General features: G+C 47.3%; 4 protein-coding genes and 5 long non-coding RNA genes across 85 annotated transcripts in view; 3 read left to right on the top strand and 6 right to left on the bottom strand.

Moving 5' to 3' along the window:
* The window catches only part of LOC148007946 (uncharacterized), a 23376-nt gene extending 14340 nt beyond the window's left edge, over positions 1-9036 (bottom strand). For both annotated transcript variants that reach the window (XR_015648324.1, XR_015648323.1), the window contains exon 1: positions 8937-9036. This is a non-coding gene — a long non-coding RNA (uncharacterized LOC148007946). The remainder of the gene's footprint in view (positions 1-8936) is intronic.
* A 36252-nt stretch (positions 9037-45288) lies between these two features.
* On the bottom strand, positions 45289-71836 carry Fhip2a (FHF complex subunit HOOK interacting protein 2A). Of its 3 annotated transcripts, none has more exons than XR_015632613.1 (17): positions 71505-71829; positions 64417-64495; positions 61742-61911; positions 60092-60196; positions 59768-59890; positions 56729-57022; positions 56395-56591; positions 54644-54758; positions 54265-54341; positions 53995-54187; positions 53367-53536; positions 52915-53014; positions 51922-52012; positions 50395-50538; positions 49188-49328; positions 48303-48406; positions 45289-48219 (listed from the first exon to the last, which is right to left on the bottom strand). XR_015632613.1 is itself a non-coding variant. In NM_001400898.1 (17 exon segments), coding segments are annotated over 17 exon segments (2295 nt in total). In that variant the 5' UTR covers positions 71550-71836; the 3' UTR covers positions 45289-48113.
* Positions 71837-76141: 4305 nt separating this feature from the next.
* LOC134485258 (uncharacterized) lies at positions 76142-88596 on the top strand. Its single transcript, XR_015653817.1, has 5 exons — positions 76142-76265; positions 79127-79307; positions 81996-82048; positions 82829-83049; positions 84315-88596. It is a non-coding gene; the product is annotated as an uncharacterized LOC134485258 (long non-coding RNA).
* Positions 88597-117203: 28607 nt separating this feature from the next.
* Positions 117204-413881, top strand: Ablim1 (actin-binding LIM protein 1). Of its 52 annotated transcripts, NM_001395154.1 has the most exon segments (26): positions 222245-223513; positions 268566-268700; positions 288001-288184; positions 291352-291461; positions 311657-311783; positions 313270-313363; positions 363254-363341; positions 367177-367235; positions 369431-369514; positions 372600-372647; positions 377179-377256; positions 377899-378054; positions 382069-382104; positions 384258-384387; positions 386480-386599; positions 395497-395601; positions 397203-397250; positions 399578-399718; positions 401674-401765; positions 402808-402913; positions 403656-403720; positions 404855-404915; positions 405433-405440; positions 406222-406296; positions 407328-407408; positions 409267-413879. In NM_001395154.1, coding segments are annotated over 26 exon segments (2592 nt in total). In that variant the 5' UTR covers positions 222245-223266; the 3' UTR covers positions 409381-413879.
* Positions 196359-202889, bottom strand: LOC148007945 (uncharacterized). The gene is made up of 2 exons (XR_015653773.1): positions 202663-202889; positions 196359-197797 (listed from the first exon to the last, which is right to left on the bottom strand). It is a non-coding gene; the product is annotated as an uncharacterized LOC148007945 (long non-coding RNA).
* LOC120100065 (uncharacterized) lies at positions 313492-326472 on the bottom strand. 3 transcript variants are annotated; one of them, XR_015653793.1, is made up of 5 exons: positions 326202-326472; positions 319016-320324; positions 314042-314133; positions 313806-313929; positions 313492-313638 (listed from the first exon to the last, which is right to left on the bottom strand). It is a non-coding gene; the product is annotated as an uncharacterized LOC120100065 (long non-coding RNA). The 3 variants fall into 3 exon arrangements; XR_015653786.1 differs by lacking the exon at positions 319016-320324 and having other exon boundaries at positions 326202-326367; XR_015653799.1 differs by lacking the exons at positions 319016-320324; positions 326202-326472 and adding an exon at positions 316647-316749.
* A 22914-nt stretch (positions 413882-436795) lies between the features above and the next one.
* Positions 436796-534542, top strand: Afap1l2 (actin filament associated protein 1-like 2). 21 transcript variants are annotated; one of them, XM_087650226.1, is made up of 21 exons: positions 437148-437219; positions 442923-442971; positions 497841-497969; positions 503392-503466; positions 504654-504751; positions 510653-510743; positions 513973-514056; positions 516943-517148; positions 518756-518935; positions 521785-521874; positions 523269-523353; positions 524102-524206; positions 526344-526555; positions 528717-528862; positions 529616-529727; positions 530229-530495; positions 530580-530760; positions 531041-531196; positions 532308-532501; positions 532652-532780; positions 533479-534542. In XM_087650226.1, exons 4-21 carry the CDS (start codon positions 503415-503417, stop codon positions 533503-533505), a joined length of 2415 nt encoding a protein of 804 aa, XP_087506352.1. In that variant the 5' UTR covers positions 437148-437219; positions 442923-442971; positions 497841-497969; positions 503392-503414; the 3' UTR covers positions 533506-534542.
* LOC147997166 (uncharacterized) lies at positions 490698-498893 on the bottom strand. The gene is made up of 3 exons (XR_015653764.1): positions 498848-498893; positions 494346-494498; positions 490698-491364 (listed from the first exon to the last, which is right to left on the bottom strand). It is a non-coding gene; the product is annotated as an uncharacterized LOC147997166 (long non-coding RNA).
* Positions 534543-534851: 309 nt separating the features above from the next.
* On the bottom strand, positions 534852-575116 carry Vwa2 (von Willebrand factor A domain containing 2). Its single transcript, NM_001432174.1, is given in 14 exon segments — positions 534852-536330; positions 537132-537257; positions 537550-538101; positions 540249-540821; positions 541683-541790; positions 543644-543699; positions 544660-544792; positions 545407-545540; positions 548948-549139; positions 556603-556712; positions 561983-562116; positions 563974-564048; positions 568600-568661; positions 574906-575116. Coding segments are annotated over 14 exon segments (2379 nt in total). The 5' UTR covers positions 574923-575116; the 3' UTR covers positions 534852-536223.
* Between the last annotated feature and the right edge of the window lie 1600 nt (positions 575117-576716).

The raw sequence follows: 576716 nt of genomic DNA, 5'->3' as shown, positions 1-576716 counted from the left end.
TGAACTCACATACATAAAATAAATCTGTCTTAAAAAGTCGAGATATTAAATACAGTTTGAGTAGACCTTTGATCTTTGGAAATAGCTTACTGAGGGGTTGGAGACAGCTCGGCAGTTAGGAGCACTGTCAGCTCTTGTAGAGAAGCCAGGCTCAGCTACAGGCACCCACATGGCAGCTCAAACTGCCTGTGACTTCAGTTTTAAGGACCCCAACACCCTCTTCTGACCTCTGCAGACACCAGGTATGCATGTGGTGCACACACACACGCAGACAAACGCTCATACACATAAAATAAAGATAAATGCTTAAAGCAGCTAAAACGCCAACTTCTAATGTAAAACTAGCTGTCTTCTAAGAGGTTAGAATTTTCTGTCTCCTTCTTAATTTCTTTTAGAGAGATCTGCCACCAATACCTTTCAGGAAACAAAGCAATCACAACGGTGTTTGGCAGCATGTATTAGCAATTCCGAAGACTCTTGAACTAACCAAGAAGTACAGGGCTAGGTAGACAGGCATGTGAGAAACTCAGCTCCACCTTCTTCCTTCCCGCTGCTGTTTTCTCTTCCCTTCCCCCTCCCTCCCTCCCTCCCTTCCTTCCTCCTTCCTTCCTCCTCCCCACCTCCTTTTTCTCTGCCTTTCCTTCTCTCCCTCCCCTTCTTTCTTTTCCCTCCCTCCCTTCTTTCCATCCCTCTCTTCTTCCCTCCCTCCCTCCCTCCCTCCCTCCCTCCTTCTTTCCTGCCCGGGTTATTCCGTTTTTAAAAACATGCTGAGGTATTTGATTCTATGTATTTCTTTCCTTTTTCTAATTGGATACTTTATGTATTTACATTTCAAATGTTATTCCCTTTCCTGGTTTCCCCTCTGGAACCCCCCTCTCCCATTCCTCCTCCCCTTGCTTCTATAAGGGTGCTCCTCCTCCCACCCGTCCACTCCCACCTCCCCACCCTGGCATTCCCCTACACTGGGACATCGAGGCTTCACAGGACCAAGGGCCTCTCCTCCCTGGGATGCCTGACAAAGTCATCCTCTGCTACATATGTGGCTGGAGCCATGGGTCTGCCCATGTGTACTCTTTGGTTGGTGGTTTAGTCTCTGGGAGCCCTGGGGAGTCTGGTTGGTTGATATTGTTGTTCTTATGAGGTTGCAAACCACTTCAGTTCTTTCAGTCCTTTCTCTAACTCCTCCACTGGGGACCCCATTCTCAGTCCAATGGTTGGCTGCGAGCATTGGCCTCTGTATTTGTCAGGCCCTGGCAGAGCCTCTCAGGAGACAGCTATATCAGGCTCCTGTTGGCATGCACTTCTTGGCATCTGCAATAGTGACTGGGTTTGGTGACTGCATGTGGGATGGATCCTCAGGTGGGGCAGTCTCTGGATGGCTTTCCCTTCAGTCTCTGCTCCACACTTTGTCCCTTTATTTCCTTTAGACAGGAGCCCTTTTGGGTTAAGAATTTGGAAATGAGTGGGTTGTCCCATCCCCCATGTGGGGGCCTTGCTTAACCTCTGGATATGGTCTCTACAGATTCTCCCTTCCCTTTATCAGGCATTTCAGCTAATCTCATCCCCATTGGGTCCTGGGTAAAACCACTCTGGAAATCAGTCTGAAGTTTCCTCAGAAAATTGGACATAGTACTACCCAAGGACATAGCTATACCACCCCTGGGAATATACCCAAAAGATGCTACAACATATAGCAAGGCTTTATTTATAATAGCCAGAAGCTGGAAAGAACCCAGATGTCCTTCAACAGAGGAATGGATACAGAAAATGTGTTACGTTTACACAATGGAGTACTACTCAGCTATCAAAGACAATGACTTCATGAAATTCATAGGCAAATGGATGGAGCTAGAAAATATCATCCTGAGTGAGGTAACCCAGTTACAAAAGAAGACACATTGTATGCACTTACTGATAAGTAGACATTACCCCAAAAGCTTGGAGTACCCAAGATACAATTCACAGATCACATGAAGCTCAAGAAGAAGGAAGACCTTCTTCTTGAATGTGGATGCTTCTGTCCTTCTTAGAAGGGGGAACAAAGGTGGTAGAGGGTGGGAGGGACTTAGGAGGAAAAGAGGAGGGGGAGGAGGAAAAGGAGGGGCAGGATCAGGTATGGGAGGAGACAGGGATGATATACAGAGGGTCAGGAATTTGAACAGAGGTGTGTAGCAATGGGGTATAGGGAACTAGGGGTAGCCACCAGCAAGTCCCAGATGCCAGGAATGCAAGAGGCTCCCAGGACCCCACTGGGATTAGCTGAAATGCTGTGTTTTTCTGAGATAGGACCTCACCAGCTCAGGTGCATCTTGAATGAGTTACATCATCAATGGTCTTGAGCTGAAATCCTCCTGCCTCATGTTGGTATCACAGGCATAGCCTCCGTGCCTAGGTGTCCTATCTACTTTCTTTCGCATGCAGTTTCCATTTCTAAAGTCACTTGGACTCGAGGATGAAGGCTTGAGTCCCACCCATCACATCTCACCCTGCCTGAGTGAGTGACCCAGAGAGAGAGAGATCTCATCCGTTCTTATTTGCGCCTTAGACCAGCTGTAGCTCTCGAAGGAAGCTGCAAAACGAGGCTGATAGCCACAGAAGGCATAACGGAGAATTTTTAAAAGGAGGCGACAATGAGTGATGTTGTCGAGGCAACCGGCCATCTCTTCTTTCATCGCAGATTCTTACTTCATTCGAAACTTAAGGTTCATTTGGCAGCAAATAGCAGAACATGCCTCCCGCACAGAGGCTCAAGGACGTTATCAAGGATCCGGTATTTTTTATGGTTCGCATCAGTTTGTTCGTTCCACACAGCCTCCCCTATAGCCTAGGCTGACTGAATTCTTTACACAGGTGAGGGTGGTCTTGAACTCCTGGTTCCAAATCCTCTCCCTCCCGAGTGCTTGGGTTTAAGGTGTGCAGCACCTTGCCTGGCTTATACGATGCTAGTCGTTGAAATAAAAGGACGCACGCGGGCAAACATTCTACACTGAGCTCCAGTGCAGCCCTGGTTTGGATTTTAAGTGACTCGCAAAGGCTCGTTGTGCACTGAAAAACAGAACGTCCGTCCTCATCCATTACTTCAACGAGAGTCTTCTGCCCCGCCCCCTCCCCAGTGCGGAGTCTGAACGGTTTTATCTGACCCTAAAACTGGGCACTTTTCATCATCAACTGAACAGATACTCCACGAGGACACTCACACTGAGGGGAAGGAGGCTTGAGGGGTGTGAGTGAGTGTGTGTGTGTGTGTGTGTGTGTGTGTGAGAGAGAGAGAGAGATAACACTGCCCCTTCTGCATTGTCAACCCTGACTATTGCACTTGAGGTCCTCCTGAACTAGAAACCTCTCGTTGGCACTAAGAAGTCGAAGCTGGTTCACTAATTGAGTTAATTTAGATTCCGGTCCTGATAAGTCAAATCCCAAAGAAGGAATTCTGATCTGAATTAACTAGTTTAATTGTCTGCGAAGTCTAAATTGACCAAATAATTGCAAGTTAATCCTTGTGTTTTATGTTGTGGGAAGGTCCTTGGTCTGACTGGAAATGGGCCATTTGTACCCTCCTGGTACTTGTTGTAATGGGGGTAACACCTTTCAGCAGTGTGGGGCGGAAAGGCCAGGAGACACTGGCTAATGTGTGGAGAGGCACTGTTGGCTGCTAAGACTAGGTAGGCATTGTGGCTGGCATCCAGGGGGTGTTGGCTGCTAAACACCCAGAGATGCACAGAAGATACTGTTCCCAGCAGAGGTTTATCCCGATTGAAAGTCACCTGCTGCTGTTGGGAGACAGGAGTCTAGTCAGATAGAACTTAGGAGAGAAGAGCTGGCTGAATGTTTGTAGCACTAGCAATTGAAGCTTATCCCTGACTAGCCTACAAGTAAATGGGGCTCAAACTACTGTTATTTTATTTGGCTTTGACAATCACTGGTGCGGAGGGTGGGTTAATTCCTATTCTTTCAACTGCTGGTTCAGCTACCTCCCCAGCGGTGTACCCCAGATACTTGCTGTTCCTCCCAGCCACATGCTCACAGTCCATTGCCCCACAGGAAGGCTTCCTTTCTCTTTTCATTCTTCCTCGTTCTCCTCTCATCTCTCCTCCTCCAAACCCACCTACCTCAAATCCCTCCAGTAACTGGCTATTGCTAATTTCATCTGACCAAGTTTTAAATCAAGGAATAAGGTTTGCGCAACAAAAGTTCATAGAATATGAGAAGTCACTCCTAGGCCTAGACCTTCCGGTAAAGAATTTAGCATTATAATACATAGCAACAGACCAAACCTCAACAAACTTGTTTGCGACAGTACAATCATTTCTTTGAGACCCGAGACCCCCAAAGTTATATTTAAGCTTGTCTCATTGTATCATCAACGAGAACGGCCCTACATCATTTCATGTTCTTAAAACATGTCGTGGATGCATATTAAGACACCTTTACCTTTTCTGTTTCAGCCCGTATTTACTGTAAGGTTACCAAGTGGCTTTGTTTTTGAAGTCCGTTTATTTCCTGTGGAATTACAGCAGCCTTGGTTCTGCCTAAGTACTGTAGCTTCAGTTTCTCCTACTGCTTGCTGTCTAGTAAAACATTAACGAGATGCTCACACACACACCTACAGATTGCCTGATTACTTCATTCATTTTTAATGATCTTGCTACTTAGGCGAGCAGAAATTGGATAACATAATTCTTTCTGGGTAGAATGCCCCTGAATTTGGCTCTCAAGTATTAATCATGTAGGCTGAGAACATTAAGAAATCTCTTGCCCACATATTTAAATCTTCGACTACACATCATTTCTATCAATAGGTTTCCTTCTCGGAAATTTCCCTTTAATCAATTTTCGTGGCTGAAACATCCACTTTCCTTCAGAGTGCTGGCCCTTACAATTTAAGGCTTCAGCAATTGAACCTCATTGTAAAATTCCAACTTGAGTCTCCTGACAAGAAACATTATATTCACATCAGTTTCTGAAATGTCAAGGCAAGTTGCTGCATGAAATATTAATTTATAACTCCTAGAACCAAGGTAATATCTTAACTCAATATGTGTGCACACCTAAGCCATCTAAACATATTATTTTTAAACTCCCATCATATGGATTTTGAGCACAGATTTTCATAAATATTCCACTAGTTTTGCAGCTCTAGAGCAATCTAAGCCCAGTGGCAGCGATGATTATAGAATTATTCAGCTAGAATAGTCTTTGCACAGTTGGACACGCCTCGGCACAAAGGAAGGTTAAATCTCTCGTTATACTCAACAAAGAATTCAGCATCTGAGCCTTTTTCTCCCAGCAACTTCATCGGCCAGTGAAAGACAACAGAGAAAAATCAGCAGCAGAGTATTATCATGACTCCTACATAATTCTTAACTGTATCAAAACAAACCAGCCTTTATGGTGTAGCAAACCATGTAGCAGGTGTGCCAATTTTTCGGGGCTCTCAACCAATTTGGCTTGTATTCATGAGTTTAGCCCCTCAACTTTCTAAAATGAGGCAAAGGAGGGAGGCTACTGAATTGATTAACTCAACTAGAGTCAGAGTCGAAGCTGGATGACTGACACCTGTCAGGCCCTACTCAGCTAGCCATGACTGCTCTCAGCCCAAAGTAAGCAGTTTGACTGAAAACTACAGAGAGAAAGTTGCATTGAGTTCTTTGTGGTGCTACTTTGCAACTTGGCTTTTTGTAAACATATAACAAGTAGTGTTGTAAGGAGGCGCACTGGTTACAAACTTTCCCTAAATCTCTGGAGGTAGAAGCTCAGAACTGAAATGGAAATAACAGATTTGCTGTGAGCAAAGCTAGTAAAGAGCCAACTGTTGGTGCCCAATACTAAGCCAGATTCCCCGCTCCTCTTCCCTGAGCTGTCCTAGGCAGGGGCACACCTGAGGGCTAGCACTGCAGGGGGTAGGGCTTCTACCCACTGGCTAGGTCTGTGGCAACTTGACAAAGCTAGTCCTCAGAGAGGAAGGAGCCCCAACTGAGAAAATACCTCTATAAGATCTGGCCATAGAGCATTTTCTTAATTAGCAACTGATGAGGGAGAGCCCAGCCCTCTGTGCATGGTGCCACCCCTAGGCTGGTGGTCCTAGGTTCTATAAGAAAGCAGACTGAGTAAGCCTTGAAGAACAAGCAAGTAAGCAGCACTTGCAGCACCCCTCCATGGCCTCTGCATGAGCTCCTGCCTCCAGGTTCTTGCCCTAGTTGAGTTTCTGTTGTGGATTTCTTCAATAATGGACTACAATATAGAAGTGTAAACCAAATAAACCCTTTCCTCCCCAGCTTGCTTTTTGGTCATGGTGTTTTCATTGCAGCAATAGAAACCCTAAGACACTACCCGAGTGTATGCTAAGAACTGGCTAGCGAGAAAATAGAGAACAATACTCAAGTGATCCTCGAAAATTTCTACTCCAAGATAGAGCCAACAGACAGTAGACAGCTTAACTATGCTCCTATGTCCTTGGAAGTCCCTGATTGATGTCATCTGGGCCGTTTTATGTCAATTCGACACAAGCTAGAGTCATCAGAGAGGAGGAAACCTCAACTGAGAAAGTGCCTCCATGAGACCTGACTGTAGGGCATTCTCTCTTTTAGAAACGTGTTTTTCATGTCTTATTCATTTAATCCATACTAGTGTTCTGCCTGCTTGTATCCTGTGGGTAAAGGTGTCAGATCCCTGGAACTTGTGGGTGCTGGGAGTCAAACCCAGGTCCTCTGGAAGAACAGCCAGTGCTCTTAACCACTGAGTCATCTCTCCAGCCCCTCATTCTCTTCTCGAGTGTCTGTTGAGTGACATGGATAGAGCAGGGGAGCCACCCATGTCCCCTCTTCAGTGCTATTATTACGGGTGCACACCTTTGTGCACAGTTCTTCCTGTGAGTTCTGGGGCCTGAATTCAGGTCTTCCTGCTTACAAGCTGTCCTAGTTTTTATTTCCGTTGCTGTGATAAAACGACCCTGATCAAAAGTAAACTGGGGAGTGGGAAGATGGTTTATCTGGCTTATATGTTTTAATCAGAGTTCATCTTGACGGGAAGTCAGGGCAGGAACCTGGAGGCAGCAACTGAAGCCATAGAGGAGCACCTCTTCTTGGCTCACTCTCAGTGGCTTGCTCAGTCTGTTTTCTTACATAATGATAACGTTAGTGCCACCAGCCCAGAGCTGGCTCCACTACAGTGGGCTGGGCCCTCCCCACATCAATCGCTAATTAAGATAATGCCTCACAGACTTACCGAGAGGCATCTGCTGGGGGCATTTTCTTTCTTTCTTTTTTTTTTTTTTTTTTTTTTTTTTTTTTTTTTTTTTGGTTCTTTTTTTCGGAGCTGGGGACCGAACCCAGGGCCTTGCGCTTCCTAGGTAAGCGCTCTACCACTGAGCTAAATCCCCAGCCCCAACTGGGGGCATTTTCTTGACAGAGGTTCCCCTTTCCAGATGACTCTGGTTCACATCAGGTTGACCAAAAATACTAACCGGGACTTGAACCAAACACTTTACTGATGGGGCTTTCTCTTTAGCCTTTCTATGGAGTTAGGAGTTGCCGAATATATGGCAAAACCTATATTAACCTGAGTGCATTAGCATGTCTGTAACACCAGCACTGTGTGGGGAAGATGGGAGGGGAGACAGGAGAGTCCCTGGAAACCTGACAGGTTTCCAACTTCTTAATTCTTCAGTCCTCAGGCCCAGTGGGGCCTGCCATCAAACATCGCCCTTCATGTGTGCAGTTTCCTCATTTACTCATGTGCCTCCTCGATCACCCTCCCATCCCTGATACCAGTGAGGACCAGAGCCAGGGATGACCAAGAATCCCCAACAGTTTCCGAGTCAGTGTCATAGACAGACTTCTCTTGTGTTGCCTCAAATGAAGCAGCTCTTGTCTCCAGGAGGCAGAGGCACATAACTCACTTTCTCCACCTTGACAGTACACAGAGTGACCTCCCCACCCAGACTCCATGACCCACAGACTCACAGTCAAGGCTGTGAGAGGCTCTCTTTGTCTTGTTTAAAGTGCTTTCCTGGGCCAGTGGGATGGCTCAGCTGTAATGGTGCCTGCTGCCAAGGCTAAAGACCTGAGTTAAATCCCTGGCATACTGCCTACTGGGTATAGTGGCACACGCCTTTAGTCCCAGCATTTGGGAGGCAGAGGCGGGCAGATTTCTGAGTTTCAAGAGAGCCAGGGATACAAAGTAAGACCGTCTCTAAATAAATAAATAAATACACAAAATAAAACGAAAAGAACCTTCAATTTGATCAGTTTCCTGTGGGTGAATAAAGTGCACCTGCATGGCTGTGCCATAGATTCTCTTTTCTTCTGTATTAAAAGTCAGCCCTGAGGGATGTCATAGGTCACATCTGCCCCCCTCTCTCCTCCTGCCTGTCTTATTCTTCCCATGGGTTCCAAGGTTTGGGGTCCTGGAAAGAAGTATTTCACATAGATCTAATTTGGACTCTTGCTTCTATCCCGCACCAGGCATGAGGAGAAGCAACGCAAGCTTACACCTCATGCTCTCTTCCTCCCAGACTTTCTGCCAACCCAGAAGCCAGCACAGTGAACAGCGGCCACCTGTCCTACTCTTCCAAGTCCTCCCTTAAGGAGGCAAGTTCTTTTGGGGCAGGTAGCTGGGCTGGGCTGTGAATCATAAAGCCAACAGCACAGGCCACACAACTGCAGCCACAGCCTGCTTACTCTCCTGTCTAATTCTTGCTGCGTTCCAAGATTCTGTTATGTTCTGTAGTCTGTCAGCTAGCCTGGGGACTCCCTGTGTCATATGTGGATCTCATCATTGTAGAGGTGTACCCCCTCCACACCCCTTGGCATGTCTCATCATCCATGGCTGAGATGATGCAATGTCTCCCAATTCATCTGTGGTTTTGTTGTGCCCCAGTTTGACGGCCAAGTGTGGCATTGCTTTTCCCAGGGCAATGTTAACAAGCATCTGCTCACCTCAGACAGGGCACCAACCGCAGATCAAAGTGACGGCTTAACTTATTGGAGCACATGAAGCTTAGGTGCAGCTGCACCTCCAACAGCTCTCAACTACTCTACTCGAGGAAGGAAGGGGCCTCATGCCCCTGCCTCAAAAGCCCTCCCCACTTCCCCAAGGGGGTGTGACTAAATCTTGTGAGGGTTATGTGTGGTAACCACATCTGTTTGTCTAAGCAGTAGGACTGTCATTTCTCTCTCTCTCCCTCTCCTTCTCTCTCTCTCTCTCTCTCTCTCTCTCTCTCTCTCTCTCTCTCTCTCTCTCTCTTTGCTCTAGACATTGTTATCTAAGACAAACTATAGGATACAATAGTTTCCCCAGCACTCAATCCTCATGGCCACCCTCTCTCTTAGCTTCACTCTCTTGCTATCTATGTTATCAAAGACTTTAATATTAATCAAATTGTATTAATTAAAGGGAAAAATAGAAACATTAAACCTAGAGTATTGATTCCTTGTTTGCTTTTCTCATTCGACCATGGTAACTAGAAATATGGATGCGTTCTGTGCTCTGAGATTTTAATTTGATATTTAAAAGGTGTTCTGTGCTGTTCTTGTAGTGAAGCCTCATCCTCTAGTTGGTGGCCAGAGGTGAGTCATACGGGGAACAGAACTCTCATGACTGGGATTAGTTTCTTCATAAAAGAGGTCTGAGGGAGCCTGTTGGTCCTTTGCCCATGTGAGGGCCCAAGAACTCCACAGGCTCAAGAACTGCAAACCCAATTTTATTTTGTTTATATATTGCCTAGGCTAAGGTATTTTGTTGCATCATCCCAGATATACTGGGGGGTAGGGCTTCACATTCACTGACAGCAAACCTTCTCCTCTTTTATCCCTTCAGGATCTAACCCCAGATATATACTGCAGTGTGGAACTATTTGACCATGTCTTCTTAAGGCTATGTGTGAGCTTTCTAGAGAAGCCATAACAAATTGCCACAAGTCAGGGACTCATTGTGGAGGACAGAAGTTCAAGTCAAGGTGCCAGAAACTGTGTCCCTCTAGGGTCTTTAGGGGATGATTCTTCATTGCCTCTTGTAGTTTCTGGGAGCCCTAGCTGTTTCCTGCATTGCGACATCACTCCAATCTTGCCTCCATGTTCACGTAGCATCTCCTCTCAGCGTCTCTATGTTCAAATTTCTTACTTGTTATAGGAACACAGACACATTGGATTGTGACCCCACCTTTTATACAAATGTGACTTGATTTTAGCTTGACTGACTCATTCTTTGATGACTGTGTTTACATAAAGGAGAGAGACTACAACTTGAGGTGCTGTTAAAGGGGTATATAAGGCTTCAATACATCTTTTAGGAGGGATACAGTTCAACTGGTAGTAGAAAGAAGTTTTTACTTCTTGTAATTATTGACCACAGGACAGATATCATCAGAATATCTCTACCTATCACCCACTACAGATCACTGTGGACCAGTCCTATCGAGTTATCTGTTCTAAACCAGCTTCAGATGCCTCTTGGGTTCCCAGAGGTGATGGATCTGTGCAGTTCGCCTCATACCATCATATAGCCACAGTGCTTGCTTATACATTTTCAATATTAAAAAAAATGGTCACAAGATTTCCGGGAGGTATGTGTTCACATGAGCCATGCATATTCCCCACACAGACAAGCAACATGGGCAACCAAGTGTGTTGGACAGCTGATGGGAAGAAGGGAAGAAGCTAGAGCAATGGGGATAGGTGGCATCAAATAGCTTGGCCAGTCAGTGGCATCCCCTAAGAAGGTTCCTGAGAAGGCCTCCACCCTTGCTCAGCAATATATGAGCTGTTAGCTTACGTCTGACAAGAAATGCCCCAGTCCCATTCTGTAGATATGTGTTTGTATCTTCCATTGGGCACATCTATTCTTGCTTCCCAAGAAGCCATTTGGGCACTTTGAGTACTAACTAGTCTCCCCTCTGATCCATTAGGAATTCACTAACAGTTCAATCTGAGATCAACTTCATTCTTGAGGCTCAAAGGCTAGTGACACAGTCACTTTAAAAGGTTACAAGTGTCCCTCTTCCCAAAGGGAGGAAGCAGTACAGAGAAAAGAGGTAGAGATGCTAGATCAGAGGACACCATCTTACCACAATGCTCAGTAGTCCTGTGAGACCATGGGGAAAGACCTTACAGAGTGGAAGGCTCAGAGTGAAGGACCCCTAGAGTGACCAGCAGGAGCAGGGCTGAAGGCTGAAGGGGAAGGGATGGATTTTCCTCAGGTCCGGTTCTGACAGCACCCACCTCCCCTTCTCTTCACAAAGAACGGCAGCAAAACCCGACATGATGCCCATGATTTCTTCTGCACATGTATGTGTTGTGTATACATGTGAGCATACATGTTTTCACATATGCAGACACATGTGTGCATGCATGCATGCATGCATGCATGTGTGGAGATCAGAGGTGGATGCCAATTGCTGTCTACTTTATGTTCTGAGGTAGGACCTCTCACTTGAACCTAGAGCTTGCCTATTCAGTGAGTCCAGTTAGCCAGCTGTCTCTGGTGGTCCATGTCTTTACCTATTCAGTGTGGGTGCTGGGATCTGAACTCAGGTTCTCATGTCTGTGTGGCGAATGCTTCACCCACTAAGTTTTCTCCCCGGCCTTCCTTCCTGAAGCAAGGCTCAGTTTGAGGCAATTTTTAATGATAAGGGCTCAGTGTCTCACCAACCCTGTGAGCCTGCCAAAAGACCATCTTTGAATAGATCGTGACTACGGGTGAGCATTGGTCAGCATGTCATATGCATTTTCAAAAAAATCTTTTAATTTAAACTACTACTCCAGAACCTGCAATAATCACACACAACTACATACATTTATAGATTCAGAACTCAGACTTAAGGATCCTTAGACCCGAAAAGCCCTCAAAAGGAGAGCGGCTGCCTTAACGACTTACTCAGGCCAGACAGGGGTACCTACATTCCCGCACTCACTTTCTTTAAATTCAATGAGTGAAAAATAGATTGTGTCTTACACCAATTTTCTCGGCATCTTGTTTGAAGGTGAACTTGAGGTCACCTTAATGACTATCAAAACCACGTCTGATTGCCAAGCCTGGAGAACTTCTCCCCCATTCTTTGTTTGAAAGTGTGTCTTTGGGGGAACTTTAACCTCTTTCTGACTCCTAATTAGCTTTTCTTCAATGGCAGAAGTTCAGAGAGAGAGAGAGAGAAAAAAAAAAAAAAAAAAAAAAAAAAAAAAAAAAAAAAAAACAGCAGCAGAGGTTGCCTGGGGCACAGGTTACAAGAATAATGGGATCTTTTTCATCCTGTCCTCAGAGGTGTTTCCTCGGATTAATGTGGTTGTCTTTAAAGTATCACTTAGATCCAGGCCTCCCTAAGAAGATACACGGATGTGTACAACAGACACAATTCCCAAGGATGCTGGTCAATGTATGCTGGCCCAGGCCTCTCCACACACAAATCCCACATGATGAGTTATTCTCCCCGCCCTAGACTCTTCCTAGTCAGCCTGCTATAGACTCTCTGGTCTCTGCGGGTGGCATCTTCTGGAGTCAAGCATTCATCGATCAGGTGGGGCGGTCTGAAGTAGAAAAACAATCCTCTGTTCATTGGGCATTGAGAGGAGAGCGGCTGGCAGGAGACTCGTCTCTGAAGACCCTGTCCCAAAGGGACTTCTTGCAGGATTTTTCTCATTACTGAAATATCCGCTCAAGTGGGTTCTTTAAACAAAGGATCGGTCTGTTCTCACCGGTGAGCTTATTCTTTGATTCACTCAACAAGCATCCTCGCAGTGTCTGCTCTGGGCTGGGGAAACAGTAGTTGGTTCCGTGTGTGATTTTACCTTTTTTGGAGTTGATATTCTAGTCAGAAAGATGAATTAAAACAAGAGCAGAGACAGAATCTCTATTTTCTGGGAGTGACAAAGTTGTGAGTTTGTCTATCTGCTTGGCCAATGGGCTGTTTGGTTATTTGGCTGATTGATGGGTTGGTTGGTTGGTTTGGGGTAATTAAGGGCTTTAACATGTTACCTCAGTTGGCCTCACCTGGACTTGAGTGATCTTCTACACCAGCCCATTGAGCAACTGGGACTTCAAGTATCTTGACTTGGCTGTCAAAAAAATGTTATATTAGGCTACCCTGATAAAATAACACTGAACTAAAATAGAAACATGAACACAGCCATAAGAGTGAAGGAAGAATAAAAGAAGGGCCCTTCTCAAAGGAAGGCCACTGAAAGCAAGTACCTCAGAACCAGGAAAGAGGGGGTGGGGTGGGGGGGAAACAGAAATGGAATTTTTAGAACATAAAGGAGCCAGCATGTCTGCCTGAGGATGAGAGGAGACTAGAGAACTGGGTGGGGAGTTAGCTGGTGAGGACCTGCCTGGAAGGCTGTGGTCAAGAAGTTTCTACAGATTGAGAGGAGCTGCTGAGGTGCATTCACGAGTCAGGAGAGGGTGCTGTTCAGCGAGCTTGAGTATCTCCTGCAACCTTTTTCCTTATTTAATTGGGAAGTTTAGAGATATCTCCAGTGGGGTTCATCTTCATCTTGGCCTTCGCTTCTGGTTTCCTTTCTGTGGCTGTGATAAAACAGTTTGATCAAAAGCAACTTGTAAGAGAAAAAGATTTAGTTGGCTTATATTTCTAGGTCACAGCCCAATCCTTGAAGGCTGAGACAGAGGAAACTCAACCAGGGGTTCAAAGACTGAGAGTGGGACAGTGACCCAGCCCTGCCATATCAATTAACAAATAGGACTGTTCCTCCACGGATATGTCTACAGGCCTGTCTAAGCTAGACATCACCATCAAGGCTCTCCTTCTAGGTGACTCCGGGCTGTGTCAAGTTCACAAAGCTTGAGGCTCTGTAGCCGCTCACAATGGGCATGACTGTTCCCTTAGAGACTGTGAATCTGGACGTGCTTCTCAAGTGTCTGTTGACTAGCTCTGATTTTTGTCGTCAAGGCAACAACAGAACGGCTGGAGAATCAGTGGTCATGCTTCTGATGGTTCTGTCCTCTGATTAATACATTTAATATCAGAATTCAAATGACGCCTACACCTTTATAGTTCCCTGGGGACGTTTTGTGTCTATAGGGGTTTCTTCCTGATCTTTTATTGTTTGTGACAAACTATTTATCTACTCTTTTAGTGTTTAAAACACTTAAAAACTGATTTGAGTATATGTGTGCCTGTGTGTGCCTGTGTGTGTGTGTGTGTGTGTGTGTGTGTGTGTGTGTGTGTGTGTGTGTGTGATGTGTAAAGGTGCCTGCAGGGGCCACAGAGGATGTTGGGTCCCCTGGTATGAGAGTCAGAGGCAGCCGTGAGCTGACTATCATGGATGGATGCTGGGAATTGAATCTGAGCCTAGCACAAGAGCAGCAAATGCTCTCAACCACTGAGTCATCTCTCCAGCCTACGTTACTGTGTTCAATGAAATGTTTAAGATGCTTTCTCCTATTGTTTCAAATACAAATCGTTTTGTTTTTGTTCTTTTTTTTTCCATTTTTGAGTCATACTCTTAGTTTCTTAGGTGAAGTAGTTGCTCTTGGCATTTCTCTTGTAATGTTTTTTTATTTGTTTCTTCTTCTTCTTCTTCTTCTTCTTCTTCTTCTTCTTCTTCTTCTTCTTCTTCTTCTTCTTCTTCCTATTCTTCTTCTTCTTCCTCCTCCTCCTCCTCCTCTTCTTCTTCCTCTAACCTTTCTAAATTCTTCCTTGATGTTTTAGGCTTCTGACAGTTGAGTTTGAGCTGCCAGCACTCCAGGCCGTTCTGCTGTCTCTTTAGAGGGACGCTGTCAGTCGCTTTCTTTCTTCACTTTGAGTCTGCAGATTGGTACCAAGTCTACATTTATACTTCTAACTTTCTAGGTCAGAATCAGGAATTTTAGAACCGGATACCTAGTGTGGTTACTTAAGCTACCTTCTTACCTATTTGGCTCATCGTGCGTTTTTATTATCTGAAAATCAAAGAATACTCCTCGAATAGTTTTAGGAGAGATTTTGATGCCTGAGCAGCTTTCATCAATAAGGTAAATCGATTATCTGGCGAGTCGTCACTCGGCAAAATAACTTCAAGAGGTAACTTGGTATTTGGCAGGTTCTTTGTTAGATCATTCGCCAAGAACTGATTGAGTTCCATTACTGAAGAAGGAAGCCGGACTTAAGAAGGAAAATGCAGGGGCTGGGGATTTAGCTCAGTGGTAGAGTGCTTGCTTAAGAAGTGCAAGGCCCTGGGTTCGGTCCCCAGCTCCGAAAAAAAGGAAAAAAAAAAAAAAAAAAAAAAAAGAAGAAGGAAAATGTGTACTCTCTGTAGTGAGAACTTTGGTTTCTTTTTAAAAACACACAGAAATATTATGGGAATATGCGATGTGGGATATGGGACTGCTTCACAGCAGGTGACTATAATTTGCCTCATGCTTGGCCAGATGCAAGATAATATCTGTCATTGTGTAATGTCGAGAATTCTGGGGACTTTTCAGAGGAGATAGAAGCGTTATGGCCTCCTAGAGGGGTGGTTGTTTACTGTCGGCAGCTGGTTGGTTACCTGCTGTTGACCGAGGTTTGTTGAGTAGTCACGTGCAAAGAAGGAACAACAAGAAGAGAGTAGATATCCTGACAGAAAAGATCGAGCTTGCTCCAAGGAACTCGACGCCCCTAGTCAGCAGGAAAGTAGTCCCCTCTATCCTCTCTCTCTACCTAGTGTCAGGGTGTTGAAGGGGTGGAAGACGAGAGGCGAGGGGCGAAGAAGGGTGGAAGGAAGAAGAAACCACAGCGTAGCCAAAGACCAATCACAACTCACACCTACTGCTTTTGATAAAACACACGCCTGCTTACAAACTTAAGCAGGCACCTTTGAGAGATTCCAATTGTTAGCCTTTCTTCTAGACTCCGCCCCACAGTTACCTGGCAACAGCCGGGCGTTCCTGACTCAGTATAAAAGGGGCTGCTTGCCCCCTCCTCACTCTCTTGCTCTCTTACCTCTTCCCTCTCTGTCCCTTCTCTCCCCATTCCCCTCCCCATTCCTCTCCCCTCCTCCCCTCCCCCATCTACATGTTCATGGCCGGCCTCTATTCCTCTTACCGCCGCCTCCCCCAATCTCTACTACCCCCTCAACTCACCATGCCTTAAATAAACTCTATTCTATACCATACTCATCCTGTGGCTAGTACCTCAGGGGGAAGGGAAGGGATGCCTCAGCATGGGCCCGCAGAGGCACCCACTTCTACCTCACCATAGTGCACCTCTACCAAACATATCCCTTGCTTCCTCTTTTTTTTTTTTTTTTGTTTGTTTGTTTCTGAATCACAACACCAATAATTACAGCCGCAGGGGGAAAAAAAAACTCAACATCTACTCAGCCTGCCCGTGTCTGTCTCCAGTTTCAGCAGACGTATAAAATATCTGCTTTCTGCTCCCAGGAAGAGCCTCCTAAACGGCCGTGATAACCTTCCTCTAGGATGAAAACCCAATTACAAGCGCGTGACTTCTTTCTGCGCGACAGACACGGCGCACTCATTGGAGCTCTCCATTTAATCTCTTCCTGATTATTTTTTTTTCTCCACGGAAGTACCTGCTAGACAGCCGGACGGCTATCCGAAGTGTCGCTACAAATTGTGGGATGTATTTTATGACTTAAAAGCAATTTAAAAATCAATTCCCTTCACGCCTTACTCTAAGGGACATTTGCTGCGTGTTGTTTTAGGACAGGGGGAAGATTTTCCTTGGCGTAGTCCGCTCTCTCCAGCTGGGGCTCAGGACCATGGCAAAGGCCTTAGGTGCTACTCTGCTCCCCACTCCCATGCCTGGTGTGAGCAAAGTTAGAACTGAATTCTGAACTTCTTGTCTTAAATTCTTGCCCAGACATTTCTATCTTTACCCGTCCTTGCGTGTATTTTAAGTTTATGCACAAATATAAACTTAATGACTATATCATTAAAAAAAATAGAAAAAGAATCCACTCTTCAAAGACCATTTGAGGTTTTAGCTTTTCCTCACCCAGAGTGAAACAAATTACAATTTACTCAAATTAGACCTCTTTTATTAGGAAACACAATTTCCTTTGAATGAATGACCTCAGTTCTTTTCTGTGTTGCTATTACAACATCTTAAGGGCAATATGGATTTTGTGTGGGTTTGGTTCTTGAGACAGAATTTCTTATTTTCTAGTCATTATGTCATCCAGGCTGGCCTCAAATTCCAGGTGATCCCCCTGCCTCAGCCTCCCCTGAGGATTGTAGACATGACCCATACCTGACATGAGTAGCTTTTGATTTAATAAAAATGACTAAATAAAGAGTACTCTTGGCTCGTTGTGAAGTGTTAGGTAAGAATGAGGTTCTGGGGCCTCAGTTTCCCCAGCTGTAGAAACTGGACACTTGTCCACTGCTGTCAGGATTAAAACAAGAACACAACAGGTCAAAGGGCACAGAAAGAGCACAGTAACTCTTGAAGGTTATTCCAAGCTCAGGCGTGAGTGTTAATGTAACAAGCTCCATCGACTGATGGCCCTCCCGAAAGTCTAATCCCTTGCACATCTTAGTGTGTGAAAAGCGTCCTCTACTAAGAGAAGGGGAGGCCATGAGGCCAGCACCAGCGTGAATTCTGGATCCAGCAGGACATGTGGCGCAAATGGTTGCAGTCCAGGTGGTGGGCACCGGGAGAAATCCTTGAAGCAGAAACCCCCTGTGATGATTTGCATATGCTGGTCCCAGGGAGTGGCACTATTGAGAAGCTGTGGCCTTGTTGGAGGAAGTGTGTCACTGTGGGGTGGGCTTGGAAATCTTACTCCTAGCTCCCTGAAGATGTCCAGTCTGTTCCTGACTTCTTTCGAATGAACATGGAGAACTCTCAGCTCCTCCTGCACCATGCCTGCCTGGATGCTGCCATGCTCCTGCCTTGTTGATAATGGACTGAACCTCTGAACCTGTAAGCCAGCCCCAGTGAAATGTTGTCTTTTATAAGACTTGCCTTGGTCATGGTGTCTGTTCACAGCAGTAAACCCTAACTAAGAGGCCCCCAAACCTCAGTGGTTATTATTTTACCAAGCCGTTCTTTAAAGTCATTTTGGGAGATGGCTATGTGTTTTCTTCTACTTTATTAAATCTGGAAACCTCATGAAGACAAACCATCAACAGTGCATGGTCAGCAGGGGGAAGCTGGGGACAGCTTCTCGGTGTTTGATTATGAAAACAAAACTAAGACAAAAACTGTCCTCTCCAACCCACCGCCCACATGAGATTGACCATTATGCCTGCTCACAGTAGCCACTCAGCTGTTGGCATGAATTAGAAAGCAGAGAGCGGTAGGCTCAGGACGCTGGTCCACACTGGCAGCTCTAGAAGCGTGGCTGAAGTCAACACAATTAAGATACCGACACTGATTCATTCATTCTCTCTCTCTCTCTCTCTCTCTCTCTCTCTCTCTCTCTCTCTCTCTCTCTGTCAACAAAGGAACGAGGCTAAAGCTCTCCCTGCTCCACATTAAAGAGAGAGACAGCAGGACGTGTTGACAGGATCCTTTCCACTCCCAATGCTCAGTCCAGGCTGCTCTTGGTTTTGCACACGTCACAGGTCATTCGTTGTGGGACCCATGGCTCAGGGATGCGGAGGAAGGGTAGAGACAGCTTCAATCCCAGAAACCCCAAAGACAGGTCAACCACAGTTGGCCGTCTCCTCTCCTCTCAGCCTGGAGCCATGAAGCTGGCTGCTCCACTCTCAACCCTGGCAGGAATTTACTACTCTGATAGTTATCAGGCCTCTCTCCTTGTTTGACCTTATAAGGTAACCCACTCACCACCCCAGCCCCTGAGTTTGCAGATGAAGTGTCTTCCAACACCCCTGCCCTGGGCCAATGGGACATGACCACACTAACCTTGCTTCAGAGACCCTGCCCACCTTCCCAGGGGCATAAAGACCCCCCCAATAAACTGCATTAGCTCTCAGAAGCTGTTTCTGGGCTCTTTACCCACATACTCACCACTAACCAAGGCCCTGCATTGCACCCACCCGATCTGACTATGCAACAGGCTGACTATCCTGAGGGGGAGAAGTGGACAGACAGCTACAATTCATTTCCGTGGCACTGGAAATGACAAATGTGCACCACACACATGCACATGTGCACCCTTTCTTCACATGGATTCTGAGGATCAAGCTCAGGTCTTTGTGTTTGTAGAGCAAGCACTTTACTGACTGGGCTATAAATATTTCACTAGCTGAATTATCTTGCCAGGTTCAGAAAATATTTTTTAATCTTTAAATGTTAGTACATGTATTTACATATGCATGCAAGTATGTGTGTGCACATGTGTGTGCACATGTGTACAAATGCGCCATAGCATACATTTTATCCCGTGTTAGTGCCAGTTCCATGTTAGGGCCACATAGCACTGCAGGGTACCTTCATCTCAGCAGTGGCCAGTTCCAGCGCGTCACCGATCCACACTGGCCCCCTGGTACTCTCTGACCCAGGCAGTCTGCAAGCGGTTTCAGGATGGCACCTTGCCACGCTGCTCCCTTGAGTTAGTTCCAGCCCCCGAGGACCATATGGAACTAACCTTAATTTATCTCTGGTTAGTATCTCTCCCAACTGCCTCTCTGTTAGCTGAAAACTCTGCCCACACTCCAACAAGCCTGACATATTCAAAACTCCAGAAACTTGTAATTTAATAATGGCTTTATCTCAGATTTACTTAGCAAATTTTACACCCCACAGAATGTCCACACCATAAACTCAGAGCCAAATGTTAAGATATAAACCGCCCACCCAGTAAGATAAACTGACCTATAGAAACCCATCCCTTTAGAAACACACATAACTACCTAGGGCCATTCAAGACCACACAGATCTGGGTCGTCCTTCTCTGTCTCCATCTTGAGTCTCCTCTTTCCCTCCTCTCCTGCCTTACAAAAACTTTTCCTCACCTTACTTTTTTACTGTCCAATCATGGCCTTGACCTAACTTGTGCCAGCCCTCACCTGCATATAGACATCAACCCACATGTGTGTACAGCTCAGAGAACAGTTGCAGGAGTCAGTTCTCTCCTTTTACCATGTGGGGCTTGGGGACCCAACTCAGGTTGTCAGGCTTAGAGTGAGACATCCTGACAATACCAAAATAGAATTTTTAATGAATGTATGTCTCACCTAGTAGAATGTTTGTGTATGTGTGTGGGTTGACTCTTCAGTGTTCATAGACAAGTAGACACTCTTGTGTCTAAATCTGTCCCTTATCTAGGAAAGGACGCACAGGCTGTCTCACTACATTAAGGAGAGTGATGCAGATCTCTCTGAGCAGGACAGTGAGGATGTTAAACATGCACTGGCGATGCACGCAGTCCAGGACTGGCAGAATTTCAGGACCACGTATAGGCTGGCACCAACTCCAGACCTGTGATTATTTCAGAGGAACTGTTATTAATTAGTATTTAGGCACATAGATTTCAGACGGTCTTCATTTCTGATTGGTTGGCTTTCATGCAGACTATTGATGATTGGTTGGTTTGCACAAAGGTTGTTGATGATTGGTTGGCTTTCATGCGGACTGTTGACTGGTTGGCTTCATGCAGATTGTTGATGATTGGTTGGCTTGCATGCAGATTGTTAATGATTGGTTGGCTTGCATGCAGACTTTGGTTGGCTTTCATGCAGACTGTTAATGATTGGTTGGCTTGCATGCAGACTGTTGATTGGTTGGCTTGCATGCTGACTGTTGATTGGTTGGCTTCATGCAGACTGTTGATTGGTTGGCTTGCATGCTGACTGTTGATGGTTGGCTTTCATGCAGACTGTTGATGATTGATTGGTTTTCATTCAGACTGTTGATGTTTGGTTGGTTTTATGCAGACCATTGATTGGTTGATTGACTTGTTACCATGGTTACAGAACAAACAACCTTTTCCTAGAAATATGAAATCTTTACTTTCAATATAACAATTTATCTAACTATTCTCTCCTTTTCAAAAAGTCAGATTATTTGCAAATTTCCCAGTGTTACTTGTGCAGCATTACTGAGTTCTCCAACAAAACCTCACGTATGCTTTTATTCTCTGAGGGAAGAGTCTAGACGTGTGTGGGCGATTCAACAGATGGTTTAAAAGAATCAAACAAGCAATACAGGTTTGTTATAGAACATTTGGGGGAATATATACATATAAATAAATTGGAGAAAATGAAAACCATTTGTAATCCACCACCCTCCACAGTTCACAGTCTCTGCTCAACGTTTGTGCTTCTGTAAGCCGCACGGAGAAGAACAGAAGGCTACGTATGTGGCTGTTTCTTCACTAATTGCCATGCCTCTTTCCCTGATGTCACACAGTGTGATGGAATGGCTGGAGAGCCTCTGTACTCTGTGTGTAACAGAACGTTAGTGTTTATTTGACTTTCTACTGTCCTTGAACCTAGGTCTCCCATCGTTTTGTTCAGCCTGTCTATGTTTCTGCTTTCCTTCTTACCTTACACTGTTGTTGTTGTTGTTATCTCCAACACCTTTGTTTTTATAAATAATTACATAAATAATGCATAAGAGATCTGCTCCTAAATAGATGTACTATCTTAGCATAAGTTCACAGACACTGGATTTCCCATCAAGCCACAGGGCAAAGTTTTGAGGAATTTTGACGATTTTGCAAAGCAGTCTCCAGCAAGATTTTTTTTTTTGTAAATTATGCTATTTATGCTGCCTGTCTTCTGAATCCTCACTTAGACTTTGCTTCTTATTCCTCCTCCTCACTGCCAGATTTGTTGAAAGAAATAATGTAACAGCATTTTACTCAACTTGTATTTTACTGAGTAGAGGGTTGAAAATTATTTCCTGATTTTATTCATGGTTTTCTTCTATCAACTCTGTGTTCATGAACTATGGTTTTTCTCTGTAGATTGCCTTACGATTGGCCTTAAAATTACTATTCTGAAAACTTCAGGCTTTCCGAGCTTTTACGTTCTATGCACAAGGCCAGAAGGAACAGAATAATGCCTGTCCCTGAGTATGCGGCTCAGGTGATTACCACGGTCTATTTCGTGTCTTCTATACCTCTGTTCTCCTCTTGCAGTGTAATTTATTCTAAAGAAAATGCCAGGCACCGTACAATCTCGCCAATGGTGGGCATGGTGGAGCATCGGTTTCTCCTGTTGCTATTTACTCTTACCAGAACGTTCTTGCTGTCTCCACATGCCCAAACTGGACAATTCTTGTGGTGGTTTAGATGAGCTGCTCCCTGTAGTCCTAGACATTTCAATACTGTGTCCCTCATTGGCAGCGCTGTTGGGGGAGGCTTAGAAGGCCTTGTTGGAGAGGTTTGTCAGTGGAAGCCCGCTAGGGTTTACAGACTGGTGCCATTTCCAGTTCGCTCTCTCTGCTCTGCCTTTGCAGTTCAAGATGCTGGCGCGCAGCTCTTGCTTCATCCTCTGAACCTGCAGCTTGCAGCTCTCCCCCTGCCACAGTAAGACCCTCACTCCTTTGGAACCACCGGCCCAAAGCCACTGTCTTGTAAGTTGTCTTGGACACAGTGCTTTATCACAGCAACAGAAAGGAATAATTATATTCCTGCTCTCCCTTGGGCATCACTGTAGATATCCTATCTTCCGAAGAGCCACCCACGTAGTGTAGACGAGGAATTCTGTTGTTCAGGTCTATTGTAATCCCCCCTGCTTACTCCTGTGACGGCAGACACCCTGCAGGAAGAAACGCATGCGTGAAAAGCCCTCTGCAGACTTCTGCCTCCCAGGCTCCATTTGAGACAGAAGTATATCCTCGGCATCCTCCAGCACACACTCCACCATCGGCAGTTAAAGCTCTTGTATGTGTCGATAGCCGATGTCAAAGAGGAAATCCTCCTCACAATCCCAGGAAGACTGGCCAGGCCAGAGACAAAAACTCAGCTTCCAGAAGGACAAGATAAGGAAGGGAAGGAACAACTGTCCCTTTTACAATGACAGATGTACTTCTGTCCCTTACAAAGTGCAACCCCCAGGCAGAAGTTCTAAGGCTTTCACTGCAGGACCTGTCTGCTTGGCCTTCTTTTCAGGAAGTCTAATGCTTCTGTTTCCTCACCTTGGTGTTACCCTCTAGACTGTGATGGAGACTGGCAACCTGTCTAACCTGTCATCCAGGGCACCCCCCGTAAGCTGCCCCAAGTTTCCTCCTGTATCTGTTTAAAATATCCTCTCTCTCTCTCCTCCCTCACCTCTTTCCTCTCTCTCTCTCCTCTCTCACCTCTTTCCTCTCTCTCTCTCCTCTCTCACCTCTTTCCTCTCTCTCTCTCTCTCTCTCTCTCTCTCTCTCTCTCTCTCTCTCTCTCTCTCTGTCTCTCCCACATGTGTGAAAGTGAACTTGCCCTAGGAGCCCAGAAAAGGGTGTCAGATTCCCTGGAGCTGTTGATACAGGCACTTGCAAGCCCTAGAGCGCACATGGGTGCTAAGAACCAAACTCAGGTCCTCTGGAAAAGCAGCAAAGGCTCTTCACCTCTGTGGCACCTCTCTACTTCCATTCCATGTCCATACCCCACCCTGTGTCCATCTCTAAAGTTCTCTATCTATAAGAGCAGGAACTGACAAAGGGGACTGTGTCCTCCAACACTGCCACAGGCCTACCTCACACCTCCAGTAACTCTCAGTGGTCCTCAGGTATGGTCTTTCCCCTTGAGCCCTCCCACACCTTCTGTCTGTCAATGTCATTTGCGGTGCACAGCAGCACCTACACTGTCTGTCTTCTTCCTCTCAGCTGTTTCCTCTGATGTGTTTTATGAAAATATAAGGAGAGGAGGAATATGTTTTGGTCGAGGTGTGGTGAGGTATGGGGAAGGGGGTGCCTCTGTGGACCCATGCTGAGGCATCCCTTCCCCCTGAGGGAGCAGCCAGCCACAGGATGGTACATATAGAGTAGAGTTTATTTAGGGCATGGGGAGGGGAACTGAGAGATTAGTAGAGACAGAGAAAGGGAGAGAGAGAGAGAGAGAGAGAGAGAGAGAGAGAGAGAGAACAAGCACAGGCAGAGGAGTAGAGGCCGGCCATGAGCACGTGGTAGGGGGAGGGGGAAGGGAGGAGGGGACAGAGAGGGAGCAAGAAAGCAAGGAGAGGGGGCAAGCAGCCCCTTTTATAGTGAGCCAGACACCCCTGGCTGTTGCCAGGTAACTGTGGGGCGGAGCTTAGACAAAATGCTAACATCCTCATCCTCAGAGAACAGGGGAGTTTGTATGTCTGTCTGTCTGTCACGCAGGTAAGCAACCTGTACCCGCCAGGCGCTCCCATCCCTGCTCTGTGTGGGTGAAACCTGCTGGGGGCCGACTCACTCCTGCTTCGCTTGGCTGCATCGGCCTGAGGCTGCTGCTTCCACAGCTCTGGAAGAGTGTGTCTGCTGCTGCTCCGAAAAAGCCCAGGAGCCTCGCTGTGGTCTGCAGGCACGCTGCCAACCACAGGGCACGGCAGGCAGGGCTGATTTGGGTCAGTGAGTCCTAGCTTGTGACTCCATGCACACAGGCCCTTGAAACAGGAAGACACAGCATCAGCCTCTCAGGAAACCCAAGCCGTCACGAATGATCAAAACACACATAATTGTCACAAGAGCAGTTTAATGAGCAGGGCTTGATCAGCTCGGAAATGGATTGGTCACTTGGGTTTGTAAATAAACAAATTGAGCAGGTAATGTTTGGGTTTTTCTAAGGCGAGGTGTGTGTGTGTGTGTGTGTGTGTGTGTGTGTGTGTGTGTGTGTGTGTGGAGAGAGAGAGAGAGAGAGAGAGAGCGAGCGAGAGCGAGCAAGCATTGAGCTTTATGATGTCCTAGAATGGGCATTTGGGGAGAACGGCTGGGTAATCAACCTTGAAATGTGGAGATCTTCCTCCTTCTCCCTGCCAGGCTCTGCAGGCTGCAAGACACCATCAGAGTGAATAACTGGCTCCATAAACCCGGCCTCTGTGGCTAAACAGCTGGGGCAACGCATTCTGAAACTCCTTAGAGCCCAGCAGGCTTCCCTAAAATATTTACAGCAAGCAGCAATGTGGCAAGCCCCGGCTTGGAAATTTTGGGTGAAGGCTAAGAAAGAAACTACAACGGGGCCAGCTGGATGGCGTCTAGTAAATCTCTTAGTGACTGAGAATTTATCTGCAGAGCAACCAGGGGTAGTTAGTGAGGAGGTGAGACACCTGGCCACTGGCAGGGTGGTAAACAGCTGGGGTTGTGTTTCAAATGCTGCTCCAGTCTACAGCCCTCCCTGGGGCTGGAACTGGCTTTCAGAAAGCTCTCCAGGAAAACTTGCCCTAGCGTCTAGAAGTTTGTATAAATCAAAGGCGGTACAATGAGACTCAGCTGAAGGAAACATTTCTGATCTCTGGGATAGACCACTTTCAGGCCCACAGAGAGGAGCTGGGGAGCTGAGAGGGGCTTTCCGACTGTTTACATCCTCCTTGCTACATCAATGGCACAGTGATGGTTTGAAGTTCCCCAAACGCAGATAAATAAGCTTCAGCGTCCAGAGGTTGGGGCAGCCTCAGGAATTTGTGTTATTTTTGTGTTGAGAGGTTTCCTTTGATCTCCTTTAGAATAGGAGGTCCATATAATTACTGGCATGGCCTGGTGAGGAGGTGGAAGTCATATTGAGGCCACTTCCAGGTAGCTGGATTGACTGGGTCCTGGGTGAGCAAAGGGAACTTCTGCCATGGGTCTCAGAGCCTTCCATGGAAGCCCCTAAATGTGTCCCAGTGCCCTTTGGAAATACTCACAGCAACCGATGGAAATACAGCTGCTGATGTGCAAGACACACAGATCCCAGCTGTGTCTAGGACAGCCAGATGCGGGTTTACTGTGGGAATGTCCAATGTTTGAGGAAGCTTCAGAGTTTGGTGGAATCTAGACCTAGACCAATGAAAGCCTAGAAAAGGCCAACCCTTTGGCTTCTTACCAGCATTTTTCCAAATTTCATTCAACTGGAAAAGAGACACCTACTGTTTCCTGGTGTTGTGTAGCAGGTTTCTTCTTCTAAGATTGAAACATTTTATCCTTCAGGGAAGCTCCTTAACATAGAAAGTAAATAACTCAAAATAACCTCAGGAAGATCCAGAAAATAAACAGATTCAACAGGCCCCTCCCTCTCTAAGGGTAAACAGTCAAGACAGCCAAGAAACATTGTCAGACTAGCCAAGCAGCCTGAAAGAGACTTAAGCCATCAGGAAAGGCTGCTCTCCAACCTGATGATCTGCCTGCAGGCTGTGCAGTGTGCTCTAGGTTCCCAGCTTTCGTGAGCTGTCACTCATGCTGGGGTGGGCTTTCATGATGTAGCTGTTATCCAGTTATTTCTGCTCTGGTAAGAAACCCTCCCCATATTCTTGTGAGTAACCTCAATAAAATGCATTGGCTCATCAAGTGATATTTTGGGAGTATCTGTACTTTGGTCTGTGGGCTCCCTGTAGATGAGTGAGGAGATTGTGTGTGTGTGTGTGTGTGTGTGTGTGTGTGTGTGAGAGAGAGAGAGAGAGAGAGAGAGAGAGAGAGAGAGAGAGAGAGAGAGAGAGAGATCCCTAGGAAGAAACCATCATATAACATATGGGAAGAAAATCATGGAGCCCTTGACTTTTGGGGATTGTCTGCTGCCCAACAGGTCTTCTCCAAACTTGCAAACCCTGACTCTGCCGCTGCATTTTATATGGTTCCATGTATACGAAATGCTTAAGATAGATAAGCCTGAGGAGGCAGGAAGTAGTTCTACAGCTGCCAAAAGCCAGGGGGATGGATTGGTTACAGCTAAGGGGTGCTGGTATCTTTGTGTTTTATGGAGATGGTCTAAAATATGTAGATGGAAGCTCAGCTCTGTGAAGAAACTGAAAACCATTTATATGGCGTGTGAGCTACACCTCAAAACTGTTAACTTCTCAACCCTGCAGATCCTAAACTGCTTAACCTAAACAGTTAAGCATGCCTGCTGCTCCTCAGGAGGCAGGCGGTTGCTACCCATTGTCACTGGGGGACACTGGCTCCTCTGTTCAGATCTAATACCCCCCAAACCTGCTTTTCTTATCATTTGTGTCTGTTTAAGATAGACTCTCTTCTAGTTCAGGCTGGCCTCCAGCTCGTTATGCAGTTGAATAAGACTTTGAACAGGCATGAGCCACCACCGCATCTGGCAGAAGCCTGCACTTAATGTGAGAGCACACGGGCAAGCACTTTGAAAGGACTGTAAAATGTTCTATTCCCCTGTCTGGTGCATGCATGTGATCCCAACAAAGATTAAAAGCCAGTCTGGGCTACATAGGAAGGCCCCGTCTCAAAAGCAAAACCTAAGTAACCAGGCTTTCAAATGCTTGCTTCAGACATAATTTTCCCATCACTCTTTCTGGGTTTCGTGTTTTGTTCTTGAAATAGGAACTCCTGTAGCCTGAGGTTGCCCCAAACTAGCTATGTACTCAAAGATGACCTTGAACTCCTTACCCTTCTGTCTCTACCTCCCAATGCTGGGGTCACGGGCATGTGCCACAGCTGCTAAAATCCCTTCCCAAGGGGAGACATAACAACTACCCCTCCTTCTAATGTCCTTTTGACAAACTGAGGAACAGTTCCATCAGCTCACTCTGGGAACCAGTGAGGTTACTGGGGAGTCCTTATTTCTGCATGCTCTCTCATAGGTGAGGGGTTCCTTACAGAGGTGTGGGTCCTCCTTCCAGACCAGGCTGAAACTGAAGTCTTCACTTATCAAGGAGAAGGGCTTTCCTGTATATGGAGCCCTCCTCCACATCATTCTCCACCTATATACCCTAGCTGGTCTCAGACCCCCTGAGGCCATGTGCAACGAGGAAAAAATTATACACAACTGGTTGAGAGAGTGGCTAGATACTCAAGTAAGGATTTTGTAACTCCTCCATCCAACAGTGAACACACCTAGATGTTATAACCTTTGTCAAGCAGCTGGACTCTTGAGATGGTGGCAGTTTGGCTGGGAGGACAGTCAAATACACAATAGTTACTGTGCCTGACTACCTTGAAATACATCAGTATGTGTGTGTGGGGGGGTGTTTATGTGTGCATGTGTGGTGTGTGTATGTGTCTGTATGTGAGTGTGTGGTATGTGCGTGTGTGTAACGTGTGTCTGTGTCATTAAGTATATGTGCGTGCACCTGTGTATGTATTTGAGTGTGTCTATGAGCATGTGTTTACATGCACATGTGTCTCTATGTATACATGCGTGTGTCTGTGAATGTAGGTGACTGTGTGTAACTATGTGTGTGTCTGTGTGTGAGTGTGTGTGGTGTGTGTCTGTGTGCATGTGTGTGAACCTGTGTGTATATGTTTGAGTGTGTGTCTTCAAGCATGTGTTTGCATGTGCACGTGTGTCTGTGTTGTGTGTGTCTGTGACAGTGTGTGACTGTGTGTGTCTGTGACTGTGTGTCTATGTATACATGTGTGTGTGACTGTGTTTGACTCTGTGTCTGTGTGTGCATATATGTGTGTGTGACTGTGTGTGACTATGTGTGACTGTGTGTGTCTGTGTGTACATGTATGTGTGTGTGTGCATGTAGGGGTGTGTGTGTGTGTGTGTGTGTTGTGCATTTGATTCAGATTCCATACAGATCTTCCCATTTGTGGTTCAGTCAGACTGCAGCCTAGCTGCATTTGTGGGAATGATTTCCTGTCTCTAATGCTTCTTTGGGTTTTTATATAAGTTCCCAGGGGTGGAGAGTAAGCACTGACAATTGTTGTTATAGAATTCTGACTTTTGAAACATTTTAGTAATCCAATCAAGTAACTCACTAGCCAGCCATGGCAGGTGCCCAGCACTGTGTAATTCTGACTCACCCGCTTAACAGCTGTTACTCTGCCTCCTTCCGCCTTGGTTTTGTTGTCTGTCACCTTGGAATGCAGGTGCCTTGGTCATGGAATGCTTCTGGAGGGAATAAAAATCAGTGTGTAGAGTCTGGCCCCATAATAGCTGCTCAGTAAAAAGGTGGCAAATGGTACTGTGGTTAGATTTCTCCTATCTCATGTGCTGCGTGTCCTCATGGGGATCCAAACTCCTTTCAGTATAGAGTGTGGTGCCCTCACAGCTTGCAGTGCAGTTCTCAGATGCAAACACAAGAGGGACTGAAGGAGGGAGAGACAGGCTGGAGAGGACATCAGCAAGTCACACACCGGCTCTTCTCCTTTAACAAAATTATTGTGGGACAGGCTGCTGAGGAAGGTGGGGACACATGCCACAGCACGCATGTGGAGGTCAGAGGCCAGCTTGGGTTGTCTCTCCTTCCATATTTATGTGAGCTCCAAGGAATAAACTCAAGCAGCCAGACGTAATCATGCAGCAAGTGCCTGTATTGGCTCAGCCATCTCCCTGACCCCCAGCGTCATTTTTCTAGATCCAGCCATCCTTACACACACATCTACCCACCTGCTTTAGACATAGGCTTCCTGTAACTATAGTGAGTGCTGTCACTCCTGTTATCTGTTGTCCCTAGCCACTTAGATGTGAGCTTGGTGAAGAGGGAAAAAGTCAACCCAAGCCTTGACAATGAGGTGCGTGTGAGTGTATGTGCGTGTGTGTGTGCATGTGCATGTATGTGCATGTGTGTGCCTCTGTATGTGCCTGTGTGGGCATGTGCATGTGTGTGTGCCTGTGTATGTGCATGTTTATGTGTGTGCATGTGCATATGTGTGTGTGCCTATGCGTGTGTTTGTATGTGTGTGCACGTGTATGTGCCTGTATGTGTGTATGCATGTTTGTACATGTGCATGTATGTGCATTGTTTTGTTTTCCTGTGAATTTGTAGTTGGGTCCATGTGCTTCTATCCTGTCCATGAGATTCTACATCTCTTAGGAAAAATCTGTGTCCCCTAACCACAGTAGACTGTTGCTTTCCTTGAGCCTCAAAAAAACCTAAGCCAGACAATGGTGGCAAGGGACTTGTAGCCCAACACCAGAGAGGCAGAAGGTGGCAAGTTACAGACCAGCTTGAGCTACTGAGTGCAGGCCATGCCAGCCTGAGCTGCCTGGTGAGATCCTGTGTCACAAAACACAAATAAAATAGATTCAAGGTCTACGAAAAGCTCAGGTAGAGACCATCCTGCGTGTGGACACAGTGCACGCCACACAGCCACTAGTGTGATCCTGCAGAGTTTTCCAACTTCAAAAGCTCACGTTGTATTAAGTTGCAAAAGGAGAGAAAAAGTTACATAGAACTCACAGATTTACTTTAATTCATAAAATGTAGAAAAAAAACCAAGTCTCTGTAGCAATAAGAGAATTGTAGCTGTGTTTTCTTGATTTTTAATATTTTGTGATCATTCAGATAGTCTGTACCAGGGGACAATATACACAGTCCCCCTTCCTTCTAAACTTGTATCTCCTCTGGCCCCAGTCTTCTCCGAATCCTATTTTAACGTGATATATTAATTCATACAAACATATTACTAGCTTAACTGACAGCTAGTTAATGCCCTTATAAGGTATTATGACCTTAAAAGTGGATCTCCATGGGGGCAGTGACTTCGAGATAGTTTTCAGCCCTAGGCTCTTCTAGAACTAGGCAAAACAGTCTATTCTAAAACCAAACATCAGTAGTGACTTACCAAGTCACGGGCGCAACACAATAGAACAATCTAAACCTTGCTCCCATGATTCCCATGGGCATCTGATCCCCTTGCATAACTAGGCTCTTATGGTTCCTGTTAGAATGACCAAGGAGCTTTTATTTTATTTTATTTTATTTTCATCTTTATTAACTTGGGTATTTCTTAATTACATTTCGATTGTTATTCCCTTTCCCGGTTTCCGGGCCAACATCCCCCCTAACCCTTCCCCCTCCCCTTCTTTATGGATGTTCCCCTCCCCATCCTCCCCCCATTACCGCCCTCCCCCCAACAATCCCGTTCACTGGGGGTTCAGTCTTGGCAGGACCAAGGGCTTCCCCTTCCACTGGTGCTCTTACTAGGCTATTCATTGCTACCTATGAGGTCAGAGTCCAGGGTCAGTCCATGTATAGTCTTTAGGTAGTGGCTTAGTCCCTGGAAGCTCTGGTTGCTTGGCATTGTTGTACATATGGGGTCTCGAGCCCCTTTGAGCTCTTTCAGTCCTTTCTCTAATTCCTTCAACGGGGGTCCCGTTCTCAGTTCAGTGGTTTAATGATGGCATTCACCTCTGTATTTGTCATATTCTGTGTCTCTCAGGAGAGATCTACATCCGGTTCCTGTCTGCCTGCACTTCTTTGCTTCATCCATCTTGTCTAATTGGGTGGCTGTATATGTATGGGCCACATGTGGGACAGGCTCTGAATGAGTGTTCCTTCAATCTCTGTTTTAATCTTTGCCTCTCTATTCCCTGCCAAGGGTATTCTTGTTCCCCTTTTAAAGAAGGAGTGAAGCATTCGCATTTTGGTCATCCTTCTTGAGTTTCATGTGTTCTGTGCAGCTAGGGTAATTCAAGCATTTGGGCTAATATCCACTTATCAATGAGTGCATACCATGTGTGTTTTTCTGTGATTGGGTTACCTGACTCAGGATGATATTTTCCAGTTCCATCCATTTGCCTATGAATTTCATAAAGTCATTGTTTTTGATAGCTGAGTAATATTCCATTGTGTAGATGTACCACATTTTCTGTATCCATTCCTCTGTTGAAGGGCATCTGGGTTCTTTCCAGCTTCTGGCTATTATAAATAAGGCTGCTATGAACATAGTGGAGCATGTGTCTTTGTAATATGTTGGGGCATCTTTTGGGTATATGCCCAAGAGAGGTATAGCTGGGTCCTCAGGTAGTTCAATGTCCAATTTTCTGAGGAACCTCCAGACTGATTTCCAGAATGGTTGTACCAGTCTGCAATCCCACCAACAATGGAGGAGTGTTCCTCTTTCTCCACATCCTCACCAGCATCTGCTGTCACCTGAGTTTTTGATCTTAGCCATTCTCACTGGTGTGAGGTGAAATCTCAGGGTTGTTTTGATTTGCATTTCCCTTATGACTAAAGATGTTGAACATTTCTTTAGGTGTTTCTCAGCCATTCGGCATTCCTCAGCTGTGAATTCTTTGTTTAGCTCTGAACCCCATTTTTTTTCTTTTTCGGAGCTGGGGACCAAACCCAGGGCCTTGCACTTGCTAGGCAAGTGCTCTACCACTGAGCTAAATCCCCAACCCCTGAACCCCATTTTTTTTTTTCTTTTTTTTTCGGAGCTGGGGACCGAACCCAGGGCCTTGCGCTTCCTAGGCAAGTGCTCTACCACTGAGCTAAATCCCCAACCCCTGAACCCCATTTTTTAATAGGGTTATTTGTCTCCCTGAAGTCTAACTTCTTGAGTTCTTTGTATATTTTGGATATAAGCCCTCTGTCTGTTGTAAGATTGGTAAAGATCTTTTCCCAATCTGTTCGTTGCCATTTTGTCCTAACAACAGTGTCCTTTGCCTTACAGAAGCTTTGCAGGTTTATGAGATCCCATTTGTTGATTCTTGATCTTAGAGCATAAGCCATTGGTGTTTTGTTCAGGAAATTTTCTCCAGTGCCCATGTGTTCAAGATGCTTCCCCACTTTTTCTTCTATTAGTTTGAGTGTATCTGGTTTGATGTGGAGGTCCTTGATCCACTTGGACTTAAGCTTTGTACATGGTGATAAGCATGGATTGATCTGCATTCTTCTACATGCTGACCTCCAGTTGAACCAGCACCATTTGCTGAAAAGGCTATCTTTTTTCCATTGGATGGTTTTGGACCAAGGAGCTTTTAAAACACTCGGTTGGAGGGCAGGAAAGGCTGGAGGGGGTTCCCTCACCGTGCTTGTTAGAGCACTACTTAGTTCCCAGCACCCAAGGCTCGCAAACACCTGCAACCCAGTTCCCAGGCACCTGATGGTGAATCCTCACGTGATGAATGGAGAGATCCACCCCACCCCCACCCCTGCTCAAGTGCTTCTCTGACGGCCAGGTTTGCACAGTGGCATGTGAGCACCCCACTTATTAAAGCAGTTAGTATAAAAACACACAACCGCTCTTGATCCAGAAACTGCTTCAACAAGCCTCACTGCTGCAGGTTTAGAGCTTTTGAAGTGAACCGGGACTGAGAAGCGAGAATCTAGGAGAGCTGATTAGACGCAAAATTTCCCATCAGGATGTCCGAAGGCAACTCACAGCTGCCATCTGCCCAGGAACGGAAAGAAAGTGGAGATCACCCAGCACCTGACCCCCTTGGCAGTGGCCTTCCCGGATGGGAGAGAGACTCTTTGGCGCCATCGCCCCCTCGCGGCAGCACCTGGTAACTGTCTGGCAACAGAGGTTGACCTTGAGTCATGGTTGTTTTCAGGCACCAAGACTGTCCTGAGCCTCCAGGAAGCAGCATCTGCATCCTGCTGGGTCAACAGGGTCCCCTGATGTAGATGTCCGTTTACCCTGCCTGCCACGTCAGCAACGGACTTGGAACCATAACCCTGGGGCAAAGTTTACGGCAGTAAACAGGGTCGCTTATCACCCACTGGGACTGCTGAGCAAAGCTAGACTTTCTCCAGAAACTTTAAAGACAATGCAGGACAGAGCTTGGGGGTGTGGGAAGAAGGCTGATGCACGTGTACAGCAAGGTTGATCGATTCTTAGTTCTTGCCCTTCCATGAAAGTGGAAGTTGAAGGGTACTGGGGTACCGTGCCGGGAGGGACAGCTGAGAGGGTAACCAAGATGGACTGGGACAGAAGGCTATGCTGAGACCTGGCCTGCTGGAGCTAATGTGTGGGGCGAGAGGGTCTCTGTAAAGAACATCTGATAATCCGTCAGAAACATCTGGGAAGTTTGCCCAGCAAGCTGCTGGCAGAGTCCATTCCAGCCATTATGATTCAGGAGTCCTGGGAGGCTGGGAACATGTGGAGAAGCAGAATCTAGAGCCGCTACTGCGCACTAAGTCAGTACAACAACCCTCTGAGGTGGGTGGCACCATCTCCATTTTACAGCTCAGGAGAGGGCAGCAGGTAGGTGGGCTGACTGGCTAGGGTGGGAGACTGGTTGTAGGGACAAATTCGAGAAACAAGTCAAATCCTTCATTTTCAAGTGCCAATGTAAAAGCGGGGTCTGAGATAGGGGCCTGAGCCCACGTTGCTCCCCGGGAGCAGGGTTGGGTATGGAGAGGAAACAGAGGGTAAAGAGACAGGAAGACAGGCCTGACTGCCAGACAGCAGCCCAGACTGCGGATGCTACAAATGCACGCACGCACACAACGCATGCACACAACGCACGCACACAACGCACGCACGCACGCACGCAGAGCAGGGAGTGGCTTATATGGGCGTTCCAGAGCTGTTTCCTGGTCTACTTCAAGCTTTCTTCTTTTAGTGCGGTTCTCCTCTTCTGACCTTTCTACCTTGAAAGCTTCTCTTGCATTCTTGCATTCACTCTTTTTTTTTTTTGGTTCTTTTTTTTTTTTTTTTTTTTTTTTTTCGGAGCTGGGGACTGAACCCAGGGTCTTGCGCTTCCTAGGCAAGCGCTCTACTACTGAGCTAAATCCCCAGCCCCGCATTCACTCTTTATTAGAGGGGGTTTCTCATCCTTCACACAGCCAAGGCATACCCTTGTAGCCTGTCACCTGTTCTTTGGGGGGTGTTAGGGAGAAGCAATCCTTAAACCATTGCCACTCCTCCCCTCAAAAAATTCACACTGAAATCAGGGGCCGGGCCACGGCTCAGTCGGTAAAGTACTTGCCCTGAGTTTGATACCCAGCACTACATAAAATGAGTGTGGTGGTGGGGACCTGTAATCCCAGAGCTTCAGAAACACTTGTCCCCCACCCTCCCCCACCCTCCCAGCCCAGGAAATATTGTACATCCAGAACAAAGCTCATCCTGGGCTGTGTGGAGCTGCCTACAATTCCCTGTGGCAACCACACTTATCTGGCTCTCATGTTTAATGCAAGCGAGCTTCTGAGACAGCAAAGCTTTTCAGACACAGCTGAGGACACACACGTGCTGCCCTTTGCAGAGCAAATGTGAGTGCACAGAGCAGACGTGGGCTCGCCCTCCTTACAGTAATTATGTTCTCGTCTGTACAGATGTAGGCAAACCATTTCTGTCAGAAGGCAAGAAAAATCCATATACAGGGGCCCCTAGAAAGGCCTAGATCATCTCTACTGTTTTTGTCTCTTGGTGATTTCAAAATAAAGGGATGCCAACATAAGTTAGGAAAGTGCAGCTCACCAAATGTTTATTATCAGCAACTTAATATTTTAATACATAAAAGACAGTGAAATAATACTGCCCGAGCTTCCAGGTAATTACAGGGCTTTTAAACTGTCAACATTCATTGTGAACATCAGCATCAACACAGAAATAATGCTGCATTTAATAACTCTGTGTGTATGTATGTGTGTGGTGTGTGTGTGTACACATGTGTGTGTATATGTCTCTGTGTGTGGTGCGCATGTATGTGTAGATGTGTATGTGTGTTTGTGTGTGTGTGTAGTATAGCATGGTATGTGTATGTATGTGTGTATATATGTATGTGTGTGGTGTATGTGCATGTGTGTGTATGTGTGTGTCTGTGTCTGGGGTGTGACGTGTGTGTGTGCTTTGTATATATGTATGTGTGTGTAGATGTGTGTATGTGTGTCTGTGTAGTGTGGTATGGTGCGGTGTGTGTGCTCATGTGTGGGTGTGCAGGTGCATGTGGAAGTGTGTTCCTCTATTGTTGTCGAGCATATTTTTTCAGACATGGTCTATGTCCTGACTGTGGAGCCAACCTCCATATCCCAGGGATGTTCCTGCCTCCACCTCCCCATGTTGGCATTGCAGACGTGTGATATTATACTTGGCCTTTCTATGAATACTGAGGATCCATACTCAAGCCATGGTATGCTCGAGAGCACACATTAACAACTGTGCTATCTCTTCAGCCCAATGAATAATGTCTTTCAGACTCATCAGTATCAAACTTCTTTAGAAACAGAGCCAAACATCTGAAATGGAAGACTTCCTTGTAGCTACTGAGGGGATGCTGGCGAGATGGTACAGTTTCTCATATACAAACTGAGAATGAAAAGAGACACTGGCATCTACTGTTATTGCCCCTTGCTTATCCAACGGCACTAAATGTATTAGCAATTATGTGAGACAGGGTCTCCGGTCTGGCCTTGAACTCCTGATCTTCCTGCTTCTGCTTTCTAAGTGCTGGGATTACAGTTATGCACCACATTATATTGGTAACTATACATACCAGGCAATGTGTTTTAGCTACTATTCTCTACTTGATAGGATGCAGAATTCTACCAAAGGCCACGCTTCTGGGCATATTGATGAAAGAATGCATACGAGGGGATGTTTTATTTAGATTAGGTTGAAGTGGGAAAACCCATCCTATCTGTGAGTGGCGCCATTCTATGCACTGGGCCCTAGATTACATAAGGAGAAAGCCAGCTGAGCACAAGCATTCAGATAGTATCCTGGCTGTGGGTACAATCTGACTACACTGGATACAATATGTGGATACAATCTGACCACACTGGATACAATATGTGGATACAATCTGACCATACTGGATACAATCTGATCAGTCTTCTGCTCCAACCTCTCTGGACTGTTTGCCCTCACACTGTGAGCCCAAATAAGCCCTTTCTCCTTTAAGTCCCTTCCCACTCTGAATTTGTTCACAGCAGCCAGAGAAGTTTCTGAGGCACAATGTAGTAGGACAGCCTCAGCTAACTGTCAGTTTTCCGCTGCTACAGTTTACCCCATGGCAAAGAACCAGAGACATTCTATGGAAGCCCGTAGGTGACCTCATTTTTGTTTTTAGCAGTAAAGATCAATTTTGCACAAAAACAGAATCAGGAGACTCAGTCTGACTTTCATGATGTAAACTGTGTTCAGCACAGCCATAACACTGTTGTACAAGGGCATTATCTAGAAGGCATTTCCAAAGCCACATCTGAAAGCCACAGCTGAGACAGTTCAAATGAAGCTGAGATTCCTAAAGCCAGATCCTTTCTTTGCCAATGAGTGCTTTTAGCTGTTAGAACTATAACTGCAGACAAACCTCCATTATAGTGAGAAAAAGTATAGTCCAACAGATGGAAAATTAGTTTCTACTAAAAAAAAAAAAAGCAGCCCCTGATTAATTGGTGTAGGCAGCAGCCTGAGGCTTGTTGTGGGGATGGAGTCACGGACAGCTATTAAGTCAAATGCATGGACTTGGGAGTCTGGATTTAATGTGTCAGTCTTTTTTTTTTTTTTTTTTTTTTTTTTGGTTCTTTATTTCGGAGCTGGGGACAGAACCCAGGGCCTTGCACTTCCTAGGTAAGCGCTCTACCACTGAGCTAAATCCCCAGCCCCTAATGCGTCAGTCTTTACAGTTGGAAGCATCACTAGTTTTCTTGGCTGATTTAACAAAATATACGCTCACTGGTAGCCAATGTCCAATGAGCTGATATTAAAAGTATATTAATGCAGAAAAATAATCCCTAGATGCAGGAAGAGAAGATGTGGTACCTACCTACCTATGTACAGATACCCAACATAAATCCTGGGGGCCAGGAGGTAACCTCTCTACTCCCATTAGGAATGATTCGTCGAGGAGGGCTCCAGAGTCCTTGCAAAGCACCGGGGTTAGAAGGGAGGCTCTCCTGCAGAGTCAGCAGCCAACAGCGGAAGGAGTGGCCACTGAGCGGGGCTGGGATAGTAGAAACAACAGAAGAGAGATTCCAGCAGGGTATTTAACACTAGAATTTGTGACCTCAGTGTTGATGAGCTGAATGAAAAAGACTTTTTGATGACATCATCAGAAATAACCCAGGAAGCTGCTGCCAGTTCAGGGGACACTACAGGATTCAAGTTGGAGATGCGGGCGAGAGGGACTTGGAGAAGCATGCCACCATGCTGTTTCAGAGGCTTAAACTACCCTCTGTGAACCCATCACTGAGGTGACCCCAACGGACAAACTCAAAGGAAGGTTCTCTTGTCTTCCTTCCTCCCTGAGAAAACCAAGCAGAAAACACATTAGTCGCTGGGGTCCAGGACTCGCCCCACAAACCACACAGACATCGATCTCAGTTAAACAGCGACCACTCCTCAAGACTGATCGACCAGGGCAACAGCTCAAAGCTGTGTGGTAGGTATTTCTCAGGGCCAGCTTATAAAGGCGAGAGAAGCAAAAACCATAATGAGCTCATATGCAGGTGCTGGAAGTGCTGTCCAGTGGTCGCCCTGACTCCAGCCATTTTAGACAAAGCAGCTCATAACTGATCTTTGGTGGGCCCTACGTGAGGCTTATGGCTATGGATTTCCTAGGATTACAAACCTCCTAACATAGTGAACATACAGGGTATGTGGTCAGCACGACCCTGCTCCAAGTCAAGTTATATTTCTGTCAATGACTGGCAGCCACATTCAGCAATGATATGAACTAGTTGGTGGTCAGGGAACAAAGCAGCTACGGCTATGCTGGGGGCGGGGTCAGGCTTCAACATTAGTAAAGGAACAAGCCCAGGGCTACATAACAAGACTCTATCTCACCCTCTCAAAAGCAAAAACAAAAAAAAAAACACCGAGTCACTGTTAAGGGAGCAGCTTCCACGGTGACATAGGTGCATCTGGAGAATTTGCAGAAAATGACCTGTCATAGGGTCTGAGGAACTAGCAAGGCTTACGAGTCAATGGGAAAATCGAGCATTTGTCTATCCAGCATCCTTGTTTAACCAAGAGGTCCATGGTAGTTGAACACTGCTGACACAGATCTAGAAAAAGGACCAACACGAAATGGCTTCGAATCAGAAAGGGCGGCAAGAAGGAGCAGTGCAGGCAAGGACAAAGAACTGTTAACAATGCGAAGACCTTACAATGGTGTCGAGATTGAAATGCTCAGACTGGAATTATCTGTGTCAAATTAATCAGTCTTCGCTCATCTTTTCTTCCCATTGAAATAAAAATGATAATGAGTAACAAGGCCCCGTGAGATGAGTATCGGCTTCTCAGAAACTCTCGGAACTCAACGAGTATCAATTGTTATACGCTGCACATGGAAAGATGCCAGCTGTTAAGGGCTGTGGAAAATTTTCTATTTCAACGTCAGTATTCAAAGAAAAACACCCAGAAATTGCTAGGCGCATTTGCCTTTACAGCTTTTATTTTTAGGATGTGGTTCTGAACCCAGATTCCAGGGAGTCTCACGTGTGCCTGACGGCAGTGTGTTCAGGAAAAGGTTCAGTTGATCTGTGTCACGTATCATTCTGTGGGAAACAAAGCCTTTGTAGTATCAACCCACTCTTGTCCAGGAGTCCAAGGGACCATGAGCCCAAGAGCAAGTGTGAGCTTTCCTCGCTTTCAGATCTTTTGGAACCCAGCACTGAGGTGCTGAAGGAAAAGATGGTCCTGTTTACTAAGCATCACTAGAACAGACTGGAACCAAGCAGCCGGCAAAACTCTCAAAGTCACAGGTTCCCTGCCTGCCTACGATGCTGAGAAAAGCAATGGAATGGAGGTCTCAGCAGAAGAATGCTAAGTCGGTGGGTTTGTCTGCTTCTAGAGCACTCCAAGGTTCTCTAGAAAAGTCTAATGGAGACCCTCCACGGTGGTGTACTGGAGAATGGAAAGAGGGATACGCAGGAGAATCTCTTCCTTTCAGCTTGGAGGGATAGCTCCATCCACACGAGAGATTTGTGCGACTTCTCATTTTTCTGCATCTCAGTGACACTGATTTTATGGTTGCTCTCTCATCAGCTACAGGCTGGAGGCAGTGGCAGCCTGGAAGTCCCTGGGATGCCTCCTCCTCCCTCAGAAGAGCCTTCAGTTGCTCTTTGAGCCACACATGTAGCTCTCCAAGCCTGTAATTGTGGCGACGGCTCTGAACCTTGACAGAAATGGTCTCTTGGCTAGTTTGGAGGTTCCACCCTGAGAGTCATCACTGTCCTTCAGCACATCTCTAGAGAGAATAGATGAAGACTCGTGTGAACAAGGTGGGAGGAGCTGGGGGAGGGGAAAAATAGGATCAAGATATATTGAATAACAATTTAAAAACAGAACCACGCGGACACCACGTTTAATGACATACCATTATAAACTGACACCTATTATAAATCCAGACGTGTATCCTTCCGCCTAAGCCTCAGTTCCTGACACAAGAACAGAGGTCACAGCAGTATTGAGTACATGGGAGTCAGCCGGTGTGTTTGGCTTCCTGGCGACAATTTGCTCAGTCCATTGACAGAATCAATACCTTAATGCCATTTTTATTTTCTTCTTTTTAGAGAGAGTTCCCAGACATGCTGACTAATCTAACCACAAGGAAGAGTAAGGTCATTGCGTGACATTATCAGGTACACTACATGTTCATTTCCGTCCTTAACTGTCATACGTAGGAAGGCAGAAAGAACTCAAGAAGACTGAGATGAAAGGAAACTGACGTCGTGTTCTCCCTTGCTGACCGGTGGCCTGGTAGAATGTTACTCAGGGGAGGTTTATAGCTTGCACCCATCCACAGCACACACTGATGCCTGGCCTCTGGACTTTCCTCACCCACTCATTCCCATTAGCACCAATTGGTTCTTTTAATTGTATATGCGTCACCCCAACATTGAGAACAATGTTTTCAAGGGCATGCTTGGAAAGAGGGGCAGTTTGCAAACATTTGGTCTAAACCAAATCTTACTCTATGCAGCTGAGGGAAGTGCATTGGTACTGGCTTTTCAAGGACCTGTTTCACTTGGACTTTTGGTCCCCTGCTCCCTAAATCCCGAGGTGACAGGCATTCACCAGCATGCTGCCCCAGGTGCTCCGCCTCTTTTAGTCCAGTTAGGTCTTTCGGTTTTAATATTTTAGTTGGCCGTTTGCTTTCTCCGTGATATAGCCTGGAAGGTCATGATGAACAGGAAATTCTTACTCACTAGGAGAGAAAGAGCATGTTCCAAAGTGTAGTGGTAAATAGTTAAACCGCACTGAGCTCTCAGAGGGTGTGCACAGCTCTGGATTCTCAATGAAACACACACACACACACACACACACACACACACACACACACACACACACACACACACCAGCTTAATTTTTAATATGCCTTACTAGCTCAATGGTTGGGCCACTCCTGAACCTTTTTGTGGCTGGCACACGCTCTCCTCCAATATTCCTGAGTTAACACTTTCTAAATCTATATTTTAACTTTGCTTCCCTGCTTCCTTCTGGGCAGCCCTCCCATGGGACCCTTTGCACCTACATTTCAGGTCTCACCCTCCTGCTCCTTCGCTGCATGGTCCCTCCTACGTTCACTTCTCCCTTGCTTTTCTTGCCAGGGAATCCTAAAAGTCCCGCCTCTTTCTTCCTGCCCAGCCATTGGCCATTGGCAACTTCATTTTCCAATCAGAACCAACTGGGGGCAGGTTTCTTTTAGGCTACACGTGGGACACTGCAAACAGTTTTTAGGTGGTAACAGGATTAGCTCGAGAACAAAACTCGCTGCTACTCGTTCCACTCCTCTCCTGTAGAGTTCCCTGAGTCCCAAGGGGGAGGGTTTGATGGAGACCTCCCTTTTGGGCTGAGTGTTCTCTGCTTGTCTGGCTGTGGATCTCTGCTCTCACAAGGAGCTTCTCTGACGCTGAGCAAGGCACTTTATCACTACGTTCCTTTAATAGAACAGTAGTATTTGGTTTTACCCTAGGTCTCTGGAATATCTAATCCCCAACTGCTTGGCTCTCTAAAGCAGCATTAGGTATGGACTCCATCTCAAGAAGTGTGTCTTAAATCAGATATTGGTTGGTTACCGCCACAAACTTTGTGTTATTCCACCGAGGGATCTCTCAGGCAGCGCCGCTGCAGATCGAAAGGTTTGCGGCTGCGTTGGTGTTTGCCTTTCTCCTTTGACAGCGTGGAGAGAACCTTCCAGCACCGCGAAAACTAGTTCACAGGGCTGAAGGCTCTGGGTAGGTGTTCCGTGAGTCGTGTACGTGTTGTCTTCAACAATGGGGCCTTACCGTCTTTTTGTGAGGAGCCACCAATAGCCTTGGCAATGGCCTAGGTTGTTTGGGGTTCTCATGGGACCTCCTTGGCCAACGCAAATCAATGTAACCCATTCTGGGTACTGGAAGGCTCACTTGATAATGAGAAATGACTGGCTGTGGCTGCTGTCTCCTCATTACTTGGCAATTTCATTTAGACTGCCTTCATATATGTATATGCTTTAGGATTCCGTGTGAGCCTTCAAACAGTCCTTAGTTTTAGCTGGCCCTCCCTCTCCTTTAGCTTCCCTCCCCTCCCCATTGGTCCCCCTGTTCCGGTTCCCCCAGCCCCTCCCCAATTATAACTGTCTATCCTGTTTACCCCTTCTAGGGAGATCCCGCCCTCACTTGGTCCCTTTCTCCCCACCTAACCTCTGTGACTATGAGTGTAGCTTGCTTATCAATGACTTAACAGCTGACATCCACATACCAGATACACACCATATCCGTCTCTCTGGGTGTAGGGTGGCTTACTCAAGATGTTCTCTAGTTACATCCATTTACCTGAAAATTTTGTTTCATTAAAAAACTTATTAATTCTTGGTGAATTTCACATCATGCACCCCAATCCCACTCATCTCCCTGTCCCCTTGTATCTGCCGTCCTTGCCACTTCCCCCTCAGAATATAAGATTGAATAAAAAATAACACATCCCCTCCCACCCTTGTCGTGAAAGCTGCACTTTTGTCCACACTCCTTTATTTGCAAATGTTCATTGCGATGAGTTATTGGTCTGTTTTGAGGCCTCTGGCTTCTGCTCCATCATCAATATTGAATGCTCAGTGGGACTCCTCTCGGATATCCTGTTGTTACCCTGTGTCACGAAGATCCTGCAGCTTTGGCCCCTCCATATGCTCCAGCAGATTGTAGATAGATGATATGTAGATCATAGGGGTGGGCCAACTCAAAGCCAAGGATCTAGGCCTGGGAGGTAGCTGAATCAGTCAGCTTGTCAACTGTCCTGAACCAGCAACCACAGGGCAAGCTTTCCAGCACTGCCTGGGCTAGCTTACTCAGTGCTGAAACTGGTCAGGGGCAGCAGCGTCAGCTCTCCTGCTGGAGTGTCCTTGGGGTGCTCTCCTCTGTGCCTTCCCACCAGAGCCAGACATACCGTGCTGCCCAGGTGAGGTGTAGGGTCCACTCTCCCCGGAAGAGCAAGGCCAACCAACTCTTCTGTTCTGATGACCTCAGAGCCAGCTCTATCACCTACCACCCAGGATGATGGGAGTGGGGAACAGCTCTCTCTCCCCCAAAGCCACCTGCAGGCAGACAAGGGGCAGGTCCAGCTCTGCTGTGCCACACTCTTGGGGGAAGCTCACCCATACCCTGCCCACCCCCATCAGGGTCAGCTCTACTGCACTGCCCAGGCTGAGGTCATCTCTCCTGAGTATGGTAACCAGTGAAAGGCAGGGTCAGTTCAGCACAGTCACTCAGAAGTCAGTCCAGACCAGAGACATCTGCATGGCCTTTGGTAGTAACATGGGCCTGGGACATCAACACAGACCCCCAAACCCAGACATGGCCCCTGGCAGTAGCCTGGATTGGATGTCCTCATGGCTTTAGGTGACAGGGCAGGCCACTCAGATCAGCATGTCCCTGTTGCAGTAAAAAAATAATAAAAAGGCAGGAGTTGGTGACCGGTTCCGAGCTGCATATCACTCTGTTCTTTCTCTCCTGGTGCTCCCTCTGACCTGGGCGGTCCATGAGCCACTTTGCACGTGGGAGGGGTTGGGGGGAGGATACGGACAACACACCAGTCGAGACACAACACCCGCCTTTTCTTTTTTTACCACGTCTCCCCTTGGCTGCAGTGCCCTCAGATATCCACATGGTCTCTGGTGGTAGCCCAGACCACAGACTCGGGCTTGGCCTTTGTTTGGTAACTTGGTCAGAGACATTAACACAGACCCCAGCTGCAGCAGGACTAAGGACCCAGCCAAGGTTCTTGGCGGCAGTCCACCAGGCCAGGACCCCACCATGGCTTCCTCATATCTGCCTGTCCCTCACTGCTGTAGACTCTCCAGTTCCCTCTTTCTCCAGAGTAAGGGCCCCAAGGCTCTGCCTTCTCCTCCATCTCTCCACCCCGCACCCCATCACTCATCTCTCTCTGCATCGCACATTCCTGTCCCACATTCCTCTGGTGAGGTGGCACCATTGGCAGACATGTAGGTTGGTTCCAGTTTCTGGGTATTGTGAACAGAGCAGCAGCTGAACGTGGCCGTGCACCTCCGTGGTAGGGGGAAGTGTCCTTTAGGTATTTGCCCGAGGACGGCATAGTCGATCTTAAAGATCAGGTCAGTTCCCCTCTTTCCGAGGAACTGCAGAGCGGTTTGCATGGTGTAAAACGCTGCTTTCATTTGAGAGCCACCGAGACAAGTAAGGCCGGCCGTGGGCTCTCGTCACATAAGCAAACTTACTGGCTGGCCTTTCCAGTTGACTACCCCATTTCCTCCAAAAGTTATCTTGGTGACAGTGGCTGAAAAGACAGACTTCATTCCATTTTTATGTGTATTTTGTCCCCGACCCTCACCCCATTTCCAATTAAGGTATTTGGGCAAATACTCAAGTGAGGAAGTCTGTAGTCTATTTTAAATGTCAACTAAAAGGAAGTGTTTTTATGTCGGAAAACAGGTTCAGACTCAACATTTAAAGGACTCCCTCAGACTCCCGTGACATCTTCCTTTAGGAAGGCAATGCTCAACCTCTGGGTCCTGACCCCTTTGGGGCTCTAATGGCCCCTCACAGGGGTGTCAGGCATATCACAGGCATTCGAGATGTCCTTCGTATCAGATACTGACACGGCAATTCGTGAAGTAGCGATGAAACAGTTTGATGGTTGGGGGGGGGGGGTCACCGTATCATAAGAAACTGTTAAATGGTTGCAGTGTATGGGAGGCTGAAAACCGCTGACTAAGAACATGACTGTCCAGGAGAGAACTGAAAATTACACGTTAAAATGACCCAGGAGAACAATGGGTGCCCAGCTCTCTCACAAATGACGTTCTCCCTATGAAGGGGAACCGTAGGACTCAGTGGCTCTAGTGTCCCTTTGATTGCTAGGGTGAAGAGAATGCTGTCGCAGTGTTTGATACAATGACACCTGGGAACCTGCATGACACAGGCCTGTCAACACTCCTCCCTCTCCCCAAGGAGCCATGAGGATGGCTGCTGGGTCACTTCCTTCAGTGGTGTAGCCTCTGCTAAGGTGCCCGGTTCAGTAAAATTCACACCGTCACATACTCGTGCCAGCAAGTCTAACCTTAGTGGATCAAAACAGCACAAGACCCAAGAGGGCTGTGCTGGAACAAAGTGCTCAGCCAGTAGGAAGCGGGGAAGACCAGTTAGTGGGCAGGATGAGAAGTGGCCAAAAAACGCTGAGGAGTCACGGTCCCACACTTAGCAGTGGGTGACACGTTTGCAGTTACAATTCTACAAAATTATAAGACAGTATTTCGTTTAAGTCACATCAATTTATTTTCTTGATTTCCCTCTTTGTCCTGCATGCACTGTAAGCGCAGAGCTGAGGCTGATCTCCCCTGCCTGGAAGGGACAGTAGAGTCACCTCAAGAGTCTCCTCAATGGTGGCCCGGGAATCCAGACCTTCAAAACACTGCTAGTGACCTACGCGGTGCTCGTGGGAAACACGCCGAATATCCTGTTTAATGTAAACAAGGCAGGAGGCCGACAGAGCATCAGTGACAGACTTTACAGGGCCCAGAAGTGGGACTATCTAGGCGTTACGATGACATGCATATTTTACTTTATTGCTCAACCCAAAATGTAAAATTACCATAGTTTGTGGGTTTAGCATTTCACCGTAACTTCTTCTGTTACACGGTAAACGTCATAATTAAATGGTAACTATACAGTAATGTAATAACTTATGGAGACATTACCATGAAAAGAATGAAGTAATTCTATAATTTGTGCCCTGTAAAATTAAACGTAACAATATTTACACTAGCGACAGCGTGAGCAAGCTAAGGATTTTGGTCCTTTTATAGATATATAGATATATATATACATATACATACACATTTATATACACACATGTACACACAATAATATACAGTTAGGCCAAGAGCTATGAATCACTCGCAGCTTCGTATTGCACAGACATGTTATGAGGACATTACATACTTATCACGTGAGCGCTACAATAAAAGTGGTGAAGACAAATTTGATTTTGTCAAGTGAAAAATGGTTCATTACTGAAAATAAACCATAGACTATATTGTTAGAAAGTTGAAAAAAAATGTGCACACCTATTTCCTACTCACACAGACATGAGGCAGGCTAGAACTCAGCATGGCGACCACCAGCTAAGGGGTGCTGTTCACCCAGCACAGTCTGCGGGAATCCTCGGATCGCTGAGACTGTGAGAAAAGCCTTAGCTGCAGCTCGTGGTTTCCTTAAATGAAAGCAAACTCAGTTCTGTGATTTGTGCTGACTCTGGGTCTGAATTAAATATGAAAAAGAAATTAAACCTAGAAGAGGACAGGCCAACCCTGGCTGGCTATGGGCAAGGTCATTACGACCGCTTAGGAGAAGCGTGTCCTCCGGTGCAGCAGACAGAGGCAGAGCTATGCCCAGCCCGTCGCGTGGGGACCACAGGTCCAGGTGAAGCGCAGGGTGAGGTAGCTCTGGAGCTCACCTCACTGCTACCTGCTGAGCACTGAGAGCATTCGGAACACCCGGTGCCTCTCAATGCCTTATCAAAGCCACCATCACACAGCTGGTAGCAACATCTCAAGATGGAGGACCGTGGGATTCCTGCAGAAACTAGTCAGTGACTACAACAAAGGGGACCAAGGCTCAGCGCTCAGAGCCGTGGGAGGAAGGCCGCGAGGGGACCGCTCCTCCCGTTCTGGTTCTCTTACTGTCTGTCCTAACAGATTTCTTGAAGGGACAGAGAGTCGCACCATGGTAGAGATGGAGTGGTTTTGCTATTTTAACAAAGATGGACACTCTGGAACGGAATCTTGTGGCATTTTGTCCCTAAGCAGCTAAACTGAGCTATAAGATGAACCTGCAACACTAGTAAAGCAGCCGGAGCCGTGTGTCAGACAAGCTCCGAGCCCGCCGTGGCTGTGGCTGTCCCCCAGTGGCGACTGCCCCGTCCCACTCTCTCCCACACCGCGATGGACAGTGAAGAGGAAAGAGCTGCTGCTTAACACCTCAGTAAGGAGAGGACATGAGCTGGGCGACCGGTGTCAGCCACCTAAAGAGCAGACAGACAGGGGACAAGGTGTCCATGTGTCCTGCAGCTGTGCCCTGCACCTTGGCTAACCGAGACGGCCCTGCATCCGTACCACTCACACGTACACACTCTGTTTCCTTAAACCCTTTAAGGTGTAAACTGAACATGAAGACTTAAAAAGTTCTCTCTGGAATCACTTAAGACAAAAGACTGAACCAAGTGAGACCTGTGAACACGGAGGCCCTCGGCTCGCCCACTGCTGCTCCAGAGCCCGGGTCCGCTAACACTGCTGCGCACGGGAAGTCAATGGTAAAGCAATTTCGCAAAGCGGCTTTCAGAGAGCAAACGGAGGGGGTCTCAACCCGGCATGTGCTAATTGGCTTAAAACAATACTGCGAGCAAACAGGAGCAGTGAGCGTACATCAACGCTGCTGCGAAAATGACAGCTTCAAATAAACCGGGAGCCACACGGACCAACCACGGGCACGGCTGTGTGCACCAGAGTAAAAGAACATTTCTTTAAAAATATATATAATATATTAAGAATTTCTTTATCATATTAAATTGTTATTCTTATAAAAGCTGAAGAAGTTGATGATGCTCTGCGCGTTTTCTCCTCCAGATTCTTTTGATGGTTCTTCAACAGTGTTTTTCCTCATTTAGTTTTCCTAAATTATTTGTATGATAAGAACCTTAACCTTAAAAAGTTATAAAATTAGTGATTTTTTTTTTTTTTTTTTTTTTGCTGCTTATTAATACAAAAGCATCTGAGTCCCAGAGAATGTCAAAATGCTTTGCTGCCTAAAAGGACATTGAAGGAACAAGCATCAGCCAGGTCCTGACGTCCCAAGTTGGGCAGCTTTTCAGTCCTCGAGTCTGACTGTGTCCGGGGTTTGAGGGACGTGCAGTCATACAGAGAATCATCATGGCGAGTGAATGGAAGCAACATCAGGCGTCACTGGGCGCAGTCACACAGTGGATTCCTAACATTCAGTGCAGCCGCCCGCCATACTTCATTTACAAGGCTTTTTACCCTCTCCTGGCTGAGTGGAGAAGTATCCAGTGACCCAGTTCTTCACGGTGTGGAGGAAGCGTGGAACTTAACAAACGCAATGGCCGCCAGCTCCTTGCAGAACTCCTCTAACACAATCACACCCTCCAGCAGCGTGATGTGGTCAACGCTGCAGAAAGCAGACAGAAAATCAGAATAACAAAGCAACCCTGAGATGGGAGGAATTTTAAAGTCTGTAAAACTCTGACTCACATGGGGCCTTCGGGCTCCAAGCCAAGCAGTCGCTTTCTGACTAAGAGAAGCTTGGGGGTGAAGTCTTGAATACGCTGAATTCGAACCATCAGGTCTCCAACAACCTGCACAGAAGTGAGGAATTCCGCTCGAGTGACCTTCCTTCCCAGTCACCAGATCTATGACCAACCGACTTCTATTTAATCTTCGAAGTTAAATGTCAGGGATAGGGAGGTGGCTCTGTGGGCGCCAGGCCTGCTGTGTTCTGATCCCTGGCACCCACATGACGCTGGGAGCAGGGGTGTGTAGCTGCAACCCCGGCACTGGTGGTGGAGTCAGGACAAGCCCTGGAGGTGGGGGTGGGGGCTCACTGCCCGCCCACCTGGCTGAGATGGAGCTGTGGGTTCAGTAAAAGCCTTGCCTCAAATGCTGGAGTGACCAAAGAAGACACCAACCTCTGGCCTACACAGAAGCACACCTGCATACACATGCATGCACATATGCACGTATGCACACATGCGCACTATATAAGTAAGACAAAATTTTAGATTGACTTACTTTATTCATATACATGTTTTGCCTAATGCATGTGTGTGCGCTACATGTATGTAGGTACCCGTGGCCTGTTGGATCCCAGAACTGGAGTTAAGGATGGCTGTGAGCTACTGTGTAGGTGCTGGGGAATAAACCTGGATCCTTTGCAAAAGCAAGTGCTCCTAACCCTGGAAGCATCGCTCTGGCCCATGTTTTAATGACTTCAGTGAACTCCCGTAGCTCTATAATGGCTCAGAACGCGTGGCAATGACCTACAGGCAGTAGCCATGTCTTACTTTCCACTACACACAGTGAGATGAGGATGATCATATAGGTGATTGATCCCAGAGAACAGAACATCAGTGAACTCACCCTGACAATCACAGAGAAGAGAGACCTACAGCCAGAGGCCAGGTTCACGTAGGGATCCAGAAGGTACTCGTGTGTGTGTGGATGAGGGAACAGGGAGAGTCTGGACAATACGGAGGTCACCTGCAGATTCACATCATACGGCTGTGAGGAAGAAGAACAGAAGTGTTCATGCCCTGTGCTTCCGGGACTGGGATGCCTCCGCCCTGACCCGGGTGCCGAGACTTAAGACAGAGAACAGGCATGGGCACCCAGAGAGACAGCTTCCTACAGCCATCACAACCTTCAGCCATCGCAACCCACCAGAGTGTCAGGCACAGCTCTAACTATGAACCACAGAGGACACACTGAACCATATCCTAACTAACAAAAAGTATTTGAACTTCTCAACACAGTGGTGTAATTTTAGGCCTACTTTCATGTGGATGAAGCTCCTAAGACACCTCCAGTGCCAGGCTCACACGACTCTGTAGCTTAGCTGTTCACGGCTGCTTGCTGGCCCTAGAGGCCGGCACTAGGGAGGATGGTGTGGCTGAGCACTTCTCCTGGAGCCACTCGCCCAGCCTAGCTCTCTTTTCCCACGTAGCCAAAAGAAACCAGTGGGCTTAAAACTAACTGCCTAGAAGACACAGGCACGGCAGCCTGGGACAGCAAAGGGGATTCAGGACCAAGTTTAGATGCACAGTGGACTCTCTGTTTCCATGCTCTGACACAGTGAAAACCAGGAGAATGGCTGGGCACACGGCGGAGGACAGCAGACAGCAGAAGGACACTAGATGCGCCCACCTCCATATTCTGTTATAAGGGACCCAAAACATAGCTTCTGGCTCTAAGTTCAACTGTCAGACTTCTTTCTTGCCACGAACTGATAAATACAGAGGTTTTTTGAGAAGAGAAACTACTTTCATGTCACCCCTTTTCAAAATCTTGCCTTAAACAAGACAAAGGAAATCTAAAATCCCAATAAGGGAGAATTTTAAAGTATATTTTCCTACTTGTAATTATTGGTGCAGCGCGCGCGCGCGCGCGCGCGCGCGCGCACACACACACACACACACACACACACACACACACACACACACACACACACACACACACCCCTCCTTCATCATCTATGCACAGCCATCTATTAGAAAGACTAAGATCAGCCAGTGCTACACCGCGGAGTCAAACACAATAGTATGAAAATCAGGATCTTCCAATGCATTACCTGATCAAGAATTCTTCCCATTCTGTCAAATAAAACTTTCAAAAAATGTCCTTCAAAGAAGGCTGCTTCTAAGTCACACTTCTCCAGTGGTTTGGGGGCTCCAGGCCACTCCCATCGTAAGCAGACAGCACAGTAGTCTCGGAACTATGAGGAAAGCATTTGGATCATTAGAGCAGCCAAGAAACAAGCCAAGAAGAAGCAGAACTTCCTCAGATACTGTCGGCTGTGCCTGAGGCGTCAGAACCAGGCAGGAGGGATGGGAGTGTCACACGGAGCCCATCGAGGGATGGGGAAAGGGCTGTCTGACTTCAGGGCTTCCTCTGGTCCCGACTGACTCCTCCAGTCATCATGGCAGACTTGGAGAACATGTGGTTCAGAGCCAAAGTCTCATCTAACACTGCATGCAACGGGTGGATGGTGTCTGTTACTAAGCAAGCTTGCTGTCCTTAGAAAGGACAGACAGTGGGCATGCCACAATGAAAGGCGGAAGCACTGCTCTACAAAGGGGGGTGTCCACAGGCCAGTCTTGTGAACAGGACCAGTGGTAAGAACGGAAAAGGGGGTGCTAGCTCTCACAGAGGTAACATCTTAGATGAGACTTTGGCTCTGAACCACATGTTCTCCAAGTCTGCCATGATGACTGGAGGAGTCAGTCGGGACCAGAGGAAGCCCTGAAGTCAGACAGCCCTCATAATGTAACTAGGCAGTTTCTTATCAGCCAGGTCTAACAATGAAACAACTACAAGTTTTTTTCGGTTTTCATTTTTCTAGGAACTCATTATTGTGGGTTTTTTTGTTATTTCTGTACTTTAATAACTTGTTACATGCCTACGATCATATGGCAAATTACCAACTTAGATTTTTTTTTTATTTGAAATTGTCACATACTGGTAAATAGTGGATAAATTGCTTTGTTATTAAATATTTCGCTTCAAAACCTTTAATCAATTTTTTTTAGAGTTTTCCCTTTTGTTGTTAAATATTTATTTACATTCAAATGTTAGCCCTTTTCCCAGTTTTCCCTCTGGAAACCCCCTATCCCATCCCCCCACCCCCTGCCTCCGTGAGGGTGCTCCCCCACCAACCCGCCCACTCCCTCCTGCCTCCATGTCCTGCCATTCCCCTACACTGAGGCATCGAGCCTTCCCAGGACCAAGGGTCTCTCCTCCCACTGATGCCCAACAAGGTCATGTTCTGCTACATATGCAGCTGGTGCCACAGGTGGCTCCATGTGTATTTATTGTGTTTAATGAAGTGTTAGCATGTGAGAGAGTGAAAATAAAACTAGTCCTTGAGAGCCTGCTATGGAAGGCCACATCTGCAATCCTGGCACTCAGAAGAGCTCCAGGCTATAAGCAAATTCAAGGTAGCCTGGGAACCGGAGACCTCAGTGCTTGCTCGGAGAACTAACGCCTTCTCTGGAGTCAGGACAACACACACACATAACTGGACAGGTAGTGTATGTGGGAGTGACACGTGTATGCAATCACACACACACCCCCCCAGTCAGTCGGTCGAGTCACTTACCTGCCTGTGAGCGTCTCGGAGGTAGGTGTCATAGCCCGTGCCCTCAACGTGGTAGGAGGACTTTGCTTCATCTGGCACTAAACAGAGGAAACTGAAGGGAAGGGCTGTGATGAGCACAGGCGCCCCATGGCAGCACTGTACACACCACACCCGAGAAGAATGACACGCAAGCTTAACTGCTAACAAGCGCAATGGGAACTTAAAAACCAAAGTATATGGCGGCAAGTTCGATAAAAGGCAACTCTGCCCTCAGATTACAAAGTTAAGATTATTAAGTTACATACAGAAAATAACTAATTATGTATAATTATGTATGTAACACAAATAAATCTAAAGAGACTTAATTTTTGGATTGTGGCACAACGGACTGCTTCACTTATTAACCTTAGAAACTGTATTTAAGTAACTGAATGTGAGATGTTTTTAAGGGTATAATTTCACATTTAAGCCAAATGTCATTTTTAATGTCACTTGCCAGGACCAGGCAATAACAGAGCTGAAAGCAAACACAGAGAAAACTCTCAGGAAAAGACACTTTGAAACAATGGACGCAGAGAAAACTCTCAGGAAAAGACACTTTGAAACAATGGACGCAGAGAAAACTCTCAGGAAAAGACACTTTGAAACAATGGACGCAGAGAAAACTCTCAGGAAAAGACACTTTGAAACAATGGACACACAGAGTGAGAAGTCTGCCAAAGTAGCTCTAGCTGTGAACTATGTAGCTTTCAGTCCCTGAGACTGTTATTTTTTCTTCCTTCCTCCCTGTGCAGGCTGACCTGGGGAGCTTCTTATGGTGACTGGTCAGTGCTCCTAACAGAAATTACTTCTCTGTGAACACTGTCTCTTCTCCTGCTATCAACTGCTGTCCCAGCTGTCTGTCGCCTGCTCCCTGCAGCACCTGCACTCACAGGGCACTCCTGCGACAACCTAGGGGCAGCACAGCCTGGCTCAGAACCCGTGACGCACTCACGCCACCAGGCGGTGGCTCACCTGTTGACGACTTTGTGCACTTCCGTCTTGCCGTCGTTTTTGGGATGGTCTGGGCTGGCGCGGGGTGAACAGATCCACTCTTGGTTTGGCAGAGTGTTATCTGGTGAAATGTCAGTAAATAATGGATCTTCCTCCAGATCTCTACGTTTAATTTAATGATGTATAAAAAACAACATTTATTACGATATTTTCTAAACCAAAAGATTATCTGCTAGTTTCTGAGATTATATTACATAATATATAAAGAAATAAGGACTAATGCATTTAATATGCAAATTACTAGTTTACTCTAACAATCTCAAGGGTTCACTACCACTTTAGTTAAAGCTCAGAGAATATTTAGCATCTGCCATTTACGAGGAGGCGGCTAACCCCCGGAAGTCATCGTTCAATGCACCTGTGGAAAACCCAAGCCCTGGCTGGGGAGATGCCGCCCCGGAGCGGACACTTACACAGCTCCCGCTATCAGCCCGTTCTCCACCACGTCCTTGTCTTCTGGGCATAAAGGTTTGTATTCCGTATAGTTTCTTTCTTCAAGATTCCTTAGGACCAGGTTGTACAGGATGTGCTCATTGGGTTTTTGTAGCAAATGCTCAAACATCCTCAGGGTCATTATGCTGATCTGAAACCAAGTTGATGGAGGTTCAGGGGACACCTTCAAGTCGGGTGCCCTTCACAAGTCAGGTGTTAGAGCCACAAAAAAGAGACTCATTTGAAGGGTCACAAGCAGAGGCCATTGAGGTGGCTCTCTGGGTAATGGTACAGGACACCAAGCCTGATTACCTGAGTTCGATCCTAGAGACACACACATGGTGGACGGAGAAAATCTGACCTCTACACATTCACTGCGACACATGTGCTACCATCCCACGCCTCACCAACACCCTCCCCTCATCAGCACCCTCCCCTCATCAGCACCCTCCCCTCACCAACACCCTCCCCTCACCAGCACCCTCCACTCATCAGCACCCTCCCCTCACCAGCACCCCAAAAATTACAAAAGCCATTACAAAATAAATCATAAGAACATAAAAAAACATTTCAAAGTATCTAGGTTCAGCACAGTTGACCATGGCTTACCTCATCAGATATGTGATCACAATGTTCGATTAACCTATGTCTTAGAGGATGTCTGCTAATTTCTGACAGAGTCTCTGGTTCCCTCTGTTCTCCGAGGATGAAGACCACCATTTCCTGAAGCAGGACGTCCGAGGTCACTTGCCGAACAATCCGGTGCAGCAGGGCTGTTGACGTCAGAATCCCCATCTCAGAGCTGGGAGGAGCAGACAGGGAGTCAGTGGGCAGAAACGACATGCTGTGTCTAGTTCTGCAAGGTGAGGGGACACTCACGTCTGCATCAGCTGGGGTTCCATGACACCAACGAAGAACCTTTCATGGATGGCTTTGGCGAGAGCAACAGCCGCAGTCTAGAGCACACAGTGAACATCAGTAAATTGACTTGGCCCAAAGACAATGAACTCTCACTAGACGTCAGTGCCACATAGAGCTGGGAACCATCTGGGTCCTGTGCAGGGCAGCCATCTGCTTCTGTACCACCCCTCTCCCCTCAAAACTAAGAATGGGGGGAAGATCCCAATAAGGAAACATCTCTCCAAAGTCGAGAGAGTGTTTATAGGCACTTAAAGGCATAATTAAGATACTTTTGGAACAGTGATCCAAGTTTTACTTAAGAAACAAAAACTATCAATAAACGACAAAGAAGTTAAACCTTTTGGGCCTCCTTGATGAGCTGATCACAGTAATCAAACCAGGAAAGGAATGAAATTAAGGCCCGCTTTCCCGGGAACGCTGACGTGTCTTCTTTATGACTGTAGGAGTCCAACCTGCACGACACAGAGAACAGCCTGAGGCCAGGAAGCGTGCACACGGAAAGGAAGCACCCGGACAAGCTCAGGCGACACATGGAGCAGCACAGGACACCAATCAGGAGAAATTTACAGGAGACACAGGTAAGAGAGGCCCCTTCAGATAAAAGCCACACACCAGTTCACTCCTCAAGTGGGAGGACGCCAACACAGAGAACCACCCAGACGGCAGAGGTTTGACCAGGACTCCAGCTGGGAGACAGGGGAGGAGCAGGAAGGGAACGGAAGGTCTGCCAAGGCAGGCTCCCTCTGCCCTAACCCACAATGTGCTCATGACCTTAACAAGTGCGGCTGGCTGCCTGCAGGACATAAGCAAACTCACTGTGGCAGTCTTCAGAGAAAATGGCAAAGGTGGACAGATTAAAATATTAGGCCGTCATCCACTGGACTCAGTGAGTTTCAAACAAAAGGGGCGGCTGAGGTGGGTGGGGACGGAAGCAGGGTAGCTCTCAGAGGTGGGACAGGTGTGCATATGACCAGAATACAATAGGAAAGCCTCAAACATTTCATATAAATATTTAAAATTAAAAACAAAGAAAATACTAGGCTGCTGGTAGGTGGCAAGTTTGTGCATAGTTTTTAATGTTGCTTTTATTTTAAAATAATTTATAAATGTTATGTCAAATTCACATTTTCTTAAAGATTTTTATTTTTAGTGTGTGCAATGTATGTGTATAGAAATGTGCATGTGGGGGCTGGGGATTTAGCTCAGTGGTTTGAGCGCTTACCTAGGAAGCGCAAGGCCCTGGGTTCGGTCCCCAGCTCCGAAAAAAAAAGAACCAAAAAAAAAAAAAAAAAAAAGAAATGTGCATGTGTAGAAATGTGTGTGCAGTGTGTATAGAAATGTGCGTGTGAATGCGTGTGTAAAAATGTGTCCATCTGTAATGTATAGAAATGTGCATGTGTATATGTATGTATGAGTACACGTGTGAGTATGTGGGTGACTGAGTATGTAGAAATGTGCGTGTGCACGCGTGTGCATGTGCATGCGTGTGTGTAGGAATGCGTGTGAGTGCAGACTCCCATGGAAGCTAGAAGTGTGGGTCTTTGGATCCCTGAAGGTTGTGAGCTGTCCCATGTGGGTACGAGGAACCAAGCTCTGGCTGTCTATAAGAACAGTATGCACTCTGAACTGTGAGTTAGTTGCCTCTCTAGGCCAAAAGTGCAATTTTCTAACAAGAACAGAGTGTGTGAATTTGAGACACAGAATAGATGGATGCAAGCACGACACAGGAGAGCCCACAGCGCAGCCGCAGGACACCTCAGTCTGCCCTGGAGCAAGTCCCTCCTGTACGGGACGCTGACACGAAGGCAGGTGTGTCTGAGCTCGGGGCCAGCCTGACCTACAACTCGAGTCCCAGGCCAGCCAAGGCACTGACAAAATGAGCAGTTATAGATCTTAACATACACCTCACAACGGGAGAAATAAAAGGAGCGGGACTCTAACCTGGGCTCCCCTCCCCACAGCACTGCCACCACTACTACGTGAGAACAGGAGACTGTCCCATTCACTGCGCCAGGCAGTGCTGTCACTAGGAAGGGGACGCAGCATAGCAAGCCTCCCCTCCAGGAACGCAGAACAAACGGTGCTTACCCCCAGTTAACTGCCTCCACGGTTTCGATGTCTAAGGGGTCCACTGACTGAGGTAGGGCCTTGTACAGGGAGGTGAGTCTGCCGGTCAGGAGCTCGCACAAGCAGGTGCTCTGAGCAAGGCACTTGGCAGCCGCGGGCTCCGGCAGGCTCACCAAGAGCATCAAGCCCTCACACGCTTTCACAGCTATCCGGCCGTCCTGAGAAAGAACACACACATCACTTTGGAATTCAACATGAAAGGATTCAGTGTTTTTTCATTAAAGGAAGAATAAATGTGTCTCTGCTTTAAATACGTATTATTGCAATCGTGGGGGAAAGTCAGAAGCTGACTCACCGGACTTCTTGTCAGGTTTAACAAAGAATTCACTAAGTTGTAATCCTGGTTTGGCCGGATGGCAGAGGCCTCTGGCAGTGAGGTGACACTGAGGTCATCCAGACTTGCATTCAAGTCATCCATCTGATGAGGGGGCTCTTCCTCGGACTCCGCGTGCGCCACCCCAGTAGCACCTGACAGCTCCTGGGGCTGGTGGCACTGGCTGACGTCTCCTGACACGGGGTCCTGACCTTTTGGGTCATCCTCTGAGATGACACTCAGAGCTCCTCTGGACATCAGAGACTTTGACTTGTTCTGGAAAGAAGTGTGTGTCTGTGAGGGTCATGTTCAGGACAAAAAGCAGAGGTGAGCGGTGGCACAGCTACCACCTCAAGTGAACAAAACCCAGAAGTCAGATCGGAACGGCCTCCTGTCTCCCTGTCTCCCTGTCTTCCTTTCTGGTGGTGTGCTGGGATCCACGGCCTGGGCCTCACTCGGCTAGACAAGCTCTCTGTCCGACTCTGAGTGTCATCTCTGGTGCTAATAGATTTAGGTGGGGGTAGCCACGATGCTGGATGTTGAATGAGAGGCCCCACACGGGCTTGGCAAATACTGTACCACTGAGCTACACTGTCTATTTCTATTTTGAAATAGGCCCTTATTTAGTTACTCAGGTAACCTTGAACCTATCTTGTAGTCTAGGCAGGTCCTGATGGCAATCCTCCTGCCTCAGTCTTCTACGTCACAGCTATTAACAGACCTGTGCCATCAGGCCCAGCTTGGATTATTTATGATTAGTGTTCCCCATGCCTAATAGAAGGTGGTAAGTGCTTCATGAATATACAGACTTAAGCCACCTTTTAGATGTGACGTCACAGTCACTGGACGTTACCGACCCTCCATGCTAACACATGTATTTTACACTGACCAAGGATGACGTGATTAGTGATGACTGACTCCTGCAAAGTACCAGCAATGGTAGTCACTCAAGAATGTCACTACAGAACGTCACCTCAATGTTACTCCTGCTAGGGTCATGGGGAGGGCCTTAACTTTTCGGGTAAGTTTGAGGTTAAATCCATATATCTAAAGTACTAAGTAAGAAAACAGTAGAAAGAAGAAAACAAACAAACAAACAAACAAAATAATAACTTTGGGAAGAAAACCCCAGCTTACTCATAATGTGAGCCTAGACAACACTGAGAATTCTAGGCCAGCCAGGGCTACAGAGTGAAGTCCTGTCTCAAGAAAACAAACACACACACACACACACACACACACACACACACACACACACACACACACATACACACACTCACACACAAAACCAAAGCAGCCAGGCATGGAGGAGGAGGCAGAAAGATCTCCCCAGACTAAAGGCCAGCCTGGCCTACATAGTGAGCTCCTGTCTCAGAACAAGAGCAAGGTAAAGAAATCTCACACACAGCTCAACTAACTTTTTCTTATACATAAAGAATAAAAGAGAGGGGTTGGGGATTTAGCTCAGTGGTAGAGCGCTTGCCTAGCAAGCGCAAGGCCCTGGGTTCGGTCCTCAGCTCTGGGGTGATAAAAGAACAGTAATACAGCCAAAGTCACATCTTTAGAAATGCATTCTAGACTAACAGAAGCATTCGGATGCAAACTTAAAAACAAGACAAAGACTGTGAGTGTTAACAGAAACAGAAGCAGGCGGTTCTCGGCCACAGTACTAAGAAAGAAAATTAAATTCATGCGACTTTGCAGCTGAGCTGCCTGCTGATCTCCGTAGAATGTGCAGACAGAACCCCAAATTACTTACTCAGTAACAGGAGAGAACCGATATATTAGAATGTACAAGTCTTGGAAAAACTAAAAACCTAACAATGCCCAGAGAACGGTGGGCACACAAACACTACAGCAAAGCCGCTTTCCCTAAAGCATTCTGCTAAGATTTCACTGCTGAGGAAAAAGGAAGGGGCTGAGGCCTGGCTAAGCTGTCAGAAGGCTTCCTGCAAGCATAAAAGCTTCAGCTGAGATTCCCAGCGCCCAACATAGCCACAAAAGCTATAACCCTGAGGTGGGGGTGGGTGGGGGGGAGACAGGAAGCTCCCTGGGGCAAGATGGCAGACAGTCTATCCTAGCAAACCCAGGTTCAGTGAGAGAGAATCTAATCTCTCCTCTCCCTCTCTCTCTCTCTCTCTCTCTCTCTCTCTCTCTCTCACACACACACACACAAATACACACACACACACACACACACACACACACGATATGTAGACATATATATTTAAAAAAAAACCCAAAAAGAGATTAAAGGAAAAAAGTAAACAAAAGCAGAAAGTAGACACGGTTTATTTTCCTCTTTTAAGCTGTAAGTAAAATTCAAAACCATGTCTTGATTATGACTGTAAAAATAATACAAAATACTGCAGCCATCCAAAAGGGAAAAAAGCTGTCAGCACTTCACGCTTCCGTTCAGCTTGCCCGCCTCTGCATCTGCTGTCCTTTCCCTCCCCCTTCCCCAGTGGCCTCCTCCCTGAGCCTCCTTCCTCTGAGCCTCCTCCCTCTGAGCCTCCTCCCTCTGAGCCTCTTCCCTCTGAGCCTCTTCCCTCTGAACAGCCTCTCTCTGAGCCTCCTCCCTCTGAGCAGCCTCTCTCTGAGCCTCCTCCCTCTGAGCAGCCTCCCTCTGAGCAGCCTCCCTCTGAGCAGCCTCCCTCTGAGCCTCCTCCCTCTGAGCCTCTTCCCTCTGAACAGCCTCTCTCTGAGCCTCCTCCCTCTGAGCCTCTTCCCTGAGCCTCCTCCCTCTGAGCCTCCTCCCTCTGAGCCTCTTCCCTGAGCCTCCTCCCTCTGAGTCTCCTCCCTCTGAGTCTCGGCGTGCTGTTCAGCCCATCTTAGTCCTACCCTATCTTGCTCAACTGCACTCCTTGAAATTCTCCTTCCAGTGTGACTTCCAGTTGAAATAAACACTGATCCTAAATGAAAACTGTTTCTGGTTGGCAGAACCTGCAGACCTGAATTGCTCTCAAGAGGATTGGAGTTCACCTTTTATAACGAGCTACAGATCATAGGAGCACCACATACCTCCAGGAAAAAGTTGACCAGGTAGGGATCCTGTTTCAGCTTCGCACACACGATGCAGAGAAACTGGATCTCTTCATTCTCCGTTGGTGTAGCAAGGACCTCGCCACAGAGTCGAATTAATTTCTGTCAAAATTTTTTTTCAGATTTAAAGTATAGCACATTACAGAGAATTAGAAATATGGTGAGATAAGGAAAACTCATTTGCAGATTTTTATGCTATTGTTACATAATTTCCTCCATTATTTTTACTCTTAGAAAAGCAATGTAAAATCTTTGTATACTGAGTTCAATGTGCTTTTAATCTGATGTCAGGGGAGTACATACCTGCACGGGCCTGTGTACATTGATGTGAGGAAGCAGGGGCTGCCGGATCCTCCCCAGGAGCTTGGTGTAGAACACCAGGACCTGCTGCTTCATCCCTGGAGGACACTGGGCACAGGACAAACATGACATGTGCAAATGTTCACAGCAGGACAGACCTGTCTCTAAGTACAGCCCCTTCACAGACAAAGCTACTGGCCAGTTAATGACTCTGCCAGGACAAAGGTTTCCACTAATATTCACAACTGGCGCTCCAGAAACACAATCATACATCTGAGACCGTAACATGTCTGTGACTACAGTCTCAAGTGACTGCACACACCATGGGGAACACGTGTTGTTGAGGCCAGTATCTGCTTCAGGCACCACCAGGCTGGGACAGGAGCCTATGAGAGCTGACTCCCCACCAGACCGAGGGCAGATCTTACTACTTACAGCAACGAACAAGTTCTAACTAGCACACAGACATTAGTACAAAGGCGCCCTAAGGCTCCTTTAAGCTAATGCGAAGGTATCTGCACTATGAGAATTACAGAGACTCTCACTAGGATGTCCTCACAGCGTGCCAGCTGTTCTGCTCAAGAGCAGCGAGCTGACGTCACTCTGGATTAAAGGCACATGAGTCAGGCAAGCCATATGCGCTGTGATAAAGCAGATGCCTGCACACAGGTCAAACGGCCATAAGATGTGTACACAGGAACACTATCAGGAAACAGCCTAAAACATAATCTTCAGCACAATGGTATTTTTAGGGTAACAACTACCTTATATGAGTCAGATAAAATGTTAACGATATTTATAATCACTCGTACTAGAAATAAATTTACTAGCAGTACAACCACTACCATTCTGCTAAAACATCAAACTAACTGGATTGTAAAATTCCTCACCTTTGTGCAAAGGTGGGGACAAGGGACATAAGGGTCTGGCTCCGGTTCTCAGGGGACAGGTTCCCTCCTTAGAAAAGAGTGCACTTAACTTAAATGCACCTCAAAATAAACTGGGCATTAGAGACTTTGTTAAAAAGAAGTTGCCTTTAATATGATTTGCAACTATGTGTTATTAAAATGCCCATCATTTCTCTTTAGTGTTTTATTTTACAGAAATTCACTGAACCACTGAGTTTTCCAGCTGGAGGGGGTGCTACAATCATTTCCAGCTCCAGCCTGTGCACACTGTGGTGTCCGCAGCACAAAACCAGCTGACATTTCTCAGAACATGCCCTTGCTTTGGTGCCAGGATGCATGAATGTGAAGCCAATGTAGTGGGAAACACTATCTATAATAATATTAGGTTTGCAGAGTTTTTTTTCAAAATTCATTAGGCCTATAATCTGCATTATATCCACTGTGACTCCATGAATGTCAGGCTAAGCAACAATGTTCCCTTTTAGGGTGGAAGTTGTATCGCAACCCTCACAGAGCTCTTACCCCTTTAACTGTGAGCAACAGGAATTGTTTGCCTTGGACTCTATGGGGCTAAGCAGTAGTGTGGTCAGAGCAGGGGCCGGCTCTGCTCTCTCTCTGTGGACGTCGTAGCTGCACAGAACATATCTGCCCCTCCCCGACTGCGCCATGCGCCGTTCCCATCCCTGTATCTGAACTGAGCACCTAGAGCTTCGCCTGTGTTACACAGCATGGGTTAGGGACTTACGTCGGCTTTCCCTAAGGTGTACAATGTTTCCAAGATCTTGTGATGGAGCAGGTATTCCATGCACGGCCCTGTCTCTCCAGATTCCCGCTCGTTTTCTTCTTGGACCAGTATGTCTAGCATCTGTTCCAGGTGGGATGGGATGTTTGTATCAGTCACTGGGGCTTTGTCATCTGAACAACAGAAAAACTCATCAAATCAATACTCAAAAAGCTTTTTAAACTTCCCATGTGCAATACATTACCCTCCTCTCCCCTCATCCCGGCTCAGCAGGAAAGTCTGAATCATACACATAAGGTTTGCTCAGTGTGGCTATCTTTGTTAGAAACTGTGATCCACTTCCTAGAACATAGCTCCTCAGTGAACGCTCACCATTCTCAGTTAGAAATGGTCTCTGAAAGACAAGCTCTAGTTTGTCTCCTCTTGTCCGTTGTTCAAACCCTCCCTGCCCCTGTGCCTCTGCACACACTGCCGCCTATGATGCCTCCTGCTTCCTACTCGGGAGCTTGGACACCTAGAGCCCAGGTCAGACCCTGCTCGCCCTGACTCCCTTTCTCTCCATCCTCTCTCTATCCCGAGACTCTGCCTGACTCAGAGCACACTTGTCCCTCACATAACTAATACACACACTTCCGCTACCAAACAGAGAAAAAGTCCCTTAACTCAAGATGTGTGTGTCCTTAAAACCCCAGAGAAGGGGGAAAAAGAAATCACAAAAGCTAATCGTAATAGGTGAGTAGTCTTAAAAAATACCTTTGCAGGTGAGCTGCTAAACATGCAAGGTGCTCGGTGCATGCAGACTGTACACAGTACATGTGAAGGGCTGTCCCAGCCTTAGAGCCACACAGGATTCTTGTCTTTGAAACATGAGTTACCTCTGACCCTATCTGCTTGCCAGCGGCCCCTCTCAGTTTTTCACTTGGCCTGTCTTGAAGGATGTGTGTGTCTCATCTGCCTATTTACCGCTGCGATGGCACAACCCTCAAGAGAGCAGGTTGTTAAACCTTAGTGCCTGGGGCCCGTGAGGCCCACCTCAGTTCACATGAACCATGGCCGCACAGCAAGGCATGGCCACTGCTTGGGTTTGTGTGAGCTTCAGCACAGATGACACACGAAGAACACTACGTGGCCAAGAGGGCCAAGGATACACAGTTCGCTAATCCTTAAGACACTCTACCTGTATCCCCCATATTCACCCTTTCTGCTCACTGACTAAAACAGGACTGCCTACCCCTGGCTGCCTTGTTTCCGTGGGCAAACCATTCACCAGCCGCCTAAAGGCCACGCCCCCACTGGAGCACTAGCTTCTCTTTCCTCCTTAATGATGATGCCCAAGAACAACCTTACCTTAGGTGAACAGTCTGATTCTGCCCTTTTCTCCCCTGGATTCTGTCGACGCTACTCACAACCCTTCTTTCCCTCCCTCTTTCTGTTTCTTTTTTTAAATTCTGGTGCTGGAATCTAGCATCTAACTTACACCAGGCAAGTATTCTACCACTGAGCTCTACCCTCATCCCAAAACCTTACACTTTTTGAAATAATTAAAACATCCGGGGGATACTGGGGAGGTGGCTCTGTGCGTAAGGTGCCTGGCAGCCAAGCATGCAGACCTGAGGTCAGATCCCCGACACCATGATGACCCAGGTGCTGTGGCTGTGACCCCAGTTCTGTGGGAGGAGAAGACAGGCAGGTCTCGGGAACTCACAGGCTAGTCAATCTCGTGAACTGGTTAGCTCCAGTAAGAGACAGTGTCTCAAAAAGTACAGTGGACAGAGCCAACAAGATGGCTCAATTGGCAAAGGTGCTTATGTGCAAGCCTGATGACCTGAGTTCAATTCCCAGAGAGAACCAACTCCACAAAGTTGTACTCTGATCTCTCTATAACCAAAGCATGCTTATTCATACTCATCATGTGTACAGACGTCCGGACACAGACATATGGACACACACACAGAGACAGCCATACAGAAATACATGCACAGAAGGGAGGGAGGGAGGGAGAGAGAGAGAAAGATAGGGAGAGTGATTGATTGATTGATTGATTGACTTAAAAAGGTGGAGTGCTTTCAGAAAAGACCCAGTATGGTTTTGTGTCCCTCCCTCCCTCCCACCCACACACTAAAGAAGTTATAACCTCCTTTGCCAAATACTCCCCTCTTAGATCCTATACAATAATCCTCAGGAGAACAACCAACATACTGTCTATACATGTTTTCTATACATTTGCTCCTAAACGTAATCATGGATCATCTTTTCTCAAGAAACCAGTGAAAGACTGAGGGATGGAGCAGTAGACAGAAGTAGCCGAGTGAGGGCCTCCCCAGGGGAACAGCCAAAGGGCATCGTGGTCTTCCCTAGCCTGAAGTAGCCATCTGTCCAGCCTACACCCCCATACCCACTGCCACCACCCTATCACGCCTGCTTCCCCCTAACACTTATCTAACACACTATGTGCGCGTTCCCACTTACTGAGTGCCTCCCTCGTCAATGCATAAGCTCTATCAGTGTGTGAGACTGACCGCTCCTTTCCTGCCTGCCTAACGCCCAGCACAGGGGATGCTCAGAAACTACATTTTAAATGACCCTAAAAGACTAATCAAAGGTAAAACTGTTTAAAGTTAAAATAAAATAACTAAGAACTCATCTTGAAGCAGATCTTAGGCATGATTGCTCCTTACCTGAGGTTTCTATGTAGTAATGGGTAATTGCCTTCCAGTGATAAACAAAATCTTCTTGTAATGGAAGAGACGGTGCAAGCTACAGAAACACAAAAGGCCAGACTTAGAGGGTGCCATTAAAGGAGCCTACAAACCTTAGTATTACACTTGTCCGTGATGTAAGAGAAGCACCAAAATAAAGGGGAAGCTTGATTCTATGTTAAATAACAAATAAGCCAAAATGAGTTGAATCCAAGACAACAGAATGAATTATTAAAAGAAAAACCACCTTTATCAATGTTATTATTAAACCACAGCATTAACCTTTCCCCCTATTCTGTTATCATATGGCTTCAAAAGTGATAAAACCAGACCCCCATTCCATGACTGAGCTATCTGTAAAATAACATCACTGATAACCAGAGGCCTTTGTACCTGGGACTTTGGAAGGCGAAAGGGCAAGGAGTAGCTGGCAGTCGCTTACGTATCAGGATCAGAAATACACAGTCCTGCCAACGTCATAATCTGATTAAACTGCTCCCTACTTTCCATGGCATTCTGATGAAAATCTTTTCCTTTGTAAGCCTAGATCATGCAGTGTGTACTTTTAACAAAATAACTACATGAACAAGACACTTCTACAAAATGTGTCACACTGCAGGCTTTGAAATGCACTTCGTAAAAAGAAAAGAAAAAAGAAAAAAAGAAATGCACTTCGTAAGTTTTAAGTCCATAATTATAGCCCTCAGCCATCTTGCCCTAAGCTGGCTGGCACTGGGGAACTTGTGTTAAACAGGAGAAAAGTGGGCCAGGCTTCTCCTTCTCCTTCTTCTCTTTTCCTTGAAAGACTGAGAATGGGAGCCGGCCACCTTGAGCTGTCATCAACCTTTGTCAGAAAGTACTGTGCTGATCCATGGTAGTGTAGAGCTAGAGGTTTCGGTCCTGGGAACAATTATTTTACAGTCTCAGTGGGGAAACTGCCCTCTCGAGTTCCTCCTCCTGTAAGCGCCAAGAATGTCCAACCCTTGGACACTGTGACCAGATGTGGCCATCTACAAGCTCATGCTTGAGAATGCAGCAGATTGAGTGCGCACACGCACACACACACACGCACACTGCTTTAAGTAAGTCTTTGGTTTTGTGTTGAGCCTCGCTCACAGCTACCTGTGGCCCGCCAGATGACCTACTGCAGTCAGGCCTCTCTTAACTTCCACCTGTTCCATGCTGACCTTTGGCTTCCCAGCTAGTGACTTTGAGGTTGACAACTCTGTCAACACAATTTCTCAACTCTTGTGCAACTTATGGGTACAGTCACAGACATGTTACGTCTCTCAAGCCACAGGTGCAATATGTTTATGAAAAGAAAACGGAACTGAAGAGTTTTGATCTGTCGTTGGCTTCTTAAAGCCAACTCTTCCCATACTTGCCTATGTGCACAGAACATGAAAACAGAAATGAATATTTAGTGCAGTTGTGAAAGACTTAACAGGTGCTTAAGCTTTGGGAAGACTTAGCTTTATGGAATTAAATTTACTAACAAATGGGACAAACACGGGAGGAACTGATTCTTTCAAAGAAAGGATGTTGTATTTAATGTAGCAATGATTTCTCCTTTTAGGTTGTTACACAGTATCCTTCCTCCAGCTTTTCCCCCAGCGATACCACACAGCAGATCACCTCTGCAGGGGAGTGGGGTGGGGTGAGGTAGTCTGTGTGTGTGTGTGTGTGTGTGTGTGTGTGTGTGTGTGTGTGTGTGTGTTGGGGGGGGGGGGCTTCGAGTACCATATAATAGCATCAAATCCCAAGCAGGAAGAAGACATTCCTTTAGTGCAGGAGCGAGACAGATGAACTGTTCTGAATTGCTAGTAAGTCAGACGAATACAGCCCTGTTCGTACTTTGTGAGAGTCTGGTAAACTTGCCTTTTTGTTACTATTGTGCAAATTGCCTGTTTTGCCAGTGCATAAAAACATTCATCCTCTGATAGAGATACGTGAACCAGCAGCAGGAGACTATAATTTTTTAGTATTTGGAGATTAATTTTTCAAAACTCTCAAACCTATAGCCACCTCAAATCGCCAGGACACCTATTTGTGATTTCCTGTTCGCTGGTCTTGGACTTCCTGATCTCCTATCTGGAACCTTCTTCTCTCTAGGAAGTTTCCCCTTCTCCACTTTGAGGCACCTGCCACTCTGAGGCTTCCTCCTAGCCTTGACCCATTGCTCAGCTGTCTCTCCTTTAGGCTGTAACTGGACAAGGGCTGGGTGGAGCCACCTTTTTCACCAAGCAGACTCCCATTTTTTAACTCAGTGATGGAGCCGTCAGCATCAAATACTCATCCATGAAGAAATGGTGGCCACCAGTGTCCGACACTGGATTGGCAGGCCTGCAGGCCAGCACTGCACGGGTCACACACACTCACTGGCAGAACTGAAGATGAAGCCTAGGGCTTGGAGGTAAGCAAACACTGCAGCACCATCAGGCCACACCCCCAGCACTCCTTTAACTGTTTACATTGTAGCAGGGTCTCGCATACACTGCAGGCAGGCCTTGAACTTGAGATATTCTTGCCTCAGCTGCACCCCCCACCATACGCAGCCTAAGACTGTGTTAAACTCTCCCCAGAAGTTCCTGTTTTGCTCAAACTCCCATTAAAGTCTACCTGTTAGCCGACTTGCCTTAGGGAACAATGCTTTTTGCTAGAAACCTGGACTCTGTCCAGCGCATCCAATACACAAAAGAACCTCCATCAACAATTTGGACAAAAACATTCTAGCCATTAACTCTGCTTTAAATATCTACAAAATGCTTATTTTAAAAGATCCTTTAAAGTGCCTTTTCCTACCCCAAACTTATTTAAATCTCTGTTTTTGTTGTTTGTTTTTGTTTGAGACAGGGTCTCTTGTAGTCTCAGCTGGCTTCAAACTCACTGCATAGCAGGGGTCTTCAATTCCTGATCCTCTGGCTTCCGGTTGCCAAGGGTTGGGATTACAGGCGTGGGCAACCACATCTGGATGGCTTGCTTTGCTCTTCCTTCCTTCTTTTCATTTATTCACTGTACATCCTGCTCCCTGTCCAACTCTCAGTCACCCCCATCTTACTTTTCTTAAGACAAGGTTTTATGGTAGAAAAGTCAGGAAGGTCAGAGACACAGTGTGAGCCCCAAAACCTACTTCCTCAACTTCCTTAACACATCCCTGTCCTTTCTGCCTCTCTACTACCTAGTTCGAGTCTTACCTCTTGGAGCCTTCTGCAACTACCCATAAGAACTGCTCTCTTCCTCCTACACCCCCCTCACAGCCCCCACAGCCTGGCTAAACCAATCTCTGACTCGTTATCAACCACACCTCTCCTATACAGCTCATTTTAACCTCTGCAGCCATCCTGTGCACAAACTCGAGGTTCCATGTCAACTCGGAGGAATAGTGGCTGGACTGGACCCTGCTCTGACTCCAAGGCAGATCAACTCTGTGCATTCCTGACACTATGACCTCCTGGGTGTGCTTAGAAAGCTGGCACTGTGATCCAAGATGCAGACATACTGTGTTCCCTTAGCCAGCTTTCACTCTGGCTCTTAAAAGTCAAAAGGGCTTGAAAAACAAGTGCCAAGACAGAACAGTTTTCAAGACTTGGTAGTCAGGAGGCAAACTGCTAGAGAGAAGCAGAGGATCAAGGGCAGGCTGGGTTACAGCTGGGAGATGGCTCAGAGGTAGGAGGCTTTCCCTAACAGACAGGAGGCTCCGGTTCAGAGCCCAATAGGGTGGGATGCTGGTCCCTAGAACTGTCTATTAACTAGGCTTTGAAAACATTCTGAAGGATGACATCCACTAAGTTAGTGAAAACAGATAAAGCTCAGGGGCTTGTCCTTAATCCTCCCTTGGAATAAAGGGAAAGAGTCACGATGATGCCTCTGCAGGACCTGGCCCTCAGCAAACCCTCAATGGGAACTGCTAAGACAATGGGATCTAATCTTAGGACTAACTTTAAGACAGACTTCATTAGAGTTGAGACATGTGGCAACTGGCTAACAGAACACATCTATTCCTAAGATACTAACAGAGCTATGTGAGGGTAGAGTCATCCTTTCGAGAAGACTACAGGTCTTGGCTTTTCTTCAGGTGTGAAGTCTTTCCTAATCTCGCATCGTGTCTATCAGGTTAAAACGAGTTTATAGACGTGAAACTATGAAAACATCTCCTATTTTTCCCTGTTTGTAAGTAGTTAATGGCAAATGAGGAAGAGCCATTTATTTAATCGACGCACGCCAGGTTCGACAACACATTTCTGTAATCCCAGCTACTTGCAAAGCTGAGGCAGGAGGACCACAGTTTAAGGACAGCCTGGACGGTTTAGTGAGAGGCTACTTCAGAGTGAAAGTTTGAAGACTGGATTCAGGAAAGTTAAAGCTGGATTTGGTTTAGCAGTTAAGAGGACCTGTTACTCTTGGAGAGGACCGGGTTTGGTTCCAGGGGACTCGGCCTCCTTTTCTGACCTCCACGGGCACCAAGCGTAGGCTTGGTTCACAAACATACAGCGAGCAAAACACTCGTGCAAATAAAATAAATCTGAAAGGAATTTTTTTTTTTTTTTTTTTTTTTTTTTTGTAATTTAGAAGGGATAGGCACTAAGATGGCCCAGCAGTCAAAGGCAGTTGTGGTGTCTGACTGCCTGAATTTAATTCCCCAGGACTGATACCAGTGAGAGAGAGAGAAACTGACTCCAGAAAGATGTCAGACTTCTGTCTGATCTCTCTCTCTCTCTCTCTCTCTCTCTCTCTCTCTGACACACACACACACACACACACACACACAGACACACATACACACACGCATGCACAAGAGGTCATAATAAAAAGGCTCTGAAAAGGCCAGGGTAGAAGACTGTGGGACAGCCCTTACCAAGCCCTGGGTGAAATCCCCAGTACCAGAAACTAAACAGAAAACAAAGAGTGAGCCTATAACCCCAGCCCTTGGGGGTATGGGGGCAGGAAGCTCAGGAGTTGAAGGTCATCTTTGGCAGAATAGCAAGTTTGAGGCCTGTCAGAGACCTTGACTCAAGAACAAAACAAACACAAAACTCAAACCCCTCATCTAAGCTCATGTAGATGAATATACATCTGGTCAACCTTAAAAACCATGGCGGGCTGACCTGACCTGACTCTGGACACTCAGATGCTGATGACATAAGAGGTTAGGACAGCGTAGTTCTGAAGATGCATAGGGCAAAGAGGAAAGGTCCGGTCACCTGCAGCCCTGGGGCTCCCTCCCTCCAGAACCCTGAGAGCTCTGTTCATTGGTGTGCTGGGTCACAAGGTAGAAGGAGAGAGAATTAAGGAGTGGGAAGACTCGTTCATGGACAAAACCAAGCAAAACAGTCAACGAAACTGAGTCACAGAGGAACATTCTTCAGCTACCAGAAGATGGCTTATTTATCATTTTCTGGGGTAGTTCTTTCCCCCAAGAAATGCTGGACTAGCCTGAGCTACATGAGACCCCCTCCCAACAAAGCAAAGCAGAGCCAATCAGATGTCAGGAGCAATCCTTTCTCTTGGTAAAGTCTGTGGGTGGTGGCACAGCCTAGAAACCAGCATTGAGCAAATGAACTTGACATTTCCACACCGGGCGTTTGTTGCCGGGACTGGGTGAACCTAGTGAACGTCTCTCCTCACAGCAAGAAGAGGAAACTGGATACTACAGAGCCAGAGGCTTACTTGGGTAATTTGATAGATGCTAATGATACATGTAATTATAAAAAGATTACGAAGACAGAAAACACAGGCCTTGGGACCAAAACGAGTCTATAAACCAAAAATCCTGGCCAGGCTTGGAGACATGCTTAGAACTTAAAGGACTCCAGAAGCTAAGGTAGAAGTTGGAGGCCAGCCTGAGCTGAGCTCAAGTGAGTTCAAGGCCACCTTGGGGCACTGGGCGATTCTCTATCTCAAAAAAATGAAAGAGAATAAAATAAATTCAGTGGGAGTGCTTTTGCCTAGAACATGACAGGCCCCAGGGTTTAATACATATAGCTTATTTCTAGTTATCTTTTATTTATCATTATATCAACTATGTTCAACTTTCAAAAGTTTGCTGACTCTTTATAGTCTCAAGTATAATACAAAATACCAATGTAACTTGTTAAAAGTTTTCGTAGTTGTTTTGCAAACGCTGTTGCAGGTAGACTCCGCATTAAGCAAGGAAAGCAGAAGCAGTATTTTAAAGTCCAGTCCTCTCCCCCACCATGTGTCAACACTGCTCCTCAGGACATCCCATTTCTTTCTTGGTTTGGTCACAAGACAAAGCAAAACCCAAATTGCACGTAGTATGTAAAAAGCAACTGCGTTAAAGTTTTGTCTCCATATCTGAAATTCGCAACTCTAATTTCGTTAGCTGAACCTAAAAATCACCGTGGTGTTTTGGGATCTTTTTTTTTTTTTTCCTTTAGAAAGTCATGTGAATTTGAAAGAGCTACCATTCTCAATATGCAAAGAAAACGTCATTTTTTTTTTTAAAAAAAGAACACAGTAACTTTCTTCACACAAGGTGATAATCTGTCCAAAACAAGCAAGTAAAATAGAGCAAAGGCTGGTGTTTGGCACTGGCAAGGCATTCTCTTCCTAGGGTCTTCGGGTGCTGGTTTGTTTGGCGGTTTGAGTTCTGTCCCTCTGGGCGGTTTAGGACCAGCCTCAAAGTACAGCGGTTGCAGGCTGCGCCAAGAGCCTCCAGGAAGCGCATTATAGACAAGAAAGGGGAAACAGATGGTTGTGAGCTGGGCGATCGTGGACCCGCAAACTCCCGCAGATCGATCACCGAGGTCCGGCCGAGGTGGGCCGCCGGGCCCGAGCTGGCAGAGTCGGTACCGGCGTGGACCGGGCCCCGCGGTCCCCGTCGCTCCTCTCCCACCCGCATGAAAGCAAAAACAAGCCCTGCCCACGGGCACCGCCGTTCTTTTGTCTTGCGCGGCGCTGGCCACGTAGACCCGGTGGTTAACGGCCAGGAGGCCCCGGGAACCGCCCGGTCCCCGGCGGGAGGGCAGAGGCCCCGGCGGCGCCCAGGCCTCACCGCAGCCTCCCTCCTCGCGCCCCGCAGCCCCCCGCGCCCCGCGCGGCCTCACCGCCTCCACGGCGTGCTGCAGGATGGACGTGAGCTTGGAGAACATCCTGTCCCGGGACTGCAGCAGCTTCTCCCGGGATGACCTGGAGAGCTCCTCGATGCGCCGCCGCCGCCCCTGCTGCGGCTGCCCGGACCGCTCCAGAGTGAAGGCCGGTGCGGGCGGGCCCGGGCGGGGAGCGGAGGGCGGAGGCCGGGCGGGAGGCGCGGCGGCTCGACTCGGAGGGCGCGGGGCCGCGGCGGGAGGCTCCGAGGACGTTCGGCTGCAATCGGGGCCCCACGGAGCTCGGCGGCGGCGGCGCGGACACGGTGGCAGGAGCTCGGGCTCTTCCGGCTGCCGTGCCCACCGCAGCCTGCAGGGGGCGCCTGTGCGGCGGGGGGAAGCCCAGGCCTCCGCTGGCGGCGCTGAACGCGGGGCGGGGCGCGCAGGGGCCACGGCGGGAAGGGCGGAGCCGACGGAGAAGGTGGGGCCGGCGGGGCGGGCGGGACTGGCGCGGTGCACCGGGCGGTGCTCGCTCTCCTCTCGGTGACCGGCGCAGTGTGCACACTTGGCAGCGACGCGTAGACGTTGCGCTTGCGTGCTGTACGTAGGGCAAGTCTGGAAGCCGCTAGGGAAATATCAGCTTCCCGAACGCCAAAAACGAACAGCGGGTCCACGTGCTAGGAATTCGACCGCATCAAATTGCAGGTGGAAAGACTCCGCTAGACTAAAGTAGCTTATCCTTATCAAAACCGGAAGTGCCAAATGGACACGTGGGATGAGGGTTCGGTTAAATAACGCAGGATGGTGGCTTACAAGATTTCAGGGTGTTTCTGGGAAAGGAAGTAACATTCAAGATGCCTAATACTGATGAGTGTAGCCGCAAAGTAATGAGCCCTTAGCTGGAGGCTTCCCAAAGTACTATGCAGAGGTGTATTAAAACAAGCCTAGAGGAAACACTGACCGACTGGACCATTTTAAGTTGGTTGATACAACTTCTGAGTCTGGAGAACTTTGCTTCAAGCTGATATTAGCATTTCACCAAGAGGATCGGGGAATTCTGCATAAGAGTGAAGTAGATTTCTCATTAACATGGGTGAAAATATCTATTTATAGTAGAATTCGCTGAACAGGGGACAGAAAGGGGGCAGAAGAGGGCGCCACCGCTCCGAGCGGGGTAGAGAAGCCTGTTAGGATCCAGCTCTGCCATTCTGGGGCTTGAGGTTATCAAGGCAGTGAAGGAAGCCAGGAAAAGCTGGCTTTGCTTATTGTTATAATATTAGTAACAACACAAGAGGGTGGGAGACCAAGAGAGAAAGGAAGGAGAGACTTGCCCCTTTTCCATGCTTTGGTTGTTTGCTTCTGCTGCGCTCAAAGACAGGTAAACGTACCCTTGATTTCTGTAAACTAAAGTGCTGGCAACATCGTCTGTTATTTGTTGGACATTGAGATGTGTTCCTTACCACGTTCAAGCTCCTTCTTCCTGCTCCAACCTAGAGCACACAGTGTTTGTTGTTATTATTCATACTACTACTTATGAGGTTTGGTTAGTTTATTAACCATAATAATTCTCCTGGCCTAATTATATGGCATTTTGTATTTTCACAATGCCCTACAGCCACCACTGGCTGTAGTGAGTGGATATGTTTGAGCAAGCTAGAAGTTGTGTGTGGTGGATATTTAATTTTACATACTTATTATAAGCACCGTAAAATATGTATTCGACTCTGGGTTAATATCAATACTCGATGGTTTATCTGCCTGGTCCCTAATGTCTAAGACTCACGTGTTAGCTAGAACTGTAACTGAACCATAGTTATATTTCCTACTGTCATCCCAAATGCTTGGCGTGACACTAATGGGTAGCCTGCCTAATGTGTGAGTGCAGTTGGACTCACCTCAACCACTGCCTTGAGGAAACTCAGGAGGAGGCTTTCTTTACCCTTGAAAACACCGTGGATGCCTGAAGTCCCTCAGTTGGAACTTCGTGTATTTATTCTGTTACAGCAATAATGGGTTTAGTCCTTTTTTGAAAATGGGACTGGAGCATTGGTTTATGGCAAAGCACACTTGCTGCTCTTCCAGGGTACCAGGTTCAGTTCCCGGCACCCATTGCTGGTCACTGGTTGTGACCTCCTGCAACTCCAGTTCCAGAGGACCCAACACACTCGTCTGCCTTTTGTGGCCACGTGCACACATGTGAACTTGGAAGAAGCATACACCCGTCCAAACACAGGGAGCCTGGAGAACTGACGTCCAAGCGGGATGGAGCCAAGAAAATACGGGAACAGTTAGATGATGCTTATTTTCAGCGTCTGATGGCTTCTGGTACAGTTGGTGGATAGGAAATAAAAAAGTAGCACCATTCCCTTCACAAGTCCCGATGAACCGAGAGTAAACGAATCCCTCCTCTATAAACACCCAAGAACAAGCTAGTCAGAAGATACAGCAGCAGTGATAGGAGACCAGGAGAACAGCTGAAAGGGGTTACCTTGATGCACCGGTGAAGAAAGGTAGGAATGAAGGCAGTGCATTAATTCCGAGAATTTGTCAGGTGTTAGAGATGGAAGGAGTGACTGGACCCTCGTGGACTCCCATTTCATTAATCAGTCCCACTTGATGGCACTGCTCAGGGAAATTCTAGAACCTTTAGAAGCTGGAGGCTTGCTGGAGAAAACGCACTGGGAGCCTGGCTTTCAGGTCTATAGCTTGTCCCCACTTCTGGTTCCCCTTGGATCATTCAGTTTCCTGACTGCTAGGCTGTCCCCAGCTCCTGCTACCATATCTTCCCGCCATTGTGGACTGTAGTCTCCAGAACCATAAGCAAAGGAAACCCCCTTTCCCACCCTAAATTGCCTCCAGCTGTGGTTTTGTCATGACGACTGGAGGAAGCAGAAGAGCGGGTACCTGAGACACAGCCAGGACAAGGCAGGTGAAGTCTGTTCTGGACCTGGTGGGGGCCTCCCTTCTCTGCGAGGCCTCTCACTGCACTTCTGCAGTCCTGGCATAAGATGACTGGACTCAGGAGAGGGCAGAAAGGCCATATTAGGAGCGTGGGGGAAGAAAAGAATGGAGTGAGAACAGACAGTGAGAGAGACACACCCCTCACCCTCCTTGTCTCCTAGAGCCTGACTCTTCAAGATGGAGGGAGGAAAGGAAAGGTTTCTGCAGAGAATCTGAAAAGACCTGAAGATACTGAGAGGGATGCCAGTGCAATGCTTCCAAGCTCTTGCCACACACATGCTCAGGGTGCTCCCTCAGTCTCTCCTAAATGATCAGAAACCATGGGGTCGTCAGAAACGTGAGGAATGGGTGTAAGATCCATGGTAGAGACCAAAGAAGGGTCGGAGAGAGTGGAGATCTCTGGTTTCATCAGAAGAGATGAACTCGTTTATCGAACAGATTGAGATGGAGACCCGTGGAAGAGCAATGTCATTGCCATTCTCCAAGGACAAAAGAAGACACTTCGTCAATAGCAAGCGTGAGCTGCTATCTCTAAAATAGCATCAGAGAGCAAAGAACCCAACAGTAAGACGCAGAAGTTGAAAATCAATATAAGCAAGATGGAAACATTTTCCACCCTGTTGGCTAAAGACCAGTGAAAAGCCAGGTGTGGGAGGTTGTACATTTATAATCCCAGCTCTCAGGGTCAGGGGTTCCAAGCCAGCTTAGGGCTGCATCCAGCATTCCAGGCCAGTAGGTTACTCAAGGCCCCATCTGTCCTAGGTAGGCTTTCTGTTGCTCTGATAAAACACTGACTGCAAACAGCTTGGGGAGGGAACAGTTTATTGTAGCCTGTAACTCTCCAGTCCCACTCCACTGCTGAGGGAAGATTTCCAGTGGGAGTTGTGGGGAGCGGTGGAGTTGATGACTGGAATACGTATGTGTTTGAGCAGACTTTGTAGAGAACAGGGAAGTTTGATATTGAGATAGTAATAAATTAAAAACAAAAGGTAGTAGGAGTGGTCTCGGCGACTGCAGGAAGAAGGTTGTTAACACTGAGAACATACAGTATAGGAGCAGGCGCTCAGTCCTCGTAGAGCAAACACATGGCACTTCCAACTCGAACTGTGGACACTGGTTCAGTTACGGCGACCAACGGAACTGCGGAATCCGGAAGGTGAAGGGATGTATATGTGAGATGGTGTGCGTGTGGGGAGGTGTGTGTGCTGGTCATCATCTCAGTGGGGAAACAGCGATTGCTGAAGATGATATATTGCTCTTGCAGAGAACCCAGGTCCGGTTCTCAGCACCCACATGGCTGTTTACAATAAAGTCAGTAACTCCCAACCCAGGAGAGCTGATGCCTTCTGGACTCTGCTAGCACCTGCATCAGCACCACACGGTGGCTCACAGCTGCCTGTAACTCTCTTCCCAGAGGATCTTGGCCTCCTCCGGCACCAGACCCGGACATGGCACAAAGACACAGGTGTAGGTAAAACGTGTACACATAAAAGTAAACACATCGTTTAAAAGCATATTCTTCAAAGAAAGGAAATAAATACCGAAGGCATCCTCTCCCGGTGTTAAAAGACCCCCCCACCCCCACCCCGTGAAACCGGAAACTGGAAGTTTGGAGGAAGGACTGCAGCTCTCACAACAAACCTTGTAAAAGGCTCTGGAATGAACTGTATGCTGACACAATGCAAAGTTTGTTTAGTAAGGGCGGAAAGGAGAAGCTGGGAGCCATTCTTAAAGCGTTTTACAAAAGTTCAGAGGAGACCACAGCCCGTGGGGGTTAGCAGCCTGTCAGATAGGAGGGTCATGGCGGACTTGAAAACCAAGGTAAAGTCAACAAAATTTTCAGGTTACAGGAAACATGGATGAGGAGACGCCAAATACTGCTTGGATGAGGTCAGTCGGTTGTAGTCCCATCACTGGGTCCTGGAGATGAGATGAGCTCTAAGCCAATGAGAGACCCTGTCTATAAAGCCAAAGTGGGGAGCTCCTGAGGGTGACCCCCGGCCTCCATGTGTATACACATGCTCGCCCGCACCCCCCAGGGCAATACACATGCAGAGAAGATAAACTGGGAGGAATTCTGAGAAGTGCTGCAAACAGTTTTCTGTGACGTTCCAGTAGTGTCAGTTACCCGGAGGGCTGCCGCCGCCGCAGTCGCGCTGGAGACCTCCATTTCCCTCCTGTGCTCTCCTGTGATCTGGAGTAAACCACCACTGTCACGTCTTTATTTCAAGTTCTACTTTTAAGAAAACCCACTGGGAGTTGAGGGGAGGACGTGAGGGGTGCATAGGGAGGAAGCAGAGGTGGAAAAACCCTAATGAGGACGCTAGCTGCCACAAGTTGGGAGAAGGCTGAGGGAGACACCCTTTGCCACCTCCCTCCCCCGTCGCCTACAATAACAAAGCAGCTCCTGGAAATGAGCAGTTCCTGTACGGTCCAGCTGCACGGACCAGCAAAACCGCACATCAGGAAGCTTAAAGAGTCTCTTCTTTAAAAGAACCTGGAGTGACTGGAAAGGTAGCAGTCAGGGCGCTTGCTGCAGATCAGATCCTAGCGACCACACTGGGAGGTTCACAACACCCTTTCCCGGCTTCTCGCAGGCGCTGCACATACAGGGCACACCCTCACACAGACGTGCACACATATGCGTGAATAAAAATATATACATTTTTAGTTAATTTCTTGATAATTTTTTTAAAAATGTGTATGGGTGTTTTGCCTTCATGTAAGTGTGTGGATCGAGTGTGACTGGTGCCTAGCGGGGCAGAGGAGGGCAGAAGATAACCTGGAACTGGTTCTTCTGCAAGAGTAGCTAGCCCGCCCTCCAGTCCAATAAAATATAAATTTAAAGCAGTTTCCCAGGTTGAATTGGGGCCAATGTGATAGCTCTAAGATAACCGCATAATTTTAACAGTTCTAAGCCACTTCCTGGTCACATACAGGATCAAAACCACCGATTTCCAATACAGGCAGGGGCAGGAGGAAGGGAGAGAGGAGCGCTTCCGCCCTCCCCTTAGGAAGTACTTCCTCACACCCCACACATCCGCTTACATTGTCAATCAGGACTTTTGTAACCACAACTAAAGATTAGGAAAGAAAATTAGTAAAATTAGTAAAGGTTAGGAAAGAAAATAAGAAAATTAGTTGGCTTCTGGGTAACCAACAGAAAAATAATCTCGCAAGGTGTAACGATCAAATTTAGTACAAATTTCCCCTCAGTCCAATGTAATATAAAAAATAGCATGAGACAGTGGAGAAAACATAAAATTGGTCTGTGATGGATACAAGACAGAGGATTTCAAAACAATGCTCTAAATACTCTTATTGTTTTGTTTTGTTTTGTTTTTTCGAGATTGTTACTGCTATTTCATAAGCACACTAAGTGGTTGGTTTCACCAAGACGTCTTTGCTCATGCTTGGCTCTTATCTCTGCATTCTGCTTCCTCCTGCACAGCTACTCCACATCTCCATCCTTCACTCTTTCCACATTGCCCGCCCTAAGATCTTCCCCTCTCTCTCAGACCGATTTCCAGCTTCATGACCTACGTACACATACAAACAGAGAGACAGACAGACAGACAGACAGACAGAGAAAGAGAGGGATAGAGAGAGAAGGAGACAGGCAGAGAGAGACAAAGAGGGACAGAGAAAGAGACAAAGAGAAACAGAGAGACATAGGGAGAGGGACAGAGGGACAGAGAGAAAGAGAGGGATTGAGAGACAAACAGAGAGAAAGAGGAACTGAGAGACAGACAGACAGAGAAAGAGAGGGACAGAGACAGAGAGAGGGATAGAGAGAGAAGGAGACAGGCAGAGAGAGACAGAGAAAGAGACAAAGAGAAAGAGAGGGACATACAGAGAGAGACAGAGGGACAGAGAGAAAGAGAGGGACTGAGAGACAAACACAGAGAGAAAGAGGAACTGAGAGACAGACAGACAGACATGGACAGAGACAGAGAGACTGAGAGAGAGAGAGAGACAGAGACACACAAGGGAGTTAAAACCAGAATCTACAGATGAGCAAACCATGCAATTTCCTTTCTGAGGGCTTGTTTCAGGTAGCATAATGATTTCCAGTTGTATCCATTTTCCTCAAAATACCATTACGTCGCATTCCTTCAGGACTGCCTGGAGCTTCCTTGTGTGTACGCAGCACGCCATCTTTCCACTCATTTCTTACATACCGTGAACACTGTAGCAACGACCCTGGATGTGCATATCTGTGCAGCATTAGAGTCTTTGGGTGTAAACCCAGGAGTTTAGTTTTATTTTTAAGGTTCAGTCCTATGGTAGATCTATTGTAAAAAAAGCACTATATTTCTTAAAAGAATTAGATTTAAAATGGAAGAGACAGAATCAAATAAATAAAAGAAAACCAGAATTTTTAAAAAGCCAGGATAATAATTGTGTCATATAAACTATGACCAAACATGCAAAATATCACAGATAAAGACAGGATGAAGAGTAAAATAATCACATCTCAAGGAAGCACATTGTGCTTATAACATACCTAATGGGATAGACACAAAACACATCAGGCAGTCACGACAACGTCAACATATAAATTTAAATCTAGACTAAATATGAGAGAAAACATGGGGTATTTATGTTTCTTAATTTGTCTTAACATAATGATCTCCAGTTTCGTCCTTTTTTTTTTTCACTGCAACTGAATAAAACTCCAGCACATTATGAAGCACATTTTCTTCACTTACTAAGACGCTGGTGGACTCCGACTGATCCCATAGCTTGACTATTACAAAACTACAATAGAAGCCATTAATGTGCATGCATCTTTCTGCAATTGCCGATGCTATGACATATCATTGTGTGTACATCTGGGATCCGGGATAGCTGGATCATACGGTAATTCTGTTTTTTATTAGTGTTCGTTTTAACCAAATCGCTTACATCACACACACACACACACACACACACACACACACACACACACACGCACACGCACACGCGGAGGTTATATGTATCTGAGAAAGATCATTCTTAGAACGCGTTTTCGTGCTTCTCCCGAGTGTGGCATATAGGAGGGAGTTTACTTCAGCTGTTGTTATTCATATGCCTCTGTGAACAAACTTGGTTTTGCCCCTTGCGGCTCGTCTTTGTGATATACACTTTACCCATGTGACTCTTCTTAACCCTCAGAGTATAAATTGTCCGATGCTCTGAATAAAGCTGACTATTGTGTGAGACTTTGGTCCTAATTTTTAGGCCCCACTCTCCCAGGTTCATGTTGCCAACCAGAGTGGTAAACATCGAAGCGCTTGCATAGCTGTGAAGACCACGGGTTCTGTATATGGTACTGTAAACTAAGTAAATGAATAATCAGTAGATAAGGTATACGCAAACGAGTGAGTAAACAAGGTATACGCAAAGTATAAGGTGTCAGGGTAAACAAATCAGGGGAAGTGGATTCTGGCCGAGAGCTCAGGGGAGTCAGAAATCTGATGGTCAGTGGCAAACATTGCGCATGCCTGATGAAGATTGCGCATGCCTGATGAAGGCCCGCTTGAAGGCAGCAGGGAGCCATGAGGAATGGAAGACGCTAAGAAAGCAATGACAGAGACAACTAGAGGTCAGATTGCATAGAACACTAGTTCTGAGCCCTATCAGATCCCTCTTTATGTCATGTAAATAGCTTAATAGGAGTATAACGCGTGCATCCTGACATGTTAGAAAACGCCCTGTGTTGGGGGAGAAGATTTACTGTTTATTTGTGGTGTTACAATTGCTCTTCCCTCAAGAGTCACCCCATCAAACAAGACCCTATGCTTGTGAATTGCCCAATTTTAGATGCTCTATTGATACAGCCTGATTCAGCTCTTTAGCTCCCAGACCAGTGATGCTTTAATAGTCTATCTGTCTGTTCCATCCAAGTCCCACAAGCATCCTGATCGATAATTTGCCGTATGGAGACATTCTGGTTATTTGAAGTAACTCTCATTACAGCAGTCTCTCCAGGCTTGGCTCTGGTGGTTAGGCGCCGGTGCCTGGCCGCACCACTTCAGGATTACGCTACGCACTGTAATCGAGGTAATCTCCACAGCACGAGCAGCTCTGTCTTCCACCGCCAGAGAGACTTTCAAGGATGCTGGCACTGTCTGACTCAGAGTATCTCATATGCCTCGTCCACAGATGCCTTCTTCGGTTTCCTGAAAGATGTTGTGGGGGATGGGGATACGCGTTGCAAACGATAAATGAGCTCCACCTTCCTCCACGTCTGTGCCAAGAATGCTCAATCGTCAATTTTATGAAATCCTGAGCCCAAAATCCAATCCACCAAGGAAGGTGTCAGATCCACTGCGGCTATACTAGCACCCACATGTTAAATCTAGACTTGCTTTTACATGCATCTATATGAGTGCATTTGGGCTAGTCTAATTTTGACTTATTTCCTCCCTGGTGTAGCAGCCTTCACACTCATTGTCAAAACGTTCCTCGGGCTCTCATCTCTATATATATTATAAAAACATGGAAAGTCTTTCAAAATATAAGCCATATGCTCCTGGGTTAAACCTGGCTATTCATCTTCTTGGAGCATGTTGAGACCTGTCTCTAGTTATCAATCTGGAGTCATCCATGGAGGACAGAAGGGACCTTGAAAAGGACAGGCATCTTCCCCAAGGAGAGCTGATCCCCCCTTCCCCAATCCCTCACCTTCCCATTCCCATCAATCAGGAGGCCTCAGATCCTCCAGTGAGCCAAGTTTAGGAAAGTAGATTTGGAACTGATTGGATGCAATTATATGCATTTAACACACAAACAGAGTCTTGATTACAATAAGGGACATGATGAACTAGGCTTCTATGGTCACATGTAGAGTCTGCGTGGAAGTGACAGCTACTGATGTATACAGACAAGATCAGGTGTGTTCAGGGTGGGTTGTAGCGGTCCCCGATAAATCTACACGATTCGACCCCACCCCAATGTTCTGGGTTCCCATGACCGATCTACCTCCCTCCGATATTCCCAAGTTCCCAAATTATTGCTTACTAAAACCTATATTCCCTCTTGGCTGGACCCAGACGTGCAGCTCTCTTTGGCTGCGTTTCATCCCCCTCCCCCAACCGGCTCCTACATGGAGGCCATGCTCTCTGTCCTGCACCTCTCAGGCGTGGCATCTTACTCTCCTTCTCTCATCATGATGGATCTCCTCTTCCTCCCTTCTCCTTCCCTAGCCCCGAATCCTGAAAGTCCCGCCTGTCTGCCCCGCCCATCCAGAGGCCCATTGGCTGTCTTTATTTACCAATCAGAATCAACGGTGGACAGAGTCCTTCAGTCTGCCCTGACACTGCAAACAGGTTTGGGGGGAACATAATTAGCACAAGAATCTAAGCAGCTACAATGAATGGCTACTGTTCTGACAAGATTAGGTGTGTTTAGGGTGGATGACCACAGAATATAAATATATCCAGATGTGGTGTTGTCCTGGGGATACAAATGACAAGAGTGGTCATGCCGAGAATAAAGTAATTTGCTAAAGTGGTGAGCGACTTTTGATAATATTCAAGACAAAATAATGTATTATTTCTCTTACAGAGCAGTGGCGTGCAGTCCTGACACTCTATTGCATACTAAATACTCAAGCAGGGGTAAATACTTTTATCTAAATGAATATCCATCTAGAAATGGAAAACTTAGGTAGGAAAGAGGTGCTTAGCACTTTATGGTTGTGTACTGTAATTGCAAGAATAGCCCTCTGTAAGATCCCAAAAGAACTCCTGGGAGATGGTAATACCGTCTTCATGAAGACTAACCCACCAGAGTGTCCACATCTCAGCATGAGTGACGTTGGAAGCCAGGTGGCTTTGGTACTGCCTGCCTGCCTGCTGCCTGCTGCCTGCCTGTCTGTCTCTGTGTGTCTGTGTCTGTCTGTTTCTGTCTCTGTGTGTCTTCTGTGTCTGTCTGTCTGTCTGTCTGTGTCTGTCTGTCTGTGTCTGTCTGTCTCTGTCTCTGTGTGTCTGTCTGTCTCTGTCTCTGTCTGTCTCTGTCTCTGTCTGCCTCTGTCTATTTGTCTGTGTCTCTGTGTGTCTGTCTCTGTCTCTGTGTGTCTGTCTCTGTCTCTGTGTGTCTGTCTCTGTCTCTGTGTGTCTGTCTGTCTCTTTCTGTCTGTTTGTTTTTGATACATTCTCATAGGCTGGCATTGAACTCATGATTCTCCTGCCTTAGCTTACTTAATGCTGCAATGACAGCTATGTGTCATTGGGCCCTGGTTAACCCAGCAGCTTCTGCATGGGGAGTAGACTGTGGGGGGAGACAAGAATGGCAGGGGAAAGCCTAGATTAGAGGTCCCAGACTTCCAGCGAAATTGACTACTGTAGTTTACTTTAGAGAGAACTCAAGGAAGGGAAGATTTATTTTGCTTTTTTTAGTTTTTAGGGTTCATTCCAAGGTTGCTTGGGCAGAATATGATGGTTGTTCCTTGCCTTGGAGTGAGCAGAAAACAGAAACAACATTCAGGAAAGAAAGAGGGCAAGTCGAGCCTCCGAGGACAAGACCCACGGAGAGATAGATGCTTTCCTCCAACCAGGCCCCATCTCCTGCAATCTGATAATGAATCGAGGATTGATCTGCCTATTAGGCTTGTGTTAAGGTTTGGTCTATTGCTATGTAATGTAATGCTATGTAATGTATGCTATGTAATGTATGCTATGTAATGTATGCTATGTAATGTAATGTAATGCTAAATTCTGTACCTAAAGGTCTAGCTGCCTATAGGTGATTTCTTACATTTATCAGTTTTTGATATGTAAACCTTGTTATGTAATGTAAAACTATCAGTTTTACATTAAAATGACTACATAAAAATGTCATTACATAAAAATGACTACAGCCAATTGCTGGAGGAATTACAGGCAGATGGGGTTTTAGTTACCTGTTTGGGGGTTGCAGAAAGAGGAGAGAGGAGAGAAGGACATAGAAAGAGGATGAAGCAGCCATGAGGGGAGAGAGACCATGAGCATGTGGGCAGGAGAAACAGCAAGTATCTGGTGTACACCACTGGGGAAGTAGCCAGACCAGCAGTTAGACTAGTTATTACCCCCAAGTAACTGCCAAAGTCAAATAAAATAGCCATCGTCTGTGTCTCATCCGTTCATGAACTAGACGGGGGTGCATTTAAGTTGGTGCAACTACGGTTGGAGCCCTCAGGATTGACCTACCTCTGGAAGTATCCTCACAGACACCCCCAAAACTCTACTTATGCAATTTCTTGGTGTTTCTGAACCAAATAGGCTTAGATTAATCGTAGGGGACAATGGCTTGAGTGAAGGGGTGGTGAGAAGCAGCCAGGTTCTGGGTGTGATTCTCCACCAGCAGCACAGGTGGGGCTTGGTGAGAACTGGTCTTGAATGAGGAAGAGAACAAAGAGGACGCTAACGCCGAGCTGCAGTGATGCTTATCGGAGCGTTAAGTGCTTAAGTGGAATTTTAAGTGCACGAGCCCGGATGTGATTATCAATGAGGGTGACTGTGGGTAGGAAGGTGAAAGGCTGAAAGGATATGTGTGGCAGCATCTAAGAAAGAGAGTGATGTCATGTGCTCTAGAAAGAGAGTGATGTCATGTGCTCTAGAAAGAGAGTGATGTCATGTGCTCTAGAGAGTGATGTCATATGCTCTAGAAAGAGAGTGATGTCATGTGCTCTAGAAAGAGAGTGATGTCATGTGCTTTAGATCATCTGACCATAAAGCAATAGCTAGTTAATAGTAAGTGGTGTCCAGTTCTATTTCTCAGCAGTGCCCGGAAGCAAACAGAGAACCTTGTGCGAGCAAGTACTCCACCACAGAGCTATAGTAGCATACTGCGCGCTGATTTCATTTAATATTAGTAATTACTCTGTGTTTGCCTTGTTGATGGCAGATAAAGTCAACGCGGAGGAGAACAGATCCAACTAGGCATTCAGGCCAACAGAAGTACAGACCCAGACAGAGATGACGGCTACATAATCCTGAGCAAGGACTGACGCCACAGAACCATTCGCTTTGAAACGGCTACTTTGTCACATGAACTCCACCTCAACAAGAAGTAAAGGAACTAGTGTAAAATCAAGGCAGCCAGGACTGGAGAGATGGCCCAGTGGTTAGGCACACCGGCTGCTCTTGCAAAGGATTCTGGTTCGATTCCCAGCACCTACATAACTGCTCACAGCCTTCTGTAACTCCAGTTCTGGAGGATCTGGTGGGTTCTTTTGGACTCCGTGGTCCCAGGCACACGCGAGCACATACATACATGCATGAGGCAAAATACCTTACACATCAGGGAAAAAACAACCCTTCAAGGAAACAGCGAGGTTGTGATGTAGGAAGAGATTAGCAAGGCGCTCCAGCCAAGGGCCGTCTTTTGGATGTGCCTGCTGCAGCAGGACAATTGCGTGGGCTTCTGCAGATGACAGAGAGACATGGACGCAAAAGGGAAATCTATATATTCCAAAAGCAGATGAACGTGAAGGATAATGCTGTGAGGGCAAGATTTTCTTAAGCAAGACCTTAAACGTCAGATCACAAAGAAAAATATCAGGGGGTTGGCAGTACCAAAAATGAATACCGTCTGCTCAGTAGTAGACAGGACTGCGAGTTAAGAGATAAATAACAAGGCAGGGACTACAGTGCAGTGACAGAGGGACCACCTCATAGCTGTGAAGCCCCAGGTTCACCCTCCCGCACTCTCCAAACTACTAACTTCCTTTTGCTTTTATAACCATTTACCACAAGCTTGTAGATCAAAGCAATACAGACATTTTCTATTCTTGTGATTCTAGAAAGAGGTTCCGCTGAGCTAAAAGTCCATTTCCCCAACCAACTATGAACACTATCAATGGAATTATTAACATAATGTTCAAAAGATGTACAGTTTTACATGTTTTGGGTACTATCATATAAGGCAGTTCATTACTTTATAGAGAATAGAAAAGAGAAAACAACTCCATTTAACGTTACTGACTTAAAAAGGACATCCCCGAGTTACCTGTTTTACAAATCCAGTTAATATTAGAAACAGAAAGCAAGGGCTGTGCGTGCCGGCCCTCGCCTATCGTCCCAGGATGATGGAAGCAGGAGTCCCAAGTCAGCTTGCACTGTGAGTTTGAGACCATCCTGGGCTACATGAGATCATCTCTGACAAACGGAGAAACAGGAGAAAGAGAACGGTGTCTGAGAATGTGTAAGGAAATAGAATTTTTGAGCAGAGATGGAGGGACTGAAATCACATCATAGGAGGAAAGCCCTCCAAATTCATCCTAACAAGAGGAAGGAATGGGTCCAGGCATAGAAACAAGTGTTTGCTTAACCGGTTCTGTATCTCTGGAAAGGAAAGAGAAGATGAGGTGGAAGGGTACACAGTTCTGAGAAAGTGACATAGTCTTTAGCCTATGGAGGGGAGAGAGGTGGTGAAGATGTGGGGGACACATTTACTGTGAACTAGTAGGCTTTGGAATCTGGTGACCATGTGACTAATCTACACCACTTGAGACTTTCTTCAGTGGCCCTCAGTACAGACCTGCCTGTCTGTAACAGGAAGAACAAGGCAGTCACCTGAAATCAGTCCATTAGAATGAGGGTTCACTGTTCAGAGAGTGACCAGCCAAAGTGATGGCCTCTTAAAATCTAATCTGAGGGCAGAGGACTGGGGAGATGGTTCAGTCAGTTAAGGCTGGCAGTGCAAGGGTGAGGCCTGAACTGGACCTGCATCAAAAGCTAAGCATGATGACGTGCACCTGCAATCCCAGGGCTGCAGAGGGAGACAGGAGGAGATAACTGCATCACTAGAGTTCCCTGCAGCTACACTAACAGCAGAGGATTCCCAGGCACCGTGAGAGGCCTGTCTCAAAAACAGAGGCCTAGGATGACTTAAGATACTTATGGTTGACTATGTCTGATCTACACACACACACACACACACACACACACGCACACACAAACACACACACGTGCACACACGAACACATGCACACATACATTCATGTACACACTCATGCACATGCTCATGCACTCATACACACATACACACACACTCACACACAATACACACATACACATGCACACACATACACAGAAACTTATGCACACAGACAAACACATGCACACATATACTCATGCACACACTCATGCACACACTCATGCATTCATACATGCACACACTTAAATACTCTCACACACATACACACATACACATGCACACAATCATACACACACGACACACAGGGTCTCGTGCACACACAAGAGCACATGCACACACTCATGCATTCACAAACACACACAATACACACACACTTGTGCACATATGCTTGCACTCACACACACACCCATGCACACACACACACACACCCATGCACACACACACACACACACACACACACATGCATACATGCATGCAAACACACAAAATCTAATTTGAAGTGCAAATAAAGTGAAGACAGGAGGAACTTGATACAAGTCGATGGGACAGTATTCTGGAGATTCCAACAAGGCGACCTTATCTCTTGGGATGACTTGCTTGGAGAATCAGAACAGAACATTCTTATGATAGCATGAAAGACTGAGTTTCCTCTTATAACGTTAAACAATTTTGGCGGTGAGCAATTCAAGTGCCAAGTGGAGCAAATAGGCAGAGACAGGGAAGTCAGGAACAGAAAGCTTTGGGGCAGGAAGGGGCGCCCGCAAGGACTCTGAAGCAAGACAGCCATGGACTGAGGGCAGCCGTAGACCAGGTGGCTGTCAGGAAGCTGGTGGGAGGATGTGGCCAGGAAGAGTATGAATGGCAGTGTTTAGGGGTGGTGGTGGTTGGTATAGTCGAAGGGCTCAAAGACAAAAGTGGTAGGGAGTTTTACGTGAGAGCAGGGAGGCAAGCCGAATGGTAGCACTTGGTGGGGAGAGGAGGTCACGAGGCTCAGACTTCACTCTACAGAAGAGAAAACTGAGGAAGAAAGGACATTAGCTAACCGGAGATGTCCTCGATGCTCCCTGCCCACAGACGCTCACTCTTCCCACAGGGTATCAGCGTCTGCTTGAGGAGGGTAGAAGACAGATAAACCAATGCTATATTACATGTCAGACTGGGCTGGGATGGCTGTTTCGGGCTCTATCCAGCTGTTCTCTTGTTTGTTTTGGGGGAAGACGGCTGCCACAGCTTAAGCCAGCCTACGGTGAGGCCTTTAGGGTAAGGAACCAACGTTCTTGGGTTTGTGAATGACCTTAGCAGCAGTCTCCAGTCCATGGCAGTCTTCAGAGGACAGAATGCTACCTCACAGTTCCTTTGCCACTCTTGAGACTCCCTGAGGAGACCAACTGAGCCAGCCTACAGAAACCGGAAGATAACACGCACTGCTTGTCCTAAACCGTTACATTTGGAGCGACTTGTCAGGCAGCAATGGCTAAATAAGAGTTTTCATCATTTATGTCAAACCACAAAGCTGGTTAGCAGCCAATTTGAAATGAGAGCACAGGGCTCCTAACTCTCAGTGTTCCGTCAAACACACCTTGCCCCGGTGTATGTATTCCCTCCCGTTTAACATTTCTGCCAGGGCATTGCTTATACCAAGGTTAAACGTGAAGGAATGTTTATGCAAACAAAACGTTTCAAGGTAGATTCTGGGTGGTTGGGGTGGTGCTGTTTAGATTTAAAAATGACAGAAGAGTATTAAACCCCACATGCACTATGTAGGCCGGAAGTAAATATGGCTTAGTGGTGTGCTTGACAATTGGGAAACAGATACTGTCTCTCTGGCAGTTTGGGCTTCATTAATGGTACCTGAAGTTTTCTGCCTTCCTCAGCAGAAAGGACAGATCAGAGCCTGGGAGGAAGGACCTGTCCCCCCAACCCCCATGGAACACCCACCCCTCCCTCTACATAGGATGCCACCCCTCCCCCCATGACTTCCTCTTCATGTAGCTACAATCTTCCTGTCTTCCCTTCTCCCTCACTTGGATTTCATATCTGGGACTCAGAAAGTGTCAACAAGGGCTGGAGAGATGGCTCAGTCAGAGCACTGACTGCTCTTCCAGAGGTCATGAGTTCAATTCCCAGCAACCACATGTTGGCTCACAACCATCTGTAATGAGATCTGGTGCCCTCTTCTGGCCTGCAGTCACATATGCAGGCAGAATACTGTACATAAAATAAATAAATAAATTTTAAAAAGAAAAAAAGAAAGTGTCAAAAACACTCAGGAAATGGTTCTGCTTTTTCCGTAGGCAAAGAAAAGAAACCCTGTGCTATACTTCCTCCAGGAACACAGAGGGCGACCTGGCTGTGTAAATCTTTTCTGTGCCCCCTCTAGATAGTCACATGTAAGCATTTCTAAATGATTTGGAGTAATGCAAGGGTGTATAGTCACTCACTGGTGAAACCAGAAAAGTAGTTCTACTTAGCTCTTTACTCACTGGGCTGGAATGGGTTCACGTCCCCAGGTATTTATTACGCCTTTAAAATTCTTCAGTTAAATGTGACCTTCCTGGGCAGCGAATCAATGATTGGATCTAGTGTCTGCATTTCTGCCTGTCACCTCCAAATGCAGTATTCAGAGAAGGGCAGGTTGCCAAAAAGGCACTTTGTGACTCCGGTTTCTATGTCTCCGTATCTGCAATTTGTATGAGGACGATCGTTATGACGGAGAAAGGTCTCCAGCTTGGGTGACCCTTTGACTTCTAACTTGGATCTCAGGTTTTAAAATGAAAATACCACATTAGTTCCTCCTGCCTTAAAGATACAGCTCGAACCAAACTGCCTTTAAGATGCTTATCTTTGTATCCGCAGAGTTGGATACAGGGGACTCTCCATAGATGCTGGTACAGGAAGCAGTGATTGGACTCAGTGGGTGTGGTGGTTTGAATGAGAAATGTCCACCCTTCCCCCCCCCCCCCCCATCTCAGGCATTTGAATTCTTGGGGGTAGCTTTAGGTGGTGAAGCCTTCCTGGCTGGAGGAAGTGGAGGGGATGGGCTTTGGGATTAAAAGTGTCCAACACTTCCAGTCATTTTCTTTGCTTTGTGGTTGTGCTTGTGGCTGAAGATGCAAGCTCTCAGCTTGGAGACGCCATGTCTGCCTGCCTGCTGCATGCAGCCGAGACTCCTCACCTCATGCGATCTTCCCCCTGAAACCTAACAATCCAGGCGAACCCTTCCTCCTATCATTTGCCTTGATTGAGGTGTTTGTGTCACAGGACAGGAAAGTAACTCATGCAGTGGGCTGTTCCCCCCGCCCCACCCAGTGGTTAAGAAGTCGGAAAGGGGATATGGCGGAGGGTCCAGGAGGAGTTGGAGGAGACAGTGGTGGGCAAATACAAGCAAATTGCATTGTATGTGTGGATGAAGTTCTCAAAGAATGAAAATGTTACACAATAAAGAATGTGACTAGAAAAATAGCACCGGCACCCTGGGTTCCATTAGAACATGTGTGTTAAAAATACACTTTAGGATGCTTAAGGTTCTGAACCTCTCCAATATCTCGGGATTCAGATGTGTGTCCGTGGCTTCTCATTACAGCCCGTGACTTAATTTCTGTCATAGAGTCTAACTCCAGAAGAATCTTGAAGGCTTTCCTGTTTTAGTTATTTTTTCCTAACTGTGCTTTAAAAAAGAAAGAAAGAAAGAAAGAAAGAGAGAGAAAGAGAGAGAGAGAAAGAAAGAAAGAAAGAAAGAAAGAAAGAAAGAAAGGAAGGAAGAAAGAAAGAAAAAGAAAGGAAGGAAGGAAGGAAGGGAGAAAAAGAAAGGAAGGAAGGAAGGAAGGGAGAAAAATACTTACCAGCCTTCCCCGAAATCACTTATGGTCTTGAGAGTTAGAGACAGACAATCTTCACTCCTTTCACATTCAATAGCTGTTCCCTGGCTAGAATCTTTCTAATTAAGTGTGGGTTGAGCTTACTTGAGATAAAAATATCATTTCATAGTGAACGAGTTAGTGATAAGTATGGAACTGAACTTTTAAGTTACAAAACTGCAACATAATTTTCTATCTGGCAAACAAGAGGAAAATGGGAGCATGTGTCCCTTCCCCCACACCGGAAACAGTTTCTTTGTGTACCCTGTAGACCAGGCTGGCCTCAGATCCACCTGCCTCTGCCTCCTGAGTGCTGAGATTAAAGGCATCCACCACCACCGCTCCGTGTGCCCTCAATTTTAAGAATATATTTTCTTTTTTCTTTTTGGTCTGTGAGTGTTTGCCTGAATGTATGCCAGTGCACCTAGTTCCTGAGGAAGCTAGCAGAGGGCACCAGACCACTGTGAGCCGCCATGTGGACCCTAGAAACCACATTCTGGTCTTTTTCAGGATCATCAAGTGCTCTTACTCACTGAGCCACCTATCCATCCAGCCCATGTCGAATTGCCGATGGCATTGACCTCTCTAGTTGTCCCAGAAAAATTCAGATGCTACTAAGCTAACTTGGGTGCATGAAATCTTTTTAAAGATTAACCTTATCAATGGTTTCAGCAAGAATTTTTTCATTTACTCATTCAACATTTGTTGAGTAGCCCATGTGCTGGGAACATGGGGGGCAATTGTAATGGGAAAGACAAGCACACAGAAATAATGTATACCAGCATTCGGGAGGCAGAGGCAGGTGGAGCTCAGAGTTTAGTTCTTCACAGGCCTGGTCTACAGAGTGAGTTCTAGGACAACCTGGGCCACAGTTACATTGTAACAAAATTCCTCCAAGGGAAATAAAGCTAACCAGGAGGATGGAGAAAGCCAGACCTGAAAGAGGAGGTATTAGAAACTGGATGTGGAGCAGAAGCATCCCAGAGGAAGGGCACAGGCAAAGACAAGTAAGCCATGGTTGACTGGTGACGACATGGCCAGAGGCCTGTGTGGCATTGGTAGAGTCAGCAAGACGTGGGAGCTGTGGAGCAGTGTGGCCAGGTGGTGTGCACCTACAGATGCTGGGAAAGATTTTAGCACTTGTTTGAGCATGTCTGGCTACTGTGTAACGAGTCTAGCAGACAGTGGTTATGGAAACAAACAGAGCCATTAGGATTCTGTGTGTGTTTGGGTCCTTCAAGAAGCCGGAATGGCCTGAGTGCCTATGTGGAGGCGGTAGGTACCAGGACAGACTGAGAACCTTCTGGCTTCAATGCAGATCTGGCCCCTGGGAAGGACAAAGGGAGGACAAGAAAGGTCCTATGGAAAACTGTTAGATTCTGGTAAGTTCTGAGAAAAATCAGCAAGGCTTACAGAGTCCTTAAGTCAAAGTCACAGATCATAGAAGACCTCCTGCCTTGGAATTGACCTGTTGTACCCAAATAACAAGCTGGGGTAGCTATGGAGAAATTTGTCCTCAGGGAAATGATGGTGGTTTTAGACTATGCTGCTAAGGCCACAGGCTGGGCACACACACCCTGCCTGGGAGAGCTCATGGGTGTGACCACTTGGCCATGGTAGACCGTTGCTCTGATTTCCATACAGATATGGTGGTCTCATGGGTTAGGGAGGTAGGACAACTTTTGACCTTTGTTAATGTAGATATATTTTGAAGGCTAAGCTGTCTCCATTTGCCAATAGATATGAAATGTGATGGAAGGACTGGAGATACATAATGCCTCTGTGTTTTTCTATTGCATCGGAAATATGGGTTGTTATTTACTGAGGCAGTGAAGACAGTGGAGCTAGCAGAGGAGAGAAATATGGAGTTTACTTTAACCTTATTTGCTCTGAAATGTTGACCAGGCCTTCAGGAGGGTGCAGAAGCAAGCTGAACACCGGCTGGCTTTAAGGAAAATGACTAATCTGGGGATGCACGTTTGGAAGCCTTTCCCACACATGCACTGTTTAGAGATACAAGCTTAGCTTAGCTTTAAAAATTTCTCTCTCTCTCCCTCTCCCTCCCCACCTCTCTGTGTGTGTGTGTGTGTGTGTGTGTGTGTGTGTGTGTGTGTGTGCATGTTCATGTGTGAGTGTGGGTGCCCACAGAGTCCAGAGGAAGATGTCAGTCTCTGGAGTCTCAGGTGGTTGTGAGCTGTCAGTCAGGGATGTGAAGAACTAAACTCAGGTTCTCTGCAAGAACAGTATGTGCTTTCTCCTGAAGCGCCTTCTCTCCAGCCCCTAACTTGGTTCATCTGATGGATGTATATCAATAGAGAAGAGTTTCAGGTGATGTCTGACAGGGCAGAGACTCTGCCAAAAGATGGTGAGAGAGAAGCACCCGGTGGGACTGGGAGGTAGGGCACAAAGGAGCAGAAGTCAGACTGAAAATCGTTGCTGGAACAATGAATGCTCATGATCTTACCTACGGCTTTAACCTGATGCCCACTGGACGAGAGTTCTATTAAGGCTTTGGTAAGTGGACTGGCTTTAAATAATTGAGAAGAATATATAGCCTATCCACGTGATTGGCTTTATTTTCGCCAAATCCTAAACCTACTGTACCACTCATTCCTTTCCAAGGAATCGTTTCTTAGCTTCTGTTTTCTTCTCAGTCCTCCTTTGTGTAGGAATTGCAGAGTTGTCAAGGGCACCGTGTTAAGAACAGTCAGCAGTGGCTGAGACGATAGCCAATAAATGGTACACAGTCAGCCATGTCCTCATCTCAGGTTTGCTAAGGGGAGAAGCTATGATGGAAGGATTCAATGTGGATGCTTTCAGAGTCCACTGCTCTGACTGGGCCCTAACTCTTCCGTCTTTTATCTGCGTGTCTGGGAGACACACCCTAGTAGACACCCTGTCACTGAGCTACACTCCTACCCTAACCCCCACATTTATTTAAGACAGGGTCTATTGTAGCCCAATCTGGCCTCAAACTTGATATGTAGCTGAGGCTGGCCTTGAATTTGTGATCCTCCTGCTCCTGTCTCCCTAGTGGAGAGACTATAGGTGTATGCCACTGAGCTCGGCCTCAGTCCTCAGCCCCCACCCCAATTTTTTATTTTGAAGTAAACGTAATTTTGAAAATTTGCACACTTCCTTTTAAAACCATTTACTAGCAGAGACATAGTCTCCCCCACCCCTTCTCCCCTCTCCTTTGGATTTTTGAGACAGGGTTTCTCTGTAGCTGGGACAGGTTGGAAATTCACTGTGGAGGTTGTGGAGAAGGCCCTGTGAGTAAGAGCGTTTGATGTACAAACATGGAGACCCAAGTTCCCGATCCAGTGCCTACATAGTGATACCTGGGCATGGCCACAGGCACCAAGTTGAGCCTGTAACTCCAACACGGGGTTACAGAGTCAGGTAAATCCCTGGATCATTGGCCAGTCTAGTCAATATAGGAGAATGCCTAGGTCAGTGAAAAGCCCCTGTCTCGAGGAAATACAGTAGAGAGCAATAGAGGAGGGTGTCCAGTGTCTTCCCCTGCCCCCTGTGAATGCTCATGCACACAGTCACGTGCACTGCCACACGAGAATGCATTGCTGCACAGCCCCGGGCTGCTTTAGGCTCAGGTCTGCCTCTGCGCTGGTTCAGTAGAGCCTTGAAAATGCGAACATGGTTTGCCAGAGAGTTATTTAGCTAACTGGAGATTGTTTCACAAAACACGGGCACCCAAGCCTTTGTGAGTTCTCTCAAAGGCTTGAGGGTCAGAGAACATGCAAATACATATGCACACATACATGAATTCACATGCATACCCAAATAGCTATATACCCCATGTTACACTCATATGTACACAAACATAAAAGCTTATACAAGCATACACATGCCCTCCAAATACATGTGTTTGCCTACACACACACACACACACACACACACACACACACACACATATACATGGACACATATACACACATACATGAACATATATACACACAAGGACATGCTCACACGACCATATACTTACATACAAGCACACATGCAGACGTGAATACACACAAATATACATACCAAAGCATGCATACAAGCATATACTCATATACACACATGTATGCATATATGTATAGACACAATAATGAACATGTTTACATATACACATACACACAGTGGCAGATGCCATGCAGGAAGAGCTGCAGTGGGCGAGGGAGCTTCTGGAGACAGTCCACCACCTTGCTTGGCTGTGATGGGCTTATCCTGGAGAAGTAAGGACCCAGGGGCTTCATCCTAGGTTTGCTGCTTGCTACTGATGTGCTTCTCGTGCTTCTCATTGCTATATTCCTCATATATCTAATGTGGTGTGATTGGCCATGGGGAGAGCCTCACTGTCTAGAGCCTGGTGTGATTACTTCCTGGATGTAGCCCACTGTTGGGCAAGTTCCCTGCCGATCAACATGAAGATGACTTTCATGAGATAACGCTGCTTAGATAGGTTAATGATTCCATGAAATTCATGATTTGATTTAAGTAGTTTCAGGAAGTTAGTTTGACTTAGATAATTTTGGGAAGTGAGGGAGATTGATAGAAAATTTAAAGTTAGAATCAAGAATAGAGTGTTCCCCTTTCTCATAGAACAGCAAGAATTGCATAGGTTAGAAGTGAGGTAACCCAGACACAAAAGAGCACACATGATATGTACTCACTGATAAGTGGATATTAGTCCAAAAGCTCAGAAAACCCACAATACAACTCACAGACCACATGAAGCTTAAGAAGGAAGACCAAAGTGTGGATGCTTCAATCCTACTTAGAAGGGGAAACAAAATAATCACTGGAAGTAAAGGGAGGGAAGAATCTGGGAGGGAAAGAGGAGGAGGGGGCAAAAGTGGGGGAGGGCAGGAGCAGGTATGAGAAGAGACAGGAGAGAAGTCCAGAGGGTCAGAAAAATGGATAGAAATATGTAACAGTGGGGGGATGGGGAACTGGGGGGTAGCCAGTAGAAAGTCCCAAACACTAGGGAAGTTAGAGGATCCCAGGACCCAACATTTTAAACCCAGAATTATTCCTGTCTAAAGGAAATACAGGAACAAAAAATGGAGCAGAGACTGAAGGAAAGGTCATCTAGAGACTGCCCCACCTAGGGATCCATCCCATCCATAGACACCAAACCCAGACAATATTGCTGATGCCAAGAAGTGCTTGCTGACAGGAGACTTGGTATAGCTGTCCCCTGAGAGGCTCTGCCAACGTGTGACTAATACAGATGATGATACTTACAGCCAATCTTTGGACTGAACCCAGAGACCCCAAATGGAAGAGTTAGGGGAAGGATTGAAGAGCTCACAACCCTACAGGAAGAACAACAATATCAACTAACTGGACTCCCAAAAGCTCCCAGGGACTAAACCACCAACCAGATTACACATGGAGGGACCCATGGCTCCAGCAGCATATGTAGCAGAGGATGGCCTTGTCCAGCACCAGTGGGAGGAGAGGCCCTTGGTCCTGTGAAGGCTCTATGTCCCCGTGTAGGGGAATGCCACAGCTGTGAGTGGGAGTGGGTGAGTGGGTGGAGGGCACCCTCATACAAGCAAAAGGTATGAGGGATAGGATGGGAGTTTGCAGAGGGAAAACTGGGAAGGGGGACATTTGAAATGTAATTAAATAAAATATCCAATAAAGAAAAAGAGAAGAAAAGGAGTACAGTGAGCTTTCATGCATTACAAACATGTAATTGTAGTAGAAAGAAAATTAGGCTTGGGACAAGTTAATGATCCAAGAAAACATTCATTCCAGGTTGGGCTTGAGTTACTTGATCCTGTGATCTAGGGGTATGGCTAGAGGTTTTGATGGGCACCATGAAGAGGAGGGTCATGAACAAAGAGTAGGTAATTTCATTGTGAGTGTAAGAACAGAGAACAGATGATTAGCCCATTTAGATGACCAAGATTTAAAAAATCAAGACATGAGGCAGATGACTTGTTTCTTCATAAATACAAATTGTCGTCAGCTAAGCATAGGGGAAAACTTGCTACTACAGACTTGGCTTGCTTAAACTTTGTTAATCTATGACATGGAAATTATTGCTTTGGGGTTACAATGAAGTGGTGGAGAGAAAGATAGATGAGGAATATACATTTAGGTATAAGTTTCAAAGGAAAAACATGTAATCAATCCTGTTGTAATTCCCCTTTTGTGTGACTACTTTAATCTGTGTTTTGAAGAATATGTTTTTAGAGAATATGTAACTTGTGGCTATGAGGTCACTTTGTCTGAGGGGTTATACAAAGGGCTAAGGGAAAAAAATAACATTATTGGGACCTGCTGGTTGAAGTTCTTCTCCATTCACGAAACACATAGTGTGTGTGTGTGTGTGTGTGTGTGTGTGTGTGAAGTGACTGGAACTTTGCTGCATCAACCCAGTATGTGAGTGTGAGTGTGTGTGTGTGTGTGTGTGTGTGTGTAAAGTGACTGGAACTTTGCTGCATCTACCCAGTATGTGAATGTGTGTGTGTGTGTGTAAAGTGACTGGAACTTTGCTGCATCAACCCAGTATGTGAGTGTGAGTGTGTGTGTGTGTGTGTGTGTGTGTGTGTGTGTGTGTAAAGTGACTGGAACTTTGCTGCATCAACCCAGTATGTGAGTGTGTGTGTGTGTGTGTGTGTGTGTGTGTGTGTGTGTGTGTGTAAAGTGACTGGAACTTTGCTGCATCTACCCAGTATGTGAATGTGTGTGTGTGTGTGTGTGTGTGCTCGTGCGCAGTTTTCCTCCACTCTCTTTTCTCCTGTCACTGACTGCCATCAGCAGCACTCACCATTAATTACCTTCTGAATTGACCCCCCCATTAGCTCTACCAGTGCTGTTCCCTGTCAACTGCTATTATTAGTACCACCCCAATCACTAATGCCATATGGCCCTCCTTGGTGACATCCGGTGGTGTAAAAGCTGGCCTTTGACAACATATATTGACACAAACACACAAATGTGTATAAACACACATGAACACACAAAGGTATGCTGTCATACCAATACATACATATTTACACACATATACACAGATGCAAACACACTCATGTAGAACACATATGTGCGTACAGACACACAAACCCATGCACACACATGTACACATGCACACATATGCATACACATGAACTCAACGTGCAAACATATACACAGATACATAGGTGTACACTCACTCCTTTATACATGTATAAGCACACAATAAACACACATTGATACACACAAGTACAAACACATGTACGCATATACACACATGAGCACTAAACATAGAACTAGCCTTCCATGCTCTGAAGTATTGGAAACCTTCAGCCAAAGAAAAGCTTCCTGTTTTTTAAACTCCTTACATCGTGGCAAAGAAAGGCTGACTAGCACACTTTCTAACGTACACTTTTTTAAAAAAAGTGTTTAGTTTATTATTTGTGTTTGCATGCACATGGGCATGCAGGTGCCTGAGGAGGTGTCAGATATCCCGGAGCTGGAAGCCAGGCAGTTTTGAGCCTCCCAGAGTGAATGCTGGGAAGGGATGGTCTGCAAGAGCAACAAAGCTCAACTCCCTGGCCCGCCCAACCTGCTGCTCTTATGCACATTGCTTCTTCGAATCTGTTTTGACTCCTTGAAGTAATGCGTTATTACTTATAATCACTGACTACAAATTTGACCTAAGAACCTCTAATAGAAGCTGTAACTACGTAATAAAAGAACCACAAACAATATAAAAAGATAGATAACTTCTATAAGTTCTAGAAACATCTATATATCCCAGGCCAGTAAACTGCCCAGCAAAAGAGAGGTTTTGATGAGAACGGGAAGCTTGCAAGGGAGGAGCAAGATGGGAGGAGAGACAAGAGTGGTCCCATGTGGTAAGATACCTGGACCTTCGCACAGAGGGAATAGCGAAAGGCTTAAACACCAGGCTGTAGTCAGTGTTATCGTTGTAAAGCTTTGGCAGATGCAGCGAATAAAAGCAGAAGTCCTGGGAATATGAATTTCATACAACAGTGAATAACTACTTTTAAATATTAGGCTATGCTTTACCTGGTAGAGAGAGTGTAGAAATGTTTTATCAGAATAGGTGCATTCTGCCCAATGTGAGTAGCTATACCAACAGTGTAGCTATGCTAACAAGTGATTTTCTGTTCTCTGTTGAGATAGGGTCCTATTCTGTCCCTTAGACTGGATTCCTTCTGCCCTAATCTTCCAAGCAGGTGTGATTTCCCGTGTGTACCACCACACACGGTAGCATGACTGTTGACATAGATTAAAATTTATATGAGTTGAACTTTGTATGGTAACTGTACTGTTTCCCCCCATTTTTAAAGGGTCTTTTAGCATAACCAAGGCTGTCTTTGAAGACCTGACCCTCTAGCCTCTGCATCCTGAGCACCCGGATAACAGATTCCTCTCATTTTTCTGTAGTAATAAAATGATTACATAAATCCCGGCAACGGCATGATCCTCGCTTCCCGCCCCAATGTTCTGGGTTCCCGAATGAAAGACACACACACAACCTTTCTATTTTGGTGTGCTTTAATCAACTCAATGGCTGGGCCACTTCCTAACCTCCATGCGATTAATCTATCCACCACCGCAACCCCGCCTAATCTTACATCTTATCTTGGCTGCTCCGGATCCAGAGGGCTGCCCAGCTGGGCCTCTCTCTCCCGGATTCTTCACAAGTCCGCCATGCCTCCCTGTCCTTCACTCTCTTCAGGCTTGTCAGCTCTCCTCCTCCTTTCTCCCATTCCCTAGCCTGGGAATCCTAAATGTCCCGCCTCCGTCTGCCCCGCCCAGCCATTGGCTGTTGGCATCTCTATTTACCAATCAGAACCAACTGGGGGCCTGTCACTCAGTGTCTTAAGTGAGGTGCGGAAATTCCTGTAAACAGGTTTTGGGGGGAGCACAGCTAACGTGAGAATGCAAGCAGCTACATTTTTCTTCTAAAAAAAACTATTTAAAAATTATTTAATTGGGGATGGGGGGACACATGCCATGTCATGCATGTGGGAATCTGAGGACAACTTGCCAGGCTTGGCAGTAAGGCATGCCATCCTCTGAGCCTTCTCATTGGCACCTAGGTATTCTTAATACATGCCGGAAACATGACAGCTTTCTTTTCAAAATAAAATCTGTCATTGGCACATACCGTATCGGGTTTCATTATGACATTTTCCAAACACTTTTATCCTCTACTACTGTCTCCCCAACTGCCTGACCTATTGTACCCTTTCCCTTCCGACTTGACCTCGTTTCTCTTGTTGACCAGGTGAGGGTTTTTGTTTGTTTCTTTATTTTTTTATTTAATTAGTATGTATTAATTGTAAAAAAAAATTAAAGCAACAGGCTTCATTATGTATTTTCTCACAGGACATGTGGCAATTTGAAAATATACCTCATGGCCGCTGTTGGCATTCTATCTAAGCTCCACCCCCACAGTTACCTGGCAACAGCCAGGTATGCTCTGCCCCACAGTTACCTGGCAACAGCCAAGTATGCCTGACTCACTATAAAAGGGGCTGCTTGCCCCCTCCTCTCTCTCTTGTTCTCTTGCCCTCTTCCCTTCTTCTCTTCTTCCCCTTTGTCCCTTCTCTCCCCATCCCCCTCCCCCTTCCCTCCACGTGCTCACGGCCTGCCTTTACTCCTCTCCTCTCCTCTTCTTCTTCTCTCATTAAACCTTTCCACGTGGAACCATGTTGGCCCTGGCCGGTTTTGTCTGAGATTTCTACCCCAACAGCCGCCTCTGTGTTTCCTGACACCTGCAGGTGGCAGTCTGATCGGAGTTCACAGGAGCTGCGCAGCAAACTCAATACAGGGCCAGTTCAATGCACGGCAAACCCGAGTTTAATGTGCTATACAAGCCACACGTTTACTAAGACACTTTAAATACACATAAATAGAATTTAAAAAGAAAAAACCAAACTCAATATAGTTCTGGTAGAAGGAGAAAAAGATTCCTTCAGGTGCAGGTTGTGTCCTCTGACCTCCACACGTGCCCTGTGGCATCCCCACACACATATGAATGCACATATGCACACAGTAAACAAACAATGTGGTTAAACAACAACATGACTCGAGGGGCTAAGGAGATGACTCTGCGGTTAAGAAGACCGGCTGCTCCTCCAGAGGACCTGGGTTTGACTCCCAGTAGCCACTTGATTGCTCACTACTGTCTGCGACTCCAATTTTGAGGGACCCCCGACACCCTCTTCTGGCCTCCAAGGTATCAGGCAAGTGGTACAGACCACGTAGGCAAATGCTCATACACATAAGACAAAAATAAATTTTAAAGAAATCTCTAAGAGCAAACACTATGATTCCACTTAATGTGAAGAGGAATCCGTGGGCAGGTGATCACCCAGCAAGGCAGCGGCCATGACCTTGAAGATGGTGGTCTCAGGGGAGGCTCATCCGCCATATCTGGATGTGCTGACCACTGCATTTCCCCCAAGTTTGGGAGACTCAGATACATAATTTGTCATATCTTGCCCTGACATACAAAAGGAGAGATAAGCTGTTCCTATCAGTGTGAGGTTTTACGGACACTCAAAACTGTTCTTATAAGTGACTTAATGCTAGAGTTCACCTGCCTAATCTTATCATTGGGTTTACACAAAAATAGTACAGAATTATAGAAACAATTGCATCCACACCTACCTCCCATTTAAAGAAAGGGTCTTTTTTCCTATTCCCCTCCCTCCCTCCCTCCCTCCCTCCCTCCCTCCCTCCCTCCCTCCTTCCCTCCCTCCACCTCTCCCTTTCTTCCTTTGAAATAGGGTATCAGTTCACATGGCTGACCTGGAATTTGAACCACAGAAACATCCTGCCTCTGTCTCCCAAGTGCTGGGATCAGTGTGATGTACCCAGCACTAAAACGATCTTATCCCAGAGCCCTATCTTTGTACAAACCTAAAGACCCAAACACACCCACCAGATGAAATAGAGGCTCTAAGCGATTCACCCACCCATCACTGTATTCCGAAGAAGTATAAATATATTTTTTCTTACTTACTTTTTAAAGCATAATTCATTTTGAGTTTTAATACAATAGATTTCAGATTTTTATCAAGAACTCACGTCGCCACCAACTGATTCTTTATCACGAGCAGTCCTAACAGAGTGAATCGTACGACGCGGGGCTCTGTACCAGCCCATACCCTATACTGTGGACCAATGAAGAATTAGAATCTATGAATATGAGTTTACAAGGTAGCACCTTTAGGTGTTTAGGTTCACAGTTACTTTAATGCGTGCTGACTCACAAGCTGTAAAACGCATCACAAGTCAAAATAGTTATTTGAGACATAGACGTTACACCACTAGGTGGCACTATTTGGCAACCTGATACCTGTGCTGACTTCAAGGATTAGGTTGTCTTTGTTGGGTATTCTATGAGGCAGGATCTCTCTCCTTAGCCCTACTGATTTGAAACTCGTTGTGTCTGAACAGTGTGCTCTCAAACTCGAGGCATTTCTCCTGCCTCTGTGTCTTGAGCGTGGGAATTCCCGCTGCGAGCCGCCACATTCTGCTAGATCACGGTTCTGTTGTACTTCGCCACACTCCACCATTATTCCGAAGGTACGCAAAGCAATTCAGTATTTATGATTTTAAAGTAATAAGCTCTTAACTTAAACATAGGGGTCGACAGAAGAGTAGGAGTGGAAAACCCACCTGCAATTCTACATGGCGGTAGCTTTCAAGCTTCATTTCTTTATGGTGTGGAAACAAATGCAGGGGCCTCGCCGAGAGGCCACACCCTCGACTCCCATGATGTTCATCGCAATCAGACTCATAATCTCACTGAGCCGTAGGTATTTGTGGTTTTCTCAGTTTTGACTCTTCCTACTCCTGCAGCTATTCTTTTCACATTATTGTTTTATTTAGTGTGTGCGCGCATGAGTGCATATATAATTATAGTTTGCATTTACCTACCCACCTCTTCTGTGTTCTCTTCTCCTCCCTCGCTGGTCCACCCTCCCCCCAGGACAGCTACCCTTCTTCTTTTATGTCATAGCTATAGATACAGATGCAGACTCAACATATAAGAAAAAAAAATTGCAACATTTTGTCTTTCCTTCCCCATAATCCTCTCTTACCACCTTTCCCTCCATTTCAGCCTCCCGTCTATAGTCTCCACCTCCAAGCGCACACACAGATTCTTTTTATATGAAAAACTGAGACGTCTGTCTTTCCAAGTCTGGCTTATTTCTCTTAACACGGTGGTCTTCAGATCCATCTATTTTTCTGAAAAATCACATATTTCATCTGTCGTCACAGCTGAATAAACGCTCCAGTGTGTATAAATGCCGCAGTATTGTTTCTTTTTAACCCACCATCTGTTGATAGGTGCCTAGGCTGGTTCCTTTCGTAGCTGTTGTGAATAATTCAGCAGTAAACGCTGACACACAAGTGGCTCCATGCTCTGCCGACTAAGCTCCTTGGGGGGGGGGGTGTATAGATTGGGTGATTCTATTTTTAGTTTGTTGAGAACCCCCACACCTTTGAGAAACCATCCTGTACCTGTGTATATTCCCCTCAGCATGAATAAAGCCCCTCTTTCCCCACATCCTTGCCAGTGTTTGTTGGTATTTGCTCTTCTGCTGACTGGGATGAGATGAAATCCCAATAGTTTTAATTTGCATTTTCTTGACTATTAAAATTGAACATTCCTCCTCCACTTCCTCCTCCTCTTCTCTTTTTCCTCCTTTTCAAGACAGGGTTTCTCTGTGTTACCCTGGCTCTCCTAGAACTAACATTTGTAAACCTGGCTGGCCTTGAATCCAGGGATCTGCCTGCTTCTACCTCCTGAGTGCTGGGACTAAAGACGTGCACCACCACGCCTGGTTGAACATTTTCATGTATTTATTGGACAATTTAGCTGCTCCTTAATCCAGAAATGACTCTTGTTGATGTCTTGAGCAACATGCAGGATGTCAAATTCACCTTCCTGTCTCTGTCTCATGCTCTTCTAGGAGGCAGCCTGGTCCCCGAACCCTGTACCAATGAAGACTGACAGCTAATTGTGTACACCTCTTTCCAACCCAGGTTCAGTAGGCTCAGTAGCCTGAAGTTAGGTTAGGGGAGAGTGTTTATGCCATGGAAATCAGCCGATGCTGATTGGAGTCTTTCTTTCTGATAGCCACTTGTTAAGTGTTTACCTGCACTCTGAGGGATGTTGGCCACCATCTTTGCCTTCACAGATTATCTCCCATCCCAGTTTCTCTGACTCAGCCATTGCTTTTCATTAGCATTCTCCCGGAGTTAGTTCTGGGTCTCTCTTGTCCCTCTTAAACATTAGCTAGCTTCAAGAACAGTCTTACTAATAACCACATATTTAAATGCAAACATTATCAAGGGCCCCACATTCAGATGGGCGTTTCTTTCTCCATTACTCTCTCTTGTGACCCCTCCCTCTATTTAGACTCCTTCCTCACTCAGCTGCAGGCCTCTTACATCAAAGCAAGAATATGAATTTGTGTCTCATGGACCAACAGACAGCACAAACTCACGGCCAGAGCAGAGTCGCAGACATGACCGCACAATGTTTTCTCTTTCCTCTTTTCCATCCCACCATCCTGTGGTCCAGCAAGAGATCACCATACACTCTTCTGGTTGAAGCCAGAACCCAGAGAGTCAGCTGTCCTTTTCAACTCTCATCAAATCAACACGTCCTGCCAACTCTACTTCCCAGCTGTTTTTGACTCTGTCTCTGTCTCTATGTCTCTCTGTCTCTGTCTCTGTCTGTCTGTCTGTGTCTCTGTGTGTGTGTAGATAGACAGAGAAACAGAGAGAGAAGAGACAGACAGAGAGAGAGAGAGAGAGAGAAAGAGAGAGAGACAGAGAGAGACAGAGAGAGACACAGAAAGAGTGGGGTGGGGGGAGGCTCCAGACAGTTATATGCTTCCAGTTGAATCCTCAGGCTCTACCCTCTCTGTTCTCCTGCTCTTCCTTAAGGGATTAGGACAGAATTTTCTGGAACTCCTGCTCTATAATCTTTAACCTTGTATCCTGTCTCATCCAGTGTAATCTTGTAGGGGTGAGGGGGCACCCCAGGGCATCATTTCAAAACACAGACCAAACCCTAGAGACCAATGATTCCGGAGATACTAGAATTCCTGACCCACTGCTTTTCTCAGGGAACTTTGACTCTTGGCTGCCTACTTTGCCCCAGGGATCCGGAGGTGTGTTATCAAGGGGCCAGCCTGAGTCTGTTTTACAGCTGTACCCAAACACCTCATTACTAAAGAGGGGACGGTGCAGAGTGAAATCTGTCATTCATGCAATTCCTTCAGTCTGTGACGGAGAAAGAGTAAGAGGCCCACCTTCACTAGAGGGCGCACAGGAGCCACTGTGAAAGGGATAAATCACACCTCTAACTTTAAGATCTCTCTCTCTCTCTCTCTCTCTCTCTCTCTCTCCCTCCCTCCCTCCCTCCCTCCCTCCTCCCCTCCCTCCCTCCCTCCTCTCTCCTTCTCTCTACAGGGTTGGTTGGGATGACAGGCTTGAGCCACAACCCCGTCCATTCAAGAGTACTCATTACAGGATTTCCATTAACAGTGAAGTTGTGAAAAACTTCAATCACTAGCAAATGAAAACTGAAGCAGGCTGAAATAAACACTATGGACTGCACCAGCAACCGGCCAGGGCAGCATCTGAGACTCAGAAAAATCTTCAGGATAAATTGGTAAGTGAAAATGTGCTCTGTTGAAACCACGTGCAATAAAAGAAGCCCTGTCGCATTGGGTATGTGTGAAGGAGGGGGTTGTGCAGAAGGCTGTCTGACAGAAGTAGATCCTGAGCATCCCTCAAAGATGGGTTAAAGGGTAGTCCCCAGTTTTAGGTAAATGAGGGTGTGCCCCAAAGGGACTGTGACATTCTCTATGGGGCAGGTGGACTGTGAAGAACTGATAGGGCTAGGTGAGGCTTACAGAACTTGTATGGCTAGGTGAGCTCAAAGTCCATGAATCTCAGAACTGAGAATGGTAAGAGTGGGGACAACTCCCTGCCTAACTCTACCTGCTGTGGAACACATAACCATGATACCCCATTGAGAGGACCATGGCAATCAGTCAGATAGCATACAAACCTGGAGTTCTCTATGCTAATGAGGCATGTAGATAGCCCTGAGCGCTCAGCCAATGAAGTACCCTAGGCAGGCCTTCCGGCAAAAGGTATTTACTCCCAGAGGAGATATACGCATTCACACCTGCCATCAAATAGAGCAGTTTGAATAAGCATGGACGGACTCTTCACTAAGGATCGCCTGGGAGGAGGCCTTCATAATAAAGAGCTGCACCTAAGTCTCTCAGAGAAGGCCTTCCCTCTTCCAACCCCTCTGCACTCTCAAGCACTCATTCTGAATCAAACTGGGTTCTGCCCCAGGCTCTGCTTCCCCTTCCTGCCTGGCACGTGGCCCAGAGGAAAAGCCCGGACCCGGGACACCCTATTCCCAACTCCGGGTGTTATGCCAGCGCTGCCTGGGTACAGATCCGGGAAGCACAGCAACCATCCCAGACTGCACTGTTTCCCGCCCGGAAATACACGGACTGAGGACCACTGTTTGTTCTGCGTCCCCTGAGCGGTGCAGGCACTCTGGGCACCCCAGTGGCAAGTCAGACACTGGTCCTTTTTTTTCTCTCGTTTCTCAGCTATGAGGTAAACAGTTCTATTCTCCACCCGTTCGTGCTAGGATACTTTGCCTTGTCCCAGGCCCAAAATGACAGGGCTGACTGACCACGGGCTGGATGTGAGCCCAAACAGGCGTTTCATCTTCTAAGGCCCGCGTGTCTGTGTTGCTGTAGGGGTGGCCAGCTGACCGATACACATCCAACACCGATTTCTTCCAGGGAAAGGTACTAGAAAGTGGATTAAAGTTGGATTTTGCTATTTCGGAATGTTTGGTTCCAATTACTGGGTCAGCCCAAAATACCTTTTGAAGGGTCGTTTCCTCTTAGAGTTCAGGTCTCAGTCACTTGTCCTCAACCCTGGGAATGGAATTGCTCCTGGTAGAGGAGACCTTGCTTTTAGAGGCAGGCTTCAACAGTAACACAGGAAAGGACAAAAACACCTTCCAGGAGCTTCTGGGGATTCCTGGGTGACACAGGAGACGGGAAACTCGGCCATATTTTCCTGCCTGACACCTGGGAAAGGCAGAACCTGTTTTTACCTCTTACCTCACGGATTATACTCCTTTCCCTTTATCATGACTTACCCAATCTCCCAGTCAGGAAACCTGGAACTGGCAAGCAAGCCCACAGACTGGAGGCCGGAAGTCGATGACCAGAGTGCCAGCAGCACAGACCAAACTGGGAGGAATCCATTCTGGGTTGTGGATGGCCACCTGCTTGCCGGGTTCTCACGTGGCCAGGAGTCCAAGTGAGCAGGATTGCCCACCTCTTCCTCATGCAGCGTGAGGGAGGGACTGAACCCAGGGCTTGTGTTTGCCAGACCGGCAGTCCTTCCGCTGAGCTCCACCCCGCCACCCATTTTCTCACATGGCCACTGGACTTTACTGTTTTCTTCCCCAACATAATTTTATTAATCATTTCAGACAACGTACCCTGGTTACATTTGTTTCCCATTCTTCTCACCCTTGTGTCCCAGCCCAAAAAGAAAAGAAAAGAAAAAACAAAACACCCACTGAATCTGATTTGTGTTGCTCATATACTCATTGGAGCGTGGTCAAATTCCCAGCGACCAGCCCTTTAGAGATAGCTAAGTTCCCTCCCCCACCCCACCCCTAATCCCACCCCCGCCCCCATCAGAAGCCATGGACTGTCAAGAGCTACACTTCGGCATCTATATCACAATTTTAAGGACTCTCTTCCACAGTTTCACTTCTGGACTGTTTCTTGTGGGAGAGGGGAGGTTGGCAGAAAAGACTTCAAAAATCTCTCAATCTCAGTTGAGGTCTGCGCTCAAGCACTGTAACGGAAGCTTGCTTGCCCACAGCAGCTTGCGGCGTCGAGAGTGATGGACAGCGCATGTCCTCTGGCTGGCAGCATGGATCTCAGACACAGATGTGGATTCAGCGGCACCCAGGACCTCTAAGGTCAACACGTCCTCCAGTCACAGCACTGATCATAGAAGTCTTTCAAGGGGACAACTCAGAAAACGAACCGTTCTTCATCTCAGACATTTCGTTGCTCGGAGTCAGGGTGATCATGGGATTGGGCAGCCTGTGTGGGGAACAGGAGTGGGGGTGGGGGCCACCTAGAAGAGCCGCGACTCCATGCTGTGGGCTAGGCAGGCGGGAGCCGCGTGAGGTGGATGCAATAATGGCCGGAGCCTCCAGGGGCCTAGGAGAACCTCCTCTACTGGGCAATGACTTGCTCCTTTGTCCGCTGCTGCCGGGCTCCCGGCTCCCGTACCCATCGCTACCCAGTCTCGTCTCCCTCTGTCGTGCTGCTCTGTTCTACAGCTGAAAAATAAATATTTGGGGGTGGGGCACAAGTCATCGAACTTTTCATAGTTTCTATCTCTGTGCCGAAATTCCCTCTCTTACTGTACTCACTGTCAACTTTCCCCACCAGATCTTTTAATGTATTGTTACACTTTTTAAAATTCTTCTCTGCTAATTTGAATACTCAGATCGTATGCAAATCTGCTTCTGTTGCTTCTGCCTAGTATAATTTTTTTCCTTCTGAATCGTTTTCTCTGCTGTTCTTCCAGCAGGAAACGCAATGCCTCATACAGGCTGGAGGACGCAATGCCTCCACTTTTGTTCATTGAAAAAAATTTTGATGCTGTTTCATATTTATGTGTTTGTGAGTGCACGCTCGTGCATATGTGTGCATGTGTGTGCATGTTATGTGTACATGTGAGTAGAGAAGGACACGCAGTGCCCTGTTCCATCACTCCCCACCGTATTCCATTGAGGAAGGGCCTCCCTGAAGCTGGACCTCTCATTTTCCAGCAAACCTTACACCAGCAATCTGCAGTGACTTCCTTTCTCCATCCCACCCTGCAATGTGGTCTCAGGGATCCTCAGGGCCACGCCCAGTTTGTTCTGTGGGAGCTGGAATCCAAACTCTGGTCTTTGTAGTCATAAAAACAAGCACTCTGACTTGCTAGACCGTTACTCCAACCTGAAAAGGTTTTCAATGTTATTGAAGAATGGATGGCTCAATCGGTAATGTGCCTGGAGCTGCACAGACATGAGGATTTGAGTTAAGATCCCCAGTTCTCATGTAAAGCTGGGCATAGCTCTTGTAGCTGACCTCAGTGCTGTGTCAGGGGTCACAACAGGTGGCTCCCTGGAGCTTCTTGTCCAGCCAACCTAGCCAAATAGATGAGTTCTGGATTGATTAATAGACCTCACGTCTAACAGTAGAGTAGCACACTATTGAGCAAGACTTCCGGCCTTTAGACTCATGCGTATACTCATATCTGCACACAAACAAGTAACTCTGGGCACACACAGGTAAATACACACACACACACTAAAATCAAGGGCCTTTACCTGCTGAGTCATCTCCCCAGATTCTGTTACTTTTAAGTGTTATATTGTTTCCCTTTCAGATTTTATTGAATACATCATGTTTACTGGGGTTTTGTTTGTTTCTATTCAAGAATGTAACTTGTTACTTGCTCCACCTGGTGAAATTTTTTAGATTCTATGTTTCCATTTCTAAAACTTTAGTTTGGTTCATTTGTTTGTTTAATTTTTCTGTTATTAAAATTTCCGTTATAATTAGATATCGAATGGTTTATGACTCATTGAAGGCTTGGTCTCCGGCAGTTGGCAAGCATAAGAGGTAATTTGATCATGACTGTGTTATCTTATCAATGACCAGTTCATAGTTCAACCGGCTTACTAGGGCTTAACTCTGTGTGTGTGTGTGTGTGTGTTTGTGTGTGTGTATGTCCCAGGGTGGGGGAGGGGCAGCTAGGGAGTGACTTGAAAGGTCTGCTCTGGCTACTGACCTCTTTCTCTTGTGCTTGTCTTTTCTCAGTAGAGCCCATTAACCATGGACAGAAAACTCTAAAACCTTGAGTCAAAATGAACTTTGCATCTCCCGAATTGTCTTTCTCAGGCTGTGCAGTCAGTTTTCTGTCAACCTGACACAAGCTAAGAGCATTTGGGAAGAGGATGTCTCAAGTGAGAAGACCCAAGCCACTGTGGGTGGAACCTTCCCTGGGTTGGCAGTCCTAGGTTCTATAAGAAAGCAGGCTGAGCAAGCCATGGGGAGAAAGCCAGTAAGCAGCATCCCCTCCATGGCCTCTGCATCAGCTCCTCCCTCCAGGTTCTGACTTTAAGTTCTTACCCTGGCTTCTACTGACAACTGCCTGTACAGTAGAAATGAAAGCTAAATAAATCCCTTTCTCTTCAAGTTGCTTTTGGTCGTGGTGTTTCTCATAGCCTTGGAAAGCAAATGAGGTCACAGGTGTTTTGTCACAGATATGTAATATACTCAGAGGGAGACAAAGCAACTTCTTTCCCATTATTTCCTTGTCTTCTTTCTTTTCAATATGTGAACTAGTTGATGCACAGTACCACTGTTGTTTGTTAGCTACTGTCTGTCTGTCTGTCTGTCTGTCTGTCTGTCATTCTCAGCCTATGTTAACATCTGGCTTGTCTTCAGGCTCTAGGATTCAGTCTTCTTGGCATCTTCAGCCATTGTTGACTGGGTGTTGAGTACTGTAGCCATTACTTTATTGAATGTTGGGTTTTATTTGTTGTTCTTTCTTGTAGGCTGTTAAGGTCTTTCCAGATCAATTCGCTCTTCTCAAAGCCCTTTAAAAACCATGAGTATGTCCTTCACACTGGCAATATTTGTACTTTTCTTATTCAAGTGTGGCTCCTGTGGGTCCTCCACCAAATGCCTTACATTAATCACCGGGAAATGTCCTCTGTACCTCAGAGAATGTGAGAGCCTAACAAACTGCTTAGTTTTCAAGTGTTTGTCCATCCCCTCTGGACCCCAAAGTAATATACCTAGAAGTCAATAAGGTCTCAAGGGGATGCTTATGTATATTGGAAGCTTTTTCTCTATACAGCCATCCCCCACCTGGAAGCTCTTTCTTGACCTCCACCCCCACCCCCAAACCCACAACACACACCACCACTATCTGCTCCCCACCCCCAACCCACGAGTTCTGTCCTCTCCAGCTTCTCTGTGATGTGAACTCTTCTAAACCCATCAAGATCAACGAGCTCTGTTGTTTGGGTTTCTCTTCCCTCTGCTGTATGCTGGGGATCTCATCTAGTCAAAACCTAGAGTGTTCAGTACCAATCACCTATTCCCCTTTTCTTAGGAAGCCCCGTCCCCAGGAAGCACTGTCCTGAGACACCTTGTGCCCAGCAGATAAAGTAACTATCCTAGTTGTCTCACTGACATTTTTGGTTGGGAACATGAGTCTAACTGCTCCCTCACCATGTCCAGAAGCACGGGTGTAGGGCCATTTACTCGATAGAGTCTACTAGATCTTGGCTATTCTCGAGGGCCACATCCTTGAAGATAACGGACTCTTTCCCTCCTAGCAGCTGTCCATGCCATCATTGCCTCAGCTAGGGGTGAGGCTTCATGACCACCTCCCTCTGCCATGTTAAGATTTTATAGGGCTCGATTTTCATAGGTCTTGTACATGCCGTCACAAGAGCTGTCCGTTTGTATGTGTTGCTGCTTTGGTGTGCCAGGACAACACTGATTTCCTGTAGTCATCTGCCACCTATGGTTCCTATAACCTTTCTGCTTCCCTCTTCAGGGATGATCCCCGAGCTTTGGAAGGAAGGAGTGTGATCCAAATGTCCAATCGAGGGCTGAAACCTGGTATTCTTCACATGGGGTCTCCATGTTATCAATCAACATTGGCTACAAAGGCAAAGCTCTGAGGAGGCCTGAGAGATACATTGAGCTGTGAGTATACTGAGTCCTTAGGTGTCAGTTTAACACTATGTCCACTTAACAGAACAACAGTAGTAGGTTCTCCTGTAAGGCCCAGGACTCGCCTGGCTATGGGCTCTTGGTCCCTCAACAGTGGCAAGGCTGAGTTTCTTCTTACAGACAGCCTTAAATCCAGTCAGAAAACAGTTGACCACTCCGATAACCTTCACACCACTATTGTGTCAGCGGGAACATCTTGCTAGGCTAGTCATTATTTTAACTCACAGAGTTCACAGCTAGGTAAGACCAATGGTCAATTTTATCTGGAGCTGGCGCAAATAGCACCTTCCAACACCCCAATACCACAAAAGTTAGCTTAGTAGGGAAGATGATTCCAGGTCAGAAAGATCTTGATTTCCGCATATTTATTTTTCTTTGCTTTTTTAGATCTGTCTAGTATTGTTCAGTTTCAATGCAATGTATCTCTATGTTTTTTTAAAACTCATTCTATTGATACATTTATATTTCCTTAGTTTATTAACACACAGTACTGTTCTCAGCTGTTTTCTTCAAATGCACCTTCTACATGTTTTTAATTCTTTATTAGGATCTTTATTATCTGCACATCGATCCCTCTATCCTCTATCTTTTAAACTGCTTTTATTTAAAGTATCTTTATACAATATATTTTGAGCATATTCTTTCCCTTCCCCAACTCCTCCCAGATCCTAACCTCCTCTCTGCCATTCCAACTTCATGTTCTTTTCTCTCTCAAGAAGAAAAAACAAAAACTAAAAACCAAAAGAAGAAAAAAGAAAACCAAAACAAACTAAAGGAAAAAAATCATTAAGACTAAATGCAAAAAGAAAGGGAAGAAGGAAGGAAGGAAGAGGAGAGGGGAGGGGAGGGGAGGGGGAGGCAGGAGGGGAGGGGAGAGGAGAGAAAAAGTACAAGTGTGCAAAACCACTTGTTGCATAGGAACTGTAAGCTCCACCACTTGGCATCTGCCCCTGCTGATGCCCTGACTCCCAGGGCTGGTTTTTTTCTTCTGTGTCTATGGTCTTCGGTCTTTGAGGCTGGCATTCTTTTCAGTGGATTTTACTCCATTGGAATTTTGGGGGTTTACATTAAGGATGCTTTGAAAATATTTATTCTAACTCCACACCCCACTCCGTGTGTGTATCCACAGAAGCTAGAATAGGGAGTCAGATCCCCTGGGTTGGAGTTTGGGGTCATTTGAACAGCTGACCTGGGTCCCTGAAAGACTGGCACGTTCTCCTCACTGCTCTGAATCCTGCGCAGCCCTGAGGGAGCTTTTATAATGTAGAATTTTGCTTCATTTTCTTGAAGGACTGAGATTCTGACTAATGCTAACCTGAGGCCACTTAACCCTCTGCAAGAACCAGGCTTAACAGAGGAGCCCCCAGTCACTCTCTACCTCACAGGAATCTGAGGCCTTGTCTTGTTCGATGTCCTCATTGTCCATTACACGGGGGGTCCTAAAATGGTGTTTAACGCAAGAGCATTAAATGTTCTTCATTACCTGAAGTCACACATTAGGCAGAATTATTCTTGTACCACTTGTGAAAAGTTCAGATTCAGAACGAGAAGCGGCAGGAGCGAGAGCTGTGAGCTATGGGGGTGAAGAATCAATCAATATCCAAACACTTGAAGACAGAGAGCACGAGTAGCGCACACTAGCGCCCTCCCATTCCAACTCGAAAGCACATCTCCCACAAGAGTCAAAAGTAACTAACCATTTGGTTTTCTTAGATACATTGGAATACACTTCTTCTTTTGGTCAATCCGAATCCCTCCTTCTAATTCATAATGGAGAATTTATAGCATAGCATTTCTTAACCTCTAAAGTGGCGCTCAGCACTCGATCAAAGGCCCCCTGTTCTCCTCAGCCTCCTTGCGCAGTGCCATTGTTTCAGAAGACTCTGCCTTGATTCTTGCAGGTTGGAAGATTCTTAGAATCTTCTAATCTCTGCAGAGATTTTCCGAACATGGCCGGGTCTGAAGGCATTTCCCAGTAGCATCTGGGGCAAGGGAGACATTACCCTGAAGCATGAGGACCTGTGTTCAGGTCCCCAGAGCCCACATAAAAGCTGGTAGGTGTCAAGTGCCTAAACCCAGCAGTGGGGCTGGGGAGGGGACAGGTAGAGCCCATCCTCCAACCAGTGTAATGGAAGCAGTGAGCTCCAGGTTCAGTGCAGAGACCCTGTCTCAAAAAACCAAGGTGGAGTGCAACAGAGGAAGATGCCTGACACCCACACACTCACATCCATGCATATATGAGCACACGTGTATACACACACACACACACACACACACACACAACCAACCAACAAGTAAAGATATATAAATCAAACACACACACACACACACACACACACACACACACACACACACGCTCGGACCTAAATGTGATACTAAATGTGAAGACAAAATCCAGTTCATAGGTAAAGATGATGTTTGATAATTTATTTTTTAAGCCTCCAGGTCCTGAATATTTGTCCTTCGGTGTCCGTGGGAGACTATTTCTAGTGCCTTTGGTGTGATGGTCAAAATTCTTCCCAATAAAATGCTGTCCCATCTGCATGTAAGCCTCACATTTCTGCCTGTATTCTTTAAATTACTTCCAGCTTGGTTATAAGAACGAATGCAATGAAAATGTAACATAAACAGGTATTAGGTTATCTAGGAAAGCAGGGCAAAAAAATGTATCTATGTTCAATACAAACACAATTCATTCTCTTCAGACATGTGTTGCCATGTAACCCAGGCTGGCCTTGAACTCATGACCCTCTTTGCTCCCCAAATACTGGGACTTGTAGGCATGCACCACCATGTCTGATGAGATACAGTTATTTTGCTCAATAGTTTTAGCCCACAGTTGCTTGAACTCATGGACGTGAAACTCACAGCTAAGATGAAGGCCGACTGTGTTTGCTCTCTGCCTGAAAACACTGTGTGCATAGCCTTTATCAGACACAGCGAGGAGCATATTTTATGACCATCTGTGTGGTCTATTATAAGCATCTTAAGGACACGAGGGTAAGATCTGCTTGTACTGTGTCTGCGGCTGTACAATGAGGTTGCAAAGACAGGAGTGACTGTGGCAGAGGAGGAAAGGGACAATGTATTATCACAAGGCTAAGGGCAGACAGGCACAGTCCTGGATCTCTGTCCCTGTGTGACATTTACCGTAATACATATACACTGCTGCGTACTCACAGAACGAAGTCGTCAGCAGGACTGCCCTGTTTGACAGGGAAAACACACAATGCTATCATTCAATGTGAATGAAAAGCAATGTTTTAAGGAGTTGTGTGTCTGGAAATGTATGGAAGTTGAGAGGTCAGTAAGCATTGAAGTAGCAGGGAATGTTTTTTATGAGACAGCTTTAGGCTTAATCTGGGTGGGGAGGAAGGCACTGGCAAAAGACAGTGAGAGTGAAGAGAGGCAGGAGACAGAAAATGCCATTGCTGAGAAATGTCTGCAGGGAAAGCAGTCGTGTAGTGTTAGGGGAGGGATAGCTAGAGGTGCACAGGAGGACAGGCATGCACAGTGCACAGAAGAGGTAATGCTAACATTAACGTTTCAGAAGAGGTGAGCTCTTAGACATGGGTCGTGCCTGATTTGCTCGCTGCCATGGTCCTACTACCTGCTATAAGGACTGGAACATAGTATGCTCACTAAATCTCTGTTGGTGGAATTAATTGGCAGATGAAATACTGAGGCTATCTGTAGATCCGTGGGGGTACCCTGCGGGCTTTGGAGTTATGACAATGCCCTAAGTAAACAAACAGACAACCCCCCCCAAAAAAAACAAATAAAAATCTTTTCTCAAGACAACAAGAAAAATTAAAGTGAAGGAGGCAGAGACTGGAGGCAGGCTGAGCGTGGAGGCTGAGGAGCATGGAGGCCGAGGGATCATGGAGGCTGAGGAGCACGGAGGCTGAGGAGTATGGAGGCTGAGGAGCACGGAGGCTGAGGAGCGTGGAGGCTGAGGAGCATGGAGGCTGAGGAGCATGGAGGCTGAGGAGCACGGAGGCTGAGGAGCATGGAGGCTGAGGAGTGTGGAGGCTGAGGAGTATGGAGGCTGAGGAGCACGGAGGCTGAGGGATCATGGAGGCTGAGGAGTGTGGAGGCTGAGGAGTATGGAGGCTGAGGAGCACGGAGGCTGAGGGATCATGGAGGCTGAGGAGTGTGGAGGCTGAGGAGTATGGAGGCTGAGGAGCACGGAGGCTGAGGAGTATAGAGGCTGAGGAGCATGGAGGCTGAGGAGTATGGAGGCTGAGGAGCGTGGAGGCTGAGGAGTATGGAGGCTGAGGAGCATGGAGGCTGAGGAGTATGGAGGCTGAGGAGCGTGGAGGCTGAGGAGCACGGAGGCTGAGGAGTATGGAGGCTGAGGAGCATGGAGGCCGAGGGATCATGGAGGCTGAGGAGCACGGAGGCTGAGGAGCGTGGAGGCTGAGGAGCATGGAGGCTGAGGAGCATGGAGGCTGAGGAGCACGGAGGCTGAGGAGCATGGAGGCTGAGGAGTGTGGAGGCTGAGGAGTATGGAGGCTGAGGAGCACGGAGGCTGAGGGATCATGGAGGCTGAGGAGTGTGGAGGCTGAGGAGTATGGAGGCTGAGGAGCACGGAGGCTGAGGGATCATGGAGGCTGAGGAGTGTGGAGGCTGAGGAGTATGGAGGCTGAGGAGCACGGAGGCTGAGGAGTATGGAGGCTGAGGAGCATGGAGGCCGAGGGATCATGGAGGCTGAGGAGCACGGAGGCTGAGGAGCATGGAGGCTGAGGAGCATGGAGGCTGAGGAGCACGGAGGCTGAGGAGTATGGAGGCTGAGGAGCACGGAGGCTGAGGAGTATGGAGGCTGAGGAGAAAGGAGGCTGAGGAGTATGGAGGCTGAGGAGAAAGGAGGCTGAGGAGTATGGAGGCTGAGGAGTATGGAGGCTGAGGAGCACGGAGGCTGAGGAGCACGGAGGCTGAGGGATCAAGGAGGCTGAGGAGCACGGAGGCTGAGGATCACAGAGGCTGAGAAGTACAGAGGCTGAAGAGCACAGACGCCGAGGAACTCTGGAGGTCAAGGGGTAAGAAGTCTGAGCGTGAAGGTTGAGCATGGAGACTACCCTGCAATTACTAAGGGTTAATAGTGAACTAAGGTCAGAGGGAAAGAATTCATTTTGAGCTCTGAGCTGCTGGATTGGGGCAGGAGAAAGGATGTTGTCAAGGTGGCAGGCGATGAGGAGCTGATTTTAGGTGCGGAGTTGAAGAGTTTCACAAATTTCTTCTCTCATTATTTCTTTATCCTCACGCTTCCCCGACGACGGGATCTTACGGCTTGGGCTTCCTCCAATTATCTGCCCATTACTTTTCCTAGAATTGTGTCCACCTGTTCTTTGAACATTTCTCAATTGCTGGACCTATTCTGAGACTTTCATTTTTCCATTTTATCAGGAGATTTGGGAAGGGTTTGCGTTGAAAAAAATAACTAGACCTTTGCGGAATGCAGAGGTACAGAGGCCAGGAAAGGGGCTTGGGGAGTTTAGAACTCGGGGCCAGCTGTTTTTGTTCTCCCAGCCAGCACACCTCCAAGGCTACACACCTCCAAGGCAGCAGACTTTACTGGAGGAGTCTTCTCCTTTCTGTCCTGATGATACACAGAAAGGGGTGCGTTACCCTCTCTCCGCTCTAGCCCTGTTCCATCCCTCTCACCAGCCTCTCTAAAGCTGGACTGGCCCTGGGGGTAGGGGTGTTATAGCTGGCCCTGCTTATGAACAGCCAAAGACTGTTCCACAGTCGGGGTCAACCCCTGTCAGGTGACCCTGGAACTCTTTCTCCACTCAAGGGCAGCGCTTAGGGAAGGCATAGATTCACTCCTTCTAACGGTGTCTCTCTGGGACCAAGGCTGGAAGCTGGAATTCACTGACAGCAATCCCTCCCACCCCCACCCTGCATTATCGCCATCATCATCAGAGAGAGACACCGGTCCAGAGAGTGACCGACATAGACCCCATCACACGCCCCACCTTGCTCAGGAACAAAGCTCCGCCTGGCGCCGTGGCCAGGCGGGCAGTGCGTCCCTGGACCTGAGTGGGCCCGGCCCGCGGGCACCGGGCGGAGGAGCCGGCCCCGCCCAGCCAGCCCTAGCTGTCAGCAGCGCCGCGCCCTGCAGATCCGCGGCTGCCCGCCGGGCTGCCCGGAGCGAGCGGAGCAGGTGTCCTGCGGGAGGCGTGCGCTCGCCCCGGGGTTGGGAGGACGCGCGAGCTCGTATGCGCGTCTCGGGATCCTCTCCTCCCCACGCCCTGCAGGTTTCTTCTCTCCCTCCAGCTTCTCTGTGGCTGCCTGAGCCATGTCCACCCGAGGTGAGTGGGGACCAGGTGGTGTGGTGAGCTGAGCAGGCGCGGGGTCTGGAACAGGGCGCTTTGGGCAGGTGCCCGAGGGCAAGGGGCTTCGAGAGCCGAGCTGGCCCCAGCCCGGCCTGAAACTTTGGCAGCGGCTCCCGGGGCTCCTAGGCTGGGAAAGGAAGCGCTCGCCCTTGACCTTGCTCACCGGATGTAGGCGAAGCCTGAGGGCCAAGGTCCAGTGCCCAGCCCACCTGTACTGGCTGCGCCTCCGGGCTGGGAAGGTGTGGGGGATGGGCTGGCCACCGCCAATCCTGCTGAAGAGCGGTGGAAGGACTGGCTGGGAAGAAGAGGCATTTTTTTCCTTCTTTCTTGTTACCATTTTGTAGCTAGCTCAGTTATGGAAGAAATCCAGGGCTCGATGCAGTAGGATTTAAAGCTGCAGGGTTCATGCTCCATTTTTTAAAAAGTAATTTTACTCGCGCTAACCTTTGACTGGTGTCCCTCTTCCGCCTCCCACCTGCTTTGATCTGGAGTGGAAATAGTCACTGCACGTGGAATGGAAGGAGGAAAAAGAAGGGGGAAAAAATCAGAATTGCTTTTCAGGCAGGAGTGAAAGGGATGAATTTCTTGCCATCTGGATACAGCAGCGGTGCTCAGGAGAGAGTTAGTCATAGCTCAGTGGCTGCTACTATGAGTGAAATATTAAAGAGATCAAGTCATCGTGCAGCTTGCGAGCAATTAAAATGAAGTGGCTTGGTTGCTTTGTCATAAGCACTGAGGAAAAATATTGATTATTTTTAGAGAGTATATTTGCAAGGCAGTAACTTCTGCATCCTCTGATGTCCCTCGAGGGAACGCCTGACAGGTTGCCTTTAACCTCCTGAGCTTCGGTGGTTCCTGGTAAGGGAGGAGGTTAGGAATTCTGTTACGTTGTTAGATAATTAAGCATTGCTTTTCAGGGTCGCATTGGAGATTATCATAAATAACCTCTATTCAGAATGCTTTAAAAAAATCCATTTTGAGAAATGTAATCTTGGCTGATGATTGCTCTGGCAACCTGGTTGTTTCTGTATCTAGAAATGGGACGAGGGGCTGGAATTTAAGATTTGGCTGTAGAGGTGACATGAGACCTAATCATGGCTAACAATCTGTGCGTGTTCAGGCTGGAGGAAGGAAAAGGGGTGCAGCAGCTAGGCTCTCCTGTGGTCTGAGACTCTGGCTCGGAGACTCTGAAACAGTGTTCCGAAGCCCAGGCTTTCACAGCCGACCTTTGTACTTACGACAGGCTGTGAGGAGAATGTGGGGGAAATGTCAGGAATTGTAAAACTCTCTTGGGTAAGAGTCCAGTTGACTTGGTTTCCTATCCCACTTCTTTCTAACTGCTGGAGCCTTCTAACCACTGGGAACCTTGGTCTGTCTGGTCCACGGAGGACATCATCGATTTTATTTTTCCACATGGCAAGGTTTAATGAAAAGAGGGGATAAGTAAAGGCCGGCTGTGAGCACGTGGAGGGAAGGGAGGAGGGGAATGGGGAGAGAAGGGACAAAGGGGAAGAGGAGGTCAAGAGAGCAGAGAAGAGAGCAAGAGAGGGACATCACCAGTTTTATACAGTCTTTGTGATTTATCTGGGATGTTAGATGGGACAACTCAGTGACTAACAGGGGCTGAAGTCCCGAACTGGACCTGTTCCTCAAGTATTTCTAATCCCACAGAAAGCAGGGCAATTTCCTGTTTCCCTTCCATTTACCTGTGGGAGATCATGATCGTTGTTTCAACTGTCATTCCCAACATGGCCTAGAGTCACCCGGGAAGAGAGTCTTAAGGAATTATCCAGATCGGGCTGGCCTGTGGCATGTCTTGGGGGGAGCGCTTTGATTATTAATTGACGTAAGAAGACCCAGGAGGAGTGAACCACTTCATGGTCTGAGCCCCGAGCTCAGAGTGCAGAGGGCCAGTGAGCATGAGGGAGAGCGCTCCCCCACATTCGTTTTCTCTGATCTTGCCTGTGGGTGTGTGTGGTGCTGGGAGTTCCTGCCTTGACTTCCCCAGAGTCATGGACTGTAACCTGTGATCAGAGGTCAAAACCACAAAGACAGAACAAAACCCATCCATCCTCCCTTAAGTTGCTTTGGCCAGAGTTTATCATGACAGAAACAACAAGGAAAGGAGACAGCCTTGGTGAATCCAGGAGTTTAAAGTCTGACTAGTCTTGCAGGGAGAAGACGTCACACCAAACACTAGCTACTGAAGGCTTTTTTTGTTTTGGTTTCGTTTGGTTTGTTTTTTCCGGTCAGACACTTCGCAACTGTTATATAACCTAATCCCTTCAATATCACAAGGAGTGGGTACTAGCTTTCTTTTTCCAACATTTTACAGAAGGGGTTGGGGTTCTAAGAGGTGTTATATACATTGCCCAAGCTTCACTGGTTGGTAGATGGGAGGTCCCGTTCTCTGTCCAACGCTGTCTGATTCAGGCCCTTGACCAGAACATTCAGAAACGTTTCCACAGGTACTTGGTGTCATTCAGGGAGGGAAACACGGCTGTCTGTGCCTCATGAGAGTCATCAACACTCCTATCCTGTCTCCTCCTTTTACAGCTCACGGACCAATTCCTAGATGTTATCAAAGACCTGGTGTTTTTATTATGTCTTTGCGAAGTGCTTTTATTTACACAAAACTGGAACTCACACAAAATTCTAAGTGATGAGTAGAGAGTGTGCTTGGTGAAGTACGCCTGGAATCTCAAACACATCAAACCCAGCCTCACTGTGTCTGGTCCGTTCCGTATCTGCTCCTGGGAGTAGAGACTAAGCCCCCAGGGTCACAGAGTTAAAGTGTCTGTTTAAGTATACAGATTATAACTAGGAAAGTCTTTGGGCTCTGGGAAATATGAATCCCATTGACTGAAAAAAAAATGGTGTCTGTATATCTGCAGGTGATAGTGAAAGTAAGACTGTTTCCAAAAACCAGAAAAACTGAAATAAGTTGGAGGCAGATTTCACTAGGAAAATAACTTCATTTAAAAAAGTAGAGAAAAAGCCCCACATGCTTGTTTGCTATTTATGACATATGGAGTATACGCTGATGTTAAACCCACTGTTAAGGTAACAGAGCATTTTTAACTTTCGCGGCAGTACAAGTTAAGTGGTTTCCATCTGTGGTTTCTTCAAGTAGTCTTATCAGACTTTTGTGTGTTTTTACCACTAAGACCAATGTGGATTCATTATGTTCTGGTTCTTGATTTGCCATCAAGAAGAAATGGTCACACTTGGTAGGCATTCTCATCTTGGGGAAGATTTTCTAACTCCCTCTTTTTTTTTTTTTTTTTTTAAATATACATCGCCAGGTCTGGTTCCAGACCTCATGGGTGATGCTCTGCAAAGGCAGAGCCCTCCGGCCACATATGAACATATTTCTAGGTGCTTCTAAGTCTCGTTAGATTAGAGCAAAGCCCCCAGATATGAGGATTCCCAGGCATCTGGAAATCAAATATATGGATCCCAGTACCTTGTGGTGGAGACACCAAATAAAGACAATGTGGATGGTAGGATTGGGAGGTGTCTTAGTCAGCGCAGTGCTTTCCACACAGCAGAGGACCTGGGTGCAGCTCTCCATCATTCATGGCTAGGTCTAGGTGTCTAGTAGATCGCTATCCTAGCAGTGGGGGCATGGGGACAGGAGGATTCCTGGGGTCAGTGAGAGGCTCTGTCTCATAGTAAACTGGAGAGCAGTAGAAGAAAATATTCCACATCTACCCCTGGTGTCCGTGTGCACCTGCACACATGTGCAGAGAGACAGATGAAGAGAGACAGACAGATGAAGAGAGAGATGGACAGGAACAGAGAGAGAGAGAGAGAGAGAGAGAGAGAGAGAGAGACAGAGAGACAGAGAGACAGAGAGGCACAGAGAGATGGAGAGAGAGAGACAGAGAGACAGAGAGGCACAGAGAGATGGAGAGAGAGGGAAAGAGAGGGGGAGAGAGACAGAGAGACAGAGAGACAGAGAGGAAGAACAGTTGGTGTGGGGTATGGGGAGAGAGGACTCTGTGGTTAAGAACACCTGTTGCTCTTCCAGAGGCATTGAGTTCAGGTCCCAGCACATGCATCAGATAGCTCAAAACTGCCTGTTACTCCAACTCCAGGAGACCCAAGTCCCTCCTCTGGTCCCCACAGACTCTCACATGAATGTACACATTCTATCATGTGTGCCTGTGCACACGCATGCATGCACAGACACAAATAAAAGCATAAATCATTTAAGGAATATTCAGGGTAAATTTTGTGGTCTGAATCTTCCACAGTCTCAACTTAGTTCTGTGTGGGCTAGTGGGGCAGCTATAGAACGAGGAACCCTATTTTCTAATGCAGGGCCTACATCCTCTAATGGGTTCTCCAAGGAGCAGTTTTCTGTCACAAGTATAATATTAAACCCCTCCTATACGACAAAAAAATACTGGCCCACCAACGGGATATGTTTGGGTTGTAAAGTGCTTAAACTCAAACACAGTGCGAGGCTGTTAGAGGTTAAAAATGAAACTTTCCTATTTTTACTTCCTATCTAAATAACAAAGCACAGTGAACCCTATAGTCAGGATCTTCCAGCTGACTTCTGACTGGTTTGTTTCTGGTTCAAGCCGATAGCTGTTAACTATTTATGCCATGTGGGACACACGGCAGAAAATGAGCTTTGTGTAAAGACGTGGCCATGTGAGTATGTCAGCCGTTTGGAACACTGAGTCTGGGTGAAAGGTCAAAGGTTGAGGTGCTTGTGGATGGGCTTGTCTGAGCCAGCAGAGAGAGCACTCAGAGTATGCGTGCTCTGGCAAGAAAGCCATCTCCATTCCTTGGTTTTAGAACTTCCACTGACGCAGAAGCAGAGGGATGCTCACCTCTAGGGGAATACATGCCTCTGAGTTGTGGCACACACACACTATGGACTATGGGAAAGAGTGAGTTGTGGCTTATGTGCCTTATTTAGCATCGCACATGGCTAAGTGAGAAAGGCAAGTTATAGAATGGTCTGGATAAAACTGGAACCCAAGTTTTGTAGATTAAGAAAAAGTCTTCATGCGTGCCCATTCCCTGAGTATGGATCCAGTGTCACAGAACACCACAAACATTTCAAATTGGCCACCTCACAGACAGGGACAGGGCGGGAAGGCAGTCGGCACTCTTTCTTCTTCCTAGTGTGTTTCTCTTAGGGTTTCTATCGCTGTGATAAAGTCCTGTGACCAACAGCAAGTCAGAGAGCAGGTTTAAGCCATCTCCCATGTTCTGACCACAGCCCCTCAGGAGTGGAAATCAGGGCAGGAACTGAAGTACAAGCCACGGACGGGTGTTAGCTGGATTGCTCCTCATGGCTTGCTCAGCCTGAATTCCAGTAGACATCTTCCCAAGGTGGCACCGCCCACAGTGAGCTGTGCCTTCCCTCATCAGTCTTCAATAATAAAAAAAAAAATGTGCCACAGGCTTGCCCACGGTAGTCTAGTGAGGATATTTTCTCAGTCGAGGTTTCCTCTTCTAAGGCAGTTCTAGCTTGTGTCAAGTTAGACATGAAGCTGACCTGCACAATATTTCTGGGGGGGGGGGTTTGGGAAGCAAATAGACAAGAATGTAATAGATTGAGACAAAAATCTATAAGGGGGAGAAACATCTACTTCCTCCTACTCATTTGAGGTCAAAGGTTTTTATTCATCTAGTAAAGTCTGTTTATTTATTCATTCAGACAGAATAGCGCACACCCCAGGTTGGCTCGAACTCCTGATGGAGCCTAAGATAGCCTTGACTTTCTGCTTGGCCTGCCTCTACCTCTGGAGTGCCCTGTTTACAGACGTGTGCCCCTAGACCTGGTTTTACACAGGAGTGAGTACTGGACCTGGTGCAGGTTAAGCAAGCTCTGTGCCTATTGATCCCTTTGTATGCAGGTACTGAACAGCTGGTTAGTTAATAGACTCCGTGTGTTCGTGGCCAACATACGATTCTTGAGGTTGGACAAACTTGAGGAAATTTATTTCTTTGGTCTTCTCTGCCGTGCTGCCTTCTCCAGATAGCCCCTAGAATATTAACTCGCTACATTGTCTTGTCTTTGATATCTATCTGTTGTTGGATTCAATGAATATGTTTCAGACTATCGATATTTCTGCAGAAAACAACAACAAAAGACCCCTATGTCTACTCCCAAGGGACTCACGGTGTTTTATGGAGAGACAGGAATACAGATATTTAGAAAAGAATTTACCAAGTTCAGGTAGATAATAAGGGATAAGGAGATGGTGTGGCAGTGTCTGGGAGTGGCCCCGTTAAGCTGGGGGAGAGTCACAGAGTCAACGGGGCTTCTTGAACAGAACTGTGTTCTTGGAGAACAGGTTGGATCTACATGGATGATGCAGGATGAGATGGAGGGAGGGCAGGACGAGAGAGAAGGGGTGGGCCTCGGGATTGCAAGGGCGGCACGTGGGTGCAGTTGGCTGGCTTGTTTGTGTTTCAGCAAAGGCTTTGAAAGGTGAGGCAGAGCTCTCCCTACATTACGTTTGTGAACAGCACTGATCTTTTTAAAAATATTGGAGAGGATATGGGAAGAGTTGATCACAATTTACTTTATGAGAAATTTTTAAATGAAAAATATGTATTGACCTATAATTTACGTGTGTCCACCCTTATCTGGCTCATTGTTACTTTCCAATGTGCTTTGGAGGTAAAAGGAATTCTATCCTGGTTAAAACAGTTTTACATCGAAGTACCTATCCATCCATCCATTTTCCCATCAGGTAGGCCATCTATTGAGACCCCACTAGACTCAGTAGGGCTAATCCCCTACCTTCTGCATCGGCAGTCCAGTCATTAGTGCTGTATAGTACCACGAGGAGCTGACACGCACTGATCCAGTTTTGGCTGGTACTCAGCTGGCTCTCTTATACATTCCAGGTCCACCTGCCTAGGGATGGTGCCGCCCACTCTGGGTTGAGAACGCTCACATCAGTCATCAATCAATCATCAGTCAAGACAGTTTCTTACAGACCCGACCACAAGCTAGTCTGATAAAGACAATTCTTGGATTGAGGTTTTCCCCTGCCCAAGTGACTCTAGGTAGCGTTGACTTGACAATAAAACCTAACCGGGACAGAATATAAAATAAAACCTACAGCAAAGAGAAAAAAATACATCTTCTTCTTTGGTCCTTCCAAGAACAGAACTGACATACGTCAGAAAATTTCTTGAGGCGGTATAGTGGGTTGATGCTCTTCTCAGTCTGTCAACCTTTAACCTTCCATCAGTGCTGAATACTGAGCTGTTCTTCCAGGGTACGGACTGCAAACTCTCCTCATTCTTGGGCTCTGGATGCTAATATGCCGTGTAGCCATTCAGAGTCCCTGTGACTGTCTGCACTGATAATCTCACCCTGGCTGTGAGAGTTGAATGAAGAGCTGCTCAAGGACAGATCCTTAGTGAGTTCGAGGCCAGCCTGGGGTTCATGAGACTCTCACAAACAAACAAGCAAACCCCTAACCAAAGTGACAGCAATGAAAAGACAACAGCCCTTGCTCTCCAAAAGAGCAACCAAAGAAAGAAAAGAAGGTGGAATTTGGTCAATGGCTGCACACTTGATTTAAGCTCAAACTCTGGTTTATCCATTTCTTCCTTTCAACCAGAACATTTCTGAGCTCTTGGTATATGTCTGCGATTATGGCAGACATACAACTGTGACTCCAACTCAAACCAAACTCATATTTTCCAATGCTTTAACTTGGGAGTGACTTACAGGATGGTTTCTCTAAGGAGGCAGAAAAGCTACTAAGGGAAGTTGATGCCCGATGCTTTTGTTCTTTCAGTAGTTACGTAATTAATTAGTTCATTAATTAATTTGTAGTGCCCATGCTAGGCAAGTACTCCACCATTGAGCAACGTCTCAGACTCACAGTTATTTCAATGTGACGTTTCAGTTCTTCCAACCAATCCATTTTAAGAGTAGCTTTAAAACGTATAGTTCAGCATGCCCGTGGTATTATCCTTGTCATCGTTATTATTAATGTTTTGAGACGGTCTCACTATGTAGTCCAGGATGGTTTAAACTTCAGTGTGTTGCTAAGACTGCCCCAAAATGTATACTTCTTCAGCCCCGGGCCCCAGGACTGGCATGGCAAGTGCGTATTACCATATAACGTACTTGATTTTCTGCCTGCTAGGGGTTTATTTTCCCAGTTTGTCGTATTACGGTGGAAATTATCTAGCATGCACTTACCAATATATGAGGATTGCCCATTAAAGGTAATTAGTGGGTAGGAAAGTCCTTATTTAGTAGATGAACCTGTAAAGTCCCTTGTGTAATTGGATCTTTTGTATAATTATTAAAATCAAATAAGAGCTGGCATTGTGGGTCAAGCTTTCAAACATTATTTGCTGACTGGCTGGAGAGCACATGGGCCCAGTCTCCTGTTTAGCACATTTTCTTTTAGACTTGAAAAGAAAGTTATTTAGACTTTCAGTAAATTAAAAGAACCTAGTCCTTTATTCTGTACAGCGTGTTCTCTCTGCAGTTCTTTAGAGGCGGTGCACACTAGAATAATGTTTAGTGGTGTCTCGGTATCTGCAGTGAAGTAGATCCTAAAATATTTTTTTCCCCTGAAGAGAAGAATATCCTGCAGTGTGTTTTCAGTTTAGGCTGCATCCAATATTCAACATATCGGGAATTCACATGAAAACATCCACAACGGGGAAGGTTCCAGAGAATGGGTGCTAACAATAAAGGGAAGTGGGGACCATGAGGCAAACAGCTATTTCTGGCCATCGGCTCCAAGTAGGAGTCAACATAAGGAGAGGAGTCCTGGCATCTGGGCAGAGAGGAGGGATGGCAGCCATCATTTTTAAAAGTTAAAACAAACAAACAAACAAAAACAACAACAAATAATGTTGAAGAGAGCAGTGGGTTGGCAGTCTCTAGTGGATCCAGGGGTGTCTTGGTGTCACTGCTTCATGTAAAACAAGGGACTTCTTTCCGGTCCTTGAACCATTTGAGTGAGTAGTGCACACGGGTACCAGAGAAGGGCTTGGTTACTCAGCCACCATCCCTTTAGAGCACTTACTTTAGGAGAGTCTACTCTCTGTTTAGGTGCTTTTATAGATATAGGAATAGATGGATATAGATATAGATACAGATATAGAATTAGGAAGAATTTGTCATTCTGTGTGTGCTAGTTGAACATGCAGAGGCTGCTGTGTGTGTTAGATGGGGACAGCCACTGCTAAAGTGTCTCTCCTAACTGTGAGGTGGCAGCAGGGAGGGAGAGGGACGGAACTAAAGTCAGGGAGATAAGGGGGTGTGGCTCTTGTAGGCCACTGTAAGAACTTGGGTTTTTGCTCAGTTAAATCCAGTAAGATAAGAAGGGACCCTCCGAAACCTCCCAGGAGAGTTGTAACGTGATTTGATACAGTTTCAAAGTATCACAAAGGAGGGTGTGGATAATAGACCAGATGGCTGAGGTTGAAAGTAGCAAGATGGTTAGGACAAGATGGGAGGGCGGTCAGGAGCTGGTGGAGAGACTAGCCAGTGAGAGGCGGTTAGAGTCTGGGAGTCTTTCTAAGGCCCGCCTGACTGATGAGGAAAACAGGGGGAGGGGGGAGGGGGGAGGAGAACCTGGATATCTTCCATTTCCAACAACTGTGGGAATGGCAGGTCATTTTGTGGGATGGGGAAGAGGGTAGGTGTAACCTCAGGCTTGGCTTGTCCTTTGACTAGCTCATAACTTAGTTATTCATTCTAAGTCCTACCACATGGTTGGTTACCTGTCCTCCGTTTCATGCAACCATCACCTTCAGCGTTCAGGACGAATCTTGTGCCTCTGACTCTTTTCCTGAATCCCCCACCCCCTCATAGTCCATTTTCTTATCCTGCCTCAGCTCAGTGGCTACAGACTTTTAATTGACAAGTGATGTTTCCACACAGTATGGAAAGATTCTCTCTACAGGTAGGGGAGGGGAGGGGCCCAGCAGTTCAGATGTACAAGTCTGACATATCTCTTACCTGCTGTGAAGATCTTTATTGTGAGTATTTTATGGGTAGAAGGATTCTTTAACAAGTGGAGAGACTCACGTGAGACCATCATCTGCCAACTGATGTTTCCTACAGAGTTCAATTCAGGTCTCGTTGCCAGAATATGCGCAGTGTGTCGCCATGCTGCCTGTTTGTGTTAGGCTGAAATGCGCACCCAGGAAAGCGTGTGTCTGGTTCCTGTTTCTTAATTATTCATTATTAGTTGTTCATTATTCCTTTTCATTGGGTTATTTTCTGCTCTTTTGAACATAGCTTGGGTATAAGGGGGAGAAAGTCATGTTATCCTAGAACTACCATTTTTCAATATCGCCGTTGTTATTACTGCAAAAGCACAACAGAAACAAGAAAATAGGTATCTTACCCTCTGGGCATCCTTTCTTTTAGCCACTCACCAACCATAACAAGCCAGGCTGGGAGAGCTTCTACACTGGTGGAAGTGGGCAGGCTGTTTAGGGAAGTCACAGAACCGTGCACCCAACAAGATGACACCGTAGTGTTTAAGTGCGACAGGCAGACAGACAGAGGGAAGTCTCAGGTCCATCTAGGTTGAATACTGGGCCAAGGAGTTCTTGGTAAAGCAGTTGGAGTTCCAAAGGGGGTTTGAGGGAAATAGAATTAAGCGAATAGTGTTCCAGGCACAAAAACAGAACCTGTTCATTTTTAGCATCTCGAAAATGACAAGAATACTAAGCATTAGGAATACAATGTGGAAAGTGAAATATAACATATCCAAACAGCATGACACTGAGGACTGTGGAAGACTTAACGCTCCAGGGATACATGGAGTGTTCTTAGATGACAATTCACAACATTGTAAATCCGCTGGATGTAGGGCCACAGGCCCATAACCTCAGTTCTTGGAGGCAGAGGCCGGTTGATCGCTAGTTAAGGCCAGGCTAGGATTCACACGGAGATCTTGTCTCAGGATAAAAGTCGAAGCTGAGGAAAGGGCTCAGAGTTAAGAGTGCTCCCTGTGGCACAAGCTGGAAGTTTGGGTCCCAGGACCCTCATGAGGAGCAGTATAGCCATACACGTGTGTGGTTACCTTGATGGTGGGGATGAGGCAGGAGGATGGCTGGCTGCCAGCCCAGCTTTGGTTTCTGTGAGAGATCGTGACTCACTCAATTAAGGTGGAGAGTGACAGAGCAGGAGCCCTGATATCTTCCTCTGGTTTTGCACACACGTGTCCAGGCACATAGACCTGAACACACACATGCAACCTAAGCGTACACTACACACATACACCACACTCACTCACACACATAGAAACATATATAGAGAGAAACAAAACAGAAGTTCACTTTTTCGAAGTTTTTCCATAATTAAAATCCTAGTAAGAATGCTAACAAAGTCTTTTTCTTTGGGCCGTGTCGAGATACTCCCAGCATTTGCAAAAAAAAATAAGTGAATTTTATAAAATGAAATGAATGAGAAAAATTTAAAGAGTTCTAATTATGGGAGAGCTTCCCTACCAGGTAGCAAACATGGTAGGAAACTGCAGTAATCTGTGAATATTGGCGTGAGTACAGCAAGCAACCGTTTGCTTGTTTGTTTTTAATCTGGTAAAGGTGACATTTAAAACTCTTTGAGAAGGGAGATTAGTCGGCAAATGGTAGGGGGAGCAAAGATAAGACCATCTTTTCTTATGCACCCACACACACAGTTTTGAATGTGTTAAATAAGTAGAGATGGGTGTGATAATTCATACCCATAGTCCCAGAACTCAGGAGGCTGAGGCAGAAGCATTGCTGTGTGTTAGAAGCTAGCCTGGTGTACACAGTGATCTTTCTGTCAACCTGTGCTACAAAGTTACTTTAAAAAAATATAAAATAAATAAAATACGGGAAGTCCCAGGGGCTAGTGTGTAGTTCCGTGGCAGACTACATACTTAACATGTGTGAGGCCCTGGGTTTGATTCGCAGCAACACACGTACACATACACATGTAAGCCCTAGAAGAAAACAGGAGTGAGTGTATAATCTGACAAAGAGTATTTCAACTACCCAAATGGAACCCCCAAAAGGGGGTGGACAGACTTCACCCCTTCGAACAGGAGCTTGGCCTACGGTTGAAACGCCGTGCCTGCTAAATCTCCCATCAGCCATTCTTTAAGGCAGCGGCAGAGCTGGCTTGGACTGGACACCCACCAATGGTAGAGGTCGACACAGAGAGGTGTAAGGGCTGCTACCAGGTGCCTTTGAAAGCCTGCTGACTTCACAAATGGCAAGGTGGACCCTTCCCCTGAATTTCTTCTGTGTACAGAGCAGCCAGCGAGATCCTGACGGTGGTGGTCCTTCCCCGCTCTTCCGCAAATGCAGACCGAGGGTTATAGGTGGCAAACGCATGCGCAGCAGGCGTGGCTGAGACACAGGCTATGCCTGAGAGAGGGTTGTACTCGGGACTGGTACCTGGAACTGGAAGGCCTCGGTGATGGGCACTCAGTGCATCTTCAGGAACACTCATACTCTGGGATAGTCACTCCTTCCCGGGCAGCTGCAGAGTAACACTGAGTTCTAGAGGACCAGATGCTTCCTGTGCACTAACACGAGAAATCCCCGTGGCACCTTTACCATGAAGAGAGATGAGAGTCAGCGTGCAATGCTCCTGGGGACCCAGAAGGAACAACTACTGGCAAGACAAAGAGGCACCAGGACTGGGCTGGACTTTGCAGTTTAATTAACTCATTCGTCTGTGGCATTTTCTCCTTCTCTGGCAAAGCTGTCTGCAGTGATAAACGCTGACACAATGCTGTTTATGGGCTGGTGTTTGAAACATTTGATGCAAGTTGAGTGTGCCATTTGTGTTCTTGGAGATTAGACTGCCTTGTTCTGTGGATGCTTTTGGAGAAATCAAGACTTTGTGTTGGAGGTGCATTGTCTCCTGATGCCTGTGTGGAAAAAAAATATTTGTATTTCAAATGTTTCTCCACTGACAGGTATACATTTCCTCCCATAGACCTACCAGTTGTATTTTGTTGTATTAATTAGTGATTTTATCAATCTGTCTGTCTATCTATCTATCTATCTATCTATCTATCTATCTATCTATCTATCTTTGAGACATGCTCTTTCTATGTATCCCTGGCTGTCCTGGAACTCGATAAATAGGTCAGGTTGGCCTTGAACTCACAGAGATCCAACTGCCTCTGCCTCCCAAGTGTACCACTATGGCCAATTTAATTAATTAGAGACAAGTTCTCATGTATCCCACACTGGCCTTCAACTCACTCTGTGGCTGGGGGCGATACCTCTTGGCACTGATATTTCAGGTGTGGCTACCATGCCTACTTTATATGAAATCAAACACAGCACTTTGTGCATGAGCAGAAAGTATTTTTACCAATGGAGTAACATCCCCAATCTCGGACATTCCTGTCTTGGCGTCACACACACACAACTGTAGAGAAATGCTGTTAAGATGGCTCTGTCTCTGGACTATGGATTCTGGGAAGCCAAGGGTCAAGTGTAATAGCTTATTTTTAGGGCCTGCAGTGTGGCTCAGTGGGTAAAGGAGCTTGCACTCAAGCTTGATGACCTGAGTTTGATCCCTAGAACCCATATAGTGTAGGGAGCAAACCTCTTCCCACAGGTTGACCTTTGACCTACACACACACACACACACACACACACACACACACACACAGAGTGACACATACTCAGATCCACAAGCACACAAATGTATTCAAAATAAAAAAGTATGAGATAACATTTTAAGGAGCTTTCTCTAATACTTGAAGCTATAACCTCACTGTCCAGTAGGTACCATGAGAGAGTGACTCACACACAGTTATCTTCAAGTGGAGCCAATAGCACAGAGCGAGTAAGGAAAGCCCGTCCCCAGTTGGAGCAATTTAAATGTTGGTAAGTAGTTTTCAGACAAGGTCTTACGCTGTATCCCAGGGTAGCATTGAGCTCACTATGTAGTCCAGGCTGGCCTTGAAATCACAAAAACCTTCCTGCCTTAGCTTCTGGAGTTGCTAGGATTACAGCACAAGCCACTGACACTAACTTTCTGATCAAAGCAATTTAAATACCAGGAATGCTCTTTCTAGAACCGTCCCGCAGGAACAGCGGGTTAGGTCAGATTCCCAACAAAAGTCTAAGTAGGAAGCGTTAATGAATACTGTGAGTTCCTCGGAAGCTGGGTGTGGTGGTACACGCTTGCATGCCTGTAATCCCAGCACTTGGACGGTGGAGGCACAAGACGAATCAGGAGTTCAAGGCCAGCCTCTGCCATATGAAGCTGTATCATAAGCAAGCCAATGTTTTATTGCTATTCTCTTGCAGAGACCACATGCTTACCTACCTACTTAAAAAGGAACTACTTTGTGGGCTGGGGAGATGGCTCAGCTAGTGAATGCCTTCTGTGAAAGCAGAAGTTCAGATTGTTAGCACTCATAAAGATCTATCTAGCTAGAGCAGCATGTGTCGGTGACATACATTCACATGTACACATACAACAATAACACATACACACGCAACACACACATACACACACGCATACAGCACACACACAAAGACATACATACATAGCACTCACAGCACACACACATACAGCACACACACAAAGACACATACATACATAGCACTCACAGCACACACACAGCACACACACAAAGACACATACATACATAGCACATACAACACACACACATACAGCACACACACAAAGACACATACATACATAGCACTCACAGCACACACACATACAGCACACACACAAAGACACATACATGCATAGCACATACAGCACACACGCATACAGCACACACACAAAGACACATACATACATAGCACTCACAGCACACACACATACAGCACACACACAAAGACACATACATACATAGCACTCACAGCACACACACAGCACACACACAAAGACACATACATAGCACATACAACACACACATACAGCACACACACAAAGACACATACATACATAGCACTCACAGCACACACACATACAGCACACACACAAAGACACATACATGCATAGCACATACAGCACACACACATACAGCACACACACAAAGACACATACATACATAGCACATACAGCACACACACAGCACACACACATATACATACACACACCCTACTTAGCCTGTGTGTGTGTGGGTGTGTGTGTATACATATATACATATTCATACCATTATAGCTAATTTTAATGACCATGCAGTTCGATCACATCATTACTTGAAGCTCGTTGATAGGCCTTTCCCGATGGACACCTTTCTTGTTTTGTAGACAAGGCTGCACTGAGAATCTTTGAGCATTCACTGTTGTGAGACGTTTTGTATTATTCTGTAGCTTTCAATGAGGCTTTACTGGTTCTCCATGGCTCGTTTGCCCTAAACTCTCTTTCAGAGTCAGCCACACACTATCCACCTTACTACAGGAAACTGATTTCTTCTGGACTATAAAAAGTCATACACGTGTCTTTTGCTTAAACAAAGGGGCAGGCCACTTCCTTCCCAGCATAAGAGATGAATTTCCCCTCAGTTCATCTAAAGCCAGCCTCATACAGAGTTGCTTTTTCCAGAATGACTAATGGCAAGAGAGTCGTTGCGTTTTAAATCAAGACAATCATAAAGGAGACACCATACTGCTGTGCTGTCTAAAGGCTGTGTTACTTGTTTTTATTCATGGTTACACATTCCTTGCTGTTTAGAAATAAAACTTGAGGGGTAGGGGAGTGCCTATCTGGTACACATTAAGCGGACATGAGTTCTGATCCTGACCAACCATGTTTGGGCACAGGGACACACAGCTGTAACAGCAGCAGTGTGGGAGGGGACTGGGTGGATCTTCAGAGCTCCCTGTGGACCAGACTAGGTGGATCCCTGGATCTCCCTGTGGGAGGGCACTGGGTGGATCCTCGGAACTCCCTGTGGGCAGGAACTTGGTGGATCCCCAGAGCTCCCTGTGGACCCAACTAGGTGGATCCCTAGAGCTCCCTGTGGGCAGGGACTGGGTGGATCCCCAGAGCTCCCTGTGGGCGGGGACTGGTTGGATCCCCAGAGCTCCCTGTGGACCCAACTAGGTGGATCCCTAGAGCTCCCTGTGGACCAGACTAGGTGGATCCCTGGAGCTCCCTGTGGGCGGTGACTGGGTGGACCCCAGAGCTCCCTGTGGGCGGGGACTGGGTGGAGCTACTTGTCTAGCCTGTTCAGTAGAATCTGTAAACTCCAGGTCCAGGAGAGACCTGGTCTGAAAAAGCAAGGCAGAAAGTGAGAGGGGAAGATGTCTGACACTCACTTTTTGCCTTGCCTCCATACACACATCTGTATGCGCGCGCGCGCACACACACACACACACACACACACACACAACACACAACACACTTTGCACGCATGTGTACACATGAATACATACACACACACCTGCATCAACACTACACGTACACACACATGAATATGCATATGATACATACATGCACACATACACCTGCATGCTCATGTTCATATACATGCACATGCTCGTAGACATGAACACACACATATGTGACACTTGAAAATTAATTTTTAATATTTACTTTTTTTTTTCCGGAGCTGGGGACCGAACCCAGGGCCTTGCGCGTGCTAGGCAAGCGCTTTACCACTGAGCTAAATCCCCAACCGAAAATTAATTTTTAAAGGCTAAACCCAAATATCTGCACTCAGCCATGATGAACACAGCAGGCAACGCACAAAAGCAGGGCACTCAGGGAGGAAGGGGTGGAGTAAGGAGTGGGAGCCAAATGTTGGCTGAGCCCGATTCTCCAGCTCTGGATGACTCTTCCATTTCCAGCCTGAGACTAAAGCTCGGATCCAAATCGGATGACTCAGTTGTGCGATGACTACATTCTGTGGGGATGGGTCGTGGCTGACTCTGTGAGCAGGAGCAGTCTGGAGGAGCATTATGTAATACCCCTCGGGCAAAGGGCTTGAGAAGGTGTTGATTGTCAGCCCAGTCCTGGCACCATACTTGGGGCCATTTCTCACTTCTGCCTTTGCACAGTCTGGTTCAGGACTTCCTGCTTACCAAGGCAACCCACCCAACTTCCCAACTGTCTTGAGAGGAGTTCTGTGCTTTGAGCTAAACAATATGCAGTGTGCTTTTGAGGGAGCATGCGTGTGCGAGTGCCCTTCCATTGTTTGATGTGTTCTATTCTTAATCATGATTGAACACGCTGGTCAAGGAGTCTAGAGTGGTTTGCTCTCTTAGTTTGCTCTGGGAAATGTCAATGATGTTCACTGCTTTAACTGGATGGATTCCTAACAAGGCTTAATAAAACATCACATCGGATAACTTGTAAACATGTGTAAATGCTACTTTGTTTGTTGACTGGCTTAGAATGGGAAGGTCTAGCAAGATATCAAGGTCAGCTTTATTTTTAATCTCATTTCTCTGGCTGTTGTTCCTGATACAAAAGACAAGCAATAAACACCGGTGTTTGTTTGGCTAGGAGGGAAACAGACACTTGGCGGGGTGCACCTGCTCTCCTAGCGCTGCAGAGCCCGGCTTACTCATCTTCCAGCTCCTTGACTTGGCAGCCAGGCTCGCCAGTGACTAAATGTTTTCCTTTCTCTTCCTTTTGCTACATTGTTTAACAGTCCAGGCAGATTCTCCATCACACACTTCAGTCTCCAGTATTCTGATATTCAAATTATACAGCGCTTAATTAAGATCGTACAAGGGGTCCCATGGGAGTGCTCAGCGGGTGAAGGTGATTGTTGACAAGCCTTACAACCTGAGTTTGATCCGAGGACCTACATGGCAGAAAGAGAGAACTGACTCCTGCAACGTGCCCTCTGACCTCTGTATGGACTAGGGGAGAAATCGCCGGGAAAGAGTCTTTCTTCCATACTTACTGATGGTTTTTGCAGTATGTTCAGTGATCTCTACTTTGTAGTATTCATTCCGGAGAAAATGGTCTTTGTGAGACATATTGAGATGTCAAATGCAATCAATAAACACGATTTTATTCCATCGTATTGTTTGCCTGGGACATCGAGGGATGGCACCCAGAGACTATTATGGGCAGCAGCAGAGAGAGGTGATGCACGGGAAGTTGCTGTAGGTGCATTATGGGCCAGAGACTGCTTTGGAGGAACAAACCCGATCAATGAACTACATACAGCAGGAGGGGTGCCCTCTGCCCACTGATGCATGTAGCTTTGCTATCCGCCTAAGCTCTGGAAAAAGGCCGCCCTGCCAGCCCACACCCAGCTTCCCTTGAATCCACAGATAAAACACACACACACACACACACACACACACACACACACACACACACACACTCAGGATCTCACATGGCTGGTCAACTTTTCTCTCTCTGCATCTGTCCACTTGCCTCCAGGGACCTGTAAGTCCCGCCTTTCCCTTCTGCCCAGCTGCCATTGGCCCATGGCTTCTTTACTGACAGATCAAGAACTGATTGGGGAACAGGACTTCAGCATCAGCACCACCCCTCCAGCCCACCTTTATGGAGACCCTGATTTCAGTCCCCCTGGCAGCCTTTTCCAAACTCATTTCCAGCCTTCCTGTGGTTTTGTGGGATTGTTCCTATGTGTGTCCTCATGATAATGACTGTTTGAACTGACTTTTCTAAGAAGGATCGGTTGTGAGTCAGCTCCATAGCTGGGCTGACAGGGACCCTGGAGGGTATAATTTGACAGACTTGACTGGCTCTGAGAAGTAATAGTCACACACTAAGCGACAAGAACAGCACCCCAGTGACCCCATATGTCTAGTACAAACACAAAACCCCTTCTCTCTTAGAGACAGACTTAACCACTGGACACACAGCATTTTTTAAAGGAACTCTTTATAGAAAAGACAAAATGAAGAACATTTCAGGAGAAAAAAAATGGATCTGGAGATTCTTATGTTAAGCAAAGTGAGCCAGACGCAAACAGACAATACCGTGTGTTCTCTCTCATGTACAGAGTCTAGCTTTTAATATGTAAGAATATGAATGTAGTTAGATGTGAGTGTGACTTAGGTCATGAAACTAGGGAAGGAACCAGGAATGGGGAGAGTGGGAGGCCAGAGCAAGACAGTACGTAAAATACAAGGGCAGGAAGGAGTCTGCTGGGTGGAGACAGGCTCAAGATGAGGAGAGGGGGTGGAAGAGAATCAGCAAAAAGGAATTATTTTGAAGGGCTCACACTAAAACCCAATACTTTGTGTGCATACTAAAAAAGATTTACAAACATTCTTTACAAACTGTCCCAAGACACTTGCCGGAGCCCCACATTGCGAACGACAGTGTTTTATCAGCATAAGGCATACCCTTGTAACACAAAGCATGTGCAATCCCAGTCCATGAGCCAGCATGCTGTAAAGGAAGTGAAGCAGGGGGTGGGTCTGGAGAACATGGGATGGGCAGTCAGGGAAAGCCGCTCCTGCCAGTGCTAGGGCTCTTCCAGGGAGACACATGGAGGGAGGTCAGACATGGAGGGGAGGGGGCCCCTCATGTGTTACCTTGTGAACTATTCTGAGGACTTTGGCTTTTACAGAGCAGGAACTAGGGTCACTGGAGTTTGGGTAGATGAAGCCATTAAATGTGGCCTTTAAGGAAAACACACGAACCTTCAAGCTATGGCTTTGGATGTTTCTTTGTATAATCTTTGGTCATCTTTGGGTTTTGTGTAATTGTGTGTGTGTGTTTATTGTTTTAATTTGCGAACCACAGGTCACTCACATTGCTGAAATGAGAAAGAAACAAACACAGCCACCCTGTCAGGGGCAGTTATTGCCTCCTGTTAGGTGTGGAACCCTTGGCACAGTCCAGAAGAATAAGCCGTGGAGGAAGGCAAGCCCCTCCTTGTCTGACTCTGGAAAGGAAAAGCTGTGTTGAGAGATAAACCATCCCGCAGAGGGTGTGGCCTGCAGGGGGCGTGGCCCGAGATGGCGTGGCTAAGGGTGGAAACAAACATGTCCGATGATAAATCATTGCATTTTCAGTGTCGCCCTTGAATCTGGGTGACAGTATTTGGGTTAAATGGTTGGACAGTCTTCATTTTAGCCTGTGATTTGGGCAAGTTTCCTAGGGGTGAGTTTACACTGGGGAGAACTACTGTCAAAAATCTCAGCTGCCGGGGCTGGAGAGATGGCTCAGCGGTTAAGAACACTGACTGTTCTTTCAGAGGTTCTGAGTTCAATTCCCAGCAACCACATTGTTGCTCACAAACATCTGTAATGGGATCTGATGCCCTCTTCTGGTGTGGCTGAAGACAGCTACAGTATACTTATATACATATATAAATAAGTAATTCTAGAAAAACTCAGCTGCAACCCCAGGCACGGTAACCTCCCTTCTTGGGAGGCAGAGGTTAGTTCTAGTGAGGACCTGTCTTGAAGAGAGAGGAGGGGGAGGAGGGGGAGGAGGGAGAGGAGGGGGAGGAGGGGGAGGAGGGAGAGGAGGGGGCAACCTACCAGTTTCTGACATATGTCTGGTTTTTAGGTTCATGTACTAAGCTATGAAGACCGTTTTCTCTCTTGAGAGGCCTGCTGTGTAGTCCACTACCATCCGTTTTGCATATAGAGACCTCGAGGCTTGTTTTAGCTGTATTCTTGTACCTAGAGGTAGGGATATTCTACTGAGACAGGACATTGTTCTGTGTCTCAGCCATGCTGGCTTTGAGCTTGGGTTCCTCCTTTCACAGCCTCACCAGTACTGGTGTTATAAGCAGGTACCGACATTCCCAGGCTAGAGAGCAAACAGTGAAGCTGGAGTCCTTAGTGTGCTTATGCCTGGCTCTGTCTGGTTGAGCTGAATCAGTCATGTGTAAATGCCAGGCCTGGAAGACTGCAGTGGAGATCCTTGAAGTAGTGAGCTGCAGTGGCCATCGTAACCCACACTCACATTACTGTTGCTTTTCCTTCAGATACGGAAGAGTGACAGCCAGCCAGTCTGCACAGGTATGTGTCTGCTTCTTCCGGTGTTTCCAGTGGTTTTCAAACAAGGGACACGATAGGGGAGCCCCAAGCACTATGGAGTCTCTCACTGGGGTCACTTTCCCTTCTGCAGCACAGAAATGTGTTCTTAGGAGCTGCGTTGCTATGGAGCTCCTCCTCTGGCCTCCTTCCTTGCTCACTCAGTCAAGATTGGGAATGGACATGGCCTTACAGGTGCATGAGGACGATGTGTCAGAGAACAAAAGACAAGCAGGTCAATGTAGAGCGCCTCCTTGGTCAGATACACTCCTGGTGGTTGGTAGTATCCAGTGCACTGTGGAGGAGAAACCTTAATGTGTGACAGTGTGCTGGAAAGCAGGAGTCAGTACCCTTGGCTTAGCAGTAAAAATGGGGAGGGAGCTAGAGCAGTGTGTGTGTGTGTGTGTGTGTGTGTGTGTGTGTGTGGTGTGAGTGTGTGAGTGTGAGTGAGTGTGTGTGAGTGTGTGTGAGTGTGTGAGTGTGTGAGTGTGTGTGAGTGTGTATGTGTGTGAGTGTGTGTGAGTGAGTGTGTGTGAGTGTGTGAGTGAGTGTGTGTGAGTGAGTGTGTGTGTGAGTGAGTGTGAGTGTGAGTGTGTGAGTGAGTGTGTGTATGTGTGTGAGTGTGTGAGTGTGTGAGTGTGTGAGTGAGTGTGTGTGAGTGTGTGTGAGTGTGTGAGTGTGTGTGAGTGTGTGTGAGTGAGTGTGTATGTGTGTGAGTGAGTGTGTGTGAGTGAGTGTGTATGTGTGTGAGTGAGTGTGTGTGAGTGAGTGTGTGTGAGTGTGTGTGTGTGTGTGTGTGTGTGTGTGTGTGTAGGGGAGGGGTCTCACGTGGCCTCTGCCTCACTGTGTAACCAAGAGTGACCCTGACCTTCTGATACTGTCTCCTAACCTCCCTGAACCCTCAGATACATGTCATCACACCTGTCGATATGTGGTCCTGGTGAGTTAACATGGGCTGTGTGCACACGAGGCAGGCGCTCCATCAGTGCGTTACCCCAGCCCTTCAGTGTGAATCTTTTAAAAGGATACTCTAAGCCTGCTCCAAGGCGACACACGACGTTATCCCCACTTGCTCTGGGTATGAGCATACACAGCATTACACAGAACCACAGAAGCCCACGATTGTCCATTATACGTTTTCTTCAATAAGTGATCCCCAAACTGGACTTCCATTCCGTATGGCATATTTCAGGGAAGTAGTGGGTGGTCAAGTAAGTTCTCTTCCAAACACGGAATCCTGGGTTCCACCCGGACATCTGCAGACCCAGGAGGGGATCACGGAGAGACGTCCAATGTCAATGTATATCACCACCCGCCACCAAGATCTTCCAGGCAGCATGTGAGCATGAGGGAATACTCCCACTAGTATCTACATTTCCTGCCTCAGTGGTCCTTAGCGAAGGAACTAGAAGAACACAATTTTTCTTCTCTAAGTCTCTTTCCAGCTGTTCTCCAAGCTCCAAGGAGGAGACAGCATGCAGAAACTGTACATAACTCAGCCTGGTATACGCTTATGTCCTTTGTACAGGAACTACCTTTAAAAGGTTGCCACTGTCCAGTAAGTGTCTACTGCTAGCCCTGTACTGAACAGATAGTACCTCGTTAGGAACAAACAGATCCTTCTGACCACCATATTGGGCAGGTCTTAGCCTTTCTGTTGTGTAGATGAAGAGGCAGGAGTAGCTTGGTTATTGAGTGCACTTCTTGGAATCACTCCTTAATTAATCTGCCCAAAACTCTTTTGGGTAGTAACTGTGTTCCCTGTACTACATAGGTGCCAGGCTGTGACCCTCACCAAGGCCTTTGGGGGGGTCCCTTGTTCTCCGGGATTTTGTCATCTTTAGGGGAATAAAATGATTTGTTTTCAAATAGTGGAATGTAGACTGGCATCTATTGAGAGAGCAGGACACGGACTAGATCTGCATCCGAGGGTCTGGCAGAGAGGGCTGAGAGCTGGTGTGGGAGTGGAGCCAACATCCAGGGTTTGGTTTGCATGGGTTACTCAGGCTATCCATCAGATATCCAGGAGGGGAGGCCATGGAGACAGTGGGCCACCAGAGTTCTAGAGTCTCCACTAGGGATTCTTAGGGGAGAGTCAAGGGGAGATTAGTCTCATTTTTTAATCCATGGTCTGGCTGTGTCTCCTCAGCTGGTCTTCAACTCTTTGGCTTAAGCTCTTCTCTCTGTGTAACAAGGACTGCAGATGTGTGCAGACGTTGAGTAAGGTAGACACCTTAGAGAGGAGCCTTGTTTGTACGAAGCTTGGGGACTTTATCCAGGAAGAGCATTTAAGTGGAGACATTCTTTGGATGGGTGCTGCACAGATCTGGTCCTCAGTATAGTATTGGGTCTGGCCTGCATGCCGACATCTATGTCTGTCCATGCACTGTAAAAACAGAAGTTCCGGTTTGACATTAGAAACTTTCATAGTTCTTTGAAATCTGCCCCTCTCTACTCTGCTGTGTGTATATCTGTGTGTGTGCCTATGTGTGTCTGTCTCTATGTGTGTGTCTTTATGTGTGTGTGTCTGTGTGTCTGTGAATGTGTCTGTGTGTGTGTCTGTATGTGTATCTCTGTGTGTGTGTGTGTGCTGGTGTGTACTCATGTGTGAGTGAGAGAATGCACAAGAGGCCAGAGGATAACTTCACACCTACCTTGCTTGAATTTGCATCTTCTGTTGTTCACTGCTGGGTCTGCCATGCCGGCTGGCTCACAAGTTTCTGAAGAATGTCCTGGTCTCTGCCCACCCCCACCCTCCACCTCCAGGATCACACATGGCTATCCATATAGCCAGATATTCTGGGGATCAGAATTCAGCTTCTCACAATTGCACAGCAAACCCTTTACCCACTGAGCTGCCTCCCCAATATCTTCAATAACAATGTAAGGGAAAACCGTCACTCACACGCTGTATGCCTTTTTGACTTCTCTTTAATTCCTTTTTATTACATTTTCATTTTTATTACATTTTCAACTGTCTATGCGTGCAGTGTGTTGGAAATAAAAACAGCATGGAGCTCTCCCCTTCCAGTGTTGAGAGAAACAGGAACTGAGAGCACACGACCAGAGAGCAAGAAGGAAATGACACTGGCACTCCTTTGATTTGAAACTTGAACCTGAACCCAGGTGCTTCAGTGCCTCCTTCCCTAGGGAGCAATCCCATAATGAGACCTAGGTGTGAGCTGGGTAGAATTACAGTCCCTCTTGAAACTTCAGCTGTTAGATCCAAATGATGATGACTGGCCTCCCAAAAGGCAAACGTACAGTTGCTAGCTATGCTCTTCTTGTCCTCATCTCTCAGTTCACTGTGCCTCGTGTCCCCAGAGAAGCCCCTGATGTTGTGTTCTGTTTTGCATGTTTGGGAAGTCCACCTTAAAACTGTGTGTGGGGGGGTTGATGTCATTATGCAGGTGAAGGCATATACAGGATAGAAAGAGGCCTGCAATTTGATGAGAAGGAAGGATGGGCAGGAGAAAAATTTGAGAGAGGAGAGAAGTGAGGAGAGAGCAGCCAAGAGAACGTGGAGGCGGATGTAAAGATTCCTCTTGCACATTTACAGGTTGTTATGAATATTCTTAAGGGATGGATGTGTACAGGGCTTTGTATGTCTAGATTAGCAAGTTATATCCTATCAATTGCATCAGAGGTTATTGTGTATTCTTTAATGTGGCGATTTAATTGAGTTCAAGAGAGCGTGTGGTGGTAGGACACACTGGGCTGCCATGGAATTGGGATGTGTACATCTGGCATGGTGGCGACCTGCCTTGGGAACTAGATGGGTAGAGAGATTGTTGCCAGGCTCAGAGAGTAGCCAGTGGAGATATATATATATATATATATATATATATATATATATATATATATATATATACATACACACATATATATATTACATACACACATATATATTATATATAATCAGTATGTATATAAAATCAGTATATGTATAATATATCTATCTCTATCTCTATTCATATCCCTATCTATCTATCTATCTATCTATCTATCTATCTATCTATCTATCTAAGTAATTGCCCCCTAAATTTTGTAAAGGGTATTAGACTTGGTCCCAGTGGCAGCCTGAGAAACAGCCAGTCTCTAAGTACCCAGAATCCTCATCACTGCTTGTCAACACATACAAATAAGACCCTGCAGTCAGCACCAGGAGACAATCACACTGACATTCTCACTCAGTCAGGTTCACAACTCAAACATTAAGGCTTTTGTTTTTCAATACAACATCGATAAACTTCCCTACAGTCTTGAAGGGGGGTTTATTGCTGTTTAAAGACTCAAGAACCCTTCATGCTCTGGGGAGAAAAGAACCCAGAGGACTAAGACCTAAAAAATGTATCCACCACTGGGACTGATTTACAATTGAGTTTAAAAGCAAATTATATCACAGAGAGATCCAAGATGGTTCTATTTAGTTTAGGCAAGACACCTGGCAGTGTGAACTTCCGAAAGTACAAGTGATTCCATACCAACCATTTGCTTCTCTCAATTCTAAAATATATGGCAAAGAGCCAATGGGACAACTTAGGCAGAATTCCTCCATCTGGAAGTCCGGGGCACATTGTCTAGGACCCCAGTCTTATCTAGGCTCCTTTGACCATAAGTCAGCATCACAGATGAGCAAATTATATGAAAGTTCCTCATCCTTCGGGTTGTGAGGAAACATTGCCTTTTGTCATGGTGTTTCATCACAGCAATAGGCAACATGGGGAGGAAAGGGTTTATTTCACTCAGGGTTCCATATAACAGTTCATCTTCAAAAGCAGGAAGGACAGGAACTCAAGCACAGCAGGAACCTGGAGGGAGGAGCTGACGCAGAGGCCACAGAGGGGGCTGCTTACTGGCTTGCTTCTCATGGTTTCATCAGCCTGCTTCCTTATAGAACCCAGAACCACTCACCCAGAGTGGCCCCATCTACATCAGTCACAAAAGAAAAGCCCTATAGGTCAGCCTGAAGCCAGCTCTTATATTTTTTGGTTGTGAGTCTAGCCTTTAATGGCTGAGCCACCTCTCCAGCCCCTGAAGCCAGATCTTATGGAGGCGTTTTCTCAACTCAATTCAGGTTCCCTCCTCTCTGACTCTAGTTTGTATCAAGTTGACATAAGAAAACTAATTAGTACGTACATAGTGATATTTTTTTAAAGCGCTTCTTGTAAATAGTAGTAATGTTTCTAAGAAAGAGTAACATTTCTAAAACACTGTAGGCCAAGTGAGTTTCTAAGATTTGTATACACCTGAACTAATTCAATCATCAGTCGTGGAGATATTACCCCATTCAACAGATGAGACAATTGAGGGGGGAAAAGTATTTAACTGGCTCAAAAGCTCTGAATCAACAAGAAATCTGTGGTTCTACTGAAGGACGTGGGTGCTCTGAAACGTGTGGATGATGAGGTCTAACCTGATGTCACCTCTGTTGTTTTAAGAAATACCCTGAAAAACAAAAAACAACTTGAATAGAGAAAGGGTTTCTTTAACTCACAATTCCAGGTTTAAGTTCCTCATCATAGGGAAGTCAAGGCAGGAACTTGGAGCAGCTAGTCCCAATCATAGTGAGGAACAAAGAGAGGAACAAATACATACATACGTACATACAGTACGTGTGTGCGTGTGTGTGCGTGGGCACACGTGTATGTGCTCAGCCCCCTCTAGGTTTACACAGCCTAGGACCCAAACCTAGAGAATGCTGGGCAGGCCTTCCCAACTTTACTAATGTAATCAAGACACTCCCCTATAGATATGCCCACAGGCCTATCTGACCCAGACAGTGGAGCTTCTCTCTTCAAACGATTGTAGATTGTGTTGACCTGACAATTAAATCTGTCACAGTGCAGCATTGTCTTGCTTATAAATGTTTGGAAGTAAATAATCAATAATGGGGCATGAAAATCAATCAAATCTGATTTCATTTGGGGTAGATAAAGAGTTTTCAAAGAAGGCTTTTAGCATGTAGTCCCTAGAGATGCCTTAGCATTTTCCAGTTAACCAACACTTTATAATACTTAAATGAAAGAAACCCAGTGATTAAAAATTCAGGGCTTACCTAGCATGCACAAAGCCCTGGACTTTAATCCCCAGCACTAACCAATTCGTGCACCTGTGAACATACACATGCACACACACACACACACACACACACACACACATGCACACACACACATGCACACACATATAGACACATGGGCACACATGTACACATGCAAACTCACATGCACACACATGCACACTCACTCAGGAACCTTCATTGAATACATATGGGGCTTTGTTTTTTATATATTTTTATCTATGGTAGAGCATTCATACTTAAAAGAATTTCGCTTAATAAATATTTAAAGGTAGCATTTTGCCCAAGTTATGAAAATGTATACAGTTCAGAGTTGAAGCAATGTTTTACCCTGATTGTAACCCTAAAACCTTTGTTAGCTATAAAGTTCAGAGTTAGTAATTGATATCATGTAATGATAAACTGCAATTAGCTTGTACTTATGTTTTGTTATGTTAATCCATAAATAAGTCTCCTCATCTACAAAACCGACAGGATCCGTTTCACAACTGGGTAGTATTCCAGGGCTGACGTGCTATCATTTAAAGGTACGTCCCACTGTGATTCCCTGGAAGTTGTTACTGTTACTGTTGTTGTTGTTTACCTTTGTGGACTTCCCCTAGAAGCTGGTAATGCTGTCCTCATCAGCTCTAGATTTTAATTTAGAGCAATCTCTGTAAATTGCAGGAAACAACAAAGAAAACCTTATTATTTGAACTAAAACCTTGTTTCAAAATGTAGCACTTTAGTCAAGAGTCTGACCTTTCTTCACATACAATGGTCTCCTTTATCCACGTTCTCTCCTTCTGTAGTCAATTTCAGTTCAAAACAGTAAATAGAAAATTCTAAGTAAACGGATCCTGAGTTTGAACTGTGAGCCTTTCTGAGTAGTCTTAGACCAGTCCTGTTGTCCTTCATCACCTGGGATATGATTCTTCTCCTTGTCCAGCATATCTGCACCGATCATGCCACGTTTCCATTAGCCGTTTTCCCACTAGTCGTTCAGTGGCTATATTTAGTAATAGAGTGATTCTTGCAGAGTTTGTGTTCGTGGAATCCTTATTTTCCTTAATAATGCTGTCAAAACACGAGAACGTCAATTTTTTTTGTCAATTCAGGTACGCCAAAGCCGAGCCTTGAAGGCTTCCTTTTTGATGCAAAGGTGAGCACACAGCAGAGCGGTTTTGAGAGAGCACAAGCACAGGGGTAACTTTCTGACAGCACGTCATTGTGTCCACTCCCTGTTACTGAAAGACCCCTGGAGCGGGGAGACCCTCGCTCAAGTCTCGGGATGGTGCGACCCCCCCCCCCAAGAACTCACGTGAGACCATCCTTGCTGTAATAAACATGAGGTTTATTGATAGGAACCAGTGCATTGGGGTTGAGACTCATATCCCACGCAGGGGCAGTGGAGTTCGACCCTGAGAGGGTGGGAGAAAGGGTATTTAAAGGAAGAACCCAAGGGGGCAGGGGTGGTGTCATTGGAAAATCACAAGGAGAAGCTTCTTGTCTCAAGATTGCTTAACTTTATGGTCCGCTAGTTCCTAGAAGCTTCCTGCTTCTCAAGGTTGTTCTCTAAGATTTTAATCTAACTTTATGGTCAGCTAGTTCCTGGAAGAAGCTTTCTCTTATCTTTACTAGGTTGAGACAGCATTCCTAAACTTCTGACTTTTTGGCTGTATTTTTTATTCTTTCATTACTAGTTATTGTTCCAGTGCCTAATTTAGAGACAAATCTTTGTGGGTTTTATTTTTATTTTTTGTTTGTTTGTTTGTTTGTTCATTTTAAGATAGGGTTTCTCTACTTTGGTCGCTCTGTAGACCAGGCTGGCCTTGAACTCAGAGATCTGCCTGTCTCTGCCAGCTCGTTCTGGGTTTAAAGGCATGCACCAGCGCTGCTGGGCAGAGAGGAATCTTTGTAATGGACATGTGTAGATACCTGTCTGTGGGCTGTGGAGCTCTCAGTAGCTTCAGGCATTCTTTGAACACACGGCTTATGGGTGAGAAGGGACCAGGCACTAGTGAAATTCATCTTGTGAGCCGTATCATTTGGGAGCATGGGAAGAGGAAACAAAGGGAGACTCCATTCCCTTAAAATACAGACCGTTCTTCTAAAAGTGCACATGGTTCTTCCCACTATTGGTGGGTGTTCTGATGGTCAGCCTTGGGCTCTTCGATCCACACTTTCAAGGGTTCAAATCCCACCTAACAAGGTGCTGTCTGGTGGAATTCACCAGCATCTGTCAGCATGACCTTCAAGTAGCAGACCACAGCACTAACCCCATTTATTTATCACCACTACTGAAAGGCAGAGCTTTTTCTTATCATAAAGGATCGCCTCTGTCTTTTCCAGACAGCTGCGTAAGGATCATCTCTCTCTAGAATAGCACACACACTCTCCACATTCCTGTAGCTAACAAGGCACAGCCACAGTAGAGTACTAGCCTTCCTGTGAGGGTGAGCTTGAGACTATAGACTCTCGTTTTCCAAACTCACGATTTTGCATCTTAACAAGTCCCCCGGGAGGATGGGTAGGAACTAGAATTTAATAATGCCCAGATTTCCTCTGGGGAAGAGTAACAAAGACTTCCCAGGGAAGTGGTGGGTGTCTCCCAGGATGATTTCCACACAACACCAAACAAAATAATAAAAGAGAGTCCCTGAGGGAGACGTTTAACTGTCCGCTTTGGTGCCTGTTCCTGTTTCTATAAACTCTAATGCTTCGTGTGCAAAAAACCGTATCATTTCTATTTTGGGAAGTATTTCTTACTAATAATTAACAGGTAGGCACTACTAAAAGATTCGGGCACACGACAGCCTTTCAGACCTAGTCAGGACTCACACATGTATGGTCACTGCTCGACTGTCGAGTTTCCATGGCAGCCTGGAAGCATTGTTACAGTTTTGTTGAGTCCTCTGTACCTTAGAAATATGTGGCTGGGGCTGGAAAGATGGCTCAGTGGTTAGGAGCACTGACTGCTCTACCAAAGGTCCTGAGTTCAAATCCCAGCAACCACATGGTGGCTCATAACCATCTGTAATGAGAGCTGATGCCCTCTTCTGGTGTCTGAAGACAGCTACAGTATACTCACATATAATAAAATAAATAAATATTTTTTTAAAAAAAGAAATATGTGTTTTATGTTCAAAATAAAAAAAAGGTGCTAAAAGGTTTTCTACTAAAGGAACGGTTTCATGATTCCAGCTGAAAGTTGGGGCTGTACCTGTCAAGCGAATGAGCAGGGCATCTGTTTCTTCTTTCTGTCTTGTTTTTCTAATAGAAACTCGTCCTAGAGCTGAGTTCAGCGTCCGTAAGCCTCGAGGTATTTAGTTTATTTCCTAAGATTGAAACAAGGGCTTAACATTGCTTGAATGCCAATCAGGTTGGCATTTAGCCATCTGGATTAAAGTGTGGGAATTGCCACTTCTAATGAGTTTATGTTTCTGATGTCAAAGAAAAAAAGAAGCATTTTTTAGAATGCTCATTTTCCATGAAACTATTTTGTTTTCTTGCTTCTGTGATTCAGGAAATCCAGTAAGGCATGTTAAATCAGTGTGCCTCTAGGATACAAAAGAACAAAAACACCCCCCCAAAAAAAAATTCCCCCCCCCAGAAAAACAAAATAAAAACAAACAACAAAAAAAACCCCACAAACAATGACTGACTCCAATTGTCTAAAGCCAGATGTAATATTCTGAAATAATGGTGTTTGCCTAGAACAACAGTTCTCAACCTGAGTCCCAACCCTTTTGGGGATTAAAGGACCCTTTCACAGGGGTCACCTAAGATCGTATGAAAACACAGATACTTAAATTACAATTAATAACAGTAGCAAAACTACAGCTATGGAGTAGCAACAAAAATAATTCTATGGTGGTGGTGGGGTGGTCACCATGACATGAGAAGCCTTGTTGAAAGGAGGCAGCATTCGGAAGGTTGAGAACCCCTGGCCTAGAAGATAACCCCGGAAAGGCTACATTACTTTCTTTACCAACCAGCTCTGGAGTCCGGTCTCAAAAGGTAAAGACTTAGTCCCGGGCTGCACTGCTTCTGCCTCTCTTGTTCCTTACTCATCATCTACCAACTCTCCACACCACAGGCTGTAAAGAGGAGATGGATGTTGGGGTTTGTAAAACTCACTGTCCCGCTAGATCTTGAATAGCCTCAGGTTACAGGGCATTTAGATGGAAAGTCTGAATTAATGTTTGTGAAACTTTGTTTTCCTGTGTGACTGTACGAGTGTGAAATAGTTTCTTCTATCCACTGTCCACTGAGGCCACAGTCATTTGGGTCTCTCTCAGTGTTCTGTCAGTTGTGTAGCAGTGGAGACCTTTCACCATTCCGCCTTGAACTCTGTCTTTAGTCTGTTGGTTCCTCACCCCAGGCCTGAGATGGAAGTTCTTGAAAACGATGTTTTCTGTTTTGGTGTTTTGTTTTGGGGGTACCTTTTGGCTGTAGAAGGTTAGAACCTTCCTACAGTTTGGAGGAGGAATGCGGAATGTCAGACTTTGGGGTCTGGCTCAGGTTAGAGGGGATTTGGAATCTGACCTTCAATACCTTCCACTTGTGTTGAACAAGTATAGAGGATAACACAAGTTTCAGAATCTAAGGTGAAAGGGAGTGTAGAGGGCCTAGAGATGGTTTGCTGAACAACACACGTGCCATGCAAACACACAAGAGGGCTTAAGTTCAGATGGCCGGAACCCACAGGGACGTTGGGTCTGAGTGGTGGATCCGCAGGTCTAACATTAGGAGGTAAGACAGGGGTCCCTGGGGTAGGCTGACTAGTGAAGCTAGCTGCATCTACAAGCTTCAGAGAGATGTTCAATACATACTGTGAGGAACAGCAGAGAGGATATCTGACATCAACATGTGGCCTCCACATACATGTGCACACATGAGCTTACAACACTCACACATGCATGTGTTCACACACACACACACACACACACACACACACACACTTAAGCAACAAAGAAAGACAGGAAGAGAGAAAAGAAAAACAAAACAGAAAAGAACCTGGGTGTACCTCACTAGTGTGCTGCCTAATTTTGTGTCAATTTGAAACAAGCTAGAGTCAACCTGAATGGGAGGCATCAATTGAAAAAAATTTCTCCATAAGATCTAACAGTAAGACATTTTCTTTTTTCTTTCTTTCTCTCTTTTTCTTTTCTCCCCTTCCCCTGCCCCTTGGGTCAGGGTTTAAGACAGGATTTATTTGTGTACCTTTGGCTGTCCTGGAACTCGCTCTGCAGAGCAAGCTGGCCTTGAACTCACAGAGATCTCCATTCCCCTGCCTCCTGAGTGCTGGTATTAAAGTTGTGTTCCACCCACAAGAGCATTTTCTTAGTTAGCCACTGATGAGGGAGGGACCAGCCTATCGTAGGTGGTGTCAACACTGGGCAAGTGTTTCTTGGGCTCTATAAGAAAGCAGGCTGAACAAGTCATGAGGAGCTTGCCAGTGAGCAGCACCCACTCCATGGCCTCTGCCTCAGCTGCTGCCTTCAGGTTCCTGCCTGCCTAAGTTCCTGTCCTGACTTCCTTCAGTGATGGACTGTGATGGGCTATGGAAGTGTAAGTCGAATTAACCCCTTCCTTCTCCCCACCCCGTTGTTCTTTGTCATGGTGGGTGTTTCATTCATCAGGACAATAGTGTCCTGACTAAGATAGCAAATCAGGAAGAGATTCTTCTATTTCTTTTAAGGCTTGTCTGTTTGCTGCCTCTTTAATTCCTGCTGGTTCTAGCTGCCGCACTCCCACAGTGGATCTGGGGCGTGCTGGGGCACCTTCCTCCTTCCAGAGTTACACACACTTGGAACTGTTTCAGATGCATCTGATTTAACCTCCCTGGCTTTACTCTGGTGTGTGAAGACCCAGAGCTGGAACCTTCTGTCTCTGTGGTGGTTACTAGATCTAAGGGCGTTTGATATTTTAGATTACCCTGTCATGTTTACAGCTGATCTCAGCGTCGTTTCTGAGCTCGTGTTTAGATAGCTGTCGCTGATGGGCCTTTTGTGTTTTTCCCGGCACACACACCTCCTTTGTTACTATAAACTATGATTGAAAAATATGTGTGATCATTGGTTTTATTACTTTTAAGGCAGGGGATGAAACTGTAGCTCAGGGCTGTTATTTTTAATATACAACCCTGGTAGCCAACACACTCACTGGATAGTTTGTTTCTGTTTGGCTTGGCTTGGTAATCAACCCTTGAATTAGAGTGAAGATTAAGTCACTGGGCTCACTTATTACGATTTTATTTATGAGGTCTTTGCTTTAATGCTAACCACACTCTCATTTCATCTGCTACCCAAGGGTCAGGCCCTTCTTCACGGACGACAGATGATGGAATAGTGTAATCCATACCCAGTTCTGGTTCCATTCTGGTTCCTGGGGTGGGGCACTGAAGGTCATGTAAATGGTTCTAGAAAAACTCTACCTACTGCTGAAACCCCGGCTCTTTTGAAGCACATTATATACAGATGCTGCCTCACAAGCAAGGTCAGAGAGAACGCTGCCCTGTGAATGGTGATAAGAGTGGTCTCCTGACACCCCCCCCAGGGGCCAGAAGTTAGATTTTTGACAGTGAGGCACATGCATGGAGCTGTCATTGCCCTTGGCTTATCATAGTCTGGCTTGGCACCGATGTTACCACGGGAGCATCTTTTCCTCAGGGTTTTATTTGTTTGGTTATTTGGAGAGAAGGTCTCACCACGCTGTTGTAGCCTGTAACTCACTAGAGAGACCAGGTGGGCCTTGAACTTGCAGCAGTCCTCAGGCTTCCTGCCTCTGCCTCCAGAATCATCATCGCTGCCATGCGCCGCCCATGCCTCGACCACTTGAACACTTTTAACTGTAAGACCCTTGGTGCTGTCCGGAATGTAGCCCCTCTGCTCCTCAACGAGTCATCTCTCTCTACCAGGTACAAGTGCGTTAAGTAATAGGGGCTTCAATGGCAGGCACCATGGGGATACTCTTGGGGTCAGGGTTCTGGGCTATATAGTGTCACTGTGCATATTTGAAGAACCTAGAACTCATTTTGTGTACGTAAGCAAACACACAACCCCCAGTGCCACATGTGAGCTTGCTCTATGCTGTGTGTGGCCTTTCAAGCAGCTTTGAGTCCTCTCTGGAAACAGTATAGCTAGAGTGTGCATGAGGCCCTATTCCTGGGTCACTGAGATGGCCCAGTAGGGAAAAACAAAAGCTTACCACCCAGCTGGACAACCTGAGTGTAATCCCCCAGTCATACATGATAGAAGGAGAGAACAAATTCACCTGAGTTCTATGACTTCCTCGCATATGCTATGGCACACACACACACACACACACACACACACACACACACCACATACACCACAAACACACACATCATATACCACACCCCCCACATATACAAACATCACACACATACCACACACAAACACACACCACACACATACTACACACACACCACACACACACACATACACACACACATACACACACACCCCACACACATATACACCACAAACACACACACCATATACCACACCCCCCACATATACATACATCACACACATACCACACACAAACAGACAACACACACACACTACACACACACCATATCCCACATACATCACACACCACACATACCACACACACATACAACACACACACCCACACACAGGCACATATACCATACACACACAGGCACACATACACACATGATGAAATAAAATGAAAATAACTATTGCTACCAAGAGAATTCTGAAACTTTTTTTTAAGAATACTTAGGCAGTTGATAGTTATCTGCTACATTTTTTACCAGCTGGAAGGTGCTAGTGTGGGCCCAGTGAGAGCCGTGCCGACGTTTACCCTTAGGAAACGTGTCCTGTAGTTACTAGGCTCAGCTTTGACCCTATGGAAAAATCCAGCAACCAGTAATCTAATGCCAACCTTCTGGCATGAACCACATACCCTGCAGGCAAGCCCGTAACAGCAGTAAGATCCCAGTGGACCAAGAAGGATTCTTTTCACAGACAATTGAGTGGGACCTCAATTGATTGACAGGATTTGGAAAGCAGTGAGTTAAGAATCATGTCTTGAAGGAGGAGGAGGAGGAGGAAGAGGAGGAGGAAGAGGAGGAGGAAGAGGAGGAGGAAGAGGAAGAGAAAGAGGAAGAAGAGGGGGGAGGGGGGACGAAGAGAGTGTGAGTTGGGAGAGCACAAGGAGTTGTTTGGAAAGACGGAAGCCCGATTTGACCAGAATGAAGATCTGGGGGACTGACCCACTCTCAGAGGACAGCTAGACAGGGACTGTTGTGGAAGGTGGGTGTGAAGCACTAGAGTTTGGGATTCCCTGGGTAAACAAAGCATTTGGAGTGTTTCTGAGCAATGGGTTACCATCCTCTAAATGCTGCATTTGATGGAGGACCAGGCCCAGGGTGAATTAAGTCTGGGAGCAAGAGCAAGTGAACTGTGTGTGGCAGGGTGCCCTGAGTCTAGTTACTAAAGTCACATGGCCCTAAGCCAGGCACGGCGACACGTGCCTGCAGTCCCAGCACTCCGGGAGGCAGAGGCAGGAAGATCACTTGAGCCTGAGAACCTGGGAGTACTGTGGGCAACATCAAGACCCCTGGAAGCTGCAAGGACCTAAGACAGGCGTTGCTGGCAAAGAAGCAAATGACAAGTTGCTGAAGACGAGGACGGTCCACCAGAAGAAATGGGTATCGGACGGGCTTGTTTCTGACATGGGTGGATTTGGCAGCTGTATGGAGCTTGCTGGTTATTGGAACAGATGAATCCTTCATCTAATTATGAAATGACTGGATTCGAATGCTGTAAATCAGTTTTCCCAGACACCACTTGTGTTTCTAGGGTGCTGAAGAAAATGGGGTGTGACTTCTCTAAGAATTCCTCTCAGCAGGCTCCAGCTCGGAACATAAATAAATAACTTCGGCCCAGCGTGCTACAAGAAGTCTGACTCTTAAATTGTTTAGTATGGCTGATTAAATTAATTCCAGAGACCAAGCTTTAGATCTTCAAAGGGCATGGTTTCGCTTTGTGGTTCCGCATCGCCGTGGCTGAGTTAGAGGCCACGGAGCCCGGTGAGCTTCGAGTATTTCTGTCCTGATGGACATGGTTTTGAAAAGCCTGCTTTGTGTTTCTAGCCAATTTGGAGGACTCAGAATCCTCCCAGTCTTCCCTGCAGCCTTAATTAGGACTCCACCTCTCTGTTCTCTCATGGCAGGCCTATTACCATCAGTACCCAACTCATGCCACCCACTCATCCCAAATTATCACCCAAGCGGTGCCTGTCCCTCGCTCAGAATGCTTGTACATGATTTCGTTCACACAGAAATGTCCAGATTCTGTAAGTTCACGCTCATGGCCCTGTGCAAAGTGATCCTGATGGCTTCCAGGAGTCATACCACACAACCAGTGGTTCTGGCACATTCTTCATGATTGCGTTCACAGATGGATGCAATTGTATACACTGAAGGAGATGAATGGTAAGCTAGGTCTGACTGGCCGCTGTGGAGGGCTCAGGTGGTGAGTAAGCTGCTTACTGCTTGAGCACAAAGGTGTGAGTTCAGATCCCCAGCACCCATGGAAACAAACAAACAAACAAACAAGCAAAAGCCAGGTATGGGGGTGCACTCCTTCAGTCCCAGCTCTGTGGGGAAGCGAGACAGATAGGTGGCTCCCAGCTCACTGCCCAAGCAGTATAGACAGATTGTACACTCCAGGGTCAGTGAGACACCTTGTCTCAAAAAAGTGAAGTTAGGAATGAACCCTCAAAACATTAAGTATTGGTTTGCCATATAACTTAGCAGTTTTACTTCAAGCTGCAAAACCAAGGAAAGTGAACACACCTTTATTATGGGGACTGTCCAGCTAGACTCACCTTGGTCCTTGGTGAGTTTCAAAGCAGTATGAGACTGTCTAAAAACAAACTAATAAACAATGTTCCCAGCAGGAAGGAACATCAGAAGTGTTGTCCTCTAGCCTCCATACATTGTGTGCCTGCAGACATGTGTTATCTGCACACACAGACACACAATTTGTGATAAATGTTTATGGAAGCATTATTCATAATAGCAAAAATGCTCGAAATAACTCAAAGTTCATAAGGTGATGAATAGATGTATGGATAATATATAGAGATATATAAAAACAGAATGTATTATATATAGACGGTGGTATAATAGTTAGCAATAAAAATAACGGAGTCTCGATATACGCTATAGTAGGGGTACAGCTTGCCTGGTCAAAGAGACTAGAAACTGATGTCACATGCCTAACAATTCCATGCCTAGGAAGAAAAACAGAATCTACACAAGAAGACCAGGAAGGGAAGAATAGGTATTGATCAATATAAAGTGTCTTTTGGGGAGCAATAGCTATGTTTGGGGATTATATAGTAATTATGGTCTCACAACTTTGTTTGCGCAGTAAACTCCACCAAAGATTCTTGAAATACTAACAAGATTGAATGATGGCGGTGTGGTGTGTCGAATCACACAGAAGGAGGGGAGCTGAACTGTGTGTAGAGATATGAGGTTTATTGAGGAATCAGGCTAGTGTGTAACTATAGGCTCATGTATGTGCTATGCGTTTATATAAATGTCGCCTGCATTTGTTTAATTTATGGCTCAGTTACATAACCCATCTGGGGTGTGGCCGGGCCTCGGGACACTGCCGTGACTGATCACAGCTTAGCAGTTCATCTGGAGGTCGAGCTGGGGCTCAGATACAGACATTTATTTATATTTCGAGTTTCCCTTTAAGGAACACATTCCTCGAGTACACACTAACTTAGAAAAGAAACGCAGCTTGCTACATAAACAGTAAAGCCATCTTTTGATGAAGAATGGAAAACTACCGAGATAGGCTGTTGCGTCCAGATGAGATGAGTTTGCTGACGTGCTACTTCAGTTCTTAAAGCGCGTTTGTTCCGGGGAGGTGGACAGAAGAGCCGGGAAACTGTGACTCCTTTGCTGCTCATGGCTTCACTAATAATTAACCTAATGGGCGGAACCGCTGACCAGAGGGCAAAGTGGCCAGAAGGAGGTTTTGTCAAAATGCTGCCTTCTCTCTGTTCCCCATAACAGAGTCACGGTCTCATTTTCTGGGACTTGTATTCAAGAAACGCCCCGGGGTTACCGCGGTTCCTCCGAGGTTTCACACACTCTGTGCCTTGAAGGCAGTCTACAGGATTCACAGCCAAGGTCCTAAACACTCACTCAGTGGTTACTTCCAATTTAGGAATCAGTTGTCAAATATTTAATCCTCTGGGTGTATTTTTATTTAGCTCCAGTCATGATGGAACAGAAGCCTTTAATATTTTTTTAAGGGTCTGTGTTTCCTCGGATGTCCCAGATTTCGACAGTGTCAGTTATGAAGCCAAGGTGGCAGTCTAGGTCAACTGGAAATCCCGTGTACTTGCAGCTTAAGGGCAGAAAGCAGGTAGACTGCTACTTGGGGAGTCATCCTAGAGTCCAGGGTTTGCTCTGCCAGTCTGGTTAGCATTCCTTCTAGGCTCCGCCCCACTGTTACCTGGCAACAGCCAGGTACTCCTGACTCACTCTAAAAGGGGCTGCTTCCCCCCCTCCTCACTCTCTTACCCTCTACCCTCCTTCCCTCGTACCCTCTACCCTCCTTCCCTCGTACCCTCTACCCTCCTACCCTCGTACCCTCTACCCTACCCTCCTACCCTCGTACCCTCTACCCTCCTACCCTCCTATCCTCTTACTCTCTTACCCTCTTAATCTCCTACTCTTACCCTCTCTGTCCCTTCTCTTCCCATTCCCCTCCCCCCTTCTCTCTCCCCATACCCTGCCTGTACCACATACATATATTCCTGGTTCTTCCTTTCTTATAAAACACAGTAATTCGCTCATTGAGACACCTTAGTGCGGATTTTCTCGAAGCCTCAGTTTCCTCGCAGACAAAATACCCTAATCAAAGCGGAGTACAGAGGAATAGCGGCCCAATCTGAAAGGTGCCCACGGTCCGTGTTACTGTTAACGTTCAGTAGCTGGAAGGGTGCCTGTGTGCGCAGCAGAGGCTAGCCGAATGACTGCGTAGATGCTGACACCTCCTCGCCACACCTGGGGAAGAGCACCTCACAAACACCTTGAAGTAAGTGCTCGGAACACCCAGGAGACAATAGGAAGGGGGAGGGGGCAGGCACCTCGCTGCTTAGGATTCTACACCTTTTGACACACTTGCCTGGAGTTTTAAAAGTGGCTATGGTTGGATTACTTAGCAGGACCCACCTACAAACCCGCAGTCTCTTCACTCCAGAAGTAATTACTGACTTGCATCTGGTGTTATTGCCGCCGTGTTTCCAGAGCATCTCCATCTGTGTACCGATCAGCAAACCCCCGCGAGTCCATGGTTTGTGTGATTTCACTCCCCTGAGAGCACATAGCTTTCCTCTTCCACCTCTCCTCTTCTTCTTCCTCCCCTGACTTGGAGATTGATCTGTGTTCATATCCGTTTCTATAGTCCATTCCTCCCTACTCCCCACTCTTGCCTCCCTCCTTTCTTAAGAAGCAGGCCTTCTATGTTACATATTGTCCAAGCTGGCTCCAAACTTCCAGGCTCCGGAGATCCTCTGGCTTCAGCCTTTCAAATTGTTGGGATTATAAGGATGCCGCTGAGCCCAACTCTCCCCATCCACTTTTTTTTTCTGACTCGTATTAGTTATGACTGTTCCAGAACCTGGCGTTGATGGGTATTTAGAGATACTATCGCTCCATTTGTCTTATCTCTGTGATTCACTAAACAAATCTAACCTGAGTTGTCTCCCCCAACCCCTGCTCCCCAAATGCCAACAGGAACGACTGGGGCTTTGGGTTTAAGGCCTTCCCTTTTAGCAGCTATCGACAGTTTGCCCTTCGAAGTGCTTGCTTGGGTTAATCTTACCCACAGTGTAAACACATTCTCACTGCTCCACAAAATTCCCAACAGTGCCTCATTGGGGTTGCAGATGGGGTAATATCTTACTCTTGGTTTATTTGGCATTTATCCAGTTGCTGAAGAGTCAGACACAACACATTTTATGACACCATCCCAGGGAATGTGAATAAATGTCTACTCAACCCAGATAGGGATCTGACAGTAGACCAAAGTCCAGATACCACCAAAGTCCAGTTGAATCAAGGAGTTTTATTGGGGCTACTTACAGGAATATGGGTTAGGGGTTACTTATGGGAGCGTCTGGGTAACAGAAATTACTCAAACACAAAGCCCATTCCAGTGTGGATGTTGGTTAATGAAAGCTGGAAACCCAGAGCATACTGCACAGCAAACAGGCAGCTCAACAGGTGGTAGAGTGTCCCTCCCTGGTAGCTCAGTGTGAACCTCTTTAGGCAGCAAAGTGGCTCTCTGCTTCCTCTAGACAGCCCAGTCTCTCCACAGTTCATATGGCTTATATATCCTTGGAGAGAGAGGATCCTAGTAAATTTGTTCAGTTTCAGGGACTTCCTGAAGCTTTTGAGTTGTTTGCTTCCTTCCTATGCTTAATGAGTGTCGCTGCTGGGTGGGATGGTCCACTTCCACGTGGATGCATGTATGTGTGTCACAGACATGTGAACACACATACATAATAGAAATAGTTCATGGGAGGTGAACAGCACAAGACTCAATTAACCTGGGTGCCATATGTAGAGAACGTGCAATTCTCTGCCAACCCACAGTCCTTTCTACACAATATACACTGCTGTGTCTGGCAGGCAGGGAAGAGCTGCAGGATGGGAGTGGATGGAAAGCAGTTAACCAAGGATAGGTTGGCAATGCTGGTTCAAGGGTTTTCAGAGTGCTGTGGACACTCTGGCCTTTAATTTCATACTGGTTGTGCATGGCCCCAGGGTAACTCTGCGTATGCTTGCTCCTCCTAGTGTAATCCCGCCCATGTTTGCCCCTCCCAGTGTATTTCTGCCTATGTTAATCCCTCCCAGCCTAACTCCGCCCACACTTGCCTCTCCCGGCCAGTATGTTTTTCATTTACCATTTCAGCCATTAAAAGGTACCTGCCCCATATTCCATTTCCCTAAACCACAAGTATTTACAGGGACTTACCCATTCATCCTACAGCTATATTCTTCCCCTTGCTCGTTTTTGATGCAGCAATCCTGAGCCTGTGTCTCTGGCACATTTCAGCATTTTCCACCTGTCAGTTTCCCTTTCTCACTAGATTCGGTCCAGGAAGAAACAAGTCCGCACTAGGCTGCTATGCTGATCTGCGCATGCCCAGTGCTGGGTACCGAAGGCTCAATAACTTAGGGAGGAGTTCCTGGCCTACCAGTGAGGCAGACTGATAAACAGTCATTTCAGGACAATGTTCTCAGTGCTGCAGTGAGGAGATATGTACATCAAGCTATGGTTAGAGGAGCCGGGCAGCCTGAGCTGGGTATGCGAGCCCGAGTGGAATTTTGCCAAAGAGAACAAGCGTGATTGGGTGCCTGCTGTCCTGGCCAGATCAGCCTGTGACAGCAGGCATCTTGTTCCTGGCTTTTCATGCCCCTGGGTAAGGGCAAATCATTATCGGCTTAGACACCACAGCATTCCTGCAAACTAATGCGTTGGGAACATAGAAGTGCCATAAATATGTGCACGCATACACGTGTGCCATACAACGTGGAGTGTGAGTACTGTGCATGCCAGAAAACCGCTCTGCCACGGAGCGATTCCCTGAGCCCCTCCTCTGCTTTATGTTTTTTTTTTTTGTTTTTTTTTTTTACTTTATCTCTTGAGAACAGTCTCTCACCAAGTTGCCCAGGCTTGCTCTGAACTTACAATTCTTCTACCTCAGCTCTGAAGCAAGTGGGATTATGGACCTGTGCCACCAGACCTGGCTGACATTGTATTTCATAATTAAGGTTAATGGTTCATATGTCTGGAATTTATCAGGACAAAATATAACCAGTAGGATCTGACTCTAAGGCTCAATAAATGATCTGTACAGGGTAAAGCATTCTCAGAGTCTTTTCGGTTAAACCCAGAACACACGGTCCAAGTGCTCTGTCAGTGCTTCTGCCCCAGCTGAGAACATAAGCAGGCCTCCTGAGTCCTGTCAGAGTTTCTGTCCAAGGTCAAGGACTCCTTGCGATGTCCCCTCTCAAGAGGTGACACTTACCTATCAGGAGTTGGCTCATTGCAGAACTGTTCCAAATGGGATCCAGCCAGGAATGTGCTTGGGAAAACAGTTAATCCAGTCCCACCAGCCCCTGAGTTACCTGAGCTATTAATAAACAGTGTGGGGCCTCCTTATCATGACTGGGCACAACCTCTAACGGATTCCTAGAGCAGGCTTTCATGGAGTCACAGTGACATTTGCTAAGATCCAGACTTTTCAGGTAAACTCCGGACCTTTGTGGAATGAACCAGGCACTGGGCTGGTTCCTGGCTGGGCTTCAGGTTGTGTCACAGCTTGGAATAGCTGTCACACAGAAGTGCTATCAGACGTCCTTCCTGGACTGCATCTGGACTGGTAGAGAGTGAAGGTGTCCTCAGGTCTGACATGGAGGGCAAGACAATATCTTGTGGCCTGTCTTGTACAAGAGGCAGATCTGGTGGCTTTGTTCTCTTTAAGATTAAAGTTTCATTTTTGATGCTTCTTAAATTTCTTTTTAAGAATTTCACGTGTGCCTACAATGTTCTTGGTCACACCCACCTCTCATTTTTATCCTGCAACGCCCACTGGAACCTTCTAGCTCATCTTTCTCAGTGCCTCATGTTTTTCTTTTGAGATTAATTATCACTATTTTAGCCCACCCAGTACAATTATAAGCACGAGTGTGGGGTCTTCCACTGGAGTATGGGTAACTTGCCAGCAGCCACATCCCCTCAATAAAAAAGAGCCTTCCTTCCCCAGTAGTCATAAACTGCCAATAACTTGTCAGCTAGGGCTTGGGCCTCTGGAGAGAGGAAGTTTAACATGCACACTGTTGTGATTTAAAGATGACTAGAGGGCTGGATAGGTAGCCCATTCTGCAGACACTTGCTTAACTTAGCATGCATGAAGCTCTGAGGGGTAGAGCTGGGGAGGTAGCTACAAGAAAGTCATTTCTTCCTAGATACCTGTCCCTTCTAGCCCATCAACTAGAGTGGGCTTGGGTTGTCGGAAAAGCATTTATTAGAAAGGCAAATTGCACACACACTCATGCACTTCTTTTAAGGACTTGTTTTGTAGAGAGTAAGTATTCTGAAGGGTTTGTGGGGGGCAAACGCTTTACGCTTCATTACGGAGTTGAGGCTGAAGTGTGTACACATGGGAAGGCAGGACTGTTCACAGAGGCTATCAGTACAGAGTGGCTGAGGTGGTCTAGGAAAGGAAAGGATGAGCGTGCTGAACAGGGCTATCTGCCTGTTTCCAAAGGCCTGCAACGCATAAACCGTGACCAGGAAGGCTGCCTTGGTTACCAAAATAGCCAGTGCTTTACGGAGTGTGCCTGGGATCAGCCAACCTCTCCTAACCAGTCTGCAGAGAGCAGAAGTCAGTGACCGTGATGGACTATGTCCGCCTGGTACTCTAAAGCCATGTGAACGAAAGGACTTCACATCACACTCAAGACTCACTGTGGCTGTTTAACCAACTCAGTGACATGGAGCAGTTCCTTTACTTCAGATGAGAATAGATGTCCTTCTTCTCAGGGTATGGGATCCACTCATCCCGTACATATGCATAAACTACATAATATAACATCTCGGCCACGGCAGCCAATGAAATCATGCTTATTTTGCACTGTGTTCCAAAGCCTAAGCCTTGACTTTCAGATGGAAAGATGATAGCTGACATAAATTCTATCACTTAAAGTAGGGGGACCAAAAAGTCTAACACCTTCACTTTCCATTGTCTTCTCCACTTTTCGTTACAGCAAAGGTCGCTCTTGCTGGGTTTCCCCATGCTGGTGGCCATTGTCATAAAATAACATCCATGCATGAACAATGATCCCCCTGGGTGAAAGGCTGTCCAGTGAGGCGCACTTCTGTGCTGACTGTCACCACCCCTAGAGGAAGCCACCATCTCTTCAGTTCCGTGTGACGCTTCCGCTCTGTGTATGGGTGCATTCATAGCGTGTGCTTCCTGCAGTAAGGGCCACCATGCACATTCTCGTCATCTTGCTTCTCGTTGTGTTTTTAAAAAGCTTGCGTCCATGTTGAATACAGACTCGGGTCATCTGGAAGACACTGGGCAGACACAAACACTGGCAGCCCCATGCAAAAGCTACATTTGGTTAGGAATCTAGGACTTCAGCACCTTTGAAACTGCAAGGGATTTAATTATATTCCTCTGGCTTCTAGTGTGATTCCCCCTGGAAGACCTTTGAGTTAATTATGGGTCCCGGGGACACTTGGCAGACGCAGCTGCTGCATCGCTCTTCTGTGGAGGTAATTAATCACTGGGCCCACTCTGGCCCCGTTCTTTGTCCTCCTCACCAGTAGTTTTAGGGGAAGGAAGATTTCTGAACAAAATGGAGGCATGTGCGATCACGTGCACGCGCGCGCGCACACACACACACAAATGCACATCCATATATACAGTAATTATAAAGTTATTTCTGCATATGGCTTCCCATCATAAATCAGAGCTGCAGGCTGCTACTGTAGATCAGCAGCAGAGCATCAGTCTAGCGCTCCTGGGGCCCTAGGTCCAATCCCTCGTACTGTGCTAAAAGGAGGGACAGTGGGAAAGAGAGTCTATGGGAGGGAAAGCAAATCACTCCATCCTTTGAGATTGGTTCCTGATAGTTTGCAAATCTTTTCTGAGGGGTCACTGAATATATGAACTTCCTTCTTCTCACTACTCTGCCTTCTCAGTGCCCTCAAATCTGTGTCTCAAGAGACATTGGCAGCCTCTGTTTTCCCAGCGACTTCTTAGTTCCTCAGCTGGAAGCAGTTCGTCCTTCAGGGATATGTATCAATGTCTGGAAACATTGTGTTTACCGCAGTGGGGGAGGGGCGCAACTGGGTTCTTCTGGCTGGAAGTTAGGGGCCTTGCTAAACACAGGACAACACTCAGGCAAGTCCCTACCCCTTGCAACGAACTATCTGGCCCCAGATACATATGTGGGTTGAGGCTTCCTCATGAGTTTATCTAGCTAAATGGTCTCTATATGTTTTTAGTTTAGCTGTTGTGTAGTTCATGGACAGAAAACCCTATCAAACTCTCTTTAAAAATAGAGAAAGCAAACAGCCACAAAACCCTACCACTGTCATCACCTACTTCTTTTTTAAAATAATACTAAAGTATTTCTTAGGACCTCAGACGTTTCTTCCACCTCTAAGACTCTCAGGTTCCAATCAGTAGGAGTACATTCCAGCACACATCAGTGTTGAGTATGCTGTCTCCTCTACTGCTGTGCCCACAGTCACAGGCGGCACAACGGGTTAAACAGACCTCGGCTGAGAGAGAGAAGGATGGGAACACTGTGGCCCTCGCCATCTGTGAGACGCCTTGGTCTCCCCGGAAGTTTACACATCTCTTTGACCAACTTCTGTGACACCCTGGTGTTCGTGTGTTAGCACCGTTAACGGAACTCACGGTTTGTCCTGTATTTTCCTACTGTTACTGCTGATAAATAGATCCAAGCAGTGTAAACCGTTACACATACTTGGCGATGGATGGGCGTTTGTAGGAACAGCTAGCACACAGTGAGCCTGGGGTTGGAGAACTGGCTAGAACCATCTGGTGGAGTAGCATTTGTTCTTAGCCTTGGGCTTATTTTGAGTTTCAATATATAGTCTTACTGTATTGCCTAAGCTGACTTCAAACTCCTGGGCTCAAGCGATCCATCCTAGATCCTGAGTAGCTGAGACTGGGCACACCCCACTCCTCTCAAACTCTTCTTGGAGACTTAATACATTCAGTTCCCCTCAGATTCCCAAATTATCCTTATTTGGACTGGATGATTCTAATGTGAAAATATATACACATTTAACATCGTAGAGCTCCAGGATGGGGTATATCAGGTGTCAGGAAAGCCGCTTCCTAAGAGAAAACATCCCTTCCATGTTCAGAAGGCCACAGGCCACACAGTCCCATGAAATTTTTTCCTTCTTCTGGACACTGGAGCACTGTTGCCCTTCCCTTCCCTGCTGATTCAGGTGAAGACTCGCCTCTTGCCTACCCATCACTGCTGCCCCTGAGCAGTCACAGCCGGCTGGAAGCACTAGCTGTGACGGACAGAAAGATTCATTCTTCCTGCCCTGCAGGGATAGGGCCCTCCCGCTGGCTGCTGCTGCTGGTTCTACCTACCTCCACCTCCTGCAGGATTGATAATATGTTGGCCTGTAGGATTTCAGTTGGCTGTCTGAGATGTGGGAGTGAGCCAGGAAGGGGGGAAATGAAAAATGCTCTTTTTAATGGAGTCGGCATGATTTTCTGTTCAGTGTAGAAACAGTGCATTATTTTGGCTGGTAAGTAGGGAGCACAGGGAGAATTCAGCAAGACTCATGTGACCTCCTTGTAGAATCTGGTTGCTCTGACGAGTATCCCTAGCTCTTAGGAGTTATTTGCTACAGGGAAGTCTGTAGCACGCTACTGTTACTAGTGTTTGTCTTTAGACTCTGTCTGTGGCAACAATGTCTACATTGTTGGTATATAAATGTAAGGGCTTTGTTGTTGTTGTCATTGTTGTTGTTGTTTTAATGAAACATCATGACTCTTAGGCTGTGAGTCTGAGGACAGCCGGAAACTTCTGAGAACTTTTACATCTGACGCACTGGGATCACAGTCATGCCATGGTGCCCCGTTTGCACTGTGCTGGGACTCGAACCTAGGGCTTTGTGCATGCTAGGCAAGTACTCCACCAACCAAGTCCCCGCCCCATCCTCAAATGAAAAGAGTCTTTCGTGCTTTGAAGTGACTAATGGCTCCCCAGAGAACATGTTGTCTTCAAGAGATACGGACTTCAGGGTTCATCGGCAAAAGCCAAGCCCACCAAGGTTTTCCTAGGAAAGGGAAAGTTTCTGGTGGTGATCGAGGTCATGAAGACTATTGTTGATCTCCTTCACCTGCCTGCTTGTCCCTCTGTCCCTTGCCTTCCTTGGCAACCTAATTGTGAGAGATCAGCCAAGCAGCTTCACCCTCTGTGCCCAGAAGGGCGACTGAATGGCTTCTCCGGGAGGAAGCACTGCTGGGAAATGCGTTTCTCTTAAGGGATGTGATTTGTTTTCTGTTTGGCTTAACCTAGTATGCTCTTACTAAGGAAAGAGCAGAAGACTCCCAAATTCCCAGGCCGCTTTCTTCCTAGCAACTGATTTTCCTTAGAAAGAATTGAAGGAAGGGGGTCGGATACTGATCTTAGGTGTGTTTGTGAGAGTTAACAGTGTTTGGCTAAGTAATTAGGAGGAAAGGGCTCCATTCTTCACCCGCCCTGGGGATGACTGGAATTTTCACTCTTGGCTCTCTCTTCCAACTCTCCTGGCCCTCAGCCTGTCTGGTGATTCTTTTTCCCCCCTCCCTTCCTTCATCACACAAGCAGGCTGTGCTTATGTGGAAATTCGTGAGTTTATTAAACACGTCACTGTTGGGAATAGAGCTCAGTTGGTAGGGTGCTTACCAAACATGCATGAAGCCCTGGATGCAACCCCCGGGACCTAAGAAACCTGAGAAGCTGGTTCATGCCTCTAACCCCAGAAGTTGGAGGTGGAAAATGGATGATCAGAAATTCATAGTCATTCTTGGCCGGAGAGGGAGTTTAAGATTAGCCTGGGCTACTTGAGAATGTCTGAAAAAGAAAAGTATACCATTAACCTAAATAACATTTCAAAGTATTGACACTTTCAGGACAGTGTCTGATGGACATTTTGTATCCTTTTCTTGCCTTTTTTTTTCTTGGTTCTCTCTTCTTCTAATGTTCTTCTTTTGTTTTGTTTTGTTTTGTTTTTTGTAAAGATTAATCTTTAATTATGTGTACACGTGTGTGTGTGTGTGTGTGTGTGTGTGTGTGTGTGTGTGTGTGTGTGTATCTGTATGGAAAAGGAATGTCTTAAAGGTCGGAGGCATAGGCTCTGCTGGAGATGGAGTTACAGGCAGCTGAGAGTCACCCAGTGTGGGTGCTGGGAATCAAACCATGCCCTCTAGAGTAGCAGTACATGCTCCAGCCTCCCTTTCTCTGTTATAGTTACTTTTGAATTACTGTGATAAGACACCATGATAGAGGCAACTTATAGAATAAGTTTATTTGAGGCCTATGTATGTTCTAGGGGTCAGAGTCCCTGATGACACTATCTAGCACACATCAGGGGGCAGCAGGGGGCAGGTGGCAAAGAAACCTCAAAACAGGAAAGAGAGAGAGAGAGAGAGAGAGAGAGAGAGAGAGAGAGAGAGAGAGAGAGAGAGGGAGAGAGAACATTTGAATTGAAATGCAGGGAAACTTTTAAAACCTCAAAGCTCCCTTTGGCAAGACCACAGCTTCTGATTCTCTGCAAATAGCCACAGATGCCAAGAGTTATGGGGGAATAGCTCATTCAAGCCACCATAAAGTCTTATTCTATAGCCCAAGCTGGACTCAAACTCACGTCACACTTCCTGCCTCACCCCCCGCCCTCGCCCGGCCCCCGAGTGCTGGGGTTACAGGTGTGAGCTATGAGGTCTGGGTTGTGGTTTCCTTGCCTTTTCTGTTTCCATTTATTTTTCCTCCTTCCTTTTAGAGTATCCTGAAATTGATACCATGTTATCATTGGGAGGAGACAGAGAAGGAGGAGTATAAGAGAACACAAACTTAAACAAAATCAAAATGCCTCTGCTATATAAGAATATCACATGGAGACAACTTATTCGATTCTTTTTACAAGAAGTGGATAACTAAACGTTAAATAATCTACAGGCTTTTCAAACCTCTAAATCGTCTATACAAAATGATCTGCTAATGGCTTTAGTGCATCCAATTTCTATGACTGTGTGAGTTCGTGCACACATGTGCATGCAGTGTGTGTGTGTGTGTGTGTGTGTGTTAGACTGTTCATGTGTGTGTGTGTGGATATATGTGTGTAAGTGTGTGTGTCTGTATGTGTGTGAGTGTGTGTTAGACTATGCATGTATGTGTATGTATGAGCATATGTGTGTGATTGTGTGTGAGTCTGTGTGTAAGACTGTGCTTGTGTGTGTGTGTGTAAGACTGTGCATGTGAATGTGTACATGTGTGTGAGTGTGAGTGTGTGTTAGACTGTTCATGTTTGTGTGAATATATGTATGTGATTGTGTGTGAGTCTGTGTTTGAGAGTGCGCATGTGTGTATGTGTAAGACTGTGCATGTGAATGTGTATGTGTGGATATATGTGTGTGTGAGTGTGTATTAGACTGTGCATGTGTGTATGTGTGAGTATATGTGTGTGAATCTGTGTGTGAGACTGTGCATGTGAGTGTGTGTGTGCGTGTGTATGTATGTGTGTGTATGTGTGTGCATGCACGTGAGTGTGTGTGCCTGTGTGTGATCCGAGATAAACACAGCAACACGTGGGGGTTTGCATTCCTCTGGGCTGCCTGATCAGGTCACAGGTTGGAAGAACTACACCACAGCACCCGTGCATTGCATTCAATCAGCTGTGATTTGAGGATAACAGTTACAAGAGTCACAATGTCTGGAGACCCCGAATCTTTCTCCAGTGCAGCTTTCAACCCAAGATGTCAGGATCCTGTCAGGGCCAGTTGCTGACAATCTCTGAGTGTCTGCATTTGGCTGGGATCTGGCGCTATAGCAAAGCAGCCCTGGACTCAGCGTCTGGAGAACACAGTGGGTGCAGTTTGATTAGCTGTCTGATCTGAGAGAAGCAAGCGCTTAGCCTCAGTGAACTTAGTTCCCTCATCTTTAGACGGAGACGTTACATTGAAGACCATAGATGATTCTTGTTCTAAAGCAGCTAATTAAATTACCAGCTCTACTTCTGTGAGTAATAAACAGGAAGGGACGGCTTTAGTCCCCAACAAAGCTGCTCAGCAAAGCCGCAGTGGAGAGTACACTCAGGACAGGATGTTGGTGGGGGCTGATCGACCGTACTCATTGCTGCTCCTCTCTGGGAATTTCTGGGCGGCCTCTTTCAAGGCCAAGTTAGCGTGCTTTCGTCTTACTTTGTCCCCTTTGAGTGTCACACTGTTGAATTGTATATTGAGAGAATCCCTGTGTTTTGTGCAGCAATGGTATAATCGCCTCCGGTGGTTGGCACTGGAAGTGGCCTCGGGATGTCTGGATACTTCGCTGTGGATTGTTCAGTTAGTGGAAGGAGGGTCTCATGAAAGGCTGCCCCTCCGAGGGGATGTGCCTGCCCACTAAGCTGGAGGGTTGGACGCGACAATACACTTACAGCTCCTTCGAAGCCTTTCAGTGTCTGTAAAAGAAAATGTAACAAGGAAGTTTCAGATTTTCCCCCATGTACAGACCAATGCAGGAAACGCAATTAGAAGCCATGTAATTTCTTTCTCTGGGTAAGAAAATCACCAAGGTGACCTCTGTTTAACTCCCCCTCACCCGCCCCCCACCTCCCGTCTTATACTTGGCTTTGATTCCTCTGGAATGTTCCATTTACTGCCAGATTCTTTTTTCTTTTTTCTTTTTTTCGGAGCTGGGGACCGAACCCAGGGCCTTGCGCTTGCTAGGCAAGCGCTCTACCACTGAGCTAAATCCCCAACCCTACTGCCAGATTTTGATGCTGTAAAGTTACAGAGGTTCTTTCTCCCATTCTTTACCTCTTGGGAATGTGGCCCCTTGAAAAGCAGGTGCCTCTTACCCATTCCACCCAAAGACATTAGTTCTGTCCTGGATCCGGGGCAGGGACTTCAGCCCCGCACATCTGCCATCCTTAGAAAGCACCATGCGTGTTTCAAGAAACGGCATGGTGGGGGGTTGGGGATTTAGCTCAGTGGTAGAGCGCAAGGCCCTGGGTTCGGTCCCCAGCTCCGAAAAAAAGAAAAAAGAAAAAGAAAAAAAAAAGAAAAGAAACAGCGTGGTGGGAACTGGCACCTCCTCCCAGGTTGTTTCCTTCTTTTGGGACAGAGTCCTCTTACTAGACAGAGAGCTAGATGTAGAAGCGCTCTGCCTCGAGGAGCAGTGATATGGAAATAACTGGGCAAGCGCACGTGCATCCTTAATGGCTGGAACCATGGAGGGAGGCAGTGGGTAAGGTGCACTTAGAGGAAATCACTGGCAATTTTTCCGAGCCGGTTCAGCATTCCATTCAAGCTCCGAGATTTCCCCTGCACCACCTCAGAAGTGTTGATGAGTGCCACACGACCGGCCCTGTCATTTCTAGTTCTTCTACCCACTTAGCTTTGCCTGTTTCATGATATGGGATCATGAGGTAGAAAATGAAACCCTTGGGGAGCCTAGCCATAAAGGATGAAGCTTGGTGAAGGGCAGGCAGTCTTACTGAAGCAAGTCAGGAATAGGCTGTAGTCGTTTCCTGTTAAATCTCTCATTTTGTGCTGTCATAAAATACCCTGACAGAAAGCATGTTATGGAAGGAAGTGTTTGTTTTGGCTACAGTACCAGAGGGATGGAGTCCATCATGGCGGGGAGTGCATGGCAGCAGAGGCTGGGTTCCGGCTGACTACATTCTCATTCATGCTCAGGAAGCTGGGGAGAGGAGAACAGGAGATAGGTTGAGGCTATAAAACCTCAAAGAAGCAATGTACTTCCTCCAGCAAGTCTCGCCTGCTAAAGAGCCCATGGTCTCCCCAAAAAAGCGCCACCTACTGGGGACAAAGTGTTCAAATACTGAGCCTGTGAGGGACATTCTCAATCAAAGCACTAGATGCGTATTTATTGGGTTGGGATGGTAACTGTTTCAGATCCCTACATTGTAAAATTTGGGGTTTATCTTAAAAATAAAACTATTGCTTTTAATGAGATGTACTTTTAAATTAAATTTTAAAATATTTTCCATTTATTTACTTATATGTATGCGTGTGGGCATGTGGGTGCTCTGACACACATGTGGAAGTCAAAGTAGACTTCCCATGATCTGTTCTTTCCTTCTACTGTGTGGATCCCAGAGACAGAACTCTGGTGCCAGGCTCACGGTGATCATCTTTACGTGCTGAACCATTTCACTGACCCATCTGTAGTTGCCGATTAATTTTGTTGACAGCTTCATAAATGTATATAATGTATTATGCTTACTCCTTCCACCCACTCTCTCTTTTCACCTTCCCACCTTGTCCATTCCACACCCCCATCCCTGCCAGCCCTTTTCCTGGATGCATGACTTTGGTTTTGTATTGTGACCCCTTTTCCTGAATGTATTGTACCCTCTTTGGTTTATCTAGGGTCATCTGTGTGACCATTGGGTAGAAACTCTCCATTGGAGCCTGCTGGGGGCCACCAGCAGCTGTGTCTACAAAACTGAGGACATTGATTTTCCCCCTTGTCCCGTGATCTATCAGTAGCAAATATTTCAGTGGTAAGGGTGGAAACCCAAGTCCCTCCTGTGCCTGAGGATACATCTTTCTCTTCATTATGATAACCACGGACCGGTCATGTGAACACCTTCCTTCTGCTCTCCGATCTCGCTCCTGTGCTGTGCTTTGAGAGATGACTTTCCAGGACCGAATCAGGGGCTCTGTTAATTTCTGCATCCTGTTGAGTCCAGCCTTGTTCAGTCAGTGTTCTCTCCTAGCAGCTGAGATGCAAAGTTGGAAAATAAATGTGCTGTGACCCTCCTTCAGTCACAGGACTTTCTCGCTGACATTTCTTGACAGTGTGTTCTCTGGTTGTCATGTGACACTTGTTTTTGCAATGTTTTCTATATATGGAGAAAATAACCCCTAATTTTCCCTCTGGCGTAGTTGACTGAAAGTCGCCTTTGTTGTTGGAGCCAGGAGATAGAAAACAAGTGATTAACACACAGATACATCCACTGCTACAGTTTCGGGTCTTCAGGTACCAGCGTTCGATCATTTCTGCTTCATAAGGCGCTCGCTCAAGTGGAAGGCACGTTTATAATTTCACTCATTTCCTTACCGAGCGTGTTCATGGCTGGAGAGCATCCTCTGTGTTCAGTGAGGGTGAGCACGGGGTCTGCAGGACCTTGCTTCAGAGACCAGTCTGCTGCGTTGAACTGTTGGAACCTTGCTCTCCTTCCCGTCATTACTTACTGCGGTGCCAGATGCCGTGGGTGAATTCAGATCACGCGTGGCCTCTGGGCTCCGGGGAGCACAGGAGGGCTGCAGAGTATTCCTGGGTGTTATGTCGACATTTGTATGGAGAGCCATCAGTAACAACTGTGCATGGAAGGGATCTTAAACCCTATAAATACAGTCCATGAAACTAAAACTATCACTAGCTGCACTTTCATTAGCCCAGATATTTATTTTAAAAAAAAATCCACAGGTACAAACACCAGTGACAATCCAAAGCTGACCTAAAAGAGGGAAGATAAAACCAAAACACACACTCGGGTGGGCCTTGGGGAGGTCAGAGAAACTGACCTAGAATAAATAACCTTAAGAGGGGAAGATTTTAGGTCTATTGTTTGTCTGTTTGGGGAGTGCAATGGTTTGAATATGCTTGGCTCAGGGAGTGGCACTATGAGAAGGCGTGGTCCTGTTGGAGTAGGCCTGTCACTGTGGGTGTGGACTATAGGACTCTCATCCTAGCTGCCTGGAAGTGAGTCTTCTCCTAGCAGCCTTCAGATGAAGATGGAGAACTCTCAGCTCCTCCTGCACCATGACTGCCTGGATGCTGCCATGTTCCCACCGTGATGATAATGGACTGAACCTCTGAACCTGTAAGCCAGCCCCAATTAAATGTTGTCTTTACAAGAGTTGCCTTGGTCATGGTGTCTGCTCACAGCAGTAAAACCCTAACCAAGACAGGGAGTGCAAGGGAGGGAAGCTGTGTGTAGGGGTGGGGGTGGGGGGAGTTGCTCATGCCATGCGGACACTCTATCACTGAGCCACACCCCCATGGCACCTACGTATAGTTTGCTGCTTCCATTGGTTACTTCTCTTCCTCCCCGCCCCTCTTCTTACCTGCTTTTCCTCTGTTCCAAATGTGGTAGGAAGAGCATCCAGAGAGGGCTTGATCAAAGGAACTACTTCCTGGAGATGACCAGTATTACTTTCAAGCCAAGAGACCTCATGACCTCCGGAGGGTGGACCAGCTTGGTCATCACATTTATAATCTTGGAATGGGACCTCTTGTGTTGTTCCACTTCAGAACAGTTGGCTCCTGAGGTGCGCCTCAGGGTGCATTTCTTTGCCTCCACTGTCATCATGGTGGCTTCCTTCCTTCTCAGCTGAGAAAGGTGTTTGGAAGGTCACATCACCCTGATGTTCAGATGCACTTTTATCTATGCCACTGCACACAGGTGAATAGAAAGCCTGCTACCACACAGGTGTCTTCCCCTTTGACATGGGGTCTCATGTAACCGAGGCTGGCTTTGAACTTGCTGTGTAGCCAAGTTTAATCTTGAACTTCTCATCTTCCTGCCTCCACCCCTAGAGGCCTGAGATTACAGCAATGTGCTACCACACCTGGTTTATAGTTTACATGGTACTGGGGGTATAACTCAGGGCTTACATGCTAGGTAGACACTCTACCAGCTGTACCACACCCCTAGACCCAGGTGGGCTTTGAAAGGCAACAGCGGGCCAAAAGGTAGAAATTGGATGTCAGTGGTAATTAGCTTCTAATACTTATTCTTTAGTTAGACATGGCAGTGGGACTGGAAGTCAATATGCCCTGTCCTGGTTAGTTTTTTATTTATTTTATTTTTTTATGCAAACTAAACCTATACATACCCGGTGTCTCAGTTACTGTTCTAATGCTGTGAAGAAACACTATGACCAAGGCAACTTTTAAAAGAAAGCATTTAGTTGTTTGCTTATGATTTCAGAATCTTCATTTGTGATTATCATGGTGGGTTCTGACACATAGTCAGCAGGCAAAGAGAGTGAGAATGTGTTGTGGGGGGGAGAGGGAGAGGGAGAGACTAGGTCTGCTATGACCATCTGAAACTTCAAAACCCACCCCCAAGTGGTACAACCACAAGACACTCTTCCAACAAGGTAACACCTCCTCATCCTTCCCAAACAGTTCCATTCACTAGACATCAAGCATTCAAACATGTGGGCCTATGGGGACCTCCTCATTCAGATCACTGTAGCTGGGAATTTTAATTGACAAAATGCCTTCTTAAGATAGCCTGTAGGCAAAGCAGGTTTATGAGGGTCTTTTTGATTAGTGATTGATGTGGAAGGGGCCCTGCTGAATAGGGCACTGCCATCCCTGGATGGGTGTTTCCTGGCTGGTATAAGGAAGCAGACTGAGCAAGCCAGTAAGCAGTATCCTCCATGGCTTCTGCGTCAGGCTCCTGCCTCCGGGTTCCTGCCCTGACTGCCCTGGATGGTGAAATGATGGTGTAAACCTTTTCCTTCGCAAGTTGTTTTTGGTTGGTTTTATTACCACAATGGAAACCCTGACTAAGACACCACCCCTCCCCTAGCTTGTAACTGGTGAACCTTTGACTACAGCAGCCTCTGTTTTAATGGGATTTGTGTGACTAGAGACCATACAGAACTCCTTTGAAATGATAGTATTTTTGATACCCTTTAATAAAGTGGGGGCTAAAATTAATTTTACCTGTTCAGTTTTTCTGTGCAGTCACTGGAAAAGGCGTAAATTACATGGGTGTGTGTGTGTGTGTGTGTGTGTGTGTGTGTGTGTGACTATGTGTGTAATGTGTGTATGTGTGTGTTACTATGTAATGTGTGTGCGTGTGTGTGTTACTATGTGTAATGTGTGTATGTGTGTGTTACTATGTGTGTAATGTGTGTATGTGTGTGTTACTATGTAGTGTGTGTGTTACTGTGTATGTTACTATGTGTGTAATGTGTGTATGTGTGTGTTACTATGTAGTGTGTGTTACTGTGTGTGTTACTATGTAGTGTGTGTATGTGTGTTACTATGTAGTGTGTGTGTGTTAGTATGTAGTGTGTGTGTGTTACTGTGTGTGTTACTATGTGTGTAATGTGTGTATGTGTGTGTGTTACTATGTAGTGTGTGTGTGTGTGTGTGTGTGTGTGTGTTACTTTTCTGTCACAGCACCGTTGGTTTACCAAGTGCCTTTTTACCCACTTGAAAGCTGAGGGCTGATGCCCTAAAGGCTTCCTGGAAGTTTGGGGAGTGGTTGTTTTGATTTTCCACGGGGCTTTGGTTGTTTAGCCAAACAACCCAAATATAATGAATCAGAGCGGCAAGCTGTTCTCCTACAACAAATCAGACTTGGGATAATGAAACCCCAGGGACGTGTCCCAAGTCAAGCTAACAAAGCAAGCAGGCGAGTCCTCGGCTGCTGGGAAAATATTGCCACCAAAGGTCATCTCTGTGCCTTTGCCCCAACCGCTGACAGTTCAGGCTGGTGCTTTGGTGGCAACCGTGTGGGAAGCATGGCTCTCTTCCCCTCAGACTGTCATGCTCTCACAGTAACAAAGTTCATTGTTGAGATTTGTATGACCCTCCCTTACCATTTGTTTACTTGTGGAGTATGTATCAACTTGTTCCTGGGGGTCAGATCTGCTATTTCATTACCGGTAGACGTTCATGAGGATGCTACGTGCTCCCCACAAAAGCTTGCCAACAGGTCAGTAGGTGAGTTGGCAAGAGTTCTGCTAAAGATAATACTGTTGATGCCATGTGGGCAAGAAAGGAACCTTTCAAAGCAGCGGGGTGATGTCTGCCCCAGAGAGAGAGCTCGTGCTTAAATGGGTGGAGCGCACGAGGGCTTCCCTTGCTTTACCTCTTGCCGCCATATTGATTAGATGCAGTTGCTGGTCCCCTGTCCCTAATCTAATTACATGCCATTAGTTTTTACACAGCAGAATCTCAGCCTCCTCTTGGGGGTCAGATTCTGGGGTGGCAAAAGAAGGGACAGCAGCAGTCTTTCATCTCATGGGATCAGGGTTTAGAGATGTCAGCTGATGCACACCCTTACAGAAGGAACTATGACTCCTGTGAACCAGAAGTTTCAGGCTTTCTCCTTGGGAAAATAACCCAGTGAAATGCGTTTACATTCGATGTGCTTTCTCACTCTTGCCTCCTGTTTTTGCATTCTCCTCTGCATAAAACAATACATTTCATAGAGTTTTTTGCATTGAACATGCTTATGTGATTTATTTATTTACTTAGGTTCTTGAGCCCCATGTAGCCCAGGCCAGCCTCTAGTTCTCTTGGTAGTTGGCTGGCCTCCAATACCGGATCTTCCTCCCTGAGTCCTTGAGTTACAGCCATGCCTCACCAACCCTGGGAAAATGTTTGTGTAAACAATCTTTCTTTGGAAGAAAAGGTGGCAGCGTTTTCTTTGCCTTCTTGTCTTAGCTTTGCTCTAAATCCCAACATGGCTGCCTTAGAAGTCTGTGTGAATCCTGTGTCCTTAAGAGAGTCTGTCTAAACTTTTATCAAGTGAATGACTGACTTCTTATGCTTTCTGCTGCTCTCCTGTGTTTGCTTATCTCCAGGCAATCACTGTTTGCTTGCCTGTCTTCATTAGGTCCAGCCCTCTGCTAACAATACCTTGAGAACATCCCTCCCCTTCTCCTTGTCTTCATTCACATTCTGCCCATGAGACTCATCACTCCCCGCTCCGAGATCACGTAGAGGCCCCCCAGAGCCTCTGTTGACTTTGAGTTAAGCGAGGATATCCCAGAGGGATTATGGGATTTGTATCTTAGCCTCGCACCTTGTTAATAAAGTTCTTTCTAGTGACTGCTTGAAACCATAGCTGATGTTGGGCACTTCCCATCAGTCCTGAATCCTTTCTTCAGTTGTGGTTTGGCCTTTAAAAATTGCTGTTTTTCTCAAGAAGTCTTAAGCATGGTGATAAAACAGCTCTGCATTTCTGAGAGTGTGGAACCTTTGCTGTTTTTCTCAAGAAGTCTTAAGCATGGTGATAAAACAGCTCTGCATTTCTGAGAGTGTGGAACCTTTGCACTCGAAGGTTGAGGCATGGACCAGACACTTTGGCCTTCTGTTTGAGCCAATTCAATATGTGTTTAGTCCAAGAATTAGCCCAGACACAGGAGAGAAAGCTTAGACTTTTTACTGCCTCTGTGTGGTAGTCTGAACCCATAGCTTGTCTTTCAGCATCAGAGGGCACCGAGGCTGACAGCTTCTCTTTTTCTCAGTGAGTGAGGGACTGAGTCTATCCTTGAGAAGAACCTGTGGGTTCTCTTTTTGACAGGGGCCCTTCACATTCCCTGGTAAGGCATAGGGAAGACTTTGGACCCCACAATCACTCAGAATGGGAGAGACTGATTTGCACTGTCTCTTTAATCCCCCAGAACGACCAAAGATGGCCTTCGATGTGAACCATTTTGTAGAAAATGGTAAGAAATCTAAATCAGCTAAAAATTAACCCAAGGAATGTCTGAAACAGGGATGAGTAGATCTATGCCAGTGTGTACTGTTCATATGAAATTCTAGATTCACAGGCAATGTTGTCTATGGATTACCTCTGCTAAACATAATACCGTGGCTTTTTAAAGTAAGTAGTGCTTGTCTTTTATAGCCTTTATTATGCTGGGTTTGTTCCCTCAAGTCCTGTTTCCTTCGGTACCTTTACCATGAAGGACGTTGCGTTTTTTAAAAGGCCTTTTCTGCACCTACTGAGGTGATCATATGATTTGGGTCTTCAAATCGTTTATGTGATTTATTACATTTGGTGTAGTCAGTTCAACCATTTCTGGATCTCTGGAGATAAAACCAACTTGACTTCGGTGGCAAAAGCCTTTTGAATACATGCTTGTATCCAGCAAGTGTTTTACGGAGAATTTCTGTATCTGTTCATTGGGGATTTGGGCCTGCACTTTGCTTCACTTGCTGTGTCTTTACCTGGTTTGTTCATTAGAGTGACACAGTGTTGGTACTGGACAACAAGTGCTATGAAGGGGGGATGGAGAAATGGGGGAGGGGACTTTAATTGGGAAAGAAGGAGAAAGTGTAATCTAGCAGAAAGGGAAGGCGAGAGAAAGGACACCAAGGCCATCTAAAGAAGTCATGGGAAAACATTAACGTCCCACAAAGAGGACACATGGACTCCTCAGGGATAAAGATTTGGCAATCACGCTGACTCTGAAAGGAATTAAGTGTCTCTCTTGGGAGAATCTATGGAGGCTTCCTGTGAGGATCTGATTGTCCAGTAGAGGGAAGACCATGCCCCTAGCCCCTGTTGGGGACACTTCTCGGCTCTGTTCAGATGAATGAGTTGATGAATGGCTTCAATTATAATCTCACCCTCATAGCGTATATGGAAACTAAGGCTGAAGTCTGTGCAGAGTCTATAAGGCATGTCCTGAGTAGCATGTGGAACGCTAGTCTCTGAGCAAGCAAAGAGAACAGAAGCCCAACTGTAAGGGGTTCTTATCCTGTGGTCCTGAGCAGCAAAGACCTGGGGAGATGCATTGTGTGGGGAACCTGGTGTTGCCACTGTAAAGGAGGTGAAGAGACTTTAAAGGGAGCTATTTCACTCTTTCTCATCTGTAAAATGGGTGGAAGGAAACACCTACTTCTTTCCCCACCATTACTGTGACAGGGACCCATTGGAGGCCACACACAGGAGTAATCTGGTGGACGTCAGTTTAAGCTCTACAGCAAGAGTGAAGTTCTCTTGATAACTGGGCGGACAGCGGATCTGTCGGGGAGCATGGAGGGAGTTCTAGGCTGAGAAACAGAGACGATCTGAGTTCTAAGGTCACAAAACTCTTTTCCACAAGGAGTATCCCATGCATCACGACGACCGGGACTTACTGAAATCAGGATTCTATGTGAGTCTGTTTGAGGGATTTCCAAACGCCTTATTTCTTCTGTGCACTCCTGAAGTTCATGTATTTCAAAGCAACAGGATCGCTAACATAAACCCTATTTTTAAGAAAATCAGCCCATGGGGCTGGGGATTTAGCTCAGTGGTAGAGCGCTTACCTAGGAAGCGCAAGGCCCTGGGTTCGGTCCCCAGCTCCGAAAAAAAGAACCAAAAAAAAAAAAAGAAAGAAAGAAAATCAGCCCATAAGATACTGTTTAAATGTCTTCCTTCTGAGAGCAAGCATTGTACTTCACACACACTCACGGCAGACGGGAAGTGCCACTGATGTTAAACACAAGTGCACCTTCTTACCACTGAAGGTGTCCTCATTCTGTAAATTATTCCTCAGTTTGATCTTTACCAGATTTATACGTTCAGTTCATTTTATTAAAACACTTGAATAGCTCGTTAGTGTCCCTTTGCTGTTTCAGAAGCCAGTATTTTAAAAGATAATACCCGAGAGATCGTCGGTCATTTTCTTTCTTGACTATTTACAATAGAGGTTTCCCTCCCTTGCAGTGCGCTGTTTAGAGAGAAGAGCTTGAAAGTAATGGGCTGACGTCTTGGCGGCTCTTTACTGAAAAAGGAAGAGCGAAATATAAAACATTAGCTAGGTCAATCTTTAAAGTTCAAAGTATAATTCTAAGTGCCCCAGCATGTATTTTTAGAGTTTAAATTCAGTATATTTTTTCCTTATAGATGTTTGAAGACTTTTTTATTATAAAAGTAAATAAGATAATATAATAAACAATTACTGATCTTGCAGGCTTTTAAGATTTTGTTTGCATTTGGATGTGTGTGTGTGTGTGTGTGTGTGTGTGTGTCTGTGTCTGTGTGTATCTGTGTGTGTGTGCATGTGTGTGTGTACCTGTGTGTGTATGTGTGTGTATCTGTGTATCTGTGTGTGTGTCTGTGTATCTGTGTATCTGTATGTGTGTGTGTATGTGTGTGTGTTTGTATCTGTGTGCATGTGTGTGTCTGTATCTGTGTCTGTGTATCTGTGTGTATGTGTGTGTGCATGTGTGTGTGTGCATGTGTGTGTCTGTGTGTGTGTCTGTGTATCTGTGTGTGTGCATGTGTGTGTACCTGTGTGTGTGTGTGTTTACCCATGTGACACAGGTACTTGCAGAAGCCAGAAGAGGTCATGAGACCCTCTGGACCTGCACTTTCAGACAGCAGTGAGTCACCAGGCCTGGATTTTAGAAACAGAACTCAGTCTCCTGGGAGAGCTGCAAGAGCTCTTAGCTACTGAGCCATCTCTCCAGCCCCACAGACAGAATGGAACTTAAGATTGGTTTTAGATTTACTTTTGTTATTATTTTAAAATTGTGTGTGTGTATGTGTGTGAACATGGCTATGTGCCTGAGGAGGCCGGATGCCTCCCATCCCTGAAGCTGGAGTTTCAGGCAGTTGAGTCACTTGACATGGGTGCTGGCAACCGAACTTGGGCTGTCTAGATCAGCAAGCTCTCTGAACCGCTGAGCCATCTCCCCAGCCCTGTGAGCATATTTGGAAGCTGTTCTCTATGGATGTGTGTGGTTTCTCTTGGATAAACATCCAGCTGGCTAGGTCGAATGTTGGTAATGTTTGGTGCTGAAAGGGATCGGCGAAACTTTTGTTAACAGTTACATTGCTTTCCCCTCTTACTGGGGCTCCCCACAGATGGTATTTTGTGGGACATAGTAATGATTTTCAGTGATTTGAGCTTGCGCCTCACACTGGCCTGAAAACCAATTCTTTGAGAAGTCTTCATGTGTGTAGTAGTCAGTCAATTACAAATCTCCCTTTGGGAGCTGTATGAGTTCCACACACTCTGTGTCTGTGTTTCGTTTGGCAGACATTTTCTTCCAGCATGAGGTTTCCTGTGCACTGTACAGGAGAGTTCCCCCGACAGCCTACATGCTAGTCAAGTAGCCCACCACTGACTTATGGTCCGAGCTTGTAGCCTTTTAAAACAAGGTCTTCCCGTGTAGCTTAGGCTGGCTTTGAGTTGTTATGCAGCCCAGGGTGGTTTTGAACTCATGAACTTCTGCTTTCACCTGTCAATGACTGGAAGAGTGGGCAGTATACCTCCACACCTAACAACTGTGCTATTTAAAATGATTTTTGAATTGACTGTGTGTGTGGGTGGCTGCCTCCATGTATGTTTGCGTGTCACACGTGTGCTCGATGCCATTAGAGACCAAAAGAGAGCGTTGAATTCATGGAACTGGTGTTAGACAATTGTGAGCCACCATGTGGGTGCTGGGAGTTGAACCTGCTTCCTCTGGAAGAGCAGCCGGTGCTCTTAACCTCTGAGCTGCCTCGCCAGCCCCCAGTGACGTTCTTAACAGTCTTTCAGAGAATCAATGTACTTAGATTTAATGAAATTTGTCAGGGTCCCTTGGTTGGATTTTAGTATCCTATCTGCACATGGTAACAAAAGTAATCTTTTTGTGCTTCTTTTGAAACTCTATAAGTTTATATGTTGTGTTTATATCTATGATCCATGGTCCATTTTGTAATTTTTCCCCCAGGTATGAATGTCACCGCTGTTGACAGTGTTCCTTTACTCGTTTGTATATTTATAGAAAATTTATTAATAATGTATAAGTATGTATCTGTTTCTATGTTGTCTGTAGTTTCCTTGATCAATGTATTTTGCATCATGCTAGTATTACACTGCCTTGATTAATATGGTCTTATAAAATAGGCATGGTGTATGGTATGCATTTTCCATCCGCTTCCTTCTTTGTGTCCATGAGTGCATGTGGATGTGTGTGCAGATGTGCATGCTCCTGTGTGTGCTTGTGTGCGAGGCCAGATGTTAGCCTTGAGTACCTTCTTCAGTCACTCCTCTCCCCATTGGTTCTGAGACCCCTGTCTCTCTCAGATTTCTTGGAGCTCATTGCTTTCACTAAGCGGGTGGGTCAAAGCCAGCCTAGTCCGTCTCCGCTCTTCCAAGGCCGGGATCACAAGTGCGCACCGCACACCTGGCTTTTTTGTGGCCCCAGAACGTGACCTGAGTTTCTCATGATGACCCAGCAAGCACTTTAATGACTGAGTCATCCCCGTTCCCTTTTGGCTTTTTAAAAAAGTTACTTTGTACCGATAGCTCAGTGGTCACTGGAGAAGAGAGGGGCAGAAGGATTGTGAGAGCCACAGGGTCAGGGAGGTTGCGGTGAGACCCTCTCCTAGTAATGTCAGAAGCCTCACCAGCATGACTGCCTAAACGTGAGCTGAACAAGGAAGCAACAATAGACATGTCCAAGTGACTGGGAAAGACCACGATGCCTCAGCCTATGTGAAGAGTGACAGGAGACTGGAATTCTGGGAGCAGAAGGGTCTTCCCAAGGGAGCAGCATGCAGGTTGGTTATCCAACACCAAGGGGTCAGTCCTGAAAGCATTCACACAAGTAACACTGAGGAGGTTGTATTTAAAATACATATCATCAACCTAATTTTTTATAAATGAACCAATGCAATTAAATAAAGGAACGCTATCAGCAATGGTGATCTCCATACGAGGGGAAATTAACCTCACATCACACAGACCAGAACAGGGACCATAAAGATAACATATAAATTTACAAAGCTTTCATTAAAAAGACAGAATACACACACACACACACACACACACACACATACACACACACACACACACACACACATATATATATATATATATATATATATATATATATATATATATATATATATAAATTGATTGACAAAGAGGCTATGAATTTGAAAGAGAGTAAGGAGAAGTATTATAGGAGAGTTTGCAGGAAGGAAAGGGAAGGGGGAATGATGTAATTATATTCTGATCTCAAAAAGTAAAAGAAGTAGTATTTTATGACTGCCTTGGATGTGTGGCTTAGTGTGCAGAAGGTTTTGCCACCAAGCCTGATGGACTCAGTTTGCTACTTGGCACCCACAGAGTAGAAGAGAATGGACCATTGACCTCCTCCCCTGACCTCCAGATGCGTGCTTGGCATGTGTGCCTGCACACACTCAGTAAGTAAGGGTGACTAAAACAAACTGTTTAAAAGGGATGCTTCAGTGGGACTGGAAATATAGTTCAGTGGTTAGAGCACATGCCTTTCCCTCATGAGCCTCTGGACTCTCCCTGTAGAAACACACACACGGACACACTCTCACATGCACATACACACACACACATACACTCACACACATACACACACACACTCATGTACATACATGTACACACACATTCACATACAAGCACATACACCACACACATACACACATATACACTCATGTACATACACACAGTTATATACACATACACACACATTCACATACAAGCACATACACCACACACATACACACATATACACTCATGTACATATACACACAGTTATATACACATACATTCACACACATGCACACACTATACCCATACATATACTTACATATACACACTCGTGTACACACATACAAACATACACTCACACATACATACACTCATGTACATACATATACACACATATACTCACACACATGCACATACACCACACACATACACACATGTACTCATACACACATACACACATATACAGTCATGTGCATACATACACATACACTCCCACATACATGCACACATACATACACTTACTACACATACACATATACACTCACACACATACACTCATGCACACACACACACACACACACAAATAAATGAAGACAGGAAGGAATGAAGATCGTTCTGACACACTTGGGACCTTTACGTTTCTGTGTCTAGTATTATTTTTTAGGTTTCTGGAGATAGGGTCTTGGCTGTCCTAGAACTTGCTAAATAAACCAGGCTGATCTTGAACTTGCAGCAATCCTCCTGCCTCTGCCTCTGCCTCTGCCTCTGCCTCTGCCTCTGCCTCTGCCTCTGCCTCTGCCTCTGCCTCTGCCTCTGCCTCTGCCTCTGCCTCTGCCTCTGCCTCTGCCTCTGCCTCTGCCTCTTGAATGTTGAGATTATGGATGTGCACTCCATGTCTGTTTTAAAAACCAGTTTGTCAGCATACGTTTAACACCTTCAGACCAGCTGGGATTATTCTGAGTTCACACATAAACTTCGGGAAATTGACTATCTTAATGTTAATGCTACAGTCCATGCACACAGTGTGTCTCCACGTGTTTAGGCTTTAATTTACCTTAGCAGTTGTTCGAGGTCTTTCGTGAGGAGCTTCTTTTCTGAGGAGGTTTCGAGAATGGAGTAGCGGAGCCCAGCACTGATGTTATGGTTACTGCGGCCGCTGAGCGTGTCTGTAGATGCGCTTGCTTCGCAGACTCGGGAGGGCAGTCACTAAATCAACTTTCTCAGGGCAATGTCTTGTAATACTGTGTAGTATGATACCACAGCCAAAGTATGGACTCTGATTTACTTAGGGTAAAGCTCCTCTCTGTCCCTTCAGGATCCTGTGTGAGGGGCTTTGATACAGACACGGCTGTCTGTAGTGTTTACCTTTTTATCCTGGTGCACATGCTGTGATTCTAAATAGTAGGTTTTTGTTCGAATTTGCCTCCACACTGTTTCTCAGAAAGCTCCCTGCGAGTACCAGTAGCGTTAAATGTATTGATATAGAATTGCTTTGTTAACTCTGAATATTAGCCCCCCGTTTTAATCTGACTATATTTAATCCCTATTGGAAATGAGAAAATTATCATAGCTCCCCCTACATCCCTGTGTGATCATTTTACCATTTGACTGCTGTCGAGCATGTATTATTATTTTTATTTTAGTTATTATGTGTTTGGATGTGCACGTGTGCAAATGTGTGAGCTCACGCCAAGTGTGTGAGTGCCAGTGTGTGCCTATGAGACGCCCTCCTCCACGGCTCTCCCTCCATGTTTGTGTGAGACACACCTAGGGGCTCCCTGGCTTGGCTATGACTGAGCAGTGGGCTGCAGGAGTCCTGGCCTGCCTCCCAGCACTGAGACTGCAGGCACACGCACACGCGGTTGACTAAGGACTGGGGATGGACCTCTGGCCCTGGTGGTTTCAGGTAAACACTTCACTGCCTGAGCCAACTCGCCAGCCCCTGGATGCCCCAAGGCTTGTGTGTTGGAAATATAGTCCCCAAGTGGCCATGTTGAGGAAGGAGGCCCCAGAAGCTGGGGTTTTAACTCAGGACATGCCATTTGGGACCCATTACTGAAGGAAGGGGTTGATGTAATCCTCACGTGACATCTGTTAGTTAGTTTGAAAGTGGGTTATGCTGGACATGGTGGGCAATGCCTTGAATCCCAGAACTCGGGAGTAAGAGGTAGGAGGATCTCTGTGAGTTCTAGGCCAGCCTCTTTTATATAGTGAATTACAGGCCAGCACAATGGGACAGACCCTGCCTTTTGAAGGTAGGTTATATGACAGGAAGCCACAGCCCCTGGGTATCCCTGGCTTCCTGTCATGCCATCTGCCATAGAGTCCTCACCAGAGGACAAACAGATGGCCTTGAGTTCACTCAGGCTTGAACTTCCAGCCCTCAAAGCTGTGAGCAAAATAAACCCCCACTTTAAAATAAAAGGGCCCAGCCTTAGGTGTTTTGTTTTATCAACAGAAACAGACTAATGCACCAGAAGAAAACACTGCTAACGTTAAAACTGTGTTTACATTCTGGATAGCAGAAGCAGGCAGAAGACTAGGCCTCCTGTGTCTGTGCCTGCGCGTATGTGTTCATGCATAGAGTAGGCACACATGTAGGTCAGAGGTCAATACTGGGCATCTTCCTCACTGGCTTTGGTCTCTCACTGGACCTGAAACTTACCCTAAGGATCCCCCTGTATCCTCTGCCCCCATTTCTAGAACTAAAATCTCGCACCAGGGTCCGAGCTATTTTATATAAGTTCTGGGCTCTGAACTCAGGTTCTCATGCTTGAGCTGCAAACACTTACTCACTGAGCCACCTCCCCAGCCTGAGGAGACGCTGTTCTGTGAACTAAATCTATCTGGGTCTAAAGCAGAGGTTCTCCACCTTCCCAGTGCTGTGGCCCTCTTAATATAGTTCCTCACGCTGCGGTGACCCCCAGCCATAAAATTATTTTCATTGCTACTTCATAGCTGCAACTGTGCCACTGTTATGAATCCTGATGCAAATATCAGACTGACTGACCTTTGACTCCTGTGAAAGAGCTGTTGGAGTCCCCAAGAGCTTTGTGTGTGACCCGCAGGTTGAGAACCACCGCTCTAAAAGACCACGCAAGCATTGTGGAATCATGGTCAAAGGAACATTCCCAACAACTCTTATTTTCCCAGGAGTGGGTTACTTTACCGTAGTGAAATTTCAAGTCATTGTTTTGCTAACGACTTAATCATTGGTTGTTGTAGTGTTTCCTGGAGCCGGATGCGTTCTGTCCCGGATTCACAGATTTCTAGATCCGATGCCTACTGATCACTGCAGAGTTCTCCTCCTCCCAGGTTTAACGAAATAGTTTACATTTTTACTATTTTTTAAAAAATGATGTGCGCTGTCTGTGTGTGGGTTTGTGTGAGCCCAGTGGTTACAGCCTCTGGGAGAGGGCTTGAGGCGGGGCACAGGTGAACAGCCACCTGACTCAGGTCCTCTGGGACACCAGCAATCCCTCGTAACCACTGAGCCATCTCTCCAGCCCCACTCCCCATATTTCCTTGGCGTCTTTGGTTGGGGATCAATTTCCTTCCTGTTTGAGTCGATTCTCAGTAACATTTCCAGAAAGGCTGCATGAGAGGTCACTAGAATTGACGCATAGCTGATAATTCCTTGTTCTAACCACAGGCTCGATTGGTCTGGAGTAGATATACAAGGAGCTTGTGAGTGTGTGTGTGTGTGTGTGTGAGAGAGAGAGAGAGAGACAGAGACAGAGACAGAGACAGAGATGTCTTTGGCACTTTTCTCTGAAAATGTGAAAAGCTGTGCTCCATGCCTCTGCCGTCAGAGTGGCTGCCAGTCTGATGGCTGCCCACTACTTTTCCTTTCATAACTTTCATAATCTGTTTTTACTCTTGGGCTTTAAGACCATCTCTGTGTCTCTGGACTTCTGAATTCCCACCAGAATACTCCCAGCTATACAGCTATGTGTCTGGTATCTTTTTAATCCTCATAAATTAGTAGGAAGGTTAGTGAGCAGGTTCCCTTGGGGGATTAGTTTTTCCTTTTTCTTCATTCCTGGTACAGTTTTCCTCTATAACTGTATTGGTTTGAATATAGAGAGATTTCCAAACTGAATGCTTAAATATATTTAAGAAAACACTGCCCCCAAAGCAGTCTTACCTTAAAATTCTTAGCGCACACCAATTATAGAATGATCTTCTAAAATCTTAAAGGCAAAGTACGGAACTTCATATTGATGTGGAAAAGGTTTGGGAATTGAATCCAAAAGCTGATGATGTAAAGGCTAGATAATTATCGAAATTAAATATTAGGGCTTTCTAAGCAACTGGCTTATTAAACCAAGCAACGGGCAGGCTCTCTGTTTGATAGACACTGTCACTCTCACACTTGTCCTGTCTTGGCCTGTCTTCATCACATCACGGTTTAGATGCCTGTAAACATGGATCACCTGATTATTCTTCAGGAGCCATTTTCACACGTCATGTACGTAGGAACCTTCCGGCAGGTTCCGGCAGTGCTGGGCCTTCTCCCTTCTGCTCACTGGCATCTGCGGGCTGCTGCCCTGAGCTAAGTGCTGACGGCAGGTTCTCCTCTTCGCTTTGCTGCTGGGCAGGTCAGCTGTTCCTGAAGCTAAGTGCCAGCTCATCAGGGCCGTTCACCGTGCTACAGGGCAGCGTTTGCCCTGAGGTAGCCCAGGCCTTGCAAGCTGCCACACCGGAGTTCTTCATTCCAGACTGCACTTTTAAGTAGCTGTTCGTATCTCTGACTCAGACTATTTTATAAGTGCCACTTAAAACAAACAAACAAAAAAAAAGGACCTGTCCATCTAAAAAATGTCCTTGCAGCAAGGGCTTCAAGATGCTGCGTTTTGGTGAAGAAGGAAGCCGACGGGCTCTTGAGTTCTGACATAACAATCCCACTAATCCCATACCTCTTGGTTTGCTGGAGCAAAGGTTCCCGTCCTCCCTCACTCTCCATCTCTTTGATGTACTTGCATGGCCACAGGCATCTCTAGCAGCAGAATTCTCTAATTTCAACAGAATAAATCCTAAGAGACCTAGCTCTGACTTAAACCTCTGTACTGTGTGTTCTCAGTCTGTCTCAGCTCTGTTACAATGGGGCTTCTACTGCTGCCACCTCACAGAGATCTGTCATGATGTCACATGGATGGCCTGAAATTGTAGCAGCAGAGAGACCTATTTCCCTATTCAACTTGAGAACCTTATGTTCTCATCTCTAAAATGGGTACAAGGGCTGGAGAGATGGCTTGATGACTAAGAGCTTATACTGCTCTTGGGGAGGACTGAAGTTTAGTTCCCAGCACCTACAGGGTGCTGTTTGTATCTCAAGCTCCCTGAGAAATCTAATACCTCTGATCTCCATGAGCTCTTGCACACATGTACACATAGACACAAACGCATACATATTATTTAAATATATACATATATGTCCCATCTCCCAACACACACACACACACCACACACACACACACACACACACACACACACACAAATCCTTTAAATAGGAATAGCAATGGTAACTTGAAGAAAAATGTGAGTATTAGTAAGAACATATAGAAAGTGCTCTCACTAATCCCTGAGCATTTTAAGGGCTCAACAAGGGCTCTCCACTGTCTGTAAGTGCAGTGATGATATTTTTAAATCATTGGTATCACTGGTAAGTGGGTCAGTTGCTGGAGATTCCTCTTGAAGGACTGTTCTGTCTCCTAAGGGGAGCATCTGCCTTCTTGTACAGTCGTGAAGGGCTATCCTGTTTCGGTCAGACACTGACTACAGAACAAGGTCTTAGCCCTTTGACTTAAACAAATGTTAAACCTTCTAGATGCTACTAGAGAGGCTGTGAGATGTTCAGAAGATCCCAAGAGATCTTGTTACAGTGCAGATTTTATACTCTGCTGTTGTGAACCAGTGATTATTTTCCATCGATTTAAATTAAAGGCCAGAATTTTTTCATTTTCTTTCTTTCTTTCTTTCTTTCTTTCTTTCTTTCTTTCTTTCTTTCTTTCTCTTTCTCTCTCTCTTTCTTTCTTTCTTTCTTTCTTTCTTTCTTTCTTTCTTTCTTTCTTTCTTTCTTTCTTTCTTTCTTTCTTTCTTGTCTAAAACAGCCAGGTTCTTGCTATTTTTCTGCCCCTCACTTCTCTGAATCGTGGCACCAGGTGGTGGCAGCAAACACCTTTAATCTCAGCACCTAGGAGGCAAGTGAGTCTAGCCTGGTCTACAGAGCAAGTTCCAGGAAGCCTGGGCAATGCAGAGAAAGGGGGGGGGGGGGAGGAGGAGGAAAGGAAGGAAGAAAGGAAGAAAGAACGAATTCCAAACAAAAAAAGAATGTTGACTTGTAGTCCTGTGGACGTCATTGTGTATCAGAAACTGCTCTTAAGAAAGGATTTATTACAATTCCAGATCACAGCCTCACTGAGGGAAGTCAAGGAAGGAACTCAGTGCCTTCACACACAGAGTTCTTGTTCAGAGAAAGAACTCATAGCCAAGTACAACGGAAACCCTAGAGAATGCTGATCGACAACGGGGGTTTATACGATTCAGAACCAACTGCCTAGGGATGGTACCGCCCACAGTGGGCTGGACCTCTTATATCAATCAACAATCAAAATAACCCTGCCAGGTATGCCCAAAGACAGCCCTAGTGACCAAAAGGAGAAAGTAATTGGGGACATTCTCTGAGTGGCACAAAGCAGACAGATCCTTGGGCGGGCCCACTCCCTTTCACCTGCTTCAGTCTAATTTAAATGTAAATTCAACTTTCATCAACCGAATATGATTTGTTGCTGTGATTTTCATTAAAACTACTGAACATTTCTTATGCTGAGTCATCAAGGCTCTAGCTAACTTTATCTCTAGCCTCTTTGTCTGGTACTTTTTTTTAGAAAAAGCATTTACAGTGCTAATAAAGGTGACAACTGCCTGGGTCCTGCTTACACGGAGCCGCAGTGCATGATGGGTAGGATAGAAGGCGTGTCTGCCATTTGGGGAGAGCTTGTGCATTGGTGGGTGTTGCTGCAGTGCACAATGGGATAGATTGTCGGTCAGTCTTTGTACCTGTTTTTGTTGTTGTTGTTTGTTTTTGTTTTTGTACCTGGTTTTTTAGGAGGAGCTCAGACATTGGTGGATGTTGCTCAGAGCCTAGGGCTCGGGAAACCTTGCTTTGATCCAGCACTATGGAACCTGGCTCCAATCTCATTGGCGATCATTTTCCTTTTTGTTTTTGTAAAATGAATTGATTAGGTAAGGTGGGAATGATTTGTTGTGTGTTTATGAGCCCTTTCTTCTAATGAAGGCTTATCTGGAGGCCCAGAAGATAAAGCTGGAGAACTGACATTTCTCAGGAAGATTCTGAGGTGGAGCCTAGACCTACATTCTTCCGGTTGCTCAGCCCTAGAGCAGCCTCCAGGAGCTTATCTGTCAAGCCCTTGGCTTTAGTGGTAGAAAGCCTCCCTCTGGCTCCCTCAAGCCTAGCTTTGTGCTTGAGGGCATAGAACGGGGTATCATGTGACCGTGGTTTGCACATAGTACTAAATATAAGTTTGTTCTTGACTCCAGTGGGTCAAGGTTATTAGGAACCCTGAAAACCTCTGCTACTTCAGTGTTGGCTTTTTTGAAAGGCTCGATAGCAGGGGTTTGTTGTTGTTTGTTTGGGGTTTAAGGAGGAGGGTTTTTGAACTTTTTTTAAGTCTTTGAGGGGGGTGTAGAAGGTCACTGGAAGGAGCAGAGTGGAAACAGTTTTTGGTATTACTATCTGGATTCTGGCTCACCCTGTGAAGCTGTAGCTAACCCAGCTAGCTCCTTTTGATGGAAAAAGAAAATGATGTTTTTGGAAGACACAAAATCTGAACCCAAACAGAGATAAGACACTGTGCATTTCCAAAGTCAACAGGAAAAAATTTCCGAGTAATTAGTGTGCTGGAGACCGTAAGTAAAACAGTCTCTCATTAGAGAGTAGATGGAAAGACTTTTGTCAGTGAGTTACCAAACACACAGGGAAATGCAGAATATTAAACTGAAAGTCCCCCGACGTATCCTGGTGAGCTGAGATGGGATTGCTGGCTCAGGGAAACATTTTTATTTTATTATAACACAGAACACTTTTTCTTCTTATTAAGTCTGAGCACAGCTTTCAAAGAGAAGGTTCTGGAAATGTAGTGACTTTGGGCAAGTCGTGGAGAGATAGGGCAATGTGGTAGCATTTCCACGACAGGCATGTTTTTCAGGGTATTTTTATTCTGTCCCCTACTTATGAGTAGCAAAGAAACCGTAAAGTGCAGCCAGCTGGGCACAGTGCCAGGGGCACCCTGCATTCCTCGGGGAGGAGCTTCGACTGCAGTATTTTGCTATTTTGCCACTGCTGTCTTCATGTGTAACTCATGAGGCAAATGAGAATGAAACTGATGTACAAGTTACGAAAACGCACACTGTAGCAAGTCATGCTGATTTACTCAACAAAGTGGGATCTCATCATGGGGCAGTAATGTATTCTTTTCCTTATAACCTTCCCAGGTTCTGGGACTGGAGTGTTTCTACATCTTCTTATTTTTTTAATTACAAATATCACTAAAGAGAAATGCCTGTCTCTTTTTACAGGGAAAACAGAACGCTTTAATTTCTCTCTACCAGGGAGACCTAAGAGCCAGGGCAAAAAGATACTGTTGCAAGGGGGAGGAGCCAGGTTTTCCAAGATGTGGAAAACCTAGTGTGAGAACCTCGCAGGAGAGAAGGCAAACAGTCAGGTGACCACTGCCAAGCGCATTCTGAGTGTTGTTAGTCTCTGTACACAGAATCCATGCAGTTGTGGCCGTGGGCACTGACATTGACTCTTTGTCTGCACGTGTTCCGTGAGCAGAACTTTATAGAGAAGCTGGAGGTGTGGGCGTGGCATCCTGTGGTCTTCACATTTCACTATGACAGTGTTCAAGCCCTACAGACCCAAGTTCAAGTCCCTGTTTACCTGCCTCAGAGCAGTGACCCTGGAAAGTTTAACTGTTTTTGGTAGTTTTACTTTCTTCCTCTGTTAAAAGGACATTAGCAGTGGTCTTTACCTCATAAAGCAAACTCTCTCAGAGTCTCAGAACTGACTCCATGGGCTCTGCTCCGAAGCGGTGGGTAGACACAGGGTCCAGCAGTGGAGAGACAGTTGGCACCACAGACTCTTCCTGGTCTCTGCTTCCTGTTGAGGCGTGGGGTAAACCCCATGGTCCTTTTAACTCTCAAAACCCATCTCTTTTGTCCTCACAGCTGAGCTCCAGCTGAGGCTGGTCTCCAGGGCTGAGGGCTGGACATCATTATAACACAGATTCATTTTTTCCCATCTTTCTAGACAAGGTCTAGAAGGTTCTTCTTCTTTATTGGATATGACCTTTTAATAAATTTGCCTTTCATAGTGGAGCCATTTTTCTTACAAAATTCAATTTGCTTCAGGCTTCTGTCCCTTGTGCTTAGTCTGAAAGATTAGGTGAGGGCCCTGTGGTGGTTCATTTCGGAGATCTGCCGCATCTTGTTCATAGCTCATCATAAATTACACCCTGGTTGGCTTCATCTGCCTTGTCATTGCAAAGGTATTCTCAGGGAGGTCTTTTAACGAATGGGATCTGTTGTCAGGTTTGCTGTTTGGGGTGTGTGATTCCCAGGTCAATATAGCAGTGCCACAGGCCACACCTTACTGCACCTGGAGCCACTCGGGCCCATCGGAGCAAATGGCGAAACCCAGCTTAACCTGCAGAGAAATTGTCTTCATACTTTCCAGACTGCCTTGGGCAAGTCCCTGAATTCTTTGGCCTTTAAAGGCTTCTCGACTTTCAAACTACAGTGTAAAGTTTCTCTCAGATCCCTGCCAATGTGTTTTAGAATAGCATGCTCGAAACTGTGGTTAATAGTTACACAAAGCTCTGGTCGAATAAATCTATGAACTGCTTCTTACCTTACTCATCTCTTAGTTAGGTGGCACATGGGTCTATTAATATTAAATCTGGCTGAGAAGCCTGTTCAATGACATTTATTACTCAAGCATTTCTCAAAGACAGGTGGGCACACCACTGGAAGCACTCTGATGTGTTTCTTTGCCATGTAACAACCACTTTCTCAGGAGCAGTTACAGAAGCGGGGATTAGGAAGCACCTCAAACTTCAAAGGTAGCCTGGTCCTGTCAGGTCAGGGACACCCAGGTCCCTGAGTTTGTAACACACCATAGCCATTTAACTACTAAGTGGTTGCGTGTTTTAACTGTTTGGCTCTAATAAATTGTCTGGTTAGACAGAGGTCGTATGTGGAGGAGGCTAACTGGGGGAATTGCTTTCTTGATGATAAAGTCTCAATACTAAATGTTCTCTGTTCTCAGTTGTCTAGTCTATGAGGGGCTGGAAGCCATACTTTTAGCCAGAACTATTTTAGCTCCAGAAAGTAGATGGGGCACACTATCCTTCACTCCTTTCTTCCCTTGATTCTCTGTATGTATGTGTATGTGCACATGCATGGGCATGTGAGCAAGTGGAGGTCAGTGACAACTTTATGTGTCATTCCTCAGGCACTGTCTACCATTTTGGATGAGACTGAGTCTCTCATTCACCTAGAACCTCACCAAGACTGGCTTCCTTTAAGTTTTAAAAGGCCACCAAGAATAAAGACAGCAACTATGGTAGACCTATGTGGTTAATGTTCAGATGGCAAACGTCTCAAAATAACAAAATAGAGCACCAGGGCTGAAGTATGAACCACTGTCACAAGACTTCCAGGCAGCAGGTACAATCAGGTTTCCATCAATGTAAGTGGCCTCCTGGAACCGGCTGACACATGACGGCTTTGCAGGTGCCAAACATTTTATCAGTGAGTGATTTAGCTATGGCCCTCTGTCTGGCACCTGGTACCTTGCCAGGTCAGGAGAACATTATCAGAGGCCCTGAGTCTCAGGCCGTGGCCCTGCGGTAGGGTAGGACAATGGTGGACTCTCGAGTATGGTGAGCCACTGGAGGCCACTACAGATCAAACCTGTTGGCAGGAAGAGGGACAACTGGACTCTTGAGTTGATCAAATTTGTTATTAACGAATGTGTTTTTGTTTAAATCACATTTTGTTTGTGAATGCTGGACTTTACATTAAATCGCGGTCTCAGAATGGTGCTGGTGGTTGATTCCCTGTTGGAGGAATTCAGGATTCTTCCCTCCCAGTGGATCTCCTCCTCTCTCCTAGACCATCCATGTATCCAATGCTGAGGGTCTTAAGTCCTTTCCCATTTAACCTGAGTTCCCCAGTAGGCAAAAGTCTCAGGTGTTCTGACGTAACTGGGTCACCCAAGTCCGTGTCCGGTGTTCCCAGGGGTGCCCAGGTGAAGGTGCAGGGTGCCTTTCCACATAAAGGCATTGCTTACACCAGCTCCTGATGGAAAACGGTTCAAAGTCAACCCCTGCCAGGGCTTTATCAGTCCCCAGAGCCAAGATGAGCAGCTGATAATGAGAAAAGCCCCTGCAGTTGCTGCACCTTCCTTATCTTAGTATTAAACATGTAATAGTAAAAAGAGAGAAAACTCGCCCATCTGGTTAAGATGGAAATTCATTTAGGGAAAGGTGGGTTTCGAGGGGGAGGAGGATATCATCCTTCTTCGGTGTCACCTCTCGGAGCTATTGGGAAATGACAGTGACCAAAATCTGCACTCCGGATTGTGCAAACTGAGCCAAATCCTAGGAACATTCTTGGCGTGCATTCTCAGAACCAGCCAGCCTTCTTCAGAAGCCATGGTGTCAGGGATCTGAGAGGTCCTTTGGGCTGTGGGAATGCTGGGAGGAGTGCGCTGTAGGTGAGGAAGGTGCTAGAATCACACAGGAAACTCCCCATTCTTCCTGGGCCAGCAGCACACCCACGATACACACCCCTCCCTGACTTAACTCAGCCCACAAACTCCTGGGAAGAGAGCCAGGCCCAGCCTAGCTTCTGAGCAGTGGACTCAGTCCTTCTGTGCACCAAGGAAAGCAAAGCCAGAACCAGAGGCTGGTACAGGTTAATGCCGGAAATGACGGCGGTAGTGGACCCTCGCCACATCTCTAAAGGCTGCAAAGGTTTGAGTGACATTTTGTGAACTTGGCATTCATGTGTCTATCAGGGGACTGTCTTAGAGAGAAGGAAGGATGCAGGGCTCTTTCTGTTGTTTAAAGCCATGGGATGCCTATCTTTTATGTTAACATAGAAATAACATAGAAATCTATGTATTCCAAAAGCACATACTGACATAAAATGCTTATCTCACATGTCAGCATATGTGTAGACATTAATAAACAGGGCTGTTAAACTGGGCAGGACTGTTTTATACAGGAGCACAGCAGGTGGGCAGGCTAACCCGTTGGGTACTTTAAGGGCATCCTCGGCGACAGTGGCCAAACACTTGTGACTGTGTCTCTGAGAGTTTTGTTTCAGTTTGGATGCTGCCCTGGGATATTTTCTCTACAGTTTTGTTTTAGGGAAAGACTTTCTTCTTCCATGAGGCTGGGTTACCTTGGTTTCTGGAGAGCAGGCAGTAGGGCATGCCACAGAAGGCAGACGGGCTCTGTGCCCTCCCCCTTCGATGCTGGCTCTGTCTGAGTCTCAGCACCTCCGGTCAGCTCAGCCTGGTTCAGCTTTGTCATCCTCCCGGGCACTTGGAGGACTGGGGCACCTGGGTCTGCTTCACATGAGCACACTTGTCAGGAGGCATGACGGCATTCAGGGTTGGCACGAGGTAGATGATGAATAATTCATGTGGCCTCTCGAGCTTGTAAGTTTTTCCAGTAAAAGTAATTCTCAGAGCTCAGGCTTTAACAACCGGGAAACACGATCCTGCATTGGCTATTGATCTGTCTTAGACAGTAACTGGAAGATGGACACTGACAAACATTGGAATAGGAAGTTTTAAAGTTGACAGTAGCCCTAGGTGGGCGGTAAGCCAGAGTCAGTCTCAACGTTTCCCTCCCTTCATCCATCCTAACTGAGGGATTAGATCACGGGATTTTTACATACTCTCTGACCCTCCTTGAAGGCATAATCTAAATTTTAATAAAAATACTGTGTATGGTATTATCATTAAGATGTGTTAGTGTGTGTTTTCTGGTTAAAAAAAAAATACCTACAATTCTATGATTTTCCTAAAGAGGTCATAGCGACAGAGCTACAATGTCTCAGGATGTGTCTATTTAAATACACGCTCGGTATGATCTATAAGATGTGATAAAACTGCTATCTTATTTTTAAATAAATTCAAGGTCTTTTTTTTTTTGCTTGTACTACACAAAAGAATGGATGTTCATCTTGGTTTCCAGGAATGTCAGGGTAAAGGACAGAAAAATCTTACGTGACAGAAGAGATTCTAAGCCAGTGGAGTTAGCCGTAAGTGGGTGCTATTTCTAGAGGCTAAACCCGGAAGGAGAATCTTTTTTTTTTCCCCTTTGCTTGAATTGATTCCCTTTCTATTCCACGACATATTTTGAAGGTTTCTGGCATCTCCACTTGCTGCCAGCTGGAACTCACTAGTTAACATGAATCTCAGTCATAATTAGATTGGAATTCGGCGAATTATTTCAAGACTTAAAATCGGACACTCTTTATGTTTGGAGCAAGGAAGGGTCTCATTGCTCTGTATCTAAAAAACAGAGCTCAATACAGGACTTATTGGCAATACAGTCACTATTGTTTGTGTCTTTCTAACCAGTCCAGGCTTGCCTTAGATTCGCTATGTAGCCCACGTTGGCCTTGAACTCTTGGCTGTCCCAGGCATCAGCCTCCTGAGTGCTGGGATCACAGCATGTGTTACTAGGCTTGGCTATAACAACATATTTTTATGAAGTTGGTAATTTTATGAAGGGATACATTAAATGGACAGGAGTCTGACCATAATTAAACATCACTTCAGTCCTCACTAGTTGGTTCCCGGATATTTTCAAACAAACATGCTTATCCATCCCTTTCCCTACTAGAGTAGATCCGGTCCCTTCTCATAGAGTACCTAGAGAGCTTTAGGTTTAACTGCTTACTGAGGGAAGATTTTTGATGCCGTCATTTGTTCTCCTCAGATATAAATGAAGTGTATGAGCTAGCATTTACATATGATTAATAGTAATTTAGGCATCTGAGATATCAGCCCTCTATTTTATATTTAAATGTGACTGCTGATACCTAGGTCTCCATCATTTGCATACACACTTTAAAGGCTGCCATGAAAGCCAGGATAATCATCAGGAGACGTTTAACCAGCCTTCCTGCCCTGTCACTCATTCCCACAAAGAGGGAGAGTGTGTCTGTGCGCCTCTAGGCTTCCTGGGAGAGGATGGAGACCGTGGATTCACAGCTACTTCAGCAAATGAGCTCTGCCAGGGTCCATGAACGTCAGCCAATCAGAGCATGCGGTTGCCAGGAACTTGCGGGAGGAGTGAGGACCAATAGCAGCCAGGAGCATAGAGCACCCGTCCCAGAAAACAGCAATAGCAGGGCTTTGAGAGCTTCTGTCCAAGTCTCATCTCCCCACCATGACAGTCACTCTATTTCCTGGCTTATGACTACACCAAGCTGCCTCAAAGACCTTAATCTGACGGACAGTATGAGTCCAGAATTCCCTTTTTGATGGCGCTGTTCAGGGACCCATACTGCTTGCGTTTGAAGCAACCTTTCAGGAGTTGTGGGGCGCATGGTCTTTGTCAGCATGGTAGCAGAGTGACAAGCACCTCTTTATTGACTGTTTCATATAGGAGTCTGCCTCTGTCTTCATATAAAAGACTATGCTGCCCAGGTGACTGCGACCGTATTAATTCACTCAGGCCTCTCCTTTTCAAGGTTCTTGTCTTCACTCATGAATTTATTGTTTTTAACTTTCAAGTTACTCTCACCATGATAGCCTCTAGTTGGTAGTGCCAGCTTTGGTTTTTTACCCCATGCGTTATGGAGTCCTCCCGTGGTTGTTCATGAGCTTTCCATTTGTGGCATTTAATTCACCAAGTACCTCTCCATTGATGACAGGTGGTGTGTGAAAGATCCCACGCAGAGAGACCCTTACTCAAGTCTTGGGAAATTGCGGACCCCAGACACAGAGAGACCATTTTGGATGTAATAAGCAAAGGCGAGGTTTATTACGGAGACCTATTACAGAGATCTCCGGGCCGACACATATCCCGCGCAGGAGACAGAGGTGTCGGCCCCGAAACTCAAAAGTCAGAGGGTTATATAGAGAAGGCTAGGGGGTTTTGGCGTGGTTACATACAATTGGCTCATTCAAACATAGCAGTGAGAACAAAGCAGAAAGAGTACGTGCTAGAAGTCAGGGGCTTATCAGGGGCCGGAGGATGGCCCTCAGTGAGCTGGGGGGAGATGTCTTCCTGCCAGACGTCCCATGAATCAGTCCCATTAACTCAGGCTGGTTCCTGCATTCCTTTTCTTTATGGCTTGTCAGTCCTGCCTGAACAGTGTTTCCTGTGCTCCTTTATCTTTATGGCCTGCTAGTCCTGGCTGCAGGGCTTAGCCCTGGGTCTGTGGCCTTTTGGGGTTTATTCTTTTAATTTTTATATTTTTAAACCTAGAATTCGTATAATTTTCTTTTCATTCCCGTCTTCTCCTACTAAATAATTCTAATCTTAGAATTTTGATATCAAGTCTTATTTGGTCTCACCAGTTGTCCTAACTGACTGGTACTGTTGTCTCACAACCATCAACCGCACAGCACCCACTCAATTTTTAACAAAAGCAATTAACCTGTTTGTCACGCAGGAGCCAAAAACTAAAACCAAGAAAATTATTAATAATGGCCCAGCTGTAGCAGAGTGTAGGGTAGTCATCCAGGGAGATCTACTAAACTAGCTCTCGAACCATCTCTGATGTGTTTTTCTGTCTGTCTTTTGTCTAACCTTTTTTTAAGTTTATTTATGGAGTCTTTAATTATTCCTGAATGGTCTGTATAGAAGCAACATTTTTCTTTCAGTATAGCACACAGACTCCTTCTTTAAGGAATATCAGGTCTAATCTTTTTTTTATTTTGAAGGACTACCTCTGAGAGGGAGGTTAGGTATTCTTGGAGGTCAGCTAAAAAGTCTTTAGCATCAGGATTCTATCTGGACACTATCTAAACCTATACACCAAGGTCATGACTAGCTTTTAGAACTTCTAAACTTATATAGATTGTGATCCCTGAGGCACAGTCCCAAGAAGTGTTAGGAGTATTAACATATGTAATGTTATATCATTTGTAATAGAAATCAAGCCTATCCCACACCTATCTTGATAGAACCCAGGACAAACGTGACTAAATTTCCCTCTAGGTCCCAGCTCTCAGCCCTAACAGCTAGTACACGGCTGGTGAGGGCTGAGAATTGACGGCTGTCAGGGTGGTCAGCAGCACCAGGTACGGTCCTTTCTAGCGAGGCTCGAGTGTCTGGGCTCAGTGTAGCTGCTTCCGACCTGGAACTGATGAGATGTCTCAGAGGTCCCCGAGGCATAGGCTGCTGTCAGCTGTGAGCAGATTTTTTTCTGTATCACCTGTAGGTCTTTTAGCCTGGCACACAAATCATTATTACTATGGCACTATGACATGTTGGTTCAGTAACATCATCTAATACAGTCAGGGGAGCTGAGGCCCCATATAAGATCTCAAAGGGGGTAAGGCTGAATCTGGAAGGGGTATTTCTTGCTCTGAAGAGAGCAAGAGGGAAGGAGTGTCACCCAGTCTGTGTCAGTCTCCATGGTCAATTTGTTTAGGGTCTCTTTTAGAGTTCTGTTTATTTACTCTACCTGTCTTGAACTTTGAGGTCTGTAAATATAATGTAATTTCCAATCGACCTCTAAATATTTGGCCACACCCTGGCTTACCTTGGCAACGAAAGTAGGACCGTTGTCTGACCAGATTACCTTGGGCATTCCAGACCTGGGGAAGATTTCTTTCAGTATCTTCTTGATGATTGTAGAGGCCGTCTCTCGTTTGGTGAGGAAAGCTTCTATCTATTCTTGAAAAAGTATCTACAAGCACTAGGAGATACTTGTGATTATATTTTTTTGGTTTTATCTCAGTGAAGTTCACTTCGACTTTTCACTAAACTCTCTAGGTCTCTTTGCCCTGTTTGTTTGTTAAGCATTTATTTATTGACATATCTTATACTTTTTACTGTCTCTCTTGGCTAAAATCTTAAAGTCTATTATATATATTTTAACTATTTGGACAAACTTCTTATCTCTTAAATGAGTCCATTTCTTAATTTGGCAAAGTGAGTCTTTTGTTTGTTCTTTGGGGAGTATAGCTTCCCCTCAAGTGTGCCATTGTCCTTTATCTTTTAAGCAATTTGGGCCTTTTCTAAGTGAGGCCATCCCTTAGTCTAATCCTAGTTCTCAGTGGCTGTCTCTTGCAGGCCTGTAACCAGGATAGGCTCCTGTATAGCCATTTCCCGAGCCACTTTATCTGTTTTGTCACTGCCCCATGTCACTGAATCTCTTCCCTCCTGTTTTCCTGGGCAATGAATAGTACTCACAGTTGTTGGCTTCATCCGGGCATCCAAGAGATGGCAAAGGCATCTGTGGCGCTGATGTGCTGGGGGGGGTAGAGGTTCAGCCATTCTAGATGACATTGTGTTGTCCACCATGGCAGCACCCACTTGTCTCTGACCTTCATTCATGAAGAGAACTGTTCCCATCTGTGGACAAGGTCCTCGGCTTTCAGCAGGGGTCAATCAGCCAGTCGCAGAGGTCTTTCCTCCACCCATGTGCTTCTGTCAGTGTTTGACACTCGTGCTGTGGTGGCTCCAGGTCCGGATTGGGCAGCAAGGTGACCAGATTGTCCCCAACCGGTGGAGAATCTAGTCCATGGCAGCTGACCAGTGGTCCCATCTTTGGACACTCTATCAGCCACTCTATCACAGTTTAAGTCCTGGATTGGGTGATAATTGTTAGTGCCCGGCTGGCAGGAGTGATGTGTTCCAAGCAGAAAAGCACTAAGCCATTCATCTCCCAGCATCAGTTACTGGTGTACTGAGACAGGTCTTAAGCTCCACATACACAGTCTATAGATATGTATATACATGGCCTCATCCAGCCATTTTAGCCCACACAAGCCAATTTGGAGAGCAATTTTCTCATGAGCAAGGGATAGGGGCAGTCAGGGATGACCATGAATTAGTGGGTGGGTTACCCGGCCCACACCAAGGTCCACTGTTCTTCGGGCAGTCCATAAGTATTGTTCGTTGTCAGTAGCTCCTTGCACTCAAGGTTTTTGGATATTGGCCCACTGGGGGGCATAGGAGCACAGAGCATTGGGTCCCTGTCCAGCACTCTAGCACCAAGAAGCTCTCCAGTGGCCCCTCTTGTTCTTTCTTGGGCAGTGTCTGACCCAGTGTCCTTTTTCTTCGTCTTAGGCACACTGATCTTTAGCCAGGAATTCTCTTCTGTTGCCAGGTACTATCTTCCTAGGTTCCCTAATTACTGTGGCCAGTATATGTTCCTCTCTCGTCTTTTATCTCTCTTTAGCTCTCTAACTTCTTCTTCTTTTTGTCTCTTTTCTTTTCTAGCTTTCTGTTCTTTTTACCTCTTTCTTTTTTAATCTTATTTTTTTTGTAACTTATATTAACTCTCAGCAACTTAACTTAACCCTTTAAATTTTTGTAACTTTTTTTTTATATCCTTTTTTTATCTTAGCCAGATTGGTGGGGCATTTTCTAGCCCCTCAGAGACCCACCCTTGGAGCCTGGCGGCAGACCTGGAGCACTCCCTACCTTCAGGCGTCTGAAGAGAGCAGGCAGAAGTGAGGGCCTTCTATCGTGTCTGGAACATTTTTTTTTTCTGGCCTCTAGTAGGATTCTCTTTTCTCGGTGGTAAAGAAGACCTGTAACAGTTACTAACAAGAATCTCAAATGGGATGGTGAGAAAACAAGGGAATCTTGAGGATAGAGGTCCACTGAAGAGGGCAAATAGCATTTAGTCACACAGCTAAGCCAGGAGGCTTTCTTGGGACAAAAAGGCCTTGTGTCTGTGAAACAGAAAAGTGAGCAGAGGGGCAGCCTATCTGCTACCGGCTGTCTCTCCGGACTTAGATTTTCCCTTAAGGAGTACCTTCCTTTAGTGCCAGCTCAGTGGCTTTATCGCTCAAGAGACCCATCCTCTAAATGGCACTAGGCTTCCAGTAACAACTAATAACAAAAGGATGGAGAGACGGTAGAACCTGGGTGTTAGATACTAAGCAGCTGACAAAAGAATTGTAACCAGTTTACCTGGGGCTTTCAGGACCTCAGTAGCAGCCCTTTACCAAACTTTCTCAGTGGGCTAAAGGCCCATGGAAAAGAAAACATTAATCCTGACCTTCGCCACAGCCAAAGTCTGAATTCTAAATCTTGACTGGCAAAACAAAACAAAGTTCTTTACAGTTTGTTGTAGATTCTTTGAAACTATTTTAGGGGCTTCTCTGCCCCCCAACCTGGGACATTTCTACCACAGGGGCAGGAACTGGCTGCTGTGGGGATAGGATCAAAGGCATTCTCCATGCTAATGATGACCAGTGAGAAAAGTAATTTAATGCTGGAGACTGGCTCCTCTCTTGGAATAGGGCCAGCAGATAAGGCAGGCTCTTTAAAGAACTTTTTTAAATGAGCACTCTCTTTTTGTGAGCAAGAGTTGAAGGTCTGGCCACTAAAAGCAGAAATTCTTTTCTTGTTCTTGTTTTCCTTAGAGTCCTCCCCCACCTCACTCTCAGCCTTTTTAGATCATTTTTCCTGTAGCATTTCTAACACAGCCTGTCCCTTTTTCATATCCTGTTGACAGCATTTCTGATCTTTTAGGCAGCTACGCACTAAGTGTCATACCGGCTGAAACTCCGCCTTTAAGATTCTTTGTTTCCAAACAAAATTTAAATCTTTTTTTTTAGCTTATCTCAGCTGTCCACCGTGAGATTCCCAGAGATCGCGAACCAAGGTGTAGTAATTTACTAAGAAATCTCTCTATAGTGTTTCTTTTTACCTTAAGCTTTTTCCTTTTAAACAGCTCCTGAAGAGCCAGAAAAATTGGGTGAGACTTGAGAAGTCCCCATGTTCGCTGCAGCAGCTCTGCAGCTAATTTCGCTCCCCCCTACTGTGTGTTGGGAGCACAAACACAGATAAAACACTATGTTTTAAAAACTTAACGTTGGCTATCAACCAACACACCACCACTAGAGCGGCGTCCATAAAATTAAGTTTCTTACTCACTATACTTGTTTTATACCGGAGGCCTAATCTGGGGAACTTTTTTTTTTTTTTTTTTTTTTTTTTTTTTTTTTTTTTAGGAGCGGTTTTGTCCTCAAGGTTTTTGCTAATGTCTGTTTACACAACTGTTAACAGCAGCTAGGCTGATCAAGGGGAGTAAAGGGAGGCGCATCTCTCTTTGGGGAGGAGGCTCAAGAGAGAAAAACAAAACTCCCTGGCAGAAAACAATTTCTCTCAAGCAAATTATTTTTAACTCTTAACTTAAGCACCAAGAGGACCAAGTAAAACTCTATGACGAACAAAGCAAACAGTTTCATGATTTCAAACACAGTCGTCAGTCCAAGATTCAAACACAGTCGTCAGTCCAAAATTCAAACACAGTCGTCAGTCCAAAATTCAAAAACGAAACAAAAGCCAAAAAGACACTCGACAATACCACAGAAAACAAGCCAGACAAACAAGACCAAGACAAAGCATCTTATAGCCAACTTTCACAGATGCCTGGTACCTTCAGTACGTGGCCCAAACTGCAGCTTAACCTTAGCTGCTTTTGGGATGAGATGGACCATCTGATTCCACCTCCCAACAGGATTCCAGAGTGTCCTCTTGTCCTAACGACCAAGCACACTTGTCCGTGCCTATATTTAAATAGGCAGCCGAACTCGACCTCTGACGGAGTGGGATTCCTCGTCCACTCCCGCCTAGGTAAAAGGAGCATTCTATCTCCTTTGTTCCAGAAAACCAGAGTCAGGTCCTCCTGACTGTCCATAGCCGGGCTCTCCCGACTGTTCTCCGCCCGTGGAACGTCTTCCAGGGGCTGCAGCCTTGCGGGCCCGGGGCGTCCCCCCTTCCGCAGCCAGAGGGTCCTCACGAACCACAAAGGCAGCTGCACTGAGTGGGGATACACATCCACTCTCCTAGAACAGGGCAGGAACACACATCCACCCTCCTAGCACAGGGCAGGAATACACATCCACCCTCTCAGCACAAGGCAGGAACACACATCTGCCCTCTTACCACAGGGCAGGAATACCCATCTGTCCTCTTAACACAGGGCAGGAATACCCATCTGCCCTCTTAACACTGACCAGTACTAAGACACACATATATACACACACGGTGGAACCAAAACAGAGACAGACACAGACTGACAAATGCGGCGCCGCTCACACAGAAACACTCAGACAAACATCCAACTCACCTCCAAGGGGTCTTCGGAGTCTGGGGTGGTCGCGAAGATCCCGGACGAGCCCCCATTATTATGAAAGATCCCACGCAGAGAGACCCTTACTCAAGTCTTGGGAAATTGCGGACCCCAGACACAGAGAGACCATTTTGGATGTAATAAGCAAAGGCGAGGTTTATTACGGAGACCTATTACAGAGATCTCCGGGCCGACACATATCCCGCGCAGGAGACAGAGGTGTCGGCCCCGAAACTCAAAAGTCAGAGGGTTATATAGAGAAGGCTAGGGGGTTTTGGCGTGGTTACATACAATTGGCTCATTCAAACATAGCAGTGAGAACAAAGCAGAAAGAGTACGTGCTAGAAGTCAGGGGCTTATCAGGGGCCGGAGGATGGCCCTCAGTGAGCTGGGGGGAGATGTCTTCCTGCCAGACGTCCCATGAATCAGTCCCATTAACTCAGGCTGGTTCCTGCATTCCTTTTCTTTATGGCTTGTCAGTCCTGCCTGAACAGTGTTTCCTGTGCTCCTTTATCTTTATGGCCTGCTAGTCCTGGCTGCAGGGCTTAGCCCTGGGTCTGTGGCCTTTTGGGGTTTATTCTTTTAATTTTTATATTTTTAAACCTAGAATTCGTATAATTTTCTTTTCAGTGTGCTGGTGTCGTTCAGAGTGGTGAGTCCCTGTCTTTATGATCTCAGAAGACCCACTTGTGTGCCAAAGCTGTGTTTGGCGGCCATCCAACAGGAGGCAGTTATGCCCTGGGGGTGGGGGTGGGGAACAGAAGGATTGAGACAGAAACTTGGAGGGCATGCCATCATCCACAACGTGTAGGGTGGTCACAAGAGATGCTGGAGGGCTTTCTGGTATTCCAGTGACCCTGTTGGTTACCAGGGCCAGGTCTGACTATGAGCCTCCCTGACTTCACAGGCAGCCTCCTGTCCTTGGGAGCCATCACTGCCTCTTCTCGCAGGGTCACAGACACCGATGATTTACTCCCCCCTTGTTAATGGGACAGCTTTTGGTGAACTTCAAAGTTATTTCTTTTCCCGATATAAATGTATTATATAAACTTAAAGCAGGAGAGAATGGATCTGTTGGACAGAGAGTCCTGGTTAAGTCTTTGGCTTCTAGAGGCAGAGACTTGGGTCAGATCATAGCTTTGACACCTCTTCCTGTGTAACCTTGGATGAGCGTCTTAATTTAGAAAGCGTTTATTTCTCCGTGGTGTGTATAAGTGTTGCGTGTGTATGTGGACATGTCTGTGCACACGGGTGTGGAGGTCACAGGTCACACTGGGTGTTTTTCTCAATTGCTTTACTACCTGACTTTGTTTTTGGAATGGTGTGCTCAATGATCCAGGAGTTCACTGATTGCCTAGGCCGGCTGGCCAGTGAGCTGCAGACACCAACCTGGCTCTTCCTCTGGCTCCCAGAGCAGAGATTGCCAACGCCTGCCTCAGCACCCGGTTCTGTTTTGTTTTGTTGTTTTAATGTGGATACTGGGGATTAGAACTTGGATCTTCCTGCTTACACGGCAAATATTTTACTGACAAGCCATCTCCCTGCAGTTGTTTCCTAATTTTTCCTTCTCTGGGAGGATGCAATGGGTGCTGCCTTAGTTAGGGTTTCTATTGCTGTGATAAAATGCCGTGAACCACGTCAGCTTAGGGAGGAAAGGCTCTATGTCAGCTTATAGATGTTGTCATCCAGGGAAGTCAGGGCACGAGCTCAAGGCAGGAGTGGAATCGGGAGCTGATGCAGGCCAAGGAGGAGTGCTGCTTACTGGCATGCTCCCCATGGCTTGCTCTGCTTTCCTCGTGCTCCCCATGGCTTGCTCTGCTTTCTCCGTGCTCCCCATGGCTTGCTCTGCTTTCTCCGTGCTCCCCATGGCTTGCTCTGCTTTCTCCGTGCTCCCCATGGCTTGCTCTGCTTTCTTTCGGACTAATCTGCCCAGGAGTGGTGCCGCCCCCAGCGATCTGGGCCCTCTCCCAATCAGTCATCAACCAAGAAAGTGCACTGTGGACCTGTCTGTGTTGGCATTTTCTCAACTGAGGTTCCCTCTTCCCAGATGACTTGGATCAAGTCTACAAAAGACTAACCAGTGCATGGTTGAAGGCTGTCCCCTGAAGCCCAGGTTGACCCTGAACCTCCTGTGTCACTAAAGTTGACCTTGGACTCTAGATTCTCTTCCTCCCTCCACTTCCCAAGTGTCGGGAATACAGTCATGGGCTACCACACCCAGCTTGAGTTTTTAATTTCTGTAATAATAAATTTCTATGTCTGTAAACTACGGGTAACACGACGACCTGTTTTGCAGGAGTATGAAAGTTAAATGAGAACATCTATAAAACTCACACCCCGCCCAGGATAATGAACAGGTTACACAGTTCACAATCACAGCTCTATCTGGACATTCTTTTGGATTAATTATATTGTCGGCTAATCCTGTCTAGTTTGGGTTATTTCCACTTTTAGGGGTTTCTTTTTGTTTTCGCAGATTCTACTTTGGGTTATTTCTACTCTGAGGTATTGTTTGCTTAATAGGAATCATACCAGAAAAGACTTTGATTGTAAAAGCAATGCATGAGAGACTAAAGCTGAGTTTGACAGACATCCAAACCCAGGGGTAACCCCTGCCCTCTGCTTTATTTATGTTATATGTCACCACAGCCACGGATATTTTTACATTTACAAATCAAATGGCAGCTTTTCCCAGGTTTTAGACCAGGTTAGCCTCTGCCTCCCTAATGCTAGGATTAAAGGCAAGCACTGGGCCGGTGTGCTGCTGCTGCTGCTGCTGCTGCTGCTGCTGCTGCTGCTGCTGCTGCTGCTGCTGCTTCCTCCTCTTCTTCCTCTTCCTCCTCCCCCTCTTCTTTCTCCTTCCTCCTCCTCTCCCTCCTCTGCTTTTTCTTCATCCTCCTCCTCTTCTTTCTCTTCTTCCTCCTCTTCCTCCTCTTCCTCTTTTTTGTCTTCCTCTTCTCCTCCTCCTCCTTCTTCTTCACCATTTTGTCCATTTACATTTCAAATTATATCCCCCTTTGCCTCTCTGAGAATGCTCCTCCACCCAATCACCCACTCACACCTCACTGCTCTAGCATATCCCTATGCTGTGCACCAAACCTCCACAGGACTATAAGGCCATCATCCTCTGCTACATATGTATCTAGAGCCATGGGTCGCTCCATGCGGACTCTTTGATTGGTGGTTTAGTCTCTGGATGCTCCAGTTAGTTACTATGTTTCTTCCTATGGGGTTGCAATTCCCTTCAGCTCCTTCAGTCCTTCCCCTACCTCTTCCATTGGGGTCCCAGGTCTCAGTCTGTTGGTTGACTGAGAATTTATTTGCATCTGTATTGGTCAGGCTCTGGCAGAGCCTCTCAGGGAACAATTATACCAGGCTCCTGTCGGCATGCACTTCTTGGCACCAGCAACAGTGTGGGTGTTTGGTGTCTGCGGATGGGATGGATACTAGGTGGGGCAGTCTCTGAATGGCCTTTCCTTCACTCTCTGTTTCTTTGTTTTTTTGGTTCTTTTTTTCGGAGCTGGGGACCGAACCCAGGGCCTTGCGCTTCCTAGGTAAGCGCTCTACCACTGAGCTAAATCCCCAGCCCCCTCTCTGTTTCTTCTTAATGGGGCTTTTTGCCTTGTCATTACTCTTCAAAGTTGAATGAATTGGTAATCTACTAAAATGCCTAACTGCTCATCCTTTGAGCCATGTAAGGAAGTCTGTACACCGTTCCTGTAAAGATCCAGATTCCGAGATCTCCCGTCTCACTGTGTCTAAGTCGACGTTACTACTGCGCTTCCACAACAGACTGCTTCTGCCCTCTGTTTTTCTGTTTTACTAAATGACCCTTTAAAAATAAAATAAAGAATTCCAAGAAGAACGCGGGGCCAGCAAGATGCTTCAGTGGGTAAAGGCGCTTACCACCAAGTCTGAAAACCTGAGTTCAGTCCCAGAACCCATATTGTAGAAGCAAAGAACCAACTTCTGCAAGTTATCCTCTGACCTGCACATATATGCTGTACACACACACACACACACACGCACGCACGCATGCACGCATGCAGGCATGCACACACATGAGCGCTTGCTTAAAAAATATTAATGAGAAAAATTAAAAAAATCAGCCTGAGGACTGTTGCTGCCCTGGAATGTTGTAGTGCGGTGTACGGTGAGCAATTACATAATCATAAACACAGTTTTGAAGCTTGAGCCCACCCTGCCTCTGCATGGCTCACCAACACCTCGTTTGGTCCTCCTGGAGGGAGAGTCTAGGTCCAGGGACCTCACTGATGGCCAGTGTCTTATCTCGTATCCCACAGCACGGAACAAAACTACAGAGTGAGGAAAAGCCAAATAGGATTGGAAAGCTAATTTTCAAAATTGACAGTTTCTAAGTTTGTCTCTCCTTTCATTATTACATGGTTTCTTTTGATGTATGAAGTGTGTTTTAAAAAAAAAAAACTTTGAGTGCTGTTTCTGAATTTTGCATTCACTTATAAGTTGTTGAGTATAAAAGTAAGACCCTACCATTCCTTGTGGCTCACCAGGGAGAAAATAAAATCGATACATGGTCACTTATACACCTTATTTGTCTGAGGCAGGGTTTCATATGGCCCAGGCTGCTTTCAAACAAGGATAAATTTAAACTTCATTATCTCCTGCCTCCACCCACATGCTCTAGGACTGCAGCTGTGCACCCCACATGCACTGGGATTGTGAGCATGCACTTCACATGCACGGGATTGCGAGTGTGCACTGTTAGACCTGCTTTATTGGATGAATCTCAGGGTTTCCTTGAAACTAAGCCACCATGGAATAAGTCTTATGCCCAGTTAACCTGAGTCAAAAGGGGTGTGGGAGGAGACAATTTTAACTCTCAGGGACCTTTCTAACAAACTCAGAGCTGCACAGGTGGGACCAGTAACCAGGGCTGCATGGATCAAATGGTAAGAAACACAAGATCTGAACCCTCGAATGAGTAGCCTAACGTGAACTTTGTAAAGGACACAGTGGAGAATATTTTGGCCTTTGTGAGGCAAATGGATGCTGGTACCACTATGTAACTGGGAGTCTAGCAAAAAAGCAGCCATGGGTAGCCCACAAACAAATGGATATTGATGTATTTCAATAAAGCTATAAGGCAGCAAGCATTGCTTTGCAGAGCACTGGTCTAGGCTATTGAAATAAAGAGAAGCAAGCCAGGAGACATACTTTGAAATAGAGAATATGGTCTTTAATGCAAAGAAGATTTGTTTCGTTTAACCAGACATGGTTTAGAAATGAGTGCAGAAAAAAATTTTGTCGTATTGGTCATTCATTAGATAAAGTTTCCATCGTCCTAGTGCGCTTTGGTCAGAATGAGAACTAAGTTCTGGATGAGTGTCTTGCTACACAGGGCATCTACTCTGAAAGCCAGTTTGAAAACAGGCTTACCAGCAATGCTAACATTCCTGCTTAGCGGCAGAATGAGAAAGAGGAATTAGAGAGACATTAAGGAGACACCTAATTAATGTGATTTGGTTTTATGCCACTTTTAAGTTTTTATCTAGCCGATGTGACCTAGATTCTCATATAAAGGAATTAAGAGGATTACCAGGGATGCTTTTTCTCTATTAATTAGGAAATAATATGCGGAATTCAAGTCAGTATCCTTCAGCCTCATAAGTCCATACAGATTTCGAATAAATGGGCATCCCAGGTTTCTTGTCATAGTTGGAGAGAGACTAAAGCATGGAATGGTGCTAATGAACAGGCTTGGGGGGGGCAGGAAGGGGGGCTGGGAAGGGCAAGTGGGCAGTGTTACTTTGTTTTGGCTAAGAATCTCTGACACCTGTTTAGTCCCTTAGAGTCTGCTTCAAGCTGGTGGGTTGACGCTTTCCAGGTTCCTGTGGAGTAAATCTAGACACAGAAGGGCCCAGAGTACAGTTTGGGGAAGTCAAGGCAGAGGAATGCTATGGAGAGTCCCAATTCTATTAAAGCTTTACCAAAGCTTAATATTTCCCAGCTCATACTTTTCAGGTCTGTCTTTCTGCATCTATCTATCCATCCATCTTTCTAACTACCTACCTATCCATCTATCATCTATCTGTCTGTCTATCTATCTATCTATCTATCTATCTATCTATCTATCTATCTATCTATCCGTGATGGTTTGTATATGCCCGGCCCAGAGAGTGACACTATTAGGATGTATGGCCCTGTTGGAGTAGGTGTGTCACTGTTGGTGTGGACTATAAGACCCTTATCCTAGCTGCCTGCAAGCCAGTATTCTGCTAACAGCCTTCAGATGAAGATGTAGAACTCTCAGCTCCTCCTGCACCATGTCTGCCTGCCTGGACACTGCTATGTTCCTGCCTTGATTACAATGAACTGAACCTCTGAACCTGTAAGCCAGCCCCAACTAGATGTTCTCCTTATAAGACTCGGCTTGGTCATGGTGTCTGCTCACCACAGTAAAACCCTAACTAAGCCCTCCCTGTCTGTCTCGTCTACATACATACATACATACATACATACATACATACATACATACATACATACATCTAGGGAGCTTCTTTATCTCCCCCCATCCTTCCTGGTAGCAGTGTCAAAATACACATGGGGGGAGGGAGGGAGGGAGGCATTTAAAGATCTAAATTGATTTGTGGTATTTATTTCACGTTCTTACAAGGCTCCAGTCTAGGTTGGTCTCTGAGTGAGGAACTGGGGTTCAGCAGTGAGACAATAGCCATTCTTTCATCCATAGAGACATCCATGAGCATGGCACATGCATCCACAAACATGACACACACAGCCACAACTGCAGCACATCCATAACCACAGCACACACTTCACAAGCAAGGGTCCAAATGGCCAAGTAGCACTCGAGAAATCCGACTGTCAGTAACCCTCAAAGCCCTTCGTTAACTGAGGCTGTGCATTCATCCGTCACAGTGGCTATGATGAGAAGGAGCAACAGTGTTAGGTACCCTAATCTCTGGAGCAGCTGAGACTTTACATTGCTAGTAGGCATAACCACCGAGCAAATGACTTAAAAGAGCATCGGTACCGTCAAAAGGATATGTATACACGTATGTACATATGTGTGTATATGATCTATAGCATAGGTGTCCACTAAGAAAATGTGCAATAATTGTATTCATGGTATATTTATTCATGGTAGCTATAAAAAAAATCCTCAAATGTTCCCAAACAGGACGGTGGATTGCCCACATGATTATGATGTATGGTTTCCATGAAATATCGCTCCAAAGTAAAAACACACGCTATTTTGTATACAGTATGTTAAAGTCACACAAGCATTATGTCGAACAGAAGGAGCCAAAGAAGTACATTGCTGAACAAATGCTCTTGGAAGTTGAAACTCCAACAGTATTCACCAAGAATGATAGGCATGGTAGGGTGTGGGACCGCATGGTTGGGATTGGGGCTGCAATGTGGTGGAAGGAGACCAAGGGCGCCTTCCTGGGGTGTTAGACATGTTTTAGATTTTGGCCCTGTGCTTACACAAATGTGAAGATTCTCCAAGCTGTCTGCTTGAAGTTTGTAACCTGCAGAGTAGATAAGATAGATTTCAGTAAAGTCTTAGCATCACAAGTGAAATGAATCTGAACTTCATTTAAGGTGCTTGGAAGTCCAAGTTCTAGGTTACGTGTGTGATCCGAACTCCATTAAAAAACCAGAGAAAACACAGGAAACCCATTGAAGGATAGACAGTGGTTTCTGGATTATAGGATTCTGTTTATTTCTCAAAATTTTTAGTGTTTTTGAAATTTTCTATGAACAAATGTGTATTACTTCTATACCAGAAAACTTTAAATGGGAGAAATAGTCATTGTGACATAAACATTTGTTTAAAAACTTGTAAATAAGGATTTTACTTTTAGGGATGAAGTAGCAATTCAGAACCAGGTTGTGGAGTAGGAGAGGGCTTTCCCCTGGGGTAAACTATAGGAGAAACTGGACTGGCACCATGGGTAGGGTATAGGTGAACACAGGCATCAGAAGTGAGTCACGAACCTTAGAGCATGTTTCCTGGGATCTGTGGCCTCAACCACTGTTGGTCTGACTCTGTTTCTGTTTCCTGTATTCAGTGGCCCCTGAGAAAGTTCACTTTTCCCAAAACCCTAACAAAATGATCTCCTAAGCCACTGATGATTTTTTTTTTTCTTTTTGTTGTTGAGACAACGATGTAGCTGGAACCATGTTGGCCAGGCTGACCTTGAACTCACAGAGATCTTCCTGCCTCTGTCTCCCAAGCTCTGGGACTAAAGGCATGGCCACACCCGTGGCTTCCATTTGTAGTCTTGAAAGCTTTGATCCGGGCCCTTTCCGTCTCTAGGTCTACTGTCTGCTTCGTTTTCTATATGAGGTGGGGCTCCTTTCCTATTGCTCTGTATACCAACGAGAAATTAAAGATCAGTTGTGCCAAGCCATTTCCTAATCATGAAAAGATAAGAAAGAGAAAAGAACTTACACACACAAACACACCACAAGAGAGAGAGAGAGAGAGAGAGAGAGAGAGGAATTCGTTTGTCCTGTTGAGGCCCACCACCCATCTCATCATGGTGCAGGATATTTTTGTTACTTTGCTCAAAAGAACTCCTGTGTTGGAAGCCTTTAAGGGGATGGTTTGCATCGGAAATGAAAAACAAGACACTCGGTTCTGTTTAATGTCTACTACAGGGCCTCAGTCAAAGAAGTATTCTCTAGGCGCTGACTGAATTCCCTTTCTGCCACATTTGGATTTTTTTCCTGATGAGTGCACACTTATAATTGTGAAGTAAAGAAATAATAATTTTTAAATCCATTATTTCTGAATCTGTTCTCAGCAAATCTTTATCCAACAAAAATGGGTTAATTAGATCTTAATTAGTTAATTTTCACATTCTTTGCGATATCCAAGGGTAAACTGAAACCCCACTCAACCTCCTTTTTCTTCAAAAATTTTTGACAGCCTCTCCCTTTCTGGACAGGTTAAGTAATAGTGTTATTATGTAGTGTGACTGGAAATTGTAATCAATCAACTTTACACATCTTCAACTACAATGCCAGGAAAGTCTGCTGAACAGGACCATTTAATTAAAGTAATGAGCTAAGCGTCTGCAGCATTTTTGGTGCAAATGATGCTTTCAGTAACTTTGAAGCTATATATGCAGTTTTATCTCTTTTTTTTCCCAAGACAATTCACACAAAATAGTCATTTAAATGTCCAGAGTTCACAAATGTTTGTAAAGATTTCTCCGCAGCTCAGAAGATTAAAAACCAGGACAAGCATGTTGGAGTCTTCTGGGGTCACAATTTGATGGTTTCTGCTTTGTGGGCCCTGTGGCTCCAGCCTTGACCTCTGGGTAGATGGACGCTTTCGCCTCCATCTTCCTCTACCTCTCTCCTGAATTCACCTAGGTCTCAGCTGTCTGCTGGACTCCTCTCACTCTGTGGACATTCTGATGACGTCATGAGCCAGTGTTCTATCATGCATGAGCTCATGGGTATTCTGATGACGTCATGAGCCAGTGTTCTATCATGCATGAGCTCATTGTCAGCTGTTTCCAACAAAGCTCTTTATCTTTTTCCTACTCCTTGGAGGTCTCTCAGGCTGTCACCTTTGCTGTTCTTTTCAATGCCACTCTTTATTATGAAGATGCATTTTCACTTTGGAGTATCAACAACCTTTCATGCTGCCCCTTTGCGTGTTGGGGTCATTGTCTTTGTACACTGCCCATTCCTGGTACGACTGAGTACACGAGACTATGCAGGGAAGGGAAGGAATATCTCCATTGTGGTGTTGTATTTTACATCTTCGCTGATGACAGCCTTGTCTCATCCCACCCTTGGCCATCACACTGCCTCTTTCTCTCCCTGCCGCAGCCTGCACCACATGCTCCTCCATAGTTGGCACGTGCCCATTTCCAGTTGCCTTTGGATTCAGTATTTGTAGAGACTACCCCAAACTCTCTCCCTCCCAGTTTGTCACAGTTAGAAATTTGCCCACCACTCAATACCATCCACTAGGAAGCCCCCTAAATCATAGCCTACTCCTGACACTGACACACACTTGTTTGTGTTTCCAAAAGGTTATGGAATGCATGTGTTTTATGGGTTAGGCATCTTGATTATGATTTGTAGCAAGATGGAGAGATGCTATGAGTTTCTTGGGGTAAGCCTAAAGGAGAACTAAGGATGGATATCAAAATCATACTGAGTGGGAAAAGCTGTAGACAAAGGACACATACTCAATACATTGAAACAATGTAGAAAGAGCTTGAAACCATACTGGATACATCGAAACAATGTAGAAAAGATAGAAATCCTAACAGTTCTTACCTGTGATATGTGGGAAAGGGCTTTCTGGGAGTGGGGCATGTTCTGTCCCTTCACAGAAGCTGGAGACTATATGGTGAACGAATTGGTTAAAACTTATTGAATCATACCTTTAAGATTTATGCTTTTTACTTAATGTATCAATTCATGAAAAATAACAAAATCAACAAATAGTGAACCATTTTTGGAGTAAGAAGCATAATCGTATTCTATTAGCAACCAAAGAGGAAAGCGACTGGAATCTCTAAATGCAGTAGGGTGGAGAAAGGAGACATTCTTGTAGTTGTGACCAGGGAAGATGGTGGAATTTGCTTCCAAAGTGCTTCTACCCACACACTATCACTTGGCAATATAGAACGTGATCCGCGAGAGATTAAAATCTGATTTCAGAAATGAACATATGGATCATTAAAATGGAACTTTCCAAAGTTCCTAAAAGTCTTATACCCTAAAATTTGTGGTCTTAAAATACTTGCCTTCACCCGCTGCTGGAAATAAATCACAACTGTTTGCTTTAAGCCTGCCGTGAGGGCTGCCGGCACAGGCACGTAGTCGGGAACAATGACTACCTCCTTCCAGGCTGGAAGCCTTCGAACCCAGGCCTGTGACTGTTTGCTGAGAGGGTGCAGGTGTGGGCCGTCCTGTTCCTATCCACTAGTTGACACTTAGATGCTTTCATGTCGCAATGTGAATATCCCTTTGTAAAACAGCCATGGTCACCTGAACCTACACATCCCTTTCTTTCATAGAACGAAGACACATTTGCTTTCTGCTTCTCTTTCTCTCACTGCTACCTCTAATCAACTTTCTATTCTCACCCCTTTGGGTATTTTTCTTTGTAATGTCTAAACTAACCTTCATGGAGTCTCCCTGGTGGACACCAGGAAGACTGGGGCTTTAGCTGACATGGAGAAATACTGTCATTTTGACCACATTATAGATGAGGCCACCAAGACCCAGGAAGTAAAGACACTGGGGCTGAGGAGATGACTCAGGGCATAAAGGCACTGACTGTGTGTGCTTGAGGTCCTGAGTTTGGATCCCCAGAACATAACTTAGAAGGGCTGGCCGTGGCCATGAGCGTTTCTGTAACCTTTGCTCTGTGGCTGTCAAGAGTGGCAACAGGAGGATGACTGGATTGCTGGCTGCCAACCTGGCTCCAGATTCAGTGAGAGAACTCAAGGGGCTAAGATAGAGGATGAGAGAGCTGGACAGCAGGTGTCCTCCTCAGGCCTCTGTCTACAAATGCACATCTGCATAGATGTGCACATGGACCATACACACTCACAAACTCAATAAATGCATGCATACATACGGACACATATACATACATCTAAAATAGTTAAAAAGAAATAAAATGGCCACCAAGGCTACCCAGCAGAAAGAAACAAAGCTGGCGTTTGGACTGGAGCTGCCCTCTCCCGGGCAGAATGTATCAAACACATTGATACATTGTTTATTTGCATTCTTAGTGTTTAAACATTGTTGTCATGGCCAGTTTTTCTGTGATTTTTTTAAATCATTTTTTGGTCTCCAGATGCATGATTTAGCATTCCTCGTAAGTTAAAAATGAAAGCATATGAATGCATATTCTTCCTTGAGAAATAATATTCTTATGCCATATTTCTATTAAATACATGACAAAGCAGTGGCCCTCGACCTTCCCAATGATGCCACCCTTTGATACAGTCCCTCATATTGAGGTGATCCCCAACCATAAAATTATTTTTGTTGTTACTTTGTAACTATAATTTTGCTATTGTGGTGGGTTGTAATGTAAATATGTTTTCTGATGGTTTTAGGTGACAAAGGAGTCACGACCCACAAGTTGAGAACCACTGTTCAAAAGCACGCATAAGTGTTTAAGGTCCTATGTCTACGTTGACATACTCCCTTGCATGCCACATCGGATTGTCTTGAAGCTACTGCACACTCTATTCTGACAAACAATAGAGCCCTGCAGAGTGATTCCGCCCTAGAGTGTTTCCATGTCAGAGACTGCCAATTTTACATCCAATAAACTGTTCCTAGGGGATAAAGGATGCAGTAGAACGGCCATTCAATCAGCTCCAGACTCCGGAAACTTCTCTATTGTTAGACAAATCATTGTCCATCTATAGCCACATATAAAACAGTGTGTTCTCAAACCTGCTGTAGCTGTGGGCTTTGAAATAGCCAAAGGCATCTTTTATTCATATCGAAGCCTTGGATTTGCCTTTGGGAGTTCAGGTTATTTTTAAGCTAGGAGTGCTGAGTGGAGCTGGAGTTTAGAGGGAAGTGCTGTCCTGGGGGGTTGGGGAGGCAGTTATGTGGAGGTTTTGGACAGGGTGAGGTCTGGCATCTCCCAGGGTCACTGCTGTGATTAACAAACTTGTGGTTTTAAAGTACTTGGGCAAAACCAAGTACTGGGTGAGGCTGTAATAACGGATCCAGGACATCGCCAGTGTCCTCCTGGGAATTCTAGGACACAGAGAAAGAAAAAGTGGACACACTTTTCCGAGCTGTACCCCATGTTCTCCTCTGGAGAGGCTGCACATATGTGGGGGGATAGACTCCAACTGGGACTTGTCCTGGTCACCTGTCGTTGCCCCCTTCATTTCCTGTGATCTGAACTGAGCTTCCTTCTGGAGAGCCTTCCACTTAGAACCCTCTCCTCGGCCCTCCTCTAAGTCCCTTTAAATTTCTTAATAAATTTGTCTTCAAAGACCTGTCAGGACATCAAGTCCCCAACTCTCTCAGCAGCACCAAGAGGATGTAAGCGTTCCTTCTGCATATTCACAAAATCCAGACGCATCACAACGTGCTCCATCCACCACTGAGAGGGGAAACCCAATGGCATATGTCATTGTTGGGGATGAAATAGAAATATGTGAAATTGTTCACATAAATGGGGAACATAAGTCATTCCTGTGTTCAGAAATATTTTTCAACCAGCTGGGTGTGGTGATGCGTGCTCTAAACCCAGCAATTGGGAGGTAGAAGCAAGGAGATCCTGGGGTTAAGACCAATCCCAGCTACATAAAAACAAAGACCAAACAAATATAAAAGGTGAGAAACTAATTGGAACCATAAGCCATCTTTTTTTTTTTTTTTTTGGTTCTTTTTTTCGGAGCTGGGGACCGAACCCAGGGCCTTGCGCTTCCTAGGCAAGCGCTCTACCGCTGAGCTAAATCCCCAACCATAAGCCATTTTCTTAACCTTCCACACAAGTCATGAACGCTGTGCCTGCGTGTTGGGCAGTGCGCCTGCGTATTGGATGCAGCGCCTGCGTGTTGGATGCTGTACCTGTGTTTTGGACACTGTGCCTGCATGCTGAGTTGTGTTTATTGGCTTGCTCTGTACTTAAGACACTTTTGTGCCTAATCTCCTAGTCAGCATGTTCTTTGAGTACCTCCGACTTGTTCATCAGTAAAGGTGCTAACATCCGATCGGTCAACATCTGACCTGTCATATTATGTTGCACTCGGCATGTGCTTGTATTTTTACTTTAATGTGTGTATGAGGTTGTTGCTTGTGAGCATTTATGCACATGTGTGTAGAGACCAGAAGTCAACCTTGGGTGTCTTTCCTCAGGAGTCATCCACATTATTTTTCTGAGGTGCGGTCTCTCACTGGGGCCCAGGTCTTACTAACTTTTCTAGGTTGGCTGACCAGTGAGCCTTAGGCTCTTCCTGTCTCCACCTGCCTGGTATTGGGGTTACAGCTATGTTATCAGACCAAGAATTTTACATCAGTGAGAGAGGCATAATTCACTCATGTTCATAAATCAGGAACTCCACCCACTGAGACGTATGCCCGGTGCTTTTATTCATATTTGCAGAATAAAGTTAATATCTCAGTTGTGTGTGTGTGTGTGTGTGTGTGTGTGTGTGTGTGTGTGTGTGTGTGTGTGTTGTATTAGCCATTGTCTATTGCAAAGGGAAGTTTCCTTGATGGGGAGAGGGCTATACATGTATGTGGGCTTAAAGATAAATATTTAGGATGTTACTAGGACTCATGCTGGCTTAGTGAAGTGACACTTGTAGGTTTTTTTTTCCCAAGATCCATGACTCCACTAACACCAAATAGTTGGTTAGGTCTGTAGTACCAGGCATGATTTTACTCTATATATTCTTAGGAGCATAACCTATAGGATATTCTTCAGACTCCAAGTTTAAATCTAAAAGTGAATAGCCCCAGGGAAAGAAACCAGCAAACAAGGGGCCTGCTATAACATGGAGGGGAAATGGTTGCCTGGGATACTGGGACATATTCTAATAAATCAACAGAGAACTTGAGGTCTGCCAGAATGAGTCAGGGCTTTGCAGTGTTGAGAGAGATGAATTATAAATACTTCCAGCCGGGCCACTGGAAATGCTTCTCTCTGCAGTCTTCCTCCCAGGAGACCTGTGGAGGAGGGGAACCAGGAGCTGGCAGGCACGGGGCACCTGCTCAGAGTGCTGATGCTGGAGTTGTGGGGTCTACGCTTAGCCATTTATCCTGCCGGCAAGGACAACCTGTCTCCTAATTACTGGGACGGCTTTCCCTGGCCACAGCTGGTGGGGACCTCTGGGCATATGGCTGCCACTTAGCTCCTTCCAGATCAGTGGCACTTACACAACCCCTGACCAAAAGCTTGACACTGTCTGTGCCTCCCTTATGTGCTATAGAACGTGTATGTTGTCCTTGCCAGCTAAAAGAGCCAATAGTGGTGATTGTGTTGTGTCTGTGGTAGAACAGTTTTACCCAAGTGCTAGGTGTTCACATTTGACAGTGACTCCGTGGAAGAGTGTCAGATTCTTACCGAGTGCCCAGTGTGTATACAGCCCCCTGGGAAGGAAAGAGGGCAAGGGAAGACAGTTGCTCAGCCCTGACAGTCTAGAAGTAGCCTGAGGGTGTGGTGAGATGGGAATACTGAGCAGAGCCGTCTCCTGTGTGGAGATGGGATGGGCGTGTGTGCTCTGGCCACACTGATGGCGGAAGCCTTTCAGGAAGAGGTAACAAGTTGCATTTTTGAGATCAGGGGAGTTTCCCGGAGGTTCTGCTGGGAAGCAGGCTGAGGGAGTTTAGCAGATGAGAGAAAGGCATGGCAAAGGGTGAGGGTTGCACTATGAAATGCATTCATCTACAACAGGCCTGATGAAGAATGACCTGTGTGCCCAGGGCCTTGATATTCTGACTCCGTGGAAGAGATCCCTGGGGAGATGTGTCTAACATTAAGGCTTTGAGCCCTGGGGTTGTCTGTGTTCCCCCTCTGAACACATCTTGTCCATGGCTGCTTCTTGAAGGTGTTCCAAGCCCGCCTCTCACTGCTATTGAAAATCTTGCCTTTAGAGAATATTGCCAGAGAGTAATTTGAGACACTTGATGTCCGTTAAACTAATTATGCTTCCGTCCTCAGAGTACCTCAGTCTTGGAGGCCCAGCAGATTTTATGTAGTATCTGAATTATTGATGGAGATGACAGAGAAGAAGGGGGCTCGGAGGCTCACTCTCTGTTGAGCAGGTCTTGGGTGAGTGGTATTACGGGAAGAAAGGCAGATGTTTGCAGGGATGGACAGAGCAGGCCTTGCAGAGGAGCCTTGCCCAGATGGAAGCCTGTGTCAGTATGCCCAGAAAATCACAGCCTGCTTTGGAGGGATAGGTAAGACCCCTACATGCTATGCTTTGCAGGGGGAGGTTGGGGACGCAGGCGAGCAAAAGACCAAGATGTGTGGCTGGAAGGAAGCAGGCACTAGAGGAGAAGATGCTCCAATGGGAAGCCTGATGCATCCTTCTCTCTCCAGCCTTCTCATCTTCTTGCTTAAAAAAATCATATATATTATATAATATATGTATTATATATTATACATATGTAATTTGCCTACTCAATCTGTTATACAGCAAAGATCATCCTGATTAGAGCTCCTTAGGACTCATGGGGGAGGGGGTCCCCAGAGCTCGTTGAGCTGTATTTTTTACTTTTAAAGCCCTCTGGAAGGCAGCTAGCTCCATAGTCCTTGAGAAGCCGCAGGCCACCTTCAGCCCGTTTCCTTAAAAATCCAGGCTGCGGAGAGAGTCTCATTTGAAGATGAGGATTTACTCTCTGGGGGGAAAAGGAGATCTCTTAGTAAGAAGCATGTAGGGTATTAGCAGATGAAAAAGTCACACAAGCCGTGTGGCTTGTCCTGTAGCTGACGGAAAGCTGTGCCTGTCATATCCATGCCCTGAGCACTGGGCTGACCCAAGTAGCTGGCTCTGAGGTGGAGTTCATCCCTTCTGATAGTTGCTAGTTTGCTGCTGAGCTACCCCAGTACACAAGCACTTGCTCAGGGCCTCTGCAAGCTTGGCTGAAGCTCCTTGGTGAATTCCCTGCTGCTGGTTCCTATTTGCAACTCACCATTGGAGGAGCTTATGTAGGTGAGTTGGACCTGCTGCCCGCAGGCAGAGACTTCTCTCTGGTGGGTCACTTGGGCATGGACTTGGAGTAAACATTTGCAGTCAGTGTTAGCCTTGTACCGTAGGGCACGGCCATGTCTTTCTTGTGTTTCTTGTCAACTACATAAATGCTGACAAAGCCACTGCACTGTTGTCATTGCTAACGCTATCACTTGACATGGACTGCTGCAGGGGGATGCTCAGCACTGTGGCAGGAGGCTGCTTGAGCAGCAGTGGAAGAGCTGGACCCACCAGTGCTCCTGTGGGGTCTTCTCCCTGGGCCATGCTTTCCCAGGGTCACTGGCAGGCAGCCTGAAGCCGTGGTCTCTGCTGGGGGCCTAGTCTGAATCAGTGGGGAGGTTCAGTTAAAGGCAGAATTTAGTCCACAGGTTTCCTAGTCGCCAACTAGCCCCAAGCATCCAGTGTCTGAACCTGTGTTTTGCCTAAGAAAGAGGTCAGTTTTCTAATATGCTAATATGTGGTTGGACATCTTTATTTGTATGGTATGTATCTGTGTGTGTGTGCACATGGGCCAGCAGAGGCCAGGAAAGGTTTTCAGATCCCTCGGAGCTGGAGTTAAAGGCGCTAGTAAGCTTTCTCACACGGGAGCTGGGAACTGAACTCAGGTCCTCTGCTAAAGCAGGAAGTTCTCTCAATCACTGAGCCATCTCTCCAGTCCCATGCACCACCTTTAAAAGCAATAGATGTCCTCTTCTGCCATCGCCTACCTTTGTGATCCACATAGGGTTTACTTCCCACCCTTCTCGAACTTTTGAATTATCAGACTTCTTATAATCTGTAAATCCAAAACCCAAATGTTTGCTTTTTACGCTGTCTTAGAAGACAACGGCTTCTGTCTTGTTTGGTATGAGACCCGGGGCCTTACCTGTGCCAGGAAGTTCTTAGTGCACTGAGAGGGGCTCCTAACTCAACAACTGCTTCTTGAATACACGGATCTGTAAGCTTGTCAAAACCTAGGGGTGGCTGCCCATTTACTGCTGACATAAATAGCAACTGAGTGTGGAGGAGGGGTTAAGGCCATGGAATTAGCTTCTGTGAGTGATGGACGTTTGATGCATTTAGATCAAAGGAGGTAGAATGTCTTTGCCAAAAATGTAGTCAAACTAAGTTTTGGCAGAGAAAATACTGAATTTGAAATTCGAAATTAAAAAAAAGTATTTATGTGTGTGTGTCTCTCTCTTTCGTCTCCCTGTGTCTCTGTGTCTCTGTGTCTGTCTTCCTCTCTCTCTCTCTCGCTCTCTCTCTCTCTCTCTCTCTCTCTCTCTCTCTCTGAGTGTGTGCATATCTGTGTGTGTGCGTGTGCACACACACAAGTACCTTCAGAGGCTAGAACAGGGTGTTGCCTCCCCTGGAGCTGGCATTATAGGCAACTATGAGCTGCTTGACATGGGTGACCTCAGTCCTCCAGCAGAGCAGCAGAGGCAGACACTGTTGTGCTGTCTGCAGCCTCAGGGATGTGAATCTTAGATACCTTACAGCTGTCCAAGTCTCTTTCTGTGTTACTGTGTAGCAGAGCCTATGTTAAAGGAGTGGTACTGTGTTTCTCTGTATAACACACCCGTGTTAACAAATACACCATGCAGAGACTCCTAAACAAGTGGCAGGTCAGGTTCCAGTACACAAAGAACAGAGCTGTGGGATCACACACACAAATGCATGCACACACACCGCACGCAGAAAGAACTAATGGTGAAAAGTATCATACCCCACACTGCACTGTTTACCAAACAGACACTAGAACACATGCTTCTCAGCCCTCCTAACGCTGCGACCCGTTAGTGCAGTCCCTTGTGTCACAGTAACCTCCAGACATAAAGTTCTTTTCATGGTACTTCATAACCGTAATTTTGCTACTGTTATGAATCATAATTAAATATTTGTGTTGTCTGCGGGTCTTTTGGGAGTCATGACACATAGGACGAGAACCACTGCACTAGAAGAATCATAGTGTGTTCTCATAGCTGTGTTCTGAACATACTTTGGAAATGCTGATGGGATACCTTATGTTACAAATCCCAAGGCTCTTCATGGTATTCGAGTAAGAAAGAGAGCACACACAGGTTGTTTCAACAGCCTTGTGAGTTTTTCTCAGAGTAAGACATGGCAACGGGTGTGTGTCCATGTGTCTGTGTGTCTGTGGGTGGGGTGGGTGTGTGGACAGGTTGGTATAGGGTTTAACTCTGAAACTTCATAGGACTCCACTGTCTCTGGCCCCACGCGAGGCTGGGAAGCCCCTGCAACTGTTCTGATCTCACTGTGGGCAGAAACAGTCCAGCAAATTTGGTGTCTCTGGTTCTTGAATTCTGCTGCCAAGACTTGCAGTGAGGGTCAGGAGGCAGTAAAAGGAAGCAAGGGCTCCGCTGCTCACTCTGACCCCCTGGCCTTTGTGGAAGGCCTCCCAGGGTAGAATGCAGAAGGCTGAGTTTAGGTTTAGCCACGCCCCCATGGCTAGATTGTATCAAGTCCCTCAACCTCTCTGATACTTACCTTTCTTCTCTTAAAGGACAGAGCTGATTGAACCAACCATTTCTGGTCCGTTTGGAGAACTTTTAGGAATTCAGATTTTTGGGCTCCACTCACAAGCCTCTCATGTGGGGGTCTGAGCAGATGCCTCACAATCTGTATCCTTGAAAGTTGTATAGCCCCAAGAATTTCTGAGGACTGCGGGGTTTACCTTCTCAGACCCTCCTAGGCTCACAGTCCCATTTTATTTAAAGGACACAATGTTCTTTGTTTTGTTTTGTTTTGTTTTGTTTTATTTGAGACAAATTTTTTTCTGTGTTGCAGTGCTGGCTGTCCTGAAACTCACTTTGTAGACCAGGCTGGCTTTGAACTCACAGAGATCTGCCAACCTCTGCCTCTGCCTCTCTGGTGCTGGGACTAAGAGGTGTGGGTCACCAGGCCAGGCTCCCAATGTTTTTTTGTTTGTCGTTTGTTTGTTTTTGGAGCTGAGGACCAAACCCAGGGTCTTGCACTTGCTAGGCAAGCGCTCTACCACTGAGCTAAATCCCCAATCCCATGGTTTTAATAAAAAGAAAATTTTGTAAGAATCCAGTAGCCCAACAATAGGAGCATAGATGTATTCACTCTGACCTGTCACCATTGTGTGGCTGCAGAATGTCACACACTGTTCTTAACCCTACAGTGTGGACTTCACAACACTCATAAGCAGGGCTCCTTTTGTATGTCAGAGCCCTAAGTCCTAGAGGGACTAACTGGGGTTGACTTTGTAAAAACATGAGGCTACTACCCACAGGACAATGCTGCCTCCCTCCTGGGTGCGTTATCAGGACACACGAAAAGACTGAGACTGTTAAACACGTTGGCTACTGAAATGCAGCAGAGTCTGTGACACTAGGGGGAAAGAACTCTCTAGAACATGCAAAGGAAACAATTGCTTACCATGGCCTGGAGTTGGGTCTGTCATTAATTAAAGCCTGGGAGCCTCGTCCAGCCTCTTGAGATTCAAAATGCTGATGATCTTGCAATCATTACCTCAGTTTTCTATAGATCGAATGCAGAGTCTCCAAGCTCACTTAGACCTATTCTTAGCTCTCTCGAAAGATAATAATGGAGCTTCTAGAAATAGTTGCCAGACAATTCTTTGAGGCTATCGCCCTAGGTGAGGTATTAATTTTTCTTTCAGATAGGAATTCTTGTCTCAGACTGCATTGCTAGGAGTTCCTAGCAATGGCTGTTTTTATACATAATCATCTGGCTGCATACATGGCTAAGCTCCTGAGGGTAATCTTTTAAATATGTCCTTCTTAATCTTCTTTGCTGGGCGGGGAGAGAAGAGATGATAGGAACCGCTACTGGGAAGCTCTGCTTCCTGGGCTTCTGTGTCCGATCTCGATGTCATGTCTGCCATGCCGAGATGCCTTCTTTCCTTGGGTTAAGGTGCCTGGAGAAATTGTGCAGCTCTGAGAAAGGCAAAGGTCCCTCGCCAGAGAGAGCCAGCCTCAGGGGCTCACATGGAAGGAGACTGGTCATTGAGGACCTGAGTGTCCCCGAGACTCCTCACCCTGCCCGACACAGGCATGGCACAGTGACGTATCTGTTCTATCTGTATTCTTCCAACCGTGGCCCACCTGAGCTCAGGTTTAGCAGCTGTGATTCTTCCGGTAAGTACCCGAATCCCCTTCAACACCGGGCCGTGTTCTGTGATTGACATAGGTAATAAAGTGCCTCCCCCGCCCACTCTTCTGTGCTGTGGGCTTCAAAAGAGACACTGCACTTCGTGTATAATGAATGGGGCAGGGGTACGAGACATGGAGGCCCTGGCGGAAAGACAGCTGTGTCTTTTACTCTCTGGTTTTATGATCTTTATAACAAACACGTTTCTTTTAAAGCATGACTGTAATAATTTATCAGTAATGAGAAACATGATGCCAAAAAGCGCCTTTCCCCCCCACCCCCATGCTATTCCCAAATATGACCAAGAACGATGAAACAAGACAGCCAATCAACTCCAGCAAGGATGACCTATGCAAGGCTGGGGGTCAAATTGTGTTGGTGCCTGGGAAAGCTTTGTCTAGTGGAGTGTTTGAAAAGAAAGTGTTTTCACATTGAGAGAGCACGTTGACACTCACAGGTGAATCTCATAATGTTCATTGGGAAGGCCGTGGAAAGAGCTCAGGCTGGGGGAAGGAGAGTCACTGATGAGGTGTGTGTGTGTGTGTGTGTGTGTGTGTGTGTGTGTGTGTGTGTGTGTGTGTGTGTGCGTGTGTGTGTGTGTGTGCGCGTGTGTGTGTGTGCGTGTGTGTGTGTGTGTGTGTGTGTGTGTGTGTGTGTGTGTGTGTGTATCTTCACAGCATGTGGAGGTCAGGGTAGCATCAGGTACTGATCAGACACTCTACCTTGGATTTTCACACATTATCTCTCATTTCCCTCAAAGAATAGGTTAGGCTGAGTGGCCAGTGAGCCTGAAGGAACTAACTCTTTCTGCCTCCCCGCCTCTGGCATACACACCCCGACACCTAGATTTCTAAGTGGGCTCTGGGAACTGAACCTGGGTCCTGGAGGTTGGATGGCAAGTGCATCATCAACTGAACTGTCTCCCAGTCTCAGTTACTGATTTTCACATTGGAATGGTACCTTTAGCTGCCTGGTGTCTACCCAACTGTTCACTCCAGGTCTAAATCAGCATTTAGACAAGAACAGGAGGCGGAAGACTGTTCCACACTGTCCCTACAGATTCATGGAGCTAATTCACGTGAGCATACGCTTCCTGATTCATGGGCAGCCAGAGAGAGAGAGGGGCAGGATCGGAGGCAGTTTAGGTGAGGTGAGGGAATTCATTCGTACCAAGGTATTTTGTTTTATTGCAATTAATTTTAGCAGCCTTATTGAGCTGTTAAATATACTGTATAATTTGCCTAAAGCAGGTGATTCAATATGTTTTAGTACGCTTCCTGACACACAGCCCATCACCACAGTGAATTTTTAATGTTCCCATGATCTAAAATAAAATAAATTAAAATAAAATGAAAACTTGGTCCTCTAGCTATCATCTCTCCAACCAAACGTTTCCAATCCCTACCCCTAGCCTCCAGAGATCACCAATCTATTTCCTGTCCCTATAGATTTCCCATCCTGGACGTGGCTGCATCTAAGGTATGATAGTCTTCTGCATCTTGACACAGTACTCGCCCAAGTTGTAGCAGCCACCATTTTCTTCACTCATCACTGTGGCTATACGTTATTCCATTGCAGCCCCCAGTTTGTTTGTCCCTCATTAGTTGATGGACATTCAGGTTGTTCAAACCCTTTCAGCTAGTATGAGTAACATTCTTGTACAGGTCTGTAGAGACCGTGTGTTTTTCTGTCTTCTTGGGTATACAAGTGGAAGTCCAGGGTTACATAATAACTCTAAGTTGAATCTTCTGATGAACTTCCAACTCTACAAAGTGGCTGCTCCGTTCTATACCCTCATCTGCAACATAGCATGATTCTAACTGTTCTACATCCTTGTTTGATGTGTGTGTGTGTGTGTGTGTGTGTGTGTGTGTGTAGGCACGTGTGCATGTCTGTGTGTATGTGAAGGTGAGAGGTCAGTCCACAGGGTGTGTCCTTAGGAGATGTCCAGTTTGTGTTTGAGACAAGATCTCTCACTGGTTCCTGGGGCTCACTGACTAGACTCTGCCTCTTTCCACCTCCCCAGCACTGGGATTCCAAGCACATGCTACCACACCTGTGTGTTTTTATGCTGACTGTTGGAGGCTGAACTCAGGTTCTCATGGCTGTGCAGCAAGCACTTTACCAGCTAGCATCTCCCCGAGCCTTGTTTCTGACATTTAAGAGCTAGCTGCTGTATCGAGAACGAAGTGCTCTCTCATTGTGGCCACGCTGAGCTTTGCCTGGAACAGAGATAGGCTTAACAGGAAGAGCTGCATCAAGGTTAGACAAGATACAGATTCTAGCTGGAGCCCATGGTCACAGCCTCTAACTCTACAACAGTCTTTACCTCACTTCTCTGGGGTCATCCCTTTTAAGAGAGCAAAGAAGAGAGATGGAGAAACCATGGCTCCCAACCCCAATTCCTTTGCAAGCTCCCCGATGGCCCTGCCTCTTGCAGTAGGCATTGCCCTCAGATATTGGTTCCTCATTTGGTATTTGCCAAGCTCATTTTTTTAATTTTAGCACCCAAAAGCCTTATTCGACAACAAGGCTGAAAACAGAACCCAGATTTCTACTGGAGTCCATACTCCATAGTCAGTGCTTTGTTAACTTCTACTGAAAGATGTCTAAGCTGGATGCTCTGGGGATCTCCAGCTGCTGCTCTTGAAGGAGAGAAAGTCTGTCAGGTGATAATGCAGTCTCAGGGAGCCCTGGTTACAGAGAGGGCGAGCCCAAGCCTCCCTCCAGTGTTCACATCCTAGTGAAGACTGGTGAAGAGACCTTGAGCAGTGCTGTGGCTTTGAGCTGTGACATCCCCCAGAACTTGTCAGCTCTTCTCCTCCTCAACTGTGTTACTTCAGGAAGTGAACCTAAGTCAGAGTTTCCCTTTGGGTAAGGTTTGCAGACCAATGTTACCTGGTGCAGCAGTCTCACATATAGGGCCCTGGACAAATATGTTTTCGTGGAATCCCTGTCTGTGTAAATGAGTTGAGTCGCTTCAAAAGGTATGTCAATAGCACATGAGAAAGACAGAGCACACTAGCCTGGGGTGTGGTTGCTTACCAAGCTTCTCTTCTGGAATAAAGCCATCCCAGAAACCCTTGTTCTGAAACTCCATGGGCAGAGTTCCTGGACTCTATTCCTCAGTGAATCTAATTAGCCACGAAGAGCACAAACAAGGCCTTAAGGGCCACCAGTGTGAGAGAGAGGATGAAGAGGAGCCTGGGGTTCACCCAGAGGCACCGTTGGCCCCAGCTGGTCCTGGAACCAGAGGATGAGTTAGATACACTGGAAAGCATCAGGGCAGGGCCCTTCCTGTCCAGGTCTAAGGACATTGTTGTCTGTGAGGATTAATTCTGAATGTGCATATCAAACTGTTTGGTATTTGAGCACATACCCACATCCAGCAAATCTGGGCTACAATGATAGTTTATTTTAGAAATTATTTTGCATCTGGACTGGTGGAACAAGCCTTGTAATCCCAGTGCTTAGGAGGTGGAGGCAGGGGGATTGTGAGTTTGGAGCCAACTTTGGCCACATAGGGAGTTCAAGGCTAGCCTGAGCTACGTATGAGACTTGGTCTCAAAACAAAGTCCAAAACAAAAAAAAAAATTACTTTTGTGCTGCCTTCTACGTCTGTGAAGCAACAGAAGCAGAAGCCTGGTGCCAGTGTTGCTGGACCTGGCACTGTGAGCGAATCACAGGAAGTGGGGTTCCCAGGAAGCCACTGTGTGCTTGGAGCATCCTGTTAGGGACAGGTGCTCTGAGGAGGTGCACCCTCCAGCACTCTTGCGAGTTCCTATGCTACTAAAGCCAAGTGCTCATGAGCTGTTCCTGGCAGGGGACACGAGGACATTTGGTAAAGTCCTCCTGAAGCTGCCAGAAACAGCTCAAGACGCAATGTGGCAGCTTCCTGTTGCTGTCTGGTACACAGCCCCTGCCTGAGCTATGCAGGACTCCATGCTTCTCACGGCGTCTCCACGTGCATCTGACCAGTTCTCTGTGCTCAAGACAACCCTCGGAAGCTGGTGGGGGAAAGCATTTCCTTATTTAAGAACAGGAAAGGAGTAGGTAAGAAGCTAGGACCGGAGGACAAAATAAAGACGCAGTAAACAAAGCTTCTGCCCGTGGCTCTAATGCTGAGGGACCATCTGTCACTCTCTGGGACCCTACTGAGAGGTTATATTCAGTGTTGCTGTAACTGTTGGGTTTTTTTTCTTCTATGTTTAGTGTTTACAATAAGTTCACAAAGTCAATTCTACTTTAAAATATTTTTACTTATTCTTTGGGAACCCCGCACATGTATACAATGTACGATATCATGCCCACCCCCCCATTTCTCCCTCCAACTCATCTCAGGACCCCTAACAGGTCCCCCTTCCACGTTTATGCTCTCTTTTTTCAACCGGAACTGGTTAGTTCCAATTGTATGCTCATGGCTATGGGAGCAGTCACTGATGTAAGGGCAACCTCCTAGTTGTCAGGACTCCAGAGAAGATGGTTCTCCCTCCCCAGCTGCCACCAACTGTTCCCCACTAGGGGTGAGGCCTGGAGAGCCACTCCCCATCCAGGCTGGGATTTGGGCTGGCTGGATCTTGTAGCAGGAATACTTCTATCACCCATTTGACAGATGAGGAAATGGAGTCACATCAACACTGAGTGCAAGAGCCAGCTTTGGACCTCAGAGCCACCTGACATCTAAGTTTGCACTCTCTGCCACGGTGCCATGCTGCCTCTGGTTTCATGGTTCACTGCGCAAACAGGTTATTCTCCAGGTCTGCTGGCAACTGCAATACCTGAGGTTCGTAAATAAGTCATGAAATACTTGTTTATGCCGGGAAAAAATGAGCAAAATCTGTTTCCCTAATTCATAAAACAAGGCATTCTTAGAGAATTTTTTTTCTCATGCTACTATAGGAAATTACAGTATGTTTTACATCTGAATTTTTCTGTCCTTGTGGGGCTCTGGGTACTGGTATAAAAGAATAGTTTACATAGGCCGATTACCTTCTTGACAAGCAAGCAAGCAGAGCCTGTCTGGTGCTGTTATCCAAAGTCCTAGGGACACTCATTGTCATCAGTTGGGTACAAATCCCTAAGCAGAATATTCTACTGGGAATGGCATGGCCTTGGTCATATTTTTCTTTGCAAGGCTACTGAGATAGGAAGGGGGCTCTTTCCTGCTGGGAGCCCCTACTGGGCCCACCTCACAATACTTAACACCCCCAAGGGTCTCTTCTTCCAAAGCTCAGTGGCCACATAACTGAGAGAACCTCATGTGTGTGTGCATGTCTATGTACATGTGTGTCTATGTGTATGTTCATGTGTATTGTGTGTTTATGTGTGTTCATATGCATGTGCGTGCATGTGTGCACATATATACTTGTATACATATATACTGTATGTGTGAAAATGTGTATGTGCATGTGTTTATGTTCATGTGTATTGTATGTTTATGTATGTGTATGTTCATATGCACATGCACATGTGTACATATGTATGTGTGTATGTGCTTATATGTATATGTGCATGTGTTTGTGCACATATGTATTTGTGTGTGTATGTATGCATGCATGTATGTGCGTGAGCATGTGTATGTGAGTGTGTGTGCCTCAAATATGTCTCAGGAGATTGGTATGTGGCGGTGTCTTCTCCCGCCTCCTCAGCCCCTCATTGACTGGTGACTCTTCTGACCTACAAAGTAGTGACAGCACCTGATGCTCAATGTGGGGGGGTTGGGAGAAGGGTGTCACTGTGTGACCTCTGCTCGTCCCTACACTGGTCTCTAGGAACACATTGTGTGGTGATGCCGTTCCTCCATGAGAACAGTCTTCTTCTAACTTTTATTCTGCCCAGGACAGGTGGCACCTGTTTCTTTCCTTCCTTCATTCTCTTTATTTTGCAATAGGTGGGACCGAATTTAGGGACTCACACAAGATCTCCGCCACTGAGCTATCTTCCCGTCCGTGACAAAATGAACCCAGCTCTCACTAAGTTTCCTGGGCTGGCCTTGAATTGATGCTGGCTGTAACTCGGGCTGGCTTTGAACATGCAATCTTCTTGCCTCAGCCTCCTGGGTAGCTGTGATTACAGGTCATCATTACTGGGCCCTGCGACCGCCAGAAGGAGGAATGAGGGAGAGACGAGAATTCAGCCCTGCTGGTCATCTTGGATAGTTTGCTTTCCCCTTTGATTTATAGAAACCAATCCCAGCCAAGGCTCGGCTCTCCTGTCCCTGTAACTGTATCTCAGCAATGGGCTGTCAAGCTGAGCCCTTCTGCCCCACTCAGCATTGACCCCAAACACCTACAGCAGAGTAGACCCTTACAGGGTTTAGAAGGGTCCTGCCACAGTGGGCATTTTCCTGCACCTGCTCTCCCAGATGCCCGGGTCACTTTCCCCTGTTTTCCTATAACCAGCAGGACTCAGATTAAGCCTTTGCCCCTCTGGAGAAACCCCCCTGTTCACACCCTTCCCCTTATGACGACCTCTGCTTCTCTAGCATCCTACGTGTATTTCTGTTGCAGTGACCTGTGCGTAACCTCTCTCTTCAGTTTCTCCTGAGCCTATGGAGGGAGCCGTGTTTGTATTTTTAGCACATTATACTCTCTGGCATCCCAAAGGATGTGCAAGTATGTGGACAGATGAACGGAAAAACGTGGCTAAAACAACTCCAGTGCAGGAAGATCGTGACCCCCCAAAAAGAACAGATAAAAACCTCAGTAGTACCTTAAAAAATATTTCCTCCTTTTCTCTCCCTACACCCAATATTTGAGAGGATATGTAATTGCCTAAGTATCTAATACAGTTATTTTCCAAAGGAAAGAACACCGGAAGGGAAGAAAAAAGGGGACTTGAGATTGGACCCGGAAACTAGATAAAATTAACCAAAACGGGAGCAAAAGAAAACTATCCCGGTGATCAGAATAACAATAGAAAAATGAAAGGCAGGCCCACTCCCCTTCGTTACGCCACATGCCTCGTTTCTATATAATTTTGATTTATTGATAGTTGCCTTCCACCTCTTTATTTTATTTTCGGGCCTGGAACATCAGTAAGTTACTGTGGTCTTCTAAATCACTGATCTGAGTAGGTAACATGCTGACGCACTTGATGTGCTTTAATCATGTGTCCTCAAAGACTGATCTTGGGGCTGGAGATCCATGAGGTCAGAATCCCACAAGTGACCTCGTGTGTCTGACTGCTTCCAACTAGAACAGTGGCTCTCCACCTTCCAAATGCTGTGGCTTTTTAACACATTTCCTCAGGTTATGCTGACCCCAGCCATAAATTTTTTTATTGCTACTTCATAACTGTAATGTTGTTATGAATCATAATGTAAATATCTGCGTTTTCCAATGGTCTTTGTCGACCCACAGGTTGAGAATCACTGGACTAGCGAGTATTTTCGAAGCTCATTGATGTTGAAGTATGCCATGACTCCATTCTCTCTTCATGGCTGAGTGTTATATGACCCCATTCTGTCTTCACAGATGAGTCAGACTCATCCATGCACTGCACCGACATACCGCATTCTTTAGAGAATCTGCGTTGCCTCTACTTTTGGGCTGTCATAAATTAGACTTCTATGAACACTGTGTGTAAGAGATTTCATGGCCTTATGCTTCCTGTTTTCTTGAATATGTATCTATCAGTGGAACTGCTGGGGCATATGATAGTTCTAAATAGAGTTTTTGAGAACCTTATAGGTTTTCCACAGTGGCTACCTTATTTGATATGTGATATCTTACTCTGGAAGGCAGTTCATGGTATCAAGTACTTGTCTGTGACCCACTATGCAAAGGAAGCTGGGGTTTTACTCTGTGACATCATTTAGTTGGTTTCTTTACTTGCTCTGCAAATGCCTTCTGGTATCCCTCAAGATTTCTCTGCTTGCTCTTTAGACGTCTTTCGTCATCCAGTTTGATAGCTATAGATGGCAATTGAAACTCATCAGAAAACATAAGACTCTTCTGATTCACAATATCCAGAAAAACAGGCCAACATCAAGCGGTCATAACGGTTTGCATGCAGCCTGTGTGAAGAAGGAGATGTCTCATGACCTAGCAGGAGACCCGTAGAGGAAGAAAGGAAGTTCTTGAGAGAAAGGTCAAATTACTGGGTCTACCTCCAGCCCCGAGCATTTTCCCTCTGTCTGTCCTGACCCAATAGTGTATAAGGTCGTTTTTTATATCACTAGAATGTTCTGGGGAGGTCACAGTTCTCTTCTGTATCTGTCTACTCCTTGAAGCGCTGACGTGATTCTGGTGTGTAGCTGGCTGTGTTCATCTTCTCCGGCGGCTGGCCTGACTTGTCCTTAAAGGGGACAGGCAATCTCTGCAATCACTTGGTAGGCTTCAGTCAGTACTGCAGGGACAGTGGATACTGGATCAGTAGCTGCCTGGTTACCAAGGTCACCCCACAGTCCTCTGTTATCCTCAATGGAAGTTCGGTGTGACGTCAATGTGTTTAGTAATAGGTCAACTGAGCTTAGCAGACCACAGTTCAGCTGGCCAGTTTTAATTAGGACTTTAACAAGGATGGGAGCAACTGTGTCAAACACATTTTTAATTAAATCCCTTATCAAAGGCCCCCAACAAACAAACAACAAACACACAAGCAAAACAAAAGAACAAAACAAACAAAAAACAAAAACAGGAACCGTCCAGTTCATTTTCTACAGGTAGTGGCTGTAGGTGAAAGATGTCAAGTCCAACCAGTGTTCCAGGCTCTTCTGTGGCTGGGAACAATCACCTAACACTAGAAGCTCTTCCTTCCCTCCTCTGAGGCAAACGTTTCTTCTGCAGCCCTGCGGAGCACGTTCTCAGTGTCACGGATTCAAATCTCTCTCCACATCACTTTAAAAATACGTGTTAGGAACGTTGCTGTCTGCACCATGAGAAAGTAAGCTCACAGAGAGCTCAGTTTCTGTCCCTTGGATTCACAGGCCATTTCCAACCTCTTGGAGGAAGCGCTTTGTGCACTTACAAATTCACAAGACGTAGTGCTTACTAGCATAATTAATGAGTCAACAGTCATTCATCTCTCTCAGAGTTTTATCCAATCATAAAAATCTCTCCGTTATAGATCTTGGTGGCATATAAACACTACCTTTGTGGGTTAGTTGATTTTTCCCCCCCTCTGTGCAGAAATTTATATCCAGCAAAGGTTCTTGGGGCTTTTCTATTGTATTCAGATCTCAATCCAGGAAAATAATTTACATTCAAAAGCATTTCTCTTTCTGTCCGAGGTTTTTTTGTTTGTTTGTTTGTTTTAATCTCCAAACTTCAATAAATGAAACACATAAGCAAACTGTTTTCTGTCTTTCTGGGGGTTGCAGGAAGGAAGGGAAGAAAATCGCCTCATAGGGCCGCCTTTCCGGAAATACGGGGATGTGGCACGTGACGCAGAGCACTAGCAGCCATTGGTTAGTCTGCAGCAACATGAAGCGGTTTAAGCATTTAAAGAGAGTTCATACACATGTAAACACGCCGAGTAGCATTATAAATGGATCGTGTCTCCAAAACTTGGTGTCATGAGCCCTGTTCTCTCCCTAACACATAACCACATCCTGGGAAGACACTTAGGGCATATTCATTTATCAAGACGCTGCCAGTTCTGACCCCAATTATCCCAGCTAGTCCAAGTGTGCTCATTTACATATATGAAGGAGGTGGCACTCAAACCCCAGTATGTATGATTAGAAATTCCACTATATTTGCACAATAAAATGACCCAATAAATCATTGATTTGCTTGAAGAAAAACCAGGTTCTGTTTGGTGAACATATTTGGTCTCTCTGGGGTACTGTCCCATTGATCTATATGTAATATAGATAATTATGACCTAACTCAGAGACTCCTTGAAAGTGAGCAGTGGATCAACATGAGTTTTTCCCCCCTTTTTTGACATAAAAATATGAACAACTTAGATTGCCTTTTCTTCTGGATGGCTCTACATAAGTAGTCTGTGACAATGTCCCACTCGTCTTCTTACTACTGGGTTTTCTCTAAACACCACCCCTTAGAACCTGTAATGCCTGTTCCTGGTCAGACCAAATTTTATGTTTAATGTAGATACCCAGTGCTGACCAGGGTGTGTGTGTGTGTGTGTGTGTGTGTGTGTGTGTGTGTGTGTGTGTGTCTGTGTGTGTCTCTCTCTGTGTGTCTCTCTGTATGTTTGTGTGTGTATGTTTGTGTGTGTGTGTCTGTGTGTTTGTGTGTGTGTGTCTGTGTATGTATGTATCTCTCTGTGTGTCTCTCTGTATGTTTCTGTGTCTATGTGTTTGTGTGTGTGTGTGTGTCTCTCTCTCTCTGTGTCTTTCTGTATGTTTGTGTGTGTATGTGTTTGTGTGTGTGTGTGTGTGTCTCTCTCTCTCTGTGTCTCTCTGTATGTTTGTGTGTGTATGTGTTTGTGTGTGTGTATCTGTGTGTGTGTGTGTGTGTGTCTGTGTGTGTCTCTCTCTGTGTGTCTCTCTGTATGTTTGTGTGTGTATGTGTTTGTGTGTGTGTGTGTCTGTGTGTGTCTCTCTCTGTGTGTCTCTCTGTATGTTTGTGTGTGTATGTGTTTGTGTGTGTGTGTGTGTGTGTGTGTGCGTGTGCTCATAGTCTGCCATTGCCTTTATGTCTGAAAGGCTTTGTCTGGGTGTAAGGTAAACTCTTTCCTTCTGTCAGGGATGTTCAGTGCACGCCCTTTGTCCTTGGTCCTGCTGGGAATCTAAGGTCTCTTCTGTAGATGGCGAGTTTTTGCTTTTTGGTTACTTTTTTCCCCTGGCTGAATATCTGGAGAATAATAACACTTTTGAAGTCCAAAGCTTAGTCTTGGACCTGGACTGATTTGCTCTATAGAATTTTGTTGAAGTATCGCACGTCTGCTGTTTAATTTGCGAGTTCAGGTCTGTGTTTGCTCGGCGGTGTTGTATCTAACCTGCTCCTTGGCTTTGCTTGTCCTCGTGCAGTCAGTCTTCACTTTTATCTTACATTCTGTTGGTTTCTCAGAGCGTCTTGGACTCTCTCTCCTGCATTCACTGAAATCACCTCAGACGTTTCTGTTCTGTGGATTTGATATCTTATTGGCATCTCGTTTATTCATTTCTTCATGTTGACGCCCTCTTGGTCCTTAGAATTCATTTTTTAACGTCTACAGTCGCTTTCCTTCCTCTCACTATTGTGTGCCGTGCCGTCTCCTCAGCATGGAGGTTTAATTCATTTGTCTGTCTGTCTGTTTATTTGCTTATTTAGGGCCCTGACTCAGTGCCCTTCACCTTTGTGCTCGTCTCTTCTCCGTGATCACTGCAGCCAGATCCTGGCTCTGTGCGCAGAATCGTCTGTGGCTTCCCAGCTCAAAAGGAAAAGCCAAGGAAGGGCCTAACAACAGCCCTTCCACCTTTCACCACACACTCACACATATGCATTCACACACATACACCACAACACGCACACACATACCACACACGCACACTCACATACTCACACATATGCATTCACACACATACACCACAACATGCACACACATACCACACATACACCACAACATGCACACACATACCACACACACACCACAACATGCACACCCATACCACACATACACCACAACATGCACACACATACCACACACACACACACACACACACACACACACTCACACATACACACCACACACACACACACGGATCCCACCATCTTCCCTATGCTTTGAGTCCCCAGCAAAGCCCTTCCCTCGGGGCATGGGACATCTGATCCCACTCTGTCTGGGGTATCTGTGTCTGCACATACCCGCGTGGTCCATTCTTTTCCCTCCACACACTTATTCAAGTGGCAATCTATCAATTTGCCCTCCAAATTTCCTCTCCCCAGTGCTATCTCCCAGCGGTTCCTAAAGTACTTCCTACTCTTAGGAACATACATAAACGTCATTAACATATCTCAGTGTCCACCTCCACCCATTATCCACCTTTGCTTCAGGCGCTCCTGACTCACTATGAAGCCAAAAGTTTCAGCGCCACCATTTTCAGAGTGACTTACCTGGGACTTACCCGGAAAGACCGTGTGGCTGAAAAGGAAGCAACAGAGTCCCTCTCGCCTTCTTACTACACTCAAGGAAAAGGATTTGACGGGAGCTTGGCCAGGGAGAGGACACACCTTGTTCTCATCCCCTGTACTCTTGAATTCTCATAGACCGAGATGCCTTGACTTGCTTGTGGGCCACGGCAGATAATGGAGCAGCAGGGATGAGGCAAGTCTCCCCTGGTGGCACGTGTGCTCCATTGTCCCATTGTCCCTTTGGACTTCACTTGCAAAGTTTAAGTTGAAAGACTTTGTATAGTATTACAGATATCACTGGGAGCCCACCTGGTACAGGTCACACATCCAGGGAGCTGACCCTGTCCTTACTGTGACCTCACCATTGGAATGTGTTACTCCCATTCACAGACATGATTGCTGAGTCCCACTGAGGGAAAACAATGTGCCCAAGGCCACTGAGCACGGTGTACCTGGAATCCAAGCCCAGCCTGTGTCTGAGCAGGCTTCCTGAGTGGCCGGTGTGGCTTAGTCACATCGCTGCTGGTCAGGTCAGGCAGGAGGGTGGGGCCGTTTCTGTGCAATTGTGTCACCAATCCTGGACAAGAGTGCTCTGTGACTTCAGTTTTCATCTTCGTTGATGCCTCCTTAGTCATGCAAATTTTAGACTTTCACAGCGTAGTGTGTGGGTGGCACAGTCCCTTCTAAAACTCCTGTGGTCACGAAGGGACTGGAGGCCGTTCGTGTCACTCAGCTCGTTTGACTTGGCTTGTCCCTCAGGTGTTGACTGAAACGTCCCAGGAGAATGAGAAAAAGCATGTTTTCTGGGAAGGTGCCAGGGCACTGAGGTGACCGGAGAGGCCAAGCGAGGGCGAGGGTGAGAAATGAAGGGTGCTTGAATCTTGCAAAATTCTGAAACCAACGAAAGACTTTTAATTCTTCACATAAACCCCAAAAACAACTCCCTGAGAATTAGACAGAGCTGATGGTTGAACAGCGCAAGCAAAGACTCGTGGATCCGGGTACCGACTTCGACTGCCCATTGAGGCTGTACTTGGAAGAACAAGGTCATGACACCCTCGTCTTAAAGATCCCAACACACAAAGTCTGATGTCAGAGGGAGCGTGAATTGACAGGAGAGAGACTACGTAACACATACAAGGCGAGATGTAGTATCATTTCCATTGCTTCGGGTCCTCGGTAACAGCACCAAAGAAGTTAATGAGCATGTGGGGGTGGGGGTGCACAGGGGGTAGCATGAAGTCGTGACTCATGTGGACACGTGTGCTTACCTGTCTCTCTGTGGGCAGTGTGTGTGTGTTTGGATACTTGCATCGAGTGTTTTGCCTCTGTGTGTGTGCGTGTGTGTGTGTGTGCACTTGAATGAATGTATGTGTGCCAGTATGTGTGTGTACAAGTGTGTGAGTGTACATACTTCTGTGAGTATATGTGGTATGTATACACAAACACTTACATGGATGTGTCATTGCATGTCTCTTTCAGTGTGTGCATGTCTTGTGTATGTGTGCTTGTCATGTGTGTGTTTATGTATGTATGTTTGTGTGTACTTGAGTGTATGCCAATATGTGTGTGTATACAGGTGTGTGTGTATATGTGTGCACATGCGTGCGTGCGCACACGTATACGTGTGTTTACTTGCATGGACATGTATTCATACCTCTGTGATTCTATGTGTGACTATGTGTGTTCATGTGTGCACACAAGCACTTACATAGATTTGTTTGCGTGTGTATGTGTGTGTATAGGTACAATGTGTAGTCTGGGAATAAGAAGGGGGGGCTACCACAACCTCCATAGAATGGAGGACACAGATACTCAAAGGCAGAGTCTGTGACTTTGAACTTGGACCAACCTGACTCTTAGGTCCTACACAGTGTCCTAACCGGTAGCACATCTATTTGTGATGAGGACCCTAAGAGGTGGTGACGGTAACCAGGCTGGAATGGTGGCTGACGCATGGTTGGCATTGTGTAATCTGTGACAAAAGGTTAAGTGAGGAAAGCAAGAGGAGTCTTTACAAAGTGACTTCGCTGAGGACGTCCCCGGCCGCTTGCTTTCTCTTCAAGGTCACTGTCTATTTGGATCTTGGCAAATACTTTCAAGCAATTGTTAAATTTATTTTTCATTAAGAGAATGAATTTCCTTTTAAAGTCAAAAGTAAATTAAAAGTCGGATTTTCTCAGTCCGTTTCTTTACGGGTATTTAGAATTTTGATGTTCGATATGGTAAGCTGTCAACAGATGTACTTAGATCTGGAACATATCTGAGGCTCCTATGTTCAAGGTCCCAAGTTGACATTGAAGGGGCAGAAATTGTGAAGGTGGAACCTTGAGGGAGGTCCCCTGGTCATGGAGGCTGTGCCCTGCCTCTTCTCTGAATTCGCAGCCCTGAGATGTCATGGGTTCCCCACCACAGGTCTGAGAGCAATGGGGCCAACTGTCTGTGGACTAAAATCTGCTCATAGTAAAATAACCCTTACTTCTCACAAGGGAAATAAATACTTTCAGGTATTTATTACATCAAGGGACCATTGACTAAAGCACTTAGTTTTCATTGAATGTTGCATTCCAACATAATGTCATTATTGCCTGCGTACAGAAGCCATAACGTGTGAACTCCTTCCCAAGAGAGCTCATAATCCTTTTGCAAAAATAAACACTAGAGTCAATGTGCCAGAGTGGAGTCCAAGTCTTGGTGGCAGTTACTACCAGAGGGCAGGGAGCTTTGCGGAGAAGGCACTGCAACCCTGCCCAACACAGCGGTTGCTCCATAGCTGAAACCCTGATCGTATACCTGGCAGACGTGACAGAAGATGAGAAAGCTCAGAGTAGCCCTTTTCTCACTCTGCTCTTGTGTAAGTCAGTCAGCGCTGTTTCGGAATGTGTGAATGTCTCGAGTACCTGAAATAAGGCTGAAGCCTGCGAGACTATCAGAAAAGAGTCTCAGATTCCAGGAATAGATTGTAGAAAGATGACTAATTTTGTTTACTCCGCCATGACTATCCTCAGCAGGACTGTTCACAGTGACCTTTATTTAAACTGCAAGCAACTGTTTGGTATTTTCTCCAGCCACAGCCTCTTGCTTAGATCCAAACTCAGACCTGGCTCCTGAGGACCATGGAAAAATCTGGAAACAAGTCTCTGAATCCTTCTCCTTTAAGGACTCAAGCACAAGGGTGTGGCTAGGCATCGAGTGGGTGAGACCATTTGAGAAAAATCCTAAGAGTTGTCTGCTGGGCACTCTAGAGTTAGCAGGATCCAAGGAGCCAGGCGGGGAGGAATTTGTCACAGAGCGCAGGGACATTTGCAGTCACTCGCTGCTTTCAGTCATTGTCCTTCGGTTGTGGTAACTGTCCCACAGATCATTATTATGACCAGGAGAGAGTGTAAAGATAATCTTTCAGATGTGGTACCACCCGCAGAGTAGTTTGCAAGTTTTATGCAGTCTTCCCATTTTGTGAGCCAGCTGGCTAGGCTTGGGGTGGTCATCAGTCAGCAAGGGAGCCTGCAGCTCAGGCCTCACCCCTATGGAACCTGAGTCATCAGGCCAGCAGTGAAGGCTGGCCTGGTATCTGCACGTCTGTCCCTGAGGGATCTGCAGAACATAGCTGAGGATGGAAATAAGTAATCAGTCTTCATGCCTCCAAGAGCATAGCCTCACTATGGACATGAAACCATCACTCCAGACCCTTAAGACTTCCACATGAACTGTGCTTTTAAAAATAAAGAATGCTGTGTGTGTTGTGTAAAGTGATCCTTCCACCATCAGAGAGATTTTTAAATAAACTAACAAACCCAGTCACTTCCTGGACATCTAGTCTGTATCAGGCAGTATGCTAAACGGGAAATACGTTGAACACACAGTGTTGGGAACAGGTCACAGGGGGATTTGAGATGCAGCCAAAGATCTTAGAGCTCAATTTCAGAATTAAGAAGCGGCTCGGACTTGAGATTCTAGCCACCTTAACTCCAAAGCCCAGCCTCTGCACAGCACGGCACGCATGGTCAGCCCCTCTGTGGTCTCCCACCCACCTAAGCTTGTGCTTCCTCTGACGCCCACAAGCCTACTAGCAGTCGGCTACTTGATACCTTCTGTCCCGTGACCTCTGCTGGGAAAGGTCATTTATGCTCCACCCTTCCCAGTCAGCCAGTGTTTACCTCCTATCCTGATATCCCTGCTGGGGCTCGGAACTGTCTGTGCCCAACATACCTTTCTAGGGGTATCTGTGCATCTTCATTCTGTGAGGTCTGTGTGACGCCTGACACGAGCCAATGTCCAGCTAGCATCTGAAGTGGGGTTGGCAGATGTAAACATAAAGTAAAAGAAATGAGACTTGTGTGTGTTTGTGTTTGTGTGTGTGTGTGTGTGCATGTATGTGTGTTTGTGTGTATGTGTCCGTGTGTGTGCATGTGTGTGTGCGTGTGTGTGTGTGCATGTATGTGTGTTTGTGTTTGTGTGTGTATGTGTGTGTTTCTACTGGATTCTGCTAGAGAAGATGCCAAGGGGTGTGGAGACATTACCTGCCCACCTTAGGGTTGTAGGGCCTTGGAAGGATCCTGGCATTCCTGAATTACAGGTGCCTGTCCAGCAGGTTCTGCTCTGAAGAGCGACTCCCGCAGGGCCTGTTTCCATGCTAACATTTTCCTCTTAGTAAGCATCTCTATTCAGTGATGGATGCTTGACGTTTTACCCAGAGTGGCGGGGGAAGGTTGCAAGCCTTTTCTCTCTCCAGCAACATGGTCTCCATAATTTGGTCTCATGATGGACAGACTATCTTGGCTTCATTTTTGTGAGCGGGTGAAAAAGTAGCAGTTGGGAGAAAGGTTGAGAATGAACAGGCACAGGAACACACACACACACACACACACACACAGAGTCAGTGCTGCACCGTGAGCATGTCTCATCTCACTGAGCTGAGCTAATTTCACTGAAAACCATCCTTAGAAAATTGAATTAAAAAAAATCTTTCTCATGACCTATAGACTCTGTCCTCCCCCCTTGGTTTATCCCCCCCCCCGTTTTTCCAGATGCTTTTGTTTCCCTCCCCCCAACCCCCCACCTCCCCACCTCCCCACCCCTGTTTTCAGTGTAAATAGCTGATATCTCTCTTCCCTTCTGTTTTTGAAGCATCTAGTCCTGAGGCAAAGTAGACAAAAATAGCTTGAACAGTAGCCTCCGGTTGTCTTGAGAGGACAGAATGGATGCTTTCATCCTAAAGTAGCAATGTCTGATTGTCAGGGGGCTTCTGCCACAGGACTGTTATTTACCAGTTAACTGCTGGTGACTCATCCACGCTGACTGCGGGACAAATTCTTTCCATAGAAAACTCTGGGGTGTGTGTGTGTGTGTGTGTGTGCACGCACATGTGCCAGGGAGCCACTATGTAGTGTTTTCCTGTAGAGAAATCGTTTCTGACAATGAATAGACACCAGCTGGTCCTCAGCTCCCGGAGTCTTTCTAGACCCCCTGCAGTTTGTCCGCAGAGGTGCCCAGGTTTGTTCAGAAAAACTGTCTTTCGGAGTAAAAAAGTGATAGAACCAGTGCCATTTTCAGTGTCAGGTGCATCTGTGAAAATCTGGGCTTGAGCTAGAAATCCAAAGAATTCACAGTGACATCCAGCGGGGGAAAAGGGTGGGGAGAGAGAGATGTCAGCCGCCCAGCCTTTTGTTTTATTTATTTGTTGTGTTGTGCTGGGGATTAGAAACCAGGTCTTCAGCCTGGCTAGTCCTCAGCTTTCAGCTGAATAACATGAGATCCTTGGAGAGCCAGGCTTAAGTGCCGCACTGATCCATTTACGCAACAAGCGTAACAGAATACGCTCACCTGCTCCGCTCATCGATGAAGCTAATTCCAGCTCTCTGCAGCTGATTTTGCTTGTCAACATCTCTTTACTGGCTGAGGGTGATTAGGGCAAGGAAAGAAGACAAGTGCAGATTTCGAGGGGGACGAGAAGGGCTTGTCTCCTCCTGGGATGCTCTTCAATGGGGCATCCCTGGGCACTGAAGTTGGTTTCCTTCTCCAGCTTGGCTCATGGGTCTGAAATGGAGGCTAGAAAAACCACTTTTGGCCTCCTCAGTACTTACACTCGGGCTGGCCACTGATGTGGGAAGGGCTGCACTAGGCAGGAATAGTGTGGGTGAAGGGTGTCACCGAAGAGACAACACAGAAGCTGCAAAGGGACAGACTGAGAGAGTCAAGCTATCAATAGTAAAGTCTGAGTCACAGATGTAGGAATGCCACAGCTGCCCCAGCTCCTGCTTCCTTTACACAACAGAAAGCCAGTGGGCAAGACCTGCCCCAGATGACGATGACGACAGTGAAGAAATGAGTGCTTTCCCTTCCTTCTCCTCAGCCCCACCAATTCGTGTCAGCCAGCGGCAGCCTCTGAGTCAAAGCCGAGGCAGGTTGGTCGTCTCCGTTCCTCTCCGTTCCCCTGGCTCTCTTAGACCCAACACGTTAAAATATTTGCAGTAAATACCGTCTAATACTGGCTGTGCATTCTGGTTCTGAAGGATGTGTTGGCTGGCCATCTGCTCATCTCCCTGAGTGGCACAATGCCTGTCTTTTTGTCTCTTGCTTATCCACATCTCTCCCACACAGGCGGAGGTACACAATGGGTGTGTGAGGCTGGATCTGGGAGACAGGTGCAGCCTTGTGAACCAGGAAGTCCTCTGCTGGCACACCTGCCTGTGACCTGCTAGGTCACAGAGCCAAAGCCCGGAGCTGCCCTCTCGTTGGCGGCGGCGTGCACTACCCTCCTGCACGTCAAGTTAGGTCAGTCCTGGAAGCAGGAGTAGCATCGAGCACTGTTTGCTCCTTAATTGTGACTAGAGTTTCTCCCTCACACAACACAACCACGCGGTTTAAGAGGAATATGCTGAAACAGCAGAGGGAAAACAGAAGCTAGAATCTTCCCCAACTGGAGAAGTCAGATTTTAATTTCTATCTTGGATAAGGAATTGGATCCTGAAAGGCTCTCTGTTAGGGTTCTCTCTGTCCCCATTCCCCTCTTCTATTCTCCTGCTCCAACCCCCATTCACAAATAAAAGTGTGTGTGTGTGTGTGTGTGCGTGTGTGTAAAATCTCAAATGGCATTACTCAGAAAGAAATGAACTTGGAGGGGCCTTGGCAATATCTTTCTATTAAGGCCAATTTTACTTACTCAGTTTGCCCAAAAGAGGCTATAATCAGGATTGAAAGCAGCTGTCATAGGACACTAACAAGCTAACAATTGACGAGTTTACTTATGGGAACAGTCCCTGGCAGCGTGTGGCTTGGCCTCCTTCCTCCCCCGGCAATCATTTATCAGACCCTGGGAGGGGGGCCAGGGCTCGGGAACATTTTCCCCCCGCGGCAGGAATGCAAGGTGGTGTCAGTGACCGGAGATTAGGGCGCTGGAATTTTGCATTTGCTACCGCAGCAGCTGGAGCGAGTGGTTTCAGCCAGAAGACAGCGTCCGGGAGCAGGGCGCGGCCACCGTGGGGGCGGGCGTGGGAGCCGCGGCGGGGGCGGGACTTCGCGAGGCTGCCCGGTCTTGGCGTGTGGGTGCCGGGGGCGTCTCCTCGCAGCCTCCGCAGAGGCCATCGGTCTGCGTGCACGCCTAGAGTTCATTCCTGTTGCTTTCGGTGCCCTCAGCCAAGGACCCGGTTGCCATGGTGAAAGAAAAAGGTATTTATAAATATCGATCACCCTGCATGCTTGTAGAAGTTGCAATGGCCCCGCGGGGCTGGGGTACCTTACCAGCCATGATCTTTTGAAATCCGAGCAGACGAGTTTTGAGTGAAAAAAAATCTCTGTAGGACAATGTCTGTGGTTTCCGCGGAACCGAGGTTCTGAATCTCGGCCCATCGCAGTATGGCACAGCTGAGCTCAGGGTGTGCATAGCTTTTGATGAATTGCCAATGGATTTAGGATCTGGGGTTGAAACTTGCCTTCCACCTCCCACCGGAGACTACATTCTCTCCCTCTATTCATCAATGAGTTCCTTAAGATTTGCCACGAAAGGGTCCTTATACCTGGGCGGGGCTGTGTTGGGACAAGCCCAAACCTAGCTGGTGTGGCTGAGGAGCCCCTGGTGTTGGAAGGGCTTGTTATTAGCTTTAGTCATTCCTCCTGACACCTTCATAGTGGATGCCCACAGCTCCAGCGACACAGAAGACTGGGAAAAGAGGGTGGGCGTGGCCCGCACAGGTGTGTATTGTTTACCTACTGGGCGTGGCCCTGAGATTGAGATAAACCTTTGAACACTGAATTCTGGTTTAACCTATTTGTTTGGGAGATGTAAAATAACACCTCAGTTGCTTGCTTTTAGTTATCCATGTGTCTAGTATTTTAAAAGCAAAATGTAACAGACCCAGTCAGGGACAGGGGAAAGGAAGCTTTTGACCAGTACTCTCTCAGCCTTCAACCTCCATTTTCAAGAGTTGGCTTTTGTCTTTCTAGACCCTTCTGGAGTGGAATTAGATTCTCAGGTCAGAAGTGATCCTATCAGAGCTGCCAGAGGACCATCCGATGGTCATTTTTCTGACGTTAAAGGAGCACTTCGGTCCTGCTCTCTGACAAGCTTGTGATCGCTGTGGCTTCTCCTGTGGGACATCCCCCCCCACACCAGCACAGACATAGCTGCTCTTCACCCTGTCTCGAACCATCTCAATGACTTCTCTATTTCTACTTTCTGTGTGTGAGACACAGTGCTACACTTGGGTCGTGGCTGGAATTTGAGCTTGGTTCTACTGTGCTGAGGGTTGGGTTGAGCATTGTGCCTGCTTTGGCAGTGAGGAGGCCGCACCCCACGACCAAGGGACTACTCCATTCACCCACCGCTGGGGACCTTTGATGCTCAACCTGCTTTTGCCCTGATCTCTCGGTGAATAGACGGTGGTACAAATAAGGATGCTTCCTGGTTGTGTCTCCTTTATTTGGGGGACCTCCAGTGCAAAATCCAGACACTGGCATTTGCTGGAAGCTGGGACACCTTCCACCCAACCAGAATAGCATGGCCCAGGTCTCTGCAGCTAATGGATTTGAGTTCGTGTCCCAGTGTATGTAATTTATTTATGAGTGGTAGAGATTTCAAAAGCCACCTGTCTACTTTGTTCCTGTGGAGCTTCTGACAGCCCAGACCTCTGGTACGTGGTATAGATCACAGATTGGGAGTGTTCAAATAGCATCTTTCCTAAGCCTCGCATAGATTACCTATGTCCATGCTTGGGCTCTCTAGCTGGAACTCTCTGGGCAGGCTCCCAGGAGATCACATGCTAGCGTTATCTTAGCCCTCGGCCACTGATTAGAGGCTGTTCTTTCTTATTTTGAGGTCTTTGTCAGTTCATGCCGATGCTCCCCAGCTCTGACCACACTGGCTGCAGCCCATAGCGGAGAAAAGCAGGATTTCTTTGGGTGGTTTATACAAGAGTTCCAGGAAAAGAAAGGAAGGAACTATAAAGTGAAATAAATGGGCACTGGGAGATGGGCAAGCCGGGGAGTCAGAAAGGGTAAGGAAGCGGCTCAAGGCCACACAGCCAATAATTGGACCACGTGACATAATGTATGCAGATAAAGGGACCGCTCTTACCACAGCCCAGTGTGGACAGCCTTTCCACTATCTCCCTCTTTTAGCATTTCAGTACCTGGGTTAGCATCTGAAGTACAGAGACGCTCTGAGAGAGGAAACAGGTCTATCAGAACTGCCAGGAAACCTGTGCCTTTTGGCGTCTGGAATGTTCCTGGCACCACATTCTTTTTGCTTTGCCCTGCCCCCTGAGACTGATGGGGACCCTGTGGCAGGCTCAAAAGCACCCTGGTGTCCATGCCATAGAGCTAGGCAGGCCTCTGGCTCCCTGCTGTGCTCACTACAGATGCACAGGCTGCTTCGTAAGTCATTTCCCCAGCCTCTCTGCTTGGGCCTGACACAGGCTGCAGAGAAGTCCCACACTCCGCCAGCATGGCTGGCCCTGGCGAGGACCATCTGCAGCTCACACCCTTTGACCTTCATCATCTTTGTTCTCCTGACCAGACACCCATTCTCTCGCACTTGCAGACACTAATCGATCTCAGAATCTTGATGAAGTGGTTGTTTCCCCAAGGTGTTCAAGGGCTCCTTATCCTTGCTTGTACCCTCTAACGAAGAAGCAACGAAGGTTTCTGGGGGTTTATCCATCAATATCTGTCTTCTTGAAGACAATGCACACTTGCCACCATTCACCCCGGGGACCCACTGTGCTCATTTAAAAGCTGTAATTGGCTAACTGATACCTGTTCTGGCACAGTTTCTAAACTAATCTGTTTCTTTTTTGTTGTTGTTGTTTGTGTGTTTGTTTGTGGGGGGGAGTGATAAGTAAACCCCAGAGATAAAGTTATAAACATATCTCATTTAAATAATAAAGGTGATTATGGGTTGGAGCCTATGCGGCCAAGTGTGAAAGAATAAAGAATTCAGCTGCAAAAGTGACATAGCCAGGTAAACCGAGTTTTAGACTTGGGCTTCTTCTGTGTTTGCTTTTTGTAGAGGTCTCGATATTCATTCTCCTACAAGGGAGGGATGTCCGATCTCTAGGTGACATTTGAGGGTAGGGAGAGTGTGCACACATCATACATACACACACACACACACACACACACACACACACACATACACACACGCACAGAGGTGGGGTGAGGGGGGGGGGAGAGAGAGACAGAGAGAGAGCGAGCACGTGCAAGCAGTGTCTCTACAGCAAGATTTTTTAGCTTCTTTCCTTAGCATTCAGTCAGCTCCTTCTGTGGTTCTGTCCTGAGTATAGCAAGGTTTTTAGCAGCTCTCAGTTCTGTCCTCTCCCCTACTGGACATTGGTGGCATTGGCCTTTCACTTGTGGCAGCTGAAAATGTCTCCAGACATTGCTAGATATCCCCCAGGGGTGTGGGTGGGGCAGGAAAAGAGTGACAAAATCACCCAGCTAGGAACAAGGGGACTCTAGGACCCTTGGGCTCTAGTGTCCTTCAGGTTTAGGTAGTGGAGTCTCCTCAGCGTGAGTGAGAAGCAGACAGACTCCTCATAGGAAGCCAGCGGAACCACCACCACAGGCAGCTTGGCACTTGTTCCAGATGATGGGGGTGGGGTGGGGGCGGCTCTATTTCCTGGCTCATTTCAGTTGCTGAAAATGGACTGAGTGTTCTCAGAAGCAGGTGTGGCCACAGAGGTTCTTCCTTTCTTCCCCCTTAGGACTCACGAAGTCCACTCCTCCACAGCGTCATCCTACCCCGCATGCTCTTTCTGGGTTAGGGAGACCCCCTGAACTTACAGGGCACAGTGGCTGCCCTTGTCCGTCTCCTGTTGGAGTCAGATGGGCTCCCTCGTGACTGGTAGGAAGTGGGTGTCTGGAAGAAGCATCTCAGCTGAGGTTCGACTTCAGTGTTGACTTCAGGGTTTTCTGATCAGCCATCTTGCAGCAGAGGGCTCTTGACCTGGGGCTTTGAAGACTGGGGATGTCTGGATATGTGACAAAAGAGAGTGGAAATAAAATAGTAGATTCGAGAGGAGCCCCCATGTAAGGATGGATGAAATAGAGATCCCTGGCCAGGGATGTGATAGAGAATGGGAGGGGTGGCCAAGTCACACAGTCCTCCTGGGAGTCCCTAACAGAACACGCTTGGTGGCTTAGACAGCAGGAAGGTATTGTCTCAGTTCTGGAAGACTCAGGTCCACAGTGAAGATTTCTGCAGAGCTGGTTCCTGCTGGCTGAGTCCCCAGGGAAGAGGCTGTGCCTCTGCTGCTGCCCCACCAGCCCTCGTTGTCACCCACCCCTTTGCTTGTAGAACCATCGTGGCGTCGCTGCCTCCAAACCTGTGTCAGTCACACTGGGCATCTGTCTGTCATATCTTTCCCACTTTCTGTAGATGTGCTGGTGAATGATGATAATAGTGACCCCTCCTTTTAATCTGATTGCCTAAGTAAAGTCCGTCTCTAAATAAAGACCATATTCTGAGGTCTTGAGGGTTAGGACTTGGATGTGGATCTGCGGAGGCTGGAGGTGGGATGCACCCGGTCACACTTGGCAGCTCACCTAGGTTAGACCTGGATAGGATCTGAGAGAGATTGGAGAAGAAGACATAGAGTAATTAATTACAGTGGGACTGGGGAGAGGGAGAGGGAGGGGAGAGGGGGAGGGGGAGGGGAGGGGAGGGGAGGGGGAGGAGGAGAGAGGGAGGGGAGGGGGAGGGGGAGAAGAGGTTTCTCTGAACCAGTATCTAGGATAAGGCACTGGTGTATGATTAGAAACGTATGGTCTAGCTAGTAGATACTGAGAGTTCATGGCCAGCTTACAAATTCAAGTGTGCCCAATGACGTTATGACAGATATTATATCACAAAGGTCCCTACGTGAGAACTCCATAACTGTGTAACCAAAAAAAAAAAAAAAAAATCACGTGTAAGTTCGTGATTCTGTGTTAGGCTTCACTCATAGCTATCCTGGGGTGCCACGCTCTTAAAGAAGATTTTAGAAGTGGGTCTTTCATTCCTTTGGTGGTGTCCATGAAAAGCTGGCACTACACCTTGCTGGTCATAGCTGCTGTCTTCAGCGTCTTCTAAGGCTTGGCATATCTACAAGCCACATCTCTTGCTCCTATGTCTCAGATGTGACCCACAGACGGACCGGCATCAGTAACCCTCTTAGTCATCCCACTCGCAGCTGAAAACCCTAAATAACAAGGAAAAGTCCAAAGCCCCCTGCTTGTCCTCTAGGTTTCTCCCCAAGTCCTAGAGAGCTTCCTCCCTAGCACCATGTAAACCAATGGCTTCTGAATCCATCTCGTTTGATCCCACTTGTAACAAACGCTGCCGTTAAATCTGTGGTCAAACGTGTGAACAGGAGCTTTTCATACTCTGCCTTTAGTCTTTCAGGGTGTTCCCACTCCACAACTGGGGGGAAGGAGGTCATGGGAGTTGGAGCACATGTTTAGCCAGAAGAGGGACGATCTGAGGTCTTCCCCAGCTTCCTCCCCATCGGACTCCCCAACCCTGTGCTCGCTACCGCCTCTCTTTTATTGCAGCCTTGTGTGAGGGGATGTCCCCTCCAACCCGGGCCCCTGGTAAGAACAACAAATGCCCTCTTTCTTTGCCTTATCAGAAACTGAGTTCTGCTTCCTTCTAAAGCTTCTCGGAGGCCCAGCCCTTCATGAACTCTTCCCAGATGGCTCTCCACACCTAAGTCAACAGCAGAGCTAGACATTTGTCACCTATGTGGCCTGAGCACACACTGTGCTCTCCTCAAGCATGGGTTGACCTCATAGATGAACGTGTAAACAGCCTGGAGAGGAGGGAGGTGTTGCTGCCTGGGTGGTAGCTGCTTTCCCCTTGGATGCCATTGGTCACAGACACCACCCACCCAGGGAACACACTACCTGATGGCACTGAAACCCACTGCTGCCTCCTGAGAGGTTTTAGAACCGTGGATATTTGAGTGTCGTGTAAGGATCCCACATGTGCCTGAAGCCACAGGTCATCTTTCAAGACCTTCTTTCTCAGTGAAGAACCCTTCCAGTTCAGGGGTCAGTGTTCAAGGATTCCCGTCCTCGGCCCTGCCACCACCCTGTTCCTGACAAGGTCTTTTTTTTTTTTTTTTTTTTTTTTCTCACCTTACCTCGAAGATCTGAGTGTTTTGTTGCTGTTGATTTTTTGTGTGTGTGTGTCTTGGTTTGGTTTTAGCTTTGGCTTGAGGCAGGGTCTCAAAGTGCAGCCCAGGCTAGCTTCAAACTCATAATTCCCCTGCCTCAGTATCCTAAGTGCTAAGATTGTAGGTGTGTACCATTTCTCTTAACCCCAAGGTTTTTAAGGGAACACCAAGCTTGTTTCCTAGCATCTAAAAGGAAATTACTAATTTAAAAGAGTTCCACAGGCTACCATGATTTCATAATCAACGTTCTTGATCCATGACTTATTCACACAACTCAGCTGTGAGCTTTTCAGCTTGGGGAAGCTCCGGTTTTTGACATAAACATCCCGCTCAAGACAGAAACAAACAAAAAGCAAAATGAATGAATGAATGAATGAATGAATGAATGAATGAATAAATAAATAAATAAATAAATAATAAATGCAAGTGTGAATTGCTCTTACCCAGGAAGGTACTACTCACACCAATGTAGCTATGACAGCCCCACCCCAGCATGGCTGTCTGTAGTGTATAGCTCCCATGGCTGAGGAAGGGAGGTCACATAGAAAAAAAAGATCATAACAGATGTCCTGCCCTGTGGCCCGGACTTTCCCCAAGCTCCTGAAAGCAACGTCGAGTGGACATCTGTGCTAGGGTTGGCCCACTCTGTCCTTAACCTGCTCCCAGACTTGGGGAATCGGCCTCTTCCTTTCCAAGTAACAAGGCAGGTTGAAAGAATTATGTCACATTACCAAAACCCTCATTAAAGGCCAAACACCCATGAAAACCAGAGCCGAGCCTGGTGTCACACAACCCCAGTCCTGGGTGGGAAGAAGCAGGTAGATCGATGGGGCTCCCGAGTTAGCCTGTTTGGCAAGTTTGAGGCCAATAAGAAAACTTTTCTTAAAAATCACCACCGCCACAAAACCCACAAGATGTGTGGTACATGAGTATGACCCAGGGTTATCTTCTGACCTGCACAACTGTACAGTTCTGCACAAGCACATACACACACACACACACACACACACACACACATACACACACACATACACACACACATACACATACACACACACATACACACACACATACACACACACACATACACATACACACACACACACACACACACACACACACACACACAAACAACAAATCGAATTTCCCAACTTCTTGAAGGAAGAACATGCTGGGGGCGGTAGTGGGGAATGGGGGGTGACGCTCCCATGAGATGCGCCTTGGCACGGACTTAGAGGTGGTGGCTTCTCTGTGCCACATTCATGGTCCACTGTTAGCTGAGCAGGAGGGGCCTGTGACAGTGTCAAAGTCGAAGCACTGAGCATTTTCCAGAGCCAGCATTAGAGAGCCAGAGAATTTTCCAGAAGTTTCACTGGTCACAGTGGCATGGGAACTCTTCCCATTGTGGTTGGGCTGGTCTGGGTGCATGGCAGCTGACAGCAGGCCAGCTTCCTACTTCATTGTGTGTGAGCTGAGGGCCACTCGGGCCCGCAGGAATGTTTATCCCTCACTGGCAGGAGCTTCGAATTCAAGGGCAAATTTTATTAGTGATGGAGAGAGGGAATGTTTGTTGTGCATGACCTCTTTCCTCTGAGACGTGTTTTCACACAGAGTGACATGATTCGTGCTGCTAGGGTCCTGACATGATTAATATTATTATGGTCCAGCGTGCCCTGGGGCACTAGGAGTGAGTCTGGGTCCTGCTGTAATCAAACAGGCTGACTTGTTTGAATAACTTAGGCTTACCAAGGAAGATGCTAGAAACAACAACAACAACAACACCCAGAACCCAAAAAGCAAAAAACCATCTATAGGTAAACTGTGGTCTAGGGTTAGGGTCTCAGACTTTAACAAGCAGAGTCTCCTGAGATGTGGAGTGAGGGGAGCTTGTGAAATTTAAGAGTTCTGAATCCCTGAGGAGTGAGGGGAGCTTGTGAAATTCAAGAGTTCTGAATCCCTGACCGCAGAGCTTCTGATCTCCCAGATCTGCGACAGAGCCTGACTCTGTTCAGGTAATCTTGATGGTCCTGGCCCAGGGCCTACACTTTGACTTTGAATGGATGGTCCACAGTTTCTGTGGGTACAAGAATCGATCCTGCAGGTGGCTCCCTGTTTTTACATCACTAATGTCTCCACTCCCCCTGCAAACCTCATCTTGTTCACAATGACCAGGTGACAAAGGTAAAGTAACAGACATGTTGCTGGCCAGAGGCTCTGCTGTGTAGAGTGAAGCTGTGTTACATAATAGAGCCAGCCTCCTGTGACATCATTGCAGCCATGAAAATGCTGTCATTGCCTGATCCTGTGTGTGCACTGGGTGGGTGGAAGTTACAAGGTAGTTTTTGTGAGGTGAGTTGGAGCTCACTGTAGCTCCAGGAAGGAGTCATTGGTATCTGCCATGATACAAGTGTGTACAGATATGCACAGGTGCCCTGTGCTCCAGGTGTGATCCAGGTGTGTACAATATGCACAGGTGCCCTGTGCTCCAGGTGTGATCCAGGCGTGTACAATATGCACAGGTGCCCTGTTCTCCAGGTGTGATCCAGGTGTGTACAATATGCACAGGTGCCCTGTGCTCCAGGTGTGATCCAGGTGTGTACAATATGCACAGGTGCCCTGTGCTCCAGGTGTGATCCAGGTGTGTACAATATGCACAGGTGCCCTGTGCTCCAGGTGTGATCCACCGTTTTCAGAGTTGGGGGTCATGCTTCCTGGGCTGATGGAGCTCTGTGGAACTCTTGGGTAAAAGATAATACATTTGGTGTTCAGCTCCCTAAAGCTACAACTCTTTGTTTATTTAGTCTCTGGAGAGCCAAAATACATTATTTTAAAAGCGGGGGTGTTTCGTTCACTGCTGCTAAATCCTGTCTACACCCAAGGCATCTGTATCCTTCGCCTTTCTTTTTTTTTTTTTTTCTGCTGCTCCGCATTTAAAACGCTGTGAGAGACTAAGAGCAGTGGATGGATATCAAAAATAGCAAGGCTTTAGTCCTCACTGAAATGCCCAATGGAAAATAGGAAAGAGGTTTGAGAAAACAACAGGATCTCTGGGTCCCCTGGGAGGAGAGAAGTCTCCACAGATGGTGCACAAGTTAGATGTGTGTCTCGTGTTCTAGGTTCCCATCTTAGTAGCCAGTCAGGGGTCAGTTGATGGCAGGAAGGGAACCTGCTGGGCTGTGGCTCCAGCACTTGGGAGGCTAAAGCAGGAAGGTCATAGTTCAAGGTCATCTTTCAGGGATTTTTGAGGCCAGCCTGAGTTACATGAGACCCTGTTTCAAAATCAAAAATAGACAGCAAGCAAACCTCCAAAAACAGGCAACAGACCTCAATAAAACTGATTTGATCAAGGTCATTACGAGAATCCCACTGCTGTGGTTCACTAGCAAGCCTAGGCTGGGTCCTCCAGGTTAGCAAGAGCAGAGGGGTGGATGCTTAGAACCACACACAATCTGTGGTTAGCATGGCAACTCTGAGACCCTCTCACCTTCTGTAGGTTAATGTTAGTGTTGGGAGGGGTGCTGGTAAGACCACAGCCAAGGAAGAGAGTGGTGACAAGGAGAGGTTGTAGACAGTGTCGTGTGGGGACTCAGAGGAGGAGTTGTTGTCTTGAAGGAAAAGGAATGAGCTTTGTCAGGCAGGGAGCTTTTAGGGTTCTGTCAGCCTCTTACAGCAGAACTGGCTCAGTGGTTGATTCAGTTCGCATCTGCAACACTGTATCTACTCCAGAGTAATTACCATGAACATTGGGTGAGCCAGCAAGGGAGCCAGCGCTGTGTGTGTGGGGGTGGGGGGTGGGGGGATGCTATCTGATGTTCAGACTTGGGGAAATTGTTTACCAAACCCTAAGTGAGAAAATTGACCTAGATACAGAAGCAAATAAAATTCCCTTTCTGTCAGTGAACTCTCATAAGTACCTGTGGAGCAGTTCGTCTGAGAACTGTTAAACAGATACATGGTGGCAGGGCAGAGGTGGTTGGCTCTGTTAGGTGGTTATGGCTGACCGGGCTCTGAGGGATGAAGAGAAGTGCAGCCTTGGATAAAGGATTATTGAGGGACTCTGTCAAATTGATGAGACAGACTCCATGAAGGGTAGGCTGTACCTGGAGAAACACACACACACACACACACACACACATGTATGGCAGGGTGTACTGCTCCCAGCAAATATGGCGGTGGCATGAGAAAGGCTTTCTGTGTCAGAAAGGAACCTCCAAAAGCTGGCAGGTGACTTAACAAAGTAGAGACGGGGATCATTGGAGAGTTTGTCCCACTCTGAAGAAGATAGGCTACCACTCCCATAGGGGACCCTAGAAAACCTTCCATTTTCAAAGGCATCTAAAGATTCTTGTGTAGGCGCTCTATGTGTTTAGATGCTAGCAAATAATTTGTATAGATTAATTGTGTGGCCCAAGCAGGAGCCTGTGGCCAGAGCAATGGAGAAGGAGCTACAGGTTAAGCTCTGGGTCTCACCAGTACAAACAGGAAAAGGTCCACCCCTCCCTGGCAAGCTCAATACGGATGCCCACCAGCATCTAAATAAAAGTCATGTGATAGATACTTCAGGGGAGGCGCTGGCCCAGGATTACTTGGTCAACTCAACTGAACTCAATGGTCTTTTTGCAGAACTCAGTGTTACACGGCTTTGTTTAGGCATTTTTTTTGGTTTTATCCGTCTTTTGATTGTATATTTTGGTTTCATTTTTTGTTTTTATGTAGTTTTTTTTTAATGTGTGTGTTTCTTGTTCTTTGTTGTTGTTTTTTAAACAGAGAAAGGACAAGCATAGAGTTGTGTGGGTAGGAGGCGGGGAGGAGCTGGGAGGAGCTGGGGGAAGTGAGATCAGAATATATTTTATAAAAAATTTGTAATTAAAAATTAATAAGATAATGAAAACTATTGCTGATTTTTAAAAAGGCCACGTGAGGCATCCAAGCCTTCGTTCTCTGCTCTAACTAAAATACACTGACCCGCGCTCCATACAACTGATTTTGTGTTCCAAAGAATCAAGCTCAGAAGTTTGAAATCCGCCTGATTAGGACATGTGCACCCTGTGACATTTTCTCTTATTTTGTGTTGTGCTTACCATTGTTCTGAAGTAGCCTCCTGTGGCTAGGCTGCCCTCCAGCCTCATTATGAGGATAAGTTTGGACTTCTGACTTCCTGCCCCTACCTTCTGAGGGCCGGGGTTACAGGTGTGCACCGCCACACCCAGTTTCTGCATCGATGGGGGCTTGAACCTGGGGTGCTGTCAATGCTGGCTGAGCACGTTGCAGCCTGAAAACTGAGCCCACCATGTAAGTTTTACTGGAAACAGAGTAAGGTTCTTCTGTGGACAAGCCTAGGTCTACCCTGGGTGTTCCTGTCTCAGGGCTAGTGGGCACATTTTGATATAATAGGTGATTTTTCGCTTGGAACTATGAAAGTTTCAATGAGATTTCTGAATCTCTGATGTCCTAACCAGGGCATAGCTGCTCAGTCATGCGTAATGTCACCCGGCCATGGCTCGCTGAGCTCTTGCTTCCCCTCTTGGGCATCACATCCGTCATAGCACTCATTCTTGATGTATCAAGGCCTTTCTATAAAAAATTAAAACTTTGAGGCTCTGGAGAGAGCGCTTAGAGAGCGTTTCCCTTCCCTCAGGAATGTCTGAGAGACTAGAGGTTTGTAGCAGGACCTCCCCTGTAGCAGGAAGAGCTTGGCCATTCCTTGGGGTCAGGGTGTATCTGTCATCACTCCTGTCTTAACTTTGGAAGCTCTCCGGTGACATACAACAGGACTCTAAAGGAACCAGGACTTGCCTGAGCCCAAGAGTGCCTTCTGGTCATTGGAAGGAGCCAAGAGGAGCCATGTCCAGGCAAGGGGCCTCGTCGGCCCACCCGTTTCCGCCCTGTCTGTACTTTGTCTCAAGCAAAGCAACATGTGTAATCCTGTAAGGTCAAGATCGCACAGGCCCGCAGGGGTTGGCTTCCTGCTGCCAACTCGTCCTGCTTTTCAACTGTAAGACCTCCCTGACGTGACGGCTTTTACCGGTTGGGCTCTTGGACCCTCAAGTAGTGTTTTGATGATGGAGCCCATCTCTATGTGGTGGGGTAAAATGTGATGTTTGATTCAGAGGCGTGTTGACCTTGCAGGAACAGTGTCTCAGTTCGGAGTTGACAGTTGTGTGGCTTGGGACTCATTTTTGGAGGAGGCGTCCACCTACTCAGCCATCCCCACTGGCTGTTCCACATCACCCTGTCTGCTCAGAAGACAAGCCATTCAGCTTCCCTCTAGCTGTTCCCTATAGGGAGCTCTGTTCTGAGGAGCCTCTGGCCAGAGGGCTGAGCTAGAGACTTAAAGACTTTAAACTCCCATGTTGCCGTGAATTCCTCACCGAAAGATACACTGAGCCCATGATTCCAGGGAGAGACCAGGTCTCAGAAATCAGGGTTAGCAGCTCCAGGGTAATAACGCCTGAACTGAGCCAATGTCCTGCTTCCATACCATCCATCCACAAACACTCATACACATCTCCACATATGTGCGCACGCGCACACACACACACACACACACACACACACACACACACTCACACGCACACACATATGTGCCATCGTTCAGTATGTTATTTCAAGATATAGCCTCTTTGAACTTCCAAAAATGTGTCCTAAAGTCTGAGTTTTGTGAGCAGCCAATCACCTACTGACACAGCCTCATGTTTTTACCTTTGGTGGCTCACTCCCATGCTGATGGTCCTCCAAGAGGGTTGTGTTTATGGAAACCCCCATGTGAGGCACCGGCTGGCTTTGACGGCTCTTGTTCCAATTTCTTTTTTTTTTTTTTTTTTTTTTGGTTCTATTTTTCGGAGCTGGGGACCGAACCCAGGGCCTTGCGCTTCCTAGGCAAGCGCTCTACCACTGAGCTAAATCCCCAACCCCGTTCCAATTTCTTATACCCGGCTTGTTCTCAGGCTCCTTTCTGAGAGGCACATGCACAATGGATCCTCATTACCGTGCAAATGTGGGGGAGCTAACACTAACAGGCACCAACCAAACCTGTTGCTTTGTTTGAAATCTATAGAGAAAACAGTAAGTCTTTGGAATTTACAGAGCCTAAGACTGAGTAGAGGGAAGAGTGGCAGCTTATGGGCACAGGATTTCTTTTGGAGGTAGTGAGAAATGTTTCAGGGTCAAAGTACAGTGGGGGCTGGCAGATAGCTCAGCCGGTAAAGTGCTCACCTTGCAAATGCAAGGGCCTGAGTTACATCCCCAGAGTCCACTTAATAAAATCTGGGTGTGGTGGACATGCTTATAAGCCTAGCACCAGGGTGACAGAGACAGGAAGGTATCTGGGAGCTCCCTGGCAAGCCAGCCTAGCCTATGTGGCACATTCCATACCTATGAGAGGCCCTGATTGTAAAGAATTGTGGGTGATGCCCAGGAAATGACACCCAATATTATCCTTTGGCTTTCATACACATTTGCACTAAATGCACATGTATGCAGTACACACATAGATAGACAGACACAGAGAGGCAGGCAGACAGCCAGACACACAGACACACATAGAGACACACACAAAGACACAGAGAGGCAGACAGACAGACATACATACGGACACACACAGAGACATGCAGAAACACACACAGACACAGAGAGGCAGACAGACAGACACATACACACACACACACACACACACACACAGCAGAACACACACTGGAACCCGTGAATGTGCACACACACAGATTAGACAGCGGCGATCACTGCAGAACTCTGAAGCTATACAAGGACTGCCAAATTGCACACTTTAATGGATGTGTTGTACAACATCCAAGTGTGTCTCACTAAAAGGACTTTTTTAGTGAGAACTCCTGCCTCAGTGCTCTGGAAGGCTGACATGATGACTCAGAGCTCAGAGAATCCAGGGTGACATGGACGGTTCTGACAAGAAGCAGGCACCCATCCCTGAAAGTCAGAAGACAATGCAGCCTGTCACTCAACATAAGTGACTCGAGGTGGCGCGTGTGGACATTCTGCAACCAAGGGCCTTAGACTGTGACCCAACTTAAATGTCCCCACGCTGAAACACCCAGTGACAGCCACGGCTTCTGCTTAGTCCTCTTCTGTCAGGAAGACACTGAACCCCGGCATTCGTCCCACTTACAGCTCTTCTGATCAAGGGGGTCGGATTGTACAGAGGAGGGAACTGAGGCTCGGAGACGAAAAGCACGCAGTTCACGGTCACAGCCTTAGGCAGAGCAGAGCTAGGAATGGCACTGAGTCTAACCAGGACCCCTTGGGCCAGCACAGCTCTCACCACACTCCCACATTGGAGCCCAGGAGCTCACATTTCATTCGTGGTGTGAACTGAACTCCTCCACAGAGGAGACCAGACCACACTCATCGAAGCCCTCATCTCAAGATGCAAATAAGGACCTTTAACTTCTAGGTTCCTTAGTTTGTTCTTCAGAGATATGGGGAGGGCAGCCTCATTCCCTGCCTTACACAGCTTTTTGGCCTCGCTTACACTGCCCTCCAGCCAAACCTGGTTTCCTAATACACCCAGACACATGCAATCCCACTCTTTTTGAAGATTTATTTATTTTATATATGTAAGTACACTGTCGCTGTCTGCAGACACACCGGAAGAGGGCATCGCATCCCACCTCAGATGGTTGTGAGCCACCATGTGGTTGCTGGGAATTGAACTCAGGGCCTCTGGAAGAGCAGTTGGTGCTCTTAACCGCTGAGCCATCTCTCCAGCCTTCAGGGTCGTATTATTCTTCCCAGTCAGTTCTGCCTGCCTCAGAGACCCAGCTGGAGCTGCCCATATGCAGTTCCTGCTCCTCTGCTCTTGTGAGAGCCTGGCAGGCACGCCAGGTTAGAATGGGTTCACACCGCCTGTAGGAAGTTAAATTCGCCTGTGGAGGAGACTCCACTGAGGTGTTTGTTTACCATTTCCGCCTGTGCTTCATTCAGGGAGCTAGCCACTTCCTTTCCATTGATGCAGGGATGAGCCCTCGCAGTAAAATAAGAGAATGGACAAGTCGCCAGGGTTAATGCTGCCTGTCACCTGGATGCCTCGCAAGGTGACAGGTAGTGTGTGTTGGCCTTCGTTTGCAAAGGCCACACCCTGCAAAGTTAGGTCACACTGAAATCCTGAACAGGCTGAACTTCAGGTCTGGGAGGAGCCAGGACTAGAGAGCAGCTTTAGAGTCTGCGACTTGCCTGACACTGCAATTGGCAAAGCCCGTGGACACTGGCTTGCGCTTTTCTCTCCCAGTGTGGATGCCGATGCTAGAGGCCCCCAGGGGAGGTGAGTTCCGATGTCCGTTCCCAGGGGAGGAGTGAGAGCCTTTTTGAGGAAGGTTTCAAATACCTGTACTACAACTTGCAAACACTCAAAGGCCAAGAAAGCCTCACTCTGCTGTGACAGTGTGACCTTGGCACAGCAGTACCCAGTCAATGTTTAACGGTCAGCCTTCCGGTGGGCATAGAGGAAGATGGGGATTGGTAAAGCGTGTTGGTTTCCATGGTGTAGATACCTCTCTCTCTGAGCAACCTTGAAGCTACCAAGGAAGGCCATTGGCTACATAGCTGGCTGTCCTAGAGTCCCCACTGCCGGAGCAAATTGTAACCTCTGAAAGCTCAGTTTTCCTGTCTGTAGGATGGGTCTGTTGTAATTTTTGGCCACTTTCTTATATGGTGTGAAATGCTGTGCGGACATTAACCATCCCACGAGCCTGTCTGGAATGCTGTACTTAGCTGGTTAGTAGCTCCAGAGGTGTTCTAGAAGGGCAGAGACGACTGGGAGGCTGTGTGTGGTTCTGACCACTGGTTTGTTCTGTACGGGACACCGCAGTCGACGCCTTAGATCTTCACTTTGTTGTTTACCCGGCTAAGGAGTCTGGGTTAGGAACCGAGGGATGGGAGCCATGGCGGGTCCTCATCTTACACACTCTGACCTTCCCTCTTGACTCATATCCCTACAGATGGCTCAAATGGCATCCCAGTGCCTTCCTGTCTCACAATCAGGATGGCCCTGGCTCTCTCCCAGCCCATTAAGATGTGGTGATCTGCCAGGAGGGTTTGACTTGATCCAGTTCTAAGAGGAATTTCTGGTGCAGGGACAATTTACGGTCTCCAGGTGGCCTTAAACGTTCTATAAAATTCCAGGGTTTTCTGTCCCATTTCAGACCTTCCTGTGTATAGGTTCCTGACTGTCCTTTGTGACATTCAGCTGACAGACACAGGTTTCAGTGCTAACCCAGAAAGAAGTGAGCTTCACATAGGCTGTCCTGCCGCCCTGGCTGACTGCGGTTGACTGCTGTATTGTCTCGGGGAAGTTGAGGCACTCGACTGACGAGGGAAGGGATGGACCAGGTCCCTTAATTTCCAGAGCAGAGTCCACCTGCTGTCGGAGATCCTTGGGACTTGCCCATTAGGACCGCACCGTAAGGTAAAATTCCAGCTGTCAGAGAGAGGGCATAGGAAAGCATTGACTGGGTCACAGCAGTCACAGGTGTGTCCAGGAAGTCACTCTTGGGAGGGAGGGAAGACAAGGCTGATGACGTCATTCTCTCTGAGACCCACCTTCTTGTGCAGCAGGCATGTGGAGCACGGAAGCACATGTGATGTGAGTCACTCCAGGCAACCGCCCAGCCGTACAATGGTTATCTCAGAGCCTCCCCACCTTGAGGGGAATCAGATTAACTGGATTTGAGCCTGGCCTGTTTCTATCCTCAGGAGCTCGGCAGAGGGGTTAGCAGGTTGCCATAGTCAAGGCAAATGGAGGACAGGGACACCTTCCTCATAGAAAGCCACAAGTGGCACAGGTAGACAAGAACAGAGCCCACCTGAGGGACTGTTTGTGCCAAGTAATAACCCTGATTACCAGACTCACGAGGTATCAGAAAAGGAGGTTGCAGAGGCCAATTCAAGAGAAGGCTCGTTTGGACCACTAATGACAGGGTAGCCTCCCGTGCAGCTTCTGGTAACTACCACTTGCCACAGCAGGAAGTGAGCCGCAGAGTAAACTGCACATTAGGAACCCTGTGCATAAATTTATTTAACTGCTTGCATTTCTCATTTCCTGTACCGCTCTAGCTCAGAGAAAGGGAGTGGGAGGTGGGAGGGAGCACAACTCAAGGATGTGCTTAGAAGGCAACAGAAGCCGGGAAAGTTAGGCAGTGTGCAGTGGCTGCAACACAGACTCCCAAGGGGATAGGCATCCTGTCTTTAGGCAGAATCTGTGTGTGCGTGTGCGTGTGTGTGCGCGCGCATATATATGTATGTGCATGTGAGTGCTCATATGTGTATGCGTGCATGTGTGTGTGCATGTGTGAGTGTGCTCATGTGTGCGTGCACATGTGTGTATAAGTGTGTGTATATGCATGTATGTGTATGTGCATGTATTTCAAGTGTATGCTCATATGGGTGCGTGTGTGTGTGTGTGTGTGTGTGTGTGTGTGCATGGGGGGCAGGGAGGGGGCACAGAGAGAGAGAGAGAGAACGAGAACGTGCTCTAATGGGGAAGAAGCCAGGTGATGATGTTAGCTGTCCTACTCTATCAAGGTCCCCCTTATTCCCTTGAGACAGGATCTCTCATGGAGTCACTGTTTTCTCTGGACTGGCTGGCCAGAAAGCTTCAGTGATCTCTGCTCACTACAGCACGTGGATTACAGGCCCATATGTGCCCACCCCAGGTTTTTAGTGTGGGTGCTAACAATCCAAACTCAGGTCCTCATCCTTGTGCCCCTAAGGTTCTTACCCACTAAGCCATTCCCACAATTCCTAGCGTCAGCCTTACCATGCAAAGTCCCCTCCTATGGCTGCAATCCAGGCAATCTGAACCTGAGAAAGACTCCAACCCTGGCCTGCGCTGGGGCTGCCCGGAGTACTGCCTGTGCAGGGCAGGCAGTGTTCCCTCACCGTCTCACCTTTGCTGACCCTTCTTCTCATATAGCTCTTTCCAAAGCCCTTGTATTTCGAGAGCTTTCCCCCATTCGCTTATTTATTTGTTTACTAGCAGGCATCCCTTTCCAGTGTCGATGCAGCTGGATGTTCGCCTCTTCTGAGCTGGCTAATCAGAATCTAGAGCGCCTGCTTGCCGTGCCAGCTCTGTTTCCTCCTGTGCTGGATCACATTTTCCTGTGGAAATCCCAGCCTCCCGCAGTTTCCAAGTATGAGGCTCGGAGCAGACTGTTTTAGATGTGGGATCCTGGGCAAGGTGTTCACCTCTTCTTGTTTGGGTTTCCTGTAAAGTCTGCGTTCTGTAAAACAAGAACAGGGACCAGTACCCACTGGCATTTGTGGGAAGGTCTGTCTGTGATTGGCACACCAGGACAGTACACGGTCTGGAACACAGTATATGTTCAGTAAATGTCACCTGTAATAGCGATTTACTGATGTTCTTTGTGTGTGTGTGTGTGTGTGTGTGTGTGTGTGTGTGTGTGTGTGTGTTACAGGGTGCATGTGCATGTGTGTACAAGTGTATGGAGGTCAAAGGGCATCTTCAGTTGTCATATGTTCCTCAGGAACTGGCCCACCTTCTTTTAGAGACCAGGTCTCTGGTTTTTACCTGGAATTCACAGAGGTTCTCCCATGCTGGTACAAGTTCAGGCCAGATCCTATGAACCTGCACACACCACACACATATATACACACATACAAATGAAATGGAGAAGCCACCAGGTGGCTGGGCTTGTGCATCATTCCAGCTGCGAATCCAGCTGTGAGCACTTCCCTCTGATTGGCAGCAGTCAGAGCAAATGGCTTCATGTACCGAGATATCAAGGTTACTGGAATCCTGTTTTACCACCTTTAGGTGCTCTTTATGTTCTGTGGGACATGTGACCCCAGCTATGCAGTACCCATGTCCTTAAATTTGACAGAAGTTTCCTCACAAGAGAATCTTCAGTACTGTGAAGATTGCCTCTTGCCTCCTGAATGCTGCTTTATCACTAGCTGAACTAATGTGTCTGAAATTGCAGTTCCCAAGATGCCCAATATAGTCTCCCTGACCCCCTTTTTTTTCGCAGTTTTTGAGCAGAATTGGTCAGCAGAGATATAGAAAAGGAAACCTTTGACCCTTCCACACTATCTTAGAAACTCAGACCTATGTTAGAACCTGAGGTGTCCTGGTCTGGACCTTGTCAGTCAGGTTGGATTTGGAGAGGTGGGACAGAGAAGAGGCATTTTAAACAGGGTATATGAACCATGCAGAGACCTTGGAGGATACCTCTGTGAGATCAGGAAGTGGTCCTCAAGCTCAGCTCAGGAGAGCTTTGTGTGTTAATCCCACTACATAACATTCAAGTGCTTGCTCTCTGGAGTGGAGGCTACCTGTGTTCAAAACTCCTCAGCTGATGGAGTTCCGTTTTAGAAATCGCAGAGGCCAGTGTTACTGATGCCAGCAGAGAACCTTGAACTTGTCACATTGTGACCTGGAGAGCCGGTGCCGATTTCTCTATAGTTGTTTTGTTTTTGTTCTTTTAAACATAATTACTTTTAAAAAATTAGAATACAGGAATTGAGACAATGTAGCAATCTCCATACCTAACACCATTTCCCTTGCTATCGATATGTAAGTATAATTCATTTGTTATAATAAGCCAGACCGTGTTCCTAACAGCCTTAACTAAAGCCCATGTTTCTTAGTGTTTTTAATTTTAATTTCTTTGAAACTTATAATTATATCATTTTCCCCTTTTTTCTCTCGCTCTCTAATTAAGGGTCTCTTTCTCTTTTTTATTGTTTCTTTAATATAAACATATAAATACAGTCTGCTGTACTTATAATAATAATAATACTGTATATAATAATACAGTGCTATTTATATGTAAATGATTCCAGGGATGACCCCTTGGTATTGGATAATCAGTTAGGGGGCTCATGCCTGGGGAAGATTTTCCCCCGCCTCCCCCACACCCACCCCTGACCCCAAAGATTGAGGAAGACAGTGACATGGATGTTTCTCAGTATCTCATATAATCCAGAGTATATGTAACATACCCAAGTCCTGACCCAGGGCCAGGGTCTTTCCTACCCTGGAGCAATCTCACTTCACACGTCCTAGCTTCATGTCTGTCTCTGAGAGGGATAAGTGTGAGCAAGGTGAGATTGGTGGGTTGTGGCTTTGATTGAAGGGCTGCAGGCAGGCTCTGGAATGAGACCTCTCTGCCTAAGGGCACCAGAGGTTGCTGGGGCCTCAGGGTCATGCTTCCCAATCTCATGCCCGCGCTGGAGCTTCAGAGGTGTGGCTGGGCCACTTTATGTGACCGTGAATTAGCTTGATTAGCTTGCAGTAGGCAGCGCTGTCTGAGGGGCCAAAGCCTCTCCAAACGTTGGTACTATGACCTGGAGAAATCTATACTCACGTTCTTTTGTTTCATTGTTATTCCGAAAGCATGCGGTTGCGCTTTCAGAGTTCCCTGCACTTCTCCTAAGATGAAACACACACACACACACACACACACACACACACGCACGCACGCACGCACGCACGCACGCACGCGCACACACACACACACCTTCAGGGTAAATCATTGACCACTAGAAACAGTGGAAAGAGTTGGGAAGCCTTAGGCAAAGGGCACAGAAATGTGAGCTCTTTATTCCTCAGTTTCCCCATTAGTAGAAGAAGCAGAGAGCACCCAGGCCCTGATGGAGTCATAAGAGCAAGTGAGCGCAGCTCTGATGTTGCAGACTCAGTGAGTGCAGCTCTGATGTTGTAGACTCAGTGAGTGCAGCTCTGATGCTGCAGACTCAGTGAGTGCAGTTCTGATGCTGTAGACTCAGTGAGTGCAGTTCTGATGTTGTAGACTCAGTGAGTGCAGTTCTGATGTTATAGACTAGGTGAGTGCAGTTCTGATGTTATAGACTAGGTGAGTGCAGTTCTGATGTTGCAGACTCAGTGAGTGCAGCTCCAATGTTGCAGACTCAGTGAGTGCAGCTCCGATGCTGCAGACTCAGTGAGTGCAGCTCTGATGCTGCAGACTCAGTGAGTGCAGTTCTGATGTTGTAGACTCAGTGAGTGCAGCTCTGATGCTATAGACTCAGTGAGTGCAGCTCTGATGTTGCAGACTCAGTGAGTGCAGCTCCAATGTTGCAGACTCAGTGAGTGCAGTTCTGATGTTGTAGACTCAGTGAGTGCAGTTCTGATGTTGTAGACTCAGTGAGTGCAGCTCTGATGTTATAGACTAGGTGAGTGCAGCTCTGATGTTGCAGACTCAGTGAGTGCAGCTCTGATGCTGCAGGCTCAGTGAGTGCAGCACCCATGTGAGCCTGCTGCAGGCATCTCAACACATTTCAGTGTTCACTGCAGCAACAAACACTGCCATGCACTTGGTAATAACCAAGCCGCCAAAGACAGCCATATAAAACGAATCTCTCTGCTCACCTTGTAAAAAAAGAAGGGAGACTGTTTGTCTACATTGATTTAATTAGGATAAGACACACACTGATTTTGTCCTGTTATGTGTGTGTATATGTATGTGTGTGTGTATGTATGTGTTGTGTGTGTCTCTCTCTCTGTGTATGTGTGTATATGTATGTGTGTGTGTTTATCTGTGTGTATGTGTCTGTGTGTCTCTCTCTGTGTATGTGTGTGTATATCTGTGTGTCTCTCTCTGTGTGTATATGTCTGTGTGTGTCTGTGTGTCTGAGTATCTGTGTGTGTGCATGTGTGCGTGTCTGCTTGTGTGTGTCTGTGTGTGTCTGAATATATGTATATGTGTCTATGTGTCTATGTGTGTATCTGTGTGGGTTTGTACATGTGTGGGTTTGTGTGTGTATGAGTGTGTGTGTACCTGTGTGGGTTTGTGTGTGTATGAGTGTGTGTGTACCTGTGTGGGTTTGTGTGCGTGTGTGCATGTGTGTGTGTGTGTGTGTGTGTGTGTGTGTGTGTGTGTGTGTGTACACATGAGCTCAGGCTGCCAGATGAAGAAAAGGCAAGTAGTCTGTTACCTCTGGTTGAAGGTGAAAGTCCTCTCCAGGCATGGAAACCTTCAGGTGTAACACCACATCTTTCCAAAGGGAAATGTTTACAGAATGCAGATAATGGTCCCTGCTCTCACCCGGGGGCAGTTGCCAGCATTTGAGCTGGCCCCTTATCACACAGAAAAGCTGAGAATGGTAGATCTTCCTTCTGTTCTTGTGAGTCAGCCTGGCTGGCTGGCTTAGCAATATGAAATTGAGAGTCACGAGAATCTCGTGGTTTCTTAGGCAGAGACTCACCTTCTGTTTAAGGGATGCCCTGTGTTCTGTTGTTTCTGGAGAGGATGGGCCTGCTGGTTGTAGTGGTACACACCTGTAGGACATGCTGAACAGGGAGGTCTTGAGGTCTGTAAATCCTAACTTTTTAGCAGACCTGCGTAATGAGCATGCTAGCATTCAGGCTGTGATGGCTCGGTGGTTAAGACCCATACTGGTCTTGGAGAAACCTGAGTTTGGGTTCCCAGTAACCATGTGATGCATCCCATAACCACCTGTAATGCTCCAGGGACCCATTCTTTTCTCCTGACCTGCATGGACACTTCCCTCACATACCAAGCCCACACATTACTACACACACAATTAAAAATAAAAGCAAAATCACTTTTCAGGAAAAATGCTAAAGTTCTTCATCTGGAGTATGTGTAGGAATTGCTTGAGAAATTTGCTAGAAGGTAATTACTGACCCCCATACCCAGGCAAATATTGGGGATTTTTTTAATTAAACAAAGACACAGGGATTTATGATTCTACGGTCGGCACAGTTACCTTGGTGATAGCCAGGATCCTGGGCCCACTAGAGATATACACTGTCATACATGTCGTAAATGTATGTCATACACTGACATACACATACACTGTCACATATGTGTCATAAATGTATGTGATATGCTGATATACATGAGTCATAAATGTATCTCATACACTGACATACACATAAACTGTCAGTGTTCTCTCTAAAAGACAAACCCTAGTTTTTACTTGTGGAACTGCACATAAAATTGGCTGAGTATCTTAGAACAATTTCCTGTCTGATCCTAACAGTCTGGGAGGATCGTAGCAGGTGCAGAAGGGACTCAGTGTGGTCCTCTGCACTCACACTGGGCTGCACTCACACTGGCTGCTCTCACACTGGCTGCTCTCACACTGGCTGCACTCACACTGGCTGCACTCACACTAGCTGCTGCTCTGAGTGGGCGCTCAGCATCTCCGATGCCCGATTTCCCCATCCACCAAATGGGAGCCCTATTGTTCATCCCACTGCCAGGCAAGGGTGGTGCAACTGGAATAAATGACGAGTGTAAGAACCATGCCCGGTATTAGACAGGTACCCGGTGACGATAGCGTTTCTCATTGACAGGAGTTAACTGGAGGAGAATGAGCAGGTGCTACTGAGAGAGCCTTCCTTTCAGTGCCAGTGTGAATAGATTCTTGACTTTGTTGGACATGGCTCTCTGAGATCGCAATAGCACGCAGACCCCCTCCCTCATTTGTGTTGTAAATATGAATTTGAAGGTAAATACAGGTTTTCACGAGAGATCTTATCTGGTAGATAAAGGAATGCGGGTGGCTGGTGATGCTGGGTTCCCTGCTTCTTGGCATTCTTGGGATCCAGGCGACAGTGCCTCCGGGCACACGAGTCACATGTGTAGCCCGAAACCACACCTGCTCCCGATCAAAACCTCACAAGAACCTTGTCTTTAGAGAACGGGACCAGAAACTGGTTGTTTGCACTGTTCTTGCCCAAACCCTTTTCAGCATGAGATTGGGGTAGGGGTGGGGAGGGGGTGTTCTTTACAGAACTTTGGGCCATTATCCATGCCGCAGCACACATCCAGCTTCTGGCTCTAAGGTCCTTTCTACCTTGGGTCTTAGCTGTCTCACGTTGGCTGCCCAGTAGAGTTTTCCTACTTGACAAACTTTTACAAAATGTCTTTGGTCTCTGTGTTGGTTGATCAAGTGTAGATACCCTAGTGAGTCATATAGACTCTAAGGCTCTTCAGTGGACCGGGAAGTGACTAGCAGTGAAACATTTGACATTCTACAGCCAGGTAAACTGCAGAGGCACAAGCCTCCGTGGTTGGCTAAAACCAGGTATTGCACAGTTCAGGCTGTGCACTGTACTTTGAGACCAGGACAGCAACATTCACTTTGATTTCCTGAAAACCGTGCCCTGCGTCAGAGAGGATCTCTGCGAGCCCCTCATATGCACTCAACCTAGTCCAGTCTCCCTTGACCAACAGGCAAGTAAGCAGGTCTTGTGCAGAGGGATCCAGGCTTCCCAGAGCAATATTATTTTTAAATTGTTTGCTCATAGTGTGTGTGAGGATCTGAGACTCTCACAGTGGGCACCCAGTGAGTCCCCAAGTTAAGACAGAAAACACCCTCTGATGGTGGCAGAGAGACGCTGTCCCACACAGCCTAAGTAGTTACCAGTGCAAGAGCATTCTGCTCTGAGAGGGGAGCTGGGACGTGAAAGTGTTAGGGAAGAAACCGAACAAACCGTATGGAATGGTCTCTGTCCGTTAGGAACCATTGATTTACAGTGAGCTAGGTCAGCCAAAAGGTGTCACAGTCACTGACTGCAAAATACTGAACGAAACAAGATTGTACTGACCCAGTGCGCAGTCCTTGAAAAGTGGAAGCAAAAGGCAGAAATAGCACGATCCAAATGAACAAGCACATACGTCCCCAGAGAACTGTTAAGGATGTGCCCCCAGCAGACTGTTCAGGCTGCCATTGACCCGCATCTGTGGGTCCATTGTGGGGTACAGTATCTGTGTTCAGTTCATGCTCATTGAATGGCCGAGTGTTCATCTCCCCACTCTCATGGCCAATAAGGTCCACGGAGGGTTGGTGGGGGAGGGGGGCAGTGTTAGGAAGTTCCCAACTATCAGGAGGCATATCAACTTTACTTAGGGTGACTCAAGGCTTATAAAGTTTGGGGGAGACCGAGGGTAAAAACATCCAGGATAAGCAAAGGTCATTGGTTGAGAGCTTAGGGCACCAAAAGGCCTTATTAGCATGGGGAAGCATTTCAGGAATCTCAGGTGCTAGCTGAACTGGTTTTATCAGGAGAAAGGAAACGGATCCCATAATCTAACTGAGTCTACCTGACAGTCCTCAGGTAGAGGCTTGAGGAAGGGGGTGCCTAAGGATTCCCCAGACAAGGTCAGAGAAAGAGAAGCCCCCCCCCCTGCTAATGACCGGAGTCTCCCACATTGTGCCAAGCCCAGAGGCTGTCTGGTTATGGTGGACTTTGACCTTAATTAGCAGCGTTTTCCCACAGCCCGGTGGCTCGTCTGCCACTAGGTGGTGGGGATAGTCACACATCCCTGTACAGATGGTTTTCTAGTAGTACTCCCTTCTCAACCAGATCATTTTCTGTTTCCTTCCAGTGGCCCACCCTCAGGACCCTCACCACTCATCAGAGAAGCCTGTCATTCACTGCCATAAGTGCGGGGAGCCATGCAAGGGCGAAGTTCTCCGTGTTCAGACCAAGCATTTCCACATCAAATGCTTCACCTGCAAAGGTACGGTACCTCCAGTGTCCTGCTCAGTGGTACCTGGCCTCTGAATGTCACTCCAGACCCTCAAATAATGTCCAAATGCTTTAACAAGTCCTTAACCCATTCACCTCCCATTTAGGAGGAGATTCGACGTTAGGGGAACAGTAGACCCTTACAAGGCAAAGTCTTAGAGCGTTCATTGAGGTCCTGATCCTGGGGGGAGGGGCTCTGTAGAAATACATTGAAAATGGAGTTGTGAAACATTGTGTCTCCTTTTTTTTTTTTTCCTTTGAAGGAAGCAATTCCTAGTAAAATAACTTTGTTATCCACTGTTTACTGAAGGACTAGAAAACTTTTAACACGAGGTACACAGGGCTGGAGAGGTGGCTCAGTGGTTAGGAGCCCTTGCTGTTCTTGCAGAGGACCCAGGTCGGTTCCCAGCACCCACGCAAGGGCTCTAACAACCATCCATAGCTCCAGTTCCACGAGGTATGGCGACACCCACGTTTGGCCTCAGTGAACACATGATGCATAGGCTTCTTCATATACACACATGTGGACAAGCATTCATACATGCACGATTTAAAAAACACAAAAACCTTGTGTGTATGTGCTCATGCATGCCGAAAAATTGAAAAGTTAACCCTTCATTCAGAAGAGCAGCTCCCATCTACAGGAGACCAACTTTCAGAGCCATGTCCTGCCGCTCATGAAGGTTGACTAGTTAGTCTGGACTCTCCGGAATACCGTGTCAGTGCACTTCAGGGCTGGCAGGAGAGGAGAGCGTTGGTGTATATTTTGAGGAACAGGTCACCAGAGTTCTGGAAGTGTCTGGGTGCTTGGGATGTGCCTATGTGCAGTGTAGGAGAGGAGCTCGGGCCTCTGAGCCTGCTCCCTGGTTTCACTTCGCACCCGGTGCTCTTCGCCTTGTCCCTGGACACCAGGCATCTTAGGTGTAGACTCTCTCTCCATGGCTACCTAGGCCACTTGTCCAAGGCCCAGAGGCTCCCTGGTGGTTGATAAGCACCTGGTAACCATTAGGTATGTGAAAGAGGAGGGTGCTTTCCTGGACTCTTTGTCAGTCGCTTCTCCCATTGCATGTAAGCTTTCTGGGAGAAAAGCTACAAAGACGAGACAGAAGGAGGGGTGGGGTGGGGGTTAGCTCCATCCACTAAGCTCAGTGCTAAGGAGGAGTGGGCGGGGTTAGCTTCATCCACTAAGCTCAGTGCTGAGGAGTGGGCGGGGTTAGCTCCATCCACTAAGCTCAGGGCTGAGTGTATGCAATGGCTGGCCCATGACTACGTTATTACAATCAAGTTCTGATAAATGTCTAGAGTATAAGTGCTCTTGCCACAGGAAGGAACTGCATGGCCTCACCAGCTAAATATATTTAAAAGAAGTGTTCTAATGTACATAATATATACTATATATGTACATATATATATTATGTGTGCATATAGTACATAACATATATGTAATATGTATATAATATACATAATATATATGCTATATAATGTGTATGTATCATGTTCTATGTAGTATATATTATATGTAATATAAATAAAATATACATATTATATACAAATGTACATATTATATACTGGGATTTTTTGATCCTTCTTTTAAAGAGAGTCCTCTGGAATAAGTGTGGCCAGCTGGAGTGTTTAGTCATAGTATTACTCAGGGCTCTCTAGAGTCACAGAACTTAAAGGGTAGTCTCTATATAGTAAGGGAATTTGTTTGTTGATGACTTACAGTCTGTAGTCAATTCCCCAACAATGGTCAGCAGCAGCTGTGAATGGAAGTCCAAGGATCTAGCAGTGGCTCAGTCCCACAAGGCAGGTAGGTGAAGAAGAATCTTCCTTCTTCCAATGTCCCTATGTAGGTTTCCAGCAGAAGGTGTGGCCCAGATAAAGGTGTGTACCACCACACCTGGGTCTGGAACTTGCTTTGTCCCAGATGACCTTGAACTCAGAGATCTCCTTGCCTTAGTCTCCTGGGATTCATAGCCACTACCACTATGCCTCAAGAGCTCCATGCCAAGATCCAGATCAGAAACTCGTGTCTCCCAGCCTCAAGATAGAATCAAAGGTGAGCCTTCCAATTCTGGATTGTAGTTCATTCCAGATATCGTCAAGTCGACAACCAGGAATAGCCACTACAGACATCCCACACCGATCCTCAGGAAGCATGGCTCATTCCCAGGGTGCCAAGTATACAGCTGTATTGAGTCTTGACATGTTGGTAAGCAATGTGCTCTCAGGCAAGTCACAGGTCTCTCTGTGACCAGGACCAACAAACATACTAGACCGTGTGCTATTACGTCACCTCAGATCTGACGTTTGTGTGGGTCTTACCCTGGTAACCATAGATACACGGTGCAGAATCTAGAGGAGCTGGGCCCCATACACAGGCTCCACACACGGCGTGTCTGAGGGCTGGTTTCTGGTTCTACCTGATTTGGGTAACTCGGTGTCAGCATTTTTGTAATTCGGCTTTCTGCTCACGAATCTCCAGACAGCTGGCTCATGACATAGATAAGACATGAAATAGATACAACCTGTAAGTGATGGCAGCAGGCATCTGTCTGATCCCTCCAGTGAACTTTGAAAGATTCAGAGATACAGTGCCCTGTCCTCTGATGAACCTGTGGTTAACTCATTTCCTGGTTTAAGTCCAATGACTGAGTTTAGCTTCTTTATGTCGGAAATGTGTTCCTCGTACCTTGTTTCATGCTGTAAATGCGTTCCTGAAGTGGTGCACGCTCTCCTTAGGCTGAATCTTGATGCGTCTTAGGAACCTGGCAGTTTAACCTAGAGTTGCTAAAGCAAAGAAAGTCACCTCCTCCTGTCAGTCTGTCTTCTTACAGGGAGTCTGCCAGTGTGACTGTCCCGTCCCAGCCCTCAGGGTTAATCTTTTACTGCTGGAGGTGGTTGAAACTCCCATAGGAAGGATCCCATGTAGCAGATCCCTGTAGGGGATCCCTGGCATCCCAAAGACTCTAGAGATCAGTCTTCAAAGCTGCATGTGCAACTCAAAAGGTTTTAATAGCTGTGTTAGAAAGGTGAAAAGACCGTTCAATTTTCATAATGTAGTTCATTTAGCTGTATGTGTCAAAATACTATTTTAATTAGCACAACATTTGAGCTGTCGGCTTTTCTCTCTCTCTAGTTCTCAACACATGTCAATTTGGACTCTTCCTATTGTGGGTGCTCAAACCTGGGGATGGCGGCCGCCATCTTGGACAGCACAATCCCCTGAGGCTTGCACTCTTGTGCTCTCTCATTCCAAGTTCTTAGATCTGTAGGAAAGCTAAGCGTCGCTTCACCCCACATTGCATTCCTCTGTTTCCCTGACGCCACTGGCCCCAGGCAGCTGGGGGTTTTGTTGTTGTTTTGTGTTTTGTTGCTGTTTGTTTTTAATCAGATTTTACTATGTATCTGGAGAAATGGGGGGAGGTTATAGTGTAAATGGTGGTGCAGGTGACGGCCACCTTCAGGCCATCTCCAGTCCAGTGAGCTTCTCATTAACCAGGGTCTGTCTTCTACCTCTTCACCCTTTCCTCTCTTCTCTTCTCTTTCTCTTATAATTTAAACATTATTTTATGCATATGGGTGTTTTGCCTGCACGCATGTCTGCGTGCCACATGCACGCAGTGTCCACAGAGGCCAGGAGAGGGCATTGGATTCCCCGGAACTGGAGTTACAGACTGTTGTGAGCCATCACGTGGGTACTAGGTTTTGAACCCAGGTCCTCTGGAAGACAAACCAGTGTGTCACCCACCAAGCCATTTCTCCTTCCCACCTCCTTTCGTTTTTCATTTAAAAGACTGCGTTTTTAGAGCAATTTTAGATTTATGGAAACAAAGAAATAGTCTATACGCGCAGGGCTATTTTTCCATTGGCTGCCATTTTCATAGGATTTAACCCTCCACCGAGATGCCCCTTCAACCTGTCAGATTGGGATGAGGGTCTGTAGATGGCCACAGTGCCCACCTCAGGACAACTGTTCTCTTCCTTACCCACCTGCCCTGACTGCAGCTGAGTCCTCACACGTGGCTTATGTCTTCCAGTTACAGCTGGAGACTGGTGCTGTTCAGACAGCTAGTGAGTGAGCCAGTGTCTTGGGATGGAAGACTGGGGCCAGAGCCCGTGCCAGAGAAGCTGTTGTCAAAAGCAGTTCAGTGCCGACTGTGAACTCTCCCTGCTGTGCCCTCACCTTCTACTATGATACCGTCGTGCACTTGTGCACACATGAGCACACTCTACCTACAGAGCTTTATTTCCTGAGTGTGGTCAAGGATGTTTTCTGTGATTAGAAAGGACTAAGATTTCCTGTGGCAGAGAAAAGACAAAATGAATGATTTTTGCTTTAAAAACTGGTCTTGAAAAAAGAAAGAGGACACTGGACATCTTGCATGAGAGCCAAGCAAATTACAATGAGAGAGAGAGAGAGAGAGAGAGAGAGAGAGAGAGAGAGAGAGAGAGAGAAGAGAGAAAGAACACTAGCTGTTAGGGTCAGAGAGAACACAGAGGGAGGAGCTGACATTTTAAGCTAAGTCCCAGAGACTGACTGGAACCAGATTTGGCCAAGAGTTTGGTTCTCTTAGTCTTCAGGGTAGCTACCAGATTTGTTTTTTGCTTTGTTTTGTTTGTTTTTTGTTTTTTTTTTTTGGTGTTGTTGTTGTTGTTGTTGTTGTTGTTGTTGTTGTTCTAAATGCTTTAGAATTTTCTGGTATGTTAAAAAAATAAATCTAGGGTATTTCCCTTAAAACATCCAAGAGAAACAATACTCGCCTTGAGAACTAATATATTAAAGTATTAAACAAAAATATCTACTACATGACGGAAGTGAAAACTCATAGGTAAAAGATAGACGTGCCCCACACTGACACATCTGTCCCTTCTTAGAAGTCATTCCTTCCAGAGAAGCAAGCTGCACAAATGCCGGCAAGTCCACACACCCAAGTGGAGGTGAATGCCCTGAAGGAGTTTTGAGGTTTCTGATTCTCCTGGAGACACTGGATACCACCCTTGGGAGCAATGCAGGGTGAGATGGAAACAATGTATCACTACAACAGTATCACAGAACAAATAGAATGTGAAGGGGGTCATTGAAACTACCACACCCCAGGAACAACATCACAAAATGAACCAAACAACTGCTTTCTGTTGCAGAACGATTGTTGACAGGTAACAGAAAAAAGGGAAAGTTACCCTCGAGGTTGACCAAAGCTCTTGCGTCTACCACAGCTGACTCCCCAAGGCAATGCTAACCTACAACACAAAGTACAAATGAACAGGGTCAGGAACTGTGTAGTTCATTGGTCCATTGGTGAATGCTGTGAGTTAAATAGCCTGTTATTGACGTTTATCATGTGCTTTTTACGAAGAGCACCCTCTGATTGAGTCTAGGCAGTGACTTCCAAGAAGAAACATAGAAGTGTCCATTTGTCCCTATTCACCGAGCCACCACCTGCCTGGCAGAGGTAGCTGACAGGAACTTAGGGGGATGCATGCTCTTGGGCTGTCCTTGCTACTTCTAAGACTTTGCCCTGTGCTCACACGGGCACTGATCTTGTGCCAGCCTGTGGTTCCATGGAAGACTGGTAAGATCCAGTCACGTGGAAGCAGTTAACCCCCAACCCCTGCCCAGAGCGGAGCCCAGGATTTTAATACCTACTTGGAAGAATCCTAGGCATTCAGACACAAGTGAGAAGGCAGGAGGAGACAGGGCACAGGGACAGTATATGAATGAGCTCTCTTACCATAGCCCCAATTCATGCTATTGTTTTCCCTAGGAAATTACAGGCCTGAGTGTTTGAAGTTTTGCCTTTCATAGCCTGTAACAGTGATCTTAGCAAGTAAACGCAATGCAAATCTTTTAAAATATTCAGTTTTAAGATAAGTGTTCATATTTCCCCTTCAATACCTTTAATAATGGTGCATGTACTCTGTACCATTTGTAATACGGATGAATGAAATGTTTATAGTTAAATGATATCTTAATTACAGGCCATTATTTCTACACTGTTACATCTAAGAGACTAAGTCTTGATTGCAGTAAATGTTTGGGAGTGGGGGAAGGAAGCCGTTGTTTGTTTGGCTTTTCTGTTTCCCAGCGTGACATTTTTACACAGTGAGAAAATTATTATCCTTATTTTTCCAATCCACCTAACGTCATGAAGCCAGGGTTCTTCACCACAGAGAAATATATTTTAAGACTCCACAGGAGCGGTGTCGCCATGCAAATTTAATTATACCATTTAATATTCCTTTTTAATATTCTTAGTATCTTTTCCCCAGCTTGTTTCTACGTAGGAAGGTGACCCTGGCATTTGATTTATGGCTCTGCGATGCACACTTGCCTTTGCAAACAATTGATTTCCAACAGCGTTGTGGACCTGGGGTTGTAGCTCAGTAGGGTGCTTATTCAGCATTTACAGAGCCCAGGGTTCAGTCCCAAGTGCTGGACACACACATGGTGGTGCCACTTGGCTGGTAATCCCAGGATTACACTCAGGATGCAGAGGCAGGGGCAATCACAGGTTCAAGGTTATCCTCAGCCATATAGTAAGTTTGAAGCTAGCCTGGACTACATGAGGCTCTTTCTCCAAAAATTACAAATTAAGACCTTAAGTAAATATCAGTAGTGAGTGACTGGCCAAAAGTAGTTGTACTGGGGTGACCCTGGACAAGTTTGGAGAGATGGAGCTGGAGTCGAGGTTTAGTAGTCTACACCGTCACCTTGTAGCTATGGCAGTACAAATGCCATCAAGCATTCTTCTGGCAGATTTTACTTAGAGCTGCTGAAGATTTGGGAGTCGTTTGACAGAATCATGCAGGAGCTAACTGAACTTTGGGCATTCCCCTCCGTTCTGTTTGTTCAGAGCAAGTGTTTTAGATTTTCTTTTTCTTTTTTACTATTGTGTATGTTTGTGGGAGCATATACCACATGCATGCATTACCCATGGAGGTCAGAAGAGGGCGCCAGGTATCCCCGGAGCTGGAGTTACAGGTGACTGCGAATCACCTGATGTGAGTGAGTGCTGGGAACCAAACTTCTGGAAGAGCAGCAAGCGCTCTTAGCCACTGAGCCAAGTCTGCAGCCCCAGAGCAAGGGTCCTATGTCTAGTCAAGTATTGTCGAGAAAGACAGCAAAAATCAGATACTTTGATAAGATCTCCTAAGACCTTAAAACTTTTTGCCCATGTTTAAGTACAAGCTGAGACCAAACATTCTGACAAAATATAAGTAGGGGAGGAAAGGGTTATTCCGCTCACACTTCCATTTTGTCAGTCACTGAAGGAAGTCAGGACAGGAACTCAAGCAGGGCAGGAACCTGGAGGCAGGAGCTGATACAGAGTTCACGGAGGGGAGCTGCTTACTGGGTTGCTCAGCCTGCTCTCTTATAGAACCCAGGACCACCAGCCCAGGGATGGCACCACCCACAATGGGCTGAGCCCTCTCCCATCAGTCACTAATTAAGAAAATGCCTTTCAGCTGAATCTTATGGGGGGGCATTTTCTCAACTAAGGCTCCCTCCTCTCAGATGCAGAATTTAGGCTTGAGATGGCTTGCCAGGGGGAAGACATGAACATGCTTGACCAGGGTACCCAAGCGTGGCTGTGAATTCTCAATGCATCAAGAGCAGCAAGGACACAGAATTCCCTCCCGTCTGACCACCAAGACATCCCAGTCCCATTATGTGGGCACTGGCTGCAAGGAGCTCTCAGAAAAGAGGCAGTCTGATCTTGGGTTGCACAAGCACAGTTCGTTGAACAAACAGACACACCATGGTCCTGTGAGACTGTAAGGACAATTGATCCTCTGCCATTTGGGGAAGAAAGATAAGCCTATATTTGTTTTAGGACAAATGTGACTTCATCCTTGCCAGGAAGAATCCAGCTTATCTGAGGTGAATATCACGGAGCCGGCCGCAGATGTGGCTCCAAGTCCAGCTGTAGAGCTCCGCAGACCACAGCTGCCACCGAGAGCTTGCATCACTCACACTGCCACACGCTCCTCGAATGGCCCCTTACAGTAGTTTGTCCCTTTGTAGTGGTTTGGTAGAAAATGATGCTGATAAACCCAGCAAGGTTTTCCTGGGGACATTGTTATGGTGACAAGTCAAGATGGCTGCAGCCCTGTGATTCAGAGTCAATCACTCGTCCTTCGTGAGTTCAGGGTGGAACACCGCAATCAAGTGATTAGCGATGATGAAAACTTGACCTACTCTAGCGGCACTTATGAACGCTGATCATAAACAGTAACATTTATTTATTCAACAAACAACTGAGTGCTCAGCTGCTCAAAGATAAATTCTACACGATTGAGTTAGACATATAAATTAAGACTCGTCTGTACCTCCGTAGGGCTGTTAATCAGAAATTCAAATGATCCTGCAGTTACAAGTTAACCACAGTGGTGGGTAAAATCAAGGGGCAACAACTGGAGGTTTAGGAGAGACAAGCGCACAGCACTAAGGCTATAGGGAATGTCTTCTTATGACAAAAGCAACTTGGAGGAGAAAGGGTTTATTTTAGCTCCAAACTAGAGGTAGCTGGTCACATCTGGTTCACAATCGGGAAACAGTGGAATGGATACATTTTACATCAACCTGGTCCTGAGGCTGTGGGAACAAAAGGCGAAAGGTTATGACTTAGAAGTGAAGCCTTTGAGCTGCAGAGGGGTGGAATCGCAGAGTGGGTGGAGGGGTAAACCTGTCGGAATCATCGGAAAGGGGCCTCTGAGCATGCCCTTGGGGGACTGTCTTAATTGCATCTCCGAGACCAGAAGGGCCAGCCCAGGGTGGATGGCACTATCTCTTGGATCCCCCTGACTCTATACAGTGGGAAAGAGAACGGAGAAGCAGATTTATTCATTCATCCTCTCTGGAAGAGAAACGGACAGAGGCCAGAGGCTTTGTGTGTTCGTGGCAAGGGGAAGAACAGGGGAAGAAAGCTCTTCCGTCCACTGCCACCCCCAGGGTGGGCAGTTTGAGCTGCAAAGAAAAACCCCACATTGGCTTTGTTATTCCAAAGAGCAGATTTACCAGTTGTTTCGTTTTTAACTAAAAATCACTTCATTTTTTGCATAAGGAAGCCTGACAATATTGACACCAGACACCTTCACACCCTGGCCACATGAAATATTGACAGAGCAGATCAGGCAACCCTTCTGGGCTACAGAGGGTTAAAGAGGGCTATAGTAGGCCACTCTTCTTGTCTCCACTCAGTACCTGACAAGAAGAGCTAAGGACCTTCATAGCCAGGGAAGGTAACAGGAGGCAGCTGCTTATAGTATCCACAGAGACCAAAGAAAGGGGCTCAGACTATGCACCCTCAAGGCCCTGGAAACTCACTTCCTCCAGCAGAGCCCTACCTCCTGAAGGTCCCACAGTCTTAGAAAACACCGCCAGCAGCTGGCAGACGAGAGTCCACATAGTTTCACACTCAACGGCAACAGCTGCATAAGGTACAGAAGCCCAGGAAAACTGGGGGTCTGGCAGGAAGCAAGACGATAATAAGTAGACCCAGGGTGGGGATTGGGGCAGGAGCAGGGGAGTGAGAGGCGCGTTCTCTCAGTCTGTCCAGAGCTTGGGGATCCATGGATGAGGCTAAGGAGGGGACAAGAGATCTCCATAAGGCACCAATGATCCAGCAGACTCAACCCTCCAGCACCAGAAAGAGGGAACGCACTTGCTCAGTGTGAGCAGGAGGCAGCTGCCTTGGTAAAGGCAGTGAGCAGAGAAGACAGAGGTGGGGCCATGGATGAGAAAGATAGCCGTTCTGGCACCGAGTTTCTAATAAGAGTGAAAGAAGCCATAATGTTCTTCTTATTCAAAAATGGCATCTTGGGATCTGTAAGGTGGCTCAGTGTCTAAGGGCACTTGCCAGGAGGCATGAGAACCTGGGTTAGATTCTCAGGAACCTCGTGGTGGAAGGACAGGATCAACTCCTGAAAGATGTCCTTTGATCTCTACGCGAATGCTGTGATATTACACACACACACACACACACACACACACTCAGACACACAGACACACAATCAGACACACATACACAGAGACACACACACAAATATATACACAAACACACACAGAGACCCACGACACACAGAGACACACACAGACACACAGACACACAGACACACACCACACCACACACACACACACAGATACACACTCAGACACACAGACACACAATGAGACACACACACACAGAGACCCACACACACAGACACATACACTCAGAGACACACACAGACACACACACACAGAAATACACTCAGACACACAGACACACACTCAGACAACACACATATATACATGGACAAACACACACACACACACACAGACCCACAGACCCACATACACACTCAGACACACACACACACACAGAGACACACAGACACACAGACACACACACAGAGACATATACACTCAGAGACACATACAGATACACACATTAAATAAATGTAATAAAAATGAAAACTTAAAAGATGGCACTTTTGAGTGGCTTTATTTTTTTCTGAAGGAATAGAGCTAGTTTTCTGTGTTATTTTTAGTTCTGTCGTTTGAGATTTCTGAGCACTGATTGTCTGTGGAAGATGTCAGATCGTGTGAGCGCTTCTCCTGGGGTAGTATTGGCAGACATCCTCTCACAAAATTGCATTTGAGTAGGCAGTTGCCACTTGACTATGTGCTAGAGGGTGTGAAAAATGGTATTTTTGATAGCTTAAAAAAAATCTTCTGCTCCTTTTTTCTGTAATGTCCAATCTCTCAGGAGAGTCTGTCTCATCCAACATTCCTTCGGAGGGGCTGGAGAGATGGCTCAGTGAATAAGAATGCTTCCTCCATCAGCATGAGGGCCTGAGTTCAGATCCTACCACCTACAGAAAAGCACTAGATATGGCCCTGTGTGGTTGTAGCTGTGTGGGCTAATGTTTTGTCAACTTGACCCCAGCTAGGGTCATTTGGGAAGGAAGACACTTCACTGAGAAAGTGTTACCCTAGAGTTGTCCTGTAGGTGGATCTTCGTTGTCTTGACTAATGATGGCTGTCAGAGGCCCAACCCCAACTGCTGTGGAGGCTGTGTGGGGCTAGGGCATCCTCAGGGGTGGAAGAATGAAATGCAGGGAGGACTAGCTGGACTAGATTTAAGTGTTGGTGCTGAGGAAGGGCTAGAGGATCAGATGGCCAAGCAGAGCCGGAGTCTCACTCTTCCAGTATAAATTTGGAGGAGCTCTTTGGGAGATCTGATAGACAGATGTCATGGATCTGTGTCTGCAGGGTCAGTTCATGGACACACATGGAACTTTCTCTGCAGCCTTCTTCTTGGTGCATGGGATTTTAGAGGAGGCAGAGATGTGACAGCTCAGTCTGGGGCAGGGGGGAGAGAGAGAGACCTAATGACATCTACATGCCCCAAATCCGAAAGTGTGGCCTACTGTGAGATTTAAATCCCAGTCATAAGCAAGGCTGGTCATTTTAAGCATAGACAGCTATACCCTCTCCCTCTCTCTCTCCCTCTCTCTCCCTCTCCCTCTCTCCCTGCCCCTCCCCCTGTCCCCTTTTCCCTTTCCTTCTCCCTCTCCCTCCCCTTACCCTCCCCTCTTCCTTCTCCCCTGCCCCTTTCTCCCTCTCCCTCCTTCCCTATTCCCCTTTCTCCCTCCCCCTCTCCCTCCCCTTACCCACCCCTCTCCCTCCTCTCCCTGCCCCTTTCTCCTTCTCCCTCTCTTTCCTCCCCATCCCTCTTTCTCCCTCCCCTGTCTCCCTCCCCTCACCCTCTCCTCTCCCTCCTCCCCATATCCCTTTCTCCCTTCCCCTCCTTTTCCCTCCCCTTAACCTTTCCTATCCCTCTTCCCCATTCCCCTTTCTCCCTCCTCCCTCTCCCTCCCCTTACCCTCTCCTACCCCTCCCCCCACCCCCTTCCCCTTTCTCCATCTCCTCTCCCCATTACCCTTTCCCACCCCTTCTCTTCCCCTCTTCCACCTTCCCCTTTCTCCCTCTCCTCCTCCCCTCTCCCTCCCTGCCTTTCTCCCTCTCCTCTCTTCTCCCTCTCTCCTCCCTCTCCTTCCTTGTACTTCCTGTGCTCGTTTTTTTAACCCTAAAGCCCTGTGTTCCGGTCATCTATGCAATGATAAAAGACCTCCATACTTGTTTTTTTCATATTCTGGGTGATACCTTTGTTTCCTGAGCTGCTTGTAAGCAATTTTGTCTGCATGTGAAATTCTACGAATTCTAAAATACTATGCTGCCAACGCTTTCACTAATAAACAGATTCCGAAAGCTTCCTTTCTAACCAAGACTCTTATGATCATATAGTCAAACTCTGAATTAACTGGAATCCCCAAAAGCATTGCTTTGGGGCCCATTTTCCATCTGGTTGGCCTTGTAAGTATCGTCTCACCCAGAAGTGATCGCTGATTTTGGTGTGCATTTAGAAGTCAGTGAAGAGCGATGACAGTCCGTTTTTGAGGCTTGCCTTTTGAGTCCGAGCATTTTTCGCAGAAGTTATTTCTGGCAGAGGCTGCCCCCGCACATCATTGTTGGTGAGCGCTCTTCAGCTATTTTGAGCTCTGAGCTACAGCGATAGCCCTTGTGAGAGAGCTACCTTTTGTGGTGGCTTCAAGCTCTCTGCTCTGCATTTCAGTCCAGAAACGGATTGAGTCAGTCTGACACTGATTGAACTCTGAGTGCTCAGGAAGACTGAAGGCCACTGTTACCATCTTGATAAAAACCTGTGAGGAAAAGAATAAGAAAGAAAGGTTTGAAAGAAGTCACTGGAGGGACTGGGGAGATGATCCTGAGGCTTAAGAGCTCGGTTGCAGAAGCACAAGGGCCGGCATTGAACCCTCAGCACACCCATGACCATGAGCGGACACTGTGAAGGCAGAGACAGGAGCATTGTAGAGGATGCCGGCTGCCAGCCTAGCTAAGGGCTTAGCAAGAGACCATGTCTCAAAGGAGTAAGACGGAGGGCCACGGGGCAGGATGCCCGGCATCTTCCTCTGGTCTCTGACATATATGCTCATGGGCACTCCACAGTCATGCACTGAGGGAAGAGGGGTCAAGAAGCATACAAAATGCAGAGAGCCAGAGAGCTCAGGCTCTAACCTCAACATGGGGAAAGTATCGTTTCCAGAAGCATAAAGCCTACGGGCTCATAAAGGAAAGGGGACAGTCCCCGCACACCCCTGCCCCACACAGGCAAGCTTTTAAACTAAAGGGTAACCTAGGCTGTACGCCCTGCTCCAGGTGGAAAAGCTCAGGAAAGCCCCTCATGCCTGTGGGTTCTACCCCACCCGGACTCCCACCCCTCCACCACCGCGACTCCCCCACCTCCGCGCACCCAGTACTGGGTATTGAACCTAAGGCCCTGTGTATCCTAGGCAAGGGTTCAACCAAGCTGCTCCCCAGTGCTTGGGTCCTGTGGCAGGCAGACTGCCAACAGGATACTAGACAGCCAGCGCCTTCCCTAGAAGAAGAGAGAAGCCTGAAAGGCGGCTGGTCCCCATTAAAGTCCGTAAGGATCGTGTTTCCTGGGTCTTCTCGAGAACTGGCCCGCTTGCAGATTAGGGGTGGTCCCCAGCTGCAGATGGAGGAAGGGTCTCCCACCTGACGGCCCAGGACCCGCCTTGAGGCAGGTTTACGGCTTACTCTTTGAGCATTGACCGGCAGATGGACCATCTCAGGGATAGATTTGTGGAATCAAATGGAGCTGCTGCACTAAGAAGGCCTAGGGCGCTTCCACAGCCCCGCCCCCACCACTGAAGCCAGGCTCTGCTCTCCCCACCCCCTCCCTGATCCAACACCTCTCCGCGATCTGCTCTCCCCACCCCGCTCCGAACTGACGCCTCTCTGTGATCCGACGCCTCCACACTCTGTTCCCCTCCTGTTCCACGGTATTTTTACTGCCCAAGCAGCATTTGTTCCGTTGTTATTTTAAGATTTAGGCTTTTTTTAAAATGTGCTTGTTACTAATTTCACAACTTTCATATAAAAATTTCTTGGATGTACATATCCCCCACTTAACCAGTAAATTTACTCAGAGGTTTGTAGAGTAGATTCCATCAACAGGGCGCAGGGCTGTGTGTAGCCAGACCTTAGTGATGGGGAAACAGGGCAGGATTCAGCAGGACTCTGAGTGAGGAACTTTAACAATTGATCCCAGGAGGGAAGGCAGTGAGCTTTTGTGCTGGCAGCCCGGGCTTTTAATGAGCAGACTCTGTGATTTTCCTAGGAAGTATGTTAAAGTTAGGGAAATGTACACGTCTCCGTCTGAATTCAGCCTCACCAGGTATTTAATGACCCACCATGTAGATGTAAGACATTTGCTTTGTGCTCTCACTTAAAGGTACTCAAGGTCTTTTAAGAACAAAATATTTAGGGGGCTGGAGAGATGGCTCAGAGGTTAAGAGCTCTGGGTCCTCTTCCAGAGGTTCAATTCCCAGCAACCACATGGTGGCTCATAAACATCTACAGTGAGATCTAGTGCCCTCTTCTGGCTCTCTAACGAGATCTGGTGCCCTCTTCTGGCCTGCAGGTATACATGCAGGCAGAACTCTATACATAATAAATACATAAATCTTTAGAACAAAACAAAATATTTTTTTAAAAAAATTTTAAGGTCTGATGAGATGATTCAGCAGGTAAAGGCACCTAGGGTTTGAGCTTCAGTGTCCGGTGGAAGGAGAGAATTGTCGACCACTATACATGCCAGGGTGTGTGCCTACAGATGCACATAAAATAAACAAAACTGTAATAATGGGATTGGAGAGATGGCCCGGCAGTGGGAGAGCATTTGATGCTCCCCCAGAGGATTCCTGTTTAGTTCCCATGGTTCCCAGCGTCCATGTCAGGAGGTTTACCATCGCCTGTAACTCCAGATCCAGGGGGCCAGGTTCCCTCTTCTGGCATCTGTGGGCACCCACACACTTTGTCATGTACAGACATGCAAACACATGCATATATGCAGACACACATGCACATACTTGACATGCATGCACACACACGCTTGTGCATACACACATACAAATTAAAATAATAAAGTAATTAAAACATTTTACAATTCTTCTGAAATGTGTTCAATATTCCCCTTCAGATGCTTTGGGTAAAAAGAGCTGAGTCAGGGTCGGAGTGTAATGTCTACAGCTGTCCTACAAACCCAGGATGAGTGTGTCAAGGATATATACTATTCCTTCGTGAGGGCTCCTGCGGCATGGTAAAGCTGTTTGCAGGAAAACTCAAGGCACGGGACTGTGGACCCTCCAGAGAGACTGTCAAAGATGGCTGCAGGGGAGGGAAAGCTGGACAGGCTGCCATGGGGTGATAAGACCACGTGATAGTTGTCTTAATTGCCCTTGGACAGAGCAGGCACCAGAATTCAGAGTCTGGGCCTTCAGTCAAAGGTAAAGAGCTTGTCAAACCACATCTCGTTTCTGGATCATGAAATGACCCCATGAGCTGCTACCTAAAGCCCACGTTGACCCTGGAATAATGTGACTTCTTTCTTCCTTGCGATCAAGGTTTGGCATGACGTTTGAAGTAATGTCTAGGTCCAGCTGCATGGGTTCCCCCCCCCCCCATTCATTACCTGGTGCGTGTGCCACAAATCCCTGCCCGTTAAAAAGAAATACTATCTTATTATCTAAACCACCATAAATAATCCTACAGTTGTTGGATAATGTGACTTGGCTTTGAATTTCACAGAAAAGCCAGGTCAGATCACAACGCAGCACGGTTTGTCATCTCTCAACTGTGTTGCAAAATCATGTTGTCGGCCTGCTAGGTTCGTGAACTTAGAGTTTAATTAAAGAGAACGTGTGCCAATCCCACAAAACCACTTTCAGACAGAGAAGCCCACACAGAGGCACCCTTGGGGGAGGGGGCAGTAAGCAGAAAGGACTTCTAAAAGGTGTTCCCTTTGAAGGGACCCTGTGGTCTGCATTGGCATGAAGCTCCCCCTTGGTCTTGTCATAGGGAATCTGTGATTTTTATTCCCAGCCCAGATGACAGGATGAGGACAAAGGGAGCAGCTAGTCCACCATTTGCCCCTTCTCAGAGCTACGAGGAGTTCGAAGGAACAAATGAGTCATGCAAACCGGTGACGACTCCTGGGAGTGGAACCGGTGGGAACTTGCCAAGTATGGGGCAGAATTCAGCTTAATTACACTGTGCCCTCCTGTGTATTCTACTAGACGCGGAGATTAATAAAGACTCTTGGCCATAAAGCGCTCTGGCGTCTTCAAGGTGAGGTGCACACCTACTGAAATTACTGAAGAAGGCTTTCTGAGTGTCCCATGGTGACCCTACCCACCCCCAAGGATTGCTTCTGCTCTAAGAACCTGAGGTCAGCACTAGGCTGGTCCACAAGCTCCCGGCATGATGCTCTTGGTAAAGAGGAAGCCAGTGTGAGAACCGGAGATGCAGAAAGAGATATCGACGGTGGTTATAGGAGGAGACAGCCGTTCTGAGAACATGGTCGGAGCATTCATTATTTATAGGGTGATTGGTTGTTTCCAGCAGATGGTCACTCGGTTTTAAGGACAGTGTCAGAGCCGTGGGGTGTTGGTCTATTCGGAAAGCTTGTGCATGGTTTCTGTATCATCTTGACTCTCAAGAGTTGAACTAGGGGGGTTGGGGATTTAGCTCAGTGGTAAAGCACTTGCCTAGCAAGCACAAGTTCGGTCCCCAGCTCCGAAAAAAAAAAGAAAAGAAAAAAAAAAGAGTTGAACTAGGGCTGGAGAGATGGCTCAGTGGTTAAGAGCACTGACTGCTCTTCCCGAGGTCCTGAGTTCAAATCCTAGCAACCACATGGTGGCTCACAACCATCTGTAATGGGATCTGATGCCCTCTTCTGGTATGTCTGAAGACAGCTACAATGAACTTACATATAATCGAATCTTTTTTAAAAAAAAAGAGAGTTCTAACTAATGGAGGAGGGGTAACTTAGGTCATGATCTTACCAAGTTAACCCTTCGTTAGACAGAAGCTTCTCAACCTTCTTCTACTCTAAACCCCTTAGCACCTGTGGAATTTGTATGCTATTCTGGGTGGGTAAATGTCTAAGACAAGCCTGTCATTCAGACATTTACTGATAACAAATCATGAAGAAATATGTTTTAAAAGAGTTTTGTTATACATATAATTTTTCAATTTATTAAGGTCTAAAGTGGAGTTTTATACTGCTAGGATAGTGTGCTTGCTTATTTTTTTTAAACATAAAGAATACTGGCTGAATAATTGAACTGCAGGACAAAATGGATCTTCGATGTTTCTCAGATGCCGGCAATATTTTGATTTTATAACCATCCACGCTGAGAATGCCACCTTGCATAAATACATATACAAAATGGCAGAAGAAGTGTGTTTAAAGTCACTTCAGAAATTATTGGGGTTGGGGATTTAGCTCAGCGGTAGAGCGCTTGCCTAGCGAGCGCAAGGCCCTGGGTTCGGTCCCCAGCTCCGGAAAAAAAAAAAAAGAAATTATTGGAAATTCTGTCCTAATTTCAAGCTGAACCTTGCTTAATGATTACTTTTCTGTGTGTGTGGAAAGCAAGTCAGCAGCTGAGTCGGAAATTTTTAAAATCAAAGACTCTAAAGCAGTTTGGTCCAAAATATACTCTTCTGATACCCACGTGCCAAGCAATGGCAGTAGGAAAATCTCCTTGTTTTCCACTATTAAATCGTCATCATTGCATGGACCCTAAAAACAAGCAAGCAAACAGAAAAGAAACACTGCAATTCATAACACGCAGCAGTTGTGAACCCGAGAGGAACAACACACACTTGCACTGAGTGGCCGATGGCGCGCAAACAGTACAAAGTGCATATATGTGTATATTTCCTTCAGACTCACGGCTATTGGTGAAGTCTTACACTGCACTGTGGGTGACTGCCACCTCCAATTCACTGCACTTGGTTCTAAATTCGTTTTTGCCCCTTACATGTTCAGGAACTGTGTGTGTGTGTGTGTGTGCGCGCGCGCATGTGTGTGCATGTATGTGTGTGCATGTATGTGTGTGCATGTGTGTGTGTGTGTGTGTGTGTGTGTGTGTGTGTGTGTGTGTGTGTGGAATGTGTGGAGTGTGAGTTTTCCAAGACAGGGTTTCTGTCCTGGAACTCACTCTGTAGACCAGGCTGGCTTTGAACTTAGAGATCCCCGAGCCTCTGCCTAACCTCCCTTGGCAGCCACACCCTCAGTTCTATGACCAGACTCATTTAAGAGCCTGTGTGTTAGAATATTGCTGAGTCATGGAAACTAACCCGTGTTCTTGCCAATCCCCAGGAGAGCCGTTTAGTGATCGAGCTCACTTTTCTCCCACCCCACCTGAGGGTCTGCTCTAGCTGCTTATGAGAAGGATCAGGAAGGGTCCTAGATGCCTCACCTGAGGCTGCCCTTCCCTGGGTGGGAGCCCCTACCCTTGGAATACAGAGGCTAAGGCTGCAGAGTCCTGGACTTAGTTGTAGCCTCCCTGGCGTACCGCAGGAGATGGTCTTTATCAGGGGTTGCTCTAGGCTTGATTTGTGGACAAGTTGTGACCTGCTTGAGTTTGTCAGAACATGCAGAATAGGCCAGGCTCCTGGCAACCCTGTTTCCTACACTGTCCCTGTCATCCACAGCTGTCTGGTTTGGAAAGGGATGCTAAGATCCAGACCCAGCAAAGCGTCCCTTTTTGCATGTCCTGAGATCACAGGTGACAATTCTGTGTTGGACTTGTCCCTTCCCTTCCTTCCCTTCCTTCCCTTCCTGGCTTGCTCATTCTCCCGTCCCATATGTTACATCACACGGTCAGCATATCCGATATCCCGCACAAAGAGACAGCAAGCCTCGACTGCCTTGTTGCTTTGGGGAAAGATTTCCATTGTGTGGGGGAAAAAAAATGGTCACTGGAAACTTCAGCTGTCGCTGCTGCTATAGTAGGAACCTATTACTCAGCGATCTTGGCCCAAATCAGGTGGCTGTGTGGGCAAGCAGTGGGCACCTTTCCTAACAGCACTGCCAGGGACACCTTAGTCAGCATCCAAGAGAGCCCAAATGGGCATATCTTTCCATCACAGACTGAATGATTGTTTCTGAATCTTAGATACCACTGAAACATAGCCAGTGGATTCTACTTGTATGAGATATTGCATGGCTCCCATGGGAGGAGGGGGGCAGGGGAAAAAGCAGAGCCCAATAATAAATGGCTCTTTGTGCCCGTCCACTCCCTGTCCCCAAACTGTTGAGAGCACAGTGAGCCACCAGCGTCTGGCAGCAGGCAAACGTTGCCCAGAGATTTAGCAGGCGATGACCAGTTGTTAACTTGTCTTTCTACAGTGTGTGGCTGCGACCTGGCCCAGGGAGGCTTCTTCATAAAGAACGGGGACTATCTGTGTACCCTGGACTACCAGAGGATGTATGGGACACGGTGCCATGGCTGTGGGGAGTTCGTGGAGGGCGAGGTGGTAACTGCCTTGGGCAAGACCTACCACCCCAACTGCTTCGCCTGTACCATCTGCAAGTAAGTAGCCATCTTTCCCAAGCCTCTCTCCAACAGACAAATGCTGGCTTCAGCATCCAAGGCTTTGATGGCCTCCTCTGGTCCTGAACAGTACAGAGTCTTAAAATAGCTCCCTCCCAACACGTCTCTTCCTGATTCTTGGTCTCTTCCTGCCTGGTTATGCTTTGGTTAAAGTGCAGTGTAACCAGAAAGCGTCATCTATATCCCCCAGGAAGCCTTGTGGCGGTTTGTAAGTGTCTGTATCTCAAGCCTGAGGGGACCTGGACCCTGGGAAAGTTTTAATAAAGACATCTCAGTAGGGAACAGACGGCTGCTTAGGATAAAGCTCAGTTGGAAGTGTAGGTGATTATGTGGACATGTTACGTAGCATCTTCTAGGTGGGCATTGAACTGTGCGTCCATAGTTCCAGCACTAGAAGGCAGAGGCGGGGGGATTGCTTGAGCACAGGCATTCAAGATGAGCCTAGCCAAGACAGCACAGCCCCCTCCTTCTAAAGATGAAATGACGTCTTTACTATAGTTTGTGATGGTTGGCAATGGCTCACTGGTCAAGTCATTAGTCTTTAGGTCTTTTTTCTTTGTTTCTTTTTGTTTTATTTTGTTTGAGATGGGGTCTCACTATATAGCCCTGGCTATCCTGGAACTGTGTAAACCAGGCTGGTCTTGAACTCCCAGAGATCCTCCTGACTCTGCCTCTCAAGTGCTGGGGTTGAAGGCTTACATAACATTTCTTTTAAGTAGCATTTTCTCAGCTATGTGTTTGTATAGGAGTTAGGACTCCTGTCAGATATAGTGGCAGGGTTGAGTAGTTATGACAGAGACCAAGTGGTCTATGAAACCCAGAGACACTAGTCATTGATGTTTTAGGGGAAACTCCTGATTGCTAGAAATCTGCATGACAGAGTTTAATGAGAACAATCGGTCTGAGGGAAGGAAACTGGCATGGGGGAGAGATGTGCTATTGTGTTCTGGGAGCTGCACATTATGAAAGGAAGATGACTTTGACTTCTAGTACATGGGTCTGACTCTTACCATAGAGGGTCTGTGTGGGTCTGTAACACTGAATGGACAGGGGTCAGCCACAGTCCTGGGGTGGCTCCTGGGGTGTTGCCCATAAAGGCACACTTGTTATCAGTGCCCCCCAAGAGCTGGGTCAGCCCTGGACGGTAAGCTTGTCTCACCCAGGTCCGGTCCCTGACTGGAGACCAGAGAACATATATGCTTGCCGTATTGTTTATGGCCCTTAACCCTCTGATATTCTCCTTACAGAACAGACGAGGGGCTTGTTCGGGTGTAGGAATGAGTGAAAAGCAAGGGGCCCCTTGCAACACCACAGTGTAGTTTCCATTATTCACACAGGTCTAAGTCAGGTAGAGGAGGCCTGTCCCTGCCTGTGGCCTCTTTATCTGTCCAGGGAAAAGTGGCAAAGCCACTTCAGAGATGGAGCCACTGAACTGGGGACTTTTGATATTCAAAGGTGTAAGACTGCCATCTCCCCCGTCCCACACACTTGATAACTGGTTCCAGTCATACTGGTGGGGTTAACTGGTGAGGGCTTATCATGGTTTGTTACCAGCCTTAGGCCATGGGTGATGAGCTAAGGACTGTGAACGTACAAACGCAGGAAGCTTGGACTAATGACATTGATGAAGATGGCTGGTAAATTGGCTTGATGCAGGAAGCAAGCTTTGCAGAGCTGACCTGCCTGTAGAAGGCGTACTTTTGTGCAGCGAGCTGTTCCTGATGACTTTTACATTTATGTGTATAAATGCTCAGCCCACATGTAAGTTTACCCTGTGCGTGCCAGGTGCCCATGGAGGTCAGAAGAGGGTATTGGATGCCCTGGAACTGGAGTTATGGATGGCTGTGAGCAGCCATGTGGGCACCGCTGAACCTGGCACTGCTGCAACAACAAATGCTCCTAACCACTGGGCCATCTCTCCAGCTCCGGCGACCAATTCTCAAACATGTTGACAGCATCTCGTCCTGTCACTCGCAGCTTATGAGAGACTGGGTTCTCCATTGCTTTGCAAATTCAGGTGTCCAGAAAGGACACTCTGACCCCATAGAGTTACCACAGAATACGGGACCAAGAAGGCTCCCACTTCTCCTGTAAGCTGTTCTCTTAGGGACGTGCCCTGAGCTTCAGTGAGAAACCATGGCATTTAAAGTGTGTGTGTGTGTGTGTGTGTGTGTGTGTGTGTGTGTGTCTATGTGTGTGTCTGTGTGTGTGTCTGTTGTGTGTGTCTGTGTGTCTTCTGTGTGTGTCTGTGTGTGCATGTGTCTATGTGTGTGTGTGTATCTGTGTGTGTGTCTGTGTCTGTGTGTGTATGTGTGTGTCTGTGTATGTGTCTGTCTGTCTGTCTCTGTGTGTGTCTGTATGTGTGTCTGTGTATGTGTCTGTCTGTCTCTGTGTGTGTCTGTATGTGTGTCTGTGTGTGTGTCTGTGTCTGTCTGTCTGTCTCTGTGTGTGTCTGTATGTGTGTCTGTGTATGTGTCTGTCTGTCTCTGTGTGTGTCTGTATGTGTGTCTGTGTGTGTGTCTGTGTCTGTCTGTCTGTCTCTGTGTGTGTCTGTATGTGTGTCTGTGTATGTGTCTGTCTGTCTGTCTCTGTGTGTGTCTGTATGTGTGTCTGTGTGTGTGTCTGTGTATGTGTCTGTCTGTCTGTCTCTGTGTATGTGTGTGTGTCTGTGTATGTGTCTGTCTGTCTGTCTCTGTGTGTGTCTGTGTATGTGTGTCTGTGTGTGTGTGTCTGTGTTTGTGTGTGTGTCTGTATATGTGTCTGTCTGTCTGTCTGTGTGTGTGTGTGTGTGTGTGTGTGTGTGTGTGTGTTAATGAAGAACTTCCTTATGGAAATCACTGCTCTGTGGCCCTGAGGAGTGATTTGCTCAGACACCCCTCCACCTTTGAATGGAGTTAAACTGTGCTACTTCTCAAGCAGGGAGCCTGTAGGGCCATTGCTCTCTCTTTTCATCTCATAATGAAGCACATGCATTTGTTTGGCCCGTGTCCAGCTGGCAGGCTTGGGGCATGGCTGCATTTCAAACATTCTGCCTGGTGCTCCTCCAAGAAATCAATTTGCCATCGGAGTGTAGCAGGCAAAGAGGTAAGGAGATGGAGTGAAATTGCTGGAATAACTCCGAGGGTGAATGCCTTTCTGTCTTCCAGGCGCCCGTTTCCACCCGGAGACCGAGTCACATTCAATGGGAGAGACTGTCTCTGTCAGCTCTGTGCACAGCCGATGTCTTCCAGCCCTAAAGAAGCCACCTGCTCCAGCAGTAAGTGCCCTGTGTCCCCAGACACTGACAGAAACACCTTTCTAGTTCAAAGGTAGTTCAGGAAGATGTCTTCCTTTTGAACGATCCTATTAGCAAACTCTAAGTCTAGTCTTGTCTGAGGCATTTTTCCCCTATGGAAAAACATCATGCAGTGTTTACTAAAACCCAGACACGGAGAAGAGCATCATCATTGTGTCAAAAATACCCAAGTGGAATTAGGTATTGAGCTGTCTATGTTTTAAACAATCTATTAATTATCTATTTTATATGACTGCTATGTCTTCAGACATACCAGAAGAAGGGCATCAGATACCGTTACAGATGGCTGTGAGCTACCATATAGTTGCTGGGATTTGAACTCAGGACCTTTGGAAGAGCAGCAGTCAGTGCTCTTAACCTCTGAGCCATCTCTCCAGCCCCCTCAAACTGTCCATTTTGACAGTCAGCAAGGAAAAATAGTTCTGAGCCTTTAGATTGAAATGTCTTGCCTGTGACCACGCCTCAGAAAGTGTGGCTTGGCTCACACTTCAGAAGGAACAGTTCCTCATGGGAAAGAAGGCAAGGCTAAGAAAGAGACATGATTATATGTGCTGACCAGGAAACAGGATAGGAAAAGCCAGTGCTCAGTTGGCTGCTTTTTCCCTTAAAAAATTATTATCCTTGTGTGGGGTACCATTACATATATGTCCTTATGGAATCACTGCTCTGTGGGCCCCGAGGGGACCAGGGGACAACCTGCTGGAGTCTGATCTCTCTCTCTACCATGGGATCCAGTGATCAAACTCATGTCTCAGGCTTGTTCAGCAAGCTCTCTACCTGCCCAGCCATCTCCCAGGCCCCTGTGGTTCCCTTTGGTTCAGTTTGGGATCCCCTCCCAGACTCTGGGATGGTGTCCCTCAAATTCAGGGTGTGTCCTCCCTCCTCAGTTCCTGGAAACACCTTTGCAGACACACCCAGAGGGGCATCTCCTAGTTCAGTCCAATGCAGTCAGGTTGGCAACGCTTGACCTCTCCCTGCACACAGCCCACCTTTAGCTATGGAGGCGGAGGCAGGAGAACGTCAGAGACAGGGTAAATAATTGTTGTCTCTCTGTTTTAAAATACTGTCTCCTCTCGATGCGGATGGGATAATTTCTACTAATCCCTAAATAGTTCTCTGCTCACTGGAAAGGACTCTGACGATTGATCATTTGATATTTACTGATCACCCAAAGTGTGGTATTGTCCTTCAAACTAAAGATAAAACCTTGAGCAAAGTGAATTCTCTCATCCTCGGGAAGCTTGCTCTATAATGACAGCACTTAGACAAATTACCACAGAAAATACCTAATATGTGAAGCAAAAAAAGAAAACAAGGTTTTCTTTTTTATTTATTTGAGTACACTGTTTATTTATTATATATGAGTACACTGTAGCTGTCTTCAGACACACCAGAAGAGGCCATCAGATCCCATTACAGATGGTTGTGAGCCACCATGTGATTGCTGGGAATTGAACTCAGGACCTCAGGAAGAGCAGTCAGTGCTCTTAACTGCTGAGCCATCTCTCCAGCCCAAGGTTTTCTTTATAGGAGCAGTCAGAGGAGGCCTCTGTAGAAGGCAATGCCTAAATGAGTGTGGTAAGACAATATGCGTGTATGATGGATTGGACATTTTCTATGATGAGATTCCATCTCACCTGTGGGAATCTAGAGAGAAACACCCCACAAATAGACTCTTTTCAGAATACACTGGGAATGACTTTGCACTGATCAAGTAGTATCTAATGTAAGTCAATATATTCTAAGCTGGGAACTGGGGAGTGACCAGAGAAGCTGTCTCAGCTCTTCACTGAGGTGAGGCCAGAATTTGCCTTAGTATCTGCGAATTTTCGGCAGCCCTCTGGAGACCTGGAATATGTAACTCCCTTAAGCTCTCTGAGTCCTAGTTCCTAAGAGTAAGGTAAGCATTTTCTATTCTGGATGAGTTCTACACAATTTATAGCAGTGGACCCCAATCTTCCCGTTACTATGGAAATCTTTCCCTTACTGCAAATAAGAATGTCCTGACATTTGCATAGAGATGGATTTTGACCACTGGGAGGGAAGAAGATGCCGGATATACACGTGACAGGTGTGTTTCTATGACCTGCCACTAAGGGGCAGCAACCTGGCAAGGAGCCCACTAAGTAGCAAGACAGGGTCCAGGGCTATGTGGTGTGGGTTCAGGTATCTCAGGCTCTTGCTACCCTACTCAAGAACAAGAGAAACACTGTAGGGACAGCGATCTTGGGTGGGAATGTCACCCCACCCCACGCCACCCTGCAGCAGGGCTTACTTTGAAAACACATTAGTAAGACCATTAGAGGGATTCTTCTGATGACAGTTGGAGCAGGCCCGTGGTGAGAGAGATTGTGTTCCCATGATGCACTGGTGAGGTCATGTAGGGCTTTGGTAGGTAGGAAACTGAGACTAGAGGTCATGCTCAAGGTCACTGAAGCCCTCTACTGACAGGTGAGAGCAGATGCCAGTCTTCTGAGCCCTAGATTTTTTTGTTCTCTATTATGTGTCATCTAGTTACCCTTGATCATTTAGTGTAAGAAAAAAATGCAAATTCTTCTAAAGGGGCATCCAGTTGCCTCAAGCCACGTAGATCGGGAACACGCTCCATCATGTGCTCATAGCTATAACAGAATTATATAATTATATATATATATTTTTTTTGAGGCGGGATCCCATGAAGCCCAGGCTGTCCTTGAACACACTATGTAACCAAGGGTGATCATGAGTTCTGATCTTCTAGCCTCTGTTTTCTAAATCCTAGGATTATAGGCACGCATCACAACTGACAGATTCTTTTTTCTTTCAAGGAAACACAATATTTCTATTAATTCTTTGAGAATTTTATATACATATATAGAAATCGATTGTATTCGCTTTTTCATTCTTTTCTGTAACTCTGCCTAGATCCACCCCTCCTAACTTCATGCTACCGCTCATATGAGGGCATGGGGCTATTGCCGGAGTATGGTATACAACCAAGGGCCACCTATGAAAGAAAGCTGACTCCTCCCCCAGTAGCCGCCAACTGTCGATACCTCCTCAGCTAGAGGTAGTGGTTTTTTAAGCCCCTTAGCCTCCCGTGTTGTAATGTTGTCTGGCTGGATCTTGCACAGGACTTGTGCAGATTATCACAGTTCCTATGGCTGTATTGTCATGTCCAAAGGACACTGTTTTGTCCTGATCTTCCTATTTCTCTAACTTTTTTTTAAAGATTTGTTCATTTATTATATGTAAGTACACTGTAGCTGTCTTCAGATACACCAGAAGAGGGCATCGGATCTCTTTACAGATGGTTGTGAGCCACCATGTGGTTGCTGGGAATTGAACTCAGGACCTCTGGAAGAGTAGTCGGGTGCTCTTAACCGCTGAGCCATCTTTCCAGCCCCTTCTCTAACTTTTAAAATATTTCTCCTCCTCTTCCTCCTCTTCTTCTTTCCCTCCTTCCCTTCCCTTCCTCCCTTCCTTCTCCTCCTCCTCCTCCTTCTTGGGAAGGAATATGATACAGATGTCCCATTGATGGCTGAACACTCCTTGGACATTTAATCTAGCCTTTTGACTAGTTTGTGGGTGTCTGCTTTAATTGCTGTCTGTTGCACAAAGAAACTTCTCTGATAAGGTCTGAGTGCTACACTAACCTATTGGTAAAGAGAGAGATACGAATTTAGAGGGCAATTTGGTACTGTGTCCATTCAGCAGAATAATAATAGTAAGTTTTCCCCTGCAATCTTTTTTTTTTCTTTTTTTTTTGGAGCTGGGGATCAAACCCAGGGCCTTTTGTTTGCTAGGCAAGCGCTCTACCACTGAGCTAAATCCCCAACCCCTTTCCCCTGCAATCTTATCAACTCCCAGCCAAGCTTCCTCAACCAGGTTCACAGTACCAGTCATGCATTCCCTCCTGTGGAGTAGGCCTTGAATCCAGTCACAAAGTACAGTTATTTTCACAACATTCATGCCACTATTATACTCATGGGAATAGCATGCTAAGCTAGTTATAGCTCACAGGGTCATAGGGTTCATAGCTGGGTAGGGTTTTTGATGGCACTTCCTCCCTTAGAAACATGTATAGCATTTTCTAGTTTTATGAGAGCCACATCTAACAGGTTCTAATTTTTATTCTACTTTATATACAAGTATTAAAATATCACAATGTAACTCATTCTTTTATACAATTAACATGCTAATGTAAAATATTTGGCTACATCTATGTCTTCTCTTTTTGTACGACTTCATGTTATACCCATAAATTAAAACTATGAAAATGTAACCAGCTAAAAAACATTCTATTTTAATACTAGCTTTAACCATTGTTGCTTATGTATAAATCATTGGCCCAAATTTTATTTCCTCCTTTGCTTCCACTGAATGAAATCCCATTTCACCGCAACTGTTTTATCCAAAACACTTTTATTTTCAAGAAGTTTGTATCTATCTGGACAAATACCAGAAGGTACCGAAAGGTCGTGTGGGCTTCTCTGAAGGAGAGCTCTTCTATCTAGATACAGACATGCAGAGTCCCCAGGGAAAGCAGCCTTCGGATACCAGAGCAGTGGGAGTGTTCAGCCATATTCTGAATGCTCTTAGCACACAATTAGGAACCATTTGCTATTTGTAGTTCTCCAAGAATTGCCTTGACTTCAAAACTGTTCTACTATGACAGCCATTCCTATCTTTAAAAAAAGGATTATTTTTTAATACTTGGTAAGAGGCTTCCTAAAAAGAGAGCCTGCCTTCCTCTTAGTGTGAAACTCTCCCTCGATGATGTTCGCAGCCTCCGTGGTCTAAATCAGAGAGCCAAGGTCCTCTCTCACCTTCTAACTGGAGCTTCTGAGGCATGGCCACATTGCATATTCTGTGCCTGAGTTTTCATAATCACTGAGTAGGAAGCAGAGACCACAGGAGGCTGGCAGAGGCAAGGGGTGGGGAGAAGGAAGCCTCAGCTAGGCAATAAAATTATCCAAAACAGTCTGTCCTGTTGCTCACTGAATAAAGAGGCAGCTTTTCTGCCTGGCCAGCCTGTCATTTTCTGCCTGGCTTTTGTCATTCTGACCTCTGTGCTTCTCGGTGTCTGTGTGCATGGATGCATGTATGTGCAAGTACATGTGTGTGCATGCACATATTGAGGCCAGAGGACAGCCTCAGCTGCCCTTCCTTAGGTGCTGTCTAACTTGGTTTTGGAGACAGAGTCTCTCACTGCTCTACAGTTCGCCAGGTAGTCAGGATTGTAAGAGCACTGAGTGCCTGCTGCCACACCCAGACTCTTTTGTGTGGACTCTGGGGAACCCGATTCTGGTCTCAGTGCTTACAAAGCAAGCACTTTACCAGCTGAGCTACAACCACAGCACCTTCAATGTTTCTTTCCACCTTAAAATCATCCTCACCCTTACTTAGCTCTGATTTATTTTCTAAGAATGCATGCAGTGCTTAGGGCTTGCCAGGAATGCTACTTTATTGCAAATTAGCCTCTACCTGTTCTCAGACCGAGGTGGTAGTTAAAGGAGCCTGTAGACCTATGGCAACATTAGAGTCAAACTCTTTCACTGGCCGATTCCTGACTTTTAAAAGTATGATGGGCAGAAGGTTAAGTCTTGTCCTCTAAGTGTCCCAACATTCCTTCCTCCTGCATCTACTGGCAGCTAAGGGACTATCGGATTCATATGGGTCAAAGAGCCGTGTGGGGTGGGGGAGGATGTTGTGTGATAACCCAGTGTCTAGGGAAGCAGGTTCAGACGGTGTAGCCCCTGTCTATCTCAGGCACTCAGGCAGGAGTGGGCTGCTGTCTACACTCACCCTTTCCACCTCAAAGGCTGTCTGACTGGACTCTGGTTGTGCATGGGCTTGGTGGGTGAGCATAAGAAACGCTCACACAAATGTATCCATCCTGCCTTTGTGTTTCCTTCCTCTACACAGACCTCTCTATATAGCATCCGTATTCTGCTTGCAATTGGAATGCGCACAGGTAGCAGGGCACGCTCTGATTGGACAGAACTGAACTCAGAGTTGTGTGCTTGCCTTCCAGGGGAGGGAGACAGTCTCCATTATTTTACTTTTCTCATTGTGTACAATAGCTTTCTCTAGTTGCAAAGTAATTATCTTTATCTCTGAAAACATGTGGAGGTTGGGAAGGAATTGTCTGCTGCAACACCTAAGGAATTCTTACCTGGGCGGCCCCTGGCTCTGCTGCTCACTAGCAGCCTCTACCTACCCATCCTCCACTGTCCTTTCACTAGGACCGATAATGGGGACTTTCTCTCAGGATTTAATCAAGGAGTGCATCCAGTTCTGGTTGGTTATAATTTACAATCCTTGTAACCAGTCACTGTACAGGCGACAATTTCTATATTTTGTCCCCACTTTGCAAAGTTGTCTTTTCTCACCGGCCCCTGTGACAGGTGCTGTATCCATTCACAGGATACTGTCTAGCAACAAAATAACCAGCAGAGGTGGCCTAGAGAGGCAGCTCAGTGTATAATGCACACAAGCAGGAAGACCTGAGTTTAGATTCCCCAGAGCACATGTAAAAGCTGGGCATGGGCATGTGCATGTGCCTGTCACCTTAGTGCCAGGAGGAGGAGCAAAGACAGGATGACTGGGGTTTCCTGGCTGGCATCCAAGGCTCAGGTTCAGTGAGAGACCCTGTCTCAGGGGAATAAAGCAGAGTCTGGCCTCCACTTGTATGCATGGTCACATGAATCTGCACATGTACATGCATACCACACACATATGCATACATACATGAATGCACCACACCCACACCCACATGTGCACACACATATATATGCATGTGCACACACCACACACACATGTACAACCACATGCATGTTTTCATGCACACATACATGCACACACCACACACACCATGCACAGATATGCACACATATATTCAAATGCATGTGCATGTACTACACACACTCATACATATGCACACACACAGACACACACACATTCGTTCAGTAATGTAAGTACCTCCCTTGTGCCTGAGTTTGAAGCCTGGTCTGGCTTCTCCCTGCCACACAGCATCATGTGTAGTGTTTGATGTCTCAGATTCCAGTTCCTTCCTACATCTGCAAATTGGAAAATAGCATCTTCCAAGGGTCTGGCAGGTTCAGTGACACACTTCGAGGGAGGAGAGTTTCCATCAGAAAGCTGAGCAGGTCTTAGAAAAAAAGAAGAAAAAGAAAAACTGTTTAAAAATGGTTGGGGATTTAGCTCAGTGGTAGAGCGCTTGCCTAGCAAGCGCAAGGCCCTGAGTTCGGTCCCCAGCTCCGAAAAAAAGAAAAAACAAAACAGAAAGCTGAGCAGGGGACCTGGACAGAGAAAAGCCTTCGCTTTTCAGTGTCCTGCAAAGGAAACTTGGAATGGGTCTCAGTCCAGGGAGGTCTTGACCTGGCGCTCCTAAGGGTTATTTTCACTCAAGTCGTTACTAGATGAAACCACTGTTCTAGAAAGATCAAGGTGGTAATGGTGTTGTTGAAATTCAAAGTCAACTGTACTAAGTCAGAAACCAGGGCTGGGGAGACGGGCAATTGTGGTTACAAGTCATGCCTATGACAAAAGGTGATGCGAATGAAGGAATGGGTGTGGTGAAGAAAGATGTGGGAAGACATCATTTAGCCATTTAACCAACACCTCACTGAGAACATACTAAGCTCCGGGCCTGTTCTATGTACCACTTAAGGTCTTTACTACATATCAGCACGTTACATCACAAGGATTCAAATCCAAGACACCATGGAGGTGTAAGTACACAGCGGGTTACGTTTTAACTCTTTACATGTCTGCCTGCTTCTTCCAAGGTAACGGTGACCTCCTTGAGAAAAAGCCCTTGTTCTTCCTTCTGAGGCAAGGCCTACTGCAGAAAAATTCTCATAGATAATCTGGAAATTGGACGTACATAGCCTTTTCCATATAAAAACCAATTCCAGCCCTCACCTTATTTAGTCTATTAAATGTATGTGAATGGATGTATGTGCTTGTGAGATATATATATATATATGTGTGTGTGTGTGTGTGTGTGTGATATGTGCTTATAGTGTGTGTGTGTGTGTGTGTGTGCTATATGCCTGTGAGTGTGATGTATGTGCTTATGTATGTGTATGGCATATGCACGTGTATGTGTGTGTATGTGTGTGTGTGTGTGGTGTATATGCTTATATGTATGGCATATTCACGCACGTGTGTTTGTGTGTGTGTACAGGAGTGTGGTTGGAAGCCAGAGGAGGATATCAGGTGTCTTCTTTATCACTTTCAACCTTTACCCTTGAAACTAACTGGGTATCTTAGTTTCTTTTCTTTTTGCTGTAATAAAATATCCTAACAAAAGTAACATAAGGGAGAAAAGCCCACAATTCCAGGTTACAGTCCATCATAGCAGGGAAATCATAGGAGTAGGAGCTTGAAGGAGCCAGTCATACCATACCCATAATCAGAAACAGAGAACAAAGAGCAGTTGCTAGTGTTTGGTTCCCTTTCTCCTTTTGTATATAGGCCAGGATCCCTTGCCTAGGGAATGGGGCCACCCACAGTGGACAGGTCCCTCCCAGACATACTTAGAGATCCTATTTCTTATGATTCTAATTTTTTCAGGTTGACAGTTAATACTGACTCTATTATACAAGGATTATCCCTGAACCTGGAGGCATGCTGGTGGCCAACAAGCTCCAGCAATCCTCCTGTCCCTCCATTGACTGAGAGAGGGAAGACAAGGGAAAGGGGAGAGAAAGGGATACTTGAGAGAGAAGTTGAGAGATTGTTTTATTAGGGAGTGAGAATGGAGGAGGGATTAGTTTAAGGGTGCTTTCAGAGCTCTGGCATGGTAGTACACATCTTTAATAACAACACTTGGGAGGCAAAGGCAGGCAGATCTCTGAGTTTGAGGCCAGCCTGGTCTACATAGTTCCAGGACAGTCAGAGCCACACAAAGAACCTTGTCTTGCCCTTGTTCTGACTCCATCCATGGACGGACTATGTTACCCTTCACCTTTTCTTTGGAGGAGAGAGAAGGCTGGGACTTGCTAAAGAAGCCCATCTCTGGGAAGCTCATGTGGAAACTCAAGTATGATTTCCTTCTTGGCAAGAGCCCAGGTGTCTGTCCGGCCACAGCCAGTTAAAGTCACGGCTCTTAACCAGGTTGAAGTTTGCAATGAAGTCAGGTAGACCTTCTGAGTATGATGATTCTATGGAAGGAAGTTCTCGCAGAGTAAAACTTACCATTTTCAAGTATACAGTTCGGTGGCTTTGAATACATTTGTAATCATGCATGGCTGCCTCCTAGACCTAGTCTCGAAATATCCTCAACTCCCTAAAAGAAAACCTGTTTCCACCTTGCCCTGTCAGCCTGTCAGCTCCTGATCTGCTCTCTACATGGATCTGCATGGCCTGGAAGACCCCTGTAACCCCAATCATGGTCTTTGGTTTCTGGCTTCTTACCTGATATCGTGTTTGCCAGATTCATCCAGGCTATAGCATTTATCTGTATCTCATTTCTTTTCATGGTTAGATAATACTCCATGGTGGGGAGAGATCCTGTTCTGTGTCTCTTAGTCTGTGTGTCCATTTGTCTGTTAACAACTGTTGGTCATTTCTGGTTTTAATTATTCTGAATGTGCTGAACATGTTTGTACAAATGTTTAAATATTTATTTTTTAAGTCGCTGTATAATGAGAACTATTGCAATCCTACAAGGAAGTTTCTCCAGGAAATTACCTTCCTCTAGCATTCTTTTTTTTTTATGATTGATTGATTGATTCTAAGTGCACTGTAGCTGTCTTCAGAAGAGGATATCAGATCTCATTACAGATGGTTATGAGCCACCATGTGGTTGCTGGGGTTTGAACTCAGGACCTCTGGAAGAGCAGTCAGTGTTCTTTTCTTTTTTTTTTTTTTTAAAGATTTATTCATTTATTATATGTAAGTCCACTGTAGCTGTCTTCAGATACACCAGAAGAGGGCATCGGATCTCTTTACAGATGGTTGTGAGCCACCATGTGGTTGCTGGGAATTGAACTCAGGACCTCTGGAAGAGTAGTCGGGTGCTCTTAACCGCTGAGCCATCTCTCCAGCCCCCGCAGTCAGTGTTCTTAGCCACTGAGGCATCTCAGTATTCTTAATGAGTCCTGCAAGACCCAGGCAGTACTGAACAACCTCGGGTGATAGCAAGTGGTGGTGTTCCCTTGGGGTGGCCTTTGTCTTGATGACTTCCTCTCCTAGTTTTTGTCCTTCTGTTTTTCCTCCCAGAGCGGAAACCCTTGTTGCTAGCTTGAGCAAATAATTTTTGTATCTCTTGCTTAGATTTCTTTAGTCATAATTGTCATGCTGAACAGCATTAGCCATGAGATTCCTGCTTGAGAAAGTCTTTGTGTGTGTGTGAGGGGGTACACATTCACGTCTGCGAGGGCATGTACTGGGGAGTGGGTGTTCATGTGTGTAAGGACATGTATGTGTGTGAGTCTTGGCGGTGCATGTTCGTGTGTGAGGACAAGCATGTGTGGGATGCATGTTCACATGTATGAAGACATGTGTGTGAGTCTTGGGGTGCATGTTCATGTGTGAGGACAAGCATGTGTGGGGTGCATGTTTACATGTATGAAGACATGTGTGAGTCTTGGGGGTGCATGTTCATGTGTGAGGACAAGCATGTGTGGGGTGCATGTTCACATGTATGAAGACAAGTGTGTTAGAGAGTGCATGTTTATGTGTGTGAGGACATATGTGTGTGCATGTGTGTGTGCATGTGTGTGCATGTAGGTGTGCATGAGAGTATATGTATGTGTGCATGTGAGTATACATGTAAAGCCAAAGATCAGCCTTTGGTGCTATCCCTCAGAGTACTGCACCTTGGTTTTTGAGGCAGGATCTCTTACTGGGTGGGATGCGGGTACTTTTCTGACCAGTGAACTTGGGTCATCTACTTCTCTATGCCTCCCTAGTACTTGGGTCCTCCCTGTACACAGATAAGGACTCTTGGTCCTGTGACTACTAAGAACCACACCCAACACCAGTTAAAGGGGAGAGTCACCTTGAGAAGCTGCATGTTCCTCGTGGCAGTCTATGAACACTGGCTTAAGGGATTTGAGTTGGAAGCTTGACAGGCACACTTGGTCCCTATTTATGAAAACTCTGACCAAAGTAAGTACAACTCTGTAAGCATCTGTCCCAGGAAGAAAGATGGGCTCCACACCTCTGCCAGCTCCGTCTTTGAGACTTAGCTGGTGGCTGTTGCCAGCACTGCCCTTGGCTGCCCTGGTAAAGGCTGACAAAGTGTTGCTGTCATGGGCCACAAAAGTGGGTTTGCTGCGCTGTATTGTTTTCCAAAGACAACAAGAAGCTCCCCTTAAAATAGCCAGTCAGAGGCTGCTTGGGCTTGTGGTGTTTTCACCGTGGCTATCAAGACAGCAGAGGGAACAGCTGACCTCAGCAGGGGACAAGGACAGACGATCTTGTTCAAGGTTATGCACTCAAGCCTTTCAAAACCATTCTGGGTCATTTTTGGCTTCTGTGATTAAATGACTAATAGCACAGAGATCCCTTTTCCACAGAACCTACATGGAAGACAGGTTCCTCCTACCCAGTTAAGTATCTTCTGATCTCAGGGTGCTCTTCTGTCTAACGGCAGCATGGCGTCTGGAAGTTTAAAACTACTTCAGCTTCTTGCAGAAGACCCTAGTTCAGTTCCCAGCACCTGTATCAGGCAGCACACGACCGTTTACAATTCTAATCCCAGGGGATCTGACATCTGACACCCTCTGGCCTCTGTGGGCGCCTACATACACACGGTACACACACACACACACATACACACACACACACATACACACACACAGACAGAGACAGAGACATACAGAGAGACAGAGTCAGAGAGACAGAGACACAGAGACACACAGGCAGAGACGGAGACATACAGAGAGACAGAGACAGAGACATACAGAGAGACAGAGACAAAGACAGAGAGACAGAGACAGAGAGAGACACAGAGACACACAGGCAGAGACAGAGACATACAGACAGAGACAGAGACATACAGAGAGACAGAGACAGAGACATACAGAGAGACAGAGACAAAGACAGAGAGACAGAGACACAGAGACATACACACAGAGACAGAGACAGACACACATACATACACACACTCACAGAGAGAGAGAGGAGAGAGAGAGAGAGAGAGAGAGCACTGTAGAAATAACCCCACACAATGCTCAGCCTAACGAATGTGTAGCTTTGTGCTCCATGTCATGCTCTGTCTTATTCAGTTTTGTTTGCCTGTGTCTGTGTCTTGCCCTGTAGCCCAGGCTGGCCCGGAACTCTAGAACTCTGAGTAAATCTCCCAGCCTGTACCTCTCCTGGTGTGGATTACAGGCAGCACCGCCATGCCTGGCTCTTCCTTGCTTCTGTTGACCCCGTACCCATGGCATTTGCTAAAACATTCTAAAAGGAAACTGTGGACTCACTGGTTTAAATAAGAAACATGGACGGGGACCAGCCACTAACTGACAGGTCACGGGTGTCTAATTTAGGACCTGGTAATATCCTGTAACCTAGAAGGAAATGAAGGTCAGCTTCCAGCAATGATCCAACGATTCCCACCAGATATGCGTGACTAACGATGGCAGAGACTTTTCAGTCAAGGATGTATTTTCAAATACCTTAAGGATGTTTGAACTCTGGACCAGCCTTGACCCAAAAAAAAGAGGATCGTTTTAATCTGTGGGTCTCAGGGGCTGGAGAGATGGCTTAGTGGTTAAGAACACTGACTGCTCTTCCGGAGGTCCTGAGTTCAAATCCCAGCAGCCACATGGTGGCTCACAACCATCTGTAAGGAGATCTGACGCCCTCTTCTGCTGTGTCTGAAAACAGCTACAGTGTACTTATATATACTAGATACATCATTAATCTATGGGTCTCCAAGTAAGGACCTATGTTAGTTTGCTTGTACTGCAAGTGATAAACACATGACTAAAAGCCATCTTAGGAGAGAAGGTTTGTTGCCGCTTACAGACCAGAGTCCATCCACTGAGGGAAGCTTGTAGGCAGGAAGTGAAGCAGAAACCATGGAGGGTGCTGCTTAGTGGCTTGCTCTCTGTGGCTTGTCCAGCCTGCTCTCTTATACACCCTGGGCCACCTTTCCAGGGGTGGCACTGCCCACAGTAGGCCAGGCCCTTTCACATCAATCACTGATCAAGGAAATGTCCCACAGACTTTCCCACAAGCCAACCTGAAGGAGGCGTTTTCTCAGCGGAAGCTCCCTCTACCTGGATGACTCTAGCTTGTGTCGAGTTGACCTGCACGGGACCTTTGAAAGCCAGTTTAGAAACCTTAGTGCTCAGTGGTTACAAGCATGAAAACAGGTGACTTCTGACACTGGGGTCCTTAGGAGGCACAGACACTGGGGCCCTTAGGAGGCACAGACACTGGGGCCCTTAGAAGGCACAGCACCATAACAGATGGGAACTGGTTGTCCTATACACAGCAGTCAGTCACTAAGCACCCCCAGGGGCTCTTCCCTGGCTAAAAGCACCTGACCTTTACATAATTCATTCATTCTCTCTCTCTCTCTCTCTCTCTCTCTCTCTCTCTCTCTCTCTCTCTCTCACACACACACACACACACACACACACACACACAGAGAGAGAGAGAGAGAGAGAGAGAGAGAGAGAGAGAGAGAGAGAAGGTTGGGAAGTCTGAGCTCTATTGAACAATTGAATTTATTAAAAACTTAAAACCTCAGGTTAACCAAACCTAATTTGTGCTTTTTTTTCCCCTTGAAACTCCTTACCTTGAGTTCTTGCCAAAGATGAAATAAATAGTCTATTAACAGGATACTTTATAGGGTCCCCTAAGTCTTTATTTCCTATTAATAGCAACCTAAATCCAGCCATAAATCCACTTGATAATTTTGTTTATTAAAATGCCATTTATTTTTACTTTTTTTCATTCTAAGGGAATTTTATTCTAAGGAATTCCAAGGGAAGTTTATGTTTCCTGGGCCATAGGCAGGGGAAGGTGTCAGTGCTGTGATGAATCTTATAAACGAACTTAAAACCATCTCAATAGAGGCAGAAAAGGATGTGACAAAACCCAGCAGTGTTCTTCAGGACAGAAGTCCTAGCTAGAGGTGGGTCAGGAAATAGACTTCGATCTAATAAAGACAACATATAACAAACCTGTAGCCGGTATCGCCTTACAGAAAAACTGAGGTTGGCTCACAGGATTAGGAGCAAGATAGAACTGGCAGTTGTCTTTGCTGGAAGTCGGGGCTGGAGCAGAAAGACAAGAGAAGGGCATGAGAGAGATTCACAGAGGAAAAGAAGCCAAGCATCTGTGTTTGAAGATGATGTCATGCTGTGTGTCAGAGACCCCGAGCCTCCACCAGAAACGTAGAATGGTCGCCACATTCAGCCAAGTGGCAGGATACAAAATTATGCAAAAATCAGTAACCTTCCTATTTACCATGACAGACACAGTGAAACCACAGTGGGTTCTGATGGACGGTCCCAGCCCATAGACACACACTCAGCCCTCCTTAAACTAAATGGGTTCATTGTCAAAGTAGGAAGCCGTGGATCTGGGAAAGGGGCAGGCAGAGCCATGCTCCCTCCTGGACCTCACCTTCACATTTATGGTTCAGGAGTGAGCGGGCAGTGGAGTAGACGTCACAATCACAAGCCCTACAAGGATGTTCTTAGGTTTCAACTTTGCAAGGTGCCATGCTTGCCACCACTGTGTTCAACACCGGTGCATTTCAGAAAAAGATTCTGAAACTTTAGGAAGGGGTCCATCCTAGTCATCTTCAATAGCTCTGGGTGGATGACTGGACCTTCCCGAGTGATTCTAGGTTCATAGAAAGCAGCAGATCTGGGACGGTGGGGATGCTGGGACCATAGGGATGCAGGGACTGTGGGAATACCGGGACCATGGGGTTGCTGGGACCTTGGGGTCCTGGGACTGTAGGGAGGCTGGGACCATAGGGATAGGTGGTAACTTAGTTACCCGTGCTTCTCTCTTTATGGCTTCATGAACTCAAGCCTGCTTTTCCAGAGAAACATCTCAACAGACCCACACATCCTTCCCGAGAGCCATATGTCTCCTTCATCAACTTAAATCCTTCTGAAGTGCAGGTGTTTGGGATCCTTTGCCAAAAAGACTGAAAGCAAGCAGGCAAGATCCCCACTGTTAAAGGCTTTCATTTTGCCTTTGAAGAAAATGATATAAAAAACGGAGCCAGGGGGTTGGAGATTTAGCTCAGTGGTAGAGCGCTTGCCTAGGAAGCGCAAGGCCCTGGGTTCGGTCCCCAGCTCCGAAAAAAAGAACAAAAAAAAAACAAAAAAAAAAAAAAAAACGGAGCCAGGTGTGGGCTTGGGCCTCAGTTTAACTTGTTTGTGAACAGCCAGATCCCTACTCAGCCCTGGCTCTCGGTGTCAGGAGAAAGGTCCTGAGGCTCACGCATCCGGGGTCTGGGCTTCCGGGTTTTTTCCGTCTGGTCATTGTTTTTCCCTTTGGCGAGTACCAGCAGACCTTACTTCCTTGATGCCACTCCACAGTCCCCTATTTCTGACTTGGGACACTCATCCCACCCACCATGCACCAACTTTCTATATTTATCAGCTTCAGAGATGTGGAAACAATTTTCTCAACCACAGAGAAGACCTGAAGCTGGCAAGTAGGACATGCTGTTCTCATGGAAGGGCCTCGCTGGCTTGAGCAGAAAGAAGGGAATGTGACCCAGCGGGAACCTCTCTCTCACTGCCCCTTGCCAGTCTCCACCTCCTGGTGTCTGGCTACGGCTTTGTCCAGAGAACAGGGCTTGTTGCTGTAGAATATATCAGAATATGCAAGCCAGCCGGTGTGAGGCGATATTATCCTACCTAAGAGACTGAAGGGCTCTGACTGTTGCGTCCCTTCCCACTCATTCCTGTCCACTGGCTGGGCTCAGGCACCTGGGTCGTCTGTTCTGTTTTGGGGGAGACACTGGGCAGGGTATGCTGGATTCCAGTGGTTTAGACACCACCCGTGAGACTGGAGTGTCCCCAGACTCCAAGAATTGAAGGCTAAACAGGCTGTGTGCACAGTCCTGCTTGTGACTCAGCCCTCAGGCAGGGGATCAGAATGTCTCTTGTCCCTCAGGTTGTGTAGTAACTTCTTTCATGGCTCGTGACACTGCGACTTGTGGGCATTAGGGGCCAGAAAAGATCATACTCGCTTGAGCTGAGATAAAGAAGTCCGAGGTTTAGTCTTAACTCTGCCCCCTAACCGAGGAAGGAGAGAGGCCATTGGGTAGTTCGCCTGTACCAGGCCTTGTGTTGTGCAGGACCTTAGGATGCAACATAGTAAGTGGCATTGTTATCAGTCGCTCGCAGATGAGGAGGTGGGGGTTCCGAGGTGGCCAGAGCCTAAGTCTTCCCAGCTCCACTCCCTGTGCCTGTCCCCATTACCCATCTCCTTAGACCTCCAGTTTTCTGCAATGAACCACAGGCAACTCTGACAGCCTCTCTAAGCCCAACCATCACCATCTTTAGAATTTATTTAGCAGCAGCAGCAGCAGCAGCAGCAGCAGCAGCAGCAGCAGCAGCAGCAGCAGCAGCAGCAGCAACCCCTAATTGTGCTTCTTCAAGCTATTGCTGCCACCTAGTGGTCACTGTTAGAAACACAGAGAAATTTCAGTTCAACCTGAATTAAATTTCCCATTTCTTTGAGGAAAGGACTTAACAGGAGAAAAAAATTCAGAGTTTTCCAGGGCTTAAGGGGGAAAAGGGGTGAGTATGTAGGAGTCATTGTGTTCAACTCAAGAGTGTTGACGTTCTCCTGCTGTTCAGCCTGATACTGTAATCCCTGGTGCCATTTTAAGCCTTCTAAACACAGATCAGCTGTGGATGTCAGCAAGGCTCTGTCGGTCAGAGTGACGGAGGCTGAGCATGTTGGGGTGGAGAAATGGGAAATCTCAGCACTCTCAATTTTCCTGTGAACTTACAATTTACAGTGTATTCCTTTTAAAGATGGGGGTAGCTACAGAGTGTGGTAGGTTTTGTGTGTGTGTGTGTGTGTGTGTGTGTGTGTGTGTGTGTGTGTGTGTCTGTACACTAGACATCAGTGTTGGGTGTCTTGCTCTATAGCTCTCAAATATGTTTCTGAGCTCAGATCTCTTACTGAGCCAGGAGCTCACCGGTTGGATGGACCAGCAAGTCTCTGGGATCTGTCTGTCTCTTTCTCTGTGGCCCTAGCCAGGGTTACAGATAGACACCATCCACACTGGCCTTTTGCAAGGGCTGTTCTGACCCAATGCATGGCTGGCATCTTGCTGACTGAGACCGCTCCCCAGCCCGACTGCTGTTTAGAACCGCTCATTTGTCTCACCACATACTGTGGTCTTTCCATGTGAACACGGTGCTTTAACATACATGCCGTGGCTTCCCATTTTCACCTTCATAGAATATTGGTAGATATAAGATTTAAATGCAATATTCATGATGACATATTGGGCATTTGGTAAGACACCTATTAGGACTTTAGGACTAAGACACCTAGATACTTTAGGACTATCTTATACTCACAGTTTAGAATGGCCCATACTTTAACAAATTCTTATCCAGTGGCTAGAGAGATGGCTCAGGGTTAAAACCACTTAGTGATCTTGCAAAGGACCCAGGTTTGGTTCCCAGCGGCCGTGTCATGAACTCCAGGTCCAGGGGATCCCGAAGGCCCCACATGTACCTGTGCACATGTGGTGCACATAAACTCAGCTAGATGCTCACATATGCAGAAGTTAAAAAAAAAAAACTCTAAAAATGGACATTCTCACCCTAATATTCAGAACTTATATTTTTAACTCTTTGGACACATATTTTCAATTTTTCGCATTCTAGTGGTTAAGAAAATCAAACAACCGGATCTTGTGAGGAGACAAATAAAGCCTTGCTCCACAGGGGGCAGTTTCTTAAGAATTTCTTCTGGTTTTCTTCAGAAACATTCTATTCTGGGAGCAGAGCACCAGTGTTCTTTTTAAAGCACATTTAGTTAGTGCACACACACACCCCTACACACACACCCCTACACACACACACACACACCCCTACACACACACACACACACACACACACACCCCTACACACACACACACACACACACACACACCCCTACACACACACCCCTACACACATACACACACACCCCTACACACATACACACACACCCCTACACACACACCCCTACACACACACACACACACACCCCTACACACACACCCCTACACACATACACACATACCCCTACACACATACACACACACCCCTACACACATACACACACACCCCTACACACACACCCCTACACACACACACACACACACACATACACACACACACACACACACACACCCCTACACACATACACACACACCCCTACACACATACACACACACCCCTACACACATACACACACACCCCTACACACATACACACACACCCCTACACACATACACACACACCCCTACACACATACACACACACCCCTACACACATACACACACACCCCTACACACATACACACACACCCCTACACACATACACACACACCCCTACACACATACACACACACCCCTACACACATATACACACACCCCTACACACACACCCCTACACACACACACACACACACACACACACATACACACACACGCGCGCGCGCGTGTGCGCGTGGTATGGTTTTTGCAAATGTATTTATATAGTAAAATTTTGCGTGAGTTGCTGGGTCTAAAGCCAAGTTGCCCGAGAACACCTCCCTCCAGTCGGAGGAACAGGTTATGTTAAGGTGCTGGAGAGGAGAGGAACCACCACCATCTCTGGGTGGATTTGCAGTGTGTGCTCAGGGTTGAGGCAGTGCTGTGTCACTCCGGGGGACAGGTCTGGGAGGAGAAGACAAGAGACAGTTACAGATGCGGTCAGAAGAGGGGGCTGTTCCGTCACTTTGTACGTGGGACCCTGTGTCTGTCTTATTCTGAACATGGCCACGGAGTGCCCTTGCCTGAATACTGCTCTTTCCCATTCGTCTTGTGTGTTAGGTCACGGTGGCCACTTCCAGCTGGTGGTGTTGGTTCTTCTTTTCTCAGACACGTGGATGTCGAATGGCAGTAGTGTTGGTGTCAATGAGCTCTTCTCTCATATGTGTTTCTGCTTTACCACATTTATATCCTGCTTCCCTGACACCGTGGCGTGTGGAATGATCTCAGCACCTTTAGTAACAGCAGGCACTATTAAAGGGCTGCTTTTGACAGGCAAGGCCATGGTGCAGGACCAGGCCAGCTAACTCCAGTGTTCCTACTCTGCCACACTGTGATGGTCAGTATTGATTGACAGTTTGCCAGGATTGAGAACCCCCGAGAAGACAGAAGGACCTCTGGGCATGACTGTGAGGGATTCTCTAGATAGGGTTGACTGAGGTGGGAAGACCCACCCTGGTTCGTGCATGGGCTGGGTTCCCAAGCAACAGAAGAAAGAAGACAGTGAGCCGAGCCTCGAACTCTGCTCCCTGACTGCAGCGGCAGTGTGACCAACTGCCGCGTCCTCACAATCAAACCTTGCCTCCTTGAGCCTCGTCTGCTGGGCTTCTTGTTACAGCAGCGAGAGAAGTGACAAACAGACATACATACCTTCCAGGAATCTGTCCAGGACAGTTGAAAGCTAAGGAATTGAGTCATTTAACCGAGAATTGAAGGGCTGGCTTGGGTAGATAAGGAAGCAGGATTTCATTGCAGATTTGAAAATGACGGACAGTGTTCCAGAACCACACACACAGAGATGAGCGGGGCTCCCAGCACATAGCTGCTTCACACGTGCCCTCAATTAAATAAAAGCCCGTCAGTGCTTTCTTACTGTCCCAGCCAAGATGCGATAATTAAATAGTCTGTAGGCCAACTGGACCCCGAAGGGTACCTAATTCCTGAGGAGCTAGGAGGGGAAGGACACTCATCTGCTGAGATCCACCGAGGTCTGAGCAGCTGCCTTGCCACGTGAGGACAGGCCCTGAGGGATTCAGTGGAGAAGATTTTAGACAGGGAAATGAAACCGTAGTTGTGACTGGGAGAGCTGGCTGCACTGTGGGTCCAGGGGACAACTCCTCCTCGGGTTTTGCAAGAGAAATGGCGGTAACCGTAGGCTGCTGCTCTCTTCCAGACTGTGCCGGCTGTGGAAGGGACATTAAGAACGGGCAGGCATTGCTAGCTCTAGACAAGCAGTGGCATCTGGGCTGTTTCAAGTGCAAGTCCTGCGGGAAGGTCCTCACCGGCGAGTACATCAGCAAGTAAGTCTGGGTCAGAAGAGCGAGTGTGTGTGCCAGCTATGCTTTCCCGGGGTCTCCCCCCTCCCTCAAGCATGCCAAAGCACGTTTCTGCATCAGTGTAAGCCAGTTGCTGTGGACTCTGTGGAAATAGCTCCGTTTTTGTTTTTTTTTTTCTTTCTGCTTTTGCCCCACCGTGGCTGCTGTAAACTTAACAGGCTATTAGCGGTGCCCCAATTTAATAATTAAAAAGTGGCGTACCCTACTGTGTCATCAGTTAGGCGCCGCACCACGTCTCCTTTGCTATTTTTGTTTTCTATGGGATGCTAACATTGCTTTCTTCTCTCGGGCTTGAGACACACACACCCATCCCCCACCCCCACCCTGACCCCCCAAACACATGTTATCCAGGCACTGAGCCCGGGATGACCAGAGCCACAGAATAGTCTGTCGGGGTGAAGGCTCATGCTGGGATAGCGCTGGTGGTGGATTAACCAGCGCTATACAAATCTGTGGAGGTTGGGTGGGTTTTCATGTATTTATCTATTTACTTATTTTAATGTGCTCTGGTAATGGGGAGGAGCCTGCCACTCTGGAATTTTTTTTTTTAATGGCTTTTGAAATTTTCCCCAACCAGGGAATGAGGAAACAGCTTGATGAGAGAGCTTAGACCCCAGCGTGCACAAGGCCTGGGCGGGGTCTGACTGGAGATGTTATCCAGTTGGCAGAGTGTTTGCCCAGCACCCTGTGTGCTAGTACTGTATGAAACCAGGTGTAGAAACTGCCAGTTCTGATGTCCTGGGCTTCTTCAAGAGTTGGAGGCCAGCCTGGCTTACATAGGACCCTGCCTCAAAGGTCAAAAACCAAAGCAGGAAACTCAAAACCTACCCAATTATATTAAATCACTCATTCAAGCGTAGTTGATGGATTTAATTTCAACGATCCATGAAATGATTGAAAAGGGAGCTTAGCTTCCACCAACCCAAAAATACGGTTTCTGAGTAGGTCTGGGGTCATGGGGTCAAACTGAAACATCCTGTAAGAGACCAAGATCTCTACAGGTGACTATGATGTGCAGCCTAAAGGACGGCATAAATGTCCGGCTTTCAAGTGACACTGAGGACTGCCAGTGCTGAGCAGAGAGGACGCTCAGACTTGTCTTCCAACTGCTCTGCGCGGCAACACTCAGGAAACGACAGCTTCACCATACCATGAGGTGAATGCTGGCTGCTGGCTCATCTGAGGGTTATGTGTCCAGAGAAGAATACTGGGGTCTCTGCTCCTTAGTTCTGTGACAACCAAAGAAGTGGCCATGTGGTGATTTGTTGGTTTGTTTTTTTTTTTTCTCTGTCTGGCCTGGAGAACCACCACTTGCTCTCTGGCCCGTGGTTTTGTATGATCAGGTCGCTGTGTCTGTGTAAAGATGAATTCTACTCTTGTTCTGAGGGAAGGGCCTCAGAAACGTGGCTTTGGTGCCTTCCCAAGACCTGAACGCAACTTCATCTTTCAGGGATGGCTCCCCGTACTGTGAGAAGGACTACCAGGGGCTCTTTGGGGTGAAGTGCGAAGCCTGTCACCAGTTCATCACAGGAAAGGTCCTGGAGGTAAGTGCAGAGGGGTCTCCTCAGACCAGCGCTGTTTTCCTGCGGGCACTCATCCCTGGCGGCTCCTTCTGAGGAGAAAGGAGAGTGGCTGGAGTGACTGTTTGAGAGGATTCATGGGCTGTGCTTACCTTTCTTCCAAATGCCAAGGGGCACTTGGAAGGATGGAGAAAAGAACTTCCCTAGCGGAGTAAGAATATGGTGTCACACCCTCTGTGTACATCTGCGCTTTCACACGTGTGCTTGTCCGTGTCGGCCTCAGAAGCTCAGAGTCGGAGCTGAGAAAGGAAGGGAGGGTGCAAGGTGAAGGCTTTCACTTCTCTGCCCTTAGAAAGCCACATCCGCTGTGACTCAGAGAACTTTGTGGCCCAGCTGAAGGAAGCCTGTCAAATTCAGGTTTGACCGCTTCCAGCCAGAGCTTTGTCACTGCCTCCTCAGCACCTACCCTGCCAGCATCTGCCGCTAGGCCTAGCTGTCTCTTCTTCTCGATGAGAGAGGCTGCAGCAAGGAATTCTGGGATCGAAGTTCAGAGAAAACCCTGCTTCTCACAGATCGTTTGGATCCTCGAGCTGGAAGGGAAAGTGACAGTTCACACACACACACACACACACACACACACACACACACACCCCTTCCTGTCTGTCGGGCAGAGATAATGTACAGTTTAGCCTGCTGACCTACCAACATCATGTGGTTCCGTCAGGTGCTGACTCCATACAGCTAGCAGACACAGGCTGTCTATCCTGGGAGTCCTTATGATGCCTCTGTCCGCTCTGGGGGATATCACAACAAAGGTTAAGAATAATCAATCTCCCCAAGTCCCACTAAAGGTTCTTCCCACAAAACATCGAAGGGTCATGGTGGACTAATTGTCCCAAGGAGATGAGGAAGAGGCTGTTGTCAAGTACAGCCGCCCAGTAGTCTGAGGAAGAAAACTCTATAATAAAGAGGGTTACAAGGCAAAGACACAGGGCACACAAGAACAGAAAATGAGCACTTTGTGGGGCACCGTGCTGGAGAAGTGGGGGACCCCTCCAGGGTCACATGCAGACATCTGAGCTTTGTCAAGAGACGTGAGGAGGATTTAGACTCTCCAGCAGCAGGCCTAGGATGGAGTCAGGGTTCTGTGGGAAGGTTACATGGGAGGATTTGAACACTGTTGACAGCAGAGGGAGGAGGAAGCTGCTCAGTCATGCCCAGTAGATGTCGGGAAGTGGTGATACCTGCTGTACCACAGATGAACTGTCAGTGAAAGATGGCCATGGGGAGTGTCGTGATCAGAACACCCAGACATGGAGCCCATCACCAAAGGCCTAATGATTAGAAACAGAAAGCAGGCTGCTGTTTGCCAAGGGCTGGGGAGGAAGCGATAGTGGCTGTTTCCGGGCAGCTTTGGAAAGCAAATGCTTAGGAACTAGATAGGAGAGGTAGTTACGGGGCATTGAGGCACTAATTGCCTCTAGACTGTTGGTTTTAAGATGCTGCGTTTAGAATACATGAATTTTGCCTTGAATCTAAAATGTAAGAACCAAGAAGGGTGTGAGGGTACTGTAAGGAGAAGAGGCAGGGAGATGCAGAACTTGGTACCCAGGTTTAAGATCATGTGTTCGAATGAACAGATTCAACCTTTTTTTTTTTTTTACACATGGAAATGTGTGCCCCAAAGGCATTGGGAGGGGAAAGGCCTGTGTGTTTCGGATGCGTGTTTACATTTACTTCAACAGCCTGTATGAAGGAATCTATAAAACATAGTTGCAATCTAGAACATGCCAGTTTAAAGACATGCTGGTCTCTCATGTTTTCTCATTTAGGCTGGCGTCACAGAGGTTGCAAGGGTCTTGTCCCAAATTGGCCTCAGGTGTCAGGGAAGGCCTGAAGAGTTTAGGGTTTGGAAACATTCCATACAAAGCCTCCAACATCAGTCAGCCTAGAAGCAGTTTGCACTTTCAGCTTAGATTAGAGGTCCACCCAGAAGGCTCTGTCCTCCTCAGATGGGTGTGTGATCCAGAAAAATGTCCTGCAAGGGTTAGCACAAGACATGTGACTGCTAGTGACTCAGCTGGGCTTGGTCACCAGGAGAAAGCAGGACCAGTCTCTACCCCACCTCCCCCAGGCTTCATTCCTTGGCCCTGTTGATGAACCACTCTAAGTGTAGCTTTGTGCTCAATACTCTAAACCTTGTCTATCTGTTTTAAATTCATTGTATCCGTATGCCAATGGTTTTATTTTCTGCGTGGGCTGCAACAGTGATGGCTTAAAACAATTGATTCTCTCATTTTTAAAGTCTAAACATTTATAACAATGTATCATCAGGGCCATTGTTCTCTTAAATGCTGTGATCTCCAGCTTCCCGGCATGCTTCACTCCAGGTGCACCACCTCCTCTGCCAGCAACTTACCCTTCTACCCTTCTCCTAAAAGGGCACTTAACATTTTACCTAAGGCTATGCCCATCACTCAAATAGTCTCTTCAAGACCCTTGCCTTAACTACATCTCTGAATACCCTTTCCAAATAAGTTAGCATTTCTGGCTTCCAAGACCTACTGGAAAGTCTTTTGCTCATCCCATTGTAGAAAACCCAGAAACTGCCTAATGTGGAAAAACTATATACATTGGAAAGGAGCTGAGGCCACACACTGCGATTCTCCTAAAAGTGCTACCATGCAACCAAGGGCACTTTGAAAAGAGAAGGGCCCCAAACAGCCTGTCCAGGAGTAGCTGTGTCTCTTGTTGTTTCTCTAACGTTTTCTGGAGAACCTCAGCCTCCTTAGGGCTGTCTTTCTCTCACAGACAGAAAGGATGCATGTAGTTTTCAGAACAACATCCTGCCCTCACTTCTACCATTTCTCTTTTGAGTTCTTCAAAATTGTTTTCAGACAGATCACACATATCCCAGGCTAACCTTGATCTTGCTATGTAACTGAACCGTTCATTAATGCTCCCACTTCTATCTCCTGAATGCTGGGATCACAGGAGTGGATCAGCAAGCCTGGTTTATGTAGGGCTGGGACTATGCGTGCTAGACAAGCATTGTACAAAGTAAACCATGTCCCCACTCCACCCCCAGAGTTGTAGTGCTCACACATTTCTTCAGCCTGAGGTGAGGGGGATAAGCAAAGACCAAGTGGTTTAAAGAGAAAGGAGACAGGGAACCTAGAGATCTATCTACCCTTGACTCTGGAACTCACCCCCTGGGCGACCTCAGACAAGTCTCTCAACATCCTTAGCCCATCTCGCCCTTCATTAATGGAATCATTCAAAATATGTACATAAACCCAAGACTTGCCTCCCAGTGTCCTTCTCAGCATGTGATTTCTCCCAGGAGCTTCTCTGCATATCAGGGGTCAGAGGCTCCGTTCTGACTGGCCTGGCCCGCCCAGCCACATGGCACACACACCTGTGTCACACTTCTCTTTATTGCCATATACTTCCTGTTATTTTTACAACACTGACATCGTCTTTGGGGACCATCTTGTTGTAAATGGTGTGTCTTTAAAAATGTTTGCTGAGATGGCTCAGGGTAAAGTTGCCCAATGCTAACCTGATGGCCTGAGACCCACGGGATCCACATAGTGGAAGGAGAGACTTGCGCGTTGCATGCATACTGGGGATTTTGCACACGCATGACCTTCCAACACACACACACACACACACACACACACACACACACACACACACAAATGAATAAAACATAACTGTTTTCTTAAAGTATTTACTAGTTGACCTATAAATCCAAAGGATGTTCTGAAGATTGTTACTGTTACAGCCGACTTGCTTCTTAATTTAAGAGGCCAGGAGCAAATTAGAGTGAACTATTAGGGTTTGTTGGTCACCTCCCACCTCCAGTCCCTTCTTTGAACTGTCCCTGGAATCACAGCCTCTCCTGTTTCTTCACCCCACCCCCACCCCCACTCTGGAAGCCACAAGGGACTCAAGTCAGTCATGGGTGCCAGTGGGCCTAGGACCTCCCTTTGCTACAAATCTCCCTCATCTTTGGTGGATGCCCCCAAGACCCTTTCCCCAGATGTTGAACACCATCTGTGTGAAGAAGCAACTGTAAATCATTTTGTGAGGGCAGCAAGTGAACTGTAAACAAAGTCTGAAGAGCAGAGGGAAGGGCTTGACCCTTGTCTCCTCCCTCAGTCCTGGGCTCCCTGCTGTCCAGCTCTCTAACACCATCCCTGCCACGCCACCACCCCAGGGAGCCTCGGGGCATGCTCACTCTCTCACTTAAATCCAGTGGCTCCAGCCATTGTCACCTCTGCCTTGGTGCCTTCTCTAAGGAGGCACCTGCAAGCTGCTCCCTCCTGGGGGTGGGGTGGGGACATTCTTCTGTCCTTTCTAGAAGGGGCCAGCCCAGAGCTGTGTCCTGGTTCTCACCACGGGTGGGAAGCAGCCTCTCTGTTCTTAGGTCACTCAGGCTTTCCTGGTCCTCCTCCCACCAGCCAACACCTGCAGGCTGAATCTGGTCTTTCCAGAATGTGTGGTGATGCCTGTTTTCTTGGGGTGCCACTGGGGACTGTGTGCTCTGCTCTGTAACAGCTACGGACGAACCTGGCCCTTATGAGACCCCACTCCACCGCTCACGTAAACCTCTAGACCCTGTCCATCTCCCTGGTTAACTCGGATGGGATTTGTGCTTGCTTTCAAACCCCTCCTGCTCAACTCCTGGCTTGTGGGAAATGGTATCACAGCGGGATTCAGTCAAATCCTTTCTCTGGATTCTCCGAGGGATTAAAAACCAGTAGTCTTGTTTTGTCTGGCTTTTTAACTGATTAAAAAACCTGCTTTTCCACAAAGTATGGGCTTGGAGGACAAAAGCACATCATCACATTAGAAAGCGAAGGCACTGTGTACCATCCTTTTTAGTGTGGAGATTTTAGGCAGGTTTGGTCTTGTTTTGGACTAGCCTGTCAGCTGTGGAGAGAAACATAAGCTATGCTACAGCATTTACTCAACAGGTCTGGTTGTCACCTTCAAGGACCTGATTTGCAGAAAACAACCTTCCTTCCTGGGTCTGTGTATATCATCCCAGGCAGAGCCTGAGTGACAGCCCGACAGCCCTCGCTGGAGCAAAAGGCACCCTTCCTAGTCTGTTGTCTTTACACCAATTTGAGCTTTTTTTTTTTTTTTTTTTTTTAATCTTTCTATGGGTTTAAATATTTTTGAGAATGGGGGAAGGGAAAAGGATGAAGTCCCCCTGTTGAGTTGGTAAGCTCTTCTGTGCCCCAGGGGAGAGTGATCTAATGCAGTGTCCTAACTTTGTGGAACATTTCTTAGCATTTGCAAGCGATCTCAGAACTGTTTAATTCACACAGCAAGCCCTGTAAAGTGGCCCAGGCCTTCACCACTGACCTCCATTAGAGGAGAAGCTACCGAGTGCTGGGGGATCTGGAGCTAATTAGCAACAGACTGAAATTAGAAAACAGGTCTCTTGATTCTCAGAAGAGGGACACGTGGGAGCCCCCACACATTCATGCCAGCCGTCCACAGTCAAATAACTGGCCGTGAAGTGTACTGTTGAGGGACCTGAATTTAAGGCTCCTGATGGAGAAGCCCGTCTCGTTAGTCCTCTTGCACCTGTGCTGGAGACAGACGTTTATGTGTTCATTGCTTTATCGTTTTTACCAGCATACAAGGGGCTGAGGACCTCACCTCTGGTCTTTGCTTTTCCTTGGAGTCAGACTTCAGGGTGTCTCCACTTTGTTCATCAGCAGTAGGCCACCGGAGCACCTGGCATGGCCCTCAGAGAACACTGAAGAGGAATAATTTGTCTCCAGCTGGAGGGCTCAGCCTCCTCACAGAGCTCTGGCCTGGGATTCTTCCTGGATCCACAGATATTCTAGGTCTTATGAGGCAAATGGAACTAGAGATACTTGGCGTGTTTCCTCACTCCACACTCTCGATGGCTGGCTAGAGCTAGAGCAATGGCTTCCAAATCTTGTTCGGCTTTGGAGATGGGGGTCTTGCTATGTTGCACAAGTTGGATTTGAACTGCTGGACTCAGCTACAGGAGTGGGTGAGACTATAGGAGGCCATTATACTACCATGCCTGGCTTGAAATGGTTTCATTGTAGACAAGTTAAGCAAATGGTGATATGTCCACACAATGGAATATTACCTGGCCGTGTAAAAGGGGTGAAATACTGATTCGTGTCACATCATGGATGACACTTGAAAACACTCAAAATGAAAGGAAAGAAGCAAGTCATAAAAGATCATGGGTCACATGGTTCTGCCTGCGTAAACTGTATAGATTAGGAAAGTGTATATAGATTAAGAGACAAAGTAAATTAATGGTTTCCAGAGACTGGGAGGAGGAGATGGGGTGACCGGTGATCGGCGTTTTGGATCAGGGAGGATGAAAGCATCCCAGAATTAGACAATGGTGTCCATTGCACAATTTTGCTGATATATTACAAAATGCTGATGTGTGTGCTTCAATAACATGAATTGTATAATACCTAATTGGCATATCAACTTGAATGCGTGTGAATAAACCACATATCCTGCTCCCTTTGCAAAGACAAGGGTGAAAGTTGGGATCCGGTTAGCCTGTGTCTATAAATGACTCTGGAATTTTAAGGACAAAGGGAAACACAGCTAGACGAACACACATGCCACACATGCATATGCATACATATACACACAAATGCACATGCACACACACACGCATGCACGTACACACCCTGGCATGTTCGAGAGCCATCTCAGTTGCCTGTGCTAGACCTCTCTGCTTTCACAGTTTGACTGGACAGGCCTGAGAGCAGAGGCGGGAATCGAGGGGGCGGGTCACGATGGCGCTTGTCTTTTTCTGTCTTTATTGCCTTCCTCGCCATCTTTGTTTGTAGTCCAGATAGGCTTTATCTTTCTGTCAACGTCACTGGGTTCTTTGTCACTCTGGAAGTAAAATTTCCTTTCCTGGGGCCACTGGTTGCCACAACTTGCAACTGGGCCCTTGATCCTAGAGCAATATAAAAGTCTTGGATAGAAAGTGACATTGACCCCACCCCACCCCCAACTGCCCACCCTCACCCCTGCCCCTGTCCCCACCCTTACCTCCACCCCCTGACACCCCCACTACCACCCCTGCCTCCATCCCCAACCCCTGCCTCCACCTCCCCACCCACCCCCATCCCTGTCCCCACCCTGCTCTCATCCCACCTCCACCTCTTGCCTCCACCTCTCTCCCCCACCTCTACTTCTACCCCACCCCTGCACCCACCCCACCCCCACCTCTGCCCCTACCTTTATTCCCACTCCCACCCTGGTCCCACCCCCACCCCATCCCAAGTCACTGGATTTCTCTCTGGCATTTACTCTGGTGGAAATATGTTGCCAGAGGAACCAAAGGTCGCTCACAGCAGTAAAGATTTGATATTTATGGAAAACTCACCCCATTTCCTGTCAGAACAAATGGGGGCGCTTCCTTATCCGGAAATGACAGTTTGAAAAGAATTTGTATTTATCTTGAGTTGAAAAGATGTTTTGTTTTTGAGGGTGATTTTCAACTTCAGAGAGCTAAGTCAATTGGAGATTTTCCCTACCTATCCTTGATTTTTAAACATAGGGTTTTATTTTGCCATTTGTTTCAAGCCATATTGTTGTAGAAACAATGTGTTATTTTCTTATCTGAATCAATCAGGTTTTAAACTTAAGAACTGTTACTTTAAAATAGTTTCCATGCCAGCATGTTGATGCACCCTTTGAATCACAGTACTTTGGACAGAGAAGCAGGCAGGAAGCTCTCCCAGTTCAAGGCCAGCCTGGTGTACATAAAGGGTTCTGGGATCCAGGGCCACATAAAAGATTCTCAAAGTGGGGGGAGAGGGGAGACTGGGGAGATGGCTCTGCAGTTAAGAGCACTGACTGCTCTTCCAGAAGACCCAGGTTCGATTCACACACCTGCGTGGTGACTCCAGTCCCCAGGAGATGTGATACTGTTTTCTGGTCTCCCCAGGCTTGAGTGTATGTGGCACAGAAAACACCAAAACACATAAAAACAAAGATTTAAGAATTGGACACACACAAACATCATTAGAGACTAACACTGTTCAGCTGAACTGAACTTGGAGGGTCAACAGGATCCCTCCCCCTTTCAGAAAGAGTATCTATCCCCGTGAATCCACTTGGATCTGCCCTACAGGCCAAAGATGGCTGGACATCCACGCCTGATCACTCCCAGCCTGTTTGCTCTACTGGGCATTCTGAGTACAGCAACCCCCTCCCATTCTTCAGAGCTTCATCTCCACCTTGACCTTGTCCACTTGTCCATTTCACCTCTTTGCACAAGTGTGTAAATTTGAGAAAAATTGCAGCAGCCAAAGCTCACCAGGAAGGCTCCCTGACTCCTGGAGTGGTGGGAACATTTGGTGTATACACACACACACACACACACACACACACACATACACACACACACACACTCACTACTGGCTTCCTCTCCTCTCCTGCACTAGCAGACCCCTCCCACTCTGTTTTACACCCGATTGTACTGGTTTCCTGGACCCTGTGGCTTCCTGCCTCATGGATGGACCTGGTCATGGGTTGCCAGCTAGCCAGGAGGAGAGGGGTTAGGGCCATAGCCCATCAAGCCCAGAAGGAATGGGCAGCACAGAGAATCCCTCCCTCTGAAGGCAGACTTTCAAGCAGGCTTGCAAATTACCCATAAGCTCTGTAACCAGGGCAAGGCTGTCTGACTCTCAGAAACAGAAGCAGAGTGTGGAATCTGGGGACTTGGTGTTTGTCACTCAATGGGAAGGTAGGAGGAAGAGGAACGTGATATGGGACCACGCACTGTGGAGTTGATCCCGTTGGCTGTACTAGGAACTGATCAACCCCTCAGGAATTAAATGGGGGGGGGGTGGTGATAAGAATTACTTCTGATAGGCATAAATCAGACCGGGGGCGGCTGAGCTGCCTGAGACAGTACCTGGCATCCTGGGCCTCAAGGAGAATTTCTGTTGTTTGTTGACCATTTCCATTTTCTTGTGCTTAAAAAGGAAGGAACAGATTCTGTGAAGGCCAATAGCTTTAACAAGCCTGAGTGCTGGAAGGAGGCCGGCTTCTTCCTCTACCCTCCTCTATTTATTCTCTGAAGTAAATATGTGATGGTTCAAAACGTGCTAGTTATGGCTGAGCAGTCGAGAGCACTGGTTGGGCAAGCCTTGGATCCCAGCACCCTGGAGGCAGAGGCAGGCAGGTCTCTGTGAGTTCAAGGCCATCCTGGTCTGTAGAACGAGTTCCAGGACAGGCAGGGATACACAGAGAAACTCTGTCTCAAAACCCAAACTGAACCAAATCACCACCAATAACAAAAAAGCATTACCTACCCTTCCAGAGGACCCGGGTTCTATTCCCAGCACTCACGTGGGCGGCCCACTGACAACTGCTTGTCGTTCCAGGTCCATAGGACCAGCACACACACCTTGGGCTCCTCCATGTCCCCGGTGCACATAAACACACATAAGCACACTAACCAACACATAAAATGAGTAACATTATTAAATGTGGTTAACAGTCATGATGATGCTCTGAAATGAAAACCTCTTACCCAGCTTAATGCTAGATATCCCATGAACTGAGTTTCCCATGGTTCCACAGGAGTTTTGTCTGTTAGTCTCCCCTGTGGCTAGCGGCTAGCAATGTGAAAAGGAATGGTTCGTTTTTCACATTATAAATGTCCCCGTGGCCTTCAACAAAAACCATGAAAGATCACATGACCCCAATTTTCTCAGCCCCACTAGACACCCACTCCTTGCCCTTGAGTATAAAATAAATGGCTCTTTAGCTGCCTTCCTGCCCATTCATGTCTCTCTTTGCTTCCACCAGGACTATTTTAAATATCAGCTCATTTTTGTTTGACTGGGCTGGGCTGGCCTCCACAAAGCTGGGCCACGCATCCTAAAGACTCCACCCATTGTCATGCTGACTATGAGGAATAACGAGGGTGCCACCTATAGTGATTTGAATGTTTGGCCCAGGGAGTGGCACTATTTGGAGGTGTGGCCTCGCAGTGGGTGTGTCACTGTGGGTGTGGGCTTGAAGACCCTTGCCCTATCAGCCTGGAAGTTAGTCTTCTAGCAGCCTTCAGATGAAGATGTAGAACTCTCAGTTCCTCCTGCACCAGGCCTGCCTGGGATGCTGCAATGCATCTAACTTGATGATAATGGACTGAACCTCCGAACCTGTAAGCCAGCCCCAATGAAATGCTGTCCTTGTAAGAGTTGTCTTGGTCATGGTGTCTGTTCGCAGCAGTAAAACCCTAACTGAGACAACAGTGGAGGTCTCTTCACTCCTTTGCTTCTGGTTCCTGCAACCTTGACTTTAGCGCTGAATCTCCCTGGAGCAGGGATCAGTCAACAATTAATATTCATTCTATGTGCAGGCTATAAAATTCGCCCATGTCAAGAACGATTCGCTGACCTTCGGTGCCTTACAGAATTACAGCCATCGGCACAGCCCAGTTTCCGAACTTACCCCATCACATTTTGGAGGTGCTATGAAATACAATATAGTGGTACAGGAGGGTGGTTCCTGGGGTGGCTATGCCAAGGTGTCCCCCAGAAAAATCTGAGAAATTGTGCCATACAACAGACCTGGTATTGGGGAGGTCTGTTTGGTCGAAGGAAGGGAAGGAGGGGGATGGGGGCCTGGAGAAGGGGTAGAGGCAGACAGACGGGAGCAGAGCCCCGAAGGCAGAGAAAGTAGGGATAGAGGACAGAAAGAGAGAAAGAGAGGCTGACCAGGAACATGTGGGAACACACACACACACACACACACACACACACACACACACAGAGACAGACAGACAGACAGACAGACAGACTAGCAGTCCTCTCATATTCCTTTGCTGCCAGGCCACCCACATCTGGCGATGGGTGATTGCTAAGTCCCTGGGAGGAGTTTAGTGGACTCACCTGCAAACTAACAGTAAGTTCTACCTTTGACTTAAGTTCTCCTCATGGCTTTTCCCAAACCGTGTCCACTGACGAGAACAGGGGCCTGCCTGTCGGAGAGGCAGTTTGTAGCTCCTCATCAAGGGCTCCCACCCTTGCTTGTTACTCCAGTCTCCAGGCTCTACCTGGCAGTGATTTTTCTTTTTCTTTTTAACAGTTTCATGAGGAAGCTCACAAGTTTGGAAGTTTTCTCAGTAAACCCTGAAGATAACTATTGCTCTTTCTCCCTAACCCAAGATCACAGAAGTGGCTAAATCTGTGCGCGAAACAGACAGTGTCCATTTAGGCGATGTAGAAAAAGTTGAGGATTGATGAAAGGAAAGTGAGCCCAACTTTAACGCTTACAGCCATGTGACTGGGGCCCAGATGAGTTTCTGTATTTTGCTCCCAAAGACAGATTCCTTGACTCTTCTAACAAGCTCTTGCCTGAATGTGTCCCACACTAGAGGTGCTGGGAATATAGTGGCTAAAAGAGTCATCTCTCCTCTCTCTCTCTCTCTCTCTCTCTCTCTCTCTCTCTCTCTCTCACACACACACACACACACACACACACACACTCACACACAGTCACACACACGGAGTGTACAAGAGTCACCTGGATGTCTTGTGTGTGTGAGTGTGTGTGTGCACGTGTGTGTATGTATGTGTGTGTGTATTGTGCTGGTGCCTATGAAACTAGCAACTGGGGTGGGAGTTTCAAATGGTTGTGAGCTGTCACACGGGTGCTGGAATCTGAACTGGATCCTCTGAAAGAGCAGCAAGAGCTCTTCCCTATGGAGCCCTCTCTCTAGCCCTCTCTCAGTTCTCAGACTTCACCCCAGAGAGCCCGATTAGGGAGTTCGAGCAGAGGCATGGGGGGGGGTGTGTGTGCAGGTTATATTCAGTGTTGCTGTAAGTGGCTCTGGGGTAGAGATGCCCACAGACGCCGCTCTGAGAATCTGTCCCTGTAATGGCGGGTTTGACTCTTCAGAGGAAAACCACAGCCCTGTAATTATTAGAACTGCAACTAACAGCTTTCTCTTCATTTCACAAGCTCAGCTACATCGCCAGAACTCTTACCCCTCTTCAGCAACGGGTGGGACCGTTCCCTGCCAGCTTGGAGAGATTCTGGACATACAGAAAAGGGTTACACACACACACACACACACACACACACACACACACACACACACACACGCTGGTCATTGTGGGTCAGTCATCCCTATGAATTTCTCCCTAAATCATCTTAGTCTTGCCTCCGAGGAGGGTCCCTAAATAAGGGAGCTACATGGTTGACTTGTCCGGCTCTGGTTAGCCACTTGTTCACCTCAGCCTGCGACCTCACTTCCTGTCACAGGTTCACCTGCGATTTCTGAAGAATGCTTTAATTAAAAATGAGAAAAAAATATATATATAGTGCTCAGAGCACGGTAGGCATTCGGCATTCCCCCACCACCCCCAACACACACATGCAGGCGCAGGTGCCTGTGCACACACGCACACAAGATAAAAGCACACCATAGGGCTGGCAAGATGGCTTAGCAGGTAAAAGACTCACTGCTAGGGCTGATGTTAGCAATCCCAGTGACCCACAGGATGGGAGGAGAGAACCAGCTCCTGCAAGCTGTCCTCTGACCTCCACACATGTGCCATGGCACCCTTCCACACACCCAGTGAATAAATCAGTGTGAAGTTGTAAACACAGCATAAACTGTGGATATGTCCACCGTGACAAAGAACTCTCTTTAGACAGCACTTCTACCGGGACGGTGCTGCGGAGTTCTAAGGTTTGGGATGCTTGTGCGAGGTTGAGCTTAGCTTTACTTCTGCGTAGAACTTCACAGCACGCATCTTGCAAACAGAGACAGACGAGAAAGCTCTCACAAGCTGTGCTCACTACATACCTTCCCTCTTCCCAAATCCAGAAAAGGCACTTAAAAGCACTCGTCTCATTTGAGGCCAGCCTTGGGGACCATCACTGTCAGATTTACGATGTAGTTAACCTCGAGTGGCTGTGACGGAATGGTACTTTCCTCACCTGCATTTAACAAAAGAAAGAATGTCAACCCCCCCTCCTTTTCTGGAACTTGGACTGGCCCGTCGTGGCTGCTGCTGTTTAGTCAGTGAAGCAGGGAGAGGAGGCGTTGAGAGGAGGGAGCCTGCCACAACTGCTCTGGTTTCCTGTGCGAATCTCTGGAGGGATATGTGTGGTGTAGCCTAGTGGAGCCTGGTGTGTAAGCCAGCCAGGCAGGTAGGAGAGGCCTCAGTTTACCTGGTTGAGGTCTAGCATTTCCAAGGTGTTCTGAGCTGGCAACCCAGAGGAGTTCTGCCCAGGAGAGCTGAGGAACAGGATAAGATTCCCGGGACCTTGGCAGAAGGTAAAGTGTGCATTGCAAAGGTATTCCTCTCCTTTGGAAACATTGGTTAGCTCTCTGGTGGGCAAGCCCAGGAGCCACTGGGAACCTCTATGTGTTACATAGTAGCAACAGAGACTTCTTCTAGTATCCCGATGTGCATTTTATTGAAATCCTTGCTCTTTCTGAGGTTTCAGTTGAACTGTGGACCATCTCCCATAGGCAGGGATCTAAAGACACAAGGCGGATCCTGCTGGGTACGGTAGAGGGTGGTGACTTTTAAAAGACAGTTGTGTTTGGATGTGATTACTCTCGAGAATGAAAAGAAGTGTTTTAGGCTTTGGGCTTGGTCTCTGTCTCTGTCTCTGTCTCCCTCTCCCTCTCTCCCCTCTCTCTACTCTCTCCCCCCTCTCATATTGTGTGTGTGTGTGTGCGCGCGCGCGCGCACGATTTTGGGTTTCAGAGCTCTGAGGAATTTGCTTTTGAGAAGAAGAGAGGACTTCAGAGTCACAGTTGGGAGGAGCTGGTAGTGAAGATGACACGGGCCCCTACTCAGTTCATTACTGTAATGTGTGAATATTTTTCTTAAGACCCTCATGACCGTAAATGGAGATTAATGTTTGGATAGTGCTCTTTTACTCGTAGTTTTTTTTTTAATTTAATTTTTACTTTATGTGCCTTGGTGTTTTGTGTGTATGTATTTCTGTGTGAGAGTGTCGGATCCCCTGGAACTGGCGTGGGCTACCACGTGTGTATTGGGAACCGAACCCCTGGTCCTGTAGAAGAGCGGCCGGTGCTCCAACCATTGGGCCATCTCTCTAGACCGTGGATGAGACTCATTTACTTCAGCTACAGTTTGAAAGAGGCCTCCTTCATGACTGCTCACCACCTTTGGACTAGCAGTCAGGGGAGTCCAGTCTTTATAATAACAATAGTTTTCCTAAGATCCCAGGTTACGTGCAGTTATGTCGAAAAGTATTGTATTTGGGGAGGACCTTTTAAAGTAAGTCTTGCTAGCTTTGAAGAAGACTTTGGATGAGAAAGTTGTTACCAGGACCATGATGGAAACAGATGAGAACTCCTGGCAGAAATTGGAGCTGGGTTCCCTGTGGCTGCTGAGGAATGTTAAGAGGATGTGAAGTTATTTAGATCACCCAAACAGGTCCTGACAGGTAAATGAAAAAAATAACTAATTAAAATATAATTGTTGCCATTCTGTAACGGATCAAAAGGCTGGCTGGGTGCTTCCAGTCCTTGATTTTACCAGACATGAATTACTTTTAAGCGGGCAATGGTGCCAGGCCTCCTGTGGAGCTGTGAATGGAAGTTGTGAGATGTTTTAAGTGAGCTGCTTAAGCACTCTCAAGGGTCAGGGAGTTTAAACCCATATCAGCGGTTCATCTAACAGCCACAGGGAATGTTGCACCAGGGTCACAAAGGGCTTCCTCTGCAGCCACGCTGTAGCTTATCGGAAAGGATGGAGTCGTCAGAGCCACCTGGGTTTTGTAATCTGCAGAGCCCTTCAGAACAGGCTTTCTAGCCTTTGCGTTGCTGACATTTTGGATGCAGTCATTCTTTGTGGCTGGGGACTGTCCTGAAGGATGTTGAACATCAGGTTTCGCCTGTACTTGCCCGGTGACAGTAGTACCTCCCTCCTCAGCCACAACCTCAAAAGCCTCCAGACTTCTTCAGAGACTCCCAGTGGGGGAAGAGGAGGTGAGAGGTGGCCGGCACCTGAGGAGTTCTGCAGAGTCCCAGGAAAGTAAACAGACAGGCGTTATAGCCCTTTCCTTTTGGTTTGGGGTCTGTCTGGCCTTTATCTGCAGACACATCTGTTGGGATGGGGGTGGGGTGGTTGGTGTATGCCTCCCCTCCTTTCCCCTCAAAGGCCATCTGGCATTTTGTCACTGCTACGGTTGTATAGTCGGGCATATATATCTTGAGTGCATCCCAGAAGCACTATTCAAAAAGAAAAAGAAACCCACACAGTGCCCCATTCTGCTGTGGGATCACCCAACCTATTTATTCTGCAGATAAAGGTGTTTTGATATGTGGGCGTTGGGTGTGTCTGCGCAAACCTGGGCTTTCATTCGTTTGTCTGGTTTGGGTGGGTGGTTGTTTTTTTCTACTTCTGGTAAAAGAAGGTTTTCAACCCCCAAACTCCCCCAGGTTCCCCACCCCCATCTCAGGAGGGGGAGTGGCCCCTTTTTGTCAGGGAACTACTGTTCACAGTGTTTTTTCCCACCTCACAGGTAACAAGGAAATCAGTGGCTGGATACTTTTTGTCCCTTAATTTGTTTCTTTTATCTTTAGCTCCTGGTATTTACTATTTGTTTCCTCCAAAAGATGAATACATCTGAAACAATGTCTGCCTAATTCTATTTCACTATTTCTGGACAGCCTCATGCCCCAGCAGTAGCTGTAAATTTCTTAACTATATAGTCAGAGTCTCTTAGAAGTGGTGCTTGCCACCTTTTATGGTGTCTCTCTAAAGAGCAAGGTGTGATCAACCGAGCTGCTGATTAGTCAAGAAAGCACTTGCTGCTCTCTGGAAAAGCTGGAAGAGGGAATGGGCTGCCTTGGTTTGCTGGAATCCATCCTTAGTAATCTGGCTGGACTGGGCCATGGCATTATTGTCAAGAGTTTTGCTTTTGACTGAAGAATAAATGTATCCACCTCCACCTGGAGGCATCAGTGTGTGATGTGCACAAGTGCACTGGCTGGTTCTGTGTGTCAACTTGACACAAGCTGGAGTTATCACAGAGGAAGGAGCCTCTCTTGAGGAAATGCCTCCATGAGACCCACCTGTAAGGCATTTTTTCAACTAGTGATCAAAAAGGGGAGAGAGGGCCCATTATGGGTGGTGCCGTCCCTGGGTTGGTAGTCTTGGGTTCTCTGAGCAAGCCAGGGGAAGCAAGCCAGTAAGTAACATCCCTCCATGGCCTCTGCATCAGCTCCTGCTTCCTGACCTGCTTGAGTTCCAGGCCTGACTTCCTTTGGTGATGAACAGCAATGTGGAAGTGTGAGCTGTTCCCCAACTTGCTTCTTGGTCATGATGCTTGTGCAGGAATAGAAACCCTGACTAAGACAACAAGTGTGGCATTTTTCCACGTGTGCTCCTAGAAACATTTCCTCCTTACCAAAACCCATCTTCTCGTTCCCTAGATCTCGGGTCCACGGTGCAGAGCACTTGAATGTCTGAGGTCATTCGCTCTCAGTTGCACTCAGCAGTTGATAACCCCTTGGAAAGGCCATCTAGGAGCTGGCCTGCAGGAGCTCAGACCTCTGTGGTAGGGCAGGGAAAGGCAGGAGTGAAATCCTGGTCGCTTATTATAAGAGTCACAGCCAACACTCCCGTGACAAAGCCCACAGCGAATGTATTTAACTGAAGTTTTATGTGACACAGACTATTTTAAAATGAATACACAGGGACCTTAGGACAACACCGTTTTTGTGCTTTGCTGAGGCGGAGAATGGATAGGAGTGTGTACAAGTGTGGCAGGGCAAACTCACGTGACCTAATGAAAGTAGACAGAGGAACCGTACTATTCAGGAGCTTCTGGCTTTGAGCACCGGTTCCTCCTGGGGTAGGGCAGGACTCCTCTGACCCGAGGAATTACCCCTAGAATGTCTTTATGGCCTGCGCCCATGCAGACAGGTTGGGTAGGTCAGAGCATTATCTCAAGGTTTTATAGGAGGCTTTGGCCAAGAGAAGAAAAGTCTGGTTTCTGCAATTTGTTCTTCGAGAGGAAGAGTGGTACATGAGGGTTGGGAGTGGGAAGGTCAGTGGATGCGTCTTCCCAGGCCTTTCCAGCTCTTTGATTTTTAGCCTTCTCAGTACTAAAAGCATGGCTTGCACGATTGCTCCGGAACTGTCATCTGCTATCTGTGTCTACAGGTCTGGGCTGTGCATTCTTTCGAAAGGCTATATCTGGGGCCGTTGTGGGCAGGTGTTCCGTTTAAAGGTTGACAGACAGGCACTTTGAAGAATGCAGAGGAAGTGGGTTTGTGAGTGACCGAATTTGGAAGGGAAGAAAGCTTATAAATTCTTACTTACGAGATCCGGAAGATGAACTTCTGCTCGTTTTGAAAGCCCCACAGGCTGACGCCGCCTCTGGCTTCAGTAAGATGAAAACACATGAACCCCAAAGAACCTGAGGCAAGGCCAGTCATGGCATCCCCTTAGAATACTTGTCAGCCTGAGAAAGCTTGCCATTGGAAGTGAGCAGACCCCTCGCTCCTTCTCACATGACTCGGTGTGGAGTCTCAAGACTGAGACAGGGTCACGGCCTTTGCTGCAGGATTCCCACCTTCTGAGGTGGCTACTGAGATGTGCGTTAAGCTGGTAACCTGAACTCAACTTTCCCAGGATATGTAGAGAGTAAAGGTGGGAGTGAGAGATAAAGAAATTGGAGATCTTTTTAGTCTCCTGCTTCAGTTCACAGACTGAGCCCAAACCCTGAGAGTGTGTCTTCACAGAGCTGGTCTGTGTCCCTCACTCCAGCTGTGTCAACCAGGGACACTGGGTCTTGTCACAGAGACTCCCAGGATGAAGCAAAAACCTGGTTTGGCGGGACTTACAGAGTGTGTGTGTGTGTGTGTGTGTGTGTGTGTGTGTGTGTGTGTGTGTTTCGGGGGAGTATTAGTCATCTGCAGATAGATAATCAGTCCTTGGGAGTCTTCACCAAAAGCGTGACCAGAAAAGACAGGTATTACCATGATGTAAACATAGAGAAAAGTTCACAGGTCAGATGGCTAAACAAGTAAGAGGAAGTATTACAAAGTAATACATTAAAAAGATATTTTTAAAAAGCAACTTCAAAATTAAATAGTTTCAAACTAGTGAAGCTAGCAGGTTGATTTTGATTCCCTGGGCCTCTAATCTGTCTCTGCCTGAAGCTAGGGAGTCTCACTCAGAGCTGCCCCAGGCAAGGGCTGCAGGGAAGGAGCACGCACACCCTGGTGCTTCATCCTTCACCACACCTGCAGAGATTTTGGCAGATACACGGTTGTGGTCTCTCCATGCTGCTGGTTCGCCTCATGGCCATTCTCGCTCACACAGATCAGCTGAAGCAAAAGTGCTTGCTTCCCGCTCAAAACCTCTTTCTTCTTCCCTTTCTGCTAACGAGGAATTTTCTTCAATTGTAGTAGTTCTACATGTAGCTGGCTCCTCACATCCCTGCTTATGTCAGTACACCTTGTCCAAATAAACACACTTGAAAAGAGAGAGAAATGTGTTTGGTGAAGCTCAGCGCACCCCTAACGGAGCTTAAGACAGCCCTTCTGCTTTGTCTTGGCAGCTAGTGAAGGATGCCAAATGTATCTCGCCTGGCACCGGATGAAAGACACCGGCTCTTACATAACAAAGTCCAAATCGCCAAGCGGGCAGGGTAGAGATATCCAGGTTTCCTTTGTGTTTTGCAAAGAATTTTAAAACATAAGGGGAAAGTCTGCTTGGCTCGGTTTGTTTTGTCGCTACCCTGCAGAATTGTGTGAGCCTATCAATATCCCTTATCTTGGTTTTCCCAGGCAACTTTGGGTCTCCCCCCCACCCCACCCCCGGCTTTTATTCCTGCGTTGTTAGCTTTTCTCTGTGCCTCAAGCACGTGCTTTTCCCATCTCGGGTCTTTTTGCACCCTCTCCATTCTCTCCATGGAAGATTCTCTCACCAGAGATCAGCATCCTTCATCTGCCTGTCAGTCCCCAGAGGGCACTCCCTGGGCACCTAGGCCAACCGTGACCCCAGGCCATCTTCTGTCCCCTGGCCTTGTTTTATTTCTCCCTGGAACCCGTTATCTGAAATTCTTATGTGTTTGTGTCATGTTTACTGTTAGCTACCTACCAAAAAAATGTAACCAAGTACTGGTGCCACCCGTGCACCAGGAGCTAAGTATAGAGGTGGGCAAGTGCGTGAATGGGCACTTAGATGGATGATGGGTGAGTGGATGGATGGATAGATGATGGATGGATGGACGGACGGACAGATGGATGGATAGATAGATGATGGATGGATGGACGGACGGACAGATGGATGGATAGATAGATGATGGATGGATGGACGGATGGACAGATGGATGGATAGATGGTGGGTGGGTAGATGGATGAATAGATGATGGATGGACAGATAGATGGATAGATGATGGATGGATGGATGGACGGATGGACAGATGGATGGACAGATGATGGATGGATGGACGGATGGACAGATGGATGGATAGATAGATGATGGATGGATGGATAGATGATGGGTGGATGGATGGACTGACGGATGGACAGATGGATGGATAGATGATGGATGGATGGATGGACGGATGGACGGATGGATGGATAGATGTGGATGGATGGACGGATGGACAGATGGATGGACAGATGATGGATGGATGGATGGACGGATGGACGGATGGACAGATGGATGGATAGATAGATGATGGATGGATGGATAGATGATGGGTGGATGGATGGACAGATGGATGGATAGATGATGGACGGATGGATGGACAGATGGACGGATGGATAGATGATGGGTGGATAGACGGGTGGACGGACAGACGGACAGATGAGAGAGAAGGAGGCAAGAATAATCGCAGTCCTATTGAGTGCTCACCTGTCACATCATGGATGTTCTGGGATGCGCATCCTTGAATGATTTTCTTGTGACAAGCTCACCTTGTACATTATGCCAATCGCTTAATCCTGTTGTGGACACCAGATCACATGCCAGTCCTCCTCTCTGTCAAGTTCCCGAGGGCATGGACATCTCATGAAGGGCGACGATGGCTGTTGTCATTAGTTCACTCTTATTGCCATTGTATTTTATGGGTGCGTCTCGTTAAAATTATTTTTTACTGACTCAATGGCCATAAATAAATAAGCTAGGGTGGTTCTGCTGCCACCAAGCCTAGTGACATCCTTGGGACCCACAAGGTAGAAGAGAACAAAGTTTCTCAAGTTGTCCTCTGTTGCTATAAAAATTCAAAAGGAACGTCGTCTGTCAGTTCCCGTGAGCCAGAACCACTGGCTCCGGCTGCTACTCTGCCTCATGGTCTGCAAGCTGCCCTCTCCCGGCTGTCTCCCTTTTCCACCCTCTCCTCGAGGTTCCCTTAGGTGGTAGGCACCACGCCTGACACACACACACATCTTGTTCTGTGGCCATGAGTGTTCTCAGCGAAGGCAACAGAACCAGATCTGCACGCTCCAACTGTCTCTCGGCCATTTCTTTCGCACACTGTCCTCTTTAGCCCGGTGAAATCAAAGTTCCAGAAACTTGTAATTTAGCAATTACATTTACATGTTAAATTCTCAATCCATAATTCATCCACACAATAAATTCACTGCCAATTGATAAACATGTGAACCATCCTCCTGGACCAGATAAAAATCGATCTAGTTCACCTAAATCTGAACCGTCCTCCTGGGTAGACTCCATCTTGTTCCCCCTCCTTCCTCTTCTCTCCGGCCTCACAAACACTTTGTCCCTGCCCCACTCTCTACTGTCCAATCACGTATCGCCTTGATCTTCTGTCTTCTACAATGCACTGTGGCACACAAAATAATAATTAAATGCTACAACAACAACAACAACAAAGAAAAGTAAGCTGAACAGGGCCAGGGTTTGGCTACAGTTTCTGTCTTCCAAGCCTACATCTTGTAGGCTTTCAGTGACCCTCGTCAGGGCCCAGGCTTGACTATAAGGGTGCCATGCACTTGCCAAGTAAATGAAGCCTAATAACACTGCCTCCTCCTCCTTTTTCTCAATTGTCATTTGAGGCGATAAGCATTATTTATAACATTCTAAATATAAATACAAGCTTTCTCTAGAGTGTATAATTCCTGGCATTTCTGTGTGTAATTAACCTGTCACAAGGCAGTTTCTTATATAATAGCATTTCATAGATGACTTGACACCCCACCCTCCCATGTTCAATCTCTGTGTGTCCATCTGTCTGCCTCTGTGTGTGACCATCCCCCCATGTTCAATTTGTTTGTCTGTCCATCCACCTGCCTCTGTGTGTGTGTGTGTGTGTGTGTGTGTGTGTGTGTCTGTCTGTCTGTCTGTCTGTCTGTCTGTCTGTTTCAGAGTTTAACCTCAGGGTCATTTCCTCAGGAGTCATCCACTTTGTTTCTGATTTTTGAGGCACAGTCTCCCACTAGGACCTGGGGCCCACTAAGTGGGCTAGACTGGCCAGCCAGCAAGCTCCTGTCTCAGCTTCCCCAGTGCTGAGATTGCAAGGGCCTATATACCATCACACTGTCTCTTCACATGGGCTGGGATTTGGAGTCAGCTCCTGCAGGGGTGATGGGCACTCTTCTCTCTTACTTTCTCATATGACAAATGTGTTAGCAAAAGTTTGCCAGCTGCTAAGTCCCGAGAACGTGCTAAAGCCTTTTGATTACTCCTAACATCACACTTTCCCACTAAGGTAAAGTTTGTACCAAGGGGACATCACAGGGGCCGTAGGTAGGAATTTTGTGTAGAAAAGAAGAGGCCTACAAACATCACCATGCTGGCATTCCTCTGCATAGCTTGTCAGGCCCCACATCTCCTGAACCCGTCTTTGTGATCTGTGTGACTAGGTGTGTTGTGTTGCTCTGGTGGACACAGAAGCAGAAGCTATGCCAAACTGTAGATTTCATGTTCTGAGCTGGCTTAGAGCCTTGACTTCAAGTTGAGACAGGCTTTTTTGTTGCAGGCCTGCCCGGGGGCCTCATCACGAGAGGTACAACTCACTGGTTCCTCAGGCTGAAGATGGCAGCCCATGGTGATGTGCAGGTCTCTTGTCTAACAGCAGGATCTTCTGTCATATGAATAGAGTAGAGGTGGCCACCTTGTCGGGTCTATGATATCAGGTGCTTTTCCTGGCAACTAACCAAGTTTTGCCCATGTTCAGGACTAACCTAGCTGGTTCCCTTGTGCCTGGGTTGGAATGTGTGGTCATCAGGTTGGTGGGACCAGGCAGTTCATGGGTATCTAGGAACTTAGCAGGCTCCTGCCAGCCTCAGACAGGAGCAGAGAGAAAGCAGAGACTGTTTACTGTGGAATGTATTGAAGAATCTGTGTGTTAGCCTAATGTCTTATTCAATCCAGTTTCTCCCTCTGTCACAACAAAACAAACAAAACAAAACAAAACAAAACAAAACAAAAACCAATTAGCCGTTTCACTGTCTCTTGTAGAAGGACTTGCAGGATGCTCAAATGCTATCTGAGAAGTTGTAAAAAGTTAAAAATCAGGATTAAGAGTGTAGCTCAATGATAGGGCACCTTCCTACCTTGTATGGTCTTAGGACCATAAAAACAAACAAACAAACAAATCAGAAGTGAGATTTTTCTTTTTAGCTTGCAAGCACTCACTAATAAATGTGTTTTGTGGAGTGTGGTTGAACTGACCATGGTGCCATTAGAAATGGTTTCTGAATTAAGTTGTCTGCTCCTGACACCCCAGCCAGAGTCCTTTGATATTTGAGATCTTGTATGGTCTGTTTATTTATGCCAACCTGGGCTATCAGAAATTGAAACGTCGTGGCTTGTCTGTTCCCAGACCTAATCTCGTTCCGACCTGATTGATGGCTTCCTTACCTCTATCTCTGTGTCCAAGATGATGTCTGCTCAGACCTGTAGAGTATCAGATCAGGGAAATTTTGAGGATTTAATGCAGTCTAACCTCCAGAGAGCCAAGAACCAAGATCCAGGGAAAACAAATGATTCACAGAAGAGCCCAGCTAAGGAAACAATGCACGGCTCAGCACCAGAGCTGACCTCAGGACACTGCACTTCAGGGCTTTCTCCCCTCCTCCCTCCCCAAGCTGCCCACTCTAATGACCTGTCTAGTTACTGGACAAATAAACACAACTCCCACCATAGTCTCCCAGGACATCCAAGCCACGATGTGGACACAATGCTGAGCATTGAGAGGAACTCACTGGGGAAAGTCTAGTGGGCGTTCAAGTTTTGCCCAAACCTTGACTTGGTAACATTTTTACTTAACCTTTCTTTCTCATCATTTCTCCTCATCCACCACCATCTTGAAGCACTTGAGTCTTCCTATGTGTCCCGGAAGGTTCCAAGCGATGGTCTAAGTACCTTAGTCACATTCTAATCAACTTGTAACAGTTGTCTGTAAAGTGTTGTAGAGTCTCCAGAAGTTTGCTGTGAGATGGTCTCCTGCTAGTGACAGGAGCTACACCCATAAAGTCTCATCAACGTGACTGTGACTGCACAAACATGAGCTGGACAGGGATGGCAGCAGTGAACAGGAAAAAGCCCATGAGGCCTCAGCCTTACAAAGATCTGTGGGCAACTGAGGAAAGCCGAGAGGGGAGAAGTGGTCTTCCCCGGGGGGAAGAAAGAACATACCAATTGGTTGTCCAACACCAAATGGCCAGCCTTGAAAACATACATACAAGTAACTTTATATTAACAATTAGTTTAAAAAGAGGCCATAGATTTGAAGTGGGGGTTGTTATATGGGAGGATTTAGAAAAAGAAAGGTAAGGGAGAGATTTTGTAATTAAATTATAATCTCAAAATTTTTTAAAGCTTAAGAAAAAATGTCTTGTAGAATGGGTATTTAGTGTCACCCCAGGCAGAGCCATTGACTAATTGGAGTCTCGCTGACTCTGAAGTCATATCAACCCCAGCACTGGGGTAGTACAGAGGTTGTGATTATGAGGCCAGTCTGGCTTGCAGAGGGAGGCTGTGTCTCAAAAACAAGTAAATAAAGCAAGCAATGGAAATAAATGAATGAGCCGAGAGGAGCTGGCCAGCACCAGCTTTCTGAGATCAGCCATTAGAAAGCCCTTCCAGCCTTCCGATCTTTCTCTGTCTCTCCTTGTCAAACCTGCTGCATTACTGCCTGTGGGAAGTTTGGTCTCCCATGCCAGTGGCATGTTTCGAAGAGTTTGCAGATATGGGGTTCAGTCACCTTATAAAATGTGTGGTCTATATTTCTTCCTGTTTCCTCTGCACAGACATATACATACATACATACATACATAATATATACACATATATGTACATATATACATACATACATGTACATACATACTTACATACATACATACATACATACATACATACACATATATGGTGGTGGTGGTTGTTTTTGAGACAGGGTTTCTCTCTGTAACAGCCTGACATGGAACTTGCTTTGTAGACCAGGCTGGCCTCTTGGTCTCTGCCTCCCAGGTGCTGGGATTAAAGGAGTGTGTCATCATGCCTGGGTCATTTTTAAAAAGTTTTTACTTAGTGTATCTGGTATCTGTGTGAGTATGTGCTTGAGGCCAGAGGCATTAGATCTTTCTAGAACTGGATCTATAGGTAGTTGAACTGCCCAGCATGGACACTGGGAATTGAACTCCAGTCGTTTGCACACTTAACTCCGAACCACCTATTTAGCCCTTTGCTTGTGTTTTTTTGAGGCGAGGTCTTGCTCCAGAGCCAAGGCCATCCTTGAGTTCATAGATGTCCTCGTCAGTCCCCTCCGTGCTGGATGGCAGGCGTAAGCCACCACACTGGGACAATGTACTCTTCTGTGGAAAGACCAGAATTTGGCTGTTGATCTATATAGACTTTTATTCATGTGGCCACTACTAATTATACATTGGTGACATTCTTTTCAGTTGTCATTTAAAATCAACGATTACAAAACATAGAGTGTGCACGTAGCCAAGTCCTGGCAGACAACAAAAGGTTCTGTCTCCTTAACACACTGTCCCATGTGTCTGGGTGATAGTCCGTGTTAACCTGACCAGCATTTCATGTGTCCGTAGGATTGTTGCAACCAGACTTTCTGCCAGCCCAGCACTCGTTTTGCAGCCAGTTAAGAACTTATTTGCACAGATATGAACGCTTTAGGCCAGTGTTAAGTTTAGTACCATGATCGATTATGAAGCAATTCTGTGAAATCTTGAAAATTCCAAATAATTTTTTTGTGCTGTCACAGAACACAGGCCACAGTGAATAAACAGAGACCAACCACACATCCGGTGCCTGCCCTTGGTAGCTTGTGCAGTTACTGATACCTTGTATACGTTTCTTAGGCCTGTCATGACGAATTACCATGAATATAGTGGCTAGAAATGGCAACAATGTAGCCTGTCATAGTTCTGGAAGCCAGAAGTTTGGAATCAAAGTTGTAGGCCAAAGTTATGGTACCTTCCAGAGGCTCTTCAGAAAGACCATTCTATATCTATCTCCCAGCCTGGGGTGCTGCGGTTTTTGGCATTCCATGGTTTGGAGACCACAATATAGTCTTTGCCTCTGTCTTTACCCAGCCTCCTCTCTGGGCTCTGGGGTTATTCCTTCTTCTTGTTTTGTTCTGTAAGAACTTATTGCACTTAGAATCTTTTGTCACTACAGTGCCTGTACTGCTAAGAAGGTTAATGAATGCACAGTTCCAATGAATGCCCTCTGCCTAAAATCCCAGGGCTCTTTTCTTAGGTTTCTCAGTCCCTGGAAGAGGAAAGGGGCCAGGGCCACCTCTTATCCAAACAGGCAGCCCCGGTCTTTGAGGCAAAACCAAGTACTAGGCCTGACATCTGCTTTTAGTCATTTGTAAGGCCAAGACCCATCACTGAGGAGCTTCTAGGAATAGCCTCCCCAGTTGTACAGAATGAGCTGCTAACAAGAAGAGAGTTTGCATAGCCTATGGCTGACCTGGAGGAAACTGACCAAGGAGACACTTCTGTTTTGTATTAACCAGCATTGGCTTTTCTGAGTTCCAAGTTTTCCTTCCCACTGCTCATGGCCTCATGTATTCCTTGGCCTGTGGCACCTATTGTAACTGTAACCTCAGCCTTCCTTTTATGAGGATCCTCTCCTCCTCTGCTTCTCCTTACATCATTTTGAGCTCATCACACCAACTAATCCATCAGCTCTGACTCCAAATAAGGTCACTTTGGGGGATACTGGGCTCTAGTCGATCACTTTGGGGATACTGGGGTCTAGTCAGTCACTTTGGGGGATACTGGGCTTAGTCGGTTGCTTTGGAGGATACTGGGTTCTAGTCAGTCACTTTGGGGGTACTGGGGTCCAGTTGGTCACTTTGGGAGTTACTGGGGTCTAGGACCCAGTGCAGTCCACAACATCAGCAGAAGCAGAAGGGAATTTACGTGAACAAGCTGCTGAGGGACACCTGCCACCATACAGGCTTTCTCTCTCTGCTCTGTCAGCTTTCCTCTGCGTACCACTCACATTCAACAGCTGCCAGTCAGAGCTGTCAAGCCCAGAACCTGTCCACTGTACAGGAGCCGCACCCCACCCCCAGCTTGTGTCAGAAAGTCATGGACAAGATTCCTTGAAATGTCATTGCCCAGCATTGAACCATTGACCATAGTCAAAGCTTGGGAGCTTAGCTTATCTGGTCTACTGTGCATAAAGGTAGAACATTCTCGTCCCTTCTGAAGTCCTTGTCTTAGCTCACCTTTCAGGTGGCTTTGTGAGGCTCTACTCTTCCACCCCCTGCTGCATGAACCACACTAAACTGCTCCCCAGTTCTGGGGATGGTCTCAGCAGTTCCATTTCCCTGCAGGGTCGGCACATTTGCATCCATACAGTGACTAGCAATGTAATCTTTAGTCCCTACAATGCCTTTCTGGGAAGAACTCTGCGGCAGGGATGACAAACAGACCTCAGTGGAAGGATGACAGACAGACCTCAGTGGAAGGATGACAGACAGACCTCAGTGGCAGGGATGACAGACAGACAGACCTCAGTGGCAGGGATGACAGACAGACCTCAGTGGCAGGGATGACAGACAGGCCTCAGTGGCAGGGATGACAGACAGACCTCAGTGGCAGGGATGACAGACAGACCTCAGTGGCAGGGATGACAGACTGACCTCAGTGGAAGGATGACAGACTGACCTCAGTGGCAGGGATGACAGACAGACTCAGTGGAAGGATGACAGACAGACTCAGTGGAAGGATGACAGACAGACTCAGTGGAAGGATGACAGACAGGCCTCAGTGGAAGGATGACAGACAGACCTCAGTGGCAGGGATGACAGACAGACCTCAGTGTCAGGGATGACAGACAGACCTCAGTGTCAGGGATGACAGACAGACTCAGTGGAAGGATGACAGACTGACCTCAGTGGAAGGATGACAGACTGACCTCAGTGGCAGGGATGACAGACAGACTCAGTGGCAGGGATGACAGACAGACTCAGTGGAAGGATGACAGACAGACTCAGTGGAAGGATGACAGACAGACTCAGTGGAAGGATGACAGACAGGCCTCAGTGGCAGGGATGACAGATAGACCTCTGCAGCAGGCCCTTTCTGCCCTGCCTCTTTCTCTCCTTTTCAGACCGGACCTTTTGAACTTCTCAGCAGGAGTGCATTAGGGTAACCTTAGCCTTAAGTGCTTCCATGTGGTCTGTGGGAAACCCCTCTTTTACGCACTTTGAGTGTGCTTTTGTGTGTGTTTTCTGTGGTCCTCCAAAAAGGACACTGATTTCAATTTAAAAGTTTATTCAGAGGATAGAGCGGTTTGGTTGTGAGGAGGAATGCGCTGTTCTTGCAAGGCATGGGTTCAGGTTCCAGCACACACATGGCTCATATCTACCTATAACTGCAGCTTTGGGGATCCAGAACCCTCTCTTCCCTGTGGTCTCTGTGGGCACCTGCACTTATGTATACATGCACACACACACACACACACACACACACACACATAATTTAAAGCAATAGAAGTTTAAGTGCAAAAGTGGCCAGAACAAATCAAATCACTCATTTCATTTATTCATATTTGCCTTTAGCCAGTATCAGAAAATATTTTTCTTCACTGCTTTAGGAAAGACACCTGGGGAGACTAGCCTTCATGAATCCCAACTGGTCTCAGGGAGGTATCGTGGGAAGCCATTTTTAAATATGGCTCTCTTGTAAATTTGTACCATGACCACGGAAGTACGACTAGTAGCTAACTAGACTCTACTAAAGCATGCATAAGTCCTGTCCCTCTCCTTTTCCTCTTCCCATCTCCCTACCCTACCCCTACTCCCCTTCTTTCCCTCTCCCTCTCCCTCTCCCTCAGGAATGTTGACACTCAGGACTCTGGAGGAAGCCCTCGGTTCTCACTTAACACTTCCTTCACCCCTGGCTAACCTAGGGTACCCTTTGCTCTTAACCAACCACAGAAACCAGAGAGTGGCTTTGAATGCCTCTTACCCGGGAGCAAGCCAGCGTGCAGAATGAACTGGTCTCTGTTGGTCCTTTATCATAGGAAGGGGTGAGCTGAAGTGTGTTAACTTGAAATTGCTGTGGTTGGTATAAACCAGCTTGGAGTAAGTGGGGTGTGAAATCTGAAAGTGGGGTGTTGCCTACCACAGGGTACTGTTTTTAATGATAATTATTTTCGCTTGACTTAAGAGGTGGTAGAACACGGCTGACCCTGAAACAAAGCTAATTTCTTCCTATTGGGAGCCGTGAGAGTATGTTTAGGGACACGACATTTGTCTCTGAAGACTGCTACTGCTTTAAAAATAGACTGGTGTTCTCTCTTTTACTATGCCTTCTTTATTTTTTTCCTAACTAAATGTGTTATGTTTATAAGTTAGTTTGGGGTTTGGTGTGGTCTGGTTTGCTGAGGAAAGGGGGAGTGGGGGAGAGCAATGCCCATGGTATCTTCTTACCTATGAGGCACGTGAAAGGGTAAACCGCATGAGTTCTGGCTCCCACCATCAGAAACGCAGAATTATTCTGCTGTCTAAAAAAAAAAATCTCGTGTTACAAGATCCAACGTCCTCCCTGACCCCTGAGTAGTGGTTAGCCACTGTTCCCACCTCTTGCCAAGGTGAGGAGGGACACGTGCTACATGCGGCTGTCAGAGGCTGAGCCATCTCCCTGGCCCCTTGCCACATCCTCTGGACCCAGGACAGGCTCTTTCAGTCAAGCAGAGCTCCCCTCACACTTATTCTTCTACATACTGGGTTAGCAAAGGTGAGGAAGATTCCTGCTTAAAGCTCTGGCTTCTGGATGGGGGTGGGGTGGGGAGGTGTGCGGAAGCAGACAGGTGGGTAGGTGGGTGTGCAGGCAGGAGGGCAGGAGGGCAGGAGGGCAGGAGGGCAGGCAGGAGGACGGAGGCAGACAGGTGGGCATGCGGGCATGCAGGTAGTAAGGCATGCAGATAGGCAGGCAGACAGGCAGACAGGAGGGCAGGAAGCCCGCAGGAGGGCAGGCAGGTAGACAGGTAGGCAGGTGAGCATGCAGGAATGTGGCAGGAGGACAGGCAGGCAGACAGGAAGGTGGGTGGGTGGGCAGGCTCATGGTCCCCAGAGAACAAGCACAACTGATGGCTGGATTATATAGAACGTGGCTTGCTTATTCACAATATGCACATTGTTTTAGATGGCAACAGAGTTTCTTTCCTAAGGTCACTGGTTTTGGCTCTCCTTGTCTCCAGGTAACCTTGGGTGAATCCTTTCATTCAGGCCTCTGCTTTAATAGACTCATTAACTCTTAGAGTGAGAGTAGCTTCCCTCCAGCAAGGCTCACCGGAGCCATCTTGCACTCAGCATGGCTGGCCTACAGCAAGGAAGCAATAACAGCTTTTTTGTTCTAATTAGACAGAAGAAAATTGACTTCTCCTTGATGGGGTGTGTCCAGGCCTCTGTGCTCCAGGAGGATGCTGGGAGAGCATCTGTCCACTTGAGATGATTTGATCATAAGAGAGACACGGCACTGCAGTCAAGTGCATGGCAGAGAGGGGCCTGTGGGTCCCTCAGAAAGGGATGTTTATTTCTGATGCACACAGACAGTTTATCCATCAGCTGGGACTGGGGAGTGTTCTCCAGACGTGACCTGTGGATTACACATGGGAAGAATTACAATCGCTCTTTGCCAAGAAACACACTAGGAGCAAAATTCCAGGAAAAAGGCTGTTCTAGAAAGAGTTGAGGTTGGTATGTAAAGAATTTTAAACAGGAAGACGTAGCTTAGAATAGAATAAGATCCCACGCTGATTCGGCAGTATATGATGGTCTTCAAGCTTCCATCCCGCCACTGCTCTGGGGTTGGATTAGAACTGTTCTCAGCGGTGAAATCACGGGTTGTTATCAGGGTGCTAGTTGGATGTACAGTTCATTTGCTATGGAAGACTCAGCCTCGGACACTTGTCTCGCGCCAACTGACGTATCCCAATGTCTATTCGGTTAAGGCACGAGCCTTAACTTAGTAGAGGTCATCAAGGGAGTATGTGCTGCAGGATGTGGATGGACTAATGATGTAAGTTAGGTCACCGTGTGGATGGAGTAACTGCTTGTCGTATGTGTTCTCAGGAGGAGGGAAAGGTCCCACAGAGGGAAGAGTTCCTGAGCCTAGGTAGTGTTTTAATTAAGCTTGTCGGGGGGGTTGGGGATTTGGCTCAGTGGCAGAGCGCTTGCCTAGGAAGCGCAAGGCCCTGGGTTCGGTCCCCAGCTCCGAAAAAAAAAAAAAGAACCAAAAAAAAAAAAAATAATTAAGCTTGTCGGAAGTGTGAGGATGGTCAGTGTTTTTAGAGAATGTTAGCAATGGATCCTCTTCTCGGATGTCGAAGACAGCCCGTGTCTTCATGGTGCCCCTTGTTTCCAGACAGGGTCTGCAGATCAGCAACTTAGAAACTACAAGTACAGGTTCGAATTAAATGGGTCCACAAGTGTCAGACTGATTTTTTTGGGGGTTGAGGGAGTGACTCGGAAGTAACCTAACAGATGTATAAAGAAGAGATTTAATTTGGCTGTTTTCACAAAAATGTTATGGTTTACAAAAAACAAAAACAAAAACAAAAACAAAAACAAAAATTAGCCAGGCTGCTGGAGTACAGCAAGTGTGATTCTCACTACCCTAGTGTATATCTACAGGACAAGTTGGTGGCTTAAAGTCTAAGTATTGCTATCTTTTAAAGAGGTAAATGAGTAAACTTTAGATAACTTTATGTGACATATTTTATACATGGCCTAATTCCCCAACTGGCCATTTTTAATGACTGGGTATGTTTTTAATAGGTCAGACACAAGTGGTCCAGGCAGTGGGTCCAAGTCTTGCCTTTGCTATCTTAGGTCATGGTGTAGCCACTTCTAACTTATATGAAGTGTATAAATGTTCATTTCCCAGCCACCTTCCCCTGCTGTATCATAACCGGAAGTGCAGCCTGGCACTGTTGTGAAGCCAAGGTGTACATCCTGCTGTGTGTGCGAGCTGGGTAGATGCTGTGTGTATGAGCTGTGTAGATGCTGTGTGTATGAGCTGTGTAGATGCTGTGTGTGTGAGCTGTGTAGATGCTGTGTGTATAAGCTATGTAGATGCTGTGTGTGCGAGCTGTGCAGATGCTGCATCAAGAAATAAGTGAAACGTGGCTAGTTTGTTTCTTTAGCATTTAATTTTAGCATACAAATAACTTTAAATTTTTGTCTTAAAAATTTCTACACCTGCAGTTTAGGCAAAGCCTTAAGCAAATTGTCTATTATTGGTCTCATGGAATAAGGAAGCAGACATTTATGTCCACACGAGCAAATACACATCAGAAGTATTTCGGACAGAGGTCAGGAGGTGACTGTGCTCGTGAGGTCCGGCCCCACCATCCTTTTCTGTGTGGCCTGTGAGCTAAGAATGGTCTCTAGGTTTCTGAGTGGTTTTCAAAATTACATTACATGATACAGGAAAGTCCTATGAAATGAAGATTCAGGTATCTAAAAATAAAGACTCACTGGAACACACACACACACACACACACACACACACACACACACACACAACCTAAGCTTGTAGCACTGGTATGTTATCACGTAGAATAGGTTGTTTTTACAAAAAAAAAAAAAAAAAAGTGTGTGCAGCATCTATGGACTCCTGAAATGTGGATATGAATGAGACAATGTTCTCACTGCCGAGAGCTTCAAGTCCAATGGAGAAAACGTTAATTAGCCAGCAGATGTAATTCATTGTGTTATGTAAATGATATTTAAAAGATATACCGAGACCAAGAAGTAAATACACATCTACCAAAGGGAATGCTTGAGGTGCATACTTTAACCCCTGCAGTTTGAGGCCAGCCTGGCCTACATAGGGAGTTTCAGGCCAGCCAGGGCTACACAGCCACACCCTTTTTAAAGTAAAGAAAGGTTTCAGAGCTGAGATGAACCTTAGCATCACTCGGAATCTTCATGTGTGTGCACATGTGTGGGTACACGCATGGGGAGGTTAGAGGTCAGCCTCCTATGTCCAGGGTCACAAACACAATTACCCAGTTTGTTCTCTGAGTCACAGAGAAGCCTGAAAGTGACGGCTCTCGGCGAGAGCAGGGCATGGGAAGACACTGGCTCACGGACACGTTTGAGGTGAGGCAAAGCCTTAGGTACACAGGGTACGTTCATAGGGAGTAGACAGTGAAGCCTAGGCCAGATTGCAGATGTTGTTGAACTGTGTGGCCAGGAAGCATAACTTCCTTCAGTAGACAAAGGGAACACGTCCACGCAGTATTGGCACCCACGTGGTATTTGATACAAATTGAAACCTATTGTTTCAACGGCAGGAGTGCTGCTTGTGGTCTTAGGCCCGGTCTCAAGCTAGGCATGTCCGGTGACCTGAGGACTAGAAATGGTGGGACTGGGAGCTGATCGGCTCATTAAAGGGCGCAGGCTCCCTCACCTCCCGAGAGAATGGATCCTTGCTGCTTGGGGGGCAGGAGGATCACAAAGAGTAGCATCTAGCACCTTGGTAACCACCTGGGCACTGAACCCTTTCTCACACGGCCCCTCCACACTGTGCCTAAATCACTCTTCATTAATGTGATCATACGGTCCTGGTTTTACCCCAGTAGCGCCCCAGGTTGGAGCTATTTCCTCCTCTTGTTCTCAAGTTCCTCTGAGTATTCTCCGCAAGAACTGGTTCTCATTATAAACTCCACCGTCATAGGAGACAGCAATTTCAGAGCCTTGCCTTGCCCATCTAGAAAATGGGGACAGTGGTCAAGTGGAGCTGCCATGGAATTAATGGATTAATTTCTTTTCTGTCGTGATTAAAAGACCTCCGACAAAAAGCAGCATCCGTGAGAAGGGCGCATTCTGGCCAACGGTTTCAAGGGAGTGTCGGCCATGGCGGACAGGCATTGCACAGGGCAGAGAAAGCACAGTGGCAGGGGTAGGAAGCTGACTGATCACGTTTCATCCACACTCAGGAAACAGAGAGGAACAGGAAGTGGACCTCAAAGCCCAATCCCAGTGATATACTTCCTCCAGCAAGGCTCCACCTCCTTAAAGGTTCTGAAGCTCTCCCAAAGAGCAAGCAGCAGGAGCAGCTGCTAGGAGCCAACATTTAAATACATGAGCCTGTGGGGCCATTTCTATTCAAACCACAATAAGGAGAGACGTGAGAAATACTTCTTAGACCGAAGGATAAAGGTCTAAATACCAGCGGTTGCTACTGCTGCGTGTGTGGTGCGTGCGGTTTTCAGTCACACGATGCAGCTGCCGGCTGAGGGAGAGTGTAAAGCGCTCTGCACGAAGTGCGTCTTTATTTAACCTACATTAACTGCAAGCATCGATGTCAATTCGTATAGTTTATTAACGTTATCGTTTCCTCACAGACATAGGACTGTGGGGCTAGAAGGTTTTCTTGGGGCCTCTCGTTCAACTCTCCAAGGCTACAAACAAGCCTAAGAAGTGGACAGAGCGAGCCCAAGGTCTCACACCTGGGGTCTCTTCCTCTACTATGGTGGCCATCTCCCGCAACAGGCTGTATTAGTAACATGTTCTTCGCATAAGCGGAAACAAATATTTCAGCATTGTGGTGTGCAGTGGAGTTCGATATGTCGTCTGAGCCACCACGTGGTTGCTGGGAATCGAGCCCAGGTCCTCTGGAAGAGCAGCCGCTGCTATTGCTAAGCCATCACTGCAGCCCTCAAATGTCACTGTGAGGGACCTCTGCATCCAGGCTGTGTAGCAGTGACGAAGGAGCATCCCCAAGGCCTCACCTGTACTTCCCGTAGGGTAGCTCCTTCCCTGGGCTTTCACCATCTTTGTGTCATGGGGCAATGGCTGGCATCGACTATGTGCCTGCCATTTTATCATATGGTAAAATGCATTTGCTTCAGAAGTCAGATGGTCTCTTGCCTATGGATACAGTGCAGGCCTTCCTCACCCCAGGGAGAAAGGTTACAGTGCTACATCACCCACCACGCAACGCTACATCGTCACACAGTGGAAGCCAGAGCTCCCAAAGCATTGACTGGGCCATGATGAAGCTCTAACATCTCTGGGTGTCAGGATCCAGGAGGCCACCGTTTAACCTCTGGAAAGTCTCCTCCTCTCCTGAGTCTGCTGAAGCAGGTGGAGGGTGGGAGAGACACTTGCGCAGCTCCCCCTGCTTATCCTGGCCTCATCCCCAAGGCCTGCCCTTCCAGAGGAATCCAGAAAACTTGAGGCTGGACAGGGACCCACCCAGCATGCAGAATGTGAATTGTCTGTCCCTGTAGGATACAGAAACACGTCGGTTGTCATCCAAAGGTGAACCGTGCTTAACTCTGTGTGTACTGTTCTGTGGGGCATCACCAAGAAGCTCCAAGGATCCAGACTCCTATCCACCATGCTCCTTTGTCATCCCCACCCCCCAACCCCCGCCCCCCAGTTATTTCTTTCTCCTAACATTGGAACTGAGAGCCAGCGGCTGCTGGGAGCTCCCCCTGCTCCCAGTGAATATTGGTTGTTTGTGAATTCAGGGGGATAAAAGCCTGGTCACAGCAGGAGAGGATATCAGGGGAGGATGTTTTTAAAAGCAAGCCGTGTCTCTCTGACTCTCCTTGGTCAGCCCTGAAGGCTCCTTCAACCCTGGGGACGAAGACAAAATATTTTTAGTCCGATAGTATTGGGTAGGCAGCCAAGAACTGAACCATCTGTCCTCCACTCTGGAGAGCTCAGCGGAATGGTTTTAAGGGAAATAACTTGGAAGGTGTCACAGAGCCCCATAGCCAGGGCTGTTCTATGGACAGTTTGGTTGCTACGAAGCCTTCAAGACTGAATAGAGAGGCAGAGAGGAAAAGAGACCAGGGTGGTCAGAGACAGTTGTGACCCCTGGGAGAGTGTTCCTCACGTAGATGTCACAGAATTGGAATGTACTTTCAAGATAGCTACTTGGCAAAGAAAAGCAGTTGACAAACAGGTCCACACCCGGTCATTAGACTCAGTCCAGTCAAGGGTGCCTATTGGCTGTACATTGTGTGACAGGTTTAAATATTTAAAAATCTAAAGAGTCCACCTTCTCAGGTGTTCCGCTGTCTAAAAAGCTATCACTAAGGTTAAGTAAAGGAGACTTGTTCCTCCTTGTTCCTCTGTCTGCCTTACGCCTGCCTGGTAGCCTCATTTAACCAAATGTAACCATTGTAGCCAATGGCTCCTGGGCTGGGAGAGGACTCTGAGAGGACCCTTCAGGTGGCCGCGACTGTGCAGTCTGACTCCATGTGACTCTTGTGTTGGGAAGGGGACCAGAAATGAGATCATAAGTAACCAGAAACCTTTAGTTTTGGCCCTTGTACAAAACACAGAATTGATCCAATTTAGCTTAAATTTCAAAATGTTGAGCTTAAAAGTAAATGTCCTCTGTTGTTAAAAGAGTAAAGGACATGAGGACCTTGAATGTAGGGTAGCATCTGGGGTAGGAGGGGCCTATTGGAACCACACTAATTTACCAGAAGCAGAGCCTCAGGAACTGACATAGCCTCTTCCTCGGTGTGCACAGTGGCATGCACTTGGATTCCAAAGCTTGCTATTATCAGTGCAAGTGCCCGAAGAGACACCTTTTAAATTCATTTCAGCCATGGTGCCACAGGCCTTTAATCCCAACAGTCAGGAGCAGAGGCAGGTAGGGCTCTGTGAGTTCAAGACCATCCTGGTCCACATAATAAGTACCAGGCCAGCCAGGGCTATACAGGAAGCCCCTGTGTCAACATAAATGGATACAGAAAATTAATCTTGGAGTTTGAGTGTTTGGAAAGAAAAATGCCCAAGGGCACCGGGGGGCTTTGCAGTCTAGTTTCTTTGTATCCTATTATTCACAGGTGAATCTATGACATCAATAAATAATTAGCTTTCCCTTTATATAGGCACTAACATAGCAGGCATCTTTTAGTAGAGTGAGGTGTTTTTATAGTACTAGTCAGGCTAAAATGGATAAAAAGGCTTAGTCCTTGGTCCAACCCAACACTGTTTGTACTTTCTGTCTGTCTAATCCATCCATCTATCTATCATCCATCTCTTTTTCCTTTATCTATCTATCTATCTATCTATCTATCTATCTATCATCTATCTATCATCTATCTGTGTATCAATCTATCTATCATTCATCTCTCTATCTATCTATCCACCCATGCACCTACGGCAGGTTTCCTTAACCTCAGCCTAGCCTGAGCTCACCATTTAGCCAAGGATAACCTTGAATGTCTGCTCTCTGACACACACTACCACACCTAGTTTCCAACCCAACAGGTTTCTTAAGCCTGCATTCACCCTTTGTCCATTTTTGATATTACACAGATAGACGTAGGACATTAGAACAAATCTAAAATTAACCAGGTGATTCCCTGTTCAGGAGGCCCCAGCGACTAGACTCCTTTTCTTACTGATGCCATTAAAAAATGGCTTTAAATGAGCAGCCATTTTGGAAGATGTTGCTTTCTTTCTAAACATCATTGGCCCTTTCCTGAATCATTGTTAGCTTCTCTGCTCCCTGGTGATAGTTTTTGGAAGATTAAAAAGACTTCTGACAGTGTTTGATCTGTCTAAACTACTAAAGTAGTTCCTAGTCCTTCCAAGTCCTGATGTGTTAGCATAACTTTGAGGGAAAAAGAGGGCTATCATCATCATCATCATCATCATCATCATCATCATCATCATCACCACCACCACCATCCCCATCATCACCACCACCACCACCACCACCATCACACCTAGAACTGTGCACTGCTAGCTCTATAGCTTTGGAGACTTCTTCTAACTCATAGTAGGTATATGAACAAGTGTTGGGTAGATAAAATACGAGCATGCTTTCTAGAACTTTCTACCACAGAGCAAATACAAAGACCATTGTTAACAGTAAAAGTAACAACCCTGTGTTAAAAGCCTGTATGGCACATGCCTTTAGTCCCAGTACTCAGGAAGCAGACTCAGGTGGATTTCTGTGAGTTTGAGGTTAGTCTGGTCGACATAATGAGTTGTGGGCCAGCCTAAGTTATTATATAATGAGACTATCTCAAATCGGTAGAGATGGATGAATGGATGGATAGATAGATAGATAGATAGATAGATAGATAAAATATGAATACAGGAAAAGTTGCTGAAGATCGATGATAGGTATATATATATATATATATATAGGTATATCGATGATAAAGCATATAGAAGCTGCTAGGTCCTCAGATGTTCCCTGTCCCCACACAGAATTTTCCATGCCATCCAGTGAACCTTTTCCTGAATTGGAAAACACCATGGAGGCTCCATAGCAGACACTGATATGATGGGATCAGTGTGGCCGCTTGTTCATTTCAAGTCAGTTTAGAGATTAGAAATGGGAGGTATTTGCGTCATCTAGTTTACGGCGGGACACTTGCAACAGGAGGAGGATGCAGGGGGCTGGTGGCAGGCTGGAGGATTAAACCAGCGATTTCACTGAGAGACAATTTTATAAAGGATCACTCACTCTGCAGAGGTTAGGAAAACACTCTGGGGATCCGTTTGGCAAAGTACTCCTAATACGATTCTTCTCCCTTAATTCCCCCAAATTCCTCTTGGATTAAAATGGTAATGGAAGAAAGCAAAGCCACTTTGGACAACCTTTGGGCAGCGTCACCCCGTGGACCAACACTCGTCTTTCTGCCGCGAATGTGTGCAAAGAAAACAGGTCTAGAATTCACTAAAGGATGGAGAGGCGCCTGTGTCAGCACCGTTTTCAGAACAGTCCAGACCTTTAAGCTGCCCAGATGCCCGTCAAGCGTAGAAAGGAAGGATAAAATATTGTAGAGATACAGAAAGGAATAGATGTACTTGTGAGATTTCACGAAGCACAGCCACGAATGGAGCTAGAGTAAATGCAGTGATAGAAGGCAGCCTCTGGAGGATGCAGGAAGCCTGTCTGGGTACAAACAGCACACTTTCCTGGACGAGTAATGGGCGCAGAGTGCATTTCGTGTGTGCAAGACTTCATATACACCTCTGATCTGTGCACAGTTCTAAGAACACGGGAAGTCAGGAATTTTACCTAAAAACAAAACAAAACAAAAGGGGGCATAGCTCTCTAAAGAAAGTGTGGGGAGTATTTTCAAAGCCTTCTTCCTACTTTATAAGGAAGAACGACCTGGTATACGGGACACATGGCATTTTTCTGGATGAGAAGGAGGAAGGGCCACCTGAGCTAAGCTAGAGCATCAGCTGCAACAGCTCAGTACATGAACCCTTTTCTGAGAGCACCAAGTTAAGTCACCACCCCAGGGCATTCATAACTCAGGATCCCTGGTAACCCTCCAGGCCTGGGTATTTCTTAATGACTGGTTAGAGGACAGGGATAATAGGACTATATTTAACTTACGTCACCTGCTCCCGGTCTTAAGAAAAGACACTTTGCATCTGAAAGGAATGTATTGGATTTGTGACAACCACAGGCAAGCTGAAACCACGTGGGATACTGACAAAGGTTTAAGCTCAAAGCCTGTGAATGTCACCTATGGCAAGAAACAACACTGAGGGGTGACTGGGCACAGCACACAGGGCTTTTATGGCTGTGAACTGTGGACGCAGCAATAATCAGTGTAAGCCACCAGGAACAGCAAATCCATCACTTGGGCATGCAGCGTTGATGAGCAGGCTGGGTAGGGTCAGGGAAATGGGCCTGGGCAAATGGGAATCCTAGTTCCTATTCAACTCTGGTACAGATCTAAGTCTGCTCTAATGGCTTTTTGGAAAAGAGAAGAAAACACACCCAGGACCGTAGGTTTAAAGGACTTGGAGTTATTTGCAGTGGTGTTTTGTTTTGGTGTGTGGTAGAGTCCTTTGAATAAACAGAAGCAGGAGGGTAAAATAAAGAATTTTAAACATGACCTCATCTCTCTTTAGCCTTAGCAAGCTCTGGAAGCAAACTGCAGATTTAGGAAGGCTTTATCTTGTGCAATAATATTCTGCTTATTCTCGAAGGAACTGTGATTCCTTACCGCCTGTCCGCCTGCTTCCTTTAACTCAGGTCAAGGTACTGAGCAGGTCCCCTTTATGGCTTCAAGTTACTTTATCTGTCTGCAGTTGGCTTTCTCCTTACACCCAAAAGGAAGACATAGACATGACACTAGACAGGCAAGCCATTTGTAAAATCCCCTTTAAAGCACTGAACGATCTTCATGCAGCTGCTCTCGCCTGGTGTTGGGCCTGCACATCTAGCCTTCTGTGCGTACTTCACTCTGGAGAAGAGTCTTTTCACTCTGCTTTTTGGGGTAATTAATCTGGGCCTCCAAGAGGAGTGAATGCAGGGGAACCTGGTTTTGACCGTGAATGGGATGTTTAATCCTACCTTCCTGGTCAGGCCCCACCCTCTCTGTTCATGTACCTTTATTGACAAAGAAAAGCCTTAGCACAGATTGTTCTCCCTGCAAGCATAGATATTGATTATGCTGTGTGCAGTTGTGTACCAATCACGGCTGTGCAGGGCAATAAAGGCATGCGGCTTTCCTGTTGCCCCAGATTGACAGTTCTGTTGACACAACCCCAACCCCGCCCTGCTCTCAGCAACCTCGGATCTCCTTCCCAGCTCTTTGCCTTTGATAGAATTTCTTATGTCTGGCTCCTCTCTCTTAGCAGGAAGTAGCTCCAGTTCATCTGGGCCTTTGTGTGTTTGCTTATTGCTTTGGGGGTGCCCCGCCCACCCCACGGGCACGCCTACTTTAACATTCCATCTCTCGTTCACCGGTTGGGACCGTGTGGATTGTAGTGGGGCTGTTGTAACAGGACTACAGACACTCTCAGCCGTGAATAGTGTTCTGAAGACGTTAGTCTTCTTTCTGCTAGTTTAACATGTACTAGTGAGGCATTTTCTATCATTTTATTTACTAATAACTGAACAATGTTCAAAATGTTTCTATATGCTTATTAGACGCCCATGTGTCTCTTGGCTGAAGTCTCTGTTTAAGTCTCTGAGGGGCAGGGCACTGGGGTGCTCACAGTGGCAGAGGGCTTGGCTATCACATAGGCTTTGGGTTTCACTCCCACCACCACTATTGGCATTGGAGGAGGCAGGGGCATAGCTCTTGGGAGTTTTGTCATTGTTAGTTCCCTTGTAGTCACTTGTTTGTTTTGCCCTGGTTTCCCCTCCTCTTTGGTGATGTTGGGGATTGATCCCAAGGCCTCATGTGTAGGATTAATGGTGGAGGCCCACATCTGCTCCGCCACAGGGCTTGGGCCCCACAAGGCTTGGGCCACTGGGGAGGCTGGACGCAGGAAGTTTGACCATGCTTACCCCACGCAGATGGGTGGGTGTCGGCTGTGAGAAGTGGGGACACCACTCTGTGGGTGGGGAAGTGCAGTCTGTGGCACAGGACAAAGCTGGAGCTGGCTGGGGGTCCCTGGGCCTGCAAGGAGGCCAGGGCCATTGGTTCTCCGGCTCTTGGACATCCAGGTGCCTCTGGGATGTGCTGGGGAAGAGCTGAGAATGGAGTGGGGGCCCCCATGGGGCTGGATCTAGCCTGGGGCTGAGGGGAAAAGAAGGGGACTGCTCTGGCCTGTCCCACAGGGAGGGTCCTTGGCTGGACAGTGGTGGGCTTGAGCTTGGTGGCAGCCACCAATAGGAACACAGGGAGGCCTTCTGCGGGAGATTAGGCGGCGGCTCTGTAGGCGAAGGACTTCTCTATGGCTCCCCATGGCGGGTCCCATGAAAAGAGTCAGTTCATGGTTTCAAGGCATTTATTGTCAAGGCGGAAAGTGGATGAGTAAAACAGTACCCCCTTCCCAGAGTGGGCCTGAGATTAAATACCTTTGGCAGGGAGGACAGTCTAGGAAGGAAAGTTCATTGGCTAAGGCACCCCCCAACCTTAGGTACTCCATTATAATGGAGATCTGCCTTGAGCCTACATGACCTTGTGGTACGTGTGGAGGGGTTTGGAGTGTTGCCCTTGCATGACTGATGGTCACAAATCTATGGAGGGCTGCAGGCCTGGTTTCCTGGGAGTCAGGAGAAACACCTACTGTCCCTTTCAGGGTCTCCGGGGCTCAAACTTCCTCAACAGGGAACCAGGGTGTCTTTCACCCTGCCCCTCACTCATGCATGCAAGTCAGGGGCTCTTGCCCCTCCCCCTTTGCTCACTGTTTGGCGGGTTTACTGGCTTCCTGTTACTGCACTGCTAGGTTTACTTATAGGCTCTGGATGCAAATCACTTTTCAGATGTATGATTTGCAAATGTGTCTCCTTGTCTCTGGTAGGTCTTTCTATCTTCCTGGTATCTATTTAAGGGAGAAGGAGAATTTATCAACTTTTCATTTATGGGTCAACAGACTGTGTCCATAGTATCACATCCTAGAAATCTTTGCCAAAAATAAGGTCATGGACACTTTTCCCTCTGTCCTTATAGGAAGTGTCAAACTTAGCTTTTTTATATGTGTGTCCACGACCCATGGTGGTTTGATGTGGTCATAAAAAGATAAAGAGGGGGGGTATGTTCTGTAGAGGTGTAGTCAGATATGGGGTGGGGGATGGGAGTGCCCCGGCAGGTCCATGCTGAGGCATCCCTTCCCCCTGAGGGACCAGCCACTGGATGGTATACTATGGAATAGAGTTTATTCAGGGCATAGGGATGGGAGTCAAGAGGATAGTAGAGGCAGAGAAAGGTAGGGGGTGGGGGGGAGGGAGGGAGAGAGAGAGAGAAGGGAAGGGAAGGAAGGGAAGGGAAGGGAAGGAAAGGAAAGGGAAGGGAGGAGAAGTAGAGGCTGTCCATAAGCACTCAGAGAGAGGGGGAAGGGGAATGGGGAGAGAGATGGTAAGGAGTAGGAGCAAGAGGACAGAGCAAGAACAGGAGAAAAAGAGAGAGAGGAGGGGGCAAGCAACCCCTTTTATAGTGAGTCAGGCACACCTGGCTGTTGCCAGGTAACCATGGGGCGGAGCTTAGGCTAAATGCTAACAGCAGTAGCTAATTTTCTCATATATTTGGCAGGACTCTCATGGGATATGGCTGTCCAGCTTTCCTAGAATTACTTGTAGAGATATTTCCCCTTTCCATCAAATGATCTTGGCAGTTGTTGGGAGACCAGCTGCTCATGAATGTGTGGGCTTGCTTTTTTAGCCTCCCTCTCTTGTTCTGAGGCCTGGAGGACCCTGCTGCGGTGATTGTGTGGTGTGTTGTTTAAAACCAAGTAACTCCTGTCATCTCGATCCTGATCTTGGCTAAAATGTTCCCTGATCTGGGCCCTTGGCATGGCCATAGGAATGTTATGAGCCCCTCCAATTGCACACACTATCATGCTGAAACTTCGATAGAGAATTCACTGAACTGTAGCTCTGACACATACCCAGAGTCCCAGAATGGGAGGTAGGAGTGAGATGATCAGGAGTTCAAAGTCACCTAGAGTTTGAGGCCAGCCTGGGCTACGTAAGAGCTGGTCTCAAGAAGCCAAATTAAAACTAAAACTCGGATGCTGCTTATGTCCCTTTGGGATGTGTGAATTTGCTGGTAATATTTGTTTAACACCACTAAGTGACAGAGATTGCTTTAAAACCTTTAATTGTTTGGAAGGAGTCAAGAAAGTAGTAACAATGTACAAAATACAATATGGCTTCCCCGAGATGTTGTAGCTGTTTGCTGGACGAAGAGTTGCCTGCCCCCTTTCTGGTTTTAAGCGGGTGGCTAAAACAAGAGCTATTTTGTGTCTCCTTGCTTTTTGAAAGCAAGTTGCCACCCTCCTTGTGACATGGTGGTGATAGCTGGGGCAGTCTGGCAGTTCAGGAAGACTAGCTGGTAAGGCCTTAGAGTTCCAGGGTGTTTTCACTGCTGCAGGTTGGATTTGCACAGGCTTGTAGTGCCCGTGGGCTTCGTGGACAGATTTATTCACCTGTGCCAGGATACAAACGTGGGCCCAGGGCACACCCTCAGTTGACAGTGAATCCGGAAAAGGCCTCCTGGAACAGATGATTGTGCGTCCTGGAGATCAGGTCTGTCCAGTCAACCTGGAAACCTCTCCCAATTAAAGAGAAAACAGTGGCTGCACAGGGGCTGAGTCAGCAGCCCTGCCCTCCGTGGATGCTGAGCAGGGATCATTTGTGCCTGGAGTCTGCCTCTCCACCCATTTTCCTGATAGACAAGCAAACATCAGGTCCTGGTCCCTCCCTCTGGCTTCCTCTGCTGCTGTCAGGTGTGCGGCTTTGATTCCACCCAGAACAATGATTTCCGGGTACATGGTGACCTATGTTGACTCGTTAGTGTTTATACTTTTTTTTTTTTAAAGGGGGCTGATTTCTGGGCTCCACTCCAGAGCTACTGAATATATCTTTACAGGGTTTCTAATTGAGAGAGCTCATTGGTTAAAGTGCCTTCTATTCAGCCTCATGGACTTGAGTTTGGATTCCCAGAGCCCATGTGAAAACTGGGTGTGGTGGTTCACACCTGCAGTCCCAGGACGGAGAAGCTGAGGCTGGAGGGACCCCAGAGTTTATTGCCTGTCCAGTCTAGCTAAATGAGTAATGTCCTAGCCAGTCTGCCCAGATCAGGGATCTCTGGGTTCAGTGAGAGATCCTGACTCAGTAAGGAGGGGAGCAACTGAGAAACATACCCAGTACCCATGTGTGTCCCAGTGCACATGCATGTCCCAGTGTGCATGTGTGTCCCAGTGTGCTTGGATGTCTGCATAACCCATGCACACGCCAGTGAACACCGACACAAATAGACACACAGAAACCTTTTAAAACAATAAAAATAAAAGAGACCCACAGCAGATTTGGAACGCTCCTGGTGGACACCATCCTGCTGATCTGCACGGCCTTAGTCTGAAGTCTCCATCCACCAGTCCTGTTTGCCAGCGTGTTTTGGGGAGTGGAAAGAACTCTCTGATTCCTTTGGCTCCTTTAAGCTCTGACTCTACATCAGCTTAGACTTTAAAATCCTACCACCTTCCGCCTCGCTCGTAACTGCTATGGAAGTTCATTCCAGGTCAGGCCCTGGGTGTTTCTCAAGAGTCTGCCCAAGAGAGAGCATGTTCCAGTATCAAGGAAATTACTGTGGATGGCATTCCCCTGTCTCACAACTAGAGATCCCTGTAGGAGAAATCTCTTGGTGCTTTTAGAAAGCGGTTTGGTGAGCCTGTGTTCCTCAGTTCCGCCTTCCTGCTTTGACTGAATTGTTCATTTCAGCTTTAGCTCCGTCCTGCTGGATAGGTCCGTTACACAGCCACTACCTCTTTGAAGTACTGTGAGACAATCTATTGAAAACACCTCATGTGGTAACCTGCACACAGGTCAAGGCATTATGGGAGGCCAGCCCCAAACACCCATGATTATGGTCAAGACCTGGGGCTTAACACTGGTTCCCTTGTGTCACTGTTTCTTTAAGAAGGGAGATGTTTGTGACCTATTCTTGGCCACATCTATTAAGATGCTCAGATCACAGCAGGCCCCATTTGAGGCCTTTGATCAATTGTTTTAAAACCCTGATTCCCACACCATCTGCTCTGCCTTCTGGAAGTTAACAGGACATAGTGATAAACTGACAAAGGTCAACTTGAAGGCCTTGGGTCTGATGTCCCTGCACTCCAAGGAGAGGACAAAGAGGAGCTAGAGGAGCAGCCTGGAATCTAGATTATGGTCTCAGGAAGGGCTCCTTGAATGTGGTTCTCTCTCCCTGTTGCCTGTAGCCTGTTCAGTTGACCCAGGGGCTAGTCAGGGGCCCAGAATCTCTCCTGGGTATCAGACACTCTGGTTCCACCAGCCAGAATGTCCCTCCTCTCCCCAGGCAACTTTTGCTATCCCTGTCCTGGAGTGTATAGTAATGTGGAGTCTCATATGCAAGCAGGGTCTGACATCTGAGTGGGAGGTGAGATTGTGCTGTTCTCACTCCAGACTTTTTCAGAAAGTGTCCGGGGGCTTGGGAAGGTATTAACAGACCTGAGGCTCCATGGCTGCCAGACTGAGTCTCCATGACTTGGGAGCTACTCCATGTCCGTAAGGAATGGAAAACTTCTTTCTGCTCTTCCAGACAGCTATGAGATTAATAAAAACTTGGTATTTTGTATTACATCTTACGATAGATGGCATTACCTCAGAATTCTAGCTTATGTACTAAAGATTGACCAAGTATGTACTAACCAACAAAGTGTTCTTGAAGCACTGTTTGTTTGTTTATTTTTATGGTTTTGTGTGATTAATATTTAGGATGTGTAGGAAATTCAGCTAAGTAATCGAGCTGTGCATTTCTCGTGGCATCCAATGCTAACTAGAATGTGTGTGTGTCTTCTAATAGGAACTTCTAAAATTCTTCTGAATTTATTTTGAGTCAGGGTCTCACTGTGAAGACTTGGTTGGTCTAAACTTGCTATGTAACTCAGACTTGTTTCTGACTCACAGAGATCTGTCTGCCTCTGCCTGCCGGTGTGTTTTAATGTGTGTTTTAAGTAGGTAAAAGGCTGGAGTGAGGTTCTAAGGTTTCTTTGTCTCCTTAAGTTTTTGAGACATGGCCTGACTGAGAGCTCACTAGTAGCCCAGGGTGACTTTGTGGCTGTCTTCTCTCCTTCACCTCCAAAGACCTCGGATTACAGGTGTGAGCTGTAGAATTTTCAGGGTTGTTTTGTTGTTTTGTTTTGTTTTTTTTTTTTTTTGTTTTTGTTTTTTTCAATGGAGAATGGAATTTCCAGAACTCTGGCATGTGATGGCATTTCTAGTGTCTCAGGCTGAGGCATGGCCGGAGTCGCCAGCTGTGTGCCCGGAGCTGGTATCTGGCAAACCACCACTCAAACCGTCACCTTCGCTTTACACAGCTAGCGCCTCTGTGAGCCACATCTGTTCTCTATTCGATGTTTATTACTCATTAACTTGAAGAACTTTCCCTTTAAAAAAAAAAAGCCTCCAGTTTAAATGATGTTGCTTCATTGACATCTGAGTTTCAGTCCGTTTGCATATGGCCCTACACAGTGTTCCACTCTGTACACTGGGCTTGTCTGTGAACTGTCCTGAGCATCTCTACAAAGAGAAAGGAAACGGGTTGCTAGCTCAACCACCTGGAGCAGAGGCTCCCTTGTCCTTGAGCCCTCGGGCCTGCAGAAATAGAAAACTCTCAAAGGTTCAAAACTGGTACTTGTTTCTTCGCGTCTCCACACGGTGTGACTCTGTTGATGCCTTTGGCCTCTGAAGGTGGAGCCAGCACTTTGGGAAGATGGAGAGCCCTCTCAGTGGGGTGGGCAGCTACTGATTTACAGAGTAGATCCCGGCCTCATGGCCATCTCCGCAGCTGTTCATCTGCGACATTCCCTCCTCTGTAGTCACCAACAGTGTGTACAATTACGACACACTTCACATGTTGGTTTTCTTCTCAGCCTTACCAGTTTGGTGGGGAAAAAAAAAATCAAATCATGTTTTCCTAGGGAAGAACTAACCAACTAACTAACTTACTTATTAACTTACTTCTAACTAACTGGCTAACTCACTAACTAGCTTACTCGCATCCCCTTTGTCCTCTACTTTTCCTCCTCCTCCTCCAACAGGGTTTGTGTGTGTGTGTGTGTGTGTGTGTGTGTGTGTGTGTGTGTGTGTGTGTGTGTGTGTGAATTATCCACGTTTTTCTTTGGAAATTGCCCTTTGCCCTTATTGACATTTAAGTCTCAGAACGGGCCCTCCTCAGACATGCTGACTAATCCTTTGCCAGAAACATGTGACAGGACTTTTATATTAACTTTTCTTTTAATTCTCTGTTTAGAGAGCTGCTTTTGTATATACAGATCAGCATTATTTCTCTTTAATATTTTTAATTTTTGCCTCTCTACCCTGTTTATTAAACAAATCTATGTACCCTAATAATTCTATAATTTATTTCCACTTGAGACCTTGTGAGCTCATAAAATTTATTTTTGATTCGGTTGTGTAAGGAATTGAGATTTCTGTCTCTGTTAATGAATGACTCGCCATTCATTAAGAACCTACTATTTCAGTTCACTTGGAGTTTCACTTCGATGATCATGTAAACTCTCCCACATTTATACACACACAGCTGCTTCCAGCCTCTTTCCTCCGCTGTCATCCATGTACCTCAATTGTCCTAGTCTGTAGTCTGAGAGCTTTTAAATCAAGAAGGGTAACAATCTCTCCTCACCAATCTCTTATTGAAAATACGTATTTTTGTGTTTTCTTTCTTATGCATGTGTGGTAACACTGCTCAGAATGAGAAGGGAAATGCCTGTGGGCGCTTCCAGGCTTTGATGGAAAGATTCTGTGTTAGCAGTATTTGTAGATAAATCAGCACTTTGACAACATTTAGTAACATTTGGAGTTACTTCGATTAAGATCTTTAGTTACAATGTATACATGTCTTTATCCACATCTTGCTTTGCATGGTTTATTTGTTGCTATTACAAATTGGGATCCATTTTCCCTGGCATTTTCATGAATAGGAAATAATGGTATGTGTGTGTGTGTGTATGTGTGTGTGTGTGTGTGTGTGTGTGTGTGTGTGTGCATGTGCGTGTACATGTGTGTGTGTGTGTTTAGTTACTTCACAAAATTCTGTTATTGGTGTTATTCTTTTTTACGCTTAACTTGTTTTTCTTGAATTCTCATATTGGCTTTGGCCCCAGACCTTTAGGGTGATGTTAATAGACATGCGCATTTTAGTCTTAATCCCTTGCCTAATTAGAAGGTTTATAACTCTTCAGTACAGAGCTAAGGCAAATCAACCATATCCACCTGGAGAAGTTTCTTTGTGTCCATAGTTCACTGAGGGCTATGCATTTACCACAGATGACAGCAGATACCTGCTAAGGTCTTATTAGTCCTTCACTTCCGGGAGGACGCCCAAACTAACTTGAACGTCTACGAAGACGTCCCAGCAAAGCCAGGCTTAGAAACCAAGTCAAAGTTTTCTTCTTCCTTCTCCTCATACCTGATTTTGCCACCAGTTCTAGGACTTTTCTGGCAGATGACATTGAAAAGCGCCACAGCTTAGTTTCTGCTTAAAATATCTCTAATGGCCTTTTCTGGTTGAGCGTCTTCAGTGGCCTTCCACCATGACCTTGTCCTATGGCTGCTGATGGGTCTGTAGCTTCTACAGGAGGATGTGAGACAGGAATCAGACTGAGCCTCTGAGTTCCTGTTGGGGTTTCACACATGGTCAGGAGCAGAAAGCAGCCACTTCTTTCTCAGGCCTACCTCTGCCTGCTGAATACAGGTTAGTTCAAAAGAAATGCTTTTCCAGAGCGTATTTGATTGTTCTAAGGTAGAGTCTTTGCTAAGCCGTACATGAAGGATCCTGCTTTGGTCAGGCTTGCTTTTGGACCACAATACTAATATAACCCAGCACCTGTCTATAGACTTGTCCTAGACAGCACTTTGCCCAACACCTGCTATGATGACATCTGTCATATTTAGGTATGTAAAATGCTAGAGAATTCTGTAAAGCCCCCTCAGGAAATGCCTTCTCTGAGAACTCTTACGATAAGACCTCGTCAAAACAGTGGGTGTAAGCAACATAAAAGAGAATCTGAGTTTTACCACAAAGGCAGTTGATGATGTCTTTTAAAAGGATTTTCTGTCCTTGGTGCAACTGGATATAGGTGATTATTTTCTGAGAACTTAGCCAAGAAAGCAAAAATATGTTATGTTTGTGTGTGTAGGTGCAAGTTCACATGTGTGTGTGCCCATGCACATACATGTGTGTGCTCATGTACATGTGTGTGTGTGCCCATGCACATGTGTGTGTGCTCATGTACATGTGTGTGTACCTGGAGTCTTGAGGTCATGCTCAGGTCCATATACCTGACTTTTTTTTTCTTCTTCTTTTTTTTTTCAGAGCTGGGGACCTAACCCAGGGTCTTGCGCTTGCCTAGCAAGCGCTCTACCACTGAGCTAAATCCCCAACCCCTATACCTGACTTTTTTGAGGTAGCTTTTGTAGCTTGGCCTTGAACTTGCCAAGCTGGCTGTGCCAGTCCCAGCTCCACCTTCCTGGCTCCCTTACCTGGGCATTGAATGACTGGTGCCTTGCTGACTGGGCATTCTCCCCAGCCACAGTGCCACTGACTTTTAGTGGGTCGATGTTACCCAGCTACCCAGCTTCAGCCTTGAATACAAACTTCTACATTAGCCATAAGGTGGAGCTTTGGGAAAACACAGTGGACACCTCTCCTGTTTGAGTTGTCTGACTGGCAACCCATCAGGGATGCCTAGATCAAGAGGGATTGGGTGCCAGAAACCTGAAGAGACAAGGCCACCATTGTTCTGGGGATGAACTGCCCCGAGAGCCCCTTTCAGGCCCAGTGAGGTCAGCTGTACCATTTGGGCTGACAGAATGGGGAGTTTGGCCAACCTGACAATTACTTTTCCTTCCACAGAGTTTTCTCTTTTCTTCTAAGCCTTCATGTTGAAAAATGGGTGTCAGAGCCGCTTACTGGACTGGAGCTGATGCCTTGTTTTTGTTTCTTGTAGGCAGGGGACAAACATTATCATCCCAGCTGCGCACGATGCAGCAGATGCAACCAGATGTTCACAGAAGGGGAAGAAATGTATCTGCAAGGTAAGACGGACTGAGGAGCAGAGAGGGTCTGTCCTACTTGAGAAAGATGGTCTCACCGTGTTTGTCAGGCTGCGTATTATAGAGGGAGGGGCTTTATTAGCTGAGCAGTTACTAAATCCATCAGGAATGTGCCAGAGCTACCTGACCATTGAGCAGGAATCAGCCAAGCAGTTGACACACTGCAGTGAGGGACTGTTACAGAATGAGCTCACACTGTCGCTTGGAAAGCCTGGCTTCTGATGTGAGGTGAGGGACCAGTGAGGGTCAGCAGTTGCTCCTCCAACTCTTACCGGGAATATATTTGGGGAAACAAAAGATCCAAGCAGAGAGAAAGTATTTTAGAAGTTTCCAGAAGTGTTGCTTTTGTGAGGGCTACTCTACCTTTTCTTCTCTCATGGGCCTTCAAGGAAGGTCTGTCAAAGTCTAAGACTGGATTTTGGATAATGATGTCATGGCCTGGGGTTGGGGATTTAGCTCAGCGGTAGAGCGCTTGCCTAGCAAGCGCAAGGCCCTGGGTTCGATCCCCAGCTCTGAAAAAAAAAAAAAAAAAGAAAAAAAAAAGAGAAAAGAAAATGATGTCATGGCCATCGTTGCACCCATGAAGAGGATGTGGTGAGATGGAGAATGGAGGGGGACCCACCCACATCCCTTCGAGAGGGTTTGTGGTGGCAAATATTTTTTTTTTTTTAGATTTTATTTATTATATATAAGTACACTGTAGCTGTCTTCAGACACACCAGAAGAGGGCATCAGATCTCTTTACAGATGGTTGTGAGCCACCATGTGGTTGCTGGGAATTGAACTCAGGACCTCTGGAAGAGCAGTTGGTGCTCTTAACCGCTGAGCCATCTCTCCAGCCTGTGGCAACTTTTTAAATGAAAAATAACACTCTTGGGCTGGAGAGATGGCTCAGTGGTTCAGAACACCACAACCATCTGTAATGAGATCTGATGCCCTCTTCTGATGTGTGTCTGAAGATGGCTACAGTGTGCTCATATAAATAGAAAGAAGGAAGGAAGGAAGGAAGAAAGGAAGGAAGGAAGGAAGAAAGGAAGGAAGGAAGGAAGGAAGGAAAGAAAGAAAGAAAGAAAGAAAGAAAGAAAGAAAGAGAGAGAGAGAGAAAGAAGAATATTGAGAAATGTCTCCAGGTGAGGCTGCAGTTGGCTCTGGTCCCTTCTAGAACTCCAAAGTGTCTTGGAGCAGCCATAAGCACAGATGCTCCTCCAGTCAGACAGCACCATGACTGTAAGCATCCGGCTATTTATAGCTGGAAGAGTCACTAATTAGACAACGATTTATCAGTACAATTAGCTCAAGCTGCACGAGCCATTGCCGGTTCGGCTTGGTAATTACGGGGTCTTGGTCGCCTCAACGAGTCATCTCTTCACTCTGCCTTACACGCAACGCTGTGTGTGATTTTAATGAGTAGTTTGCTTCCCCAGTTTTGTTTTTGTGCAACAGAGAAGTGTCTCTAGACATTAATGTCAAATGTTAAAATGCAGGCTTGGCTACTGTTGCCTTTAAAAATTCACATGGGTCTAGAAACTGCCAGCCCAGTGCCCTTTCAGGTCCAGCCTGAAAAAAATGCAGTAAACACACCACTGAGTGTGGAAGGGTCCCGGGATGGTACGTCACGGGTGCCACATCTGTGGTCTCTGGAGGCTTCACAGGACACATTTTCCCATGGACTGGTGGCACATTTGCATCAGCAATGAGACGGGTGCCACTTTGCTTTTTTTTTTTTTCCAGAACTCCTGGTTAGTTCTGTGAGCATCTCCATGCACCCAAGCACAGGGCAGCCTGCGTCTGTTAGGGACAGAGAAACACAGGCTGCAGTGTGTTCTGCGTGCTCTCCCTGGGTCCAGATGCTAAACAGAAAAGGGAACCAGCTGTGCACAAACCTCCCAACCTCCCAAGTGAGCAGCGTTCAGACTCCCAGGGCGGCTCTAAGTTCCCTCTGGAGTGGAGCTTATACTGCTACCTGCTGCCCTCTTGGCACCTCTTTGAGAATGAGCTTTGTTTTCCTCAGCATCCGATGCTCTCTGGGTCACCTTCCCAGTGTGCTTGACCTTTGGAGAACACTGCTGATATTGTGTGTGGACTGTGTTCTGTCTGGTACCTCCTGCTTAGTAGAACCTTCCAGAGAATGCTTCTCTTGGCCTACACATGACAAGTTGGTTTTCCATATCCACATTAAGAGATTTCCTGTGCTTTTGTTTTCTTCTTCTTCTCTTCCTTCTCCTTATTCTCTTTTTTTTTTCTTTCTTTTTTTTTTTTTTTTCGTTTTTTCGGAGCTGGGGACCGAACCCAGGGCCTTGCGCTTGCTAGGCAAGCGCTCTACCACTGAGCTAAATCCCCAACCCCCTTCTCCTTATTCTCAATACATTTATTTATTATATGTAAGTACACTGTCGCCGTCTTCAGACACACCAGAAGAGGGCATCAGATCTCACTACAGATGGTTGTGAGCCACCATGTGGTTGCTGGGATTTGAACTCAGGACCTCTGGGAAAGCAGTCAATGCTCTTAACCACTGAGCCATCTCTCTAGCCTGGTTTTCTTCTTTTCTTTCCCCTCCTCCTTCTCTTCCTTGTCAGTGATGTAAAGTTGAAATGATTATTTGATAGAGATTGAAATATTATTCTGGTTCCTTGTCTTTGATAGTATTTTAGCTCAGGAGAAAATATTACTCACGAGTTAATTTGGTGACTTCTGGTATACACAGATTGGGAGATAAAGTTGAAAAGATGCCGTACACAGACCGGTGTTGCTTCTGAGACTCTGAGGTGTTAGTCACTAGTAATCCAGTAATTTCACTAGTTTGAGTCTTTCCAAGTGATCTGTGGCCCTTCATGTCTGAAGAAATCCATATGTGGACACAGGATTTACATATCATCCTTTCCCATGGTCATACATGTTTATGGTTCCTATTATGCACCTATTCATACACAATCATAGGGTAGGCGCTGAAGTTTAAATATAAGAACTTTAAACTTTTTTTTAAAGTATGGTATAGAGTTTGTTTAGGACATGGGAGGGGAGCTGAGGATGCAGTAGAGATAAAGGTAGAGAGAGAGAAGGATGGAGAGAAAGAGAGAGAGGGAGGAGACAGAACATGTGGAGAGAGTAGGGAGGGGAGTGGGGAGAGAAGGGACAGAGAGGGTAAGAGAGTAGGAGAGTGTGAACGACTGTAAGCTTTTTCATTCTTTGATACCTGTGTCATCTATGAAAGCTCTTCACAGCCTGAGAAAGGGAACAGGAAATGCCACTTCAATAATTACTTGACTAGTTTAAACCAAAGGGTTTTGTTTGTGTTAGTTAGTTAGAAAGCTGAAAAATTTATAAACTGAGTTTCATGGTGTTTCCAGATGATTTGATTTGACTTCTCATCCAAGTGTGGGCAACTACAGAAATAGCAGGGTGAATGAAAGCTTCGGTAGGTTTTACACCGGGCCCTGGGCCACAGTTTGACTTGACTTCTCTTTTGTGGTGTTTTGATGTTTACATAAGTAAACTTGGTTTTAATTCTCAAATCAGGCAGAACTGGTAGTAAGGACTCAGGTGTTACTTTTAAAGAACAATGGTATGTTTAAAAAAGAAAAACAATGTAACCCTGTTGAAAGCGGAACATCTCTGGTGTGAGGCTGCTCTCTGCCCGGTTCTGTGGCCCTGTGGACAGCAAGCTCAGAACTGGCCCAGAGGGTAGAGCTGACTTCATGTTCATAGGTCGCATGTGGGACCCTGTGCTGGGATAGAGGGGTCTGAGGCACTGTGGAAAGTCTGCTTAACAGGACTGTGCCTTCTTTCCATTTCAGCAGTCATTGTGTCTTTCCAGGTTCTACCGTGTGGCATCCCGACTGTAAGCAATCCACCAAGACAGAGGAGAAGCTTCGGGTAAGAAAGCAGTCAGAGCGGGATACTCTGGAGGTCGCTGCTGTGTAGTTACTAGTTCCTGGACTTTGGGGAAGCACTTTTCTTGGGTTTTTTATTTTCCTTATAGAAAACCGGAGGCCAAAAGCCAAATGAGTGACTAAGGGTTCCCCTCCCACTGTAAATGTGTTGTGATTGTCCTTAGCACTGTCTTGGACTCTGATGGCCTTATCTTGGCAGTCAGTGTCTTAGGAAAGTATCCAAAAGTCATACAGCTAGGGGAAAATGATTCATCACGTAGCCATGGTAACCCTCTTGGTGTAAACCATCACACACCATTTTGCCCCAGACTCTATCGATTGCTCAGCCCTGGTTTGTTTTGCTCATTTCTGAAATTCAGGTTCAAAAGAGCAGCCTCTAGCTCCAAAAGGTACAAGTCAGTCAGGCGGACAGCCTTAGGGTAAGAATATTGCTGGCATTAGCTATATGATTGGTCGGTCCTCAGAGCTGTCCTAGCGGGTGGCGTTCTACTTCCAGATGTAAAACCCAGACTCTAACCTGGACCCTGGCCTTGATCCAGATGCTCACCCAGGCTGACTTTTTCACACAGCGATGATCAGGTCCAATCCCAGTCCCTCTGTTTAGTGTCCCAGGGGAAGGAAACTAGAGTCTGACTTTAATCTTCTTGCTGTCCCAAGGAGAGAATAGTCTAGATTTATTTTTGAGCCAGACTCAAGACTCATGAGTCCCCTTGGCCTACCCTTACTAGGCATCCATCAAAGGAACAGTTGGTGGATTCTCAGGTCCCTTCGCTGACCCCTCTGGAACTGTCAGCCCATATGGCGTGCGCATGAGAGCCTTTACTTTTTAGTTTATTGTTAGGGACAAACTTTAAGTAGAGGGAAGAGAAAACCTTCTCAGAATAATTGAAGGCCTGGGGGATGCAGAGAGAAGTGTCTGCTGATATTGGAACAATGGTTTTCCCTGTTCCTGGTACGGCTCCAATTCACAGGCACATATAGCTGATAGCTAATGGCTCCGAGGTCCGTTCATCCACCAGGCAGGCTGGGCTTGGAACTTGGAGGGAGCAGGGGTATTCAGGCAACAGGCTACCTTCCCAGAGTGTTAGAGCTGGTGCCTACAGGACACTTTGTTCTAGGCTTGTAAAACTGCAGCCTCGCTTTGACTCCTGCCCAAAAACCACCCAAGGAGCCCACCATCCCACCTCTACAGGGTGGCTATTGTTTTCTAAAGAATCCCTTTTTTTTTTAACTTCATCCCTGATGAAGTCTTTGTGAGGAATGTTAATGAGGCCAAACTGAACAACGGAATGGGGAATGGGCGTATTTTCTCTGCAAGGATAGATGGAGTTTGCAGATCTTCTCCCTGAAGTGACTACAAAATAATAAACAAAACAAAACAAAACAAAAAACCCAAAAACTCTTGAAGACATCTCCCTAGAACTCTCTAGAGAAGCTTGTGGGGAAAAAAAAAAAAAAAAAAAAAAAAAAAACGAGTAAAATATTTCACTGGCTCTGGCCGAGAGGAATTTTCTTCCTTTGTTTTGACCCCTCCAGTAAGGTTTCCAGAAAACTTCCAGAGCTTTTCTCTGTGATCCCTGGGTGGCAGGTTGGTTCTAGGCCACCATCATCTACAGGAAGGGGCGGGCCTCACCTGAGGGAAGTGGTTCTGACCCAGAGTTGGGGTCTAGGCTGACACTGGTGAGGCTTAGTGGGGAGTGTGCTCTCGACAGAAGAATTAATCTCAGGGTGTGTCTACGCACACATCTTGAGCCAAGATTTCCTGGCTCTTTTTACCACATAGAGCAGTTTCCATAGCGAAATGAAAATGTTTGAAGGCTCTGAGCAGCGCCAGAGTGAGCCACGTTCCTGATATTTAAGAACTCACAGGGCGTTTGTAGCAACAGTTCTTAGGGTCCCTCCTGGGGCATCTTGCCCTTGTACCATAAGCACGGCAGTGTCAAAACAACTGCAAAGGACCCAGGGACCGGGTCAGAATTTAGATAAATATACTCTGATCGGAAGACCAGTTGATATGCATGGAATACGGGCCCCAAATCGACTCCTGGAGCAGCGCACGTGTCTGTCAGTCACTATTTACTGTCCGCTTTCCTTCAGTCTTTTTATGTGTCCTTCATAGTATTTATGAGTAAGGCTATTTTAAAATTCATTCTTCCTTTCTCTCGTGTTTCATGACAGCCACCAAACATTCCACGTTCTTCATCCGATTTTTTTTACCCCAAAAGTCTGATTCGTCGCACAGGAAGGTCCCCAGCTCTACAGGTTGGCGCTGTGTGGGGCCAGGGCTCCGAGCGGCTGTCCTAGGCCCAGGCTTCAATTGCTTCCCTCCACCCCACCCCCACCCCAGGCTGCTTTTGTCCTCTAACTTTCTCAGCTCCTGTAGAAGGTAGCCGGCTTTCCTCACCCCTGAGCGCTCCTCACACGCCCACTTGGTTGGTTTCTTTTCTCTGGTAGATGTTTGCCTTCTGAGCAATGGCTGAGCTGACGTTTTCATTAAAGCTAGCGCACGGGAAGCTGCCGTTTGGTCTTGTGTCCCCCACATTTGTTCACTGAACAAATACTTTCCACACACTCAATATAGTTCTGGGCGGGAAGCTGTGTATCCGGCTTTGTCGTGTTTGAAAAGACACACAGTAAAATAGTCTTGAAACTCAACCCAGGACATGGGTCTTACCGATTGTGTTCTTGAGAATGTCAGATAAAGGCAGAATTCCCTAGGGGCAGTTCCAGGATAGAATCAACCTGTAAATATGAGGAAAGATAAGATTGAAACACGAAGATTGCTGGGCGGCTGGGTGAGCACGTAGAAGCTGGGAGCTGAAACAGCGGAGCCTGAAGTGAGGTGGAAGGAAGAGAAGGGAAAGCCAGCCATGTCCTGCAGAATTTCCAAAGAATTCCTCTGAGAGCTGGTCTCATAAGATCTCACTGGAGGGCGCTGACAAGCCTCCCCTCCAACACACCTAGGCAACTTCCCGGTTGGTGAGACAGGAACAGTTGCCATGACGTGAGCTTATTAGCCAAGTTCTTTGCACTGTGCTCAAGTGGACAGTGGCAGAGAAAACAAGGCTACCATAGTGCTAACTGCTGCCTGGGACAGGAGCAGGGGAGACTCTGAGTGCCTGTGAAATCGCATTTTCAGAAGCGCCTCCCATGGGTCCAGATGAAACACTTTCCAGATCTCTGCTGCAAGCCAGCACTGTTTGATCTCTGTGCCCTCACCTCCATCTGGAGCCTTCTAGACCCTCACTAAGGGTGACAATCTCTACTAAACCAAAATGTTCTTGTTTCCTGACAGAAGTAAAGAAGCTGAAGGCGGGAAGAACCCTTTAGGGCACAGCCCCCGAGGTTGTGTCTGTGAGGACAGCAGGCCACAGGCTATGAAGCCTGTGAAGAGGAAGGGACTGCAGACTTGGGCTCTCTAACTCCAGGCCTCAGGCCCCGCCCCATGGTGCCTGCCTGGTCACCAGCTTGGTTAGCATAGGATCTTCATTCTATTTTTAAGGTTCAGCCCTGGTGTAAAGCTCCAAGAGAAAACAGAAGGGAAGTTTCCTGAAACCACAGGAATAGCTGAAGGTTGTCCCTACTGCCTACGGGCCTGCTTAGAGCAAGGGCCTCCACTCGGCGGCAAGCTTCCTTTTCAATCCTAGCACATTCTTAACTAGTACTATCCTAGCACATTCTTAACTAGTACTATCCGCCTCCCCCATTGAGGCTTTAATCGACTGATGCATTTTTCCTGGATTGAGGAAAAGCAGTGTTTCAAATATGGATTTTTTTTTACTTGTTTCTAATTTGGGGGGGGGCGGGGTACTCTGTCCCCTTCAGTTTAAGAAATCTGGAGCGGAGAGATGGGGCTGGGGACCTGTTTTTAATAACATCTCCTCCCCTCTTGGCCTTGCTCAAAAGGGACATCTGATTCCCATTATTCAGCCGTTAAAAAAAAAAAAAACCCAATGAAGTCAACATTAGCTTCACTCAGAAACTTGTAAACAGCTTAGGGACCCGGAAGGCAGAGGAAGCACGATGTTTGTCAGGGTCAGTGGTGACAAGAGGTGAGGCTTGCTCACCAGAGCCTTTCAAAAGCCTGGGAGCTGCCAAGTGCTACAGCCACTCAGAGCCTTTAAGTCCTCTTACCTCCGATGCAGCCCTCTGCACCGGGTCAGTGAGGCAGCTGTGGGTGTTAGGTGCATCTGCCCCTTCCCTCAGGGGATAGTCAGGACTCCACACCCCAGAGATAAGCCCTGGTTTCTGTTGGAGAACAGTCGGTGAAAGTCGATTTTAAAATTTACATTTAGAGGTCACTCCTCCCATCCTCTGAATTACAGGTGAAAGTTAAAAGCGAAGCCACACCTAAAACACATTCCGATCGATTACTTGGAGGAATTGGTCCCATGGGAACAGCAGAGACCTTTGGGTGTCAGTCAAATGTTGAACATTGCTGATACCCGGAGCACACAGCACTCTCATGGCCAAGGGTGTAATAACACCCTTGGGTCGCCTGACAGTTTATCAATTATTTTTTTAAGATTTATTTATTTAATGTATATGAGGACACTGCAGCTGTCTTCAGACACACCAGAAGAGGGCATCGGATCCCATTACAGATGGTTGTGAGCCACCATGTGGTTGCCGGGAATTGAACTCAGGACCTCTGGAAGAGCAGCAGTCAGAGCTCTTAGCCTCTGAGCCATCTCTCAACACCACCCCACCCCCCACCCCCCGCCGCCCACTTGCATTCATTGTAAAGAAGGCTTTTCTGCCGCTGTTCATTGAAGGCAACGTCATGAATTGACCAACCTACCAAATGGGCACGAGGCTGTTTTCCTTCTGGAACCCACTCATCCACCTGCTGTGTCTGTCGTAAAGGCCTTGCAAATTTATGACAGATCATACAGGTCCCTGATGTGTATTTTCCTAAGGAGGTGGCTGTTCAAGGCTCTCTCTCTGTCTTCCTGTCTCTGTCTCTGTCTCTCTCTCTGTCTGTCTGTCTGTCTGTCTGTCTGTCTGTCTCTCTCTCTCTCTCTCTCTGTGTGTGTGTGTGTGTGTGTGTGTGTGTGTGTGTGTGTGTGTGTGTAGAACAAGGAAGCCATGCGGCTTGCTGTCTCATTAATGTCACTACAGTATCCCCTGCCTTGTTGCTGGTGTTTGGTCAGCAGACAGTCCCACAGAGACAGCCAGACCCTCAACCTTAGCAAAGATGGACGGTCTCCCTGAAACTGTCTCTGGTCAGGAGATGTGTTCTTCATTCATCTTCCCCAAGCACAAACGGTTTTCCCTGAAGGCGTCCATCCCACCTCTTCCTTATATGTAGCGCGTACAGATTCTAAAAGGATTCCTTCTTCTGCAGCATCTGTCGCCGCCCTGTCTGGTGAACTCCAACCAAAACCCCAGGCAGGTACTGTCAGCACCAGCAGCGCTTATGTAAAGTGGCCACCTTCCGCCAGTAGCCCTTGTAGGTGCTCCTAAGGTCTTTGATCTGGTTCCCCATCACCCTGTAGTTTCTCTCCCCTTCTTAGAGCATGGCTTTAGATGGAGGAGCCTTTTGCTTCCCTGTGACTGCCGAAGGGGGGTTGGGGGTGGGGCAGCAAAGGGCTTTCCCGCCCTCTCCTAAGGGAAGTAAGTGGCGATGTCATTTCTCCACTTACAAAGCCAGAGTTCTAAGTCAGCGCTTAATGCTTTAAATACAGAGTGCACCATGAATTGGGACGGAAACCCCAAAACTTCTTTCTCGTAATCCTTCTTAGGATGCTGTAGCTCCCCCTACTGTCACACAGATAGACAAGGGACCAACTGATGGGTAGTTAGAAAGAAGACTTTTAAAAGGCTTACCCAGAACAAAACCAGATAGCCTGTGATTTACACTGTTTTGCTCTCCTGGTCGTTGAAGTGAAGTTTTGGTGTCCTAGGGAGGTCTCTCTCCATTTAAAAGACAAAACCACAGCCCCTTTCTGAAACCAAAATGAGTGTGGGAAACCATGCTGTGGGAATCAGGGCAAAGCAAAGGTCCTTCCTGAAAGGCTGACTGAGGACAGTTCTGTGTCACCTTGGTCCCTGAGAAGGAAGCCTCCTTCCTCCTGCTGTCAAGATTAAACTATTTGCCCAATCTTCTTGGGAAAAACACTTCCAAGAGACCACAGCCCTAGATGGTCCTTCATCAACCGACCTGGAGCTCTCATACCCACCCCACCTTAGTCTCAGCCTAAGATGGCGTCCAAAAAGTCAGCTCTGTTTTTCTGGCTCTGCTTGTAAGTTGTTGGTTTTGTGCTGTGTGGAGACAAAGTGTCGTTTAAAAAAAAAAAAAACAACAAAGTAAACAAACGCGTTTGTGTTCAGCAGCTGTTACACCCAGCTGTTTCCTTTTCTGAGTAAAGGAGGGAAGTGGGCCGTTCTTTGGGGTAGTATTTGAAGTCACCTCCATGTGTATTATATTTGTATAATATGGACAAGAGAATGATTTTTTTTCCATCTAAATGTTTGGAAGGCAAACTAGAAACAAAAACTGCTGACCAATGAGATAGTGAACCCAGTTCATGGCAGGGCACCCAGGGGACGTTGGGCATCTGAGTTTGAAGTGAGTGCTGTAGGTAAATTAATTGCTTCTAAACATACAAAATGTGGGGCATCTGCAGGAGTTGGTCGCCATTCAGCGAGGGACACTGGAGGTTGATAAAGAGGAGCTTTTGAAGCAACAGCGCTCAGGAAACAAAGGCTTCCAGGTTGAAGTGAATTTTGATTTGGGTGGCATTGTGCTGCACACTGGAGAAGCTGGGCCATCAGTCAGGCACAGTCTTAGTCACAGCGCCGAACCTTGTATCCATTAGGCAAAAAATAGCTGGAAAAATAGGAAGAGGTTTTTTTTTATTTTGTTTTTGTTTTAATAATAAGATGATGAGTTGTAAAATCCTAGACGTTTCTAACTGAATGTAAATTTCTGGGCGCTGAGGCAGAAGGACTTTTGAAAGGAAAAGTATCAGCTAAGGATTCCCAAGACCAAGTTCTCAGCACAAAGGTGATTTGCTTGCCCCTGAGGGACAAAGGGCAGGAAATAAAAGACAAAGACAGGAGATAGAAGAATAGGGAGAGGGGGCAGGGATGTTTGTCCTGAAGGGACAAAGGACTGCCTCTGAGGAGACCAGCTTGGCCTACAGGCCAGGGCAGTTTATAAAGGTTAAGCGGGACACCCCATGTTAGGATGGGACGTTTAATTTTGATTGGGTGTGTTAATTAGGGCAGCCTAAGGGAGCTTTTGCTGGACTTCAGAACTTTGACAGCTTCAAAAGGAGGAAGTGGTCAGTAAGGGAATGCAGACCTTGGATGGCTTCAGGAATGTAATCTAATGGTTTTTAGCATGGCAGAGGGGATAAAGGCCAAGGGCAAGGCCTACCGGAGCCACGTCTGTGAGCTGGCCAGAGGCCCTACAAGGATTACACATTCAAGGCCAGCCTTCTCAAAATATAAGATAGAAGAGGGTTCGGTAGCAGCCTAGTGTGCATGAGCTGTTACTTCAATTCCAAGACCAATAAAATAAAATAAAATAATAAAATTATAAAAAGGTTCTTTTTTTAAAAGATGTATTTATTTATTATGTATAAGTACAGAGTAGCTGTCTTCAGACACACCAGCAGAGGGCATCAGATCCCATTAAGATGGTTGTGAGCCACCATGTGGTTGCTGGGATTTGAACTCAGGACCTCTGGAAGAGCAGTCAGTGCTCTTAACCACTGAGCCATCTCTCCAGCCCAATAAAAAGGTTCTTAACATTTAGGATAAAAATTCCAAAGATGATTGTTCAGCTTTTAAAAATAATTTTACCTTCATAAAGGAGAATATGCTCATCTCCGTGGGCTGAACCAATCTATGATGGCAAAAACCAGTGTTGTTAAGCCCTGAGCAGAGTCCAAGGAACAGCAAACCCAGAACCATGTGGCAGACAGGACATGGTGTTAAATGCTGTGGGTGAACCACGGGTAGAAATCACTGTGTATGAAGGAACTGGAGTTCCCTACACAGGAGGAGAAGGACACTGACAACTCCAGCAGGAAATCACCCATAGCTGTGATAGATCTTCTGACAAGCTGTGACCAGCTGACTCTAAGTTCTGTAGCTAAAGCCACTTACAGACAGTCTGTTCTATGCATCTCCCAGTGAGGAGAACATTCTCAGTAGGTAACTCCGCCCCTTACAATCTGAGTCTAGGTGCAATGTCTGGAAAATCTTGACCACTTACAGATGCCAGGCTAAGAACCCGGACTGTAACCTCCTCCCCATTCAGCTAGAGACTTCGTTGGGAGTTCTGCCTTCTCAGTTCATCTAGGTAGAAAAGTTGAACGTTTTTAAAAAGAAACTCGTGTCACCAGGATTTAAAAAAATAGCGACTTGATTCCAGAAGCAGACTTTAACCCTGACATGTTGCATGTAGCTGGATTTTGTCCAGAGTAGATAGTGAACTCCAGACCAATGAAGAGAGCCTGTCTCAAAGGAGGTTGACAGCATTCCTGAAGACGATGCCTGAGGTTGTCCTCTGACCTTCATATGTACATCACATGTATACGGGCACATCACTCCACACACACACACACACACACACATATACACCCACAAACACATTGCATGTGCGTTAATCCCCCACACACATACACACACCAGACATGAGCGAACACATTTGCATGTGCATTACCCCCACATACATACACACATATACACACACATGTGCATTACCCCCCCACACACATAGGTACACATACATGTGCATTACCCCACACACACACATGCATGTGAATACATTTGCATGTGCATTATCCCCCCCACATATACACACACATGTGTATTACCTCCCCACATACACACATGCATGTGAACACATTTGCATGTGAACACATTTGCATGCATATTACCCTCCTCTCCCTGCCCCATTCCCAGTCTCTTCCAGGGGCTCATCACCCCCAGTACCACAGGGCCTCTGTGGTTAGACTTAACCCATGTAGTGAACCTAGTATTTACTTACAATTAAATGATAGCTCATTCTTTCCTCCAAGTATTTACACCTCTGCGTGCTCTTTCTCTAATAAAGGAGGATCCAGGGCAATGTTAACAAGGGAGGGAGACACAAGGTAAGGAAATCAGCAGCGTCCTCATCAGGAATTTATTCATGAAGGAAAAGTTAGGGTTGATTATGAGAGACAACAGCAAGGGGAGCGTTCCGTGGATTGAGGAAGAAGTGGGCGGGGACTCTGAGGGGTTGGGTTCAAGTTAAGGTTGGCGGAAGAAAATGAACCAATCAGGGAAAGTTGGTGGGAAGAGCGGGGGGTCAGGCGGTGGAGCAGCCAGGATGAAAGGCTTGAGGCAGGGACACGAGGCTTGCTCTTGAGGTGGCAGGTGATAAAGGGGGAGGAAGAAGAAGATGGGGGACCTGACACTGAGGCCTCAGCAGCTGTGATTTCACACTAAATTGGCCACCGAGTAAAAGCAGCACAGTGACAAGGAACCAGGTTCCTCCAAGGTTTCTCTTCTGAAATAACCCCACAGTGACAAGAGAACGTGAGGAGGGCAGAGGCGAGCAGGAAGCCCGTGAGAGGCAAGGGAAGCCCAGGGTGTGCTCTGCTAAGGTTCTGAAGACCAGAGCTTGTGACTGGAGCTGGGCCGCTGGGTCGACCATGGAGCTGGGCTGAAACGCACAGCTTCAAGACATGCTCCAAGTTCAAGGCCAAGGTTCTATAAGGGACAGGAAGAGGAAGGGCCACGAAAGCTACCACGACACTGGTTTTCAGGCCCATTCCTTCAAGCATGTACCTGTTGTCAACCTAGACCACACTCCTGAGCCTCTCCTTTCTTAGCTGGTTTTCCTTGAAGGTGGGGTACCCAGGCTGCTCTGGATTCCGAGGAGCATCCTCAGAAGTCTGACAGGCCACTCGCTGTTCGTTTTGCAGCCCACCAGGACCTCCTCTGAAAGCATCTATTCTAGACCAGGTTCCAGCATCCCTGGCTCTCCAGGTCATACCATCTATGTAAGTATCGCTTCCAGAAGGGACACTCGGGGAGGCAGGCCAGTTTGTGGGTTGGAACGGTCAGGTAGAGAGTCCAAAAAAGGAAGCAGATCCTCAGGGATCTCTGATCCTGTTAGAAGATCCCAAAGGTTGCAGTCATATGATTTAGGGCTTAAAAGATTGTTACACCTAATGCGAGTAACAGATATTGGGGGGGCATGGTAATTGCCCATTTTATAACACTGCTGGTGTCACTGGATTCTGCCACAGAGATATTTACATATTTGGTTTATTCAATATGCAGTGCTTATATTTAGCCGTCTGGAAGGATTTATTGACCATCTATTTAAGGATTTATTGACCATCTATTTGAGGGTTTTTTCCCCCTCTCTTTATTAAGAAACTATTCAGAAGGTTGACACATTTCTCTATTCACTAAATTCTACACACACCCTTTCCTAAGCCTTTGATGATTTTTCGTTTTTAACCGTGATTAATAGAGAGGTGCCGATGGGCAGCTTCCTAAAGGGCTTGCTATCACTCGGCAAGGCGCTCGGTCTGTCTTAGGAATCCCATTCTAAACAAGGCATAAACGGCACTGAGGATAATTTCTCAACAAAACGAAATAGAGGATTGACGCTTCCCTCCGTTTAACTCTGCTAGGCAAAAGTAGACAACGAAATCCTGGATTACAAGGACTTAGCGGCCATCCCCAAGGTCAAGGCGATCTATGACATTGAGCGTCCTGATCTCATTACCTACGAGCCTTTCTACACCTCAGGCTATGAGGACAAGCAGGATCGACAGAGCCTCGGAGAGGTAATGGATCCCTAGGGTCTGCAATCAACATGGCCGTCCATGCCCCTTTTCACTCACCTGTGTGAGAACCACTGTTCAGGACTAAGCTAAGTCAGACTTTGCTGACCCTCTAGAGAGCTTTGAGGCATTCAGAACCTACCCCATGACCTTCTACTCGAGGGTACAGGGAGGTAGGAGATTAGTCAATCGCATGTTAGAACAGCAGAAAAGGATGAGTTAGGTGAGGGACTGTAGCCCTGCTGGGATGGGACCTGAGGTTGTGTGTTGAGGGAGGGGTGGGGCGTGAAGGGAAAGAGGTCATAGGGTATCTTGGCCTTGAGGTAACCTGGAAGCAAATTTCTAGGGATCGTGAGATGTAAGACCTCACCCTTAAATTTGAGTAGCTTCAGTTTCCGACATCTTAATGGAGGATGAATATTGGGGGAAGGCAACACGGATGAGCAGGTAGCTAAGGTTTCCTTGAATCGGTGACTAGGGTTCTACTGAATCTGTCACCACAGCTGTCATGTGACAATCACCTTGATCCCGGTGTCCTCCTGAGGAGAGTAATGGCAGACAGCTCCTTAGAGATGTTTATATGGAAACTGAGGAGCAACAGGGCGGGGCAGACGTGCACACGCTCTGTGTGTCAGTGACTGGCCACTGCTGTGGCCTTTCTAAGGCTCACTACAGCTCGGCCAGCAGGCCTGCCCTTCTGCTGGGCCGGAGCCTCCCAGCCTAGAGGGCTCTCTCCCTTATGCACTCCTAGGTTAGAGATTCCTTACTGCCACCTCTAACCCTGCCAGCCCCCACCTCAACCATACCCCATTTCCCTTGGCCCCTTCCATTTATTCTAACTCCCCCTTACTTGTTTGTTTGTTTGGTCTGTTGATTGGTTTGTGTCCTAGAACTGGCTTTGTAGACTAGTCTGGCCTTGAGCTCACAGAGATTTGCCTGCCCAGATTAAAGGTGTGTGCCACCACACCCAGCCCCTTTATTTAGTTTTATTGTTATTACAGCTTGAACCCTGGAGGCTTGGACAGTCAGACTCACACTTTCCCACCGCATGGCAGTCAGGCCCTTGTCCTGTTTTAGTCTTTATTTAAGTTAGAATCCTCCATAGCTTGTTGGACTCCATTTGGAGAGATATTACCAAGTAGTGGACTGAACTGGGCCCTCCAGCCAAGGTTAGAGCAGACCACACTCTGTAGCATCTCACAGTACCTAGATTTGCATGAGATGAACCAAACACTTAAGGTTTGTGGCCATGCTACCATTTGGGACCCAGTGGGAGCCTGGAAAATCCTGTCTCAACACCGCTCCCCTAAAAGGCATTAAAATGTGGTGACTGGCTTTGATTTGTCCCCAGTTATGCTCACTAGTATTTATTGTTTTATAATAATTTTGTGCATTTATAATTATTCCTCTTCTTTGCTTGTCCCTTATCTGGGTTTTATTCTGGAGTGCAGCCTGCATTAAGGTCCCCAGTCTGAGAAGGCACTTGCGGTTTCCCATAGCGCCACCTGGTGGTCTATGTACTGTACTGCATCTACAGACAATTGATTGGCCTGGACTGTCATCAGATTTCAGAATTTCAGAGGTCAGGGGTCAGAGAAACTTTCTAAACAAATTACATAAAGACTGGCCTTCGAGTCAGTTATCAGGCTTTTTTTTTTTTTTTTCTTTTTTTCGGAGCTGGGGACCGAACCCAGGGCCTTGCGCTTGCTAGGCAAGCGCTCTACCACTGAGCTAAATCCCCAACCCCAAGGCTTTTTTTTTTTTAAGTTTAAGACATGTATGTATGCAAAAAGGAAATGTTGGGTTTTGTTTTTTTTGTGTGGTTTTAAGGGTACGTGTGTGCTGTGTGTACCCACGCATGCCTCTCTTGGGTGGGGTGTGTGTCTGTCTGTCTCTGTGTTCTTATTGTGTGTTAGTATTTTCTTTTGTTTTGTGTTCACCCAATAGCTCCCTCTGGAGCAGCAAAATATCAAGCAGAGGTTTGGCTTGGAGACGAAGTTTAGATCATTTCAAATCTGACTGTGCCTCTGACTACTAACTCAGGAAAGTAACCTGTCGGGTTTCCATAAGCAGTGAGATCATTAGGTTAGACCAGTTCTTGACATCTGACAAAAGTGCTAACGTCCTGCCAGTTCTCACAAGCCACTGTTACGTGACAACCTAGCGTGTGGCCCATGGCTTTCTTTGTGCATAGAGGATGGATGCCCTTTTGGGACGGAAATCCGATACATTAATAAGCTTCCTTTGGATGCATGGATCTTGCCACTGAATAAAGGCTATGAGCTCCTCTGTTCCTCTTCCATCGGTTATGACATTTACTTTGTAGAACCGTGTGTTATTTGAAAGACACAGAAGGCATGGGAAGGTAGCTCTGTCAGCAAAGTGCTGGCCACAAAACATGAGGACTAAATTTGATACCCAGAACCCACATCAAAAGCCCAGTTTGACAGCATGTGCCTGTCATGTTGGTGCTGGGAAGTGGAGAGAGGAGGATTCCTGGGGTCTGCTCTCCACCAAGTGTGAACCAGTGAGCTGCAGGTCCATCGAGAGCTCTCTCAAAATATAAAGCAATTGAAAAGGGCATTTGACATTGACCTCTGACCTACTCACACACATGCATGCATATACACACGTGCATTCATATACACACATGCATGCATGTACACACACGTATAGACACAAGTTGCACACATATATTCATTCATACCCAAAGAGTAAACTTAAAATTGATGTAATTGTTAGCATATTTAGAAGGTATGTGAGTGGGCAGATCAAGCTGACCATTGGCAAGATCATGCCTAGCTTCTTCTGTAGGAAGGCCATCCTTACCCATCAAAGCTTTGAGCCCTAGTGATAGGCTGTAGCTCCTGAGGATCCTAAGGAAGCCTGGTGAGTAAGGTAGCCCGTCAGCTCCTAATAATAACGTGGGAGAGGAACAAATCCTAAAAGTAAGAGGTGCTTCACCCCACACCTTGCTCAGGCCAAGTCCTCTGAAATTCTGTTTATAGTTCTAGTAAAAGGCCTTTTGGATTCAATTGTAAACATTTCACCCATTTGAAAACTAGTCCTTGAGTCTCCTCCCTTGCCACTGGGAACTAGACAGAGTCAAACAGGAGCCAGTCAGCAAAGAAGCAGACAGGCAGTGAAATGTTAGGGAAGTTAGTGCAGTGAAGGAAAGTGTGAATGGGAGCTCGTGGGAGGTATAAAGGAAAGTGTGAATGGGGGTCACAGGAGGTGTGAAGGAAAGTGTGAACAGGGATCACAGGAGGTGTGAAGGAAAGTGAACAGAGGGGGTCACAGGAGGTGTGAAGGAAAGTGAACAGAGGGGGTCACAGGAGGTGTGAAGGAAAGTGTGAACAGAGGGGGGGGTCACAGGAGGTGTGAAGAAAAGTGTGAACAGAGGGGGGTCACAGGAGGTGTGAAGTAAAGTGTGAACAGAGGGATCACAGGAGGTGTGAAGTAAAGTGTGAACAGAGGGGGGTCACAGGAGGTGTGAAGTAAAGTGTGAACAGAGGGGGGTCACATGAGGTGTGAAGTAAAGTGTGAACAGAGGGGGGTCACATGAGGTGTGAAGTAAAGTGTGAACAGAGGGGGGTCACAGGAGGTGTGAAGTAAAGTGTGAACAGAGGGATCACAGGAGGTGTGAAGTAAAGTGTGAACAGAGGGGGGTCACAGGAGGTGTGAAGTAAAGTGTGAACAGAGGGGGGTCACAGGAGATGTGAAGTAAAGTGTGAACAGAGGGGGGTCACAGGAGGTGTGAAGTAAAGTGTGAACAGAGGGATCACAGGAGGTGTGAAGTAAAGTGTGAACAGAGGGGGGTCACAGGAGGTGTGAAGTAAAGTGTGAACAGAGGGGGGTCACAGGAGGTGTGAAGGAAAGTGTGAACAGAGGGTCACAGGAAGTTATTGTGATGGGACTTGATGGGAGGTGACTTGTGTGTTTACAATGATGCTTTTACCATTCTCAAAGCTGGCAGGGAGTTAACCAATGCTCTGACTTAAAATTCTTTTCTTCCAGTCTCCAAGGACTTTGTCTCCAACTCCATCTGCAGAAGTAAGTATTGTTTGGCCAGATTCCTGGGTGGATTGGGAGTGGCTTGGACCTTGTCTGTACTTGAAAGGCATATAGGTACTAAAGGACAGAAACACTGATTATGATGGTTACAGGATTACATTATACACCAGCCAGGACCATATGCCAGCAGCACACAGAGAGGACAAGAGAGTAAAAGTGACCTGCTCTTGAGCTGAAGCCATTGTCCAATGTGGGTCTCTGGGCCCCTGTGTGTCTGCACTTCTGTGATACACACTCTAACATAATCCGAATGACTGGAGGCTGGTATAGCATAATCTGAGCTAAAGCATCTCATAGGTAGCCACCTCTTCTGGGCTGACCTTTTTTCTCTTTTAAACGGCATCTTAGGAGCCCAGCTGGCCTGAGCTCACTCTGGGGCAGAGGAGAAACTTGAACTTCTGAGCGTCCTGCCTCCATCTCCTGAACACGGAGTACAGGCATGCACCATGCTTCTTTTATGCAGTGCTAGGAGATCAAGCCCAGGGCTTCGTGCATGCAAACACTACCAGCTGAACTACATAGCAGCCTTGCTGGATACTTTTTATCAAACTGATTACAGTGCGGGTTCTCTGTAATCTGAGATGGAAAGTCTGTGGCACTTTTGTTTCTGACAGAGTGCTGTAAACAATGTATAGGGCAACCATCCATCCACTCCGGAAATTTTCATAGCCTTTCCATTTGCATTTCACCAGCTTCCAAGTGGATGCTGTGCTCCAAGAGGTTTGGTGGTTACTTTGTTGCAGGCAATTGCGACTGACCTCTGTCAGATCCCCCTGTCGCTTGCCGTCAAGCTCCCAGAGCCTTGCTTTCTAGGTTTTCACTGAAGCCACTGTTCACCTGTCCCTTCATATTCTTACAGTGCTGTGCCAGGCAAAATCCTTGTAGCACAGCAAATCCCTGAGTGGAAGCCACTGTTTGAACTCTCCAGGTTGTTTCTTTGTTTTTAACTATTTTCAGTCATATCTCTGCACAGACAGGTATCTTTTGTGCCTGCTGCCTAGTGCACCCTTTTCTGAGTTTGGACCTAGGTAGCATCCCAACAGCACTATTACATTAGATGAAAGCAATAGTCTCCAGTTTCTTCATTATTCTCCAATTCATCGAGGGTGTAATACAAAGGTTCGCCCCCATGACATCACGAAGGTGCTTACAATTATTTCCTTGGGCTGCTCCACAGGCTGAGAGGTAGTTGACTATCTCAGGAAAACACCAACTTGTTCTTCAGGCACATCAAGTTTATATAAAGAAGAGGCTTTAACACCACGAGGCCTTGGCACTGAACTTAGTGTCAGGGCTCTGGTTCAGGAGCAAGTGCTGTATGTACCTGCTGCGTGTCAGCGGATGGGTCCACGACTTCCTGGGGTCCTTGCTTCACCAGCAAACACGGAGGGGTCTGTAGTATCTTGGGATCTACTGTTCTCACTGTTTGCAGATCTGTTTGGGGCACTTTTTTGGTGTCTGTGATAAAACACTCCAGAGAAGCAGTGGAGTGAAGAAAGGGAGTGCCAGGGGGAGGGAAAGCCTATTTTGACTGGCAGTCCTTCAAGGTGGGAAAGGCGTGGCTAAGGAGCTGGAGGCTAAGCAGCAGGAGGCTAAGCAGCAGGAGGCTAAGCAGCAGGAGGCAGCTGGTCGTCCCAGTGAGGAACAGAGATGAAATTCTGGTGCTCAGCTCCCTGTCTCACAGCTGTTCAGTCAAGGATCCCTGCCCCAGAAACAGTGCCGCCACATTCGGGGTGGACCTTTCCTTCTTCCTCGAAAGTGTTAATCTCCCTAGGAACAGCCTCACAGACTGCTTTCCATGGTGATTGTAGATCTGTTTAGTTGATGGTGAAGACAAACCATTATGGATCTGATGTGGACACACAGTAGAGCCTCAGATCACAGCGTCAGTGTGACTATGGGAACTGTCCTTCTAGCACTGTTGGCACTTACAGATTTCACACCTTAAATTTTAATAACTGCAGTGACTGTTGACTGTGAACACCCATGCACGTGAATGTTTACTGAACGCTGAGCAAAGACACTTATAATGGTGATTCCCCGGCTACCACTGCGGCCTGGGTTTTACTTAGAAACGTCCAGGAATCGTGGGAAGATGTGTCGGACTCACGCTTTCTCAAACCTTTCCGCAGGGTTTTCAGGATGGCCGGGATCGGATGATCCACAGGTCCACCAGTCAGGGCTCCATCAACTCCCCTGTGTACAGCCGACACAGTTACACTCCAACCACGTCACGCTCGCCCCAGCACTTCCACCGACCTGGTAAGGATCGCTCTTCCCTGGATCTGTTCCTCATGATAAATATGTATCTGTGTGATTTTCTTTTCACTCCATTGGCAGCATATTAAAAAACAAAACAAAACAAAACCTGGCCATCAAATATTCCTAGCCCTCTGGAAGAACAAAAATGAAAGCTGGTGTCAGTTTTTATTTTGTATTATGTCTTTGAAAGTCAGTTATTTTATTATTGTGTTCGCTGTGAGCTATTAAATTTCATTTTGACGTTGACCTGCTGAGAACAAAGGCTGTTTTTAAAGAACTGGATGAAAATCTCATTCCCCTGAAACTTAAAGATCTCTGAAAGAAAATATGTTTTTTTTAAACTTTTTAAAATTTTTTTAAATTTTATCGGCATCATCTGAAGTCCAATGTTAGCCATTGACTGGAAAGTTTAAAACCCTCACCTAGGTTTGCAGTGTTACACCAAGTGCATGCGTGGTTAAGCCCCTTCTAGAGCAAGGCCTGAGGGTCCCACTGGGTGACTTTGAGACCACTTAGAGTCCCAAGAGTTGAAATCAACCTTGGAATGGAGTGGCTATCCTATGGTAGCAGGTGTGAAGTCTCTGATCTTTAGAGGTCTCGGTCCCTCAGGCTGTAAGTGGAGCTCTTGTGTGTGGGCCCGAATGGAAGTCCCAGCACAGATCAGAGTCCCCTGAGAAACAAGAGTCGTGGAGAGGCATCCAAAAGAACTTGCGATTCTCTACATCTAGAAGGACTCCGTTTTAAGTTTCTGGCTGCCAGTCAAGCATACGTATGCAAACTCTAGCTTATAAATAAACCATTCAAGACTTAAAACCAATAGTTATGATCAGAGTAAAGAAAGGTTGCCGTTTTCTCAAGGTCATAGAGGATTGAAAACTACTGGATCCTTCATTGATCGACGGGTTTCTCTGGACAAGGCTGAGGTGTGACTTAGGGTATAGGGTTTACCTACCATGTGTGAGGCCCTGGGGTCAATTCTCAGTGCCACACCCACCCACAAATAGACTTAAACATATTTTTAGCATTTATCAAATTATATTAAATGAATATTTTGAGGATATTCTTTTTCAGGATGTAACTATAGTCATTTTATTTGTATCCAGCCGTGAGTTTTAATTTAATCTTTTGGTAATTTGAAATCACTCTGGTACTGCTCTACATGTGACCTATACTGAGACCACTAAATCCTTCCCTGACATTGTCAGAGTGGCACGTGGCCTCTCTGCCACGGTTGTTCCTTTAAAAGCCTTGTCCGTAGTGGGCAGGAGAAAGCTTTGTCGCCTCTGTCATGGCTTTTGTGCTACAGCCCCCAGAACATTCTCCACCTCCTCTTCCAATATAGCACACATGTGCAAGACACCAAGCGCTTAGCAGTAAGACATTTTTGATGCCTCAAAGTTAACCCAATCACGTATTTGTGATGTCTGTGTAACCAAGTATCCACCCTGTAAATTCTGGGTGCTGGGTGGTGTTTTAATTCCCAGAGTCTGGGTTGAGTTGTGATGGACCCTTCTCCCTCTGAGCTACTGGACTCCTCCCCACCACTGCCAGCATCTTATGTAACTGCCTGCTCTGCTTAACACAACTGAGATTTCCTTATGCATAAGAAACGGGAAATAGAACGCAGTATTCAGTGGGATCAGCCTGCAACTGAAAAACACCACCTTTGCATTTAAGTATGCTTCTTCAGGTTTCTTGAAATGACTGTCCGCTGTTTGCACTCATTTCCAAGAGGTGATCCGTTGGTTGACTACACTTTAAAAGCAGCTGTTGAGTCTCCATGCTGTGCTCGGTCCTGGGGCTGTGTGGTCAACATCGCTGTGCCAGTGTCCCGGACAGCGCGTTCAACAAGCCATTTATTCCCCGAGATTGAGTCTGTGTCCACATGGAGCTGTCTGCTGGTTCTGCCCTTAGCCCAGCCCCTTCCACAGGTCCATTCCTAACCCTCTTGCCTTGCTCCTTTTTCAGATTCCTGATTAACCCTCCTTACGTCCTCCCACCTCGGGCACCTGCCCTGCTCCCATGTTAATTTCTCTCTTCTTTTCTGTTTCCACCTCGCCCTGCCCTGGTTGGTTGGTTCCCCGCCGCACAGAGCTCTTGTCTCCTGGTGTGCACAGGTGGTCCCCCCTGCGCACCAGCAGCTTCAGCTCCACCCACAGCGACACCCGCCCCAATCCCCCCTTCCGACACCACTTCCTCCCCCATGTCAAAGGTAAGGAGGCGGGGCCTCGCAGGCGGCGATTGCCTGGCCTGTGTAGTGGAGATTTATTAGCTCCCCCGGCAAGGCTAATAAGGTGTATCTCCGAGAGTGAGAGCCACTGAGCTTCCCACCCGTCAGCATGCCTGCCCGCCCGTGCCCTCTCTGCCCCCAGCCGCAGCCTTAGAACTGGCATGGCATCTCGCACTCCGAGAGATGCACCGTTTCCAAGAGCCCTGTCCGAAGCGATGGGGTGTGTACTTAGGAACGAAGACCCAGCTCCTACCGATTAGAAAGATATATATTAGTATTTTGTCTTTGTATGCGTCAGTGGCAAAATATAATATATATATATATGGGTGTTCTCTTGGGTTTCATTTGTGATATGTTTCTGCAAAACACAGCAGTATGAAGTAATACTGAAAAGTTGTCTTCATAGTGATAAACCATTGAATGACACAAATATGTGTGGACAGTGTAGCCTGTTTACCACCCTCCTCCTCCTCTTCTTCCTCTTCCTCCTCTTTCTCTTTCTCTGCCTCTTCCTCCTCCTTTCTCTCCTCTCTCTCTCTCTCTCTCTCTCTCTCTCTCTCTCCCCCTCCCCCCTCTTTTCCTGAGGCGAGTGACTCTGATTTAATCATGTGATGACTAAAGAGGCTCTGCCTCCTGCCTCTTGTGCACCTCTCCTCTCTCCTCCCGTGTGGCCCCTGCCTGTTTGCTTCTTTGTTGCATATGCAGTTTCAGTAGCTTCTTTGTTGCATATGCAGCTTCAGTAGCCACCTGTGCCCTGGGCTGTCCACCTGCAGGAACTGAGAGCCCATGGCAGGCTGTGAAAGGCCATTCAAGTGAAGAGTCCCCAGAGAGTTGCTAACTTGCTGTGGTCATCTTGATTTGAACCACATGAGCCAACAGAAACAGCAGGAGGAGGTAGAGGCAAGCACAGAAATGGCCGTCAAGGGTTCTGTGTCCCCAGTTCACAGCCTGCACATCTGACTCTGCTGAGTGGATGGAATACTTCTCTAACTCCTGAACACTGTCGTCAGCCTACCCAGACTTTCGCCTTTAGATTACTTGGACTCCTGAATGGGTGACTCCTGAAGTGTAGACGCACTAGGAATTCAGTGTGCAGTTATCTCTGGCTCAGTGATTAAGCCCACTTTCTGCTCCTGCAGAGGACCTGAGTTGAGTACCCAGCACCCACATGGCAGCTCACAATCAATTGGGGGGGGGTCTCTAGTGCCCTCTACTGGTCTCTCTGGGTACTGCATGCACATGGTGCACATACATTTGTGTAGACAAACCATCCTGCACATAACAATAAGTTGCTTTTTTTTTTCCCTAAGGAAGATGATATGACTGAAGATATCATTTACCATTAGCAGAACTTTTGGGGTAGGCACAGCACTTTCCAGAAGTCTTGACTGGCTCTTTAAAATCATTATTGAGGGGGGAGTTTTTATATCCGAGAACCTTTTTTTTTTTTTTTGGATTTTTATATAACCATAAAGAAATTACTGAGGAAAAAACTTCGCTGTGTATTTTAATGAGCGCCTCATATGTCAGTTTTTGACCAAATCAAGGTAAACATTTCTCATTTTGACCCACTAAAGTAGTGAAAACCGCTTTGTCTGATTATGATGTACTTGGCCTTTCAGAAAGGTAATTTTTGTTGAATAAGCCCTTTAAAATCACACAGCTTATGTCCAAATAGCACAATACCTTGAAGACTATCAGTGGCCCTCCGTGGGTCTGGGACACTCACATCTTGGATTTAAATATTGTCTCTGCCACATGCTAGCTATGTGACCTTGAACTGACCCTTATCCCTTAGAACGCTGTCTCACTTATAAATCATAGGGACAGGGGCTCTCTCCTGGGCTGTTAGGTGTATGGGGTAAGGTGTCCTACAGTCAGTGTGCAGTCATCAGCATGGTGCTCAGGTCTGTATCTCAGGCTTGATTCGGACTCCCTATGTGGAAGCCAGTGACCCTGAACCCCTGACCCTCCTGCCGTTCTCCTAGGTGTGAGGGTATAAGGCTGTGTGCCCATGCTCAGTTCATGTGGTGCTGAGTATCAAACCAGGACTTATGTGCACATTTACAGATTGAGCCACAGCTCTAGACCTTAGAGCTTTTTTTAAATTGAAATCATCCCACGTATTTGTCAGAGCATTCCTGTGATACAGGCCTAGTCAGGAGAGCTAGGAGCAGGGTTCCTGATGTGATAACTGCATAAAGGCTCACAGCGAGGAAAAGGCGGAACCTGGACTAGACTGCAGGCCTTCCGTGTCCAGAGGGATTTTCCAGATGAGGCATGCTCACTTTGGGATGAATCTGCATGCACTCTAAATGTGAAAGCAAAATTTTAGCCAGAAGATTGCATTCTCGTTGAGGCTGACATAAAGACTTTTTCAGTCATTTAAATGATAAAATTACAAAGATTTTGGCTCTCCAGCAGAAACATCAAATAGTTACAAAAAATTGTATTAGTTCTGTGAGTTTTGGCGTCAAAAATGCAAAATGAGTTCTTTCTGTTTGAGCCTGAATTTGACATTTCAAATGTAGTCAGACAATCCTGGGTTTAAATCATAGAGGGGAGCAGGTCAAGAGGAATTAGTATGACCTTGACGTTATACCTAAAAACATTTACTGTTCTCTTTCACCATTTACTAGATATATGCTTGTATTTAATTTATGTGGAGTCGTTTTTATACTTCAGACCTGAAATGTAACAGATACAACTGAGGACCTTCCTGTTCAAGGCTTTCAATGTCTAAGGTAGTGAGTGGCTACATCCAGATTCTCCCAGGAATTACTTCTCAGGTTTTTTAAAAAAACTTTATTTATTTTATGATTATGAGTATACCATAGTTGTCTTCAGACAAACCCAGATCCCATTACAGATGGCTTTGAGCCACTACGTGGTTGCTGGGAATTGAACTCAGGACCTCTGGAAGAGCAGTCCGAGCCCTTAACCGCTGAGCCATCTCTCCAGCCCCTCTCCTCAGTTATTTTGAGAAGCATGTTCCCACGTACCTGGGAAACCTTTTCCACCTTTGAGGACTTCAGAGTGGAGGGAGCTTACTCACTGGAGGAGTATGCCACAGATATCTTTCAGTGCACATTGTCTGTGCATTTAATTTTTGTTTTCTTTTTTGAGACGGGATTTCATGAAGTAGCAGAAGCTAGCCTAGAACTCATTATGTAGCCCAGGCTTGCCTCAGCCTTCTCTGGGCTAGGGTTGTAGGCAGCCCAGACTTAGCCTTACTTTTGATCTTGGAGCTTAGCTGGCTACCATGTGGTGGTGGTGGTGGTGGTGGTGGTGGTGTTCAGTTTTAATGTGTATGCATCAGGAAGGACTTACAGAAAGATGGCCATCCTGCCCCTTGTCCCTCTGACAGTGGGAACCTACCCTTTGGTTGGCCAAATCTACTCCCTGGGCCTCCTTTCTGTTGCATGCAGTCCAGGCCCCTGGGGTTCAGTGAGCTGAATGCATGGTATAAATAAAGCTGGCAGTTCTCAGGCTGTGCCTGCGTCACCGACTTCCTCCATCCGTTCTCTATAACAGTGGCCTCATCTTATGCCCTGAGAGGTCCTCCAGCCTTGCAGTCTCTTTCTGTATTGGAAAGTCCTGGCTGGGCCACTCAGACAGCTTCATGCCTAAGAGATCTGCAGAAGCCTGGGCTCTGTTTGCTGCCTTTCTTGTCTCCCTTCCCCTTTGAAAGTCTCTAAGACATTGCATCCCATGCCCAGGAGGCCGTGAACAGGAAGGCTACATAGATCAAGGCCATTTGAAAGGTGTCTTTTTTGTTATGCATAAATCAGTAGCTCTCAACCTGTGGGTTGTGACTTCTTTGGGGATCAACCAACCCTTTCTCAGGGGTACCTAAGACGACTGGAAAACACAGATATTTACAGTATGATTCACAAAAGTAGCAAAATTACAGGTATGAAGTAGCAACAAAAATATTCTATGATTGGGGGTCAGCATTACGTGAGGAGCTATATCGAAGGGTAGCAGTGTTAGGAAGGTTGGGAGCTGCTGTTTTAGATAGTGCTGCTATAAGGTAAACATATACTCAACATTACCTGAAAGTAATCTGATCATTACTGAAGTTTCAAAGGACCTGGGTTCAATTCCCAGCACCCACATGTCAGCTCACAACAGTGTGTAACTCCGGTTCCAGGGGATCTGACACCCTCACTCTGTCATAAAAATCCAGAGGCTGCCAGCACTGAGCTCTGCCCCCAGACAGCCATAGAATATGAGCAAGCACCCCGGGAGCCAGGCAGCACTTCATCAAACTCACACCCTTCAGACTTAGTCACCAAAGCACTCGTGCCACAAAAAAACGGAGAATAGGTCAGAGGAAAATGTCTGAATCAAGAATCCTGTGAGTGGCGTTCTCCCCAGGACTAGTGGTTTGGCTTATTAGGCTGCCAAGGAAGATGCTAAGAGTTAAGAATGAGGAAAGTAAGCGTGCTAGTAGCATCTTGCTGGCTTACCTGAGATCACTGAAAACCAGGCTGTGGGGGGTAATGTGGATATCCCTTCCAAATGGGATGTTTTCTCTCGCTTAGCACTTAGCTTGATTAAGTGCTAAGCAAAACAGAGACTGTCTTAGACCCCCCCCCCCACTGTGTTTCTCCCACCCAGAGTCAAGTTGTGATATTTAACTTTTTTCACTTCATCTTTTATGTGCATGGTGTTTGGCCACGCATACATATTTCTGTGAGGGTGTCCGATCCCCTGGAAATGGAGTTACACACTGTTGTGAGCTGACACGTGGGTGCTGGGAATCGAACCCCAAGTCCTTTGGAAGAGCAGGCAGAGCTCGTCACCACTGAGCCATCTCTGCAGACCAGACGTCAAATCATTTGGAGTGTCTATTTTAGAAAAGAGACATGTTCATATTAGGATTTTTTTCCTTCTTCTACAAATACCCCAATAGCTCAGAGTTTTGGTAGTTCGGGACCTGAGAATTTGGAATTCATCAGTATTGTCTACCAGGCAGCCTGTTTCCTCATTAAACCGCCATGGTGCGTGAGTTACTGTGAATTCTTAGGTCACAGAGTTTAGAGTCCCAGCTCTGGTAAACCCAGTGAGCTGGGCGTGGCTGCCCATCCTGGTGCCCAGGGGAAGAGGTAAGCGGTGGAGAAGGCAGGCAGAGGAGGTGCGACAACGCATTGGAAAACTCAGCACAGAGGGACAGGAGCAAGGAAAGAGGCACACAGTGCCTCTAGTCCTGCTTGAGAGTCTGGGCACAGGTGAAGTGTGTACCATACAAGCGTAGGGACCTAAGTTCAGAGCTCTTGCGCCTATGAGAAGGTCAGACATGATGGTGCATGCCTGTAGCCCTAGCATGGGGAAGGCAGAGACAGGCAGATCCTGGGGTCTCACTGGCCAGCCAGCCTAGTCAAAATGGGAGGTTTCAATTCACTGGGAGACTCTGTCTTAAAAACCTGAGCTGGAGAGCAATAGAGGAAAGTACTCACCCAAAGCTGACCCCTAGCCCTCACATTCACACCCATGCATACACACACACACACACACACACACACACACACACACACACACACACACACACACGATGGTTGACAGCTCGTTAACTGCTCTTTTCACCCAGGGGTGGTATTTCTTGTGATGTGATCCACTTTAGGGTGTAGCTTTTGCACAGTGGATAATCTTTCAGATCTTGGATATTGTCTGTCCTGTGAGGATTCATTGTTCCTAAAGAGAAAGTCAGTGTAAGACAACTTGTGTCTGTGCTTGCAGCCTCAGTGGGGATGGTGTAGGTGAGGTAGACAGACTCTTCTTAGGGACAGCCTCAAGCAGGACACAGACACAAAACAAAGCAGTTCTGTCTGCTCTTAGATACTTTCTGGGCTCCAGTGAGGAGTCAGTGCTTTTTAGAAATCACTCTCGCCTGCTGTTTTAGTCCTGTGGGGAATTTTAAATGATCATAAAATTAAATCTACTCCCAAAGACTTGCTCATGCTACTGGTGGGTTTTGTTTTATTTTTATTTATATGAGTACATCGTCCCTGTCTTCAGACACACCAGAAGAGGGCATCAGATCCCATTACAGATGGTTGTGACCATCATGTGGTTGCTGGGAATTGAGCTCAGAACCTCTAAGGGAACAGACAATGCTCTTAACCACTGAGCCATCTCTCCAGCCCCCTTGTTTTGTTTTGTTTTAACAACTGAAATGGTCTGTCCTTGTTGAGGATTCACAACCAGTCAAAGCAACAACCACACAACTGTTGACAGCACTCCTCAGCGCAGAACCTCCCAGAGTCTTCACCCTTGGAAAAGTGATAGGTTTCTACCGCCTGGCAGAAGGGGGTCCGACTGACACAACGCTTTCACGATTGGAACTGCTACCAGCCTTTAGCAGCCTTCAAGCTCTGCCCAGCACATGCTGAGTTTCAGCAGTGTATATGACATTGTTTAATCAATATCATCAGGATGGGTTCCTGGGTGCTCATCCGACCAAACTCGCAAAAACCCTCTTCCGAACATGAGGGTTACAGGCAGATCAAGGGCGGGGAACTGTGTGGTTCAGAACTGACAGTGGCCGGGTCTCATGACACCAGTCTCTAAGTTACAATAAGTGGAGAATGGGACATCTCTATGCCTTCTTGGAGAATTATCCTGGCCAGGGAATGAGCTGATATTGGTGAGAAAGAAGGAGACTCAGTTCTAGTTCAGCTCTAGCCTTAGTAAACAGAAGCCATGACCTTCCCCCTCCTGCCCTTCTCTCCCTGGCTGCTGTGTACATTTTGTCAGACACGATCTAGCTATTGCTCTTCATATTCCAAGACTGTGACATTTTACTTCATATCTGTTTTGGGGTGACCTAGAAATGTCTGTACTGAGACATTTAAACACTCAGCCGGTCTGAAAGCCCCAGCAATCAACTTCCTTCATGCATTGCTAGCCAGATTTGGGATGGCTCGACTTGAAGAAGTTGGCCGAGACTATTTTCTGACAATCTATGATTTCCTTGAAGTGATTAGCTCAGTGGGTAGAATGCTTGACTGGAGTATACAGAGCCCTGCACTCCATCCCAGGGCCTAAAATAACAAGCGATCTGAAACATTTGTACTACAAAGGCCACCGCCAAGCAAACGAAAAGATGGCCTACAAAGTGGCTTATAAAAACTGAAAACCGGATTCCTAGAAAAGAGAGTTGCATCTTGAATAAACACTTGTAGAAATAGCAGTGAAAGCAAATCACATTAATAATTCCTTAGTGTAGGGGTGGTTCTGATGCTAAGGTCCTGTTTCCCGATTGGTTTGTGATCTGTCAGTAAAGAAGCCATGAGCCAGTTGCTGGTTAGAAGAGCTAGGTGGGACTTCTGAGTCCCTGGAGGCAAGAAAGAGGCAAGGGAAAAAAACAGTGTTAGCCACTCAGAGAAAAGCCAAGCAGCCATGTGAGATCCCAGGAGGAGCAGCAGTGGCCTGTGGCCGCGCCTATAGGCAGGCACTTGGGTAGGGATGTTTAGCTGGGATGAGATGCAACTTTGAGCAACTAAGGTTTAGGGCAGGTGAGGGGTGTGGAGCCAAGAGTATAAGGGCAGGCTAGCTGCAGGAGTTTAGTAATGCCCAGCATTGTGCCAAGAAGGCAAGCTGAAAATAAACGCGTGTGTGTGTGTGTGTGTGTGTGTGTGTGTGTGTGTGTGTGTGTGTGTGTGTTTGTGTGTGTTTTATCCGTGGATTCAAAGGATGCAGGGTGGGGGCCAGTAGCATAGCTTGTTCCTGGAGCAAAGGTGGGATAGCAAAAGTTACGTGCCACACCATAGCTTTTGGTGGTCCTCGGTGTTCTGCCATGTTCTCTTAGGACATGATGAGCTCATTTCCTAGTTTTTCATATGCTCTTCCTGCGTTCCTATAGACAGTAGGAGGGAAGGGTGTGCCTGTGTGTCCCTGTCTGCACTTGAGGATTTTGCAGCCAAGCTCCAATCCTCCATGCCCCACAGACAGTGTCTCCTCTGCGCACAGCTTTCAGTGCTAGAGCCTTGTCACAGCCTAGCCCACGATATCCTGGATTTCTAGGCCATTGCTTCCAGCTCACCAGGGCCCTTTTCTGTGCTCTAAGGAGCTTCCTGAAGAACTGACAGAGCCCCAGTCTCCTCTCGGAGCTTGCACATCAGTTCTGTGAGTGTAACAGTACCAGGGTAGGGAGATCGGAGAAGCAGAGGTAGGAATCTCTCTCCTTCCCTGATTTGTGCTGGTCATGATTGGGTGTTCAGTTAGTATGCCAGTGATTGATTTGTTTGCCAGAGGGAGCAATGCAAAGAGAGGTCTAAGTAGTCCCCGGGGGTGTGGCAGGGAGGGGTCTGACTCCCTCTGTATATTTCAGAGCAGGGTAAACAGAAACCCAGCCTGCAATGAGACTACTTCATACGGTGAGGGGAAGGACTGGGTGACCACCAAGGCATCTAGCCTTAACCTCAAGAGAAACATATTCTTATGGTCAGCCCTCCCGTGCCTGGAAGCAGTTGTACCTGGAGCCGAGGCGGGGCCTGCACATCCCATCCACCTACATGTTTGGGATTTAAGCACCTGACAACTGGTCCTGAATCAGTAGCCAGTGGCTTTCCCTCCTCCCACATACTTAGCATCTGATCGGTTTGCGGAGCTCATGGCCTCCACTGCATGCCATTGGAATGGTGCTTCCCGGGCTGCTGGCTGCTTTGAACCTGGTTCTCCCCAAGCTCAAACCTCCCCTTTGGAAACTAAACCTGACGCCACCTCTACGAGCCAAGTTGACAGACCAGTTTGTTTCCGTTGTTTCACCCTCCTGACATTCCCTCCCTGCAGCTCTTTGTGTTGAGTTTTGATGCGTGTGGCTCTCTCCTTTACCTCCCTCTCTCATTCTGTTTTCTCCATTCTTCTCATTGGAGGCAATGAGCCGTCCAGCGGCCGGAACTCCCCTCTCCCCTACCGGCCCGACAGCCGCCCTCTAACTCCAACTTACGCTCAGGCCCCTAAACATTTCCATGTTCCAGGTAGGAGCTGACACAGTGTGTCTTGGTGTCCTGTCGCGGTGTAGAATGTAGCTTTGTAACCTCGTCTGTCTCCATTTCTCATTTTTCTTCATCGAGATACCACGGTCGACAAACACTAAATTGCAGGATCTGGCCTTCCAAAGGGTCTAAGTTAACATTGGTGGGACCAAATTGAAGGCTTACAGTTTTCAATTTAAAAGATGCTTTTTTTCATGGCTGGGGATTAATCCTCGGTGAGTGCTCTCCTGCTGAGCCCTCAATGTCCTTAAAGAGACTTGGAGGCCCAGAGAGAGTAAAGATCAACAAGAATGGTTGTAGATTTGGTTAAGATTTTATTTTTCATAATTGTGGCTCCTAGGATGTCAGATTGTGGTTCACTGTCATTAACAAAGTATCCTAAGAGCCATGAAGCTATATTCTCATCCCGAAGACTGAACCACACACACACCCGAGAGTCCCTTAAGACTTGTAACATTGTCTCAGCTGGGCAGCGTTTCTAGGCAGTAAGCAAGTCACCACCACTGATACAAAAGTATCTTGCAATTTAGGCTCGCACTGCAAGCTTTAACCTGGTAGTCACAGTGCTAGCTAGCTGCTCAAATAACACCTTGCCATCAGAAACTGGAAAGCCTATTCAGGGTTAGCTCAGTCTGTGAGAGCAACCGGCCATCTGGGGTCACCAGAAGATTTAGAAATGACCCACTCGGTTCTCATAGCTGTGCTTATCTGGATTGAATATTTATACTCAGCAAGTCAGGAAGGTAGAGTGAGATTGGAACCACTTAACTAGGACTTCCTTTAAAACATTTTTTTCCCATTAATCTTGAAAACCTGTCAGGTACATTTGAAGTTTTTCATATGAAGAATCTCCCCTCCAAGGTACAGTGCCTAAGACTGGGAGTGGGGTTTGGAGGACAGGGAGAACTCTGGAAATGTCTGAGCGCCTTTAGTCAAAGTGAAGTGGTGTTGTAATCAGATGGCATTTGTGCAGTCATGCAGATAGCAGTTTTTGCACTGCTTTTTTTCTTTTCTTGCTTTTTAACACAAACTCGGCCCCTCTGGATTAAGACTTCGTCGATCACCCCGTGTTGCTGTGTTTAGTCTCAGCCCTTCACATTGCTCTCCATTGCTCCTCTCATTAAGCCAAATGGTAAATTGAGCCACTGGTAACTCCTGGCAGCTCAATTTCTAGACAGTAGCAATTTGGGGATTGCTTTTCCCCAAACTCGTTATGTCTTCCTCACCATCTCAGCATCTCCACCGCGTGCATCGCTTCCTGTTTCGATCCCACGTTCAGTGAAGTCTGTATGTAAAATAAGTGGCTCAAGAATAAGAGGCACCCTTCATGTGCCGTGATGTATTACAAAGGCTTCTACGTCATTTATGTGTAGATTCGGCTCGTTTCTGTGGTCTTTTTCCCCCCAGTGTACTCAGTCTTTGTAATACAAAGGTTGTCCCTCTGGGTTGTTTTTGTTTGAGAGTCTTTGGATTCGGTTCAATCTTAAGTTTGCCTGTTGTTGCTTTTTGTTTTTGCTTTTTTTTTTTTCTCCATTTCTGAGCTGGTCCCCATAATCACACATCTTTGCTTTTCATTTCCACAGATCAAGGGATCAACATTTACCGAAAACCACCCATCTACAAACAGCATGGTAAACTCACTCTCCTCCTTAGCTTTTAAGCGGCTGAGTCGGCTGCACTCCTCTTGGCTGTCTCCGAAAGGCTTGCCTGCTGCTGCTGCTTTGAGAATGACTGAAGCTGGGCGCAGTGCAGATGACGCCCGTATAATCTGACAGGATACAAATATTGACCTAAAAGCCATTTGCCTGGTAGAGAGCACTCGGCTCAATCAGGGAACTTCTAACCCAGTTCTGATACTGACAGATTGTATCCTCCTGTCCATAGAAAAGGGGAATTGTGGTCACAGGACAACAAATAGCTTTTTTTTTTTTTATAGTCATTATGTAATCTAGCCAAACTTTTAAAATAAATTTGATGAGCTTGCAAATAGTTCAAACAATTAAAGCTAGTAAAAATGAACCACCTGCAAAGATTCTTACAAGACACAAGCCCTGTAGTAGAAAGGAAACAAGCAGAGAAGTCAGGTCCTGTCCCTTACTACAGATATGGCTGTGTAGTTCATGGGCAGAAGAAATTCGCTATGTTTTAGTATTCTCATCTGCAAGGAGCCGTCATTTAGATAAGCGTGCCTTTCACAGTTCTAGACGTGAAGAATCACCGGGGTGGATTTACTGATTTTTTTTTCTGTGAACATAGGTTTGTTTTTTCTTTTTAATCTAAGAAAAATCTAAGAAATCGCAGTATATATTTTTTTAAATGAGTTTCATTTTCCCACTACTGTCAGGCCTCTCTGGGTTTATCTGCCATAAATCTGTAGCTTAGACGGACAGCCTTCCAGCGAGGTATCTGGAAATTTGAAGGCTGTCCCTAAAATCTAGTCAGGAATAAGTAAGGCTTCCAATATCAGCTGAAAGTACACAGGGAACAACTTGTAGGCCAACATTCTAGGAAGCAGGAGAAGTGTGTACTGTTGGTTTTCCTTTTCTTTTTTTTATTTAAGGTGTTACATCCCACGCTTGCGTTTTAAGTTTATTAACGTGGTTTTTGTTTTTGTTTTTGTTTATGGTGTAATGTCTTCCCACACACTCATTAACATGTGAATGTCTAACTACTGACTTCACCAATTCTACTGCGTAAGTACTACTTGAAGTCATGCTTTTTGTTTGTTTGTTTGTTTGTTTTGTTTTGTTTTCCTTTAACAGTGATAATACCCAGTTAGATTTAGCAGTTTAGAGATGTCTGTAATATTAAAATCTCTGGTGCCTAGGTCCCAGAGGTTAGATAGTGTTAGGCTTCCCGTGAGAGGAATGGCTTTGTTCCTTTGGCCTGAGTCCTGGTTTTCAAACTGTTGTGAATAATTAGTCAACAGTACTGCTAAAGCAGCGCCTTCCAGGGTGTGTCCCGCAAAACCTGCTCCATGCTAGAAAATAGATGTTATATCCCAAACTGATACTCGATTCTTAAACATTTACGAGGGGGGGGGGAAAGTCACTTTACTTCATTTTTACATAGAGGTCCAGCCTTGTGCTAACACTGTGTTCTCCAGGGAAGACGGTGTTCCCTGCACTAAGATACTGTTCCCACTCAGTTAGTGTTCTGAGGCACACTGCTTCCTACCCAGCCAAGACTTGACCCCTTATTATCGAGTAACCTTGCTCAAGTCACACCAGCGGTTGAAGGCTGGAAGTTTACTAGAAAAGAGCCAAAACATTATTTCCAGATTTAAAACTATGTGAGTCCCAGAGAACAGTAATTAACTTCAACTTTATAAATATGTATTGCAATGCCAGGCCAGTTTGCCAAGTCAGCTGGAACCGGGGACTGGCCATTTAACCTGGTTTGTTTGTTTGGCTCCAATTTGTGATTGGCTTGGGAGCTCCAAGCCGGCGAGTCTTCCCCCTAACTATGGGCACTGTCAACCCTGTGATCACTTGCCTGGGCCACTCTTGTCTTCACTCGTTTGAACAGACCCCAGCACAGAGCAGTAAGTCTGGATGACCATCATAAACCACCAGAGTTCCTGCAAAGCCAGAAGTCCATTTCTCCTAGGATTCAAAAACCCGTATAAAGCATATAAAGAATTAAGATGAACTAGATTAGTGTATTTGTGGCTTCCGCCCCCCCAGGAGAGAGCCAGACCCTCTCTAAATATCAAAGGCTGGCACCTACTGTCAAATTTAGAACTCAGACTTCTAATGGTCAAACTCTCCAACTCCAAGAGTACTTAAAAAAATCAGAGACCGATTGATCAGGAGTATCCAATTCTGCGGTGGCAGAGATGTTCAGAGTTCTACCTCTGGAACATTCAATAAAGAACGGAGAATCATGTTGGTGGGGTGGTACCACCACTGTCTTACAGACCCATTGCTAAGCAACCCTGATTCCCACCTAGATGCAGCTGCCTTGGCAGCCCAGAACAAGGCTTCAGAAGATATCATCAAGTTTTCCAAGTTCCCAGCAGCCCAGGCGCCAGATCCCAACGAGATACCAAAGATTGAGACGGACCACTGGCCGGGTCCCCCCTCACTTGCCGCCATAGGTATGCAACCGACGAAGCTAAGTCAAACAGACAGATGCCTAGGAATTACTTAAAAACACAAAGAAGTGTCCCAGAGACATTTAAGAAAGGTATATAAACCAATGGGTAGACTGATGAGAAGAATGACTGTGACATCAGCGTGTGCCCAAAATGCTCAAAAGTTACAGAACTCTGTCTCCTGTGGCCTGGCTACATACACACAGGTATCCAGAGCTGGCCTATAACTGGTGGCTTGGAAGGACTGACTCCATTGCCTGCTGATCAGAGGCTGCTGGCCCGGGCAATATTCTGGAGAACAGAGTGGGTGAAGTTATGGGGAATCCACTTCACCAGTTAAGTTCGTTTCAGGTCGTGTCTGGGCTGCTTTTCCCTCACTATTAACAAGCAGGCAAGGCTGGCTTGTCTGCTAAGAAGGGCTGGACTAGGAATTCTGGAGTTTAACTTGTGCATGAGTTTACATCTATCATCCCATGATCCTGCACTCCAATGTCACATTGGAAATGCCATGTTTCACTTTTCTTTCCAATTGTGTCTGTGTCTTTACCATTTTGTCAGTGGTGAAATCACTCGGGCCTCTAGAAATGGATTAGAGTGGAAATCAGATCAGCCTCACAAAGTTTCCACTAACCTCACTTCTGCTGACCGGCCAAAGGGCCTTCAGTGCTCCACAAAACCTTAACCTTCCTCATCAGACTAACTTTTTCTTAGAATAGCTTTCATAGGCAATAGAAGTTCACTTAAAAGCCATTAACGTTTATAGAAATAGTTGAGGAGAAAGCGTGTCTCATTATTCACTGATATTCTATAATTTGGTTGATGAGATGTATATAATTCTTGCAAATTTTAGTAGCTATATTTTTATTAGTATGAACTAAGGAGAAAATCCACATTGGCTTTTCTAAGAATGAAACATCTGTCAATCTCTGTCCCTCAGAAAGCTTCTGGGAGCCCTGCCAGGGTTTCTACCTCAGCTACATGGCTTAGTAGGGACCTAAGTTTAGAGAGATTGAAAGTCATTGTTGGCATTGCCATCATCACCAAATAGCCTGAAGTTGCTTAGAATCCTAAAGTGAGGGAAGTGTTTGCTCCTTTCATCAAAACAGCCAAAAGTACAACACTTGGTAAATGTTTGTTTTTGTCAGATTAGAAAGCGTCCCTGTACTCTCAGCCAGGTTTACCTAAGTGATTTAGGGAAAGCAACGCTTGTTCCAGCCTTCTAGTAGCTGGGACAAACTCCTTCTGGGAGCCTGGAACGGATGCCTTGTCTGCTACATTGTTCCAAAGTCACTTCCAGCTGTGTTAATCCTCTTTGTGTTTACCTAACAGTAGCAAAATTCCTTTGCGACTGATTTTTTACTACTGTGAGGAAAGAGAAACTGTGGACCCCGACTTTAAAAGACACGCACAAAACGTGCTTTTTAGTGGATTTGCTAAGGGTAGAAGAAAAAGTGGCAGCTTATTTTTAAAAGCCTAAAACCAGGGAAAGAGGGGACTGCACGTTTGAAAAACTTGCCACAAGAGAGCAACTGTCCGAGCAAGTTGTAGATATATAGTTGGGCTTGGATTCCTTGCTAATTAAAAAGCAGGCCCTCGCTCTGGCCATCGGGTGGTAATAGCTGGAGGTCCCTCTCACTATAAAGAGCTCTGGCCGGTGGTTAAAGCTGATGCTTGAGACTCAGTTGCCACAGCAAGCCCAGGTCAAAGTGACCGACAGCTGTTGAAAAGCCCAAATCCCCTCTTAGCTACATACACACCGAACTAGCCCATTAGAGGAGCTCTGAGAAGCAGCTGCGGTGCTGAGTTGGCTGTGGACATTTTCCCTGCGGAATTGTCCTCTCCCCCATGTGAAAGCCCCCCTCGTACACCTTACCAGTCTGACGACAACCAGGGAGACCGTGGCTAAGGTTCCTGTGTCATGGAGCTGATGTGAGAAGTTGTCTTTACTGTGGAATTAGGAACTGACCCGAGACGCAGATCTAGTGGCAGAGAGGAAGATGAGGAGGAGCTTCTGAGACGCCGGCAGCTTCAAGAAGAACAGCTGATGAAGGTTTGTGCTTGAGGCTGCCCTCAATTCTACTTCCTTTTGGCTCCTGGTGTTTGCTTGTTTTACATTACTACCAAGAAGGTGGTGGTCCCAGACCTCTAGGGCTTCCAGTCCAGTAGGAGAGACATGGCAGGCAAACTGTGATTCGAGGTGGTAGGGGTGAGGCTGGAGATTTTGAGGGTCACAGGATGCTGGGAGCCCACGACTGTGGGGTAGGTGTGCAGGTGGACCTGTTGGGTTGAAAGGAGGCGGGGGAGGGGTGGGTAGGATCCTGCAGGCCAGGGTGGTGTGCACTCAGGGCCATGCAGGTCTTGCTTGAGGGATTTCCTTGGGATGACATTGGTCTAAATCTCCTCAGGACTTGGATAGGATTTATATCTGGAATGGGAAAAAGGGTATCAGTTGGTCTGCCACCAAGAGCTCCCCACTTTCCCCATCCCCACTCCCGTTCTGTATTCTTGCTTCTTGCCCCAGAAGGCCATCCAGTTCCAAACTCTGACCAAAAGGAGGCTAATGGGTCCCTTCAATGCTGTTCCCTCCAAAGGTATAAGGAACACACATGGTGTTACGTGCACAGGGGGAAGGATGCAGGGAGTAAGTCTGGTTTTGTGTAAAATGTGTATAGGACAGCAAGGAATGGGTATAAATCAGAATGTAGTGGGTTGGGGACTCGTAGGGTCACAGTCTCCTTCCTTCTGGATTTTCTAAAACATTGAGCATATATTCCTTTTTTATGTTTTTTTTTTTATGGCAAATAATGAAATGTCTTGTTTAAGGATGCCCAATCTACAACAATCTCTCCCTCCTATTAAGAAAACAATAAAAATACAAACACAGAAACAAAAGCCATCAAATTCACACATGCTGAGTTCTGGCAAAGAAAGGTGACCTTTATAACATTAAGCCTGGCACTGGAAAAGCTAACAGGGCTTCAGAGTCCATTGGTCATCCCTGCCCTACTCTTAAGGAACTACAGGCTCGGAGCAGGAAAAATAATGGTTTATGACTGACCCTTGTTTCTTTTCCTTTTCCTTCCTGTGAATAGCTCAACTCAGGCCTGGGGCAGCTGATACTGAAGGAAGAGATGGAGAAGGAGAACCGTGAACGAGCATCCCTGCTGGCCAGTCGATACGACTCTCCCCTCCACTCAGGTGAGCGGCACCAACACCCGCCCCTTCCCCCCACTTCTGTGGTTTAAGGGTGAGCCAAGCCACTTGCCTGCGAAGGCTGGATTGTTAGCTAGGAGACAGGACCAGCTTGTGAGGGCCTCTAACCCCTTGAGTCCCTTCTGAGTGTGAGTTCACAATGCTACAATTACACGGGTCAATAAACAATTTTTTAAAAAAGGATTGTCCTGTCCAGAGATACAGAGTTGGTCTGCTCCCTCCATAGCTAACCCTCCTTTCAGACAGATGCGATTCTGTAGCCCTGGCTTTCCGGGAGCCCAGCTCTGATGTACCATCGTGGTTTATCATATTCCCTGGCTTCTAGGCTGGAGTGCAGCACCCACATATTCCTAGGTGCAAATCCCTGCTCTGCATCTTTTCTTAACTCCTTTTTTTTTTTTTTTTTTTTGTCTCCTATAATATCAAAATTATGGTGTTCTTGGGACTGAGGACTCAAAAGGAGGAGGCACACCCAGCTTATAGCTGTGGTGGGGAATCACAGGGGTACCGTTCCCTTCAGCTCCAACTGGACCGTATGTCCTTCCTCCTCCAGCCTCTCCTAGAGATGATCACACCCTCCCCCCTCTCTCCCCAAGAAGGCAGTGTGCTGTGAACACTGGGACCCAATGTCGCTAGAATTCTTTTTTCCTGTCCTTCAGTTGTGTAAGATCACTGGCAGTCTCGCTGAAGCATTAAGAAATAACTTTCCCTCGTTTTCCTCATTCAGCTTCACACGCTCCGTCATCTAAAACTTCATCTCTCCCTGGTTATGGAAAGAGTGGCCTTCACCGGGTAAGACTTCCTTCCATCCATGGTGTCCGTGTGTACCGCTCCCTCATTTCTGTACTGACTCATCATCAGAACAATCTTTTTTAATGTATCTTTATTTTTGTCACACTTTTATTTATTCTGTTTGCATGCCATTGTGTGTGTGTGTATAGAGATCAGAAGGCATCTTGCAGGAGCCCATTCTCCCTCTACCACATAAATCCTGTAAATTAAACTCAGACTCATCCGGCTTGGGCAGACACCTTTATGCACTAAACATCCTGCCAACCCCTGAATAATTTCTTGACCTCGGTGTTCGAATACAAGGCGAACTGCCACCTGCCTGGCTACTTGGTAAATCACTTTGAGTTATAAGCAAAATAAAATACTTCTTTTTTACAAAAAGATTTATGTGTATATGAGTGCACTGTCGCTGTCTTCAGACACACCAGAAGAGGGCATCAGACTCCATTACAGATGGTTGTGAGCCACCATGTGGTTGCTGGAATTGAACTCAGCACCTCTGGAAGAACACTCTTGACCGCTGAGCCATCTTTCCAGCCCCAAAATACTTCTTTTTCAAGGAGAAGAAACTGACTTTGAGTGAAAGACCCCTGTATGTCTTACAGACTAAAATGAGAAATAGCAGGCAGTTTTACCCAATAAAGCACAAAGCAATCGCTTGATTCATTATCTCCGTAAAGAGAGTTGGTGACAACCACCCTCCCCCACCAAGTTAGAATAATTGCAATTAATAACTACAAATGTCTAGAAATGCATTTGGTGGTAATGAGGTGGGGGGGGGGTGTTCTAGTCCTGGGGGCTGTTCTGGAACTTACTGTGTAGACCATGGCGGTCTGGAGCTCATGGAGAGAGCTAGTTCCAAAGGTGTGCATCACCATGTCCTGCCTTTAGAAATGCATTTTTATCTCTGAACCACGGAAACTTGCTCTGTAAAAGCCTGCCGGACAGTGCCACAGATGCCTGCATGGCACTGGGGCTTCAGTTCGAAGAATAAGTAAGATAAATAACAGTGTGGGAATTTTAGCCCAGGAAGGATTCTTAGGACTCTGTTCTCCTCCCTCCCCGCAAATCCCAACTCTTATAAAAATGACCACCACTGCGATTTTTCCAATGATGAAACTCTCCTCGTTGCAGCCAGTTTCCACAGACTTTGCCCAGTACAACAGCTATGGAGACGTCAGTGGCGGAGTTCGAGGTAAGGCTTCAATCAGGAGGCTGACCGATACAGTGTCACTTCTTGTGACCCAGGCTCGGGAGAGGCTGAACCAGCCCACTGCTGCGTATGAACTCTGTGTGTCCCAAGGTAGAGCCACAGCTCTCTTCTGAGTTAATAGCAAGCACGAAAAACATCACAGAGTCTCTAGATAAATACAGGCATGGGAAACCAGTATCTAAGCATCCCTTCATGGTCTTTCTACATGATAAGCACTCTCCCAAAGGAAGCTTAGCACTGAGGTACGGTCAGTGCCCTCACAGGGCATGTGGTGAGGAGAGAGAGCACGTGTTTGAACTGATGCCTGGAGTTGAAGCAGGCGTTTCCTGGCTTGGGGGGAACCAGTGGTTCAGTACACGAACTGTTTAGGACTGAGACAAGAACACGGTTCATTTTGGGATGTTTAGAAAGTTATAGTAGAACACAGCATTACTGTAGGTGACTCTCTGGTTTTCTCTTGGTCTTTCCCTAATGATTTTTTCTTTTTTTCCTTTTTCAGACTACCAGGTATGGACAGCTCTGTGTCCCTTGAGTTGGCCGCAACAGAACATTTGTTTTCTGGTCCAAGCTGCTGCTTCTGGGGAGCGGTGTCTGTTGGGAGGATGAATATGGTGGTTGATTACTTTTACTGCATGTATGGCTGGGAGGAGCAGGCATGGCTGGGAGGAGCAGGCATGTCTGGTAGCCAGGTCAAGGTGTCGCTGTAACCTTTCGGGCAAGGCGTGATCTGGGCCAGGTGTGAGAAGACCCTCTCACTCTGACTATTGTGAATCCTGTCCATGGTAGAAGTGGGCAGGCACGACAGACCGGGCACAGGTTTTTAGTTGCTGTCTCTCAGTGCTTAGATGCTTGCTACCTTTTCTTGCCTGTCCCAGGGAGGATAAGTCTGAACTAAATAAGGATGAAAAACATGAGAGAGCGTGGTGGTGTATCCTGTAATCCAGTACTTGTGAGGCTGAAGGCTCCAGAATTTAAGGCCAGCTGGGGCTACAGAGAGACAGACAGGCACAGAAGCAAAACAATAGACCTGATGGTTTTCATGTGCTGTGCCCCTCCACCTGTGCAACCTAAATCAGGAACCAGCCCACAGTTACGAATCCTTGATGTTTCTCCAACTGGATCCTGTGCTATCGCTCTTTTCAGTAAGGATCTCACTGAGAGAGATTCATGGTCAGTGAAGATGTGGAGGGTAGGAACTGAGACCCAACAGGAAAGTCAGGGAGCACTCAGAGCCCTCCCTGCAGTTCCACCGAGAGTTCATGCTCACCTCTGAGCTTTTCTGTTGCAGACCCTCCCAGATGGCCACATGCCTGCGATGAGAATGGATCGAGGGGTGTCCATGCCCAACATGTTGGAACCAAAGGCAAGTGTGACTGACTGTTCCTCTCCCTTTGTGCACAGTCACATGTGCACACAACCACTTGTGCACACAATCACATGTGCAAACAATCACTTAGGCACACAATTGCTTAGGCACACAATGGCATGTGCACACAATCACTTAGGCACACAATCGCATGTGCACACAATCACATGTGCACACAATCGTATGTGCACACAATTGCTTAGGCACACAATTGCATGTGCATACAAACATGTGCACACAATTGCATGCAAACACAGTTACATGTGTACACAATTGCAAACATTTGCTATCTTCAGAGCCTAAGAGCCACCCGGTTCCAGGCTGGTACCTCCGGGCTAGCTTGTCTTAATGCATCCTGCCATTCTGGCTTGTGCCATGTTGTCAGCAGACTTAAACCCTCACTGCCCGAAGTACTCTGCTCACAGTGAGGTGCCAGTATCCTCTACCCCATGACCTAGGCGTGACCTTGACCCCTGCCACATGCATTTCAAGGCCTGACCAATGCTGAGTGGAACAGCAGAAGCCTGCTGCAGATTGTGCACCCAGTATGTATCCTACTTTGCCAGAGCGTTCTCAGTGTTAGCGACGAATGTCTTACGTATCACCTCTGATTAGTCTCGGGCAAACTGACTTGGCTAGTCCTGGCTCCAGACATTCTGGGTCTCAAGAGGCATCTATTTCCCAGCTGTGGTATAGCATGCCTTTAATCTGAGAGCTCAGGAGGTAGGGGCAGGCTGAACGATCTGAATCTGAGACCAGTTTGATCTACATAGTAAGACCCTGTCTTAAACAAAACAAAAGAAAAGGCCTGATCTCCTCGGCACCTCTACTTGGGGCTTATTGAAGTATGTCAGCTTCCAGAACACTGGAATTCACAAATCTGTCATAGCCGAAAGTGATGAGCCCTGTACAGAGGTGTCCTGTGACCTAACAGCGTCTTGTAAGAGGCGATGGCTGCGCCTGCCACTTCAGATCTCCACTAACTTTGACCTTATGTCTCGTTCCTAATATTTGTCTGTCTTCCTCAGATATTTCCATATGAAATGCTCATGGTGACCAACAGAGGGCGCAACAAAATCCTGAGAGATGTGGATAGAACCCGGCTGGAGGTAAGCAAGGCATACCCACACGCTCACACACACTTACACAAGTATGCACATACCCCAGCATGCCTCTAAAGAATTATAAATGTATTTTTTTCCAGAGGAAACCTAAAGACGTGGGATTTTTAAAATTATTCATTTTTATTTTATATGCACTGGCATTTTGCCTGCATATGTATATCTGTATGAGGTTGGACCACCTAGAACTGGTGTTACAGACAGCTGTGAGCTGCCATATGGGCTCTAGGAATTGAACACGGGTCCTCTTGAAGAGCGTCAAGTGCTCCTAACTGTGGAGTCATGTCTCCAGTCCCTAAAGTAGTAATTTTCTTTTCAAGTCCTGTAGGCGGAATGAAAAACTAAAAACTTGAGGCTCTCTGAGGAACTAAAACAAAGAAATGGAGATGACAGCATCGAGGCATTGCTCCTTTAGTGCTTGGCATTTCCTTAGACATCAGAAGGTGTAGGAAGAGGAAGGACAGGGCCCATTCTCAAAGTGTATACATTGGAGAGAGAACAGAAGGATGCTTCCACACCTAGTCAGCATCAAGGCAGGCGGTCCCTGGCTTCAGAGAGGCCAGCAGTAAGGCACATGCCCTTCTATGTGAGTCCGCTTACATCTAAGCCTACAAGTAAGGTCAGTGTACAAAAGTACCCAGTAAGATTTATAGTGACCCTAGAGACACAGTGTGGTTCATCACATTTTTGGCAGCCGGATGCTGGTGTTATTAGGGTTGGAATGAAGTATGGGCATCTTCTTCACTCCTAAGATATTCCCAGACCCATGTCTGCCACGGGTATAGGCTGAATCCACTGAGATGAGAGGGAGCAGTATTCTAGGTCATGTTTCTTCTCTGGCTGTTTCTGCCTTCCTTGTTTTCAAGGGTTATCTGGGTACAGGCACACAGGGCTTCCTTAGTCAGGGGAGACCCATCTTTGTGCCTTCCCATCTGAATCATTTTTAGTTAGGAAACTTCTGACTGCCCATCTCAGGAAGAGTCAAGTCCCTTCCCTGATACAACTTAAGGCTTTTGCGGGAGAGGTTGGGTTAGCTCAACTAGGCTATCCTAGCTTAAAATGGGCTTGATGGGAGGAATGTCCAGTAGGAGATAAGCATTCGTTTCTCCTTCCACTGGGCCAGGAGGAAGCTCTCGGCCTCTCCCAGAGACCACCCTGGAAGTCCCTTTCTCTTTGATCATTGCTAGGGTCCATCTCACCACTCCCTTCCTATCCCCCAAGTCATTTCAACATCCCAAGGACCTGAATTGATGCTGTCACATCCAGTACCACAAGTTATGTCCCTGTGCCTAACTGCTAGCCCAGCTCTGCAGTATAACCATGTTGGCAGCAGTCTGCCAGGTGTTTCCTCTGGTGGAGGACAGTGCCTGGCTGTGCCCAGGAGACAAGCACCAGAGAGAGCTGCCTCTCTCCACAGTCTGACTGGCTCTTCAGAATGATGTGTCTCTCAGTTTCTTCAGAGGGAATGGATTTCAGGACACCTCCCCCCAACAGACCACAAAGTCTGCAGGTGCAAGAAGTGATACATTCTTTATACATTGTCTCTGCACATCCTCCTGCCTGCTTTAAACCACCTCTGGATGACATATAATGCCTAGTGCAACCTAAACGATATGTCCACAACTACAGAACTGTGCTGTTTGGGGAAGAATGACAAGGGAGGCAGTCTGTATGTGCTTAAGTCAGACACAGTTTGGGAAGGATACGTCTGATCTAAAATGGCTTGGATCGGGAATGCAGAAGGCAGGACTGTGGAAGGCTGGCTGTATTCATAAACTAGGAAAGGCATCTGATGTTAATTGGCATGGCCGCTAGGACTAACAACTTCTTGCTTCTCTCTTCCCAGCGCCACTTAGCCCCAGAAGTATTTTGGGAAATCTTTGGGATGTCCATACAGGAATTTGACAAGTTACCTCTTTGGAGACGCAACGACATGAAGAAAAAGGCTAAACTCTTCTAAGTCCCTCAAGTAAGCGACAATCAGGAAAAGGACTCTCAGTGGCGGTGGTGCCTAGAACATTGTACTAAGGCCCAGAATTGATCAGAGAATTCATTCACCACCATCTCCCAGCAGCAACGCCGAGGGCAAGTCTGATCCTAGCACCGTGAGCCACATCCTGGGCCAAGCAACAGTAACCCTTGCCAAGCAGTGACGGGGTGGAATTTCTATGTTCCCAAATTCAGCAGTAATGTCCACACACGACCTTTTCCCGTGACTCTGTGGGGCTTCTTTCTCCTTTTTACTTCCCCCTTTAACCAATGTCTAACTTAGTGCTGCCTGTGTTGGTAAGAGTCAGCAAGTGCCCTTAGGAAGCCACACGGGAGGGATGCTGGAAATCCTGAAGTATGAATCTATTTATTCTGTAGCACTGTGGCTGAGAGGAATCCAGGGGCCTGCATCGATCTGGTAGCCGCAACTTTGCCTGTCCTCGGCAGCCTCCCTCGGCTCTGCCTGGGCTCTGAGGGACATGGAACTCCGTCACGGAACGGGTAGTTCTAAGCACGTGGCTGAGTACCAGCAAAAATGATTTAAATAAGCTTTGTTCTCTTGCTGTGTGCTGAGACCTGGCTGGCCAACTGCTAGGGGGAAGAAAATATAAGACAAAGGAAAAGGAAAAAGGAATGAAGGAACCCTCCCTCCCTCCCTGAAAGCTTTTTCTGCTTCTGAGGCTATGCTCAGCCCTTTCTCCCTATAAACTGACAGGAACTGGCATGTCCACCTTTCCAAAGAAAGGAAAGGCAAAAAGAGTCTCCAGATTGGTCCGGCTGCTGATAGGTGATTTTTGCCCATGAATCATGTATCTCTTAGAGAAGAAAACTCTGTGCCCTGCCTCATCACAAGGTCTCCTCCTCAGTGTCTGTCTGTCTGTCTGTCTGTCATCCGATTGGTCAGGTCAAGCCTATGCTGGTTCTGTGTTTTAAGGGTGTAGACGAAGGGAAGACATGTTTTTCTGACGTAGCTTGCTTTCGCTCAGCTTGATTAACGAGCACGTGTGTTCACATCTGTGCGTAACCCACCCAGGGCCGATCTGTGAGTCTGTATGTGCTTTCAGTCTCTGCTTGGATGTTGACCGTGCTGTGCTGTGGCTCTGAAGGTCACCTGCAGGAGAGCGTGTGATCCAGAGGCTCTTGCTTAGAGGCCAGCCTGTTCTGTGAGCTGTAGGGACTCGTGCTGGCTTCAGAGGACCATGGAAGGAACGCTGGCCTAGTTTAGGGCTCAGAACGTCCCAGCAGAGCCCTTCCATGCTCTGTGACTCCCAGTGTGAATTGGAATGCACTTCTTTCATTACGGTGTGTGAACAAGGCCACATCGTAAGGATTGGTGTGAGTTGGATTAGGGTATCCAGAGCCACGGGGAAGAAGTTAGATCTCACTGATCGTCCTGCTGTGGTGCTCCTCTTGGGAATTTAAGCTCTGAGTTAAAGCCACGCAGGGAAAGCATTTGAATTCACCCGCAATCACCACTTAGCACAAAACGCAGAAGTTCCTTCCGAAGGATCAAAGCGGCTGTCTGTCTGCTGACACCTGCTTGAAAGATTGAGCAGCACAGATTCCCAGCCCATGATGCAAGCCTGTGTGTGGCTTGTGACCCGCTTCTACGGGTTCTCCTGCTGCATTCCTGTAAGAGAGTTAGGTATGATAACCAGTCTCACGAGTGTATGTGGATCTGTTAGTACACTTGGCAAGAGGGCTGGATCACTGGCCTGGGTAGGTGGGTCCCGTGCCTCCTGGGGAGACAGATTGCACAGGCGGGTTCTCTGCATGTCTCTGGCTTCTTCCTGAGTTCTCACAGTTTTTTCTCTAACTGCCCTGCTCATTACTGGCTGCCTCAGCACGAGGTCTGTATCATGTTGTTCTCACGTTACCCTGACAGCATACAGGACGGGGAGTAGGGCACATTCACAGTGTTCACAGTCAGCAGACATGGTGGCTTTGTGGGAGAATTTATCCAGTATGGGGATAACACAACCCTCCATGCTTTTTACTGGTTAATGCTATTTCTTACAATAATGCAGACGAGAAAAAAACCAAAGTATTCAGGAAACAGGGTTGCTAAGGTTCTGCACCTGCATTCCATAAAGTTATTGTGGCTCTGTCCTGACCTAGGAGAGTTCAGCTACAGGGGAGGAGAGGGAGACCGTCTTCCTCTTTAACTTACAGAGAGCCTTAAATTAAAGGGCCTGCCTAGGATTGCAATAATTGAAAAATCGAACTCTTAAATTCTTCCAATAACGAAACCCTGCCTCCTTGACTGTTTGAACTCAGTTCTTCATCTAAATTGGAAAAAAAGTTGCATTCCACATCAGCACAGTAGCCCATTTAAACTGTATCGAGCAACAGTGTATCTCTAGACTACACCAGTAAGAACCCTGGCTGCTCTGGGGGAGGAGAGCTGGGAAGTGTTCATGTCGGGAGTGTAGCTCCTACAGAAGATGCCGGCCAGAGGCTGTGAGGATGATGTAGTTCTAACTGCCAGACGCAATATCAGTGATATTAAAGACTCCGTGTGGTTGACCACAGCATGGGAGTGCAGACTTGACTCCATCCTGCTGGACACAGGAAAATTTCAGTTGCTAAAAATCAAAACAGCTCGTTCACTTGGGGGAGGATCCTATGCAGGGCGGACTTGGTGCGTACATTAAGGGCTATATTTTCTAGCATTTGACTTACTTGTGACTTGATACAGATTGCATGGCCTAAAAGATTTCTTGTGGCCACCTGGGAGTCTCCGTGTCTTCTTCAAAACTTCTCCAAGAGAGTCCAGGCTCTTGTGTCGTCTTCCTGTGCAACCTATTAGAGATATGAAAAGCCTTTGAAAACAGCTAGCTCTGCATTTTCATATTAGTGTGGAGTTTGTTATGAAATATTTTTTCTATGACTCCTTCAACAACTAAATATGAACTGCCTGTTCTCTAAACCTCTAAGAGAAAAACTGGAGCTAATGGGTACTAAGGTGCAAAATCAAGGGGGGGAGAGATAGTTTTCTATCTGTCCTGTTCTCTGTTCTCCCCAAGTCCTGATTCTGTTGCCTCCAACCAGAGCCGCCTCCTCTCCTCTTCTTTCCTGAGGCACAGCCCCACCCCTGTCGTTTCGATCTCTGTCTACTGTCAGTCACCTCCAGTGTGGAAAGGTTCAGCTGGAGATGTTTCTAAAACAGACTACTTTACTTTGAAGCAAACATCTTTTTCTTAAAGAATGCTTCGCCAATAATGCTGTCAAATATATCTGCTTTTGCAAGTTTAAAATAATTCAAATTAACCTCCCTTGAGTCTTTGCTAAAAAAAGAAATAAATCTCAAGCAAACTTGGAGTGGTGTTCCAGGGCGTGTTGCAGGAGCAGGCATGGCTCCAGGCTGTGCACTCCATGAACTCTGGCTCTGAAGAGATTTCTAGTAACTGTTCACTCTGTACTTTCTGTGCCCGCCTCAATTTTGAATTGCAGTTTTTTTTTTCTCCTTCGTTAGACAAACCAGGGCTCTGTATGCTTCAAGTTCACTGTTTTGTGCCCCTCCCCCCACCCTTGGAAGAACTTCCTATGCAGATAAAGATGGTCAGGGCTTTGGATTTGCAGTGATGTGTCTTCCGGTGGCGTTGTACAGGGAAGGAACACCCATGTCCACTGGAACAGGAGAACAAGCAAGTCTTCAGCATCCACAAGATTACTGTTTGCATTTTCTACCCGTGAGCGGAGGGAGACAGCGGCACGGGGAGAGCAGATCGCTCTTGCTAGTGCAAGATTATTATCGCAGCAAACTCACAAAGAAGGGGACAAGCGCCTGTTTCAAACGGAAGCTTTCTAAGCAGACAGTGTGTGCACAATGAAGTTCAGCAGAGCCCACGTGTGCTCCCAGAAGCTTAATGTAATTGAATGGCAATTATCACTAAATAAAATTCTTTTCTGAGTCTCTCTCCCAAGAGTGACAGTCCTGTGATTCACTTCCCGGGGTGAAAGATGGGAAGAGGGGAGCCCAAAGATACCACATTCAACAAGGTTATGATCATACACACAAGTATTCTACCTTATGGAAGAGGAGGCAAGTGTCCACGGAATTGATGTGTTCAACACATCAATTGTATTGATGTATATATGCATCTATACAGGTATGTCTGGTGGTAAATGTGTGGGGGTTCCACGAGATGCCAAAGACCCTGCATGGAATCCCCTTTAACAATGGTTAGTGGGATTTCTGTCCCTGATGAAAGGGTGGCCCACTCGCCTTGGTTGCCCACCCCCGGCCCCCTTAGGGCTTCACAAAAACAAATGTTGGGAAGTCATTCGAGAAGCTGTGTCGCGTTCCCTGTGGAAATGAGGTGATGTGTATCAGTGCTGAGCACCTGGTGTTGGGGTGCAGAGGAGGCCGAGGCCCCGCAGGCACCCTGGCCGTTGAGCCACGCTGCTGCGTTGCGGGCAGAGTACCACACTGTACTCAACTCAGGAAATAAAGTTACGTGCTTCTTCCCCAAGCGCCTCCAGCGCTGATTTGTTTCTTGGTCTCTTTGGTCTTCTTGAAGGTTCATCCTTTTTTTTTTTTTTTTTTTCCGGAGCTGGGGACCGAACCCAGGGCCTTGTGCTTCCTAGGCAAGCGCTCTACCACTGAGCTAAATCCCCAACCCCTGTTCATCCTATTTTTAAAAGCATGAGCCAAGCTCCTAGGAATCAGAACACGAGTGAAACCAGAGGGGCAGCAGATTGTTTTCTTTTAATACCCAACTATTTAAAGTGTGTGTTGTGCGCATGCGCAAGCCTGCGCCGTTGTACTCCGTGCTATATCCCCTGGATGGAGAGTTCTAGGCAGTCATAAGCCGCCCGAAGCGGGTTCCAGGAACTGACCTCAGGCCCTCTGCAAAAGCAGTACATGCTCTTAACCACTGAGCTGACTCTCCATTCCACCTTACATTTTTTCCTTTATATTCATCAGTGACAGGACATGTATTAAGTAACAGGTATTTCCCAGTAGTTTGTCCAGCAATTCAGGCCATTATGACCAACTTGACAGGTGACGAATTATCAACTGAGAATACTCAGTGGCTGTGTGCATGTGAAAAATCCTTGAGTTCAAGACCCAACCCCACGAAAATATGTCTAGTAAGCCATTGTACATTACAGCTAGAACTGAGGTTGGATTCTGTTTGTGCACAGCAGTGACAGTCTCATCTTTTGGATAAAACAGGATTTGAGGATAAGACTTTCTAAGCCATTGTGAGCACAAGTCATCTCGGTCACCTAGAACAATGAGCCGTGGCAGTCACCTAGAGCATGGGGTCGGGGTGGGCATCTTCCAATCCCCCTCCCCCACTTTATCATCAACCTGTGTGTGAAGAACATCTAGATTCCAATTCACTTCCCTTCACTGCCAGAAGCTTAGGTTAGACCTGTGTTTCAGATGCCTGCTCTGAGCCTCTAACCCGCTGTGGCTGTCCTGCCTTTGCAGGGGCCAGCCATACCGGCATTCACCTGGAAGTCAGAGGCAGGCAGGCTATTCACCAAGGCAGTCTGGTCTGCTGCCATCAGAGAATGCATGAGGAGGCCCAGCTGCCAGTCTACCCAGCTCTGCTTCCACCAGCTCCAGTGTCTTCCCTAATGTCGCCACTAGGGGTCGTCCGTGGTCCTTGTCCTGACCTCCTTGTGACAGTTGGCTCTGGGGGCCACCTTTGAATTGACTTTGACTCCTTCCTTGACTTTACATAGAAGGATGCATAGAAGGCGGTGGTCCAGGCAAGAGCCACTTCCCTCTCTCCATACCATGCCTTGACTCCTACCCTTTCCTCCTCCGGCCACACCATGTTTTCTCCTTCCAGAGCAGCTTTGCCAGTGACATTTCCGTTGAGCAATGTCCAACTCTTCAAGGAGGTGGCCAATGGAGAGAGTTCGCCAACCAGGGAACGGAGGCTGCGACCACGGTTAACCCTGTAAAATCGGTTCCCATCCATTCTGAGTTACCTGTGCAAATTTCCTATGGGCTCCACCCATCTTAGGAAAGAGGAGGCCACATTTACATCCTTGGCATGAGCCCCTCTTGATGGCCAGCTTACCTTCCTTCCTGACACACTGGCGATCAACCCAGGCGTGCAGTGCTTAGCAATGGCCGCCTCGTTAGCTCTGTGTGCTTCTGCTTTGTGCTGAAATCTAAGGACCTCTCAGCTGTTTGTCAGTCACTGTAGCTTCAGGATACCACAGCTCCACCAGAACTCTCATAACAGCCCTATTGGAGTGATGATTGTAGCTTCACCATACAGGTTGGAGGGCAGAGCTCAGAGGCTAATATGTCTGGCTATTCAGCCGGTGAGTATAGAAGTTGGCATCTCAGATCTGTCCCCTTCAAATTTCATATTGCTTTCTTTCAAGTCTGTGTCCTCAGGGCAGAGATAGTATCTCATGGTTGGTTCCCTTCAATATGGCCATGAGTCAAGTCAGGACCACCATGAGACAACTGTGAATGGCAATCCAGAAAATGCTTGGTGATCAGTTATTTAGCCTCCACCAACATAATTTGCTTATGGTAGACTGGACAAAGTAGTGAGAATCCCATCCAGACTACAATAACATGCCGAGCATGTAGTTCAGCGCCCGGCACGCTAACTGCTCGGAAAACTCCAGCCACTTTAACAAAGAGTGGTTAGCCATGTAGATTGAGAGTACCACGAGCTCTCTGGGTCCCATCGGCTTCCTAGGCGAGTTTAAAGTCAGCTCTATGAAGGGGTGGTGAAGGCGGTGAACCAAGAGTAGTCAGGCTCCCGAGAACTGCATGTGAAGAGACTGCATTGAACGATGAGGGTCTCTGGGTGAGTGTGGTGGGCATGGCTGGGTGTGGATGTTGCTATGCCCTTCCTTCTAAGGTACTGGTGACACCTTGAGGTCTGAATCCACCAAGTTCACGCTAAGAAACCGATGAATTTATTAGGCTTATAGAGCAATGGGCAGACTATGGGGAGGATCCTGGGTGGCCTTGAAAGAGCCACACATGAGGAAGGTCTGCACACAGCATAAATTGATCCCTCCATGGCCACAGATGGACCACCCTCCCTGGTCCTCCCCATCTCTCTGCTCTAGCCTTTCCCTAAGACTACCCACAATTAGGGCCAAAGTGTACACGGTTGGTTGGTAGGAGAGGCTGGATACATGGAGGAGGGTCCAAGGCCTTCCCACCTCTCCTATGAGGAAATAGCAACAGTGAGTGTGCTCTGCTATGGTGACCTTTTGAGAGCACATGGGGATGAACTCCTAACGATAGTCAGCTTGGAGGATCATCCTGTGTACACGGGTAAAGTCTAGTCCTTTCCTAAATGACCGTGTGAGGATTTTCCTTCCTGCTGAGAGCTTTTCCCTGCCTCCCATCTCTAGACGAAGATCCGACTATTAAAGCACACACCTCCTATCCACGTCCAGAGCAGCAGCCCTCATCCCTCAGCAGTGTAAGTTTGAGATTCTTGGTGATGAACAGAACGAGAACAGAAAGCGTCGCAGAGCTGAGTGCAGAGTCCGACGCCTGGGTTTGAGTTCTGTCTCCAGTTATTGGCTGCACAGCTCATGAAGATTTGTTTAACTTCGCTAAGCCTCAATTTCCACTTCTATAAAAAAATAATTATTATTATTAATACCTGCTTCAAAGTAGGACAAGACTCAGCATGATACAAAATGAGACCTCAGACATTGAATTTGCTAGCAGACGGAGTGTCCTGTAGTAAAGACCGAGTCCCGCCCAGCCCCCAGCTGAGCATATTCTAAGCTCTTACATTGATCCTTACTCTACTTCTCTTAGGAAAGGAAAGAGACCCAGAAAGATTGTCTTATTCACTTGACAATTGGCTTGGGGGTCTAGGCTTGAAGGCCAGCCTCCCCAGTCTGAAGCTCTGCCTCTGTGCGGCTATCCCCAGGATGACATACCAGGCAGCAGACTGTGCAAACTGGAGGGAGGCACCCAGATGTGCTTCCCACACCATGGGAGATGGTGGTGATTATTGAAAGATCTTTACAACAGTGTGGCTCCCTTCTAAGCAGCTCAAGGCTAAAAAGATTTCCTCAGCTCAAGAAAGAAAGCTACCAGACCTGACAAGTCTCTTGCACATGGGGACTCATGACAGCTAGATGTACACTCATCAGATCCACCAACTTCAAGCCAGGGGCTAGAGCCCAGCATACACAGGGGAGGTGCTTGCAAAGTCTGACCCCATCTGAGGAGCTTTTGGTAGTTATGGATCCTAAGAGACTCCAGTAGATGGTCCTAAACCTGTGCACATACAGACAACACTTAAGTGACCTTGACGGGCTCAAGAGAAAAGAGAACACAAGGAAGTTAGGAGGGGAAAGTGCTGAGGAGGTAGGGGAGGAATTCGAGTAGGCAGAAGGGTGGTGGATTTGATCAAAACACATTATATGCATGTATGAAATTCTCCAACAGTCCAAAAATACAAAAAAAAAAAAATGCTACCAGCCTGCTCTGCCCCCTCCTGCCCATTGCTGAACAGGGATCCTCCCCCTTCCTCTCCCCATCTTTCTCTCCTCCCTCTTCCCCTCCCACCTCCCAGAGCCAGACAGTCTTGTCTGGGTGTGGCTACCAGCCCTGTTCTGCTGGATATGGTCCATTGTAGACTAGGAAGCAACAAGGAAGGGTGGGGACTCTGGGGTTGGCAACTTTTGGGAAAACCCAGTGAGGTTGAGGAGCAGTGACGGCAACCCCAGAGCCCCAAGTTGAGAACCACATCTAATTCCCTTTCTTCCCACCTGAGGCCCAGACTCTGAGGATCTGCCCCTCTTGGGCTACAGAACTTGGGGTGCACCAGAGCTAATAAGAGACGTGAAGGAGTCCTATGATCATGTATTTTCCTTTCCACTCTCAACTGGATAAATGTACTCCCCAGAGCCTGCCATTGTTCAGAACACAATAGCAGGCCCTGGAGAGGGTTTTCTGTATTTATTTGTGCTGTCCCCTGCAGCTGCATTCTGACCCCCACCTTTTCTTAACTCAGCTCTTCCCCTCAATAAAAAGAAAATCTGTCTTGGGAACCTCTCCAAAATTAGGGGCTGGTTCTGCGTGGCACAGCAGGGTGTAGGGTTGTCTCTCCTATAACATTTCTATGGGATTTGGTGGCAGCACGGAGCCTTCCAGAACCTTCCAGACCCACCCAGACCTCCTGAGACTCCAACTCAAGGGATGGAGGATATACTGAATCTTGTGGTGTGAGATTGCATGGCATCAGTAGGTAGCATTTGTGGTTGGAGGGTCTACAGAGTGCCGGCTGCCACACTGGATTAATCTATGTAGATTACTCCAAGTTAGGCTTGGCAGTGGGACTCTAGCCCCATCCTAAGTCTGAATAGCTTGTTTGTTTGCTTGTTTGTTGATTTGTTTTACTGTGTCTTACTGTGTAGCCATGGTTGGTCTGGAACTTGCTATGTAGTCAAGAATGGCCTTGAACTCACAGACTCACCTGTCTCTGCTTCCTGAGTGCCAGGATTAAAGGCCTGGAGTGTGCCAAGTAAGGCATCCCCAGCTTTCTGGGATCTCCACAGTATTGAGCACATGGTTTCCAAAGAACTGACAGAAAAGTGTTCTCAAAGACTAGCAAGGTGGAGCCTGGCCATAAATAACATTTTGTTGTGCAGTGAGCTGACGCTGGCACAGAAAATGCAGGTTCTTTGGTTCCTGTTTTGTCCTGAAACATATACTTCTTAAGGAAGAGTCAGCAGAGTTACGTTAGATAGCCAGTCTCAGCCAGTGCCTCCTGGGTTAAAATACAAAATTAGCTGAGGGATAATGCAGTTTAATGGTAGCGTGTTTGGCTGGCATGCACCAGGTCCTAGGTTCAATCCTCAGGAGCAGCAAAATAAGTAATTAACTAAAATGTAAACATTGTTACTTTAGTTTAAAATGTAAACATTGTTACTTTAGTTTAAAATGTAAACATTTTTACTTTAGGGGCTGGAGTGGTTAAAGCACTGGCCACTCTTCCAAAGATACTGAGTTCAATTCCCAGTACCCACATGGCAGCTCAGGACTGTCTGATCTGCTTTCTGGTGTACACATGTACATACAAAGTACCCGTATACTACATACATAGATTTATTACTCTACTCCCCATGAGGTGTGCACTGCTGAAAACTAAAACCATAACCGGGCTGTCAGGGACGAAAGCGTTCTAAAGAAGCACTGGTGTTCTCCCAATCTGAGTATCAGACTATTGAAACACTGGACCCCCAAACACTGAAATTTGTCCCAGGAATCCCACACTGGGAGGAAGAAATGGCTGACATTGGTGCATGTGTGTGTTGTGGCAGGGGGCAGGGGGCCAACACAGAACACTTGCCTTCCAGAAGGAGCCTGTTGAAAACTTCCAGACAACTAGGGGCCAGTTGTGGGGAGGACCGCACCTTGGCCTGGACTGCTTGGGCATATCCCCCTGCTTAGTCTTGACACTTACTTCAGAACCCAGAAGATGGAAGAGAGGCACTGGGTTGGCCTTCTTCCAGTGTGCCTCCGTTGAACAAATCTCCTATTTCTGGACTTTACTGTCCTCTGTTCTACCTGACTGTCTGAAGACAGTAGCTAAGCCTGGCTTCTTGACTGTGACCCCAAGTTTTGTGACCAGCCTGCTGATACTAGCTGTAGTTTTAATCACACAGCTCCCCTGTATGCAGCCTGGTACAGTTGACCTCAGTTGTCAACTTAACACACCTGGGAATGGGGATCTTCAACTGAAGAATCAGCTCTATCAGAATGGCCTGTGAACCATTCAGTAGGGCATTTTCTTGATTGCTGATTGATAGAGAAGGGCCACTGTGGGCAGCACCATACCTTAGCAAATGGGTCCAGGCTATCTAAGCCAGCAAGCTGAGCAGGGCATGGGAGAAAGCCAATAAGCAGTGTTCTTCCATGAGCTAAGATCCAGTTCCTGACTCTAAGTTGCTCTCTAAGTTCCTGCCCTGAATTCCTTCAATAACTTGTGACTGAAATGGAAGCCATCTGAAACACCTTCCTCCCTCAGCTGCTTTTAGTTGTGATGTTTATCATAGCAATAGAAAGCACACTAAGAAACAGCTTGGTAGGTTGAATAGGGACAGCCCCATAGGCTCTTATATTTGAATACTTAACAAGGGATGGTACTATTTGAAAAGACTAGGAGGTGTGGCCTTTTGGAGTGGGTGTGGCCTTGTTGGAATAGGTGTGGCCTGGGGTGGGTGTGTCCTAGTTAGGATGGGCGTGACTTTGTTGGAGGAAGTGTGTTCCTGGAGGTGGGCTTTGAGGTTTCGAGAACCCAAGTCGGACCCAGTGGCTCTTTCTCTTCCTGCTGACTTCAGATCCAAATGAAGAACTTTCAGGTACTTCTCCAACACCATATCTGCCTACACGCCAGAGTGTTCCCTGTCTTGATGATAACGAACTGAACCTCTGAAACACACGTAAGCCAAGCTAGCTTTCGACTCGTTATGTAGACAAGGACTTCGAACTTCTGGTCCTCTCGCCTCTACATCCTGTATTCTTGGATTACAGGCATGCACCATGTCTAATTTACGTGGCACTGGTGATCAAACCCAGGGCCTCATGCATGCTAGGCAAGCACCCTGCTAACCAAGCTACACCCTTAACCTCTCATGTGACAGTGGTTGCTTTTATTGTTGACACTCTATAGCCAAGTGCCCGCAGCAGGTTTGAGATGAGTCCACATGGCCTCTGTGTCTTAACTGGAACTAGGACCTCTGTAGATGACATTAGGGAAAGATGGATAATAACAGGCTAGGTTAGAGTGATCCTAAGAACGTCTTAAAAGAGACAAGGAAACACAATGGTGGCCTCAGAGAGGCCAAGAGGTTTCCCTCAATGAAGGATCACCAGGACCCACCCAGGTCTGTAGGTCCGGATGATTCTTCCCCCAGATCCTTGCCTGGAAGCCCCTCAAGGCGGCAGTAGCCAGGCCCCACCCACCAGACTATTCTAACAAAAATAAAGATCAACTTGCTCAGAGATCAGGTGGTCCTGGAAAGCTCCGCCCCCCAGTGGAATTCTACATAAAGCCTGCCTCCCGCTCAGTTCTTTGCTGCTTCTCCTGCCTGCCAGCAGAGGCAGCCATTCTCCTCTTTCCCAATAAATCTCCCGCATGAGATTTGTTGCGCAGTGTGACTGTGGTATTCTTGGCTCCCGATTGCCAGGATACCTTTCCCCTTAGCGCTGTAACGCTTGCATTGCCCATGACGTCAGTCAATGCGTACTTCTGTTCTCTAGAACTGTGGGAGAGTACATTTTTGTTGCTCTAGGCCACATAACTTTATGGCTCGTTGGTACTGCTATCTTAAGAGGAGAATGTCACGTGCTGACTGGTGAAAAAACATGTCTAATTTGTCAGTGAGGTGGAGCTAGAGAAAGTCCCGGCTACAGTCTTCTGGTGGGCTTAGAGAATTTTCTGTTGATCCCCTGGGGTTTGAAGAAGGCTCTCTGGTTTTGCAGGTGGTTCTGGAGTCCTGTACTGAAATCACTGTGGTGTAGCTGCCAGGCAGGGCGGTGTCTGGAACAGCTTTGCCTACAGCCTCCTTTCAGACGGCATGTGCGAGGATGGGGCGCAAAACTCACGATAGGGAGAAAAGTGAATCCGGAGGGAATCAGCCCGACTCTGTGGACACAGAGCCCCACTCTGGCTCTGCACCTGGCCCTTCCATTCTCTGGGTTCATGGATTATTTCTTATTGCTTCCTTTTGCCTTCGGCACCAAGGTTTTAAAAGCATATCTTGAAAGCACTTTGGTTAGCCATACAACTCTGCATTCGTACTTTCAGGAATATAAGGAAGTCTACTCACTTCTGCGAGGTGACGACACAGTCTCCAGCTTTCTGGGGCTTCTGGGGGTTTCCTAGGGGGTGTTCCACGGGCTTCCGGAGCCTTCCTGGGGCTGGGCCAGTGGGAGGCAGTCAAAGGTCTAGGGAATATGATGAGCCACCTTGCACATTTAGTGATATTTTAACAACTAGAAACGCTTTTTCCCACTTGTGCTAATTAAATTCTCCATGAGATAAACCACCTTGATGTTTGTCCCTAAGGTTTCTAACTTCAGCGATCACTTCAGTATCTGGTATCTAAGGTAGGAGGCTTGGCATTTTGGAGACTAGGAGCCCTCAGTAAACAGGTGCAGAGCGGCTGGACACCCTGGCTGGCAGGAGTGCAAAGCTGTGCCCCCGCTGTGGAACAGCATTTGTTTCTTATGAAGTGAAGCAGCATTTATCAAATGACCCAGTATTTCACCCAAAACCTTTATGTTATGTTTATGGTGACTTTAATCAGAAGAACCAGAAACACCCCAAATATTCCTCAACTGGGAAACAAGTAAACTGCTATCGTTCAGCCAGACGACATTATTTTCTTTCTTTTTAATAGAAAAGTTTATACAGTATATTTTGATTATGTTTCCCCCCTCCCCAAACTCCTCCCATGTCCTTCTTTCACCACTACTTTTCCCAATTTCATGGTCTCTCTCTAAAAACAAACAACAAACAAAACAAAACAGAAACAAAAAACAAACAAACAAAAAACCTCTCAAAAACAAGAATCAAACCAACAATGAAACCCAATCAGACAAAATATGCCCAAATGAAACAAAACGAAACAAAGAGTTCACAAAAAGTACATGAAGTTCATTCTGCTGTGGCCAACTATTCCTGGGCACAGGGCCTGCTCTCCAGTATGGTTGATATATGTGGTGGTTTGAATGAAAATGGCCCCCATGGGCCCATAGGGAGTGGCACCTTTAGGAGTGTGGCCTCATTGGAGTGAGTGTGGCCTTGTAGAAGGAAGTGTGCCATGGGGATTGGGCTTTGAGGTTTCAGAAGCTCGGAGCAGGCCTGGTGGCTCACTGTTTCTTCCTGCTGCCTGCAGATCCGGATGTAGATCCTCAGTTACCTCTCCAGCACCACTGTCTGCTTGCACATGCCATGCTTCCTGCCGTGATGATAATGGGCTAAACTTCTCAACTGTAAGCCAGTCCCCATATGAGAGGGGCTGTTTATCCCTCTCTCCACAGGAATAAAACCCTAAGACAGTAAACCTAGTGACTATCTTATAGCAATATTATTTATATATAAACCCCAGCAGGGTGTTCTTGCTACCTGCCCCAGTGTTCCGGGTTCCCAAATGAAAGACACACAGACACACAGACAGACAGACAGGCACACACACACACACACACACACACACACACACACACACTCAGCCTTGATATTTTGATAGGCCTTGACCAGCGCAACTGTTGGGCCACTTCCTAACCCCCAGGTAACTGTTAATTCACCTCCCACTAATACTCCAAGTTATCACTCATTAGATTCTAGATTCTACATTGGCTTCCCTGGACCCAGAGGGCTGCCCAACGGGGCCTCGCTCTGGGCCTCTCTCCTCCAGCTCCTTCACATGGCAACCATGCCTCCCTGTCTGCCACACCTCAGACGTGGCATCTGTCTCTCCTCCTGCAGGAACTGCAGATCTTTTCTCTTTCCCCTCTCTCAGTGCCCAAACCCAAGAAATTCTCAAGTCCCGCCGCCTCTGTCTGCCCTGCCCAGCCATTGGCTGCTGGAGTATCTTTATTTACAAATCAGAATCAACTGGAGGCAGGGTTCCTCAGTGTCTCCTGTGCAGACACTTGTGTGAGCAGTTTTGGGGAGCATACTTAACACTCGTTACACAAGCAGCTACGGTTACACTCCGTTGGAGAAAAATGGATTTTTCATTTGCCAGTGGGTGTTAGTTACAAATAACTCCTGGGTTAGAGGTGGGATCCCAAGTTCTCCTCTCAGTGCCATGACAACATCTGGCTCAAACCAGATGTGCAGGTCCTGTGAATGCTGCCAGAGTCTCTGTGCGTTCATTCATACCTCGGTCCTGTTTGGAAGATGCTGTTTCTGTGGCATCCTCCATCCTCTATGGCTTTTACGATCTTTTTTTAACCTCCTCTTCTGTATAGGTCCCTGATCCTTAAAAGGAGGGGTAGGCTGATGAAAACTATCCAAGCCTCTCGCTCTGTGCACTCTTACAATGGAAGATGGCTCAGTGGCAAGAAGGAATGAACTACAATACCCTGGGTGGTGTTGAGGGAGATAGGGCTAAACCAGGAAGGCCGCATGCCGCAAAGAGGAAAAATGGAGGGTCAGGGGTGATGAGCTATCCTGCATTTTAATTATGGTGATGATCACATGTATGTATTCAGATGACCAAATCCACAGTACTTCGGACCAAACGGGATGAGTTATGTTGCATGTAAATGATGCCTAAATTAAAAAAAAAATAGTAAAAAGGGAAAGCACTCAAACAAATAAAAAAAGGTATCACCACTCCTCCTGGACTTGCGGCTGGGAGGCTTTGTAATGGAAACTATATATGTAGCCAATCATCCAGTCTTAGGAGGCTTGCAAGTCTTGCTACCAATCTATAAATCTATAAATCGGGTGCTGTGCTCAGCACTTAAGATGAAACGGTGAACAAATAGATGGTAAGCACACGGTCTCGTAAGTATAAACAGAGCAGCGTGCCTGGGTAAAGGATTGGTTCTCGAGAAGGTTGCCCTCTCAGGGGAATAGTTCTGTTTAAGTGGCCACTGGACTGGATATGGCTGCGGAAGGGCACCGAGACGTAGCATGGACAACTTGGCGGCTCGTGAGCTTCTGAAGCAGGGAAGGCGATGAGACCTTCAGTGTATGCTAGAGAAGGAGCCCCAAAATAGTTGGGGTGGCGAGATCATGAGCTCAGTGTAATGTGAGCAAGAATTAACCACAGGAAGCAGTGCTGGATTAATGGTAAAACCACACAGGGCCCATTAGAAACATACACACGTTACATTTAACATGCATGTGCCTGAACGCTCACAGTCATAGAATCCATCATCCCTCCATGGAAATACCCCCAAGATGAAAATGAAATAGAATATCCTTTTCAGGGCTTTAAGACTGTGAAGAGCTAAATGTGGGAAGGCAGAGAGGAGCCCCGAAAACACTGTGCTAAGTAACAGAAGCCAGTCAGGAAAGAAGTCAGTCCACGGAATGGAGTGGTCTCTCGGAATAGTGTGTGATTCCACTTACAGGACATTTCCACAACAAGGAAATCCACAGAGTCCGAAGATAAAATAGAGACCAGTTGAGGCCCAGTGGGAGGAATGGGTGCATGACATGACTACTAATGTGTATATTTTTATTTCTGACGGTGCTCTAACATTTAGTCCAATGAGACCTTCAAAACTATTGGCAAATTATACATTTAAAAAAAAGATTTATTTACTTTACTTACACCAGTACACTGTTGCTCTCCTCAGACACACCAGAAGAGGGCACTGGATCCCATTACAGATGGCTGTGAGCCATCATGTGGTTGCTGGGGATTGAACTCAGGATCTGTGGAAGAGCAGTCGGTGCTCTTAACCGCTGAGTCATCTCTCTGGCCCAAATTATACATTCCTGATGGGTAAATTGTCCTGTTTGTCTCAATAAAGTTGCTTTCATGACTAGGAGGTAAAGTCACTCATACAATGATATTCTTGGTTGTTCTATGTAAAATGTTGAAAACTAGAAATTGCCCAAATACCACTCAGTGAGTGAGTGGCTATACAGAGTATAGCGTATCGATAAGACAGCGTCGTCACACTTAAAGACGCATCTGGTAACGATGAGAATTAACTTGAAAATACATTAAACTCTTTTCAGTGTAATGAAAAGAAGTCTCTTCAGGTGTGGCTGTGCCTGATTCTTCCCATGTGGGGAGTGTCCAGGAGGCGTGAGTAAGTAGGATGTACGTTCACCGCCAAGACCAAGTGCATCAAGTTCAGCTCTGTGAGCCCCGAGGCCCTCTTCACTCCTTTCTCCAGCTCGTTCTGTCTGTGACAGCCTGTACTAAATAACCTTAGTGCCATTTGGGAATGTGCAGTCTGGAGAATGAACTCTGCGAGGTGTATTTATGCTTCAGGGTAAACCATAGTAACTTCAGATGGGCATGGTTTGCCATCGGCGTGTTCTCAGGGCTCGTTGCTGTGACAACCCTAGCGGGTTCTCCTTTTTCCTTGCCCTGGAGTCCGGGGGCAGCCTGACCCAGGACATGAACTCTCAGAGGACACTGGGATAGATGTGGTCAAGCCTGAGAACGTGGGGCCACCTCTTTTTCTCAGAGTTTTGCTCTGAAATGAGTTCCAACAGCACGTGACAGTTTACCAACATAGTTCACATTCCAATGAATGCTCGGCCCGTGCCTTTGTCCCACGGAGTCCTCACAACATGCCAAGGAGACCCATGTTGCAATTTGTCACATTTTGTTTCTTTAGGGAAGACACGTGCCTGGTGTTGCATTGTTATTAATGATGGGTCTGTGATTTCTAACTCAGATACTGAGGCCAGATCTGAACCAAGGCCTGAACTCTGCTTGGGAAAGCCTTTCTTCCTGCCTTCCTGGATTGCCTCATGTTCGCATCCCATCTAGGAAGAGTCCTACTTGTTATCTAGACCACAGATTCTCTGTTGGAGGGGTACGCGCATGCATGCGTGTGCATGCGTATGCTCAGGCGCATGCGTGGGGGATGCCGAAGTCTTAATGGCTGTCTACATGACCTTTTATTTATTTTTAAGATTTACTTATTTGTACTTTGTGTGTATGGGTGTTTTGCTTGCAAGTAAGCAAGTATGTCGTGCTTGGTGCCTGCAGATGGGGTTGATTCTTCTGAAGCTGGAGTTAAAGATGGTTGTGAGTCATCAAGGGGTTGCTGGGAACCAGACTTGGTCCTCTGCAAGTGCGGTAAGTGCTTTTAACTACTGAGACATGTCTCTGGATATAATCCCTTCACCTTGCTTTTTGAGAGAGGGCCTCTCACGGAACCGAGGCTCCCCAATTCAGCTAGACTGGCGGCAAGCCTCAGGGTTCTCTTGTCTCTGCTTCCCCAGTGCTGGGATCACAGGTTTGTGCTACCACCCTCAGCCTTCTCAGGAGTTCTAGAGATCCAAACTCAGGTCCTGATCCTTGCATGGCGAGCGCTCACCACCGGAGCTACTCCCCAGCACCGGAACCCACAGATTCTAAGGGTCTCACCATGTCAGTGTCCCAGGCTGTTTGAATGCAGCTGCGATCGTCATAATCGAGTGAGATAGGACTGTATTCCCTGGGGCCACTCAAAGAACAACTCCAGAAGCTGAGCGTGCCTATGGCTGTGTTCTCTGACCTGTCTGAGTGACTGACTACTACTATTCCGTTTGCTACTCAAATGCATTAGTGGGTGAAAATGCAGTTTCTTGCTGAGATTCGCTTCTTGGCTTTGAACCCCACACCCTGAACCCTTCTTTTTGGAGAGCATCCACAAACATTGCTTGAAATATACAGAAGAGTCGATTTGAGTGACAGAGCAGGATCCCACATGCTGTCTGATTGTAGCGCCTGGTGTCACATATCCGGTGCAGTCAGGGGCTCCTCTGCCGAAGATTCCCATTTATATTCTCTGGGTTGTTCTGCCAGAAGTGAGTGTGGCCGCCCGAGGCTGCATTCAACAGGAAGTTAGGAAGCTGTTTCTTCCACTCCTCTCTCTACTCCCCCTTTCCTGCTCATGAAAGAAAAACAAATCTACCCGGACAAGCTCTTGGTAACGCAGTGTCACAGAAATCCACAGATTGGTGTAACTCCAGGTTTCAATCCTTAAAGATTTTGTTCTAGAGTTTTCTAGCATGAAACTTATAGATGTTCTAGCACGGACCCCGTAAGATGACAATATGCAGCCATCGTCAGAGAGAAGTAAACAGCATTTCCTTTTTAGCTAACTAGGGGAAAGGGCAATTTATCCACATCTTGGCTCTCTAAACAGCAGATCAGTTACATTGTCTCCCCCTTGGGAACTTGTCAGAAATGCAGAACCCCTGTCCAGTCCCAGACTGGCTGCTGAATTGGGGCCTGCACTTTAGCTGGATTCCCAAATGACTCCCCTAAGTGCTAAGTTTGGGAAGCTCTGGCTTGGCGAATTACTGTTTTCTGCTTCCCGGGAGGCTGCAAATCCCTGGGAGGGCTTCTGGCAACGTGTTATCCAGCAAAGCCCCTGTCACTACACTTATCTGGGGGCAGAGGGTGACAGCTGAGAGGTGGGGTTGGTGGCAGCTGGGTGACTGAACTCGGAGCCAATGAAGTCATGCACTCTACTACCCAGGATTCCTGCTAGTAAGATGCTTGTTGTTGAGAGAACCAGGAGCCTGGGTTTCACTCCCAAATAAGCTGTCTTGGCCAGGGTTCTATTGCTGTAAAGAGACTCTGTAGCCACGGCAACTCATATAAAAGCGAGCATTCAACTGGACCTTGCCTTGTTATCTTCATCAGCAAGGCAGGGGCATGGAAGCACACAGGCAGAAGAAAGCTGAGAAGTAGCTGAGAGTTCCACATCCAGATCAGCAGGCAGCAGGAAGAGACGCTGGGCCTGGATTGAGCTTCTGAAACCTCCAAGCCACCCAGGTTACACACTTCTTCAAAACAAAACAAAACAAAACAAAACAAAACAAAACAAAACACCCACACTACTCTGACAAGGCCACACCTCCTAATCCCCCTCAAGTAGTGCCCATAATGACAGGGGCATTCAAATAACATGAGTCTATGGGGGCCATTCCTATTCAAACCATCCTGCCAAAGGGGTTAGCTCCTCCCGTGTCATCAGACAAGTGTTGGTGGCACATTTGTTGTCCTTTAGAGTTCTCAGATTCAAGGCATCTAATGTAAACTGGGGTGCCAACATTTACCACATAGTCACCATGTATTCACCTGTCATCCTTACAACAAATTGGGGGGGGATTTCAATAGGGAAATAGAGAAATGTTAAGCCGTTCAAGGTCACCCAGCTAGAAAGAGACAGAAGGGAGATTTTAACCTAAACTCCCAGTCTGTGAGCCAATGTTTCCCAATGTTTTGTCTGTCACTGCCTCCTTTGAGGAGTCCTTTGCATATTTTATGCTAATTATGACTCCATGAAATGTTAATGCCATATATATACATTGTATATGTATTTATATACTGTGATATTTCATTACCTTTCATCAAGACCCATTTTTTTTTTAAAGACAGAATGTTACTATGTAGCCTCAGGCTGGCCTTGTAATCCAAGTGCTGGGATTGCAAACATGTCCCATCAAGCCCAGCACAAGGTCCAACTTCTGCTCTCTTAGAGATGCAGTTGCTTTATGAAGAAGCCCACCTGTTTATTCCCTCACTCAACAAATGACCTGTAGGTACTTGCTATGTGGTGAGCCTGGTATCAGGGTCTCTAGAAAGTCTTCCTCTAAGCAGAACAGGAGCCATGGACTTGGTCAGATTGGCATCCTTCCCAGATATGGTGGAGACTTAGAAGCCCAGGTTTCTGCTCAGTGCCGTGGCCAGGAACCACTAGTACAGAGCCCAGTCTTGTTTCTGCCATTGCTGTTCATGTGCCTCCTGGAGCTCAGAGCTCTTTCCAACCTGTGCATGAGTGTTCAGTGACCTTAGCACTTTTGCAAAGGACACACACTGAGAGTCTAAGAGCAGGCCAAGGTGAGCAGGGAGCAGCAGCACATCGGCTTTCTAGGGAAGCAGGGCTTGGTGCAAGGCTAAAAGGACGAATATTCTGCACCCTCCAGTCCTCTCCACCCAGCTTCTCTCTGCTCCTCCAAAGGGGCTCCACTGTAGGAGGGGTTCAGACTGGCCCAACTTTTTTCTTGGATTTTAACACTGTGTTTTTGTAGGACTTGGGCTGCTTGGTAAAGTAGTGTTTTCCTACTTCCATTTCTGAACCAACCCCTCAGTGACTTTAAAGAACAAATGACTTGAAATTCCACCCCATTCCTGCATCTACCCGTGGGGGACAGGGATCTAAAAAGAGATCACCCAGGAGCTGGAGAAGCAGGAGCCAGGTCCAGGCTGATATACCAGTCAGTGGCGTTCTGAAATCCCACAGTGAGACACTTGGAAGCTTGGTCATGCTCACTGGAGGAGAGCTAAGGGAGCAGAGCTGGCTGGCCTGGCATGGTATGCAGGCAGTCCCGAGAGGCCTGGGTGTGCCACACTGGGCTGGCAGCAGGTCCCTGGGAAGTCCCTGCAGTGGAGAAGCAGATGCTGTTTCTCTTCCCATGGCCCGGAGCCTGTTTGGAGGAGCAGCCCTACAATAATGGCCTTTACTTTCTATCATAAAATGAGAAATGAATCTTGACCCAGCCTGTCATGAGTATCAAAGGCCTTTCCGTCTTCAATCTCTTTAGAAGTGCTGGGAGGCTTTGAAGGAGAGGAAAGGCTGTGGCCAGGGTCTGGAAGGGTCAGAGCCCCAGGGCTCTGCCAAGAAGGAAGCTTCCTGACATGAAGGAAGGGTTCTTTTCTGGTTCCCTGTCTGGAGGGACCTGTGGGCTGCCAGGTCTGGCCTACCTGCTCTTCTGCCAGAGATTCATATGGGGAAAGATGGTCTTAGTAATCATTGGAGAGAGGAGGAAGAAAAGGGGGAGGGGAAGGGGGAGGGGAGGGGAGGGGAAGGGGGAAGGGAGGGGAAGGGGAGAGGGGGAGGGGAGGGGAGGGGAGAGGGGGAGGGAAGGGGAGAGGAAGGGGGGAGAGTGGCAACAGTGGCAGCAGCATAGAGGAAGTGAATTCATGCTGGAACCCTTCAACAGGAACTGCTTAAAGTCAGGGAAGATCTGTCATTGGTACCAAATTTCCAAAGAGCCCTGAATTTCTCAGTGTGAAAATCACAGCAGAGAATGGGAAGCCAGGGCCTACGCAGAGGTGGGTAGGACAAGTGCCAGCAACGACAAAAGGGACACAGCGAGAGAAAAGTCCTCTTCTTTTTCTTTCTTTTTTTTTTTTTTTCTTTCCCCGGAGTTGGGGACCGAACCCAAGGCCTTGCGCTTCCTAGGTAAGCACTCTACCACTGAGCTAAATCCCCAGCCCTTGAGAGAAAAGCCCTCTTAAGTGAGTTAAAGAGAACCTCTGCTGTGGGTGGGGTGAGTCCTGAGGAAATTGTCCTCGCCCCCCCCCCCCTTCCCAGCTCACAGCCTGGAGGAAAAGCCCGGCTGAGAGATCAAGACTCTGTGTAGTCGATGGACTATACGGAGTGGCTGTGTTCTGGATCTGTGGATGGTGGGTCAGTTCTGACCTCTTCTGGAACATGCGGGTTGCATCTCAGAATCCAAAGTTTAGGTTTACGAAAGCAGAGTAAGAACAGATGGGTAAGGCCAACCTGGTACCTTGGAGCTACTAGAAGAGGGAGAAGCCGTGTGTGTGGAAACCCTGTGGTTGTGCTGTTCTGCAGTTTCGTGTTGACAGCCTTGGGAAAGGAGGAGGGGGCACAGGACACTCAGTTACAGAGCTCTGGGCTGTGGTCCCTGGACCATATTGTAACCAGAGCAAATTTACTCATTTTGGAGTTGTGACCCCTGTGAGGTAGAGTAGAGGTGCCCTCTGGCCACAGCTCCCCAAACAAACTGACATCAGTAGCTCTGGGATTCCCCCCCTGCTTGGGTCTGTGGTTTGATTTACTTCATGAGGATATCTTAAGGGAATTAGCATACGCCACACGCCCCGTTTATACCCATGAAGTCACTGTTAGAGTAGAGGTCGTTTTCTGAACTGAGGATCTTTAGTGGTGCAGCTGGAAGACACTGTACTCACCACAGTCTCTTGGTCAGCAGCCTTGACCTCTGTTAGTCACGCCTGAGCGAAGGTGGGGGTTACATCACCCTGAGGGCCACAGGCCCGCACTGAACTGGTCTTCCCATTAAGTCACCAGCTCTAGACAGTGACAGAACAGAACTCACAGGATGGTGGGAGCCCTTCCTCCAACTTCCCTGCTTCCTCCCCCTTTCTGTACTCTCCCCTCTCTCTGTGAATCAAACTGTCTGCCTGTCTATCTATCTATCTATCTATCTATCTATCTATCTATCTATCTATCCATCTATCCATCTATTTATCTATCTATGTTAGAGTACTTTAGACATACTGACTAAAAATTTTTATTTACTAAATGTCTGTCACACACTTCTTACCTCAAACTCAGGCCTCAGTTTCTTCAAATGTAACATTGTAAGATGTTCCTAGCAGCCTAGCTTAAAGAATGCTGCTGTTATCAGCCATTCAGACCTAAGAAATGTTCATTTTATGTCATATTAACTACAGAGTCTTGAATAATGAATGGCAGGTATGAGTCGTGGGTCAGTGTGCATGGAGGTCAGAGGGTAACCTGGGCTATCTGTCCCAGCCTTCCACCTTATTTGAGGCAGGCTCTCTTTGTCCTTTGTCCCTTCCTGTGCTGCACTGTTTGACCCTCCAGGTTCCAGGAAATCTCATGTCTTGTGGCCAAATTCTCTCACTGTGGGAACACTTTGGACTCTCACTGTGGGAGCACTGTGATTTCACATGTGTGCTCCTGTGCCTGCATTTCTGTGGGTTCTGAGCTCAGGACCTCATGCTTGAGTAGTGACTCTCTTACTCACTGAACCACATCCCCAGCCTAATGAAAACACCTTTTTAAAAAAGAATTCCTTCATTCTTCAAGTCTTGGTTCAAATGCCACCGCCTCCAAAAAGCCTTCAAATCTATCCCATCCAGACCTGGTACCTTCCTGTCTCACTCGATTGAACCAGCAAAGACATTTTGTAGGTTTTGTTTTTCCCTTATGTGGGGAAAAAACCCTAAATAACCATTTTTTAAATTCATCATTTCCACTAGTTTATGAACTGTCACCTCAAATCCAGCATTCATGTGCTGAGGGCATGGTCTGTGCCATGCAGCCAGTTGCTGACAGGTGGTTGGACCATGAAAGTTCTGACCTAATCAGTGTATCACCCCTGTCCCCCATAGACTTATGACACAGCATTCTTGAGAGGTGGGGGAAGGGAGGTGGTGAGCCTCATCGGAGGAAGAAGGTCCAAGTGCACTGGGAACACACATCTATCTTGTCCCTGACTCCTTCCTCGTGTCTCTGCTTTCCAGGTGTGACGAGGACAGTGGCTGTCCCAGCACACCCTTCAGTTCGCTTCACTGAAGGCCCAGAAACAATGGAGCCAGCCCCATGAACTGTCATCTCTGAATCCATGAGTCAAAGAAATCTTTCCCCCTTCTGAGTCGTTTCCTCGGATATTTGTCCCAGCTGTGAAAATCTAGCATCTCACTTGACAGTATGATTGGAGTGTGTGCTGGGAGCCATGTTCAACACAGCAGCCTCGAGGGTCTGGAGAGATGGCTCAGTGATTTAAAAATGCCTGAGTTTGGTTCCTAGCACCATATCAGGGGGCTCACGACAGCCTATGACTCCAGCTTCAGGGGGTCAAAACCCCTGGTCTGGCTTCTGGTGACACCTATATGGACATGAACGTATACATACACATAAACAAAATAATAAGGCATCTTTTTTAAATGTGAGGGGTCAGCCTGCATGAAAGGACCATAGAGGAGGACTGGGTTGAGGAGAGGGTGAGGCTGGATGGAGGAGCAGGGACTGGGATAGGGATGGGGGGCTTTTTAATCTTTTACATGTTGTATGTGTATAGACGCTTTGCCTGTATGTATGTCTGTGCATCACGCACACACCTGGTGCCTGCAGAAGCCAGAAGAGGGCATTGGATGCCCTGGAGTTGGAATCACAGATGGTTGTGAGCTGCCATGTGGGTGCTTGGAGTTGAACCTGGCACTCTAAAGGAACAGCCAGCGCTCTTAATTACTAAGCCATCTGTCTCACCCCAAGAGGGGTGGCTTCTGAGCGGCTGTGAAACAATGAACAGAGATGAAGTTACAACGACAGGGACAAGTCATGGCTATGAACCCCAGCCTGGGACCGAGCTGTTGTCAGAGGCCTGCCGTTATGTGACTGCCTGGCTTCTGCTCACCTCTGACTGTGGGCAAGTTACTTAAGATCTGCATGGAAGCAGAGCGGGAGTATGTGTGCCTCCTGCGTTGTGCATGTAAGGAGGGTATGGTTTGTAAAGCAACACCTTCCACTGGGTACCCCTCCTGGGTCCCTGAGTTAGAGAAACCAACAATAACAACAACAACAACAACAACAACAACAATAACAACAACAACAAAACCCCCCCCACATTCCTGTTGCTGGAGCACTCGGGAGGTAGAGGCAGGAGGATCAGGAGTTGAGGCCATCCTTGGCTGTATAGTAAGTACTAGGGTAGCCAGGTCACATGAGACTCTGTCTCAAAAGCGAGACACCAAAGCATCTTTGTTGCTAACAATTAGTTTAGGACTTACAATAGCACTCCCTCACTTGTGAGCTCACTTTTAACAGTTTTATTTGTCTCTGGTCAATTGTGATCTGAAAATAGATTAGATGGAAAATTCCAGAAATATGTAACTCATGGGTTCAAAAATCATGCCACTCTGAGTAGCATGATGAATTCCTGTGATCTGACTCCACTCCCCTCAGCACCTGTGTTGTCCTCTGTCTTCAGCGTGTCTATGGAGTATATGCTACTCTCCATAGCTGGCTTGGCTAGCACGCCAAAGAGCAGTGGTGTTGGATAGAAGACTCAGAGCTGCTCTTGGTTTCAGGTGTCTGACAGCAACTCAGTGTCTTTTTCCTTTGTGAAAGTTACAAAGTTGCCAAGGGCAGAGGTTCACCTGCACCCAGGAGACCACAAGGGTAGTTCTGCCATTTCTGTTTTGTTCTGGAACCGGGTTGTGAATTACAGGTTTAGACTGACTCGAACTGCATTTCTAATATTTTGTGTGTCTGGAGAGGATTCAGGGAAGCTATTTAGAAACAAGGAGAGTTTAAGGAGCTTGGCCTAGAAGGGGGTGCCACACTTTCTTGAAAGGCAGAGACAGAAGGTATCAGAGGATTTTCTGGGGACAGCACTGTCCAGTTAATGTCACAGGGAAGCCTGAAGGAAAGGCTGTGAGGGCAGTAGGAGTCAGGAAACCTGGGTTCTGCTTGGTTTGTGTCCTAGCTCTGTAGGACTCTGGGCAAGTCTTCTCACTTCTTTGTGTGATCATTTGTAGAGTGGAGACTCTTAATCCTAGTGATATCTGCCAGTGCTGGACCTTGTAACCTTCAGTGAGAAGGTTAGCTCATAAGTACTGCTGGGTGGGTCCCGGACCTGCTTACTCAACTTCAGCAGGCAGGGCAGAAGTCTAGCCAAAAGTGACCAGTGACCACAGACTTGAGGCTTCTTTCCTAAAACTGAACATTTCAAAGAAAACCTAGGGCTCCACTGAGAGTGGTCTGGAACCACCACAGAACAGAGGGTGTGTGCCATGCTGGGCCATTTGCAAGAGGAAGAAAGGAAGGCGGGAATGAAGTAGGAGATCACCAAGGCAGAAACAGCTGTTTGACTCTGATGGCCACTGTGCAGGAGGCCAGCAGAACACCTCCTCCTTCTTGCTACCAACTCTCCTCTCTCTCTCTCTCTCTCTCTCTCTCTCTCTCTCTCTCCCTCTCTCTCTCTCTCTGTGTGTGTGTGTGTGTGTGTGCATGTGTGTGTGTATACTTGCATATGTGTTCATGTGCATCTGGCATGTGGAAGTCTCTGACCCACACACATAGACTTGGAAGTAGGTATCCCTAAGGTTCCTACCACGTCACATTGTGCCCCCCCCCTCCAAACTTGTTTCCGCTACAGGAGACAGATAATGACATGCTACCTCATGGTGAACGGGCAAACTGAAAGGCTGGGGCACACCGGCCCTGAGCAAGGCTCCTGGCTGACGAGGAAGGCTCTGTTCATGTGAGCTGCTGCTCTAACTAGGAAAAATGTTTGTGCAGATTGCTGGGCAGAAGATCTCCAGAGATCAGAGCTGACTCTGCTGCTCCAAGGAAGCATGAAGGGGGTCTTTCAGAAAATAACAGATCATCCCTAAGTGTTTATTCCAGGAAGTTGGGAAATTTGTCAAGAAACCAAGCATCCAGCACATAGCACAGTTTAAAAAGTGAAAACCCGAAGATTTAAAAGAAGATGTGGATCTTTGGGGAGGATTTAGGAGTTTGAAAGGACTGGAGAGATATCAAAAGAAAAAGATGAAGTATGCTCCTAGGTGGAAATACCACCGAGTAGACAGACAGACTCATCTACCTCACGACAGGTGCCATCTTTCCCGGAAGACCAGGCTTGATGAGGAGACTCCAGACACTATAATCCTCCCCAGGAAAGCCTAGGCTACAGACGCCCATAAAATCTGGGATCAGGGAGCAGGCTGCAAGTAGGAGTCTTCCTGTGCTCTAAAGTGAGCGTGATCTACAGGTGCCAGGAAAGGTGGACTGAGAGCTGGTGGCCATCGGTGGCGAGGGCTAGACTTCTTAGTTGAAGTGCATCCGGGAGACCCCAGGATACGGGCGCACTGGCTTGAGTAGTCAAGCAGGAGGCGCTCTAGGCCCATCTCCACCTCTCAGTTGGCCCTCAGTCTCCTCCTCCCGGCATTGGGTTCGCAGTCCCAGTACTGGAGAAAACAGATCTTAGTGGAGACCTATGGGAGCTTGCTGGTCCCGGAGTCTCCCCTGGGCTTTAAGAACGTCCCAGGCTCTTTTTTCCTCCGCGGCCGCCCTCGGGCCGACTTGGAGGAAGTGATCTGCGTTCCGGGCGGGGAGCCCAGTGCGGGGTGCGCGAAGACCGGAGCGCCGACTGTCCTGACAAGCTGCGGAGATTCCTGGCGGGGTCCAGGACAGCTCGCCCGGGTGGAGTCAGGATCCGAGGGCTAGGGGCGCGGCGGCCACTCCGGGAGGTCGGGAGGCGAGCGTGACCTCACTGGGAGGGGCCAGCGCGCAGCCAGGGCTCGGAGCCCAGCGCGGAGCCCTGCGCGGAGAACTCAGCGCCGAGCAGATAGCAGTGCCGAGAGCGCACACCGCGCCGGCGATGGAGCGCTACAAAGGTGAGGGCGCAGGGCGCACCTACTTGCTCCGGGTCTCCGGGATTCAGGTGACCAGCACGGACTGTCTACGCCCAAGGGACTTCAGCCCTAGAGAGGGCGACCGAGGCGCTACGGTGGGCTTTCTAGGCAAAGAATGCGATCCGTGCTGTTTGATATTCCTGGGCACCTAGGGCAGAGGTTTCTGCCTGGAGATCAAAGTGAGGCTTCTCACCTGTTGGAGAACCGAGGGTGTGTCCCGAGCCATCCGGTCACCCTCAGCTTTCCTCGGGGAAAAGATGTCTACTACCGCTGAGGGGGGCCAAAGTAAGGTCTCAACAGTAAGGAGCTGCTAGGGGCAAAGGGGCGAGTTGTAGGGTCCTTTCGAGGGATGCTACCATGTAGAGAGGTTTCTTGCAGATTCCCAGAAAAGCCTTGTCCGGTGGCAAGAAAAATCCCTAATCTGGTGGGGTGGCATGGTAGTCTGTTCTTGGCTCGGTCCGGCTCTCCCCCACTTTGTAGCCGTGCCTCCCCATGCCCTTTGCGGACCCTGCACTCCAAAGCTGCGTGGGGGTGTGGGTTAGCAGCCCAATGGGCTGCCCAGCAGGTGGAGCGTCTGTAGGCGTCCTGGCAGTTGAACGAGCTTGGATTTGGCTCTATCCAGGGATCTTGGCCAAACCATGGTGGGAGGGCCGGTCCGGATATGCCCGAAGGGTTTTGGAGCCTCGAGGCTGGAGTCCAGAAGCCTGGGATAGTAGGTCTTTTGAAAAGGGGGTTCAAGGTGCTGCCCCTGAAACGGATATTTCGGCGCGCCTCTACATGCTTCCTTCTGGGAAAAGCCTCTTGTACTCACTTCTTTTCAGGGATTGTCTAAGCTAAACCTGCGAGAGGAACTTCTGCTTCTGTATTTGTTTTCCCATGGGAGTGTGATTAAGGCGAACGCTCTGATTGCCAAGGAATCTCGCCCTCCCTCTATGGTTTCTTATTTATTTATGGAACTCACATAAGGGACTTGTGCAGACAGGCTTTAGTTCCCTAAAGTAGTAAGTCTTTCGACTTTTGCGTTTTTCTTCTCCTCAGGATCTTTAGCCACGAGTGACTCACCTGTAAATGCAAGGTCTAGGCACTGAAGTCAGCGGGGTGGGGGAGGGGTGCCAGAGGAAATCACTTCTGTTCCTTTCAGTGGCTAACCAGGTCTTATCTTAGTTCTGATGGAATCTGGTCAGTTTGTGAGGGGAAAGGCTGAAGTTGCCCTCATGCAATCTCAAACACTGGCAGCCACAGCACCTCTCTTGGTAGAAGGGGTAACATGTTGCTCCACCCTGGGCCTCCACACTGAAGGAGGGAACCTGGGACAAGGGAGGGGACGGATTGGGGCCTTGGGTGTCCCCTCACTGAAAATACAGACTCCAAGATCGCTTCAGCTCTTTGGATTGTGAAACTGAAGCAGAAGTTGCCCCCCCAAACTTCTTTGCCCAAGCAGCGAACTGGTTCAAGCTAGAGAACAGGCAGCAGGTAGGCTGCTGTGCACCCAGAGTTTGGGAGCAGGTGTTTTGGGTAAATAGTTTTTGAATTGGCTCGTGACAGGATGAAGTTTGCTCAGTTTATCTTTCTCTCCTGGGAGCTGATAATCTTCCTCTACCAGGATCCCAGCTAAACGAAGGGGACTTGGTTTCAGGTCAGGGTGCTTGTGTTTTGGAAAAGATGCATGCCTTGGAGATGAATGAGTGCATAGGCTTGAGAATCACCTGGATTGCAGAAGAGAATACACGTGGCCTTCTTCACTTCCACTCTGGGGAAACATGACTTCAAGTCTCACATGATGTCATGCTGTTAATATCTGCTAATTTTTTTCTGGGAAGAATGTGTGTGTGTGTGGGGGGGTGGAGGTTCCATTCTCTGTTCTCAGGAGAGGCAGATGAGTTGCGCCTTGGAAACTCATAGCCAATGCCAACTCTCTCATCTGTGTAAAAGCCCAGGGTTAGAGAACTTGCCTGGCATGTGCGAGAGCCTGGGTTTTAGTTTCAGTGCACACCCACCCCAATATTTTTAAGGTAGGACTGAATAGTTGCAGAATAAGTAGGTGTGGTGGTTTCAGTGGTAATGTTGAACAGGAAAACAAGATTTATCTAGGCTCTTGTAAAAATGACCAAAGAGAATTCTCATGGCGTCTGCCATAGTTTTAAACTTAAACACTTTGATATTTCCAATTTTAAGCTCTCTTCCCCTACATGGCTAGAGTTGCTCATTCTTCAGAGTCCAAGAGCACTGTCTCTGACTTGAAAGACTTAGAAAGCTACTATGGTGGGACAGCATGCCTTCTGTGCCCATGGCTTCCCTGTTATCCACTCTCAATCCTCCCCTTGGTAGGCCATGTTTTTAGCCTCTGGGAGTTGAAGGTTGGCTGAAACAGCTAGTACTGAAAACCAGCCAGACATTTCTCCCAGTCCTCTCCAACCCCCTTTGCTAGACCACCATGGCTTTCTCCATGAAAACCAAAAGGATGTGGGGAGTACATGAGGGTCCCTTCCCAGAGGGATGGAGTTCTGCTGAAAATTGCTATAAAGTGTTGGTAACGTTGTTACTATGCCTTGCATGTGAATATCTTTGGCATTGTATCAACAGTAAGACCACTACAAGTGTCCAGGATTCTGTGCCAAGTCCTACAGGGTGACTTGAAAAGATTCCCATCCTTGAGTGTTTATATATTTATGGCTCTCCTAAGAGCATCCCGTATCGCTGTGCATGCGCATGAGCCCATTGGCTGACCTCATCCCATGCAGTCAAGGATCCTGGTTCCTATTGCTCTCCCAGCTGGTGAGTGGGTCCAGCGCCAAGTGGCTGACCTACTGTCTCTGGATTACACTTGGAGCATCATGCTGAAGCTTCCTGAAGTTGCATCATGCTTGGATCCTAACTGGACTGGATGAAATATACAGACTTCATTTTAGATAGGTGACATGGGTAGATCCTTCTCCTGTAGCCTTTGGTTATTCATAAAGCCACTGCTTCCTTGGGTGGCTTTATGGTTTAGGAGGGGAGAGTGGTGAGATATTGTCCAGAAAACAACACGGTCAGGGAAGGAATCTTGTCGGGTTAAGAGCTGTGGTCAGGGAAGGTCTAAAAAAGAAAAGACAAATAATTTAGGGAAACAAAGCAGAGGGAAAACTTAATCATGTCCCTTTAGGAATTTTCTTTCTCCATGCCTAAGATCTCAGTCATTTACCTGTTGGTGTCTGACCCTGAGGCAGTGGACCTAACCTCAGCTGTCTGTGGAACCACATATGTGTGTGTCGCAGGAAGACAGGGATGTTCAGACCGACCGGACATTCCCATTTAAACATATAGAGTGCAGGTCAGGCACTGCAGTTTCCCAAGGTCTTTAGGTGACTATAATGTGATCTGAGTTTGAGAAGCACATTTACTTTAAAACAATGGAACATCAAAAAGGAAAACTAGAGGAGTAGACTGAGGCTGGGGGGATGACTCAGTTGGTAAGTGCTTGTCGTGCAAGCATGAGGACCTAAGTTCAAGACCCCAGCACCCGTGCAAAAAGCCAGATATGGCAGTATGTGCTGGCTAGCCAGTGTAGTGGGGTTGGCAAGGTCCAAATCCCCATGGACACATTTCTAATTTCCAAAACTATAAGGTGGAGAGCAATTGAAGAAGATTACCTGACAGCCTTTGGTTTGGTGTGTGCAAACATGAAGTCTGTTTCCTCCTCAGAAGAACCACTTTTAGGGGTGCCAAGGTCTGATGGTGCTCAAGTCCTTAAAGTGGTGTAGGATTTGAGTGTGGGGCACAATGTCTTCCCAACTGCTTTACCTCAGGTCTAGATGACAGTGTGTGCAGTTGTTGTATTGTAATGCTTATGGAACAATGGCAAAGAATTCAGCACACATTTAATGTCATTGCAACTTCTGCAGGCTGAACTTGATACTACACACCACCAGTAGCATAGCATTCCCTTACGTTACCCCCCATATTGTGGATCTACAGTTGGCTAACTCTTAAGGCTTCAGAACCTATGGCTGTGGAAGGCCAACCAGAATTCAAATACACATCCTCAACCTGAAGAAAACACAAGCAAGGACGGAGAGAACTTCTGTGCATGCTCTCTTGTCAAGTCCGCTGCATCTTGCGATACCTGCAGAAATCCGGTGCGATTCACTTTTGACTATTGTAGGCTTTGAACAGATGTGTGAGAGCGCTCTTCTCAAACAACTGCGGAGTCTCCGTGCTTCTCGAGCCCCAGAGCTCCGAGTTTGCTCATTGTGCTTGACCCTGGGCACGACTGACTTTGAAGTTCTTTGTGTGGGAAGCCTGGCAGCGAAATGGTTCAAAGCAGAAAAAAACATGGGAGAGGTCGAGTTGGCCTGCAGAAGAGCAGGAGCCAGGACTTCTGCTTTGGGCCCTTCCTCTCTCCTGATGGGGTGAAAGCTCTGGGAACTGGGCTGCTTCCAGCACAATTAAAGGGCCAGGCAGGGACAGGGAGCTTCAAAGCTGAGAAAGCAGTCGTCTCCAAACCCCTTTAATGACGGGAAATGCTCCTCTAAAGGAAATGCTCCCCTGTCCTTCAAGGGAGGGAGACTCCTCCCAAGTTAGGGAAAAGAGCACTTTGGCTGCCACCAGAGGGGAAGGGATAATGGCAGAAGACAGAAGCCCAGTAACCGAGAACCCACATGCCGTCCCTCCAGGGGCACTGAACTTTATAGGCCTCAGTTTCCCCACATACAAGACAGCTGTCATGTGTCCCTTCTGTGGCCTTTCAACCACTCGCCTTGGTCTTGGCTCACTTCTTCGTGGTCACTGAGGACTCTTCAGCTGGAGAATGTGTTTGGGAAGAGAGCAGGGTGTGGGGGGATGGGGCCGCCAGCAAAGGTCAGTTTAGGATTGCGATTCTTATAAATAAAACCGGTTTCCTGTGGAGAGATGGGGAGCCACAGACTTGGTGGGAACGAGAATGCTATCAAGTATGGAAGGAATTCATTTTTTGAAGGACTTGAATGTCATTATGTCTCCAAAGATTGTTAAGGCCAGTGCCAGGGTCTGAAATAGGAGATGAATCAGACCCGTTTGAGAGCCAGGGCAACTGAGGCCAAAGAGGGCAAGCAACCGTTCATAGGGTTGGCGACAGGATGTGGAGAGCTGGGTTTTTAAAAGGTGAATTCCTGCTGAAGAATCTATCTAGAAAAAAAAAAATTCCTGGAAGTAATGTCCTAGTCTTGTCAGTGTCTTCATGTCAGGGAGGGGTTAGCTACTGAGTGAAACTCCCTCCTCCTCAGGACCCAGCCCTGTGTCTGCCTTCCAGAAGCCACCATAACTTCCCCAGTCCCTTACTACTTTAGGTAGGGGCATCATCAATACATGGCATGCAGTAGACATGCAACAATTGTCCTGAATTAATGTCACTCGGTCTTACAATTAGATCCAGATTTATCATCCATGCCAGGATATACTCTGTCAAGATAGTGGCTTTGTGTCTGCCTTCAGAGTGACCAGCCCTTGGCCCCTTACCAGGCATGCAGTCGGGACAAATGAACTGTCTCATGAGTACCCTGTAGGGAGCACATACTGCTTCGTGCCCTGCTTCTCAAGAGCAGACCTTGCTCACAAAGGAAACGAGGCAAAAACCTTTGAGCTCGGTTCTAGAAGTGAGGCAGGAAGAGCCCCCGGCTGCCCCCGGCTGCAGCATCTTGAGTGCTCTCTCTGTCTGTTCCAGCACAGGGCTGTTGCTGTCTGGTGGTGCAGAGAAGAATCCTGCAGGTCTCTGCTTGTGAGTATGAGCCTGTCTGTGCCCTCTGCAGCAGCTCACCTGGCCTCCAGGATCCCCTGGGTACAGACCTGGCTCAGCCTATGCTGTGGATGGAAGGGTTAGGGGGATACCATGGAGCCAGCCTCCAGCCTGGGCACACAGGGGCTGGAGCTTCTAATATACCTTTTGCTACTAACATGCTGTGCGACCTTGGGCAAGTCAATTAATCTCTCTGGGCCTTGTCTCTGTATGAGTAAGCTACTGGTCACTAACTCACTCCCGGGGACCCTGGCGGAATAACCCAGGAATCACTGGTAAATACTTTGCCAAGGGCGATGCTGAGTTTGGTCAGGGGGACAGATACCACCGTGACTGCGATGAGGTTCTGCCCTGGGGGTGTGTGTGTGTGAGTCCGCCATTGATTTAGGCTCTGGCTGTGTGCATCCTTTGGAAGGTTTCAGAGTTAGGAGTACTCAGGCAAAGTGCTTACTTCCCAAGGCACCATATGTCTCGTCTATGCCAGCTGGAAAGACAGACAGGACTTGCTGGCTTGGCCTTGACCCTGGTCCTTCTGATTCTCTCTGATAACTCAGTAAGTTTATGTAGGAACTTTGAGCCCTTTGCTGATGTGCTGTCCCTGGGGTTCTCATTCTCTCCCCATGTAACCTACAAATGAACCAAGCGCAAACTCCACCAATGGAATGTGTGGAGAGCAATGTGCAAACCTGGGTAAGGGGCTGGCCTCACCCTGCATGCATTGCTCAGGACAGGGGTGGACAGAGTAACACGGGGGCACCCAGTGTCAGAGGTCTCACTGGGACCTAAGTAGGGGCAGGGCAACAGAAGTTCTCTACCCCTCCCCTCCTTAAAGTCTCTGAGGTACTCCAGGCCAGCTGAGGGTCTGGTGGAGAGACTGGAGCTTACAGGGAATATCAGCCCCAGCAGACTGCAACAGAGCCTTCTGCTCAGGATTAAACCAAGGGAACAGAACTGGCTGTTAACTGGAGAGCGTATGCAGCTATGTCACCCAAGGAATCCCATGGGGCAATGGGGCAAGCTACCCTCGGAAGTGGCTTTCCCCGAGTCAAACAACCAGCCATTCTGGTTTGCCTGAGATTTCTTGGTCTTGCTTCCTGGAGGGAAGCTACCTCTCAGGAAACCCTGTATCCCTGGGAAAACTGAGGCAGGCTCACCCTCTTCTCAGACCTCAGCTCTGGCGGCCTCTCTGAATCATCCCGACAAAGGCGAGCCAGTGTTTAGTTTCTGTAGTTAGGTAATGAAAGGCTGAGACCGAAGTGGTTGTAACTGTCCTCTGATGGTTTGCAAGATGCTAAGAGAAAGGTGGCCTCTGGAGCCTACACATTCACTTTGCTCACACAGTCTTCTAGAAAAGGCCAGGCTGCCTACGGAGAAAGTGAATAAGTTCAGTGGGTACCAGTGATGTTCTGGGGATGAGGTGGTTCACCATAGGACAGGAAGTAATAGGCGTTACAGAATGGTAGAAATGGCTAACCTCTTTATGTGATTGAACAGCTCTGTATACCTTCCAGGGCAGGTTTGTTTTCCTCTGTGTATAAGTTATACCTTAGTAAAACTCCTTTTAGAAATACTCTGCAGGCCCTCGAGTGCCTTCACGTGTGGCCCACTGTCTTGTCTGTCTGTCTTGGCAGTGCATCCCTCTATGATGTTTTCTATTACTTTGCTCCAAATCAATTTTCTGCTTTTGTGAACAACGTCACACCGACGGCCCCTTGCAGACCGTGCTGATGCCTTGTGAGCCAGAGGCTACCCTGAACACATTGAGCCATTTCAGGCCTTCAGTCAGAACTGGGTCTTGGTTTGCTGCTGGAGCTAGAACAGAATTGGGGTTTGAAGTAAAAAAGACTCAACATTGACTGCATCCTAAGAGGTGGAGACTTCTAGAAAACATCGGATGGTGCAAATTTTCTTCTCATTAGGAAGTCAGCAGTCCTCCTAAATGCCAAACAGCAGGTGAGCCCAAGAGGACCCTGGGTAAGGAAGCCCTGGTCATCCACCCTTCATGCTCGGCTACTAGCCACATGTGGCTTCACCATGGTGACTTTGGCAATACGACTTTGCACTGAGAAGGCTATTGATTTGGAATGGCCTGTCCAGGCTGCACCATGGTCCAGTCTTTGTTGACTTTCTGGCATTGGTGGTTCTGCTGGCAAGTATTAGACCAGGATTTATTTGAAAGAAGAGGAAGCTATAGCATGGCAAAATAGCAGGACAGAGCCTTGGGATGCTGACCACAGCTCAGTCCCAGGTCATGTAAAGGATTTCGCCAGGCAGGGCATAGTCGTGTGATGCAGGGGAATCATATCTGGCTGTTTCCCTTTATAAATCAAGCATGTTGAATTGGTCTGGTTTTTTTGGGGGGGGGTGGATTTCATTGGTTCTACGCCCTAGCTGGCTGAGGCCAGTTTTTACACCTTCATTAAGTATAATGGGTTGGACATCCATGAGACATCTATCCAGAAGATCATGTGGACAAGATCATGTTCAACTGTGAGTAACACCGGGAATTTCACACGGTATCTCTTCTTCAACACTGGTGTGTTCAAACCACCAGACACCCCCCAAATGCAGTTCTGGTCCACCCGCTGGCCATTCTAGCAGACTTAGACAATAGAAGACAATATTCCTCCTTGACTTTGTTGTCCGGGTTGGGGTTGCCATGACACAGCAAAAGTTTTGGACCTGTTCCTGGTGAGACTTCCCTGGAAGCAGATCAGGTCTGGCTGGGCCTTGTTCCCTGAGAAAGATCAAGTTTTGGGAAGCCCTGGAGTCCATGTCTGGTTTGTACAAAACCTGGAGGGTTGCCATGTAGAAAGGGGTGCCTGGGAGAACACAGGCAAGGAGACTCCAGGTAGTGCTTCATCCGCCTGCAGGTTAGGGCCACACTCTCAGGGCTATCCGCTCACACTGACATCCTTTGGGTTTGGGGAACCGTCAGCCATCCTTCCTGGTAGACTAGCAAGCTGGCCTTTTGCCATTTCCTCCCATCTCACCCCCTTCGTGTCCCCCCACACCCCAGTCCTTATACAACGGGATTTATTCATGTTAACTGTATTCAAGTTCCAGATGGGGGCAGAGAAAGAGATTGGGTTGAATGAACTTATTGTTTGGAGGTCTCACTGGCTTCTTTTATTTAATACCCACAGTCCTAGAACATATTGAGCGGATTTACTGAATTTCAAATGCTGTCTTTTGGAAAGGGACCCTGCTAGAGCGCTCGGCATCCATGGCTGCAGGGCCAGGAAATGTTAGGTGGCAAAGCTTGCCTGGGGCATCTCCACTTCATCCTTATGGCCTCTGTTCTCCCCGAGGCAAACATTCTCAGTCAGAATCCCAGACTCTGCAAAGGAGACAGTCACTTTCCATCAGTCCTTTGCTCCTTTGCATTGTGAAGAGTTTTGTGGCATTCCTAAATGCTGTGTTTTGAGAGAGGGGAGGGGGAGGGGGAGGGGGAGGGGGAGGGGGAGAGGGAGAGGGAGAGGGAGAGGGAGAGGGAGAGGGAGAGGGAGAGGGAGAGGGAGAGGATGAACACAGGGTCTTCTGCTTAGCTGTTGTGTGTTAGTTTTTAACTGTCTACATGGCACAACCTAGTCACTTGGGTAGAGGTAACATCCATTGGGTTGTTTAGATCGAATTGGCCTGCAGCCATGTCTGTGTCTTTGTTAATGATTGACGGGCAAGGGCCCAGCCAATGGTGGACGGCACCATCCCTAGGTGTATGAACCTAGGCTGTGTAAAAAGTACAGCTGAGAATGGGCAGGTGAGGGAGACAGCATCTAGTGCTTCTCCGTGCTTCCTGCCCTGACACCTCTCAGTGATGAGCAGTGTGTACAAATAAGGGTTTAGGGTGCTCCAGGGGGGTCTGTTAGGGGAACGGAAGCCCAAACTGTCTTTGGCAGCTCCCCCTGTCTCTTCTCAACTTACATTTTCTTACTCTTCCCTGTGTACTGTCCCCTCACTTCCCTTCTCTTTTCTTTAAATAATTTTACTTAATAAATAATAATATAATAAATAAAAATAGACTTATTATTATTGAGAGAGAGGCAGAGGTAGAGAAATACGCAGAGACACAGAGAGAAATAGAGACATATGAGGAGATGGGGTACACGCATGCCACAGTACATATATGGAGGTCAGAGGACAGCTTTGTGGATTTGGGTCTTTCCTTCCACCTCCGCATGTGTCCCGCCTGGGGATAGAACTTAGGTTCTCAGGCTTGCCCGGTGGGTACCTTTGCCTGACCCACCTGCGTGCGTGTTCTCTCTCTCTCTCTCTCTCTCTCTCTCTCTCTCTCTCTCTCTCTCTGTCTCTCTCTCTCTGTCTCTCTTTTTACCAGCTTTATTCAGAGATAGAACTTAAGTTCAGAGAGTGCATTTCCCTCTGAGCAGCTAAAACCAAAAAGACCCAGAGAAGAGGCAACTCTCTACCTTCTGTTCCCGAATCTCTGCTAACTACAGTTTCTCCTTTGGAGTAGCCGTGGCTAGAGTTTCAGGCTTCTACAGAGAAAACTGGTAACCACAGGCAGAGGACCAGGGCTTAATCTCAGCATTTCCCTCTTGGGAAATGGAGGAGCAAAGGAAAAGACAGCAGCCTCTCAACTCTGGGAATATTCTACTTACTAACTGAACAAAACTCCATCTGGCTTACCATGGGTTAGTGCATCAAGACTAGCAGTGTCCTGTCTCTGCCCCTCCCTGCCCCTGCCCCTGCCCCTCCTTCCTCCTCCCCACTTTAGTAGCAGTGTGACTTGCAGGCCATAGCCCAGGGTAGGATTGCAGTCTCAGCCTGTGCACAGCCCCTCCTACCACCCCCACCCCCCAGTGAGTGTCAGAGGGGGGAGTGGGCACACGGCGGGGGAGGGGGAGCATGAGAACGCCGCATTGTTTGGATAAAAGTTCCAAACATGAAGGCTCAACAGAGACTAAAATAATTTTTCCCATTGACCTCCTGACTTCCCAGCAGGCAAGCGCCCATCTCTGTCACGTGATGCCGGTTTGGTGTGTGTAACTGTAAACACCACCAGGATCAGATCTCTGAGAGTTATGGGATCCAGGTGTCGCCTGGCTGCCGCCTAGCTGCCTCTCTTAAGAGAGGGGAGGCCGCTCTGCTCTCCGAGGGAGAATCTAAGCTGCTGCCTTGAAATGGAATCTTCCAGAAGCATCTCCTCTCCTTGCACAGCCCATGCTTACTTGCTGGTTTCACTGACATGTGAATGACGTCTAGTACTAGGTTCTGAGCATGTGGGGCTTGCTTCTCTGAGGCCAGGCAAGGTTGTGGAATACCTGTGCTCAAAGTGCAAGAAGGAGAAGGGAGTGGGAGCCCACTCTCTCTGCTGCAGCCCATGGGTCCAGCTAATTGGAGCAAGGGTGTGCGTCAGTCCTGTTCACCCTGATTCGAACATTGGTATCATGTAACAGTGGGCCTTTGTCCTAAAGAGGAAGCCCCAAGAATGCAGGTGGCCTTGGAGAAAGTTGATGACCTTCTTGTCCTTAGCAATAGGGCTGGGGTTGTTTCAGTGAAATGATGTACGGATTGGGTCGTCAACGGGTTTGGAGGGTGGAGAGATGTGGGGAGTCTAGCTGCCTCCTCCTCTCTTTGTGGACCTAAACCTTTACAGATATTAGGCATGGCGTGTGGGTGCGTGTGAGTGCATGGGTATACATACGTGTTGGAAGAGGAGAGATGTCTTTGCCCCCTCCCCATTTTCTTGAGCCATCTATCTAATACTCTGAAAGCAGAAACTTGTTGACCAGAGGATGGTTTTCCTGGGGAGGGAAGGCTGAAGCGACTTGAAGGAGAGAGGGAGAGAATGCCGGGTGGCCTGGCTCTGATGTCTTCATCCTCTGCTGCTGGATGTCCACAGATGCATTTCTTCCCTGGTTGGAGAAAAAGCAAAGGCAGTTACATAGCTTGGAGCAGAACATTCTCTACACGTGACTTCTAAAAGATTGTCATAGAGCGTGACGATGGTTAGGATAGAGGAGGAGCCAGCCGGTGGGCTCAGAGTAAGATTGCATGGTGTCACTCACGACTTTATGCTGAACATTTCTTTTTTTTTTTTTTTTTTTTTTGTTCTTTTTTTCTGAGCTGGGGACCGAACCCAGGGCCTTGCGCTTCCTAGGTAAGCGCTCTACCACTGAGCTAAATCCCCAGCCCCTATGCTGAACATTTCTAACACAAGTACTTTTAGCAGTTGGGGAAGTGGCCGAGAACGAAAAGCACAAAGGAAATCCTTTGGTTTCTTTCAGAGTAGTCTAGACCTCCGTGAATGTCTCTTACCCCCAAGGGATCCACAGGAACCCTTGTTTTTCTCATATTTCTTGTCTATGTGTTTCTCAGAGACACAAACACTGTATTAATTATATTACATTATATTTAAATAACTTAATTATTATAACTAAGACAAACCCAGATTTCTTCAGGCACCTAACCATACTTCCTCCTGGGATATAGAAGATGCCTGTGGTAATTTTCCAAAGGAAAGCAGGGAGACGTTGGCCCCTGTCCTGCACTAAAGATATACTTGGCTTCTTTGATACGTGGAGCTCTTCCTGTGTGCCCAGCTTCTGCAGTCATTCCTGAGGCCACTCTGGGCTGTAGGCATACTAGACCCTGTGTAGCCATCTACGGTAGACTTTTGCAAGTGCTTGACTTGGGCTGAAATGTTCTTCCCTCGGGACTGTCGTCTGGCAAGCTCATTGACCAGAGTTCACTCAGTCTGGATGCCTTGACAGTTGCTCCTCCCAACAGGCATGTGTGCACACCCATGCCTCTTAGCCCTCAGTGTACCTTGTGCAGTGCTCAATGGCCGTAGCTGCTGTGCTCATGCTGTAATGAATGGACAGTTTACATATAACTCCGTGAGGGTTAAAGGTCTCATTCCTTCGGTCCCTAGCACCTTAGTGCCCCTGTCATGCTCAGAACATAGAATTTGGATGATGGAGAAACTCCTGTTGCCCTATATTTTCTTCAAGTTGAGTTTCATCGAAGTTAGAATTTCCATCACCTGCAGATACCCTGAGATGGTTGATAGACAGTTGGCAGAAAGGGAGGGGTATAGTTATAACATTGAAAACAGCAGTTCTCAACCGTGGGGCGTGACCCCTTTGGGGGTCGAATGACTCTTTCATAGCAGCCACATATCAGATACCCTGCATATCGGATATCAATATTATGATTTGTAACAGTAGCAAAAGCATATTTATGAAGTAGCAACAAAAAGAATTTCGTGGATGGGGATCACTACAACGTGGGGAACTGTATTACAGGGTCACAGGATTAGAAAGGTTGAGAACCACTGATCTAAACTTTCAAGGGATTGGCATTTAAGGTTTATAAGGCATTGCCACAAGACAGAGCATATGAATAGGAATTTACAGGTAGAGTGGCCACTGGCAACCTAACAAAGTATTTAAAGAGATGTTGAGATTCCTGTAGCCCTTGTTGACAACCCAGCCAGTACACTGCCCAGGAGGTTAACAGTTAAAAGCTACCCATGCCAAGTATTTGTAGGGAATGTCACCCCTCAGCCTTTAGGCCTGGCCGAAGGAGTGCCAGACCATGTAGTAAGACAGGAGAATATTCAGGCATGTCTTGGTTGCATTGAATATAATACACATTATATGACATAGAGATTACCAGCTCTACCAGGGGCAGAGTTGAGAATGATCTACCTAGCATTATCTGTTGCGGTCAGGAGTGAGAAACAGCCTCCCTGTGACTGAAGGGAGGGTCAGGAGAACTGGTGGGCACATGGGAAGGATTCTTTAGTAGCCAAGCCAATGGGTCAGGTGTCTGTGCGGCAACCTGGGTGGATCTTTAAGACTCGGTGCTGACTGAGGGCACAGACCTTTGGCAGTAGCATTTCTAGTCATTAAAAATGAAACAGTGCATGGCAAGCAGAACACATATCAAAAGTGCCTATTTGAAAGGGCACGGGGGCTGGGAAGAAGGGAAATTATATATCATAGTCTACCCATGCTACCAGAAGCTGACACGTAATTGTAACTCAAAGCAGACTTAGGCAGAGGAGGGCACCATGAGACACTGAAGCAGTGTGCTGTGAGAACAGGGGAAGAGGATCTTCTGCTCTGTGCCTGCCCCAGGAATTGGTGGCCTGTCCAAGGCCCTTTTCCCAGGAGGCTGTGAGAAGAGACCATTCTTCTACTAGGCCCTAAAGTTCACATATAGCTATCAGAGCTGTAGTGGAGGTAAGGGGGTTTCACCATCCCATGTCCTCACAGAGGGGAGGACAGTCCTGACAGTCCTTTTCTTATGCCTGGCATGGTCAGGCTGGCCTTTGATAGTTGTATATCTTTCTGTTGGAGCGGCCACCATGGATGCCTTTCTCTTAGTCATCTTTGGGTCTGTGTTACTAAGTACAGGTCATGGCCAACAGCCAACATCCAAATTCTGTCAGATTGATTCGGGCATTTCCAGCCCTTGACTGGACATAAGATCACTAGACAGTAATCCAGGGGCCCATTCTGCACCCTCCCGTCTGGCATACGTGAAATAGGCGTATTTAAATACTCCTATTCTGAGTCTGTCCAACCTGGAGAAAGTTGACTACTGATTTTTTTAAAAAAATGTTCCACAGTCTCTATTCCCACTTGAATTCAAAGTTGTTTTTCTGTGTATTCTTTTAACCCCTGAGATACAAAGGTATGTGTGTGCACAGGACCAGGACATGTGGTGCCTCATTTGCTATACCCAATGCTGTGCAGGAGGCAGAGCCTGCACACACTGGGGCTGTTAAATATAGGCAAAAGTTTATCTGCTGGCGTGTGGGATGGTTAGTGGACAGAAAAATTGACCTTCATTTCAAGCTGGGGACTAAAGCTCAGTGTTTCCAGGAAACAGGAGCTCCCCGAGGTTGACTTTGGTGGTTGTTTCCCCCTGTTCTCTCTCAGAGCTAAGGGTAGGTGATGTATAGTTCATTCTTCTAGCTCCACTGCCTGTGGCCCAGCACTGGCTGACAGTTCACCTCTGCTCTACATCTCTGGGCCTGGATGCTACACTCATAACCACATTTTCTGAATCCTCGAACAGCACAACAGTAAAGATCTTTTGCATGATTCTCCTAATCTTGTTTTCTGAAGTTCACATGTCCACCCCTCAAGGCCATACCTGGCCTTTCTGAGTCAGAGGACTTTCGATGTCATCACGACCTTACAGTAGTCTTTACACAGCTCCTTGCTTCCAAGTGTTTCCAAGTGTTCATGCAGTAGACACTCTGGGGCTTTGCTATGTAAAGCCTTGTTTGGGTCCTGCTGTGGTAGCCAGGCATGATGTAGGTGGATCTAAACCAGCCAGCAGTCCTACAGGAGAGGTTCAAACAGTGCTGTAGGTCAGGTGAGAGAAAGCAACCCCAGAGTACTTTGTTGGTGTTAACGTCAGCCAGTGTGGCCAGAGAGTCTCTAGGAGGTGACATTTGAGTTGGGACTTGAGTTGGAAGGAGAAGCTTTACAGAGAGGCCCAGGCAGAAGGATCAAGTCCAGAAGCTCAAGGCTGCCATGTATTAGAGTGGTGCATGTTAGAAGGAGAGGGAGCAGAGAGAACGTGGGCATTCTTGGGAGTTTGTGTCTCATTCTGAGAAACTTGGCAGAGTGAGATTTAGTTGTTGACACACCTACTGCCTCCTCCAAATGGCTAGGCCACCACTAGGTAGACTATTCTGAAATCACCCCACTGGGAAACCTCAAAAGAATACACTTTCATACTTTCCAAAGAAGTCATTTTATCAAGGGAGGTTGGAAGAGAGCTAGGAAGAGGCACAGTGGTTCCCGGGTCATTGTTCCCAAGGATCTTCCAAAGATGGTCCACATTCTTCCCACAAGGGTGAAGAGTGGTTACCTCTTTGACCCACCCCCCAACATCATCTTCCTGTTATTTCTTCTCTTTTTAAAAATATTTTTATGTATGTGAGTACACTGTCGCTGTCTCAGACACACCAGAAGAGGGCATCGGGTCCCCATTACAGATGGTTGTGAGCCACCATGTGGTGCTGGGAATTGAACTCAGGACCTCTGGAAGAGCAGTCAGTGCTCTAACCCCTGAGCCATCTCTCCAGCCCCCAATGTTTCTTCTTAAGCATCAGGTGTTTCTTCGCCTGCTGCTCAGTGTCTGGGGTCTGTATTTTGCTGTGGGAAAGAAAATGATGTTCAAAACAGTGGAGTTTGTGGGTTCACGTCAACATACTTCCTGTGAGTGCCGACTTGTAGGATGGGACAGTTACACTTTGAGCCTTAGCTTCTTTGTCAGGAAGGGACTGATGCTATGGGAGCTGTAAGAACTGAATGAGATTGATCTGTCTGTCTGTCTCTGTCTGTTTCTCTGTCTCTGTCTCTCTGTCTTTCTCTCTCTCTCTGTGTCTGTCTCTATCTCTGTCTCTCTGTGTCTCTCTGTCTCTGTCTCTGTCTCTCTGTCTCTCTCTCTGTGTGTTTGTGTGTGTCTTTCTCTGTCTCTTTTGTTTTTGAGGCAGGGTTTCTCTGTGTACCCTGGCTTTCCTAGAACTCTCTCTGTAGACCATGCTGGCTTTGAACTCGGAGATCCACCCACCTCTGTCTCTCAAGTTAGGGATTAAAAGCACGTGCCACCACAACCATCTTGGATTGAATAAGATTTTGTTGATAGAGAACATGGTTGTATGTTGAACTCCTGGGTTGAGCCCCTGAGTAGTAATGTTTGGTGGGTAGTAGGAAAACCAGACTGAGGACTGAGCCTGCTCTGGACTGCCGTGTTTATTCTGGCGCCTACAGTCTCTGCTCTCTGAAGTGCCACCCTTGAGCTATGGGTTGGGAGAGGATGCAAGCTCATCGCGAAGAGTTGGTTTTGAACCTGTTCATATGAAGGTTGTGTGTCTTTGTTGATCCTTATTGCTGCCTCTCAGTTTTCCCCATCACTGTTCAATACCTGATGAAAGAAACTATGTACAAAATTGTTTCAAAAAGAGAAAACACTGAACATAAATAATAAAGGGGACTCTTGTAGCCTTATAGGGCAGCGTGCATGCTAAGAAAGTCTACGGAGCCATGGTGGCCATGGTAACCAAGGCCAGTCTGCTCCTGATACAGCCTCAGTAGCTATGGGTGGCGGCAAACTCTCCTAGTCACGGAGACCCAGGGGATGGTGGACTCTCTTTTTGAGGTTGGAAAGGGGCAGGGAGAGGGTCAGGTTAGTGGTGAGCATCTCATCCCTGCAGACAGCAGAGCATCCGTGCCAGCATGTACGACCATGCCAGCACGCCCACTGGAAGCCTGAGCGCCTTCACTTGGCATAGAGCAGAGAAGGGAAAAGTGCTTCACAATCACAAGAGCAGTGGCCATGGAGTGGGCACACTCATGGAACTTCAGACAGATCTTTGCTTGGGGACACTCTGTGTCAGGTGGTCATGCTTGATCAACCCCCAGCTCGTTTTCTTGGTGCAGCCATGGGTTGTCACTGGGCCTGGAGAACCAGTGTGCCTCCTGTCTGCAGGGGCAGGCTCAGTACTAGCTACTCCTACATGGAGCTGGCTTCCTGAGGACACAGTCACCTAGTTGCTCCCCAGCCACAGGACGAACCCTGACTATTAGCCTTGACTCTCATCCTTCTACTCCATGGCGATGCAGCCTTCTGACATTGAGCAAAGATAACCGATTTTAAGAGTATCAGTGTGGGAAAAAATTTCCTGAACAAAACACCAATGGCTTATGCTCTAAGATCAAGAATTGACAAATGGGATCTCATAAAACTGCAAAGCTTCTGTAAGGCAAAGGACACTGTGGTTAGGACAAAACGGCAACCAACAGATTGGGAAAAGATCTTTACCAACCCTACAACAGATAGAGGCCTTATATCCAAAATATACAAAGAACTCAAGAAGTTAGACCGCAGGGAAACAAATAACCCTATTAAAAAATGGGGTTCAGAGCTAAACAAAGAATTCACAGCTGAGGAATGCCGAATGGCTGAGAAACACCTAAAGAAATGTTCAACATCTTTAGTCATAAGGGAAATGCAAATCAAAACAACCCTGAGATTTCACCTCACACCAGTGCGATTGGCTAAGATCAAAAACTCAGGTGACAGCAGATGCTGGCGAGGTTGTGGAGAAAGAGGAACACTCCTCCATTGTTGGTGGGATTGCAGACTGGTAAAACCATTCTGGAAATCAGTCTGGAGGTTCCTCAGAAAATTGGACATTGAACTGCCTGAGGATCCAGCTATACCTCTCTTGGGCATATACCCAAAAGATGCCTCAACATATAAAAGAGACACGTGCTCCACTATGTTCATCGCAGCCTTATTTATAATAGCCAGAAAATGGAAAGAACCCAGATGCCCTTCAACAGAGGAATGGATACAGAAAATGTGGTACATCTACACAATGGAATACTACTCAGCTATCAAAAACAACGAGTTTATGAAATTCGTAGGCAAATGGTTGGAACTGGAAAATATCATCCTGAGTGAACTAACCCAATCACAGAAAGACATACATGGTATGCACTCATTGATAAGTGGCTATTAGCCCAAATGCTTGAATTACCCTAGATCCCTTGAACAAACGAAACTCAAGACGGATGATCAAAATGTGAATGCTTCACTCCTTCTTTAAATGAGGAAAAAGAATACCCTTGGCAGGGAAGGAAGAGGCAAAGATTAAAACAGAGACTGAAGGAACACCCATTCAGAGCCTGTCCCACATTTGGCCCATACATATACAGCCACCCAATTGGACTAGATGGATGAAGCAAAGAAGTGCAGACCGACAGGAGCCGGATGTAGATCGCTCCTGAGAGACACAGCCAGAATACAGCAAATACAGAGGCGAATGCCAGCAGCAAACCACTGAACCGAGAATAGGTCCCCTATTGAAGGAATCAGAGAAAGAACTGGAAGAGCTTAAAGGGGCTCGAGACCCCAAAAGTACAACAATGCCAAGCAACCAGAGCTTCCAGGGACTAAGCCACTACCTAAAGACTATACATGGACTGACCCTGGACTCTGACCCCATAGGTAGCAATGAATATCCTAGTAAGAGCACCAGTGGAAGGGGAAGCCCTGGGTCCTGCTAAGACTGAACCCCCAGTGAACTAGTCTATGGGGGGAGGGCGGCAATGGTGGGAGGGTTGGGAGGGGAACACCCATAAGGAAGGGGAGGGGGGAGGGGGATGTTTGCCCGGAAACCGGGAAAGGGAATAACACTCGAAATGTATATAAGAAATACTCAAGTTAATAAAAAAAAAAAAAAAAAAAAAAGAGTATCAGTGTGTCTTATTTCGAACAACATCCCATCAAGGTCCTTCGTGAACATCTCAGGGAGTCTTCTTCCATGGGGTGACCAGGACCAGAGGCTTGACTGTAGCTGTCCTAAAGCCATTGCAGCACTGGAAGGCGTGCACAAGCCTTACTGCACACACCTGACAGCAAGCACAGTCTCTGACTCATCCCTCCCAACCCCCACCCCCAGTTTCTGTCTATTATCTTGGTTAATCCCTGGAGACTCCTGAGAGGCGGTGGGAAGATCTCAAAGTATTCCATAATACTCCTCCCCATTTCACAAGGTCTCTGTACCATACAGGGGTGGCTAGGCAGAGTTCCCATTGGGAAAGCATCTCGGAGCCTTTCATTGGCATTTTTGGCATCTCTTTGCTCAGGGCGACGTCTCCTGGAATGCGGGGCTGGCTGTCTGAACTCGGCTGAGCTAGGAATGTTAATAAAAGGCTTCCCCCGAACTTTTCTATCAGTTCTTTCATCTAATTCCAAGCCAGCAAAATCAGACCTGGGTGTAGGGTGGGGAGGGAAGGCAAGGGTCCAGCAGTTAACATTGCTGACTTTAGTGTGAGGACAAAGAGATTGGAGGCCAGAGACAATGTGAGTAAAAAGCTCACAGATAGCCCAGCAGCAACCGGACTCTAGCAGTCTGCTGCCTGGGCTAACCTGGTCAACCTTAGCATCACCATACTCCTCAGAAGGCTTCAAACCTTACTCACAGCTAGGGTTAGATTTGCCATTGTTGGGGTAGCAAGTCGTCGGTGGCCATGGTGCAGGCATGTTGGTGTTCCCTTTAGAATGAGGCAAGATGACCTTGTTTTGCTCAGCTGAACCTGGCCCAGTGAGAGAGTGATCCCCAGAGGATGTTCTTCATGCAGTGCCTGGATTTCAGGTGTCCTGTCTGTCAGCAAGCTCACCCAGATCCTTCTGTGTCTCCTGACAGGGAGCACGCTCCCAGTTATCTACCACATCTTCCTTTCTCCTAGAAGCCCGAGTAAAATCTGATCTCAGGGGCTAGACTCCGCACTTCACTACCTGCTGATAGGCGGGTGGGCTTCTGTTCCCAGTGCTTTACCGCTTCTAAAATGTGCATCAGCAGGGTGCCGGTCACACGTAAGTATTCACTTTGCCCTTTGCCACTTCTAGAAGTTTCTGCAAAGTTCTCCATGCGCCTCTTCTAGCCAGACTTGGAGCTTTTGTGGGGCCCTTCCGAGCATGGAGGCCCAGCCCTGCTGTGGGCACATGAAGGGGAGAAGGGAAGGCATGGTCTTTGACTGTGGTTGACACAGCTCACCAGTGGCAGTGGATTGGGTTGTTACCTAGGGTCCTTTCTTTGGGACAAGAGGTAGTTATGAAGTGGGGGCTGGTTTGTCCCTGGGACACCTCATGCAATACATGGTTAGTGAGTGGCCATGGACTCTGTCTTAGCTGGGGATGGTGAGCACCCCATCCCCACCCCCATGTTCACAGAATCTGGAAGAAACGGTGTTCCCACTTAGAAAATAGACGTCACCAAAGACAATGGGTAGCCACATGTCATCAGAGCCCAGTAGCTGTCTCTTCTTTGTTGGCAAGTGTCCAGGGTAGTGAATGTCCCTCGTCCTCGCTCACAGCTGGCCTAGATGGAGGAACAATGGTGCTTCTCAGAGAGCCCTCAGCAGACATTCCCAATGAAGTTGGTTCATCACTTGGAGCAGGACTGAGACCACAAACATGGGGCCATTGATTGAGCAAGGAAGGCTCAAGCAGCCACAGAGTGGCAAGGTCCCCGGAGTGTGGGGGCTGGCGAGGAGGCCCTAAATCCTTCCAGAACCTGCCCCACAGCATGAGGGCTAATCCTGGGGACATAGTTTCCAGGCCCTCCACATTCACCTGACCCTAGGTCTTGGAGGGTTTGTTCTTCCAGGGCAGCCCATGCTACCGGCAACTTGCATTGTGGTTGAGTGAAGGGGCAGGCACATTGGAACTGACAGACAGAACAGGCCTGGGCCCTGGCTCCCTCCCGTCCTCTTCCTTCTTCCTACAGCTTGGCCAGACGAGCAGGGGACTGAAGAAGACCAGAGCTGAGGGTTCCTCTAGCCTTCCACCTGTCCACAGCTGGAAGCAGGTATCCCAGCTAGGAGTGGCAGCCCTCAACCCTCAGGTTCTGCTTCCTTTCCCTCTAGGAAGGAAGCTCCTCTCCTGCCAGCCAGGGAAGAGAGTCCGATTTCCAAGCTGGCCGGGCCCAGCCAAAAAATTCCAGCTTCCATTCTCCTTTTCTTTCTGTTATTTTTTTTTCTTTTTCTTCAGCTGGAGTTCCTTCAAATGTCTTAAAATAGTGTAAACAATATTTCAGAAAGCCCTGCCCTCCTTTGAAGAATTCGGAGTCGTAGTTTCAGCGTTTGTGTTTTTTATGCCATGCACATACCTCCCCACTGGGCTTTAAGCAAGTCTCATGCTTGTTACAGATTATGTGTGAACCACAGGAGCTTGCAGGCAGGAACACAAAATCCCTCACTTTCTACGCTCAGTGATGATGTGTCAAGGATACACTTAACCCTCCAGATACTTTCCTGGCTCTGTAATAATCCTAATGGTTGCTACATCCAACCCCTCTGTTCCTCCCCACCACCAACCCTGGCTGTCCCCCTCTCCTTCCCTTGGTGTCCCTTCCCCACCCTCTCCTCCCACCCCCATCCCCCTGCCCCAATCCCCCCCCCCCCCCCGTGTCCTCTTCTCTTGCTGTCCCCTCCCCCAGCTCCTCTACTCTCACTCCCTCCCCCACTCCATCCTCTCCTTCCGCCCCATACCCTGCCCCCTCTCCCCCCTTATTCCCTCACACCCCACACACACACCCTACCCCATTTCTTTCTTCCCTCACTCTTCCCTTCTTTCCCTTTTCCTTCCACTCCTGTCTACTTTCTTTGGTATAAGGGTTTTAGAAAGTCAAAGGGTACAATAGAAATGAAGCCCCCAGGAGAACCCTGTTTATTCACGTCCCCTTGTCCCACCCAGTCTTTGAATATCGACATCCACTATGCCCAGGTCTCCCCTTTCCTCTAAGCTGGAGAGGCTGAGAATGTATCCTAGCTCCTCCCCCACAGAGCAGAGCAGTTGGGCTCCTCACATGGTTTCATTGCTTGATGACATTGTTAACATCTATTTTTGTGTGTGCTTAGAATTTGTACAGAATTGGCCAAATCGTTCTCATAGGAGGTTGGGAGTGAGCTGTCTTTTTGTGGGGAGAGGGGTGTCTCACTATGTTGTCCAAGCTAGTCTTGAATTGCCAGGATCTGGCCATCCTCTTGCCTCGGCCTTCTAAGTAGTTTGGACTACATATGTGTTTTGCCATATCTGGCTGGCTGTGTCTCTGTTTAGTCCCATTAGCTAGTGCCAGCTTCCTCAAACCTTCATTAGCAGAGAACCAGATTCTGTTACCCCCCTCCCTACCCCCAGACTGTCTATGCAGTGTCTTTGCAGGTTAAACTTGGGTTTCCTGTCACTCTTAGTGATATTGAACATCCTTTCCTATGTTTCGGTACATGGGTACATGTGTGCTTTCTCTGTTCATACATATTTATTCATTTATGTTTTGGCCAGATAATCTTGTGTTAGTGTGATTTTAAAAGTGCTAATTTTTCTTTATCCTGACTAGCTCCCAAATGAACGAGGCAGAGAGTATAAGATTTATTTAATCAAGCTTTATCGCACAATAACTGAGCAGTATTAATCTATTCTAATCCTCTAAACTAATCTGGCTACCTCCCAGCCAAAATCGCCGTGATCCTTGTATTTTAATATTGATTTGGCTCTCTCTGCTCCAGGTGTGTTCTCATGGAGTCTCCTTGACTCTCTCCTTAAGGCAAATTCCTTCTTCCCCCCTTTCTGTCCACATCCACTGGTTGGGATCAGAAGTCCAGCCCTATTCTCTCCTCTGCTCAGCCATTGGCTGATCAGCTTTTATTGACAAATCACAGAATAAATGGGGAGCAATGTTTACCCAACAGTGAGGCAGGAGATTAGAATGCTTAGTCTAGACTAAGACTGAGACTTAGACTAAGCATTGTAATGCCATGTCCTGATTGCAACCAGACACGGGGACAGAGAAACCAGCATTTGAATAATACAAGGATGATCTTTACACAGTGTACACAGTAACATTCTGCCTACATCTTGTATTTTATACTGAATTGTTTTTCTTTCAAAATTATTTTTGTAGAAATGTTTTATAGAAACTAAAGAACCCCTTTGGTCCTGCTCCATACCTCTGACTTTAAGTCTTGCTTTTTTACTTATTTTTTGTAAGGTCAACTTTTCCCTAATGTCTTAAAAATTAAGCGTATTTCCTTTTGTGCCTTTGGGATTTAATTACACTTAGAAAGTCTTCCTCTGCAGTGTGATGTTTAAAGTGCCCCATGTTTCCCTTTTCTTTAAAGAACAGGTTTATTGTTATCAGTCACACTTTATCATTTAAAGTGCTCAGGGGCCAGAGAGACCACACACTCCTGTTGGGAGGGACCTGAGTTCTGTTCCCAGAACCCATGTCAGGCAGCTCACAATTGCCTGTAGCTCCAGTTTCAAGGGATCTGCCACCTTCTTCTGGACCTTGTGGGCCTCTGTACTTACACGTACAGAGACCTACACTGCACAAAACATTTAAAAACAAACCCTGCAAAGCCGTTACACTGTCAAATCTAGAACATTCTTATCTCTTCAAGAAGGAACCCTAAACCTTTTCATCTCGCCTCAACCCACCCTGCCTCTAAACAAGTAGATTTCCATGTATGACTAGGACCACACACTCAGGTGCATATACACCTGCACATACCAGCGCGCACACACAGAAAGAGAGGCAGAGAGAGACAGAGAGATAGAGAGGCAGAGAGAAACTAAAACAACAAATGCAGCTGAAAAGGAACCCTTCCCACCATGTCCCAGCAAGGGCTGTGATTTTAGCACGTGGTTTGCCAGCTCCAACATGGCTCCAGGGATGGATCTGACTCAGAAGGCAAGGAAATGAAGGAAAGACAGACACACAGAAAGCTGAGTTGGGGTGGATTGGGCTTTCTGATGGAGAAACTGCAGCATACAGGAAGCTCAGTATGTTTCCTATGAGCTAAACCAAAAGGTGAGGGTGTCGCTTACAGCTGAATGAGAAGGTGGCCTTATTCCATCCAGATAAACAAGCAGGCGGGGGTTTTAAATACAATTCACTAAGGAGGCAGGTGTAGCTTATCTTGGTGTGAGCAGTCTCTGAAGGGGAGCTGTCTTTACAACCTAAATATCGATGGAGGAGAAAGCTGTGGGGGACATTACTATCTGCACCCACTATCAGCATCCTCACACAGACCAGAGGAAGCCTTTGCTGTTTTCCCATGGGTCCAAGGCTATGGTCGTGGCATGTCAGTACCCGTACACTCGGCATGTCAGGTCTTGTACACAGTCTTCTCTCCCCACTTGTTTTCAACCTTCTCCAGATTCCATCCAGGAATACTGGAGTCAACCGGAAAAGGTAAACATAGTACGGGCACAATCTTCAGCAGCTGAGACAGAACTGGGTTCATTCCCCGTGTCTGGACCGAGCTAATGTTTGTTTTAGAAACATTCCTAGGATTGAAGTGAAGAGGAGTTGTCGGTGTCTGCCTCACGGCTTCCACGAAGACTGCATCTCCAGGTCTACTGTGAGCAGAGCGAGCCATTTGCACCTCTACTCTGCAGAACTTTCCCTGACTAGTGCTCCCTTTGCTGCTCTCCTGCTTGCCGAAGAGGCTCCCTGGCAGATGGGGGCTGGGCACACTGTCGCTAGCACGTGGGAAATCTCAGAAAACCCATGTTCCTGTTTCTCGAAAAGTGCCATGAAGACGTGTAGACAGAAAACATAGGCGAGCCCTGTGCAGAGTCCGAGAGGCACACAAAGGACTCTGTTTGACATGGATCCATCAACGCCATGACCCCTCTTAAGCCTCTCTGACCATTGGCCCTCATCCTTCCTCACGTGTCCCAAGCCCGGGGCTCATACCTGTCTTACTGAATTAAGATTGAGACACCCAGAGTAGCGATGCATCTTACAGAAGGGGCCTGTAGGGCTCAGCTCAGCGTTCTTGCCGGGGAAACCATTTTCCACACCGAGGAAAAGCAGCAGCCCCATTCCATACCATGGCCGCTCTGCTAAGGACTTGGTTTTCTTAGCCAGATTGCTCAGAGGTGTGGAAGTTACACTCCCTTGATTAAATATGCACGTGTAATAAAATCTGAGCAACACATTCCATCAAGGCAGGCAAGGAAGGCACAGGGCAGGAGCCGGAGGCTGGCTAGACATTCCATCATGGAGGGAAGGCAAGGAAGCAGGAGGGAGAGGCTGTCCCGTCACATTGTATTTGCCGTCAGGAGGCAGAGTGAACAGGAAGTGGGGCAGGGCTTTAAAACTTCATAGGCCTCCAAGCAGTGACCCACTTCCACCAGCTAAGACTCCATCCTCAAGGTTCTTCAGTCTCTCAAACAGCAGCACCAGGTGAGAACCAAGTGTTCAAATGCACACAGCATGAAAGCCAGTGGGAAATACTTAACATTGGACTCACAACAGAGGTATTTTTGGGTTGGGGAACTCTGAGAGTAGGAAGGGGCAGGGTAGGTATGAGTTAGCAAACTGCAGGGGAGAGATGTTTGGTAGCTATGATATGGTATGACCTGGTCTCGGATGATACCTCCCGGTGATATTTGTAAACACCACGTTGAGTGCCCTTTAATCTTGCACCGTGTTGGGTAGGCAGGCGAAAGATCAGCCAAGCCCAGTCCACCGGGACCATCTTCTGGCCCCCAGCTCTGTGGGTGGTGACTTGCAGGGAGGCCTGAAGCTCCAACAGTTTCTTGATCTCTAGCTGGTTCTGCCTGGGTGGTCCATTATTCCTTCCCGGCTTCTCTGGTCTTCTGTGTTAAGCGCTTTCTATGCCTCGGATGGTGAGAATGCTCTCATGTGTGTTTTTAATTGAGTGTTGACAGTTCTGGATCTAACAAGTGTGCTGGCTGCCTTATCGGGATCTTCATCTGCAGTGTCCTGTCAGCCCCTGGGATGGTGTAGGTAGAAAACCCTCCTTTGTGGTTTTGAGTTAGGTAACCACTGAGGTCTGATTCCAGGGGGTAGCAAGGATCACAGAGGTTCTTTGCTTCTGAGGAACAGGGCTGAACGCCCTCTACCTTAGGTTAAGAAAAAAATGTGTTTACAGGATTGAATGACGAGGGACGCTAGTTCGATGCTACCCAATGCCACTTGCTTAGTAGCACCAGACTCCAGCCTCATTTCTCCCTTTCTGCTCTTCTAAGGCATTGCCTATAGACAGGGCTTCTTAGGCCTCTGTATTATACTTGACAGCCCTACCCTTCCTCCATCCGTGCTCAGCAGGATTTATTTAGCAACTGCATCAGCCATGAGGCTCCGTGTATTTAGGCTGATGCATGAGCTGGTGCTGACAAAGCACTGAATAGGAATGGCCCTTCCCCTGGAGAGCCCAGGATCCCTGCAATAGAGTCAATGTGCTGGTTAGCCTCCCTTGAATGGGTAGCTTTGAGGTAGGCCGGAGAAAACCATACAACTGTCTATATCAAATTAAAAATTTTAAATACGTCTTAATAGTTACACTGGCAGGGAACTGAAATACAAAATCTTAAAATCACAGCCAACTTCCTTCTTGTCTCACAATAAGAGTTGGCAACCAATGGCCCACTGGCTAAGGATCTTCAGCTAACAATGTTTTGTCTTGTTTTTAACAAATAAACATTTGTAATTGATTTGATGATCGGGATACTAACTTTTAATTCCAACTTAGAAAAATGTTATGTTAAAAAAAAGAGTGTTCTATTCTTTCTACCATTGGGAAGGAGAGGTGGAAGGACTGTATGCTTAAGGCTAGCCTGAGGTTTTTGATGAGTTCCAGGCCAGCCTGGGATACATAGTAAATAGTAATACTCTGTTTCAAATAATAGTCATACCAAACACTGTACAGATAGATTGTAACATTTTTAATTTCGCTGGTAAGTCTGCAGAGGTTCATCTTACTGTGGTCCAGCCATGACTCCACAGTGCCCTGAGTGTTGCTTTACTTGCTCTGGAGTAGGGACCAACCACTGCCTTCTCTGTAAATCACAGGCCAGGTGGCAACTATGTTAGGATTTGTGGCCTTTCGGTGTCTAAGCAGCCATAGGTGCGGAAGCAAATGGGCAGTCCATGTTCCAATAAAACTTTATTTAGAGACAATGTAGCATCTTTATGTATACAATATACACGAAACATCATTCTCTTTATTTTTCCCACCATGCAACAACATTGTAAAAACAATTCACATGGCTACCTACCGAGGACCTCTCCTACCCCTAACCCCAGCCAATGCCTTTCATGACTATGTTAGCTCAGGCACTCTGGTAAACCTGAGGAATGTGTGGGTAATGCCTGGACTAGTGACAAATTCACCGCAGCCATCTTCCTTCCCTTAAGCCCAGCACTTGGGCCTCACTCCTGCCTCTCCCACTCCACAGGCTTGGTTAGCTCCATCTGTCTAGGAAAGAGTTTCTTCAGGGCAGCATCATCCCTGGGCTCCTTCCAGCTCTTTCCAAGGAAAGACACTAAAACTGCTGCCTCCACCCCGACCCCACCCCCTTCTAGAATCATCCAACTCGGGTGAGTTCAGGACTCAGAAAGCTCCTGTGTAAATGCCAAGCAGTTAAGGCAGAATAAATCTAGGGCAAACGCTGCTGTTTCCAAAGCAGTGAGAATGGTTTCCTCCAAACCAGGTCTTCAGGCAGCTGCTGTTGTTTTAAGTCGGGGGCAGAGAGACTTGGAGATTCAGTAAGACCTTTTCTTGTTCAGCTGAGTGTCCAGGAAGACCCTCCAGGGAAGAGTGTAGAGCATATTAGGGACCCCGCTACCCTGCTGCCCCGCTGCCCTGCTGCCTCACTGCCCCTGCCTTGTCTGTTCTTTGCCAGAAGCTTAGACAGCTGTGCTATTTGTCTCACTGAGAAAGTTTCCAGAAACAGATTTTCCCTTTCTGCCTGAATGACCACGTTTCAGAAATATCCAAAGATAATGCACAGGCACTTCCAATCTGCAGTCCAGCTATGATGTTTAGGGTCCCGTTGCCTGGGAGATTTGTGGGATGAGCGGGTTAAGGTCTACCGATAACACAGAGGCTTCCCAAGCCCAGACCACAGAAGCAACAGGGGAGGGAGGCTGGATCATCAAGGTAGGACCCTGTGTGAGACAGGTAATGGCTGGAGCTGTCCTGCTCCTGGGCACTGCACTCCTTGAGGTTAGGGGTCCAACAAACACTAAGCAGGCTGTAGTCTTGGGAACTTGGTGGTAGTCAACACATGCTGTCACTGTGCACCAGGCCTCAGGGGCAAGCTTACACTGGAGCTAGGAGTTGACTGGTAGGAAGCAATATTTAGCAAGTAACCATGACTTGTGAGGACTAGAGATGGCCAAGATAGAGACAAGGAAGTGTCTGTTAGTAAGCAAGTGAGTGAGTACCCAGGGTAAACATCAGAAAGCTAAGCAGTAAAGTGCTAAAATTAAATATGTTTTAAAGGATTTGGACATGGGTCAATGGGAAAAGTTCTTGCTACACAAATAGAATCTGAGCTTAGATCCTCACGACCAAGGCAAAGTTGGGTATAGCAGTTTATGGCTGTGACCCTAGTGCTGGGGGCTCTCACATTGGCCAGTCCAGGATCAATGAAGAGACCCTGTTGCAAGAAAATAAGTAAAGATGAAATTGAAGTGGAGAGAAAGAAAGTCAAGATGCCAGGAATAAATCTGTGTTCCACACAAATTCTTTCACACACAGGTACACACACACACACACACCATTTTAAAAAGGAGAAAAAGAGGATTTCCCTCATTAATCTGAATTTCTTGTAAAATAAAATTTCCAAAATGATAACATATAATCATAATGATAGAATTCTCTAAGCAAAAAGTAATACCCTTTACTCAAAGGGTATTAGCAAGTAAAAGTAGCAGAGTGCTATGTATAGTGTGTGCCTATTTTTAGCAAGGGCTTTATCTGCATTTTTCTATTGTTATATATAGAATATCATGCATGAGAAATTCCTGGAAATGTATATACAATCCAATAATAGGAGCTGCTAAGAAAGGGGTTAAAGGACTGGGGGGCTCTCAGTTGGAAGGGAAACTTTTCAATTGTCTGTATTTATTCTGCCACATCATTCATACATATATGCATGCATACATACATACATATACACATACATACATGAATACATACATATTTACATACTTACATGCATACTTACATATATACATACTTATATACATACATACATACTTACATACATATGTGCAAAATGTGTGTGTGTTTCCACCATGTACACACCTTCCATTTTCCCAACAAAACTTTAAATTCACAAACAGACAAAAACACACAAAAGAAGTCATTGTAAAAGTATTTGGCATCTTTTAAAGCTTCCGGAGCTGGCCTCTCTAGGCCTCTCTGGACGCTGAGATACGGAGAATAAAGCAAAAGAAAATACTAGATTATTTTACTCATGGCAACCCTCACCCCTCCCACCCCACCCAGCCCTGTGCCAGTCCCTTGACTGAACCATAAATTCTGATACAAACAATGGTGTGTCAGCCCAGGGCTGGGCTTCTGTTGACAGAAGGAAAATCTGGGAGCCTACTGGAATGTAGCATAATGCCCAAAGCTACTGTGTGAGAAGGGAGGGCTCCCAAGACAACCTCAGGGCCTGCCACAGTGACTGTGTAGAACCCCCCAGGGCAGGAGCCCCCCAGGGCAGGAGCCCCCCAGGGCAGGAGCATGCTGGCCACCTGGAGATTTTTTATAAACACAATTCTTACAGCATCAACCCAGCATCAAACCCAAGAGAAACTTGGATTTGAAACAACCTGGTGGAGGGTCCTGCTGTTTCATCCAGGTGACAAAGTGAGGATCTATCATGTGGTCCTCACACACGATGATTTGCTGGGGAGATGTCCCCTGATAAAATATTACAGGGTTCATCCATACTGCCCACATACAGTTCCTACTTCTTAATTCACTAGGCTTATAAACTATGAAGAGATTTACACACACACACACACACACACACACACACACACACACTCACACCTTCCCCTGATCCTGTACTGTTAACAAAATACAGTAAACAGAATTTTCCATGGCCTAAATTCTGACCTTGGTCCAGCACCTTTTCCCTGCTCCAGGCTGCGGAGGGCCCGTGACCTCCTGGCCTGCTATTTCTTTAGAATCAACCTTTGCATCCACCCACACCAGAGGCCTGCATCCTGAGACTTGCTGATCCTGCTGAACTGTATTTGTTCTTTCCAACGTGACTGCCAAGTCCTGTCTTTCTCGACCCCACTCACTTTCTCAGCACAAACCCATCTGACTCACTCCCTTCAGACCCAAGCATATCCACAACCAGACCGAGAAGAGCTCACAGCCTTGCTTAGCTGCTCGGGCCAGCCTGTGGGAAGACACAGGAGCATGTGCAATCCCGGCTTGTCCCTGCCAGCCAATGGCTAGGCATGTAGAAGAATCCTGCCCTGGGTGGTGCAGCAGTCACAGCAGATATCAACTTGTCTCAGGGAGGCATACATAGCATTCCTGCAGTCACCAGATACATTTCTCTCTTCAGTTGAGTTCCATATCATCTTGCTGCTTCCTTAGTCCCCATGTCCGGTGAAGGCATTTGGAGGAATCAGGGTTGTACTGGACTTTCAAATATGGAGCGGGGGGAAGGGGGCATTCCAGACCCCCCCAAAAAAATTAATGGGAAGGAAAGAATTCCTTTGCGGTTACTTCTGTCTCAGTTGGGTGATCGCCCTTCCCCCCGCCAGTGGACCTAGGCAACCCCCTAGTGGACCTGGGTGACCTCCACAGTGGAATTGGGTGGTCCCCCTAGTGGACGTGCATGACCCCACAGAGGACCTGGGTGATCCCCAGTTATGGCCAACATAAACATCTAGAGATTCATTGAAGTATTTGTAAGTTATTGTAGTACTTATATATGCTATATTTTAAATAATACCTCAGCAAAGAAATAGGGGGCAGGTAAAACCTGAATGATAAGGGTTTGTGCCCACTGAAGCTCACTGGGTTCGTTCTGCTATTCTGCTTTGTGTGTATGAAGTTCTCTAATAAGGTCTTCTTATGCATCAGAATTGAAGGTTTTCATACCCAGAAAGGAAACTGTTGTCACAGGGACACCTACAGTCACCCCTTAGCATGTATCGTTTTTGTGAATGGTAGATTTTCTCTCTGTCCAATGTGTGACAATTTTGGCAGCACTGGCTACTGAGAGGCCCATTCTTCTTCGGGCAGGAGCTGGCCCTTTCTCCCCTAAGCTCTATGTGGCATAACTGACAAGGACAGCACACACTTAGATGCTCAGCATGATGACTTGATGCACATGTGTGTCATGATTAGCATAGCCAAGCATGTCAGTAATCACCACCTCACATAACTGATCCTGAGCATGTGTGTATGAAGGTCTGACAGTCTGAGTGTGTGTGTGTGTGTGTGTGTGAGCATGAGTATGTGAGTGATTATGAACTGTGAGTGTGTAACTGTGAATGTGTAACCGTGAGTGTGTGAGAATGTGTAACTGTGAGTGTGTAAACATGTGAGTGTGTGAGCATGAGTATATGTGAGTGATTGTATAACTGTGTGTGAGTGTGCATGAGTGTATGTGTGAGTGAATGTGTAACTGTATGTGAGTGTGCATGAGTATATGTGTGACTGTGTGTGACTGTGTGTGAGTATGTAATGAAAGTATGAGTGTATGAGTGTATGCGTGAGTGAGTATATGTGAGTGTGAGTATGTGTGAGTGTTTGTGTGAAAGTGTGAGTATATGACTGTGTGGGTATGTGCGACTGAGTGTATGAGTGTGTGACTATGATTCTGTAAGTGTGTATATGAAAGTATGAGTGTACATATGAGTGTGTGTGTATGAATGAGTGTATATGAGTGTTAGTGTATGCATATGTATGAAAGTGAGTGTGTATATGTGTGAATGAGTGTATGTGAGTGTGATACTGAGAGTCGAAGTGAGTGTGTGTATGTGTTAGTGTATGCGTGTGTATGAAAGTGAGTGTGTGTGTGTGCGTGCATGTGTGTGTAGTGAGAGCAACTGTGTCTAAGTATACAGTGTATGATGACTGTCCTCGATGCCCTAGAGATGGAACTACTGTGTTGTGAGCCACCCAACATGGGTGCTGGGAACTGAACTCTGGTCTTCTGCAAGAGTGGTACTCACTCTTAACCACTAAGCCATCTGTCTCCGGCTCCACTGGCCTATTTTATAACTGAAAGTTTGTCTCTTTGGCTACAAACCCATCCCTCCCAAACCCCACCTTTGTTAGACACCACCAAACTCTTCTCCTGTGGGTTCAGCCAAAGATCCTTCTCACAAGTGAAGTCCTGCAGTATTTGTCATCCAGTGTCAGGCTTAGGTGGCCGACATGTGTCTCCTGGGTCCCTCCATGCGGGTTCCTGGTTGATTGATCTCCCACTCTGTGTATGTGTGATATTTATATATGTATTTTTATGTGTGTATTTACCTGCTGTATGCTTGCTTACCTGCTATGCCAAGTAGGAAGCTGCTATACCAACTTACTCTTGGCTTTGTGCATTCTCGATCCTAGTGATTCATGCCGCTGCCTCTACTCCCTGTCTGTGCATGGTGTGTATTCGTGTCCTGGTACTGTCGATTATTCCACAGGTCCCACTGCAGCCTGACCTGCAAGGTTGGAAGGAGAAACCGGGTTTCTGTTTGTATTCAGCCTGCGTGCATTCCCACCACTGGCAGCTGCCTCTGTTGATGTTGCAACCCACAGTTAGAAAGGGGTGGAGAGTGGCCTTTTCTCCCACTCCCTCTGCCCGCCTCTGCCTTCTTGCCAAGGAGCCTGGGAAGCCTTTGGAATAACCTGAAATAAACTTGCAAGTTCAAGCAGAGCCCTCATTCCTCTCTCACGGCATTTAACCGTGATTCGCTGGGGGCTCTGTTCTAGCCTGGCCCCTGGCCTCTAGTTATGGGCTTCAGCTTCAGGGGATGGGCTCCTGATTGGTCAGTTTGTATTGCTTTGCAAACAACCCCTCTTCCATGTAGCTCTTGCCCACAACCACTTCCTGTCCGGCTAGTGTTAGGCCATTCCGGGTGGAGGTAGGGGAAGGGTGTGTCGTGGACAGCCAGCCCCTGGATGCACCTTCACCCCTGGCATTCTAGGGATAGGGTGTACTCCTGTGTTTGCCCTCTGCTGTAAGTTCTCTAAGGACACGAGGCTGGCCTGACTTGCATGTAAATCCGTGCGTGTCCATCTGTACACAGCTGATGAGTTCTGCCCTGGCATAGACAGGGTGTTCCCAGAAGGCCCATTGTCTCCCCATTTGTCAGGGAGGCTCCTGTTACACAGAGAGACAGAGAGATGGGACGCTGCCCAGAGCTCTGCTTTCTTTTTGGCTCAGCCAGTAAGTGATGTGTGGGCTGTCACCTCCCACGCACTTGGGGTCTTACTCATGGGTGTGGTGTGGCCCGGCCATCTTGGTGGAGCAGCTTGGCCTTAACTAGCTATTAATATGGGAAAGCATTGGGGGAGCCTTGGTCTGCCTAATGAGGGGAATTCCTCTCACCACTTGGTATCAGGAAAAAGCCTATCACTCCCAAGGAACTGGTAGATAGCCATTTTTTCCCCTATCAGAGATGAATCATTCCCTCCCTTCCTACTTTCTTACTGGGATACCCTTCAAAAGTAGAGCTCGATCTCATTTTCTTTGTCCTTTTCTTGGTTTTGCTTCCTTGTCTCATTTTTAGCTATGCTGTAGGAAGGGTATACACTGGGTGCCAACCAGCGGCTGACCAGAGAGTGGGTGGGACAGACCTCCATTGGTCGTCTTTGCCCTTTGGCTGGGAGGGCTCTGCACAGTCCTACCTTCTGGCGCCTCTCGTTGATGTCCTCTTGACAGAGTCTCCACCAGGCTTGCCCGATACAGCCCAGGCCTGCCTCAGTTGTCTATTGTGCAAGCATTCAAGAATCTCCCCTTTTGCTGAGAACTAAGGCATGTGGGACTTTCCTACAATGAGTGAACGCGTCCCTTAAAAACACCTCCTGAGGACACACTGTCTCTCAGTCCTGAAGATATGATAACAAATTTATGATGAAAAAAAAATCTAGGTCAAGGGTGGTCAAGGATGGACTGCTCTTGGCTGAGTAGCAATGGGGTCTGAACAGGCGAGCTGGGAAGATGTGCTGGAGGACTGTGAGTCTTTGGGGATCACAGCTGAGAATGGGGTCCAGTCCATCAGTGGCTACTGAAGACAGTAAAAAGCCCCACAGGATGGGCTATTGTTTCTCGGATGGGGCTCTGATACTGTTTGTACTCATAGGGGATCTCTATGCAGATTTGCGTTTTAGTTCCTCATCTTCCTAATGTGTCTAAGCTAACCCCTGATGTGTTCTGGATCTTCTGGTCGGTCACCTCATGAATGGGGTCCTAATGAATGCATCAGGCGTGCCACTGAATTGGTGCTGCCCTGCAGGTTAAACTGTTGGCAATGCTAGATTTCCTGGACAGACCACAAGGCTTGGGACGTCCTGGTCATGTGCTGGCTTCAGAGTGAAGGAGGACAAGATTCGTCCCAGGCGCTTGTACATGTGTTGTTTGTCTAGCACCAAACTGAGCGGTACTTGGAGAACTTGGCTGCTTTCTCTGCCAGACCGATCATGATTTAATGGATGTGCATGCTGACAGGAGAGAAGGGATTCCCTCCTATTGAAAACCCAAAGCACAGAAACCCTGATTCAGGCTGCTAGCCCTGTAAAAATATGTCTCGCTAAGACTTGTGGCCAGCATTAGTGGCTCCCCAGACAGCCTGTGCCAGAGAGTTGGGAACTCGAATCTGTGACTGAGTGGAACAATGGGAAACTTCAGACTGCCGGGTCAGCTTCCATTCACTATGTGTTACCACACATGCCTCCACTAACTCCAAACTCCACAGCTTTCTTGTTGGTCTCTGCTCTAAGTCATCATGATGTCTCATGGCCAAATAGATGGTTTTGCCTGGGGAGCCAAGGTTCTACCCATGTGCCTAGCTGTCTCTGCCTGACTCCTTCCTTGATCCTGGGGTCATGTTTTTGTTGTGCATCTGTCTGAAATACATGCACAGGCAACCCTCCTTCTCAGCTCTTCTCTTTCTATCTCTCGGAATGTTCTTTGGTCACTTTCCTTCATTCCAACAGTCATTCATTTTTCCTTCTCCCATAATCCCTCACCACACTCTCTTGTGCTAGAGAATACTGGTCATGTGACCTAACAGGAATGCTACAGAACAATGAGTCTACTCTTCCTCCTGGGTTATGGGTTCTTCAGTGGCGGGACTCAGTTTACTCTTCCTGATTTTTGGCTTCTTACAAAATGCCCTTCAAAATACCTATTTCTGTTCATCCGTCCATCTGTCCATCCGTCCATCCATCCGTCCATCCATCCAACCAAGTTGGCATTGGAGAGCAGCCCTGTAGACTCAGCAACCTGAGTTGAGCTGAAGACGGACCCAAAGGATGGTTGATTCTAAGTTGTGTTTGGCTTTTCATCTCCCCTGTGCAGACTGAACTGCAACATGAGAGATACTTTCAGGTCCTGGCCTTAGAATGTGATTTAACTTTGGAAACAAAGTCTTTGCAAATGTATCTAAGATTGTGTCAGGCTGGATGGAGGGCCTTTTCCAGTGACTGGTATCTTTAGAAGACGAGAACAGTTTGGACACAGAAACATACAAGGAGAATATCCCAGGACAGCAGGCAGAGTCGAGTGGCCAGGCTAGAAGCCAAGGCATGCTAAGTATCATCAGTTACCATCAAGGACAGGCAGGGAAGGATCCTCCCCCAGTCTTCAGAGAGGACATGGCCCTGCTGTCATGCCTTTTTGAACTTGCAACCTGCAGCACTGGAAGAGAGTACATTTCTGTGTGTTAAGCTGCTTGCTCTGCCCCACTGTGGAGGCCTCTGGGTGAAACCCCAGTTTATATCAAGAGTGATGACCAGGCCCCTCCCCCAGCCAACCAGCAGCTAAGGGATAAATGTGTTTGTTTCCTCCCCCCCAACCCTCAGCTGTCACAGCTGTTCCTCTGCTGAGCTGGTAGTGAAGAAGCAGCCAGCCCTGGAGAATGTCTGCCTGGGAAAGGGACTGAGACAGTGATTGTAAGTGACAGTTTGGCTGTCCGCTCTGTGGCCTTTAGTTAGCCCACAGTGGCAGCTGCTTCTGAGGATGTCTTCATGATGTGTCAGCCACACTGCCAGAGCCTGTGGGGACAGGGCACTATCTGTAGTGTCCTGGCAGTCTGTTCTGTGTCACCTCAGCACTGTGCCCTTGCACAAGGCCTGTACTTCTTCAGACACCTCAGTTCCCACGTCTGTAGCATGGGTGCATCCCTGTCTTTCGTGCAGAGTTGTTTTGATGGTGAAGGGAATTCAGTGTGGGGATCCTGCCTGGCCATAGCAGGTTCTCCCATGACAGTTCTGTCCCTTCCATGGTATGAACAGAACCCAGTGAATTCTGGGAAACAGAATGGATATTGAGCAAGGAGAGCAGGGAGCCTGGCCAGAGATCTGGGGTTTGATTTCAGCTCAGTTTGTAACCTCTGTACCTTTAGGAAAAGCCCAGTGCGTGGGGTCTTTTACTCTAAAATTAGATAGTGAACCTGTCTGGGGAACTGGTGCAGTTCAAGTATTTGCCATGCGAGCATGAAGGCTGGGGTTTGAGCCCCTAGAAGCCACATTAAAACCCACAGACACACATGCACGTGGTGGAGGCAGCACGTGTCTGCAGTCCCAGTGCGGGAGGTGAGCATTCCTGGACACTCTGACCAGCTAGTGCAGCACGGTCTCACTGACTGTGGGGTTCAGGGAGAGGCCTTGTCTCAGAAGACAGGGTTGGGGAGATGACTCAGCGTGCATCAAGAGCACTGACTGCTCTTCCAGGGGTGCTAAATTCAATTCCCAGCAACCACATGGTAGCTCACAACCATCTGTAATGGGATCTGATGCCCTCTTCCGATGTGTCTGCAGACAGCCATAGTGTACTCACATACGTGACTTAAATGATTACATCTTTAAAAAAAAATTAGAGGAAGCAGTGACTAAAGAAGACACAGTTATGTGACCTCTGGCCTCCACCTGTACACATGTGTGTGAATCCACACATGCACACACGCATACATGTACACACCTACAGACCTTACTACCCAGGCAAAATATTTGTTTGACTTTGAAACCAGCTTGGGCAACACAATGAGACCCCTTCCTTAGAAAGTAAAAACAGTTTATGGAGCACAGTATGTCATCGAGGGGTTCAGGGAGTTCTGGTTCTCGTGTACCAGTGGCACATGGGGCTATTACCCAGGCTACACTAACCATGGTATGGGAGACCGGGAAGCTTAAGGGCCTTAAAAAAGTATTGAGTTTCTTTCATGTTTTGTTTTCTTTGAGACATGGTCTCTATGTAGTCCAGGCTGGCCTCAAACACACCACCTTGCTGCCTTAGCTTCCAGAGTGGTGGGTAGCCTTCGTCAGACCCACTCCTACCTTGGAATTTCTCAATCAGCATTGCTACCAAGCTTTGCTTCTCCCTGGCTCCCTCCCACAGAGTCGCTGTGTCCCCAGCTTGCTGCCCCGGGTCCAGAGCTGACTTCTGCAAGATGACCTGAATGTGTGGCAGGCTCAGTTCCTGCCGCTACCATGTGTGAGACAGAACCTGTTTGAGCAGGCGGGAGCCAGGTCCTCTGCAGGAGGCTCTGAGCAGCTGTCCTGTGACACCTGTTAGGTTCTCCTGGCCACACTTTCTTACTCTGTCTTCTACGAGAGCTATTAACAGTTACAGCAAAAATGGAGGACGGTGCCTAGCCAGGGTGTTTGGGACTCCTGGCTGATTTTAAGCACAATCAAATTGTTATAATGAGGTGGAAAAATAGACCCTTTCTAGCCAGGTTAGACTTAGAAAAGTTTGGTCCTTCCAGGGGCTCTTTGTATTTTCTTAAAGCTATGTGTTGATATTCTGTCCTTGTCCCATAAGTGTGGGGGCTGCATCCGCGTGTGTGTCAGTGTGTGTGTGTGTGTGTGTGTGTGTGTGTGTGTGTGTGTGTGTAGGCCAAGGTTGGTTTCCTGGGACCACAGTGGTTTAAAAAACAAAATGTATTCTTGCACAGTCCTGGAGACCAGAAGTTCAAAGTCTAGGAGTCAGCAAGGCCAGGCTCTTAGCTAAGGGGGGGGGGGTGTTTTTTACCCTCACCTCTCCCAGCTTTTGCAAGGGAGAGAGGGTTGCTATTTCCTGCTTCTACTTGGCTCTGACAGATTACTCCCATCTTTGAGGTCAGGAGTGGCCCATTCTCTGTATCCTGAGCTTCCGTCCTGCTCTCTTCTGAGGAGCCTAGGCCTTGGGCTTAGGACCTCACCATTCATCTGCAAAGACTCAGTTCCAAATAGGGCCACATTCCCAGTGCCAGCTGGAACTCGGACTAGCCATCTGAGCAGCGCAGCTGAGCTGACGATAGAGGAAATTGAGTGCAAAACAGCAGTTGGAGAATAATGCTTTGGGCGTGGTGGTTTTTGTAGCTTATCTCATTTAATCCTTGCCCAAGCCCTGTGAAGTAGATATGATCTCCCCACTCTCCTTTTCATGGGAAAACCAAGGTTCAGGTGACTGTGAAACCTGGTGCACACAGACTCCCCAACAGCCTTGTCTACTGTACTACACGGGGTCACCCTTTGCCATCAGAAAGAAAATTAAATGGGTTTGGGGAATGGCTCCGTTAGTAAAGTACTAGAGGACTTGAGTTCAATTCCTGAAACCCACAATTGGGAGGTGGAAGGTACGGGGAGGGAGGGAGAAGGAGAAGGAGAAGGAGGGAAACCTACATTTAAGAGGAACAGGGAGGGGGAGGGGAGAAAGCAGGGGAAGAGGAGGAAGAGGAGGAAGAGGAGAAGAAAGAGGAAGGGGAAGGGGAAGGAGAAAGGGAAGGGGAAGCAGCAGCAGCAGCAGCATCTGGGCATGGTAGTACACATTGGCAGTCCCATTGCCAGGGTGGTGGAGACAGAAGGATTCCTGGAGCTTGCTTGGCAGCCAGCCTAGCTATTCTTGGCTTGCTCCAAGCAAAACGAGAGACCCTGCTTAAAAAACACACAGCAGATATTGTCCATGGTTGCATTGCTTTGTTCCACAAGCAAGAGAACTGACAGGCCATGTCGACGTGAACTTCAGGAGGACTGCATGCATTTTACGGAGTGACTAGATCTGACTTTTAACTCCAGACTAAGCAACCATAGGCATGAGTGAGTGAGGAACAAGTGGGCGTGAGAAGCCTGAGGTTGTGGTAAACTGAGACAACGCCATACTCATTATAGGACGGGGCTTCTTAGACGTCAGAGGGGTCGAGATGGCTCCATCACTCTCAGAGCTGCATTAGCGTCGTCTCGGCCTCTCTGCCCCAATTTTATGTCACGTTGTCCCGAGTGAGTGCTGTCCCTAACCTTACAGTTCAATGTTTGGCTGAAGTTGTCTCTGGACCAGGAGCCTATCCTGAGGATCAGGTGTTGAGTCTGGCACTCTCTCTAGATTGTCTCACTGATATTACTAGATCAAGATTGGGTAACATGTCACACGGCTCTACAGAGCTCCACACCTCCTCAGACAGGACCTTGCCAGTATTTCCTGCCCACATTCCCTTCCTGACTCCTGGTCCCATGATATCAGCAGGAAAGTGAAGAGCTGTAGATGAGGTAGCCCTTTGTACCAATGCTTGTGCTTTGCTTGGTGGGAACGGCAGGAACAACGACTATCCCTACCTGCAGTTCTGAGACCTTCTGAGACTGTTTGGGTCTGTGAGAATGTAAGCTATACCTGTTGGCGGTCTTGGGAAAGAAAAGTACCTTCTTAGTCTTGCCGTGAAGAGACACCCTAACCACAGCAACTATGTGAAAGAAAGCATCTAATCGGGGCTGGCTTAAAGTTTCAGAGGTTTAGTCTACTATCATTATAGCAGGGGGCATGGCGGTGTGCAGGCAGACATGGTGCTGGAGGAGCTGAGAGCTCTCAGGGAGCAGGAAGAGACTCTGGGCTTGGAATGGGCTTTTTGAAACCTTAAAGCCCACTCCCAGTGACACACTTCCTCCAATAAGGCCACATCTCCTAGCCCTTTCTGGTGACCAAGTATTTAAATCTATGAGCCTATGGAGGCCACTCTTACTTAAATTACTACAAGTACTCAGGATCTCTTAGGTTTCAGGAGAGTAGTCCTAGCCATATAGATGTTTTTACCTTATTTATAAAAGCTCTTGCCTTGGTCAAGATTCCTCAGAGGTACAAGGCCATTAGGATAGCTATCTAGAGAGATCTCCATCTAGCAAGATTCCCCTGAGTTGAGGAAGGAACGGGTAAGGAATTGGCTTATGTGGTTATAGAAGCTATGAAATGCCAAAATCTGCAGCCAGCCAGTTGGAGACTCAGGTAGGACTTGCCAAGTGGTAAACAGTACAGTTCTGCTTGGAGTCCAGAGGCTTGAGAACCAGGAGAGCTGCTGCTCAAATGTCCAGAAACAAACAAACAAAATATTGTCTTCAAGACCTAAGAAGAACCAAATTGCCACTTTAGGGCCAAAGACAGGCAAAGATGAATGTCTTGGCTGGGATAGCGAGGCAGGAGTTAGTCTTAGTCGTTTGTTCAATTCTGATTTTCAGCAGGTTGGGGGAGGGTCAGTCCCACCAGAGAGGAAAGTCCCCTTTAGAAGTCCATTGATTCAAGTATTAATCTCATCCAGAAATGGTCACACAACACACCCAGAGTAGCAGTTGACCAAATGTCTGGGTACTCCACAGCTCAGTCAAGTTGATGTATACAATCAGCTGTCATAACTTGTGGGAAGTGTTCTTCATTCTTAGCTAGCGAGGCTGCAGTGTCCGGCATGTGACATTACTCTCCTTGGAGGACCTATAACCAATTGAACAGGGTTGGAGACACCAGGGCAGAAATCTAAAAGAGGGCTTTAGCAATGGGGTGTTTTCTTTTGACATTCCATTGGCTTCCCTTGCTTCTGGCCCTGAACATGTTGGTATAATTTTTTAATAGTTGAGAAACAAGATGGGTAAGATAGTAATTATTGTGTGGTGAAAGCTGCCTGGGGTCCTTTGACCTGGCTTAACTAAGCAAGCCAAGATATCACTAATAGCCAGAGGGAAGCTCTCATTAAAACACTGTGCCCTGGCCAGGCTTCACCTTTTCCTGACAGTTGTAACTTGCTGGATACACACTATTCCAAGAATGGCCAGACAGGGAGAGGGAAAGTGGCTTCACTTCCTGATGCCTACAGGAGTTGTTAGTGGTACAGTCTGTGGGGTCACTCAGCCTCCTCCCTGCCCACTGCCCTTCCCAGTTGCTACATGGGGAAGCAGAGCTGTGCTTACACATGGACCCACAGACTACATTTAAGTGGTGAATTATTTTATTAGTGACCTTTAAAAAAGTTACTTTGTCTTTGTAATACCAAAAGCCATCTTAAAGCCCATAGAAAAGTGGTTACATTTTTGCAAAAGCCGGTAGAAAAGTACTTTTTTTTTTTTTCAATTTGGCCATCCATGCTTAGCAAATAATCACCATGTAAGATTGTTGGCTAATTCACCAGGTATTTTAACAACCCGGGAACCATAACGGCTGTGGTCTCCACATCTGTGCGACATTCTGTCTTTCTGTTTGTCTTTGTTGTTTTACTGTTCTCAGAGGGTTGGTTTCATCAGATGTAGTTAGGAGTTGGATTGAAACGGACCAGCAGGATTGCTCTGCATTTTCATTGCAGATCTAAGCAAATGGTGACCTTTAGATGCACCTGCACTTCTACGCACTATTTCAAATCATAGTGACTTACTGTATTCCCCATGTTACTCTTTATTACTGTATTTCCCATGTTACTCTTTACACATGAAGACATGACAAGGACAGCTGAGGATGCGGGGAATTCATGTCTGCTTTACTGGTTGTATGACTTTGGGAAAGTTACCTAACCTGGTCTCTTTCTTTATCTAAGGGATGAATATACATATATACATATATACATATATACACATACATATATATTGTATATGCATGCATACATATATACATATATATACATATACACATATATACTTACTTACACACATATATATAGACCCAAACACACATACTACACATATATACAAACACACATACACATATTCATACATATACACATACATATATATATACATACATACACATATATACATACAAACACATAGTACATATATATAAACACACATACATGCACTCATACATACATACATGTTATATAATAAATATAGCCATAGGTATATTATAAACCTGATCCAAGCAAGATAACTGTGGTCCTTGTATGACTGATTACTATTATAGTTGCCTTATTTGTTTTAGTCCAGGCTGGACTTGAACTCCTTCTTACTCCCTCTACTTCCTGGGAAAAGGTATCCTGGCATATGCCACCATGCCTGGTGTGACCTTGTTATTAATCAAAGCAGTTGTGAGTTGATTCTCCTCTCTCTTTGGCTATCTTACGAGTCTTCCTGTTATTCATGTAGAATAGTGTCTTCATAGTCTCAGCAGGAGATTGTTCAATATAGATGTGTTGTGTGTTTGCTTATGACATGTCACGTTCAGAAGAAAGGCAAAAGTGTGTGCTTTTGTTCCTAGGTTCTGTGTTTTTGTTTTCCATGATTCAGCTTTGGGCTGGTGTGATGGCTCAGTGGGTAAAGGCACTTGTGCCTAACAGATGTGAGTGCCACGCCCTTGTAAAGGTGGAAAGAGACAACTGACTCCACGGTTGTCTACTGATCTCTACCCACGCTCCATGACACATGCATGCACACATAGATCCACAGACACACAGGCACACACACACATGAATGCATGCACATATCCACTGACACACACACACATGTACATATAAACACATGCACAGGCACACTGACATACACATACACACACATGTATGCATGCACATATGCACATACACGGGCACTTAAACCCTCTGACACACACACACACACACAGGCACATGAACAGGCACAGGCACACATATATACATGTACACCTGCACATATGTACATGCACAGGCACACAGATCCACTGACACACACACATACATACACATGCATATATGCACACACACAGACACAGGGACAGGCACCTGCACAGGCACACAGACCCACTGACATACATACATGCACACACACACCCCCACACACAAAGGGACACAGACCCACTGACACACACACACATGTACATATAAACACATGCACAGGCACACTGACATACACATACACACACATGTATGCATGCACATATGCACATACACGGGCACTTAAACCCTCTGACACACACACACACACGCACACACACAGGCACATGAACAGGCACAGGCACACATATACACATGTACACCTGCACATATGTACATGCACAGGCACACAGATCCACTGACACACACACATACATACACATGCATATATGCACACACACAGACACAGGGACAGGCACCTGCACAGGCACACAGACACACTAACATACACACATGCGCACACACACACATACACACACACAAAGGGACACAGACCCACTGGCACACAGACACACCAATAATAATTTTGAAAAGTAAAAAGAAGTTCAGCATCATTTCTAAGTAAGAAACCCTCAACAAAGCTGGGCTTCAGAACCATGATCGTCGTGGGGATGCCAACTCCAAAAGATGGACCCCTGTACTTTGGGTTTAAGGTAGAAATTTTAAAAACACGTAGAAGGTCAGGATTGAAGAGGCTTAGCACTATGCCCTGTTCCCCCATGGGAGAACAAGCTGTAGTTGGAAGGTCAGGGGAGCTGAAGAATAAGCCTCAAACCTGTCTTCAATTTCAAGTCCCCTATTTGAAAGGAAAGCACAAAGGCAGTATTACTGTATACTACTGTGTGATGTGCAGACAGAATTGCTACTTACCGTATAATACTGTGTGATGTGCAGACAGAATTACTGCTTACCGTATACCCCTGTGTGATATGCAGACAGAATCACTACTTTCCTTTTGTTGTTGTAAGATAGGGTTTCTCTGTGTAGCCCTGGCTGTCTTGTAACTTTCGCTGCAGACCAGACTGACCTTGAACTCAGAGATCTGCCTACTTCTGCCTCACGAGAGCTGGGATTAAAGGCATGTACCACCATAGCCTGACAATTTGTGTTCCTAATGAGGTTAGAAAGAAGCTGCATTGATTATTTCTTCATCCCTGTGATCAAATATGTCACAGAAGCAATTTAAGAAAGGGGAGGGGCGCTATCTAGGCTCACAGGTTAGTGGGTCCATCATGAAGTGGGCGGTATGGTGGTTGGGACAGTTCTCTCCTTGGTGCCAGGAATATGTAGTGTGGCTTGTTCGTATCTTGGCAGATGAGGAATCAGAAAGCTGAGGCTGGACCCAAGAGCCATATCCCCTTCAGTGTCCACCCTAGCTGTTGACTTGTGTTGGCAAGGTGGCAGTCCCAAGGTTCCACAACCTCCCCAAACAGTGCTACCTGCAGAAGATGAGGCACTCATACAGGAGCCTGCGAGGGACATTTTTATGTTCACAGAAGGGAACCCACAGAAGGATTTGCCTATTTGTCCTTGCTCATTCATTGTTTCGCATGTCTCTGGCAGAGAGTAGGTGTCCCACACATCTTTGAATGGACCACTGGCTATCCATCTGTCGCCTGAGAAACACTGCTGAACAACTTGTTAGGAAACGTGTTGAACAAGAAAGGGCTCGGGCTGGAGAGATGCTCCCCAGTTAAAAGCATGCGTGACTTCTTCACAGGATTAAAGTTCAGTTCCCAGAACTCATGTAGGACAGCTCACAACCTCGGGTGACTCCAGCTTCAGGAGAATCTGACACCTGTGGCCTCATGCGTGCATACACCCCCACCCCCACTCACACACAGACACGTAGGTAAAGCTGAGATAAATCTTGAAAAGGAAAGGGCTACATTTGGGAGTTCAGACAGGGAATAGTAACTGCTGGCCACACTTTGGGACACTGGTACATCAAGGTCAAGGGGACAGTTTGGAGTGGGGCACCCGCGGGTGTCCCATTAAGCAGTGTGGTTACAGAACGGGAAAGGTGGCTGCTGACAGTTTCAGGGTGTTTGGGGCTGGAGGACACAGAGTTGCGTGACAAAGGGGCCACGCAGAGGGAGGAGAAAAGTGTGTGGACAGGGAGATTTGAATGAAGAGTCATGTACAGCCATGGAGTGTTCCCCAGGGTGACACGTGCTGGGGGATCTGCGGTCGTATAATATCAGTTTCTTTTTGTTGAAACATGAAACAAAGAACTACGAACTAGCTTAAAACTCTGGCACCTTTAAGTTGATTGTTTGCAGGGCCTCGGGGGTTTCATCAAAATGACTCCAGGAAGAACTCTGCTCCTGTGCAGATGAACAAGGTGAAGGCCTGAATAAGAGTATCCCAGTGACCAAGTGTCTCAGTCAGGGTCCGTATCCCTGCCTAAAACACCATGACCAAGAAGCAAGCTGGAGAGGAGAGGGTTTATTCAGCTTACACTTCCACTTTGCTGCTCATCACCAAAGGAAGTCAGGACAGGAACTCACACAGCAGGAACCCGGAGGCAGGAGCTGATGCAGAGACCATGGAGGGGTGCTGCTTACTGGATTGCTTCCCCTGGCTTGCTCAGCTTGCTTTCTTATAGAACCCAGGACTACCAGCCCAGGGATGGCATGCACAATGGGCTGGGTCTTCCTCCCCTTGATCACTAATTGAGAAAATGCCTTACAGCTGGGTCTCATGGAGGCATTGCCTCAAGGGAGGCTCCATTCTCTGTGATAACTCCAGCTTGTGTCAAGTTGACACACAACACCGGCTGGTACACAGAGTAAGAGATAGTCTCTGTTCAGGCTGGCAGCTCTCAACCTTCCCAATGCTGTGGCCTTTTAATGCTGTTCCTCATGTTGCGGGCACCCCAATGATAACATTGTTTTCATTGTTCCTGCATCGCTGTAACATTGCTACTGTTCTGAGTTACGATGTAAACATCTGTGATTTCCTGTGGTCTTAGCTGGCCCCTGTGAAAGGGTTGTGTGGCCCCCGAAAGGTTCACAGCCCACAGATTGAGAAGCACTGGTCTAGGCCACGCTGTTCTGCTCCTTCCCACCTTGGTTGATCCTGACCATCACCTTGAAAAGCTCCCTCGAGGCCTCCTCACTGCCCCCAGGAGGTTTTTATTAAAGAATGAGTCTCTGGGATGAGGGAGGATCCAAGGTTAGCTTTAGAAAGCCTGTGAGCAGTGACTTAAGGATAGGAAATGGGAGTTAATTCTGCAAACTTCTACAACTCACTGTGCAACTTGGGGGAAAGCCCTCTATTTTGTGCACAGTGATTTATTTTCAAAAGGTGACACCCCCGCCCCCCGCACACACACCATGGGGTTCCTTCTAAGCTGGGAATTTTAAACATGTACAAGGCCCTGGGTTTAATCCCCAGCACAAATAACAACCATAAAATATTCTGTCTCTTGTGAAGGCTTTATACCAGTGCTGTCCTATAAAACCTAAAATCCCTAAACGTGCCTGTGTGCACATACACGCACATGCAACTTCACACTGTACAGAAGAAGCTAAATCTATAAACCAGACACGGTTAATTGTCAGAATACGTTTAATCAATGCGTCACAAATGCCTTTATTTCAACATGTTAACAAAATTCCATCCTTTTTTTTCGAAATTCTTTCTTTTACAAGTGCAACAGATTTCAGTTCAGAATAGCAGCATCTCGTGTACTTAATCACTTCATGTAACAAGATGTACCTCTGCACGAGCCTTAGGTAAAAGCAAAGTTTATTTGAGTGGGGTTATTGGCAGGACCCTGCCCACAGCTCTGTAAATCCCCTACTCATGGCTCACAGCAACCCATGGGAAGGAGCTGAGCTGATGGCACAGGCTAGTCCATTGGCTGGGGCAAGTTTGCAGGTTCAAGGCTGGTGTGTGACACTTAGTGAGATCTTGTCTCAAAAAGAGGGGCTGGTGAGATGGCTTAGTGGATAAAGATGTTTGCCCCCAAGCCTGGGTGTATGGGTTCCATTCCCAATATCTACATGGTAGAAAGAAAATCAGTGTGGTCCTTTGATGGCCATACACCTGCATGCATACACATAGAATAAACTTCCAAAGCTGAATGTGTAAAACCCTTAGAAAAAAACTTAAGAAAAAGGAGGGGGCATAGCTTGGTGGCAGAGCACTTGTCTGTCTCATGAGCAAAGCCCTCCGTTCAGTTTCTAGTTCCCCAGAACTAAAGGCCGGTTCATAGTCATCCACAGTGAGAATGTGCGAGTCTTTAAAAGGCAGTTTTCCTGAAAGAAGGAAGAGACCCTCAGAAATCCTTCTGTTCTGGCTCGAATGCTAAGTGTCCCCCAAAGGCTCATGGCATTTTTGAAAACTGGCTCTGAAACTCACATTTCTCTCTTTGGAATGTAGGGGAACTTTTAAGGAGGGGAGCCTTGCCACAGGAAGCAGGTCCGTGGAGGGAGGTTTTATAACCCAGCTGCACATCCTGTACACCCTTTGTGCATTCCCTTTAGCCCTTCAGACCATGAACCTAGATAATCCTTCCGACCTCCAGTTGCTTCTTGTTGGGTAACTCACACCCCCTCTCCAGGCCCACAGTCCCATTGGTTCCTGGAACCCCAGACTGAACAAAAGGGTTTTTTGCTTGTTTTCTTTTGGTTAGGCAAAGACAAATGGAGAGACAAATTCTTCTCTGAAATAATGAGGTAACTTTATCATTTGTTTATTTTATTTAGCACAATTATTTGTGTATTTTGCTGTAGGAATATTAATAAATTCAATTCCCGGACATTTCTCAGTCCCTGCTAGGGAAAGCTGTACCATAGAACATTTCTAAAATCCATGATCTTTGAGGGTTTCGAATAGTAATTTTCAAGCCTTTGTGTGGTAATTATGGTCAGTAATGTAGTTCATTTGTATTCTAGGATACATGCGTGCCTGTGTACACATGCACACACACATACACAGACATGCACACATACGCACATGCATATGCACAGGCACACATACATACACACACATGTACATACATGTACACATGCACGCACGCACACATACATACATACACACGCACACAGGCACACTCCTTTCTGGGAATCTTGTGCCTCACTGGATGGTGTGATTTCTCATGTCTAAGGAGGCTTCAGCATTCTCTGCAATTATCCTCACGGCATCTTCCCACCCTAGGTCTTGGTAACATTGTAGCCCCAGTTTCTTAAAGTGTCCTCCTCTTGGATCTTTCTTCACACTGCTTATATTTGATTAATTTCGAATTCCCTTTGCCATGTAGCCTTTTGTTTGTTTGGGGGCTGCTAGGACTTGAACCCAGAATCACCGGCATGCTAAGTGCACGATTACCACTGGGCTCCACCCTCAGCCCCTCTGTCACCTGTTTTGAAAAGCAAATGTTCCCCAGTGTCCAGCAGGATCATATGGGTGGAATGAGGCAGGAAGGGCCTGCCGACCCTGAGCTGGGTGACCCTGGCAGAAATGGGTATTTCCTTTGGATTCAGATGTGTGTTTGATAATGCCTATCTCTCGGGATAGAGTAAGACTTCATCCGAAGACTGCCTGGCCCAGAGTCCAAGGTCAGAAATGTGCGGTGGTAGTTCGCTTTTGAAGGAAATCCAGTCTGGCTGAAACAAACGAAGGAGATGCCTATTTACACCTAGTGACAGAACAGAAGAACTCCTTTCAGGCATAGCTGAATCTCAGTGCCAAGACAATGCTGTCTGGACTCCCCAGAGTCTGCTTCTCTTTTAGGAAGGTTCTTCCTGAGATGGCCACAGAGGCCTGAAGCTGACCAAGAATACATGACTGTCTGATTTCTAGTAGCTTCCAAACTGACGCTCCTTGACTTGGCTCTGATCACATTTGCAACCAAAAGCCGATTGTTGGCTGCTGGAATGGGATACCCTGCTTGGTTAGATCGAAAGTTCTGTGACTGCCTGTGGCATCAGTGGTGAAGACTCTGGTTCTACAGAAACCACATGTGTGGACAGTGGGCATGAGAGTTGATTCTCTTGTCAATATGAGGGGAATTCAAACTGCCTTGGGAAGACAGTACTGGCTGTGGTGATTTGGATAGGTATGAACCCCACAGACTCCTGTGTTTGAATGCTTGGCCACAGGAAGTGGCACTATTAGGAGGTGTTGGCCTTGTAAGAAGTTTGTCTCTATGTAGTAGGTTTTGAGGTTTCCTGTGTTCAGTCTCTGCCGGCTTCGTAAGATAGTCTCCTCCTGACTGCCTTCAGATCAAGATGTAGAGCTCAGCTCCTCCTCCAGCACGTGTCTGCCTGCACACTGCCATGCTTCCCACCGTGATGATAATGGACTCAACCTCTGACACTGTAAGCTGCCCTCAATTAAACGTTGTCCTTTATAAGAGTTGCGCTGGGCATGGTGACTCTTCACAGCAATGAAACCCTAAAGACACTGGTTATGAAGGGGGATTTTAGAATGGTTTGGTGGAACTAGGAACTCTCACCCTGAATGTGGGCAGTGCCAACCCTTGAGCTAGAGGCGTGGCCTGGGAAAAGTGAGCTGAGCACGGATTCATCTCTCTCTGCTCCTTGGCTCCGGATGCAATGCCACCTGGTGCCATGATGGATGGTTCTCTAGACTGTGAGCGAAGAGTTACAACTGTTTCGTAAGTTGCTTTTGTATGATACTCTGTAACAGTCACAAAAGGGGTAACTAACACAGTGGGGGAGGGGCTTCCCGGAGGATGGCTCCTAACTGGTGTTTAGGTTTGTGGTAGTTCTAGGGATTGAACCCAGGGCCTTGTGCGTATTTCCCTTCCCTTTCTCGCCCCAATGTCCCCCTTTTGCTTGTGGAGCTACGATCAAATCCAGAGCCATGCTCCTGCTGGGAGAGCACTCCACCAATGAGCTACATCCTTGTCCCCAAACTCAGCTGCAAATTAGTGTGAATGGATGCTGGGGAGATGCTTCCACTGCACACAGTCATGGGCATTCCTTTCCCATCTGTGATGTGTATGGTGTCAAGCTTGCTCTTTAGTCAGGGAAGCATTGTTGGAGGCAGAGATGGCAGGAGCAGAGGCAGTCAGGGGGATGTGAGGAGAAGACAGAAGAGAACCCAGCAGCTTCCTAGGTTCCAGCCTGGTGTCAACTCTGATTCTCCTTACTGGTTTTTGAGGTCAGTTTAGGAGTTAAAGATTTATTCATATTTATTTTATGTGTGTGAGTGTTTGGCTGCCTGTGTGCATGTGTACTGTGTGCATGCCTAGCGCTCACACGGCCAGAACATAGCGCCAGATTCCTCGGAACTTATCATATAGGCACTGGGAACCAAACCTAAGTCCTCTGCAAAATAATAATAATAATAATAATAATAATAATAATAATAATAATAATAATAATAATCAGTAAGAGCTCCAGCCACCTCTCCATCCCACTCCCTACCTCCAGTTTTAGTTTTAACCTGTCGAAACCTGTCCTGAGCAACAGGAAGCTTTGAAAATGTTTGTTTATCCTCACTACTGCAAGTTTCTGGGAAGGAGGCTTTCTGGGAGGGCTTAACCCAAAACCTTCTCCTACTGCCCTTATTGCCCTCTGCCAGGACAGTTTGGTAGTCCTGCAGTATCAAATGGGGGACATCACCAGACATTTTTTTGAAGCTATACTATTGAAATTATAACGTGTGTGTGTGTGTGTGTGTGTGTGTGTGTGTGTGTGTGTGTGTTTAAAGCAGTGTTGGGTTGGGGCTGAAGGATGAGATGACTCAGTGGAGGACCAGGGTTCCAAGCCCCTGTGTCAGGTCACTCACATCCATCCAAAACTCAGCTCCACAGGCTCCAACACCCTTTCCCATGGACACACACACATGCGTGAGTGCACACACACACATACACACACACACATACACACACATGATAAGTACAATAAAGGAGTGTAGGGAGCGTTTTTATCTCATTGTATAGATGGAGTTAGGAGTTTTACCTCAGAGCTGACATGTGCCCTTTGACATACATGTCTGTGGGGCAATTTCCACTCCTCAGCTCCATCTTGTGATGGGCATTTCTCATCAACGCTATCTTACAAACATGGAGACCAAAGCACAGCAGGGTTAAGTCCTTCTAGACCAGGCACCCAGACGTTGAGGGGCTGGCTTCCAGGGCACTCTTCATGTGGGAGCAGGAGAGGCAGTCCAGTCCCCATGGCCCCTGCAGGTGAGGCAGCTCAGGGAGGGAGACGGGAGACCAGTGTCTCCGGTCTGGCCAACTCCGTGGTGGGCAGTTGGGTTTCTGGATCTGATCTTGATTTGGTAGTGGAGTTAGAAATAGCACGTGGCTCAGTGGCTTCAGGTTACTTTGGCTGGATCCTGGGGAAGGGCACTCAGTCAGGACTCTGTGGGCCTCTTTCCTTTCCCTCTCTTTGGCATGTGCCCTTTTCTCTAAGTCGCACGTTGAGTAAACCGGGACAGGCAGGACTTTACAGACCAAACAGAAAATGTAGTGGCCACTGAGGTTTTCTCTTCTCTCCGTGCACCCTGTGTTGAGGAACAGGGTGGGACAGAAGGAAGGAAGGACAGATCTCCCATAGCTCTTCTACCCAGGGATAACAACTCCTCTGATCATTTTCCAGCTCCGCTTGCACACAATATTCCCCCAACTTCACTGACACCCAGCCACTTTGTTCTGAGACTGAGGTGGACTTTTGTGTTTGGTCCTGTGGAGGGATTGCCCAGCCAAACCTCTGTGCCTTCCCTGCTCTCCAGCCCCTTCTCCCCCCTCCCAAAAAAAAAAAAAACCCTCTGAAAGGCGCTGCTTGTCTGGTAGAGTGCATTGCAGGAATGTCCTCACTAGGGGATGAACAAAGGCCTTCTAGTCCCAAAGCCTCTTTGTCTGTGCCTGGACCCTGGAGGCCACACTGAGACCTGGAGTGTCCTGAGTTTGCTCTTGTGTGCCCTTGAGAGGCTGGAGAGTTTGACGAGGGGGTGTGGAGCTCTGCTTGTCCTGGTTTCCTCTATACCTTCTAGAAAGTCCTCTCAGGGTGCCATGTTAGGAGCAAGATGGCTTGTGTCTTTCCAAGCCACTGGCCACCAGGGCAGGCCCCTGCCTGTTCATTCCAGGTGATGATGGGAATTACGGCTGGAGACTGGAAAGCCTTTGTGTACACTACTGAACAAAACCCATCTAACCTCTTTTATTAGGAGGAGCTCGAGCGTGTGTGTGTGTGTGTGTGTGTGTGTGTGTGTGTGTGTGTACACGTACGCGCATGCACGCACGCAGGGGCATGCACGTGCGTGCAAGCCTGCCTTGCCTGCCTGCCTGCCTGCCTGCCTGGTGTTCAGTAGTTGCTCTCAGAAAGGCCTGTTTGGGCACAGTAGTGGAAGCCAACCCTGAACATATGTGGTCCCTGCCCATACAGAGCTTCCAGCGCCTCTCTATTTGTGGGGCAGATAGAAAAACAGTATGAGTTACCAGATAGCCTGTCCAGGTCAGGCTGGTTGGATGGGCACACTGCAAGGCGCAGTCCTTTCTGTCTCTGTGTGTTTGGTGTGGCGTCTTCAGTTGTTACCGTGTAAGTCCCTGCAGGGCCCAGTCTCTGGGGTTGGGGGTTCCAGCTGGCTTCTTGGCTGGGGTTGGGACTCTGCTCCTAAGGGAGGCCTATTCCATTTGAGAGGTCAGCTGTGAGCAACTCCAGTTGTTTTCTCCAGTACTGAGAGCCACGGCAAGCATCTGTCCCATGTCTTCCTCCCCCACGCCTGCTTAGCTAATCTGGGAACGCTGAGGGAGAGCCACAGGGAAAGTGTTTTCAGCAATGAGACCCAAAAGATAGGTGAGAAAAAAAACAGATCCTGCAAAAAAAATGATGGTCACGTGACCTTGGAAGGTCAGCCCAGGCGGGAGCAGAACATTCACTGCTAGTAAAACCCTTCTCCCATCAGCCTCTCCTTGGGGCTGAGGTAAAGAATGACTTCTGGGGTATTTATGATGGGGTAAGCTACTTACACTTCTGCCCCAGTCCCTTAGGGTCCAAGCCCACCGAGGGGCCCTCTGAACCCCTGGGAGTCCTCATCGGCAGGAAGTAAGCTTCCCCTTGTCCAGCAGCAGAGAGAGCTGACTTGGGTGGTGTGTAAACACAGAAACATCTGTATTCCTTGCCTCCTATGTCCTTCTGTCCAAAAGGAAAGGGAAAAAAATATTTCCAAGTGCATACATCTGAGTCCATGTAGCAAGTGCGGATCTACAAACGTCTTCATGCAAATCAGATTTGAGTTGCGCAGTTTGAAGGGGCTGTGTATAAATATTTTTATGAAGTAGAAAGGCTGATCATTTATCTTTTAGTGAATTCATTTATTCCGTCCTACGGCCCCAGGTAACATTTAAAGTTCTTGAAGCCCCCAAGCTACCACCAGAGCAAGGAGGGTGCATCTCCGGAGGAGAGCCCCGGCGTTAGGAGGGTTTAAAGCCCCTCGTGCACTTGCCTTTGGCGTGAATGTCTCAGAGTGGCAAAGTCACCAACCGTGCTTGAGGCAGGGAAGTCACTGAATGTCAACAGGGAGGTGTCTTCGAGACACCTGACACCCATGAAAAGGAATGCTACACGGCAAGGAAAAGGGCCAGACTTCTCAGCTTCCCTTGACTGAAGAGAAGCCTTCCTCTTCTGAGGAAATCTGCATTCTTTACTGAATGTGCAGCTCTGTGAGGGATGGACACGGAGCCAACCAGGTTCACATCAACCCTGGGTACCACATAGCACAGCCACATCTCCAGTATGACCTTGCGGATCATGGATGCCTCTTGTTAATTCGAGGGACTTGAGCTCTGAAGGTCAAGCAGTTCCCATGCCCTGGGCATAGTGAAAGGTTAACAACCTCTGAGACTCATTCTTGAGTGGTGGCTGCTGTGTGCAGTATCTTGACTGTGCTGGTGGCCACTGTCGCTAAGTTTGTTTGCCAAGCATGGTACAGTAATGGAGTGTGAGTTTTATCTGTATAAACTATCTCTGTGAAAAAAAAAAAAGAAATAACACCCCCTCACCAGCAACGCATGGATGTGCAGAATGCAATAAATCCACAGAATGGAATTGTATTTTCCATAAGAAGAAAACGGTATTCATGCCTGCCACAACACGGAACCCGGAAGCCATAATGCTACATGGAAGAAGGCAGGCTGGAGACCACATGTTGCCTGGTCCTATTCATGCACTCATCCATCTAGGACAGGCCAACCACAGAGATGGGAAGGGTTTAGTGTTGTGCTGGGGGGGGAGGGAGTGGGAAATGACTCCAGGGTGGGATTCTGGTGGGGGCGATAAAGTTACAGTCCTGGAATTATATGGTGAGAGTTAAATGACATGTTATACTTCAGACCAGAGATCTGTAAACTGTGAGATGTCAGGATGGTAATGGTGTATGTCTGTATGTTTGTGTATGTGTACATATGAGTGTGTGTATGTGTGTATGTACACTATATGGAAGCAAGTGTGTATATATATGTGTGTGTATGTGTGTATGTGTGTTTGTATATGTGTGTATGTATATGTGTATGTACACTATATGGAAGAAAGTGTGTATATGTGTTTGTGTGTATGTGAGTATATGTATGTGTGTGTACACTATATGGAAGGAAGTGGGTATGTATGTATATGTGTGTATGTGTATCTGTGTGTGTATGTGTGTATATACTTTATGGAAGGAAGTGTGTGTGTGTGTACATTATATGGAAGGAAGTGTGTATGTATGTGTGTGTATATGTGTGTGTGTGTACACTATATGGGAGGAAGTGTGTGAGTGTGTGTGTGTGTACATTATATGGAAGGAAGTATGTATGTATGTATATGTGTGTATGTGTGTATATACTATATGGAAGTGTGTGTGTATGTGTGTGTACACTATATGGAAGGAAATATTATGTATGTATGTATATATGTGTATATACTATATGGAAGGAAGTGTGTATGTATGTGTGTGTATATGTGTGTGTGTGTACACTATATGGGAGGAAGTGTGTGAGTGTGTGTATGTGTGTGTGTGTACACTATATGGAAGGAAGTATGTATGTATGTATATGTGTGTATGTGTGTATATGCTATATGGAAGGAAGTGTGTGTGTGAGTGTGTGTGTGTGTACACTATATGGAAGGAAGTGTGTGAGTGTGTGTGAGTGTGTGTGTGTGTGTACACTATATGGAAGGAAGTATGTATGTATGTATATGTGTGTATGTGTGTATATACTATATGGAAGGAAGTGTGTGAGTGTGTGTGTGTGTGTGAGTGTGTGTGAGTGTGTGTGTGTGTGTACACTATATGGAAGGAAGTATGTATGTATGTATATGTGTGTATGTGTGTATATACTATATGGGAGGAAGTGTGTGAGTGTGTGTGAGTGTGTGTGAGTGTGTGTGAGTGTGTGTGTGTGTGTGTGTGTGTGTACACTATATGGAAGGAGGAAAGGAACCCCACTTCCTGTTAATGGGCACACACGCAGCAGGTTCATTCCTGGTACTTTTGAAGGAGCAGGTTATTTGGACTTTGGTTTCTCTTCTCAAGTGGGGTAGGGGTGTTTTCTGGGGACCCACCCTGCAAGCCTGAGGGCTCTTTGCGCACAGTGAGCCTGTGAGCTGTGTCATTTGTAGCCTCACAGCCACTTCCCTGTGACGCTGTTGCTTCTCATGGAATCCATCCCAGCGTTCCTGCTTCCCCTTGGCACCTAGCAATCATAGTCCTAAGGATGCTGCACCTGGTGGCTTGGTCTTGGGGATCTTCTGGGAGATGGCAAGAGAGTGCATGCACATCTTTCTGGAATATAGTTTTTATAGAGCGTAGGTCTGCTTAGTCTGGTGTTTGGAAGGAAAGTCGGACAGAATCCTGGCTCTTTGGCTAGTGCAGCTATATAAATAAAAGTGCGCCTGAGACTATAGGGGACCCATGAATCTCAGCTGGCGGCGTGGCATGCTGGGGACATCTTCACCACTGAACCCAGTGACTGCCGGCTGAGGACAGCGGGGGGGCGGGGAGGTTCTGAGGAGGAGGGCGATGAATCGGGCAGTTGCACAGTCTAGCTCTGCGTGGGCCTTGAAGTCCCAAACAAGAACCTTATTGATGACTTACCACGCCGAGCAGACAACCCTGAACTTTAACAGAGCCAAGATGGAAAGCCCACACAAGGGCCTACAGTTTCCAGAATGAACTATGTTCTTATATCCCCCCGCCCAGCCACCAAAGGACAAGGAAGACATCTAAGTGAAGACGTGGGGGATGCTGGGGGCGAAGGGAAATGTGGTGAGCAGGGTCCCCGAGCCTCAATGGAACAGCCACATTCCTCCGAGGGCTGGCCTGCCCTCTGAGCCCTGGAGGTTGAAGAATGTCACTGGGGTTGGCACAAATTGGAGCCTTGCCTCTGTTGATTGTTATTCCCAAGAGCTTGTTAGCTAGAGCCCCGAAAGACGTCTGGGGAGGAAGGCTGGCCTGGCCGCCTCTTGGGTCCTTGGCATCTTCTAGGTATCTGTGATCTTCATTCTCACCTTAATGAGACTTGGAATTGCCATAAAAACAGTCCTCTGTGTGCCTATCTGTGTGTCTCCAGAGCAGTTTAACTGGGTGAGGAAGACCCATGTTGAATGGCACCATCCAGTGGGCTGGGGCCCCAGGCGGAAGGAAAAAGAGGTGAGTGGAATACCACACTCACCTTTCTCTGCTTCCTTCCGTGCATGCCATGTGACCACAGGCCTGAAGTTCCTGCCGCCCTTGTCTTTCCTGCCATGACTATCCCCTCAAAGCAAACCCTTCCCTCCCTAAGTTGTGACATTTCCCCACAGTGATGTGAAACATAACTTATATAATGCCCAAATACACAAAGCCTGACTCTTGACCACAAGGGGCTTATGTCTGTCCTGACATGACTCAGGACAACTGGCTTGGACAGAAAGGAACCAGAGGAGCATGGGAAATGGAGCTGGAAAGAGAGGTGAGTGTAGCTGGTCACCTGTGGCTCCTTGGAGAGGACTCGAGCACATTGTGATGTGGATCCAGAAAAGAAGGGTAATGATGCATGCTGGTCCCCAGAGTCTCACACGGACCTTTAGGCTTGTTTCCTCAAGCTGTGTCTCTCTCAATGCTTATGCTCCCTGTAAATGTTCTAGAAAAACAAAAAAAGATGTCAGTGCTGTTCTCAGAGAAAGTAGGCACTGTTGTGTCCAGCCCACGAGCCTGCCAGGTCAGGAAACAGCCTCCAGCCCTCTGTCAGTAGGGAGAATATCCGCTGTTCGAAGGGCGCATTTACGCTGTCTGTAGGGCGCGTGTCCGCCGACTGTAGGGCTCATGTTCGCTGTTCGTAGGGCGCGTTTATACTGCGCATGTCCGCTGACTGTAGGGCGCATGTCTGCTGTCTCTGCCTTTTAGGCTTCTTGGCTCCTTCCCTGGTAGATTCTATATCTAAGAGAGTGATCTCCGAGTACCCTTGGCTCCACCTGTCACAGGCCTCCTCCAGCCTTCCTGGTCTGCTCTCTCTGAACTGCTGCTTGTTGACTATGACTACGGAAGCTGTGGCTCAGATCACCCATCACAGCTTGATGGAAATGCTGCCAGCCAACAGACTGCAGACAGCAAGGCCTTTGAAGCTGGACTTGCTGTCACTACTCTCTGGGGTTGCAATTGAGTCGGGTAAAAATCCAGCCTCAGAGCTCCATTCCCACGGCTGCACTTGCAAAGTAGCTGTGAGAACTGGAGGCTCTGAGGGTACGCCTGACAGCGTGGTGCCCGGCCATCCCGGTTAGGCCAACCACTCATCATTCCCATCTGTACTTGGGCAGTTGTCGCACTGGTCTCTCCACCCGTCTGTCCCTCCTCCCTGTCTTCTGAGTTTCTCATCTCCACTTTCTGGAAGAGCACTCTTGGGTGGCTCTGCTTGCCGCCTTTAGTTTTGGCCTCGGGGTTTGTGCTTCCTTTGAAGCCAGTTCCCCACCCAGCCCCATGCTCTGTGTGCCTGTGATACAAAGTTACTTGCCCAGTAAGCTCTGTGCTTGCTTCAGTGACCAATTTGTAACTTCTTCTCCCTGCTAACCCCTAGACCTTGCTCCCCTAGTCCCTGCTAACCCCGTCCTCTGGGTTCCTGGATATGGGGGCAATCCTACATTAATCTGGTTGTTCAATAGGTGTCCCTGTTGGTGCTGAGGACCCATCCGAATCACTTTTGTCTCCCCAGGGCCAGGCACACACGTTGTACACCCTTTGGCTTAGTTTGCATTTCTCCTGCGAGACATAAACAAAGACCGTTTTCCAGAAACCAGGCGGCTTTTGGGAAAGGCTGGGGGATGAGGAAGTGAGGACGTGTTTCCAGGGTCACCCGCTTTCCTCTCTGTGGGACTGAGGTGGCAGCAGAGGCCTGACCTCTTCGAGAGGTCCAGAAGTTCAGGGAAAACGCAGCCTAGACCCCAGTTCCCTGGCTAAGACCTTTCAGTTTCCTTGTCTGGCGGAGCCGGGTGCAAGGCCGGGAGGCCCCTTCATTCCTCCTCATCCTTGGTTTGTGCTGGCTTCTCCTCTGAGCTCATCGTCGTCCTCTCACAGATGTAAGTTTGTGAATAGCTGTTCAGAATGCAAAAGGCTCCCATCCCCCACCCCCGCCCCCATCCCCCGTGAAGGCCTCTCATTTCAGGCATCTGTTTGATTCCGTCTTTTCAAGCTCTCTGGGACCAGCACGCACCAACCCTGATTAGGTTCTAACTCCATAGCAGGCCAGGTTTGCCTGTGGACTGCCAGTATCCCCAGGTTATGAGGTTGGGCTAAAGGCATTCCTCGTCCACTCTATGCCATGAGAGAGCTGTCATTTTTGCCATCCCCCCTTCTGTTTAACTCCATCTTGACATTTCCAGGGCTGTCCCACCTTTGCCCATCCACCTAGGTCCTATGACACTGTCACTGTGAATGGGAATATTATTGTGACTTCCAACCTTAGGAAGCTGGGGACAGGAGCAAGGCAGAGGCTCCAGCAGAGAGGCCCCACTGACACTGAGGGTGAAGCCACGTCTAGCAACAAGGCTGCTGGATAGATGCTGGGTCCTTCCTCTACTGAGGCCTCCCATCCCATCCCTGTGGTGACGGCTCTAACTCCTCTAGCGTAGACATTTGACTGCCTGGAAGCCCCTGTCATCTCTGCACTGCCTTCTGCTGGCACGCCCAATGTACACTCTTGTCTGTCTGTCTGTCTGTCTGTCTGTCTGTCTCTCATTACTTGTAATCTATTGGTACGGCTATGGGTCTGATCAGCAATGTCAAAAAGACGGGGCAGTTGTGGCTGTTAAGAGGCTCAGCTTTCTGGCAACCTGACTCTTTTCCCAATCATTCCCTGACTCTCAGAGGGCATTGTTAACATGTGGCCCAAGCCAGATAAAGCCCAAACAAAGCAGTAGGACCCCACCCAACCCCCTCAAGCTCACAAAAACACCACTGAGTTCATGTGGAGTTGGTTTTCTACCACTGAGTGTGTGGCCTCTAAGCATGGCTAATACACCCAGTGGGACTCCATTACAGAAAACTACCTTTCCCTCTGCAGGCAGTTGTCAGTTGGAGATAGAGTCTTGGTTAGGGATGTGGGCTTGTGCTTGCTTTTCTCTCTTCCCACTGGGACTCTGTCTGGCTTGGACCAGGGCAGGCCCAGGAATGCTGCCCTCGTGCTGTGAGTGCCTGTGTGTATCAGTCTTGTGTCAGGAAGACCCTTTTTCCTGGCGTCATCCATCTGGATCTTACAATCTTTCTGCCTCCTCTTGAGCATAGCTGAGCCCTGGTGGGGAGAGGTTTGAAGAAGGCACCCCATTTAGGACCAAGTGTTCCAAAGTCTCTCACTCTCTGCACACCGTCCAGTTGTGGGGCTCTGCGTGACCTCTCATCTACTGCAGGCAGAAGCTTCTCTGACAGTGGCTGACTGAGGCTCTGATCTATGGGAATAGTAGAATGTCGTTTGGAGTCATTTTATTACTGTGTTCCTTTAGCAGAACAAGAGTATTTGGTGTGATGGAAGGATTTTTTCCATCAGCTTTTTAAGTATCTATCTAAATGACTGAAAAAGACGAAGTTGTAAGACCAGTGTCCCTTGGAGAGAGAGAGTGATAAGCATTGCCCAGGCCACAGCTCAGCAGGCAGCAAAGGCCTTTGGGGGGTATTTTCTTTCCCTCGTTAACTCTGTGATGACATATATTGAAAATGAAGGTGATACCCTCAGAATATTGGGCCAGCCAGGCCACCATCACTCCTCTAGCCAATGGTAGTCCTGTGACTCCCTTTGAGGTTGTCTGTCTTAAATTCAAGGGTGTGTATTTCTCCCACCAAGACTCTGAAGCCAAGAACAACCTTCCCAAGCCAGCGTTTCTCCCAGGCCTCACAGGAGCCCCCTCCTCCTGGGACCACAGGTCCTCAGTGGGATGCTGCTGGATCTTCAGGGAAGCATTCACTGATCTCTCTCTCTCTCTCCTGTGTTCCTCTCTAGCCCTGGAGCAGCTGCTGACAGAGCTGGACGACTTCCTCAAGGTTCTAGACCAGGAGAACCTGAGCAGTGCAGCCGTGGTGAAGAAAAGCGGCTTGTCGGAGCTCCTGCGACTTTACACCAAGAGCAGCAGTAAGTGTGGGCCGGAGGGCCGGGGCCTCGGGTGGTCCAGCCTGAGCTTCCCTCTCATGGCACCGTGACACACTTCTGGAGCCCAGCCACATGAGAGCAAGGAACCGGCAAGGCTGGCTCTTCCCGAAGAGCTTCCCTCTGACGTGTTCTCACGCAGCCACCTCTGTGTCTGTCTGTGTCCTCCATTTTAGACCATGGGTCACCCTGGTAACCTCAGTTTTAGGCTCCATGTCCAAATAAAAAATGTGAGACCCTGGAGACTAGCATTTGGTATACAAAGCGGGGGGCACAGTTTAGGTCCTAACAGTGGTACCTGGTGAGCTGGCGTGGCAAGAAACCCTCTAAACACTTCACGTATCAGCTGGCAAGTGGGATTTTAAATGGAGTATGATCAAAGCCCTCTCCCTGTTGGTTGAAAGAGGAGAGACAGGCTCTGTTATGAGTGTCCAGGGCTTCCTTGTGTACTGGCCAAGGAGACCGTACCCGTATGAATTCTATGACCTTGAAGACAACCCTATGCAGGTCCCACACAGGGAACTCAGCCCACAGAGTTTAAATAACTTGACTAGAATTATGTAGCTGAGGGGAGAAGAAGATATATATGCCTTTAAGATTGTTGATTATAAAATCATGGGTTCATAATTTTGTGGTAGAATTAACATACAATAAGGTACACAGACCATAAGTATGAAATCCAGTGACTTGATAATTATAAACAGCAGGGTGATCCTATCGAAAGCAAGATACTCCTGTCATCCAGAAAATTCTGTCTTATGGGCTGGGAAGGTGGTTCAATCAGGATGGTTTTTGCAGCACAAGCTTCTAGAGGCCTGAGACTGATCCCTGGCACCCACAAAGCCAGACATGGCAGCACGCACCTGTATTTCCATGAGGAGGTGGAGACGGTCAGATTTCCACTGGGTGCCTGTCAAGAAAATTAGGTGGAGAAGCAACTGAAAACTATCCAGTCTTAACCTCTGGCCCCCCTCCCCATGTGTATCTGCCCAGGTGGGCTGATACTCACACACAAACACGGGCACACATGTGCACATGCACATGTAAATCAAAGAAGACTCACGCAAACACATGAACATCTGCAGCAAGAGGCCGAGAGCAATTAAGGACCGAGATTTCTAGTTGACCTCTGACCCCCACATGCATACGCCTATACACAGTGCTCTTTCTTTCTTTCTTTCTTTCTTTCTTTCTTTCTTTCTTTCTTTCTTTCTTTCTTTTTTTTTTTTCGGAGCTGGGGACCGAACCCAGGGTCTTGTGCTTGCTAGGCAAGCGCTCTACCACTGAGCTAAATCCCCAACCCCCACAGTGCTTTTTCTTAAATGAGTCTTATCCTCTTTTCTGCAATGTCCTTCCCATCCCCACTCCAAGGCAGGCATTTCACTAGTTTCTCTCGCCTAAGACTGCTCTGGAATTGCGTGTAAATGCCATCACTCTGTGTATACTGTGACTTCCCTTGGAGACTCACGTAAGTCGTGGGTGTGTCTGTCTGTACCTTGTTCCTTTCATTCCTGGAGTATTTACTTGTTCCTCTCTGCTTAGGATGTTCTCGTGTTTCCGCTGCAAGGCTTGGCGTCTCTGTGAATACTCCTGTATAATTCTTTTGGACAGATGGTTTCCTCTCTAGCAAATTCAGAATTGCTTTTATAAGACAGCCCCCGTGAACTCCCGACAGCTGAGTGTAGTTGATGTTTATGTCAGGTGTTTGCTGTGTGGGGACATCAGAGGGCACGAGATCCATCTGCCACTTGGCAGGAGCGGCCACCATCCCTGCCAGGGAAGGGAAGTGTTTACCTGCTCCAACTGTCACAGTTCAGACAGCTCCCTGAATCTAGCCCGAATCTCACAGGCTACTTTTGGGGTCTCCCTTCCCTTCTTTGCCTCCAGTAGAATGTGTTTTCCCTGCAGAGCAGAGATGTGGTAAGTTGAAGTGTGTCTAGATGCCTGCAGGCCTTCCCTTTTGGAGGAACCGTGCTGGCTAGCCACTCCTTAACATCAAGTGCTTGCCTCTCCCCTCTCCTGGTCACTCTCCCATGGTTCCCAGGCTCCTCCTTGGTAGCTGTGTCTGCCAGACTGCACATCAAAGAAGCGCTGGTGGGAAACAGAGGGGATATACACTACAAAGAGGGAAGGCTAGAAAGGAATGAGTCACCTTACAGAGAACTCATTGATGGAACCCTTCAAACAGCAGGATCCCATACCTTTAAAGATGTAACATTGTAATGTCTTATAAAGACAGCCCCTGTGAGGAAGCCTGCTGTCACCCATCTGACCTGTGGCTCTTGGTGCCCGTGTACTGCAGGTGCCTTTCATTTGGGATCCCTTCGGGCTTAGCACGCTGCACAGTTCCCTGTGAGGTAACCTTTGCTCTCTCTGATGTTTCCTACTCACTCGTCCTCTGCTACAGGTCAGTGGTGGGGAGCTATTGGGATCTGGGTCTTGGGGATCTGGGGTACCTCCAGAGATTCCCCCCAAGACCTCTGATGGATGTGTTCATCCTATTGAAGCTGCTGACCATCTCTTGAAATTCTCAGGGGTAATACCATGTACATACATACATGCATGCATGCATACATACATGTATATATACGAGAACTTGCGGTCCTCCCTGTACTGCTTAGACTACAAAGAATTAACACAGACGGTACTAACTGTGTCTTGGACAGTGTGAATGTGCACGGTGACTCAGGCTATGTCATTTAATCCTCATCTCAGTATTTGTGAGGGAGTTGGTGGTGTGGCGTTTACCAGTGAGGGAACCAGGGCTTGGCACGTCACTCGAGCAGAGAGGTCCCAAGTTGTGAGTGGCAGAGCCCAAGTAGGCAGATCTAACCATTGTAAACCCACCCCCCCATCCAGTTCTGTCACACTGGATTGAACTTGCCATCCTAGTTCGAATCCTAAGACATCCCCACCCGTTATAACATGTCTTCTCCTTGACCTCCCTGCCTCACCTTGTGTCCCTGCAGACTCAGCTCACTCTCCAGCCTCCCATGAAGGGGAGGTGGCTACTCCGCTCCCTCGAAGATAGACTGTGGTCCCCACATGTTGGGTGCAGCATGAGGGGCTGTGTATGCACGCATGTGTGGATTGCTTGTGTTTGCATGTGTGTGTGCACATGTGTGCATGTATGCGTGTTTATACATGTGTATGCACATGTGTGTGCACCTATTGAGTGCTTTCATAATTTTCAAATGGAATCATCTACCTGGGTTTTCTGGGCTTTTAGTTTTGGCCGGAAGGTCTCTATGTTTGTGGCTGACAGCAGGACATGGTCTGACTGCTCTTCTAACAGAGACTTGGCAGCCTACTATGCTACAACTTCACCAGTGAGAAACACGCCTCCTGTTCCCCCAGTTTAAGACTCTGGGGCATTCCAGCCATTGCCCCTCTTGACAGGAGACACTTCGCGTGCTCTGCCAACTGTAGGCAAGATGTTCAGCCTTTCCTCCTACCCGGCCCCCAGGTCTGTGAGAAGTGCCAGTCTCTGCAGATGACAGGTCTCCTTGTCCCCTGTCAGAAGGCTTTTCAGTTATAGTGAATAATACAACCAATATTGCAATGCAATGCAATTGCAACCCCACAATCAAACAACAAATAAAATCAAAGACCCAAGACAGCATTACCATGAACTCCAAGTAAATTCCCACTTATACACTGGGACTTACCTGTAAGACAGTGGATGTGCTAGAAGGACGGATGGGGTGTTGTAAAATTGTCCTCCAGAATCAAGTTCAGCATGACTGTCTGTCTACAGTCTCTGGTAAGCCATTCACTTCTGCACAGTGCTGGGGAAGCGTCTGAACGTGAGATGGAGTGGCTTGCTTTGTCATTTCCGTACCTCCAGCCTCTGTGTTGCTTGCCTCTAATCGTTGTTAGCCATAGGCTAACTCACTTTTTCACATTTCCTAAATTGGAGTTTTGCTAGGGCAAGGCAAGCAGGCTTCCACCTTGATTGCTTTCCACCTGAGCAGATAGGACAACCGAGGCACAGAGGTCAGGTGCTCTTTTCAGAAGTCGCTGCTCATAGCGGAGCTTGGCAGGACCGTCTCTCACCTCTCCCCGGCTGGTCCCTAAGTTGATCGACCCCTGTAGCATTATTTGAGATACCTGGGAGTGGGGCAGTGATGCTTACTGGTTCTGGCGTAGCCAGACACTGAGATAGCTCTGCAGAGGCTCACGACTGAGGGCCCATCCAGGCTCCTCTGGACTCTCTGGGTTCTCAGACTTCTTTTCAGGCCAGAGTCAGCAGTTTATGGCCATGGAAGGGGCTGGCTTTGAAAACTGGATCCTTTGGCAAAGGTTTGCATTGGATCTGTTGGCTCAGGAGCACTGTGTAACCACAGGAATTTACTGGCTATGTGCTGCTAGGAAATACGAATTAAGGGCCACAGAGGGGCCATCAAGGGACTTTGAAAGAGGAGAAGCCATGGAGCATTTCCTAGGTTACCACCAAAGATGGGTATATGGAGGCTAAGAACCAGGCATGTAGCAGGAGGCTGTCTCCTCTGCCAGCCCCAACCAGAACAGTGACTCGACCTGTACACCAGTCGTTTAAAGGAGGGCATGGTTACATCACTACAAGTTTTGATCTTCGGGACAGAGTAAAGGCCTGGTGCTCCCCACTTCCTATGCCCAGCCTTCTTGTCCCGATGATTTGTTCACTCAGCCGCCCCTCCTCCCCCATTAACGGCTGACCTCCCATCTCCACCCTGGGCTTTGGGAGGCTTTCACCAGCTTTGGTGTGGTTTGCATTAATCTAGGCACTTCTGATTTTAACCCACTGTGACAATTCTCACCAGGATGAGAAAGGCCGATAGGAAGTAGTTCACAGTGCCAAGGGGATCCAGAGACATCTCTAGTTCGAGGAATGTGCTGTAGCTCTTTGAGGGGTAGATGCCCTTCCATTCGACTATTCTGGTCCTGAAGCTGTCCTTCTGCAGCCTGCCCTCCTCCATCCCCCACCCCCAGGGTAGGAAAACCAGCAGCCAGCATCTTGCCATTTATACACTGGACATCTGTCACCTGTCCCTGGGATTAACTCTCTTATTCAGCTCGAAATCTCAAGTGTTCCCTTTTCATAATGAGTTAATTTTATTTCACACATATGGGTGTTCTGCCTCTAAATGTGTATGTATGTCACACACACGCCCGATGCCCGCAGACGCCAGAGGAGGGCAGCAGATCCCCGAGAACTGCAGTTCCTGGCAGTCGAGGGCTGTGTGTGGGTGCTGAGGATGGAACCCTGGTCCTCTGCATGAACTACAAGTGCTCTGGGTCACTGAGTCATCTCGCCAAGCCCTGCCAGGTGCCCCTTCCCCAGCCCTGAGCATGTGAAAGTGCCTTAGGTGGATATTGTCTCTTTCTGGAGGCACGTTACACACCTTTCCCATCTTTCCTTCTGCAGGTTCTGATGAGGAATATATTTACATGAACAAAGTGGCAGTCAACAAGGAACAGAACCCAGCATCTCCAGACAAAGGTATGGGGCCCTGAGAGCTGCTGGGCTGCCTGGCTCCAGTCCAAACCTCACCCGTCTTCCTCACCCCTCCCTGCCAGCTCTCAGACAGGCCCAGGGGTTATTTTTGGAACCCACGTTTTGGTTAATGGTATTTTGGGTTTATATATTTTTGGATGTTTCAATGGGGCCACCACCTTCTTGCCTATTGGTTGAGGAATCTGTCCCTAAAATCTCTTGGCTTTTCCCAGCATCATTGCAGGAAGAGGAAGTCATAATTCAGACGTTCCAGGGGAGCTGATCCCACGCTTCCAGCCCTGCCTCTTTGGGTGAAAGTCTGCTTGGGAGGAGGGAGAAAAAAAAATGTGGTGTCAGCAACTGTACTGTTGAAAGATGAGGCTCACAGGGTACTCTCAGGCAGCATGGATTCTTTCCTAGGAGGACTTGGGGCTTTGTCCTTGGAACCCTCTGCCTAAAATTCATTCTATTAAAACCTCTGTGTGTATCTGGCCCAGAATGTTAAAAACATTCAGCATCAGGGAGCCCCAAGAAAGTTTTCTCTAATCCCCAAACAGAAAGACTTAGAGAGAGATGGGAAGAGATTTTCCCCAAAGCCTCAGCTATGTCCTGAGAAAGGGTTGCCTTCGAGACACCAGCAATCCTGTGCTCTCTTGCTGGTAGAGCTGGAGAGACTTGGAAGTTGGTGGCCTATCATCTTTGGTGTGGTGTCCATGCTTCTTCTCCACTCTCCCCTTCCTCCTTCCCCAAGTCAGGAGCTGAGACACACATGTGGTGCCAGGGGCCACTCTGCCCAGGGTCTCTTGCCTTCTGGGTAAATGGTGGGAGGAAAGAACCACAATCACCGGGTCGGTGCCTTGTATGGCTCAATATAGTGACTGTCGAGCAGCTGAAGCTCTGTGGCTGGGCTGGTTTTTTTAAAAATGGGGGAGGTAGGGGAGGGCAGCAGAGCCTTCCAGAAACCCCATGTTGGTTACTTCTGAGGAATCCGCATAGGGCTGCCCACTGCTATGTCCTATTCCTGGATGAAAAACAAAACAACCTTGGCTTCAGGAATGGCCTGCCTGGGTAATTAACACCTGCTCAAATAGAGCATACAGAAGAGGGACCGGATGGAGAGCAGCAAGCAGACATTCCTCGGTAATGAGAACCCGCCTCTCCTCACCCAAGCCTTCTCCGCTTGCTGCCCACAGTTCCTGAGGAGAAGCAGGGTCCACTGACCAATGGGGAGCCCAGCCAGCACACCTCGGCCCCTCAGAAGAGCCTTCCAGACCTCCCTCCACCCAAGATGGTGAGTGTCAGGCTAGGATATTTGATCATTTCTATCTGCCTGTCTGCCTAGCCTCTGACCCATTTCTAGCACAGTCCATGTGCCGGACACAGGAAGAAGAAGTCATAACACAGGAAACCAAACCAGGACACTCCAGGTGCTAAGAGTAATAGGCCTGGGAGTCTTTCTCAAGTGCTTTTGTCAAGGGTCACCTTGACACCTAACACTGCAGGGCCATAAACAGTTCTGACCAGCAGTTCACGAGTCTGTGACCTTCCAAACAGGTGTGGTGGCTCATGGTTCAGGTCCCAGCACTCAAGAGGCTAAGGCAGGGGAATCATCAATGAGTTGGCCTGAGCTACATTGTAAGTTTCAGGTCAGCATGGCCAAACAGTGAGACGTTACTTCAAATACACAGAGTAAAGAAAGGAATTTGTACCCTACCGCACCTCACACTTGAAGCCCACCAGATGGTCACAGAAAGCTTAGAAATAGACTTACTGTTTCCAGCATGGTCCCCAGGCTACACCTCCCACCCAACAGCAGGATGCAAAGCCTCCTCAGATTGGCTCTTCCCTCACTGCCCTTCTGCCCCTGGGGTTGGTTCTGCCTCAGAGTCTTTGTAATTTCGGAGCCACTGGCTTGCCCTCTTCTCTCAGAAGCTCTTAGAGTATCCTGACCTGGATGAGGAGGCCACTGTACTCCTGCTCTGCATCTCTTGAGCTGTCGTCCCTTGTCACTACTAACAGAGCTGTCTCATTGCCTATCCCCTCCGTCAGAAATAAGCTCCAAAGGACAAGAGTAGAACCTTTCACCGACCGCCTCATGCCTAGTAGTATACCAAGTAAGCCATATAGCGCTCACTTTGCAGACCAGGCTGGCCTCAAACTCAGAGATCCACCTGCCACCTGAGTGCTGGGATCCAAGGCTTGGCCACCACGCCCGGTTTGTTCCTCGGTGTTTAGGTGACAGCAACATTGGCATTTGTCTGACCAACTGGTCACGTTCAATAGGCCACATTTGCAAATCACTGTCTGCACCACACCAGGCAACTTTTGGTGAGATGAGTCACAGTGTTTACACGTCAGGGTACATTAGGTTTCTGTTGCTGTGGTTAACACTGGGATGGAGAGCCACTCGGGGAGGAAAGAGTTTATTTCCACTCATAGTCCCAGGTCTGTCACAGCAGCTTCAAGCAGGGACCTAGAGGCAGGGACTTACTCGGAGGCCATGGACAGGAGTTGCTTACTGACTTTCTCCCCCTGGTTTGCTCAGAATTGCTCTCCTACATCATCTAGGGCCACATGCCCAAGGGTGGCACCTCCCACAGTGGCCCAGGCCCTCCCACATCAAGCACTAATCAAGAAAATTCCCTACATATGTGACCACAGCCACATCTTATGAAAACATTTTCTTAATCATGTTTTGCTTTTTTTTCTTTTTCTTTTCAGATAACTCTTGTGTCAGGTTGACAAAAATAAAAAAATTAAAAAACAATAATAAAATAAAAAAAAAAAATCCAGCCAGAACAATGTGGCAAAAGCCCATTGTTGTCTTAGTCTAGAAGTGACAGTGTCAAGACTTGATCCCAAATTCTTTTCCCCAAAAATAGGCTTCCTAGAAAGACCCAACATCACACCTACGAGGTTATATGAGGCTCAAGAAGGGTCTTAACCCCAGAATGGCTCTGAACCAGCCTCCAAGGTTTCTAGGGACAGCGGGAGTATACACCACCACTATGTGGATCACAGACATAGTTCTTGAGTACCTGGGTCAGTGTCCCATGTTTGGAGTCCCCTTAGCTGACAGGTGAAGTCATTATTGGTGGACTGATCCTTCTTCTCTGGGTGTCCATGCAGTTCTGCTGATGGCCTCTTCCTGAACTTCTACCCAACTCCATACAAATGTGATCTTCTACCATCAAGGGACAGGTGACCTTGTCACCATCTCAGAACGTTGAGAGGCCTGGCCCAAGTGGACATCCAGAAGGCAGAGAGGCCGGGTGTAAGCACAGGCTTCTTGCTGGCTCTATAGCAGAGTGGGGAACCGTGCTCCTCCAAGCTCCTCCTCCCTTTGCTCTCACCCCAGTACTTTGGAGGTCTGGGAGAGACCCTTTCCTGGAGCTCTCCTATCCTGCTGTCACCAGCAGCAGCAGGTGGTTCTGGGTAGAGGGGAGCAACTGTGGTTCTCCGATAATTTCTCCCAGGCACTACTCCTCGTGATTTTGCTGGTGCAAAATGCCACCTGCCAGGGCAGATACTCCTGAGTCAACTTGAGGACGGACAGTATATTCCAACAGACAGAGAGCTTCCCTGGCACCGAGTCTTAACTCTTCTAGAAACCTGCATTTCATAAGCACAGTGTAGAGAGCCCAGAGTCCAGGCTTTGGTCATAGTTCTAAAGAATCCAGTCCAATGGACCTGGAAGCCTCGGGGACTCACGGCATTCCCCAGTGTGAAGACTTGAAGGGTCTCCGTATGAGCTGAAATGAGGAGAGAGGATGAGGTAGATATGGATCTCTCCTGCTCCTCCTTACTGCTCTTGTCTGCGAGGGGTCGGCTCAGACCAAGTCTGAGGGAAAGTTGGTACTTGAGATGGAGAAATGATCCGCCCAGGAATAGTTCAGTCTCAGGAGTCTTTCCGAGGCGTGGTAATTGTCCTGTGGACAGACTCCAGGCCTGGGGACCATTCCAGCAGCACCAGCTGACATTACAGTGCAGGGCCCTCCCTCACCAGATGGACTTTCTTTGCTAGAAGGGTATGGCATGTCTAAGGCCTTCCAAAATTTTTCTAGGCACCCACTACTGCCCTCCAGTGATTCCAGATGTGGCGAGAGGAAGGGTGGTCTCTATTCCCAGGCCCTCTCCTTCCTGCCCACATGGCAATGCCCATGCTTGGGCCCCTCAGGCCTTCCTTCTCACTTTGCCCAAAGCAGTGAAAGTCTTAGTCTAATGTTCCCAGAGGAGCAGGGTCAGGTGGATCAGGAGGAGGAAACTCCTGAGGAGGAGTCATTGCTGCCTACACCTCCCAGGAAGACCACACGGCAGTTCCATCCAACCTTCCTCGGGCAGAGAATTCCCTCCTCCCTTTCCTGACTCCACATGATCAGGGCACTATGGGCAAACTTTTATCCAAATGCCGGGCCTATAATGCCTGTGTCTGGACCAGAATGGTGGTCCCTGTCCTGTGTTTGGGATGACTGTCAGCAGTGTCCATCCTCACTGTAGTCCCTACAGTTGGAACAGGTCCATCCAGCCGTGGAGGGCAGCCAGGGGTCCGGAGCAAACTTGTGGGTGTGGACAGTGACTCACAGCCTAAGTCTTTCCAGACTGCAGGCTGCACAGCCAGGTGCTGTGGTCACTGCAAGAGAAACAGATGTTCGCTGGCCACCGTACCATCTTGGCAAGGACCACCCCCACCCCACGCGCCTCTCGAGGCCCGACCGTGACATTAGCACTGATCTCAGTGGAGCTTCCCAGTGGGGAAGCAGCTGACATCCACAGTCAGTGCGGCCCCAGAATTTTCCACAGTGTGTTGTTCCCCAGGGAAGGTTGCATGACTGCCTCGGGTCATCTAGGTCCGTGGATCTTAGGTCTCATTGTAGGAACTGGTCCGCAAGAGCCCTCAGCCCTCGGGTCCACCCACCAGCCACCTACTTTGTTCCTTACCATTTGCTTCGCTTCCTTAGCATGCATGCCCAGTGGACCGTTTCTATACACTGCAACCCTAGGAGTGAGTAGTTGAGATGAGACCCAAGGGACCACAGATTCTTAAATATTTGCTGGTTGGCCCTTTGGGGAACAATCAGAAATGTGGCGCTTGGTAAATCCTCTTCCTCTGATAGCTGGTTATTTCAGCGCTGAAATCAAATCTCCTGCATCTTTGATTAATGACTGGTGTCTTAGTTAGGCTTACTGTTGCTGTGAAGAAACACTATGGCCAGAAAGCCAGCTGAAGAGGACAGATTTATTTGGCTTGTACTTCCCCATCACTGTCCACCCCTGAAAGAAGCAAGGGCAGGAACTTAAACAGGGCAGGAACCTGAAGGCAGGAGCTGAAGCAGAGGCCGTGGAGGGGTGCTGCTTATGGGTCTGCTCACCGTGGCTTGTTCCATCTACTTCCTTCTAGAACCCAGAACCAACAGCCCAGGGAAAGCACCAGCACCGTGGGCTGGGGCCACCCCATTGATCACTAATTAAGAAAATGCCTTACAGCTGGGATCTTATGGAGGCCTCTTCTCAGCTGAGATTCCCTCCTCTCAGATAACTTTAGTTTGTGTCAAGCTGATGCAAAACCATTCGGTACAATCACAGTCTTCACATGTTGACGCTGGTGCTTAACACAGTGGTTCTTCCAATGCTGGTGCTTAACGCAGTGGTCCTTCCAATGCTGGTGCTTAATACAGTGGTCCTTCTAATGTTGGTGCTTAACACAGTAATTGTTCTGATGCTGGTGCTTAACACAGTGGTCCTTCCAATGCTGGTGCTTAACACAGTGGTCCTTCTAATGTTGGTGCTTAACAGAGTGATCCTTCCGATGCTGGTGCTTAACAGAGTGATCCTTCCAATGCTGGCGCTTAACAGAGTGGTCCTTCTTCCTTAGCCCTGAGACATTCGCATCTCTGTCCTTTGAAGTCTGATGATAAGTCACTGTGTCTGGGATTATAGGACATATGTGTGGGACTTTGACAGTTTTGTATTTTACTTTTTAGGCTGGTAAAAATGAACATTACTGAGCACTTCATGTTACCCAGCACGGTTTAATCCTCCATGTTTCCAAGTGACAGACATTTCCGCTTCTTTTTATTACTACAGCTTAGACAAGATGTCTTTGGGTTTAATTGCTGTGAACAGGCACCATGACCACAGCAACTCTTATAAAGGAAAACATTTAATTTGGGGCTGGCTTACAGTTTCAGTGTTCAGTCCATTACTGTCATGGCGGGGAACATGGCGGTATGCAGGCAGACATGGTGCTGGAGAGGGAGCTGAGAGTTCTACATCTTGATTTGTAGGCAACAGGAGACTGACACACTGGGCATAGCTTGAGCATATATGAGACCTCAAAGCCCGCCTCCACAGTGACATACTTCCTCCAACAAGGCCACACCTACTCTAGCAAGGCCACACCCACTCCAACAAGGCCACACCCCCTAATAGTACCACCTCTATGCGGTCAAACATGCTAGCACATAAGTCTGTGGGAACCCCTCTTTATTCAAACCACCACACGAGCCAACTGTCAAAGGTCACATGTCTTTTCAGGCTGCATGTCTGCCTTGCCCCTGGGGTGCTGGAGTGCTGTTGGCATTCTGCTTCGGAGGCAGAATGCAGTCTGTGATAGGGAGTCCTAGCCCATCTTCTTCTGGGTAAGAAACAGTGAGATCTATGGCGGATGTTGTGCCTCTCAATTTCCTGTGTACCCAGACACCACTGGAGACCGCAGGGAGTTGAGAACAGTGGTCTGAAGGTCTGAGGAATCCCTTTTGGTTCCGAGTGAGTGCCCAGAGTACAGAGGGGCTAGAAGAGAGAAGATCTTCTCTGGGAGATTAAGGCCTGGCTCTTTACAAGGAAGGCTTCCTTCTGGGTGATCCTTGATGAAGGAGACTGTCCTTGCTTGTCCAAACTATTTTATCTTACGGCAGATGTGCATTGTGCTACCAGACAGAAGAACTGGTAAGGTGGAAGCAGGCTGAAAGCCCCAGGGAATCTCAGAATTGAGAATGGCAGATGTGGAGCAAACTCCCTGCCAAGCTCCACCTGTCCTGGAACACGTAGCCATGATGCCCTTCTGAGAGGACCATGACAACTGGTCACATAGCATAAAACCTAGAGTTCTCCCTCTCCCCTCATGAGAGGCTAACCCTAGTTGCTCCCAGTGCTCTCCATCTGAAGCTGTTGGCTTTGTCTGTTTGTGTTACAGATTCCAGAGAGGAAACAGCCTACCATTCCAAAGATTGAATCTCCCGAGGGCTACTATGAAGAGGCTGAGCCATTTGACACATCCATCAACGGTATGTCCGAGACGCTGGGCCCAGAGGGTCTAACTGCTATGGCCCACAGGCTGCTGCTGACTCATGATCTGCTGACAGGCTCACCTTGGGCTCTTAAGCAGAGGCAGGCACAGTAACATGACCCGGGAAATGACCTCACTGAGAACTGGCCATACGGCATTCATCCTTTGGTCTACGTGAAGTGTCCAGACCTTGCCTGCCTGTGAGAAAGGGCAGAGGATGCCCACTGGGGTAGCTTCCTATATCCAGGCAGTTCCAGCCTCTTGCATGGGCTGTTGCTGCACTGAGCACAAGGAGGTGGCACAGGAGAAGTGTGCCAGCTAAGGGGCCTGTGTAATAGATGTGGAGGTCAGGCTGAGTCTGGGGGAAGCATTTGTGTTCTTTCTCTGGATTCAGTCACTGAACTCCCACCAGCAGGATGAGAACACTTGAATCCAACGGAGAGAGCCCAGAGCACAAAAAGATGAGATTATGGTGGTGGCTATTAGGGCTGAAACGGAACAGTGGTTCGACTTCCTGCAGAAAAGCAGGCATTCTGACACCGACACTGACCTCAGGATGTTGGGAGCTATGGGGAAGAGATCAAGCAGCTAACCACAGGGACAGAATTCTGGGCAGAGAGCAAAAGGGTTCTTTAGTCAGAGAGGAGTCCACTGTGGCAGGGCTGGGCGAGTCCAGGGGAGAGTGGACCGTATGGAAGGGATGCAGAGCCCAGGGGGGACTTTGGTTTATCCTTGGATGAGACTGTAAGCCTTTCTTTGCAATCAACTCACGACTGGCCTACCTTAGGTTTTTGGGCATATTGCAAATGAGATATCTAAGCTGAGCTGGATGCTAGAATCCCAGTCTTCTTGGCCAGGCTCCTCCGCTTGCAGAAGCTGGCCTTTCATCACTATCATGAGAGACCTGAGACAACTAACTTCTGAGGTGAAAGGGTTCTTTAGGGCCACAGATTTAGGGGCTCTAGCTCAAGACGGGGCAGGCACATTGCTCTAGGCTGCACTGGGACCTGTAAGGGGCCTTATGCAACTTGATCACCTCAAAACCAACAAGCAAAGGCAGGATTGGGAAGGCTAAGGTCCTATGATCCCCTTTGAGGACACCCCAATACCAACAACCTCTTACAGGGCCTCAGTCTTTTATTGGGGTTTTCTTTTTAAGTGAGGAATCTGTTTGCTTTGATCTGTATGAGTGTTTTGCCTGTACATATGTTTGTGCCTAGTACCCAAGGAGGCCAAAAGAGGGTGCCAGAACCCCTGGAATTAGAGTTACAGGTAGCCGTGAGAAGCCTGTGGTGACCAGAACCAAACCCACGTCCTCTAAAATCAGCAAGTGTGGTTAACCGCCAAGCCATCTCTCCAGGCCCCCAAACTCTCAATGGTCCATCCAGAGTGTCTCAATAATACCACGCTGGGGACAAGTCATCGATAAGTGTCCCCCAAGGGCAGCAACATCAAAACTAGCATCTCCTCAGCCTCTCCTTTGTAAGAATGTTTTGTGGTCACACAGAACTTTGCTAATGTCAAAGCTGAGGGTAGGTGCCTGGTGGTGGGGACAAACTTGACTGAATCAGGCAGGGCCGTGAAGACTTCTCCAACAACAGGACTGGAATGAGTTAGGACCTGGAGCTGTGACTTAGGGTTTTCTCTTTCTTATCTGCCTATGGAACCCCAGTCCCAGGAACTATGTGGGAGGTGAGGGCTGGTTAGGGCCGAGGATATTATCAGTGGTTGGCATTGTGGGCAGATGAGCTTCACCTCAGCCCACGGTGCCAATGAGGTGCTGGCGAGCCACAGCCAAGCTGTGGTTTCAGACCCAAGCCAACCAAGGGTGTGGCAATGCTGTCTGGGTGCATCCTGAAACAGTGACTCACTAGTGAGCACCTCTACATATCCTGAGCCCATCTCCTCTTGGGTGTGGCCCCAGCCAGCCAGGACCTGTCTCCTAAACACACAGGGGCAGACGCTTCAACTCCACACAAACAAGTGGTTAGAAACACCCAGCTCCTTGGTGTTCACCTCTTGTCTATGCAATCCTGCCTGACTGGGGGGTTCCCACTGTGTCAGTTCTGACTCACCAGGGGGCTGGGTGGCAGAGAAACAGGTTGCCTGCCCATCTCTCCTGCCATCACAAGGTCTAGGAACAACTTGGGAAGTTGGACATCTTTGTGACCCTTACCTGTGGGACCAGCCAAATAGTCCTCATTTCCTGCCTGCTGTCCCTACACCTGCTTGAGCAGGGTGACCTGGTCTCATCAAGAGGAAGGGTCAGCAAGGATCACTAGGTGTAAGGGTTGCTCTAGCTGGGTAGCCAACAGGATTGTGCTGGCTTTGTAGACAAGGCCAGCTGCTGGGACTCTGTCCTGCTTTATCAGTAATGTCCAGCACTATTCTGTCGAGGAGGATCCTCTCTCTAACTGAGCACACTGCAAGCTTGTGCTTGAGACATTACAGTCCCTCTGTTTGCCCAAGATATCTTCATCCTGATATGTCTTCATCCAGGGTCTTCATCCCGATGTGTCGTGCTAGGGGAAGACCAATTGCTGTAACACGTAATTCCTGAGCTTTGGTTTCTACTCAAACCAGCGTGGCATTTTCAGTCCTGTGTAACTTGGTACTTGGGCACCTCTAACCTTTGGCTCAGCCACCCTCCAGAACCTTAGCATCCTCTCTGCAAAGAGGGAGTAGAAAATGCCTGCCTGTTTCTTAAAAGCACTACCCAGACATGACACATGGCATTCTGCCCACACCCCTCGGTGAGGACTAGTGGTCACCCCTAGTGGTCATGTGAACAGATCCCATGAAGGACATCTTTGGCTTCTCCTGAGAAGTTCACACCTCAGAGGAGATGGCTGTAGCCTCTGGTGCAGCAGCTCTCAACCTTCCTAATGCTGCAGCACTTTAATATACCTCATCATTTGTGGTGACCCCCTACCATAAAATTATTCTCATTGCCACCAAATAAATGTAATCTTGCAACTGTTATAAATCATAATGTAAATATCTATGTTTTCTGATGGTCTTAGGCAACCCCTGAGAAAGGGTCATTCAATCCCCAAAGGGGTCATGCCCCACAGATTGAGAATGGTGGGTAGCCACATATCACATCTGGGTCTTTGTATATAACTGTGCCTCTCTATTCATCCTCTCCTTCCCTCCTCCCCTCCTCCCCCCAACCTCCCCTCCCCTTCCTCCTCCTCTGTCCATGCCTTTGAACATCAATCACACAGGTCATCATGGAGCACATCTCCCCAGTGGAGTCCCCAGATGGGCACAGTTGCCTGAAGGAGTCCTTTACGCCACGATCACCTTGGGTACTGCTTGTCTCTGAGTTGGGGTGCCAGTGGTTTCTTGCTTGTTACCTGTTCTGAGATGGGTGCATGCCCTCGGAGGCCGCTACCTTCTTCCTGTCCCTATGGCTGGTCCTGCACGTACATTGTCATATACTTTCCTGCCTGTGGGACCTGGAACCATGGGACAGGATCGGCTGCCATCCATTCCTCCTCTCTCCACACCCCTGCAAGCCAGCAATCTGTTTTAAGGAAATTCAACATAGGGGTTCTTAAGGATAAACACAGCAGTTTATATATTTGCCCTAAAAATTCCCAAGCTACTCCTGGTATTAGGATTAACTATTATGTCTCAGCTAGCTTCTGGCAACCTCATACAACCAGAGTTCCTTAGGAAACATGCAGGGACGTCTCAGAAGCACACACTGGGCACTAGGGACAGAGTCAGAGCATTCATACCTTGCTTTGCAGCCTCTCTTGGCTCAGTTTCTTCTTGTTCTCTAAGGAAGAGCCACAGTGGAGCTGGCCACTCTCCTCATTCTTCATTATAGCTGCTACAGTACTGACAGCTCGGGAAACTTAGCCTAAGCACCTGCCTAGCCACCAGAGTTCCTTTTGGCCTCATGGTCTATCTATATGCTTACTCACTGTTCCACCCCCTTGCCCTCTTCTTTTAGAGAGTTAACTAAGTTGCAAATTAGTTTTCAGGGCTTTAATTGATTGTGGGTATAAGAATACTTCCAAGTAGATACAATCATATTGACTTAGCCAGCCCCTGCTGCTGGCTACCAAATAACACTCCAATGGCTATGTTAATTTGTATATCGTTTCTTCTCCCTATGTTAAATCTTTACTTGTTTATTTTGGTGCTGGGATCTTGCCTAGGGTCTTCTGCGGGTTAGGCAGGAGCTCAATCTTTTCTTTTAATTTTTACACTTCTTTGAGACTAGGGGTAGATTGCCGGGAGACATGTTCATACCACAACACATTGGAGGTCCACCTCAGGCCTGGAAGCAAATGCCCTTACCCAGTGGGACACCTTGCTGGTCCTGTCTTCATCATTTGAAAGTTAGTTTCCTTGGATAACCTTCCAGGATTGGGATTACTGGATAAGAATTTAGCCATGATTTGTGACTCTTGAAACAACAGGCTGCCTGGCCCCTTTCTGAGAGGCTTGTGTGAGTTTCCTGTATTACAGCTACATAGGACCTTAGGATCCTCCTCTGGAAAGTGTCATTATTTTCTCTCTCTTTGTACTTTATATATCTATACCAAATATGTATTATGAATGGTGTATCCATTTGTTTTATATGTATTTGGTAAGGCAGGAAGATGAGTGCTATCATACTACTCTTAAAGAAAACTGGTGTGAAAATACTTAAGAATTGCTATTAACAATATTGAAACAAAGTAAATACATTTTGTTTGGCACCATGGCTAAAATAATGACCAAGGTAGCCCCATTCCACTTTCCTGTATTCTAATTCAATTGTAACTCTGTTTAACTACTCTGTTTGCAGCAACCCAAACTAAAAATATAAAACACACACCCACAAATTCATCTCTTGAAATGAATCATGGGATGGTAGGGGCTATTGTTCAGTCTGTCTCAGGGAAAGACCAGGAACAACTACATGGAGGGCTCAGGGAAGCAGCAACTGGGCATATTTTTCTAAGTAGAGGAGAGTGTCCAACAATAGGGGAACATTGAGCTTTGTCCATTGGGAATTCAGGCAGAATATCAAGATCACTAGATCTAGATAGGCGATGCCATTGGAATCCAGAATCACCTTTTTTTTTTTCTCATAATACATTGTAAAGGATGACTAGATGGATGTGTTGATGTATAGATATTGGGTACATGAGTGGGCAGATGCATGGGTCCATGGATGCATGGGTCAGTGGATGTCTGCATGCACACATGGATGGATGCATGGGTCAGTGGATGTCTGCATGCACACATGGATGGATGCATGGGTCAGTGAATATATGCATACACACATGGATGGATGCATGGGTAGAAAGTAGACTGAGTTTTTAGCATGATTTTTATTGGCCTTAAACACAGCGATGAGGCTGGAGAAGAGGACCACACTTGCAGGACAGTAGGGATATGAACGAGACATGACAGAAGATGAAGTGTGCATTCAATCCCTCACAATTTGTACTGTGCTGAGCTGAGGGAGTCTTTAAGATATCGTGTAAAGCTGCCGCTGGCCCGTAGTAGGAGAAGCTGTGAGATAAAGCCCAGGGATGTTTCAAGGAGGGGAGGGGTCTGTAGCCTGGGGAACGAGTAGATTTGTTAAGGACTTTGACAAGGACCCAGGACATTGTTTTGTTATTCGTCTTCCTTTTGAGACAGGGTCTTACTGTATAGACCAAGATGGCCTGGAACTCACAGAGATCCACCTGCCTCTGCTTCCCCATTGCTGAGATTAAATCTATACACTGCCATGTCCTAAACAAAAAAAGCAGCCGCTTTCAGGAAGACTGCCGTGGTTTATGTGGCCCTCTTTTTTTTCTTCCCCCTGAAGAGTCAGACCCCTCCTAGACCTAGGGCAGATGTAGACCAGGTCTGGAAGCTGGCATTTCCATTGGCCGAGGAGCCAGAGGCCCACAGGGCAAGGCTACAGCTCATCTGCAGGGTGGTTGCAGCTCACTGGGGTCATCTGGAGTCTATGAAGACAGTTTGGGCAGGGGAATGTGCTCTGTGGTCCGAGTCAGTGTCTGGAAAGTTTCTTCAAGAGGGATGGGGATGTAAAGCTATTGAGCTGTTTCAGGGATGGGAGGGCACGGGAGGCGGCAGCCTGGGGCTTCTAGCTGCTCTGCCTGCTGCCTTCTTCATGCTGCTTGTGTGCAGATTGTCCTGCCCAGCTGGGCCCTGACTGACTGGGTGGATCTTCCTTGCAGAGGATGGAGAGGCTGTGAGCAGCTCCTATGAGTCCTACGACGAGGAGGAGAGCAGCAAAGGCAAGACAGCCCCCTACCAGTGGCCCTCGCCTGAGGCCAGCATTGAGCTGATGCGTGACGCCCGCATCTGTGCCTTCCTGTGGCGCAAGAAGTGGCTAGGCCAGTGGGCCAAGCAGCTCTGTGTGATCAGGGACACCAGGCTTTTGGTCAGTCCTCATCTTCTTCATTAGGGGTTGGGGGTTGGAGTGGGAGAGGGAAGTTGCTCCCTGGGAGGACATTTTTGATATTAGGAGAGTTTAACATTTCCCCAGCTTAAGATAATGCTCAAACTTTTGCATGCGTAGATGGATGTATTTTGTCTGGATCAGGAAGATACACTCTCATAGCAGGAAGGTTTCTATCCCCCACCCTATCCCTTTCATCCTGCCTGTTTTTAGGTGGAGACAGGGTGAGGCAGGGTCTGTCCACGCAGCCCAGACAGGCTTTGAACTTGTAACCCTCTTGCCTCAGTATCTCCAGTGCTGACATCACAGACGTGCCAACACATGGTCTCTGTGTCTTTCTTTTCCTGAGAGCTACATTCCCAGTGGCTTCCTCAGCTCAACTCCAGTGCCAGTTCTGGCTACTGCTTTGGTCTGAGCACGCTGAGAACTATTGGAATTGTCCCAAGAATTACAAAACTTAGAGCCACCTATTCTGAGTCAAAACCTACAGAGGAACCAGAGACTGGATTCTGACAATAGCTCCACTTCCCGATATTTTAAATTAAAATTCACAGTTTTCAATGAGGTGTGGTTGGTCAGCTGCTCCAGAGTATAGGGCAAGATGATTTGTCTCAGAGCTGTAGGCCAGGCTGGGCATCATAGCAGGACTTTATCTCAAAAACAGAACAAAAATTGACAGCTTTATGCCCTGGCCTAAAGTCTCATGTATTAGGTCTTTATAAACATCTTTCCTCTGGTCACAATATGTCCACCTCAGTCCAGATGTTGTTTTTGGGTGAGCTTGCCCTGCTGTTCATTTCACAACAAGAGATGGAAGGGCGATACCTCTTTTCTGATAGAGGACTTTGGTCCCTCCCTTTGAGTTCTATTGTCTGGTAAGACAGACCATAGCTTGGCTTTCCAACCCAGTGGATCTTCTTCTGGGAAGGCTAAGGCATGCAGAGAGGTAGAGAAATATAACAAACATGTGTCCTGCTATGGAGAAGTGAATTCTGTCTACAGGAGACAGAGAGGCACACGCCACTTACTCAGGTAACACATTCTGAGAAAGTGCCCTTAGGTGATGCCGTAGTTAGTGTCATAGTTTGTTCTTACACAAGCTAAGACAACCATGTCATTAAGGGATATAATCTTAGGAAGCCACTGTATATCATGGCAATCCATCATCGACCAGAACATCACTAAGTGGCACATGGTTGTATTCGAGGAGCCCCCTTCTCTGTCTGAGTCCAGAGCAATATAGAACTATTTGAATGATGCAAGTCCTGGAACATCCCTGGCAAAGTCAGAGACAAAGAGCTTGAAGGAGAAAGGGGGGGGGCATAGAGAGAGACAGAGAGACAGAGAGAGAGAGACAGAGAGAGACAGAGAGAGACAGAGACAGAGAGACAGAGAGACAGAGAGACAGAGACAGAGTCAGGCTGAGACTGATGAAGATTGAAGCCCCGGGCGTGCTTAGAGTATCCAGCCTTATGATTCAGAGATAAGATCAGGCTCATGCAGGAGAGGGGGCATTTCAGTACCCAAGGGCCTCTCCTTTGCAGAATCTACCCTTGTACCCTGTCAAAGTAGCATCCTCTCTCTTCTAGTGCTACAAATCGTCCAAAGACCACAGTCCTCAGCTGGATGTGAACCTGCTGGGCAGCAGTGTCGTGCACAAGGAGAAACAAGTGCGGAAGAAAGAGCACAAGCTCAAGATCATGCCAATGAACGCCGACGTGATCGTGCTGGGCCTGCAGAGCAAGGACCAGGCTGAGCAGTGGCTTCGGGTAAGCAGGCTGGGCCGGACTGTCAGGTGCCAAGCCACTTCCTCCAGTGCTCAAGGGAAGGGCTCCCAGCTTCTTAAGGACCCCACAGGTGCCCGGGGCTTCTAGCACTCTGGGTATTGGCAATTGGTGTCATCGACCAGACACCACACTCTGCTGTTCTGTCTGATTTCGTGGAAGCCAGGCCTGTGCTGTATGTAGTTGAAATCTCTTTGCCATCTTCTTCTGAAGGGGTATCACATTCTTCCGTGATAAAGCTGATATCCGCTGCACCTGTGAAGTGCTTGTGAGAACATGGACTTTGGGCGTCGAGCAGATTCAACCCTGGGTATAGCTGGGCAGTGTTGACGAGCCTGTTTTATGAGACTGGAGATTAAGGCCCAGAGGACAGAGGACCTGGCAAATAGATTTAGGACTGTCTCCATGGCACTGGTCCCTGCCACTTGAGATGCAACTGAGCACCTCTGCTACTATGTAGTCTAGCTGTGATGAGGAAGACCTGGAGGGGCTCCTTGCCTAATTCAAGATGTAAAGCACCACAGGTCAAGAAAGTATACTGTCTGAAGCAAGAAAAGACTCTGTTCAGCAAGGCCTCAAAGCCTCCTCTGTGATCCCAGGGAGAGCCAGAGCCACTCTCTCCCTCCTCCCCACCACTGCTCAACCATCGTGCCTACGATAGCTGTCTGTGACATTGTGCCTGCCACCCCCCCACCCTGGCTAAGCCTAACCATACTCATGAGCCTGTCAGAGAAGAGCCTGAAGGGTCCCCTTAAGACATGACTGGAAATGAGGGGTACTGTCCACCCCATATGCTGAATACCCCAGATCTGAAGTCGACAGGCTGTTTCTGTGAAGCCACTAAATGTTTTGAAAAGTTCGGCCAAGTCAGTCTCCTAGGAGGGCCTGAGCAGCACTTCAGCTCTTTCTGAAGAATTTTCAGATGGCTTATAGACTATCATATAGGACAGAAGGGTTCATTGTCCAGACAGATGTGCAGTTTGGAGGGTTCCTGATCGATATTTGACTGTGAAAAGTCAAGCCTGGCATGCATGCATGTATATAGGTATGCATATGTATGTATGTATGTATGATGTGTGTATATACATGTATGCATATATGTTATATGTGTGCACATGCATATGTATATATCATGCGTGTATATATGTGTATATATGAGCATGTATACTTACGTATATACAATGTGTATGTGTATGTGTATGCATGCATATGTGTAATACATGTATATATGTATATATGTATGCACATATATATACAATTTCATACACATATATATGATGTGATCTTAACTTAGTTTTTTTAATGCATGCAAAGTGCTAAGCACCAGGCCCAGTGCATGCCAACTATAGGACACTTAGGCAGCACTGAGGCCCACAGAATGCAAAGGGCTGGTCTGGGCCTGCAGCATTGCTGGGACCCAGGGCTGAGCTGCTAGTTGAGCTCCTTTCTCTTGCTTGGCTTCCTCTCCCTTTTGGTTCCTGATATCTCTGCCCGTCCTCATGCTAAGTTCATACAGGGACTCACAGGAGTGTACATGTGCACACATGTTTACATACATGTGCCTGTATGCAGAGATGCACATGCTTATTGCTCCTATTTCTAGTTCCCACAACCATTCTGTCTGCTCAGACCCACCTACTCTTCTCCAGACCCTCATCCTCTCTCCCTGGCACCACAACTCTTGCTGGAGGTTCCAAAGACAAGAGTGCTATTCAGCAGACACCAGATCTGTGTCTAAGCTGCACAGAGGAGCCTTTTCCCCCCTGGTCAGATGAATGTAGAGGTAGCCCTGACTCAGAGAAGCTGCTCACCCCTGTAGCAGGGTTGGTCAGCTCCCTCCCCAAACAGGACCCCCATGTGTCTAAGCCAGTAAGAACAGGAATGAAGGCACCTGTCCTGAACAGGATTCTCCACACCGAGTCTTCACAGTCAGAGTTATAGTGACTGAGGATAGACTGAGGTCACACAGCTAGGCTTCAGATTTCCAGGGCCCGCCTCCTTCCTTCTAAGAAACGTTGCACATTCTTCATGAATCTGCGTCCCTAGCTGTGGGCAGGCTGGGAAGTGAGAAATACCTTGCTTCCCCTTCCTCAGAGCCATTCTTCCTGTTGTTCTTTATGTGCTCTGATTTCAAAGTTATTTCCACACACTGTTTCAGATAGAGAGTGAAAATGGGTATGTGAGTACACACACATACATGCGTGTACACACAGACAGACAGACACACACACACACACACACATCTATCTGATCTATCTGTCTTCCCTCACTCTTTTCCTCCTCTGGGAATCCTCCAGGTGGCCCTGGGCTCAGAAGAGAGTTGTGTAGCTGCTTAGTGAGGTCAGAGCCATCCTTGACCTGAGTGTCCACAGGCTAAGCACCAAATTCCAGTAAAACAGGTCCTTTCTATGAACAGTGAGATGGCCTATGGCTGGCGGCAGGTGGACAGCAAGTGAGTAGAGTTTGCAGCAGATCAAGCCTGCTTCCAAATGGTGTGGAGACTTCACAGTCCTGGGAAGTCAGGCAAGCATCCAGCAAGTATATGCTCACCACAGGACTTCATCCTTGCCCTCAAGGTGGCAGAACGGTGGCTCAAGGAACCCAGGGATGGCTGCTCTGTCATCTGTGGGCCTTGATGTAGAGGCCCCTACATACCCCCAAATTAGGGGGTTCCTGCAGGGAAGCAGAGAAATGGGCAACTGTGTCCTCGGAACACTCGCAGGCAGTGACTAGGGTACAGGCATTTCTGTCCTCAGAGGTCCCCTCTGCTGTGAGGCTGGGCAGCAAGGCTGTGCAAGGACCTGGCCTAGACTCACAGTGTTTCTTCGGTCCAGGTCATCCAGGAGGTGAGTGGCCTGCCTTCTGAAGGAGCCTCGGAGGGAAACCAGTACACACCAGATGCCCAGCGCCTGAACTGTCAGAAAGTAAGGCTCCCACTGCCCAGAGGGAGGGTCCAGTTCTGTACCTTCTTGGTAAAAATGGAAAGTATAAAATTGAAAGCCTCGTTCTTGTACCGCAGCCCAATTAATAAGAAACACACAACACTTGGGTAGCTAGGAAGTGAGCTTGGCAGGAAAATGGATGGAAGGCTCACAGACCTAACTGTTGTCTTGCTTAGGGGGGAAATGTTATTGAAACAAAACTCACTTTGCCCTGTGTTCTTTTTCATCTATAAACCTTCAGAGCACTGCAGTAGGGAGGGATTTCAAAAGACATTTGCATACAGTGTTTCACTTTCACATACATTGTATCGCTCCTAGTGATTCTGCTGGTCCCCTCCACTTTCCCCTTCCCTGCTACTTGTCACATACAAATTACTTTATGTATCTGTGTAAAACTGGGGAATCCATGCAGGGTTTGTCTTTATGAGTCTGACTTATGTTCTCCATGTGACAGCCACCAATCTTCCTGCATATGACATGATTTTGTTCTCTCTTCATGGCTGGATAAAACTCTATTGCGTTTGTACACCACAGTTTCTTCAGTCATCTGTTGATGGAGCCTAGGCCGATCTTGTGTCTCAGCCATACTCTGTATTCTTACGTAGAGTGAATTACTCTGTTTTCTTACACTGGAGATGTATTTTGCAAGGCTCCAGGAGTCCCCAGCCTCTAGGTGGAGCAATCCTGATGCCCATCTCCACTGATGGCTCCAGGGATCTTCCTGACCCAGAACTATGGGGGAGCTTTAGTTTTTAAGAATCTAGGATGCTGGACCTAGTATTGTCACCCATGGGTCACCCTTCCTAATTCCCAAATGTCAGCAGGCAGGAAGCCTGGAGCCTGGGCATGTGCACAGCAGGAACAGGGGCATGGTGTCTCATCTAGTGTCTCCAGCACTGACAAAGCAGAAGGAAGGACTCATAGAATGCTTAAGCAAGAAGGAGGGGAGGAGGGGAGCTCTTCTATTCTCTAGAAGGCTAAAGGCCGAGTGGCAACCCCCTCAGCCCAGCCACAGGTACTGAGGAGAGGTGATATCTTCAGGGTCTTGCCCATTGTTCAGCTGCCCACAGGAAGGAGATTGAGCTCCCGACCCACTGGGTGAGGACGAGGGTCCCTCCTGCAGGTGCAGCCTTCCATCAACCAGGGGCCCACTGTCACATCAGCTCCAACAGCCATTTGGAGCACTTGAAAGCAGGCTGGTAGGGGAGATACTCGGAGGATGGGGGAATGTGAATCTCAGGAGGGAGAGTGATGGTAGGTACCCCAGAGTCCCCTAAAAGAGAGCTTGGTTCTGACCGGTAGAGGTTTGCTTGGGTTTAGTTTTCCAGGTAACCACCCCAGCAGGCGATCCCTGTCTGTTTCTTTGTTGTCTGCAGCCAGACATAGCTGAGAAGTACATGTCAGCGTCGGAGTACGGGATCACCACTGATGGCCATCCTGAGATCCCAGAGACCAGAGACGGTAACCAGGCTATGGCCCTACACCTCATGATCGAGAGAACAATGCTATCCCAGGGTGTGAGACATGGCTGTCTGGCTCAACCCTAACTGTTTGGGGCGGGGGGAGGGTGGAGAGGTGACTCCAACATCACTTCCAACAGAGCAAAGAGAGAGAGAGGGCCAAACCAAAGTTGAGTTTTGCCACAGGCTGGGGAGGAAAGCATCCTTTCCTGGTCCTGTTTCAAATCTCTTTGCGGCCACATGGTTTATGAAGATTCCCAGTGTTCACCTACACTGAGATGCCTGTGTATCCCCATGAGTGTATGACTTTGGGAATAGCTAGCTGACTTGCTGACTTGACTTGCTGACTTGGCCTGCCAATTCTCATGTGGAGGAAGATATATATATATATATATATATATATATATATATATATATATATATATATATATATATGTGTGTGTGTGTGTGTGTGTGTGTGTGTGTGTGTGTGTGTGTGTGTGTGGTGTGTGTGTGCCTGTGCACCTGTACATGCATGTGTACCACCTATAGATGTATGTGCACCTATACACGTGTGCATACCTGTACATGCATGTGCACCACCTGTACATGCATGTGCACCACCTGTACATGCATATGCACCTATATATGTGCATACCCATACATGCATGTGCACCTATACAAGTGTGTGCACATGAGTGCAGGTGGGGGAGGTGAGTCTACATGTGGGTAGTGTCCAACATTGACAGCTTTCTCTCTCATCTTGACAGTCAAGAAGAAATGTTCTGCTGGCCTCAAGCTGAGCAACCTTATGAACCTGGGCAGGAAGAAATCTACCTCACTGGAGCCCCCAGACAGATCCCTCGAGACATCCAGTAAGACCAAAAGCGACCACCAGGACCCTGGGCTGCTTCTTCACTCTGTTGGAGTGTCGAGCCCTAGGAAAGGCAGAGAGTCCTGTGGGTGAAGAGCACACAGAATTAGGGTTTGGGTTTGTCCCTGGTGTGGTTTGTTCTTGTGGTATGCTTTACCAGGTTCTACCCTGTCACAGTGTTGGGCCCATTGAGGAAGCGAGGGATAAGCGGTTGGTGTCAGTGTTCTCTTGAGCACAGTTTCCTCTGTGGTGTGGGCAGACAGTGTTCGAAGAGGTGGGTGGACGGCACAGCTCTGCACCTGAATACACGTGGAACCATCCTCATGGTTATTAGGATTCGGGGCATGGAGAACCTTTCTTACTCCATGACCAGAGGTGGCTTCATGGCCCTGGCCTTGGAGAGCAGATGGGAACTGAATAGGTACATGTGTTAGGGCTGGAGAAAAATCTCTGAGGCAGGGACAGGTGAGAACCAGGTAGGGGACAATAGGGCAGCAGGTTCTGAGGGTGGGTGTGGGTGCGGGTAGATTCTCGCAGGTCATCTCTCCTCTCACTCATACTTGAAGGAACCAAAGTCAAGAGCGAGACAGGCCCAGAAAATATCTTGGTATGAAGCGTCTTAATTCCAAGGCTGAAATTCCTGGCTGCGGTCCTCCCTGAGCCACGCCTGCTCACCTCTGGGATGTTTGCTCAATCCCACTCCCGGGCTCTCTCCTGAGCCTCTGGTTCTCCTGTTGCTCGAGGCAGGCAGGGTAGAAGACAAGGTTTTCCTTGGGAGCTTTCTGCTTCCCAGGCTGGGGAGTGGCCTATTTCTGCCTGTCACTGCAGCCACAGGAAGCACAGTATAAGACCTGGGAGTGAGTTCCCAGTGCACACTGGGATGTGACTGGGTTATTTATGGAACTATTTGATCTTTGTGTGGAGTCTCTCCTTACTGAGGCTGTGACAGCAAGAACACAGGCACTTGGGGGCTTGGCTCTCACTTCATCTCATCTAAGTTTCTCTTGTCTCTGGGTTGTGATAGGCACAGTAGCATCTGTTTGGAGTTTGGCTTATCTCTTGACCCTTGACTTGATGTCTTTTCAATGGGGTGCAGAGGTGTTTGTGAGCCCTACTATCCACCCTGAGAGCAGCTCTGTATGGGGCTGACCAGCTCTGCATGGGCTGTCTACCCTGCTCTACTGTCCACTTACCTGGCTAGGGCTCAGAGATGCTGCCAATCACTTCGAATGGAGCAGACCTACTTCATAAGTCCGTGTATCTGAGAAGGCTAGGCTTGGAGGGGAGACAACCCATTGTGAATGGTTGTGCAGAAAGCCTAGGGGCCAGGGTTTGCTCATCTTTGTTGCCTGGGGACAAGGCTGCATTGGTGTACGGCAGCAGTTCGATAAACCGGGAGAAGCTGAACACATACATGTAACCATCCGTGAGTGAGGAAGAATGTACCCTGGCTATACCCTGGGGCTGTAGCTTCTGGGTGCTACAGGGGGAAATGGGGTCCCCAGTCAAAAGGCTAAAAGCTCCAGACCTAGGTCCTGGAGAGGCACATGTGTCCAGCAGAGGAGGTCAGCACTGAAGCAGAGATTTGCAGTAGTCCTAGATGTTCTACCAGAAGGTAGACCGAGTCAGGCATGGGCGCACCTGCTCAGGAGGAAAGAGGAGGGTTGGACACTGTGGGCTACGTCTGGACAAAGTATCAGGAAGTGGAGAAAACCGAGGCAGCAGGTCTGACTCTAAAGACAGGAGATTTGACTTGAAACTAGAAGTAGGGTTGCCTGCTGGAACAGAGACCTGGAGGCGAGGTCTGGTAGAGAATGTGTGTATCCTGTGCAAATACTCACCAATCCCGGGCTAATGGAGGGCTAAGCCCACTTTCCTCAGGCCATACTTTTGCCAAGAACTGGGATAGCTGTCCCACCCTGCCCCAGAGCGCCAGGAAGAAAATAACGTACTCTGAGATTGACAGATGTCACCTCTGCGATGACATATGACAGGTTCCAAAATGGGTGACACCCAAAGAGACCCAGTGGTAGTGTATCCCCTTGACCCTGAAGAGTGTCCCTTGCTAGAGGAATTGTCCTCTTAGATGCATCTCACCTGTGGCCTCCTCCTCCTCCTGTCTGCATGACCTTCTACAGGCTACCTGAACGTGCTGGTGAACAGTCAGTGGAAGTCACGCTGGTGCTTTGTTAGAGACAGCCACCTGCACTTTTACCAGGACCGGAACCGGGGCAAGATGGCCCAGCAGCCCCTCAGCCTGGTGGGTTGTGATGTGCTTCCGGATCCCAGCCCTGACCACCTGTACTCCTTCCGTATCCTCCACAATGGCGAGGAGTTGGCCAAGCTTGAGGTACTGATGTGGAGCAAGAAGGAAGAGGACAGCAGGGGGTTGGAGGGGACAGTCTCAGCTATCAAGTGAAGTACTAGGGACCATGATCCCACTGGAAGAGGACCAGAGTAATGTAAATGTTACATTTACCTCCATCATCTTCAGTCATGTAAACAACTACGTCCATTCTGTTCGGACCTCGGCTTTGTTACAGGGGTGGGACCACAGGCTTCTTCCAATACAGGACAGTATAGGGAGTACTTTTTTTTTTTAAGCTCCCATGGTGCCAGAGCAAAGTTTGAACCTCAAAGGGGTGCTATTCACTTTGCATGCTACCAGCCATAAGAACCCAGAGGTCCTGTTGACAGAAATGAGGGCTGTCAGAATTTATCTGAGATCAGAGCTTGCTCTGTGATACAATTACATTTCGGCCTCTCCCTGCCCTTGGTTTCATGCACTGTTAAAGTTATAAAAACAAGAGATGACATAATACAAACTTGCAAGGAGCCTCACAGGCGGGGCCGAGGTCCTACAACACAAGTAAGCACTTGCCCATTAACTCTGTCCACTTAGGTCTTGATCCATGGGTCTTCCAAGTCTGCTTCAATGCTGCCCCCTGGTGGCTGAAACGTCCGTATCAACGGTGGGGCCTCACAGAGACTGGTTCACCCATTCATTTGCCCATTGGTCAGCATCTACTCCTTGGATGAGAGAGAAAACCAGTGCCTGTCCTCACAGCACTTATTTTCTAGTTTCGTGGTGTGGTGACATTTGGTTACTTACACAATTAGTTCTTTAGTTATAGTTTCAGGGAAGGACTAGGGCACTGTGAAGGTAACCCCGACTACCAGGAAGCTGCTGCACTTGCCCAGTGTAAGGGTGGTGGCCTAGAAGATGTCTTTGGAAATCAATGGGGAAAAGAAATCTGTCTTCTTCTTGCAACTCTGAAAAAAATTCCTGACAGAAAATAATTTGGAGGAGAAACTGCCTTGGCCTGCACCATTTGAAGGGATACAATCTATCCTAGAGAGGAAGGCAAGGCAACACAGTTTTGAGGCAGCTGGTCACATTGTATCCACAGTCAGGAAACAGATGAATGCAGGCCTCAGCCTGCGAGCTCCTTCCCACTCAGTGCAGGACCCTGGTCCGTGGGATTGTGCTACCCACACTCAGGCTGTTCTTCTTCTCTTCATTTAAATCTATATGGACGCCTTTAATCCCAGCACTCAGGAGGCAGAGGCAGGAGGATCTCTATGAGTTCGAGGACAGCCTGGTCTACAGAGTAAGTTCCAGGACAGTCAGTACTACACAGCGAAACCTTGTCTCGAAAAAAATAAACAAAAAAACAAAACAAAACAAAACCAAAACATGTCCAGAGGTGTGTCTCTTAGGTACTTCCAAATCCAGTCAATTAGAAACTGAGGATGAATGTTGTACCAACCAAAAGTCATGTTCGGTTTGTAACTGCATCTTCAGAAGGATGGCAGGACTGAGCGACATGGGGCCAGAGGGGTACTTAGTTTTGCTCATGAAAATAAGCCACGAAGACAATAGAAATGTTCGGTGTCTGCAGTTGATTGGGATGTACTATCTCCCTAGAAGGAAACATCAGATTTGCTGGGACCCAGTTAGTAAATTAGGACTTCTAGCTCCCGTATTAGGTCTTTCGGATTCCTCAGCTCTATTGATATCATAAAAATAAATCCAACTGTGGATATTTCTTAGGAAGTGCCTCAGCAGTCTCACATGCGTGGGTTAAGACGGGAAAGGGATAATTACTGTCCATGGAAGAGTCAACCTACAACGAACAGTTATTCAGTAACCAACACTTTTAGCACCTCCTAATCGATAACTCCTGATAATCCAAGGTTTTTACCTTGAGAACATAGTGACCAGCTTCTGGAAATTCATGTCTACAGTGGTGAATGATGTTCCCACCAATGTCTAGAGTGTTACTGACGTGTCATTATGGTGACATGAGAAGCTGTCCCTAAGGTACCAGGGTGTCACTGCTAGAAAATGCTATTTAGGTTCGCTTGGGGACACAGTGTGCTGATAAAACTGAGGGTGGCCTGCACAGGTCTCAGGCTTGATGACAGGGACAGGAGTGAGCTGTCCTGGCCTAGGGGGAGGCACTGGCCAGGATAGAACTCCTTTCTTATGACTCTGTATGTCCTTCTAGGCCAAGTCATCAGAGGAGATGGGTCACTGGCTAGGCCTCCTGCTCTCAGAGTCCGGCTCCAAGACAGACCCGGAAGAGCTCACCTATGACTATGTGGATGCTGAAAGGGTTTCCTGCATTGTCAGTGCAGCCAAAACCTCTCTCTTGTAAGTAAGAAGAGGCCTTCCCTCACTTGTCTTTTAATCCAGTCTTGCTTCTAGATCTGGTGATAGTAGGGCAGCATGCCCCCCGGGAACACAGGGTCAGTCGAGTCCTGCTTGGTCCTGCAGTAGGGAGGTGCAAAGCAGAGGCCCCAGAAGCTGTATGGCCCCGGCCTCAGGGAGACCCAGGGAAGAGCTAGCCCCAGGGTTTGTTACAATTAGATGCTCTCTAGCTCCCAAGCACAGAGTAGGTGCCTTTCCTGATTTCCCCTTGCCCGACTCCTCACTGGGTCTCCAGTGCACTCTGGGATATGCAGGGAGAGGTAGGCACTGTCACTTTATAGATGAGCAGACAGGCTCGGGAGGGAGTGTTTTGGACAAGGAGGTGCTGCCAGTCAGAAGCCAGCTTGGCACCTGAAACAGGGCCTGTTTCCTAATGTACACAATGGGGGTGCATCATCTCTGAGGTGCCCCAGAGGCACTGTGGGGGTGAAATGTCCTGGGACCCTGTTACTGGTGCTATAATGAAGGGGAAGATCCCTTGGAAGATGACTGGAGGAGTTCGAGGAGGGACTTGGCATAGGGAAGCTTGTTTTCTCTGGAGGGGAAATCTAGACCCAAGAGTTCTGAACAAAGGAAACAAGATGGCCTTGGCTGGGGGGAAATGGGCATTTATCTCAGGTCTGTGTAGCCTGGGGCTTTGATTCTGCACTCTTTGAGGCTGGTGGGTTTCTACAGGGACCCATATATGTCTTCCAGACTGATGCAGAGGAAGTTCTCGGAGCCCAACACATACATTGATGGCCTGCCCAGCCGGGACTGCCAGGAAGAGCTGTATGATGATGTGGAGATGTCAGAGCTGATGGCGGCGGTAAGCACGTGGATGGGGCACCGGCTGACCAGCCCTTCTCCTGCCAGACCTCTATCAAGAGGTTCAGACTGTCCCCAAGACAAGCAGTTCCCAGTCACCTACAGGATCGTCTTTTGTGCGAGGGGTCGTGTGTGACTTGGTTGTCTGCTCTGATCTTCAGTGCTGGGCATGGAGGGTAGCCTGAGGTGGGAGTACTGACACATTAGCCTTCCAAGTCTACGCTGGTAGCTGAGGTGGGCCAAGCATGCTGTTGGCAGGGCCCTGGTTCTGGAATGAAGGAGCTGTACTGGATTGTTAGTGTGTCTCCCCCAATCCTGACCGCCCTGTGGAAGTACTTGTCACTTCCCTCTAAACAGAATGCTATGTTCTGAGTCTTCTGCCACATCCAGGGCCCCACAGAGGGTTTCCCTGGAAGGGAAGGAGCCGCCTAGGAACTGCAGCATGAGAGGGCACAGGCCACCCCAGGTCCTGGCAGTAAATGCCCTTGACCTTTTCCTATAGGTGGAGCCTGCTGAGGAAGCCACCCTAGCTGGGGATGCCACCCCTGCTGTGGATGCCAACAGTGGCAGTGACTTAGACCGAGTATACCTGGATCTCACACCTGTCAAGTCCTTCCTGCATAATACCAGTGAGGTCCAGGTGCAGGCCTCTCTCCCAGCGGTGCCACATCTGGATGACGTAGCTGAGACCCTCACAGTAGACCCAAAGCCAGGCACCACCCCAGAGGAGCCCTGCACAGAGTCTCCAGGAGGCCAGGAGATGCAGCAGGTACAAACTATCCTACCAACAGGTACCCAGCCACCTGGCCAACCCTTGCAGTCATAGAGCAGTGTGTGGCTTCTCTTGGCACAGAGGCAGCCAGAGGGTCAAGAGCCTTCGGAGCCCATCGAGCCCACCCCGAGAGTCACCACGGTTAAGCTGCAGGCCGAGCAGCAGAGAATCTCCTTCCCAGCCAACTGCCCAGACACCATGGCTTCTGTCCCCATCAGTGCCAGCCCACCTGTGAAGGACAAGCTGAGGGTGACCAGTGCAGGTATAACCACTTTATAAGGCTCAACACTTTAGAAGTGGCGAGTCAGCCTGTTCCCCTTCTTCCTTGCACGAGAGGATGGGTTCACAGAGGTGAGGGAACCTGCCCCGGACCACCCCAACAACAAAAGTGAGGGCCACATTCCACCCCGGCATCACTGTGGGGCTGGCAGCCAGCATGGATGTTCTGCCTCCTCGACCCTGGGTCTAAGTCTAGGGTGAGGGCTTAGGTCCAGCTCCCATCCATTCCTGCTGATATAATCCGTTCCCTCCCTGGTCTGTAGAAATCAAACTTGGGAAGAACCGGACAGAGGCGGAAGTGAAGCGGTACACGGAGGAGAAGAGGAGGCTGGAGAGGAGTAAGGAGGAGATTCGAGGACACCTGGCTCAGCTCCGCAGGGAGAAGAGGGAGCTCAAGGAGACCCTGTTAAGATGCACAGGTAGGGGGCCAGGGTGGAGGACGGAACCTTGTCTCAACACACATGGGCTTCCAGGGGGAAGAACCTGGATTTGTCATATGCCTCTGGATCCCTTGGTTTGAGTCCCCTCACCCTTGAAAAGGATCCTTCTCTTTTGGTCCTGTCTGAGGTTATCTCTGCCTGGGTCGGAGGGCCAGCGTCCAGGTCACCAGGAGTTGGTTAGGTTGTTCCCAGGTTGACTCTCAGCCTAGGTTTGAGGTCTGGGTCAGCTGACTGATGTGCCAAGCCATGCCTAGGCTAAACACCCCTGCGGGGCACTCTTTAATTTCCAGCCTGTTGTCTTAAGTGCCTAAGATCAGAGACACTTGGAAAGAAGTCCAAGGCCTTCCAGGTGATTTTCCAGTCTCTGGTGGCTCCTGGGAGGTTGCCTAGCAACTTACCTTCGAGGCCTCTCAGGATTCCTTGACCTGGATCTCATTTGATATTTAAATCACAGAGTTGCACCAGCAAGCACAACCAGCCTGACAGGTTTGCAGACAAATGCAACAAGTTCCTGGGAAGCTTATGGTGACAGTTGAAGGACTGCCTTGGGGACGGAGTCTCTCCACGTTTTAGTTGTCAGGACAGAGTCCATTTGTCCGTCAGTGAACCCATCTAATGTGCACAGAGCAGTGGGTTTTTAATATATAGTCAACCAGCAGTTGCACTGGAGACTTTTCCATTCTTATGACAAAATACCATGACCAAGGCAACTTATAAAAGAAAGGATATAATGTAGGGCTCATAGTTCTGGAGGAGTTGAGTCTGTGACAGTCATGGTGGGGATGACAGCTGACTGGAGAGATAGCTGAGAGCTCACATGTTGAGACAGAACCACATAGCAAGAGAGAGCACTAACCAGCAAGGCCACACCTTCTCCAGCAAGGCCACACCTTCTCCAGCAAGGCCACACCTCCTAATCCTTCCTAAACAGTTCCACTATCTGGGGACCAAGCATTCAAACATACGAGCCAGTGGACATCATTCTCCTTCAGACTACCACATCATAATTCGTTTCTTGAACCCCCAAAGAAACCTGCCTGTACCCAGCATGACTCCCTGTCCTCTGCAGCAAGTTTGATCCTCTCTACAGATAAGGGAGTTGTGGCCAAGCTGGAGCAGGCATTGAAGAGAATAGATGAGGAATGCCGGCTGGAGGAGAGCAGGCGTGTGGACCTCGAGCTCAGCATCGTGGAGGTGAAGGACAACCTGAAGAAGGCAGAGGCTGGGCCTGTGACCCTGGGCACCACTGTGGATACCACCCACCTGGACAACATGAGCCCTCGTGTGAGTGCTGGGCTCTGGGGCTCCTCTGAGCTCTATACAGGGTCTCCTGGCACAGGTTGGGAGAAGTGGTAGATTATATATATATATATATATATATATATATATATATATATATACACAACTTTGACCCAGCCCTGTTCTCCTTCTCAGCCACAGCCCAAAGCTGCCACCCCCACCTCCACTCCAGACTCTACGCCAGTCAACTCTGCATCCGTGCTTAAGAACAGGCCTCTTTCCGTCATGGTCACAGGCAAAGGCACTGTTCTGCAGAAAGCGAAGGTAAGCGGCCCCTCTTCAGCTGCAGCTGGAGCTTTGTGGCTTTTGGCTCTGAGTGTGAGGCGTGCTCTCAGCAGAATGCTACCATGGCTCAGTCTTTACCACCCATTAAGCAGAAAAGTGCTTTATATTAATCAAGTGTTCTTCCCGACGACGAGCCCAAGGGCCACTCAGCAGTAGGTTCCAGGGACTGGCTGTGACTGAAATGTTTTCAACCCAAAAAGGTTTCTTCCATCAAAACCAAAGAAGCCAGGGACAAAAGGCTCAATAAAGTAAAAGCAGGGCCTGATCCCGTGACAGTTTTTACCCACCCCCCCAGGGCAAAAGGAGAAGCCCTGTTAATCCATAACTCACTGGTACAGTAAGAAACCTTTGAGGAATGACCCGCTGGCTTTGACAAATTCTGCTCTTTGTTCCCATCCTGTGTACATGCTGGAAAAAGTTGGACACCCACACCCTCACCAACGGTGAACTATTAAATCCATTTAATTGTATATAAGCCCCCTACTGCCTCACTCCTGCAGACATCACTAATCGATCACAGCATTCAGCTGTGCTCCTTCCAGGGGAATGACGCTCTAGCTCTGTTTGTAACTGCTTTGGAGCCATGGTTTTTCTTACCTTTTTCTACATCTATGAAGGAAGAGACAGAGGATAACTTTCTCCTTGGGGGGGCTGGGTCCTTTATGTCTGTACTGTAGGAATGGGAGAAGAAAGGAGCCAGTTAGGAAACAAGATTTGCCTAAAGACTCTTATAAGGTCATGGATCTTGCTGACAATCCTGCTCCGGTCAAGTCTTCCATAAAACAGCAGCAACTCTGAGGAAAGGTGAGTCTGTTTACAAGAAAGAGCAAGGGACGAGATGCTCGAAGCTTCGGTGACGGCCCTGTCCCCTCTTCAAGCCAAAGGGAACACAGCGGCGGCGGCATCGGTGGCGTCTCCGGAGACGAAACCTACTGGCTGTCCATGAGACGACATACTTCCCTTTTTCTTTCCTAAGATTTCATCCATCACTCAACTGCTTTATCAAGACTTTTTTTAGGTAGTGAAAAAATGGCCACATCGCTTTTGGTTATGAGGAGAATCTAAATTTCTGACCCCCCTCTCTCTTATCCCGTACTTGGCAGTGCTAAGGTTTAAATCATGCGTTGCCCCCATGTCTGTCCTCCATATTGGGGGGCGGGGCTCAACGTGGCCTTTGACGATCTTAAAAGAACATTAGAACCCTGGAATCAGTAGCAGAGGGACATACTGGGAACTGAGCTAAGGGACTGTCGCCCCCTAGGTCACTAAGGACCTCGCCCCAGTCCAGACAAACTTTCAAACTATGCTGTATTATATAGGAGGAAAAATCCTGTGTTTACAGACTCTGTCCTGTGGCCAGGCTGCTCTTAAGAAAAGAGTTAATTACCTCTTCATTACCACGTTAAAGGTGTTTTAAATTTCTGGTCCCCTTGCAAGGAAAACAGCCGTGAATTAGAGTAGCCTTTCTTGTCAGTCAGATTGGCAGCCAGTGCTGTCTTCACACACTGTCTCCCTGTGACAGCATTAACTTGTGTTGATACATTTCATCTGTTACCTGCCCCATCTCTGAGCAGTTGGAGCCAGTTACCTCACACTGGTTTCTGAAGGCTAAATGTTTTTACACGTATATTATTGTCTTTCTAATCCCAGGGCATTTTATTTTCTGTATCATAAACACTTGGTGACCTTTATCAAGTGGCGAGTTAGACTTTTTTTTTTTTTAAATAAAATGTTCATTGTATTTTGGGTTTCCCTTGTATTTTATGGGACGGCACGGGGCAAACATCTTATTTACACACTGAACTTCAAAATATACACTGTAAAAACTGTCAGAGCCACAGAGGGAAGCCTAGCAAGAGACCTTAAGGCTCCTTAATCCGGTAGCCTGAAAGAAAGTATCAATCGTATGATTGACAAGGTTCCACACACAGGCAGCAACTACAGAAGCTGATTTCATGCAGACGACTGACCTCTGGAGGTTAGCAGGCGCCTAAGCAGTTCTTGGGGAAAAGAACCACACCAGTTTGTAGAAGCCTGCATAGGCAACGACTAAGGAGATTTGGAACATAAATGTTTTATTTTATGTTTAAAAATCATCAAGACCAAATTCTGACTCCTTGAACCTGGTGCCGACAACCCCAAAGTAAAGTAGAATATAGCAGAATGACAAGAAAGCTGTTAAGTTCTGACGCAGAGAAGAGTTTACCAGAAGGTACTATGACAACAGCTGGGCAGAAGTTTGGGAAACCCTAGTGTTCCATGATAAAGTGAGCACTGCTTTGCGGTGACGTCTACAAATCGGTTCAATGATTGAAATGTAACAGTATGTCACATTCACATCCCAGTGTAAATGTGAAGGGGAAAAAATACTGCAAACCTGGAGTAGTGTCTCAGCCAGCCAGACTGGCGCACAGAACACGGACAGTTTACGGCACTGGCCGCACATGGGACGTGTCATTACCAGTGCTTCTCAGATGCTGTCCTGTAGCTCCCAGAGCTCTACAAATCACTTCTTCTGAAAACCCAGCTTCAAACAGCAGGGGGGTGGGGAACGGATGTGTTAGTGCTGCAGTTAAGTATCTAGTTTGCCAAGGATAGTCCAAAGAATCTGCGTTGCCAGGGGATACAAATAGTCCTGAGGGACAAATGACCAATCTGTCTTGAAACATTACCGACTGGGCACAAGACACATATTAAGACAGAACAGCATAGAAAGGTTTGAGAGCACACCTCCCGGGCACCCCTCACCCCTCACTTGCTGAGTTTGAGAAGTCTGCCCATCACTGCCACCACTAAGAGGAGGGCAGCCAACGTACTGCCACTCTCTCCCAAGTAAACTCTGAAAGGAAGCCCCTCTGGAGGGTGACTGCTCAGCGCCCAGACCAATCACACACACTGTTCCCACAATATGCCCCTCCCCTATGTACAAACTGGTTAGTTGGTCAGATGGCTGTCTGAGACCTTCCCAGGTCTCCCCTATTCATAGATCTGGTCACCAGAAAAAATAAAATCACAAATGGCACATAATCCCTTTTCAAACTAGATCCATAGGAGCTGTCTTTTGGAAAATGGAGAAGCCCACCTTTTGCACCAATCACCAGGTGGTGAGCTCTGACAGAAACCTTTTTCAACATCTGTCTAGTTAATCTGTGATGACCCTCATACGGGTCTTCAGATCTCTCCAGCCTGCCCCTTATCCTCAGGAAAAGTGACAAGGCAGCTTACCTTAACAAGGTACAAACAGATACAGGAGGTAAATACTGACACATCAGGCCTTTCCATCATCACCACAGTGAGTGACAGCTGCTACTGTCCTAAGCAGTGTCCCCTGTGGCAGAGGCTTATGGGCAAAACGGCTCTTAGAGCTAGAAGCAGATGCTCCAGGGCCCCCAGGAGATTTACTTGGCTGACGATAGGGCCTTTCAGACTCCAACATGCTTGGGAGCTTGCTGGGAGGGGGTTGGCTGTTGTCTTCCTGTAGGCTCTCGGCGGAAGCTGTGTGCCATGGGGGCATCTCCTCTCAAGACGCCTAGGAAAAAAATGAATTCTGATGGTGGCCGAGTCTTCGCTTCAGCTAGTAGCTACTTCATGTCCTTTTTACTCACAGCTCCATCCCCAAGTGAAAGGTGTCAGACTACAGGCTCCCATCCACCTGTCCCCACCTCCTCTTGGCCACTAGAAGCCGGTGTGTACCAAGGGCTGAGAAGCTATAACTCAAATTGTCTTGATTTCTAAGGAGGCCCCAGTCTGTTACTTGTGTCTCCTTAAAGCTACTTCCTCCCAAAGCCCTGGTAATTGCACTCCCCTCCAGCAGGCTTTTCTGCTCCCGTCACCATCACCGGAGATGCTCAAGAAAGAATGGCCACTAGCTGCCACAGTGTGTTTACCTACCCACATGTCTCTGGACCCACATCCTTTGACACCATCCCCCATACTCTGGATCTCTCCATGTTGCTAACTAAGGCCCCACCTCCCGGATGTCATGGTTGTCTTCAATGCACGTGACTCCTAATGTAACATTCTAACAGTATGAGTAGTAATAGTGTTACATAGTAACATTCTAATGCACGATACTGTTGCACTGCTCACTCTGTCTCCTCCTTAAAATGGAAACTTCATAAAGGCAGGCTTTCTCTTATCCATCAGCCCATATCTCCTACTCTAAACAAAACAGAAAACCAAACAAACAGCCTGTAAGCCCTTCCAAGTGTTTCATAGGGGAATGAATAAATGATTGAATGACTCGACCTGCCTCCTGCTGAGTCTGTAGAACTTGGCAGGACTAAGGAGACCACCCCCATCCATGCTTGAGCAGTAGGGATCCACTCACGGTTCTCACAGTGGGGGCCTTCCCAGCCACCCCAGCACTCGCATCGGTAACTGCCGTTCTTCAGGATACAGGTGCCTTCATTCATGCATGGGCTAGGTTTGCAGAGGCTGACTGGCCGCTTGGCTTCTGCAAAGGAGCATGTGCCCAGGTCTGGGTCAGATCCAAGCAAACTCAGCTCAATCATATAGTCTGTGGGGCTGGGTTAACACCCCAGTGTCTCCCGTGGTCCTGCAGCAACAGGTTGGCACATGAGCGGTAACACTGGAGACCTTTGTGGGATTATAGGGTTTAGCACATACGCTCACACCTGGCAAGTGGGGACTAGGGAGCTGTCTTCCTCACAACAACACGTGTAAAGGCTCGGGCAAAGGTCTTGTGTCAAGACAGCCCTAAGGGACATGTACTTACTCCCACTCACCTCTGCATAGCCACTCGATGAGCGTGTCCTGATGGTACCGCAGGTCCGTGTAAGCTGCCACATGGATCAGGTAGTCCCGTGGACCAGCAAGCCTCCTCACTGTCTCCTTGAGGACAGCTCCCACACTCATTACCAAGACTGAGATGCCATTGTCTCTCAGCTTCTGGGCAGGGACAGCTGCATCTTCTGCCCCACTGCCACCTGTGAGCATCACCACAGCCTTGGGGACACCGGGGCGGGCTCCCCTCTGGACCGTCATCACCTTGTCCTCAATGTGCAGCAAGGCTGTGCCAGCAGAGCCCACACCCCCTAGGTAGGGGGCCTGGCTCATGGCCCGCAGCACAGAAGCACGGGTGGGATGGGTGTCAAGTCCGAAAGCGGTCTGCACCTGGTTACCGTATACCACCAGGCCAACCTGTGTCACGTCAGGATTCACATCAAAGCGGAGGGTGCATTTCCTGATGAAGCTCTGCATTTGAGCAAAGTTCTCACCTCCCACTGAGGCAGAGGCATCCAACAGGAAGACCAGATCTAGTGACTGTGCCTGGCAGCCTGGAGGAGAAGCAGAATAGGTCCCTTGTCTAGATCTGGCTGGTACAGCATGGCTGTTCTGTGCAAATGGCCACCCTGATGACATTCCCAGCCTCCTGCTAAGAATAGCCATTAGGGCTGGCCGTGCTGTACTCTCCATCAAAGGGAATGCATTTTTTAAGTTTGAAACTGTATACATTCTAACGTGAGCCGGTGGGAGCTGCTTGACCTCCGCCTCCCTCCCCCATCTTTTTTTTTTTTCCTTGCTGGCTTAACTGGTGATCTTGGGCCTCAGCACTGAGGCCAGGAGATGATGAAGCCAAGCTTCCTGCTGGCCCGGGTCACTCACCTTTGGTCTTTGGAAGTGTCCAGCATATGGGATTTGGGGGGCCCTGACCACAGCAGGTGCATCGTGCAGTGCCTGCCCACTGTGCACAGGGCATCAAGCAGACTGATGCCCGCCATCTACGGAGTGGTGATTTATGACTTACGGGTAGGAAATGACCACAAATATAGAATAGAGTCAGCAACACAGTGGGAAAGCAGGGAGAGAAGGGGGAGGGGATAGAGGGACAGCAAGACAAGAAGTGACTGCGAAGGTGCTTGGAGAATCCCTGTGGAGGTGATGGTTCTGCTAGCTCTGGAGTAGGAGAGAGCTGAAGCTGACGGGCAGGCAGGGTGCCCCTAAGCTGGGAAGCATCTTCCTGTGTGGGAGCTGCCAAGACAGCAGCAGCCAGGCAGGAAGTTCTCAGAAGCTGGTGGAAGGGGCTCGGGTTTCTTTCAGATGCACAGAGAGCCACTGGGATGGTTTAAATATATAGTCAAAGGGTCTGGTGGTCTGATAATGTTAGCTTTTAGAAACCACACCAGACACAAGGAAAATAGAGAACCTGCCACAACCCCTGAGGAGACAGATCCACTAACTGTCCTGTGAGGGCCATTTCTACCACTAACTGTCCTGTGAGGGCCATTTCTGGCTTTGGGAACAAGATATCAGGTAAAAGCTAAGTAGTAATGTATCTATCATGTTCTGTTAAATGCAACAATGACCTATTCTAATGCCAGGAGTTGGATGGATATGGGAACCCTCTGCAATAGGCATGCCTTTCAATATATATATATATTTCAATATATATATATGTGTGTATACACAAATATATATGTATATATAACAAATATATATGTATATATGTATATGTGCGTATGTATACACAAACAAATATATGTCTATGTCTATGTCTATATATACAAACAAATATATGTCTATGTCTATGTCTATATATACAAACAAATATATGTCTATGTCTATGTCTATATATACAAACAAATATATGTCTATGTCTATGTCTATATATACAAACAAATATATGTCTATGTCTATGTCTATGTCTATATATACAAACAAATATATATGTATGTATGTATGTGTACACACACACACACACACACACACAACACAAACAAAATCATTTGCCATAGGAGACTGGCCTAGAGGACAGGACTCAAGGGACATGATGACCCGAAGCCTCTGGGAACAGTAACCGGCCTTGGAGGCTAAGTCCCATGTGAGGTTTCTTCCATTCAGCTCCCCAGGGAAGCACCGAAGTACCCTCTTAGGAATGTGTTCCAGCTCTGCCATCTCGGGTACCACAAGGCTTTTTGCATGGCCCTGCTTACTCCCACGGCTCCCATTTTTCCACTGACTACTGCTCACAAGATCAGCCTCATTGGTAAGGAGACAGAATGAAAGGGAGTGTTACAGCACACGCCAGGCAGATGGAGTAGGCATCATCTTATAAAATGTTCACTTTGGTTGTGTTCAAGTGTGCGGCACATGCATGTGTGCATGTGTGCATGTGTGTTCCATGGACACACTTCTAGTTAACCACCGAAGAGGTCAAGAAAACTGCTGTTCTCAAGCAGGCGTAAAAGACTCAGAACTCCTTAAGACTAACAATGATCAAGTATAATTAGTAACAGCATCTATAGTCAGAAGCACGCTCGGACATGACTTATCCAGTCCTCACAAGAAGCCCCCACAGAATTCTACACCCAGGCCCTGATTCTAGGTCCCACTGCAGAAAAGGATGGCTATGGGGCCAAGAAGACAGACAGACAGAAGGACCTGTTTGCTGACCGGCCAGCCCCAGGTTAGGCTGCACTCTTACCTGGCCGTGGTTGGCTACATAGCCTCCTCTGCAGCTCTGGGATTTGGCTGAACATGTCCCGAGGGTCTGTGTGGATGATCACATGCTTCCGGCTACCCGTGATCCTCTCCAGCTCTGCCCGCATGAGCTCATTTCCCATGCCCAGGAGTAGCAGCTCCCGGGCCCTCGCATGATCTGCTGGCCCAGCCACCTCATCTTGGGCGTGTGATTCAGTGAGCAGAACCACTACTCTGCGTGGCCTGTCCTGTCCTGTCCGGCTGGCACTCCCAAAGCCATGCTCTGTCACCTGCAGCAAGGCACTCCCGGTCAGAGTTGGGCCACCGCTGAAGGGAATGCTGTCAAGGATCCTGACCAGGTCTGGCACATGCTGGTACTCCCCAACAGGCACCGCCACCATTAGATCCCTGCTGTAACTGGCTACCCCAACACGGGCTCGGGAGTCCTCACTCAGCACGGCCTGCACAAAGCGCTTCACAAAGGCCTTGGCCTGACGGAAGCCCTCCGGAGTGGTGCCTGCAGAACTGTCCAGCAGGAAGAGGACATCGATCCTGCATTCCAGGCTCAGCTTCGGGGCTGTTGGGATCACAGTGATACACGCTGTCACCTAGGGCTGCTGTGGTGTTGCAGACCAATACCATTCAAGATGCCTTTAGACTACTTCAGACACAAGAAACCTCCCAGAAGATGCTGAAGCAAAGAGACTCGTGCCCCTGGGAGTAAGTGTCCAGGGCTCTCCACTCAGAGACTCAGACGCAGAATGTTTCTTGCCACCTCTGCTAAGGGACACAGTCCAAGTGCTCTTTATAAAGGAGCATGAGTTTGTTCTTCAACTTCATTTCCCACTGTACTTAGGTCCCTTGAGTCCTGAGCTGTCTCTGTCAGCCTCTAAGGTCATGGAAACATGGCCCTATATTTCTTCAGAAGCTTCCCTGTTCCGCTGATTACACATATAGCTATAATCACGGAGTCATTTTGATGTATAAGGTTTACTTCTCCTATATGGATTGCAAGGAGGGCACCAGCACATTTGTATAAATGACGTAAGTGTGCTGGGCACACACTAAGCACTTTACAGAACCTCGCATCTCTCCCCACGGGCTGAGGCTTATAGAACTCCACTGCACAGCTTTAAAATCAAAAGATGCCAGGTCTTCTTGCTCCTGTCTTTCCAGAAGGGAGGAAATGAGCCACAGATGTGCTCAGACACCAGGCAGCAGCTACCCGACAGCCCTGCCGGGTGCCGCCATTTGGATTAATCACAGGGCACCTGAGGCTGCATCACAGGACAGAACAGTGGGCTACGGGGAAAGGAGGTGGGTTGAAATTTTACCAGTTGCTTTCTACTCAGCAGGTAGCAGGGGACGAAGGGAGGGTAAAGCCAGGCCTTGCCTGCTTCCACTGAGTCAGTCTTGGGACTCCCAGGTATATACATACCACAGTTGACTTCCCCTCCGAATGCCAGTGGGCAGAGACAGTGGTACCTGTCCACACCTTCTGGAATGCACGTGCCTCCATTTTGGCATGGCTGGGAGTCACAGGGGCCTACCAGAGAGACACCCATTAAAAGCCGAGACGACAGGCACGGAGTGCAAAGTACCAGACTGAAGGTTGCCCCCCAACTTTCTGCTCACACCACCTAGTAGGAGAGCAGCCAAGCTGTCACAGCTAAGAAAGAACACCTAGAAGAGGGGCTCGGTGCAGTTGGAGGACCTTGGTAAGGTCCGTGCCAATTGGGTCAAGGGTAGGTCTACGCTGCTGTGCTTCCGCTGTGGTGCCAGGATCTGGGTATCATTATCCAAGGCGTCTGAGAAGGTCCAGAGGGGCCCAGGGTTGCCATAACAACTAACTTGTGTTTTACCTGGGTTTACTAAGGATGGCGATATCCTTAGCAACAAGGTGACTGCTTGGCTGTGGGATGAAGGGCCCCTTTCTTTGTTCAAGAACAACCTAGGGTTGCCTAAGTCTCCTGCCTCGTGGCACAGAGAGCCCAGTGATGAACACAGCCACCTCTGCCTCTGCGGGCCATCTTAATTCACCTTCCTAAGCTTCACTCTCCTCACACTTCTCCCACAATCAGTGGGAGACAAAATAGATGAATCCGTGAGACGTCCTGGCGTGGAGCAAACGCTCTGGAGAGACGCCAAGACCTTTGCTTTTGAATGCGCAGTGCATACTCTGGGCGATGCCTCCTCAAGTCTGGCGGGAAGCACGGGAAAGCCAGCCTACCCCAAAGCCCCGCCTTTCTAAAGTGTCTGAGCGATGGCACCCTGTAGCCACGGATTGCTTGAGTTCCCTGCTCAGTAGCAACTATGAAAATGAAGCTTAAACCCCCAAAGTCACAGGGAGCAAAGGATCTTTGTGAGTTAGTGCAAACTTAAGGGACAGCTAGATGAGAGTGTCACCACTGGGACCGGGAAGTGTTTCTTCTTCAAAACAGTAGCATATTTATTAGTTGCAGCACTGGGATTGAAGGATAGACTGATCAGTGGTAGATACTAACCGCATTGAGTGAGCATCATGGGGAACTCTTGGGGGCTCAAGACGTACAGCCACAGAGGCCTTTATTGAGTATCTGCCATGGGGACAAGGCCACAAAGCAAGGTCCCACTTTATCCTCATGGAGACAGGAAGGGGGAGGAGCTCCCTGAGCAGAAGTCGACTGGCCAGGGGAGAGCAGAGACTCAAGCTCAGGTCTTGGGGGCCATACTTTCTGAACAGCCATGGCCTCTGAGTCAGTTTCTCCTTCATACCAGGGACCAGTAAACATGCGGGCTTTGGCACTTGGAAAGGATGTGTCAAGGGGCTTGCCTGACCCAGGCTCGGAGTCCTCACTCCCTGCCTGGAAGTGCTCCTTAGCTCACTGTGGGTAGCAAACCCACAAGACGATGACGAACGCCACACAGGGGTGGTTTTTGTTTGTAGGTCAGTGGGGGTGGGTACTGGGGACCCTGGTGAATGGTGTTTAATGGTGCCGACATATCATCCTGCCTGGGATTCTATAGTGAAGTAATACCTAGAGGGTTCTCAGTAGGACCCCACCCATGAGGCCTTCCACAGTGGAGAGCGGGAGAGAGAGAATGTAGACCTCAGGCAAATGCTAGGGTGTCTCCCCAAGTTTAACGTTAGACATCGGTGAAGTTGCTGCTACTCCGTGTGTTTCCCACCGATGAAAAGCACATTGGCTAACGGGGTAATTCCAAAGCCACTATTCCATCCGAAGCAAAGCTACACCATTGAGCACATGAAGGGAAAGCACGGCAGGAACACACTCTTGACCAACGTCCACCCCTCTTGCCCTGGGGTGGCATCCCAACCCCACATCTGCTCAGTTCTATCAGTGTCCCGTCATAAACCAGCCTCAGAGAGATTTCGTGGGTCCGAGAGGCAAACCATACCTGGACAGATGGTTCTGTAGCAATTGGCGGGGTGAGTCTGGAACACTCTCTTCCAGCTACAATTCAAGGAAATGCAGTGGTAGGATAAGCAGAGGTTTCCGAGATCACAGCACTAAAGGCTCTTTTCCTGCTTGAGATGATCCTGACTTCATTTGTAGATGAAGGGGAAGTTTCAAGGGAACCAGAGCACTTCCCTCCCTCATCCAAAAAAAAAAAAAAAAAAAAAGTAGTGATGGTGCACACTTTGCTCCCAGTTTGCAGGAGGCAGGAGCAGGCAGGTCTCTGAGTTCAAGGCCAGCCTGATCTACAGAGCAAGTTAGGACAGCCAGGGTTACAGAGAAACCATGTCTTGAAGAACGAGTAACAAAAATATTAGAAATTAATGTGTGCAAAATTCCCATCGGGCAAAAGAGTTATCATTGCTGCTGCCATTGCCACCGTCCTTACAGTGCAGGGACGGGGATTCTGGGAGTAGGCTCTGGGTCTGGACTCTGCTATGTGACCAGGCACATTCCCTCCATCCCTGGTCTTCAGTGTCCTCTATATCAGAACACTCTGTTGCTCAACTTTTGTGGAGCTTGGATGATGAGGTAAACAGCTTAAATAACCACAGTGCCAGGCTGCCTCCAGCATCCCAGCCCTGTCCCTTCACCCTGCTGCTGCTTCTGTCTGTTATGGACCAGTGTCCTCAAAAAACCCCAAGCTCAAAGAGGATTTGACAACCATCATACTTGATGTTTTCTTGAATCCTCTCAGACACTAGCATTCTGCAGTAACACAAAAGTCACCATTTTTGGAACAACCATGTGTCAGGTGTCTCCCTCCATGATGCAGCCAAAGCAAACAGGTTTGGGATCCTCACTGCCAGACAGGAAGACCCATCCCCAGCCTCTTCTAGCTCCCACTGTTCTGTTACAAATTGTCCAGCCATGCACAGCACCAGAAATGCTAATCTCCCTGTAGCTTTAGAGCACTCAGGATCATGGGGACTCTGCCTGCAGATCCTGTGGACCAACCTGTAGAAGGGACAGGGCACAGCCAGCACAGTGTCCGCCTGCCTTGATCCTCTCCAGCACAAGGCATTGCTGGCGAGCTCTCTCATGGTCTCCAGCGTTCTCCGCTCACACGGGTAAGCTTCCACCCTGCAGTCTGTGTTAGAAAACACACACACACACACACACACACACACACACACACACACACACACACACACACACACACACACACACCATAAGACAAGGGATGCTCTTTGCCTCAGCCCTCATTCCCCAGCGTGGCTGCCATGGGGACCTACTCTACCCCTAGCTGTAGACTCTGGCCTCTCTCAGGGTAGGGCACTGGTGTGAAGCCATGTCTGGATTTCCTCTGATCCAGGGTTCACTCACAGCACACGCAGGCACTCACTTTCTATCTGAGTGTCACTGTAGGTCTGGGGTGGACCGAGACAGGAGTCCTAAGCCCAAAGCCTCCCTGAGTTCCTCCACGCAGCCAAGGAAAAATGTGGTCTTGGTTCATCTCCTCAGCAGGGAAAAGAGCCCTACCAAGTCTAACTTGAAACCCCAGGCCTTTTCCTACAGACATAAGTTCAGAACTCCAGCTGGGAAACACTTCAGAGGAAGGAAACAGAACAGAGTACCCAAGTCAAGGCTGCCTGTCTCTCTTACCCACCCTTCCTGGGAGGCTCTTGCCTCAGGAGCCCTGTTTAGCCCATGCCCTAGATTGTCAGGTTCAAGGCCACTCCCCTGTAGGCTGGCCAGTCCTACCTGGATCAGCAGTGGTGCAGAGCAAGGAGCTGCTGAGGGTGCTGAGGAGGCCATTGGTGGCATCCTCCACTTGCTCGGCCAACAGCACATGCTGCTCCTTCGGCTCGCTGGCCAGCGTCAGCAGCTCATCCCACCTGGGGGGAAACGTCAAGAGCCTTGCCCTCTCTCCTCTGCCTGCCTACCTAGCTCCTGGGCCAGAGTGCCATTCCAACAGCTCTGTTCCAGGGACCCAGCTATCACTTCATAGCGACCTCATTGGTCCAGGTGAGAGTGAGAAGTAAACTCAGGAAGTTCTCAAGGAAGCTCAGCTACAGTCCACCCTGTGCTAAACTGCTCATCTTCAAACCCAGAGGCTCCTGGGCAAGACAAAGTATTAAGGAGTTCAACCGACTCTTCTAACTCACAGGCACAGCTGATAAGGAACCAACTCTGTAACTTCAGGAATTCGTTACATAGTTGCACACACAAATGTAGACATATAACTTTCTAACGTTTTCTTCTGTTGCCTAGTCCTTTCTATTTGCTTTTTAAGTTAAAGATTAATTGTTAGAAACAACCAGAAAGCAAAAGAGAGAGAAAGTTGTTTGAGATAAGAAAGAGGAAGCAAGGAAGGACAGCCAGTGACAGCAGAACTCTAAGATAGGAAGGAGCCCCAAGGCAACCAGAGCCATGAGGCTGGGGAGGAGAAACAGCCAGAATTCTCCAGTGCTCAGAGGGCATCACCATCAGTGCCCAGGACAAAATGGTATGTGGATGACCCTAAGTCATGAAGAAGAAATGGCACTGAGAAATCTTTGCATGATAAGGCAAATAAATGTTAAATTTCATTTTTTGTTTGTTTTAAGAGCCAGTGAGAGGCTCAGCAGGTCAGGGTGCTGGGTCAAGCCTGATGATGGGAGTTTGATTCCTGGGACCCACATGGTAGAACGGAAGAACAGACTCCCACAAGTTGTCCTCTGACCTCCATAGTGCACTGCTGCAAGCGTGTGTGCCCAAACCCTAATAAGGAGGAATAGTTTAAAAATGAATGAAGACAAGGCAGTCTGTGATGGGAAGAGAAGACACCAGATAGAAAGAGAAGGTCATCGAGCCCCAAACTCTCTAGCATTTAACTCTCCATCTTACTCGACTCCAGGTAGGCTAAACTTTCACCCAGTACCCAGTTATCCCTTGGCACACAGAAGGGGGCTTCTCAGACGTGGCCTGCCAGTCCCCTTCCACTCTTCCGGCCCAGCAACAGGCTTTCTCAAAAGCTGCCCAAGGAATTCAGGTGCTAACTAGAGTGCAGAAACATCACAAAGAGGCTCAGTCATCAGGAAAGGGGGGCAGAGAGGAATGAGCACACTTTGAGACATCATACTGGTCTCACTCTCTTTAGTCTCTCTGCCATGTTAGGAAACAGCACCACCATTCACTCTAGGGTTCAGGTCAAGGTCGTTCCTTCTCCACTCCCAGTCACATGTGACTCCACAGCCATTACCCTGCTCGACCTCCACCACACCCCTCATGACCAGCAGTGCCCCAGTATGCTCCACCACACCCCAGTGAGTCCCAGCCCCCACCCCTACCCCAGCCAGTGTGCCCAGCATGCACCAGCAGCTTAGTGCTTTAAACCTAACTGTCTCTGGTCTGAGTTGTTCTAAAGCTTGCTCCCTAGTGCCTCAGTCAGTGTGACCTCCTGAAGACACCATTTCTGCTGAAACCCCCAAGAGCTTTCCATTGTATTTAGAATAAATGCCAAAGCCTTCAGCAATATCCACACCACAGTTTAAAAACAGAATATGTGTGTGTGTGTGTGTGTGTGTGTGTGTGTGTGGTGTGTTTGTGTGCTGTGTGGGTGGGTGGTGTAAGTATGTGTGCATGTGTGCATGTGTGTGTGCCTACACATATGAGGTATAAGTATGTATGTGTATATATATACATCTCTGTGTGTGTGTAGTGTGTGTGGTGTGCCATGTATGTGTATGTTGTGTGTGTGTGGTGTATGTATGTGGGTGTGTGTGTGTATATATGTGTGTGTGCCTACACACGTGAGGTATAAGCATGTGGATATATGTGGGTGTGGGTGTGGTGTGTTTGTGTGGTATGTGGGTGGGTGATGTATGTATGTGTGCATGTGTGTGTGTGTATGTGTATATGTGTGTTCCTACACCCGTGAGGTATAAGAATGTGTATGTATGTGTTTGTATGAAGTGTAAATGTGTGGTATACATGTGTGTGATGTGCTGTGTGTGTGTGTTGTGTGTGTGCGCGCGCGCGCACAGATGCCTGTTCTGAGGCCACAGGAAGATGTTAGATGTCTGGCCCTATCCCTCCATTTTGCTCTCCCAGACAGAGCTTGCTGAGCTGTTGCTAGGCTGATGGCTTGTGCTCCTACAGACCCTCCTGTCACTGTCCCTACAGCTCTGAGGTTACAGGTACAGGTCAAACATGGATTCTGAGGATCTAAGCCCAGGCCCTCACACTTGCGCAGCAAGCACTCTCATCCGGGGAGCCGTCTCCCTGGGACTCACAGCAGAGTTGGCCTCCCCGTGGCCACTCCATCTACCATATTTCCTGTGATTCAGCACCTTGCTTGTTTGGGCCCTTCTCCTATCTACAGCGAGCTACTCACAGCCTTAGAGTCTTTGCTGCTGCCTGCCATGTTTTTTCTTAAAAAATCCAGAGGACCTCCCTCAGCAGCCTCCCTTCTAACAGTTCCGGTCTCCCTGCTCCCATCAGCCCTTGCTTTGCCTTCTTCTTTGGTTCTATTTCCACCTGAAACCACACCTCCTACGTGGGCATCCATTCATTTACTATCTAGTCTTTCCCATGGGATAGATGGGCATCTGTAAGGTCTAGTCCAAGACTAGTGTCAGTGTGAGGAGGAAACCCATTCTAACAGAGAGAAAAGAATGATAAAACTAAAGAAAGTCCTAAATGGGGGCTTGATGGCCACCCAGAGTCATTTCACCTATAGTTACAAATAGAGACTCAAGGTCTAGAAGCCAAATCTGTTTTTAAGGCGGAGAGCATTTGGGGCATGTGAACCTCTCTTCTAGGAAGGCAGATTTGCTCAACCCCCAGCTGAGGGTGGCTGGGGGAGGATGGTGGATCTCGAAGGTGCCCCCGCCATTGTTGGCTGGGTGTACATGTGACTTAGGCTGATCAGAATTGGGCTGGCAGAAGCTGGAGACCCACCCGCCTCCCAGTATAGAGATGGATGGTGTGGCTGGGGTGCTGTCCATGACTCAGAAAACCAGGCTGAGAGGACAGCCCAGAGAGTGTGAGAGATCTGTGGTAGGACAGAAAGGAGCTGAGCAGTAAGTACTGAATTCCATGGCTCCTGCCTCCGAGGGGCGGGCGGCTCACACACGTGATGAAATGAGTCGACACCATCGATTTCTATTTTTGTCTAGTGAGTATGAGTTGATTTCTGGTGCTTTCAACCAAAGCTTCAGATAAGGCAGAGGGTAGCATGAAACTGGCTCTGTCAGGCCCTTCCAGTCACGTTAGCCCCACTGCCTGAAGCTGACTCGGAATGGCTGAGGCATTTACTTACCTGGGAAAACGGACCCCTACTGCAAACACGACGATACCCCTTTCTTTCAGCTGCTTAGCCGGCAGAGCCACGTGCCCCTGGGACTTGCCGTCTGTGATGATGATGAGGATCTGGGGCACAGAGCCATTTCTTCCTCCGGGGAGCCCTCTGAGCAGGTGTTTCAGGGCTAGGCCTGTCTCTGTGCGCCCACCTCTGAGGATAGGAGGAGAAACAAGGAAGTCACTGGGGGTGAAGTTGGGAAGGAGCCCAGAGGCAAATGGGTTGCTGGTGGTAGGGGACAGCAGTAACCCCTAGCCAAGGCTCAAAGGCACCTTTCTAGCATGCAAACCAAAAACAGGAGACTCACCAGGCTGACAACTGGCCGGAAAGAGTTATCATTACTATGGATTTGAGGTTAGTGAACAGTCAGCTTCTTGAGGCCAAACCTTTTAAGCTGGTGATAGTATATCCAACACGAGCAACTGTGAGGTAGATGCACACACACACACACATGCACACACGCACACACATACACATGCACACACACACACACACACACACACACACACACACACACACACACGCATGCTATAATAAAGATAAATACACTGTCTTAGGGTTTCTATTCCTGAACAAGCGTCATGACCAAGAAGCAAGTTGGGGAGGAAAGGGTTTATTCAGCCTACACTTCCACATTGCTGTTCATCACCAAAGGAAGTCAGGACTGGAACTCAAGCAGGTCAGGAGGCAGGAGCTGATGCAGAGGCCATGGAGGGATGTTACTTACTGGATTGCTTCCCCTGGCTTGCTCAGCTTGCTCTCCTATAGAACCCAAGACCACCAGCCCAGGGACAGCACCACCCACAATGGGCTGGGTCCTCCCACCTGATCACTAGTTGAGAAAATGCCTTACAGCTGGGTCTCACAGAGGCATTTCCTCAACGGAGGCTCCTTTCTCTGTGATAACTTCAGCTTGTATCAGATTGACATATAAAACCAGCCAATATATACACTGTATCTAAGACAGCATCTGCCTTCAGCTCAGGCCTCTGGAAGGAGTCTTCTGCTGTTCTTCTAAATGTTCTAACGTCCAACCAACTGGAAGCATGGATGCAGTCTACCCGTTCTCTCACTTGCTCATTCATTCTGTGCATGCGTGTGTGCATGTGTGTGCATGTGTGTGTGCATGTGTGTATGTGAGTGTGCATGTGTGTGTGCATGTGTGTGTGCATGTATGTGTGTGCATGTGTGTATGTGAGTGTGCATGTGCATGCATGCATGATATTTGCCTTAACACTAAAGACTGCTACACCTCATGCAGACTCTCATAGGTCCCCTCCTCCCAGCAGCTATGTGGAAACCCAAGCTCATTTTATGGAAGGCCCCTGAGTCTGCCAAGTCTTCTGCACTTAGTGGAGAGGTGGAGAAAGATCGTGAGTGTTCGGCCTGGGGAGCCGTTATGGACAAGACCAGGAATATTCTCCACCTTCACTGCTCTCAATGGTGTGATCCGAGGTTAAGAGGGGTCCAGCTCCTGTAGGACTGAATGAGTGTGAATGACATCATGTGTGAGCGACATCAGGTGTCAACAACATCAGGGCTCGCTATCATCCAACGGGACACCGTAAGGAGCTGAACTTGCAGGTGACCCTCAAGTTGGAGCAGACATAAAAATCTCTCAATTTTCATTGATTCTCAGAGCCCGGTGGTGTGAGTTGAGACTGACGAGTGTGTTACTGGGCTGGTTCTAAACCAGTTGTGCCCACTCCCATGAGCAGCAATTCTGGTGGAAGTGAGCTAGCACAGGACAGACTTTGAGAGGAATTGAGTAAGGAACCTCACAGTAAGTTAGGGGAAGTTGATCTGAACATTTGTAAAGGATAGGCAAGAAAAAAAAAATCCTAGGTTCAACCCAGGTGTTTTCCTCTGAGAGAATGAGAAATAGCTAAACACAGCATGGTAGTTGCAATATCAGCTTATCAGAAGATCAACATAAAAAAGTTTCACGTGGATGTGCTTGCCAACTCACATGAAGTAAAAATAACCAAACACTTTGTAATTCCAAATGTTTTCAAAGCCATGTTTAAATGCTGGTGTGAGTTGAAAGCAGCTGAAGGCTTAGGGAGGCAGGAGAGACAGCTGAGTGGTTAAGAGCATGCACTATTCTTCCAGAGGACCCAAGTTCAGTTCCCAGCCCCTGGGAACCACCTGTAACTTCAGCTCTGAAGATTTGATGCCTACGTCCGACCTCTGAGGCTACCTGCATTTACATGCTTGATTACAAGAGACACACCAAGAGTCACAGGAGACCTGGGGCTGGGTTATTGTGCTGACATCCAAGAACCAGTCACCACATACATTCTGACTTTACATCTCCACTGGTACTATATTGGGAGACTTGGCTGATACATCTAAAGTCCCTTCGAACACAGCAAGAAAGCAGTCATTAGGGTGGCTTCTGGAAAAGCTAGTGCAGTCCAGTGTGCAAAGCTTCTCTTCAGAGAAGGAAGAGCACAGGCAGGCCATCGCTGCCTCCCATGGGCCAGCGTTCCTCTGCCTCAGCGCACACAGTACACATAGCACATCTTCGTTGGTGATGTCCTCGCCGACCCCAAAATGAGGTCAACCAAGGGCTACTGCCCCCTTGCTCGGTTCACGGCCTCGTGGTCATGAGAAGATGCACACATGTTAAACACACCCCAAAGAAGAGCTGGACTTGTTTAGACAAAGGGGCTCCTTCATCCACCCCCCTGCAACCTCTTCTGGAATGTTTGCTTTTAATTTAATTTAAACTCCACCTTTTGGAATTTTGAAATTTTTCTTTCATTTAATATTTACTAATTTTTCTTTATTTATTTACTAATTTTTCTTTATTTATTTACTAATTTGGAATAGTGGCACTTTGAGTGCCATGATTTGCATGTGGGGGACAGAGGACATCTTGCAAGTGTTAGTTCTCTTCCTACCACCTGAGTCGGAATCAGGTCGTCAGGCATGGCAGGCAGTAAGTGCCTTTATGAGCTGGGCCATCGCACTGGCCTCTGGAATCCTTAATGTCTCTGATACCAGGTCATGAATCATCACATTCTCAATGGAAAAGGAGGCTCAACCAGTCATTTTACAGAGGTGGGAAGAGGAGGGGATGGTTGGCTGGGTGGAGCCCAGGCTACTACATACATGACACGTATGACATACATGATCTACACGAGACAGAACTGGACTAGACACTAGATAAATCTCTAGTGTGCCTCTGTGTAGCAATTCTTTGCAATTGGGTGAGTTTTGAAGATTAACCTTTTGAATTAACGCTACCCAAAAACTGTCATAATTTAAACCAGTCAGACAATTCTTTTTTTTTTTTTTTTTGCAAATGCATGCTCGAGTCTAAAGGATTTTATAACCTTTCAACTGATAATAATTCATAGGCTATGAGTTCACCCTTTAAAGTATCGGGTTGGTGATTTTAGCCCATTTGGTAGTATGACTATAACACTAAGTTCAAACCTTTTCATCACTTTAAAAGCCCTGAATCCATTGGCAAGCATCCTCGTCCTTAGGCCCATGACATCATGAATTACTAAAAGATGTCAGACATCGGCCTGTTCTAGATATTTCACAAAACAGAAGAAGGGCCAGCGAGATGACTTAGCAGGCAAAGGTATTTGGGGGCAAGCCTGGTGACTTGAGTTCAAACCCTGGGACCCATGTCCATGTGGAAGAAGAGAACTGAGTCCCAAGACTGCCCTCTGACCTCCACATCCATGCTGTGGAGCATGTGCTGTCCACCACGCCGAGTCATGCAAATGCCCACCAACAATAAAGAGAATCTATAGTAAATAAAAGACTGGGAACAGAGCTTGGTGGGAAACCATCTGTCTTCCTCTTCAAGGTTTGTTCCCTGGCACAATAAAAATAAATAAATAAATGAAGGAAGCTTTTACATGACTTTGTGATATGACTGTGATATATGACCTCATTCTATCGTGTGACGTGTTTCCATGCTTCATTCATGCTGCAGCGTGAACCAACATGCTGTTCCTTTTCACAGCGGAATACTGTTCAATTGTGTGGACATGCCACACTTTGTTTATCCAGTAACCAGTTTCACATCCTTGTTGCTTCCAGTTTGAAGGTGTTATAGATAGTATTGTTATGAAGGCCAGCATAGAAGTTTTTGTGCAGTATTCTTTCAATGAAGCATGCCTGGTTAAAACTAAACACATCATCCTAATATGTGGTTTCCCTTTCCTTTATAAGCCACTATTTTCCTATGGTGTCACCTCCCTCTCCTCTCTATCCAGAGACAGTTCTTCCCAACCCAAACCTCGAATCTGCCTCCCAGGACAAATACCCCCAGACCCCCAGTTAGTCCTCTATCTCCTATCTTTGTCTCTTATTCCTGCTCACTGTCTCTCTGGGGCAAGTACATGTCCTTTGTGCTGAGAACCTGGTCCTGCGAGGTTCTGGTCCTTTCAAGCATAGCTCTTCAGAGCACACTGGGGTACTCTTTTCATTTATACTTTGCTTTTAGCATGGCTTGCCCCTCTTCCTGATTGGGTGACCTAGGGCAGAAAAAGGGCTACAATAAACCATCTAAGAAAAATCAAGGTGGTTCCTAGGAGACCCTGAAGGTTCTGCTGTGCCCTCTGTGGGGCCTCCGGTGCCGGACAACACAGGTGAGTGACAGAGAGAGGGCTTTGACTGGTAAGGGACCTCAGGGCTCAGGACCATCACAAGAGAAACTGGTGGCATTGGTGGCTGGGACAAGAGACCTGAGCAGGACATCACTGGACTCTCTATCTAGGACAGGGACAGTAGAGAGCAGAGCACAGCCAGAGCTCAGAGTTGAAAAGTCAAACTCATTCTTCTATGAGAGCTGGTGGGAACAGGGTGTATGATGCATGTGTGCCTACATATACATGTATGTATACAGAGACACACACAAATTATAACACACACGAATGTGTCTGTATACATACATGTATGAGCAACTTTTCACAGAGGTTGATTTATAATTCTGTCATGACCTTACTACAGAGGGCCATGCAGGAGGAATGGCTTTAGAACTCATGGAATGTGGCCCATCGGTTACCACAGTCACTTGAGTGGGCCTCTGGGCTGCCCTGAGGACCACATGTCCCAAGGATGTCATGCTGTTGTGGACTCCTACTCTGCTTACTGCTCTCACATCCCTCTTAATCTAAGAATTCTATGAAAGCTCTAAGAGGCTTCCAACCCCTCACTGGGCAGCGCCTCTGGCACTCACAGTACTAGTGCTTGGTGTCCTCCAGGCATTGCTGCTGGAGCAGATTATGATTCTATCACCACCCTGGAGAAGAACTTAGAGATGTAGATCATCAACAATGACTCCACACTTAGTAAACATTTGGAAAATTAACATTGTTAGTGAAGCTAGGCTGAAGTGTTTTTGCTACTGGCTCTGATGTAGGAAAATCTTAGGGAACAACTTGAAGTTCAGAAAGGCACACTCTTATTAGTTAAGCTAGGGATCTTTATGGTCAGGGAACAAGAACAAAGGCAGAGCTGGCTGACATGTCTCACTGAGGCTGGACTGTGATGACTGATTTCTTACACCCACTTTTGCTCTCAGCTTCCTGATATGATTTAATAAGAACTGCAGATGAGTAGACACACATTCTAAGGATTTAAGGTAGATATGACTGTTTTTATATACGAGTTTAGATTTGTGATTCTTTAAAGATTCTTTTTTTTAAAGATTTATTTATTTTATGCATGGGAGTATACTATTATGGGCCACCATGTGGTTGCTGGGAGTTGAACTCAGGACCTCTGGAAGAGCAGCTGGTGTTCCTAACCACTGAGCCATCTCTCCAGCCCCCTATGATTCTTGCAAGATTACTTTTAAAGATTAATAATAAAGTAACTATTTCTTTCTTTGTAACCACAATTTGTTGCCTGCCAGTAAGAGAAACTGTGACAACTTCCTTGCTTGGTTACACTTTGTTAATGTATAACACTTTGCTTAGTTACAAAGGTACCCGAGTTTTGGGAATAATTTGTTTTCTTTACCTGTACTACTTGACCTTATTTTGTGTAGAGGTGCTGGGGAACACACTGTTTTTCACAGTCATTCACTAGTAGAAAACTAAAATGTAATCACATTGCAATTGTATACTGCTTGAAAGATTTAGTTGGGATCTACAGGCTGTGGAGTAAAGAATAAAGTGTGGATGCTTGGAACATTGTTCTTCCACCCCTCAACTGTGCGTATGCGTGTGTATGTGTAAGGTTTGTCTGTGTGTGTGTTGGAGCTTGCTCCATATGTCAATTGTGTGTATGGATGGATAGATGTGTGAACTGCTTGGAGCCTGCTTGCTGGAGCTTTGCTCTAACCACTGTATGTGTGAATGTGCATATGTCTGTCTGTAGTTCTGTATGTGTGTGTATCTATGGATACATGCATGTATGGATACATGTATCTATGTGTGTATACCTGTGTGTATATATTTGTGTGTATAAAGTTATTGGATGCTGCCTTTTCTTTCATCCACTCTGTGTTTGTGTGTGTGTGTGTGTGTGTGTGTGTGTGTGTGAGTGAATTTTCTCTCTTTCTTTTGCTATCTGGACAGCCCCAAGGAGTTAAGAGTTCATAGCTTTTCCGATGGGCACAGAGAATGCCAGTCCCAATAAATTAAGCTTTATTCTCTCAGGAAAAAAAAAAAAGTCTGTTGAGTAACTTCTCTAATCGCTGGCTGCCATTGGCCTATGTAGGTATCTGGATCTATCCTGTCAGCAGCTCTAACCCCCAACGGCTGCCTCAGTTTACCCACCATGTAGACACCAAAGCTAGTCACTGGCCCCTACCACATGCACACACTTATGCATTTCATATGCAGGTGAGCACATTATCAGCTCTCCACAATCTTACAGCGTTCTCAGTAACAGAAGGGAAATTACTCTTTCAGAATGTAAATAGAATGTGGCTTGGAGAAGTGTGGTGAACCTCCCAACAGAGAGGTCTCCATGGATAGCTGAGGCTGGACTTCATGTCCCAACTGAGAGGTCTCCATGGATAGCTGAGGCTGGACTTAACAATCTTCCCATAACCTCACATGCTTCACCCTAGGCAAGACCGTCATAACCCTCTCTTCCATGTAACTGACAACTCCATATAATAGCAGCAAACTTTCGTAAACTAGTGTTTTAAATTCCCACCTGGGTGTCATCCTGTAATAATAAGGCACAGCCTTGAGAATCACCAGCTCTGCACAGCTGGGGCCTGAGGGGAGGAAGACCAAACCCTTCAAGGAAGCAGTTATAATGCAGTTACCCTCACTATGTGTGGTGACGTACACCTTTAATCCCAGCACTCAGGGAGGCAGAGGCAGATAGATCTCTGTGAGTTCAGGGGGAGTTCTGGGCTGGCCTGGTCTATACAATGAGACCCTGTTTCAAAGAAGAAAGAGGAGGAAGAGAAGAAAAGGAGGATAAGGGGAAGAGGAAAGAGAAGAAGAAAGAAGAAAGAGAAGGAGGAGGAGGAGAGGAAGAGGAGAAGAAAGGAAGAAATGAAGAAATGAAGGAAGGAAGGAAGGAAGGAAGGAAGGAAGGAAGGAAGGACAGACGGACGGACGGACGGACAAAGCAAGCGGGCAGCCAGCTTCAGAGTTTGCATGGCACACTCTCGCTATACTTACTTAAAAACCAACTTCTTGATGATCTCCTTCACTTCCTGTCGGGTTGAAAAGGCATCCAAAGGGAATTCCAGATGAGGAGTGGAACCAAACTGCAAGGCGCCCACTCTGACCTGTAGGAGGAGACAGGGCGGAGGCCCCAGAGATTTCAGTCAAATCATGAACATTTCCCAGTAGAAAGATGGATATCTGTCTCCTGGCCACTCAGCGAATCCTGTGTGGCAGCTCTGGCCAGCCTCTCTGGAAACCTGGTTCTACAGAGCAGCTGGAGAATCTGGGAGGATACGGTCAAATATGGCTGTGCTCTGCCGGCATAGATAATCATCTTGAAGGGCTTGCCTCGGAAGTGCTTGCCTCAGAAGGCAGTCACCCATCTGGCAGCTGTCCCTGCTGGGGTGCCAGCAGCTTTAGATGAGGCTCTGCTTGTGTCTCTCAAAGGCTTCCGGGCTCAAGTGCTGCTGTGTACAAACTCATGTGTCATATCACCTATCCACGGGGGTGGGTGCGATTGATGCCCACATGACTGGAGACAACAGTAAAGTATACAGAAGACACTGTGCAAGGCATATCCACCCGGGACAAGGAAAAGAAGCCTGGGTCACTGGACTTCTCTAAAGCACCGTTATACCACTTGCCTCCTCTGGGGTAGATGCAGACTGGTAGCAAAACGCTTTCAAATCCAGCAGAGGATTCCACAGAGGCTACTGCCTAACCTAACCACAGCCACCAAGCCCCTATACCTACCTCACTGATGACTCCTACCAAGCCAGAAAAAGGGCTAAGTCTCTAGACCAGTGAGTCAGACTGAGGGACAGTCAGCTCACAAAACACAGACAAGCAGTGGTGGAGCTGGAGGTTCAGGGACAGAAACGGAGAGCTGACAGATTGAGCTTGCTAACTGAGGAGGCTGTAGGAGAAAACCCAACGCATGACTTGCAAAACTAGAGCCAGGACACTGAGCACCCAGAATGATGACTCCCAACCAGCTCCTAATCCTCAGTTCTCTATAGCCCAGAGGTACCACACACTCAGTAGGCCAGCTTTGGCAAAGACTTCAAATGGGCAAAGACACTACTGGAGTCTCCAGTGCAATTCCTTAGCTGGCCTAGCGCTTGGAAGACAGTGACTTGATGCCCTTGGTCGACCAGATGGCTCCACAGATGGGAAGATGTTGGTAGCTAAAACCAGAAAGATATTGGGTGGCCATTTGAAGAAATGCATGCTGTGGGTCAGAGCCTTGGAGCAACTTTGAGAAGTCTAGCAGAAGGAAGAAGCCTGCCACGGTTTTCCTGGAAACTTCATGCCAGTGGGAAAGACTGACTGCTCAGCACGGTACCACGACAACCGGAAAGACCACCGCAAACTCTAGGAGACCCTGGGAATGGATTCAAGCTTCAAGGCTGAGTATCTCAACCAGGTACGTTCTGAAAGAACTCTTAGGCGAATTCCCTTCTCTGCCAGGAACTCAACTCAACTTTACAGGCTGTGAAGTCTGATAAATCTGAGGGCTTGGAGCAAACTTCCACACAGTCACAGGTTAAGACAAAACAGAGAATTTACAACTCATGGAGGGAAGGGTTAGTTCTTCCATGTGTAAAAGGACAGCGAAACAACAGAAAATGGTTCAAAGGCATGATCAAAGATCCAAGAAGGGGACGCTAATGGTTCTTTAATGGAGGGACATTTGGCCTTAGGAAAATAAGACCATCAGCCCGTGAAGAAAAAGAGATGCAGTATTTACAAAGGGAACTGTTCTCCACCACTGTGGGTATGAATGTAAACTGGTGTCACATCTATGGAGGGCAGCATATGCATTAACAGCTAAAAATGCACAGGGAGATTATCCTACAGATATTCTTCCACACAGTAAAAGGGGCATTTATAAGGTCACGGTGTATTTGTAATAGCAACGGTCCATCAATAGCAGCTGGTAAGTAGTCCCGGTAAATCCTTGGGATGGTCTAATTATCTGTAATATCTATATATGCACATATATAGAGAAGAGATTTCCAAGATAATATGAGATAGAAAGACAAGAGACAGAGAGTAATGTGGAAACTGATGTTAACTTGTATAGAAAAGGAGAAAATAGAAGCACATCTTTATGCTGCCTGTGCTGGGTAAAGTAGATCTGCATAAAGTGGATCTGCAAGGGTACTTGGTGGGTGGATCTAGTAATCAAACACGTAAGGGATCCAGTGATCAGTCAGAGAGGAGTGGGAGGGGGAATCCAGTGACCAATCAGAGGTCGGGGGAGGGGAAAATCTGGTGAATAGGGAATGTATGGGTGCAGATTTTCTTCTCTGTCCTCCTTTTTATTGAACCATGTTAGGAAGTACTTGGTCAATGGGTGGGAGGAATTCTCTGGAGACCAGCAGCTGGGTCCACTTGCTTGGGTTAACCAGGAAGGACATGACTCAAACACAAGAGAATGGATAAGAAACAGCCCCAGTGAATGGCTAAGGCCTTTCATTTAATTGGTGGTTTGGGAGTAAAATCGTTGCCTTTTATCTACAGTTTACTGTGCGCAGAAGCAACCCCCCCACCCCCAGGTTTTGGTCTCAGGGGCTGTTAAAGCAGGAAATGAGTGTTTGTAAAGTTAAGAGGAAGACTTCAAACACTGCAGCCCACCTCAACAGCAGGCCATCCACAAACACTCTCAACTTAAAGCTACTTGGGGATGTCTTCCCGGAAACCAAAGGGATCAAAGTAAGCTTTGGATCAAATACAGCCAACAGAAAAGGTAGAAAAGCTGAAGCCACACAGCGAAGCCTCTGTGCAGAGTACCAGTGGTCAGTCAAGACCCCGGCTCTCCCAAGCACACACCATTTTTCCTGTTCCTCCAGGTTTTTGTGTGTGCGTGCTCGCGTATTTGTGCATGTGCGTGCATGCATATTTGTGTCTGCAAAAGCATGGAGATGTCAGAGGCCAACCTTGGGTGTTGCTTCTCCATTGGTGTTTCCCTGTGTTTCGAAACGGGTTCTCTTACTGGGACCTGGGGCTCACTGGTCAGGCTGGAGTGGATGGCCATGGGTCCCCGGGCATCTGCCTATTTCTACCTCATCAATACTGGGATTGCAAATGTGTAGCACCGTGTATGTACAGCTTTTTGTGTGGGTTTAGGGAACAGAGCTCAAGTCCTCCTGCACAAGGAACAAGCACATCTATCTGTTCTAGCATCTAAAACACAACTCCTCCCAACTCTTGCTGAGAGGAAGTCTTTTCTAGGTTAAAACCAAGTCAATCTCTCCAAGTAGCCATGGCTCGCTCTCTTAAGATGGAGCCCATCTGCACTCTTCTACATGAATGCGTCCCTCATATAGAGAAGCTTCCAGGCTTCTCACTACTCCGGCTCTCTGTTACAGACAGGCCTCTCACCAAGCCTTGGCTTCAGCCTGCTTCCTCTCTCCCTGCTCTGTTCTGTGTAAATAGCTACACTGCTTCCGGTCCTCACTGCCAGATATGCAGCTACATTGTAGCCAGGACCACTAGTGATGGGAGGGGGGAGGGGTTATTTTTAAAGTAGGCCTTATCTGGAAGAAGGAGGAGACCCAGCAGGTCTCTGCCCTGGTCTCTTTAGGCTGACACTGTGCTGACCACACACTCGGAACCTCTAAGCTGCTCCAGTCTGGACTGAAGGAACGACATCTCCATCTCTAGCGTGTCAGAGACTAGGCCTGGCTGCAGGCACTCCAGGACAATGTGCTCACACTTGCAAATGACACCCCTTCTCCAGACAACCTGGCCCCCCTAACAGGCCTCACTTGTTCCTAAATCCTCCAGTGTTTACAGGATTAAGCCAGGAATGCTGCCTTGGAAAGCTCCTTCCTTTCTCAGCCTGTGACTAGTCTCTAATTTAAATAATTATGGCTTCTTCTTCATTTTATTTTACTTGGGGGTGGGTTTACATGGTTGAAAATCCAGAAAGTGTATATGTGAGAGTGTGTGTGTGTGTGTGTGTGTCTGTCTGTCTGTCTGTCTGTGTGGTAGAGTGTGTATGTGAGTGAGTATGTGTGTGGGGGGGTGAGTGTGTGTGTATGTGTGTGCATGTGTGTGGGGTGAGTGTGTGAGTGTATGCGTGAGGGAGTGTGTGAGTGAGTGTGTATGGGTGAGTGTGTGCGTATGTGTGTGCATGTGAGTGTGTATGTGAGTGTGTATGTGTGTGAGTGTGTATGTGTGTGAGTGTGTATGTATGTGAGTGTGTATACATACACTTTCTGGATTTGAACCCTATCCGATCATTCATAATTAAGGATGAATGGGAAGCCTAGTTGGTTTTTACCTGTCCCTACCAAAAGATTGCCTGAAATCTTTTCTGGTGACAAGAAACACCATAAGCAGTAACTTGTGGGTGGGAGTATTTAGGAGCGGACTGTCAGACTGTATGATCCTTGTAAACTGCTATGAGTTGGATGAGCTGGAGGACCTCATGGAAGTGGAAGCATTGGACATGCCTATGTCTCTGGTGCATGCGAACATTCACTTTTCACAGGCTTGCCCATGGAGGGTATCACCAAGCCTCCAGTGTTTCTGTTCTGCTGGAGACTGAAACAGCTATAGGCCTGGAGGTCTACTGCTGGATTAGAGAAGCTGAGGGCCCTGTATGGTTCTCTTCCAGAGGACGTATCCACACTCATTGTGCTGTTGGTTATTCAAAACTGTCCCCTTCAGAAACAAGAGCCCATCTCTGCTGTCTGTGAAACTTGAAGCCAGGAAGGACAAGACATGAAGGTACTCTCTGGTTTCACTCAGACAAGAGTAGATCTTTTCAAGTGGCCAGAGTGGATAGAGCTGGAATATTCTGGCCTGCTAAGTATGCGTTCTGTTTTCCAAGGAGCCAGGGATGAAATTCTAATTGAGAGGGAAGACAGACAGAGGGAATCCACCTCAACAGCAGACCACCCACAGAGCATCCATAAAGACTTAATTAAGCTGCTTTAAACACAATCTGTCTTTATAGTTGGAAACCAGATCCATGCTCATCCCTCTGCAGCCAAGAGCCTAGATGAAGTTGTCTTCTGCATTACTCTGATCAGGAAGGGGAGTGTCACGTGGCTTATGTCTGCCCATTTGGTGCCCTCTCCTAGGATTCTTCCATCTCCATAGGAAAGAAGTGTACCCTCTCCCAACCTCTACCTCACCTGTGGGGGAACTAACCGGAAAGACAATTCAGAACTACTCTGCTTCGTGGGAGGGCACACTGAGGAGGATGAGGGGCACACTTAGCTGCCTTGGCCTATCCCTGGCACCCCAGCATCAGTCCCACCTCGCTGCAATTTGCCCCTTAGTCCTCTGCATCCCACAGACGATGCATTCCTCCCTCTGCCCAAAGATGAGTTTCCGTCACTCGAAACGGCACCAGATGAGACGTGTTTACACTCACCCTGCCAGGACTGATGTCCAGGGCATCGCAGACAGCAGTGGCAAAGCGCTTGGACCTCTCGAAGCTCCCTTTCCCAATGCTGTGAGAGCCATCTAACAGGAACAGGATGTCGACCGCGGCTGAGCACCATATCACTGGAGACAGGAGCAGATGGAGGTAATTGAACTAGGTTCTTTCTCGTTATAAAGACTGAGATAGGGCCTGCTTGTGAGCTCTTCAGACAGAGTACATGAGTCCTGCGAAGAGGGTCTTGGGCTCGCCATGGCCCCTGCCTTTGAGGGTTACTATCTCAATTGGGTACCCCACTGTGCAAGGCTGAGCAAGAATTCAAGTAGCAGCAGAGGCCACACCTTTCTTCTACTTCAGCACTGCCCGAGGTGCATCTGAGTCAGAGATTTTTACCACTGTAACAAAACACCATGACCAAAAGCAACACGAGGAGGAAAGGATCTATTTGGCTTACACTTCCACACCACAGTCCATCACTGAGGGCAGGGACTTAAGCAGAGCAGGAACCTGGAGGCAGGAGCTGATGAGGAGGCTACGAGGGTACGTGTGTGTGGTGCTGCTTACTGGCTTGTTCAGCCTGCTTTCTTGTACAACACAGGACAAGCAGGCCAGAGATGGTACACCCACAATCTAAAATCTAAAGTCACTGATTAGGAAAAAACCCTACAGGCTTGCCTATAGCCAGATCTTACAGAGGCATTTTCTCAGTAGGGCCCCCACCCCCCCCAAATGACTATGGCTTGTGTCGTGCTGACGGGAAACCAGCACAAGATGTATCTGACACACCCATCCAGATAATCCTTCTAGCTCCCCAAGGACTTTATTTCTTTGAATGTCTTCTTGAGACTTCCTACACCATACAATTCACCACTTCAGGTACATGATTAACATTTCTAGTTCACACACTGACAGAATCCACCATCACCTCCCTTGACGGTACAATATTTTCTACCAACTCAAGGAGAAAGTCTATCATCTAGCTCTCAACTCTAATCCTAAGAAGGTCTGTATTTTTGTGTATGTGTTTGTCTGTGTTCAGATGTGCAGGTGTGCACACCCATGTACACAGCTGTGTAGCACAGAGGCTGATGACAGGTACGTTCTTCTATTGTATTCTCCTTCAGTTTTTTGACACAGTGTCTCTCACTGCTTTCGGAGCTCGCAGGTTGACCAGTAAGCCTACAGGATTCTGTGATTTTTGGAGCTCACAGGTTGACCAGTAAGTCTACAGGATTCTGTGAGCACTGCCCAGTGCTAGGATCATAGTATCCTGTCACACCCTCTAAGCCACACCCTCAGCCTGAGATTTGTGTTTTCACTGCCAAGTGACAGAGAAGGAAATAGACACAGTGTGAGCCAGTAACTTTCCGATAACAAAATACCAGGGAGTGGTAGGGGCTGGTGGTGAATCCTGAACTCCCCTCTTACCTAGGAGAGTGGAGAGAAGAGGAACTAGGTTGGGCTTCTGGGAAAGCATTAGTTTGGCTTGGGCAGGTAGAAGGAGAAACATGGCAGGAAATATGTGTGGTTTGGTAGATGACAGGTGACAGAAAACCCTGAGGTTGGCTGAGAAATTTAGCAACAAAGGGGCTGCCGTGCTGACCTAAGGACCCACATGGAAAGAACACATCCCTCCAGTGCCCTTTGACCTCCATATGCACTCATGCACACAAGTGCGAGTGCGAGCACACACACACACACACACAAATAAATGAATGCAATATAAATTGAACTTAATGTTCCGTAGCAACAAGGCTGGTTTTTTTTTTTTTTTTTTTTTTGTAGTTGCCTGTGGTTATCACTATTTTAACCAAGGAGAGTTGCTCAGCAGGACTTACAGGAAGGAATGAGTGTGGGGAATGACTGGGAAGGCCACGCCATGAGAGGCAGCAGTGGAAACTCCCAGGGAAGCATGGCCTCCCTGGGTCCGCTGCACAGAGGTCTCAACAGTCGAGTGTTTGGAGGAGGTAAGCTGAACTTACATTTGCTGGCCACTGCGATCTTTCCCGTGGTCTCCCGGCTCACATGCACTTCCTGAAGAGAGCTGGACAGGGAAACTGGAGGAGAAAACACCAGAAGCAATCATGACGTGGTAGGATGGGAGGTATCTTTACCTCAACACTATGTGTCCTAAGTGAACAGGAAACAAAGCAGAAGGTAGAAACGTACAGAAGTCTAATATTCTTCTCTCAAAAACCACCAGAGAGCCTTGGCTATAGCATGTAAGGCTGGGCTGTGCCTCATGCTAGAACACATGTGAACACTCGGCTCCCACCCCTTAGCCCCCAGTATTCCATGGATAGCATTTGACAATCTCTCCTCTTCTGTGAAGTAACTTTGTTATTTATATTTGAGCGTCTTGTGGCAGAAAGGGCTGTTGTTGCTATTGTTACTGTTGACTTATTAACACCAGACGGCTACGGAAACACTGTGGTCCTGAGGAGCTCTGTCCTTGATCATAACAATGTCCCCTCTGGAGACAGCCCTTAGCTGTGTGTCCAGGTATGTTCTTGCAAGGTCTTAATCTGCTGCAGGATCAAACATCACTGTCATAAAACTTAAAACTCACGAAGAGGCAAATCTGCAGAAAAGCATCTGGGCCCATGTTCGAAGGGGGTGCCAGCATGCTGACATGTAAGAACTTCGTGACTAAATTTAAAATGTAGATAGAACTGAGAAAGGATTGAATGGGGGGCTTCTCCCACAATGACGACTCTGTCAATTGACAAAAGGTTTGTAGAAAACAGTTTGGCCACATGAGTTAAGAATCATAAAGATGGTAATGTCCTGTAGTTTTATGACTGAAAATAAATCAAAGGGAAACACAGCTGTCATGGAACAGAGGTCATGGGAGGGAAATGTAGGTCAAGACCCTCTCTTTCAACAGTCTCTGTGGTAGAGGAGTACAAAGGCAGACAACAGACACACAAAAATATGTGGAGAAAATGTTGATACATTTACCGGTACGGTTAATATGATCAAGAGCTAAAATGTGTGAGGGTAGCGCCTTCACTGATAAGTTGATAATGGTATATCAGCAGTCAGGGATAATTTATAGACTCTGGGACTGAGTGTAGAGGGAAGTGACAGAAAGCCTGGGCCCAGTCGCGAGGCCACGAGGTCAATTCCTGGCACCCCAAATTTAAAAAAAAATTAGAAACGAACTTTGAAGGTGGGGATAACATACCAAAGGGGCCTCAGGATTGTTAGAAGGTGATGGCCTGAAAATAGGGAGGGGGGACACCCAGGGAGCCATTTTGCAAAGCCAGCTCCTTTTTGCAACTTCAAAGCGTGGGGATCTAGTGGGAGTGTACATGGAGCTGCTGCTGGACCAGTGTGAGACAATCCGTGGGGACACAGGCAGAGGAGGCAAGCAAGCAGAGCCTCGCCTCGCAGGGAGTGGACACAGAGGGCAGATGAAGCATCCTGACAGTGAGTAGCTTCTGAGATGTGACAAACTGGGGAGCTGATTGGTTGGTGGATGAGGAGTGGGGAGTAAACAGGTATGAGGGTTGGGGGAGAGGAATCTCATGGGGCTTTCAACTCCCAGGAAACTGATAAGACACACACTCAAAGGACATGCTGGGCATGGTCTGTTTCCCTTCCTCCGGGTGTCAGCAGACAGTCCCTGCTTCCTACCACTGTGCTGACCCAGCACTGACCTCCACAGTCCCAATTATGGGGGACCGGTTCTGGGGCAGGCTCTCTGCTTCACCGCACCGGAGACCCTCAAGGCCTGTCAACTCAGAGACTGCTGCAGCTCATCCCATAATCCCATGGGGACCTCAGCTCCCTAGAAACCGCCGAGCATAGGAATACGCCCTTCTTCTGTGTTCACGGACCTTCACTCCCCACTTGCATTCCGCAGGCACTAAAGTTTCCTGAAGTAAGTCTATGAGTTGTTGACGAAGGTCCCAGGAGCCAAAGACTCTTCACAACTACATGAAAAACTTAAAAGTACTGTTCAGGAACCCCAAACCTACCTCCCCCCTGAGACAGGAACACTGGGGAGATCCAGGACCAGGGGACCCTCGGGTCACTTTGCCCCCTGCATCCCGTGCTAAAGGGTTACAGCGAGTACCAGGATTTGGGCAGGCCTGTCTTTTGTCTGGGTGACTCCTCAATGCTTTCTGCAAGCCACTGTACAATGCAACAGAATAGAACAGAGTGACTGCTTTAGCTGCTTCTCATCAAGGTCTGCTGCTGTAGGTCGATGTCTTTATGCAGGCGAGGGCTGTGATTGGGTAGTGAAAAAGTAAGGCGTGAACGAAGGTTTTGTAAGTTGGGGGGAGGGGGAGGGGAGAAGATCCAAGATGGAGGCAGAGAAGGGCGACCCAGATCCATGTGGCCTTAAACGGCCACAGGTTGTTACAAATATTTCTTAAGGGATGGATTTTTATAGGGCAATTTATCTTATCTAGGTGGGCGGTTTATATCATTATCAATTGGCTGTGAGTTTATTGTGTGGACGTTTTGTGGAGTGTAAATTTACTGAGATAAATTACTGAGATAAATCTGATTGATACATTATAAGCTTATTGAGTTTTGATTTTAACAGGTTACTGGGAGTTGTGACTATAACCACAGGGGGTGGTTGCAGGGAATATAAGCAGAGTCCAAGACAGGGAGCTACTGGGACCTCTAGAGTCTTGATTTTAGCCGGTTGCTGGGAATGTGAGCAGAGTTTGGCGTCAGAGAGCAAAGAGGGCAGCCACCGCTGGGACCAGAGAACAGCTAAAAGTAGCGTGGCGTGGTGCCCTGGAACTGCCATGGCTGAGATGACTTTACCCCACTAATGCCATGTGGTTGGACGATGACGGCTAGCGAGGGACTGTGGATATTTTTAATATTTACCACAACAGGTGCCTCTTTGAAAGACCTCCAGCCAAGGTTCCAGAACTCCATGGTCCTGGTGGGTGGGTGGGCAATGCTTATATACAGACAATACTGCAAACTGGGGGGGGGGGGGTGCAATCAAACACTCACCTATGGACAGGAGAGTCCAGGCTTGCACAGAGAGCTCCTGCAGTCCTGTCTCCCAAGAGGACCCGCAATGATGAGGTTAGACCAGGAGTCAGGAGGCCTGGCTGTCCCACTAACCGTGGGTTAGCGACACAACCTCTTTGTATCCCAGGGCCTCATCCATACCGAGTGTTGGATAGATCGAGTGTGAGAACATGTGGGACAAGGCCACAAAAGGGAAGCACTGACATACGACGGAGCAGAACTCAGGATGCGGATGCCGATCAGAAACCTGTTGAGGCCTAGCTCCTCAGCCAGGAAGATAGCAAGTGAGACCGTATACCTCTCCTAGGCTTGGAGACGGGATAAAATGCCCTCTACTTCCAGCCACCTGTTCTTGGGGGGACAAGGGGTGGGGGATGACCAAAGTTGACTCAGCAGACAGCAAACACCTGCTCTCTGAAACACAGCCTAGGGAAGATCACACTCCTAGAGGCTTCTGTCTGACACCTCAGTTTTGCAGAGGTGCACCCTAGGCTGGACTTGCACAACTAACCATCAGCGTACTTATTTCTGGGATGACTGTGGGAGGCACACTGGGTCCTCCATCACCTCTGTTCATCCTTCAAAGAGGTTAGAAGTTGGGGTTGGGGGCAAATCAGGAGGTTAACAGGAGGGAGCTGCAATTCTGTGTTTCAGTCTATGTCCAAGCAAGAGGTCCACTTCAAGGAACAGCAGTGGGTAATCATCTACAGGGTCCTTCCCAGGGGAAACCAACAACTGTCCAAAACTCAAGGCTGCACCAGGTACTACAGGGCACAGTCTCTAGGGGGATGAATGGGGAAATGAAAATCTGGGAGCCCAGAGCAGCTGTGGAGGGCACTGAGGGATGGAGAGGAGTTTACTCGGTGACAGTGGCAGGAGAGGGAGCGGGTCACGTGATCTGGCACAGTGGCTCTCAGGATTCAGATCCTCTGGGAAGAGGAGAAAGTAAGGGTGCTGTGCAGAAGGAGGAGACTTGCCAGAGGACTCACAGGATGAGGTGGGACCTCTTAGAGAAGGAGAAGGTCACTTAGAAGCTTCAGGAAGGGGCAAAGCAGTGGCTGGACTTGATCGGATTTGTAGGGAAAAGGCTGCTGCTATGTGGAGAACAGCAAGGAGGGGCCCAGAGGACCCAAGGAACTGGAGAAGTGCAAGCAGAGAATGGGGCCTCGGGGAGGGAGGCTGCTCGGGAGTGGAGATGTAGATTCAAGAGACTACGCATTTAAAATCAGGGCTAGGGAGGTGGCTCTGTGGGCACCAGGCATGCTATGCCAGCATGAAGGCCTGAGCTTGGATCCCCAGCACGCACATGAAAGCTGGGAGCAGTGGTGTGTATCTGCAACCCCAGCACTGGTAGTAGAGACAGGACAAGCCCAGGGCCTCACTGCCAGCCTGCCTCGCAGAAAGAGTGAGTCAGGGGTCCAGCAAAAAAGTCTCGCCTCGAACACTGAAGTGGAGAGTGACTGAGGAGGAAGACATCTGACATCAGCTTCTGGGTTCGGGTGAGCAAATGCCTCCTCTTCTCCACACATGCAAAAGCCAGCGAGCGGGATTAGAAACAAACCAAGCCCTCAGAATTTACAGCCCACTGAAAGACACCTTACCTCTGGAGAACAGGAGAGTGTAGATGGCTGGTAGAAACAGATATGGAGGCATGTTGTTAGACCTACAGGTGGGGGGAAAAGAAAGCAGGCATTAGCAGAGAGCTCTGTGACCAGTCCCAGCACGCCTCTACAGATATACCCAGGAACAGGACACCAGAGGCCTCAGGATGATTACTACAGTCTGGAGAATCAAGCCCTCCTAAACCACGAAGGCATTTCCCAAAATCTAACTTTAATCAGCTATCTGACATAGTTCCTATTAGCATTTCTACCTCAAATCCCATCAAGGTCCTCCACAGCCTTTTGGAGATTTTCTGCCTAAAAGGTCCCCAGTCTCAGCCCTGCAAGGTCCCAACAGGCATATCATCCCTTTAAAGCCACTCCCTCCTCCAGAAACAATCTTTTGAGGTGAGGGCTGGAGTTGAACACTATCAGGAGACATTTCTCGGTTACTAAGATTGTCTGCAAAGAGGAGCTGCATGTCCTAGTTTGCTTTCCGATGCTGTGATGAAACACATGGCCAAGAGCAACTTGGGGAAGAAAGGGTTTATTCAGCTGCTGTCATTGAGGAAAGCTAGCAGGAATCTGGAGGTAGGAACAGGAGCAGAGGCCAAGATACTTACTGGCCTGCTCAGCTCCTTTTACATACAACCCTGGAAGGACCACCTGACAGGGGATGGCACCACCCACAGTAGGCTGGACCTCCCACACCAATCTCTAATCAGGGAAAATGCCCTCAAGCAGTTGTCCACAAGCCAATGTGACGGAGACATTTTCTCAACGAAGGCTCCTTCGTAAATAATTCTAACTCTGTCAGGTTAGCAGACACAGCCCTGCACACTCAGTGATGCCAGACCAAAAGTGCCAGGAGACCCCCCCAAGTGCTGGGGAGGCTGTTGGCCTGCTTAGAGGAGTCATGTGATTCCAGATCCTGGGTCACCAGCAAGGCAGACTCAGGACTTTCCTTCCTGTCAGCATGTAGTTTCCCTTACATCCTAGACTGGATGTGGGACAAGCCCCTGCCTGACACCGGGGGAATCAGATGGAGGAGGCAGTGTATGAGAGGGAGTGAGGGACTCAGGGAAGACTTCCTACTCCTTAGCTTTAAAGTGGTTTCTGGGTTTCCAGCCTCTGACCCCGGAATGTGCATGTGCAGAAGTCAGAGGCTCAAGCCTGTGCACATCAAAGGATGGTTCACAAAACCACATTCCCAGCTGTCTGTGTGGAAGGGGATGTGGGAGGATCCTGCTTCCAGGAGGGCAGGAAACACGGCCCCTCAACTTCTACCACAGGGCTACCCTAAGCAGCGGCACCTTTCCTTTTATCTGCCTCTGCTTGCCCAGGTGGGCGTTTTCAGTATCCTGCCTTCCTGCTCATTAAGACGAAATCCGTCTTGGCATTCTGCAAATAAATAGGAGTTGCCTGGAAAGTCACCGGTGCTAGCTTGACGCCATCTCTCCCTCCCGTCCCCTGTTTTCACACAGCCCACACCAAAACTGATTGTCTCAGTGATTTGCCAGATACCCAATGCTTAAGACTAGGGATGAAGACCTGTACTTCCTGCCTGCTACACAGGACGAGAGCCACACGCTCGATAGCTAACCCAGATTCTCACCTGCAGAGAATGGGAGGGACCTTCCAGGGGCATCTCTGTGTTTATATACTCAATGACTTTTTTTTTCATACCAAGATAATAGGACAGATTGCCGCTCGTGAACTGTTATTAAACATTCCGCAAAGTATCATTAGCCCTCCAGACTCTCCTAAACCAATGGCTACAAGTATCCAGTTTATTCTCATCTCACTACATATCAAGATGTTCTTATGATATTAACTCGCTAATGCTCCGTGTCAAGAATTTAAGGGGATCTAACCGTCTTTCCCCAGCTGCCCTTGAACTCCTGGGCTCAAGTATGCTTCAAGAAGCTTTTTTTTTTTTTTTAAATAAGCACGAATTGTGCAGTAAAAACCAACAACCACTATTATCGAATAGACATTCATTATAGGCTGCCACCGGGCTCTACATAGTGCAGTCTTCTCCCATAACCCTCTAGGCCAGCCACTGAGAGTGTAACACCTTCATCACAGATGCTATATTACACAGCTGATGACTCGAGGAGAAGGTCAAGCAAGGGAGAGAGACTGGGACAGGAGACCCAATGGGGCATGGTGGCAGAAGTTTGGAATCCAGGAAAAGGCTATGAACTATGGGGAGGAACAGAGGAAGAGAATCCTGATGGTATCTTACACCCTGAATCCAGTCTCTGGCAGCTTTAACCAGCTCTTGCCTGCCTTTAGTTCCCATACTGGGGTGCAGGGTGAGGTGTCCAGGGCCCTGGACACTCCTGTTAGTGACCTGCAGGAGGAGGAGAGTGTTTGCAGGTCCGCCTCGCCAACCCCTTTCCATTACAGAACCCCTCGCTCACTGCTTCCTTTCCATTGCCTACGCATGGAACGTTATTCCGTGCTCCCAGGCAGCTGGCAGATGTGGGAGCTGTGCTCAGACCTTCCCGTCCAATTGCTACACCTTTGCGGCACCTGTGTCAGGTGACTGAGGTCTGTGGCTAAATCATTCCACTGTCCGCAGACTAAGAATTGCGTTCCTCAGACACAGCAAGGAACAAACGCCAATACAAGGCTGCTTTTTAAAGAACATCACTGTGGGTGAGGGTCGGGGGTGGCTTTGCAGGACTGCGCCCGTCTCTCTTCAGAGTGCGAGGAAAAGGGAGACTTCCACCTCATTAGAAAATAAAACCTCCACAAATATTAGAGTGCCCCTTGTACACTTTCCCCAATCTGCAGGATGGAAACCTGAGTCCTTTCTAACAGCCAATGTGTGAACAGGAAGACTGAAATCATAGGTAGTCTCCAGTCCGACCAGGATGTCTCTGCTGTGTTTTGCTATAACAATCGTCTTCCTTGTCTCTTATGTAATATATCTTGCTCAGGCCCAGAGACTCAAGACAAGGGAACATTTCTGCTAGTCTGATATGCCAGAGAATGCCCTTTGTCCTCCCCATCCTCTATTTCCTCCTCTTTCCCCTTCTCCCCCCTTCTCTGTCTGGTTGAAACAGGGCATTGCTATGTTGCTTAAGCTGGGCAGAAGCTGCAAACTATCCTCCTGCTTCAGCCTTCCGAGCAGCCGGAACTACAAACGTGAGTCACCTCACCCGGCCAGGGATACCAGTCTAAGGCTTCCTGGGGAAGGTCATGTTCTCCTTAAAGAAAGCCAGCAAACCTTCAGAACCCAGAAGTCTCACAGCCAGAACCGAGCGTGAAGGGGTGATAATGAATGTGGAGACCCTGGAAGACTGATTGGCCAATCACAGAGGCCCCCATTCATCCCACATCTGCTAAGGCATCTGTAGACAGCTTTGGGCTCCCTTGGCTGATGACTGTGTCTGCTCTCCAAGGCTCAGGACTCAGATGCTCTGCAGGGAGGAGCTGGAAACCCTGCAGAGCTTGGGGGATGGGGGATGGGGGACAACACATGGGGTACTGAGTCAGGAGTCGGGATTCCAGCCCAACTCTGCTTCAGGTAGGTGGGGGCTCTGCAAGCACTGACCTCCATGCTTCTGCTTTTTCGTCTATAGAATGGTTCAGATCTGGCTGATCTAATAGTGGGACGACATGAGAAAAACCTTGCGAAGATGAAGAAGTTCACTTTCTACACGATGGTAAGAGATCCCTATGCTAAACTCACTGATTTCACCCAGCAACATTCAGTCCTGGAGGGTTCGTGTTAGCACATCCACTTTCACAGAGGACGGAAGAGACTTAGAGACTGAGGTGGAACCTGAGGCCACACAGAACTAGCGAAGTGCACACCTGGAATCTAGCCCGGGTCCTCTCAGCCACGTCAATACAGGTGGATATCTAGGTGGATTAGAAGCAGGAAGAAGCCAGCAAGAGACCTGAGCATGAGCCTTTCTGGTAAATTCTTTCACTTCAGCCGCTCAGCTTTCTTCTCTCTATAATGGAGGTGACGCTGTCCACCTCTTTGCCTGAGAAAGGTTGGCAGGATGCCACAGAACTCCAGCACAAAGGCGACCCTTCCTGATTACAGATCGGGGGAACCTGGTTAAAGAGCAGTGACTAGCAACACCAGGAGGACTAGGGATAGCGACCCTAACTTGAGTAAGTCAGGAGGATGCACTGCTGGAGATGGGAAAGGCTAGGCCATACTGAAGACGAAAGGGCCAACTGAGGCAGAGCCTTCAAATGTATTCAGCTGTTCTAGAAGCAAGGTCCCAGACTCCCAGACGGAAAAACCTCAGACATGCCGAATCCTGCTGCACGGTCCCTCCAATGGCCCTGTGTAAATAACACAATGGGCATTCTAAAGCTGTCTTACTGTGGGGCAGGGGAAGGTTTTAATTAGCAGTTCTATCACAGCCCTCCTCTTGCAGAACACTGGCCCAAGCATACCCTCCATCAGAGCCACCCTGTCACCGGAACAGCTCTGATTACCCACAACACACCCTCGAGATGGAGCCTGCTGGTATCCATCACAGGAGGGAGAACCAAGGGGCCATCCTAGGATCTCAGCCTGTCCCTCCTGCGGCTCCCTGCCAGCTGTACGTGGCTCTACTCCGGCTGCACATGGTTAGGGTGCTGGAGTGGAAGCTTTATAGGAGGATGACTACCTACACAGCTATGGGGAGTTGCTGGGGCAAGACTCCGTTCTGTAAGCAAGTCCGATAACTCACTGGTTTGGACTCTGGAGGGTCAGACATTGGTACGTTACTATCTGGGATGGGGTGGATTTTGTTCATATTCACCCCAGGAAAAGCTCATACAAGGCCTCCACATTACAATCTTCCTTCTTTTTAGTTTTCGGGGTTGCCTGGTGCACACGCTTATAGCCGGCCCACTGTTCTGAAGCACTTCGTGACGCTGTTCTCATTCCCACTGACGTAAAGGTGGGACTTTTCTGTTATCCAAAGGCATTTGTTAAGCATTTGCCCTGACAGAAGAAGCCCATCCGAACGAAGATCATTTACTGTGTGATTTAATCGTGGCCTCTGGGAAACAAACCAGGGAGAGCAATCATTACCATGGGGCTAGGGAAGGGTGACATAAACAGGCCACGAGCAGATGGTCGTTTGGGGACAGTAGAAAACATTTGTCCAAGTATATAGAATGTGCTACCCCACATGTGAGTCCCCAACTGTGGGGTTTGAAGGCTCAGCACCTGTAACAAGTCCCATGAGGAGGGGTTGGTGCGGGGCGGGAGGTAGGAATATGCAGCCTTTGGACCGCTGCTCAGTTTCGCTGTAAACTTAAAGCTAAAAAGCTAGCCCTTGAGTTTTTCCATCCATTCAACCACAGAAACACCAGCCTGTGGCTGGCCTGTCCCACAGCCTGCTGAAGGCAGCCGTGGGGATAGACTGGTTTGACTTTTAGCTCCGGGTGGGTAGATCCAAACCAGATTTGATGAGATATACTTCCTTGATGGATTTTCAGACACGCTGGGGGTGATAGAGGAAGGAATCCTTCTGTGCCCCTGGCACACGGCCTCAGAATCAAGTCTAGGAAATTCCACACCCTGGAAGGGAGCTTTGAGCTAGCCATCCACTTCTCTGACTTGCCTTTGACGTTTTCCTGTTTCTTTCTCAATAAGATCATTTCGGAACAAAACAGACTTTGAGGTTTTAAGACCGAATCTATATGCATTCAGAGGGGTCTCGGGTTTATTTAATCAAGGAAGCTTATAGTGGGGTGCCCTACCACTAATGGTCATTCATTCTCCGCACTGAGAAGTCCAGGCTGACATAGGCAATGCTGCACGCAAACACAGCGGAGCACCATCCCTGCTTTCCCTCTGCCTAGTGCTCAGACTTTTAAGTCAGTTTTTCAATGTGCTGAGCCCCTCCCACTTTGTCTCAGCCCGCCACCGAGGGTCTGGTCCCCAGCAGGCTGGAAAAGGGCAGAGAGCCGGGCTGAGCCAGGTAATGTTTGCTGCGGAGAGCTAGAAGTCAGCACATCTCTCCCACGCGTGATTTCTGCGAAAAGCAGAGCCCTTGCCTTGCTCTCAGGGCAGTGAACTGTTCTCGAGTTCTTCGGGAAATGACTTCTTTGAAAGGACGGGGCTGTCTGGCTAGGAAACCCGTGGAGATGCATTAGCACCTGAGTGCTCATAATGCGGAGTGAGGAGCGCGTTCCTAGAGCTTTTTTAAAAAACTACAGCCCATCTGCAGTGGCCAGGGAAGGGGTCCCCGCGACCGCGCCAGACAGCTCGGGTTTCACCATCCGCAGCGCCCGCCCCCTTCCCGGTCCCCTACATCCTGAGCCAGCACCCCTTACCTGGTGCGGCGCCGCATGCGTTCTCCGGGATGGTATCCTTCCGGGAGGGTATCCTTCCGGGAGGGTAGCTTAGGTGCGTGAGGACAAAGCGAACAAAGCCCGCGGCGCTCCTCTTGACTCGGCAGGTAGGGGCGCGGGCACGGGCACGGGCGCGGGCGCGGGCGCGGGGCTGGGGCTCCGCACTATCGCTTGCCCGCTTACTGGCAGGGGTGCGCCTCGCCCTGCCCCGCCTGTTGGAAGGTGAGGGGTTCCCACCCGCGGAGCGCGCAGCTGCTCTGCAGCGGCGCAGGCTGGGCTCTGTTCCCGGGGCGCAGCCACGTGGGGCACCTGTTGGTCTCTCCCAGCGGAGGCGGGCCAGACCGCTCGAATGCAGCCTGTGAGGATCCCTACGTTCAGCGTGAGGGCGGTGCAACCGCTGCTCCGGGGAACCGCGCCCGCCTCGACTCTCTTTCTACTGGGCAACCCGCAACCGCAGCACTGTAAACGCTTCCGAGAGAGCGGGCCGCCACAAACGGTGCACTGTGGTCACAGAGCGCGTTGGCTATTCCGCAGGTTTTATCGATTCCACACCTGAGGAAATGTTGACTTTGGCCTCGTTTCGACTTGTCACGGTTTCTGCTTTTTGCCAACCAGCCTGTTAGTTCTTGCAGTTGGGTGATTATTGGGCAGCATTCTCCTTTTGACTTAGAGAGCGCCAGGTATTTAAGCGTCACAAAACAAAACTGTGCTTTCTGGCAGGTACTCTGTGCACATAAACTCTCTTTTTCATACTTAATAAAAACTACATATTATGTGCTCATTGGAAAAGTTTAAAAAATAGAAAACAAGAGAAAACAAATAGAAAAGCCACAGGTACTCAGCTACGGAGCACTAGGAAAAAGCTTTCATTTCCTCCTACAAAACCTTGGTTCATTCCGTTGAAACTTGATTCACCTGTGTTGAACATCTGTGGTTTGGGCCACCACCGCTCTACCTGTTCACCCATTGCTACTGCTCAATGCTAAGGCCTCAAGTGTAACACCGCGATCAAATGTCTTCCTGGGGCTGCCCAACTACATCTGGAAACAAAGTAATAAATTCCCTAGACTACAAGTAACATACAAGAATTACATTTTTCACACTTGTGTTTGTATGTGCAGGTGTGTGCACCGGTTTTGTTCCTTTTTTCTTCTACCACAAGATTTTTGAATATTGAAATCACATTGGCAAGCTGCGGGGCAAGTGCCTTTGCCCACTAGGCTATCTCCTTGACCAAGGTCTGGGTTTTTTGTTTGTTTGTTTTTAACATAACTATCTTCCGGGAAACTGATCTGTTCCCTATTTTCTGACTTTTCCCCAGTATCCCTGTAAATGTCAATCTGTCGGGTAAATACCCAATTTGTACTTTTACACATTCATTTTAAAATCTGTTGCATTTCATTCTGTAGTTCTCAGTTGGTTTCCAACTTCTGTCAAGAGAGCTTTCAGGGAAATGCACTCCTGGCAGCTTTTTTTTTTTTTTTTTTTTTTTTTTTTTGGTTCTTTTTTTTTTTCCGGAGCTGGGGACCGAACCCAGGGCCTTGTGCTTCCTAGGCAAGCGCTCTACCACTGAGCTAAATCCCCAACCCCTCCTGGCAGCTTTGATGTTGCAAACTTCACTGGAGAGGAAAAATGGTTATTATATTTCTTTTTCTTCACTCAACTCTCCCTCCCATTAGCATAAACTGGAGCACCAAAAAGTGAACAGATGAGTTCCAAGCCGCTCCTAAGTGCAGCAGGTCACAGAGGGGACTTGGCTCCACCTCATACCGGCAGCTTTCAGAGAAATGAAA

Source organism: Rattus norvegicus, chromosome 1 (assembly GCF_021556685.1).
Source record: "Rattus norvegicus strain SHRSP/BbbUtx chromosome 1, alternate assembly SHRSP_T2T, whole genome shotgun sequence".
NCBI lineage: Eukaryota > Metazoa > Chordata > Mammalia > Rodentia > Muridae > Rattus > Rattus norvegicus.
Note: the sequence above shows the minus strand (reverse complement) of the source record. Positions and strands in the feature narration are given on the sequence as shown.

Coding starts and splice junctions, on each gene's coding strand:
- Ablim1 (XM_087552003.1), top strand. Junction 288,185..291,351: donor TTCGCCTGTACCATCTGCAA/GTAAGTAGCCAT, acceptor TCTGTCTTCCAG/GCGCCCGTTTCCACCCGGAG. Junction 291,462..311,656: donor AGAAGCCACCTGCTCCAGCA/GTAAGTGCCCTG, acceptor GCTCTCTTCCAG/ACTGTGCCGGCTGTGGAAGG.
- Afap1l2 (XM_087649570.1), top strand. Junction 504,752..510,652: donor ACCTCCCTCCACCCAAGATG/GTGAGTGTCAGG, acceptor TTTGTGTTACAG/ATTCCAGAGAGGAAACAGCC. Junction 531,197..532,307: donor GACCCTGTTAAGATGCACAG/GTAGGGGGCCAG, acceptor TCCTCTCTACAG/ATAAGGGAGTTGTGGCCAAG.